At 37.3% G+C, this 576,716-nt stretch overlaps 14 protein-coding genes and 1 long non-coding RNA gene across 44 annotated transcripts; 9 read left to right on the forward strand and 6 right to left on the reverse strand.

Moving 5' to 3' along the window:
* The first annotated feature begins 13,518 nt into the window (after nt 1–13,518).
* tmem125a (transmembrane protein 125a) lies at nt 13,519–27,654 on the forward strand. 6 transcript variants are annotated; one of them, XM_081379992.1, is made up of 3 exons: nt 13,519–13,565; nt 13,684–14,008; nt 26,358–27,648. In XM_081379992.1, exon 3 carries the CDS (start codon nt 26,422–26,424, stop codon nt 27,091–27,093), a length of 672 nt encoding a protein of 223 aa, XP_081236118.1. In that variant the 5' UTR covers nt 13,519–13,565; nt 13,684–14,008; nt 26,358–26,421; the 3' UTR covers nt 27,094–27,648. The 6 variants fall into 6 exon arrangements, with proteins under 6 accessions (XP_081236118.1, XP_081236121.1, XP_081236120.1 ...); XM_081379995.1 differs by having other exon boundaries at nt 13,528–13,565; nt 13,665–14,008; nt 26,358–27,654; XM_081379994.1 differs by having other exon boundaries at nt 13,528–13,565; nt 13,652–14,008.
* Nucleotides 27,655–31,247: 3,593 nt separating this feature from the next.
* Nucleotides 31,248–48,029, reverse strand: ap1m3 (adaptor related protein complex 1 subunit mu 3). The gene is made up of 12 exons (XM_081380656.1): nt 47,749–48,029; nt 45,827–45,983; nt 45,639–45,706; nt 45,323–45,453; nt 43,234–43,381; nt 41,556–41,682; nt 36,063–36,205; nt 34,983–35,054; nt 34,548–34,706; nt 33,817–33,942; nt 33,661–33,736; nt 31,248–33,234 (listed from the first exon to the last, which is right to left on the reverse strand). Exons 1-12 carry the CDS (start codon nt 47,788–47,790, stop codon nt 33,212–33,214), a joined length of 1,272 nt encoding a protein of 423 aa, XP_081236782.1. The 5' UTR covers nt 47,791–48,029; the 3' UTR covers nt 31,248–33,211.
* Nucleotides 48,030–49,020: 991 nt separating this feature from the next.
* On the reverse strand, nt 49,021–51,167 carry cUnh1orf210 (chromosome Un C1orf210 homolog; the record flags this gene model as incomplete). The annotated part of the gene is made up of 4 exons (XM_081379736.1): nt 49,021–49,399; nt 49,483–49,603; nt 50,248–50,698; nt 51,063–51,167. 4 exons carry the CDS (start codon nt 51,165–51,167, stop codon nt 49,021–49,023), a joined length of 1,056 nt encoding a protein of 351 aa, XP_081235862.1.
* A 17,691-nt stretch (nt 51,168–68,858) lies between these two features.
* On the forward strand, nt 68,859–84,089 carry tie1 (tyrosine kinase with immunoglobulin-like and EGF-like domains 1). 2 transcript variants are annotated; one of them, XM_081379802.1, is made up of 23 exons: nt 68,868–69,110; nt 71,043–71,330; nt 71,928–72,038; nt 72,212–72,367; nt 72,463–72,594; nt 72,699–72,839; nt 73,543–73,671; nt 73,763–73,908; nt 74,647–74,791; nt 74,877–75,035; nt 75,142–75,279; nt 76,401–76,685; nt 76,856–77,146; nt 77,232–77,422; nt 78,522–78,732; nt 78,811–78,921; nt 79,229–79,419; nt 79,732–79,845; nt 80,053–80,123; nt 82,324–82,364; nt 82,463–82,559; nt 82,667–82,766; nt 83,422–84,089. In XM_081379802.1, the coding sequence occupies exons 1-23, from the start codon at nt 69,068–69,070 to the stop codon at nt 83,491–83,493; spliced, it is 3,363 nt and encodes a 1,120-aa protein (XP_081235928.1). In that variant the 5' UTR covers nt 68,868–69,067; the 3' UTR covers nt 83,494–84,089. The 2 variants fall into 2 exon arrangements, with proteins under 2 accessions (XP_081235929.1, XP_081235928.1); XM_081379803.1 differs by lacking the exon at nt 76,401–76,685 and having other exon boundaries at nt 68,859–69,110.
* Nucleotides 84,090–84,905: 816 nt separating this feature from the next.
* Nucleotides 84,906–96,073, forward strand: mpl (MPL proto-oncogene, thrombopoietin receptor). 4 transcript variants are annotated; one of them, XM_081381280.1, is made up of 13 exons: nt 85,019–85,228; nt 88,247–88,367; nt 88,620–88,789; nt 88,890–89,041; nt 89,147–89,285; nt 92,517–92,628; nt 92,717–92,880; nt 93,331–93,414; nt 93,549–93,691; nt 93,831–93,990; nt 94,070–94,151; nt 94,281–94,368; nt 94,558–96,073. In XM_081381280.1, the coding sequence occupies exons 1-13, from the start codon at nt 85,147–85,149 to the stop codon at nt 95,014–95,016; spliced, it is 1,956 nt and encodes a 651-aa protein (XP_081237406.1). In that variant the 5' UTR covers nt 85,019–85,146; the 3' UTR covers nt 95,017–96,073. The 4 variants fall into 4 exon arrangements, with proteins under 4 accessions (XP_081237408.1, XP_081237406.1, XP_081237407.1 ...); XM_081381281.1 differs by having other exon boundaries at nt 85,104–85,228; nt 93,331–93,408; XM_081381282.1 differs by lacking the exon at nt 93,331–93,414 and having other exon boundaries at nt 84,906–85,228.
* On the reverse strand, nt 95,784–107,376 carry orc1 (origin recognition complex, subunit 1). Of its 4 annotated transcripts, XM_081381276.1 has the most exons (20): nt 107,271–107,332; nt 107,108–107,178; nt 106,550–106,668; nt 106,105–106,232; nt 105,835–106,007; nt 103,972–104,350; nt 103,655–103,886; nt 103,347–103,463; nt 103,025–103,087; nt 100,209–100,310; nt 99,605–99,839; nt 99,365–99,471; nt 98,913–99,014; nt 98,659–98,830; nt 98,465–98,572; nt 97,743–97,892; nt 97,512–97,631; nt 96,801–96,961; nt 96,551–96,638; nt 95,784–96,437 (listed from the first exon to the last, which is right to left on the reverse strand). In XM_081381276.1, exons 3-20 carry the CDS (start codon nt 106,645–106,647, stop codon nt 96,243–96,245), a joined length of 2,730 nt encoding a protein of 909 aa, XP_081237402.1. In that variant the 5' UTR covers nt 106,648–106,668; nt 107,108–107,178; nt 107,271–107,332; the 3' UTR covers nt 95,784–96,242. The 4 variants fall into 4 exon arrangements, with proteins under 4 accessions (XP_081237402.1, XP_081237404.1, XP_081237401.1 ...); XM_081381278.1 differs by having other exon boundaries at nt 105,835–106,001; nt 107,108–107,376; XM_081381275.1 differs by having other exon boundaries at nt 107,149–107,332.
* Nucleotides 107,286–112,032, forward strand: prpf38a (pre-mRNA processing factor 38A). Its single transcript, XM_081381284.1, has 10 exons — nt 107,286–107,607; nt 109,006–109,165; nt 109,251–109,372; nt 109,479–109,564; nt 110,391–110,501; nt 110,584–110,690; nt 110,807–110,833; nt 111,268–111,386; nt 111,508–111,556; nt 111,643–112,032. Exons 1-10 carry the CDS (start codon nt 107,478–107,480, stop codon nt 111,686–111,688), a joined length of 957 nt encoding a protein of 318 aa, XP_081237410.1. The 5' UTR covers nt 107,286–107,477; the 3' UTR covers nt 111,689–112,032.
* A 436-nt stretch (nt 112,033–112,468) lies between these two features.
* On the forward strand, nt 112,469–115,563 carry akr1a1b (aldo-keto reductase family 1, member A1b (aldehyde reductase)). Of its 3 annotated transcripts, none has more exons than XM_081380031.1 (9): nt 112,469–112,588; nt 113,233–113,328; nt 113,541–113,660; nt 113,755–113,906; nt 114,417–114,612; nt 114,688–114,887; nt 114,974–115,046; nt 115,130–115,216; nt 115,405–115,563. In XM_081380031.1, the coding sequence occupies exons 2-9, from the start codon at nt 113,242–113,244 to the stop codon at nt 115,468–115,470; spliced, it is 981 nt and encodes a 326-aa protein (XP_081236157.1). In that variant the 5' UTR covers nt 112,469–112,588; nt 113,233–113,241; the 3' UTR covers nt 115,471–115,563. The 3 variants fall into 3 exon arrangements, with proteins under 3 accessions (XP_081236157.1, XP_081236156.1, XP_081236158.1); XM_081380030.1 differs by having other exon boundaries at nt 112,582–112,750; XM_081380032.1 differs by lacking the exon at nt 112,469–112,588 and adding an exon at nt 112,958–113,102.
* An 835-nt stretch (nt 115,564–116,398) lies between these two features.
* On the forward strand, nt 116,399–122,878 carry nasp (nuclear autoantigenic sperm protein (histone-binding)). 6 transcript variants are annotated; one of them, XM_081380939.1, is made up of 15 exons: nt 116,424–116,584; nt 117,296–117,334; nt 117,432–117,545; nt 117,666–117,746; nt 117,815–117,924; nt 118,178–118,762; nt 118,953–119,011; nt 119,118–119,194; nt 119,271–119,344; nt 119,621–119,809; nt 119,940–120,112; nt 120,369–120,437; nt 121,433–121,507; nt 121,868–122,000; nt 122,687–122,878. In XM_081380939.1, the coding sequence occupies exons 1-15, from the start codon at nt 116,547–116,549 to the stop codon at nt 122,716–122,718; spliced, it is 1,848 nt and encodes a 615-aa protein (XP_081237065.1). In that variant the 5' UTR covers nt 116,424–116,546; the 3' UTR covers nt 122,719–122,878. The 6 variants fall into 6 exon arrangements, with proteins under 6 accessions (XP_081237069.1, XP_081237065.1, XP_081237064.1 ...); XM_081380938.1 differs by having other exon boundaries at nt 121,868–121,996; nt 122,683–122,878; XM_081380940.1 differs by lacking the exon at nt 116,424–116,584 and adding an exon at nt 116,739–116,865 and having other exon boundaries at nt 121,868–121,996; nt 122,683–122,878.
* Nucleotides 122,879–124,379: 1,501 nt separating this feature from the next.
* On the reverse strand, nt 124,380–131,392 carry ccdc17 (coiled-coil domain containing 17; the record flags this gene model as incomplete). The annotated part of the gene is made up of 13 exons (XM_081379737.1): nt 124,380–124,550; nt 124,852–124,962; nt 125,091–125,313; nt 125,390–125,590; nt 125,712–125,797; nt 126,927–127,102; nt 127,296–127,418; nt 128,576–128,709; nt 128,959–129,054; nt 129,138–129,279; nt 130,163–130,292; nt 130,384–130,437; nt 131,180–131,392. 13 exons carry the CDS (start codon nt 131,390–131,392, stop codon nt 124,425–124,427), a joined length of 1,815 nt encoding a protein of 604 aa, XP_081235863.1. The 3' UTR covers nt 124,380–124,424.
* Nucleotides 131,393–131,874: 482 nt separating this feature from the next.
* Nucleotides 131,875–143,796, reverse strand: gpbp1l1 (GC-rich promoter binding protein 1-like 1). The gene is made up of 12 exons (XM_081380007.1): nt 143,552–143,796; nt 141,368–142,468; nt 139,560–139,673; nt 139,223–139,352; nt 138,817–139,130; nt 138,573–138,648; nt 138,270–138,466; nt 137,956–138,096; nt 135,455–135,610; nt 134,708–134,826; nt 133,737–133,839; nt 131,875–133,618 (listed from the first exon to the last, which is right to left on the reverse strand). The coding sequence occupies exons 3-12, from the start codon at nt 139,617–139,619 to the stop codon at nt 133,463–133,465; spliced, it is 1,452 nt and encodes a 483-aa protein (XP_081236133.1). The 5' UTR covers nt 139,620–139,673; nt 141,368–142,468; nt 143,552–143,796; the 3' UTR covers nt 131,875–133,462.
* Nucleotides 143,797–144,923: 1,127 nt separating this feature from the next.
* tmem69 (transmembrane protein 69) lies at nt 144,924–147,230 on the forward strand. Its single transcript, XM_081380008.1, has 3 exons — nt 144,924–145,056; nt 145,242–145,291; nt 145,518–147,230. The coding sequence occupies exons 2-3, from the start codon at nt 145,247–145,249 to the stop codon at nt 146,199–146,201; spliced, it is 729 nt and encodes a 242-aa protein (XP_081236134.1). The 5' UTR covers nt 144,924–145,056; nt 145,242–145,246; the 3' UTR covers nt 146,202–147,230.
* Nucleotides 147,231–148,762: 1,532 nt separating this feature from the next.
* On the forward strand, nt 148,763–320,516 carry mast2 (microtubule associated serine/threonine kinase 2). 8 transcript variants are annotated; one of them, XM_081381253.1, is made up of 30 exons: nt 148,763–149,700; nt 209,777–209,924; nt 211,074–211,219; nt 257,667–257,698; nt 285,072–285,163; nt 290,516–290,591; nt 291,231–291,251; nt 292,714–292,792; nt 293,751–293,905; nt 302,965–303,040; nt 303,653–303,862; nt 306,665–306,766; nt 308,952–309,084; nt 309,409–309,479; nt 309,570–309,679; nt 309,812–310,020; nt 310,135–310,273; nt 310,607–310,739; nt 310,839–311,004; nt 311,272–311,373; nt 311,580–311,702; nt 311,843–311,952; nt 312,471–312,625; nt 312,715–313,007; nt 313,269–313,475; nt 313,994–314,220; nt 314,309–314,431; nt 314,508–314,644; nt 314,755–314,939; nt 315,221–320,516. In XM_081381253.1, exons 1-30 carry the CDS (start codon nt 149,620–149,622, stop codon nt 317,176–317,178), a joined length of 5,799 nt encoding a protein of 1,932 aa, XP_081237379.1. In that variant the 5' UTR covers nt 148,763–149,619; the 3' UTR covers nt 317,179–320,516. The 8 variants fall into 8 exon arrangements, with proteins under 8 accessions (XP_081237379.1, XP_081237381.1, XP_081237380.1 ...); XM_081381256.1 differs by lacking the exons at nt 148,763–149,700; nt 209,777–209,924; nt 211,074–211,219 and adding exons at nt 236,070–237,765; nt 260,231–260,631; nt 266,630–266,797; XM_081381255.1 differs by lacking the exon at nt 311,272–311,373.
* A 50,954-nt stretch (nt 320,517–371,470) lies between these two features.
* On the reverse strand, nt 371,471–562,363 carry pik3r3b (phosphoinositide-3-kinase, regulatory subunit 3b (gamma)). Of its 4 annotated transcripts, XM_081380849.1 has the most exons (17): nt 562,134–562,363; nt 561,299–561,450; nt 560,914–561,163; nt 480,735–480,830; nt 479,814–479,891; nt 460,863–460,994; nt 453,695–453,896; nt 446,848–446,933; nt 379,369–379,480; nt 375,693–375,791; nt 375,421–375,601; nt 374,758–374,883; nt 374,436–374,578; nt 374,177–374,353; nt 374,009–374,083; nt 373,737–373,907; nt 371,471–373,096 (listed from the first exon to the last, which is right to left on the reverse strand). In XM_081380849.1, the coding sequence occupies exons 3-17, from the start codon at nt 561,134–561,136 to the stop codon at nt 372,895–372,897; spliced, it is 2,103 nt and encodes a 700-aa protein (XP_081236975.1). In that variant the 5' UTR covers nt 561,137–561,163; nt 561,299–561,450; nt 562,134–562,363; the 3' UTR covers nt 371,471–372,894. The 4 variants fall into 4 exon arrangements, with proteins under 4 accessions (XP_081236975.1, XP_081236974.1, XP_081236976.1 ...); XM_081380848.1 differs by having other exon boundaries at nt 560,914–561,813; XM_081380850.1 differs by lacking the exons at nt 446,848–446,933; nt 453,695–453,896; nt 460,863–460,994; ... (3 more) ...; nt 561,299–561,450; nt 562,134–562,363 and adding an exon at nt 387,085–387,516.
* On the forward strand, nt 421,504–423,638 carry LOC308699804. Its single transcript, XR_014031218.1, has 4 exons — nt 421,504–421,584; nt 422,055–422,111; nt 422,575–422,649; nt 422,740–423,638. It is a non-coding gene; the product is annotated as an uncharacterized lncRNA (long non-coding RNA).
* Nucleotides 562,364–576,716: the final 14,353 nt, after the last annotated feature.

Consider the following 576,716-nt stretch of genomic DNA (forward strand, 5'->3'; position numbering starts at 1 on the left):
GACTTTTCGATCGCGCCCACACCTCTCTCTCAACATTTTCCAGCATTGCAATCTTTACACCGCAGCCTGCTTCAGAGCTAAGGCGGAGCTACAGATTAGGTGTCCCGAATCCGCGTATCTAACAGTAGTTCCGCATTACATTAATTAAATTGCACGCAAGTTTTATTTATTTTTATACTGTGTATTCTCCGTGTAAATGTATGCACCAAACTGTGACGCCCGTAGCCTACCATGACGTACCGTCCATGACGACTTTTGGGGATTGCCTCATAGGGCCGATTCAAGTAGTGGGGGGCAGAGGGGCTGGGGGACAGTCAAAGGGGGGTGGCGGGCCTGAGTCGGCCCGCGGGCCTTAGTTTGGTGACCCCTGTGCTAGATTGTTAGCCCTTGTGTATTTAATCCCCAGTGTTTCATGTTCTTTTTTGTGGTCTTCCATGTATGGGTGTATATTGTCCTGTGTCCTCAGTTCTCTTCCTTGGATTTCTGGTTTCTTTCGAGTTGATTTTGTACCTTTACCTTGATTTATTAAACACACTGCATTTGGATCCAGCTCTCTTTCCTGTCTGAGTTTCTAATACTGAAAAAAATGTATATCAGTTTCCACAAAAATATAAGGCAGCACAACTGTTTTCAACATTGATAATAATAAGAAATATTTCTTGAGCTCCAAATCAGCATATTAGAATGATTTCTAAATGATCATGTGACACTGAAGACTGGAGTAATGCCTGCTGAAAATTCAGTTTTGCCATCACAGGAATAAATTACATAAAAAAAAACCAACATATATATATATATATATATATATATATATATATATATATATATATATATATATATATATATATAAAACTGTTACTTATTCAGTAGTATTGCTGTTCAAATAAATACAGCCTTAAATATTATTTTTGTTCAAATAAATACAGCCTTGGTGACCCCAGGCCTATGATGTCACAGTGTCTGGTTGGTGTTCCCTGGTTTTCCCCTAGAGGTCTCTCTTCCCTATTCTGTCATCCTTGCGTCATGAACTACATATCCCATAATGCCTACCTGGACTCATTTGATTATTGCATTCAGCTGTTCCCCATTACCTTGTTTGTATCTGTCTATTTATACCCTGTCTGTTTCAGTGTTTGTCATGGAGTCCTTGTTTTATGTCACAGCACTTCAGAAGTTTGCATCTGCCCTGTTCATGTTTGTTTCTTGTGTTTTGGATTGCCTTACCGGATATTTGACCCTTGCCTGGACTAGTTGTGAGTACGGATTACCCAATAAATACTGCTCTTGGAACTTGCCTATTTCCCTGTGTGTGTGTATTGTGACAGAAGGACTCCATCCAAAATGTCAAGATCCAGCAGTACGGGTTTCCGTATCCTTCCCCCTACTGGGAGGAGAGGAACCCAGCATGGTGGGGTTTCTCGAGCCGGAGAGACAGAACCGCGTTTGAACATTTTTCAGTGTTTCGCGCTTTGGGCCAGTCAGACTGAGGAGGCCATGACAGTCAATTCCCCCGAGTCCCCTTCCATCAGACACGGACAATTATTTGAGGGAACTCGTCTGGCCAGATTTTCTGGGACCCGTGGAGGTCGTGGGAGGGGAGGTGCTAGATGTGAGCCCCGGCACCACTCTCCACTTCAGTCTCTCTTCGACCCTGGGCTGATGATGCCCAACCCAGAGCTCCCTTCACCACAGGTTCTGTTCAGCCCAGAGCCTGCTATTCGCCATCAAAGAAGGCGGAGGAGAAGGAGGACTTCCTGCCTCCCCAATGTACCAGAAGCCGTTCCCGAACAGCCCGCTGTCATCCTGGAGGCCGTGCCCGATCAGCCCGCCGAGCCTGTTCACGTCACGCCTGCTGAGCCTTTGTCTTCGGACAAGATGGCCGCCGCCGAGCCTGTTCACGTCACGCCTGCCGAGCCTGTGTCCCCTGACAAGATGGCCGCCATCGAGCCAGTGTCTGTTCCTGAGCCGGAGCCAGTGCCTGAGCCTGTGGTGCCTGAGCCGGTGGTGCCAGTTCCAGTTCCAGTGCCAGTTCCGGTGGTGCCAGTTCCAGTGCCTAAGCCGGTGGTGCCAGTTCCAGTGCCTGAGCCGTTGGTGCCAGTTCCAGTGCCTGAGCCATTGGTGCCATTTCCAGTTCCTGAACCGGTGGTGTCTGTTCCAGTTCCTGAGCCCTGGCCGCCCGAGGGGTCGTCTCCGCCCTGGCCGCCCGAGGGGTCGTCTCCGCCCTGGCCGCCCGAGGGGTCGTCTCCGCCCTGGCCGCCCGAGGGGTCGTCTCCGCCCTGGCCGCCCGAGGGGTCGTCTCCGCCCTGGCCGCCCGAGGGGTCGTCTCCGCCCTGGCCGCCCGAGGGGTCGTCTCCGCCCTGGCCGCCCGAGGGGTCGTCTCCGCCCTGGCCGCCCGCGGGGTCGTCTCCGCCCTGGCCGCCCGATGGACTGACGTTTCTGCCCTGGCCGTCTGCACAGCTTGCTTCGCCCTGGCCACCTGAGGAAAAGTCTCTGCCCTGGCCACCCGATGGACTGATGTTTCTGGCCGGGCCATCTGCACAGCCTGTTTCGCTTTGGCCGCCCGACGGTTCGTCTCCGCCATGGCTGTCCGAGGGGTCGTCTGCTTCGCCCTGGCTGCCGGCTAAGCCATCACCCTCTTTTCCTGTTCCCCTCCATGGACCTGGCCCCCCGTCCCTCCCCCTGATCCTTCGTTGTTTCACCTCCCTCCTGAACTTTTTTTTTTTTTTTTTTTCGGGTCTTGGTGCGTCTGGTATCGTGACATATGATGCTTTGCTGAGTTATGGGAGTAACTTCCGTTAAACTGTAAACAATCAGTGAAAGGTTTGCTCAATATTAAGCATTTTCAAAAACTGGGTACAATGAGATGACATTATTCTACTAATCCTTCAACCATCGAACATTAAAAGGACATTTAAAAGTGTAAAAGCATTAACAAATTACTGCCACACTGAATAACCCCTGATTATTTCCGCAAGAATATTACGGACGTGTTATCACTAGTAATAGGATGCAGGCCTATGTCTGTATTATGTAACTCGTTGCCTTAATTAATAATGTTAATTAACTGGAACATTAAGAGATAATTTCAAAGTGGTTTCCATCATTTTGACAGACAATATTGTGTTTTCTGGATTTAGAAACATTTCAATAAACACTGCTAATAGGGATTAGAAGTGAAAAGGGGAGACAATTACATTTTAAAGCATCCGTGTGAAAACAAACCTGGAAAGAGACGTGAGGATTTGGGGAGAAAAACGAGCGATGCTTTGTGCATTCAAGTGAATTATTCATGGGCTATTTCATAAATTAAATCGGAAACAGACCACAAATGCGCAGTATATGTTGTCTTTTTCATACTGTTACAGCGGAATACAAAGGAAAAAAGAAAATAATCAGGAGGACAGAACGCAGCAGACTGAAAAAAGCTCTTGCCATAGATATTCTTGTTACCGTGTCACATTAAAATACCAAGCATTACTTTATTCTCTGAAGTCTGAACATGAGAACATGAAGAAAATGTTAGTTCATTCAGTCAGACTGATGGATAAGGATTATTTGTTTCAGTCTTTTTGAGTGTGGAAAACTCAGTAGGCTCGTTAGGAAAAAGGTGGATGTAAAGTAATGGAATTATAAAAATCCTTCTCAACTATCACAAGGGGTCAGGGGTTGTCTTATGTGACCCCCTGCTGGTTGTAACTACATTGACTGCACACAAAAATGATATTTCTCTGTTGCTGGCCAAATGTGAATATCATCAGGTACCAGAGTATATCGTTTTAAAGTTTGAAAACTCATGTACTATATAGTATGTGCATTCAGCATTGTTTTTCCCTGGTGTCCATTTCTGAGTCACGACCCTCCAGTTGATCCCTACTAAGCCACATTTCCCTTTTATTTGAAATGGTCTTAAATAATGAATCAGCTGTAGTTAGTCACTGAAACATTTACGTGTATGTGTTAAGAAAAATGTTCTCACAGCTTGAAGTGTGGCATAGACTCAAATTCAGTTACTACTGGTTTCAAACATTACAGCATTTTGCTTTGGGACTGTGTTGATATGAGAAATATGATGACAGAGGAAAAATGCATATGCCTATTTTTCAACATATCAAATTGGAGATTTACACACTGGGGCATTTGTTGTTTTACAATAATACAACCTTATACCACTGGGTGTTTTTTCACAGCAGGCTGTGCAGCTTTTTTCTTATAATACAAATGTCTTAAACGCTGGCATGCTTCTGTATTCTGATGTGTATCTGTGCCTCTGAGCAACGGACACAGATCACCTCAGCCCACTATAGTTATGAACACGGTCAGGTTGAGCAGCATCAGATTGTGTCTGGGATGATTAGTTCATCTTACGTGACTTTGGTCAGCAAGCACTGACAGAGTCAGGCTCTTTGGCATCATCTCTGCCTCGACAGAAATTGCAAAGTTGAGGGTTGCTGACTGTACCTGAAAGCTAATATGCTGTATCTATGGCCAGAATCACACACTAAACTGGTGCGTAAACTGAAGTCCAGCTTTCGAGGGTTAATTTGCAGATAAAAAAGGGACTATTCTAATCCTTTTGCCTTTCCCTTAGCAAACCTAACTCTTGATGGTCTTGAATCATCCTCTGGGAATGTTAGGAAAACGTTCTTAGAACATAAAAAGGGAACATTCTGCTAACATTTTGCTGACACAGTGTTCGTGTAACCAAAAAATGTTCATAAAACATTTATAAAATTAACGTTTTGAACATTCACAAAATATACGGAAGTAATATTTCCGTAACTTTGGAACCGAAAACATTCTTTTATGTCAGCTTGAAACTGAATTTGCGATAGTCTTTTATTCATTATTGTTACATATAGACCCTTTTACAGTTGGTAAACACGGTGACGTATTTGTGTGGGCGGAGCTTAGCTGGAGGCAGAAAGATCCCTCCGGCCGCTTCACTAACGTTAGTTTGCAAGTTTTGTTAGGTTGTTTTTTAACAATGACTGGAGAAAATCCGATTTTGTCTTAATGTGCAAGGTCACTCACTGTCCAGGACGCCGATTGTTATTTGCAAAAGTTAATTTTAACGGACGGAACCAGATGACCGTACACGCTCAGTCAATGGACGATCTGACAGGATTAACGTTAACGCTACCTCCGGTTGAGTGGCCTGACTTCTACACCTACCCGATAGAGAAACCGAGGGTAAGAGAAACTGAGGACATATAAATATATTTAGATGCCTATAATATAACTATGTGCTGAATGGTCATGTAAAGACTTGTGTGGTTCAATCCGCAGTTCTGCCTAGCCAGCGCCAAGACGACAATGTAAAGAGTGACACAACGGTGCAATTTTAATGATATGAATATTTTCTAGAAATAAAAATTCCAGATACAGCATACTCATTTTTCATTGATTCTTGCACCCAAGAACACAACAAGATGACTTTTAATTATAAAAATAATAATTTAAGCTCCTTATTATGTTGCCGAATCTGTGCTGGTTTGTATAGAGAGCCTAAGTCCCGCCCCTCCGCTTCCGGCTCATGGGACCTTAGTTCGGAAAAAATATGTATGGAAGTCAATGGCGAGAGATAACTTATCTTTTTATTCCGTCTGAACTGTGCCCTGAACTACACATATGATGTTTGTCAATTTAAAAGGGTAATTATGAAAGTCAAGAAAGTCGCAGTTTGTCATAAAACAGAAGAGTAACGTTTAGTTTTATGTGAAAATCGCTCAATGAACTACATCTCTCGTCTCGCACTATGTACGTCACAAGATCCGTTGCTTGTATGTGTGTATTCTGGCTCAAAACACTCAGGCATGACGGCGTTACGTTACGATTATAATGTAAGACTATAGAAAAAATGACAGCCGTTAGCTTCAGTAAAGTTAGCTTCATTCATTGAGAGAAAAGGTATGACGTCGCATGTGCGCCTTCTGGGTTTGTAGTCTCTGTAATTACGTATTTTCACAGTCTTATACCTCAACAGTTTTACATCAAACTGCGACTTTCTTGACTTTAAAATGTATCTTTTAAATTGACAAACATCATATGTGTAAATCAGGGCACAATTCAAACGAGATCAAAATATTTGTTGTCTCTCGCCATTGACTACCATACAATATTTTTCCGAAATAAGGTCCCATGGTGGTCGACCGGAAGGGGAGGGACTTAGGCTCTCTATTGGCCGCCTCCAGTTTTCCGTTTGTTTTGCCTTCAGCTAGCGCCGTGCTGTAACTTTTACGTCGGCGCAAAAGGGGTCTATAGCTGAGTAAAATGGCTTCTCGAACAAGAAAAATGTTGGTCTGGACTTGATTTTGTCCATCAGGAATTAATTGGATAGTTGGATTTTGTAGTTTGCTATTGCTGTGATGTCATATTAGTAGTGACAGGATGTTCTACAAAACATCTCATTAGAGAAGAGATGTCACTGCAAGTGAGAGGGGTAAGTTAGCTATTTTGATTAAAGATTACCAAGGCACATGAATTTAAAACAAAATAATGTGTATGGATAAATCATTTATCATAAAAACTGCAATATTATAATAAAAAACAATAATTGTCAATTTTGATTTCAGGGTGACTTTAAACACAAAATTGTAAGCTGGAAACGTTCTACTAATGTTTTTAGCATGTTTGTGTACGGTATAATCATACGGACATATGGATGTTTCACAGAAAAGTTCACAGAACTTTTGGAAAAAACATTATACCTTCCATAACTTAAAGGGATGCTTTGTATCAGGAGAAACCCGGTAGTATTTTCGAATGACCGTGCTTCCCTCCCTCATGTCCCCCTGAGACGAGAGATTTCTGTATTTTGGGTCTGGAAAAAAAACTCAGATGACGCAAAAACCGTCATTTTGCGTCATCGGAGGCTTTTTTGGCCAGAGGGTAGAGACCACAGCCAGTATTAGGAGCTAGTTCCGCATGTTTTCAACCCGCCCATAGGGGGTGGGATGTCACGATAAAACGGCGTCTTTTCAGTTTCGAGTCAACTAGTAGCCTAGTTGTATCATTTCTTCCGATACTGCCCTCTGTAACTGGTAGGCGTGGCTTGGGAGTGGCCTCGTAGGGCAGCGAAGCAAGTGCATTCTGGGAGTTGTTGTCTTTCATCCACATGAGCCAAAAATACATTTTCTGGCTTTTCTCAGTTTAGAAGGCACCAACTTCTAAAATAATTTCACATTTCTATTACATAAATTACCCAATTTAAATACACATTCATCTTTCCAGCGGTGAAATATCCCTATAGCAATGCTGAATGCATTCCTGAAACATACAAATGTTAGCTAATAATCGGCAAGTTAAATTGTGTATATCTTTTCTACTTAAGTGTTTCTGTTGGAATATATGCACTCTGTAGCATGGAGTTTGGATAAAGGCTGTCTTCTGTTGATTGGTTTTGCATGGAATGTCTTCACCAGCAAACAGAAGCTGAGAGCATGGCTAAGCTCTGTAGTAACACAGGACTTGTTGTCTCATCAGAAACGAAATGTTTCCTGTGGGGTGAAGACATCTTTCTGAAATTACAAAGACCCATTGCTGTCAGTTGAGGGACCAATTTATGTTTCTTTTTTCCTTTGTTGTTTGTGTTTGGGCAGATTGGTGTGTTGAGTTACCATGTTCCGCTGGTGCAGCTGTGCTAGTTGATGAGTCAGCACTGACGAAGGCTCATGACTGGCCTGGGAACCTATTTTATGAAGGCAGACTAAACACATTGATGGACTTTCACCAGAGATATAGCACTCAAATGGCTTCAAAGGTCACGTTAGGCCATTAGATTCTTCTACATTAGTTGACTTTACTTAGTTGGCAAGATGTTAGTTGGATAAATTGATTCTTTGGAGATTAAAAATGTTGATGTTATAGTTTCTTAAATTGCCATTTTTTATTTTTTCCTGGTGCGCTCAGTTTTTTTCAGTATTTTTTTTAATGACGTAAACAGGGCAGTGATCTTGGGAGTTATTTTTAGGGTAAAAAATATTTTTATTTTAAAGAAAGAAATTATAATTGGATCATAATATAATAATAGCATCTTAATATAAAATTGTGCAAAAGTTGGGGGTCGATACAATTTTATAAAGTTTTTGAAAAAGTTTTATGCTCGCTAGGTCTGCGTTTATTTGATTATTTGTAAAATATGATTACAATACAAATATCTGTATTCTTCAAAATGTTTTTTATGTTCAGTGGAAGAAAGAAATTCATACAGGTTTGGAGCAACTTGAGTAATTGAGTAACTTGAGTAAATGATTTTTGGGTGAACAATTCCTTTTATTTAGTATTGTGCATGACCCTTTTTTAAAGAAAAAAGTAGTTACTTTGACCTAACACCAACAAATAAAGGAGAAAAGTTCATAGGTAGGTCAAACGTGGACATGTTTTAACGTATTGAATAAATTCAGAATGTCAAATCTGGTTTAAAGTGCAAGAAATGGTCAATATATGTTTATTAGAAAGACCTATTTGACAGGCTGCTGCCATCTACCTGGCAATCTTCTGTCGTCGTTTTTATTTTTCACACCCAAGCTGTCTCACCGACAGGAAAGAGTGTTTGTGCAAGTCCGCGGGAGGCCAAGCTCATAAAACCGGCCCATGTGCGAAAGCTGGCCATTTAAAACACATGGCATTTCCCTCCCACTGTGACATTGATTGGAACAGAGCAGGCACATTAATCAAGAGAACGCTGGCATTTCGCCGAGGACATCACCACAATCGCGAAGGAAATGCGACGTCGGTTTCCATAAATCCGGAGGGGCTAGAGAGAGCGACGGGATGAAAGACAGAGTGATGAAAGCCGGGCTATAATCACTGTTATTTTACTCTCCAGCTCCTGAAAATTTTACCTTATTATCCCTTGATGCAAGTGATACCAGTCTGCATGAAGGAGGATGTCTTAGACTTCGAGATGTGGCTTAAGTGAAAAGCATGAGGATTTAAAGAGTGTCCAGTTTATGGATGAACTGTCCTCAATATGAACTCTACCCTCTGTCAGTGTTTGATTTGCCTCTGTCTATATTGGGCTTTTTTTTCACACGCTTTCCAATTTCTTTCACTTTTTTCTTCATCCTTCTAGTTTTCTGCTTGCGTAGTTGTTTATTGTTTTCTTCCTTACCTTCAATATTATCATCATTTTCTTTTCTTCATCCCCGTCCCCTACAGGCTTTGCGCAGTAATGGAGCATGCAGTCTTTCTCACAGCCCTTTACTCTCTCTCTCACACACACAAACAAACACACTGTCAGGAAGACCACGTATCCAGGTTTGAGTTGTTAAAGGGGCAGATGGAGGAGAAAGAAGAAAGACAGATTCAGGACATACATATCAACTGAGATAGATAACAGCTGATAGGATGCCATAAACATCTGGCTGCAAAAAGCATCTTTCACCATTGATGGCCATTCAAATATATCAGTGCAGACTATACAAAAATGAAGTTATGTTGTACTTGCTTAAAACATTTCAAATCTTATGATACAGTAAATCTTGTCTGAGACCAAACAAGTTAGAAGCCCTAGTGTATTTCAGATGAACTGTACTGACAGTCCAAATTCACAGTTACACCTTTAGCTGTTTCTATTCCTTCAGTATTAATGTTTACATAAATATTTATTTAATATGATATCCCATAAGTTTAATACATACCTGCAAATTCGCTGTTCGGACCTTTAAATAGGCCATTCATGTTATACAAGTATACATCTGAGGAGAACTGACTGTCTTCAGTTTCAATTACATTTCTTTTCATCTTACATCCGTATAGAGCAGTACTGCTTTGTACAGGGGTAACCACCTTCAGAGACTTCATTTGCATTTTCAGTCAGTCTGCCATTTTTGAGACCACTGAAATATAAGGTTTACCATTTCATAAAACGTTTTGTTTTTGTCAGATCATCTATTATTCAAAATGTAAAGTTGTTTAGTAGGTTTTAAGGTCATTTTAGGATGTTACCATTACATTGATGTTTCAAAAAACATTGCAACATGATGAAGATATTTCTCAGCTCAGCAATGCAGCTGATGCAAAGCGATGGAAGATGGGCAAATTATAAGAAGTGCTTCCTTAAACTACATTATAGCTAATTTCAAAGTATTTGAGTAAGGGGTTTTCTGCTACATATCTGCTGACCAAGAACACAGTTCATCTGGGACCAGAGCACACAGTGTGAATTTTAATTCTGGATGACTATAAATTCAAAAATTTGAGCTGAAGCTAGAAACGATCAATGTATGCATTGGATAAGCACTGTGCAACACACACAAAAATCCAGTTACATGGATTTTACAGCCCCATTTATCATTGTCTTACTGACACATACAATAGCTGCTTCTAAGTCCCTGGGCGGTAATATTTACTATAATTAAAATTTTAGAGATAAATGGACTGCGAACCAGCAAGAGGTCTCATCCTATTTTCTCTATTTTCTCTGTCTTTCTTTAGTTCAACAGCCCATAAAAAGGGATCAGTGATGCGAATGTGCAAACTGAACATTTGAGGTATGACCAGCAGAAACTGCAGGGATCCTCACCTTGACAGAGATATAAAAAAGATGAGCTTTAGGGCAGTATATTTAGACATATAAGCATACATGTGCATTGTATGAAATCATATAGTTTGTTTAAATCAAATATCAAGTACAGAATCCTCATGTCTCATTGGTTGGATAGGTTAGGCCACGGTAGCAGTTATAATAAGTGTGATATTTCTATATGAGGCTCAGTCAAGGTGACTCTGGGACTTGCTCTCAGCAGAGAGCTAGCAGCAAGTCCGCAAGTAATGAATAATCACACACCATCAGCATGTGGAGACACACACCTGTTTTAATAATCCCTCGCTTCACACACACACACACACACACGCTCATTTTAAGATAACAGTAACTGCTCAGTTGTCTTCGTATCTCTCTCGCAAAGCACTTGAAAGAGCACATCTATTACCTGTCTTTTATTCGTTCCTCAAAGCCTTCAACATCATCCACAGCGCTGTCCATGAATAATAACTGCCGACACAAGCTTGTTGATGTGTCGCAACTGATGTGTGACACTCCGCATGCATCTATTCTTGCGAGAGACGCGCCATATTTTATCATCAGCATTATGAGAAAGAAGAGAGCATACTCTGTGCTCAGTGTCACATAGGCAAAATTGAGAATTTACTTTGTCTTTTAAATGTCACAGACTTTATCATCTTTGGGGAGAAATTGGATTGAGTGAAGAAAGCTACAAACATAATTGGCTATGAAATTAGACCAGTTATCAAATACAGAAATCCAAAGTCATGGACTATAATTGATCATTTCTAAAACATAAATGGGGCACAACAATAAGTGTTCTGGGTGACCTAGTTTTGCCAAATAGTTCAGATTATTTCTTGACCTGTCATGATTTTTTTTTTTTTGTAAAATTATTTTTCATAATTTTCAATCCATACTAACTGATGCTTCTAAGACAAGCAATTTCACCCTTGTAATTTCAACAAAATGATTGTATGTTAACCAGCTAGACGATGTTACCTTGGTAACATATTTACATCATCTAAATTAACGAAGCAATGTTCAGAGAAAAAAAAAAAATCAATAAATGTAAGCTTATGGAGCGATTGGGCAGAGAACTGGCCTGTAGTGCTCTCAGGCCAGCCAGTCCCGAGCCATCAGAGGGTTTGTGTTGTACTCCTGATCTGTTTTGTTGGAATATGCATGTCTTGTTGGAGTTGGACCAGTTTGATGGGGACTTAAAGAAGGAAATGGTTTTTGCAGAGACTGTACCTCCAATTTCAATAACTCATGTCCTACTGAACATCATACACATATTATATACACACATATATGTGACCTCCTTAAGGCTCAAATGCCACATTTAACATCAAAGCAGCTGAAGACAGCACTACACTCATATATTGGCATGGAATTGACAGAAAACAGCCTTGTACAGAACGTAGCATGTCACTTCAAGGCCTGGCAATTAGAATACAAATGAACCAGGGATGAGGCAGAGGGGAATAGATCAGCACTAATGGCTGAAGAAAAAGATCGATTTCCTCTGGGTGGATGGAGCAAGAACTGGACTCTTTCCACAACAGAAATGCTCACCAAGAGCAAAACATCACTCAAAACTTCACGTCACCGATGATGTACAAAGTGTGTGTGTGTGTGTATCTTTTCATTCCCTTGACAGGAGCGTGATGAAGAGAGACTATAGTGCACAGGTTCATGAATGACCTTCATAAATATGTAAGCTTCATCCCAAGACCCCAAGAGACTAAGGGACAACATAAAAGATCCAAAACACCAGTACATCAGGCAGCATGAGGTGGCAAAGCCAACATCTGTCACAAGATAAAGAAGGAACATTTTAGTGTCCTATATAGAGAGCGTTGCAATATGTTTTGTATATGTGCAATAGGACACCTCTGATTGACAAACAAAAAAACAACATGCACTATATTACTCTAATAAGAGACTATGATTCAAGAAGACACCCAAAGTGGTGCACTTTTCTGACTGTACTGAGACACCAGTTGTCATTAAATGTAGGGTAACACCTTTGATGCACAGGGAGGAAGACATTCCACAATGTGTCTGTTCATTGCAAATTTTCTGGGAAATCAGACTTCTGTGGTTTGTGGTCTTGCCCTATATATTGACTGATGCTTGTATTATGTGTCACCTTACTGAACCACTGGGTGTCACCATTTTCAGATAAGCAATATTTAGTGCTACCTAGGATAAAACTGAATGGAACAAGAGAATGTACCATTTCGTTTATGTGACTCTCTCACACACACATAGATGGTAAATAATTGCAATTATCAGATAAATTGTCAAAAAAATAAATTGTCACGTAATTTAGATGTTTATCATTTACAAATTAACAATTAAAAAGTTGAAAATCTATAGGCCTATGCATAGCCTATCAAATAATTATCTGTTCAATCCAAGATCAGTTGGATTAGACCTAAATCCTAATCACACTGTAGCTAATGAGAACAGATGAATTGCAAATGAAAATTTGTATGTTAATTCAATTATAAAACAAAGGCAATTACTTCAAAGTCAACATGAACTCAGAATTGATCCCATATCTATCCTATTTTATTAATACACGCTTCCTAATCTTCTTGTGATTTGCATTTTTTTAACTGCAATCAAATTGTAATGACTTTCTCAGCATCTAAAACAACTTCACTTTTTCGCAACACTTTACCCTCGTCATTTTTTATGATCGATCAATTCTCCGTGGATTAAATTAAGCACCGCCCTGTTTTCGCATTAATATCTACTCCTATATCACATACGTTAACTGAAATCAAATGGGTTGCAAACATGTCTACATGTAGCCTAGGTAGGCTAATAAAAACTGTATAGGCCATCAAAATCAATTAAAAATAAACTTTAGTTTTGAATATTTTTAAGATTTATACAACGACTTTAAAACAATCACCATTACTTGTGAAAACAACCATCTCAATAACACAATTCTAGCAGTACCCTGAATGATCTATTCATAAGCAATGCTAGGGTTTCCGGTTAAAACAGCAAACGGAGCAGGTAACTCCGCGACGATCTCCAGGTAAGCGCGTTTTTTCGCGCAGATAATGCTTGAACAAACATACAGAAAATTGTTTGGTGTTTCCAATTGGCGTCATTTAACGTCAGACCTTTGGACTAGACGCTTCTTATCGCTGCAGGTGTCCCACTGGATGGGAGCGGCGAGGTCACACACACACTCCCCAGCTGAACTACAAGCTCCGCGATCAGAGTAGCAATGAGAGGAGAGACCACTCCTCCGAGCGGAGGGCAAAAGTCCGGGCTGAACGAGCAGTGCACCTGCAACGCCATTCGCAATGACAACCTGATATGGTCGGGATTACTGTGCGAGACTTACATTAAACTTGACGTCTCTTCTAGCTGAGCGCGTTTCCCCTCACCGACGGACCGGCTGTGTATATTTCTTGCTGTGTACATTTGTGGCTGATAGTTCGGGATGGTGTGCTGCCTGCCACCGCATCGCAGGTAAGAACGGAAGCGTTTTGATGGACGCCTTCGTACTCTTTTGGGTTTGAATAGAAATGTATTTGTTACTAGACAGATAAGAGGATCCACACCTTGATAGAACAACGCAGGACACTTTGTACTGGAGTTTTAGGACTTTCACTTCTGGAAAATCGTCTCCACATGTGCAAATGGACATTTTGTAAACAAATTCATGAAGGGTTGATATTCAAATCTGTTTATAGCATCTATAGGCTACACTGAGATGGGAAACATAAAATGTTTATTTATGAAAATTTGTTAATTGCTTATTGGGCGCCGTTTGTAAAGCGGCTCACGCTGAAAATAACAGCAACATTTTGTCACATTTAGCTTCAAACAATGTTTAAAAAACTGGTATGAATTTTTGACGGTCACTTTTTACCACATTTACAACAATATTTGTCAACTTAGAGATATTTTAAATAGATAAATAAATCTAAATATTAAATGTTACACCTAAATGTTAAATAATAAATCTAAATGCTAAATATAAATCTAAATGTTAAATCTAAATCTAAATGTTAAATCTAAATGTTAAATGTTAAATCTAAATCTAAATGTTAAATCTAAATATTAAATCTAAATGTTAAATCTAAATGTTAAATCTAAATCTAAATGTTAAATCTAAATATTAAATCTAAATCTAAATGTTAAATCTAAATGTTAAATCTAAATCTAAATGTTAAATCTAAATGTTAAATCTAAATCTAAATGTTGAATCTAAATCTAAATGTTGAATCTAAATGTTTTGGGTGAAACTAAATATTTAACTAATATGCAAATTCAAAATGCCGGAAGTGCCAAAATAAAAGCTCGAGGTGGTCAGTGTGTGTTTATAGCATGGTTTATAGTGTCAAATAACGAATAAAAACCATCTCATAATAATAACTATAATATAACGATAATAACTTCCTAAAATAATAAACACGTTTGGAGAAACTGTAGAGTCTCGTGATGACAGAGCGATGACATGACATTCAGTCAAAGTGAGCCCCCTAGTGGCCATAGCTGGCTATTATGGCTACAGGTCATAACTCCCGCACTTTTCATAAAAGTGACACTAGCCTACTCTTCAAATACAGTTTCTCCAAACGTGTTTATTATTTTAGGTAGTTATTATCACGATAATCTATGTCCAAGAGTCCATGTCCTCGGATAAGATGGTTTTTATTCGTTATTTGACACTATAAACCATGCTATAAACACACACTGACCACCTCGAGCTTTTATTTTGGCACTTCCTGTTACCGGCATTTTGAATTTGCATATTAGTTAAATATTTAATTTCACCCCAAACATTTAGATTCAACATTTAGATTTAGATTTAACATTTAGATTTAGATTCAACATTTAGATTTAGATTTAACATTTAGATTTAACATTTAGATTTAGATTCAACATTTAGATTTAGATTTAGAATTTAGATTTAACATTTAGATTTAGATTTAACATTTAGATTTAGATTCAACATTTAGATTTAACATTTAGATTTAGATTCAACATTTAGATTTAACATTTAGATTTAGATTCAACATTTAGATTTAGATTTAGAATTTAGATTTAACATTTAGATTTAGATTTAACATTTAGATTTAGATTTAATATTTAGATTTAACATTTAGATTTAGATTTAACATTTAGATTTAACATTTAGATTTAGATTTAATATTTAGATTTAACATTTAGATTTAGATTTAGCATTTAGATTTAACATTTAGGTGTAACATTTAATATTTAGATTTAACTATTTAAAATATCTCTAAGTTGACAAATATTGTTGTAAATGTGGTAAAAAGTGACCGTCAAAAATTCATACCAGTTTTTTAAACATTGTTTGAAGCTAAATGTGACAAAATGTTGCTATTATTTTCAGCGTGAGCCGCTTTACAAACGGCGCCCCATAATTGCTGCATATAAAATAGCAAAAATATATATTTTTTTATGTGACAGGGAATCATATTGCCTAATAAATTAACCAATATCGCACAAGCAAGAGTGCTGTACTCAATATGGGCATGTTGTGCTGATATTACTACAGTGAGATTGGAGTGTTTAATATAGGCAAAATTTGGCCACTTCGTTCACATGTTTTTTTTTTTCTGCCAAGGAAAATAGTTCCCAATTTCATGTCACCCAGATGCCTCAAACTCATTCAAGCTGAGTGATAAAAACAGTAAAGCGTCCTTGAGATATTATACAGAATATCAGTTAATCAGTCCTAAACATCACTTTAGGACTGTAATTAACTGTTCACCCATATACTGGATATATGGACTTAAACACACAAAATATATTATCCTGATAAATGAAATGTAAATATATGAATAATCACCGCCAGTGCTTTCAACAGTGTTACATGAGTTACATGACAGTGCTGTATATATACTGCATCATCTTTATCAGATAAACTATTATTAATTATTAAACTTATCGGCTATAGGCTAATTAATAATGCATTTTAATAAATTTTTAACATTATAATCGAATTACTTGAGAACATTTGTGAGTAATACTAATGAACAACATTCATAGATTTATTTCCTGGTGCAGGTCACACACTTTAGGCTAGTCATTTTGCAGTTATGTAAACAAACATACAGTAGGCCTATACATGCCATTTCTTTTTTTTTTTTTCTCACATCTTATAAAAGTAATTAATTGATTATTTTAGACAAATACGCAAACTACATACAACTTGTTTAGTTTCCGAAGTGTGGAGTGTCATTCTCACATGCTGCCATTTCTGATGTTATTTCTGAGCTGACCAAAATAAATCTTCACTCAATGTGTTCTGAGTTGTGTAGAAGAACACCAGAAACTGGCGGGCAACATATATAATCAAAAACAATTTTGTCCAGTATTAGACATTTGGAGTAACAGAAAGATCAGATAATGCTTATTGTGGACATAGTGTCCATTTTAAGAACATTGTGCTTTAAAGAGTAACTAATTCGAGTTAAGTGAGAGCAAAATACTAAAGAGGAGCTGCAGAACTGTAACAGTTCTACATAACAGCCTAGGAAAGAAAGGTAATGTCTCCCATCTGTATAGTTAAAATTGTTCTGTATCATAAAATAAAAGTAAAGCAAATTATTTTAATGTTGTAGGTGCCCTTTCTATGCAGAGTGTGAACAGTGCTTTACAGTGACATGGTAATAGTTTAGGGAGAAAAAGATAGTAATTAATCATGGTTATTCTCTTTCTACCATTTAACCATTGTTAATGTGATGTATCAGCTACACTGGAGGTGTTGACAAAATGTCATGTCATGGATAGAAAATAAAATGACATTTTATTGTTTTATTGTGACTTGATTGTTGAGCATGCACATACAATGGCATATTATAGCCATCCGGTAACAGACAAAATAGGACAAAGAAAGTAGCACAAACAAACATGTCAAATAATTCTAGAAAAAGTACCAAATGTTCTGTCGTATTACCTTGGCATTCTTTAAGTATCAAGGGATGTCATGTAAATACAATGACAGATGAATAGGCATATGTTCTTTCAGTTCCATCATGGTAACACCATCTGATATCATTACTAGTTTACCAGTCCATTTTTTTTTTAAATAATGGATGAACATCCATATTTGGAGTTAAAATAGAGATTTTTTTGACATGTATCTGCAGAGAAAGAAAGGAATCTCAAAGTTATGCTTCCAGATGCCAAGCAAACCAACATGCTGTAGGCTCCGTCCTCATCATCCTTTCCTCAGAGATCGTACAGATCTTTAAAAACGACAGGTGCATGACAGCACTCAGCAACATCCAAACATCCCGAGAGTGTATATTCCAGAATATTCTGTGAAACACACACAGAGACAGCCAGTGAGAATGAAACCATGCCCCTAAAGAGTGAAAGAGTAGGTCCAGGTGTCTTAACCGGGCTGGTGTCTATGTCACAGATGGAGGTCAGGTCACAGAGTGGAGCTCAGTGGCCAAGTTGAATAGTTGCCCTTTTTGTATTGCATTATGGACTATGCTCACATTTATGGATGCTGTCACTGTTTTGAGAATGAAAGGGAGAGAGGTAGGCGGGAAGAGAGGTGAACGTTTTTCCTTTTGTCAGCAGTGTGGAGCTGGGTGGACGGGCCTGTTAATTGGTGATTTAATTAGTGCTTAATATTGCAGCTGTGCCCAAAACAGGAAAATCAAGCACCAAACAGCAGTGAATACAGAATCTTACCAGACAAAATAGCACCATTAAGGCTGGAATACACACTACATGACTTTTAAAATCTGAACTGATTTGAAAACACTAGGAATTGCTGACTTTGTAAATGATTACAGTGAAAAACGTTTGAGGATCTCACTCTACCAGACTTTCACGTTGTGTTGAACACAAAAAATTATGCAGAAACATGCGCCTTGTTGCTTGGAGATGGATGACAAATGAAAACAATATGTGTTATAAAATTGGCTCAAAATATGAAACAAGTATGATATCCTCTGACTGGATGGAATCACAGTCTGAAGCTAAAGTTTGCATCTTCTGTAAAATCTGTCAACTTTTAGCTGGAATACACTAGATGATTTTTGCACAGATTATTGCTCTAATTTGCAGTCCAGAAGAGTCAATGCTTGTTGCTTAAAGTTAGAGCCGGTCTGCAGATTTTAGCCAGTCGGAGTTGACAGATTTCGCATAAAATATTGGTGTATGATGGCACAGACTTGATATCCTCCACTCGGAGTTTTGATATTTTGAGCCGGTTTGGGGGTTGAGCCGAGGCGCATGTTTCTGTTGAAAGTCTGAGTGTATGATCCTCAGTTGTTTAGTCTATGATGCACAGTTTTTCTCTGTAACCTTTTACAAAGTCGCTAGTGTACTGTATGATGCCCAGTGTTTTAAAATCTTTTCCAATTTTAAAAGTCGTGTACTGTATTCCAGACTTTCTTAAATCTGCATACTGGCTCTGACTTTTGGCAAGTAGCACTGACGTGTCCAAACTGCAAATTGGGGCAAAAATCGTGTATTGTATTCCAGTCTTTATTGAGAATTATGACTCATGTTGTTTCTACGCTATGACACACCCATAACAGGTCTATTGTTGTTGAGTTAATCATTCATAAAGAACACTGAGATTTTGTGCAGAGTAAGATTGAGTAACAAGTCTTTATAATGTCATTTTGTGTTCTGTTTCCTTCTAAGAACGTGGCGGTAAGATGCAGTGAAGGGTTGGAATGAAGGAGTGTCCTTTAGGGAAAGTGTACTGATGGAAAAAGAGGATGTAATGACCCTACTGAGTCTTGAAGTGAAATGATGGAATAAGGTACATGGCATATGTTAACTTTTATGATGAAAAGAAAGAGCACTGGGAGCCTGAGCTGTGCTTTTCAAAAAGGCTATCCCTCCCCAGCCACCAGAACAGCAGTGCAACATAAAAAAAAGACAGATAAGATACTGAAGTTGAGTCGGAAACAGAGAAATAGTGAGGATTTCTCAGTTAAAAGAAGAGATTAGGGGTGAAAAATCAAGGGTGGTTTATACAGCTTTAAAGGCAGGGTCTAGGCCAGCTGCTGTTTGCGGTTTGTTCCTGAGGTTATGCCTGACAGTAACTTGAGCCATGTGTGCAGGCTGATAAAATGTGGATTAAGCAAGAAGGAGAGAGGGGCTGCAAGAAGCATAACATTAACAACTCACTCTTGGCCCTCCAGAACCCAAATCTTATACCAAATATTTTGTGATTCATTCCCTCCTTTTCAGGTATGGAACAACATAACTTTTTAATACTAATGAGTGAAATTAAAGGCGTTGTTAGCATTGGTCAGAGAGAGTTTGTTTTCGCCTGACTGACCATGGTCAATCAGTGTTTATTGGTGTCTGTGGGGCAGTGTGAACATGACAGTTATTTTATAAAATTTGAAATCCAACTACCAACTTTGTTGGTGTTTGTTGCCGTTTGTCTGTGCGGTGTGAATTGGCCTTTAGAGTTCTTTGAACATAATTTTTTTAGCTGGAAGTATGGATATTCAGATGCAGCTAGCATTTAAAACTGGGCGTTTTAAACATTCTGAGAACATTCAGAAGTATAATTCTCAAAACTTAATGGGAATGTTAGCAAAAAGTTATTTTAACATATTTTTGTTAGCTGGGTATATAGTAGGGAAGTATGCTTATTCGGATGGAGCTAACATTTCTCTCACTTAAAGGTAGGGTAGATAGTAGGGGTGCAACGGTACAGATAGCCCACGGTACGGTCCGTACCTCGGTTTTTGGGCCACGGTCTCGGTTCGGTTTCGGTACATGTTTTGTGCAGAAAGAGACTGCTATTTCATCCCAAAAATATGTTTGATTTTTCTTATGAGCATAAACAGAATGTCACAGTAGGAAGAACATCAATGTATGGAATAAATTAACACTCTAGTCTGTACTGAACAACACTAAGTAATACAACCTCTTCAACTATCACTTATATGAAATACAAAATGTAAACAAACACACTTCAAAATATTCAAGTGGATCCTAATTCCAAACCTTGATAACTGGTATATGAAGTGATCAATGTGAAAGAAAAAGTGCACTTTTACCTTTAACAAACATAAATTAGCTTGTGCTTTGAATAAAAAAAAGCAGAGCAAAATAATATAATGAAAAAATACTGCATTCAGGATACAAAGTGCAATGTTATTTACTCATCCACTATTGAGAGATTTTTGTGCAAAAAGATGAGTCTATCAATTAGTGCCAACCGGTCTCGCCTTGCACCAGACAGTGTTGATACTATCAACACTGTCTGGTGCAAGGCGAGACCGGTTGGCACTAACGATGTCCCCAGCAGAAAATTCTCAACTTTTCAGAATGCCGCAAGCGCACCGTAGGTCACGTGACAAGAACCAACCAGAGCGCGGTTGCTTTAGCGACAGACGCCTCCGGAGCGCAACCGCCCTAGCGCTTTGGAAAAAGAAAAACACGGCGCGCCTAGCGTTTTCTACGCGTTTTTAGGCGCGATATGTGAACGGCGCCTAAAGCAAAAACTAAAAGGATCAGCGCGAACTCAATGGCAAAACCGAAGTACCGCGGGACACAAGGGTAGATTGTCCCGTGCAGGGCTGACCGAACGGTCCGGTATTTTACCGTGTACCGTTGCATCCCTAGTAGATAGGATTTTTATAAAAAACTTTTTTTCAAATTTGTTTAAACTGTCTTTATATACCAATACATAATTAAAATGTAAGTGCTCTGAAAAAGAGAGTATAAAAATCGAGTGACTGTAGACCTTTTAATCTGCAATAAACACAGCTCATTATTTCCATTCGGGACGAAACATTTGATTGGTTTGGGCGACTGTCACTCACTCTCGCAACCATGGCTACCACCCCTGTTGCTAGATCTGCCCATATGCGCGCACACCCGTTTGATTTGAGGAGTGCAAGAGGCGCGGAACCTACGAAGAGTAAAATTATGGCAGAGAAAGAGCATTCAAAATTCAAATCACCTGCATATGCAGTCAGCCAAGGCAAACAAGGCAAAAACTACTTCCTCGGACCCTGGTTGCCCGCAATCTTGAACGACCTCCTCTGCTTCGCCCTCGACCCTGGACCTGTCCTCGAACCGACGATGCGTTACTTGTCACCGGAGTGTAACGTTAGTCCTCATCAGAGTCAACGTTTTCATCATGGAAACTCTTACATGCAAAACACCTATATGTTATGAATCTTACACGAAATTCACCTTCATCACAGTGTAACTGATGGTAATGGAAAAACGTGTATCAATGCAACCTGTTTTTAGCTTTGCCTTATAAATATAGCTCGTTAACGAATCAAGCAAAGTAGGCTATATTTTAAACTTTACCAGTATCGATATGCTAGCTTGATATTGAGTACTAAAAGAAATCTTATTTGTTTATATTCATAGTGATAAAGTTAGGTATTTTATTACATGTGATTCTGACATGATGTCACTGCATGCACTGTGCTCCTTCCTCTCCACTCGTCTCAGGTAAATAAATGCGTCTTCCAGCTGAGCCTGAGCGTTTGGTGTCGCGCGTTCATGTGTTTTGGGGGCGTGGCTTTGGAAGGAGCCCAGAAGGGAGGGGGTGGAGTGAATGGAAATAATTAGCTGTGTTTATAACAGTCGTGAGAGGTCTACAGACACTCAATTTTTATACTCTCTTTTTCAGAGTACTTACATTTTAATTATGTATTGGTATATAAAGACAGTTTAAACAAATTTGGAATGTTTTTTTTTTTTTAAATCCTACCTACCCTGCCTTTAATCCACCATCTTGGATTTATTTTTTCACTGAACTTGTTGCAGTGTATTATGGGATTGACAACTCGGTGAAGGACACATGCAGTGTTGACTTGGAATGTGGTTTATTTGATGTATCTTAGAAGACAACATAATTAAATTCCCTTCTTTTTGTAACGACCAAAAAATGGTTCTGTGCACTTACTGTATGTGGCCTGAAAATAGTGCTTCCATAGGAGCTAATATATAGTGAGCTTTCAATGGATAAAGTTGGCAGACATGGCTACGGGAAAAAAATAAAATAAAATTCATGAAGGTTTTTTGGACATTTTCCATCCAGTTCCACCTTGTCTCAAAGATTGTTCTGTTATCCCCATATGGAAAAGGCAAGTTCCACCCCTGCTCAGATCTTCACAGCAGTTTCCTCCCTTAACAATCAAAAGCAATTTGCTTTTGATGAATTAGACATACTGCATATCCTTTACACATCCCCTTCCCATCAAGCTGGCATTCTTTGCTTCTTTTGTCTCCACACAGATAGTGACCTGTTTCCTCCTGGCCTGGAGAAGGACACGGAGACTTGCTCCATTGTTTTTGCCTAGCAACCAGGCAGAGAAGAGTATGCTAGACAAGGCATCAGCTGTTGTATGGTGACCGGAGACAAGACAAGAGCCTGCTTTATGAACGCTTCTTTAGCAGATACATCAGAGACTTGCAGTCAGAGATACAACAGTGTACCGCTTGACTAGAGAATGAATAGTGCGCTTGGCCTGCCACAATGCTCAGCATTCACACCTGTCGGGAAAGATGTCGTTTGCTCTAAATCTTCAAGAAAACCACCAAACTTCAATTGCCAACAGCAACATGAGCTAAGAAAGAGAAGGAGGAACACTGTCAGGAGGCTACTAAAGTTGAAAACCTCTGTCCTGGTTTGTGGATCACTCATGCACTGACAGCTAGGGACATTTTGCCTATGAAATAACCTCAGAGAGACCTTGCAGGCAAATTGACTGGACTATTTTTTTAAATTGAGGGCTAAGTTGGACGGCTGTCCAGCCCCAAGGCCACTACACTGACAGATCAGCCATTTAGAAGGTTTTTCCATCGATACCATGTCAGCCTAAAGGAATCTGACTAATAATAATTACAAATTAAAACTAACAATTGCATCTTTCACACTTTCAGTTTTCTGGTCGGCCTGGTTGTGTTCATGCGGCCAATCTTATAAATATACTCTGGACTGCACCTGTCAGTGACATCACAAAACTAAAGAAGAAAACTTTCCAAGAAGCCGCTGCAAATCAAAACCGAAAGTCAGTATATTATTAGAAATGATTTTTTAAAGTACAAGCTAAGGTGAAGGACAAAAATAATAAGCAAGTCCCAACCCTGAGGTGATTTGAGGTGAGGAAATATTCCTTGCTGTCCTTTCTCTCCCCGCACTCTCTTGGGGAAATGACTCAAAGCGAACGCGCCAGTGAATGATAAACTGCCACATTCTCATCGCAGATCCTTTATTATTCTTTAGGGTGAGTACACTTCTACTGTAACATAAGGCACTCATCCAAGATGACGTTCATATTTTGATAAAAGATTCAAAAGACTGAGTCTACTTAGGATTGAAGAGCTCTCATACCAGGTGTGCAGGTTAAACTGCCATATGTCTATAACAACTGGGAATGCAGACATAGTACAAAAATTTAACATACAAATTGCACAAATTCAGTGCTGTGTTTGATGTCATTTTTGCTTTCTGGGCAGCAGTAAAAGAAACATTAACAATTATTATTAATTATTTTAGGAATAGCACTGACATTTTGACTTTCAAAAACTTCAAAACTCCATAAAAGCATGATGAAGTGGTCCATTTGACTATATTCAAAGTCTTTCTACTTCCGATGACTACAACTTTGTGTGTAAAACAGACCACAATTTAAGTTGTTACTCACTGATAATAACTCACTGAGTTGAATTCAAGAAGTGGATGAATTTGATTAATGAACAAATCATTAAAACTGGTTTTGTGAACTGGATCAACATATTCTTTGAAAAGATCTTGACTCAAAAGAACAATTCATTCACGTTTCAAGAAGAGCCAAGACAGGATTTTCAGCTACTGAATTAATCTTTGGTCTGTTTTACACACATAAGATTTAGACACAATATAACATGCTGGTCTTATTTTTTTTTTAAGCTTGAAAGTCCCCATTATTTAATGGTTTTGAAAAAAGTTACTATTATTCTTCTTTAAAATTTCTCGTTTTTAATTCCAAACAAGGATCCATACTGATTTGGAATGACCTGTGAGTATATAATGACAGAATTTTCATTTTAGGTGATTTATCTCTGACAATCATAGTAATCTTAGAATGGACTTGGTGTTTTTGTTTTCATGGGCTTTCTTGTTTTACTTTCCCCTCTTCATGCCTCACCTCAGTCACAGGGAAGCAGTATGTCAGTGATATAAGACTCCACAGGGACTTAATTATCAAAGCTTCACAAACGTACATGTACACAACCCCTACGGCTTCACATGTGGGAGGAGACTGACTTTGAGCAAACAGAACAGAATAATGACACTGGTCCTGGATAAAGAGAAATAGAGTTTGTCTTGGTCCGTGATTATAATGTATGCAATGTAGTTTGCTGGTGCAGCAGTGCGGACTGTGAAGGCAAAGCCACTTAAGGGATTGTAAAGACAAGCTGTCTGTCCTGCAACCTTGAGGGTCACTGGGACCACAGAGACAGGCCATTTGTAAAGGAATTAAGGTTTGAGCCCCTGAGCAGGAGGGAAATTGTCTTCTCTAACTACTTTAAATCTTTATTCTCTCTCTACACATCCTCATGGTTGTCCCCAGGCACATTAACAGGCTTTAGACTAAACACAAGAGTTTAAATTAAACCTGGTTTTCATTGTTTGATTACATCTTAAATTGATTTTAAGAAAATCTTTATAAATAAAGCTGCGATTTAATCACTAAGCAGCTTGGTCTGACTCCAGAATGGTGTTTTGAAACCCCACTCTGAATAATTTACATAATTTTTGCAACATTTTGTAAAAGTTTGCATATTTTGGGGAGTGGGGATAAGGATGTGCAGATTAACATACCTCATTTCCCTTTTTCTGTCTGGTGCTTTTGATTGCATGAGACCCCTCAGATTTTCAAGTGGCAAGTGGAACTAGTTTTAGAAGGAACTTAAACATTTTTTATCTTTGATAATGATTTCAGTCCAGTTGAGTCGCAGATGATTTGTTTTGAATCGAAAAATCTGTACTAAAAAATAAATATAAAAAAAAATCATTTTGAATGGGAAAAGAATGTAATAATGCTAAAGTAAAAACCTGTTAATTGGTTAAATATAATTGAATGCAGTACAAATTATTAATTTATTCATTCAGTTAGGGACTATTTTTTTCCAGCGGAAGGAAGGCTTTTAATGATTTTAATGATGAAAGTTTCAGTGATACATATTTTTTTTTAGCTTTAATATTTGTATTAAAATATATGTATGTGTGTGTGTGTGTGTGTGTGTGTGTGTGTATATATATATACATACACACACACACACACACACATTTGTATAACAACGCCCTTCAGCCGTGACTTGTTCACGATACAGCATCCCTCTCGTACCGTATTGCTTATATATATATGCCATCAGGGAATATATATATATATATATATATATATATATATATATATATATATAAATGCCATCAGGGAAGCACACACATAATAATGATAAAAAAATATATATAATTTTTTTATTATTATTATTATTAATGATATGTGCTTCCCTGATGGCATTTTGACAACCTTTAATTTGATCATGTGCCCTTCTTCTAGTTTACTACTTGATTTTTTTTTTTAATGGTGGTTATCAGTATGTATTTTAAGGTAGAAATTCAGATTTTTATGTTCAAGTAGGTTGGTTTATTACAGCACATCAATGATAATGAAATATTCAGTTATGAACTGTGAAATATACAGGCCAAAATGAATTTACATAATGCCTGAAACATTGTCACATTGAATTTCATTATTGTGAATTGAACAGGATTTTTTTCATGTTTTGTCAACTGTACACGTGGCATCTTCTTACCTAATTTCCTACTTGTTTTCTCCAGGAACTCTAGCCAGGTGTCCTTTCACAGTTGGGACCTGTCCTGAGCACCATTAGCAGCAAACATCATGTCAGAGCTGGAGGACTATTCCCCTCCGAGGGGCCACCCCCATCCTGACCCGGCTCGCATCCAACAGAACCTCCTGGAGGAGCAGGTGGAGCTCTGGTGGTTCAATGAGCCACGCAAATCCTTATTATGCTACTGCGCCTCAGTGGCCTTGATCTTAGGCTGCGGCCTGGGTGGCGTAGGCCTCCTTTCCACCACCACCAGTCTTTCCAGCGAGTGGCGGCTGGGCGCCGGAACCACTCTTTGCCTTCTCGCTCTGGCCGTCCTCCTCAAGCAGTTGCTGAGCTCCGCTGTCCAGGACATGAACTGCGTGCGCAGCAGGCGCCGGATCAACATGCTAAAAAGCGGCGGTTTATCTGATGTCCTCATCATGTTGATCACAGGAATCTCTCTGCTCATCTGTGGAGCTGTGCTCCTAGACGTGGCCTTGGCCTACCACATGCCTAAACCCGGCAAGGCGCTGAATGACATGTTTATATCTGGGGTGGTGATGCTGGTGGGTGGGAGTTTCACAGTGTTAGTGGTCAGCGTTTATGCCGCTGTAGTTTTTCTCTTAGAGCGGACAGGGCCGGGACAGAGACGGTGGGAGAGGACAGTGGGGATCTTCAGCATTTCAGGCCAGATGCATGCAAGGAGAAGAGAGACTGCTTCGAGTCTGGCTCATCTGATATAACCATGGCTACAAAAGAAATACGCCATTCTTTTACTGAACAGGAACTAAAATGCTCTCAAAGAAACTTTGCACTTATTAAACTAAGTCACAAATCACATGTGACATTTACAATTGCATTTCACAAACAAACTGATTTACATTTTGGCTCAAGGTTTCAGACATTAAACCTTTGAGGGTTTCAGCAAAAACATTCATCTTTTATATGCTTCACTCCAATAAAGTACAGTTAAAAGTACTGAAAAAGCACAAAAAAAATCTAAAGTTTGATCTTTAATGAAATGATTTTAGGTAAAACATGCTGCTTTCTTTTCAATGCTATTGGACGACTACATTATTATGTGCGTGTATCCGTGATGGCTTCATTTATGCGGGCAAAGGTGAGCATACCAAGTGATTGTCCATCTGGAGATGTCTTCAGCTTTTCAGCGGCTCTGATATGTGTGTGTGTGTGTATGTGTGCGCGTGAATCGTCCAGCTGTCATTTTGCTTGCCTGTGATTTTACACTACAACCTGTGCAGGCGAAGATATGGATCAAATAAAAGATCAGAATGTCAATCTGGAGGATGTGAGCACAGTTTTCTTATCTTTTTTTTATTTTTCCACCAACAAAAAAGGGGCTATTTTGATTGTAGAAATACATGCACACTGAAGTTGATTTACACTTTGATGCAAATTATTGGTATTTTGTTCTGAAGGGCTTATGAAAAACATTAACATGCAGATGGAGATAAACAGATGGTAGGTTGTAGCCATTTAGTGGAAATCTATTTCAATTTGTACGCATAACAAACAAACATTCAGGCTCTGCCGTCTTGACAACTTTGGAGAAATACTTCAGAAAAGCTTGTAGCAACATTAAACTTCAGACACACCTAAGCCACATTTATACGAATGTCAGTATATTAATAACCAAAATATCAAACCAAATGGTATTTAAAAATATCTCAAGCACACTTTTCAAACAAAGCAATTAGAAAAAGGGTTTTATAATTTTTTTTAAAAGATAAAAAAGTATTGTGAAACTCACGATAGTATAAATGTAATGAGCGACAACGGTGGTTATTCTGCTAGGACACCTGGGGCCTATACCATGATGGTAGTTGAACAAACTTTGAACAGGGTTACAGGATTAGTTTCGAGTTGACAAAACCAAACCAATCCAACCAGGCTTTGTTGGTACGATGATGCTGATCATCAACTTTCTCTGTCAATTCAGGCTTTGATCCTGAGTTTATGAGTGACATCAGTAGTGAACAGCCAATCACATGCTGAGAAAGAGTGAAACTGCGATTCATTTCTCGGGAGAGAAGCAGCGTGATTCACTTCTCCCTTCTGCAGAATATTACGAGATCGAAAAATATTCAGAATTTAAACAAATTTACACAGCAAGAAGAAAATAGCTGTCTATGAAACACAACTAAAAGAAAAAGTCTTGCTATATCAGTGCAAGTAAAAGTTGTGAAGTTAGTTTATACAGTTGATAAAGCTATAGAGAGAATTGAACATTTAAGCTCACATGTAGTCATTTTATTGCTTTATTTATTGATTATAAAGCATATTTATATTACCTTTTATATATGTATTCCTTTAAACTGTGCGTAATAATTATTGATAAACTAAAATTGTACATGTGTGATCGATTAATCATACAATATTATTATTATAAATAAGCGTTACTAAAAGCCAGACGATTTTGTCTTTAAAAATCATTGCTATGTAGTGACCTTTAATTTGGAGTAGAAACAGGTGGAGTGACTTTATCGCATTAGATATGTGTCACTTTGCTCACAGCTGATTGGTCCAAGTTCGGTTTGCAACCTCTTCCCTGGAACATAACCTGCCCTAGACCAGGTTAGCCATGGAGCGTGAGTTACTATGGCGATGAACACTGCTAAAAGCCAAACCACTTTCATGGTGCCTAAAACCCAGGGTTGGCGCAACTAAACTGAAACATACCTGGCTAGCCACCTAAACCGGCTTCATGGTATAGGCCCCTGCTGCCTCACATGCTATCGGAATTATCATAAATACCAGTTTCCTATTCTGAAATTGGACATGAACGCACTCTCAAGTCGTATTTACTACTGGTAAACTCATTGAGAATTTTGATACCTGAGTTTTTTCTGAGTTGTGCATGCCATTATTTTATTAACATAAGTTTTTTTTATAAATTTAAAAACAGCTACATCACCTTGTGTACATGTTGTTGAAAGTAGTGGATATTTACATTTATGAATAACCACTTGAAGAATGTTGTACGTTTTATACACATTTATACACAACACGTTTAAGGCCTGTTCACACCGGGACGAATTTCGCGCGCGATATTCGCCGACGTTTAACGCCTCGTGACTAAAGCCGCTTGTCCACCAGCGTCTCGATTTCTGACGCGACGCCAAAGCCCATTCATTTCCTATGGAACTACGTCAGGCAGCAAAATGCCCCCGCAAAGCATGATGGGTCGCGTCGCGTCGATTTGGTCAACAGCGGCGCTCCAAAAAAGTATCTCGGTGGATACTTTATGCAAATGAGAGCGTCAAAACGCGGGGCAGCAGCCAATGGAAACTCGGCGGCGAGAATTTGTGTATGGGCGTTGCTATGGTTTCATATCTAAAGTACATTCCCCCAAGCAGCGGAAAGCACAGGTGTCGCAACGAGACCAACGAGACCAGCAGCTCTACATTCATCTTGCCTTGCATCTTCCTCGTCTTATTTCTTCCCGGCAGTGTTTAGACGCTACTTGGCGTATATCTTCTTCGCCGTTACGTATGTGTGCTCGGCAAGACCGTTCTGTGTTTGAGCGCCCCCAAGTTGTGTTTTACTGTAACCTCAGAAGCTCCAGACACGTGAGCAAAAGCGGCAATCTCATTGGTCGGATAGTTTTTGACGCGGCGCGTCAAACCAAAAAAACGAACCCGAGGCGTTTTTTAAAAAATGACGCTTTTATGCGTGGCGTTTTTCGCGTCGGTGTGCACACTCACATTGGCGCCCTTTGTTTAGTCACGAGGCATTAAACGTCGACGAATATCGCGCGCGAAATTCGGCCCGGTGTGAACAGGCCTTAAGAGCGGTTCAGAAGCCAAATATGATGCAAGAAAAATCAAGGAACGAGATGTCGCCTGGCATGGCGCAGCCGGGGCCTCACCCTGGAGCCAGGCCCGGGGCTCACATGCGAGCGCCTGGTGGCCGGGCCTCCCCCCATGGGGTCCGGCCGGGCTCAGTCCGAATGAGTGACGTGGGGCCGCCATCTGCACGGGGGACCGAAAATTTGACTGAAATTCCAGAATCGTCAGTAAGCTGATCTAGATAGTGCAGTGAATGTTTATATGGTTGTCAACTAATGTGACACAAAATTGTTATTAAACATTAAATATCGTCAATATATTTTGGCTTTAATAAGATCCCCAATACAAAAGCAAGAATAAACCTGGTGTCCTCCATGATTAGCCTACTATTCTTTCCGACAATTCACTCGACAAGCTCAGGACTTCAGAAGTGGGAAGTACTTGTCCGATAGAATGGGAAGGCAGCATGACTAAAACAAACATCTACTAAAAATGATCCTGGGACTGGATGGGTAAAAGCCATTGCAGAAATGTCTCTGAGAAAAGGCCAAGCGCATTTGATTGCAGATGCCACATGGATTGATTTTTAATTTTATATGAATTGACATTCATGCATTAACTCTGTCCACATACTGTTTGGGATTTAGTCTGAAATAGTGTTTTTTTTTCATCACAAACTGTTCTCTTCGTAAAGCAATCCTTTATTTTGCAAATCACTACTATGTATTATTTAAAAATATATTTAAATAACAGAAAGCTACTGGCTGGTTTAAATATTTTCAGTTTGGTCCATCTTGTTTGAGGAATTGTGTTTGAGAAACCATGCAGCTGAGTAATTCATTTATCCATACCCTCTCCTGTGAAGACAGAAGTAAATTCTGAAAGGGCCAGTAATGGGCTGAGGGGGACCGTAATCATGGGTGGCTGGGTCGTGTTGGGCCTGTTCTTATCCACAACAAGCTGACTATTGTACAACAGCTGCTCAGTCACTATGTAAACAATAGCTGACTTTGTGACCCATTGTCACCCATCTATCAGCTTGTAATGTGTTGAGACTGATAAGAAATAAGGCGTGCAAAAATAGCAATGCGTACAACACCCATACCACTGCATAAAACAGCAATTTATTTTAATAGCTGGAATATCCATCGGTGAATAGACAAAAAATGAGCCTTTCCACACAGCGCAGAAAATAATCACAAAAATGCTTGCCAAAACAAAAATCCATTTATTTTCTCACAATGACCTTTAGAATAGTGTAACTACTGAGCAAAAAAAGTTGTCAATAAAAAATGATCCAAAATACATATTTCAGATTCAGTGTGAAATAACTATCAGATATTGTCACGCCATTGACCTTTGGTATATAAACGAGGGAGGAAGCTGTTTTGACGTGACAAATAATATATTCTGCTGCCTCTGCAGAGGTGGAAGACAGTATTCCACACACACACACACACACACACACACACGTCGCACTGATAAAACAACTGGTGCAATGCATACCGAATGAAAGGAAATCAGGGAGGATTTTCCCAGTGTGAACACGTACAATGACATACAAAAAAAGCTTGTGTGATCAGATGTGTTGACTGCTGCGGATTAAAGAAACAAACACAATCATGATTAATCCAGCATCAACACGGAGCAGAGTTATTTGCTGCTATAGGTTCATGGTAATGCCATTAAGCATTTCAACTTTTTATTTTACCTTTAAAAGTATCTAGGCATTTGTGGTATTTTGAGTGAGCACAAACAAACCTAAACTAAAGATAAAGATATGAGCCACTGTGGTGAAAATATAGTGTTACTGTGCTGTCCTAACAGTACGCAGCCTTATTAATCATTGATTTTGAGAACAAGGTATTCATTTCATTGGGCCTGTGGTTGTGTTTACAGCTCCACAGACATAAGATCATATCACACTTAAGAGATAGTCCCTCCACCTACAGCAGAAATGAAAATAAGCAGCTTAAGTTAACATCTAACAAGTTGAAGGGATAGTTTACCCAAAAAAAATGAAAATTATGTCATCATTTACTCACCCTCATGTCGTTCCGAACCTGTACAGTGATATTTTAGTTTGTACAGTGATATTTTAGGATTTTTATGTTTTATGTTTTTTATTTTCATTTAAGTTGAAGTCATTTTGTTGTGTTTTGGTCATTTTTATTAGTTTTTTTTGTCACTCTTTACATTGTGTTCTTAACTCAACAGTGTAATTATATGTAACAGATTGTAATTACAGATATAATTACATGCAGGTAATTAATAATATAAGTACAATGTATAACATTTATGTACATAATAAGTGCATTGTATCAAATTATTTATTTAAATGTTAGTACATAGTGGTTAAAGACACCTAATATAAAGTGGGAGTGTTTTTTTTTTAAAGTATGTCTATTTGGATGCTATTAAGTTTTAGTTTTTAATTTATTTAGTTTATTTAGTTTTAATTATTCTGGTACTTCAACTTAAACTAAATGAAAATGAGAAATGTTTCCTTTGCAACTAGCTGAAATATAAATAAGTTTAAGTTTTTTTTTTAGACAAGCAATGAAAATGTTTTTTATGGTTTTAATTTTAGTTAACGATAATACCCTAAACCTGTGTGATTTTTTTCTTATTCTGTGGAAAATATTTTGAATGTTTCAACTGCTTTTGTTTATAATGAAAGCCAATGGGGTCCAAAATATGAACAACATTGGACCCTACTGAATTTTATAATATGAAAAAAAAAAAAAAAAAAAATCTGCTTTAAATAGAAGAAATACATACATGGTTTGGAACGATATGAAAAAATCTCTTTAAATACAACATATAGGTAGATTCTAGGATGCTTCTGTAATGCGACTGCTGGATTATAATCCAAAATCAATTGTTTTTCTCAGTAACTTTGCGGTCTGACTTGTTTAATTTGTAAAACCTGATCTCGGACAAAAACCATCGGGAGGGAACCGCCGTCTTACTGTTGTGTGTAAGGCAGTAGTTGTCTCGCTGATGAAACAGGATAGATAGAACACACAACATACACAGGCACTGTCCTCTCTCAGTTGGTCCTCAGCTGATAATCTGTCAAAAAATGTTCAAGCAAAGTCAGAAAAGCACAACTCATAAATTGAATATAAAAACAAGTACATGAAAGTTTATTCAAGGGCATTTGAATATGTTACTGACATTTGGGTGTTTGGATATATCTGAAGAATTCTATTGTGGCTTGATGTCTGCTCTGCATTTCTTATGAATAAGTGAAGAGGGCTGAAGGATTAGAGTGACTCTCTCTCCTCTGGTGTCGCTGATGCAAATGGAAAACTGATAGTCTACACTATTTCAAACTGTGTGTGTGTGTGAGACAGAAGACAGAGTAAGGCTCATGTTCACTGAACTCTTAATGCAGGGTGAAGGTAAACTTTATATCAGAATGATATTTGAGAAAGCGAATGACGGTGTGTGTGTGTGTGTGTGTGTGTGTGAGAGGGATTTCTGAATGTGTCTCACCTCCACTCTGAGTAATATAACGCACCCACGGTAATGCCTGGTATCCGCTCTTCTCGATAATCTTTAAGTATCGCACCTGTGTTGGTAAATAAAATTAAGTCAACCGCATAGTGACTATTATCAAAGAATATTTTGTGAGGTGAGTGTGTGTTGCACCTGAATGCCCGACACGGTGAAATATGGAATCTCAAACTTCACTGTGATTGGTCGCTTGCCCTCGAGTTCATTACTTTCCACACTTGGCAGTCCAAAATGAGCTCGCATCATGAACTCTTTCCCGCCCTTCAACGAGTAAAGACACATCATTAGTTTTTGACACATCTAACTGTCTAATTAACATTGGAAAAATCATCACTTCAGTAATAAGTCCTAATTAACAGTTCGGTTCTAAATGAGTCTTCTGAGCCAAAAAAAAAATTCTCTCTTTTCAACATTCCCACAGCACAAAACTCCAGGACTGACTTATAGCCTTGAAAGCCTCAAACACCAAAGACATGATCAGGATTTGAAAAACATTCTTGACTAAATGTCCCACATGTCTGTCCTCTTAGAGAAAAAGCTGGTTTTGCAACTATCTAATGGTAATGATACGGCACGAAATTATTAATTTAGTATGTTTTTGCTTGTACTATGTTTGATGTCTTTGGCAAGCATTTAATTTTTTATATTTTGTATACATTCTCAATATGGGCTTTTGCCTTCGATTATAGAGGACATATACATTACATTTACATTTAATCATTTAGTACACAGACTCTCTGTGAAATCAGCAAATGTGAAGTGATGGATTATCTGTTTGTTTGTGTTTTATCTAAAAAATAGATCAAATGACTTGCAGTGATTTGCAGCAACACCAACATCCTGCAAAACATATGTATGGTACTTACAGGGAAGGACTTAATGTTCCATTCTACCGCACTCTTCTCAGGAACCCATTTAGCCTGGCCTGTGGTGGTCTTAAATTTGGGGGAGTCAGCGTCACTTGGAACAGGAACTAAGATGGAGACATTGTTGGCAGTGGAGCGGCTCTTGAACTGACTGCGGGCCTGGAGAACAGATGGAGGAACTATAGCACGACTTCACATTCCAAGTAAAACTTCCAAAGTACACTTTCAGAAAGTAAAGTTTCAGTATGGCAAAGGCAATAGGACAAAGCATGTTTATGTCAGAATCTGACAAGTCTTTGGACACAGCTCAGGTAAACTCAGCCATTCCTCAGGACAGAAGCCTGAAAGCTAATTACTGAAACCAGGGAGTGTGCTAGAGGAGGCAAAGCAAGAATCAGTGGAGTGTGTAGATTGTGTATATGTGTGCAGCTCTACCTTAACCTTGATCTCTACTCGACTGTGAGAGAACTTCTCTATTACGCTCTCAATCCATATCAGAGGCTTCACCTGTCAGGAAAGAGGAGTGACAGGAGAGCAGTGAGTCCGCTGACACTTATTGAGCCACTGACTTGCCTTTTTGACATGTAATCTTCTTAAATAAATTAAATACAGTAATATTTTCCAACAGCATAACATCAACTTTGAAAACAATAAGAAATGTTTTGTGAGCGCCAAATTAGCATTTTAGGATGATTTCTAAAGATCTTGTGACACTGAAGTAATGACACTGGCGTAATGGCTGATAAAAATTCAGCTTTGCCATCACAAGAATAAATGAAAATGGAAGACACTTATTTTAAATTGTAATAATATTTCACAATAATACAGTTTTCACTGTATTTTTGATCAAATAAATGCAGCCCTGGTGAGCAAAAGAGACTTCTTTCAAAACCATAAAAAAATCTTAATGACCCCAAGATTTTAAATGTTTGTATATATCTTGTATATATGTATAAACTGTATGTTGTCAGTTATCATCTTTGAAATAAAAAAAAGTTTACATTTGAAAGCAATTTTGCATAAAAATGTCTTTAAACAATGAGCAAATTATGAGTCAAAAAAAGTAGTGTAACTTCTTGCAGTTTATTGCTCACACTGGAGGTAGAAGATACATTTGAATGCTTTACACGGCATATACTGCAGAAATAATAAGCGTAGTATGCTAGTACATGTATGCTATTCCAAACATAAGCTTTGTTTCATGTTTTTGTTTTGGTCTTTCAAGTTCAAATTCTTTTAATTTCAAATTCTTTGTATGGGTTTTGCTTTGAAGTTCCTTTCTTGGTTTCTCATCATATTCACGTTCTTTGATTCTTGTATGTTTTTATTTAAATAAAGCTCTCTGAGACCTCATCATTACAACGGCACAAAAAAACTATAATGCATTCACACATGCATTAATCACATGATAAACTTTGACATTCTAAATTATTAAACATTATTATGACAATATCTATCTTTGACAATATATATCTAAACTCATTGATCGGAGACTAGTGTAGATGCAGCACTGACCGTGGTGTTGAGTCTGTAAGACATGAGTTCGGATTCTCCATCCGGTGGGATGAAAGAGATAGTCCGGTCGTTCTCGAAGCGAGAGAGACGCACACACTGATGAAATTTCACATCTTCCATCTCCACAGACTTGCTCTTCTCTCCTGAGAAAAAGAGAAACAGGTCAGAGAAAGAGCAGGGTGAATTCTAATATAAGAAAAGTGGTTGCTGATGATTATAATTTGTGCTAAGCTAGTTAATCAAAAAAAAAGCTGCACACGCACGCACCATATTCACACACAGAGCGTTCTAATGTGTTTCTTGGATATTGCAAACAATAGCACATTTGTGCACCCAGGTAAGTGTGAAGGTACTTTATTTGTTTGACCTCAGCAAAGAGAAAGCCAGTGACTACAGAAGAGCTTCTTAATGAGTCAGGGCCTCTGAGCCCCAAAACTCACTAATACCACAGAGCTGTGGGATTTCACCAGCACTCTCACAGCAGGAATGTGTGTGCGCGTGAGCCTCTCTTTATATTTATGAATGTATTCCGCTCTATCCAGGGGTGACATTTACAGTGGAACATGAAAGAGCTCTCAGAGGTTTGAGCTGGAACTCAGAGGTCAGATCAGAAGCTTTGGGCATCTGTGTCCTCTGCCGCAGATGAAACGTGCTGGGAGCCGCTGAAGCACCTAATGATGACATCAACCGCAGGGACTAAAGGTCGGGAAGGGGTTAGGATGCTCTCTTTTAGCTCTCTGATTGGCTCCCCAGGGTCCACAGGCAGAAGCTTCAGAGAAAGTGATTGGTGTTCAGAACCAGAGGTACACTTTTAGGAACACATCTTTTGACGTGACAGTAAAACTGCTCTGAAGATAATGTTCTATATAATATTAGTGTAATTAGAACATAAAATATAACATTTATAAAATATATAAAGGCTCCAGCATGTCTGCGACCCTACAGAGAACAAGGGGTTTGGAGGATGAATGGATTGAATTATGTACAAAATGTCACATTTTTCTTGCTGGATAACATGATCATTAGGTTTTACACAAACTTGTCACATTCAAATTAGGTAAAGAGCTGCTGTCATTAAAGCAAAAGAATGTCAAACCACTTTTTTTTTACAAATTAAATCAAAATGTTACTCAAAATATAATCCTAAATATAATTTGTAATGTTTTTCCTTGAAATTAGATAAAAGCAATAAATAAATAAATAAATACTATTGGTAAATAAATAAATAAATAAATTATAATGTGAACAGAATGATTACAGAATCATTTCATATCAACATTACAAAGAAGACAATGTCCTATATTTTAACCTTCACAAATAAAAAATTGAAATTTCAAGGTTGAGCCTCTAGAGAGCAGTGTTTCACTTGTCTAATTTTCATTCTACTGCTAAGCTGAGCAGAGATATTTCTGAGCTCATATTAGTATGGCAAGCCATTTTTACTTTTATTCATTCGCAGGATGTGAATATCAACAATAACATTTTCACTAGTTAAAATGCTAATTCTTGATATCAACAATGACGTCATCACTCGCAGAAATATGGATTCTTGATATCAATAATTACATTTAAATTAGTAAAAACTATTATTATTGATATCTGTAATTATATTTTCACTAGTTAAATGTCACCACAGGCTGCCATTCAAATTCATTTGTTGATATCAAGAATTGATTTCTTACTAGTTGGAATTCCAATTTCACACATCAGAAATACATTTCTTACTAATAAAAAAAAAATTATATCAATAATTATGTGGTTTTGTATGCATTCTTGTCAAGTTAATTTTATTTATTTTTCTCTTTCCTCACGTTTATGTATTCATACGTTTACATGTCTTTATTTACGTATTACAGGTATGACTTATAACATTCAGGAATGAGGGCAATGTGAAGTCTTGTTTCAACATATCGTATTGCTGTTTATGGTTCCCTGTTTATGTAAAGCTTAATAAAGAATAAGAAAAATAATAATAATAATGTGGTTACAAGTGCAAATGTCTGTTCTTGATATCAACAATTGAATTGCTACTAGTTAAAATGTTCATTTTTGATATCACTAGTTCGATTGTCACTAGTAAGAAATACATTTTCAGATATCAGAAATAACAAATGTAACATGTTGAAATACATTTACATATATCAAGAATTAACATTTCAACTAGTAAAAATTTAGTTCTTGATATCAGGAATTTATAGTTTTTACTAGTAATAAAAATTATTGATAAAAATGATATTTCTACTAGTAATAAATGTATAGCTGAAATGTAAAAAATTGAATTTTAACTAGTAAGAAATCAATTCTTGATATCAACAATTGAATTTAAATGGCAGCCTATGGTGATATTAGCTAGTGAAAATATAATTACAGATATCAAAAATTATAGGCTTTTTTTTAACTAAGAATTCGTATTTCTGCGAGTGATGACATCATTGTTGATATCAAGAATTAACATTTTTACTAGTGGAAATGTAATTCTTGATATCAAAAATTAGCATTTTAACTAGTGAAATGGCTTGCCATATACTGTATTAGGACTTAAACTGCAAGAACAGAATGGCACATTTAAGAAAAGTATCGATTCACTTTAGGGAAAGAAGGGATTCTTTTTAAGAAAAGTAGCGATTCTTTTTAGGAAAATTATCGATTCATTTTAGGAAAAGAATCGATTCACTTTAAGAAAAGCAGCGATTCACTTTTTAGAAATGTATCGAATCACTTTACGGAAAGTAGCAATTCTTTTTTAGAAAAGCAGTGATGCTTTTTAGGAAAAGTATTGATTTATTTTAACAAAAGTATCGATTCACTTTAGGGAAAGTATAGATTAATTTTAACAAAAGAAGCGATTCAGTAGCTTTTTTTTTTTTTAAAGCAGCGATTCACTTTAGGGAAAGTATCAATTCATTTTAAGAAAAGTAAAGATTCTTTTTAAGAAAAGTATTGATTCTTTTTAGGAAAAGTAGCTATTCACTTTGATAAAGTAGCCATTCTTTTTTAAGAAAATTAGTGATTAATTTTTAGAAAGTAACGATTATTTTTAAGAAAAGTATCGATTCACTTTAGGAAAAGTATCGATTCTTTTTAAGAAAAGTAGCGATTCATTTTAAGAAAAGTATCGATTCACTTTAAGCAGCAATTCTTTTTAAGAAAAGTTGCGATTCACTTTGATAAAGTAGTGATTCTTTTTAAGAAAAGTGTCGATTCACTTTAAGAAAGTAGCAATTCTTTTTTTAAGAAAAGTATTGATTCACTTTAGGAAAAGTATCGATTCTTTTTAGGAAAAGTAGTGATTCACTTTGATAAAGTAGTGATTCTTTATAAGAAAAGGGTCGATTCACTTTAAGAAAGTAGCAATTCTTTTTAAGAAAAGTGTCGATTCACTTTAAGAAAGCAGCAATTCTTTTTTAAGAAAAGTATCGATTCATTTTGGGAAAAGTATCTATTCTTTTTAGGAAAAGTAGCTTTTTTAGAAAAGAATTGATTCTTTTTGGGGATAGTAGCGAATCATTTTAAGAAAAGTAGCAACTCTTTTTTAGAAAAGTATCAATTCATTTTTAGAAAGTAGCGATTCTTTTTAAGAAAAGTATCGATTCTTTTTAAGAAAAGTATCGATTCTTTTTAAGAAAAGTATCGATTCTTTTTAAGAAAAGTATCGATTCTTTTTAAGAAAAGTATCGATTCTTTTTAAGAAAAGTATCGATTCTTTTTAAGAAAAGTATCGATTCTTTTTTAGAAAAGAATTGAATCTTTTTGGGGATAGTAGCGATTCACTTTAAGAAAGAAGCAATTCTTTTTAAGAAAAGTATCGATTCATTTTTAGAAAGTAGCGATTCTTTTTTCTTTTCTTTTTTTAACTAGTAATTCATTTTAAGAAAGTAGAGATTCTTTTTAAGAAAATGTAATTGTTGATATCAAGAATTCATATTGTGGGAATGAATAAAAGTCAAAACGGCTTGCCATTTAGGACTTAAACTGCAAGAACAGAATGGCGCCTTTACCTTCAGCTATGTTTACAATAGTTTGTGCCACAGAGCAATTTTATAGTGGGAAGTGTACAGGAAACAAGTAGGTTGATTTCACTTCCCTGAAACCATATCTGAAAAAACAGTTTCCTGTAGAAGTAAAATTAATATGTGACTTGAAATGTCTATGAAATGTTGGTAAGCTGCAGCACAGCTTGGTTGATAAATGCATCTAAAATGCATCAGATATTAAAGGGGCACTATGTAACATTTTTGTTTTCTTTTGTTTTGTTAAAACTTAAAAAAAATGTAATCCAATAGTCAATACACCATCAATCCTTCTTCTAGAACGTGTTTTTGTCGTACCCTGATTCACGGTGAGTCCGTTATAAGTGTTTATATTTTAGACTGAGCGGGATGCTTTTCACACGAAATTGCGAATTTGTGTCACTCGTCCGTGCGTGTCTCGTCATATCCGTAAATAGAAAAAAGCTGCTCTGGCTAATTTGACGAATATGGGAGTGGCATATGTTAGTTGTCACAATGAGTGAGAAAGGCTGACAAGCAGCACACTAAATCTTGAACCTCCGTGGAATCACCTGTTTAAAAAAATAAACAAAACAAAAGTCGACAAGAGGAGTGTCTGTTGGCAAAAAAAGAATGTGACAGCTCGTAATAAAATGAGAAAATGAGAACCAACATTGGCTTGGCTTTTCGAAGATGGCAAGACCTGAGTGATTTGAAATGCTGTAAAATTTAAGTCTTTTAATGGATATCGCTACAGTAACATCTTCATCTAGTCAGCTTGAGATCCTTTCCAATCTAAACTAATTACATCTAGAAGTGAATGTTTTATAAGTAGTATGATAACCATATTCATCTGCACAGTCATGCAGAGCCAAATCACAACAAAAACAATGTTCTTCCGCAAAATGCATGCAGTTTTGTTTTTTAACCGCTAAAGGGCCAAAAGTTACATTGTGTACCTTTAATTGAACAGAATATCATTGCTCAATTTGATAGAGATTTCCTTTCTGTTGGATAGTAAATCTGGAGTGCTCATGTTCTAGAATGCATAGCTGCATTTACAGAGCACATGCAGAATGCAGAATTGAATCCTGGTCTACTGTGAAACTAACACCCGCTGGGTTAGGCCTGGGGTGGAGATTAACCAAGAGAATCAGATGAATGGAATTCACCTAACAAGTGCAAATGAGAGAGACACTTACTATAAAATAGGTTAAGACAATCAATTGACTGCTTGACTATCAGCCCTGGGAATTAGATCACTTTCTGCATTACTAAAAAAGGCTGAAATGTGTTACTTTGGTCGCCATTTGTGTCTCCAAAAGGAACTGCAAAAATAATGATTGAACATTTTTTGGTTTCACGCCCCACACTTATGCCATTGGTTGAGTCAATGTTGCTACTGCCACAGAGCGGGAATCAGCCTACAAATAGCTTATTTATCATTGCATTTTTACATCGAAAAAATATGCATTTCAGTTTACTGATAGTTGTGTGTACTCACGGCCGGTGGTCTCGAACAGAACTTTGTCATTGAGTCCAAGTCTTAACTCAGGCATGCCTGTCAGAACGACTTTGAGTTTGATGCAGCCCAAAATCTCGCTTCGTAGAACACTGCCTGTGGCACTGACCTATAACGAATAAAACAGAGAAGACAAATGCAAAGCACAATCAAGAGTGGCAAGGTGTGATATTGCATCATCACCATTACTGCCATCTACAATTTATTACGCTCTGTCGGGCAAGGCAGTAACCGTGTGATTTGTGCTATAATGCGTTTACAAAGAGAGGGTTGATGTATGCTGTGATAACTACGAATATGAGAATGTAATATATTATATTATGCTAAAATGTTAAAAGCATACAAGCTGGACCATGAAGATAGATCTAAACCTAAAAAAGTCAACATCGAGTCAATACCTCTGAGGGCTCTCAGATACAAGAGCCAGAAAAAGCCAGAGCGAGAAAGCTGCACGGATGAATAGCAATGCAGAATTAGAAAGCAATGAGACGTGATTTAGCTCTTAATCAGAAGAGAGGTGCTGCTCAGAGCTACTGTCTGCCAGAGTTAGACCCTGACTCTGAAAAGCGCTAATGAATCCATCAAAAGCCAGTCCAGTTGGGGGGGGGGGGCTGAGAGTTAAGGAGCAGAAGAGAAAGGCAACAAGAACTTTAAGACGGCAGCTGTTTCCTCCCTCTCTCAATCTAAGGAAGTCTGGAGACTTGACCCTTGACCCTGAAAACATGAAGGAGGTTGGCTGAGGTACAGTAGGAAGATGGAGCGATAGCGTGGGCTGTTTGATGTCTGTACTAAATAAGCAAAACTGATCCAGTATGTGGAAAGCTGTGCTTTTTTTGTGCTCATTTTTATATTTTCACTATAAAACAAGTTCCTTTTTCAAATAAATAATGCATGTTATGCTATAGTATTTATTGCAATTTATTAACTTAAAACTGCTCTTTTTTCATTGCATTTATTTGATAAAAAAAAACAAAAAACAACAACAGTAAAAGTAATTTTGTGAAATACTATTACAATTTAAAAATGTACCTGTTTTCTATTTGAATATTTTTTACATTTTAATTTATTAAATATCTTTAATGTCACATGATCCTTCAGAAATCATGCTGATTTGGTGCTCAAAATCATTATTATTTTTATCAGTGTTGAAATTAATTATTATCAATGTTGAAAACAGATAGGCTGTTTAATATTTTTGGATATTATTATTTTTGGATGTGGAAACTGTGATACATCTTCTCAGGATTATTTGATGAATAGAAATGTCAAAAGAACACCTTTTATTTGAAATTGAAATTTTTGACCCCAAACTTTTAAACGGAAGTGTACGAACAAATTTCACACGTTGAAATTTGATAAGGACTAATGGGACAAGAGTAATTACTTGCACCAACGCATTATCAATATAATATTTAAAAATAATATGAGCAGCATCTACGATGACTGTAATTTTATCAATTAGAATGTATTTCTGAATCTTTTGTTAGTCCTGGAACGACATAGTCTCTCTTCCCAACGCTATCCATTAAACATCCCTAAAGTCATATGGAAATCTTAGAATAAAAAGAGTAGTGTTGAAGCCTCATCCCTAAACCACACCCTAAAGACTGACTGGTTGATTGAGGAATGTTGTCCATAGAGTAAAATTAAATCAGCTCACCAATAGGTTAACAGACTCAATGACATCCATGAAGACTTCATTTTTCCTGTATTTGATGCCCTCTGACCTCCAAGACACAGCATTTGTTACTGTAGCTGGGGGCCGTGGCGCTCCCACCTCCAGCTTATGTCCCTGTTGGGTGATGTACCTGTCGTGGAAGTGAAAAAAGGCCGTTAGTTCATGGTAACATTAACAATGACCAAGAAAACGACAGTCAGCATAAAATATATTTATTTATATTATCTTATATTATGCAGATTAATAATTATATCAGCCCACCAATGTATGACAGCTATTATTATGTGATGACCATTATTATGTCATGATGTCAATCTGTCATCTGTCACAGACTTAACTTTACAGATCTAATTAGATTTCAATTAAAAGGAGTCAGTGAAGCAAGTAACTTCAGTAGGTATGTAAACAGACCTCTGGTGTTAGAATGCTGAGAGAACAAGGACTCATGAGAAGAACATGGCTGCCCCTAGGGACAGACAGACTGAAAAACACCTGACCTTGTTTGTCTTTTTTTTTTATCACTTATATAACTGTAATGTTTTCTTTACCACACATCCATCACTTCACATATGAAAAACCTGTATGCAAAAAGAATTCAGTGTGAACACTAACATTAGAGTGTTCAATCACCCCTGATCCTATTTAAAACACCAAAACAAACCACTAAATATTCAATACATAGGTTTCCTCATTCATTTCAAATCGACTCTACATCAATGTTGTTTTTAGAACAAGGTCTGAGAACTGTAGATGTTTATGTGTGTGTGCTCAAACCTCAAGTGTCTCCATCTGACAGGGTATTGTGTTGCTGTCAGTGAGACCTAGCAATAATTAGCTATCCGCTAAGTGGTTGCTTGCAAAGCCAAAAAACTGATAAGCACTTGTAAACCTAACAGATGTTTACAAAGATCTGACAAACAAATTATATGTACTATGTTTTTTGGTTTGTTCTTTAACCTTTTTATCATTTGCTGGACAAGAAAATATATATTGTGTTTTCTTGTTATATTGTTTATTTAGCATGTTCTACTTTTATGTTTATTATTTTTAAAATGCCCGAATGTCAGCTAAAAATGCTATAAAAGTAAATATACTATTATTGTTAGAATTAGTAACATGGTCACTTCTATAACATGGCTGGTCATGTGATATTAACATGTCAGCACCCATGACGGGGCCAACCTTCTCGGTGTAAAATAAAGCAGCTTGTTTTAATAATATTTTTAATAAGCTAAACAAGCTCACATTTTGCAGTTTTGAAAATTCTTTAAAGTGGCGCTATGCAGTTTTGGCAATTTCTTCGCTGTTTTCTCGCTTTTTGCTCGCGGGTTTCTCTATATAGAGCTCCACCTACAGCTTCGGAATAGATATTTGACAACACTGTCATCAAAACTCGTTGGCGACTCCCCCCCATCCCATCTTCTCTCTCTGGTCATGTGCATTTGTTTTCAAAGAAGCCGGCGAACGCATGGAAATTTGCACGGGTGGTTTTTCCGCTCAACGGCGCTAGGGGGGTGCGAGCACCATTCAACCCGAATGAAGTAATATAACCATTCCAATGACTCCGAAGCTGTTCAGTTAAGGTAAATTAAGCTAAAAAAACCTGCATAGTTCAACTTTGATCTTCTAAATAGATAAACCACCGGGAAGAAGTCATGATTAAATAGGAAGTCGCGATAGATCTTTTCTTCCGTTTTGAAACAGAGAGAAGTCTGTCGTTCCACTGGGAGCTCAAATTATGATATTTCAAAATGTAACATATTAATATGTATTTAATTGTTACATATGTAACAATTAAAAATGTTTTAATTTCATGGCAACTTTTAAAATGTCTCTTTATGCTTACATACTACATTACATTTCTCTGGTCCAATCATCTCTCTGTGTTATATAAAAACAACTATTTACTGCATTTTGTCAAACTGTGCTCTCTGCACAAAGCATATACAGTGACTTATGAATAGCACTGAGCTTGAATAATGAATGGCGATCCCTCATTGCGCTGTTTAGTGAAGGATGAATAGTGTTCTCTGAGGAGTGATGGTTGAATGGTGAGTCTGTCAAAACTTACTCTAGTAAGATCTTGCTGTCAGTGGTCTGAGGGAATCCAAAGTCCATGACTTCATCCATTAGCTCATATACTGTCACAAAATTGTCTCGAATGCTCTCTTCTTCCAGTGACTTGAAATATTCAATGAACACCTGCAAACAAATGGTCAAAACAAGATTACTATAAATGCACATACATTTGGTAAGGATATATTATAGTGAGGAATTGTTCTATGACAGTTTTTTTAGGGTATTGATGTTTACACAGTCAACAAGATTGTGCTGTGCAAGGTTTTATTGGAGGCGTTGTCATGTTGATAGATATAAAACTCACTTACCTCAACTAATTTGTACAGGAAAGAGTATACAAGAGCAGCATTGGTATTTTTCTTTGTTACTGCAACCACTGAGTAAAATCTGTTAAGTGGTTAATACGCTAAAAATTTGCACTGTACAACAGTAGGACAAATATTCACAAAAGAAGTGGAAGATTATATTTTTACATTTACAAGCATATGGAGGATACAGTACAGGTTGCTGTGCTTGATCCAGAGGAAGTGGGTGGAGCCATGAATAACCACTGGTGACAAATCTGCATCATCCTCTCTCTTCATCATTATGGGCATGAAGTGTTCAATCTCATTGGCATCTATGTTGCCCATGTAGTTCCGGCATATGAGCACCTTAGAGATGGAAACCAAGTTGAAAGCATAAGAATGTCATAAAACAGAGAATCCCAATTCTGCTCCTTGAAGACCCCCATCAATCCATGTTTAGGGGAAAACTGGATTTTGTGACATGGATTTTGTGTTTGGTTTTGTTCTGATTTTTTTTTTTTTTTTTTGATATTTCGGCACCAGTCATCACACAAAATGGATTCCTTATGTCCTCAAAAGTAGACATTTGTAACAAAGGCCAAAAGGACATTTACAGCACAAGGTTTATTTGCATAGACTCAAACCAGCCTGAGAAAATGTTAACAGCTCAATCAATAAGAGTTATCAAAGTAATCCAAGATTACTTATTATTTATTACTTATCTGATTGTTATCAGAGTTATCCAAGATGCAATCAAATGCTTAACCTTTGCACTTTACAGGTGCATTGAAAGTATAGTAGGGTGAAACATAAAGGATCAGAGAAATCTGACTTTAACGTGGCTGGAGTAAAGGTATTCCTTCAGATGAAGATATTGGATTGCTCTAGGGCACAGACAAGAGTGCTTTCATCAGCACTGACAAAATCCAGGGGTATATTGGAAGGTAATCCATTCCACTGAGACCCTGAGGATCCGTTTTCATGGAAACACTCCTATCCATCCATTACAAACTAATGTGTTCTGAGCTTCTCTCTCTATATAAATATCTTTATATTGTCTTTTATATAATATTAAATATTAAGATATTTTATTCATATGTTATGCTATGTCCTCTGTAGAGGACACCAGGACTAATTTTATTTAAATAAAAAGACATAGGCTAAATAGGCAAAAACAATGCTATATTTTTTTAAATCGGCAATTAATTTTTAGGTTTAGATGATTTTTTTTTATATACCAAACTTTGTATAAAGATGATTCTCAACTATGTTAAGAAAGATATAGGTTACGGAATTATATACAGATTATTTGCATTTTAATGTGTTCTTGGAGCAACATGTAATGAAAAAAGAAGTGTAATAATGGGAATAGTAATTGGCAAGATTTTAATAATAGGCCTAATATCTGAAATAGAATTTCTTTCCCTATTCACTTGTGTCTCCCAAAATGCCTGATAAACATGATTTAAGTCTTGGTGTCCACTACAGTGTACATGTATGAAATCGATGTCTTGTTTCGTAACAGAAAGTCATATTTTGCTTTGAAACCCCTTAACATGTTCATGAGATGTTTATTTATGACAAACAATTCAAAAATTAGTCAGATTTAAATGATAATTACAAAATATTATCATATTTCCATAAGAGTGTTAAATTTGGTCATTAAATTAATGTCAGTCATTTTTTAAGTCCAAGGAGAGGCAGTTGTCATTGTGAAACTTCCAACGGTATTGTGGTGATATGTATCAGGCATTCTGTAATTTTTTGGATTAAAAAATACTATAGCACATGTACAAAATAAAAACCAAATTGTTAGCAGTCCTGAACCTATATTTTGTTATTGCAACAGCATTTATGTATAGAAACATTCAATGTGTAAAACATGAACAGTGCAACTTCCTTTAGTGAAAGTGCTGGTCACTTTAAAAGTGATGATGTGGAGTGTCCCGGTCTTGTGGCATTTTGACACCATTAGTTGTTTTAGAAACCTTGAAGTGAGTAAGTACATAGAATTGACTCTTGCAATTGATCTTTAAACCTCGATTATCTATAGGTTTCAAATAAACTGAAACAGTCTATCCTGAGAGTATGAACTGTTCGACCTTCCTCCGACAGGTGCACGCGCTCTTACCTTGCCTTTCAAGTCCAGGATGAAGATCGCGGACGCTGCCATCGTTATCAAAGCTGTTGTATGACAAGAAGTAACTGACAGGTGCTTAAGTTTCGTCAATTCTGGTAAAGTTTAATCACTCGAAATGAAGCGAGATCTTCCCCATCCCTTATACACGCATCTTCCGGGTTTAGAGGCGTCTAACCGGTTGTGCAGCTCGAGCTGGTTGCTGTGCTGTACACTGTGAGAGACGCGACGCGTCCAAACCAGAAGCCTGCCATTATAGTTAACCAGCGCTGTTCAAGTTTTGACGCGTCGCTCGATTGCAGTGTAGATAGAAGCGGTGTGACGTAACTTCAACTACTTTCAGGTGACTAGACACACAAAAGAAGCCTGTTAACACTAGTTTAGAATAACGTGAATGCCATTTAATGTTTAATTTGTCTTATATATAGGCCTCTTATAAACTGTAATAAAATTATAATAATTTACATCTAGGCAATAGACATTGGCGGCGCCCAGTGGCCAATAAAAGAAAAACATTGGGAAAAAATCATTTAATTCAGAAACAACATGAAACATACAAGTAACAAAATGTATATTTTCCAGAACGAAGTTCATAGTAAATGCAAATTCAAGAAGGAAAAATCATTAAACGTTAATGATTATTAATATCATGATTTAAAATAAAGTTTTAAAGGCCTACATTCAAATGTAATTAAACTTTGATTTATACATTTTCAAATACTTTCATAAAGTGTCCCTAGAAACTATTTGGACACCTATATAAAAATGTATGAATTTCATAGCATTAGAAGAAGTGGCTTTTTAATGGTTCTCAGTGTCATGTCTATTAATGTGACTTAAAGGGATAGTTCACCCAAAAATGAAAATGCTGTCATCATTTACTCACCCTCATGTTGTTCCAAACCTGTATGATTTCCTTTCTTCTGCTGAACACAAAAGAAGATATTTTAAAGAAGGTTGGTAAATAAACAGTTGCTGGTCCCCATTGACTTCCATAGTATTTTTTTTTTCCTACTATGGAAGTCAATGGGGTCCATCAGTCGTTTGGTTACCGACTTTCTTCAAAATATCTTCTTTTGTGTTCAGCAGAAGAAAGAAAGTCATACAGGTTTGGAACAACATGAGGGAGAGTAAATGATGACAGAATTTTCATTTTTGGGTGAACTATCCCTTTAAGTGTTCAAATATTAATGGGGACACTGTATTCATTTTCTCAATTAATCATTCAATGAATAGTTCACGAAAATAAGATTAGACTTTATGTGGCTAACCAATACTAAATTCAATTTCCTCCTCCTCATCATCATCATCAGTCAGCGCTGCTGCTCTTTTGGCTCTCTCACTCTCACTTGCTTGAATGTAGTTATCCTCAATAAACCCATCGTCATCCTCTTCGATGTCATCAGTATGTGCAGCTGCGCGAGTCCCTGGGCCACCTTGGGTCGAGAATCCCACCTCAAAGTTGGCAGGGTCACACTGACTCGTGCCATCTACTTCGCTGAGCCTAGAGTGTCTGTAGCTTGCCAGATACTTGTGCAGGACTTTGCATTTAGCCATCACAGCGATAAGAACGGAGAGGGTGATAGCTGACACCAGAACAGCCACAAGGACCTTCCAGCTCTCTGAAGAGGTTTTAGGATCATCACTGTCCTTTGAGCCTGAAAAAAAAAAAGAGGTATTTTTAATGCTTAGCTGAGTCTCAGCTGTAGGAATTAAAAAGGAAATCACAGGTAATAATCTACATTAATAAAGAAAAAAAGATTTTGACCATTATTTGTAGCGTTTGAGGTTGTTTCCGCTGTGAGTAGTTTACGGAGGAAGGCTCCACGGTTGACATCCTTAGAATATCCTGCCATGAGAAAAATAAATAATATTGAAATGATAGTGAATGACCATTTCCATACCTCAATAAAGAAGAAATGTCTTGTGGCACTCAAATAGATATTTTTTGTCCATATAAATATAATGCAGAGAAAATGAATGAAATGTCTGCAAGATGTGACTAGGTTGCCTTCATTTTTTGATTGAATTTAGTCCAACATGCAATTATTCATAATTATTGGAATACACATTGTTTATGATGAGCTGTTTTTTCATTTATTGCTGTTTTAAAATTAATTTAAATGGTATTATTTTGTAGGGGCAAAGTTTTAAAATATCAGATTATTTTACTTTTTTATAACAAGGCAAGATTAGCTCAGATTGTTAAATGTCATTTCGCATGACTTGCCAAAAAAAGTAATCATGTTTATGAATTTAAAATTCATGATAACAACGTTTTATGAATTCAATAATTCAATATTTGAAATAATGATTAGGATGGTTATTACATTGTACTTGATGGTTATTATACCACCATTTTTAAAATGGCATAAAATCCATATGTAACCAACATGAAATCAAAGAGTATATTTATAAGGAAAAGAAACTAGACGATATACGCCACAGACCCAAGTAACGAACAAAATAAATACAAGACCATAGTTTTCATACCATCATTTTGGTGATCCTGTGTCCTGTGTTTTGAGTGTCTGATCATCATTACTCTGTTTCCCACTTCCTGTCTGTTATTCAGTTCTCCTCCGAGTTGAACAAACTGGTTCATTCTCAGTTCTTGAACTGCAGCTGATGGAATGTTCCCCAGGAAGAGCATCTGCAAACTGGAGAGGCTGGTCAGAGCGTTTGCCTCCACTGCGGCCAGTTTGCACCTACTCAGATCTAGTACTTCAAGAGAAGAAAGGCTGTAAAGATGTTCTTTTAACAGTAGGGGGAGGTAGTTGCCTGATAGGTTCAGTTTGAGCAAGTGGCTGAAGAGGTTCAAGCGCTTGAAGCTGTCACTGTGGGTTAAGTCTAAAAGATTGTCAGACAGATCCAACTCGGTCACATTCATCCAGATGTGTTGTGGTACCGACGTAAGTGTTTTCCCACTGCAGTCAAATGCAGCCTGGAGAAAGAATTAAGAGTTATATGGCTGTGAAACTTACTTCTGGAGTCAGCACCAAACAGTCTTGTGCAATGAAATAGTAGGCCTATTAGACATATGAGGATAAAAACTGCATTTACATAAAATAAAATTTGACCCTGTTTTATGAAGGTTTAAAAGATAAAAAGAGAAGATTACCCACGTGTCGTTTCAAATAAGAAACAAGGCTTTTATTTTCTCACGAGATAAACTACTTACAGACTGGGTAAACCTCTGTCACCAAAAACAGGAAACAAGTGCCTACAAACAGGATACTCCTGATGTAGCAGCACTTGCTCTGGCTCGGGGAACAAAAGAGGCCTGAGTGTGTGTTGTTTTTCCTCACCGTCTCTCGGTTGGCCGTACATGGGCCCACGGTCTGGAGTGTGTAGCATGATCCTGAGACCCAAAAACACAGGAGCACACACACTGTGTGTGCAGCAGACCCCATGTTTTCCTGCTTCCTGTAGAAATCACAATTTAATAGCAACCACAGAAGTGGCGTTTAGTACTGCTAGAGTTTGAGTTCTGCTGCAACTTTATAAATATGCAACATTATATAATTTTTAGTGCTGTCAAATTGATTAATCGCATCTAACATAAAAGTTTTGTGTTTATATAATATATGTGTGTGTATATATTATTATACTACACACACACACATATGTATTAGTGCTGTCAAATCGATTAATCGCGATTAATTGCATTTAAAAAAAGGTTTAATATATGTGTGTGTATATATGTTATATTTATATATATGTGTGTCTGTGTTTGTGTATATATATATATATATATATATATACTACATTTATATATGTATACATATGCTTTTTGCACGCATACACACACACATATATATATATAAATATAATGATATATATATATATACACATATATAAACATTTGTTTAAACTTTTATGTTACAATCGATTAATTGCGATTAATCGATTTGACAGTACTAATATATATATATATATTTAATATGTCTGTGTATATACATATACATACATACACACACATGCATCATATAAACAAAAACTTTTATGTTATGCGATAAATCAGTTTGACAGCACTAATTGTTTTGTTTTAATGGGTAGTCAAGGTTGACTGCGAAAGTGTTTTTTTATTCTTTCTACAAAAAAATAACAATGTATAAATTCTGTAAATATACATAGTTTTTAGTAAATATCAAAAAAAAATTCATTTTAATAGCATTTTCTGTAATGTTTGCTTGTAAATGTAAAGTTGTATTATTATTATAAAAAGAATGTGACTGTGTAAACTTATATGACCTTGCAGCATATTATTAATTGCAACATTTTCACTAATTTTTGAAAATATAAATTCATCTATAATCAGGAACTCTTACATGCTGACACATGTAATACCTCACCACAAGACTCAGCATACACCTCATATACAGTATGAGACACACAAAGTAAACAACAAGACAGTATACAGTGTAGCACTAAGGAATAATGCACAATCAGTTGTGCCAAATAATCCCTGGGTCGATCAGAACACAAAGCAGAGATGATTTTTTTCAGTCTGAACTGGTATATTTTATACATTATTTCGCTTTTTAGCAAATAAATAAATAAATGGACATTAAATATATATTTGTTTATTATTATTATTATTATGATTTGTGAAGAGTGATACCAGAGACATGAAACTAACACCAGCTATTTAGGAAACTGACTGCATAGGACATTGCTCAATTGTAAAGTTTAGTCATCATTATGCAAACATATTTAACCACAGAATGGTGCAACTTTCACATAATAAGGTGTAATAAGGGCAATAAAGTACAAAAAGGGCTGTACAAAACAATAAAGTCAATGTGTTCTGCTACAATGCATTTCAAGGAACTTGTTCAAATGACCAGTTAAATAACACACACACACACAAAATCTGGGTAGTTAATGATTGCAAATATGTAAGATCAAAAATCAATTTTATATCCAATAATAATTTTCACTACTGTCTCTTAAATCAATTTTCCTGGAAATGAAAGATAATCTGCCATTTTAAGTTTGTCATACAGTAGAATAAAAAAATGTTTTACTAAAGAAGAATAAACAACCCGATTATCACTTGACTGTATATAATCCAAAGAATGATGCGTGACGCAGAATGAACAATGAATACATTTTTAGTAAACATGAAGAGCAATAACACCAAGAACCACAAGCGTAATGATTAACGAGAGACCATGAACTGAGGAAGACAGAATATTTAAATACATGAGGAAGGTAATCAACAGAAGAGGGAACAGGTGAGGACTAATTAGTAACTATGACAACAAATTAATGACTAGAACTTAGGCAATGTCGAAGACAATGAAAACTAAGGGTGCATTTACATGACGATGTACTAAAAAATGGAAACGTTTTTCCTTTGCATTTTCCATGTACAGACAACAACAATGTCAAAACGATCCCCCTTCACACGGATCTGTGAAAACAACTAAAACGCTGTATTATGCATTATGTATTAATATTATGTATAATGCCAGACTACGCGCATATAGACTGAACATGTAATACGCATGTGTATAACGTCACCGTTTTCACAAATTCGCGTTTTTGTAGTTTACATGGAAACGTTTTTACATGGTACCGTTTTTAAAAACATGCATTTTGAAACCCATTTTCAAAAGTTTGTGTTTTCAGGCCCCCAATACGAATACGTAAATGAACAGCCAAAATGAATTAAAAAAAGCTGTTTTTAGTTGAAAACGATGTCTTGTTAACACCCTCCTAAGACTAAAACTAAACAAGGCAGTGAAAACTAAACATGACTGCACACCAATCGCATTAGAAAGCATGACTATTTTACGAGATGTTGATTTTGTGTGAATTCGTACAGTGTGATTCATTTTTAGAAAAAAAAAGTAAGCATGAATGGGCCACCCTTAAACCCTTAGCAGATTGTACGAAAACATACAAATGCAACGCTATCTCACGACCAATTCGTACGAATTCGTACGAGTGATAAAAAGGTGGCTAATTCGTACGACCTCACTCGTACGAATTTGTACGATTTGTCTAAACCCACGTGATGGGTAGGTTTAGGGGCGGGGTCAGGGGTAGGTCATTCGTATGAAATGATGTTTTATTAACAAAGTTCGGGAGGAGCACGTTCAAATAATCAAGCAATCAATCAATCAATCAACTCAAACAATTACCATGTCTATACCCTATCAGCATGAGAGGAAGCATATATATATATTCACTCTGTCAACTCATCTAACTTCCTTGACAGTTTTCAGCATCCCTCCACCACCCCGACTCCTCACTCTTGGCTTGTTCTTTCACAGCCAGGAATACGGGGGGAGTACTCTGGGTTCGGGCCAAATACCGAGCCCGGAGCCCTCTCCTCGGACAGCACGCCAAATATGCATTTATTCTATCTGACTTATTTGTAAGTGTGAACTCGTGAATTCATACGAATTGGGCAATTCGTAAAATATGTACGATTTAGCAAAAATCATACTAATTCGTACGAGTGAGGTCGTATGAATTCGTACGAATTAGCCACCTCGTAGAATTTGCACGAATTGCCGTGAGATCAGGCTGACAAATGAGAACATACGAATTAGCCACCAATTTACCAAAACGTTAAACTTGTGTTATGTACTGCATATGAATGAAATAAAGAGTGCTTTATAGGTTCCACCTCTCAGGCTCTCAACATTTCCTGCTTATCTCCTTGTGACTTCCACAGCGGCTGCTTTTCATAGAGGGTTCAATCATTTTTTATAGGGGCCCTTCCTCTCACTCCCTTACTCTCCCACTATTCATTTCAGCCCTGCTGGTAGTAAACACTCCACAGGAGCTGCTTTTATCTCTTCCTTTCTCAGGACGCCCCCGTAACAGCATACCTGCAGGATCTAAAAGCCAGCCAAAAGGAAGTGTCCGTATGTGTGTATCATTATAAAAGCGAGTAAGATAGGTTCAGGAAAGGTGAAGTAGGAACTGCTTGGATCTTGAGTTGTCCTTTATCTTCTTACGCTATACTTGTAAATTAACAGCTCCCAAATGCTTTCTCAGACCTCACTGTATGGGTCCAAACAAACACGCCACAAAAATGAGTCTTTCACTTGACCTCCCCAAGATCATGTATACACTACATACACACCCTCCCCATGGTCCTGCGTTGTTTGTTACTGATTACATTGGCACTAACAACTTTGCTTTGTTGTTGTCGCATATAAAAGTGACTAAAACTGCAACCTGCATGAAATTTTAGAAGCATTTTTTACATCTTCTATGCTTACGTTTCTCCTTAATATATGTCTTTTTTAATTAGCATTATTGCAATACAGAATATAACAATAGAATAGGAGTTGGATGAAGCCTACCTTTTCAAATTTTCCTGTCATACATTACACGATAAAGCAAGTAGGTGTGGTTAACTATATTGATTCCCATAATAGTCCACCTTACCTTCCCTAGCAGTTGGCATGTTGCGGTTGACAACAGAATGTAAAATAACATGAGGGTTGATAGGAATGTTAGAACATTTAACATTAAACTAGCAACCTAGAATTATGTATTAAGATATTATCCTCCTGCTCATTTGTGCCAAAGCGATTTGGCACACATGGGACTTTGCAATGCTATTGTCATGTTACAAGCTATAACAAACATATACATACATAATGATGAATGTAAGCATCAGAATTCAGTGAAAAAGTACTAAGTGAGGCAACTTACCTGAGATTTGGCTGTTCCGGTTATTAAGAATATGTCGAAACTGATGTTTTTTTCTTTTCAGAAGTCACATTTTATCATGGACAGGTTCATTTTTGTTAGCCATTTCAAAGATTAAGGAAATGGCAGGTAGGTTGTGCAAAGGTTGCGGGAGGTGTGTCTTTAGCATGCCATTCTCAGATAAAGTTAATTTGTAACTGAATGTCGAATGGATCACTGCTTCTTTTCTATCACCTTGCATGTGACATTTGAACTGATGGCACAAATAGATGATCTTAACCTGAAGTGTTCGGTGCAGTTGATGGTCAATTTAGTTCTCAGACACTGTCGTACTTCATGTCAAATTTATATTGAAAGAATGTTTTTATATGATTTGTGCAGTTTACAACATTACACGGACTGCATTGTTTGTTGACATAAACTCCATATAAATATCTAAGTGTTTATTTATCATATATAAAACAGACAGAATTCTTTACATAAAATGTTATGCATTATAAATATTCTTATTACATTCTGCAAATAATACATTTCATGCAAATTGATCTCACATTTTAACTGTATTTAACTATATATATATATATATATATATATATATATATACTAATATTTATACAATTTACATTTTAACTATTTTATATTTAACCATTTTTAACATGTCGAAATGGGTAGCTATTAATTAAAAGAGTTTTAATTATATTTTAAAAGAAGTAGGTTATTAAGTGTTAAAGCTCTCAGCTTTGTTACTGTTATGAAGATTTGGCATGTGTGCAAAAAAAAAATTCAGAGGAAAGAATAGAGAAACAAGGCACTTTACAAGTACGAGTACAGCTGCGATGGCTTCACTCTGTTTAACAGGAAAAAACAACCTGAGCGCCACAACAATGGACAGATTTTCTTATGAGACACAAATGGTCAAGGTGTCCGTGTTTGGCACTTAAATTGCTGTTATTACATGCATGAGAGCGTCTGGCAGCATCCGGCATTTTAAAACCATTATTTGACTTTCTCTCTCTCTTACAGGCTTTGTCTCCAACCTCACAACAATACATAGTCAAATCACAAAATGTGTCTATTATTAATGCATTTATTATACATTATAGATCAAACAGTAGCGGGTGGTGATTGCAAAGTCATGGGGTTGAGTCAGGGAAGGCATGAATTGATGAAATGTATACCTTGAATGCAATTTACATGGTCAGAATTATTGGCACCCTTGGTAAATGAACAAAGCCTGTGAAAATAAATCTGCATTTTTAATCCTTTTGATCTTTTATGAAGAAATAATCACAAAAATAACCTTTCATTGAAGTGTAATAATTGAGAATGGGGGGAATCACTTCACTTTTTTTAACCTCCTTTTGCCAAGATAACAGCTCTGAGATTTCTCCTATAATGCCTGATGAGTTTGGAGAACACCTGACAAGAGAGATCAGAGACCATTCCTCCATACAGAATCTCTCCAGATCCTTCAGATTCCCAGATCCTCTTCAGTTCACCCCACTCATTTTCTATAGGGTTCAGGTCAGGGGATTAGGAAGGCCATGGCAGAAGCTTCATTTTGTGCTCAGTGACACATTTTTGTGTTGATTTTGATGTTTGTTTTGGATCATTGTCCTGATTGAAGGTCCAACCATGGCCCTTCATAAGATTTCTGGCAGAGATTTTTTATCTGTTGGTATTTGCTAGAATCCATGATACCATGTATCTGAACAAGATGTCCAGGACCTCCAGCAAAAAAAAAAAAAAGCCTACAACATATAAGATCCAGTGGTATATAACTTTGGACATGGGGTACTTTTTATCCCTGTTTGCACCAAACCCATCTGGTGGGTTTGCAGCCAAAAAGCTCATTTTTTAGTTTTATCTGACCAGTGTCTGACGACTAAATATGCTGGATTTTAAAAAAATGTTTGGAAAAAAAACATGCTTTCTGACCTCAAGACTCAACTATTTTCTACAGTTCTCCTGTGATCCTTGTCTTTGACCACTCAAACTCTCCCCCTCGCCACACATTAAGACAATATAAATAGACACATGTCCTCTTCCAAGCAGATTCATAACATTTCCTGTTGATTAGAACTTCAAAATTATTTCCCTGATGGTGGAATTTTCAATGCTCAACAATCCTTTGCTGCACATCAGAACTATATTTCTGGTTTTACACATTGTGATGGATGATTCAGGGAATTTGGCCTTTGTGTTTCCACATATTTATACTCCTGTGAAGCAGGAAGTCATAGCTGGATAATTTCATGTTCTTAGTCACCCTGGTGTGCTAAAAAATGTAAGTATGAGGGGGAATATCCTACAGAGATATTTTACTCGTAAGAATTTCTATGGGTGCCATTAATTGTGGCCAACGAGTTTTGGAGAAAAACATTTATTTCTCCCCACTTTCAATTGTTTTACTTCAATGAACGAAAATATATTTTGTGATTCTTTTTAATGAAAGCTCAAAAGGGATCAACAATCCAGATTTATTTTCACAGCCATCTTTGATCATATACCAAGGGTGTCAATATTTCTGATTATGACTGTAAATCGCTTTGGATAAAAGCATCTGTCAAACGTATAATGCATTTGTTTTTCTTCTATATGTTTGATAATTTTCCCCAAATCAGCCCCAATGTTTTTGAAATTTGACCCGGACATCTCGTGTCCCAGACCTATTGTTTAGCTGGGAAAGCCCATGCATATGATCACTTAGGGGGTCTCACACTCCTCTTTGGCATCTGAAAAACACTCATTTCCTCTGGTAATGGGAGCTGAAAACTCAGTTCCCTGCAAAAGAGAAGTGAATTGTCCAAATGCTGCGTTAAAGGATTTTATCACTTCATTTTATCAAATGTTTTGCTTGGCCATAAATTTAGTTTGAACACACACTTCCACTTGTGTGAGCTGTACGTATACCTCACTTCACTTTTGACAAGAGACCTTTTTTGCCCCCAAAATTTCACTGAAATTTCACTAATGTGACCGCACTTGCTAAAATGAGCAACACTATTGATTTATCTACAATATATTTCAGTAAAAAATTGGTTGCACTTTAAAAAATTTTTTTTAGCTTTTCATTAGTTTTTTTTTGGGGTATGGCTGTGAACGGCTACAACATTATATTTTTATTGACAATATTTCTAAGAAAAAATGATGTGTACTGTACAGTCTTTTGGCTGAACAAGAACAAGCAACGCAGTTTGGATATTTGGAAAGATTTTTTTCAATGAATCAGTGGAACATTTCGGAACCATGCAAGTTATTATCAGATATATGAATCGATGGTGGATCCAGTGTAAATGACTCATTGATTCAATTGTGACAAATGACAAACTGAATCAATTACTTCCTTGGTACACATGCATTTAAACACATTTTAGATTACTTTTTCTCTTTTTTTTTCTGCAGAGTAATTTGTAGATTATTTACCCAAGTATATTACCCAACAGCACTTATTTGTTGAAATTTGCAGTGGCCATGTGTATAAAAAAGCTTATCAATTTGAAAGCATTACAAGAGGTTTGGCAAATAATATGATATGAGAGGAAACTGTTGCTCTTAGACAGAAAAATGTGCTTCAGAATCGTCCAACTTAAATAAAATCGTAAGTAATACAACAGAGATTCTATTGTCAGTGCAAGATCCTTGCAATAATCATTTCTGGGAATGAAACTACATGCTGGACAACAGGGGACATTCTTATGTATACATACCGCCTCTGTGAGTACTGCTTTGTGCAGTTTTTAAACACCTGTGTTAAATTTACACTCAAACATAAAACTGATGGCAGCGGCATACAGCTCATTCATTAAAATCACCATTAGGACTCTCGTGATTGATTCTGTAATTTTAGCAGCCTATGGGACGTCATTAAGAGGCATTGCGCAGAAGTGGTCTTTAGGACTGACCGGTGCATGCTCACCACTCTACCAGCAGGAACTCAAAAAGAAATTTGTGAGATCTGGTTCGGACCCAGTGCACGCTGGTTCAGAGGCGAGTGTCCATTACTCGAGCTGTTTTCCAGTGGGTCTCATGGGAACTGGGTGGTGGGCTGAGCAAACACTCAGCAGACAGGAGACCAGCAGTTCTTCCTGTTTCTGCATGCTCACTGTTTGATTCCTGCCAGTTTCCTGGTCACATATCAGCTCCCGCAGCACCGCTTCCTGTCACAGTCTCCACTGACTGTTGCTGCTAAACACGCTCTGTGTCACGCTCATGCACACTTCTTACTCTTCATTGTATCATCTTATGTCTGCACAGAATGACTACTTTATACGATTGATTTGTCTCTCTTTATACTTCATGCTCTTGTCTCATGTCCATACTGTGCAGTACATTTCATGTTCTTATATATTAGAATCTAAAATATTAAGACATATGATGATGAGGACATGAAGTGTTGACTATACATTAAATGTATAACAGAAAGTTGTGAAGTTTGAAGTTGCCTAATAAGTCTAATAGTCTAATGAGATAAATTAAACTCACAGCTTAAAACTTCACAACTTTCTGTTATACAATGTTTGAATATGGTTCACTTCAAATTTTTTAATAATTTACGTATTTAGTTTTGTTCTATGTCACAGATATCACTTTCCAACCTGTTAGCTAAAGTGATATCATTTCGGTGGAGAAAACAACAACACAAACATCAGTAATGAATTTTAAATGCACTATGCAGTTTTTGTATTAGTTTACTTTGACTCACTCTAAAATGTCTGATAAAATTATAGAGATATACAGTTGGTCTCAAAATATATAAAAATAGGAGTAATGTTAGCCATTCTGTTCTTTTTTCCAAGTTAATATTCAGGATGATTAAATTAAAAACAAAAGCTACACTTTGGGTGACCTGGGTTTAAGTCTGAAGTCAAGTACAGCTTGTGGAATGGAATGAATGACCTAACGAATGACAAACACCAATGCATGCATATTAATAATAATAATAATAAAAAAATACTGCATAAGGCAAGGCAAGGCAAGATTATTTATATAGCACATTTCATACACTATGGCAAGTGCTTTACAGAAAGGAATTAAAATAATCACAAAATAAAAGCAAGGAAATTTAAAACAGTTATAAAAGAAATTAAAAGAGATATATGATACAGTTATAAAATGAATTAAAAGAATAAAATAAATACATAGAAACTTCTCACTCGGCAAACCATCTGTGTATCATATTTTTCACAACTCTCAGTTTTACTCTGAGATTGGTGATTACACTGTGTCTGTGGTGGGAATCTCTCAAGTTCCCCAATTAAGTAATTTATGTTTGTCTCTTACCCAATTCTCAGTGCCATTTGAGTTCAGTTTAGAATCAAAAGGAGGAATACAGTGCAATCAGTCGGACATACAGTGGATACAGTTATAAAAATAATTAAAAGAGTAATATACATAAATAAACTTCTCATCTGGCAAAACACCGGTGTATCATATTTTGCACAGCTGCTTGTTTTACTGTGAGATTTTCCCATGTGGATTATGTGGATTGTACTGTGTCTGTGGTGTTCTTTCGACGCGCCCAAAAAATCTATTGGACGTATCCAATAGACCCGATTTTTCCCTAAAATCACTGCCCCATCAGTCCGCACCCCAAAACGCATTTGTTCGGAAGCTCTAGGAATGGAATCAATCCAGTCCGCGCCCCACAGAACCTCGAGTTTAATCACGTCAAACTCACTACTCCACCACAGACCCAGGCCATCAGCATGGTTTCATCTCTCTTAACCAATTCTCAGTGCCATTTGAGTTCAGTTTAGAATAAAAAGGAGGATGCAAAATAAAATGGTCGGACTGTATCAGTCACAGAACTCATTCAGCAAATTCATGTATTTCTAGCTGATCTATATATACATATATCTGAGTGATCTGTTAGGTTTATATTTAGTGAGCATATCTGCAATGTATTTTTGTTACATTGTTATGACCTATTATGTTATGGGTCATAACAGGAATGGCCCGCTCATCTCTGCCTCTCATTCTAACAAAATGTTTGCAGAATAATACAATTGCTACCCTTTGACAATCCCAAAAGTATAGTGGCATTATTGTGTGTGTGTGTGTGTGTGTGTGTGTGTGTGTGTGTGTGTGTGTGTGTGTGTGTGTGTGTGTGTGTGTGTGTGTGTGTGTGTGTGTGTGTGTGTGTTTAAAACTGTTGCGAGTAATAGTCTTCTAGGGGTCTCTACAAAACTACATTACTGACCATATCTTGTTTTGATTATCACTTCCTCACCTTTGATCTGAATTCAGATCTGATCTGACTCTGCATTCTGTACTGATTGAGGAAAATGGGTCAGATGTGTTCACCTATCAACCAAACATTTCCAAAATCACAACTTGTACATTCACATCATTTTCAGCTGGGGTCATATCCATTTGTTGATGTTGAACATAATGGAGTCGCATTTTGGCTGCCTCTGTGATTTTATGCCAGTGGCAGTCTAAATCATTCAATTACACATTGTCAGAAACGACAAACACAGCTGTAACAGATCTAACAGCAGCAGATCTAGGAAGCGCCGTGTCTTTGGTTCATCCTCTTCAACGTGCTCTCCAAATTCAGTCTGTGTAGTGACCCCTCACTGACCTCCGCTGCCTCTCTCCATGTCATGTTATGCATGGATCTGAATGGCACCGAAAGAGCTGGCTGAGAGCGGGACCCATGGAGAGATGCCCTGCTGTGTGCGGAACATGGATTTCCACTGTATACCACACCCTGGGTCGACATGCATGAGAGGCTAGACTGATGTTTATTGTTCTTAGATAAGGTCTTATATATTAACAATTTAAATGACAATGCTAACGTAAGCAATACTGTATGAACAGCCGGAGTCATAGAGAACTATGAGTTCAAATTCAGTGTTTATGTGCAAATAGAAAATGTGTAGGTGAAAAAAAAATGGTAACCTAAAAAAATGTGCTACATGTGGTAAAAATCTAAATGTATTGATTTTATACAAATAAAAATGCTATTTAACATTACTGAAGTATATTAGGTTACACCAACAAAACTAATACTTTAGGATAAGATCAGGTAGAAATAGCTCTGTAATGTAACAATTGCAGCTTACCACTTTTTACAGTGGATATTAAATGTTTCTTGAGCAGCAAATTAGAATGATTTCTGAAGGATCATGTGACACTGAAGACTGGAGTAATGGTTGCTGAAAATTCAGCTTTTCCTCTAATTTTTTAATAAATAAATGCAAACTTTTTTTCTAAAGCATTAAAAAAATCTTACCAACCCCAAACTTTTTACTGGTAGTTATCATTATCAGTGTTGAAAACTGTTGAGCTGCTTAATATTGAGTGAAAATCAATCAACCCCAGAATTCACTGATGAACAGAGAATTCAAAAGAACAGCATAAATTTGAAACAGAACATTTTTGTAATAATGTAAAAGTCTTATACTATCACGTTTGGTCAATGTAATCCTAGCTAAATGTAAGTATTATAAAAAATCTACTGACCCCAAACGTTTGAACGGTAGTGTGTATGTTTTATTTGCATAAATAACCTTTTCTTTTTTAATTTTATGTTAAATTTATATAAGGGATTTATAAGTGCTGTTACATCATTTATGTATTTATTTATTTATTTATTTATCAACCAATCATTCTGAATTAACAAGATTTTTTTGTTTATGTAAACAGTACTTAATTACAATTATTTCATCCAGTCTCTCAATGAATATGAGTTTAACAAACATTTTATTAATAATCTCTTAGCCAAAGTTTTTAGACAAGAAAAGCATTGAAATGTAGAGTTAGAGAATGCTTGATATGGATGCTCAATGGTTATGGAGGTTTACAAGAACGTTGTTTGTGTTAGAGTGAAAGGAAATATGAATTGAGAGAGTAACACTGGCAGGGGGAAGATGTCTCTGCACACGCAGACTCTTGAGACAAAAGCTGAGGAGCGGATGTGCCCTCTCACCTCTTTTCCCCTTCCTTTGTTTTTTACTCTTTCTCTCTCTCTCTGTTTCTGTTGTACGTACACACTCCACATCCTTCTATTCCAGTTTTCCTATCCTTGACCCTATCTGTTAAAAATTCACTTATCTCCATCACTCTACATCTGGCTGACTAGGTAAAAACAGAAAGACATCTTTCCCTCAAACCACTGTGTTTATTATTTCATGGATATGAATGGTTAACTCATCCATGCCAGATGGAGATTTTTACATGATTGTTCCATCAGGCCTGTGGTGAATTTGCATGAGTATTTAACCAGACATCACTTCAAGATGTGTGGGAATAGATGACGGACTTTCATGGAGAGGCTTAATGGTTGATTCTGTCATTTTCGCCCCCGCTATAACAAGAGGACTTCCGACACTGACCTAAGCGTATAATGGAGCACCTATAGCAGTAAGGGTCCCATGGTGAGCTTCCTTAAGAGGGCTAGATGCCCATGAGACCGGCTCCTGTATCGCCAGCTCACACTCTCACACTTCCACATTCAGTGCAGTGCGTGTGGAGTCCTGCCAGCTCTGTTCACAATGGGTGGAAATGGGGATTTAATACAAACTTTCTCACATAGCCACAATACATCTAATAACACTCACAGCTGTCCCCTCCCTACTCAATAACACTTACGTTTAGTTCTTCTTATGTGTGAGATTCCCACTACTGAACTTGCTTAAAGGGATATTCCACCCGAAAATAAAAGTTCTGCCATTATACACGCCCTCATGTTATTCCAAAATATGTATGACTTTCTTGCTTCTGTGGAAAAGATTTTGAAGAATGTCGGTTACCATTGACTTCTTTTGTATTTTTTGCCCATTTTGAAGTCAATGGTAACTGAAACAGTTTGGTTAGCAACATATCTTCATTTAAGTTCTGCAGAAGAAAGAAAGTCATACAGGTTTGGAATGCCATGAGGGTGAGTAAATGATGATAGAATGTTCAGTTTTGGGTGGACTATCTCTTTAAAATAAATTATATACTTTTATGAAGTTACTGATTATTAGAGGTTTGCTAAAGAATGTATCACTGTTTTTGCTCTTACTTGGGGGTGTTTTGACTTGGTATAGTAAGAAACCACCTAGAAACCACACAGAACACCCTAGCAGCGTCCTAGCAATCTCCAAGTACATTCTAGCAACCACTATAGTGTTGTGGTGGAGTTTTTCACAGGAAAAACTTCTGAACACTGAAGTTACATAAAGACTTTTGATTCCTTTACATGTGTACTGGCCACCGGTGTGTGCATTGTCTCTTGACCTCAGGGTGGAAAACAAGGCAGGACAAATGCTTTGAGTCTTTGTCCGCCGACAAGAGAAAATAATCAGCATTCATCATCACTTTAATAAGAACGAGAAGGTATAAAGCAATTACTACTGGACTACAAAAGGTGGCTGGGACAATAGGCGGCAGTCTAGGGGGAGTGTGAAGGTTAATCTAGTCCCTCTAAGTACCTTGTTCTCTTGAGTTTTTCTCTCCACCCTGGCTCCACACAACCACAGAAAATGTTGACACAGCGTCCACTACTTTCCCGTGCGGCTTCCTCATCCAAACACTTCCAGTGCTTTATCAGCCAGTATGTCTAAACAAACACACATACGCCCCAATACAAAAACACACACATTCTAGTCAAGACACAACATTAGGATTCAATGAAACTACAAAAGCAACCATACAAATCATATTTTTGCACTTACTGTATTGTTCTTTGTACTATTAATATGAATATTGATACTATTACATTCTACCAAAAAAAAGTTTTCTGTGCATGTAAGTGGCATACATAGATATCTATATTGAATTTATCCAATTTAAACAATGATTATAAAATTTGATGAACAATGTAGAGGTGTCTCGCTTCGGTGAGCAAATTTGCAGGATGTGAGTGTGACCTGCGAATGTGACCTGCTATTTGTGGCTGATATTGTGTACCAAAGGTGACAGTTCACAAAAGCAAGAAGACCTCCGCCTCAGACAGCACTTCTAAAAAGAGTAACACATTAGATATGTCTGTCTAAATCAGCACTAACAAATCAACAACTAAACTCTGTTTTATTATCTGTGTGCAAAAAAAAAATACATTTTTTTATCTGTCCCTTGCTCTTGGAGTGGAAAACAGGAAAGTCAGAACAATGTCAATCTGAGTCAGCTTCAATTGTGTGATGTTATCAACATACAGACAGAAAACATATGCGCTCATTTCAAAAACCATCCGTCCACAAATTAGCGAAGTGTGCAAAGACGGTGTAAATGGGCCTGTAGACGTGCGGCGGTGGGCTTTTCCTCTGCAATTAAACTCGAAATGACTGAACATTTAGACAAAACATACAGTCAGGGATTGTTTCTTGTTTCCTGGCCATGACTGATGTGAGTAGTTACAAGATGCCTACAGCAGTATGGAGCTTATTCATTCAGTAGGAAAATATGACCATGACTATGACAGTAATCTCTGTTCTTTATGATGGGTTGGTGTATTGTAGGGATATTATGTCTCGCCCCCTATCGAACACTATCACTTGGGAATAAGGTCTCTTAACCCTCTCCACACTATCACTTGGTAGTAAGGTCTCTAGTGTTTCGCTAAATAACTTGTTCCACTAACTAACTTGCTGCGCAGCAACAATAACCGACAGACTTCAGACAATGCCTTTGAATATGCTTTAATCACGGCCAGAGGATCTCAGACAAATTTCAGAGAGAATCCCACCCGCAAAAGGAATACAACAGTTTTTATATAATAGGAGCATGGCGAAAATGACATGATACATTACATAATATCCCTACAATTTGATTGGTTCTTCATAGGAAAACCCTTCTGTTATTAGGTAGAAGCAAACTCTGTTTTCTTGATCACTTCATTGAACAAGTTCATCTGTCTAGTTTCATTTCCCCTATTTGTTATTTATACACTCCACACTCAAAGTCACGAGTTTTCGACCAAAGGGTTTGGAAACATTTAAAGGAACACCCAGACTTTTTGGGACTTTAGCTTATTCACCATATCCTCCAGAGTTATATAATATACATGTCCATACATACCCTTTTCATCTCCGTGCGTGCCGTAACTCCTTAGCTTAGCTACTAGCCTAGCTTAGCACAAAGACTGGAGGTAAATGGCTCCAGCTAGCATACTGTTCCCAATAAGTGACAAAATAATGCCAACATTTTCCTATTTACATGTTGTGATTTGCATAGTCACAGCGTGTACAAATAACAAGGTCACATGAGACACAGCCATCTTCTAACCGTATTCAAACTGGGAACTATATTCTCATAAGGCGAAGCACTGCTACTTGGGCGGAGTGATTTGCTCGCAGCACCTGAGAAGCCCCGTGGTGAGGAGCAGAGAGTTTGCTCAGAGTTGGAGTAAATCACTCCACCCAAGTAGCAGTGCTTCGTCTTCTGAGAATATAGTTTCATTAAACTAAGATTCAAAAGCATATGAATGTTGTTCCTGCAAGAAAAATAAATGTTAGTTATGATTAATTAAAAAATCTATCAGTCACTTTATATATCACTGACTCCTCTAAATCAGTCCGCATTTAACCTCTGAGCATGCTGACATGTAACGGTACTTTGGGGGCTCTTTCCTTCTTAACCAGTTTGTATAAAAAGATATCTATGTGCATTTAAAACTCTTGACACTGTGCCATGGTGGGTAATTGTACCTTTCAATAACAACAACAACAATAAATGCACTTTTAGTTTAGTAATGGTACAGGGGCGTTTCTAGGTTTGACGAAAGTCAGGGGCTGGGGTTATAAGATAACATGATTCGATACAGAGAATAATATTGTAGGCCTATATGCAGGGGGCAGACTGGTTCAAAAATTCAGCCCTGGCACTGTAGCCACACCAGCCCACATTACTACACAAACACGCGCATTGAAATGTGAGGTATTAGGGGGTTCTAAAATTTGGATTTCTCGGACCTACACATGTGCATTTTAAGGTGTTTAAGGCCAAAATAATTGGATAACAATTGCTTTAAAAGCATGTCAGTGGGCAGTAGCATAAATTATTTGTCAAGCAGATAACAGATTCGTAACCATGAGAATGAGGATAAATGTTGTAATGAATGATCCACAGTACAAAATGGAAATGCAAAATGTTTCTGCTTATTGTTGACAATAAACAATCACATATTCCAAACAGGATTGGCCTTAAATGAGAAATCTTTCAAGGATTATTTTGCATAGATGCTACCTTTCAGTCAAACACCAGTGCAATCTTTTTGTGTCCAGAGGCAAATGAGCAATTTATATATTTGCATTATAGATTGGTTTCAGCAACTTTTTTCTTTTTAAAAGTTAGAAGTTAGAAAAAGTTGGTTTTCTTCTTTGATTAGTGCCAAAAACATTGATTAAAGGTATAGCGGAGGATTTTTTACTTCCGGGTGGATCACCTATACTATTGGTCCTCCTAATTGTCAATCATTCTGGTGAATCAATCAAACTTTTCAAAAAGTGGAGAGGGCGGGTCTTATCTAAAATTCGGAAAGATCCTCCGCTACACCTTTAAGAAAGAAAAAAGTTGCTGAAACCAACTTCATGGGCTGGTGTGGCTACAGTGCCAGGGCTGAATTGATCATGTTATCTTATAACCCCACCCAGGCAGCAACATAGTGTCGGCCCAGATCCTGCCCACATCCGGCCTGTGTGGAACCCATGTGTGCCAGATGTGGGCCGGATCTGGGATCTGGGCCGACACAATGTTGCTGTCTGGGCAGTCCCTTACGTTTCGGCCTCAGCCCCTGATGTTTTTAAAACCTAGAAACGCCCCTGCATATAGCCTGAAAACATCTCATCTGACAGAGGACTGTCAGTCATATTTGTCAGTCAACTTTTCAAAATACATTCGGGGCCACACTCAAAACATTCGGGGCTTCAAAATCGACTGACGCCGCGTCTCGTACTATATTAACAACAAATAGATCGATAAATATAAAAATTGATACAATGCTATAAAATAAAATAAAACAATGGTGCTTCTGTTTCATATGCATTTTCAATTTTCCTATTTGGCCTATATGTTGTCTTAACAATTTTGCATTTTGTTATTCATTGTCATTTAAAAAAATAATAATTTTACAAGACATTTTTGTTTACTTTTTCTTTGAATGGGTCTTTGGATGGCATTTTTATGCTTAATAACATAATTTAGGACCAATGTAAATGATTTGCAGGGATATAGGCTGATTGAAGAATAACCCTGGTCATGATGCACTGACTTTAGAGAGACACATCGAATATTGTGAAAGTGAAATTCTGTAAAAATACTTTTACAATCCTTTGAAAATACCTTGACAATCTCTCTCTCTCTCTCTCTCTCTCTCTCTCTCTCTCTCTCTCTCTCTCTCTCTCTCTCTCTCTCTCTCTCTCTCTCTCTCTCTCTCTCTCTCTCTCTCTCTCTCTCTCTCATCCTCTTCCTTCCTTTCCCACCCAAAGTATGACTGTGGAGTAGCCAGAAGAGTAAAGTTTTCAGCGTGTGAACAGCACAGATTTCCACGCGTAGAGTAAATCAGTGCACGTACATTCACAGTGATCGTAGAAATGCGCAATAACTCGTGGATACCCCTGTCGAGCTGGAAGATTCCATTGAAATGACAGATCCTGTATTTGGATAATTTTTAACGGATTATCTGAGAGAACACAATACACCAGTCATGCTGCATTTAATCTGCCTCTTGTGCCTCGTCGACATCTCTGGTGAGTACACTTAAAATGCGTTCACTTAAAATTAAATAGTTACAATAGTTATCCTAATGATTACCACACATGACTATAATAAAATAGTTTCCCTTTAAAATATCATGGCCTACTGTTTAATTTAATATCAGATCTTTTTCTTATTAATTTAACGATATGATGACGAAAATGGTCACTAAATCCAAGTTACCAGATAGGCCTAATTCTTGTATCTTTAGTAATTGGTCAGCATTGGAAATCTTGGTGATTAATTTGATAAAAAAAAAAAATGACAATCATAAAATGGTGGAAAATGGTCATACAACATATATTTATTGAAGTTCCTTGGTATAGGCTAGTCCTGTTTTGCATAACGATGTAGGTGTGTGTAGTTTATCTAGCTGAAGGAATATAAGCGTTAGCAGAATAGTTAAAAAATCTGTTCATGTGACACATGCTGATTTCAAAATAATTATTGATTGATTGATTAATTGATTGGTATGAGATACCCATGGCTCCTTGTCATAAATGCAATCTCACAGAAGCTGTCTAGCTGTAAGGTTTTGAGTTCAGTTATAAATTCAATTATGGTTTCAAATATCCAGATCAAAAAACCTTTATGGTCTATATTAGAATTAGGCCATAAAGTATATTATACTATATTAGGCCTATATTTTTTTTCTATTCTACTCTGACAATACTACGGAGCCCCTTAAGGGACCTTTGCCAAAAATAAGTTTCTCGTGCGCACGAGATAAGTTTATCAGGCGAAAGTCTGTATATTTTTATTTTTGCAAAGGTCCCTTTAGGGGCTCTGTAGTATTGTCAGAGTAGAATTGAAAAAAAAAAAAAAATTCTAATATAGGCCATAAAGGTTTTTTGATCTGGATATTTAAAACCATAATTGAAATTATAACTGAATTCTCCGTACAACATACTATAAAACAAAAATATTTTGGCCAATTCTAAGCTCACAATACAACACACACACACACACACACACACACACACACACACACACACACACACACACACACACACACACACACACACACACACACACACACACACACACACACACACACACACACACACAATAAAACTGACATATGGGACGGTTCAACTAGTATTAATTATTAATTATCTAATTTAAAATTTGATTTAACTGAAAGTTTTAACTATTTTAGCAACGTGGCTATTAAGAAGAAGGTATTTTTATTTATTTAGAAATGTCAGGGAAAGTTGACACTTTTTTATTGTTGTCACATTTTAAATGTAATAAATGTATATATGATAATATATTTATTATTGATATTTTTGTATGGTACTTGTGAATGCTTAATTTTGCGGTTCATATTTGGTTTACTGTTTTAATTACATAAAAACATAAATGGTTGTTCAATGTTAAGATGTAGACATTGTAGAAACAGACTAAATATCAGGCCAATAACAGTGGAAATGTTAAATATAATTATTATTATTATTTTATTTATTTATTTATTTATTTATTTTTTGTTGCCTAGAATTTTAGGCATGGCATGTGCTGATATAGAAATTGCCTTTCAAAAATAAACCTGCCCTGAGAAATATAGTACACTATACACTGAGTAAATAGTGTGATAACTAGCCCCGGGCTTCTGTACGTTTTCATTATTTCATCTATTCGTGGTGGAATGGTTGCTTCGGATCTTCTTTGTTTCCTGATATTGTTCTTGTGTTGAGAAGGGCACAGAGTGACAGAAAGCCAGAGGGAAATGCAGGAATGTGGATGCACATATAGTGGCTCCATTGTTGCTGATATTTTGTGATCCATAATGGAAAGAAACTGTACTGAATAAGTATAATTTTCATACTTAAGTGATGAGAATATTAACTTTCTAATGATGTTCATTTTATCTCATCAGCCATTGTTTTCTAATTTTATTAATCTGTATGAAATGTGTCCTCTACCAGTTATGGATCTCATCATGACCTCTAACGGATCCACATCTGCTCATCATTTCCGCCTCTCCTGCATCTCTGGAGAGCGTGACACAGACGGCATTCAACTGAGCATCAAAAAGGACAACAGCATTGTCCTACGTGCAGATACTCCTAAATTTAGTGTGGAGAGGCCACAGACTAAAGAAGTGGTGGCTACTGGATTTACAGGCTTTGACCATAGTGGGATTTTTACCTGTCAATCAAAAAGGGGCTCTGACCAACCTGCCAATGTTACACTTATCAACAACTTCAGCAAAGGTATGGTGACCAGAGTAAAACATATTTAACTTAAAGGGATAGTTCACCCAAAAACTAAAAACTCTGTCAAAAGAATACACAAAAGAATATATATTAAAGAATGTTTCAGCTGTTTTTATTTATTCACAATGAGAGTCAATGGGGTCCAAAACAACACTGGACCCACTGACTGACTGTATGACATTTTTTTTAAATACTTGTTTGTGTTCTGCAGAAGATAGTAAATCATACAGGTTTGGAACAACACAATGGTGAGTAAGTGTAATGTTGTAATGTAAATAAAGGTAAAGTAAACGTTTCTCAGGAGACATTCATCAGGAGACATTCATTCTCACACATTCATATAATAAGATTATCAGAGAAAAGGTTATGTGTATGTGGCGTGCTGTCCGAGGGGAGGGCTCTGAGCTCGGAATTTGGCCTGAACACAGAGTACTAGAGTTGGTTGATTATCTGAACGTGCTCCTCCAGAACTTTGTTAATAAAGCATCATAATGTGGGTTAATGACATTTTTGAATGAACTATCCCTTTAAAACCTAAACAGTTTGGCAAAAAAAGATTTTAAAAATATGATTACTATTATTATGTCTTATTAGGTTACTTTAAACCTGCAAGGGTCACTCTGACGGCCAGTAAAGGAGACACAGTTCATCTAATCATAAATGTCATTCATGCAGAAAGACGAGACATTACTTGGAGATTAAATGGTCAGTATAGCTTTTATCTTATTCTTTAAGATTTCATAAGACACATTTCCAAACATTTTAAGCATATTGGTACAACAATTGATGAGAATATGTTTATATATATATATATATATATATTGCATATCAGAAATGGATGAGCAATTTACATGCAAGTATATTCTGATTTATTTTAGGTAACTACTATTCCATGACTCCTGTTGCTGATGTTCAGAACCGCACAGCAGTTCTGGATCTGGAGAAAGTTGATGAAAGCAATGCAGGGATTTACAGTGCCAGCTATGTTGGGGACAGTCCTCTTCTTAGTGCCTGGATGCGCCTCATCGTTCGAGGTATCCTAATCAGTTTCATATTACCGATTTAGATGTATTCAAGACTTTGGATTTTATATCTTATTGCTTGATTTTCTTACCTATATATTTTTCAGAATGCCCAAAGAACAAATGGGGCTCCGACTGTGACAAGGACTGTCCCGAATGCTTGAATGGAGGCGTGTGCCATGACAAAGATGGAGATTGTGTTTGCCCTCCAGGGTTTAGGGGAATGCGCTGTGAGACAGGTAAATTAAAACCATTTCTATGAAACTGATCATTCATGTCTGCAGAGACTGTCTATTTAAGAAGTTAAACATGCAAATCCATTTTTGTGATTTTGGGCTTGCAGCCTGTCGTGAAGGGATGTTTGGTCGGAACTGCCAGGAATCCTGTACGTCAGTGAATGGATGCCAGGGCTTGAGTTTCTGTCTCACTGATCCTTACGGCTGTTCTTGTGCCAGCGGCTGGCATGGAGACCGCTGTCGTAAACGTGAGTTTAACATGAGATCCCTTTATATAATAACTGTTCCCTCCATGTATCATCATATTATGCTTTGCAGAAAGGATTCAGTTGTGCATTAAAGTTTAAACACGTGCTGCTGGAGTCTGCCAGTAAAAATTCAGCTTCCATCAAACTGACCAAGATAAATATTTCTTACTGGTCTGTGCATTTGTTCTAGTCTTTGTGGTGTAGTTTCCACCTCAGAGTAAAAAAGTGAGTGAGATAAAGTTTAAAATAACAAATAAAGTCACACTGTAAGATATGAAGTCACACTGTAAAATATAAAATAGCAATTACAGGAAATAAAGTCACAATAAAGCATTATATCAGATTTAATCTGATATAAAACCAGATTGTGTGATATATAATATAAGAAAATAAAGTTGCAATTGAGTAAATAAATCCGCAACTGTGAAAATAAAGGTGCAATTAAGAAAAGTGACAATAACATAATATAAAGTGAGACATAAAGTCACAATTATGACAAATAATGTTTCAGTTGTGGGTCTCAATTGCAGAAAAAACAGGCTTCCATACTGTTGGTTACACAAAACATTTCCAAACGCTTAAACTTCTTGAGGTCAGAGTTCAGGCATTAAAACATGTCTTAATGAATTCTTATAAAATGCATGTTTAATTGATGTAAACAATACTTTACTTTACAGACTTGTCAATGCTCTTATTTTCATAGCCTGTCTTGAAGGAACGTATGGTGCTGACTGTCTTTTAATTTGCAACTGCGAGAACAAAGGCAAATGCAATCGATTCAGTGGCTGCCAATGTCCCATAGGCTGGAGAGGGCAATACTGTGAGAAATCAGGTAAGTCTTCAAGACTACTTTTCCATCTGCTCCAAAATCTATAGAGTTTGTTCCTCTTGGCGCCGTTTATCCAACCTTATCCCTCTTTCAGATAGTGTTCCAGAGATTTTGGATATGGCCAGTTACCTGGAGGGAAACTTGAACTCCAGCCACAAGATCACATGCTCTGCAACAGGCCATCCGCTGCCTAGCCATATGAGTATCGAGCTACGCAAGCTGGAAAGCACCGTTCTTAAGGTGAAAGAGTCATAAGTATCGGAAGTTTGGTAACTCTTTACTTAAAGGGATAGTTCACCCAAAAAATGAACATCTTACTCTTACAACTTACTCACCCTCAAGCTGCTGCAAACCTGTATGAGTTTCTTTCTTCAGTTGAACACAAAAGAAGATATTTTAAAGAATATTGGTAACCAGACAGTTGACGGCCGACATTGACTTACATAGTAGGAAAAAAAATACCATGGATGTCAATGGGTCCATCAACTGTCTGGTTACCAACATTCTTTATAATATCTTCCTTTGTGTTCAATAGAAGAAAGAAACTCATACAGGTTTGGAACAACATGAGGGTGAGTAAAATTTTCATTTTTGGGTGAACTATTACTTTAGGAACTATTACTTTAAGAGGAATTCATAATGTGCATTATATATACAGTACATACATATAATAATAATACAAATAATATTTGTAGATTCCTTGTTACATCTGAAATTGGTTGTTTGTCATGTGTTTTAATGCACTAGATGTCCTAAAGGTGTAACATAAGTATTGTAATATTAAAAGGTATTACTAATTCATTACAGTAGTTTTATAATATATTATAAAGGCTTTAAGTAAAGTTTTCCCTGACGGGTAACAAAAAGTTGCATATGATGTTTAAAGAAAGAATGTTTGTAAAGTGAAAAATTTGAAAGTATTGTCGGGTCTATCTTTCTAATCTTTTTGATTGTCTACTGTTTTTACTAATTCCTCAGGCGTCCCACACTAACATGGACTCCATAAAAAGCACAGCTCACTTTGAGATCCCACGGCTGTCTGTAGAGCATAGTGGTTTGTGGGAATGTCGAGTCTCCACCAATGGTGGGCAGGATTCTTTCAAGTTTACCTTAACTGTGAAAGGTGAGATTCATTTTAGAAATCGGTTTGTTCTAGTGATGTTCTCTCTAGCTGAAGACCCTTAAATTTGCACTTTGTTGTGAACTAGAGCCACCCTACCCAACCACAGCTCCTAAACTGCTGTCGAGAAGTAGCAAACAACTGGTTGTAAAGCCAGTGGACATTTACATGGGTGACGGTCCCATTATTTCCACTAAACTGCTTTACAAACCAGTGGATACAGAAGACTCCTGGTCCTCCATCATCGGTGAGGAATTGTAAATTGCTTCTGTTTTTAGGAATTCCTACATTAGGTTCATTCTCATGTAGAATCATCAATATACAAGTCATGGATTTTTTTTTTTTTTACTTAGTGTATGGCAACGATCAAATCACATTACCGGACCTGAAGCCCTCAACCAGATACCATGTCCGTGTACAACTCACTCGTCCAGGAAACGGAGGAGAGGGTCCATTGGGTCCAGTGGCAATCATGGAGACTGACTGTCCAGGTGAGAATTAATCAAACTAGAACTGAAAATGACTTGGTTGTAGAGAAATATGGGGGAAATGCCCCCTTAATAACATATTTACAGATGAGTTTCAGTTTAACATGTAAAGGATGACGATGTACAGGACCGCTATTAGAGTAAGATGGCCCCCTACCTGTGGCACACAATAAAAACCTCCAGTAAACCTGTCCCAACTATACATGTAAAAAACATCTGATATATATCAAAACATGATAAATATAAATGTAATGAATGGAATAATAATTATGAAATAAAATAATAAAAACATCAGCAACAAAATGCCACTTCTTAGGGGGACATCTTACGCCAGAGGTAATGATCTCATGTAATCATATTTAAATACTATCATAGTATTTATTAATATTTTGAATCAGCTTTTATTTTTTTGTTAAATTTTTTGTAATTTTGTTATGTGCTTTGTCAATTTTATTAGTTTTTTTTTATATTTCTATATAGCTTTAATTCATTTTTATTTCAGTTTTACTGTAGTTTTTGTACTGTAGTTATTAGATGCCAAGGCAACATTTCTTATCCAATATTTATCATTTATTTTATTCTATTCAGCATTTATTTTAATTTCCAAAAACAATTTTCAATGGCTTTAGTTAACGATAATACCGAGTCTAATTTTAACAAATATTGGGCTTATTTTTTTAAGCGAAAAGTTATTGTACAAATTCATCAAATTCATTTCTCCGTCCACAAGTCCCCCCGTTAAAAAACGGCTATCTAATATCTAACATAAAATAAAGTCCTTGATCGCTATTATTTTGTCCAAACGTTAAATAAATGTGTTCAGATGAAATTAAATGACATCTATGGTCAAGAGAATAAATAAAGGTAGGAACATCTTCCCTCGTCTTACCCGATAATGAGAAGAACAGTGGGATTCTTTGGGGAGAAGATGGAGTTTTGGATGATGTTGACATGGATGTGTCAAAATCTGGAGAAACGGACTGGAAACAGGTCTTTAGATAAACAATATATTGACTGTTGATTATCAGTCTATTTTTACTGAAGCACTGACTATGAGAGCAGTATAGTTTTTACGTAGCTCAGCTGCGGCACACAGCTTCTGATTGCGTATTCTGTGTCGCTAGAGCCCACGGCCAGGCCGGAGATTGATTCCAACTCATTGGAGGGCCGTAATGCCACCATCAGGTGGTCCCTGATTGGCAGGTACCACAAGGCCACTGGCTTTTTAGTGCAGCTCTACGGACCACACGGAGAGAAGCTGTGGGAGGAAACCACCTTGCTTAATGTTCTTTCCATCAAGCTCTACAATCTGGAGTACCACAGGGACTACCAAGTGGTCGTCCGGCTGGTAAACTGCGGCAGCCTTGGGCCCCCATCAAAGCCACACCATATTCACATCTATAAGCAGGGTAACAGAAATCTTGCATGACCCCAAGTAGGCGCAAGTAGATGACTGACTATAGAATAGGACATTCATGTTAGACACTAGACAGGTTGTGGTAGAAGGGAACAAACTCATAAGTGTGTCATAGTGTGAAATTAAATTGAAAAGGCAAAATTGTATATGGTCTCTCTCCAGGCCCTTCTTCCCCACGGAACGTTCATGCAGATGCCCTGTCCATCAATGCAGTTAGGCTTCGCTGGCAGCCACCCGAGGACCCAAATGGAGGCATTGTGAAATACAGCATTGAGTACCAGCCAGTGGGCCAGGGCAGCTTGCACCCTTGGGTGGACACAGACGATGGCAACAAAACCACGAAGGATGTGACCTCCCTCAATGGGAGCACGTTGTACCAGTTTAGGGTGAGGGCTTTCTCCAAGGCGCCAGGGGAGTGGAGCAAGTTCGTACAAGCCAGGACACGTGAAGACGGTAAGAGACCAGAAAGAATTAATGGTAGAAAGCCTACTGTGAATCCTCTCCTAAAATGTTCTCTCTCATATTTCATATCATTCAGGATTCTCCAGCTTTATTCCCACCACTCAACATGTTGGGCGGCCAATGACTGAGGATCATCAGCTTCTTTGGGCTGTGGTTGGATCAGTGGGTGTAACCTGTGTGACCATTCTTTTGGCCCTCCTGGCTCTCTTCTGCATTCGGAAATCTGTCCTTAAACGAAGACGGACATTCACCTATCAGTCTGGATCGGTGAGTGGACACTTTATTATTTTATACTTTATTTATTTTTACTCTTATGCTTGTTGTGTATGTACAATGGCAGCAATATATTTTTAACAACCTATAGATGTTGAAATCTGTGTTGACATAAACTTAATGCTTCATCACAGTGGGATATAGTAGTACTTTTGCATTAAATTAGGATGCATTAAATTGATCAAAAGAGACAGTTAAGACTTTTACATTGTTAAAAAAAATCTATTTAAAAAAAATGCTGGTTTTTTTCTGTTTTTAAAAAAAAATGTAATGTATCACAGTTTCCACAAAAAAAAGAAAAATGTATCATGGTTTCCATAAAAAAATTAAGCAGTAAGAAAGCACCTCTCAGAAAGCAATCACGAACGGTCAGAGAAAAACGTGATTTCAATTGGCCACTGATATATTCAAATCATATTTTAACAGTAATGTATATGTTACCGCAAAGTGTGTAATCCGGCATTCTATAGAATGCCTAGGTAATGTATAGAATTAGGTAATGTATTTTTGCCAAAAACCATCAGGCATTCTATACATTGCCTAGGCATTCTATACAAAACCGGGATTTCACACTTTGCCGGTAACATTCATAAATTTCTTGTAAAATAGTTATTGTCTTGAACTGCTCAAAGGTTGAGGATCCAAATGCAGTATTTATTGAATCAAAGTCCAAAAACAGGCAAAGGTCATAAACACAGGTAGACAATCCAAAACACACAACAGGGTAGAAGGTAGAAGGCAGATGATCAAAACCAAGGAAACAGAAAAGCAGATAGAGTGCGCAGAATTGCAGTGTTGACACATACAAGACTTCACAATGAATGACTGCGTAGACCAGGCTTATATAGGCAGAGGTAATGAGCTAATGAGACACAGCTGAATGCAATTACACATGATTAGTTAGTTAGTATACTTTATGTATACTCCGTCTTGTGATGGAGTGCCCTGGTGGCTCTCAAGGGCACTCCAGCTGGTGAGCATGACAGTTATATTTACTGACTTTAAGTGGATTTGACTATAATAAGTATTAAATAAGTATAATAAGCACAAAAGTGAAAAACGTTTGTGAAAATGTCAACACATGCAATTTCAGGGAGAAGAGACTATCCTACAGTTCAACTCAGGGACTCTCACACTGACCCGACGACCAAAGCCTTCCCCAGAGCCCCTCACCTATCCCATATTGGAGTGGGAGGACATTAAGTTTGAGGATGTCATTGGAGAAGGGAACTTTGGTCAGGTCATCAAGGCCATGGTCAAAAAAGACGGCGTAAAAATGAGTGCTGCGATTAAAATGCTCAAGGGTAAGACAACAAGCCGACACAGCATTGTTAGCCAAGGTCTGTTTTTACATGATTGTGATCCGTTTTGTGCACCTGCAGATTTCGCCTCAGAGAATGACCATCGAGACTTTGCCGGTGAACTAGAAGTGCTGTGTAAATTGGGACAGCATCAAAACATAATCAATCTCATTGGTGCCTGTGAGAACAGAGGTGAGTACGCCACCTACTGGTATTACATAGAATTATGGTCATATAATAAAAATGTGCCTCACAGAGTTGAATTTAGAAATTCTAAGGAGTGTTTGGCACAGTAATGTTAATAAAACTTCATATCACTTTTGTCGAAGTGCATGATTTGATTTGATATGATTACTTTTTTGTTGCCTGTGTTTCAACATGCGTACACACAAAGAACCAACAATATTTACCAACAAACCAACCAACAAATTATTGGGCTCAGATGCCATATGTATACTTTCCTCTAGTGCAGACATGTGACAGCTTCTATTATCCACAGGTTACCTTTACATTGCCATTGAATATGCAGCTTATGGGAATCTTTTGGACTTCCTAAGGAAGAGTCGTGTCCTAGAGACCGATCCTGCCTTTGCCAAGGAGCACGGAACTGCCTCCACACTCACCTCCCAGCAGCTCTTGCAGTTTGCTGCTGATGTAGCAACTGGCATGCATTACCTTAGTGACAAACAGGTATAAAAAGAGGTGTATATTTAAGAACACATATGTGGATGGGCAAAATTAATTGACACACTGGCCAAGTGTCATATTTATTGCCTGCAATGTTGCAGTTTTTTTATTTTTCAATTTTTTATTTAAATAATTTTGTAAATTAATCATTTTTATTAATAGTACTTCGTTTTTTTATTTAATTAAAAAATATATGATTTTAAAATGTATCTTTCAATTTAATGTGGCTAATATCAATTTTATGCCTTTTTCTTTTCTTTTTTTATACAGTATGTCCTAATTCTATGTCTGGTTATCTTGTTTGTGTGTAAACAGTTCATCCACAGAGATTTGGCTGCCAGAAATGTACTTGTGGGAGAAAGCCTAGTTGCAAAAATCGCAGATTTTGGCCTCTCACGTGGTGAGGAGGTGTATGTCAAAAAGACCATGGTGAGGAGGACTATATCTATGAGATGATATTAGATGATAAAACTCACTGGTCCTTCCTTACTCAGCCTTGCGCTAAGAGTGCATTGTTTATCCACCCTTTATGTTATCAGTCAGGTTCACTCTTAAATAGTATTCTGGACTTACATATAAAATAATTTGACTGAAATGCAAAAATTACTCATGAAATTTGCTCCTTCTTTGTCTCAGGGAAGACTGCCTGTGCGATGGATGGCCATCGAGTCACTAAACTACAGTGTCTACACTACAAAGAGTGATGTGTAAGTGCAATGATAATTTGTGTGGTTTTACAGAGATAAATATCGTTATTTACATCTCATGCCTTATTATCTAACTTTTAAATTTCAGTGTCTGACCCTTTAATTTCTACTTAAAGAAAATTAAATATTTTAAACACCAAGTGATATGCTAATATTTCAATCCAAATTAACATGCCTTCATCCTTCTCAATTTGTAATGTAATTTTGTAATTGTAATTTGTAAATTTGGCACATGTAATGATAAATAAGCAGGAAGGAACTGATAACAAACCAGGAAGCTCAAATTTAGCATGCTCCACAAGACCACAGTGCCTCTATCAAAACAGCCTATTTTTACCCACTTGAGAACATTGCCCACTGAACATTTCGAAAACAACATGACTTGCAAACATAGTTTTCTCTAGTAGATCGGTTTGTTATTGATTTCCCACAAAGCCTGGAGTTTGATTGCATAGACCAGTGGTTCCCAAACTGGGTTACGCGAAACTGAGTTTTTCCGTTCACTTAATTCTACCTCACCTTAAAATTCCATTCCAAGGTAGGAAGTCATCAAGGCATGTCTGAATCCAATGTTAGCTTCACTTCCTGTCTCCTGAGATACCTTCATCTGATGGATTTTTGAATGCTTTCCATTATGCGTTCCATTCTGAGACAGTTGAGCTAAAAAAAAAAAAGATTGCGTCTGAAAGTTGCAGTTGATGGTCACTTTGTGTGTAAATGTATGTTTTTCACTTCTCATGTCATTTCTAGCGAGAAATTACTACTATTTTGCTGTAGATCATTAAACCATTGCGCTACCTCAGAAGTCTGTCCAAAATCCACAAAGTTTTGTGAGGTATATTCGCCCACTAACGCTGCCTACGAAGTCATTGCATGATAAGGCAGCGATGCCACAAGTCAGCTGAATACGTTTTCGGACGCAGCCATAAATACAGCCACTTGCTTCGATACTGAATGAATGACTCAATGACTCGCTCATTAATACTGTGGCTTACCTCCACCTACTGGCGGTTTTAGTTTGATATTTAAAAGAATCACTTTGTTTTTACCATTATTTCAAATTTCTCTGTTGAACTTTTTCATTTAAACCATTATCTCATAAGACTATTTATGCCATTGTAATTGCATTCATGCCTGGTAAATATTGTCCCTAAATGGAAAAGGTGTGATTTCAGTCTAAGTGGAAGAGAGGAGGTAATCAGATGTTAAATGACTCACTGTAAAAAAGTTTGGGAACCAAGCGTTAGCTTTAACATACTGTAATTGACAGTAGAGGAATGAATGGGCTTTTTTTCTCTGCTGAAAATTCAGCTTTGTCATTATCTTTATAAATATACTGTCACGTGTGGTAGCAAACAAACACGAAGAATACCATAATTCATTCTAAATCATCTTTTTAATCCAACAACAGAAATACGAGAATTTCAGGCGAAACATAAACACTTACCACATGTAATGTTAACAAAACACAGACAAAGAACAGAGCAAAACAGGAGGCACAGAGATAACAAGGGAACTAATTAGACGACAGGTGAATGTAATAATTAACTAATGAGAAACCAAGTAAACTAACAAGGGTGATGATAATGCAACACTGAAAGGATTTACAGGAAACCAAATCACATTAATAAAAACAATAAAACTAAACATTGACATTTACATTTAAATCAATTGTTTTAAAATACATATTGAAAATGGAAAACTTTAAACTTTAAATTGTAATCATATTTTACAATAGTATTGTTTTTAATGCAATTTGATCAAATAAATGCAGCTTTGATGAGCATAAGAGACATCTTTCAAAAACATTAATTCAAAATCGTACAATCCTCAAGCTTTTGAACGGTAGTGTAGACCAGGGGTGCGTTTCCCGAAAGCATCGTTGGCCAACTATGGTCGCAAGTTCATCGCAATGTCCATTGAACTCTATTGGTAACGACGGAACTTGCGACCATAGTTGGCCAACGATGCTTTCGGGAAACGCACCCCAGGTTCAGAATTTGTCCTTGTGTTTTTCCGAGCTATTTTTAAATCATTGGTATGTAAATGTGCTAAATAGATGTTAGCCATTGCATCGAGTCTCTCACCATGCGCACCATTTCTTTTAAGACGTTGTCACCAGCTATTATTTTAATAATATTGTATCTTCTTCTTTAATCTTTATTATACTTTAATTTAAATATCTGTCTTGGGCTTCCAGGTGGTCTTTTGGAGTTCTTCTGTGGGAAATTGTAAGTTTAGGTAAGTTCGCTCATTTAGTTTTAATGAATTGTCTACTGCCTCAATGCATTATAAAGATGTTTCAGCGTGATGAAGGCTATGAATCTGTTCTCCTCAAGGTGGGACTCCATACTGTGGGATGACCTGTGCTGAGCTCTATGAGAAGCTTCCTCAGGGCTACAGAATGGAGCAGCCCAGGAACTGTGATGATGAAGTGTAAGCACAGACGTTCATGTATTCTAGTAGCCACTTTCCATATTGATCAACTGTAGTTGTATTAATAATTGTAATTATAATCCCCTGTATAATAATAATCCATACAGGTATGAACTTATGAGGCAGTGCTGGCGAGATAGACCCTATGAGCGACCACCATTTTCACAAATATCTGTCCAGCTCAATCGGATGCAAGAGGCTAGGAAGGTAAGGAAAAACGGGCTGATGCTTGAATTTGTAATTTTCGTTTCGAAATGCATTCGGATGCCCGGTGTTTGGGAAAACAATCATGTGAGACACTTCTGGGAGGTCATTATGCCAAATCATTCTGATGAGAGATTTTGGCTCAGGCATTTCAAAATGATCAAAACAACAATTGAGATACTGTGCAATGAAAATTATCCGCTGGTTAATCCAATCACATCCACTGTTGAGGCAAAGTCATGTGAGTTTTTTGTTCCACATTGAGGGATTAAAAAAAAAAAAGATATCCCAAAATGCATACAAATATGTGGATGGAAGCATAGCTAGTGTCACATGAACCATCAGAAATCATTCTAATATGCTGATTTGGTTTCCTTAAGAAACACTTTATTATTATTAATGTTGAAAACGGCTTGATATTTATTTGTGGAAACCGTGACACGTTTTTTCAGGATATTTTGATGAATAGAAAGTGCAAAATAACAGCAAATCTGTTGTAACATCATACATGCATACTAACGCCATTCTAATTCTGACCACAAACTTTTAAACAGTGGTTTATATTTCAAGTCAATAGCACAAATATGAGCACTAATTCAGGTCCAGTTGTATCTGCATGTAGCCATCAACCAACCTCTAACTCTTGTCTTTCATCCAGGCCTATGTCAACATGGCTCTCTTTGAGAACTTCACTTATGCTGGAATAGATGCTACAGCCGAAGAGGCCTGACTACGAGCCCCCCCAGACCCAAGAAGGGTTCACAGCCCAAGGGAGGCTCATCACAGTAGGGCTTTGCGTTACTGTCACTCCCCTGTGGCCAGGTTCCATCAGTCAAAGAGACACTCCACCAAGACCACATGGCTATAGAGAACAGACTGTGAAAGGACACTCTTAGGAGCTGTGACTCTAGGATTCATATCTCAGGACATGTTGGCCTTGGATTACTCAAGAGGAAGTGGAACCTACAATATAAGCTACGGATGTAGCACGCTGGGTCTGTGGGGATCTGGACCATGCATTGAACTCTTTTTCCATCATTTTATTGGGAGGTTGTTGGAATGGACATACATCAAATGGACAAAAGCACCAGTATTATTCAGTGTAGCACTTGAGAAGTCAATGTAACTCATTTGTTCACCTTGAGTGAGTTCTGTACATAATGTTTATGTTGTTTATCAGACCGTAGAAAGCCACTAAAGATTTTTAAGCTCTTTTTATTATGTTTTTTACGTATGACGTATGTATAACATTCTATATCCACCCTATAACCATTTAAAGAATGTTAGAGAATGTTTACTTTGATAAATAAAGCATCATTGTGGTGATAGGACTCATCACAGAGGCATTTTGAGACAACTGTAGACACTGCACTGATAGGAACAGAAACTACTTTTTCTCTCTTCAAGTAGTGGGGTTGAGGTCAGGCCCCTTTCCCTGCTGCAGCTTGCTGATCTGTCAAGGGTATTTCCTCCTATTCTGCCACAGGCCCAAGATCTGTCAGTCAGGGTACGGCAACTCAGTTTCCTTCAACTCACACACAAAATGAGAAAAAAAACCATCCTTCCTTAAACTTAAACTTCACAGTCAAGTATTGCATTTAATAGTAATCTATCTACTTAATTAACTAATCGTTTTAGTGGTCAACCAAATTTTAATATGGCACACATGCCTATACATCTTTCAGAGTTTTTTTTACTTCTGAATCCTACCAAAACTACCCTTGGTATATAAATGAAAAATACAATATTTCATCCAAAGGCATCAGTACGTTCACAACTTTTCTTCAAACCAAACTCATGTTTATCATAACCACACTCTAGACAGAAATTTCACTTCTCATGAAAGACAGTACCAAAAAAAGGGAACTCAAGATTATATTTTTTAAAAGGCCTGATATCTCATGCTTAGGGTGTTAAAATATAAAGTGTGACCTCTTCAATTAGTCTGTATCCTTCAACACTTTTTATAATAATATATTATAATCATTTACAATAATAATATATAAATGAATATAACATTATAAAGTTACAACATTATAACATTATAATAACATTATAAAGTTATAACAAATAAAGAAGGACAAATCATTAGTAATGTATGTTAATATAATGAACTTAAACTTAATATAAAAACATTAAGATAGCATAGAGTTATTTTGAAAGTGTTGTTCCAGCGCTTGAGTATATATCTGCGTGTGAAGGAGGCACTTTGTCAGTCCGGGTGCCTGCCTCAATCCTCAGTCCAACCACTTCCTATTGCATTGGGCCCTATCAATGACCACCTACCAACCTCCCCGCCCTCTCCTTTAAACATTAAGTACTAAACACAAACATATCTAGACACTCAAAAAAAGTGTTGTGTATCGGACCCCCTGTGTACATAATGGATCTGGTGCTCACGTGGTGGATTCTCCTTTCCTGTCTGATCAAACAGGTGCATTTAGAGCCTCACCTGTCAAAGCAAGGTAAGACATCAGATTTTATTTTAGGAGATTTCTCACTTATATATTGTATATATTTTGTATATATATGTATTAACTAACATGAACTAACTATGAGCAATACATTTTTTTTTACAGTATTTATTAATCTTTGTTAAAGCTAGTGTATAAAAAGAAAGCTGTTTAGTTCACAGTGCATGATGTTAACAAATACAACATTTGATTTTAATAATGTATTAGTAAATGTTGAAATGAACTTTAACAAAGATTAATAAATGCTGTTGAAGTGCAGTTCATTATTAGTTCATGTTAACTAAAGCATGGAAAAATATTTGCATTTCCATTGCATTATTATTGCCCCCATTTAGTTTGCTATTGGCTAGAAGAATATTAAGAATTTAATGAAAATAAATTTAAGAAAAATGTCTTGAAAACATGACAAAAGTGTGTTTTCATGGCAGATGTTTAGTGATTTGTTAGTGATTGTCAAACACGACTGCATGAATTTAAGGTGCAATTTTTAATTATGCAAAAATGCAGGTTATAAGCGTTATGGGTTTCTTCTCACAATATTCTTAGCTCCGTATTACAGAGCCTGTAACACTTTCGATTGGGCACAATAAACCATTAAACTTGGCATACACTGCACACTGAGCCTATTGCGCCATCAGCCCATTTTGCTGTGTGGTTTCTTGACCGCCACTGAGTATGCATTAAAGCAGACCTAAGACTTTGAACTATGACATGCTACCTTTTTTATATACCCTTGAACTTGGCAACTAGTACAATGCACACAGCCATATTGAACCATCAGCCTATTTCATGTCATGGTTTCTCCGACCACAGTGGATGCATTAAATTGGACATTAGGACTTGATATTTTACTTGATAATTTGGTACTAACCTTAGGAAAGCCAAAATTTGAGCAAATATAATATATATCATCATATCATATAAAAATCATCTTTTGGAAATTGAACTTAATGCCTTAATTAAAAAAATTAGGAAAAATCCAACCTTTAAGGACACCAGTTTTCTTTGTGAATGAATAATGTATCGTAAATAAATAAATGTTCTTCCTTAAAATACAGGGTGCATAAGTTTGGACACCCCTATGTTAAATTCCCATTGAGGCAGGCAGATTTGTATTTTTAAGTATTTTTTTTTTTATTTTATTTTTAGGATACTATGCATCCTGATAAAGTTCCCTTGGCCTTTGGAATTAAAATAGCCCCACATCATCACATAGCCTTCACCATACCTAGAGATTGGCATGGGGTACTTTCCATAAGATCATCTCTCAATGCAAATCAAACTAGCTATTAGGCTAACTGAAATAAAACCATGCCAATCTCTAGGTATGGTGAAGGCTATGTGATGATGTATATATATATATATAAAGCTAGAATTTGTAATGCGAAAGCATGCAAAAAATTCCAACAGAAAATAATGCTGTATGAACCCTTTATGTTAAATATGGTATAAAAATCTACAGAGAGGTTTGGAAATTTGAAAGTATGGCATTTTGAAATTGAAAATGTGTAGGAACCCTGTAATGTTAACAAATAAAACCTTATTGTAAAGTGTTACCTACATATATGTCAGCAGCCATATCACTCTGTAGCCCAAGGCTGGTTGCCCACTGAAGCTAAGCAGGGCTGAGCCTGGTCAGTACCTGGATGGGAGACCTCCTGGGAAAATAAGTTGCTGCTGGAAGAGGTGTTAGTGAGGCCAGCAGGGGGCGCTCACCCTGTGGCCTGTGTGGGTCCTAACCAGGGGGGCAATGTTTCATAAAAACCTGAAGCTTCCCTGGGTGCCGCTATTGATTAGCAGACCCCCACCTGCTGTTAGCATTCCATTGACTCCCATTCATTTTGGCGTCACTTTGACAGCAAATGTTTTTACATCTGAGGCGTTTAAAGACTCCATTTGTCCATTATTTATTTCTAAAGAAACACGAAAATGTATAAGAGGCTCCATTACCTTGTATCTTACGTTATGGCCCCGTAGAAGCAGTTTTTGTAAAAAAGGCTAACGATTGCGTCATAACCACACGACTCTCTGTCGCACAGTAGAGAAATTACCGTATGGACAGGAGGAGAAGCTCGTGGGCAATCGGGGGGACGTGGAGGCAAAATGACAAAATAATTAATCAGAATACTTAGCAAAAGTTTCTCCTGCTCCTAGCTTATGGACACCTCCTACTCACGATCTCCGTCTCTGCAAGTTTCGGAAGGGAATGATTCAGATTTCTCTTGGCACAGCTACTAGAAGACAGACAGGTTGCTCACGTCACATCTACGTCGTCAAGCTCAGTTTGAGTCTGCGCAGTACGGTCAGCCATCAGGAAGTGAGTGTTTCTAATTGACTTCACTTTCCTCCGTTGAATCCAATGGGGTCGCTGTGTCCATTTCTTTTACTGTCTATGGTCTTAACATCCCAGTAAAGTGATGGGGACACTATTCTGTCAAAGAGCACCGTCCTTTGGATGAGACGTTAAACCAAGGTTCTGACTCTTAGTGGTCATTAAAAATCCCAGGATGTCCTTCGGAAAAAAGAGTAGGGGTGTAACCCCCGGCATCCTGGCCAAATTTGCTCATTGGCCCCTGTCCATCATGGCCTCCTAATCATCCCTATGCTGATTGGCTTCATCACTCTGTCTCCTCTCCACCAATAGCTGGTGTGTGGTGGGCGTTCTGGCGCAATATGGCTGCCGTCGCATCATCCAGGTGATATGCTGCACATTGGTGGTGGTTGAGGAGATTCCCCCCTTCTATGTAAAGTGCGTTGAGTACAAGCGCTATATAAATGTAACTAATTATAATTATAATTATTATTATATTTTAAGTTAAGTATACTTTAAGTTAATTTTGCAAAGGAGTTATTAGAACGGTTCTAGTTGTGTTAAAGCAGTGAAAAACAAGTGTTAATTCAAGACATGAATGTTGAGGTTGTATTTATAGAGCAAAGTGTAAAATGCTACATGAACTGAAACTATGCATTTTATCATTTCTGTAAGTGGAATGGTTTTCTTCTTTTTAGAGTTTGCTATCTTGGCCATGGATAAGGACCCAAAATGTTTCACCAGGGATCAAGAAGACTTCACTTGTTTTTGGGAAGTACCTGTTGGAAAGTCCTATTATTTTCTCTACATACTTGATGAGTAAGAGTTTTAAGTACTTTCATCTTCTTAAACTTAAACTCAAATATATAACATTGCATATAATGATATTTTACTTATATTCATAAAATATTTCATTACATATATTATTATATTATTATTTGTATTTATGAATCGGTCATTGAAAAACGTATATCAGTACGTCATTTGAAAAAAGGAATTGTGGGGGCATCCCACTTTAATTTCTATGGTGGTTGCGAACCAGCTTCAAGCTAACATGTTTGTGTCAAACAGAAAAGAAAAAAGATGTGATGTGAAACAACAAATTTATGAGGAGAAGGACCTGTATATTTGCACATTCCCACGGAGTGATGTCTTTACGTATATTGAAACACAACTCATAGTGATAGACAGAGACACCAACACAACCGTCTACAATCGCACTGTCAATGTGGAGAATCAACGTAAGTGCTACAGAAGCTCTTATGAATTTATTCTGCAGTTTTCATTCTTGTATAGTTTCTGAAATCAAATTAAATATATCTGCTTATGTCTTCCTCCAAGAGCTACTGTATCCTCCATCAGATATATCTCTTCATCTAACTGGCGAGGTGGGCCAATTGTTAGTTAAATGGAAAAAAACAAAAACTCGTCCACATATGAGCACATATGAAATTCGTTACAGCTCCAAACACACGTCAAGTACAGTTGGACCGGTGAGTTTGACACACACCCTTTTTGAAATATTACTGTATCATTAGTAGCCTATTAGAAGCAGTTCATTTAGCCTACTAAATGCAATCTACATTTACTCCTAACAGGTGTCAAAACCCCCCCATAAGTTAGTCTCTCTGGTCGCAGGAGAAAACTGCACAGTGCAAATTAGAGTGAAGCCTAAGGAAAATGCCTTTTGGAGTGATTGGTCAAGTCCTGTAACAGCAATGGTGCCACAAACAGCAGGTGAGAGCTGAAAAGAGCATGTGTGACGTGAGCGACTCCAAAATGTAGCCTATTTGGTGCCTAAAAAAAAGTCAGAGCTATAACTTCTGTTTTCTCTGCCATTTTTGCATTTATTTTCAACGAATTTGTCGCAAGGTAACTTTCCTTGTGGCAAAAAGTCGCATTTAAATGGAATGCACGATAGCTGCCGCATTTAGCTTCTGTTGCAGCGCAGAAATTACGAGAAAAAAAAAACAGTCGGGATGAAACGGAAGTTGCTATTGCCTTTTCTTCCCTATTGTGACAAATATCCAAGTGAAAAGGTTTCTCGAACAAGAAAAAATGTAGGGTGGGACAGCTGGGACTTAATTATTTTCTTCGGGAACTTCAACTGATTAGATCGTTGAATTGATGTGATTTTTATTGCAGTGATCTCATAGCCTGGTAATACCAGACTCTGCTACTTCGCTTTGCTTCGTAGAGAGAGTCTGCTGGAGTTCCGTAATAGAAAAACGTTTTCTTTACCGCCTGGGGGCGCTAGTCTGAAGCTTAAAATCATTGTTTACCCGTAAGCCAATCACATAACGTTTGGTTATGGCGTGTGTTATGCGCATGCTCAGCCGCATCTAACTTCCACTGTAAACACATGCGAAAACATGCGAAAACAAAACCATCGAGCGAAATACCGGAGTGAACATGGCTGTGAACGAATTTTGCAGATTATGTGAAGTAAATCTACGCATCCACAGTACAATAAGCGTGTACGTCATGGCTCTCAGTCCGCCCTCTGTTCGTTGATTGGCCGGCTGTTTTCAGGCCGGAAGAAAACGGAAAGCTATGACGTGGTCTCAGACTGAGTATAGAGCTGGTAAGTCCCGCCCATCCGTAAAAAACCCCAAGTGGACCTCTAGGTTGAAAAATCGTCAATGCAAGTGAATGGGAGAAAATAATTATTTTCTGGTCCCGTTTGAATTGTGCCATGAATGTGAACATATGTTGTCTGTGAATTTTTTATATAATTTTTCATGTTACGAGTTTGACAGTATATGGTATGATTCTTCGGCTAGCAGTTGTGGAAAAGACATAACGAGAAAGACTACATGTCGCTTATGTGACGTCACCCCATAAAGTTGACTTACCCGTGGTTTTCGCCAACCTCAACGATTTTGTCCTCTCCCTGAAAGAAGGCGGTGAAGTGCACCAAAGACACAGCCATGTTTAGCGGGATCCGTGAGCTAGTGTCCGTGTGCGAGTGGTGGCGACGTTTCAAACGCGTCGAAAGCAGCGAAGAGTTGTAGTCCACAAAGTGCTCTCACACAAAGTCTAACCGTATCAAACTTCTACCCGTTAAATTGTAGCATCCTTTACACGAAAAATTATATAAAAAATTCACAGACAACATATGTTCACATTCATGGCACAATTCAAACGGGACCAGAAAATAATTATTTTCTCCCATTAACTTGCATTGACGATTTTTCAATCTAGAGGTCCAGTGGGGTTAGCGGAAGGGGCGGGACTTACCAGCTCTATAGACAAAGAATATAGAAGCGAAATGAAATTGAGTGGAAGTACGAAGTCTGACGTAGTCAGGCTAGTGATCTCATTGCTCCCTGTGTTTTTGTTTTTTGTTTTTGATGACATGACATTTAGGGGCGCGGTTATGTAAATATATATCACAAACACAATTGTGTTATTATATATATATATATATATATATATATATATATATATATATATATATATATATATATATATATATATATATATAAAAAATAGAAAAATTTGCTTTTACTCTACACCAGTAAACACATAATGTTCCCTTAATGTTAGCATGTTTGGTTCCCGTTTTTTTTTTTTTTTTTTTTTTTTGAGAACGTTCTAAGGTTATTTTTTAGGTATGATTTTTTTGCAACCAGAAGGTTCCAAGGTGGTTATTTTTAAATAACCTAAAAATAACTAATACAGAAACTAATACTTTCTATTTTCGTTAAAAAAAACTTTTCTGGCTAACCAAAACCAAACCTTTAAAAAGAATGTTAGAACAACGTTATCGTTCTGCAAACCAAAAACTAACGTTCTATTTCCATTAAGAAAACTTTACTGGCTAACCAAAAACAAACCTTAAAAAGAACAACGTTCTGGGAACCAAAACTACTGTTCTGTGAATTAAAAATGGTTGGGAATGCGGACCCAGATCAGAAATCTGGGTTATTTTTGCAACTGCGTGACAAATAAAATGCGACTAACCATTCATGAGTTCTCCAGTATCAGTCTGGTATCTTCCGGTTCACACAGAACCAACACGTTTTTGCGCTCCACAACGCTACTGAACGTCTTTAGCTTAGCGTTCCGCCCCGTCGCTTCTCGTTGATTTTTCAGCGTCTCTTGCGTGAGCCCAAAAGTTAAAATTACTTCAAAAACCTTAACCCGAATCAAGAGCATACAGGGTTGATTTAAGGAACTGCAGCCTGCACCTTGTTTCCAGGTGGACTGATAAAAAATCCACCTTTTTGAAAAAGCACATTTAAAACATCCCTGATTGGCCAAAGTGCTGTAACCTACACAAAATCAGAACATTAAAAGACAAAAATAAATGAATACTAATCAGAGCTTTTCATATTGGGCTACATATTAGGATTAATAAAACAAGGTCAAAATTACCAACTAAGAGGTTATTATTAAGAGTCACTAGGTCCACGAGAACCACTTTGGTTTTACCTGAAAATTAATGTTTTGATATGTTTTATAATGCAATGACATTACCTTTTTAAGCATGACTTAAGTATACATACTTTTTGTTGACACTGTCAGCAATTCAATCATTGTAATAATAAAGATTCTCTTCAGCTTTAAACAAGCATTAATTCCTTTCCTTAATTCAAATCTTAAAGGTATGGCTCACACCAAAATGAACATTATTTCGTCATTCACACACACATCTTTTTAAAAACCTGTATGACTTTGTTTCTTTGAAGGAAGACAGCCAGAATGTTTGGGATTCAGTCACTTTCATTGCATTTTTTTTCCAATGTAAGAAAAGTGAATGGTGACTGAGGCTGTCATTCTGTTTAATAGCTCCTTTTGTGTTCCACTGAAGAAAGAAGGTCATACAGGTTTGGAACATAATTAAATTATGACAGAAAGTTAATTTTCAGGTGAACTATCCCTTTAACAATTACAAACACAGAAAGGTACAGGTAAAATAACAGTAAACGTCCAATCACCTTTCAGTATCTGGCTAATTTTCAGGTGACATAGAACTGAAGTGCCACACTCCTGATCTGAGTCAAGCATTATGCAAATGGAGAGGGGAATTATATGATGACGGCAGATACAGCTTCCACTACAGGCAAATGAACAGGTGTTGTTTTTTAATGTCCTCTCTTACAGAAATCAAAGGAAAGCAGCTAGTTTGATTCATTAACAGTAGTCCTTGTCTTGTGTTTCAGAAGTTCATGGGACATTTGGAAGTTGTGTTCCGAAGACAACAACGCTGTCTACCAGTGTGCCCTAAATGGCCAGGAATCCAGTGTCTATCAGTTTTACCTCAGTGCTGGATTGCAACCATATGGTCGAACTTTTTATGAAGAGACTTTCAGAATGAACAGTAGCAGTAAGTGTGAAAGAAATGTCTGAAAGTCATGTTAGCCACCATATATTGTCCAAATACTCTCGATCTCCAAAATTTTATATTTTTAAAACACATCCTATATACTGAGTGAAGTATTGAATATGTTAACCATTCGTTACCATGTGAATACATGCTGATAGGGGAGAGCTTTATGTATTTTTCCCTATTTTTTCATCTTGATTGCTGTTTTAAAATAAAATGTTTCCTATTTGTTTATTTTTGATTAAATGCTTAAAATGAAATGGGGATAGTGATTGATTTAAAAAAAAAAGAACTATACATGTACACAATTTAAACTGATGTTCATGTTTTCATTTACTTTCATGAATGGGGTGGGGCCTAGTGCGAGTTTGAGGAAGCAGGACCCCCCCTCCCCTCGGTCTGTCCGTTCGCGATCACCGCAAACCTCTGTGTTTTTTCTTTAACAAAAAGTGTTGCAATCATCTCTTGGTCTCCCCTATCAGAGTCACTTGGCATCTACAAGAGCAGCATTGTACCACACTACTCTTTGTATGGGTAATATTACAAAAATGCACTCGAAATGCTAATTTTAGTTACTAATTCTTCTTGAATTACTAATGACATCATTATATCATAATGCCAATGGCAGACAAAGGCCCACTGGTCAGTTTATTTGCTGTTTTTGACAGTCAAGACAAGGCCTCCAGGTGGTCTGAAAGCAAAGCCTGAGGAAGGAAGGCTTTGTTTGACATGGGATCCACCCTTTTTGAAGATCTCCCAGTATCTTAAGTACCAGATCCGTTATCAACGTAAAGGAGACAGTGAGTGGAAGGTGAGTTTAAATCATGTGGATTTCATATATTTAAAGTGGATAGAACACATATAGGCAATTATTCAATGTCTTCTTTCTGCATTGAATTAGGTGTGTTAAATGGCTGCATAACACATGTTGAAACTAAATTCTGTGATAGGATTTCACAGCACTCAGTTCAAAGAACAGCACTTGTCTGGATGTGCACCGAGGGAGCCAGTACACCATCCAGGTCCGAGCCCAACCCAACGGATCTGTGTACAGCGGACACTGGAGTGACTGGTCAAAACCTCTCACTGTCCTCTTACCTTTAGACAAAGGTAGACATATCTGACTCAGTCATGAACAAAATGCATTTCAACTCTAAAACTCATTAAACCATTTCTTTTATTATCACAGAGTGGATCTTTATTGTTTGTATACCAGTGGCTCTGCTCATCATTGCTTCTGCAATGATCTCTTTCTTCTCCAGATACTTCCGGTAATCTAATTCTTGGTTGATTATTTTAGAACACTACTTTTATGCAACCTATAAGCTATTACAAAAAATATATCTAAAGAATGCAAACATAAAGAAATATAAAATATACGGTTAATTCTCCCACTTTAGGAAGGTCAAGAACTCCTTGTGGCCATCAGTCCCAAACCTTAACAAGGTGCTGGAAAGCTTCCTGGCTGATATCAGTGGATCACATTGGGTAATTGTTTTCAGCTATGATAATAATTTTTACTTTGTGAACATTTTTAATTGACTACTTTTTAAACGTATCATTATTTATCATCAGTATTTTTTATATATTATATATTCTGTGGCTATTTGAAGAATTGCAAGCAGATTTTAAATGAATAGATTTTCTCATATGACTGTCATACTGTCTTCAATTCAGGAGCCAACCTTCAACATTAAGCAATGTGATGATGACGCTGCTACATCAGTGGTGGAGATTCTGCCCGAGAGGGAAGCTACAGCAAAACCCTGTAGGAAGTCTACCTGTCTTTCGCCGTCTGAGCGTGGCCTCCTGTCCGGTGAAAAAAATGGGGAGAATTTCAGAGAGGAATTGGAGATGGCTCAAGATTATGTGATTTTGAACAACGATAAAATCCCATGCTTTACAGGGAATGACTATGTGTACAGGGATGTTGCTTTATCTCATGTGACTAATGAAAAACTACACACCTGCCCCAGTACCTGTTCTACCACCTTCCCAGAATGCTCCACATATATCCTTAACCATTCCTATCTCCTTCTGGCAGAACAGTCTAAGCTTGAAGAGTATCACTCAGCCAGTCGCCAGTACACCAATGTGGAGATCATGGCAATACCATGTGTTGCAAGTGTAGAGTGAGGTTTAATCTTTGATGAATTAAACTCACGAAAATGTATATATTAAGAGTTTTGGATGAAGCTTAACTCACAAATTCAAAAGCACCTCAGCTTCTGTGGAATGAGAGAAGAGGCCTGTGAGACTTTCAGAAACAGACAAGGTTCACTATACAGAGCACTTGTTGATCGTACTGTAGGTCTGAAGTGGAGATTGCTTAAGGCATAAACCTTAACCATCATTAAGATGGAAATTTCATCATACCACAAAATTCAGGAACAAAAACTAGACATGACATTTGATTCTTCAGCAAAATATTTGATATTTAAGTTTTAACTTTGTAGGACTACTTTTCTAGTTGGATGCCATCATTATTCCTGTGGGTGGAGTTTGTTACATATAGAATATTTTTCTTGGAGTCTTTAAATGGACACCATACAAATTTGACCAGGTTTATATGGCAAAAGTTGCCATAAAGTCAAAGTTGCACTTTGAACACACAAAGTTGGTTAGCATATCTATCACACCAGTCTCATGCTAATGTGATGTATAAGTATTATGGCTTTAGAAAAAACATTTTTTTTTTTTCTGTTGGTAGTTTAGGACGTGACCGATATTTTATACAGAGCTTAAGCACCATTTAACCATGAATATTTTTTAAATGGAACTGTGTTATACATTTAGGCTATATTTGTTATAAACATTCTTTAGCAGTTATGCTTGCTATATTTGTAATTGTAATAATTGTAATATTGTACTGATTACAACAGAAGAAGCAATGATTGTCTTATCTGGTCCGATCAGTCAACAGCTTTATTGTATCAAGACATCAAAAAAGTAAAACCGGACAAATAACCAACATTTTGGTGCTTTGAATGAAAATTGTACATTTTAACATTTAACATTAAAATTGCTTAGAATAAAGCATTTGTCGAATGCTCTAAAGACATTAAAGAGCGAACTGAAAGACATGATTTGAAGCAAAAGGGTACAATTACAATACACACAAAATGGCACATTTAAAACTTACGTATAGAACTACACATGTATAATTTTAAGCATTAAAATTGATAATTTAATCAAAACATTTAATACAATATCTCACATTCAGTTCATAAGAATTTAGCTGTAACGCGCCAGGCAACATCTCATTCAAAATCTGCTCACTGAATGTCCAAAAAAAGTGGTCAGACATTGAGGAGATCCACACTGGTCGCCAGGTGGAGCGTGTGACACAGAAGGGCCGAGTTTTAGTCAGCCTTCAAGGCATAAAGCACATCATCCTGACTAACATTGAGTCTGATACGAAGCAGCAGGTCCAGGCGGCTTCCCTCCAGGAGAAGCAGCCGACAGGAACCCAGCCTCTGACAGACCGCCAGCCCTTCAGACACACTCACCGGCTGCAAACCCTCAACCCGACACAGTGCCTGGTGCTGAACAAACACCTGTTGCGAAAAAAATAAGTTAAATTCAGGAATTAAAACATTATCTTGAAGAAAGAATTTGCATTTAGCATATAAGGTTCATGATTAGAATAAGGGCTGTTATAAATGAGTACCTGTTGGAAAGTGGCCTCTTCCAGACCAAGTCGACGGAACTCTGCAATAACAGCCCTCAGGAAAAGCTGCTCCTGAACAGATGCACACCTACAATAACAACATTGAAAAAAGCAGAATAAATAAGCAGTCTCTTTTACTTATCGCCAAACAACTGGAGCAGCATGAATGCGTTTCTGTAACTTATTTTAACATTAAGATTAAGGAACAACGGGCTGTGGAAAGTTCATATTCTTTCACTTTTATTTTTACCTGATGGCTGCGATGTAGGAAGAGGAGAACATCTCATCCAAAGCCTCCATCACATGACTCATTCCAACCAATCCACTGCTACTTCCAGAGTGCTCACAAATCTCTGTGGCCCGTCGGCAGATATCAAGGCAACGTCGCGCATCACCTGAAAGCGCTGCCACCTAGAAGACCACAAATAAGCTCTCATTGATTCATAATGATATGCGGCAACCTGGTAGCCAAAGAACAGCACAGAAACTACTAGGGGTGGGAATCACAGGGTACCTCAAGATACGATACGATACGATACATGGCTCACGATACCGGTCCTTGCAAATAAATATAGCAACTGACTTCCTAAAACTTTCAGCTCTCAGGGATGAGAAAGGAAGTTTTGCTTTAAACATAGCATTCAAGGCTGCTGGTTGACTTTGGACTTATGAGATTATTTTCTCATCTATTATTTACTCACACTGCTGTCCTCGAGGAGCCATGAAGTAGTGACACTGGGAGCAGGGAAATCTATTTAGAGCATCTTATTTTATTCATTAATATATCGATATTTGGCACCAGCATATCGATTCTCGTATCACATGGAGAAGGACAACTATATATTGCCCTATCAATATTTTGTCCCACCCCTAGAAACTACTAGAGTGTTTAAAAGGTAACCCACAATGCCTCAGTCACCTGTGCCTAAGATAACATGGCTTCACAAGAAAGTGCTCCTACCTTTCTTGAGACTAGCTGGAGAGCATCTTCTTCAAAAGCCTTTACTCTGTTTAGCCTTGACGTGATGATCTGTTGTAGCTGTTTAAACGTATATGGCTGGAAGGACATTCTTGTCAGTCCCTGAAAGTGAATAAACAACATTCATGTTTCATTTCCATTATTTGCACTGGCTTCACATAATTTCAATCATAATTGAATGGCATCTTAATGTTGTGAAACAGTCTTTCTTACCAGTCGACTGGCAACCCGGTTAATCATGATTCTTTCAGGCAAGTCCATAGTGTTTGCGATGGTAAGAACCACCAGACGAGCATTGCGCCTTGTTGGCCAATCAAACAAGTTATACATCACATTCTGTTTACGGGTCCACAAGAGGTCAAGCTGGAAAAAAAGAAAGATATAAGAGAGATAAAAACAGATATTCTTTCAGATAGATGATTGACAGGAAACATGTGGAAATAAAGACCAAGAAAATAAATACGTCAGGGTAAAGATCAACATCTGATTGACAAAAAGATTTTCCAGCACTACTCTGAAAAAAAAAAAAAAAATGGTTCATACAAGCTTAAGGTAGTAAAGCTGGTTTTTGGGACCCTGCAGGACGATTAAAAAAATATTTAAATTATTAAATTACTGTCAAACTCTAAACTAAATAAAATTCTAAAAAGCATAAAAATCTGCTGTCAAGATGCTGTCATAATTACAGAAGAAATACTGAAAATATCATAGCCTATATGGGGGATAATATCATAGCCTATATATGGGGGATAATAAAATTATTATTATTTATAATAACAAATATATTTATTATTTAAATATAATATTGGAAAACAGGGGGCTTTTCGAGTCAAAAAGGTTGAGAGCCACTGATCTAGACCAGGTAAGACCAGCTAATCGGGCAAAACATAGGGCATGTTTGTGGTTAATAATGTCACCGGGAACAAAATTCTTACCTCATCTACTAGAAGCACAGTTGTCTCTTTTTTTGGTGCAGGAGCACTGAAGCGTTTCTCTAGTAGGGCGGCTGCATGATCAGGTGTTGCTTTTTGATCAGTCAGTTTCTACAACACAAATTGACAGAAAATACTATATAACAATAATGAGGAAAGAATTTTAAAATGAAAGGAAGGGAAGGCAGCATACAGACCTGCAGTATTTGTACATAAGCCTGGTGCGGGTCTGTCATTTTCATGCCATTGATTTCAATGAAGTGGAAGTGAGGGATCTCGTCTTGTTCAGTGGACTGCTGAAGGGACCGGATCACCTCATGTACTGTGGCAGTTTTACCAGTACCAGGAACACCTGAGATATACATACACCTGCAAAAGCAAAATGAATTGTATTACCCTTTTTTATTATTTACAGATATGAGTAAGTTGAACCTTAATGACAGAATCTTACCCTCCAGTGCCATCAATGACTTTACTCTCCACAAAGTTGTAGATGTCCTGGAACTCCTGTTCTCGGCATGGCAAAGACTCAGGGACAGAAGAAACATGCAACCTATTGCAAAAAAAAAGAAAAAAGAACACAAAACACAGTGAAAACCAGTTATATAGTGTGAAATATTATTACATAGTTAAAAATACACATAAAAATAACTGTTGTTTAATTCCTGTGATGGCAAAGCTGAATTTTTATCAGCCATTACTCCAAGTCACATGATATTTCAGAAATCATTCTAATTTGAAACATGCTCAAGAAATATTTCTTCTTTTCGGCATTGAAAACCAGTGACTTTTCCAGGATTCTTTGATGAATAGAAAGTTCAAAAGATTTAAAAATGCCTCTGACTCTCTCGCTCTCAAACTTCGATAGGCCTTGTGGTACTTTTGTCTATGGTGTTGCCTTACCGTGCCCGTGCTTCTTCCAGAACATTCCCTGGCTTCCTGGCTGGAGCGCTCCTGCTAGGTATGCTGGGAGTGGCATGACGTGGTGTACGTGGGGTGGCTGGAGCAGTCTGATAAAAAAGTTAAATAAAAGATAAATTATTTGCCATGCAATGTTATCTTCATTTGAAATGCAGCTTGGGTTCTGTGAAGGAACATTATCTGCTAGCAGGAAGACTAAGCATAGCAAAAACAACTTTTTACCTTCTTGCTGGGTGTTTTACGTGGGGTCCTAGCAGAGACACGGGTTTTCTCTGAAGGCCGGGGTGTTCGAGAGCCTCTTCGCTTTTTCACTACAAGCTCATCTTCACTGTCGATCTTTGCCTCCTCTTCCTCATCGCTGCTACTCTGCAGGTCAATCTTAGTAGGCACGAAGCAGTCGTCATCACTGCCATCCTCACCATCAGACTGCAGGTCAACCTTGTTTTGTAGCAAATTTCTTTAAAAACAGACAATCACATATCCCTTTAAAATAATCACTTCAAAAAGCACCTAAATATGTTTCATTGAAATGTATATTATTTCAATAGATTAAGTGCAAAACAATATCCAGATTACGCAATTAAAATCCGTTCAGCCACAATGCAAGTAGGCATCCTGTGTGAATGCCCCCAAGTCTGATTGAGAAACTTGATTGCAAAATTGATTGCGGTGAACTGTAAACCTGTAAATTATCTTCATTTAGCAGCTTTTCTCAGCAAGAAATGTATGATCATTAAATATTTATATTAATTTGATTAATCAGCATTATTTAAATTATTTTATTTTAATAGACTGACAGCCTAAGTCAAACAAGTAAAATACCTACAGCTGCTTTCTGATGCGTGAGGACACAAGCTGGGCAGACTTCCTCTTAGAGCGAGGAGTGGCAGCAGTCTGGATGGGTGAATCTTCATGTTCCTCTTCAGCTCTATCAGTTTGTTCACAGAAATATAAAGAAAATGGAGTAAGATTAAAAAAAGAAAACAGCATGACAAGTAGTGTGTATGCACATGTAACATGTTTAACCACAATCTCTCACTCGCTCACTAATGTAAGATCATATAAGAGCTTGGTCTGGATAATTGAATTTATTGATTAGAAAAACTTTTGAAATAGAAAAGTCAAAGGGTTCAAATGGCACTATAGGAGAGCACACACAGAACATGCCTCTGATTCAATACAGGTCACAAGGCAAAACTGATCTTTTCCCTGGTGCATGTGCATGAATTAAATTAAATAGTTTTTCATTGTATTCTTTCCATCAATTAAGGTTTTTACATTATTTATTCGCTTCTTATGACATGCTGGAACCCAGGACTGCCTTTAGCAGACCAACAGTATGGAAGTAAAATAAGGCCAAATGTTTTTGAGACAAAAAAGCTCGTTGAATTGCACGACTTGAAATAAAAAATGCATTGCATTAACAGTGCTTGCATTTTAATGCATTGTATTTTTAGGGCTTGGATTTTTATGGCCTAAAATTCAATATGGTTGTATATTTAAGCTGTGAATATTTCAATTCAAAACAATATTTACACATGATTTGACAGTTTTTATTAAATATCAACAATCTAAAAGGTGTGCATCATGCCTGAAACCTACATGAACACTTTACAGGTTTTGCAATCAAGCAGAAAATATTCAGTGTGCATTCAGAGTATTTTTAAATTTGGCTCTTGAGGAAATTTGTCTGCTTGCCTCCTGAACTGTTTCATGGTTAAGCACCATTGATTTACTGTATGATAACAATCTGTTATATTCTGCTCCCTGCTGGTTGAAAATGTAATTCAAAGGCAAATTTTTTAACAAAATATTTCAACTGATTTCATGACTGACTGAATTGATTTCAACTGAATAATATTTTCTACTGTCTTTTTAGAGCTGCTTAAAAGCAGAATTTAATCGTTTGCACCATTGAATCATTGGTCCCGTTTATCGCTGTAAAGCTGCTTTGAAACTATTTGTAGTGTATACAAATAAAGGTGACTTGACACCAAAAATGCATACCTCGGGTCTTTAGTGACCTGGGACGTCATTCACTACCCTCCTCCTAATTTATTTTTTACAGTTAGACATCTACCTTTATAGTATTCCTCAATCAATTCATTATAAACAATACAACAACAAAAAAAAGCCTGTTTTCCCATTAATTTTTTTAAAAAATTGTATAGGGTTGTTAATGACCCAAGGTGTGTAAAAGCATAAGTATAATTTTTTTCTGCACAACAATAACTGAATCTTTGGCCATGTCCACACTAATACGTTTTCTTTGAAAACGTATCTTTTTCTCTCCGTTTTGGCTTTCCGTCCACTCTGAGATGGCGTTTTTTATTAATGAAAATGAACTTTTTGAAAACGCTCTCCAAAGTGGATACATTTGAAAACACCGTTTTCAAGTTGTAGTGTGGACTGTCAAAACGGAGGTATTTGAAAACGATGACGCAAGTTTATTCATGTGACGCATATTGTACCAAAATAAATATTCATGTTTATACCGGCATTGTGCCTATTATGTGCTATTCATTTTCACACTGTTGCTAAAATATGTTACTTTGCACACTCTTCACAACACAGTCCTGCAAAGATGAAAAAACATTTACTCACATTTGCTGTCCTGCGGCAATACATGAGAGCAGTTGGGTTTTAGACCAAACATATGGTGACTGAGTGCGACCTGGACGCATCAGTGAATGGTGAGATATTTTACTAAATAAAATTATCCTGTCAGAAGAATTGCGCGATAACTTTATTATTTATCTTTTCCGTCTGCATCATCTCAGTGAGCTTTTATGCATGCGCAGTAAGGTGAATTTAGCATTTTCAGGCATTTTTCAAAAGTTTCTCATTCACACTGAAACGTCAGAAACGCCTGAAAATGCTAGTGTGGATGGGGAGTGTTTTTAAAAGAAAACGCCATTTTCAAATGTACCCGGATTAATGTAGGAGTAACCTTTGATGACTGAATAAGTGCAATTCACCTTTATTTCACAAGGTGGCAATGTTTGATACACAATGATGAAGTGACATTTCACTCATTGTTACCGCAGGCAGAAAACAAAAGAATAGGAATTATCATCAGCAAAACTTGGAATGGCTCAGCGATTTACTGCAGAGCAAGCACTGAACGCAATCAATTAGTGTCACTGTCAATTGATGTGGATCTGATGAAGAAGCTGTTAAAAGATGTAAAAAAAAAAAAAGATAGTTTTGAAAATATGTTTGAGATCGCGAATATGATGCAGATGCTGAATGTACTGGGAAATGAGCTCTGACGAGGACAGTGATGATGGTATAACACATCTGCTCAAACTGAACCCTTCCAAGCTCCAAAAGGTAACAAAATATGCTTTATTTTATTTTTCTGTAATTGTTACTCTAATATAAGGAGAGTTTTATATTAATCGCGACAGATCGAAATTCATCTGTCCGTGTTAGATATTGATCCGGGTCGCTAAAGAGCCGAAACATTCATGCATTTAAGGGTTAAAACGTTTTTTTTTTTTCTTTTTTTTCTTTGACCTGTAAAAACATCTGTACACAAAAGTAAAAGCTGAAATTCAAATAAGCTGAAATTAATTTCACAATGTAGTGAATTCAATAGTTTTTGAATTCAATATGATGACAGACAATTCCAACACTTACAAAGCAGCCAGTGCTGGTTCTCTGAGAGCAGTTGAATCTTTCCTGCTGGATGGAGTTCTTGCCCTGGTTTGAACAGAGACAAACACATAACGGTTACACTATGGATCATTTTAAACTCGTATCAAACATATCAAAACATGAAGAAAGTGAAGCAGGGGCCACCAGTGATCTGGATGAACATAGTTCATTAAGCATATGTGCTTAATCAGTACATTAAGCATGAAAATAGCCACATAATGCCTCAGTGTATAATAAAGACAGCCAAACTCCATAAAAATGAGTCTGTACCCCCTCTGTGCAGGGATAGAGGAACATGACTCACTTCAGGGCCCTTAGACTTGCTCTCCTAGGGGTTGCCTCTCTCTTCCGGGGAGTTCTGCCAGTGCTTATTAGTGACTCTGGATCATCACCCTCAAGTGGCTGCACACCAAGAAAGGCACTAGGAGGGAAGCAGGACTTTTATAAATACTTTACTTTTTCAGTTATGTAGACAATTAAAACCATCTTCAACATACAAAGAAGAAAATTAGTTTGCTTATTTCTAACTAAAATGATAATCAGAGACATGAAGTACTAAGCATACAGAACAAAAGAGAACCAAGACATAATTTCAGATATAAATAGATGTACCTAGTTGCATTGTCTTTGTCATATGCAGTCAATTTGGGTTTATCAGGGCTCTGTGATGACAGAGGAGAGACATGCTCCTCCTCATTCTGATTAAGTGGAGTCAATCTAATAGAAATGGAGATGCGGCCAGTTGGAGACGTGTTCAACTTAGACGTCAGTATTTTCTCCGTAGGTGTGCGTTCATCAAGAATCTCCCCCAGAACATCATCTCGGGACATGTTTTTATTAGGACCTACCATAATATAAAGAAAAACGTATTCATTTTAGCTCCATTAAAATAATTAATAGTATAATGTATGTGGATGCATGGCACTCACTGTACAAGTCCAGCTTCTTGCGAACATGTGGACCAGAGGAAGCTCTGCCTCTCCTCTTTGCACTAAGAGCTTTAGCTGCAGAGAGTTTGGAGGCAGAGTGAAGAGACTCCGCCTCACTGGTGCTCATTTTGCCGGTGCTCATGCTACCATGGGTGAGGGTGCCTGACATGGCCCGTTTGATTATTGATGGGTCCGGGGTTGGAAGAGCACGAGCCTGAGAGCCTCGGGAAGATGGTGGGGGAGATTTAGGGCTCTGATGGGGCTGCATCAGCTCAGGATCCAATTCTCTGAAAGACTTGGTGTCCCACAAGAGTTTGACAAATAATGTGTCTTTGCTCTTGCCCTTTGGGAAAGGATCCTCAGCTGGGACATACTCAATCTAGAATCAAAGTTTTCATTAATTATTATTGAATATAAATTTGTATTATTATTTTTCTTTATTAAATATGTAGGTATAATGATACAGTGACAGTCAAATTTTGGAATAATGAAGATTTAAGGTTTTTTGAAAAGAGTCTTCTACTCACCAAGGCTGAAATTAGTTGATAAAAAATACAGTAAAAACAATAATATTGTGAAATACCACAACAACCATTCTAAAATGCTGATTAGGTGCTCAATTATCATAAATTATTATTGGTGCTCAACTATTAATAATGGTTTTATTATCAATGTTGAAAACAGTTTTTGCTTTTGCTGATTCTCTGATGAATAGAAGTTCAAAAGAATAGCATTTATTTGAAATATACATCTTTTGTAACATTAAATGTCAGTAACACTTTACAATGAGGTCTCATTTGTTAACATTAATGCATTAACTAATATGAACAACAAAATAGGAATACAGTTGTTCATTGTTAGTTCACAGTGCATTAACAAATACAACTTTTTATTTTAAAAATGTATTAATAAATGCTGTTTTGTTCATTGTTAGTTCATGATAACTAAAGTAGTTATTTAATGTTAACAAATGAGACCTCATTGTAAAGTGTTACCTAAATGTCTTTACTGTCACTTTAATCAATTTGATAAATGAAAGTATTCATTTCTTTTTTTATAAATATCTTACCCCAAACTTTTAAAAGGTAGCGTACCACAGTTTCCACAAATATATTAAGCACCACAACGGTTTTCAACATGACAATAATGATTCTTGAGCAGCAAATCTGCATATAAGAATGATTTCTGAAGAAACATGTGCCACTGAAAACTGGAGAAATACCTGCTGAAAATTCAGCTTTGCCATTACAGGAATAAATTGCATTTTGAAATATATTAAAATAGAACACAGTAAAATTGTGAAATATTATTATAATATAAAAAATAAATGGTTTACTGTATTTTTCATAAAATAAATGCAGCCCTGGTGAGCTTAAGGGACTTCTTTCAAAAACATTTTTAAAAATTTTAATTATTCCAAACTTTTGACTGTGTATATAAACACTATAGAAATGTTATCATAAAATAAATTTAAATTAATGCTGTAAAATCGATGAATCGAAATTAATCGCATTGAATGTAAGTTTTTGTTCATATAATGTGTATATATAAATTATATTTATATAGAGTATTATATATATATATATATATATATATATATATATATATATATATATATATATATATATATATATATATATATATATATATATATATATAATACTGTATATAAATATAATACATAATACAATATATATATACACACACATACATACATAAAATATATATAAACAAAAACTAAATAAAGGACAAAAAAATAAAAAATAAAAAATAAAACAACTATACAAGCATATACAATCGTATTGATTGTACTAATGTAATGCACATTTACTGTCATAAAAATATGAGCTATACCATGTGTACCTGCACTGCTGCAAGAATGGTCTCTCCATCCACCTCATTTTCACAAGAGCGGTCCTGGTAGAAAAATACTTCCTGTGGATGGGGATCTCTGCCCAAGAGCTTGCGTTTGTTCTGAGGTACTTCACACATACGCACAAACCACTGCACTACAGCAGTCTTCGTCTTACCTGAATCTGGGTACAAATATAACATCAACCAACACAGATTACAGTCAAACTTAGAAAACCTGCAAATATACATATTTTGGATAAAGACATGACATGTTCCTACCATCAGTGTACAGTTTGAGAAGTTGCGCCACAAAGGGATTGTCATCATTATCACCCTCAATCAAAATGTACTGGCCTAAAGACACTGTTGAATCTTCAGTCCTTCCCTCCACAGAAATGGACATAGATCTGTGTGGGGATCAAAGCAAGCATTATTAATTTTAATTAATTTTCATGACTTTGCCTATGATTACTGGAAACATTTTAGAGACTGCTCTCAGAAAGACCAATTTCTACCAAATTAGACATTTTAGAACTGAACGTTAACCAATAAATTTCATATACACTATACAATTTCCATTACTTTTCAAGGCCCCACAATCAAAGAACAATCTTAAATTCCCTAATTTTTACAAGTTTTCCCTTAAAGTAAAAAAAATATATAGACTAGAGTTCAATGCACATGGCTGTCTCAGTGATGATGAAAATGTGATAAGTGCACATACTCATAGTATTGCCTTCTTAGCTTCCTGTCTTCACTGACTGGTCTCCCATTCCATTTGTATGTTCTTCTCATTCTCAGTCTTGTGATGTAGCGGCTCATGGTGCAGATCTGATACTAGGTCTGTAAAGCACAGCATCAGTTTATGATCTACTCATTATATTATGTACTCTATTGTCAAAACAGTAACAATGGCAACCCATTATACAAACATACATGCATATACATACAGTATATACACATACATACAGTATATACACATACACACATACATACATATACATACACATACATAAAAAATGGGTCTGTTATTAAAGTATCAAGATTGTTTAAATAATAATTTAAAGTGAAATATTTTCCTACGAATGCCTGAGATCGATAAAATAAAAAAATAAAAAATAATTGACTGTAGTTTCTAGCTGTAACCAGAAACTAAGCTAACTTTTAAGTATTGTTTTTTTGAAAGGCTAAATATGAAAAAGTTAAGAATACATATCAAACTGTTAAAAACATCTTTATTTTAAGGTATCAAATAGCAAAATCGTTCCGTATGTAACGTTACCTTACACAACTTTAAATCCCCAGCGCCTCTTCCTTACTCACCAGCTGATGTTTGCAACAGTATCAGACGTTCTTATGAAACGTATAAATAAAAACACTATTGCGCCTCACTTAGAAACTCGGGAATTAAAATGTAAATATGCATGAAGTTAAAAGCATCTTACAGCACAGCGGACAGAGAACACAATCAAACAGCTAACTCGACTCTTTCGCGCGCAGATGACGTAGAAGAGTTTTTGATTGGACAGTAAAATACCGCTTGACCTCAGGGATGTGACGCACGCTTTTCCCCGGAAGTCATTCGTCAGTGTTTCTCCATGGCATATTAGCGTATCGTTGATTCGTTTGTTCGTTTACAAGTTTAAGCCACCATGGCAAATAGAACGGTAAAAGATGCCAATAGTATACATGGAACAAACCCCCAGTATCTTGTCGAGAAGATTATACGGACACGTATATATGAGTCTAAGTACTGGAAAGAGGAATGCTTTGGACTTACAGGTGAGACAAGTGTGCCGGACTGCATACTGTATTTGTTAATGTGGCATCGCAAACAACAGTAACGCAGTTATGTGCCTTAACTACAAAATTACCCCGAAGTGAGCCTACTTACTGACTTCCTCTTCCTATTTATTATTATATTTCATTATATTTTGAAGCTGACGTGTTTACTGTTGGCAGCAACAGTAATGTGACTTGAGAATAAGGAATTCATACAGCCGTAGAAGTGATTAACTTATCTTATTGATTATTATCCCTATAAAGCCTGACATTTAAATTATAGTCAAATTACTAGTCAGAGATTGAACATTTCATTAAAAACAAGTTTGCATATGTCTTTATTTAAACACATTTTATTGAGAGGGCCAAACTGAGCAAAAAACATACAATTTGGTGCATATGGTGTTATTTATATGGCCAAAAATGTTGGATTAAATTCTGAAATACTGTAATGTTTATCAATTTGATGTTTATTTTAATAGTATAGCTGACTGCTTACATGAAATGCAGACAAATATCAGTTTTCACTCTATTGGCCGGTTTCACAGACATGGCTTAATCCTAGTTTCAGACTAAAATGCATGTTTGAGCTGTTTTAGCTGAAAAAAACTTTCCCCTACATATCTTAAAATATGTCAGTGCCATTGTTTTGTCTGAAGATTGACACCAGTAAGGTTTTTTTTTTTTTTTTTTTTTTTTTTTTACTAAGGTACATTTATAAAAGCTACTTAAATGTCCTAATTGAATTCAGGCTTAATCCTGGTTTAAGCCTTGTCTATGAAACCGGACCCATATCTCCCAATAATATGTCTCAGTAAGATGATTCATAATAATAAAATTCGTTTTATGATCAAAGCTCTGTAGTTTGTAGAAGGTTGTGTACAAGAAATGTTCCTCAAAAGTCTGTTGTATTATATTTGATACCTACATTTTAACATGATTTATAAAAAAAATGATGTATGGATAATCAAGTGAACCCAAGTTACTTCAGTCGAGTAAATGTTCATCTTGAAATATTACTAACAATATTAAAAAGTTATTATTAGGTTTTCTTTATAAAATCATGAAAGATTTCACAGCAAAAAAACCTGTTGGTGGACATTTTTAGAATTATACTAAAAGGTCTTTTACTTACTAAAAAGTATGAACTGTCAATTAGAGGGAAGAAGGCAATTATAAGATTGTGTACAACAATTTTTACAGCATAGTTATGATCATCATACTGATTTAGAGGCCTTAAAATTTCATGTATTAAATATGATTCAGTATCATGTATTGGCTTATGATCTGTTATATACAGCATTTACCTGATATATTTCCATATGAATGTTTTTATGGAATTAATGTTCCAAGCACCATTTTTAATTGTCCCTGTTATTGCCCCTCTGTAAAATGTAGCTGAGCTTGTCGTGGACAAAGCAATGGAGCTAAAGTTTGTTGGTGGTGTATTTGGAGGAAACATCAAGCCTACTCCATTCTTATGTCTGACACTAAAGATGCTGCAGATTCAGCCTGAAAAAGACATCATTGTGGAATTCATCAAGAATGAGGACTTCAAGTTAGTGTGCAGTTTACTACTCTTATCTGTATTAATTGCCATTTACACTTTTTGCATTACTGTACTGCTTTTTTCCCCACTTCAGGTATGTCCGTTTGCTTGGAGCGATGTATATGCGCCTGACTGGAACTTCTGTGGATTGCTACAAGTATTTAGAACCATTATACAATGACTACAGAAAAATCAAAAGCCAGAATAGAAATGGAGGTGATCAATTTACTTTATAGATGCATTTCAATATTCATTAGGTAAATGCATTGAAAGTTTCTTCCTTGCAGAAAAACAATGCAAATAATGTTTCTTCTTTACATAGAGTTTGAGTTGATGCATGTCGATGAGTTCATAGATGAGCTTCTTCATGCAGAGCGGATGTGTGACATCATCCTTCCAAGACTTCAGGTTGGTTGCACTTGTTACATGTAGTGCCAGTCGTGGTCAAATGTTTACATGCACTTTTCAGAATCTGCAAGATGTTAATTATTTTAACAAAATAAAAGGGATCATGCAAACTGCATGTTATTTTTAACATAAATAAGATATTTTACATTAAAAATCTTTGTTTGATTGTATGTCCACAAGACAAAATAAAAGTTGAATTTATAAAAAGGACCCTGTTCAAAATAGGGTTTAAACTGAAGTTTTGTTACCGACTAGTCTAAAAGTAAGAAACCCTTTAAAGACTTGTGTGTATATATGATCCATTTGAAACAATCTATGAATTAAACAGTCAAATCCCATAATAAACGCCGCACACTTGGCGAATAAAGCTCATTCTGATCCTGATTCTGAAGCTCAGCGATTTTTTTTCGGAGTTTAAGTGAATACGCGATGGGCATTGCAAAACCACCCTTGCAACTTTGGGCCGGCAGGCTTCAAGTTATTGCTGCTAAAAGTGTCTCTACAAGCTATAAAATCATGGGTGGAATCAGTTTGTCACACATGGCTTCTTCATTTTGGCTTTACTTTTGTTAAATAATGAAACGGTGTAACATGTCATGTGTTGTTGTTCATTGGAGGTTGTATTTCCCTAATTTTAAGACCTGTTAAAGACCAGAATACTTTTTTTCTTTATTATGTCCTGATACATAAAACCATAGAATTCAAAAGGGTGTACTTTCTTTTTCACATGTACACCCTATTTTATTTGTGTTGTTATTTGGAGTAATGTGAATTTAAGAGGAAGTGTACGGAGTCGTGTTCATTTGTTGTTGTTTTTTCTTCACAGAAGAGACAGGTTTTGGAGGAAGCTGAGCTACTGGATACTCGTATTAGTGCCCTGGAAGAAGACCTGGATGAGGTGGAGACCAGTGAAGAGGAGGATGATGAAGAAGAGAAGGTAAAAGGGAACTCACAATCTCTGACAATAACTGATTAAATCTTGTGAATATAATTGTTCTACAACCTCTCGTGTCCTGCAGCCAGAGAGAGTGCAGACACCAGAGCCACACAGAAGAAGTTACAGAGATATGGACCGGCCACGCAGGTCTCCATCTCCACGCTACAGACGCAGCCGCTCACCCAGAAGGTTAGTGATGGTGCTAATTGTCATTTAAATGCAGTCATTATTTCAGGTTGATAATATTCATAACTGAGACATAACTGAACAGTTGAATAATTTGTGTTCTTATTGTCTTTTTCTAGACGGAGCAGATCACCTAAAAGACGAAGGTATGTAATGGAATTACAATTCAGATGTTGGCAATGTATTTTAGATTCATTATTGGTTTGGCACATTATTATAGGTAATTATTACAATTTATACCATGGTCTGGGTGAATACTCGATTCTGATTGGCTGCAAGGTGTCCATTAAAAAGTGAAAGAGGACACCTAGTAAATAAACCGTCAGGCGTAACCAGGGAAACCAAGTTATTGTTTGTAAAAACTTTAGATTTCGATTGTAAAACTAATTAAAATATAAACTAATGTTTTAAAAATGTGTTATTTGGCAAGTTACCATGGTATAAGTGGGTTAATGCCCTTCGAGGTGTCCATTGTCAGGTATTAATGGAATTAATTTATTAACCTGACAATGGAAATCTTGTCGGGCATTAACCCTTACTTAATACATTTGTCTGATTACTGTATATATCATTTATTCAGCCCATCACCCAGACGTGATCGCGACCGGGACCGGGACCGCCACCGCAAAAGCAAAAGCAAAAGTCCCCGTAGACACCGCAGCAGATCCAGGGACAGAAGGCATCGCTCCAAATCTCCAGGTACAGTCAAGCTGTTTTGAAGTATACAAAGAAAATAAGACACCACAATATGTTATTTAAAAAATATTATTGTAAATGGCAAAACTGATCATTAGGGAAATATTGGTCTATTTTTTTTCAGGTCACCACAGAAGTCATCGGCATCGTAGTCACTCCAAGTCCCCAGAAAGGTAATGCTCAATTTAAATGGTTGTCTTCATTATTACTTTTTTGTTTTTCCTTGTTTTAATGCTGCATTTATCTCTTTTTGTTCTAGTCGGTCGAAGAAGAGTCACAAGAGAAGTCGAAGAGAAAAAGAGTGATCTCAGTTTTCTGTGTTCTTCAGTTTTTCTCTTTCTTTCTGTTTTTATAGAATTTTTTGTGCTTTGAATTATATGGAGAAACAGAGCAATTTCTGCCGTAAATACCTTGACCATATTCTGTGTAAATCACCCAAGGCCAATTTAGTTCTCTGTGGTTTTTGATGCTGTTTTATACTTTTAATTGAAATTGGCAACCATGAATGTTTTTTTTTCCATTCTGAATTAACTGTACCATGTAAAATAAACATTTGATGTATTGTAATTTCATTTTCTCCTGTTATAAAGACAACGATTGAAACTGTATACAAGAAAATTTGTTTTTATTTGTTATTAGTTTTGTATATAATTTCAGTCTCTGAATTTGGTGAATTGTCTGCAGGTACATTTGATTCTATTACTGAATTGAACACTTAGCAAAGAGAAGCCTGGACATAACCACTCATACTATTTTAGTGCTTTGGGATTGGCAAAACTGCACCTAATTTCAGGGGAGATGAAATGTGTATTTTCTTTTAAATATAAAATTGGGTAATCAGCTCAATAAAAGATAGGCAGAAGAGTACAAAGGGTAGTTGACGAAAGATTCACTTAGAATCACTCACATAGAAACACTTGAATGAGTTTTAGATTAATCATATTATTTTTATATAACTAAAATTACATGGGATTTTTTTCTCTCTATCATGTACTGTACATTTATTGACACCTAAACTAGGAAAGGCAAAATGCAAATTTAAAGACTTTCTGTTTGTTGTTATGGAGACTTTTATTTTGGCGGGTGTTTTTAGATGACAGCGAACAGGAAGTAAATACATCAACGTTATGAGAAAATATTTAAAAAAAATTGATCAACCTGGATAGCTTTATAGTGGGGACATTTTCACATCCTATTCATACACAGTAAGTATATGAACCAATAATATTTAAAAAACTATCCCTGACATTCCTTGTGATAAGCCACATGGGACTCTGGTTGACCTGATTTTGCCGAGAGAAATGCAATATTTTCAACGCGCGCTTCGTCTTGTCATTCATTCTCACAAGTTTTACTGTCGAAGAATGGTACGTTAACCAAATGTCTAATGATTTACTGCACTAACTAGAAAATCTGGATGTAACTGTTGTAGAATAATGACTGGGGTGTGCCAGTAATGAATGAAATTGACATGAATCAAACTCCCTTTATATAAAATGCAACTCAAACACATTCTTATTATTAATTGCAAAAAATTTGCAAACCCAAAGTATATGCTTTCCCCAAAATTGCAGTTCAGGGTGTTTTACAATATCCTGCTAGAACTGCTGTGGAAGTCAGCTGACAAGTCAGCAGGATACACTTCCTTTCATTCTGATCCTGAATTTTGAGCATTGCATAGCTAGCATTCATTCACCCTACGCCTTCTGCTGACTTTCTGTGAGTGTTTAGGGTTTGGATTTAATTACTATTACATTAAATCAAAAAGTTAGTATACTAAAGTCTATTCCATGCTTTCTTCTGTTTGAACACTGTTCATATTGTGTTCTTTGTTTTCTTTTCTCTGAAGGCACACAGGATGAGTATGAATGACTTTGCTGTCCTCAGCACTGGGCGAAAGATGCCTCTTGTGGGACTTGGGACATGGAAGAGTGAACCTGGACAGGTGAGTGTATTTAGTACATCAGTTCAGCTGTAATCATGACAGAATTGGAATCTTTAAGATGTTTTAAGGACGAGGGCGAGTTTACCTGGGTATACAGTTCATCATTGATGGATCATTTATTTATATATATATTGTTATTCAATAAATGATTGTGTTTGATTTGAATGTAGAACTTCAATAAGCATTTTGTATGAATATGTTGTCATCTGCAGGTAAAACAGGCAGTCATTTGGGCTTTGCAATCTGGCTATCGGCACATTGACTGTGCTCCCATTTATGCGAATGAGCCAGAGATCGGTGATGCTTTCCAGGAAATGATGGGGCCTGAAAAAGTAGGTCAACTAAGTTGAAAACATGTATGAAATATATCCACACTTACTGTATAAAGGAATCATGTGTGCTTTACAACCTCTGTCCTCTTTCAAGGGAATCAGGCGAGAGGATGTATTCGTGACCTCCAAACTGTGGAACACCAAACACCACCCAGATGATGTGGAGCCATCTCTGTTAAAGACCTTGAAAGACCTGAAGCTGGAGTACCTGGACCTCTACCTCATCCATTGGCCATATGCCTTCCAGTAAGGCCTCGGTTGTGGTGTGGATATATACATATACAATAAACACACATTAAAGATGTGTGTTAATTTAAAAATTAAAGATGATAAAAAAATTATCACAAATTAATTCTTAAAAGAGATTGAAAGGGTGCAAGACTCTGTGAAAGTCTACTGTTGTCTTATCTAGGGTGTCTTGTTTATTGGCAATGTAAACATGTGACATCTTCCTATCTCCTTTGGGGAATGAACTATAAAGTGCTCTTAAAGGGATAGGGAAAATTCCGTCATCATTTACACTCCTTCATGTTGTTCCAAACCTGTATGACTTTCTTTCTTCTGTTTAACACAAAAGAAGATATTTTGAAGAAATCAGATTTCTATTGTAATGTGCGATCTAAATATATAATGGAAGTCAATGGGAACTGAAACTGTTTGAATGCCAGCATATATAATATCTGAATTTTTGGGTGGACTATCCCTTTAATGTCTCTTCTCAGATGCCAGTGTAGTGTTCCTCTTATTTTTGTCCAGACGAGGTGATGCCTCTTTTCCTAGGAAGGAGGATGGGACTTTGCTGTATGATGATATAGACTACAAGCTTACATGGGCTGCTATGGAAAAGCTTGTGGGAAAGGGGCTTGTCAGGGCCATTGGGCTCTCGAACTTCAACAGCAGGCAGATTGATGACATCTTAGCAGTTGCAAGCATCAAACCCACCGTTTTACAGGTCAGAAGAAAATGTGATGTCCTAATTTATTTGGTCTATTATATCAGTTGGTAGAGTAACAATAGTGTTTTGCAGGTGGAGTCCCATCCATACCTTGCCCAGGTTGAGCTGTTGGCTCACTGTCGGGATCGGGGGTTGGTGATGACTGCCTACAGTCCGCTAGGATCTCCTGACCGAGCCTGGAAGCATCCAGAGGAACCTGTGCTGCTGGAGGAACCAGCCATTGCTGCGCTAGCCAAGAAATACAACAAGACTCCTGCGCAAATTATCATCAGGTAAAATCATGTGTTCGCACTAGTTGCCATATTTCATATTTCTTGTCCGAATATTGCATAGTATTTCTTCATTGTTATTTTGGCAGATGGCAAACTCAACGAGGAGTTGTGACTATCCCAAAGAGCATTACACAGTCTCGGATCAAAGAGAACATCCAGGTTTCTGCAAGTTTTTCTTGATTTCTCCACCTCTTTGTTTCTAACCTTGTATTGTAACAATGCACTGCTCTGCTAATTTACAGGTCTTTGATTTTACTCTTGAACCTGAGGAAATTAGTCAAGTGACAGCATTGCACAGAGGCTGGCGTTACATTGTGCCAACCATTACTGTAAGTTATATTACTATAAAGCCACAACATAGCACTACATTTTACAGTAATAAAAAGGTTACTTCAAAAGTAAATCTGATGCTGAATCTGCTGCATTTAAGACTACTTCAACACTATGTATGATTGTACATACTATGTATGCATCTGTTTTTGCATTAAGTGTTGTTGTGTCTTTTTACTTTTTGTAGGTTGATGATAAGCCTGTACCCCGAGATGGAGGACATCCTCACTACCCTTTTAATGACCCCTATTAATGCACTGTTCTGCAAGATTCTGTGCCTTGACACCAATGTCCATTCATTACTCTGTGTACATATAAACACAATAAAAAATTTTGTTACATACTGAAATATGTGCTTGTTTGTTTTTGCCAAGCATGGAATGGAAATTTATGAACAAAGGCTTATTTTAGATGTATTCACAGGTCAGTTTTATGAAACCTGTCAAGAAGAATATGTCTTGATTATTACCCCTAAAAAACAACAAATTGCTATTTTGCATAATGAAAATAATGGGCCACACACAAACACTCGCACACACACTCACACACACACATATATATATGCACCTTCAAGGCTAAATAGTCATTTATTTAGTTATTTATTTCATTTTGACAATATTTGCATGACAATTAAGCATTCTCATTACCACAATGAAAAAAACAAACCTATTTGTCATTACTGCTATGTGAAATCATTGCAAAAACATGGTAGTATTATATGAACCATCTTTATTTTATACTTTTATTGAGATTAAATGGAAATTAAAATAATAATTAATACATTTAGACATCCAGACACATTACAATAAAAAGACTTTGTAAAGAAAGTGTAACCATGACATAATGCTAAATAAAAATCTTATTAGATTGTAAAAAGGAAAGAGAAAAAAAAAATATCTTGGTAAGGTCAGCTGAGAAGTAAAGTTGCTATATAATATTAATATACTAATGTAGTATATATAATAATACTAATAAAATATACTATAACTTATATTTCATTCGCAATAACACTAGGAACGTGCTTTAAGAAAGTGAACAGAGTCTATTTTAATTTCCAGTTGACCTTAAATGCGAAATATAACAAAAAGACTTTTCATTCATCTTGTCCAGTGCCTGTGGCTGTAGCGGCAGCGTAATACGGTTACTTGCCCTTTAAATTTATTCTCCCGCGTTTTTGTGACAGGAGGGTCGTAGTTCAGCGGAAGTACAGCTTGTATCCGTATTTAAAGGCGCCAACAAAGACTAATTCAGGAGCAGCTTCACAAACCTGCCATCTTCACATACATCATCCAATAGTACATTGCGGCGTAGTTTATTTAACGCATTAAGATGCCCGAGGAAACAGCATCTGCTTCAACTGCCGAAAGGTAAACTATCATGTTTAAATTAAGTGCGTTCTCAAACCAGGGAAGTAAACAGATAAGTTAAAAGAAGTCAAAGTGAGAGGTTTTGGCTGGTTTCGTTTGATATAACAAAGCTGCAGCAGCTGCGTCCTTGTCAGGAAAAATGCCTCGCGCTCGTGCTTCAGTTCGCGTTTCTCCCGCACCCGGACATCGTCGCACGCGACGGGATGGCATCACCGTTGATTTCCCGTCGCCGTGTTGTGTTTGGCTGCTTTCTGATGGCGGGAGAAGGATTAATATGAACGGTTAGCTTGTTTATACTCCATAAATGAGGAAACTCCCGCTTTGTTCACGGCCCGTCAGTGAGCTTGGCGCTGCAATGAAATGGCTGCACACGCGCTGAAGTCCATTGTTAAGTTTAAAAGGTGGCGGTAACGACACAAGTAACACTTTAAATTACCCATTTTGGTTATTATACTGACATTTAAACGGTGACGTTAAATGTCATTCATGTCCGCGTGTAGATGTTTGCTCTCTGTCGATTAATACAAGTCGTAGCATCGCGCTAACTCTGGTGCTCCTGCTCCTCCACAGTCCACACGTGAACTTTTTTTTTTTTTTTTTTTTTTTTTTTTTCTCTCAACAAACTTTTGGCGTTTTACCCCCGTTAGAAATAATCTTAAGACGCAATATTTATTTATTGTATGACCCTTTTTATATTGTTTGTCTTTGCAGTATGGGGGTGAAACCTTGCTCCTCAAGCGCTGCAGACAGGTGAGTTGTTATCGGGAATTATTCATTTTATTAAATGCTAATTTCAATAAAGTAACTATTGAGGTTCGTTACACGCACACATTTGTGAACTTTGCAGCTCCGTCGATGTTACTGAGGAAGCAAAGAAGCTGATTGGCACAGGCAACCGGCACTTAGTGATGGGTGATGTTGTGTCGGCAGTCAGTGTCTTCCAGGAGGCTTGTGCCATGCTGTGAGTAGTGAATGGAGAGAAAATCTGTATTATCATGGATAGAGAATGTCATCCGTGCAGTGTATGCCAGATACTAATTATTACAATTATGGTGTGTACATTTTCATCTCCCCCATTAAGAGCTGAGAAGTATGGAGACACTGCAGATGAATGTGGGGAAGCTTTTTTCTTGTGTGGAAAGGCCCTTCTGGAGCTTGCCAGGTATCTGAATTAATTGGCATGTAATGGATTCTTTTTAAACTTTTGCTAACGTTAATAACTCTTTCTAGGATGGAGAATACTGTGCTCGGTAATGCTTTAGAGGGAGTCCCAGAAGAATCCTCTGAAGAGGGCGAGAAACACAATGACTCTAAGATTGAAAGTGCTGACAACTTGGATGGTTTGTATTTTAAGAGCTTTGTTTGTTGGTAAAAACTGATCACTTTGTTTTGTTTTTTCATACATGCTCAAGGCTAGACATCACATCTGCTAAAAAGATGTTTCCAAAGAACCTCCAAATGGACAGTTGTCAAAGTGTTCTGCTCAAGCCAGCATATATTGAAAGAATAAAGCACAATTTAATTTTATTATTCCAATCAAAGTGTATGTTCACTGTAACCTAGAAATTTCCCTCCATTTGTACTATGATTCAGAGAAAACCAGAGATGAGCTTCGAGCACAGGTTTATGATGCCATGTCAGAGGACAACAAAACTCAGTCAGAGGTAAAAACAGAGGCAGGGGAAGGTGAGCAGAAGAATCAAGATCAGAAGGAAGTTGTAGTGCTAAAGGAAGTGGATGCAGCATCACCTAAATCTGAAAAACCAGCTGAACATGTTGAAAAACCTGCTGAAAAGGAGAAACTAGCTGAAGATGGGGCAAAGACTGCTGAAGACAAGGCAAAGACTGCTGAAAAGGAGAAACCAGCTAAAGACGAGGCAAAACCTGCTGAAAAGGAGGAGAAACTAGCTGAAGACAAGGCAGAGACTGCTGAAAAGGAGAAACTAGCTGAAGACAAGGCAGAGACTGCTGAAAAGGAGAAACTAGCTGAAGATAAGGCAAAACCTGCTGAAAAGGAGGAACCTGCTGCTAATGATAAGTCAAATGGTGCAGATGAAGGTGCTTCTAAGAAGGAAGATGTCACTGTGTCAAACATGGTAACCGAGAAGGCTAAAAATGATGAAGAGGAGAAAAATGGAAATGAAGATACTGAAGAACCCATGGAAGAGGATGGTGGAGGTAGTGAAGTGTGGTAGTCTGGGGAGCACAAGATTTTAGTATTTAAGGACTTTTTCACCTGGTGAATCTACTTCTAAATGCTAGTGGATCCACAGAATATTTAGATTAAGCTGCAGCAATTCTGATGGTGTGCATGGTGATGGGCATCACATTAAATCATTGGTGATGAGTTAGCGTATTTTTGTTTCAGATGACGACGACGATGATGATGACGACGATGAGGATGGTGAGGGTGACACAAAGGATAAGGTTTGTAAATTGATTTATTTTATTTATTATTTTTTTATTATTTTTTTTTTTATCCCTCTCCACCCTTTATTGATTTAGTGGCTTATTTGTGTCCTTGTGTTTTTAGGAAAGTGAGGAGGATGAAGTTGGCAACCTGCAGTTAGCCTGGGAGATGCTTGAGGTCGCAAAGGTGATTTATAAAAGGTATGTCTGTACTTCTAGTGATTGACTGCACTTGATCAAACTCCTTTCAAAACACTGGTTTTTATTCTGTTTGTAGAAAAGACTGCAAAGAAGATCAGCTAATGGCAGCACAAATTTACCTGAAACTTGGAGAAGTTGGAGCTGAATCAGGTGTGTATGTAGAGAGAGTAGCTGACAGTATTTAAGGACCCTTTTGGATTCCACAAGCCACCATTTAAAATTGAAAAATTAAGTCAAGTGTATTTGTATAGCGCTTTTCACAATACAGATTAAAGCAGCTTCACAGTATTAAAATAATACAACAAGGTTTGTTTCTAATGGAATTTATTGATTGATAAAATTAAAATGAAATATCCCCAACTGAGCAAGCCAAAGGCAACAGTTAAACTTCATTTGACACTTAATCTCTCCACTTGATTCATGTAGGTAACTACAGCCAGGCTCTGGAGGACTTCAATGAGTGTTTAACCTTGCAGCTGAAACACCTTCCCTCTCATAGTCGTCTTTTGGCTGAGACTCATTACCAGTTGGGCACAACTTACAGTTACACAGCCCAGTACAGCCAAGCCATCGAGCACTTCTCCAAATCTATCAAAGTCATCGAGAGCCGTCTTGGTAGGAATGTTTTTACAGTGGGCTTTTGCTGGTCCTCATTCCGTTTTAACTGAAGGTCTGCTTGCTGATAACATGTTGCCATGAACAAGCACAGTGCACTTAATTGATTACCACATCCCTGTTCCTCCAGCTATGCTTCAGGAAGTGATAGACAAGGCAGAAGGTGCAGAGGCAGCAAAGGAGGAGAAGACTGAGCTTGATGAGTTGAAACAGTTACTACCAGAAATTACTGAGAAGATTGAAGATGCTAAGGAGGGCCAGAGGACTGCTCCTATGGCTTCTGAGGCCATCCATCAGACCCTTGTGAGTTGCTTCATGCACTTGCGCTATTGCCCTAATGCATATTTTTCAATGGCTGGTTCATTTCTGAATTCAATATCAGCTTGTATTCTTTGCCCAGTTCAGATAATTTAACTTTCCCTATACTCCATATGATACTGATATAGCATGCATCCCTAGTGTTGCTCTTAGTATGAAGGAAAAAAAAATTCAAGCAGAGATGCTGTAAAAATGGCTAAAGTTAAGAAGCTCCATATAGTTTGGAACTTGTTTGTTACAGGCAGGGGCATCCACTTCATCTGCTTTCCCAGCTGCAAATGGTGACCCGTCTTCGTCTACCGCTAGTCAGGTGTGTTGATGCTTTATGTACCTCCTGTGCATGGGTATTTAGACATAACCAACTGTTTATGTGAACCTTGTGTATTAGAGCAATAAGACTCAAAAGAAATTAGTCCATTAACCAGGTGCTGTTTAGCAGGCTTTTAAGTGCCTGTGCTCTTCGGGCAATTTAATTGTCCATGATCAAAATTCTTGATCTTCCACACCCTTGTGGCCGATCGAGTGTGAATTCTGTTAAAAAAAGAATTGGGTTATGCCTTTTGCTTTAATGCTGTCTTGAGTAAATTCTACTTTTTCCAGTACCTGAGCCACAGGTGTCAGAACACTGGGAGGTGGCAGTTTTGTTCTTGAGGAACGCAGTATGCTGTTCAGGTGGCAAATTAAATTGGATGTTGAAACTCTTAGCTGTGCAAATTATCAAACTCTTACACTCGTTACAAATTACTTTTTTTTTTTTTTGAAAAGCCCAGACGCAGACATTTTTCCTATTCAGTGAATGAGTATTCACTTTTTTTTTTTTTTTTTAACGCATGTCTGACAAACTATATTTTGTACAGATTTCCTTTGTTTTGGCATGCATTTAGTTTTTTGTTTTTTAAACCCAGAGAAAAACGTTGGATTATGCAACAGACATGCAACTCATTGCCTTCATATGCAGTTAAACCATCAGAATCACCTTTTTCATGCTGTTGCCGGTGGCTTTAAGTTCAACACAAATTGGCCAATAAATATCAACGGCCGACACATCGGTGCATCTCTAATTTATACCTGTATATTACTATGCTGCACCCACATTGGACCATATAGGGGGTGATTTCAGACACATTCAGGGACATATACATGCTTATGATGTAAGAAATTTGATATCAAGATTTTAAAGATATGGTTTTCTTAGTGCTGTCAAATTAAAAGCTGATTTGGACACTTATCAGCCAGTGCTTATAACTTAATTGCCAAATATAACCACCAAAATTGCGTACCCTTAAAATGCCTGATTTATTTCAGATTCCTGTGAAGCCAGCTGATGGTGCGTCTTCGTCAAAATCTGCATCTGATATTTCTCACCTTATCCGCAAAAAGGTTAGTATCCATCCACTGCAATTTGCTTCTACCTTTTGCAGTAGAGGTGGACAAACTAGCACGATTAAAGCGCATTAACTGGATTGCATGAGTAGTCTGCCCTTGAAGGAGCATCTGCTTTGCTACCTTCCCTTTGCTGATTTCAATTATGCATGTTGGATCATGAGCTGAATTTTCCAACTACATGAGATTTGGTGTTGCTCGGTGTTTGTGGTGACTGTGCTTCAATATTGTGGCTTGGCATATTGTAGTTCTGGCATGGTTTTGAAGTGACCATGTATGCTTGAGTAGCATGTAGAGAATAGGTATTTGGCGCAAAAAAATAAAGTACGTGTTCTGTCCTGCTTTGTTCCTGCACAGAGGAAACCAGACGAGGAGAGTCCAAAAAAGGACAGTGATGCTAAAAAGACAAAACAGGAGACCTCAGTTAATGGCAGTGATGACTCCGCCCACAACGGCAATGGAGTCCAGGAGAAAATGGAGCAGGAGGCGAGTTGATAGGCTTGCTGTTTCCTATAAGAGGGTCACAGGGCTTGACCATAAGGAATGTTCGATGGCCTGGGGGCCAGTGTGAAAGATGCTCTGGACAGTGGACAGAAACTGTCACTGCTGCATCAAAGTTGATCATTTCACACATTTAAGTCTTGTCAATTTTTATATAAAGTGATTTAAGCCATTCATACTTAAGACGCGAAAGAACTATTCTATACTCACAATGTAATGGTTTGTCTGTGAGCTTGTACAACAAATGCAAGTTCTCCTTTGCAACTTGTGCTCTGCTCTTGACTGCTTACTGTAGCATTAAGAGTCTGTGTACGTTTAATACAGTGAAGATTGTGCAGTGTTTGTTTGTACACTGATTACATACAATTTCTATAGTAGGCTGTTTCTTACCTGTATACTACCTACCTGGAAAAATGGAGTTGTAATCTTATTTAATAGAATACAAAATTACAAGTCAAAAACAAACTTCAGGACTAATTCATCTGGGTGCATAATTTACTCATGGACACTTACTAGTGAAGTCCTGTGTCTGAGGATGTTCAATTCTTTATCTTGCATTTAATGTGTTGGTTGGAGAATTGCCTTGGGTTTTAACTTTGAGCAACATCAATTTAGTGCCTAAACCTTTTTTCCTTCTAATGTTTTTTTTTCTTTTCTCTTTTCTCTTGTAGTCAGCCAATTCTTCCTCTGTGGAGACCTCGGCGTGATGGACTTCCTCTGACCTCTTACCTTCCAACCAGCAGAGCATGCCTGCATCATATACTCTCCATGAACAACTTGTCTCTGTTCTGTAAATAACCAGTTTTCTTTGTCCAATTTTTGTATAATTGTAGTAAACTTTCAATAAAGGATATTTGCATATGCGAACATGTGGGCTCTTAATACTTTACCCTGTTTTTTTTATTTTTATAAAGAATGTTCTGCTCTAAATACAACCAGAGTTCCAATGGAATCAGAAATTAATTGCAATGAACTCCTCAACAGTTAAATGATATTAGCTAAGATATATATATAAAAAAAAAAACTCTGAGTCGTAGGGCGATGCTGGTGTGTGTGGTCATAGAAAATTTTAACATTTTAAAGACGTGGCACTGTGCGGCGATTCTCTAGATGTGCAACCCTTTTTGTTATTTTGCTAATGTTTGAGGCTCCTTTTAGAGGAAGGGCTGATAGTGATGCCAGTGCTGCATGTAATTTACATAGAGACATTTATGAATCATAACTCGGCAAATTGTCTAGTGTGTTGAAATGCATTATCTGCCATGGGATTTTCACCTGCATTTGGTGGGTTATACAGGTGTTCATTTCAAACCCTGCACACAGGGGTTAGACAATGAAACTGGCCAATATAGTGGAGGTTTGAATTTGCACAGCTGTAAATAAAATGATGCAATCCACTCCATATAATGGGAGATAAAGAGTTCAAAAGAAGGCAAATTGTTGGTGCGCGTTTTGCTGGCTCATCTGTGACCAGGACAGCAGTCTTTGTGGTGTATCGAGACTATGGTATCCAGGGTAATGTCGGCATACCCCCACGTAGGACGAACCACATCCAACAGGAGTAACTCAACACAAGAGGAAGCTGTCTGTAAGTGGTGTCCAGGTATTAGCCTGGATTGTATCCAAAAAAACAAAACCACAGCTGCCCAACTCACTGCAGAATTAAATGCACACATTGACTCCCCAGTTTCCACCAAAACTGTTCATTAGGAGCTCAACAGAGTCGATATTCCTGGTCGGGCTAATCTTTTAGTCACATGTTGGGCTGCAGTGTAATGGCATTCGCCGCTATGCTTGATGGTCGTGTCACTGACAAGAACTTCCAAACCATTCTGGAGGACCATGTGCACCTAATGGTTCAAACATTGTACCATTGTACGTGTGTATCAGCATGATAATGCACCAATACACACAGCAAGACTTGTGACAGAAAGGTTTGATGAACATGAAAGTGAAGTTCTCCCACGGTCACCAGATCTTGATATTATTGAGCCACTTTGGGGTGTTTTCCAGGAGCGAGTCAGGAAACATTTTCTCCATCAGCATCACATAATGACCTGGCCTCAGTTCTGGAAAAAGAATGGCTCAAAGTCCCTCTGGCCACTTTGGAGGACTATCTGTCATTCTCAAGACAGATTGGTGCTGTATTGGCTGTAAAAGGAGGCCCTACACCATACTAATAAATGATTGTGTTCTAAAACCAGGTGTTTCAGTTTCATTGTCCAACCCCTGTGTATGCATAATTGTTTCTAGATCAGTGTGATGCCAAAAAGCACAAATGTACACAAGTAAATGAAACGTGATTTAAAAATGCAATAATTCGTAACACGTGTGATCTGTTTATACTCACTTGAAATACAATTTGTGTGAAGTTACAGCAGACTTTATTTGTACAGTAATCAATTCAAGTCATTCAAATATAATTGGACTCCTCTACATGATCTGTCTGTGGCAGTGATGAAGGTAATGGATTGGTTGACGGTTGTAATGTGTGAGATGGTTCTTGCGTGGCCAGGATTGCAGATGTGTTTGAGACCACCTAAACAAGACACATTTATTAAGCTGTAGGCCCAAACTCGGTCCTGGAGGGCCACTGTCCTGCAGAGTTTAGCTCCAACTTGCCTCAACACACCTGTCTGGACGTTTCTAGTATGCCTAGTAAGACCTTGATTAGCTGTCCAGGTGTGTTTAATAGGAGTTGGAGCTGAACTCTGCAGGACAGCGGCCCTCCAGAAGCAGGATTGGACACCCCTGCTGTATAGGCTCGTCAAAACATTTCTAAGCTTTGCTATTAAAAAGCATCTTTAGATAGGAAATATCTTGATAAACATTTTGCATACCATTGGCGGATATTTGTATTGGTTGGTGTTGTTGATGTCAATCTTTGCAAGAGTCTGTACATCTCCATGACAAGCGTTTGCTACCCGAAGACAGAGTTCCATGTTACCCAGCTTAGAAAGAAATAAAGAGTTTAGTCTGATTTAATAGAGTAAATTAGAGCTCTATGGGCATTTAACCTAGACTAAAGACTTCAACAGTCTAATGAGTCTCTTAAGTTCTTAATATTTGGTGAACATACTTGTGGCACAGAATTCAGCTGAACTGGACTTAGGGACGCTTGAACTGGGAGAGAGCGGAAGGGAAGCCTCCAGTGACCGCTGTGCACCTGGTTGTGCTCGTCAAAAAGTTCAAGTTTAGCCCAGCCACAAGTAACCAAGTCCTTAGTTTCATAGTTGTACAAATGAAGACCTCTAGAAGTCTGAATCTCCAAGACCAAAGTGAGATTTGGAGATGGTTGTACTCTGAAATGAAGCACAAATTCAATCATGTAAACATATATCCACTCGGTTGTCCATATTTATGTCTGAACCAAACTACCTTGGCACAGGCTGTTTAACAGCCAGTACGGCATAGTTTCCAGGACTCTTGGTGGAGAGTAATGGTTGGCACTGCACAGGTGGCATTGGGGTGGTCTGTCCCAACTTCTCCCCATTACAGTATAACCCTTCCAATAAGCGCACTGATCTCAAAGTAGCTTCTAAACCCATCACCAGGTCATAGAAGATCACAAAGCCAGCCCTACACACACATTCAGACAATCGCAAGATTTAAATCATATCGTAATGCATTTAGTGTTACGTGCATTCATCTATAGGGACTAAATAAGAAAAGAAAAAAGTAACCAGAAAATTTGTCTTACACAGGATCATAAGGAGCTGGACCAAGAGGTTCCATTGGATCAGTTACATGGGAACCCATCAATGAATGCTGTTTTGAACTCTGATCCTGCAATATGGGTAAAAACAAAATGGTAACACTTTATTTTACTGTGTCCTTTAGGTTACATGTACTTACCATAGTAATAAGAGTAAATTATGCATAATTACATGCAATTAACCCTCAACCAAATCCTAATCCTACCCTAACCCTATAAGTACATGTTGTTAATTATTATTACTCAGTACTTAAATATATAATTACACTGTAACAATGACACCTTAAAATAAAGTGTAACAAACAAAATATATACACTACCATTCAAAAGTTTGGGGTCTGTAAGATTTTTTAATTCTTTAGTGAGGATGCATTAAATTGATTTTTTTTTAAATGTGTACATTTGTATATCCTTACAAAATATTTCTATTTTAAATAAATGCTATTCTTTAGACCTTTCTATTGCTAAAAAAATATGGAAAAAATGTAAACATTGATTATAAGAACTGTTCATTTGAATGGATTCTGAAGGAACATGTGACACTGTAGATATTCAGCTTTGCTATCAGAAGAATAAACCACATATTACATACATCATACACTAATATAATAACTATATAATATACAGTACATTACACTAATGTTAAAATAGAAAACAGTAAATAATATTTCATGATATTACTGTTTTTACTGTATTTTTGATCAAATAAATGCAGCTGTGATGGGAGCGTAACAGATCTTTCAAAATCTACTGACCCCAAACTTTTGAATGGTAATTATCATTAGAAATGAACAATATATTGGTACCACATTGGTCATTGGCTGATATGAGATATGTTTATTATTGGATACTGCCATCATCTACCTCTCACCTAAACTTAATCTTTAAAAACACTCATATTTTAATAGCATTGCTAAATGGAATCTTTAGCGGATTTCAAAATGAATATCATTTTTTCATTCTATATTTACTGTTGTGATGCCTAAATTTACTTGCAGCATTTAAAACAGCTCATTTACTTATTTAGATTTATTTAATACAATATACAGTTTTAATATCAGCCATTCATCGGTTATAGACATACCATTAAAATAGAATCAGACAGAATTCCGAGGTTCTTAAATATCACATTAACTCAACATACATTACGTTATCTGTCAGTAACACAATGAATTAAGCTTTGGCTAACTGTCAGCCCACCAGTGTCAGAGCAGAGTGTGAGTGGGCCATAGGAGATCCAGGAAACATAGGCAGGGGAGGCTGAGGATGGGGTGGTCTTCTGTCTCGCCCCTTGTCTATTTCTCTTTTTAGAAAGGCGATCTCAGCTTGGAGGCTTGCCATTTGATGGATGTGGTCCTTCTGGATATCAATGAGCCCTGATCGATATAATATCAAATATTCAAATAATGTATTTAAGTATTCAGATATGTTTAAAATATTCAAACAATATAAAATATGAATATACTTTTAGTGCATAGTATAAGCATACAAATTAGAACACATACAAAATTTACATGTATTCTATGAAAAGTTTCACATCATTTTTTATCATGTGAGGAACAGAGATACCGTGTTCTCCTTTGTGCCTCTCCCTGGCCAGCTGGATTCTGAAGATTTCCTCCTCAAGCTTTTGGTTCTCCTGCTCCACAGCAAGAACATCAGGGTCCAACACTCTGTGAGGAGACTTCATCCCTGGTTGGGACAGAAACGAGAAATGACCCTGGGGCTTGAAAGCATAGTGTACTGTACAATAAAGTATGCGGACATTTAAGCCACACTTAAAAATCTATTAATGTAATAGCATTAGATTATAAAATATAATACACTGTTCAAAATTAAATGAAGTTCCAAGAGTAGGTTCAGGAGGAGCCTAAACATTCAGTCCTGTCAATCATGAGCATATTTAAGCAGCGGTCTCTGCGCTTCCTCCCCATCTCCTCCTCTATTTCTCTTATTCTTCCTCTGCACAGTAGTTATAAGCTCAGGGATCGAGCCTCCTTTGAGGACAGCAAGCCAAGTTCGTTTACCATTAACTAAACTATTTGTACTCTTAACAGTTGAAAAACCAACATTGCCGTTCAAAAGTTTGGGGTTAGTAAGATTTTTTAGTGTTCTTGAAATAAGTCTCACGCTTACCAAGACTGCATTTATCTGATCAAAAATACGGTAAAATAATAATATTGTGAAATATTATTGCAATTTAACAGAACTATTTTCTATTTTAATGTATTTTTTAATGTAATTTATTCCTGTGATGGAAAAAAAAATTGGCAGCCATTATTCCAGTCTTCGCTGTAAATCATTCTAATATGCTGATTTGGTGCTCAATAAACATTTAATATTATTATCAATGTTGAAAACAGATGTTCTGCTTAATCTTTTATGTTGGAATTGTGATAGCTTTTTTTAGGATTCTTTGATGAATAGAAAGTTCAAAAGAACAATATTTATTTAAAATATAAATCTTTTGTAACCGTGTAAATGTCTTTTACTGATCAATTTAATGCATCCCTGCTATATAAAAGTATAAATTGAAGAGTTCAGGTGCAAAAGCCTCTAAGTGTCATCTGAAATTTTCTTCTAGAATTATCATTTTTATCAAGCCAGTAGTAAGTTCAGTAATTTCACTTAAATGGCAATAAAAATGACCTATTAGTTGTCATTTAAGTGAAATTACTGAACTTAAATATATGAGATTGATAAAAATTATCATTCTAGAAGAAAATTTCAGATGGCACTTAGGATTTTACATCTGAACTCTTCAATTGCTTACAAAAACATACTTTTGAACGGTAGTGTAAGTGTCCAAATACTATTTGCAGCCACAGTTCATTGTCTTTACTACTCACTTCTTCCTTTTGTCTTGCCGTCAGCTCTAGGTCTTGCCTGCTCCAGTGTAAGAGCTTCTGCTTGAAGGTCATGCATGTGGGCCAGAACCTCTGGATCAGAACCACCAGACTGCATGTATGCCAGACGCAAAGCTCTGTTACAAAAAGAAATCCACCACAGTGCTAGTGTGTTGTTCGGAATGGTTGCTAACTTGCTAAGATGGCACTTAAATGGTTGTATTGGGTGACTGCTAGGCAGTTAAGTGATTTCTAGGTTGCTTAGGGTTTTTCAGTTCATAACTGGCCACAGTCAATATTATTGTCCCTAGATATGGTTTGTATATGCAAGTAAATGTTTTTCTCACTTCTTTTATCATGCAAAAAACGTGAGTTAAAAAAAAGACCTTATCTGAGCGGAGAGGGGCCCGTCCACAGAACAGATCAAGACATGGGTCTTCTTTTCCTCTGGTGGGTTAGATTGGACTTCATTTGGATTAAACCTACAATATCAGCACAGTATAAACATGCAAGTGATTGCTAGCTTCTTGGAACACTTGGTTTCCCCCCACCAACTCTCTCTTACCCCTTCATTGAGTTGATGTGAGAGCTGAGCTGATGCAGCACCTCCTCGTTCCTCTGTTCCTGGCTCCTCAGCTCCTGCAGCACTTCCTCTAGATGAGCCGTCCTCTCCCGCCCTCCCAGCTCGGCAAGCCTCTGTTCGATATCTGGGATAAACACATCATCAATAGTGCAGAACAAATTAACATGTTCATAACTGTGTTCTATTTTAATTTTAAAATGCACATCATCATGTGATGGCAAAGCTTCCACAGTCTTCACTGTCACACGATCCTTCAGAAATCATTCTGATATACTGATTTCGGCACAAATGGAACCCCATAGTGCAGAACAAATGACCGGTAGGTGTGTTCGACTTGAAGCTGCGCTGCTCAGACCACATTAGTTGCCACCATGGCGAGTGATAAAAATGCGTTCCAGAAATCCGTATTTAACCTCAGAACGATCTCAAAGTAAAATGAAGTGCTAAAGTCTGATTTTGTGGTGGCTGCTTTAAGATTAAATGATTAGCCTATTAGCTAATCTTAATTCAAGTGATGAAGGATTCTGTAAGTCTGACAGTAACCAATGCTGAGGTTAACCCTGCCTGGTTTAAATGTTTGGAAATGAGTAACAGTTAAAAACTTTGGTTACACTTTACTTTAAGGTGTCATTATTACATATTAATTATATATGTAAATATGTGTCAATGCTTTTGCGTTCCCTTGCAACAACGTTTGCGTTCCGCCAAGAAACTGCGTTCGCTCTCAAAGTTTCTCGGGGAAACGCAAAACGGATACGAAAGAACGCAAAAACATTTTTTTTTCATGATGTCCCTTTAGGGGCTCCGTACCTTTCAGTAAACAGTTTTGAAAAGTACCATTTTTGCCTTAGTGTGGAGAACATTTGAATAATCTAAAGAACTTTTTTCATAAAGAACCTCGTGCAATGGGATGATTCCATGGATGTTAGAGGTTCTTCATGAAAGCATAAGAATCTTTATTTTAAGAGTGTAGCTTTCTTTTAACAAATACTTCCCAACATTCCTACCCTCTCTCTCCTTCTCCAGCTGATGGTTGCGTGCCCTGATCTCAGCCAGTCTCTGCTCATGATCTTTATATAAGTCAAGAGCCCTCTGTTCATCAGCCTTCTGCTGGAGTGAGCCCTGCTCCTCAGAGACCTGAAGGACACTTACACAATGTCCAATACCGATAATACAAACACTATTCACAATCTAAACAGATTTAAAGAGCTAAGCATATGAAACTGACCTCTGTCTGTCTTCTGGGCTGGTTGTGTTCAAATGAGATCCTGAGTTTTCGAAACTAAAACAGAAGATCATCAGATGCTGCGTAAAACCTCTTTGAACTTGAGATTTAGTATCTTTGCATGTGGTCCTGTACCTCTTCAGTGAGTTTGTTTAGAGCAGTATTTCCCTGTGAACTCTCTCTCTGATCCACTTGCCAGTTTCTCTGTTCTTTCAACTGGCCAATGGAACAAGCAAACATACAGTATTACTTGTGCTACTGTTCAAAAGTTGTTTTTAATTATTATTTAAAAAATTACAATATAACTATTTAAATTAAAATGTTAAATAACTGTTAATTTTCCCCCCTAATTTTTAAAATTATAATATGAAATTTATTTCAAATGTATTCCTGTGATGGCAAAGCTGAATTTTCAGCAGTCTATAATGGTCAGTGTCACATGATTCTTCAGAAATCGTTCTATTATGCTAATTTGGTGGTCAAGAAAAATGTCTTATCAATCTTGGACAGAACAGTTGTGCTGCTTGTGAAAACTGATTTTTTTTTCAGGATTCTTTGATGAACAGAAAACTCAAAAGAACAGCATAAGTTACAATGTAACGCATCCTTTCAAATTTAAGTATTTCTTTCTTTCATAAAAATCTTGACCCAAAACTTTTGAACAGTAGTGTATAAAGGGATATAATGGTATAATGAAATGGAAAACAATATAGAATTGTTTATTCAAATTATATATATATAGTAAATAAATTAACTGCAGTTTTTTGTCGTTGGACTAATTAAGTAATATTCAACTTACAACAATCAAATCAGGTGTCCTTGCCCTTTTGGGATGCACCATCTTCAGAGCTGCGTTTTCTGTTTGTGTGAATCCCCTCTGTCCTCTCCACAGAGCTATTGGATCTTTTAAATCCGTACCAATGCAGAATTTGGCCTTGTGTTTATCCAAGAGTCCAGCAGAATGAAATTCCATGTTACAATTCTGACAAATTAACTGCCCCAAACCTTCCATTCCTCCAACAATTACTCCCTATTTAAACTTGAAACAAAATCTAGACCACAAATAAATAGGAATACACTTATGTTGGAACCTGGAACGTCTGCCTCAAGTTACATGTACTGGATTTGTTGACTGAAGTTTTGTTTGTTGGTTACAATCACCTTGGAGAAAGGGGAGTGGTGAAGAATGGAAGTTAAGAGCAAGAGGAATCAAACCCTTTAAGCGAATTATTTTTGATCTTTTCCATGCATATTTTAAATATTACCATTTGCCCTCTTAAAACATAAAAAAATGTTTCCCAAGTGTTTCAGCAGAAAACGAAAGGCTGGACATGTTTGGCAAACTGATGCAAAATATTTATTACAATTCTTTTCTCCGATCTTTTCATTGTGATGCAGTAGTTTATGCCTGCTTTGTCTCATACAGATAAACCCATACAGGACACCTTTCATCTTCTCAAATCTGTAAATAATGTTATCAAAATAATCTTAATCTTCCAAAACTCACAATTTTTTATTCTTATATTTTTTTTTACAATCCACCCTGAATATCAAGGCTGCAGAAACAATATAATGCAAACAAAAGAAGAAGAAAAAAAAACTATTTATGTGGGAATTTTTACAGCTGTACCAAAATTAAAAAAGAAACTTAAATCTGTGATAAAGCAATTTTATACCCTATCAGCAAAAACAAGGTACAAAAAAAGGAGATGCACAATTTACACCAGCAGTCCCTCATGAAATAAAGAACTTTTAAAGATGGATCTCTACTTCACTGCCAGCAGCAGGGATAGAACTCAGCTCCCAAAATGAACCTCAAATGAACTGTTTAAGGAACAACATAGCAGAACAAAATGTGCAAGCCATCTCACTGAATCAGTCATTACAAACCAGACATCAGATTAATTCCTGCATTGTAAACATTACATAAGCTCAATAATGTTTAATGCCTTCTATTCCATTGGGTAGATTTTATTTGGGATTTGTGAGGGAATAAGTTCTTGTGTTTACTGAATACCCCTTATCAATCCACATGCAATGAATGTAAAGCTTTTGAAAATGATTGCCACAGCATTATGTCTATAAGCACGAGAACTCTGAAGTGTTCAGGATTTCAATATGGTTTAAATCAAACAGCTTTTAGGTTATTCAGAAAAAAAAAAACTTTTATACCACGGATGGGCAAGAAAGAAGATTTTTTGAACTTCAATTTTTCCAAAACAGAACCCAACATTAGTGAACTGAACATCTGTATGTTCATCTGGCGTACCAGAACTCAACATAAACAGACCCTTCCATCCAAACTCTACCTTTATTCAAAAACCAGCTCCCAACATACTCTTGCGCAACTAACTTTTAAACAAGCTTTAAGGTTTTCTCTCACATGTGTACTTGGCAGACATATGAAATCAGGTATATTAGTATGATTCTGCAGAATGAGAAGCGTGAAAATGAGCAGGGTTTGCTGAAACTGGAGCCAGAAATGGACTGATGTTCTAGCTGCCAGACCGCATGTGACAGTCCATTCAGTGTTGCTTTAGTTCTTCCTTGCTGCAGGGATGACTGGCTTGAGTTCATTTCTATGAGGGACTGAGAGCAACGTCGCAGTCAGCGGCTCACAATGATTGTTTCATCTTAACACTAATGCTACGAATTGTTTTCGCGAAAAGGAAAAAAAAAAAAAAATCTTTTAGAAAGGTGTCAAAGCCATTTTATAGAACATTCAGAATGATGTCATATTTCACGTTAAATCACGGTTATAATTGGTGTTATTATTATGAATTAGTCTTTTTCCCAAGCAAAACAAAAAAGATCTGGTGGAGGGGTGCATGTGGCTTTCTTTGACATTTCTAGTTCAGGGCAAAGAACAAAAAGCAGACAAGGAGAGAAAAGAGGGGGGATCAAACAGAAAGACATCGCTTATGAGGTGACAAGTGATTTCTTTTTCTCTCCGCCTGGGATATGACCGATGTTCCTTGTCCATGAAAAGAATCTTTTCTCTCTTCTTTTAGTTTGAAATAACTGGGTGTGATGGAGACAGATTGAGAGAAAGGGAAATGTGGGAGTGGTGTTTAAAGCCACATTAGGTATCATCATCATCGGAGGTCTGGCTGCTACTGCTCGTCTCAGATTCGGAGCCCTCTTCCAGGCCAGGGTTTGGGGTGTTCCTCCAGGTTAGCAGGGCCACACTACGTGGCTTTAAGAGCACACCATTACGCCCAAAACCAATCTTCTTCATCTGACACAAAACACACACACAGTCACTCAGGAAGTTAACTATAAATGTCCATGATGCACTTAATTTTAAGCAAAGAATAAACTAAAAATAAAAGTGACACTATATGCATTTCCCATACCTGTTCAGTTTTAGCTTGAAACTCTTTGAGTTCGTCTTCAGTGAGGGGCTGGAAGTTGTCATCATTTTCTGGGTATTCTTGCCATCCCATAGCCTTCAGCAACCTGTCAGAGAGGATCCACATGTGTGAATATGTGGATTACAGATGTTGTCTTTGTGGGCAGATCAATTTGTGGCTCTTTTTAAAAACTAGCGTGCTACCTATGGAGGTAGCATGACATCTTAAGTGTGCTTCCAAATGATCAAAGATACATAGTTTCAAAAAATTATAAGGTGGCATTGAAAGTATCCTTCATGAGGAAATCAAATTAGGGCTGGGCGATATATCGCATGACATTGTTAGGCGCATCTCGTCAGTAAAGCCAGTTCGTATCGCCTGCGATAATTAATGCGATATGGCTCAGCTTGTCAGTGAACTACGGCTCTGTGTAGTAAACGCCGCTCCATTTGAAAGCAGGTGATGGCGATTTACTACTAATCAAGGAACCGGCTTTACTGACGAGATGCGCAGACAAAGTCATGCGATAAATCGCCCAGCCCTAAATCAAATCTCAAATAAACTGCAGTGAAAAAAATAAATTGTGGTTGAAACAAGGGAAATTTGCTTGCAAATAAGCTTTTTTTTGTTTTAATTAATAATGCATTAAGATAAAATAATATTTATTCTATTATCAGAAAAGTAAAAATGCATTATATTATCATAAAATTAAAACTGTATTTTTATGCTTTTAATTTTGCAGCGCTAGCTTGGCAACATGCTAAAGGCCAACTTGTGAACTCAATTGTCTTTGTCTATTTGTATGATATATGTAGTTGCCCAGTGCCCATGTAAAGCATTCCAAATCAGTCACTTGAGACATACCATTTAAGCTATTAGAAGTAATTTGCACATGTAGACGGAACACTAGGTTTTGGAACTGAGCTTATATGTGTCTGAAGTGTTGAAGTGTTTGTGTGTGAGATTGCTCTGACCTGTGTTCCGCCTCCAGAGAGCTGGACAAGTGCTCTGGGTCTGAGTCACTGAGAGAGTGGGAGATGCCGTTCTCATGACTCTCTCCAAACTCTTTTGGTTCAGGGGTGCTTCCCTCTCCCTAAACACAAAGAAAAATTACAAACAAGGGCTTTAGCAAACAAAAATATGAGGCAGAATTAAAATCAATCAACTGCTTAGTGCAGTGTTGTTATTGTTAACTAAAACTATTTCTATAACTATACATACAATTTAAATATTAGATGAAAAACTAAGCGCTATACTAATGAAATTTAGAAATGTTTTGGAAACTAACTGAAATGACATTTTTAAAACTAAAATAAAAACAAAAGTGTGTAAAAAAATAAAAAATACAATAAAAAAATGACTAGAAAAGTCACATTAAAAAAATAAAATTAAAATGAGAACTAGAAACAAAAACAAGATAATTCAAAACATTAATACATGCTATAATATATAAATAATATTAAAATGACACTGGCTTAGTGAACTCAAACTGAAACCATGAAAATAAGTAATAACTAATGCACCATATTCAAGCAGAAAAACACAATAATCATTCATATTGAATAGCTGTTGTGAAAAACCAGTGGCCGATGGCTAATATAATGGCAAAAAAAATGTAACTGATGTAAGCGCGAATATCTGCGCCAATCTTAAAATGAGCAAATGAATCTGCTTATTACTACAGCTAATAAACAGCAGATCAGAGATGAACACATCTGCACCTCTGCTGGAGCTCCTGGGCTGTGGCAGTCACTCATATCCCCGTTTCGCTCATCCTTTAGTCCACGCAGGAACTCACTCTTACGGTCTGTGCTGCGGCGCATCAGTTTTAGCCTTGAGGGGGTGATGTCTATGGGAGGGGTGGTGCTGGAGGGCGGCTATGGAGGGAGGGAGAGAGAGAGATGGAAAGATAAATATAAATGCTGGGTAAGCAGACATGTTGATTATTGATATTCTCCTATGGATAAACATGATAACATTCTGATATTTAATGAATATTGGAGAATGCAGAAATGATGTAGTAAACATTTTTCGTTCAATCACCATCTGTTTGTGTATTTGGCATATGTCCACATTGTACAATGAAACAAGGCAAGAATTTGCTGACATGAAGCCAACCACTATCATATTATTTAGGAATATCAGGTACCAGTTCCTCACTGGCAAGAGATTAAAAGGTTTTGTGTGGCAATTCCATGTCATTGTACATTTTTATATGTTGATAATATTTAACTTGATGGGTGGAACAACAAAGATAAGAAACTGATGTTAATTCTCCATGCAGTTAGCACAAAGGCTACAAGAAAACGGAGCCACCTATGTGATGGAATCTTTAAAGACCCAGACAGAAGAATCTTTTAGAATATGGAGTAAATGGACTGAATACATTAAACCTATAAAATCAGACTTCTATTGATTTGGAAAAAGGTGTTTATTGAACGTTAAATGGTTTACAGTGTAGTTCCTTTAATGCCGGGTTCAGACTACACGATATCAGCCCGAGTTTCGAGGGTATTCGTAGATGACAATCGGGCATCAGGAAGCAAGAATAAACCATTTTATCTTTTATAGCGTTTCATAGTGGACAACAACCGACACCGCATCTGTGACACTTCACGACGTCCCGAGAGAAAAACTAGCATGTTTTTTTTTTTTTTTTTTTTTTTTAGTCCTTCACGATGGGTTCTGTCACGTGACGTTGACCACAGAAACTCTTTCGTACACAGCTTTTAAACATGGCGAAACGAAAGAGAGATGGGTGCTGCCTGGTGGAACTATGCAATGGAGGACAGCTTTTTGGAACTATGGCAACAATACTCCATACTGTCCTCTTTGTCCAATCCTGGAACATGTCCAGTGTTGGGTTTCGCTTCTGTAGCCATTGATTCAGTAGCTCTTGTTTCTGGAAGTTAGTCGCTAGTTCTGCCTTCTTGATGACATCACACATGTTGTTAACCTTTTCACACGTAAATTTAAAATATTCTGGCTGACCCCCAAGCGTGAGTTTTTCAAGGCGACCGTTATTTAGAATGTGTCCCTTTATTGTTTCCATGGTGACGCATCATTGCTTGTAACGTGACACACCGCAGCCACAAGAGCGCTGAATGACTGATGATCTGCTTTTATATAATTATTCACAAATTTGTTAGGTATAGCATGAAATATCTGATATTCTGATTGTCAAAAATGTGCAACTGGATGCGTTTTGTTGTTTAAACACCTTTATTACGATCGCGTTAGTTTAGCTATATGCGCGATGGGTGCCGCCATGTTAGTCGGTGCCTCAGTTCAGAGAATCGGATCTGTTGGATTTACAACACGTGAATGCGTCCACTTCTCCCGTAATACATGAAATTAAGTGGCCAGTGAACTGGGAGAAGAAAAGAGTAAACTTTAAAGTTATTTACAAAATGTGTATCTGATATGAATAAAACGTGTTTATTATAATGGAAAGGATTATTATTGCCACTTCCAGACATCAGTGTGTATTTTACAAACTCTTTTTTGTTTTATTAATACTTATGTGAATTTAAATGTCTGAAACCTAAAATAAACATTATGTGGTTGAAAACTCTGAATAGTTGATATATGACAAGCTCTGTTTAAGTCCATCTCTGGCTCAGCGCCAGCCAACGCGCGAAAGCACATTTGAATTTAGAAGTTGATCACGTGATGCACTGACCGTTCTAATCACACCTCCAGGGACCAGCCATGACTGATCACACCGGTGTGATCGTACGTGCGAAAGGGTTAAAGACAGCAAGAGATGATTGGTCAGAAAGAACTTGTTGTCTGACATGTTTCTTGTCCATGACAACAAAAATTTAGGAGTCAAACTCATTGTGCTCACATTGTGCTCTGACACAATGACTATTGTAACAGACAAAAATATCATGTAGTCTGAACCTCGCATAATAGTTTAAGAAAGTAGCTCCCCATGTTTTACTGTATAATATAGTCGCTGATAAAAACGGGGGGAAATAAAACATTTGGAAAAATTAAGAATTGTTTTATGCAAGATTTGTGAAATACATATCAGGTAACGATTTTGTAAACATATTAACATTCTCGTTTTATTATAGAAATAATAATTATTGGATGCGTTTCTTGCATAACAAAGAAATGATTGGTTCTGACTTTTTAAAATGACTCAGCTTACTGGTTTAATCACAACCTACTAATAAAAAAAACCCAGCCTCCATGCCTGACTTTGTCATTTTACCTCTTTAGAAGTGCCATGGGCAGGTGCACTGACGGGTGTCAGAGGTTTGGTCACAGACACAGGGCTGGTGAAGGCTGAATCCCGTCCAGAAAAATGCAAACCCACTTTAGTTTCCCTTCCATTGGGTTTCCATGGGCCTGACTATAAAAAAAAGACAGAGGTTTTATTTATTAAACAGAAACTACACAATTGTCCTAATATAATAAAACCAACATTAGGAAAAAATCTCACCATAAGTGACGTGATTCAATAAGCAGGTGTAACAAATTACAAACATCATGCAAGTACTATTTTTAAATCCCCTAGCTCGGTACCTTTGTGGGGGCAGTGGCAGGTTTGGGCACCAGATTCTTGTAGACACTGGGTCCAGTGATGGGGACTTTAGAACCATTGGCGGACAGAGGGCCAGCACTGGCAAAGCCAGCTGAGAAAGCAGCACTGGGGTCCTCCTTAGACACTTTCTTAATGACCAGCATCTTAGACATAGCCTGCTTAGCACTAGGGGGGTTCTCTGTAAAAGAAGTTGCAAAAAAATGTCCAGAACAAACCAATAAATGTAACTATTTGAAATCTATGCAAGTGGAACACGGTGACTCGATAAACGAAAGCAACATTACCCCATACTCCTGCTGGAGTCCCGACAGCACGAGGCTGACTTGCTGGCTTTCCAGTTGTCTCTGGGTTCAAGGAGGGCTAAAATTCACATGAAAACAGAAGGTATGAATGCAAAGCAGTCAGTTCATTAAAAGGCATGTAAAGAATGACAGAACTAAACCGCTTTAATAACATAAGCAGTGAACTCATGCCTGGTAGGGGTGTGACCCCACTACACAAGTAAACAAAGAGGAAAAAAAAACTTACAAAATCCTCATCAACAAACTTGAGCTTGTCATCGTTGCGCTCCTCATCAGAATATCTGTCCTGATATGAGCCACCTTTGCGTGGATGAAAGTTTCCATTACGTTGTCGGTGGCCTCCTTGTCTGTCCCTTTCACCTCCACGTTTGATATGCCGAGCATGGTGGTGGTGAGGGCCTTCCTGGCCCCTCTGTACCCCATGCCAGCTGGGGGTCTCCTTCCACCCTGGTCCGCCTCCCAATCCCCCCTGACTCCCCTTCGCAACACCAGAGTCTACAGAGTCATGCCTCAATAGAGATGGCTGCTGCCATCCATCACCTGAAGAAAAAAAATGAATAGCTATTACACATGGCAGGTCAAAAAGCAGGTTAACTCTACATGAGGAGGAAGTTAGATGCGTGTTCAGCAACCTCCAGGGGCTCTTAGTGGGTCATTGTTGAAGAAGCCATCAGAGGAGTTGTGTCTGCGACGGTTAACTCCCGGCCGGCTGTCTCCGCGGGGAAAGTGCTCTCCATGCTTCTCAAGGGGGGCAGCAGGGGACTGGAAATAAATAAATAAATAAATAAATAAATAAATAAATCAATCACACAGACATATTAAACAGACAGTTTTTACTTAAAAAAGCTTATTTTAGAAAAGAATGATTAGGGTCAAGAGAACTAAGAGAGTCCTTTAAGTAAAGCTGTCCTGATTTTTTTTTTTTTTAAATGCACAGGTCAATACAAAGTCAACAATCCATTACAATACCTTGGCGGACTGAGGCGTGGAGAAGTTAAGCCAGGCAGGAACAAAGTCATGCTGCGCCATTTAGGTCCAGTGTCTCCCGTCAGTGGATGGAGGCATCAAACCTCATGGCCTGAACTGACAATGCAAGCAACAAACATCATGTCACCATAATCTACTACAACAAAAAAACTCCCATATCCCATTAATGCAAACACATTTAAAGTGATCATGAAATGGAAATTGCAATTGTGTTTTTTATTAAGTATTTGTATATCCGAGTGAAACTTTTTTAACTTAAAAATGTAGGGTGGGACTTGATTTTGACTCGTCTCGTGTGAGTGACAGGTTGGTGGAGGGAAAGTACTGGAACTCCTCTGGCCACTGGACAACCTTATTGCCCAGCATTTGCACCAGAGTAAACATCATCATTCTTGATGTTGCTGCAAGGAGGGGGGGACATTAATGTTTTTGATAAAAGATTACAAGGGCGTATGAAAAAAGAATGATGTGTATGGATGAATCATTTATAGCAAATACTGGAATATTCCATAACTCTTTAAAAGGTGAAAAATGAAATTTTAGCAGCAACAAATGCAAAATGACTGTTTTCAAACAAGTTTGGAATGTACCCCCATCAGCCAAAGGTCAGGCAAACAGATAGTCTTCACCTGAAACTCATGTCATTGGTTGAGAATGTTGCGGAGTCAGGCTGAAGAGAATAGGCTGTGTTTTGAAAACACCACAGGGTCAGTGTTTCCACATTTCGGAGAAATCAACCTTCAAATGGCTTGCTTGCAGTTATATTTGCATTTTAAAGGTGCTAAAAATTGCCCAATAACTTGACAGATATTACTGAAAAATATATCTTTAGAAATCACACCTGTAACAGCCCTAGGCTCTATACAGAGTGAAGGAGCTGGCCAACATATTCAAACCTGACTTGAGTGGATGGGTAGGGTTTAAGTGGAATAAATGATTGAAGAATTCTAGCATACATCACCAGAGAGAAGTCAGGAATTTACTATTTATAGGATATTACAGGAATATCGAGATACAACATTTTTAATTTAAACATTGAGGTGAAAAAATGGGTAACACTTTACAATCCAAGTGGATGCTGCACACTGGTGGTGATTGAGGAGAGACCCCGACATGACTGTAAAGCGCTTTGGGTGTACAGTAGTACTTATGAAACGCGCTATATAAATGCCTCATTCATTCATTCACAATAAGGTTTCATTAGTTAATGAACTAATAATGAACTGCACTTAAACAGCCTTTATTAATCTTTGCTAATGTTAAGTTCAACATTTACTAATGCTTCATTATTAATCAAATGTAGTATTTGTTAACATTAGTTAATGCAGTGAACTAACATGAACAAACAATGAACAGCTGTGTTATTAATAACTAATGTTAACAAAGATTAACAAATACAGTAACAAATGTATTGCTCATGGTTAGTTTATGTTAGTTAAATACATTAATGTTAGCAAATGAAACATTATTGTAAAGTGTCATACATTTTTTTATTTTAAAATAGATTAATTACATGCCGATTTTATATTTAATGTCTTTTTTAAAGACAAGCGAGCAGCTTCCAGGTTAAACATTAAAACAAAAAACACTAACTTCTGCTTTATTTCTCTCTTGGTCTTGACATGAAAGATTTTTGTTTAGATTTATCAAAACAAACTTTAAAACAACTAGCCTAATTCTACTGAATGGCAAATTTCACATTTCATTACTGTAAGAGGTAGGCTAACTAATTCAGAGTGCAAAATAAACAACACCAAGAAACGTTCTAGCTAAATGTTGTGGCTTCTTACCCCAGAGACAAAGGCTCTGTAGTTCGATGGCCCTGTCCTTGGCTGTGTCTGTGTAGAGGGCCCGACCAACGCACTTTCACAGGCTTTGAAGCCTCAGGACAACCGCAGCTCCTGCCACAGGCAAACTCCAGTTTCCAGGATGGTGCAAAGAAGGGGATGGAAGTGAAACTTGTGCAGCCCAAGGTGAAATTGTTAGGTGATGGAAAAGATGGTGACGTGTTGTTTTTGATCAATGGCGTGTAGTTGTGGACGAGTAGTGGATGTGTTTGATCTGTAATGCCAGAGTGACTCTCCACGACACCCTTAGTTCACCGACGATGACTGTGTGCATTCAGGGCGACCGAATACAAGTCCAGTCACTTATTCTGGGGGCTTGTGGTAGCAGCACGTTGTGCCTGCTCTGACACTCAGAAACTCCTTTACGAACTCATTTTCAGCTGAACACACACAGCGACAAAAAAAAAAACGGAGAGTGGGTTTGTACCACACAATGCTGGTTTGTGGAAAGTGGTGATCTGAATATATTCACCTCATCAAAACAGCGAAGGTGCTACGTCAGGGCGAAAAGGGGAGGGGGGCTGATTTGTCACATCACAATAGCTAGAAGTGCTTTATGTTATAAAGTCATGAGAATTGCTTTAGCCTTCAACAGCTCATACTTTGGATGCTTCAGTGAACCAAACAATGAAAACTTGACATCTTTAATTATCGGCCCACATGGCTGATAAATGGCTGGTGAACCAATATCACGTTAGGCTACCAAAAAAATTGGAAGTGAATATGATTTGCCTCCTAACAACACTTCCGATCTTCCAGTTCATCAAATTAGAAGACACTTCCACAGGTGAGTAACTTGAAGCCAATGTGCACAGATTCTGGTTAAACGCGATGTACCGTGCATTGGTGATTCAAATGAAACTCGATGACAAAACACAAGCGTCCAGGTGCAAGCAAACCTTGAACATTCACTGAGAAACAACAGGTGTACTCCAGATTGTATTATTGCATGTTGGGAGATCTTGGGTCTCTTAAAATCCTGCAGTCACAGATCCAACAGGTCGTTCTTCCTCCAGATCTTCACAAATAATCTGCAGACCAACTCTGTAAAATAACAAGCAATATTTAGATCAATTTATGTCTTTTATCTAGCCTATATATTTGAAAGACCAAAATGAATGTTCATATGTCCCAAATGCTGTCTTCGAAACAACCACCAAGGCATTAAAAAGTTTGGCAGCACAATAAGCTGCCTTGACAGGTTACAAATGTGCTACAACTACTTTAAAGGAAATAAACATTCTACTCATTATTTACTCATCCATCATCCGCATGTTGTTCAAAACACATGTTTTTTTCCCTCAGAGGAAAATGCAAGATAATAGGCAGAATGACATCTCTTGTAACGACTGACTTACACTGCATGGAAAAAGAGTCAAAGTGAATGATGATGACTATTCTACCAACATCTCTTTTCTCATCCTAAAACCATACAAGTTTGAAACAACAAGAGAGAGAGAGTAAATTATAAAAATAAACGTGATTTTTGAGTGAGCTACGTTATCCTTTTAACATGGCTAATCATCTCCTTGCCAAGGGACTTTATATGAAATATGGCCATACATTTTCTAACTAACATTACAGTAAGATAAACAATTTGTTTGTATAATTGTTGTTTCAAACTTGCAAAGTAAAGTGAGGGAAACTAAAAGCAGGGTTAAGAGTTAGCTGCAGGATTGAAGTAGAATTGACTTTGAAATATATTTGTGATAATAGCAAACTAATACTTAATATGCTCGTCCAAACGTTCTGGCGCATACAGTAGTTCACCATACCAAGACAATTTCGCAAATTACGAGTAAATAGTAATTCGTCTTTCTACTTACTGAACACTCGCTAGCACGACACAGCTAGCATAGTAGGCCATTCGATGTGTGCATAAACCTTTTAGTCCACGTTGACTGGTTAAATTTAAACTTTTCAGAGCAAAGAAACTTTTAGGCATCATTAGACGGCTGCATAGGGGTGAATTGTAACTACTCCGACTTGTGTCGTGACGAAATACGTGTTGTTTTAGCCACGGCGCGAACTAGGCTAAGCTAGCATCCCGAGCAGGAATAAAGTGTTGTAAAATGGCTCCCTCTCGACACCAAACCAAACCAAATAAACATTTCGTTAAACACCTACCTTTTGATCCCTTGTCTATCCCAATAACTTAATCGAAGACAACGATGCGCCGCTTGTCAAGTCAATTTGACAGTTTGGAGGTTGTCGTATATCTGATTCTGTATTTTGTTTGTGTTTTTAATCACACTCGTTCCGACTTTGCCAATCCATCTAGCTTGTTCCTGTCTACTTCTGCACAGACGAGCTAATCGATCGCAGAGCACAGCGCGCTCGACGCGTCATAACATTCTGCCCCAGCTCAAACCAGCTTGAAAAACACAGAGCGCGGACTTTTAAAGTTTACAACTAACTTACTCTTGAAATATATTGAGTTAAATGGTTACAAAAACGTATGTAAACAACATGGCAAAATGGGCGCAAATGCAAATTAGCTCTACAAGAAAGCATTTATTGAGTCCACGGTGTCTGGTTTCACAGGCATTTGTACACATGAAGGAACGAAAAAATAACCAGGTGTGCGTTGGTCTACAAAATGCACAAAGTTGTCACTTAAATCTGACAAGGGATAGGTTTTCGTGGCAACTTTGCCTATTATATTCAGTTATATAGCTGCTCTTCCAGAAAAATTAATAGACATTTCGAACAAAACACAAACATCTATTTGGAGAATCAACATTGTATGTGCATAACATGCCAAATAAGGTAAACAGCATTCCTTTTTTTTTTTTTTTTTTGCACAAACAGTACGTGATGTCATTCAGTTAATAGGCCTAATGATTAAACAAATATGAAAAAACTATTTTAATTTGGAAAATAATAATTGGATATAATAATACTTAAACAAGCCTTTATATATTTGTGCTTTTCTTTGTTGTTCAGACTACATAATTGTATCAGATTGCATACATTTTGAATAATAAAATCTGATATCTCTATAGTGGATTTGAATAAGATAAATACATAAACAAGCAAACATAATAAATACATTTGAAGTGTGAACATGGCTATGATAATGACCAACATCATATAGACTTATTCGCTATCCTGTTCTTTATATTACAGATATAAATCCATCTGTGCAATGATCTGTGCCAGTATTCTCTTAATCTGTCCTCCACTGTCCCTTTTTTCTTTTTCCGAATTAATTTTCAGTCAAACCTGACCACAAATAATATATATATATATATATATATATATATATATATATATATATATATATATATATATATATATATATATATATATATATATATATATTAAATGTAATACATTTATATTAATTACATTTAGTTAAGTTGACATGAAACTGCACTTAATTGTTTTACACTCCATTCCCATGAGACTCCATCACATCTATAAAAGTCTAATGCAGTTTTAAAAGTAATAATTGCATTTAATTTGAATTTATATACATGATCCGGACTCTTCCGTAGGACTTTTATAAGAACTTTCCAGGCATTTTGCGTGTTATGATGTGTCTGGCTTCACATTTCCACACGCGTTGTAATGACCTTCTGCTGACTAAATCTACGTTTTATTTTAGGACGTTATGATATGAAATCAAGGTATGTTTTAATAAGTTTAATCGAATCCTGTTTCTGACATAAGATATAAAACCACTGATTGTGCGCTGTTAGCTTTAACAATGTGCAATTCAGTTCAGCAACTTGACATCCGATGTGATTCAGACAGCACTTGAGCAACTGTCCTTAAATGAATGTTTAATGTTTTCATATTATTTAAATTGCAGGTAAAATGTTGGCCAGTATAATCGGACGTCACATCCTTGGCAACTTTGGGGTGAGTGAAACATTTTACCCGTCAAATTTTCTTTATATTATATTATTTTATCTCATTTTATTTATGTATTTTTACGCGTGTTCCGTTATGAATAACAATACAGTACTCCGTGTTATCTAATGGTAATAGACCTCCAACACGTTATGTATTTTATTTTTTCATTGTTTATGAGAATTCTCATTAAGATTGAAGCAATTGTTTTAATTCAGATGTGTTCTTTGTTCAGGTGTCCAGAAAGTTTGCCTGTTTAGGGCCGTGGACCACTCATTGTTCAACACTGTTCACTAGAGGTTTATATGGACAGTTGCCCCCAAGACATGTTGCTGGTGCTGTTCTGGGAGCGCAGTCATTTCACTGGTCTGGCCAGAGACCGAAAAAACGGCCTCAGGAAGAGAGTCCGCCAAGAGAACTTGATTTGCTTCGTTATGACATGAGAGACCTAAAGAAAGCTCCAAAGCCGGCCCTCTATCTCGGATTATCTGGTCTCATTCCTTTTGTATCCGCTCCTCTGCTTATGGCTGTCACTGAACTGTATCTTCCCGAAGTTGCATTTGCTCAAGTTGTATACGGAGCGTCCATTGTTTCCTTTCTAGGTGGAGTACGCTGGGGTTTCGCTTTGCCTTCTGGAAGTCCAGCAAAACCTGACTGGCTCAATTTAGCCAACAGCGTGGTTCCCTCACTGATTGCTTGGACAGCACTCCTTTTTTCCCACGACATTACACAGTCTGCTGCAATTGTCATAATAGGGCTTGGGATATCATTGCATTATGACCTGTCCCTCCTGCCCACATACCCCGGCTGGTTTAAAGCACTGAGGACAATCCTCACAGCTGTAGCTTTTTTCTCCTTGATAGGCACTGTTGTCATTAAGCAGTTTTATCCTGAGAAGAAGTATTTCTCTGATAAATAATTTATGCATATTTGTAATGTCAGTCCATTGATATTAAATATGTTAAAAGTGTCATCACTAATAATGTGTTTACATTACATCATATTCTACACCATGTTGAATCACTGAATCTTTCAGTTTTTTTCATTTCTGACTCCATTCTCTTACTTTTTATAAAATATCCATTTGGCTTCCTATTGGTATAGGCCAAACAGGTATTAAATTGTTGTAGTGAATTCAAATGACAATTTTTCCTGACTTTAATGTAACTTCGCATACTGCGTCAGTTAGATTATACAAATACTGAAATAAAATTAGAATTGCATACTCAAAGTATTTTTAAATTTTAAGTGATTTTGAACGAAAAATCTTGCAGTGTAAATGCAAAAATGTTTGAAATGGAACTGTATTGTATTGAACAAGTAAACTTTCTTTTGTATCTATTTTTTTTTAATGATTTTAGCAAAAACTAAATTCTGTGTAGTCATGTCATTCATACACCGTAAAACCTAACAGTTACTAAATAAAACAAGTTAATTTTACTCAAATATTACTTAAAGTTCATTGTACTTAATAGAAAAAAATGTATTTGAACTCAATAACTGATTATATTAAGTAGAATTCAAACGGAATGAGTTACAGCAGATTTCTAGTTCCCAACATGCTTTGCGTCGGACTGTTAAAGGAGAGTACATTTTAAAATTAAGTGTTATTTTATCATGTTAATATATGGGGTGATCTGTTAGTGTTCAATGTTCTGTTTGTTGGAATTTAAAAGGGTTTGGGGGCGGGTGGTGGTGCTGAAAAGTAAAGCCTGTGGTTAGGTTGAGGATTTAGGAAAAGCAATGGCAGTGATCCTTCGAAGGCTGCGAAGGTCTGACTGAACGTTGTTAAATGGGTCGGTCTTGCCTATGGAGGACTGTTCTTGTCTCCTAGCAACTGTGATAGCTTTTTTGAAAGTTAAATTAAACTGTCTGAAAACAAAACAGGGTTCACAAACTGTCTAAATGTTTCATCATGCACGGTCCATTTCTTTATACAATAAAGAGTATAAACTATCTATAATTGCATCTTAGTAAGATATGAGTCAACATTTGAACCGCTTTAAAGTGTTTTTTTTTTTAGGTCATTTTAGATGTTTTACATTTGTATCATTAGATATTTGAGTAAGTTGAAACCCAATACTTGCGTTTAAAAGAGTAATTTGTTAATTTCTCTCAAAAAAAGTCCTGTTGTCACTGGCATGCAATGAATTCTGGGGTAGACAAGGCCACGAAGGATGTATCTGTTGTATCCTTCATTTCATGAGAAACGAAGGATCCTTTGAATTGAGACAACCTTCGCCGTGCCTCGGTGATGCAATCGGCCTTTGAAGGATGCAGCCTTTGAAATGGGACACAGCTATAGTCTATTTGCTTATTTCTTGCATGCAGGCTCTTGTGTTTTTGCCAATTAGTAAATAATTAACAGTAAATGATTTGAGTTAATTTAAAGGTTTTTTATTAATTTAATTAGGCCTAAGTTTCAGCTACACAAAGTATTTAAGTGGAATCGTAGTTTAATATTATGTGGACTCAAATGGAATACTTTTACAAAACTCATAATAAATATTAGTTTTCAAACCTAAATGGGTTAAGGCAATTGGTTTCCTCAAAAGCTTTGAGTTCAGTTGCCCTAACTCGTTGGGTTTTACAGTGTATGCTGCTGAAAGTTTTTCAATGCTTTATCTATTTTTTTTTATTTTTTTTTTTATTTGTAGCATTTGTTGGCAACTGTACTACAAAAAACTAAGAGTGGACTAAGATTCACCTTTCAAGAATCCATGCACCAAAATATAGACTGTTGCTTCATGACATTCCAAATGATTGTTTCTTTCATGTTTCTTTTTGAGGTGCCCCACTCCCCTCCTACATCACATTTTTTATGATACAAGCCAAAAATCTGGCATGTGGCTCTGTTCACCAATTCAGAATTCATTGTGCTCCCTATTGTAACACATTCAATTGACATAAATCTCCATAACACACACGGCGACCTTGTCATTGCGTCTAATTTAATTATAATTTGAATTTCATTTAATAAATTTAATAATAAGAAAAATTAAGAAATTAAGTCTACTTCTCATGTTTCTTTTTTCTTCAGTATATATATATATATACTTATATATATATATAAGTCAATAAAAGACTTTCAATATTGTTTCATGCAGAATGAATGTAATAATTGTTATCAAAAAAAAACATCACTTTAGTCTCAGCAGATGGCAGCAAATACTAAGTAAAGTCGTATTTCACCAAAAAGAAATTTTTTCTTGCCCCTTCTAAACCATTGGAGGATCAGCCCTCCGGTGTGCAACGCAAGACTCCCCCACTTGACTCTGCTCATACAGACTGAACTGAGATCAGCGCTCCAGTGTAGTTGCGAGACACCCCACTTAGACTCTGCTCGTACAGACTGAACTCAGATCAGCATTTGGCGCGCACCCACCGTCGTTCACTGGATCCGAGCTTCAGGAAGCTGCTAGGTTTCCTCCCCGGAGAAAAGCAACGACATGGACCGGCTTTTATTAGCAATTATTTCTGCCACCGAGCCGTTTCGCTGCAACGGCTGGGTTTACGTTTGAGTGAAGTTGGAGGAGAAAAGCGGAGCTTCGTGCCCGCATGATAGAATGATCCGTATCAAAACAGAGCTCGCGCTCGAGACCTGACTCACGAGACATGATGAACAGTTGAGCTCGCGCTGTGTTGTGGCTCCGCGGCAAAGTATCTCGTCAGTCTGGCGGCTGACTGAATGAAAAAATATCGCGCTTTTTAAGGTTTTTGTTAAGGCCGAGGTAACTGCGGAATGCTAAAGTATTAGTTTACAGAGAAGAGAAAATACGCTGGGTTATTGGAAACTGCAACAAGCACGTTGGAAACGCGGCGTTTTTCAACGTAATGGTGACCTGTCGTTATAATCTCACATTGACAGACACGAGACCGGCGAGTTTATTTACACATTGTTTTTTAAACAGTCACTTCATTTTTGTAAACCCGAAAAGACGTTTATTTTGCGGATGTTGTTAAACTTTATCAGCAGACAGTTAGCGAGCTAACTTAGCGAGTTCCGCCGGCTGATTTGCCGCGCTAAAGTCGCATAGTTTAGTTACGTTACGTTACATAAAACTGAAGACAAAACAGTATTTGAAGGGAAAACTGACAGGCTGTCATGGCAACTCGTTTTGTTACTTAAGGTCGAGACGAGAGATCAACACAAAAGCCACGGTGTCGAACCTGCTGTCACTACTGATTCTGTCTTTGTGTTTGTGGACCAAAGTTGAGGAGAGGTTTGCCCACCATGTATCAGAACAAGACCTGTTTCACCATCTAATGCACTGACCATCGGATTCATCGATACATTACTATTGTAGCAGATTGTTTCTCAACCCCCATCCACCAGAATGAAGGGAACCGAGAGCAAAAACAAAAGGAAACTCTGCACCTCTGAGCAGCGGGAGAGCAGCACTGAAGGAAAAGACGAGGTGAGTGATCTTGCACTGAAACGAGGACCCGTTTTAACACAGATACATTGCATGTTTATTTTAAAATGCAAGGTAAACAACATATTACAAACGCAGTCCTTTTAGATAGTGGTGCATGTGACGCAGCTGCCCTGCAGAATGAGCGTAGTGCATCCATTCAATCCATCCGTGAAGAATCTGCTTACAGATCAAGTGCATTATGGCATTGAAGCTTTTCTTACAAAAATCCCTCATCAAGTGATATAGTGAAAGCAGGAGTGTACAGAGAAAAAGTGTAAGGTCGTCTGCTTGTGTATAGTACTTAACTATAGCTTGCATAGCAACTATGATGATGAATTAACTGTCGTCTTTATTTTGTTTAAATTATTATATAAGACTAGTTTGTTCAATTGCATTATATTCCAGACTGATGGAATATTATTAAAAACAATACACACCCAGGACATCATCAATGCACACTGGGTTTTGTGTGTTTTTGCATTGTTTATAATTAGCTTTGTACACTTATCCGAGTAAGTTTATGGGACTTGCTCAAGTTTATTACCCATATTATATTTGTTTTGCAAGAGTTTTATTGGCTCCTTGTTTTCTGACAATGTGAGTCTTGTGTTATCATTGATGGTGATAGGACAGAGTGACACTGGAAGGAAATAAAACAAGGGGAGTACTTATAGTTATTTTGTGAAACACTCACAAGTTTTGTTTCTTAATTTTTTTTTTACAAAAAGTGCAAAAGCATCTGATGAAATTCTTACTTAAGAAATTTCTTATGTGGTCACAGTGTCTATCAATTAAGTGGAATTCAACTAATAGATATACACATTGATTTCAAAGTGGCTGTGTGTGTCATTGCTGCAATATAATGGGCAATAATATAACAGAAGTAGCCTAATTCATCCTAGCGAGGGCATAAAATGAGAAGTGATGCAATACATTGTTCCAAGATTGTTCAGAGAAGTACCGACTAGATTAAATAAAGAAATAGTGAGATCATGAAGTTGTTTTTGTAACAACTTATGAGTTAATATATCCAAATTTCTTGAACACAGCACTGCCTGCACTCATTCCTGTCTTTAAAGAGCATCAGTCTGGTCAAGCTGTATTTTGTTTTTGAACTATCAAAATGTCTGGCTTGTGTTCACTCTGATATTTTGTCTCGTTCTTCCATATACCAGACACATAGTAGCTAAGAGGAAGTCAAATTCAGTCACAATGTGACTGTTGTGTTTCCGTGTTTAATGTTAGTCAGTGTGCCTGATGAGATCATAAAAGGAGTGGCAATGTTCAGGTGAGCCATTAGTCTTCTTTCTAACCTGACCAGGATGACAGAGTGACCTATAGTGCAGAGAATCATCTTTTTTTTTTGTTGCACTTTCTGAGATGTAAAATCCTGTGTTTCCATGCTTTTTGCCTTTTTAATGAAGTGCTGCATGGCCTTTTGTCCAAAAGTGCAAGTGCTTAGGTTGCAAGATATGGTACAATAAACCTGACAAGTATTCTGACATGTAGGCTAAGTTTCAGAATTTTGAGGGAAAATTTATGCTTTTTAATCACCCTACAGTAAACGATTAATTTCCAACATGACAGAATGTGAAAATAACACCTGAAAGAAAATCTCTTCCAACATTAGTCCATGCTTTAGGTTTATGGAAGTTTGCAATGCAGAACAGTGCATTTAAGTGCTAACAAACTATTGATATTGCTATGAACTCCACAGCACCCTTTTGATTCTTTCTTTTGAATGCTCTCCATGTGCAGTAAAAAGTTTATCCGGTCCTGTTTTACTATAATTCAGAATTGGAATGCACATCTTATAAGGTTTGGCTCCTGTTTCATGGGCTCAGTTTTTTCCTTCTTATAACCTTTCAGTGGTGAGCTAAACATCTGTGGTATTCAGCGTTGTTTTAAGAGTTCCTCTCCCCGGTAAACATTAAACTATGTTTTAAAAGTTCTTTGACCAGCAGCACAGATGGCTTGGGCTGGTGCAAAAAGCTGTTACATAAGCAAATCCCAACCCAAATCAGCTTTTCATCCTCGCATTTACTTGAATAAATATTTTTGATCATTTGAAAGATGAACTGACATAACCAGACTTGGTTAGATAATGGAAAATGGGGTTACAACATGTTGTTGATGTTGCTGAAGACTAATTCCCTTTTGGCATCTAAGCTCTTAACTCTTATACTGAAATGAGGGCTAAAATAGGCCAGTGCTGTACTGTGAGCCTGTTAAACATTGCTGTCGAGAGCTTTCTGTCTGATCGCTGTATAGCATCTGCATCAATAGAAGATGGTGCCAGATATGCTCCCCAATCATTTTGCAGTGTTGTAAAGTAGTCTGCTAATCAAGTTATGGAGAGTGGCCTCAGTAGACAGCCTTGACTAGTTTTGTCGTAGTTCATTAGAGAGCATTTGGATTATCCTTTAACCCCTAGCCTTTATGATATGGTGAATCTATAACTGGGAAATTGCTTCTGTGCACTTAATGAGTCCGTGAAGGGTTTAATCTAGAGCTGCAATAGACAGTGAAGCAAAAGGAAAAGATGCTGTCACTTGTCATTGCATTATGCAGAACTATCATTTAAAAGGCCATGGCCATCTGATCAAGTGTGTTCGTGTGGTTTCCAATTAAATTAAGTTATCCATTAAAGTCAGATCTTTCATATTCACTCATTTTCACTTACTCTCTCCCCTCTGTTTCCACACAGACATCTGCTCAGTTGATGATGGCATAATTTGATGTAAAAATGACACTGTTAGTTTTACCTTGATAAGCAAATCATGTTTGACAGTGTGAACGCGTTCAATGTGTAAATGATAATTTATTATTTGTTTGTTTCAGTAATGTGTTTGTTTCAAACACTATTTGTTTGAAACTGATAATAAATATCAGTAAATACTGGTAACTTACATAATATAATGAAGTTGAATCTATTTTTTTTTTTTAAATTTCGTTTAATATTTCCACACAAAGGCGCGTGATATAGCCTACCGCTCTGAGCTTTGAGAGGGATGTGGGACACGAGCAGGAAAGAGACCATCAATCTCTTTTCTGATATCTTAATGTTTTCTACTTGTAAAAGGTATGAAGAGCGAATTTATCTTCTACAAGGGCAAGGCATTTAGGCTGTTTGCGCGCTGCCAGAGAAAGCAAAACTAAAATTTCCCGCGCGTGTGAAACGCGCTTTACAAAATGAACTTGACGCGCCTTACCAATTACCATGTCTGATAACAAGCACAAACTGTGTTAAAAAGAATTTGACGTACAAGTAAAAATGTAGGCTATCTGACCTACAGCGTTTTTCTAGGCTACTTTACCACAGTAAAGAATACGAAAATAATCGACCTAAAAGCGAAGGAAGAAACGTTTATAATTTGGGTGAGACGCGAGTGAAGATATGGGAAAAGAAAAAAGAGATTCCATGCAGGGATGAGTCGCGATTTTTGAATATTCGATTAGTTGATTTAATTACAGAATATCTAATGGTCTGTCGTGCGATCATTCTCTAAAATAAAATCTCCATGTTCTGGTGCTGATGCAGCGGTGACGCGTTCATGTAACCGGAGGGTGACGCTGCCAATAACGCACATAAGCTGTTAGAAAGAACCGGCAAAAATAATGATTATGAACGTGTCAAATATAGCAAGGAGACATTTGAATTGTTTATTAATAAAGTGTTGTGTGTGTGTGTGTGTGTGTGTGTGTGTGTGTGTGTGTGTGTGTGTGTGTGTGTGTGTGTGTCAGTATCGGGCTGCAAAGATGAAGCTGATAATGCTCACTCTTCGCAGTGAACGCGAGAGAGAAATGCACACTTCATACGGAATAGAAGCATATGCTAGTCGGTTTATTTTCCGTTTTGAATTGTTTTGTTTGAAAGTAGACAATTCAAGCTTTCTATAAGGAATAACTAAAGGAATATTTTTAAATTCGCTGATAATCGGGTGACCAGATCGCAAACCAGAATTCAAAGCCGACAAAGCTTAAGTTTATGGGCTCACGTAGGCTACAACTCTCTCATTCGTCATGAATTAAAACTTTTCCATGGCTGCGATATAACATTTAATTGCTAACCTATTATTTCTTTTGTAAACAAAGCTTTGTGTGTCATAATATTAATGTAAAACAGCATTCATATACAAAAAATTTTTTTAGGCGAACAACCGCCGGTACTACTCAGCCACCGCGGTGGTGCGGTTGTCAAGTTTACCGGCACAGCCCTAAGGTCTATATTAGCTTTGAGACCATCAATAAGCTTGTGCATTCTTATTAGTTGACAAAACGTTTAGAAGCTATAAACATTTAAAATTCACAGACTTCCGCTTCCAGGAAAATATTGATGACTAATATTGTGCAGGTGAATTCTGTAATAATCCTAATAATTTTAATACATATATTTTTAAATATTAGCCTGAAATATTGGCCATTATATCAGTTATCAGTCATAGTGCACTGGCAAACAGAGAATAATTAAGCGCTGACTTGAGGACCAGATGATTTTTGGGTGATTAGACTTAGTTGAGTCCTTTATAAGATGTTCAGAATAGGCATGAAAACAGTGGTGCATGCCAGGTTTTATGGAGCACATAGCACTTCACTCTGCAATCATAAATGACATAAAATTACTGATCCATTCACAAGCTCTGAAATTTTATGGCACAGCCTTAGTTCCACCAACCAGTTCAAAACACATCACAAACACCTCTCTGTTATGTGCAGATGCTGAATGTGTTTAATAAACAAAAGATCTGTCTTTTTTCTCCAGAAAATCACTGAAGCTTATTTAACAAATCAGCCATAACATGTTATATGAATAGAAAATAGTCAAATGTGTGCATTGTTATTGCTCGTGGCGGTGCTGTCTGGCTGTGAGATGGTAGTGTTATTAACTGTCCGGTCTGAGGTCTTATCAAGGCTCACAACTGGGATCAACAGAGAATTGCACTGTATTATGAGGTAGATCAGACGAGGAAGAGGAATGCTACAAGCAGGAGCCTGTGTGTGTAGGAGAACATGTCATAAAAACAGCTGTTTTAATGCAGTGGAAAGCACTCTGACTGTTTTACCAGTCACTAGAGAGGGGAGTGGTTCAGTCTTTTTGTGTGTAAAGGGCAAACGGCACTTTTGTGAATAGTCAGATTTTTCCTTGTCTCAAAGAAACCCCTTTATTGTAAGAAATAAAGACAATAAAGTGAGTGTCTTGTTGATTGATACTTTTTATCTTCTTAATGGGTGTAGGACCATCAATAGTTGGAAAAAACATCCTGCCATTCTTTGCTTTCCTGTTGCACAGTTAAAATTCACAAAATAGTGTTGTCAAGTTAGTTGGGAGAGGGTTTTTATCCGTGTCAACTGAGAAATTTAGTTAAAATGTATTCATATTTTGTGTGTAGCATTTATTTCTCAATTATTTGAGAATCAAGCTAGCATTTAGTAATAGCCGGATATCAGTTAGACAATGCACTGGTGTCTACGCAAGTTAGCACTTGGTGCTATCGAAACTAAGAGCTTTCTTTATTTTAATATCAACTTAAGTGAGTCCCTGCACTTTTGACATTCTTTCAGCTAGGCTACATGTTTCTGTCATTTACAACTGTTCACTGATGAAGGATCCTACCCACTTTTCTGTTTTATTTAAATTATTAAGTCTTTAAATAAAATAGACCTGATAATAAATAACATGCCTTTCATTTACTCTTAGATGGTCAGTTTAAATATTGTTTCTGGAATCAAGTTTTCAACATTAAGTTATTGTTTTACAGAGGATTTTGTCTGCATTCCCTGTAAAGTGCTCTGTTACTTTGTTATTATAAGGATTTGTCTTTGCTTCTTTTAGACTGTAGGCAGCCGTCTTTTGTTTCCTCGGGCAACCTAACCTGCCCTCCATCTTCCCTCTTAGCACATTGAGTAATGCCATTCAGAGACTTCTTAGAACTATGGAGATATCTTCGAAAAAATACATAAATCAATATAAACCTTTAATCAATATTTTAGAGTAAAGCCTACAGTTACCTCATACACTAATCAAGAAGGCAGCGTAATGCCAAAGAAATCTTTGTACACGTTTCTTCATTTGTTTTACTTCTATTCCCCCATTTTGATTCTGCTTCTCTCTAAATTAGTCCTGCATGTGAAGCGTTTCCCTTCTTCTGTTATTTCTCAAAATTGAAAGCTCTCCAGCACCATCATTATTATGGCTGAGCACACGTTGTTTGAGCTGGTGGCATAGATGAAAACCACTCAGAGGCACAGCTAGCTACTCGACAGCTTCCCTTATCCCTGAATTTGCACACCATGTGTAATTATAAAAAATCTTCTAGATTACAGCACTTGGCATTGCTTAATCCATGTTATAATAGACTGGAGACACAGATAGACTGGAGAGACTAATTCTTTTGAGATGCAGGTCTACATCATAGACTGTAAAAAAATATGGGAGTAGTGTCCGTGACGTCACCTGTAGGTTTCTGAAGAACATTTTTGAAGCCTAAAGTGGGCGGAGACAGCCACCGCCATCTTGTCAGCACGTCACTCCCGGTCCGGATAACCGAAAATGGGCAAAGAGAAGGGGCGTGGGTGGAGCTGAGGTGCCTGGTTCCTGAAACTACGCCCACCTAGCTCGACATGATCGAGTTTGCTCAGGCTAAGGAGCTAATGCTATAATGCTACTGGCAGTACCGTCTCAAAGGCTTTGCCAAGTGTGTTGACTGCACAGGGGCTCGCACTAAAGTGACAGCTGACTTGATGTAAAGCTAATAGTTAAAGTTCATGTTTTTGCCCTCAGAAATACTATACTAGTTAAATGACATAGCTAAAAGTGAGACTTTGTGTGTCGTAATGCTAGTTAAAAATGTATTATGCAGTAACAAACAATATTGATCTGAGCACGCGTTTGTGTGTGACAGTGATTCATGCGCATACATATCAGTCAGCGCCACATCGCAGGTCAAGTTCGTAGAGCTTATTCAGTCCATTTTAAATTCTGATTTTGGCTGCCTCTCAAATGGGTCAAACCATAGATATTATCTAAGAAGTTAAGGCCTAAATGCGCTAGATATCCGCGCTCATTCAAGGATGTGCATGTATTGCATGGACGGAGAGAAAGCACCGACACCTGCAGGATTTCATCTGACGGTACATAAGCATAGACTATCTGTTCCGTGAGAGCAACGGTACCGCAGAACGAGTGCAGTTTCTATAATTAACGTTTTTAAATCTGAAAACCCCTGAAAGCTATGAAATTGTCAGACATCCATTAGTGCATGTTCACAACAACTGGAAAAACAGCGCTGGTTGTTCTCTCGATACTCGGCGACGACGGAATTGCAGAGATTACTTGAGTCTTGGGGGTCAGAAAGCCTAAAAAAATATATCAAACAACCCCTACATCACCACATGTTGTTTGGGAGGGTTTCAAGAAAAATCCAACTCACTCCTCCAAAAATAAACTCCAGCATATTCAGTTGTCAGACACTGCTGGAACTTTAAAAAAGGGACTGGATTCTATGGTCAGATGAAACAAAAAAAGAGCTTTTTGGCAGCAAACCCACCAGATGTGTTTGGCGCAAACAGGGATAAAAAGTATCCCATGCCTACGGTTAAATATACTGCTGAATCTTATATGTTGTGGGCCTATTTTTTTGCTGGAGGTCCTGGACATCTTGCTCAGATACATGGTATTATGGATTCTAGCAAATACTAACAGATAAAAAATCTAAACCTGACTGCCTCTGCTAAAAATCATACAATGGGCTGGATCTTCCATCAGAAAAACCAAAGCAAACATCAACACAAAAATGTGTCACTGAGCACAAAATGAAGCTTCTGCCATGGCCTTCCTAGTCCCCTGACCTGAACCCTATAGAAAATGAGTGGGCTAAACTGAAGAGAAGAAGCACTAACATGAACTTGTGAATCTGAAGGATCTGGAGAGATTCTGTATGAAGGAATGGTCTCTGATCTCTTGTCAGGTGTTCTCCAAACTCATCAGGCATTATAGGAGAAAACTCAGAGCTGTTCTCTTGGCAGAAGGAAGTAGCCAAAAGTATTTAATAACAGGGAGGCAATAATTATGGCCAGCGTGTTTTGGGGAAAAGCATTTATTTCATAATGTGATTTACCCCCCACTTTCAATTCTTTTACTTCAATGAAAGGTTCGATTTTTGCGCATTTTTTGAATGAAAGATCAAAAGGATAAACAATGCAGATTTATTTTTTACAGCCATTTTTGATCATATTTACCAGGGGTGCCATTTAATTCTGACCACAACTGTACATCCAGTGTTCATTATTGTGTGGACTCACCATGTTTATGTGTGCAAATCGGTATTGATTGTGATTCTCTATGTTATGTGGTTCTGGCAAGGCTGGAATTGATGCTGTCCACAGGCAGAATTTAGGCTAATGATGCAGAAACAATAAACTGACTGACTGACTCAGTACTGCGCAAAGAGTTCCTGCGCACCTCAACACAAACACACTATTGTTGTGCTATTGTCCTGTCATTGTCGTAAAGCAAATTACTAAAATATTACATTGACAGTGTATCTTTTCCCCAACCACTATTAATGTTTCATATATAAAACTTTAAAATAATAACCAGTGTTTCTTACTGTTAAAAACTCGGGCTGTCAATACAATAAAATAAGCAGATTGATAAAATGTTTAATTTTTAAGTTGTTAAACATTTTATGGTAATATCTATGTTAACTTTGACAGTACTAAAAATACATTTTATTTTATTTTGAAAAACCTTGTTCTAAGAGACCTGATTTCAGTCATATGTAACTTTTGACAATGTGTTTTCTGTATTTTGTAGGGCAGCATAGGTATCCAGCATAAGATGCTGGAATGTGTATGTCATACATCAAAAAGTTTGGGATTAAAACAATGCTGGGTGACTCCAAACTTGCATTTAGAGCTGGATTGTTGAGTACTGTATGCTTCATTGTCAATGTTGGTTTAGAAGTTAGACTAATAGCCTCCTCCTGTTTGAATTCTGTATGTAAACAAGCACACAGGCTCACACACCCATATTCTTACACACTTCGTTCGGCCACACAGATGGATTTGAATAGTTTGTGTACAAATCAGTTTAATGTTCTGTTTGAGAACTGGGTAAACCACACACATTTATATGGAAAACATTCCCCCTTACTTACTCATCAATCTTACCTGACTCTAAACTGAGGTTGTTGATGACAGGAAATAGGTTAAACTGAAAGAATCAAGGCTGAGATAAAATTTTATTGATTCTATTTGTTTGTTGAATGATAAAAATGCACTAAGGGTCGTAGAACAGGGCCCATATTTAGTGAGCTTGTGTTTTAAAACTCACTTTAATAATGTATTGTAACCAACACTGCATTTTTATACAGCATTCACACACAGACTGCATTGTTGTTTTGTTTTTTGTCTCATTGAAAATATTTTGACAGCCACAAAAATACATTGCATTGGTTTATTTAGGCCTCATATTACACATTATTTTTTATTTCAATATGAGACCTAAATAAACCAGTTTAATTTATTTGAATTGTATAACCAAGGCAATATAACACCCACCCTATACTTTAGCTATGTAGTTAATGATTGCAGTAAGAATTTCTTCTAGATTATTGGCTTTTCTATCTGCTTTGTGTGCTCACCTTACATTTAATATCTTGAGGCATGCAGGGAGAAGCTGATGGGTGTGAGATTTAGCACTGAATAATTTTAATGAAAGAGACTTTACCACATATAGAATAAAAAAAACACATGCAAACATATTCACAAGTTCATGGCTCCAATTTATGATATGAGGGTTATACAGCAGCTCATACTGATGAGATGAGAATGATGAAGTCTTATCACCAGTGGGCATAATTTATGTAGAAATAGAATGGAAAATGATCAGGTGCTGTTTGTTATTCAGTTTATGCAAAGTAAAATCCAATTTAATGGCTGGGGTTTTCAATGAGGCGCTAGATTTTGAGAGAGTCTGGAGTGTCACGCTCTATCGCCCTCTAATTACTGTGGAGGTTTTGAAGTTGCTCTTCTTTTTTAATCCGGCCGGTAGACAGAGATGGGGTGGAGGGAATTAAAAAAACATAATCTTGCCTGCTCTAATTTTGTAGGCACCATTACACCATATACACCACTGTTAAATTAATCATTTCAGGAGAACAATAACTGTTCTCTCTTAAAAAAGTAGTCATCTAGTAGAGCTGCACAATTCTGGATAGATTAAGAATCAAGCTTTTTTGTTTTGTTTCAGATCACGATTCTCCTAAACATCTAATCAAAATAGCATTTAATTTACTAGAGGTTCTGACAAAATGTTAATTGCTGCAGTCTATTTAAAATATTTAATTAATCTAAATTAATTATTATTTAAAAAAAAACAGTTTGAATGAATGATTCAATGACTCACTCATAAATCTTCACTTATTTCATTACTGGATGAATCAATATTTTTTTGAATGAATCTTTTGAATGAATGATTCAATGACAAAAATAACTTTATGATTAACACTTTATTTTCTCTTTCAGATTGATGACAAATACATTTTTTAACAGTTGTACTTGTAGCCACCAGGAGGCGTAACGATGTAATCGATACAATCGTTATTTGAAGCGGCAAGTTAATTTAAAAAGGTGATTTGCTTCCATAGTGTTTATATCCGAACTATAAACTTTTATCCCAGTACTTCTGTGATCATTTAAATATTTGTAACACAGGAATAACCGTTAAAATGGCAGGGTTCATTTTAGTGCCTTCTATATGGAAAAACAGCACGAAAGCTATTAAACTTGTTTTTAAATATTTTGAGGCATTAAAGACATTAAAGTTTAATATGCTGATATGTTTCAGTATTCATGGGGTTCAGCTGGCAGAGCAGCAAAGCCATCTCATTTCTGATTCCTATTAAGCTGATCATTTAGGCTAGAACCTCAGACACTTTGATTTTAATGAAAAAAGACATGACAGCTATTGTCGCAGATTCTGGCGGACGGGTAGTAAATCCTTCAGAGGGAGACCTTTTCTTTCCACATGTCAGTCGTCTAGTTTAGCAATTTTAAAATTCAGTCCCGTGGAAAACAACAATTACAGCATTAGAATATGAATAGAAACATGCAGTTCTCTGCTTTAATTGTTTGCTTGGCTTTATGTGAATAACAGTGGTCTAGACAACCGCACTGACACTTTTCAAATTTTAGATTGCAAATTGATGTTTTCACAAAAAAATAATAGAATGTCTGTAGATTACTTATGCAGACTCATGTTGAAGTCAAGTAACAAATCAGGGGCGAAAATGTTCTTCTCTGCAGATTCAAAGGCCGTTGCCTTAACGAACTAACTTCATTGTTGGTTCATTGTCCAGTGTTTGGAAGTGTTGTGTCCAGTTCCCACTGTAATGAATCTGTTGTAGACAGTGATGCTGTGCTTCTGGCTCAGGCAGCCTATGAACTTTCCCTTGATTAGCTCAGTGAAAGGGCATTGCAGTCAAGCACAGTGGGGAGTGGACCATCCAAAGACTTTTTTCTCTTGGTAATGACCTGCGTTGAGCTCGCAGAGACCCATCACACGTTGGGGGGGGGTGATGCTCTGGGCCAAGTGTTTTGATTGGTGTGAAACTGATGACCCTTCCAGCTAGCTGTATAAATAAATACTCATTGTTTTCCCATACTTTTAACAGTAAACTGGACTGTGGATTACATTTTTTTTGTTGAGAACGATGAGTCAATCTGTGTTTTCTGCCAATTCCAATGTTTGAATTTCCCAAAGTAGGATCATCCAATTCTGATATTATCTGAGGGAGTAGAGCTGATTGTTGGTGTTTTTTTTTTTTTTCTCACCAAAGATACAAGCTATCTATTCCAGCCAAAGAAACATGGTAAGAACTACAATTATTTTAATACTACTGACAAAAACACTGGACGTTTCTGTTACTGTTACTGTTACTTATGTTTGTGCTTTATTGTGTGTTTGTGTGTGTGTGACTGTGTGTGTGTGTTTTGTCTTTGTAACTGTATACATTTTTTTTGCATGCTCCCTACCAATATTAGTTTTAATTTAAATGTAACACTATTTGCAAATAGCCACTTGATCTGGATTTGTTATTTAACATTGGCCAAATAAAATTAATATTGGTTGATTGATAATTGCATGTTTGAAATTGAAATTAAGTAGATGATCAGTTTTCACATTCCAAGTATTGATTGTACAATTGTATTTCTAGTAATCCTATTCTGTTCCTTTATTTACTACTCTATGAACTCCATCGAAGCCCAATGAACATTGCTTTGTTCTTTTATTCAGAACTGATGGCTTGTGACATTTTGTTTCTTTAGATCAGGGTCAGAGCACGCCTCTGGCAGAAACATTAATAATTTAAACTCTTTGACCTCTGGAGGTATTTATGAAAGAAGATAATCTATTACAGGGGGCGTTTACAGTTTAGCATGAACCTCTTTTCTTCCTTTTTAAGTTTGCAAGTAACATTGACTAGCCCATCTGTCAATATTATGGATAATACAGTGGGCATGTAACAGGATTTCTTAGTGTGACCTTATCTCTATAGGTCCTGTAGGCTGTGCCTTACATCACTGTATTTGGGGCAGAATGGGCTGGGGCTTGTTGGTCTGAATATGGTGCTCCTTTTCACAGCTGCAAGAGATAGATTAGAGTCTGTGCTCTAAATATATGGCTTCACCTTTTTAAAATGTGGTGCATGGCCCTAGGGTGATGATAAATGAATTATTATTATTCAATAATAATAATAATTAGCCTATATAAAGTCCATACTACTACTACTACTACTTTTACTTATAGTAGTACTAAGCAAATATTTCTCTGTTAATGTCTTTTTGTTTGGTGTAAAAATCAATGCCAGTTGCCATCAGGCTTTCCTTTCTTCTCTGCCCCCAGAGATCATTTCTGATCCCCTGTATGTGTGGCCCAATCTTTATAATCTCCTTTAAATAACCTCTGAGCACAAAGGCCATGTTGCCCAGTTGTGTTTCACTCCTCGGAGAGTTTCAGATGTGGGTAATGCGGCTAAACTTGAGACTTGCCTTCCGGGTAATCATATACAATGTTATACAAATCATTGCAGTGTCCCAGCTTAATTCTTCTGATACTCCATTTTTCACCTGTAGAGCATCTAAGGGCGCTTTCACACTAGCACTTTTGGTGCGCACCCGGGTTCGAATGACGTCAGAGTTCGGTTCGTTTGGATGATGTGAACGCTGTCTTCCGAACTCGGGTGCGCACCCGCGAACCGTACTCGAGTCCGCTTAAAAAGGTGGTCTGGGGTACGGTTCATGTGAACTCGGGAACGGTTCGCTGCTGATATGAATGCAATCGAACCAAACCGCGGAAGTGAACCGCTATTATTGACGTAGCCTATGTGTCTTCGGCGGACAGCCCGCTGTCTTTGACACGTTTTCAGAATTTTTGCGGCAGACAGACGCAAGTGTGTTTCTGTATGTTTATGTTGAAAACAAAACTAAAGGTTAAAAAAAAGAAGAAAAAATGTCAACCGAGCAAGTCTATCCATTTGGGCGCCTTTTCATTCGCAGTTACCAAGCAACACCATTACGCCAGCTGCAGCCTGATGACGCAAGTGTACCGCGGTTCGGATAGAAATAATATAATGTGAACACAGTCCATCGGGGGCAGGGGGAGGGGGGAGCAATCGAACTCGGGTTCGGAACAGGCAATCGAACCAAGTGTGAAAGCGCCCTTAGTCCTCACAGAGCTCCTCTCTAAACACTGGAGCTACAGTTGTGCTTATGAACAGGCCCACACAGAATCTGTGCTTACAGATGGGGACGCTACTAAGTTGTCCCGTTACTTAACAGCCACTTGCTTAACCAAGACAAATAGCCTAGGTGTTGTTTTAAAGCGTTGTAGCTTGTTTTTTTACAGTTAAAGGGTTAGTTCACCCAAAAATGAAAATTATGTCATTAATGACTCACCCTCATGTCGTTCCAAGCCCGTAAGACCTCCGTTCATCTTCGGAACTAGGGCTGAAACGATTAGTCGACATTGTCGACAACGTCGACAATAAAAAATTGTCGACAAATATCTTTGTTGTCGAGTAGTCGTTTGATCCCACGTGACCTAATGTAAGGGCCTGCAATATCGCGATTTGACCGCTACGGCGCTGTAGCGCTAGAGTGTAATGCAGCCGTTACAAATGCTATTGCGGTAAAAGAAAACACAGCGCGAATTATGACGGAGTGCAAACGAATCCGAACTAGCAAGGTGTGTAAAGTTTCACAAAACTATCGTATGCAATACATGCAAGGCGTAACTTGCTTTTCACGGGAGCACAACATGCATGTTAAAGCACTTAAAGAGGAAACACACCGGCACAAGACGAGCCAGTGAGAGGTGAATGTTCTCCAGCTGAAGCTAAATAACTAGCAGTAAATCTCTTTTTAGAGAATGCAATACTACTAATAGCAATAATATTAACAATAATAATATAATTACAGTAATGTGATGATTTATTTTTGCATAGAATAAAGCTTGATCGAGCTTAGGAGTCAGGGCTGTTTTTATTATTGTAGCTCTATTAGGTAACGTTATTACAGTATTATCCCTTGCCTGTATTTTGTTACATATTCATGAAGACTTACAAAAGGAGATGTTATGAAGAATATCATGTCAGTTATTTTTTTATACTGTAAATTAAAAGGTGAATGAGAATGTCTCTGTCAGCTCAGCTCAATTGTCATATCAATAAAAAAAAAAATTCTTATAATAATTGTTTGCAGTTTAAGTGTGTCTGTAATGCAGCTGATAATTTTTTTTGTTTATTTTTTTCTATTTAAAGTGAACAGAATATTTAACCAATGTTGCTTAGAGAGCATTTGTGTGTGATTTGAGTTGGACAGAAATCTGAAAACTTAAATAGAATGACCTGTTTAGTTGCTCAAAGTTCATTAAAACAACCATTTCAAAAGCTGAAGTGATTTTTTTATATATATATTATAGTTAGAATATGTATAACTCAGTGTTTTAGCTAATTGAAAAGGCTGAATAATCGTTCCAAAAGTACTGATTAGTCGGCGAAATAATCGATGAATAGTCGATTAATCGTTCTAATAATCGTTAGATTAGTCGATTATCAAAATAATCGTTTGTTGCAGCCCTATTCGGAACACAGTTTAAGATATTTTAGATTTAGTCCGAGAGCTTTCTGTTCCTCCATTGAAAGTCAATGGACGGCATACTGTCCATGTCCAGAAAGGCAATACAGACATCATCAAAGTAGTCCATGTGACATCAGTGGCTCAATCTTAAGTTTATAAAGCGTCTGTGTTGTACGTCACACGCATCACACATGACCAGCGTCGGCCAATACGTGTGACGCACAACACAGACGCGCTGCGCAAAAACACTACCTGAAATAGCTTGAGGCCCAGAGAGAAGGAAATGAATAGTGGAATAAAGTCGTTATTTTTGTTTACTTTTTGTAAACTGTGTTCCGAAGATGAACGGAGGTCTTACGGGCTTGGAACGACATGAGGGTGAGTCATTAATGACATAATTTTCATTTTTGGGTGAACTAACCCTTTAATATAGGGAATAAGACTATCACTTAACAAGTGCTTTTAAATTTGCTGACATATTGGTCCTGTATTTTTATAGCATGAAAAAAAATAACTGCTTTGCATGAAAATGTGGACTGTAAAATCATTGTACATAACAGATATATCGCTGAAAGTGTCTTAACTAGCAGAATACAACAACCAAACTATAGGCTACCAAGGAAAAGTTGCTGCCGACACACATGTAAATGGTAGGCTACACATTATGCTTTTGCAACACGTTTTTGTTTGTAACTTTTACGAAACATTGGTAAACCCAACCCAGTCTCATTGGAAAAATGTACCTGTGGCAACATGTTTGCAAAACGCAAAATACGTTTGTGCATGTTTTGCGACAGTTTCAAAGTTAAATGTCCACTGAGTGGCGCTAAAAGCGTGTTTAGTTTTCTTCCGGAACAGATGATTGTGAATATGGGAATGTTTTATTACGTCGGAGTTTGTGCATATCAAGCAGTTCTGAATTGAAATGTCTGGTGAACGGCACTAAAAGATTGATGCTCCATCACGTTTTAAAACGTACACCTACACTATACCCTAAACCTACCCGATAGTGTCAACAAAAGCAAATGCAACATAAAAACAATCATAACCATGGTTTTTAAGCTTGTTTTGGAACTTTGAGTATTGGTACGTATTATGCGTTTTGCAAAAATGGTACCACAGGGACGTTTTTCCAATGAGCCTGTGTAAACCACAGTAGATCACATACAGTATCTTTATTTAGAGCAGTTAGAGTGAGCCCAAACACAACATATCGGACTGTGTTTTACAGCTGGAGCGTGCTTGGATTGGTTTGATCGCTCAGATTGACAGGTCTTGATTTACCATGCGCCATAGAATATGAGTGCTGAAACAGCCCTAGAAGATCATCACATGTCAACCAGGATCTTATTACTTGCTGTTTATAATATGTACTTTTATTGTGGCGTTTACTCAAGTAGTTCTTTATGTGCAGTAAAATGACTTGTTTGGAGGTTTTTTGGACCCTTGGTTTATTATGCTTGGAAATAAATGGCTAGCCTACCTAATCCATTGCATGGTTTGAAGACATTAATACATTTAGAATACGCAAACTACGGTGTGCTCGCTTTATATTTCCTTGTGTGTCTGCTGCATGCGTTTTGCACATGAGCTGCAGTGCACGCATTTCAAAACTATGATGACCTTGCTTAATCGACCATCAATATGTTTTATTGATTTAAATTATTATCAACAATTAATTGATCGTTGACTGAAGTTAGCATCACTATTTTAAATCTGTTCTGCAGAAATCAGTGCCAAGAATGCTGAAAAAGTGTGCAGATTCCATCAGGGTCTGTTCACGGTATTAACTCAGATCTCGGCCATACAGAGTTTGAATTTGTTTCTATGTAATCCTCTCCAGTAATCAGTTCTAACAGACATGCTTGTGTGCAATAAACCTTGTGCTTATTACTTGGGCATGTCAAGTCCATTTGGAAAGACTATTGTAAATCTGATTTTTGTCTCTTGATACATCCTGTTGAAGAATAATCATTCTCAATCTCTTTTCTCATCTTCCATCTCCTCATCTGTCCAGACTTCTCTCAGAAGAGTAATCCTTTTCCTCTGAAACAGAAAGAAGCTTTAACTTAACACATAATAAACATGAAGATATGAAAAAAAGATACATGAAGAGTGCACCATTCTTTATGCTCTAATTTTGGTTAGTACAGTATAAATGGTCAAATATGATTTACTGTAATGGATTATAATACCTTTTAACAGCTCTGAAACAGATTTACACCATCTGTGTACTTTTATACAGTATGGCAAGAAAACACCCATTAACAATTTTACTGTTTTTTAGCTGTTCTGTGAAGCTTTGTTTTTTAAACAAACACACATTTATGTAGCCTAATAATCAGTAACAATTCCATAAACTCCCATCATTCAAGACCTCCTCTCACAGAGAACTGGTCCAAAGAAATTTGGCATGTGTTACAAGGCAGTGGCGTGATAAGCCTGGTTCTAGTTTTGAAAACTTAATTCCAGTCTTTTGCAGTTCACATTCAGGTCTTGGCTCGATGTCTGTCTTCTCACTTCTCCATTGCACGCAGCATTATTGGTTTGTCTTGGCTTGGAAAGTTAGAGGGTGGTGGGGTTCAACTGGAGAACTGTCAGAGTCATGTTACACTGTGTAACACAAAATTACATAAGCCAGGAGAAGCACTGCTGAACCATTACTCATGTGCTTGGCAGTTTGAGCTCTGATGAGAGTTCTTTTACAGTTCAGAGGTAAAGCCCTGGGTGATGCAGTCATAGTTGACATGTTTTTATGCAGTTGGCTTTCTTTGACAACCAGTTTTTTTTTTTAGGGAAGGAAATGCACTTTGTGTGAGAAACAACTTAGAAGACAAATGTTAAAAATGCCATGTGACTGAATTCTAGAGCTGCATTGGATTTAGCTCTCTTTGGGAATTCTCTTTTATTATTTTAAAGACAAACTAGATTTTAATGTTTTTTGTGCAAACCGTGCAAAAGTTAGTAGCTACAGTTCCATTAATAATTTGATTAGGAATTTTGTTCCAACTACATGTTCAAATATTTTGTCATTAGTTACACTGCTTCTTGAGAGCATTATGTGTCTTGCTTTGACATGCTAATATGATAACGACACGTCTATCACTAGGTAGTGAAGTTACAGATGCATAAAAGCTGTGGGTGCAACCATATGCATTTTGTGAAAATGGGAGCAGACAGTAGCTTGAAAACTTATCAGTACTACTTAAGTCTTAAGATATTGGACGTTCATTTAGCATAATTGCATATTGCATCATGTTGTGACATTATGAAACTACAAGTGGAATTTTTGAAGTGTTATTGTTAGTTCTTGCACATTTCCCACAGAATATGACTCTGAGTCATATTACACTAGTACGAAGTGTTCAGGGTGACACAGTGAGCTCAATAGCAAGTGAACTACATAAAAAAGGTAAGCAAATATTCCCTTTCCAAATGAGGATTTGATTGTAATACTTTCATGTACACTTGACTTGTTCAGAAGTGTGGGTCAGTATGATTTTTTTGTGTTTTTTTTTTTTTTAAGTAAGTCTCTTATGCCCACTAACACTGTGTCCTAACAAGACGCGATGCCATAAGATTCCAGCGACAAATAATTTGTCTGTCCACAGTAGACGCGACACGACTGCGAGGTGCGTAAAAATCTATGAAAACCCACAGCCAATCAGAACAGCGCGTGGGCGGGCTCTCGCTCGCGGCAAGTGCGCAGCACCAGAGAGTAATCTTGACGGCATTAGCAAGAAAATGGATAAGTAGCCTAGGCTAGATAATCAAATTCACAAATGTTACACCATTTAAACATTATTCAAATACATAGGCTACTGAGTTACTAAAACAATCTTTGTCAAATAATACACTTTTTTTGTTCACAGTTTGAATGTTCTTGTTTCCATTTGTGTCATTTCAAGATCTGAGGTGAATTATCCATTGTTGCTTTTACAGCTACAAAGCTGGGAGCACTAAATGATATTAAAAGTCACATTACACGCTTTTAACATTAAATAAAGCACATAAACAGTACCTGAGATTATCATTGCCACACTTTGTGTTTGTGTTTCCAGTGCGACGTCACAAAAAAATAGAAACCATTTCTAAAATAGAATCGCCGCGTGTCGTCGTCGCGGCTGGTTAGGACAAAAACTCTGATTAACATAGAAAAAATACCTTTTATCGCGCGTCGCGTCGCATGTTGTTAAGACACGGTGTTAGGCTGCATTTATTTGATTAAAAATACAGTAAAAATGGTAATATTATGAATATGAAATTGTGGAGCAATCATGATCCTTCACAAATTATTCTGATATGCTGTATTCTGTTATGTTCAAGAAACATTTCTTATTAACTCTTTCCCCTCCAGCGTTTAAAAAACAAAGTTGCCAGTCACCGGCTGCATTTTTTTATCATTTTCATAAAAATGTTATGGCCCCCTGAATATTTCGTTGTATGAATATCTGAACATGCAATATATCAAAAGAAAGCTTAATGCATTCTTTTTTATCAACATTTGAATGTGGGTAAGTTTCATAAAAAAAGCAAAAAACTTAGCTAAAAGCTGAGAAAATCAAGCGTAGTGTTAGTTCTGGCAGGTCACGTTAGTCAAGCTCGCATCAGCTGACCCTCAGCTGATCCACATCTACCTAGGAAAACGACACCTATCACCGTATACATATATAAGCTCCTTCAGTATTATCAGCAGCTATCACGTTTCTCAGGAGCTAATTACCCTCCTCCATCCCCAGCTACTCCTCTCGCCCAGTCAGGATTTGGCATTCTGATTCCCCTTGAATCAGAATAAATTCTCGAATTATGTTGTACTTTAAAATCTTGAATTAAATATATTTGCAAACTTTCATGTTGGTTCTGTTCTGTTTACCCCAAGGGGGGTTATTGCTGCTTTCCCTGCTCTTGTTATCTATGCTAGGCGGCATGGATGCGCAGGGAGTTCTCGCCAATAACGGAACCATACCGCCAATCCAAACTGTATGCTAATTGTCAATCGTACTCAAAAAAATGATTCTTTGAATTGAATCAATTTTTTTATTGTAAGTGGTTGCACACAATTGATTTTAGCTACATTTAAACAAATGCATTAAGTTGAACTAAAATTGATTAAGTTCAACTTAATGCATTTGTTTAAATGTAGCTAAAATCAATTGTGTGCAACCACTTACGATATTTTTTTTTATTAAATTCAACTAACAATTTTTTTCAGCTAGGTAGTGGTCCTGACAGAAATCGCGTTTTTGTCAAAGACTACATCCAGATCAGATTCAGAAAGATGATAAAAAAAACAGATGGAGTAGAACGAGTCCGTCAACACTCCCAAAGCTTCACAGTGCTATCCCTCTTCCTGGGTCAACATTTCATTCAGTAACGTTATATAGTTTTGATTTAAATGCTGTTTAATGTTGATGATCGCAATATTTTATACATCTGCTTACATATGCTATTGCTTGTTTCTGCTTCTTCTTCACATGTCTTTTGATCAAGAGATTCTGTACTCTTTCAGAAGATGTGTCATAGCGCCCCCTACCGTATAACAATGAAAAGCCTGAAATTTCCGTCTATGGCGGAGAAGCAGAAATCTTTTGTAAAATTGTAAGCCACATTGTATGCCTACTTTTGATCAATTTAATGCATTTTTTGCTGAATAAAAGTATTATAAAAAAAAAAAAAATCTTATTGACCCCAAACCTGAACGGGTGTATGTTGTACAGTACACTTTTATAGCTGTCAAAAACAAGGCCTATTTCAAGTGCAATTTGACCTTAAATTTTCTCGCATTTCCACATTAATGCTAGTATCACACTTTTCTTGAATGACTTCTCAAGGCCATCCCAGCTGGCTAGGCGGGCCGACACCCTGGCACAGCCCCAGTGAATGAGAACATCGTCCTGTCGTTCCCATGGAGTTACTGCACAAACGTCCACCCTTTCATTCAGCAGAGCTGGAATACCTACAGCACATCTGGAAGACATCAGCATACAGACTTCATACTGACTAATGGGACATTGTGTTTCTTGCTGCGTGCACATGCACAGTAGGCATTACACACGAAGCGTGGGCACGCACATACGTTGAGAAGTCACATCTCATTTGGAAGTTGAGGCAGAGAGGATTAGATTGAGGATTTGAGGATTACTTACTCAGGTCTGCTGAAGATGATTAAGGTTCGTTCAGGCCATCAGTTACTTTTTTTTCTTCTTTTCAATTTTGTGCCTGGAAGGTGAAGAAATGGAGAGTAACAAATAGATGTCAGAAAGATGCTTTGTTTTTAGTTCCTTCCGCAAAGGTTTGATTTTCAGCAGCATGGCAGCTTGGATTGTTCCCGATCATCTTTCACTGTAAAGGACATTCTGCATTTGTAAAGTTTTAAATTTCTGCTGAGTTTAAAAATGAAATGGTTAGTATCACAAAGCGGTTTTATCACTCAGGTTTCCCTTTAGGTCCATTTATAATATTTTTGAAGGTTCTTGCACCAAAAACATTTGTAATATAGTTTTACCTGACCATTTTCCACCCTCTGGAAAATAAATGGCCCCTTTTACTTATCATTTCTCAACATAAGTAAAAAGGGCAACTTTTATTGAGAGGCTTCGGGTTTATGATGTCAGAAATCCAAATTTCCAAATAACCATGATAATTGTTTATTTCATGGTGTCTATTATTTTTTGACAACACGTTTATATATATATATAAAAGCAATGGGTCGTGTTATATAATGATGAAGGTCAGAAAAATAGATTTAACTGGATGTAAAAGTAGGAAATAAGTGAGAAGAAAGTAGTTGATTGGGGCAGAATTTTTTTTAATCTTCAAAAAAATCTCTTCTGCTTGGTGTGAATTGCTGCTGACATTGTGTGGAAAATAAATACCAGCTATCTCCTATTTGAAATGTTTAAACTGTGTCTGTGGACTCTGATCGGGTATATAGCACACCTCACCTGCTTGGGCAAACAGAAAGGCCAGTAGCTCTTACATCACAGGATGGCAGGCTGCCAGGCAGTAAGAGTGTTTATGTTGGTATTCCTGAGGGATTGACTGGTTTTACGAGCTGTTTTCTGTACCGCAGCGGATGCTGCTCTGCCTCGTGGATGTTGCTGAAGGTTGTTGGACTATGTCAGCTGTATCAGGGAAATCATTTATCTTTTTAGGGCCCAAGCCCTGAAGGGGCGAAGGCCCTATTGTTTTCGGTAGGATTATTATTATTATTATTATTATTATTATTAGGGCCCGAGCACCGATGGTGTGAGGACCCTCTTGGAATTGCTCTGTTTATTATTATTAGGGCCCAAGCCCTGAAAGGGCGAAGAGCCCTATTGTTTCCGGTAGGATTATTTATTATTAGGGCCCGAGCACCGATGGTGTGAGGACCCTCTTGGAATTGCTCTGTTTATTATTAGGGCCCGAGCACCGATGGTGTGAGGACCCTCTTGGAATTGCTCTGTTTATTATTATTATTATTATTATTATTATTCTTCTTCTCCGCATTGAATTGCATTTTTGAGGGCCTAAACATGCGCGAAAACTCACGAAACTTTGCACACGCGTCAGAACTGGCGAAAATTTACATCTGATATAGGTTTCAGAATTGGACGGGGCAAAACGGCTCGATAGCGCCACCTATAAAAGTTCAACGGAGTGCGCCTCCCGCAACGTTCCACGTACGTGCACGAAATTCGGTACATACATGTAATGACCTAATACCTACAAAAAAGTCTCTTGGAGCATAGCCCTAAACCCAACAGGAAGTCAGCCATTTTGAACTTCCTCCCAGATTTTTGTGCAGTTTTTGACATTTTCAGGCCTCATACTTTAACGAACTCCTCCTACAGTTTTAATCTGATCATCTTCAAATTTGGTGAGTGTAATCTTAAGGCCTTTGCGACGTTAAATTGCGAAGATCTTGAGTTTTCGTCGAAGGGCGGGTCCTCGGCGGCCTGACAAATTTTGATGTTTCGCCATGAAACAGGAAGTTGCTGTAACTCAGGCATGGAATGTCCAATCTGCCCCAAACTTCATACGTTTGATAAGAGTTCTGTCCTGAACACATGACCATGCTCATATTCAGTTATAGTCATAGCGCCACCTGCTGGCAACAGAAAGTGACATGTTTAACACTGTTATGGACTCCTAATAACATATAAAAAAGTGCCAGCAAGTGCTAAACATGCTAACAACATACTAGAAGCATGCTAAAACATGCTAGCAAACTCTTAGCTAAGTGCTAAAGCATGCTATTATTGCAATTAAATAGGAATTTGCTGTAACTCAGGCATGGAATGTCCAATCTGCCCCAAACTTCACACTTTTGATAAGCGTTCTGTCCTGAACATATCTACATGAGAATATTCAGTTATAGTAATAGCGCCACCTACTGGTAACAGGAAGTGTCATGTTTAACACGTTGATGCCATTCTAGCAACATGTTAAAAATGCCATTGACTTCTAAACATGCTAGAAACATGTTAAAACATACTAGCAATACTTAGCTAAGTGCTAAAGCATGCTAATTCAATGAAACAGGATGTTGTTGTTACTCAAGAAGGCAATGTCCAATCTGCGCCAAACTTCACACTTTTAATAAACGTTCTGTCCTGAACACATGACCATGCTCATATTCAGTTATAGTCATAGCGCCACCTGCTGGCAACAGGAAGTGACATGTTTAACACTGTTATGGACTCCTAATAACATATAAAAAAGTGCCAGCAAGTGCTAAACATGCTAACAACATACTAGAAGCATGCTAAAACATGCTAGCAAACTCTTAGCTAAGTGCTAAAGCATGCTATTATTGCAATTAAATAGGAATTTGCTGTAACTCAGGCATGGAATGTCCAATCTGCCCCAAACTTCACACTTTTGATAAGCGTTCTGTCCTGAACATATCTACATGAGAATATTCAGTTATAGTAATAGCGCCACCTACTGGTAACAGGAAGTGTCATGTTTAACACGTTGATGCCATTCTAGCAACATGTTAAAAATGCCATTGACTTCTAAACATGCTAGAAACATGTTAAAACATACTAGCAATACTTAGCTAAGTGCTAAAGCATGCTAATTCAATGAAACAGGATGTTGTTGTTACTCAAGAAGGCAATGTCCAATCTGCGCCAAACTTCACACTTTTAATAAACGTTCTGTCCTGAACACATGACCATGCTCATATTCAGTTATAGTCATAGCGCCACCTGCTGGCAACAGGAAGTGACATGTTTAACACTGTTATGGACTCCTAATAACATATAAAAAAGTGCCAGCAAGTGCTAAACATGCTAACAACATACTAGAAGCATGCTAAAACATGCTAGCAAACTCTTAGCTAAGTGCTAAAGCATGCTATTATTGCAATTAAATAGGAATTTGCTGTAACTCAGGCATGGAATGTCCAATCTGCCCCAAACTTCACACTTTTGATAAGCGTTCTGTCCTGAACATATCTACATGAGAATATTCAGTTATAGTAATAGCGCCACCTGCTGGCAACAGGAAGTGACGTTTAACACTGTTCTTGACTCCTAATAACATATAAAAAAATGCCAGTAGGTGCTAAACATCCTACCAACATACTATAGACATGCTAAAACATACTAGCAAACACTTAGCTAAGTGCTAAAGAATGATATTACTGCAATTAAATATGAATTTGCTGTAACTCAGGCATGGAATGTCCAATCTGCCCCAAACTTCACACTTTTGATAAGCGTTCTGTCCTGAACACATGACCATGCTTATATTCAGTTACAGTCATAGCGCCACCTGCTGGCAACAGGAAGTGACATGTTTAACACTGTTATGGACTCCTAATAACATATAAAAGAGTGCCAGCAAGTGTTAAACATGCTAACAACATACTAGAAACATGCTAAAACATGCTAGCAAACTCTTAGCCAAGTGCTAAAGCATGCTATTATTGCAATTAAATAGGAATTTGCTGTAACTCAGGCATGGAATGTCCAATCTGCCCCAAACTTCACACTTTTGATAAGAGTCATGGCCTGAACACATCTACATGAGAATGTTCAATTATAGTAATAGCGCCACCAACTGGCAACAGGAAGTGACATGTTTAACACGTTGATGCCGTTCTAGCAACATGTTAAAAATGCCATTGAGTTCTAAACATGCTAGAAACATGTTAAAACATGCTAACAATGCTTAGCTAAGTGCTAAAGCATGCTAATTCAATGAAACATGACTTTGTTGTTACTCAAGAAGGCAATGTCCAATTTGCACCAAACTTCACACGTTTGATAAGAGTTCTGTCCTGAACACACATCCAAGCTCATATTCAGTTATAGTCATAACGCCACCTACTGGCAACAGAAACTGACATGGTTAACACAGTAATGCAGTACTAACCACATAATTATTGTGTACTAAGCATGCTAGAAACACACTAAACATGCTAGCAACACTTAGCTGAGTCATGAAGCATGCTATTATCACCATTATACAAAACATTTTGTAACTGACTTTGACATACTCTTACTATATATACCTCCTTAAATGTACATTTCCCAACCATGCTCTGTCTTCCTAAAGCCACCGAGTGTTGATGGCACGGGTGCGAGGGCCCTTTCATCGCTGCTTGCAGCTTTAATTATTATTATTATTATTCTTCTTCTTCTTCTTCTCCGCATTGAATTGCATTTTTGAGGGCCTAAACATGCTCGAAAACTCACGAAACTTTGCACACGCGTCAGAACTGGCGAAAATTTACATCTGATATAGGTTTAAGAATTGGACGGGGCAAAATGGCTCGATAGCGCCACCTATAAAAGTTCAACGGAGTGCGCCTCCCGCAACGTTCCACGTACGTGCACGAAATTCGGTACATACGTGTAATGACCTAATACCTACAAAAAAGTCTCTTGAAGCATAGCCCTAAACACAACAGGAAGTCAGCCATTTTGAACTTCCTCTCAGATTTTTGTGCAGTTTTTGCCATTTTCAGGCCTCGTACTTTAACGAACTCCTCCTACAGTTTTAATCTGATCATCTTCAAATTTGGTGAGTGTAATCTTAAGGCCTTTGCGACGTTAAATTGCGAAGATCTTGAGTTTTCGTCAAAGGGCGGGTCCTCGGCGGCCTGACAAATTTCGATGTTTCGCCATGAAACAGGAAGTTGCTGTAACTCAGGCATGGAATGTCCAATCTGCCCCAAACTTCACACTTTTGATAAGCATTCTGTCCTGAACACATGACCATGCTCATATTCAGTTACAGTCATAGCGCCACCTGCTGGCAACAGGAAGTGACATGTTTAACACTGTTATGGACTCCTAATAACATATAAACTTCCTTCCTTCCTTCGGATGAGACGTTAAACCGAGGTCCTGACTCTCTGTGGTCATTAAAAATCCCAGGATGCCGTTCGAAAAAGAGTAGGGGTGTAACCCCGGCATCCTGGCCAAATTTGCCCCTTGGCCTCTATCCATCATGGCCTCCTAACCATCCCCATATACTGATTGGCTTCATCACTGTCTCCTCTCCACCAGTAAGCTGGTGTGTGGTGGGCGTTCTGGCGCAATATGGCTGCCGTCGCATCATCCAGGTGGATGCTGCACATCGGTGGTGGTTGAGGAGATTCCCCCCTTCTATGTAAAGCGCTTTGAGGTCTCAGATAAAGCGCTATATAAATGTAACGAATTATTATTATTATTATTATTATAAAAAAGTGCCAGCAAGTGCTAAACATGCTAACAACATACTAGAAGCATGCTAAAACATGCTAGCAAACTCTTAGCTAAGTGCTAAAGCATGCTATTATTGCAATTAAATAGGAATTTGCTGTAACCCAGGCATGGAATGTCCAATCTGCCCCAAACTTCACACGTTTGATAAGAATCATGGCCTGAACACATGTCTATGCTCAAATTCAGTTATAGTAATAGCGCCACCTACTGGTAACAGGAAGTGTCATGTTTAACACGTTGATGCCATTCTAGCAACATGTTAAAAATGCCATTGAGTTCTAAACATGTTAGAAACATATTAAAACATGCTAGCAATACTTAGCTAAGTGCTAAAGCATGCTAATTCAATGAAACAGGACTTTGTTGTTACTCAAGAAGGCAATGTACAATCTACCCCAAACTTCACACGTTTGATAAGAGTTATCTCTTGAACACATGTCCATGCTCATATTTAGTTATAGTCATAGCGCCACCTGCTGGCAACAGGAAGGGATGTTTAACACTGTTCTTGACTCCTAATAACATATAAAAAAATGCCAGTAGGTGCTAAACATCCTACCAACATACTAGAGACATGCTAAAACATACTAGCAAACACTTAGCTAAGTGCTAAAGAATGATATTACTGCAATTAAATATGAATTTGCTGTAACTCAGGCATGGAATGTCCAATCTGCCCCAAACTTCACACTTTTGATAAGCGTTCTGTCCTGAACACATGACCATGCTTATATTCAGTTACAGACATAGCGTCACCTGCTGGCAACAGGAAGTGACATGTTTAACACTGTTATGGACTCCTAATAACATATAAAAAAGTGCCAGCAAGTTTTAAACATGCTAACAACATATTATAAACATGCTAAAACATGCTAGCAAACTCTTAGCTAAGTGCTAAAGCATGCTATTATTGCAATTAAATAGGAATTTGCTGTAACTCAGGCATGGAATGTCCAATCTGCCCCAAACTTCACACTTTTGATAAGAGTCATGGCCTGAATACATCTACATGAGAATGTTCATTTATAGTAATAGCGCCACCTACTGGCAACAGGAAGTGACATGTTTAACACGTTGATGCCGTTCTAGCAACATGTTAAAAATGCCATTGAGTTCTAAACATGCTAGAAACATGTTAAAACATGCTAACAATGCTTAGCTAAGTGCTAAAGAATGCTAATTCAATGAAACATGACTTTTTTGTTACTCAAGAAGGCAATTTCCAATTTGCACCAAACTTCACACGTTTGATAAGAGTTCTGTCCTGAACACACATCCATGCTCATATTCAGCAATAGTCATAACGCCACCTATTGGCAACAGAAACTGACATGGTTAACACAGTAATGCAGTACTAACCACATAATTATTGTGTACTAAGCATGCTAGAAACAGACTAAACATGCTAGCAACACTTAGCTGAGTCATGAAGCATGCTATTATCACCATTATACAAAACATTTTGTTACTAACTTTGACATACTCTTACTATATATACCTCCTTAAATGTACATTTCCCAACCATGCTCTGTCTTCCTAAAGCCACCGAGTGTTGATGGCACGGGTGCGAGGGCCCTTTCATCGCTGCTTGCAGCTTTAATTATTATTATTATTATTATTTTGTCAACCTTTTGGGCACTTTTGGGGCCCTTAACATGCTCAAAAACTCTTGAAATTTTGCACACACATCAGAACCTGCGGCCATCAGGGCCGGACTGAAGCTGGTACCCGGGCGTGGCACGGGGGCTCGACAGCGCCCCCTGGAATGGTGTCCGAAAACTTGGTCTATAAATCAAACACGCTTGTATATAATAATATGAAACTCAGTACACATATAGATCTCATCGGGCCGAACAACTTTCGTGCTCTAAGTTTTACACCAGCCCAACAGGAAGTCAACTATTATGGGTTGTTTGAAAAACGCATCCTCTGGAATTTGAAATACTCCTCCTAGAATATTCGTCCAATCACAACCAAACTCGGTGTGCATGAAGTCAAGACATTGAGGATGCTAAATTGCGGACGGATTTTTGATATCTCGAACGGTTTGGCCGTGGCGAGGAAACGAATTTATGGCGATTAATGGGACACAGGAAGTGTGTTATAACTTCTGCATACATTAACTGATCTTGATGAAACTTTCGCAGTGTGTTTGTTGTAAGAGGCCGATCACAAGGATGTGACTACTTTGAGTCAAAGTTATAGCGCCACCAACTGGCAGCAGGAAGTGTGTCACTTTCAAAATGCTTTGAAGTCACCCTCTTAATTTTACACGATTTGCTTCAAACTTTATGTGTATAATGTAAACACACGGCAGATGTAGACCTGTGAAAGGATTATTGATATCTTAGATACTGTTGCCGTGGCAACGCATCAAATTTTAATATTCTTTTCGGATGCGTTTGAGACTCTTAACATGCTTGAAATTGGATGAAACTCGACAGACACATAACACTTATTAGCCAGTAGACATGTGAAAAGTTTCAGAAATGGGCGTGGCAGGGGGGCTCAACAGCGCCCTCTTGAACAGGGTCTGAAAACTTGGTCCATATATCAAACACGCTTGCATGAATTAATATGAAACTCGGTACACATATAGATTTCATGGGGCCGAACAACTTTCCCTCTGTCAAGTTTCACGCCAGCCCAACAGGAAGTCGGCTATTATGGGTTGTTTGGAAAACGCTTGCTGTAGAATGTGATGTACTCCTCCTAGAGAATTCATTCAATCACCTCCAAACTCAGTCAGCATGAAGTCAAGACATTGAGGATGCTAAATTGCGAACGGATTTTTGATATCTCGAACGGTTTGGCTGTGGCGAGGAATCGAATTTATGGCGAGAAAAGAGAAACACGAAGTGGAATAACTTCTGCATACATTAACTGATCTTGATGAAACTTCAGCAGTGTGTTCGTGGTAAGAGGCCGATCAGATGGATGTAGCTATTGTGAGTCAAAGTTATAGCGCCACCAACTGGCAGCAGGAAGTGTGTCACTTTCAACATGCTTTTGACAAAAGTGGGGGGGTTAGTTTTAACTACAGTAAAGAAAAAATAGTTTGTATATTGTTCTCATCAAGCCGGACAACTTTCTAATTTACATTCAATAGCTCTGGCCATCAGGAAGTCAGATATTTTGGTCTGAATGTGATTTTTTTTGCTAAATCAGCCTCTGAATTTTTAGCCACTCCTCTTAAACTATTTATTTTATTCGTACCAAACTTTTTCAACATGATGAAACTACATTAAATATGCTAAATTGTGAATGGATAATAAATATCTTAAACGGTTTTGCTATGGCGAGGGATTAAAGTAATGTCCAAAAAGGAAACACTAAAAATCTTCTAAAAATGTAATTATATACCATTTATTTCTATATAAAAGTATACAAATATCGAACTAAACCCATTTTATTCTGTTTTTGCAATTCAAGAAGAATGAAAAAGTTAAAACAGGCTATTTAGTGCTATTTGGTTCAACAAAAAAGCAAACATAGGGCTATACTGCCCTCTTGTGTCCAAAAGGACATCAAAATAGTATATAAAACTTTTTACCAGGTAGGCCAATATTGCATTTAAATATACATTTATTAGGTATGTGTCTGAGGATATTTTCCCACCGGTTAATCGACGTGTGACACGAGTGGGTGCTTTTAAATCGCTAATATAATAGTGAAAGAAAAATAATGATAATGTTGCACACACAAATCACACACATGTGGGAAAGAATAAACAACACTAAACCGCCATTAGGTGTCGCCAGGCATCCATCTTAATAAGCGAGTCATTGATTCATTCGTTCAAACGATTCGTTCGAATGAGTCGATCATGATTAAGACAGATGTTTATGGATTGATCATTCAATCTTTGAGTCAACCGATTCGTTAAAAATGCTGAATCGTTCAGTTATGAGAAAACACGTGATAAGTGATGGTTCTGCCGTGATCTTTGTTTAACTATTTTCGCTGCTGAAACAGAACAAAAACAGTCAACATTGCATCTAAAATGTAAGTGACTTAATTGTAACTGTTTATTTGTATGAAATCTAGGGGTGGGAGAAAAAAATTATTCTTAGATGCATCGCGATGCGGACGTGGACGATTCTGAATCGATTCACAAATGTCAAAAAATCGATTCTCTAAAAAAATATTTTTCTAATAACGTAATATTGACGGAAGGCAAAAGGCGGAACTCTAAGCGGACGTGCGTGCAGTCTGTGGCGCGCACATAACAGAGAAGTTTCTTCTGCTCACCAAGGCTGCATATATTTGATTAAAAATACAAACAAAAACAGTAATATTGTAAAATATTATTCCAATTTAAAACAGCTGCTTTCTATTTTAATATATTTTAAACTGTTATTTATTCCTGTGATCAAAGCTGAGTTTTCAGCATCATTACTCCTGTCGTCACTGTCACATGATCCTTCAGAAATTATTCTAACATGATGATTGATACTCAAGAAACATTCATTATTATTTTAAATGTCGAAAACAGTTGTGTACAGTCTTTGATGAATAGAAAGTTCAAAAGAACAGCATTTATCTGAAATCTAAAGCTTTTGTAACGTTAAACACTACCGCTCAAAAGTTTTGGGTTAGTAATAATTAAAATTTTATTTTTGGGGTAAATAAATAAAATAAATCAGTACTTTTATTTATGAAGGATGAGTTAAACTGATCAACAGTTACAGTAAAGACATTTATAATGTTAAAAATATATATATTTGAAATATATGCTGTTCTTTTGAACTAACATTCATCAAAGCATTTTGAAAAAAAAAATCTGTACACAACTGTTTTCAACATTGAAAATAATAATGAATATTTATTGAGCATCAATCATCATATTAGTATGATTTCTGAAGGATCATGTGACACTGAAGACTGGAGTAATGATGCTGAAAACTCAACTTTGATCACAGAAATGAATTACTATGTAAAATATTTAAAAATTGAAAACAGCTGTTTTAAATTGGAATAATATTTCACAATATTACTGTTTTTGTTTGTATTTTTAATCAATAAATGCAGCCTTGGTGAGCAGAAGAGACTTCTCCTAAAAACATTAAAAATCTTACTGACCCCAAACTTTTGAACAATAATATATATATATATATATATATATATATTTACATATATATGTATGTGTGTGTATGTATGTATATATATATATATATATATATATATATATATATATATATATATATATATATATATAAATATAGCTGCGAGCAGCGATGGAGGGCCCAAGCCGGCGGTACCGCCACCCCGGTGCCTTTAGGTAACTAAAGGCACCGGGGTTGCGGTGCCACCGGCTTGGGCCCGTAATCGCTGCTCGCAGCTATATTTAGGGCCCGAGCACCGATGGTGAGAGGACCCTATTGTTTTTGCTCCGTTTATTATTATTCTTCTTCTCCAAAGTGAATCGCTTTTTAGAGGGCCTAAACATGCTCGAAAACTCATGAAACTTTGCACACGCTTCAGAAGTGGTGAAAATTTACGTGTGATATGGTTTTCAGAATTGTGGGGGGCAAATTCGGTAAATTATTGCCCCCACATTTTGCCCCGGCTCCTGGTTTCACGTACAGGTATGAAATTTGGTACATACATGTAATGACCCAATACCTACAGAAAAGTCTCTTGGAGCATAGCCCTAAACACAACAGGAAGTGAGCTATTTTGAACTTCCTCCTGGATTTTGGGCATTTTTCGTAATTTCCTGATGTTGTACTTTAACGAACTCCTCCTACAGATTTGATCTGATACTCTTCAAATTTGGTGAGTGTAATCTTAAGGCCTTTGTGACGTTAAATTGCGAAGATCTAGAGTTTTCGTCGAAGGGTGTGCCCTCGGCGGCCTGACAAACATCTATCTATAAATTACAGGAACGTCTGTCTGTGTGTGTGTGTGTCTGTTCCTCGCATATCTCTCGAACCGTTAGTCCGATTGATTTCAAACTCGACAGGTGTCTTGCCACGGGCACGAGTAAGTGCAGTGCCAAGTTTGACATTGTTTGGATGAGAAATGCAAAAGATATCGTTAAATATATCATTTTTAGAAGGTTGTGGTTTAAAAATAAACATTCTGACATTAGAGAGTTGTATCGGTCAAAGAAGCCCCAAGAAGGCTGTGGTTTAAAAATAAACATTCTGACATAAACACTCAGTCAGCTACACTGTTTACTTCTGAATATTATAGTTTGGTTCCCGAACGTGATAAATCCATCTATCTATAAATTACAGAAACGTCCGTCTGTCTGTCTGTGTGTTATTCGCATATCTCTCGAATGTGAGATAACCACTAAATGTGTGAAAACCACTATTTTCTGTTTCAAACTTTCACATAGCATCTTTAGGTTATAACAACATTGAAAATCAAAATCTGGATTTGAATTTTTTAAGATTTATTATAAAAACGGATTATTTTTTCCCAAAAATGCAATAAATTCATGACTTTTTTTTTTTTTTTTTAAATGCTATTAATCCATTGAATCAATATAAAGTTATTTTTGATCATATTGCCATCGCAAGAAATATCTCCTGAACTTTTTTGACGGCGATCAGCTCACAAAAACTGATTTTGCACGGGCACTTTGCACTGCTCCCTGAATCGAGGTGCTTATTCATTTGTGGATGTAAACTGAATCTGTAAGTCAGCTATGCTGTTAGTGTTTACTTCTGAATATTATATTTCATTCTGGTGCGCTTAACGTTGTCGCTACTGTGTAATAGTAGCCTATGCTATTCACCAACTAAACATATCCTATTCAATGCGTTCACAGTCTCTTTCACGGGCATCATTTGTAGTTGCCTATTCACAAACTGTTTGCTCAAGCATAGCGTTTTCTCGGAGTTCACTGTGTGCTTTTTACCATGCACAAATAAAAATGTCACTGAACTTTTGCTGTGTAATTGTAACAATGAGCACACACCAAACCAACAATTACTAAAAACACACACAAAAACTGATTTTGCACGGGCATTTTTTGCACTAGTTCACCCAATTTCGGCCTTTTGGTGATATATGCATGATCAGATAAGTTCAATATTAATGTTGCTTGCAGTTCTGATGTTGCTAGGCAACCACAGACAGCCTGCAGTAACTCAGGCATACAATTTTCAATCTGCCACAAACTTCACATGTTTGATAAGAGTCCTGTCCTGAACACATGCCAATGCTCATTATGATTATAGCAATAGCACCACCTGCTGGTAGCAGGAAGTGTGGCAAATACAAAACGTGCTCGAAAAATCATGAAACTTTGCACACGCTTCAGAAGTGGTGACAATTTACGTGTGATGTGGTTTTAAAAATTGGGTGGGGCAAAATGGCTTACTTATTGCCCCTACATTTTGCCCCGGCTCGACGTTTCACGTACAGGTATGAAATTTGGTACACACATGTAAAGACCCAATACCTACAAAAAAGTCTCTTGGAGCATAGCCCTAAACACAACAGGAAGTGAGCTATTTTGAACTTCCTCCTGGATTTTGGGCATTTTTCGTAATTTCCTGATGTTGTACTTTAACGAACTCCTCCTACAGATTTGATCTGATACTCTTCAAATTTGGTGAGTGTAATCTTAAGGCCTTTGTGACGTTAAATTGCGAAGATCTAGAGTTTTCGTCGAAGGGTGTGCCCTCGGCGGCCTGACAAACATCTATCTATAAATTACAGGAACGTCTGTCTGTCTGTCTGTCTGTGTGTGTGTGTGTCTGTTCCTCGCATATCTCTCGAACCGTTAGTCCGATTGATTTCAAACTCGACAGGTGTCTTGCCACGGGCACGAGTAAGTGCAGTGCCAAGTTTGACATTGTTTGGATGAGAAATGCAAAAGATATCGTTAAATATATCATTTTTAGAAGGTTGTGGTTTAAAAATAAACATTCTGACATTAGAGAGTTGTATCGGTCAAAGAAGCCCCAAGAAGGCTGTGGTTTAAAAATAAACATTCTGACATAAACACTCAGTCAGCTACACTGTTTACTTCTGAATATTATAGTTTGGTTCCCGAACGTGATAAATCCATCTATCTATAAATTACAGAAACGTCCGTCTGTCTGTCTGTGTGTTATTCGCATATCTCTCGAATGTGAGATAACCACTAAATGTGTGAAAACCACTATTTTCTGTTTCAAACTTTCACATAGCATCTTTAGGTTATAACAACATTGAAAATCAAAATCTGGATTTGAATTTTTTAAGATTTATTATAAAAACGGATTATTTTTTCCCAAAAATGCAATAAATTCATGACTTTTTTTTTTTTTTTTTAAATGCTATTAATCCATTGAATCAATATAAAGTTATTTTTGATCATATTGCCATCGCAAGAAATATCTCCTGAACTTTTTTGACGGCGATCAGCTCACAAAAACTGATTTTGCACGGGCACTTTGCACTGCTCCCTGAATCGAGGTGCTTATTCATTTGTGGATGTAAACTGAATCTGTAAGTCAGCTATGCTGTTAGTGTTTACTTCTGAATATTATATTTCATTCTGGTGCGCTTAACGTTGTCGCTACTGTGTAATAGTAGCCTATGCTATTCACCAACTAAACATATCCTATTCAATGCGTTCACAGTCTCTTTCACGGGCATCATTTGTAGTTGCCTATTCACAAACTGTTTGCTCAAGCATAGCGTTTTCTCGGAGTTCACTGTGTGCTTTTTACCATGCACAAATAAAAATGTCACTGAACTTTTGCTGTGTAATTGTAACAATGAGCACACACCAAACCAACAATTACTAAAAACACACACAAAAACTGATTTTGCACGGGCATTTTTTGCACTAGTTCACCCAATTTCGGCCTTTTGGTGATATATGCATGATCAGATAAGTTCAATATTAATGTTGCTTGCAGTTCTGATGTTGCTAGGCAACCACAGACAGCCTGCAGTAACTCAGGCATACAATTTTCAATCTGCCACAAACTTCACATGTTTGATAAGAGTCCTGTCCTGAACACATGCCAATGCTCATTATGATTATAGCAATAGCACCACCTGCTGGTAGCAGGAAGTGTGGCAAATACAAAACGTGCTCGAAAAATCATGAAACTTTGCACACGCTTCAGAAGTGGTGACAATTTACGTGTGATGTGGTTTTAAAAATTGGGTGGGGCAAAATGGCTTACTTATTGCCCCTACATTTTGCCCCGGCTCGACGTTTCACGTACAGGTATGAAATTTGGTACACACATGTAAAGACCCAATACCTACAAAAAAGTCTCTTGGAGCATAGCCCTAAACACAACAGGAAGTCAGTTATTTTGAACTTCCTGTCAGATTTTGGGCAGTTTTTGCCATTTCCTGATGTTGTACTTTAACAAACTCCTACAGTTTTGATCTGATCCTCTTCAAATTTGGTGAGTGTAATCTTAAGGCCTTTCCTAAAGGTGCCGGGTGGCGGTGGCAGGGGTGCGAGGGCCCTTTTCATCGCTGCTTGCAGCTTTAATTAGGGCCCGAGCACCGATGGTGTGAGGACCCTCTTGGAATTGCTCTGTTTATTATTATTATTATTAGGGCCCGAGCACCGATGGTGTGAGGACCCTCTTGGAATTGCTCTGTTTATTAGGGCCCGAGCACCGATGGTGTGAGGACCCTCTTGGAATTGCTCTGTTTATTATTATTATTATTATTATTATTATTCTTCTTCTCCGCATTGAATTGCATTTTTGAGGGCCTAAACATGCGCGAAAACTCACGAAACTTTGCACACGCGTCAGAACTGGCGAAAATTTACATCTGATATAGGTTTCAGAATTGGACGGGGCAAAACGGCTCGATAGCGCCACCTATAAAAGTTCAACGGAGTGCGCCTCCCGCAACGTTCCACGTACGTGCACGAAATTCGGTACATACATGTAATGACCTAATACCTACAAAAAAGTCTCTTGGAGCATAGCCCTAAACCCAACAGGAAGTCAGCCATTTTGAACTTCCTCCCAGATTTTTGTGCAGTTTTTGACATTTTCAGGCCTCATACTTTAACGAACTCCTCCTACAGTTTTAATCTGATCATCTTCAAATTTGGTGAGTGTAATCTTAAGGCCTTTGCGACGTTAAATTGCGAAGATCTTGAGTTTTCGTCGAAGGGCGGGTCCTCGGCGGCCTGACAAATTTTGATGTTTCGCCATGAAACAGGAAGTTGCTGTAACTCAGGCATGGAATGTCCAATCTGCCCCAAACTTCACACGTTTGATAAGAGTTCTGTCCTGAACACATGACCATGCTCATATTCAGTTATAGTCATAGCGCCACCTGCTGGCAACAGGAAGTGACATGTTTAACACTGTTATGGACTCCTAATAACATATAAAAAAGTGCCAGCAAGTGCTAAACATGCTAACAACATACTAGAAGCATGCTAAAACATGCTAGCAAACTCTTAGCTAAGTGCTAAAGCATGCTATTATTGCAATTAAATAGGAATTTGCTGTAACTCAGGCATGGAATGTCCAATCTGCCCCAAACTTCACACTTTTGATAAGCGTTCTGTCCTGAACATATCTACATGAGAATATTCAGTTATAGTAATAGCGCCACCTACTGGTAACAGGAAGTGTCATGTTTAACACGTTGATGCCATTCTAGCAACATGTTAAAAATGCCATTGACTTCTAAACATGCTAGAAACATGTTAAAACATACTAGCAATACTTAGCTAAGTGCTAAAGCATGCTAATTCAATGAAACAGGATGTTGTTGTTACTCAAGAAGGCAATGTCCAATCTGCGCCAAACTTCACACTTTTAATAAACGTTCTGTCCTGAACACATGACCATGCTCATATTCAGTTACAGTCATAGCGCCACCTGCTGGCAACAGGAAGTGACATGTTTAACACTGTTATGGACTCCTAATAACATATAAAAAAGTGCCAGCAAGTGCTAAACATGCTAACAACATACTAGAAGCATGCTAAAACATGCTAGCAAACTCTTAGCTAAGTGCTAAAGCATGCTATTATTGCAATTAAATAGGAATTTGCTGTAACTCAGGCATGGAATGTCCAATCTGCCCCAAACTTCACACTTTTGATAAGCGTTCTGTCCTGAACACATCTACATGAGAATATTCAGTTATAGTAATAGCGCCACCTACTGGTAACAGGAAGTGTCATGTTTAACACGTTGATGCCATTCTAGCAACATGTTAAAAATGCCATTGACTTCTAAACATGCTAGAAACATGTTAAAACATACTAGCAATACTTAGCTAAGTGCTAAAGCATGTTAATTCAATGAAACAGGACTTTGTTGTTACTCAAGAAGGCAATGTACAATCTACCCCAAACGTCACACGTTTGATAAGAGTTATCTCTTGAACACATGTCCATGCTCATATTTAGTTATAGTCATAGCGCCACCTGCTGGCAACAGGAAGTGACGTTTAACACTGTTCTTGACTCCTAATAACATATAAAAAAATGCCAGTAGGTGCTAAACATCCTACCAACATACTATAGACATGCTAAAACATACTAGCAAACACTTAGCTAAGTGCTAAAGAATGATATTACTGCAATTAAATATGAATTTGCTGTAACTCAGGCATGGAATGTCCAATCTGCCCCAAACTTCACACTTTTGATAAGCGTTCTGTCCTGAACACATGACCATGCTTATATTCAGTTACAGTCATAGCGCCACCTGCTGGCAACAGGAAGTGACATGTTTAACACTGTTATGGACTCCTAATAACATATAAAAAAGTGCCAGCAAGTGTTAAACATGCTAACAACATACTAGAAACATGCTAAAACATGCTAGCAAACTCTTAGCCAAGTGCTAAAGCATGCTATTATTGCAATTAAATAGGAATTTGCTGTAACTCAGGCATGGAATGTCCAATCTGCCCCAAACTTCACACTTTTGATAAGAGTCATGGCCTGAACACATCTACATGAGAATGTTCAATTATAGTAATAGCGCCACCAACTGGCAACAGGAAGTGACATGTTTAACACGTTGATGCCGTTCTAGCAACATGTTAAAAATGCCATTGAGTTCTAAACATGCTAGAAACATGTTAAAACATGCTAACAATGCTTAGCTAAGTGCTAAAGCATGCTAATTCAATGAAACATGACTTTGTTGTTACTCAAGAAGGCAATGTCCAATTTGCACCAAACTTCACACGTTTGATAAGAGTTCTGTCCTGAACACACATCCAAGCTCATATTCATTTATAGTCATAACGCCACCTACTGGCAACAGAAACTGACATGGTTAACACAGTAATGCAGTACTAACCACATAATTATTGTGTACTAAGCATGCTAGAAACACACTAAACATGCTAGCAACACTTAGCTGAGTCATGAAGCATGCTATTATCACCATTATACAAAACATTTTGTAACTGACTTTGACATACTCTTACTATATATACCTCCTTAAATGTACATTTCCCAACCATGCTCTGTCTTCCTAAAGCCACCGAGTGTTGATGGCACGGGTGCGAGGGCCCTTTCATCGCTGCTTGCAGCTTTAATTATTATTATTATTATTATTCTTCTTCTTCTTCTTCTCCGCATTGAATTGCATTTTTGAGGGCCTAAACATGCGCGAAAACTCACGAAACTTTGCACACGCGTCAGAACTGGCGAAAATTTACATCTGATAAAGGTTTCAGAATTGGACGGGGCAAAACGGCTCGATAGCGCCACCTATAAAAGTTCAACGGAGTGCGCCTCCCGCAACGTTCCACGTACGTGCACGAAATTCGGTACATACATGTAATGACCTAATACCTACAAAAAAGTCTCTTGGAGCGTAGCCCTAAACCCAACAGGAAGTCAGCCATTTTGAACTTCCTCCCAGATTTTTGTGCAGTTTTTGACATTTTCAGGCCTCATACTTTAACGAACTCCTCCTACAGTTTTAATCTGATCATCTTCAAATTTGGTGAGTGTAATCTTAAGGCCTTTGCGACGTTAAATTGCGAAGATCTTGAGTTTTCGTCGAAGGGCGGGTCCTCGGCGGCCTGACAAATTTTGATGTTTCGCCATGAAACAGGAAGTTGCTGTAACTCAGGCATGGAATGTCCAATCTGCCCCAAACTTCATACGTTTGATAAGAGTTCTGTCCTGAACACATGACCATGCTCATATTCAGTTATAGTCATAGCGCCACCTGCTGGCAACAGGAAGTGACATGTTTAACACTGTTATGGACTCCTAATAACATATAAAAAAGTGCCAGCAAGTGCTAAACATGCTAACAACATACTAGAAGCATGCTAAAACATGCTAGCAAACTCTTAGCTAAGTGCTAAAGCATGCTATTATTGCAATTAAATAGGAATTTGCTGTAACTCAGGCATGGAATGTCCAATCTGCCCCAAACTTCACACTTTTGATAAGCGTTCTGTCCTGAACATATCTACATGAGAATATTCAGTTATAGTAATAGCGCCACCTACTGGTAACAGGAAGTGTCATGTTTAACACGTTGATGCCATTCTAGCAACATGTTAAAAATGCCATTGACTTCTAAACATGCTAGAAACATGTTAAAACATACTAGCAATACTTAGCTAAGTGCTAAAGCATGCTAATTCAATGAAACAGGATGTTGTTGTTACTCAAGAAGGCAATGTCCAATCTGCGCCAAACTTCACACTTTTAATAAACGTTCTGTCCTGAACACATGACCATGCTCATATTCAGTTATAGTCATAGCGCCACCTGCTGGCAACAGGAAGTGACATGTTTAACACTGTTATGGACTCCTAATAACATATAAAAAAGTGCCAGCAAGTGCTAAACATGCTAACAACATACTAGAAGCATGCTAAAACATGCTAGCAAACTCTTAGCTAAGTGCTAAAGCATGCTATTATTGCAATTAAATAGGAATTTGCTGTAACTCAGGCATGGAATGTCCAATCTGCCCCAAACTTCACACTTTTGATAAGCGTTCTGTCCTGAACATATCTACATGAGAATATTCAGTTATAGTAATAGCGCCACCTACTGGTAACAGGAAGTGTCATGTTTAACACGTTGATGCCATTCTAGCAACATGTTAAAAATGCCATTGACTTCTAAACATGCTAGAAACATGTTAAAACATACTAGCAATACTTAGCTAAGTGCTAAAGCATGCTAATTCAATGAAACAGGACTTTGTTGTTACTCAAGAAGGCAATGTACAATCTACCCCAAACGTCACACGTTTGATAAGAGTTATCTCTTGAACACATGTCCATGCTCATATTTAGTTATAGTCATAGCGCCACCTGCTGGCAACAGGAAGTGACGTTTAACACTGTTCTTGACTCCTAATAACATATAAAAAAATGCCAGTAGGTGCTAAACATCCTACCAACATACTATAGACATGCTAAAACATACTAGCAAACACTTAGCTAAGTGCTAAAGAATGATATTACTGCAATTAAATATGAATTTGCTGTAACTCAGGCATGGAATGTCCAATCTGCCCCAAACTTCACACTTTTGATAAGCGTTCTGTCCTGAACACATGACCATGCTTATATTCAGTTACAGTCATAGCGCCACCTGCTGGCAACAGGAAGTGACATGTTTAACACTGTTATGGACTCCTAATAACATATAAAAAAGTGCCAGCAAGTGTTAAACATGCTAACAACATACTAGAAACATGCTAAAACATGCTAGCAAACTCTTAGCCAAGTGCTAAAGCATGCTATTATTGCAATTAAATAGGAATTTGCTGTAACTCAGGCATGGAATGTCCAATCTGCCCCAAACTTCACACTTTTGATAAGAGTCATGGCCTGAACACATCTACATGAGAATGTTCAATTATAGTAATAGCGCCACCAACTGGCAACAGGAAGTGACATGTTTAACACGTTGATGCCGTTCTAGCAACATGTTAAAAATGCCATTGAGTTCTAAACATGCTAGAAACATGTTAAAACATGCTAACAATGCTTAGCTAAGTGCTAAAGCATGCTAATTCAATGAAACATGACTTTGTTGTTACTCAAGAAGGCAATGTCCAATTTGCACCAAACTTCACACGTTTGATAAGAGTTCTGTCCTGAACACACATCCAAGCTCATATTCAGTTATAGTCATAACGCCACCTACTGGCAACAGAAACTGACATGGTTAACACAGTAATGCAGTACTAACCACATAATTATTGTGTACTAAGCATGCTAGAAACACACTAAACATGCTAGCAACACTTAGCTGAGTCATGAAGCATGCTATTATCACCATTATACAAAACATTTTGTAACTGACTTTGACATACTCTTACTATATATACCTCCTTAAATGTACATTTCCCAACCATGCTCTGTCTTCCTAAAGCCACCGAGTGTTGATGGCACGGGTGCGAGGGCCCTTTCATCGCTGCTTGCAGCTTTAATTATTATTATTCTTCTCCGCATTTAATTGCATTTTTGAGGGCCTAAACATGCTCGAAAACTCACAAAACTTTGCACACGCGTCAGAACTGGCGAAAATTTACATCTGATATAGGTTTCAGAATTGGACGGGGCAAAATGGCTCGATAGCGCCACCTATAAAAGTTCAACGGAGTGCGCCTCCCGCAACGTTCCACGTACGTGCACGAAATTCGGTATATACATGTAATGACCTAATACCTACAAAAAAGTCTCTTGGAGCATAGCCCTAAACACAACAGGAAGTCAGCCATTTTGAACTTCCTCTCAGATTTTTGTGCAGTTTTTGCCATTTTCAGGCCTCGTACTTTAACGAACTCCTCCTACAGTTTTAATCTGATCATCTTCAAATTTGGTGAGTGTAATCTTAAGGCCTTTGCGACGTTAAATTGCGAAGATCTTGAGTTTTCGTCGAAGGGCGGGTCCTCGGCGGCCTGACAAATTTCGATGTTTCGCCATGAAACAGGAAGTTGCTGTAACTCAGGCATGGAATGTCCAATCTGCCCCAAACTTCACACGTTTGATAAGAGTTCTGTCCTGAACACATGACCATGCTCATATTCAGTTATAGTCATAGCGCCACCTGCTGGCAACAGGAAGTGACATGTTTAACACTGTTATGGACTCCTAATAACATATAAAAAAGTGCCAGCAAGTGCTAAACATGCTAACAACATACTAGAAGCATGCTAAAACATGCTAGCAAACTCTTAGCTAAATGCTAAAGCATGCTATTATTGCAATTAAATAGGAATTTGCTGTAACTCAGGCATGGAATGTCCAATCTGCCCCAAACTTCACACTTTTGATAAGCGTTCTGTCCTGAACACATCTACATGAGAATATTCAGTTATAGAAATAGCGCCACCTACTGGTAACAGGAAGTGTCATGTTTAACACGTTGATGCCATTCTAGCAACATGTTAAAAATGCCATTGACTTCTAAACATGCTAGAAACATGTTAAAACATGCTAGCAATACTTAGCTAAGTGCTAAAGCATGCTAATTCAATGAAACAGGATGTTGTTGTTACGCAAGAAGGCAATGTCCATTCTGCACCAAACTTCACACTTTTAATAAACGTTCTGTCCTGAACACATGACCATGCTCATATTCAGTTACAGTCATAGTGCCACCTGCTGGCAACAGGAAGTGACATGTTAAACACTGTTGTGGACATATAAAAACATATAAAAAAAGTGCCATCAAGTGTTAAACATGCTAACAACATACTAGAACCATGCTAAAACATGCTAGCAAACACTTAGCTAAGTGCTAAAGCATGCTATTGCTGCAATTAAATAGGAATTTGCTGTAACACAGGCATGGAATGTCCAATCTGCCCCAAACTTCACACGTTTGATAAGAGTCATGGCCTGAACACATCTACATGAGAATATTCAGTTATAGTAATAGCGCCACCTGCTGTCAACAGGAAGTGACATGTTTAACACTGTTGTGGTCTCCTAATAACATATAAAAAAGAGCCAGCAAGTGCTAAACAGGTTAGCAACATACTAGAAACATGCTAGCAAACACTCAGCTAAGTGCTAAAGCATGCTATTACTGCAATTAAATATGAATTTGCTGTAACTCAGGCATGGAATGTCCAATCTGCCCCAAACTTCACACGTTTGATAAGAATCATGGCCTGAACACACGTCTATGCTCAAATTCAGTTATAGTAATAGCGCCACCTACTGGCAACAGGAAGTGACATGTTTAACACGTTGATGCCGTTCTAGCAACATGTTAAAAATGCCATTGAGTTCTAAACATGCTAGAAACATATTAAAACATGCTAGCAATACTTAGCTAAGTGTTAAAGCATGCTAATTCAATGAAACAGGACTTTGTTGTTACTCAAGAAGGCAATGTACAATCTACCCCAAACTTCACACGTTTGATAAGAGTTATCTCTTGAACACATGTCCATGCTCATATTTAGTTATAGTCATAGCGCCACCTGCTGGCAACAGGAAGTGACGTTTAACACTGTTCTTGACTCCTAATAACATATAAAAAAATGCCAGTAGGTGCTAAACATCCTACCAACATACTAGAGACATGTTAAAACATACTAGCAAACACTTAGCTAAGTGCTAAAGAATGATATTACTGCAATTAAATATGAATTTGCTGTAACTCAGGCATGGAATGTCCAATCTGCGTCAAACTTCACACTTTTGATAAGCGTTCTGTCCTGAACACATGACCATGCTTATATTCAGTTACAGTCATAGCGCCACCTGCTGGCAACAGGAAGTGACATGTTAACACTGTTATGGACTCCTAATAACATATAAAAAAGTGCCAGCAAGTGTTAAACATGCTAACAACATACTAGAAACATGCTAAAACATGCTAGCAAACTCTTAGCTAAGTGCTAAAGCATGCTATTATTGCAATTAAATAGGAATTTGCTGTAACTCAGGCATGGAATGTCCAATCTGCCCCAAACTTCACACTTTTGATAAGAGTCATGGCCTGAACACATCTGCATGAGAATGTTCAGTTCTAGTAATAGCGCCACCTACTGGCAACAGGAAGTGACATGTTTAACACGTTGATGCCGTTCTAGCAACATGTTAAAAATGCCATTGAGTTCTAAACATGCTAGAAACATGTTAAAACATGCTAACAATGCTTAGCTAAGTGCTAAAGAATGCTAATTCAATGAAACATGACTTTGTTGTTACTCAAGAAGGCAATGTCCAATTTGCACCAAACTTCACACGTTTGATAAGAGTTCTGTCCTGAACACACATCCATGCTCATATTCAGTTATAGTCATAACGCCACCTACTGGCAACAGAAACTGACATGGTTAACACAGTAATGCAGTACTAACCACATAATTATTGTGTACTGAGCATGCTAGAAACAGACTAAACATGCTAGCAACACTTAGCTGAGTCATGAAGCATGCTATTATCACCATTATACAAAACATTTTGTAACTGACTTTGACATACTCTTACTATATATACCTCCTTAAATGTACATTTCCCAACCATGCTCTGTCTTCCTAAAACCACCGAGTGTTGATGGCACGGGTGCGAGGGCCCTTTCATCGCTGCTTGCAGCTTTAATTATTATTATTATTATTATTTTGTCAACCTTTCGGCCACTTTTGGGGCCCTTAACATGCTCGAAAACTCTTGAAATTTTGCACACAGGTCAGAACCCGCGGCCATCAGGGCCGGACTGAAGCTGGTACCCGGGCGTGGCAGGGGGGCTCGACAGCGCCCCCTGGAACGGGATCCGAACACTTGTCCATAAATCAGACACGCTTGCATGTAATAATATGAAACTCAATACACATATAGATCTCATCGGGCCGAACAACTTTCGTGCTCTAAGTTTTACGCCAGCCCAACAGGAAGTCGGCTATTTAGGGTTGTTTGGAAACGCATGCTGTGGAATTTAATGTACTCCTCCTAGGGAATTCATCGATTCGCCTCCAAACTCGGTGTGCATGAAGTCAAGACATTGAGGATGCTAAATTGCGGACGGATTTTTGATATCTCGAACGGTTTGGCCGTGGCGAGGAAACGAATTTATGGCGAAAAAATGAAACAGGAAGTGTGTTATAACTTCTGCATACATTAACTGATCTTGATGAAACTTCAGCAGTGTGTTCGTTGTAAGAGGCCGATCGCACAGATGTGACTATTGTGAGTCAAAGTTATAGCGCCACCAACAGGCAGCAGGAAGTACATCACTATTAAAATGCTTTGAAATCACTGTCTTATTTTTACCAGATTTGCTTCAAACTTTATGTGTACAATGTAGACACACGGCAGATGTAAACCTGTGAAAGGATTATTGATATCTTAGATACTGTTGCCGTGGCAACGCATCAAACTTTAATATTCTTTTTTTATGCTTTTGAGACTCTTAACATACTTGAAATTGCATGAAACTCAACAGACACATCACATTTATTATCCAGTAGACATGTGCAAAGTTTCAGAAACGGGCGTGGTGAGGGGCTCAGTAGCGCCACCTTTAGTCATAAGTGGGGGGGTTAGTTTTATCAACAGCAACAAAACTTGGTATGTGTATTGTTCTCATCAAGACGGACAACTTTCTAATTTACATGAACCATCTCCGACCAACAGGAAGAGAGATATTTTGGTTTGAATGTGGATTTTCTGAAGAATTTTCTCTCCCTCTCTCTGTGTCTGTGTGTGTGTGAGGGGAGGGGGGGGGGGTTGACTATTGCTTTTATATTGTTAATCAAGGTTTCAGGGGCTTTTGGGGTCCTTAACGTGCTCAAAAACTCTTGAAACTTTGCACACAGGTCAGAACCCACGGCCATCAGGGCCGGGCTGAAGCTGGTACCCGGGCGTGGCAGGGGGGCTCAACAGCGCCCCCTTGAACGGGGTTCTAAAACTTGATCCATATATCAAACACGCTCGCATGAATTAATATGAAACTCGGTACACATATAGATCTCATCGGGCCGAACAACTTTACCCCGGTCAAGTTTTACGCCAGCCCAACAGGAAGTCGGCTATTATGGGTTGTTTGGAAAACACTTGCTGTGGAATGTGAAATACTCCTCCTAGAAAATTCACTGTGTCCCCTTCAAACTCGGTGTGCATGTAGTCAAGACTTTGAGGATGCTAAATTGCGGACGGATTTTGGCTGTGGCGAGGAATCGAATTTATGGCGAGAAAAGAGAAACACGGAAGTGGAATAACTTCTGCATACATTAACTGATCTTGATGAAACTTCAGCAGTGTGTTCGTGGTAAGAGGCCGATCAGATGGATGTAGCTATTGTGAGTCAAAGTTATAGCGCCACCAACTGGCAGCAGGAAGTGTGTCACTTTCAACATGCTTTTGACAAAAGTGGGGGGGTTAGTTTTAACTACAGTAAAGAAAAAATAGTTTGTATATTGTTCTCATCAAGCCGGACAACTTTCTAATTTACATTCAATAGCTCTGGCCATCAGGAAGTCAGATATTTTGGTCTGAATGTGAATTTTTTTGCAAAATCAGCCTCTGAATTTTTAGCCACTCCTCTTAAACTATTTATTTTATTCGTACCAAACTTTTTCAACATGATGAAACTACATTAAATATGCTAAATTGTGAATGGATAATAAATATCTCAAACGGTTTTGCTATGGCGAGGGATTAAATAATGTCCAAAAAAGAAACACTAAAAATCTTCTAAAAATGTAATTATATACCATTTATTTCTATATAAAAGTATACAAATATCACAACTAAACCCATTTTATTCTGTTTTTGCAATTCAAGAAGAATGAAAAAGTTAAAACAGGCTATTTAGTGCTATTTGGTTCAACAAAAAAGCAAACATAGGGCTATACTGCCCTCTTGTGTCCAAAAGGACATCAAAATAGTATATAAAACTTTTTACCAGGTAGGCCAATATTGTATTTAAATATACATTTATTAGGTATGTGTCTGAGGATATTTTCCCACCGGTTAATCGACGTGTGACACGAATGGGTGCTTTTAAATCGCTAATATAATAGTGAAAGAAAAATAATGATAATGTTGCACACACAAATCACACACATGTGGGAAAGAATGATGCTTTTAAACAACACTAAACCGCCATTAGGTGTCGCCAGGCATCCATCTTAATAAGCGAGTCATTGATTCATTCGTTCAAACGATTCGTTCGAATGAGTCGATCATGATTAAGACAGATGTTTATGGATTGATCATTCAATCTTTGAGTCAACCGATTCGTTAAAAATGCTGAATCGTTCAGTTATGAGAAAACACGTGATGCGTGATGGTTCTGCCGTGATCTTTGTTTAACTATTTTCGCTGCTGAAACAGAACAAAAACAGTCAACATTGCATCTAAAATGTAAGTGACTTAATTGTAACTGTTTATTAACCTGTTGTATGAAATCTAGGGGTGGGAGAAAAAATTTATTCTTAGATGCATCGCGATGCAGACGTGGACGATTCTGAATCGATTCACAAATGTCAAAAAATCGATTTTCTAAAAAAATATTTTTCTAATAACGTAATATTGACGGAAGGCAAAAGGCGGAACTCTAAGCGGACGTGCGTGCAGTCTGTGGCGCGCACATAACAGAGAAGTTTCTTCTGCTCACCAAGGCTGCATTTATTTGATTAAAAATACAAACAAAAACAGTAATATTGTAAAATATTATTCCAATTTAAAACAGCTGCTTTCTATTTTAATATATTTTAAACTGTTATTTATTCCTGTGATCAAAGCTGAGTTTTCAGCATCATTACTCCAGTCGTCACTGTCACATGATCCTTCAGAAATTATTCTAATATGATGATTGATACTCAAGAAACATTCATTATTATTTTAAATGTCGAAAACAGTTGTGTACAGTCTTTGATGAATAGAAAGTTCAAAAGAACAGCATTTATCTGAAATCTAAAGCTTTTGTAACGTTAAACACTACCGCTCAAAAGTTTTGGGTTAGTAATAATTAAAATTGTATTTTTGGGGGAAATAAATGAAATAAATCAGTACTTTTATTTATGAAGGATGAGTTAAACTGATCAACAGTTACAATAAAGACATTTATAATGTTAAAAATATATATATTTGAAATATATGCTGTTCTTTTGAACTTTACATTCATCAAAGCATTTTGAAAAAAAAAATCTGTACACAACTGTTTTCAACATTGAAAATAATAATGAATATTTATTGAGCATCAATCATCATATTAGTATTATTTCTGAAGGATCATGTGACACTGAAGACTGGAGTAATGATGCTGAAAACTCAACTTTGATCACAGAAATGAATTACTATGTAAAATATTTAAAAATTGAAAACAGCTGTTTTAAATTGGAATAATATTTCACAATATTACTGTTTTTGTTTGTATTTTTAATCAATAAATGCAGCCTTGGTGAGCAGAAGAGACTTCTCCTAAAAACATTAAAAATCTTACTGACCCCAAACTTTTGATGGAGGGCCCAAGCCGGCGGTACCGCCACCCCGGTGCCTTTAGGTAACTAAAGGCACCGGGGTTGCGGTGCCACCGGCTTGGGCCCGTAATCGCTGCTCGCAGCTATATTCTTTGTTTGTTTTTTCAACATTTTTTTTTTTTTTAAACGTGTTGCCTTAAATTTGGGGGTACTAAATAAATAAATAAATAAATATATATATATATATAAAATTGTTTATAAGTGTTCATATTTCAATAATCATTTAGCCTCCATCAGTGTTATGTTGTCCATTGTTTGTCACTGTTTGTCTAGCTCAATGACATGTTGTAAGTGTCACGTGTGTGTCTTAGAGCAATGTTTTATCATTGGTATTCATGGGAACAGTGTTATCCCCACAGGGTGCATCCAGGAGTTAGATAGAGGAGTGGGTGGAAAGAGAAAACCTGGAAGAGTGAATCACGGATAGACACAAATGTTTAGGTTTGAAAATGCTCTGCCAGAGCTGATGGATTACAGATAAAGATGTGCATTTCATTGCAGTTTATGAGTCAATGGTAAACCCAAGCAAAATACACAGATGAAGAACTGGGCATCACAAGGGAGGCAAAGCTGAAAACTGGATGTATCTCATGTGTTGTTGTAATTACCTTGATTGTTATATCTATGCTGTACTGAAATCAAGGCGCATAACATTTTCTCTCAATCTGTTATTTATTTAATCTTAAATTACTTGTCTATTAATTTAGCCACCATGCCATCTTAAATACTTTTTTATTTGTTAAGGTTAATGGTTGTTATTGATAATGTTATACAATAATGTTATTTGTTTAATGTTTTCTGTGCTGAAATATTTTCTCCTATACGAGATGGTAAGCCATTTGTACCGTTGCCAAAAATGTGTGTTGGGACTGGCCAGTATGACTATACTGTGTGACAGTAGATATATTAGTTCATCAGTGAACAAAAGTGCTTTACACTATTTGCACATATGAGTACGTAGCCAGTCTCTTGTTAAGGCAGGGCTTGATTTTTTTTTTGTTAAATTGTTATTTTTTATTCCCTTGCTATGGCCTTTCATTAATCTTTAGGAGCATTAGTGTTTTCCTCCCCATTCAGTTCATAACTAAAAAAACCCGGTAGAATTACTGCAAGATTGGCATGCAGGTGCACTAGAAGCTCCACCCCTATACCCCAAAGTCAGCACCTCAGCTTGTTTTGCCAGCAGTCATGGTTACATAGCAGTTTTTAACACAATTAAAAATCCCTCAATACTATAAGAGTTTAAACTTAACTGTTGAATGGAAATCAGAGAGATCTTGTTTTAAGTAATCTCTCTGGGCTCCTACTTGATGTTGATGGAGTTACTCTTGCATTAATGTTACTTTATCTGTGAATTAGTTCAGGGTTTTCTATAAACCAACAGAAGCATGGCAACATTACACTTGGACCCTGCAGTGAAGTCATCACTGCTCTGTAATCCCAGCTAGGCAAAGGTCCTGCTGGTGGCATGGCACTAGAGTGTGAAATCGTAGGATCTAACCAATTAGTTTTGTTAGGTCTGCGGTTGGCATGTTTGCCTTTGGCATGTTTTGTTTCCTCATCAGACTCGGGAGCTAAGAAGAAATGACTCGCTTTCCTTTTCCTCGCTATCAAATCAACAGTTCAGTTAGCAGGAATTTAGCTTTTTTTATGTTAATATTTAGCATTTAATGATGCTTTGTGCAATAAACTAAATCGGTGTGCTACTTAGCCTACTGTTTAGTTTCAGATGAAACTAGCTTTTTTTCTTCTGTGGTTCTACTGTGCTTAGCACTGACCTTATGTGGTTGCATGGTTACAACTCTTATACATCGCATCCACACAGTCACATTTCACACTTCTGTCTGCATGTGTATGGCTGTATATTGTTGATGGTTTAAATATAACACATTTTAGTAAACAGTTTAATCTCAAATCAATATCTCTCATCCCATAATTATTTATGTGGCGAAATGCATGTAATAAGTTTCTTTATGACTGTACCGTATCCTTTAAATGTCTGTCTAGTTTGAACCTGCCGCATGCTAGAAATATTTCAACTCAGGTCAATATTTTGTGTGTGATTATTAACTTATGTGGCAAGTAGCCGTGTAATAAGCAGAATAATGTACATGGAACCGATTGTTATCGCAGAATAAACCCCTTCAGGCTGATGCAAGACCCCCATGCTTCGCGTCGGGTCCTGATCACCCTGTCGGGGTTTATTCTGTGATAATCGCTATTAAAATGATCTATTGACAGTCACAATACAATACAATACAATACAGGGATAGTGTACATCCAGTCAGTTGTTACTATAGAAACAAGGGGTCTTGCATCAACCTGAAGGGGTTTATTCTGTGAAAACAGCAGCTGGATGGACATTATTCCATGAATTGTATTTTATTATATCTAGTTTTAATTAGGACTGTCAATAGATAAAAAAAAATTAATAGCGGTAAATGGCACCACTCCAGACTCCGATCAAATGGCCAGTGCGACTAAATTTTGTTAGAGGTCGCACTGGTGCCACCACCACGTTGCCCAACTATTATCATATTGCATATGAGAAACATCAAACGACAAACGAAAAGAAAGTAAAACGAAACCGCATTACAGGTTTGAGCTGCGTGGACCGTTTATCAGCTCGGAGCAATACTAGATCGCACAGAGCGAACTTAGAACAGGTACTCGCGGGCTGATCTCTCAAATTCGGTGCAGAATTCTCTGTTATACTTGAATTCTCTGTTATAAATGATCTTATATATGGTCTTAAACAAAAAATATAGCCATTTGAAATTACAGGCATCACTGCATTTTAATTATGATCCAAACAAAGATGCTACACACATGAAAATGCAGATTCACTCTTCGACAGTAGGTGGCGCTTAAGGAACAGCTGTGATATTGTGTTTCTTTGGGTACCGCTGTACACAAATGAACGCAGGGCTTAACACTACTTAAAAACTACTTTATACAAAGATAAGAGGAAAAGAAAATGCCATCGAAACTTTTCTGAATACAGTCAGTTCCCTTTAGAGAGGCATTCCTATAAACCAGATCATTTAACTGTATGATGTTAATTGTTAATGCCGCAATTTCACTTTGCTCAGTAATGTAAATGCGTTATTTTAACGCATTAAGGATTTTGAATCAATCGTATGTGTTAACGTTGACAGCCCTAGTTTTTGTATACTTACTAGATAAGAGTCTACCTTGAACTGCTGAAATACAGATGATTTTCTGAGTTCTTCTAACAACTTATCCTCTTATGTCATATCCTCCTTAACATGAGTCCATTCTTAAACTTTTTGTTAATCAGACTGAACCCAATCACCAATCAGGCATCTCCAGTGATAAGCCAATTCTTTTCCTTTCTTTATCTCTGATATTGTAGATCCATACTGAGGCATGAGCAGTGAGCTGCCATCAGTCAGTCTGGTTGGGTCTAAATGGAGAGAAATGCCTAGATGTGAGAGTGGGCTGGAGAGATTGATTAGAGAAGACCTGTGGAAAAACATCTGGGGAAGTGAAATTAGCCCAGCCACAAGTGTACAACGTGAGCTGGGTATAAACATTCAGCGTCCACTAGAGAGTCATTAAGGCCTCTAGATTCTGAGGTCATGAGTTAACTGTGTGGTTTTCCCTTTCATACTCTGTCAAAGCATGTTGACCGAAACAGTTGAGCAGCAATGTATGCTGATGCAAAAAGAGCTGTTTAAAGGAACGGTTCATTAAAAAAAAATCTTTTTTTAAACCAAAAGGAGACATTTTACTGAATTTTCAATACGGTAAATGATGAATGCTGTCAAACTCCAAAAATGACAAAGTTCTTTTGGACTTTTTACCAATGAATTCTGAAAAAAAAAAAAAAAAAAAATGTATCTGTTTCCACAAAAATATTTAGCAGCACAACTGTTTTTTATAAATATTTCTTGAGCACCAAATCAGCATATCAGAATGATGTGTAAAAAATCATGTGACACAGAAGTGAAGACTGGAGTAATGGTTGCTGCAAATTCAGCTTTGCCATCACTGGAACAAATTATATTTAAAAAAATATTAAAATAGAAAGCAGTTATTTTAAATTGTGATAATATTTCACAATATTAGACTGGTATTGGAATGGAAAGAGACTTCTTTCAAAAACTTAAAACTCTCAAAACTTAAAAACTCAAAAAAATCTTTCTGATCCAAACTTTTGAACGGTAGTGTAGCACAGAAGCAAATTATACTCGAGTTATGCTGAAGGGGAATATTTTTTTAGAGAATAACAACTGAAACAGAAGAAAGTCTTTGAAGGACGAGGATGACAGAATTGTCATTTTTACATGAATGATACCTTTTAAGTGCACTTTCTGCCCTCTACACAACTGTAATTACTCAGCTATGTGCAAACATGCTTGTTCTTTTTACAGCTGTCAATCATGTCAAGTCAAGTCAAGTCAACTTTATTTATATAGCGCTTTTCACAATACAGATTGTATCAAAGCAGCTTCACAGTATTAAATAAAATAGTACATCAGTGTATGTTTCTGGTGTAAAACATCCACGTTTGGTAATGCAGATCAATAGCACTGTTGAATCGATTAATCAAATTAAGTATCCCCAACTGAGCAAGCCAAAGGCAACAGTGGCAAGGAACCGAAAAACTCCATTAGGTGACCTAATGGAGAAAAAAAAACCTTGGGAGAACCCAGGCTCAGTCGGGGGCCAGTTCTCCTCTGGCGTTTATGAAGTAGAGACCGGATTTAACTGTAAGATTAAAATATTATATGAATGCCTGGCTGAAGAGATGCGTCTTTAATCTAGTTTTAAACTGGCAGAGCGAATCTGAGCAACGAACAGTATCAGGAAGGCTATTCCAGAGTTTTGGGGCTAAATGTGAAAATGCTCTCCCTCCTTTGGTGGATCTGGATATCCTAGGTATGACCAGAAGCCTCGAATTTAGTGATCTTAAAGAGCGCGATGGATTATAGGGCGATAGAAGATCCGTTAAATAAACTGGAGCTAAGCCGTTTAGGGCTTTATAAGTCAGTAGCAATACCTTGTAATTAATACGGAACTTTATAGGTAACCAATGTAGTGATGATAAAATTGGTGTTATATGGTCAAACTTTCTTGATCTAGTAAGAACTCTAGCGGCGGCATTTTGGACTAACTGTAGCTTGTTTATTGAGGATGCAGGACAACCAGCTAATAAAGCATTACAGTAATCTAGTCTCGAGGTCATGAATGCATGAACTAGCTTTTCTGCATCAGAAACAGATAGCATGTTACGTAATTTAGCAATATTTCTAAGGTGAAAAAAGGCTGTTTTTGTAACATATGAAATATGATTTTCAAAAGACAAGTTACAATCTAATATAACACCCAGGTCTTTTACTGTAGAGGATAAAGTAACAGGACACCCTACTATGTTAAAGTTGTATTGAAGGAGGTTTGTGGGCGGTTTTTTGAACCGATAAGTATTACCTCTGTCTTATCTGGATTTAATAAAAGAAAATTGTGCGTCATCCAATCTTTTATATCTTTAACACACTCTGTCAATTTGGATAATTTAGCGTTTTCATCCGGCCGTGATGAAATATATAGTTGAGTGTCATCAGCATAACAATGGAAACTAATTCCATGTTTCCTTATAATATTTCCAAGTGGCAGCATATATATTGAGAATAATAGAGGGCCTAACACAGATCCTTGCGGCACTCCATAGTTTACTGGAGTTATGATCGATTTTTCTCCGTTTAAATAGACAAAATGGTAGCGGTCAGATAGGTATGATCTGAACCAGCTTAATGCTTGTCCTTGAACACCGGTATAGTTTTGTAGCCGATCTAAGAGTATTGTGTGATCTATAGTATCGAACGCAGCACTAAGATCAAGTAAAACTAGTATTGAGATACAGCCTTGGTCAGAAGCTAAGAGTAAATCATTTGTGATTTTAACGAGCGCAGTTTCAGTGCTATGATGCGGCCTGAACCCAGACTGAAACTTTTCATAGGTGTCATTTTCTTGCAAGAAAGAGCCCAGTTGGGCAGACACAACTTTTTCTAATATTTTGGACATAAAAGGAAGATTTGAAATGGGTCTATAATTTGCTAGGTTATTTGGGTCTAATTGTGGTTTCTTAATTAGTGGTTTTATAACTGCCAATTTAAATGTTCTTGGAACATGACCTAAAGATAAAGACGAGTTAATAATATTGAGGAGAGGCTCTTCAACTATAGGTAACACTTCTTTCAATAGTTTAGTTGGTATGGGATCTAATAAACATGTTGTTGTTTTAGAGGAAATGATAAATTTATTTAACTCTTTTTGTTCTATAGTTGTAAAGCACTGTAATTGTTCTTGCGGGGTGATAATCGAGGCTGAATTATAAGGCGCGATTGAAGATTGAACGTTTACAATTGTGGATCTGATGTTTTCTATTTTCTCAGTGAAAAAATTCATGAAATCATTACTACTAAACTGTAACGGAATATTTTGTTCAGGTGACGCTTGTTTATTTGTTAGTCTAGCCACGGTGTTAAATAAGAACCTAGGATTGTTTTGGTTATTTTCTATTAGTTTGCGGAGATGCTCAGCCCTGGCCGCTTTTAGGGCCTTTTTATAGCGTGACGTACTGTCTTTCCAAGCGATTCTAAAAACCTCTAAATTAGTTTGTTTCCATTTACGCTCTAAATTACGGGTTTCTCTCTTTAGAACACGAGTAGTATTGTTGTACCATGGTGCTTTAATTTTCTCTCTGACCTTTTTTAGTCTCATAGGTGCAACAATATCCCATTTTCCAGAGAGAACGGTGCTCATAGTGCTGGTTAGTTCGTCTAGTTCATCTGTTTGTTTAGGTTCAGGCAGCAGCTGAGACAGATCCGATAAGCAATTTGAAAAATTATCTATGGTGGATGGAAGGATTGTTCTGCCTAATCGATAACGCGGCGCAGCATGATATATTACCGGGGTACGTAATATGCAAGTTACCATGTAATGGTCAGTTACATCATCACTTTGCGGAATGATATATATATCGGTTGGATCGGTTCCATGTGATATAATTAAATCGAGTGTATGATTAAAACGATGAGTCGGTCCGGTAACGTTTTGCTTAACCCCAAAGGAGTTTAATAAGTCTATAAACGCAGCCCCTAACGTATCATTTTGATTATCTACGTGTATGTTAAAATCTCCAACAATTAATATTTTATCGACATTGACCAATAGATCTGAGAGAAAATTTGCAAATTCTTTTAGGAAATCAGCGTAAGGCCCTGGTGGTCTATATACGGTAGCCAAGGCTAAAGATAATAGGGATGTTTTTCTATCATCTAAGAGCGTAACATTTAGTACAAGTACTTCAAATGAAATAAACTTATAACCCGTTTTCTGAGTAACATTGAGAATATCTCTATAGATAGTTGCAATACCGCCGCCACGACCAATCAGACGGGGCTCGTGCTTATAGGAGTATCCTGATGGAGTAGACTCATTTAGACCGAAATAATCATTTGGTTTAAGCCAGGTTTCAGTAAGGCAAAGTACATCTATGCTATTATCTGTGACTATTTCATTTACAATAACTGCCTTAGGTGTGAGTGATCTAATGTTTAGAAGACCTAGCTTTAGAAATTGTTTTTGTTTACTAATAGCAACATTTTCTGTTTTAATAACAATTAGATTTTTCCTAGATCCTGCAGTAGATTTATTATTTGATCGCACTAAACGAGGAATAGACACAGTTTCGATGCAATGTTCTACACTAGTATTTATGTCAGTTAATTTGGTGCAGCAGAGACTATGATTTGGACTTTTGGTTACTAGTCAAAAGGTATTTAACATTTTGGAGATGTTATCTGACAGAAGATCCGATCCGAATCTGTTTGGGTGTAAGCCATCAGCACGGTATAGCCTAGGACGCTCCCAAAACAGATTCCAATTATTTACAAAGAGCAGTTTCTGCTCATTGCACCATGACGTTAACCATTCATTTAGCGCGAATAATCTACTAAACTTGTCATGTCCTAGACGGTACGTGGGAAGCGGTCCTGACACAATGATCGTTATATCAGGCGATGTGCTGCGTACCGTATCGATCAGATTCCTGAAGTCTTTCTTCAGAACTTCCGTCTGGCGCAGCCTGATGTCGTTCACTCCCGCGTGCAATACCAAAGTTCCGACGCGCTCGTTATCGTTCAGAATCTCGGGAACGCGAGCAGCGATTTCAGAAACACGAGCACCAGGAAAGCAGTGACTGTGCACCTGTGCAAACCTGTGCAATCATAATACTAGTTAGTTCACATTCTTCCACTCTTTCCAGATGTAGTATCCACTGGTGTAAGTGCTGCTTGCTTGTGCCATCAGAACAGAGTTAAGAGCTGTCTTTCCATTGTCGGGCCAAAACGTAGCGAGCGTGCTAGTGCGTGCCAGGGTCAGTCGCATACTGTCACTTTCATCGGGCCTTTCACTTGATCGGGCCTTCTTCTGGGCAAATGGCCTGGTGTTTTTGGCCCGCCGAATACCTTGGTCCAAAGCAGGTCAACTGGGTCTTGAGGGGAGTGGTCATGAACAAAGATGGAGTTAACTCTAGCAAGTTTTCAGTCAGTGAGCCCCAGGCTGTCACTCAGCACAGTAACATTGTTACAAGGGACTGTTTTTGAGTGGGTCATTAAATGGTTAATTCAACAAACACATTCAAAAACGCTGATTTATTCAAAGATGTAATGAACCAAGGTGTTGGAATTGTTTTAATTCACCACTTTACAAGGCTCAGCAGAGCAGCAATGTGCCGCATGGGCAATATTACAATATTGCGGATATCGTGACAGCTGACAGCCCTAGTTGAGGTCCGAGGCTATTGGCCCTACCCGGCACGTTTTTGGTCTTTGCTCGTACTAGCTGACAGTGGAAAAGCGGCTAATGTTTAAGCCCTACTGCAATGCTTGTACAGAGGCAGGTGAGAGTCTCACGTGTATTCACCGGTGTCCCTGATCCTCATCTGATTAGCCCTGGGACTCCAGACTGACGTCATGGTCACCCCGTCACCCCCCTCAACGCAATCTTATACTGTCATCTCAGGCAGGACTTCTCAACGGCTGCATCTTCTAGTCTATCATTTGATTAAGTGTGCACTTGCTTGACGAGGGCTAAAGCTGTGTGGAGTAAATGTATGGTTTTTGCTGTAAATTTAGCTGCACTTTAGGGACTTAAAGCATATGAAATATGTAGCAATTCTAAAGAAGCTTTGTCTGAACCTTTGTTACTATAAATTAAAAGAAAAGAAAGAACACTCAAACATGCACAAGGTAAGGGATGCAGAGGGTTGTGTTTGTGTTGTGAAGCAAAAAAATGTGTTGCTTGTGAATGTGAGTTAATGTACATTACCATTCAAAAGTTTCGGGATCGATATTCAGCATCGATTGTGTTGCATCGATTACTCCAGTCTTCAGTGCCACATGATCCTTCAGAAATCATTCTTTTGCGCTGATTTGGTGCTCAAGTAACATTTCTTGTTATAAATATTGAAAACATGTCACTTTTGATCAATTGAATGCATCCTTGCTGAATAAAAGTATTAATTTCTCTCTCTTTTTTAAATTACTGACAAACTTTTGAGTGGTGGTGAATGACTTTGAATGTGATTGTGAAACTTGTTTATAGCCCTTTGTTTTCATTCAGGGTCATTTTTGTTTGTGTGTGTGTGTGTCTCCAGTGGTCACTGGTTGGATTGTCTTTGGTTTGTTTTTTCACTCTGTGTGTGTGTGTGTGTGAGCAAGTGACAACACTGTTTGCTTTGAGGCTTTTTACTTTTGAACGGTGTGGTGTGGTTTTATGAGCACTGCGTATTTAATACAAACAGTCCTTCCAGATGTTTCTGGAATTTCGTGACACCACAGAGAGGATGTGACCAGTGCAGGGTTCTTGCCAGATTTCTATGGCAACGTCTGTTTCCCATCCCGATGAAGAACACAGCGAGTATGAATGAATCTGTAGGCGTCTTTAAATTAGTTATTTGGCTTTCATTTTAGGCCCACATTTTTTACCTCTTAAATTTGATTGTTTTCGTCATCATAATTCTTGTGTTGATGACAGCTTCACTTTGTTGTTGTAGTTTTAGTGGTTTATAATGTAATTATTCTAGGCACCTCATGATTCAATCCGATTCTGGGAGTCACAATTTAATTTCTGATACACCTATGTTTTTTTTCCCCTGATTAATTATTCTGCTTTGCAAAGGCAAAACACATTTGTTGTATATTTTTTGCATTATTCCATGTTGTCTCTAAGTTTAACAATAAAAAACACTGAATTTATTCCCTTTAATTTTCTTTTATTAGATTATTACGTTGCCCTTTTGCATTCTAGCTCACAGTTACATTTGAAAAAATGTGCAGAATATCTATAAATTGAATAAACTTAGCAACATTCACACCTGGATGTTGCTTGTTTGCATTTCGCAAGACACAAATTTGTAAATCTCGAATGGATAAGGAGTCTATGTGCTTGTATATAAATGTATTCTGAATTTCTGAATTTGGATTGATTCAGAATCGTTAAAGAATTGCAATGAATATATTGTTTTCCCCCACTCGCATCTTGGCAGCAAGCCCTTGTTTTGAGATGTATTATTTACTGTGTGACTGTGATGCAGTGCCGCAGTGTGGAAGAAGCAGCTTTTTAAATACATTTTATTGCTTTTGCGTTGACTGAACTTATTGGGTGTAACTATACAACTGTACAGCAACATCTTTTTCTATTCATCTAATTCATATATTCTGAAGTTCAATAGTCAATTTAGTGGCATGTTAAGACAGTTGCGTGTGTTTGTTTGTCATTGAAAAGTGGAAAAACCGAATGTATGTGTTTCAGATGGAGCTGCCGGCACCGCCTCCCCTGCTGTTCAGGAAGCTGAGTAACCCCGACCTGTCTCCTGCTGCAGGAAAGACCAAACTGCAGCGGCAGCTCAGTCAGGATGACGGCAGAGCCCGACGCAGCAGTATGGCCGGCGTCCTCACCGGTGAGACACCGCAAATTACTTTCCCTAGTAGTTTGTATGTCCCCCTTTTGCTTAAAAGATCATGATCATGTTCTTCAGCATGATTTGAGAATGATCCAAAGAACATTTTTTTGTTCAATAGAAGAAAGAACATCTGGCCTTTTCTGCAAATGTAAAGTGCTTTTATTATTCTGTTTTGGATATTACCTTTTATTTTGTGTGTAATATAGCTGTTTGTGAATGTAAAAGGTCTCCAAAGATCAAAGTGCACAACAAAGGGAGTCATTGTCTCACAAAAGAAAGTACAGATTCTGAACTCCCTGAAACTAGTCATCATAATTCCTCCCTCCCATTTTACTCCCTGCTCAAACCTATGTAGGTTTGTAACAAATTTGTATGATGTCCACCTATGGTCTTCATTGGCTGCCCACAAACAACGTCTACTTTCATCCATCCTCAGACACTGTAGTTGTAGCTGAGGCCTGGAAGATTTTGGTTTGTGTTGTTGACATGTTGAGAAGATGCTGTTTTTCTGTGCTGCGAAAGCAAATCCACTTTGCATGGACAAGGACTTGATCTCAAAATGATATGGTAAAACCCAAACTATCATTACTGTTCTTTACCACTGTTTATAGAAGTGCTGAGGAAACCTCCTGAGCTGAAATTCAGATACGGTAATGGTCATTTTGTTTCCGAGGCGCTGTAAGCGATATACTAAACACAACAGACTGGACCATCTGACCAATCAGAGCAGAGTAGAGGGTACACTCTTGGAAAGGCGGGGTTTAGAGAGACCGAATCCTTAATGGAACTGTTTTAGACACTGAGAAAAGAGGTGATTGCAATTATGAGAAAAATAATATTTTCCGACCTTGGATGCATGTAAACCTACTTTAGGAGACCTTCAAAACAATCAGGAATCTTTAGAAGATAACCTCTAATAGGGGTACTTTAAGTGGATCAATACCACAAATTTACTTACATTTAATAAGTGATTAGAAATACTGCAGAAATTTGTTCACATTATATAAAAGATGTAGATTTAAATAGATGAGCTATCAGAGAATCTGTAGCTTGGCTTTGATTTGGTTCTTAACCCACAGAATGCAGACATGTATTCAGACAAGTACAGACCATGTCCTGATTCTGTGTTTCTCTGGTGTGCCACAGGAAAGCAGCTTCTGCCTCTGTCGAGCAGCATGCATGGTGGAGTGAGTCAGCTGGCCTGGCAGCAGCACGCAGGAGAACCCAATAACTTGGTCCGCATGAGGAGTCAGTCCTTTGGCCAGTCTGCCCCCTCTCTCACTGCGGGACTGGTAAGTGCACATGCAGCACACCCTCTATCTGTTTCCATCCAACACAAGCAAACAAAGGTTTGAGTTTGTAAATAATTTTACAAGGCACTGTTACATAATACCTGGTTTAAATCGATTTGTAAGAATGATAGTCTGACCCTCAGTGGTAAAATGGCCATCATAAGTTTTATCTGGCATACTACTTTTCCCCCCTTCCAGAACTATGTGGTGACAAACATGATCAAATGTGATAAAATAGGTACTTTTCTTCACTTGCCATTGTCTTGTGTGGCAAAAGGGAATTTTGGATCCTGTCTACACACCTGAGCATTGACAATTCACAAGGACTAAATCAGTCAGGGCACATTGTCACGGATAATCTTTATTGATCCTTACTTTTATTGTATATATCTGTAATTTCAAAAGGCAGATAGAAAGCACTCCAAGCAGCATTTTGTGAGGCTGGTCTTTGTGTTTGTTTATGGGGGTTTAGAAGTGAAGAAACTATGTGTGTCAATTACTGCAATATAACCATTTATCTGAAGAGATCTTGTATGTGCAGAAGACGTATTTACCATGTTGTCATGCAGTCTAAAGCCTAGTGCCATAGCTACATCTGCTGTCCGTGGCTAGTACTACACTAATGAAAGTGGGCAATACTAAATGCTAAAAGGGAAGCTTATTTATTAAATTATATATATTGTTATATATATATATATTTTTTGTGTGTGTGTGTGTGTGTGTATATATATATATCACTGTTTTAGTTTTAAAGAATTTTAAAGATAAAATCTTCAGCAATGGTGTTGACTTGAATTTCGAATTTTCACATGGTATGTCTTAAAGCATATTAAAAACACCACATAGACAAACAACATTAAAAGCTTGATTTTCACCACAGGGGGGACTATAAGTTGCAGAGTTTCAGTAGATTTAGGCTACTCTACACTGCCCCTGAACGTCTATATAGCCTTTGACATAATGCCGAGAATTCTGTCATGCTCATGGTTGTTTCTAACCTTCAGGTGGCAGTATTGCCCACGTCCTGAACACAGAGAGGCGCTGACTGCCCACTGATGTAGAACTAAATGGTACAAATCTTGAATGGGTAAAGTGCTGCACATGGGCTGTGTTATTATCTCAGCCCTTATGTTTATGGATGAAAAATATACTCAGCACTGCAGTGTAGCAGGGTGTCCTAATAAAGTGTTAATTAATATGCCAGTGCTTCAGCTGGCCCTCTTTAAAGGCCTTGTCTTTTGAAAGAGAAGCCATGGACACACTAATTGCTGCTTATTAGGATTTATATGCCAGCAGCAAACAGTAGCATGCTAATATTAAGATGCAATAGTCCACGGTTATTTAAAGTTGCTAGGACAATTCTTTTGTACTTTGTTGCGGTATGAAGGATAATATAGTTTGTTTGTGCATCATCATATCTCAAACGTAATTTGAAGACCTGTTGATGTGAATCGAATTCATCACTGTTTTGTATGACAAATAACCATTGGATGATAAATTCATAAACGCATCAAGCAATCAACATCATAAATATAATATCAATCATGAGGCAGCAGTATATTGAGTTTTTAAAAGGAAATGATTCATTTTGTTATGTGTGCAATCTATTTGACAAATTATGTTCATTACTATATAAAGCAGCTTCTAGGAAATTGCTTGAGGAAATATAACCTTTTTTGCATAAATATTAAATACCTTTTGTAACTTTATAAAGATCCATCCTGATTTAATTTATACGATAATGAAATGCGATTTATATGTCTTTCTTTGTTCTATTGTATTTATATGTGCTATTTATAATTTGATTATTTGTTATTACTGTTAACTTTTCTTTAATAATGTTTTAAATTTACATTAATTAGGCTAGTAGTTTTGCTGTGTATCAAAATTGGAATAGAGAATTGTGATATTTCACTAGTATCTAAACATTTGAACCACTGACCCAATCCTTGCACTGAGCCCTGCTGGAGCAGCTCTAAATATGTGCTGCACTATTAAATGAAAGATAAAATATGATAGAGCAATAGATTGAACAGTGAAAGTAACAGAAGCTCATACAATACACTTTAGCAGGCTTAATTTAGTATGAAAATAACTGAAGGAAATGTATATTTGCTGAACAAATTAAGCCAACTAATATGATTTATATTATTTTGGTTTCTCTACATTTAAAAATGACAAATGCAGTGAAAATACAGGTATCGGTACTCTGTATCGGCAAGTACCAAAAAGAAATAATCAGTATCGGACTCGTTCTGGAAAAAGTGGTATCGGTGCATCCCTAATAAACAATCATAATTTTTAGTGACTATTGTGGACTACTGGTTTTGTGTGCAAACTGGTTATTAGGAAATTGTGTTATAAACATATATTTTGGTGTTGACCGTAGAGGTAAGTAGGGATGGGCAGTGTAGTATAACCAAAGTCTTATACCATATCAGTATTTTATATACCTGTAGCGGTATACATCAACAGTACTTATTTGTGATGTAAAAATAAATGATATAAATTATCTTTTGGATAATGCAGTAAATTGCATACTTTATATATGAAAGATACTTGATTGTATCCATTTATTTGCTCTTTTTATTTGGAACTTGATGGATCATGGATGCAAATGAAAAGATTCAATTATTCATAACAAATTAAAAAGTATTATGGTGCAAAATAAAATTTGCATTGTGTAACTCGTCTTTTACTTGTATATTTTCACTTATAAATCTCTATAGGTTCGCAGCCATGCAAGTGAGATGTTATTCTTACTATTTATTCATAGGCATGACAGTGTGGTGAAGGAAATGACCCAGGGTTGTTTTATCCTGTGGTGATGTAGTTCGTAATCCTCAGGTCCAGGCTGCTTCTGTGGGGCTTTATTGTGAGAGGTGTGGGAGAGACACTGGGATGGAATGACTTAAAGGGAACCATGCAGGACAGGCAGATGGTGTTTATCTTCTAATATGGAGAGGTGTGTGTGTTGGGCAAGCACAGATTTTTTAAATGACGGGTGGGGGTGGGTGGGAGGTGGTGGCGGGGTTCTGACATGAACCATAACTGATTATGCAAATTGATTCATCTGATCAGTTTTCAAAAGATTTTTCGTTCTGCCATTAAGTTTACCCCAAGGGGCAGACAAGGTGCAGGAATTTCCATTACTCATTGTGCTTAGGGATTTAAACAAACACCTAGTATTTAAAATACATTTACATTGAAAGAGGACCCGGGTCATTTTTAGGGACCAGAAATAGATTTGAGGATGGCTTCTTTTGACTTGGAGCAGGAAACAAACAGCCATAATACCCTGGCAATTGAAAACAACAATGTAGCAACCACATAGCAATATGTACATAAAATATAATTGTAAAAGTTGCATAATTATTGAATTTTAATAGATCTGTATTAGTCTATATGAATGCTTCTTATAGGACATCACATTTTTTTGACCAAAGCTATACTGTACAGAGAGTGTTTTGTCCATGGCAACAACATTCAACATACAGTAAGTGATTATAACTAATTATTAGTGGTCGATATTTGGCATTTTTAAAATCTCGGCATCGCCCGATAAGTTTTTCTGATTAGCCGATGTGTTGGAAGCAGGACTTTGACGGCGCTGTGGACTTTTATTTTGACGGTGTGATCACACAGCGCTCACTCACATCCTCCGTCTTCATTAGTTTACGATCTCTGTCAGTCATATCTAATACTTTGTTAGACAGAACTGGTAAACAAAGAAAGTAAATGGTATGCGAAAAAGTAAAGCGTTTGCTTTTATATTATTTGTAATAGAAAAGGCAAACAATCAGGCTAAAATACTTTCTCTTTTATCGTCAACATTCAGCAAATGCGTATCTACATAATTTAAACAAATCTCTGAATATCTAACAAATATTTAACTTCACCAACATTAATCGAATCCAGCTGTGATATCTTGTGAAGTGTGCATTTGTAGCCTGCATAAACGTGTTAATGCGAGTGACGGTGGGTCCGTGCGAAGTGAGTGAATGCAAACAGAAGATTGTTATGCACAGGTCAGTGTGGTCTGTTCAAATATTTTTATGGCACGCATTTAGGGAAGAAAATGGTTATTTTGGTTTATTCCTTTGGTGTTCAGTCTAATTTGTGATGGCTGTGAGGCTGAAGTAAGTCAACAGTGGCATTAACATACCGTGATATTTGCATAATATTTGCATATAGGCAGGGGGAAAAGGCAGGGAGGTTTGTTCTAGTGCTGCAGGCGATATTGTAATTCATTCCTGCCGTTTCTTTTTTATGTATGTTATTGTTGTTCTAGTTTTATGCTCAAATATTAAATTAAGATTTAAAGAGCTGGTCTGCCTTGGAAATCTAAAATTGTATTTAATCAGTTAAAGAAGAACAGATAAAGAAGTTGAAGTGACTTTTCAACAGAGGATACCAGACTTAAATTGTGCCGTGGTTGTGTATATTTTAAATGGTGATTTGTTTTTCTCTTCCCAGGGAATCTGGTCTTTAGTGTGGTTAATGGAGCTTTTATAAGCATTTGGAGGCCCACATAAGTAGCTGCGGCTCTCATGAATACACAGTCAATCCTTTATCACTTAAATCTTTTAATGGGATATTGAAATCTGTTTCCATCCTTTCAAAAAAATTTAGCTGTCCTCTCTACCTCTTTTTTTTTTATCGATTTATTGTTGGTGGTTTGAAAATGTTACCCAGAGGCAATAGGTTTTAAAGGAGACACAAAGAAGACAAAGAAAACCAGAATGATCGCTCATCTCCCGTCATTGAGGTCACAAACAACTGAAGTGAGTGACTATGTACAGAATTAAATATTCAAAAGGCAATTATGAATAATTACTTGAAAGGCCCTCCACTGTGCTGCCAACTTACCCAATGTGACGACACTCGTGGCAGTGGTAGAGGCTGCTGGGATCTGTCTTTTTTGTTTCTGTGCTGCTAGCTTTTTTCCTACAGTGTACTCACTCTGCTTGTTTTATTTTTCTGGGTCTGACAATTGTTTTTCTTTTTGCTATGCACCTTCTGTTTATATCTTCAGGCTTTTAATCTGATGTTCCTTGCATTTGGCCCAGATTGTGATCTATGACGCCAAACAATAAAACAAGATTTCACTGTGTACCTGGAGGGAAAAAACGCCTTTAACGCTTTTTAAATATCTGATCTAAATCACGCCAATGTCATTTGAGAATGTCTTGTGGGCAGAAAGAGCACATCAATTTTTAATACAAGAGCTAGCATTAAAAGCTCAACTGTCATTTAGATAAGCATCCAGCAAGTTTTGCTTGTAATTTTTTTTGCTTATTGTGAAATGTTGATTATGTTAGCCTCACTAAACGTAAGTCAGTCAGTCTTTAAATAACAGTTGAGCTTTACATAAAAAGTTAATGAGAAAGTACTGTGCATCTTTACATAATGCATAAGTGCAGTTTTTTCCATATTAAAAAAAGTTTTATCCTTGAATAATTGAATTGCAGTACTTTTGCAAAAAGTCATGATTTTAAAAATCATGTATATTCATAAGAAAGAAGAAAATCATGGCATTTATTTTCTTTGATTGATAAAGCAGGACTTCTGTAACTGTTTTGATAGTGCTGCCTGAGCGCTGACACAAACTATGCTGTGCTATATCCAGATTGCTTCTGTTATATTCACTGTATGTAAAATTAGCTTTGCCTGGCATTTATTGGAGAAAATATGATTCCCATAGACTAAGGAGATTATTGAGTGCACTGTTGGTTACAGTATTTACTTCTTTACTATTCATGTTTTCAACAATTTATTTTAAAAAAATGCCATAATAGGACTACAGAATCAAAACTTTGCTATCTAAAGTACAAATGTTTATTTTTACAGTTTATCTAGTTCCAATGATTGTCTTTTATTTTAAAATGATTTATTAACTATTTTAGTAAAGCAAAAAAAAAAAAGGATGATGGGATGTTTGAAGTTTATATATTTTCGCTTTTGTGTGTGTGTGTGTGTGTGTGTGTGTGTGTGTGTGTGTGTGTAACTGTGTATATATATATATCTATATATACACACACACACACATATACACACACACACACACACACACACACACACACACACACACACACACACACACACACACACACACACACACACACACACACACACAAAAAAAACAAAACAAAAGGGAAAATATAGAAACTTCAAACATCCCATCATCCTTGTCACCACAGAAAGTGTTTGTTGACTCCCTCTTTCTCTTCAAGGTTAAGTATTCAACAACCAGTGAAGAGAGAGATACAGGAAAAGAAAACTGATTTACAAAACCGTGTTCCTTTTCGTCTCACTGCCCTCGATAACTTCACCTGTTGAGCCAGCAGGACACATTCATAATTCATCTCTGAAAGTAGACTAGATGTACTTAGGTCTCGCCTTGGGTCAGAGACTGAGGATAGCTACCCTTAGCCTATATCCTGCAGAATGCATTTAGGCTAGAACAGGTTTGCAGCGTGGCCCTCAAAGAAATGATGCAATCAAATATCCTAAACTGTGCTGCCTTATATAAGAGGTTCAGTTCCAAAAAACCACCTGCCTAACCAAACATGATCCATATACTGAAAAAAGAGACAAGTGATAGTAATGTTTTCTTCTTAAAATTACGGTTCATACTTGCATGCTTGGGCCTGAAGCAGATAAACAGATGCCAATGCAGTGTAAGCACTAATAAATTAATTGTACAGTATACATTTATCAGTTTATACATTCCCTGGGTATCAAACCCATGTGTAATATACTGTAGTGCCATGCTGTACTGTTATTTTCTTCATGCCTTTTGCTTTTATAGGTGCTGTAGTTCTTGTTTTTGGTGTTCTTTATTTAAACTCTTTTAAACAGACTGTTACTTTTTATATAACAGACCGTCTGATTCATTATTTATGTTTAATTTTTGCATCTCTCAAAAAAGATTTGTCCATTTTTTTGCCATGATGTTCTTAAAATATTTTTTAAAAGATTTAAAGGCACAAGAACAGACCTCTTTTTAAGCTTATGCTTTGAAAATATAATTTTTTTTCTGAAAATATGCTTAAAGGGAATGTGTGTACTGTGTAGGAATTTCTCCCATCTAGTGGTGAAATTGTATTTTGCATTCAAACGAATAATGCTCTCCAGCGCCTCACTTTTTCAAATGCGCGTTGCATCTACGGTAGCCGTTATGTACCAAAAAGCTATGACAGGATGTCTTATAATAGCACTTCGAGTTTTTCTTCGAGTGAACAGGTTTGTTATTTAAAACAAACTGAAACTTGAAACAACGAAAAAAAGAATGTTACAGTTATCAATTACTGACTGTGAAAAACATTAACTATGGTAATTAGTAGTAATGCCTTCTTTCCTCGTTATATTTTTTGAAGTACGCGCATTGTTAGATATCATCATCATCATCAGAGCCTTCTCTAACGTTACTTTACTCAATAGCTGCTATTCATCAGCCTGTTTAACTTTTAACTATAAATGTTCTACTGTCTATATAATAAAGTACACAACCAAGCAATGAAAAAAAAGCTTGTAATTAAGACCGTAACATTGACTTACCTGTCGAGAAGGAGGCATGCAACTGCAGGGTCTCTTTTGAAAGCTTTCTCCTGCATTAGCTATCCCGACATTAACCCTTGTTTTTGTAATCTCCGGTCACGTTTCCTTTTACGGTCTATTTTGGACTTTTTCGACGACGAGGACTCATCCTGTGACTCAGCATATGTATGAATGAACGGTGTATAAATAACCGTGCAGTGCATCCTTTTAAACTTGCCGGGGCAGTGACAAGCACCTCTTACTGCTCTGCTCCTCCGCTTCTGCTGGGTTCAGTCACGTGACGCTGGTTCTGACAGAAAACGCGTTGTGGAAACGCGTTGGCCTAGTACTTTTTGTCCCTCTCTGCTATTATAGTTTTTCAAGATGGCGGAACTACATGGAAGCCTCTGTGGACCTACCCGTCCCATGTATATAAAGATTAATAAATTCTTCGTTTACGAGGATTAGTCTGATCATTGGCATAGGTATTTGTACACCATTGAGAGCATATTTATGCTAAAAATAAACTAAAAATATTGATTTTAGATAATAAAATACCTAAAAAGCTACACATAGTCCCTTTAATTTCTAACCTTTCTTCACACTCTCTCTGCTGTCATCACCTCCTCTTGCTGTTTTTTCTTCTTCTTTCTAACATGTTCTTATCCTCATTTGTCAAAGCTGTGACCTTTTAAAACTAATATCTAGGGGCAGGAATCATACTTTAATTGGCCAGAATATGACAAGTTCTTTAGCTGAAATGACCGCTTTGGACCTCCTATGGGCCAGTTCTGAATACTATGTTAGTCCTTAATATCCAAGCTTTACCAATATAGCTTATATGTCTGTTTCAGTGGCAGTTATTTTGTTGAATTAATTTTGATTGAGACTTGCATTCTTTTCAAACGAGCTGATCCAAATTTAGTTAATTACCCAGGTCTCCACAGGACTCACACAGCCCTTTTGCCTTTCTTCCTGCCCATGGTGAAATTCTGGTTGACTGAGTCCAGATAGCAATTAAGATGCATATGAAAAATTTAACGTGTCTGCTTGAGATGCTTGAGTCAATAAACACAGCACAACATTACTCTTGGCTTCCGGCAACTCATTTTCCAAAACTAATCGGCTGACAAGGTTTTCATTTTTTTTTTTTTTTTGCAAGCTCTCTTGTTCCTGTTTTGCTTATTCCCATGTCTGTTCCTCAAGGACTATGAGCTCCAGTGCTGTTGGAGGACTTAAACAAGTCACATTGCTAAAGGAAATCTTTTCCTCTTTGTGTTTGATGCTAAGCAAGAGTGCCAGAGACTTTGATGGTTTGTGCTGTGCATTTTCTCCATATTTTTAGCAGGTGCCATAATTGACAACATAGGGATTGCATTCGTGCTCTTTGATCCTGTATTACTGACAGACTCTGAGATTGACTGGTACAAATAATAAGGCATAAAACTTATTATTTTGTTTGTGTTATGTAATTTTTCCACTTCAAATTACAGAAAGGTGAAGTGTAATTTTTTTTTTTTTTTTTTTTTTTTTTTTTTTTTTAAATACCTGTGTATATATGTGTGTCACACAGACAGTACCGGTCAAAAGTTTGGGGTCAAGCCAATTTGTCTTTTTTTTTTCGTTTCTTTTTTCTTTTTTTTTTTTTTTTACAAAATTAGAACTGTTATTTAGCACGGATGCATTAACTAGATCAAGTGACAGTAAGGACTAAATACCTTGTAACAAAATATTTCTATTTCAAATAAATACTATTCTTTTTAGTCTTTGGAGAATCCTGAAATACATGTATCAGCTTTTTGACAAAAATATTAAGATTATTACTAAACTGTTTTCAAAATTAATGATAAGAAGAAATGTTTCTTGTGCAATAGCATATTAAAATGATTTCTGAAGTATCATGTGACACACTGAAGACTGGAGTAATGGCTGCTGAAAATTCAACTTTGCCATCACAGGAATAAATTACATTTTACAATATATTCAAATAGAAGATAGATATTTTAAATTATACTAATATTTCACAATATTACTGTAGATTTAATACAATAAATGCAGCTTTGGAGCGTATACATGACTTTGACATTGCATTATTAGACATTACACACTTAGCTTTTTAACTAGAATTGAAAATTTTTCTGGGAATGTTCTCCATGACAATTGACACACCTCTTTATTCCCAACTGTTTTAATGAGGCTACGATTCCACACCAGCCTAAATATCATACACTCTTCATCTCTCTGCTCCAACGAGGCGTTAGGCGTTAGTATCTTGTTTTGTCAGTTTTGAAATTAGTTTGAGATGGAAATAGCTATCATTTAAGAGGCTTAACAAGTGCTATGAGCGGGACTGTCATAGTATAGTAGTATTCCCTCTTTCCTTGTCTCTAGTATTGTTGTCTTACATTTGTCTTGCTTTTGAGACGTTTTATTTTGCCCCGTTACAACCTTGTTTCTTTGCATTCATAGATTTAATGTATGAGGCTCAATTAGTGTGTGGTTCAATTAAAATAAGTGTTGTGTAAAGTGTTTATGTATATTAATAGCATGCTTGATATGGTTTTTGTGAGAGCTTGATTTGAAATGCATTAGCTGGGTGCTCAGGGAGGGTGTTTAATTGCTGTCAGTGGTGGACTGTGTTTCTGCCTTAAGGCAAGAACCAGTGTCTGTTTCAGCTCACCTGCTGATCTCACAACCCATCTGTTCAAGGATCTGTGTATTTACTACATGTACAATGTGCCATACTATGTACACTGTTTGCTTTCTTGTGATAAAAGGCTTGACTATATGGTTTGTATGTCTGCTTTCAAAATATGCAGCTGTCTTGTAAATATGTATACATCAATTAGCATTTGTTAAACAGGCTTTCTTAGAAGTGGTTTTCTTGCACAAAGCAGTCGATGTTGGCAGATGATTAATGTCTGAGCCTCAGGCTTTGTCTTGATTGGGTTGTGTCAACCTTTGGCTAGGTGAATGAGATGTATGAACCCATTGGCGTTTCTGTTTGTCTGTATCTTTATTGCAGTTTTATAGTTATCGACACTGTATTTGATAGGTTTCACTTTTCTTTTCTTTTTTTTTAAGCAGACCCTAAGCTTTAACCATGTTAATTTAATTTCGCAGGTAACCGAGAAGTCAAATCTTAAGACAGCTGTTCTAGAAAAAACATTTTCTGTCAGTTATGCTTGTAGTCTGGCTTAATAATGTAATTAGTAGTAGTGGTAGTAGTCAGTAATGGCTGAAAAAGATATTTACTTTTAATATATATATAAAAAAAGACTGTTTTGAAACCCTATTTTAGATATGATGCAAGTATCATTGAATCAGAGTTTCAAATTGATTTGTACAAAACAGACAGGTTGAGTTAAGGTTGATTCAAATTTATAATCTAACACCATTTATGTTACTGAAGTTTATTACAGATACACTATTAAAACATCAATCTTAACATTCTCATATTATTGAGTTGTTATATTGGCAGCAAAATCTTCAGGAATTTTATGTTGTTAATATTCAATATATCTGCAGTTAATGTTGGGGTTTAGATGGATGTATTGAGGACTGACATAACTAGAATCCATTGCCAAATTAAACTGTTTACTGTTATTAAACAGTCTCTATTTTATGCTTTTTTTTGTCTTTGCTTTAATGATTTTGTTGCTTTAAAGGGATAGTTCACCCAAAAATGAAAATTATCCCATGATTTACTCACCCTCAAGCCATCCTAGGTGTATATGACTTCTTGACTTCTGGCTCTTCCAAGCTTTATAATGGCAGTGAATGGCAGTCCTGATTTCGAAGCCCAAAAAAGTGCATCCATCCATCCATCCATCCATCATAAAAGTAATCCGTACGACTCCAGGGGGTTAATAAAGGCCTTCTTAAGCTAAGTGATGCGTTTGTGCAAGAAAAGCGCAGAGGATAGAGCAAAACATAATACTGGTCACAAATTAGTTGTCTAAAATGAGAATTGTTATAGAGTAATGTCGGAGGATTTCGATATAAGAGAAGAGGAGCCTGAGTTTGTTGGCCAGCCCTATTTGTTTGAACCGCGAGAGGTGTCAAAGCTTTGGACACTCTTACATCCTAAGTCATACATCACGTCAGAAGTTACTCTTTTGGCGCAAGTCGACTTGAGTAGGCCCGTCTGCCGGAAGCTAGTTATTTTAGTTATATAGTTTATAAAGTTAGATTTATAAAGTTTATAAAGTTTTAAATATGGATATTTTTCTTAGACCAATGCATCGCTTCGTTTCAGAAGGCCTTTATGAACCCCCTGGAGTTGTATGGAATAATTTTATGATGATTTTATGATTTTTATGATGATTTTATCACTTTTTTGATCTTCAAAATCAGGACCACCATTCACTACCATTATAAAGCTTGGAGGAGCAATGATATTTTTTAATATAACTCTAATTGTGTTCGTCTGAAAGAAGAATGTCATATACATCTAGGATGGCTTGAGGGTGAGTAAATCATGGATAATTTCGGCGAACTATCCCTTTTGATTCCCACTTGTATCAGCAGCACATACACTTTCTCTTTCTCCTGCTTGTCATTTATATTTGTTATTGGCTGTCTGTGCTTTGGCATCAGGTGCTTATTGGAGGTCAGCTCTACCTGAATGCCATTTCACTCATAGATCAGATCTATTTCTTCAGCCAACACAGCCATGGATAAAAGCCATGTGAGGTTGCCGTGGAAACTGTCAGGGCTGTTGTGAATGTTGTCTTTTGTGAATTGATTCACATTTAGTTTTTTTTCCCTCTCTCTGTTGCTCTTTGTGTCACTCTCACTTACAATCAGTTGCAAGATGTGGTGGTTGAGACTTATTTATTTATTTAAACAGATTGAATCCTGCATGTCTGGTCGCATCCATCCTTGACCTTATATGCATTTACATAGTTCTAGGTGGTTGCATCAAATAGCAGAATTGGATATCAGTTTCTGGGACTAAAGCAAATTTGAAATTCAACAATTATAATATAATGATGCTGATAACATAATTTGCAATGGGAAAAATGAAAGATCTGTAGTTGTTTATATATAATATAATATATAATGTAATATTTATTATGCTTTTCTGATTCTTATTGAAGACAAAAGCAGGTTTCTAAACATACTGCTGACCCTGTGGTTTTCTTCTTTCAGCTGAGACACCCTCATTCATTATTCATTATCGCTTTTGGAGCCTAGATCCAAAGACGGTGACTGTCCAGCTCCTTTCCTATTTGATCAGATGCTCGCAAACAGGATGTGATGGGCTGGGAAAAAAACAGTTATTGAGTTTGTACAGTGATTGATTGAGTCAAGTCTGGATCAGCCAGGGAGGAACTGATGTCTCCCTTTTAATTAACCCGCTTGTAGCTTCAGACTGTCTGTCAATACAGCAGCCAGCCCTGTGCCTCATTGTCACTGTAAGACTGTGTAAATTAGCTCACCCCATTGGGACAAGTTGTTTGATTCTTGTAATCTGCACAATAAACAGTGCTGTGGCAGTTTTTGCCATGTTACTCGCTGCTGGTTTAATTTAGTTTTATGTAAGCAGAGCTGCGGTTGGTGCAATGGTAGAGTCGGCTCCTGGAAAGTCTGGTCAAATGAACTACCATCCAGCGCTGTAGAGTCTCACACTTTTAAAGTGGAGATTTCACACCATTTATGAGCCCAACGTCTAACCACGAAAAAACAGACAATGGGACAAACAAGCTCCACTTTTTCATTTACATCCCTCTGGATGCTTATACACAAACATAATTTTCCTATTAGGCTTTTCAGCTGTAGGAAAAGTGCTACATTGAAAAACAGAAATAAAATGTTGCAGTAAGGAATAAAAGCATCTATTAAAGAGTGTTGGTTGTGTTGCTCTATTTTCTATGAGGCAGGATGATGAAAGAGACTCATCGCTAAGGCTGCAGTATATTAAGGAAATAATTGTGATTATGTTTTTGTGACTCTAATAGAATATTTTTTATTAATATTTATTAATATTCTAGAATATAATTTTATGTTGCCTGACTTAATATAATATGAGCACAGACTCTGCTTCTACATAAATGTTGCACATGTAAAAAGTTTGGATTGCACTGTGATTTATCTATAGATGTAATTTATACATAGATTTAATTAAGTGAGAGCTATTAAGCATCCTATAAAATGACATCATACTTTGTCTTGGTGATTCACTATTGCTTGTCTGTCAGGATAGTTCTTGTGCTAAAAGGCATCTCATTTATCACAATGATGGTGAACGTGAACCCCCACCGACTTCCCATAAATGCACAGACCTTTTTTTTTTTTTTGCTTAGATAGAAATCTCAAATGTTTTCAGCAGATTCTGTCCCAGGGCCATTTTTCTGTAAAACTTTCATTAATATTGCCAAATAATATGATGAGTGTTGTGGCGAGCAGGACGAGGCCGAGGGCCGAGAGAGAGCGGCACGAGGCCGGTGGCGTGATTACTGATGAGCGACACCTGCACGACGCACCGGTCTCGTATCTCTCACGGAGGATCGGAAGCATATAGGAGGAGCGACGACAGTGAAGAGCGAGAGAGGACAGGCCTGAGTTTTATGTGATCTTTTGTTCCTGTTTTGTGTGGCCAGCAGCCGTCCGCGAGGGGCTGCTGGCTTATACTTTCGTTTTTGTATTGGTTTATTTATTTATTAAAATATTTGAATGTTCGCCGGTTCCCGCCTCCTTCTAACCATAACAACGAAGCTCGTTACAAGTGTTTTTAATTTATTGTCTCAGATGCCTACCTACCGGAATTTGTGCTGAAATCAGATGAATTGATTATTTGAGTTCAGTTGAGGTGGCTGGTTTGAATTTTATTCTTTATATCTTTTCCTTATTTTCAGTCTGTGTATAGAATTGGTACATAGAGAATAATCTATACTCTATTGATTCCTTTGTAGGCTCAGTATTATTTGTACATCAGATGTATTGCCTTTCTCCCTCTTTCTTCCCTTCCCTGAGATTTTGACCCATCACAGAGTTTCCAGTGTGGTTATTTGAGCTGTATTGATCCATTCTTCCTCTGAGATCTTGTTACCTCCAATGCATATATATATATGTGTGTGTGTGTGTGTGTGTGTGTGTGTGTGTGTGTGTGTGTGTGTGTGTGTGTGTGTGTGTGTGTGTGTGTGTGTGTGTGTGTGTGTGTGTGTGTGTGTGTGTGTGTGTGTGTGTGTGTGTGTGTGTGTGTGTGTGTGTGTGTGTGTGTGTGTGTGTGTGTGCATTAGACAAACTGTTCTCTGCCAATCTATCAGTGTCCTACAGGCTGCTATTGACTCATGCTCTAAGCCATTAATAATTATTACATTTTCACCTCTGCTACAGATTTAATGTGGATGCATTTTCCTGCCAGCAAGGTTTTCGGGCCTCTCTTTGGCTAGCACCCCGAGACACTGAGCTCTCCAGTTGAGAGTTGTTTTTTAAGCTCTGAGGGTACACATTCTTGTGCTTTTGCTTAACCTGAGAGCTCAGCTGTGGGATTTATTTGAGTTGAATGCTATATTTATTTGTAAAAAGAATATATAAAGATGTAAACTTACAATAATAGATGCTTGTTAAGCAGTATTCTAGAACACTTGATTCTGATCAAGTCTGATTTTCTTTGCTTTTTATAACTTTTAGCCTGAACTCAAATTCTCATACACGTTGTTTAGGATAAAGTATCCAAATGGGATTCTTGCATCTGATTATAATGACCAATTTCTTGTCAAATGAAATGGTTGATATCAGTCCTGATTTTTCCTCATGTTGTTTCAAGCCTTTTCTGTTTCAAGAAACGTACTTTCTTCTGTGGAACATAAATGAAGGGATTTCGAAAAATATTTTTTTGTTGTCCATACAATGGAAGTCAATGGTAAACAGAACTTTCCTCCATTCTTCAAACATTCTTCACCTTTAGTGTTCCACAGAAGAGAGAACGACATGAGGTTGTGTAAATGTGTAAATTTAAAAAATATTTTACATTTTTGGGTGAGGTATCCCTTTACGCTTTAATCAAGTGCTTGATGCGTCCTTAGTTAAAACTAGGGCAGATAGCAACGATTGTTCTTGAGGAATAGGATTATATTGGTTTTATTTGTAATTGCTGTCACCTCTTCTGTGGCTTGCACTGCTTAGACCTGATCTTCTCTTAACGTCTATTTGACAGCAATGCTGAGAAGGATCAGTCACTCAAGGCAGCAAACTCGATTTTTCACTTACACACGGCAACTGCTGTATCATTACACTGCCCCGTGCATTCGGTAGGTGAATAAGTTATCTTTATATTGTGAGCAATGATAGATGAGCCTTTCTTATGGTGGATGAAGTCTGGCATTGATGTTATGACTGGCTGCTTACCAAACCCAAGAACATCCTTGAAGAAAGTGCTTAGCTTGTGATACAACTCCCAGTGCGGGTTTGAGAGCAGTAAAACGATCTTTGTTCTTAATAGGTACAAGATTGGAAATATGATGCAAGTAACTGAAAACTTGCAACATGCACTCCCTGAGCATATAGACTTTGCGGATCAACTCACTATGCTTTAACCTCAGTGTGAAGCAGATGTTACAATATGTGCATGTGGTTGATTTTTAATGTAGATGAATAGGCAGCTGAAGTGTATGGTTATAGAGTGTTGCAGTGCTATTTTTGAAGGACAACATGGAAGTTAGCATCACCCTAGTTCCCTTAACAAACACAATAGGATTTTTCCATTGGCTTTTAGATTATTGTTAAAAATAAGCTCTGTGACCAACACAAGTTTATCCATGTTGTCCTTACATGGTTTATTCATCATGATAATCTTCACAAATGAACACAGATATGAATTTTGAAGTCTAAATACAACCGTCAGAATTAAAAAGCTAAACATAGGCTATAAACGAACTACACTATGACCGCATGACTTCAGCGTCACCACCATTAAGCTTCCGACAACTTTCTTTATTTAAAAATAAGTTTATATTTGAGTTAGAATAGTTTGCAAGAGTGTGATTGGAAACAGTGAGGCTGTAAAAAGAGTTTACCTGTCCTGCATGATGACGTTCAACGTCCTTGACAGCGTCTGTAGTCCCATTTAGCCACTTGTTGGCAACTGCCTTTTTCAAGACAATAAAAGCTTTCAAAAATCACAAGGGGGTATTACTGATGTATTTTATGTCATAGAATAAAACGTGAAAATATCTTGAGCTTGTGTTAATCACAGTCCTTTTTTCAGATATTTAACCAAAAACCTGTTTAAAAAACCCATTGACGAAGAAACCGTAAGTACTAAAAGGCTTGTTACTGGGTTTTGGCTTATGAAAAAATAGGCCACTCTCGGCACTCTCACTGTTTGTTTGTTTGTTTGTTTCTAAATCAACTTTTCTAGCTTAATAGTTTTTTTTAAGAAGAGAGTGTCCTGCTCCAGGCCTTCATCTCACAAACATGATAATCTCTCCCCTTATGAGAATGTTTTGTTAAAACAGAATTGTTCTTTGTAAATAGTCATGGAAAAGTAGGCTAAACGTTCATACTGTGCATATGTTGAGGAGATGCTATTGGTGCTGTTAAACCTCTTTCTTACTTTTTACTGCTTGCCTGAGGAAGCTGACTGACTGCTTTTGAGTTGAATGACAAGCTTTTCAATGGTGATGAGATAAAGTTTATCACAGGAGCTCTTATCTTGATGTTCTCTGTTTGTCAAAATGCTTACATCATTGTGAAACTAGTACCTGCTCAATAACATTCCTGAGTTGTGCACATGAAGGAAGGAAGTTATTAAAGGTCAAGTGTGGAATATTGTGTTTTTAATTTAATAACAGTTTAAAAAGTTTAATTTTAATATTTTTGTGGATTTTTTTTCCTCTGGATCCTTTCATAAAATAAAGTTGGAAAGAAAAAGCATTTATTTGAAAATAAAATTTGTCTTCAATATTTTCATCAAAACTTAATTTATCAAAAGCAGTATGTCAAGTGAGTACTATGTCCAAATATGCAATATTTATAAAACAGTAGGTGATAAATCTAATTCATAAAATTCTCAATTTTCTATATAGTATAGAAAATTGAGAATTTGCTGAATCTGATTTTTCGCCTACTGTTTTATATTCAGTATATACTGTATATATATGGGGTAATGTAACAAAGGTGATTTCACATATCGCTAACAACCTACACTTCACCTAATAGGCCTGTAGATGGCACATGGACTTCATTTAATCAACTATGATAGCTTTATCAAATGAAAATTACTAAAAATAAACCTTTATTGATTACAATTATATTGATAAGAGTAAATTGAACACTTAACCATTAATGCGACTTCTGGTAATGCAATATTTTGGTGAGTGCTTTGTAATTTGTCTTCACATTAGATATTTTATGAGAAGCAATTCAGAAGCAAATGAGACGAACCATAGATTCAGATTGCTCCACAAATGCAAATTCGTACTGACAGACCACAAAGAACGATATTCGAAATGTGCAAAAGTGAAAATTCCTATTTAAAGGTCCCATTCCATGGATTATTTTTATTATTTTATAATGTTTCCAGGGGTGCCCTTATAATGTTAGTATGTTTTTTAGATCAAAAATTGTTATAATTTAGAAATAAAAGGCATATTTCCTAGCCTGATTTCATTCCCTGGTTTGAACACTCTGTTTGAAGGGGCGTGTCTGCTGTGAGACTTCAATGTAAACGCCCTCTGCTGTGATTGGCTGACATGCTTGCATATGAAATATCTGGCATTCCATGTGGAACTATCTGGAAAACTTTTACTATTACAGCTATTATACGTTTTTACTATTACAGCTATCTGGATTAACGAATCGTGAGAAGTTTTTTAAGTATTTAGATCTATTCCCATCACATAAAAGGTTGCAGTGATGATGAGCATTGAGCAGATGACAGTCTGTTGATCGCGTGAATGGAGATCTTATCATTGCAACGCAGTTTCTGCACTCACTAATGATTTCACCAATGCAAACATGAGGTATATAAATACAGTAGAGCTTCGTTGTGCAGTGTAACAGCGTCATTGATTTCATAACGAGTTTTGGCAAGTGTCCAGATAAACTCGCGCTGTGTGATTAACAGCTTGGGCGATTGGAAAGGGATTGTTCTTTGATTGCTTTCTGTATATTAATCACAGTTTAAGTAAGATTATTTTCATCCTACTAAGAGAAACGATGTGAAGTTGATCGCTACTTCCATAGTCACAGTGAATCACTTACCGCTTGCTGGATTATAGTTGAAATTGTCCCCTTCGTCAGTATGAAACGCCGAGAGAAGCCTGCTTGATATTATCCCAGGTTAGAAAAACAGTCCGTGGTGAGATGGACAGAGCAAACTAACAACTTCGAATTAAACTTTTGCGGTATCCGATTATAGATAAACATCAACCATGTCTGTTGACATTTCGCCATCAATACGCCTGTATTCCTGTGGGCGGAGGTTAGTCAAAACACGGTTCTGGTGATGTCACTAATGAAGGAAGTGGGTGTAGGGGTGTAGTCCAATCGAGCCGTTTTTTGTAGTCAACTTCTGTTAAATAAAATATCTCGCTTGGCATTGAACTTTGAGCTTTATAATTTTACAGATATTTTTTATACTCTAACAACAACATTACACACTAACTAAAGTTTGAAACATGGGATCACGAAGAACGGGACCTTTAAGAATTAAAAATTATGTTTAATTTTTACTTGTATAGTAGCATGGAGGTTGCACACACCACATTTTATTTACCAACTAGGATCGCAAACAATGGTCTAGAATCATGTTTCGATTTATTACAGTTCGTCACAGAGTCACAGCCAGCCTCGTGAAGAAACATAGACTGGCTGTATGACACCTTAGTTTGAGCAGAATTTCACAATGAACATCGCTAAACTCCAATGTACATGTTTGTTGGTGTCGTCAGATCATCAGCACTTTAATTGCAGTGCAGAGAGAGCATGTGCACATGATTGTCAGATTGAGAAGATTAAAGTCTGCGTGAACCGGAAGTTGCAAACGACTTTTCTCCAGTGTTGTGACGTATTTCCCAGTGAAAAGGAATATTGAACAGAGGGCAGGGTTTAACTCTAGCGCTCCTCCTCTCCATCTCTCGCTCACAGCAGACTAACGGTTTGAGGGGAGTGGTTACGCGTTTCCCAACCTAAGTCCTCAAACCTACGTCATCAGGGAAGGTCCTCCAATGCAGAGGGGAGGGGCATTTTCAGATTTTGATTAAAGATTACGAAGCCAAAAAAAATGTTTGTGTGGATTGACTTGCATGGATGAATTGTTCACCACAAAACGATCAATTTAGGCAAACAAAGTAAATAGGGTCAATTTTGATTTCATGTGGACTTTAAGTAATACAAGGTAACGTAAATGTCTAAATAATAATAATAATAATAATAAAAAAAGTTTTTAGGACAAATACTTACTGAGGAAAATATCTTTGTTTTTAATGATTTTTTTAATGAATCCTGTTTTGCCTGTGTTCTTGTTAATTCATTAGTTGTCATCATGATTTCTATTTAGTTCTCACCTGTTCCATGTTCCGTTAATTATTTTCCCCTCTGTATTTAAGCCCTCTGTTCCTTTTGTTCATTGTCTGAAGTTAAAGTATGGTAGTTGTGTTATCGTCTGTGTTTATTAGAGTAATTCTTGATTATTCATTCTGCATCACACATCGTCTTTGGATTAAGCACCCACCACCCGTTGCAGTTAATCCATGAGTTTTTAAAGTAGGTTTACAGGACATGTTTTGGTTATTTCAGTAATTTTAGGACTTAATGTAGAATATGATTTCCCAGATAGTCCACCAGTCATTCATAAACAGTCATGTTCAGCAGAATCAGCACACACACTCACCCACGACTCCCAAAACTAAGACCAAGTTAAAAAGATGGCTTATGTGGTTTTTTTTATTATTTTTTTGGCCTGAAGCTTGCTCAGCACTCAATATTTAGTGCCCCTGACGATGTTGTTTCTTGGAGGCAGCCTGTGCCTGCTCTCCACAGATACTTGAGCCCTTGATAACACCCTCTACTGCAGTCTGAACCTGCCCTCAACAAGTCCCTCATCACTATGAGACCGCTTAGTGGCATCAGATGACGTCTGGTTTTGTTTGAACATCTTTGACATTCAGTGGGCTGGGAATTCAAATTGTGCAAGTCAGTGCACTGGTTGTATAGACCCATAGAAACAAGGGCGCAGCCAACTTTAGAATATTGTCTTTGAACTTCCGTTTTTGTGGTCGCTCTGTATATCTCTATTGCATTGCTTTCCAGGAGTAATTAGTTTTGAAGTGGATTTACTTAATGTAAAGTTAACAAAAGTTATCATGAGGATTGTAATGTTTAAAGCATATGTCTTAACAAACATCAATAGACCGGGAAGATTTTAAAACGAGCCGTTCATTTATAAATACGCAAGATTGCTGTGAAAATACAGACCGGAAGACAAAAGACAACGAGCGCAGCGCTGAAAAGGGGCGGGACTACATAAGGTCTGTAGAGTTAAAAAATTATGTTGTGCATTTTACTTACAGCTCAAGTTCACATTTACCTTTTTGCTTATAAATGAGGCAGATTTGCCATGTTATATGTCTTTAAATTATTATTTTATAACTGTCTTAATTTCTTAAATGCTAATGTGTGTTTGCATGATTAATTTATGGTTTAGTTCTTAATAGGCACACACATTATAACCTTGAGGGTTCCAGAATAAGATTTGCTTTTATAGAAATGTTGTCCTGTGCTAGATGTTGAATTAAACTCATTTTTGGTTTCCTCTTTCCCCCGGGTAGGTCTAAATGTTTTTGTTTGTGGTATATATCACATATTTGTAATGGCGCACTAGATTAATGGCATCCATTTCTGCTGTCAAGTTTGCTTTTAGCACTTCCCGACTCCCTCATTACGTGCCCAACGAATGGCGCAGGAACATCACTTCTCAGCTCAATAAGAACTGTAGTCCACAAACACGCTGACTTGTTCACATGTAATTTAAAGTGTGAACTGCTAAAACTAAATATAGTTTATTAATACATCTGTGTTTGTGTATGTATATATAAATACTGTTCCATATATTCAATACTATATACATCAAAATAATTTTGTATTATTGTATGTAGAATTGAACCACGGCTTAATGTTTCCATAGAAATCAGTATGTCAGTTCAGTTCAGTGTGAGATAATTATGGTTTTAAACCTTTTTAATCACAGTCTAGTTTTATCCCAATCTACTAATTTAGGGAAGCAGTTCTCACAGTGATCATGAAGAGGTTTAACTACCCGGACCCCATGCCTTCAGAAGTTATTTTTGGATTAATGTGGTAAATTTGGGCCATACACATTAATTGTGGAAAAGAGTAACTGAACTAGTAAATAATTGGTACTCTAAGAGAGTAGTGAAGTCCTCTCAAAAGAGGATAGATATTGTTGGAGTCAAAAAAAAGAAAAAGAAAAAAAGAAAAATCAATTCCCAGCTGATCAACAATAAACACATTGACAGCCTAATTCCATCTCACCTTTATATATAATAAACAAAATGCTATTATCTCTTTGTGTGCATGATAATATCGTTATCATTCTCAGCTACCACAGGCTCTTATGTTAGTATGCTTTTTTTTAACATTCCTGTAGCTTCGGATTTGAAACAGGAGCAGTGTCGTGGAGTGTGTGCTAGGTCAGGACTATCTTATTACATGAACAGTCTGAATATTTGTCATGCGTCAGCTTTTCATGCCATGAAGTGCCTCCCAGGTGCAGGTCATTGAGTGTAACTGAGCCAGACTCACATTTGTAATATAATACAGTTACTTGAAGCCTCACAGGATGTTGCAATAAAGCAGGTTCATTAGTAATGTATATTTACAGCATACAATTCATTTGAATCCTTCTTTCCCGACAATAATAAGGTAAAACGACTCTTCTGTCTCAGTGGTGACCTAAGTGAGATGTGGGTTGAGTCTTTGTTTCCAAATTGTGGGACACACTCCCAATTCCAAACTTTGCATAAAAATACCTGGATTGAAACCTATCTACTTATAAGCAGTTCTATATCTAATGTCTGGTTTTGGAGGTTTATTTTCCTGTTTACTGTTTTAGTTTTGCACCATAGTAGTAGTATATTTGTTGATTAATTCCTTGATCATCCTCAGGTTTTGCAATTGCGTAATTGTGAGATTTCGACTTGTACAGCATTTACGTCCTTGTAGAACTCATAATTACAACTTGTAAACTCAGAATTTTTGGAGAGCTCCGACTTGTACCACGTGACCACCGAAATGTTGCAGATTCATTTTGCCATTGATAGTGTTGCCATAGATATGCATAATTCCGAGTCTGAGGATGTGAACGGCTCAGAGCAGAAAGTCATATGTTGTCATCTCGTAATTACAACATGGCGTGAATACAGCAATAGCCCTTGTGTTTCATTGTTCTTTGTTAGGTTTTAGTTCTCAGTTTTGGTTGTTTAGGGTGTATCTTTGTTAACATTAGTTTATCTGCATCACTTTTCTGACTTCACCATCATCACATTTAGAACATGTTATTATAAATCTGTAATTTGTAGTTAAGTGGCTTGTTAAGGAGCTCCATAAAATGTTTACAGACCTGTATAGATTGACTTACACTATCTGGATTTAGATGCATAAATCAGCTTGTGCTATGCTAACATTGGCTAAAAATACAATGTTTCACACTGCCCTTCAGATATTCCTGAAGACGTTAATAATGTAGGCTGCCTCCAGCAGATGCCTCATTCTCACACCTTTGGCTAACTGGCAAAATTTCAGTTACTGAGTAACTAAACATGAGATAGTGCCCTCTTTTCAGAAAACAGTTCATTGATAAGACTTGTGGCAGTGGGCTATGTTACCTTTCAAGTCCATGACTTGACCTTTAACCCTTGAACTTAAATGTGATAAATCAGACTCTGTATATACAAGTGCGTGTAAAGGAGGTCACATTGACTGCTTTATCTTGCTTATTTAGCTGGACAGTTTATTTAAAGCAATTCTGCAAACAGGTTTCTGGAGTTTATAGTGAACTGGACTGGATAGTGACTGGAGATATAAAAATGGGAATAGTTCTTCTAGAGATATATAATTGTTTTTTTAACGGACAGTCAGTCATTGACTTGTTTTTTTGTGATTCACCTAATCACCATTCTTTCTTTCTCCTCTCATAGATTCAGGGCCATCACTATATGTGTTTACATCCATGTATAAACATAAGTCCTGTGAAAACATATTATAAAAAAAAAAAGTGAATCACATGACATATTGCATATGTTTTATTCAATTTTGAGTTTAAAAAAGAACAACAAAGTAATATTAGTGATCAATCATAAATGGCTGAAAATGTCAAAAAGCAGCTATGTTGCTGTGGAAATCATGGAATTAATCATGCAAAATTGACAGTCCTAGTAATTACATAATTAATCATTACAAATTACAAAGCTAGTAATAATTGCTTCTTTTTTTTGCAAATCTACTTGTGAATGAAGAGTTCAGATTATTAATTGTATTCTTATACTGCCTGCACACTTAGTTACTATGGTTTTATGTGTGATCTTACTACAAAGACATGCGCACACAGAATACCCAAACACATAATTTGCTTTTCCTCTGGCACTCACCTGATCATATAATGACTCTCTGTCCGCTCTTCACTGTGTGCGTAGGAGGACAGAGCTTCTCTTTCCAATTCTCTCTCTTTCACTCTCTCTCTTTCTCTACACATACATTTTCTGCAATGCTCACGTTGCTTATCTTGCCTGTTATGCTTCTATGACGTCAAGGAGAGAAAGGAGAGGTGGGTGATTAATATATATGTATGGTGTTGGCAATGGCAATGTTCTGCCTATGGATGATAATCTCTCTTGCTTTTGTTCCTGCAGTCCCTTGAGATGAACACAGCCGCTGCTAATGTATCACTGTACTGAAGGAAAGCCCTGCACAATCTCATTAGACTGTCATTACCGAATATACTGATATTAGCCTCACTTATTTTTCTTCATAGACACCCTATTTGAACAGGAAGGAGAGGCACAAAGAATAGATCATTTTGTGCTTGTTGGTAGAATAGTAAAAGGAGAAGAAATATCATTTTTGTGCATGTGTATTTTTGTGTTTTGGGGTAAAGCAGAGTGTTGTGAGCAGAATGGCAGAGAAGGGAGTGAAGGGGTGGAGCTTTTTGGCTCCCCCATTCATATTATGCAAATAGCTCTGAGCCTGTGTGCGTCTGATTGGCTGGCTGGATGTGTTGCTGGCTGATAGGACAGATAAAGCAGCATTCAGCAGTGAGGCGCTGGGAAGAGGAGGAGGACAGCTTACAAGGAACAGAGAAAGAGAAACGGAAGATCCAGAAGGCTTTAATGTACAGCACAAGCAAAGAAATACAGCTATTTAATTCCTTTAACCACCTGCATGTGCACTGATAGAAGACTGTACAAACGGAAGATTTAAATGACAAGATTGAATGTGACTGGATTGTGACTCTACCGTTGCAGCCCCTCCGGCAGGCAGCCCATTCACAAACAGCGGACCGCTTCAAGCGCTCTGACAGGGGAGAATATGAGGAAATTCTGACTGACACTCCTTCTGCATGGAATTTTTATCTTGTCCTCGGTCTCAGTGGTTTCAGGAGACCAATCTTGGCTCTAGTCCAGTTCATCAGGCTGAGCTGAGGAAGCTGAATAAAGCCGGGAAGATATGCGAAGAAAAAGCAGACAAGCAATCAGCGTGAGTGCAGCGTCTGTTTGCACCTGCCACTGAAAGACAGCTCTGCCAGCACGGCTTTTGTCGTCCGCCTGCCTTACTGGCGAATGAGAGACCGAGGCCTCTCGGCAGAGGGGAATGGAATTCAGCCATGCGGCTCTGACTGGAGTTGTTGTTTGCCTTGTGCTGTCAGTGGGCAGGCAGTGCCTGCGTTCCTCCTGCTGCTGCTACTGACTGTTTCCAGATTATCTCAAGAGTGTAGGCTGAAAATATTCTCTGCTTGCTCCCACCCTTCCACTTTTAGCCACTCTTGGGCAGAAGAAAGTGATAAACAACTAACTTGATGACTTGAATTAACCTACTTGTGAATGGATGCACTGGGGGTTGAACTTAACTTGGTTGATTTAATGGAGTCTGTTGCCCCTTAAACTGATTCTGCATCTCTGGAGGATTGCGCTGGCCTGAATATTTTTCTATTTTCATCCCTCGAGGTGCCATTTTTATCATTAACTGTTCACCGGTTATGCAGAGGCTGTAGTTTCCATAGAAATGAAGATATCTGGGATTCTCTGGAGACTGAGAGTGTCAGAGTAAGGTGAAGGAGAGGTACAGGAAAATAAATCTGTCGTGTTTCCTTTAGCCTGGGATGAAAAGATGTTTGGATGATAGTGAAGGTCTCTGAATGGATGAATGAAGGAAGAGTTTCAGGGAGACGCTTATTTTCCAGTCATTCCTCACTCTGAGGAAGTGAAGATACAGAGAGGTACAAAAACACACTGTTCTCAAAGCACTCCTTTCTCTGAACTGCCAGAAGCAAACAGTGAACAGAGAAAAAGACTCTTAGCCATGTGCTGAAATGCTCTCCTACTCTCAATTGACTCTTTGATTATCCTCATGTTGAATCATATTCTTCAAATTTTTCCATTTTTGGAATACCTGTTGAAAATCTATACTGTCAAATAGAGCACATTGTTATTTTCATGAATGTCAGATGCTATTCGGTGAGAAAAATTACAAACAAGACTTGTAGCAAGTGGGAAAAGTTGTTCAATTGCCATTTGCTAGTCTTAGGATGATCGCATCTGTTTTTGCTGTGGATGAGCATGACATCAACAAAGAACGAATTTTCACCACTAGTATCCAAAGCCTGGTCTCTGTCAGATCGTTTGTGCCTCATGGACTTCTGATAATTCTTGGGTAGAGGACTTTATCCTTGATTAGGAAAGTGAGACAACTTCACTAAAGTCAAGATCCAGATACAAGACAGTAAAATGGATGATTCCAGTATATTAAGGCGGAGAGGCCTTCAGGTAAGGATGAATGATACTTCTAACATTATTTAAAAACTTGTTTAAAAGTTTTTCTCCAGTTTACTCCAGTTTCATATATCCGACTAGTTGGTTTGCTTCCTTTCTTATTTTTCACTGTTGCTGTGATGTGTCAGCACATTCAAAAATTTTAAGCACTGCAGAAAGCAAGAAAACTCTGCCTTGGGATCAAATTATCCAGTTTTGTCAAGCAGTGTGTACCTTTCGAATGTGTCTCGGTGATAACAGATTACCATGCTCAGGGAGGGATTTCAAATTAATTCATGGCTAAATTCAGTTTTTTCCTTCTTGGATCTGCTTTTCTGTCCCTTATTCTTCAAATAATTTGCTTACTATCTTTCCTGTCTCTTTTCTTATTTGAATTACAGGAACTGTCAATAGTCATCATCATGACTCAGTGTTTTATATGGGTACAAACTTTTGCTGAACAACGATTGAATTAGAATGAGCTAGAATGTGAACCAATAAAACACGCTTGTGTTTGTGTGTGTCTATATATATATATAGACACACATCAACACTTAATCATCTGACGCAGATGCTAAACTGGGAGTGTAATCACACACATCAACAAATATTCCTGGCTTTTTGCACACCCACCCCTTTTACACCCTTCAGTCTTGTTTTTTTTCTGTAATATTGTAACAGTCCAAGAGTATCTTGTGTAACTGCATTCAGTAAGTCCATCTGCTACTTAACCCAAGTAGATGACGACTGCTCTGCTAAATTTGAGAACATAGCCTCTTGATGCTAAGCACATGTCAAGAGATGCATAAGTGTTTTTCTTATCTCATATACATATATTTAGTATCAACTCTAATTTAAACAAAGTGTAAGCTACACGATGCAGTGAAGGATTCGGACTGCTATTTGAGAAAATATTTGATTGTATAATATAACTCCTTGTCCGCAGGGGTTTTCAGTGGGCAAGATAAGATGTTTGTAAACAAGATGAAAAGAGAAATGACAATGTCCGGCTGTAATTTGGATAATATTTAAAAGACACTTGTGAAATGGAGGGTGCAGGATTGCACTGAAGTGTCATTCACTGGAAAAGCATTTTGCTTTTGAAGTTCAGCACAGGCACAGTTTGCTTCCATTCTGGGTAATAGCGGAGGTTTTAAGGCACTTTGCAGTTCTTGCGCTCAGTGCTGTCTTTTGTGCTAGGGTGTCTGTGTTTTTGCCCGTTGGCTGTGAGGCTGGATGTGGTTGAGCTGAACTCTGTGTTGTGTCTGTTCACTCAGCTGTGCAGTGGGGATGGTTTGTCTCGATAAATCCACCGTAGGGCTTTCTGTCTGCCAGAGCCGGACAGTGATATGAAGCAGCGGGCTTATTCCGCTATCTACTGTAACATCTCATTTAACTTCATATCCTGTTTCTACAATCACTCTGAGTGCGTCAGCAGAATCTGAACAACACCACTCGAAACACAAATAATACCATTCAGAAGTGGTTAGTAAGGTTTTTTTTTTTAAATGTTTTTATAATAAGTCTTATCCTCACCAAGGCTGCGTTTATTTGTTTAAAAATCACAGTAAAAATTGTAATATTGTGAAATATTATTATGATTTAAAATAGCCGTTTTCTATTTTAATATATTTAAAAATGTAATTTATTTCCGTGATGGCAAATCTGAGTTTTCAGCAGCCATTACTCCAGTCTTCAGTTTCACATGATTCTTCAGAAATTATTCTAATATGTTAATTTGGTGCTCAAGAAACATTTATTTTTATTATTGATGTTAAAGACAGTTGTGCCGCCTAATATTTTTTTTGTGGAAACCATGATACATTTTTGTTTCAGTATACTTTTAAATCCAAAGTTCAAAAGAACAGCATTTATTTGTAATAGATTTTTTTCGTAACAGTCTTTTGTAAAAGTCTTTACTGTCTAAACATTTTCTCACCCCAAACTTTTGAACAGTAATGTATGCACATTTTTCTCTGGGGCTCCTTGAAATCCATATTTTTTACGAACCTATTGACTGATTGCTGATGAATAGGTCATTATGGCTTTAAGCCATGCATTCCCTTAATGCTCTAAAGTGGTCTGGGCAGTTAGTCACATGAGGGCCGAGCCCAGTATGGCTGGCCAGTGCGAGACGCAATGCCTTGGAAAGCCACATTTGGCAGTGTTTATGGGATGAGATTCTCCGTAATGCTTCTAAGTGGTCTCCTGAGGCCCAGACCTGTTAATGTTTTTTTCCCCTCAATGTCAGTGGTCATCCACATGCCCCTGACAATCAAACACTCTTTAGTCACAGATTTTTAAATAGTGATAAATCGTTCATTAGGCACTTAGGCATGACGTGAAACACGATATCAAATTGTTAATGAATAAAAATAAACTTTTTCTGACAGTGTAGCTTATACTGTATGTAGGCTGTTCATATTTGGCAAACAATGTAGCAAATTGGGATATGGAGTCACATGTGTGATTATTAGCATTTTAGTGCTCAAACAATTCATCGTAGATAAATATTGTATTGCATTGGCTGATTTTTATTTCTAACTAGCTCTCTGTTCACAATGTATTTAATCGTCGTGTATTGCAATGTATTATTTGTGAGAAAATGGATATTTATTTAAATATGAATTTTTAAAAAAGTGATTTACCCAATTTATTATTGAAATAAATGGTATCGGCCTTACCATTGTGATTATATCTATCACAGTTTATTCGCTATAGTTTAGAAAATGGTAATAAAATATGACAAGAACTCTGAGTTATCAAATTGAAGTTGATATTTCACTGGTTTTGTCCATCCTTCTGTTAGACTCACAAATGAATTAGATTGAATAGCTGTCAGCTGTTAAATTTAAGTACACAATTAGCTTAATTGTGTTCAGTCTGTGGTGTAAAAAGGTTGCATTAGCAATTAAAGCAAAAAAATAAATAAAAGCAAAACATGGTCAGGTCAAAGTGTCTGAATGTCAAAGTGTCTGAATAATTTTTATAAAAAATTATAGGGTAAACGTACCTATTAAGCTCAAGTACCCATTAAGCACAATCCCATCTTGGAGCTCAGATTATAAAAAGAATGAGCAATGTATTATCCTATTTGATGTATTAACCAATTGATGTGTTTGTTACTATATACCTCCTGTAATTTTAAACCAATCATACCATTGCACACTGAGATATGTGTATCCATGTGTTCACACTGTCTGGCGGCTATTTTGAAAGCTGTCTGAAAACTTTCACCAGAAGAGGAGCCCCTCAAATGTGCATTTTTTATATGTTTAAACATTTATTTTGAAGAAGTACGTCTTCTTATTGCAAAATTAAGAGATTAATGTTTAGACTTTTGCATATTATAACCTGGAACCTGGATGTGGGAAATATTTACAGTTAGATCTAAAGGATAGTTTTAGCAACATAGCCCAGATGCTACGAACATAGCTAGCTTACTAGCTGTATAAGATTGTGTGCTACACTAATATATTACTTCACAGGAATTAATGGCTTGTACTTTTAAATCCATAATATTATAATTTTACATTTTATTGATAGTCTGTGGTTTTAAACTGCTGTAATTTTTAAAGAATTCATATTATTGTTAGGTGAGCTTAAAGGGTGCACTACTATGACAATCACACAGCTTCAGTGTGACATCTATTAGAAAAAGCATAATTTCATAGATATTGTCAATTATAGTTGTTCATATTAAAATTGGTATAAACTTAATACATTACCTAGATTATTAATTTAGCTAAATATTTTCCTTTAAATTTAATTTAATATTTATTAATTAAAAATTGTTTTTGCTCCAATTAAGCACAGTGTGTGCTCCCTTTAAGCTCATCCACATTGAACGTCCATGTAAATACTTCATAATCAGAATTTAAATATTAACTGATGGTTGTCACTATGTTAATCTTCAAAAAAATTATTAATAAATTACTTTCACAGTCGTAAGATGACAAAAGCTAGACGAAACTATAGTGTATGCCCAAAAATGAAAGAGGCATGTCATACAAAGAAGGAGCCATCAGAAACCTGTCGTATCTGTCCAAGAAGTTTGGAGTAGACAGGAAAGCTCTGACCCAGAGAGTTAAAGGGATACTCCACTTTTTTTTGGAAATAAGCTCATTTTACAACTCCCCCAGAGTTAAACAGTTGAGTTTTACCATTTTCGAATCCATTCAGCCGATCTCCGGGTCTGGCGGTACCACTTTTAGCATAGCTTAGCATAGATAGATCATTAAATCGGACAAGACCATTAGCATCTCTCTCAAAAAAAATGACCAAAGAGTTTCGATATTTTTCCTATTTAAAACTTGACTCTTCTGTAGTTACATCGTGTACTAAGACCGACGGAAAATTAAAAGTTGCGATTTTGAGAGTATAGTTCCTAGCCATATCAGCCTAGAAAATCACAACTTTACATTTTCCGTCGGTCTTAGTACACGATGTAACTACAGAAGAGTCAAGTTTTAAATAGGATAAATATCGAAACTCTCTGGTCATTTTTTTGAGAGAGATGCTAATGGTCCTGTCCGGTTTAATTAATTATGCTAAAAGTGGTACCGCCAGACCCGGAGATCGGCTGAATGGATTCGAAAACGGTAAAACTCAACTGTTTAACTCTGGGGGAGTTGTAAAATGAGCCTATTTCCAAAAAAAAAGTGGAGTATCCCTTTAAGGAGCACATTGGTTTGTTTTGTTATTTGATTTTTCAATATGTGTTACCAGAACGTGGACTAGTCTAGATGTTGCAATGAGTTTGAATGGCACGTCACTATGAATAGGATAGGCTACCTGATCAAATTGAATGCCTTGTTGCTTGATTTTAGTGTTCTGTTTTTTTGTGATTGACTCTGTGCCTTCAAATAAAACTTTTTTCAATTATTCCTTAAAAAGGTTGTTTAAAATAAACAAGAATTTTTAATAAAACTTGTTGTGAGCTTATTGGGAACAGGGGTGTGCTTAAAGGGTACAAAACGTACCCATTAAGCACAGCCAGACTTTTTATATTTAATGATGTACATCTTAATTGAAATACTTTTGTCATTTAAAATAAAATGAAATATTATAGTGTGAGAGATTAATATTTTATTTTAAAATAACTTCTTGTACTAAAACCAATATCTTGTGCACTAAAAATGTCTCAATGTAGATTTTAGTGAGCTTAATAGGTACGTTTACCTAGTCTGTATGACTGTATGAAGAATTTTTGGGTATAATATGTCACAGTTTGCTTTATTTTGCTATCCTCACTTACATAAATGACCTATAGTGTCCTGCACTCACTTGTAAAAAAATATCAAAAATTATATCTGGTGTCTTTTTGGTTTGACTGTAAATAAATGAAACCATATTATATAGCCTATTTAAACACTTCAGACTTTAAAAATATGACAGCTTAGTATTTCAGTCATTTTTAAAGGTTAAGTAGAGATTGTCCTGTTACATAATGCCAGGTTTTGTGCTCCCTTTTATTCCTTCTTTGGAAATTCACTTTTAGAATGAATATATCCATCTAGCTTAGAAGTGGCAGTTCATTTGAAGTGAAAGTGAAATAAATAACCTATCCAGAATAATAAATCTGATTATGCTTTGTTTTGCTCCTCACTCTTATCTGTGTTGATGTTGCAGGCTTGATTTTTTCTCATGATTACTCAGGTGAGTGTATCCACAGGAATTCAGTTTTGCGTGTTACATACATGCTCTTGTGTGACTTAATCTGTGTTGTGAAGATATTACCTAATTTGAACCTCGCCGTTTCAGGCAGTTAATCGGTGAACTGTACCCTTTGTCAAGGTATTAGCACTAAGAATGCAGGTCTCTGTTCACTAGCTCTTTTGTTTGTGTTGATGAGCTAGAGATAGAGGTGATGGTGTCAGGGCTTTGGGTCTTCAGGTGCAGATGAGCTCTTGAGGTGTGGAGCGTAGATGTGCCGCTGGGCTCTTTATCTTTATGTTTCTCCTATTTCCTGACAGGTTAGAGTGTTAAATTGTTCTTATGCCCTGGTGCGTTTGTAGGCGAGGATTTCAGACATCTGAAGATTGTACCTGTGGGCTGTATTGAATCGGAAAAGAAAGGGAGGAGGTGATGGAGATGGTGCAGCTTTTGGGGAATGAGCTCTTTAGGTGGTAGTTCAGGTTTTACTGGCACATTTTGACTCCTATTGCTTTTTATCAACCACAATGGCCTGACGCAATGACCCACTTTTATATGCTTATTCATTTTCAACTGCTGGCACTGATAAATAGTTGTCCCTCCTTTCTTCAAACTGGATCAACTTATTTTTATGTAAATAAAAATAAAAAATCTCTAGAGTTGTTGTTCAAAAAATGTCAGTACTAAAATCAATACCAGTGAAATATAATAAACAAAACAACAACAAAAAATCTCAGCCCCCCTAGTTCCCACTTTTACACTTTTTTCTGTTTTTAATCTGTGTACTGGCAGACTACCAATATTGAAGGAAGTGGTTCTAATTCAGTAAGGAATTATCGTATTGGGGCTGTGTAAGCAAAAACAGCGGCGTATCAAGTAATCTGCTTTTACTTTAGCAGAATTAAAGTGGTCAAAAAGGTTTCAAGGTGTCTTAATCAGGCACAATTGTTCTAAAGGAAATGGTGAAGGGCTGGTGTTTGGAGAGTAAGCTGGTCACTTATGGCTATGGCCTGCTCTAGGATGCTACCAATGGACAGTGATGAGAAGAGAAAGCCATTAGCCTGCAGGCGGTCAGTGAGCTGGTACGGAGTCAGACTTTGCATTCTCAAGGAATCGATACAGGCTGCGTCTCTAGCTAGGCAGGTAAGAAACATTTAGGGTTTGTAAGCAGTGCTTATTCATTAGAAAAAATCATGTTTTGTGAGAGGAGTTTTTTAGGGCCATCTAAAAAGTACCTTTTTGGCAGTATATTTCAATGTTACATTTTTCAATATTTTGAAATTCTCCATTTACAGCCATATTTAGTATAAAAAAAATTAATTAAGACAAATAGGTCCTTCCCTTTTGTCTGCTTGATGTGATATACAGTATTTCATTCCTATGAATGATCTTCACACTAGAGTAATGCAACAGACTCTGAGGTCATTTGTGCAATCTGTTGAAACTCACTGGATCAAATCATCCACATTATCTATTCATTGAAATGTGGCAATTGTGGGCATGTTTTTCACTTTTCTAATATGCTTGGACCCCAATGATTGCTGCTCTCTTTTATAAATGTGCTCTTCAAACCTTCAGCTTAGAAAATTCATAACAAAATTAATTTCAAAAACATCATCTGGTCATTTGTCTCTTGTCAGATCCTGGCTGGAGACATTACTGACACTTTGAGAATACTGACGCAGCACTGTATTTTCGCACAGTAAAAACAACAGTCATGGCTATTGAGCCACTAAATAACTCATGACCGCACTCTGACCAGAACAGCCGCTTACCAAGAAGCTAAAGGGATAGTTTCTGATGACTCAGCAATGTATTAGAATGGGCATTAGTCTAGTTTCCCCAGAGATTTACATTACCATTAATATTCCTCTTTTAATACTGAATTACCCCAAAGAATAGGTTGATATCACAATTAAGGATAAAATCCTGTTGGTTTCAGCACATCAGTCACTTAGTATACACTTAGAATAGCTGTTTAAAATGGATGTACAGTGTTTCCCATTGTAGACGTTGTCCTAAGCCCCTTTTCGGCCTGTATGAGATATGCTCGAATGAACACCAGCACTGTGGAAGTCATATTATTCTAGTGCACCATACTTTGATTGAAGAAAGCTCACTCTTTAAGGTCGTTCAGACTGCAGAGATGCCTGTGTCCTAGTTTTGTCTGTCCTCATAACACTACAGTGCATTCTAAACACTTTTCACTGTATTTTCCTAGTACCTGTTTCCCTGAAAATGAGTTCTTCACTAAAACTTGTTTTGCATGTTTTTGTAATATGATCAGGCTGTTTCATGATAACCTGATTATCAGCGTCCAGGGGAAAAAATGGCAAAAGTGCGTTTGTGTTTGTGCAGTTTTTTGTGGTTGATTTTTCCTAACCAAGACAAATGTGGCCTGTGTTTGAAGGAAGGCAGAAGGAAGGAAAATACAGGATATTGATGTAACAAATAAAGAAGGCAGAGAATAAATATAAAAGACTAATTGAGAAATCATCAACTTATTTATTTTTTTGCAGTCTTTTTTTGCAGTCATATTCCATTTACTATTTCTTGTGCTGTATACTTTTGGCTGCTCTGTCAGCACAGTAAAGCCTTGTCGTATTCCAAGATGGTTAAGACCGCTTAACAAATCTGGACTTTAAAGCTCTATGGCTGTGATTTCAGACAATGATGTCTAAAATATCCATTTCACCATGCTCCTAATTGGGGTATGGGCAATGCTGCCGGCCCCCCGGTCAAAGACTTGGGATACATGCATTACGGGCACAGCAATAATCTCACTTTGAGACCAACATGAGAGCATGAGCTCATCGTTTTAGACTGAATAGAGGAGGGAGGAGGAGGAGGGGGGTGAAGGGGAAAGTGCCAGAAAGAGAGTGGACTCAGCTGCCAGAGATTGAAACATGCATACACACAAACCCAGACTTGGATTGGTGGCTTCACGGCAGACAGTATTACTTAGCAGTAATGAATTCAGGCTTAATCTGTTTTGTCCCCCTTGTCTTAGAGATAAAACATTAAGATAGACACTAAAAGACACTCAATCAATGACAAATGGGTTACTATTATAATCGCAAATCACAAACAGTGTAAAATATTCAACATTAGCAAATTGTTTTTATGTAACATGACATTTTACAGTGTAACAAGATATTCAATAAGAAAATGGCTTGATTTTGTTCATCAGGAATTAATTGAATTGTGAAAAGTGGGTGGTCCATATCAAAATGGATTCTGATCAAGGTTACAGTCAATTGAGGAAGATTTGTTAAATAAATTATTTACTGTTATTGCCATAACTTTTATGTTTTGCATCACCTACAATACTAGCCTCAAAATGCGTTATCTATATGGCTATTGATTAACATAATTTTCTATATCTGCACAACCTAGATGACGTCATCTAAAAAGGAAGGTCATTTCAGAGCCTGAGCGAGTCATTGCATTTTTATGAAAGATTACATACGCAAACATTTATTTTCATTTGGAATGACATGCACTAATGAATCATTAATGACCAGGGACATGTGTTAAGAAAGTAAATAGTGTACATTTTTATTTAATTTTGACTTTAGAGTTAAATGAGAGGTTGTAAATAAAGTGTGTCCTTTACTCAAGCTTTTGCCTTTTAGACACTTCATCAAAGTCACGCTGCACACAAAAAAACTTGCCTTTATTAAAAGCCTGCCACAGATATTTAGTTAGTGAATCTAAATCAGTTTTTTATTGGTTTGTGGGTGAAGAATAGAGTAAGATTCCAGAATAGTGTCTGGACACCCCCCTCTCTATACTTGGCCGTAGGCTAAATATTGTTTCCATACTCAGTTTCACAAAAACAACATGTTTGGACAAATGAGGACACTGTAATCTTTTCCTACACATAGAACTAACAGTTCTCTCTTGATGGAAACTATAATACCTTTACTGTCACTTCCCTTTCTCTGTGTTTTTTTATTTATTCTTCCATTCGCTTCTATCTCTCTTTTTTTCCTTTTGTCTGGCACTTGAAGTTAGTGGTCTCTGCTGTAGCACCTCTCTCAGTAGGCATTAATCAAATGCACAGCAAAATAGCAGTATGTTGGTTGCTTGTCTGTCTGTTCGCGCAGTTGGGGGCGGCTTTTGATCGTCTGCCTCTCGTGTGGTGTCCTCTCTGGGGAGCCAGACCTCCGTCTACCCTCACACAGCCGTTTCTCCTTCAGCTAGTAATGAGCACCATTGCTCCTTTTGTCTCTCTGTGTATCTGGCATCTTTTCTGCCATCCATAACACATACATGGGCTCCATGCCTTGATTGCTCTTTCTCTGCATTGGCTCTTTTATTTGTCTGGGTGTGGCGTGGTTCCATCTTCTATTGTTTTCCCAGTCTATTTTCTCTTCTCATTATATTTTCATTTTCTTTACCTTCTGTGAATTCATTTTCATTTCTTGTGTTCATTTTCTACTACAAGCGCTCATTCGTTGTCTTCCTGAGAGGCGCATTTTAGTAATTGTTGTATTATTCAGGAAAATTCTGTAGCTGTTTTCTTTGACCAAGACAAATGAGGTTCCTTCGCTAGTGTGCAGACGCTTGTGCTGAGTGTGTGTGTGGATTGTGTTTATGGTTTATGGGGGGTGGCGGATATCCCAGAAGTATGAATTGAAGATGTTTGTGTGTCAGGGAGTTTGATAGCACCTGGGAGTCGAATACTGACGACCGGAAAAGTGTCTGTTCGCGTACCAGTAATGAACTCAGACTCTCAGTCATGGGGGACAGGAGGAATAGTGGGAGAATGTCAGACAAAGATGGGACAAATATGACTTCATTACTTTCCCAGAAGAGCATGGGATCTGTTTAGTAGCAAGTGCAAAACAATTGACCCAAACTTTTTGGGAAATAATTATTATATATTATTTCTAATAAATTATAAATGTAGGGCTGACTTCTAATAGTCGAGGATTCGACGATTCGATTCGGAGAGGTCTGATTCGACTATGAACCTCATAGTCGAATACATGGGCGTCAGTTTGATTTGAAATGTGCTGGGGACAGAGACGCATTCGCATTTTCAGAAGGGCTGGGTACCATTTTTATTTTATTTTTTCAGGTCATGTTTTGAAAGACGATGTCCTGTAGCTTAGGCTACTAATGTAAATAAATAAAAATGTATTCAAAAATCAGCTTCACATTTTCAGCAGGGCTGCGGAGCGGCTTTGAGTTGACTCCACACGGTTCTCATGTGCGTTAAAAAGCTTTACGTGGTTTAATGTACCTAAACAACGATTACCAAATTCCCCAAAATCGAACCCAGAGTCCAATTATTATGGACGTTATCTGATATTAAGCGTTTCTGCTTTACATTTTCAGCAGGGCTGCGGAGCGGCTGTGAGTTGACTCCACACGGTTCTCATGTGCGTTAAAAAGCTGACTCCACACGGTTCTCATGTGCGTTAAAAAGCTTTACGTTGTTTAATGTACCTAAACAACGATTACCAAATTTCCCTCTCATATTGCTCCTCATAACCACTGAAAATGGTCAAAAAATCGAACCCAGAGTCCAATTATTATGGACGTTATCTGATATTAAGCGTTTCTGCTTCACATTTTCAGCAGGGCAGCGGAGCGGCTGTTAGTTGACTCCACACGGTTCTCATGGGCGTGAAAAAGCTTTACGTGGTTTAATGTACCTAAACAACCATCACCAAATTTCTCTCTCATATTGCTCCTCATGTTTATGAAATGTTATGATATATGTGTGATATATATGTTTTTTAGCTCTTTTGTTTGAAATGGAAAAAATCTAGCTGCTATCTAAAAAAAAAAAAGAAAAAAAAAAAGGTTCGACTATCAGTCGACTACGGCAAAATCTAACGAATCAGATTCGACTATGAAAATCCTTAGTCGAAAACAGCCCTATATAAATGTTTTTTTTTTTTTAGGGCGTCATATAGCCTATTTTCAGCCGTTTTTCTTTTTCAGCCAAAAACAGAAAATGCCATTTTATGACGATAATTTTTGGTGGACGAAATTTTGGTGCATCCCTATCTATATTGTAAGTCCATGATTTCAAAACACACTTTTACTGGAATCAATGGCATATGATGCAACACATTACTGACTGGTTTGTAGTTTATCAGTGCAGCACTGACTTTTCAGTGATTCAAAAGTGGGTCAGTCTTTACAGTTAATATGTTTGAGCACCTCAAAAAACCCAATTTTTTTTTTTTTTTTACTTCTTTCCCACTCACGAATGCAATGTTCTATTCCTGCAACTGTCACTTAGAGCAAAACAATACTGAATATTAGCATGATCAAACCACATGCAGCACTGTATTGTTTAAGCCCCGTTGTGGTGAGGGCAATGCATTGTTGTGAATAATCCTGCCAACATTGTGTTTTGAAGCTCCTTCGTCTGCATTGTGGGGTGGGGGGATGACGACTGTCACCCTGTATGTAGGAGACGGATGAGCTCTCTTTGAATATTGTAGCCGGCTAGATATACCAATGAGACAGCCTGCTCCTACATGTGGAGAGATCTGACAGAACGTAGCTCCAGCATTGTCACGTTAGCTCGATGCTGATGCATAATGATCTGTAGAAAAAACAGTGCTGGCAATGGCTTAAAGCATTAAAGTCCAAATAAAGGTAAAAGCAACATAGCTGTCAAACAGAAGCGGCAAATATGCTTCCTGCTTGTCATGCTGGTACATCATTACTGAATTTTAATTCTTCAAAGAAAAAAAAGAAAGAAGAAAAACACATCTGCCAATCTCCACACCAGCATTGTGTTTTTCTTTACTCTCCATAATCTCCACTTAGGAATGTAGAATTAATTTGAATATGCAAATTCTAATTAGGATTAGTGGGTTTTTTTCATGTTCTTTTTTTAATTTCCACAGTTTGATAGTCAGTGTGAATAGCTTGACTGATCACTAGATTAGCATCTGAGTGAGGGAGCGCAGGAAAAGACAGAATGAGTGAATTAAGGGCTAGACGTCCTCCTCTGCCAAAAGCGCACCACAATAGTAGGGATAATTACTTGGTGCTTCCTTCCAACAACACAAGGAGATCCTCGTATATCACGACTGCTAATTGCACCGGTTTAGCCCTCATGTAGTATGACGGGAGGCTGGCGGCAGCCAAGTTGTCTTTGTATGTAATGATGATGATGATGTGGCATCTCTTAAAACCTGCAGCTGCGTCTAACAAGTATTTCACAGCATTTCTCTCTTCATCCTTCCGCTTGCCCTCCCTCTGTTCTTTTATTCACTCTTTTCCTATCCTGTACCCAAGCTGATGCGCATCCTGTCTTCCCCTGTGGCCCCGCCTCAGCCATCTTCCTGCCCTACATACTCCCAGCACCAGCTTCAATTAATATGAATGAGCCACAACCCGAATTAAAGACTCAGTTCTCTCACACGCAACTGGGTTCAGTCTATTCCATGCATCTTAAGTTAAATGATGACTATGGTAAACCGTGATGTTAGTAACTCTCCAGTTACCATCTACATCACTCTAGCATCATGATGGCGAGTTTTACATGGACTAACACCTCTCATATTCTGAAAAAAAAAGTATGCTCTTATGGAGCTCTTAATTATCCTGCACTTGTAAATTATAAACCTAAATGTATCAATATCGTTCTATAGATGTTTTCCCTTGTTGTTTGGCACAGTTGTCCATCATCCTCCGTTACAGCCCAACAGTTTTCAATCACTCATTATAATGATGTCTGCTCTGCCACAGGCGTCACACTCTCCTTCTTATGTATATTGTTCTATCTGTTACAATGACCCAGTTAATTAATATCCTCCTAGTACATATAACTCTTTGATTTGCCTTTCCCTCTCTTTCCCTTTCTCACCCCCATCAGTTTCATTTGCTTGTTCATTGCAAGCAATTAGTCTCGACAGGCAGTGCTACGCCCCATTTACTCCATAAAACAATCAAACAGCCTCAGGCCTGCTTCATGCAATCACTATACCCTTCTTGAACTTTTATTTTTTAAATATAGTGGCAGGAAGCAATGGAGGCCTTGTTGGTTTCTAAGATCTTGCTAGCAAAGCTTTTGGTTATAGTTGCTGAGCTTTTAGGAGCTCTGTAACTCTGTCCTTTCCCCTGAAACTCAACGAGCAAGGCCTCCCTTGGGTCCACTGTAATTAGTTCATTAGTCCTGCGTAATGAAATCGGCCAAGACTGCGTCAACGTGTCCAGGGGTGGCAGCGTGCATGTATCCTTCTCTCTCACACTGTGTCTTAACCAGGTGTGACTTGATACAGCTACACACAATAAAATATATCTCTTTCTTGCTTCTCGAGCTAAAGGCAACGGGGCATTTTGGTAATTATATAGTTTCAATTTCTGCTCATTGCTAGTCCCGCCCACAGTGAATTTTTTTGGTCTGCTCCCAACAACAGTGCATTAAACATGAAATATCTTCTGATTGCTTGAAATTGCACCAGTTTCATGCACAGCACAGATGCCATATTTCCTAAATGCTTAAGAAGCTGTGAACCATCTTTAAGAGACCACTTGTTATGCTAACTGATCTTAAAACCATGTGTCATTGGTACTCTGGATTATCCTCCTGCATCTGTAATCTTCCTTTGAGGAAATATGCCAGCCATTCACTCAAGGACAGAAAAAGCTGGCATGATTGACATGTTGAGTGCCTGTCATGGCAATCTTGCTGGTCCGCACACAGCCTGTCAATGTCAGAGGCTGTCCAGTGTCCCTGGTTTGGTCTCAAGGGAACCAGTGAACTCTGACTTTTTGACCGGAGCTGTCTGTTTCCATCCTGGAAGCTTTTGGATACTACTTGCCCGGGACAGGGCAGCACTTTGACAGCTGTCATCAATTCTTTATGCTTTTTTTCCCTTTTGCAGTGCTCGCCAAGGCAAACATACTAGGGATGCTCTAATCTGGATTTTTGTAGCCGATACCGATTACAGTTTTCTTTGTGTGTGTGTGTGTGTGTGTGTGTGTGTGTGTGTGTGTGTGTGTGTGTGTGTGTGTGTGTGTGTGTGTGTGTGTGTGTCATCATCGTGATCCGCCGATACTGATCCCGATTATTCAAGTAATATAAGTAATATTTTTTTTTTATTTTTTATTTTTTAACTACCGTTCAAAATATATTTTTTAATGAAATGAATACTTTTATTCAGCAAGGATGCATTAAATTGTTCAAAAGTGACAGTAACAACATTTTTAATGTTACAAATAACGTTAATGTTACAAAATGTTCCAAATAAATGCTGTTTTTGAACTTTCTATTCATCGAAGAATCCTGAAAAAAAAGTATTGTAACGGTTTTCACAAAAATATTAAGCAGGACAACTTTTTTCAAAATTGATAATTAGAAATGTTTCTTGAGAAACAAATGAGCATATTAGAATAATTTCTGAAGGATCATGTGACACTGAAGACTAAAGTAACAACTGCTAAACATTCAGCTTCATCGCCACAGGAATGCATTACATTTTAAAATATATTAAAATAAAAACATTTATTTTAAATTGCAATATTTCACAATAGACTTGTTTCAAAAACATATGCACAGTACAGTCACAGCAGATCTGGTTTGTTTCAGTGCTCTAGCACTGCCGTTGCATTATTATTGAGTTCTCTGCTCTTGCTGGGTCAGGTTGACATGAGTGGAGCCTGACTCTGTCTGTAACAAATCATAATGATGCTAAACGAATGTTCAGTGTGTGTTTTGTCTTAATGTATGGCTGCTTAGCCTCAAGAGCTCCGAGGCTTTTGTAATAAGCTCTGCTAGCTTGAAATCTATCCTGGAGGGCACAACACCACAAGTTAGCACTAATCAGGGAGAGATTTATAGCTGTCAGTCAAACTCAAAACTGTTGCCCAGAATAACTGGATTCCGTCAGGTTCTACTCTACCCAAGGTCACAATAAAATTGTGCAGCATCTTGATGCGAGACACTGTTTAACCCCTGAAACCTGAAATCGGCCACCTCTGGTAAGCTCTTATAACAGTGTAAACACAGATATGCTTATCTCGCTGCAGCTACTGATGGCTTTAACTGTCTCCAGGAGTCCATTTAAGCAGTGTGGTGCTGCTTTCGGCCCATCTCACTGATTACATTTCCCTGCACTACGGCTTCCTGTCATGCTGGACGGACTTAAGAAATATTAATGGGCTCCATTGGGTAGATTGCTTTTGTGGGAGAGCAGGGGGCCTTCTCCAAACTGTCACTCTGGCTAATTTCATTGCCTAGCCTTTTAGCCCATGGCAATGACAGAGCCTTGGCCAGAATGCTGTTGTGTGTATGTGTGTGGCTTTGTGTAGCAGAGCAACTGCTCCCTGGTCTCCCTCAGACCCCACCCTCCATATGCCTTAATGAAATCAGTCTGCCAGAACAGAGTTCATTCGCTTCAGATTGCATTAAAAAATGTAAAAAAAAAAATTGTCCAAAATTGTTGATGTTTTGTTTTTATAATTACAGAAACATCACAAATTGGCTTTGATATCACAGTTATTCAAACAAGTAATTCATATATAATATAATTCATAGCAATCAACATCTTATATAAAATAATTAGGGCTGACAAGCAATTACAATTTTTAATCTAATTAATTACATGATGTGCCGATTAATTAATCTAATTAATCGCAAATTAATCGCACATCAAACTTTACCTCCAAAAGATAGTCATTGTTGTGTTAAATGAGAAGGCATCAAATATATATTACAAAAAGTAGTTTAAGAAAGAAATGTTTTTATTCAGCATAGCATTTATTACACATGTTTTGGCTACAATGGCCATTTTTCTTCTTTTTTTTTCTGAAGCTGCATCTGAATTGATATTTAGATATGTTTACAGGCCAAAACAGTTTGATTACCAACATTCTTTAAAATATCTTCTTTTATGTTCTTAAAAAAAAAAAGAAAGAAAGTCATACAGGTTTTATACAACTTGATGGTGAGTAAATGTACAGAATTTTTACTTTTGGGCGAACTATCCCCAAAATATGAAATAATTTTTCTTGAATGAAGTGATACTCTAAATAAGAAACTAAAACTGCCAGTAGGTGGCGGTAAATGTCTAAAGTCATTGAGTCATTCATTCATTGATTCGATTCGTTCAAACTGGTGATTCTTTCAGGGATGAAGGAAATGGCTCTCTTCATGAATGGGCCATTGAATAATTCGTTCACCCAACTGATTCACTTAAAATGCGGATTCATTCAGAAATGAAACACCACTGTGTGTCATAAAAAATCATATAGAGACATTTTAGCCCTGATATCTTGAGTTTTAGGGGCATTCTAACTGCATTCTGTAGGTTACATCACGCAGTGAGTTGTTGCCCTCCATCATGTTCGTCACCAATTAACTGTATAAAATGTAAGATGACCTACGCAGGTCTGGGGCGGGGCGGGTGCGTTAAATGCCTTAAATAATTTTATTTGCATTATTTTTCCATATCTAATTAATTAAAATAACACGCTAAATCAACAGCCCTAAAAATAAAATAAAATACAATTATTTTATTAGAGATGGACAGGGAAAAGTGGCTGGAGTAGAAATACAGCAATAGTAATGGGGCACCCGAAAATGATCCAAGGACAACTTTGGAGATTATAAGCTGAGTGATCTATTCGTTGCATCACTGCAAACTACTCGCTTCTATTTTAGAGACAAACAAAACGTAGGCTGTACACTGTAGTTCAAAAAGTACTGCTTATGCTAGGTAGACAGCTTACAAAGTTTTGAAACCCAGCATCAGTCTGGCTTTGTCGTATTTTTTTCTGCGTTCAGTGCGGAGCTGTAGATAATAGGCATGAACGTTTCTATGGCACGCTCTCACGCCTGTCACAGTTCTCCTGAACACTATCACACATACATACCATCCAGATATCAGGCAGCACTGGTTTGCTCCACAACTAATCAGATTTTGCAACGAGTGTAGATTCTCACTTCATCTTACACCCAAGCTAACAAGGTTTAGTCCATCTACAGTGCTTGAAGGCTGATGCATCCATACCTGAGTTGGGTCAGAGCAGTGGGAATGCACTGATGAGCACTTCAGGCTTGTTATGGAGAGAGAGAGAGGAGAGGCTACAGAGTTCAAGAGAGAGGAAGAGATGCACTTTTTCTGACAGCACAGAGGGAAAGTGATTTCAAGTTGACATAAAAAGAGGGAAAAGCTGCCATATATGAAGCCTCTAGGCATATCAGGTTTGTATCGGTGGAGTTGCTAATTAAAAAAGTAGGCTCATGTTTTGCTAAGGCTGCACTTTGAGAAGTTGCTGTATTAATATTCTGCAGATGGGTCAGGAAGGCGTGAAGGTTCCCTGGCTCAGTCCTCCACCGGTGTGGGGAGACAGATGTCTCATAGACACGCTCTGAATACAGTTACAGCTCTCACACTCTCTATCCTCTCAGAATTTTACCTGCTGTTTCTACTCTGGTCAGTACAATATTGCATTTGTCTGGTCTAATATGTTCTTTCTCCACTTCTGTCAAATATCCCTGCAGTAATAAGAGCTGGTTTCAGTAGGAGGCTGAAGTTTTTTTGTTAGGTTTTTTTTTGTTTTTTTTTGTGCACTTGAAATGAGTTATGCTCTCAGCCAGAGATCGTACTGAGAAATGAATCATTCTCATTCTCTGAACAAACGTGTCTTTAGCATTCCATTGACAGCCGCAATTGAAATCATAGCTATCACATTTGAGATAATGATATATATCGCGATATATAAACTTTATAAGTGATTCAAAAACTAAAAAGAATTTTGATCTTGAAAAGACTTAATTATAATATTGTGAAATATAATTTTTTTATAAAGATTTTGCATAACATATTTGGGAAAAAAAGATAATAGATAATTATGCATAATATACATATTATAGTAAATTTATTTTATTATGGAATTTTCTGTATTGATTTTTCACTGGTGTTATACACAAGTATTCATTGCATTTTGTCATGTTTCAGGGTTGAAGGAAACTTAACTGAAAAGGTACTGGTAATTTTTTGCCAGGAAATTATCTGTTTTTCTGTTTTTTTTTCTTTGTCTTTTTTTCTTACAGCGTACTTGAAAAGTTCTACTTGTTGCCAAATTTCTGTCAGTTTATGGTTTCAACTGGTGTATCACCCACCCCTATGTTTTATTCATATATTTTTTTTCTAGATGATGATGAGCAACATGGAAATCACTTCCAAGTTGCTCCTATTATGATATTTAGTTGTATTTGCATACAGTATACTTGATGAAAGGAAACATGGTGTCAAGAGAAAGTACTCACTACCACATGCTTGTGTTGTGTAACTGGATGAGTTGAATCAGTAAGGATCAGTACGCACATGGCCTCTGCCCATACACCCACACTTTTAATGGATGTTGCGCGTTGTAAACACATCCCATAATTGAATGTAACGACTTATCTAAAAGCCATTGTTTTGGGTGGCTATTTATCTGTCAAGTGCGCTAATACACTGTTCAGATTTTGTTTTGATAGAAAGATTTAACTCTCCACACATCAAATGAGGTTTTGAAAAGGGGTCCAGGGACCACAAGAGGATTCTGGGGGGGGGGGGGGGGGGGGTCTGTTGAAAATCAGAGAGAATTCCTCTGAAGCAATGCTTATTGTGAAAAGCTCTTTACAAATAAATTGAAATCTGAATTTAATTAACAATTTCTATTCAGGTTTGTGTATATAACATCACTGTTATATAGTGTTTGATTTATATGTGCTCTGGATATTTACATGAGAGGAGATTCACTATGAACTATGACAGATGGTATGGCCTTATTCTGTGTCTGTCCTCTCTGTCCCGTGGGTCCACTGGACCTGATATCAGTTATCTATTCTCAGTCCAGCTATCAGTAGGCATGCAAGTGCTCTAAGGTAAATCTGTCTGTGTGTAATAATGGTTCACTTTTGCCATCTAGTGGTGTTTTTTTTTTTTAACCTTCAATATGGGAGAAAACAAAACTCATAATGCTGGATGCAAGCCACTAATTCCACTCAATCATTATTTGAATCATATATATATATATATAATATTCCACAGCTTAATATTTAAAGAAAAGCCTGTTGTTAAGAGTTCCCTCCAGTTAAACTGTAAATATGTCTGTTTCATTGTAACCCAAGTTGAATTGTGCCACCTGGTGGATGGTTTAGTGTCTGTATTCAATTTAGGTTTCCATGATATCTTGTGCACAAGTTCACAAGCTCTGCTCTTTGTTTTGTGACACAGACACATTAATTTGATTTACAGTTAATCTTGTGTTCTTCTCTTTCTTCATTTCAGAAGGAGCTGAGTCTTCCCAGAAGAGGCAGTTTGTGAGTACTTGAGAATTCATTTTTTTTTCTGAATGAGGATAGCGAAACCTGGTCTATTGTGAATAGTCTGACCTTGGGAAATTGTATAAAAAATTCTAAGTGAACAGAATGATATGCCTATTAAGCAAAGGTGTGTAGTTCTGGTAATCTCTTTTAATTGCACTTTAGTACGTTCTGTGGATTACATAAATCTCTTCCATACTGCTTAAAGAAAGCAGGGAAGACTCTGTGGAATTCTTCATTGTCGTACATTGTGTGTACACACGATTACTAACTCATTTAGTTATTATGTATTATTGATGTTGCAGATACTCCAGTCATTTTGTTTTGCTTCTGATAAATTCAAAGTCACAGATCTGCATCTGATTATTAAATGTGACGTATGTCCAGTACAAAATAACACTTCTGATATTGTGAGATCAGCAGTAGGTATTAGCATGATCTGTCACATGACATTAATTTACTGTAAATTAATCTTTTTCTACTTTTTTCTACTGCTCCTTCAGAAGCCTTTTTTTTTTTTTAATTGATCATTGAACCACATGCACAGGATTGTGGATTACCATACACATTAAAGGAAAGGATACATCTATTTTGCCTTCAAAAATCGACCAGATGGATGCATCTTAGTAGTCAGGATGTAATGCAGTCATATATTTTAGACTTGCATTAATGCCTTCCAACGTGTGTGGATATTGCCTGATAAGGCAGTGTGTTTAATGTTTCAGACACTGCTGTATCAGTTGGGTTAGCATTCTTACTAGATCACAATGTCAACACTGTTTATTGCACATGGACTGGGTCATGGGGGTCGTAGGTGACTGGTAGGGCAGTGACAGACAGATTACTGCAGGCCTTTTCCGACAGCTGGGCATTTCGGTTCCTGTTCTAGCACACCTATCTATATCTTCCTTTCTGTTTATTTTTAACCCACTGCCTGCAAAGAATGTGCTCTTTACAGCCAATCATACGAAGGCGCATTATCAGCATCATGAGAATAGGGGTGAGCAGACACAATTTCGGTGTTATATTTTTGATGTAATATAGTGTGCTGCAAAGGTTGTGTGTGGGCATACTGTTGTTGTGTTCTTTCTTATGCACACAGGCTAAGGGTTTTGTTTTTCTCGTCTTTGTATAGCTCAGAGTGACTGGCATGGGCAGGAAGAATGCTGGCTATTGTGAGGGTTCACCGAGTTTGTTCCACCCGCCACGGGATTACAGGACTTAATCAAATCAAGCCTTCTATTCAGACACGCTGTTTGTCCGTGAAATCTCATTTTAGCCCTCATTCATTTAGGATTTTGGTACTTTCTGACTCCCCCTCTCGTATCTCCTTCCTTTTCATCTCACCTTTTCACTTTCTGGTGTGGGAACCCTGTAAAGGGGAAATGAAAATTCAATCATTTTTTTACTCACCCTCATGCCAGTCAAAACATGTATTACTTACTTTCTTAAGTGGAACCCAAAAGGAGATGTTTAACAGAATGTTCATGCTGCTTTTGTTCATACAATTAAAGCAACTTTTTGCAAACATTTGTCAATCTCAGAGAAAGACAAAGCAGACAAGCACCATAAGATTACCTTTTCCATCACTGAATGCCCAGTAGGCTAATCTATAAAAACATTTAAAAAAATCTAAAATATATATGTATAGTAATAATAATAATAACAACAAACGTTTAACACTGTTGAATAAAATCTTTAGCAAATCTGAAAATGATTTTTTTTCTTACTTAATGTATTTACAATATAATGTTGTGATGTCTAAATTAACTTTAACATTCAAAATAGTTTTTAATTACAATTTTAATGTATTATTTTACATTTATTTAGTTAAAATGTGGTAGAATTTAATATGTAAAATGACTCATTGGTATTGGTACCAAACACTTAGTATCAGTGCATCCCTACTTTAATGGTTGTAGTATTTATTTATTTATGTCATTTTTGGAGCTTGACACTGACAGTATCTATTCCCTCTCATTTTCACAGGTTTTGTGCAAATATCTTCTTTTGTGTTCCACAGAAAATAGCAAGTCATATGGATTTGGAGACAAATTAGGGTAAATCATAAGCAAATTTTCATGTTTAAGTGATCTGTCCCTTTGAGCATACTCACACAGAGCTGTAGATCATGTGTCAGTGTAATTTGCTTTCCTGTAGTGGTGTGTGTCAGTGTTGAACCAGTCAGGCTTATCTCTCGTGCTGGTGATTCTCTGCTCTTTGATCCTGCCTATTGTCTCCTTGAGGCTACATTTAGCCAAAAGCATTCGTCTGGGGACAGTTCATTCTCAGAACTGTGTGTATGTGTGTATACAGAGATGGACCGGTGTGAGGTAGGGGCAACAGCTGCACCTCCCCCAGGGTCTTGTGATATCATAAGAATGCCCTCTCCCTCATTACTCGATGTGTTTCTGTGCCCCTGACTGTCTTGCCAACACATACACCCATTAGAAGTAGAGCTCAGAGGAGAGTGAAGCTTCTAATGTGTTTAGAATTTGGATTGTTACACTCTTAACATTTTCTCTTCAGACTGATGTTATGGTACTTCACAGTGCTCAGAATGACAGAACGCTCCTGGACACAACTTTAGAGGACTGCCGTTTAACAACAAATACCGTCATGACAGAAGTGGATACTCGCTCTGGCCGCGGACAAGATAAGACTTGAAGGCACATTGTGATTTGACAGTTGATGTTCGTGATAAGGAGTTAAAGGAAGTATGGCTGGAATTGCTGGAACTTTCACAATCAGAGTTGGTAGTTTAATAACAGACTTTTACACTACGCCATGTAGTTATTTTACCACCTGTCGCTGGACTCTTCCCAGTTGTACCTCTGAGTAAAGACTTTTTTTTTTGCTTATCCATCTATTATACTCATGAACATGAAGAAAAGAAAGGAAAGACTTGGAGCCCCTAACCTTCATTTACAGTAAGAGTTTATTTAGATCATAAGTATGAGCTAAGGCTGCACGATTTGAAGAAAAAATTGAATGTTTTTTTTTTCTGATAAAAATTGTGATTGTAATTAAAGAAAATACAATTTGGCAAAACATTGTGATTTTATATCAATATGACTGTAAGATATTAATAGTAGTGATCGACCGATATTGATTTTTTATAACCGATACCGATACCGATTATTTGCACGTTTATGTGCCCGATAACCGATATGCAGAAGCAGAACCGATATTTATTTACTGTTATACTTCTGTTTTTGACACAATTATTACAACACAAATGAACTGAACGAACCATTTTATTTATAACAATCACTCCCTCCTTGCATACAAAAAACCCCTTTATATTTAAACACAAATAAATAGAGGGGTCTGAGTCCAAAAAATGAAGTGCACTGTTACTAAGTGTCTTTGTTTAAAAATAAAAGCTTTGATGAGGTAAAAAATAAAGCACAAAAATTAAAAACATATTGGGGGGAAAAAATCAAAATTACCTGATTTTTTTTTTTTTTTTTTTTTTGCATAGCTATTTTAGTAGTGTAACTTAATACTCCCAGTTAAGCAGAACTAGGTTGTAGTGTAGAAAACATCAGCAGCAACAATGTTAACAATAGGCAAAATAAATGTTAAAAGTCTAATGTTTTCATATGGAGAAACTAATTGACAGGGGAATCATATCACCTTTGCAGAAATGTAATTCATTTTAAACAGTTTTAGAAGGTTTATGTGCCGTTTAATAGGTTTAAAGAGTGAGGAATAATTCACTGAATAATATTAGCTGGAATATAACATTGTCAGGAAAGTAACAAACAAAACAGCATATTTGCATTTTTTTGTCAGTCTAGATCATGAAATGCTTTCTGACAAAGTGCTGTTTATCTATGCATTTACACAGAACTATAACTTAGGCTACTCAACCGCGATCGCGCGTGGAGATAATAAATAATTAATTTCCACAGAGCGGTATTTATTTATATGTGTATTAGCGAAATAATGGTTATGTAGTAAATGATAATGTAATTTAGGGTATTTAAACGAGATAATCTTGTCAAAAGTTTTATTCAGTGGCCGTGCTTGAGCATTCCTGATCATCAACCCAGTTAGTGCTCAGCAATATGAACGAACTTTTTTTTCGAGACTAATGGTGAGCAAATACAACAGATAGAGAATTAAATTCAGCGCTTTTATTTTCAACATGCACTCATTCATGTCTGTTTTATTTAATTCATGTAAAGTTACGCCTTTATTGGGGCAGGACATGACGGATTACGCTACGTGACTCCATGAGTTCGTCTCAATTTTTTAGAACCAAGCTGCATAAATAAACTATATCAGGCATTTATGTCTCAAATCTCATTTCTGCATGTCTGTTATGTTAAATAAAGTTGAATAATTAAAACAAAGCAAGCAGAACATATACTTTACATGTGCACAGAGTTGTTGTTGACTGATCTCCTCAGACGCGGGCTGCAATGGCGGAATTCTCAAAACGGCCACAAGATGGCGCCGTTTATCGGCGAATCCGATATTACAAAACCGATACCCGATTATGGGAAAGTGCTTAAATATCGGGAAAAATATCGGTAAACCGATACATCGGTCGATCACTAATTAATAGTGCTTATTATGTTATGCTATAATTTTTACTAAATAATAAATATACAAAAAATAAGAATATTACTATTTTAATATATCTGTAAAATTGCAATATTAATATTTATGACTGTCTTAATTTTTTATTTTTAAACATTAAACCATCAAGCTTTTATTTCTAGGGTTGGGAATCGAAAATCAATTCCAATTCTGGAATCGAATACTTGAGGTCAGGAATTAGACACTTGTTATAAAATTAAAAATTTGATTCCTCTTATCGATTCCTTTGCGAGTATTTCAATATTACTTTACTTTAAACAATTCAAGCGTGAGGCGACTCTGTTTTCTGTTTTCATGTGTAACAGTATATTGGATCCGTGCAGCCTAATATTCCTGCTGCGTCTCTATAATAACACTAATCAAACAACAAAAGACAGAGGAAATTCACTAGTTTTTGACTGAATAACTTGTAAAATTCAAACTTGTAAATTTGTAATGTATATTTTACTGATAAAGTGCAGTGTTATTTTACATTTGATTACAGTTTCTGTACCTGAATACCTGAAAATCTTCTATACAATCATATCTTTGTTCAAACTTTTTTTGCGATTGCAAATTTTTTACTTGTTCTTTTTTAATTACTGAGTGTTTACTTGCCTTTTAATAATGCTTGAAATGTATATTAGTTAGGCTAGTTGTTTTTCTATGGTATTTTTAAACCATAGGCAAAATTCCTTGCAAAAGTGTTCTTTAGTCTGTGTTCATGATATTCAGCTACAGTTAAATGGTTTGCAATAAGACTAAATGTGAATGATATCTAAGTTTTTTTTTTTGTTTTTTGTTTTTTTTTTACCTTATTGAAATCGAAATTAGGAATCGATAAGCAGAATCGAAATTGGAATCGGAATTGTTAAAATTCAAATGATACCCAACCCTATTTATTTCAGGAGACCTTTAAGCTTTTCTTTTGTTTATAAGTGCTCCACGACAGAACACAGTGCTGTGCTTGCCTCTGAAACATGTTGGTGCAATGAGTGCATATACAGTATTTGTTTAAATAAATTGTAGCATTTGCGATTTGAAAATCGCTATTTCCCAATTTTGGTTTTATTTTGAATAATCGTGCAGCCCTAGTATGAGCCAACAAATGTTGCTTGTATTTGTTTACACAACTTTTATTATTTCCTTGTTTTTAAACTTTTACTTGAGTTCAGCTGACTGTCATTCATTTTTGCAATGAATGAACTCCATTGGTTGAGGTTTCTAAACATGACCACAGCATTAGCTTTACACAAACAGACCGCAGACTCGGACCTCCTTGGCAGTTAAGCACCGGGTTTCCTCTTTCTCTGTCTCAGTCTGTCTGGGAACCTGATACCTGCTTTCCCCTCATGCTCAGAGTGGTGGCTGAGTTTCTAGCTCTCGTCTCGATGATTGACAGCCACAGTGTGTAGCTCAGTTTACAGCCTCAAAAACACAACCCAGCAGAACACCAGAAAGACTCAATATAAGTAAAGAGAAGTCTTCACTCAGCAGAGTGTGTGTGCGTTTGTGCATGATTCAGTCATGTCAAATGCCAGCTTATGCCCAGTCAGCTTCTCTTCCTTCATTCTGAGAGAACATCTGTGTCTTGGCTGGCTGAAGCAGCTCCCTGTTGCATGAAAACCAAGTTTTAGTCTAGCATGGTGATTATAAAAATTTAGATGGTCCATACACTTACAACTCCAGAGTGACTCCCCCTTAATACTTAAAACTTCGTTTTTATCCCTTTTAGTCCAGTCATTTTATGAAAAAAGGTTGAACAAATTGCAACAGAAGCAAACTCAACTGATTTTGTATCCTCAATATGTCCTGAGTAAGGAAAAAAAAGTCCAGAAGAATCCCATTAGGGGAAAGTTTCGAAAAAGACCCAAATATAGCCTATTCATTATTTTTCTCACGTGAATAGGGTAAAATTTTTAACCTTTAGATATCATCATGAAATTTACTGAGTTGATTACTTACATCAAGACAAACAAAAAATGTATTACAAGTTTTTTGAAATGGCATTTCATATAAGACATTTTCACCTAGCTATACCCAATGTTTAGATCTGTTGTGGTATTTATGCAAATTAGCACATACGTAATTAGATTAAGCACCGTTTGTCCATGTTAACAAACAGTTTTAAAAAAAACTTGTAATACATTTTTTGTTTGTCTTGAGGATACAAAATCAGTTGAGTTTGCTTCTGTTGCAATTTGTTCAAGGTTGACCCCCATTTTGGCTTAAAATGACTGGACTATTTAGCTTTTCTAACTTTAAGCTCTGTTCACACTAAGATGTCAAAACAAAACAAAATGCATCTGTATGGATTCCAGAAAAAACCTTGTCACCCATCCATTTTCCAAACCGCTTGTCCTCTGTAGGGTCTCGGGTGTGCTGGAGCCTATTCCAGCATCTCGGGCAGGCTGGGGAAAAAGTATTTTTTTGTTTGTTCATTCATTGATTTGTTCACTTGTTTATTTAGGCTGAATATGTGCAGTTATATATATATATATATATATATATATATATATATATATATATATATATATATAAAAAAATATATATATATATATATATATATATATATAAAAAAATATATATATACACATAAAAAAAAAAAAAAAATATATATATATATATATATATATAAAATAAATAAATATATATATATATATATATATATATATGTTATATATGTTATATATATATATATAATGTTAATTAAATAAAAATTGCATACAAATTGGAATGTTTATTTTACAGCTGTATTATTGCTGTATTAATATTTTACATTTGATTTTTCCTATATCATGACATATATTCCAATATTTTATTATATATATTTATCTTTTTTTTTTACTTTCACAGTTTCATTATTGGGGACGGACAACATATTGGTTATAAGGGTAGCAATGGGTTATTATAGCTTTCTTTTAAATATGCAGCAATTCTTGTGAACAACAATTCCTATTTTTTTTTTGTTGTTGTTTTATTTGGGGGGTGGATTTACATTGTTTTGTAATGTTACTCTTGGTGTGAATAAGCCTATATAGCAAATAATAAGTCTTAAACCATAAAAATAGCTAGCTGTGGCATGGTTGCATCTGTTGTGCTCGTGAGGATTTAGGTTCAAGCCCAGCCTGGGCCTGTCCCATTCCCGTTCCCATTCTCTTTCCCTGTTAATCTCAAGTACCTGCAGTATTTTCCATTGAGTTATGCTCTAGCCATTTCAAAATGAAGAACTCGCGCGTTGTTGCTAAATTCCTTATTATTGAAATTAATGAAAAACAAGATTGTGGCGAGGGGGTGTGGTTCAGCGAGGTCTGCGACAGGAGAGAGAGGCAGGAGACGAGAGGTGTGTAAGTAGGTCAAGTGCAAATGATAAACACCTGTGTCTTGTTTCAGTAACTGACATGGAGAGACAGGATAAAAGCCACCAGGAAATGGATACAGAGGGAGAGAGAGACTGGACTGGGACTTTTTATTTGCGTTTTATTAAAGTAATTTTAAGAAATCATAAACAAAAGGTTGTGCTCTGCGCAAATAACAATAAATCAACTCTTTCACTGCAGCACTTGGGTTTCCAGTTCTTAGACATGCATGAAGTCCCAGTCCAGTGTCTCTCTCTCTCTGTATCCATTTCCTGGTGGCTTTTATCCTGTCTCTCCATGCCAATTACTGAAACAAGACACAGGTGTTTGTCATTTGCACTTGACCTACTTGCACACCTCATCTCCTGCCATTGCAGACCTCGCTGAACCACGCCCCCCTCGCCACAAAGATCCTGTACCCCAACCATGTACTATTCCTCATTTTGTAGGCTGTAAGCAAAACAAATATATTCAACATTTTGATGTAGCAAGAATAAATGTGAATGGATTCTCCCCTTTCTCTCTGTTTGACAACTTGCCCAAAGCGAAGGGAGGTAGTAGAGCCTGACAGAACTGTCATCCTATCCTAGTGCCAACCAGCTTTAACTTCAGTGTGCCCAGTGTGCGTGTGCTGAACTGCTGAAACAGCCTGTAAGCTGCATCTCTCAGGAATACCAGGGCAACTGACTGTCATGCAAACAACTTACAACAGGATCTTGTTTTGCCACGTGTTTAATTGGAGCTCGTAGACATGTCTTACTGGAACTGAGAGGCAGGGGGTGTTCAATTCACGGATGGTTAAAGTGTGGACATACACACTGAGGCAGAAACTGTGACAGTGTTTTTAAGCCTTTGCCTTGGTCATGTTTATAAACTGCCGTAGGACATCCTACCTTTCCATGCCCTTCACAGACTCACAAGGTCAAACATGCATTCACATTACTCCTTGCTTTCCTCTCTTGCTGTATTCACTTAAAAGAATCTGGCCAACTGCTCAGTACCGTTGTCATGGCAACAGCAGCCTCCTGCAGCATCTCCTCTCCCCTACCTCCTCCCCCTCTGCTCTCTTCCCTCCGTCCCCAGGCGGACCCGAGGGGCCTTCGTCTGCCCCTGTCCTTGCCCCCAGCGCCAACCCTTTCTTCTGGAGGTAAGAGTGCCCTTGCACTTGCTCCTGATCCAACCTCCTTTACAGCAGCATGCTGGATAACTAGGCATCATGTGGTTCCTATTTCATCTAATCTGTTTCTCTAATGGGGTGGTGTGATTTAGTGGCTAAATGCTTAAGGTGGGTAACTGGAAGGCTGCATGTACCGGTGCCTTCAGCACTGTGCCCTTAAGCAATGCACTTAACCCCAGGTTACTTAAGTGGGATTGTTCATGTTATAAATATACTTTGTCACTTTTGGTTAAAGCATAAAGGCAATTTGCTGAAATGACTACTTTTAGTTGACTACTATTAATAACTGTAGCCTGATTTTTCTCTTTGGGCCAGTTTCTGCTACTGCGTGTTATGGGTGGATGGATGGATGGGTTTTTGTTTGTTGATGAGATTGGTTTGTGGAGTTTTTGGATTAGGTTTTTGGACAATAATTTTATATACTGTGCAGTAGGGCTGGACGATATATTGAATGATCAAGATATATTCACAATGATTTTGTTGACAATATAGCCTATATCTACTTAAGCAACATTGAAGTGATTTCAATGTCCTATTAAATTTGCCATTTAGCTTTCTTGTGTTCATTTAGTGAAGTTGTTAGTGGAAAACATGCAGTACATTGATTTTTAACTTGATTTGTTTAGTTCATTTTTTTAAATCTATTTGGCTATACAGTAGGGGTGGTAATGTACCTCACGATTCGATACAAGATACATGGCTCACAAAAAGATAATATCATGATACAGCAATTCTGCGATCATCGATAACTATTGCTAGACAATCCTGTAATGTTACATCATACAATATCTGTGAAATATTAAAACAAAATGCCAGTGAAAAGGTTAAGGGTTTTCTCTCTTTATTATTTAAGCCCAAACCTTTAGAAAACAGCACAAAAAGTGTTTCAGTCTGTAAATTACATTTTAAGTTTATTAAACATATTTTTTTAAAAGCTTAAACTTTTCTTTGTGTGTAAAATGACTTTGCTTCAACAGTGGATGTGATTGGATAACTGGACTAACCAGCAGACCAATTTCATTGCACAGCATCTCAAATGTTGGTTTGATCATTCTGAAATGCCTGAGCTAAAGTCTGTCATCAAAATGATTTGGTTGTATTCCCTTCCAGAAGTGTCTCACATGATTGCTTTCTCAAACGCTAGGCATCCGAACGCAAGATAACATGTTTATTGCGTTTTGGCTGTGTGCTCTGAGATGCAAGTCATTTATGATGTAGTAATAAAGAGCCACAGTGGCTTCTTCGATTGCAGCATCTTTTTTAACTGATATTTTGGACCAATTTCCTAGGAAGTGACATTTTTTTGTGGGATGGGATGTAAATGCTGCTTTATGTTTTATGTGATATTCCAATTTTGCCGCTAAGTTAAATTCCCAACTTTGGATGGAAACATAGCTAGTCTCATGTGATCCTTCAGAAATTGTGCTCACAAAACATCTCTTATTATTATCAATGTTGAAAACAGTTGTGCTGCTTAATATTTTTGTGGAAACCCTAATACATTTTTACAAGATTGCAAAGATTTTTTTATCTTTGATGAATAGAAAGTTCAAAAGAACTGAAATAGAAGTTTTCTGTAATAATGTTAGGCAATAGGCATTTACTTGCAGTCCTTGTTGAATAAAAGTATTCATTTCTTAAATATAAATCTTATTTACCCCAAACTTTTGAACTGTAGTGATTTTTGTTGTGTTATCGCCCAGCCTTATTGTGCAGATTAATATGGTGCCAATAAGCTTTGATATGGTTTGTTTAAGCCCTGCTCATTAACTCAAGTGTGTGTGTGTGTGTGTGTGTGTGTGTGTGTGTGTGTGTGTGTGTGTGTGTGTGTGTGTGTGTGTGTGTGTGTGTGTGTGTGTGTGTGTGTGTGTGTGTTGAATGCCTGTAGAGCAGAATGAGAGTGATTCTGCACTAATGAGTTGCTCTGGAATGTCAGAACTTCATGTTCTCTCCCATTTGACTACAAGTGTTTGTGTGTTCACCTTGAGCCATCACTGATCTCTTGTTTGATGACAAATTGCTGAGCACAGTCTGCTATCGGGAAGTCTTCAGCCTGTGGGTTAAGAATATCTGCGTTCACAATGTTGGAATACAATGTGTGCATGTTGTTGTTGTTTTTTGAGCCGTGTGGAAACTCCATTCACATTCAGTATAGCTTGAGGAAATCACTACAGTCTGCTTTTTTTTTTAAGGCAGCCATTTTCTTTCCTTACTTTGTGCTGTCCATCCTCTATTGATCATGATCACAATAATAGAAAGTGTTCAAAATCATTTTCCTTTCCTGTGAAGCCTCATTTCCCATGTGTATTGGCTTGACCAGACATCATTTCCCATTTCTAAAAGATGCTATCGTATGAGTGGAAAGGCTATTTTTTACAGTTCCCCACAGGTTTAGACCAACAGTGAAGCTGCAGGAAATCAAGTCTTAAAACCTTTAAGAGCTCAACTCTACAGGACATTCAAGAGAAAGGCAGGGAACTGTTCCAAAGACTGTTGCTTATTCCTTTTCTCTATCATTGGGTCTTTCATCTCACTGCACATCACACTTAATTCCACTTTTTTATGAAAATGAAAGCTCCTTTTTGTTTTGTCTAGACTTTTTCTCTCTTGTGATACTCTGACTAGCTGCCCAATATCAGCAAATTAAATTAACCCCAATTCAGTTATGATCGACTGACTCTGATCAGTTAGAATAATATCCTCATTGTCATCTACTGATCAACCATAGATATACAATAGAACTATAATGAAGTTCTAAAAATGTAAATGTAACATTACAGATAAACCACATTTTGGTGCCCATATTAGTATTAGCCATTAATTATTGATTTGCTTATTTATTTTTATTTATGCATTTTTACATTACAGGCCACAGACAAGGGACACCCTGAGCTGTAAAACTAAATATAACTTGATGTATGTATGTATATACTGTATATGCTTAAAGGAACACTCCGACTTTTTGTGACTTTAGCTTATTCACAGTATCCCCCAGAGTTAGATAAGTCCATACATACCTTTTTCATTTCTGTGCGTTCTGTAAGTGTTATTTGACGCACCCACCGCTAGCCTAGCTTAGCACAAAGACTGGATGTAAATGGATAAGGTAGCATACTAATCCCAATAAGTGACAAAATAATGCAAACATTTTCCTATTTACATGTTGTGATCTGTATAGTCACAGCGTGTACAAAAAACAAGGCTATATGAGACAAAGACCATTTTTAATCGCATAAATACTGGGAACTATATTCTCACTAGGCGTAGGAGCACAGCTACTTGGGCGGAGTGATTAGCACAGCACACGAGACGCCCTGTTGATGGTTCCGTAAACAAAACAAACGTGACTAACTAGCTAGTAGCGAACGTGACTCGTGATCATGGCTGACTTTGAGGAATTGTCAGAGGAATTTTACTGGGTATCAAACCAAGATCCAGAACCATATAGTTTTGAGCCAGAATACACAGACGAGGAGTTACAAACTTTGGAAGCTGTAAGACAAGATACAGCGAACACCCATGATTGTAAACTATAAATTTACTATCTAGTAATTGCTGACTCTATTACTCCAACTCTGAGTGAACTCTCCGCTCCTCACCACTGGGCGTCTCATGTGCTGCGCTTAACACTCCGCCCAAGTAGCTGTGCTCCTACGCCTAGTGAGAATATAGTTCCCAGTATTTATGCGATTAAAAATGGTCTCTGTCTCATATAGCCTTGTTATTTGTACACGCTGTGACTATACAGATCACAACATGTAAATAGGAAAATGTTTGCATTATTTTGTCACTTATTGGGATTAGTATGCTACCTTATCCATTTACATCCAGTCTTTGTGCTAAGCTAGGCTAGCGGTGGGTGCGTCAAATAACACTTACAGAACGCACAGAAATGAAAAAGGTATGTATGGACTTATCTAACTCTGGGGGATACTGTGAATAAGCTAAAGTCCCAAAAAGTCGGAGTGTTCCTTTAAAAAAAAAGGCAAAACAATTGATTCGTTTTACAATCTCTTTTATGAACTTTTTGAAGCGTCAAAAAGGTAGTTGCTTACCTGTCAATGGAGGGACAGATTTTATTATATTTATCTTATCTTTATTATTTTATTTTTATTATATCTTCATTTGCGTTCCGAAGATAAACGAAAGTCTTATTGGTTTGGAACAACATGAGGATTCCAGAATTTTCATTTTTGGGAGTATCTAATAACTCTTTAATCATTTGGAGCCACTTTTGGACTCTATAATTTTTCGCAAAAAGTTTGTAGTTGCCTATTTGTTTTTTGTGTTTTTGTTTTGTGTTTGCACACTGTCATGTTCTCTTTCAATTTTTATTTTTTGAGGAAGCCAAAAAAATCCCTTGCTTCCACAGTGAAAATACCCTCATATATACAATGTTAGCACTGTCTACCGCCTGCCTCCACCGGTGTTGGGTGGAGATGTTTTCTCCCCCTACAGTAGCTGTTTGTTCTTTGATGTGTGTCTTGAAGCAACTGAGCCCATGGTGTCGGTCAGCTCAAGGTGACACAATGCTCCCATGCCTGTCTGCATCTAGCCTGCTGCAAAACTGCAAAACAAATATGATTTAAAACAGCCTTGTTTATCTTTTTGATTCCTCATTTTTCACTTTTTTGAGTTGAGTCCTTTGACCTGCTGGACTAATGACTGAACAGTTTGGACCGCACAGAAAATCTCACTTATGCTTGTACCATTTGACCGAATAATCCTGCATATGTGTGTGCGTGTGTGTGCACTTTAATCCCCTGTCATTTCACTTCAATCCCGTCACTTTCTCCAGGGATGCTGTATTGAATACTCTTATCGGATTCAGCCATTTCTGGTTGACAGATCATCTAGCATTAAAATGTTTCACTATTTCTCTCAAAATTTCTAGTTTTACTAGCAGTCTCTCACACTCTGACTCTTCTGGAGGTTGTATTTAGAGTTGGCTGCATCTTTATACATGTGCTGCTGTGTATTTGAGTGTGAGAGAGAGAGGAGTGGAGGGTGTTGAGGAGAGAGAATAGAGAGAGAGAGAAAAAGCACATGACAGCATCTCACGATAGCTTTAGTTGTGTCACAGGTTGCCGGCAGCAGCAGCTGTAGGAACATCATCTAGTGCTTGCTATCAGATAGAAAGCCTGTTCATTTAGCCAGCTGTTCTTCCTTCTCTACCGCTTTATGACATTTGATCTTTGGATGACAGCCATGTTAGTGCACCGATATCATGTCTGACTCCTTCTGGACCGTTCTCTCCAATTTCTCTATGCCGGAGAGAAGCATGCTCCGCCGATCCAAGAGGTACAGCTCTCCATTTTCTTTTTTCTATCTCTGTTCTTTCTGTTTGTTCTTATCATATTAGTCAACTTGTTTTTTTACTCATATGAGCTGTAATGGATGGCATGCTGCAGGCAGTCTTGTGGTTTTGCTTATGTTTGTGTGCTCTGTGATTTTTCTCACTGTTGTTGTTGTGTATTCTGGTGGTCACGCTCATTTCAGCCACTCTACATGCACATCGTACAATGTTCCTTCCTCTTGGTCAATGTGCGTAAAAGTAACGACCGCCCGTCAGCCAGGAGTGCAAATTATGATGTGGCCAGACATGCACGCAAACACGCAGGCGAGCAAAGTTAGTCTTTCATAAAATGATGCTTGAGACCGGGCAGTTCTGCTCTGACCTACCATGTTGGAGTGAACTTGCGCGCAGATGTGCTCAAATGTGTGGTTGACTTAGATAGAGATCACCTATAATTGCTTTCCATCCTTCCCTGCTTGTGTTCTTGCTGTCTTCCTGTAGCCTGGAGAGACAAATATAGGGGAGGGCACAGTGCTTGCATAGCAACAGAGCTGAGACTGTTGTAGAGTGATCTGCTTCTTTCTCTTCATCTATCTCTGTGAAGTAGGGTCATTCTCACAATACTGCTAAATGTCTGATTCATTCAGTAGCCATGAGGTTGGAGCAGTGCACTGTGTGCTGTATAGAGTCATGGTGTGAATGATGTATGAAAGGATGAATGAGACTTTGAATCATGTATCTTATAGACGAGAGGTGTCTTGTTACTTTCTAAGCAATCAGAATTTCCTATAGCAGAGAATACATTTTAAAAATCATATAGACATTTATACTGCCATACTTTACCATGCGTACCTTTATTCTACAAGGATGCATTGATCAAAAGTGACAGTAAAGATATTTATAATGTTACAAAAGATTTCTGTTTCAAATGATTGATTTGAAACAGAACTAACCATGAGCAATACATTTGTATTGAACTAACCATGAGCAATACATTTGTTACCGTATTCATTAATCTTTGTTAATGTTAGTTAATAAAAATTCAGTTGTTCATTGTTTGTTCATGTTAGTTCACAGTGCATTACCTAATGTTAATGTTAACCAATACAACCTTTGATTTTAATAACATTAGTTAATGTTGAAATTAATATTAACAAAGATTAATAAAATGCTGTGGAAGTATTGTTCATTCTTAGTTCATGTCAAGTCAAGTCACCTTTATTTATGTAGCGCTTTTTACAATACAGATTGTATCAAAGCAGCTTCACAGTGATAACATGAAAAAATACAACAAAGTTGTTTCTAGAAGAAAATTGCGTCATCGTCCACCTTAAGTAAGGCAGATTAATAATATTGTTGAATGTTAAATGTCCCCAACTTAGCAAGCCAAAAGCCAAGGCAACAGTGGCAAGGAACCAAAACTCCATCAGGTGACAGAATGGAGAAAAAAACCTTGGGAGAAACCAGGCTCAGTCTGGGCCAGTTCTCCTCTGGCCAACGAGCGAACAGTGATTATGATTCAGGCTGCATTACAGGTCAGAGGTTAGATTGGATCAGAACATTCAGAATATTTATCCAGTTCCATTGGGTTGGAAGTCGGAGTCATCACGCCGGTATGCAGACGACTTTGTTGAGGATTAGTGCTGATGGCTGTCGTGTCGATGAGGCCTTCACAGGGCTGATGAGGCTGGCACCTCAGGGATGTGTCATGGATTTGTCCAGGCGCAGGTCCACCATCTGATCTGGATACGGCCCGGATCCGGCTGACTTCAGTAAACCTCGGAATAAACAGAAAGACTAACATTAGCGTAGATGCCATTCTTCTTATGATGTAAAGAGTACATCAGGTGTTATAGGAAGTGTCCCCGGTTCCGGCTGACCTAATCTATGCAGCCTAATAATCATTTAACTGATTTGAATAATAGAAATGTATAATGTTCTATATGAATGCCAGGTAAAAGAGATGCGTTTTTAGTCTAGATTTAAACTGACAGAGCGTGTCTGCATCCCGGACAATGTTAGGAAGACTGTTCCAAAGTTTAGGTGCTAAATAGAAGGATCTACCGCCTGCAGTTGATTCTGATATTCTAGGTATTATCAACTGGCCAGAATTTTGAGATTGCAGTAGATGTGAAGGACTATAATGCGTTAAGAGCTCGCTCAAGTACTGCGGAGCTAAACCATTTAGTGCTTTGTAAGTAGTCAGCAATATTTTAAAATTTACACAATGTTTAATAGGAAGCCAATGCAGTGTTGACAGAACGGGACTAATACGGTCATAGTTTCTGGTTCTAGTAAGAACTCGAGCTGCTGCGTTTTGGACCAACTGGACTTTGCTTATGCGTGCAGGGCAACCACCCATAATAGCATTACAATAATCTAGCCTTGAGGTCATGAACGCATTAACTAACTGTTCCGCATTTTTCATTGAAAGCATATGTCGTAATTTAGATATATTTTTAAGATGGAAGAATGCGGTTTTACAGATGCCAGAAACGTGGCTTTCAAATGAAAGATTGGTATCAAGGAGCACACCCAGGTGTTAACTAATGTTTACTAATGAACCTTATTGTAAAGTGTTACCAGAATAATGAATGATTTCTGAAAAATCCTGTGACACTGATGGGAGTAATAGCTCCTGAAAATTCAGCTTTACCAAGACACGACATTTTTTATTTTCAAATATGTTAAAATAGAAACAGTTATTTAAAATGTCAATAATATTTTACAATATCACAATTTTTACTGTATTTTTATAAAATATATGCAGCCGTTGTAAGCATGAGAGACATCTCTTTTTAAAAACATTGAACAAAAATCTTTCTAAACCCTCTGTTGAACAGCTGTGTATTCACATGCTCCCAATTTGCCTGTTTACAACCACAAGAAAAAAACTCTTCCCATACATTTTTCTGCTAACACAAACATTTTGACCAAGAAGTGGATTTGACCGCTCACACAAACGTTCTTGCGTGTGCCTGTGTATGTGTGAGAAGCTATTAGAACTCACCATTAGTCTCCTCTTCCTCTGAGTCTGGGGTGATGCTGAACTAGCTGCAGTTTTGACACCTCACTTGTCAACATGCATCAGCTCACATGACTCCACTATGGAATTTCCCAGAGGTATCATGTCTTAATGTGGTCTGTGTAACATGTTACACAGTGGAAATGTAAAGAAATGTAAAGTCAAGCAGAATGTTCACGCTGCCTCTCAACAGTACGTTTTTGAGCCCATGTGATGCTGTCACAGCCACTTTGGGATGTAATAACTAAATCTTTAACTTTATCTCTCTTTACACTTTCTTATTTTCTCTTCATCATTCTATCTCTTCCTCTGGTGCCTCATATCGTTCAGGCTCCCCTCAGCATTCTCATTATAGTCACTCCACATGACAGGTCTTTGAATCTCATGAAACATTCAGCAGAACCAATTTCAGATTGTTCAGACTGTTAAATTGTCCTCTTCCTTGATGATATAGATTGCTCGATTAATTTCGCTCTTTCTCTTTTTCATAATTTTCTGCATTGAATATAGCCACTTAGCCTGTGGAAAGCCAAGGCACATCTGAGCAGGTCTCAGTCATTGATTCATTTTATTTCAGACAGTGGTTGATGGTTGTATGCATTTTAATTATCCACATAGGAAAAGCTACAGGCAATATAATAAGTACATGTGGCAGCTTTGGGGCCACCATATTCCCATCTTTCGAGAAGAAAATTGGTCTAATTTAAAATGAAAATGACTGTGCACAATATTGATAGTACCTTGATTACAGGAAAGAAACTCAAGGCAGAAAACGATCAGTGTCGTAATTGGCTTTCTGGCCAGCATTGATTCTGTCCAAACCTTTTGCATCTCTTGAAACATGCTATTCCCATTGTTTCCATTATATTACGCTTACCAAACCTCAAATCGGGTCAAGCTTGTTATAAAAGAGGCAATGCATTTGTTTATTTGATCATTTTCCCCCTCTCAACCTGTCCACAGTGTTGAGTGGGGTGGAGCGCTAGGTTAGCAGGTGTTTGCTCATAATTGCAGTGTTCAGTATTAATTGGCTCGTTGCATCTGCTCATGGCAATTATACCATTCAGCTCATGACGTTTCGCAGTTTGAGCCCTAGCCCGAAAACCACTCTGTTTTCTTCAGTCTATAAGGTGGATAATCCTTAGAAATGCTAACCAGCTGAATAAAAAAAAAAAATGCATGATAATGAAGACAAATGCAATATGTGAGGGTTTAGGGTTTCAGGTAGGACTAAATTGGGTTTATTTAACAACAGAAATTGAATAATCAAATGTAAAAATAGTCTTCGCGCGTCTGTGTTGTACGTCACACGCATCACACATGATCAGCGTTGGCCTACGTGTGACGTACAACACAGACGCGCTACGCAAAAACACTACGTGAAATAGCTCGAGGCCCAGAGAAAAGGAAATGAATAGTGGAATAAAGTCGTTATTTTTGTTTACTTTTTGCGCACAAAAAGTATTCTCGTCTCTTGATAAACTTAAGATTGAGCCACTGATGTCACATGGACTACTTTGATGATGTCTGTATTGCCTTTCTGGACATGGACAGTATGCCGTCCATTGACTTTCAATGGAGGAACAGAAAGCTCTCGGACTAAATCTAAAATATCTTAAACTGTGTTCCGAAGATGAACGGAGGTCTTACGGGCTTGGAACGACATGAGGGTGAGTCATTAATGACATAATTTTCATTTTTGGGTGAACTAACCCTTCAAGTCATAGTCCTCAATGCTTTTATGTGCAGATGTGAAATAACACTGTCACAATGTGATAAAGCGGCAAGTGATAAATGCCATCTCTTCTATGTAAAATCCAAGTTTGTCTCCTATCTATCCGACAAGACCTTTTGTAAGTCATTGATTTCTGTTCCACTCTCAGTGAAATCTCCACATAACTTTAGCAGCAAATAGATTTTGATTGACTGCGGGGTCCCCGTTGGTCCTCAAACAGTCTTAAAATGTCTTAAATTAATTTTAATGAAATTTCAGCTAAGTAAAAGTTTTTATATTTGAAACGTATAACACAAGTCTTATTAAACTTAATTATTAAACTTATAAATGCTTTGATTGAATCAAATAAATGTATGCACTACATGTTCAAGTCAAAACGCGGTGCTGTTGCACGTTCTAGGCTACATGCTTGCGGTTTCAAAACAGTTGACAAATAATGAATACCAAGCATATATGCAAAAAGGGATTGCTTAAGATTTACTGTTGATAAATTATGACAGTGTCTACATTATGGTGTTTATATTGTTACATGTTGTAGATGGTTGTAAGAGTGTGTAATTCCGGCTTATTTATAATTAAAAGTCCGTTTCTTTCTATCTATCATTCTTTCTTTCTTTCAGAACAAAGTAGGTTTGTTCTGCATGGACATACAGTATTAATCATATTTGTGCAAGTCTTAAAAAAGGTCTTAAATTTGATTTAAGCACTCTGCAGAGACGCTGTGGCTGTAATTATGTCTTTTTGCTTTTAGTAAGAACAGAAAAATTAGGCTACTTGTTGTTGCCTACATTTTAAGACATATTTAAGACTTGTTTCTGGAAAACTGTCAGGATGTGTCTGGACACAGCGTTATTCTGTTGCCTGGGGTGCAGGGCAAAGTAAAGGCAGTTTAGCTGACATTATCCTGCCCAGCAGTGTAGGGAAGTGTAATTTCCTTCTGATATCTACCGAGACTCTAATTTCTCATGAATGAAGACCCTCTATTATAGCGTCTCATCTGGCTTTTCTATAATCAAGATCGGATGAATAGAGTGGAAGAGCTCTGACATTCTCTCAGAAACATCTCACTATAGCATGTCTCATCCTCAAGATTTATACTTAAGGCTATGCGTGCATGAGTGTTTTCTTATATGTTAGCTTTTTACTGGAGTATTTGTACAATCTAATCTAGGATAAGTGAGTGTGTGAGTGGATTATTTTTTTGCTTAGTTCAGGTGACCCACTTTCAGAGAGATGCAATGTCCATTTGAACTGATGTAAAGTTAGCAAAAATTTCGAACAAGCAGTGCTTCTATTCACTAAGATGCATTAACAAATGCACAACATTTGTTATTAAACAGACGGTAAAACAAAAACTATAGACGCAAGCTTGGAGACAACCAGATTCATAAATATACTTCATGTTCATAGTCGTTAATTGTATCCAAACCTAAACAAGTTCTACCAAACATAATGTCATTCGAAACAGCCCAAAACAAATCCGGTTTCACTCAAAAAAGTCCAAAAGAAGCTTAATTAATTCAAACAAATGCAAATTAATTCAGACGGAAATGAAAACAAGCAAGTTTGGTCGCAAATAGAATTGACATTTCTTGATGTTTAGAAGCAATTCTCTCTCCAATTACTGTAATTAAGGGATAACTTTCTTTTCGCATGCGTGAACCCTGCACAGCTGCACATGTTATTAGCATGTAAATTGCACCAGGGGTTTTTTGCTGCCATGCCCCCCCCCCCCCCCCCTTTATTTTCTATTGATGGGAATGAAGTTTTAATGAGAACGTGCAGCTCTTTTCAGCAGCATGCCTCCTGGAGTTTCACATTCAAGCTCAATTTATGGCAAAATGCACTTTAATTTTGTTCATTTTTGCTAATTCATGTCGATATTCACCCACACACTCACCTATAAACAATGTGAAATTTTAACATCTTGGCCGTTGTTCAGCTGCATTAAACTTTCATGACAACACTTTTGGGTTGTGGCTGTTGTGACATTGTGTAACAGTCATTCTCGAGTAAAAGTAAAAATATCTTTATTGAAAGTAGCATATCTCTGGTAAGAATAATAAAAAAAAAAACATGCAAGAGAAGATTTAAAAGGTATAAGTATCTTAAATATTAAATGGACAAAATAAATACAACAGAACAAATATTTACAAATGAACTAAACAGTTTTTTTTTTAGGTTTTTCAACTAGATACAGAAATAGTAATCAATTGTAAAATATCACTGCATAGATATAGATTAACCCTTATTACAGTTATTCAGTCAAGTGCAGTGAGCAATTTAATTTTTTCTGTCTTTTGTTTGATTAACATAAAAAAAGACAGCAGCAGGAATAGTAGATTGCTGTCACTTTAAGAGCTGTACGGATCCGATATACACATGCATCTTATCTCACGTTTACGTTCACTTAAGACTTATTAACTGACTATGTTTACGTTTTTTGAGAATTTTGTGTAAATATGTCCGTGTAAGCTCAGGAAGACTTGAAAGAGTATTCTCGTCTGCCAAGACGAGAATACCAAACTGCCAAACAGAGACGCGGGTACTTTCACGTCTACGAGCGCTTGAATATTTAAATTGGCAAGGCTTAAAAATATGCAAATCATCAACTTCTGTGAAGATGCAGCACTGACTGGCCTGATCGGGCAAGTGACAGTTCCTTCAACTGACCCGAGTGTCTTTCACGCTGGCCCCGGGCCATCAATCAGTCCTTATTGTCAAGCCCTGAAAGGGTCATGAAACACTAAACTGTATTTTCTTGTGTTTGTGTTGTACATTTTAAAATACAATGAAAGAATTTGTTCAGCTGAATTTCAAAACTGATCAATTTTGAGCTTTTTGCAATATTTTTGTCTCTGGGTTTAAAATCTTTGTCGTCTACCAGGTTTAAAATCTGCATAATTTCTCACATTATAGTACATCTATGACTCATCAGTGTCTCATAATTATTTACGAGACTGTGCGTCCTTGTTTTATGTGAAGGCGGGTCACTAAATGATTCACGACAGCATGCATCACTTTTCTATGACAGACGCTTCAAACTGAGAGATCACATACAGTAGTTGAGAGACGTGTTTATGGATCGCAAGTCAGTGTTTTTCACTTTGCAAGAGTTTCATGGCATAAATTCTCTTCTATAGACCCTGAGTCTTCGACACACACACAGTCTATCAATGCTGTGAGTGTCGAAGACTCAGGGTCTATAGTTATATATAGTTATTATAGTCTATAATTGTTAAAATAGGGGATTTCATGACACTTTAAAGGGGTCATCAGATGCCCATTTTCCACAAGTTGGTATGATTCTTTAGGGTCTTCATTTAAAGTTTGTAACATTCTTTGGTTAAAATTCCTCAATGGTTGTGTAGAACAACACCCTTTTTACTTCCTCAAAAACAGCTCTGTTCACAGTGACCCATTTCGGTGCATGTCTCTTTAAATGATAATGAGCAACTGCTCACCCCTCTCTTCAATGGGGGGTGTCGACACAAGACACGTAAAGTGCTCCCTTGGTGGACAGTATAGAGCTGGTAAGTCCCGCCCCTTCCGCTAACCCCACTGGACCTCTAGGTTGAAAAATCGTCAATGCAAGTGAATGGGAGAAAATAATTATTTTCTGGTCCCGTTTGAATTGTGCCATGAATGTGAACATATGTTGTCTGTGAATTTTTTATATAACTTTTCGTGTAAAGAATGCTACAATTTAGCGGGTAGAAGTTTGATACGGTTAGACTTTGTGTAAGAGCACTTTGTGGACTACAACTCTTCGCTGCTTTCGACGCGCTTGAAACGTCACCACCACTCGCACACGGACACTAGCTCACGGATCCCGCTAAACATGGCTGTGTCTTTGGTGCACTTCACCGCCTTCTTTCAGGGAGAGGACAAAATCGTTGAGGTTGGCGAAAACCACGGGTAAGTCAACTTTATGGGGTGACGTCACATAGGTGACATGTAGTCTTTCTCGTTATGTCTTTTCCACAACTGCTAGCCGAAGAATCATACCATATACTGTCAAACTCGTAACATGAAAAATTATATAAAAAATTCACAGACAACATATGTTCACATTCATGGCACAATTCAAACGGGACCAGAAAATTATTATTTTCCCCCATTCACTTGCATTGACGATTTTTCAACCTAGAGGTCCACTTGGGGTTTTACGGATGGGCGGGACTTACCAGCTCTATACAAATGGCTGAGAAAGTAAATATGCTAATACAGGAAATATGCTATTACGAGAAATGTGCTAATAAGGGACAGTCCGTCAGTGGTCGTGGGCGGAGCATGAGCAATATGACATCATATTGCTCAGAAAATCCAAATGGCCTGATTATTGAGTGTTTAGATTTTTTTCATTGTATGGTGGTTGTCCACACACTGCAAAGACACATTTATATGCAAACACCATATAAAAGTGAATTTTGCATCCGATGACCCCTTTAAGAATACGATTTTATTCTTAGATATTATGTGTAGATACTTTTTAAGTAATTATAGTATAGCTCACAAGAGCATTGTTAAACATTGCACATTGATAAAATCTTTTATTTTATTTTATTGGATTTTATTTGCATAGAGAGATTTTTTTTCTCAACCTTTTTTGCATCGACACTAAGATCCTTTTGCCGACGGCCACTGTCACTCATGTCTAGGGATGCAACGATTATAGATTTTGTTGGTACGATTATAGTCTGAGGAATAATCACGGTTTCACGGTTATCACGATTATTTTGCATTCATTAATTTCACAACACTATTAGTTTATAAAATCACACGAAAACTCCTTATATTTTAAAGTGTTATTTATTGCTGCTCAGCAACCAAATAATACACCACAAAATAATAATACAAACAAACAAGTCCATTTCTCTCTTTGGAATTAAAGAAAAGTGAAAAAAAAAAAGATTTTTGACTTACTTTAACACTGAAAATAAATAACAATAAAAATAAAAATAGCCTTTTGAACTAGTTCATAGTTCTTTTTTTCCATGCTTTTTTTTTTTCATTTTTCAAAATGATTGCCACAGCCCATATTGAACCACAGACAGACAATTATTTTATCAGTTTTAACACTGAAGATATGCGTCAGATGTTTGTTTCCCATCCTCACCGACCTTGTCATAAAACTGGTTTAAATACGACGACTCCTTGCTGCTTTTTGTTTTGATTTAACGTAAGTGATGAGTCGTTCATGAACGATCCATTCATTGCGCCTGTTACGTGACAAATGAACGAAAGACTCTGAAGTTAAAGTAATTATTGATGTTTCCTGTAAACGATTTTTGACGGCATTATAATGATTTCTTAATTCAGAATATGATAAAGATTGCAGAGGTGGATATGTTCTGGGAATTTTGCAGTTAATAGTATAACATTTAAAGCCCCTTAAATGAACGAAATGACTCGAAAAAAGATTTGTTCATTTTGATGAACGAGATCGAACAAGAGAATCAGTAGTGGCTGGTGTTGCCAGATTGGGTGTTTTTTCCCGCTACATATTAAGGCCGGTTTATGGTGTGTTTTAGCTGTGTTTTCGCCTGGAAGGCTCTTTAGAAATCTGGCACTCTATTGAAGGAAGTTAAACTGAGAGCGCGGCGTTCACAGACCAGAATGGACGAGTTCACAGTAACGTTCATCAGGCAGTAATACAGTACGTTCAGTTCACGTTCGCCCAAAATATGAACTAGTTCCGTGCTCCGTGTCTCATAAGCTCTTATAATGTTTTCATTTTGCGCAAGATGCAACATTTCCGTTCCGTGAAACACAAACGCGGTGTTGTGGAGCCTTTACGATTAATTAACCGTGACGAATTAAAGCGCGGTTAATAGTGAAATCGGTTAATCGTTGCATCCCTACTCATGTCTTTGAAAATTACCAGTTTTCATTGAAAATGTATGACTTGAGTCGCTGCAGATCCCTGTCAGTGTAAGCGCTCTTTTAGATAAGACTAAGTTATTGAAGCCCTGTTTTATTAGGTCATTAAATGGGACAAGTCTTCATTGTTAATATCAACAAATCCATTGAAGAAACATTAATATTGCAGGTTGCTTGGTCTTGCTTTGACACGAACAGACCGCTCTACTCAGAGCATGCTGCCGTTAGATCTTTATTGTAGAGTAAATAGATGCAGTATAAGCCCCTCTGTGAGTAGGAGATGTGAGATTTCTTGATCGTAAACATTTTTAAGCACTTTGCGGTCAGCATGCACGTCTTGGCAGACAAAATCAAAGTGCTTTTCTGATGATCTTTTACCTAACATCATTCTCAAAAAAAAAAAATCTTTAAGCCAGCACCAAAAGAAAGCCTTTCTTATCAGGCAATTTAGAAGAAAGGCCTTTCTTTAAGTATTAATGTGCCAGCGTTAGCTTGTGAGTCATCGATTTTCTCCTGCTTTCTCGCTTTTTTTCTTCATCCCACCCCTCTCTTTCTCTTTCTCTCCATGTCTCCTGCTGTGACTCAACTCACTTCTGAACCTCCATTACACACTGAGTGATGGCTGCCACTGTGAAAGTGGCGCAGGTCTCTGCTGTGTTACTTACTCTTTCTGCAACACTGTTTGGACCAAGATGCATTCATGCAGTTATCCAGAAAATTACCAAACACTTTTAATGTCATTGTCATGGTCTGAAAAGTCACAGAACAGCAGTAACATACTGTAAAATGTGTGAAAAGCTCACAGCTATGGACAATCTCCTGCAGTGTGTGGTGCAGGTTTCTGTTTTAATAAACGCTCATACCCGGTGGGTATTTGGATTTTTTTTTTTACTTGTTTTTGATTTGACAGAATAGTGACATTTATTTTAAAGACTTTAAAGACGTTTGAATAATGAATAATTGCTTTGAACGATGGGTAACACTTTATAAGTATTCAGTAATAAAGTAGCCTACTTAAAAATAATTTGCAAACTATTAGTTTGTAGTTAATTCATAATTAATATATTGTAGTGTCTACATTGTTAATATATTAATAGGCTATACAAATAGTGAGTTATTCTTTCATTGTCACTGTAATTAACTAAATTATTATTGTTTAATTAGCTCATATGTAAAGTTAGATAAAGAAAATATAATAATAATTATGTAAGGAATAATTTATATCCAGCCGGTTGCTATCGTAGAATAAACCCCGACAGGGTGATCAGGATGTAAGTATGCTGTAATGTTTTAAAGATTTTTTATTATTAATTGAAAAAATTACAAAACATGCAATTGTGCTGCTTATGGTAATCTTTAACTACACCTTTTCATAATGAACAACCAGTTATTATACTGGTTTAAGTTTCACAACCTTAACTACACAAAACATAATTTCAAGTCAGACACTACTGAAAGTAATGACTTGCCGTTCTGTAACAATTCTGACTGATTCTGTGAGTTTATTCAGTGAAAGATTACTTTTTTGTGTGACTCTTACAGTATGAGATCATATTTGTCTTAGTGTAGTCACTTAAGAGAATATAGCCTAATAAATACCCTGTCTTGGCAATATTTCATTGAGCACATGCTTTTTATGTCATCACATTCAATTCAGACTGCAAACTCAAAACTGTGCATCATTATAATGTTGTGTAATGGATTGTAGATGCGAAAAGCTGTATCGTGATTTCACTATTATTTTTCTCATAGATTGCCTTTTTGACCGTTTGCTGTGTGTGTCAATATTTTGCTCACATCGAATTAAAGAGCACTCATCCTTTACTTTTCACCACACTGCTCTCCATCTTGCGGTTCTGAAATCTCTCCTCTCTTCAATGGAGCGTAAGACTGTATAGTCCTAGCTGGAGGTCTCAAGGGTCATTTGAGCTGTAGGTGGCTGTTTTTCCCCCTGTCAGCTTGAGCTGGAGGCTTTCAGCATTTACGCTAGACGAAAAAAGAACAGATAATTCTGTGCACTCCCAGCCTCATAAAATGAGACAGGTTTGTGTGACCTGAATAAGAGAGTAACTGTCTGACACCACTGCCATTTCAAAGGGGAAGCAATTCTGTTCTTTGCTGTCTGTAATCTTTTTAAATGGGCATACTCTCATACTCAATACTTTACAATGTCTGTTTTTACATTTATTTAATCTAAAGATCGTCCTCTTAATTAATGTTTTGGCACGATAGCGCAATGAGTCTATTTAGTCATTATTATGCATAAGTGTATGAGAATAAGTGTATTTTGGTTCTTTTTTTACAGCTGTCGGACCAGCAACAGAAAGAGTTTGATAGTGACATCCAGCACCTCTCCCACTCTGCCTCGACCCCATTCTCCACTGCACGGACACCCAGGTAAAAGATATACCTCTCTCTACCTTATATACCTATACATATATATATATATATATATATATATATATATATATATATATATATATATATATATATATATATATATATATATATATATATATATATATATATATATATATATAAGCACCCAAGATGGCGGACAGAGCAAATGTTGATTAGAAATGCATTTTATTTAGTACTGAAATGTATCAATAAAAAAAGTTCAATCTTATTAGAAATGAACTTTTTCACCCTATATTTGTGTATACTATGTGTTTGTGCTATTAGTATCATGTTGGGGTACACTGACTTTATTTTAAGGTTAAGTTATCCTTTAGCTGTAAGAGTTGATTCCCATTTAGAGCATTTCAGTCATTTTCAAGGTTTATTTTTTGTTAGCGTGTTGTCTTAAGCCTGTTTTATACTTCTGCGTCGGACCTACGCCGAAGCCTCTACGCTGTAGGCAACGCGTTGGTTTTCATTTATTCTTCTGCGTCGTTGTCCGCGTTGACGCACAATTACACTTGCAGAGGGAGCATGTGAAACCCGAGGGAGGGGTTCTAGCAGACCAATCACAGCGCTTGTGTCCGCGTAGAGTTGACGCGTTGTTACATTTTTGGAGAGGTGCACGTCAGGGTACGCCGAAGGGTAGGCGCGCTACACACAGCCTACGGCGTAGCTACGGCGTGAGTTCGACGCAGAAGTATAAAACAGGCTTTAGTAGGTAGCTGGCCACATAAGACAGTAGGCACTTTACTAGAGTCTGGACCAGAGCCATACAAATTGTACACACTTCACAAGTAAGACACACATGCTGTTCATCTTGTCACATAAAAATGGAAAGCTGTGTGGCAGCTGTTCACAAAATATTACATTATATCTCCATAGCAACCATCTCAGTTTGCCATGGAGTAATTCAAATGTGGCACGGGGATTTCTCATCTAATTCATGTGCATCATGAATAGATTGACAGTTGACATTTTGTAATGCAATTTCTCTGGGTGCCTCCTTGTGGATTGGAAGATTTTTGCCTTCAGCCTTGTCGGAATTATGTCATTCTTGTTTGAAAAATGTTTTATTAACCTGTAAAACATGAGGCATAATCAAATCCATGTGTTATACATATGCACAAACTAAAGTAGTGTTTATGTAAGGAGAAGATCGTTTTATGTTTTCATATGAGTGATTCTCAGTTGCCTTTGTGGTGTCAATGAGTGCAAGCAAACATTTTCATTATACATAATTGCAAATGAGGAGTACGCAAATGGCAAAAATTGGACATTAGATGTGTTATAAAGATCATTAAAATAGGCAGCACTCTATGTAACCCAACAGTTAAAATATCATGATTTAAATTGTAATTTCAAAGAACTCTTATGAAGTAAGCTAAAAAGCATTCTTAAGAAGAATATTTCACAAGGAAAGAATCTATGGGTGGCCAAAAGAAGCCATTAGTCAAGAAACACGTCAGGGATTTGCCAGTAATAACCATATAGTGACCCTTTTATAATGTAGGAAAGATATTTTGTGGTCAGAAGAAACCAAGATATATCTTTTAACTGAAAAACGATATGATTTACTTTGTGCAAAATCTAACACAGGCCACAAAACACCATATCTACAGTGAATTATAGTGATGGTAGTTTCCTGCTTTGGGCACCTGGCCATTTTATTAACAGAAAGAAAAATGGATGGTGCAAAATACAGGGAGTGCTGCAGTAGAACCTCTCAGTCCGCTAATAAAATTGGAACTTGATTTTTTTTTTCAACATGGCAGTGACCACAAACACCAAAAATATGATAGTTATTGCTTACAATCAATTTGCTAACATTAATTCATTAGTCTAGTTATTATGAACTAACTATGAACAATAACCTTTTTCAGCATTTATCAGTGCTTGTTTATAAATGTACCATTGTTTTATAATTATAAAACTAATTATATTAAAATCTTTCACTTTGAGTTTTAGTATTTAATAAAAACAAAAAACAAAAGGGCTCGAAATTAACTTTTTTTAATTGGTAGCTCTGGTGCTCTCAACCTTTAAAAAGTTAGAAGCACCAGCTAAAATTTAGGAGCACCACAACTAAAATGTTTATATATACTAAAATGTTAGGAGCACCACACCTAAAATGTTGGGAGTGTGGGAGGGAGTGTTTTAGTGTAGTTAACCAAGACCAAGTTAATCAAGTGCTGGGTATGAGATATGTAGCAGTGTGCTTTTTATCTTCTCTCTTCAGCTCTTTTCATTTTGCATGCTAGTTAGCTCCTTGTCACGTGACAGCGGAGCGCAGTGAAAGGGAGTGATTGACGGCTAATATTAACCAACCTAAAATCTGCTTTAAAGTTAAGAACGTGAAGATGAAGTTTAGTTGGTTATGTGATAGAACAGTGGATTGGTCACTGTGTCAGCTCACAGCAGGCACATTCTGTGCAGTAATTGGCGAACGTTTTGTAGAGAAATTAAAACAGGTCGCACCTCAACAATTGTTTCCGGGAGCATATGTGACCAAAATGGTTGCAGTTTCAAGCCTTGGTGTCACAGCAGTTGTCACAGTAATGTTTTAATAAAGCTGGAGCTGGTGAAAAAACACTTTGTAAAGGTGCTGCTGCTCCGGTAGGTGTATCCCCTGAGCATGATAGAGAAATTGAGAGATCAGCTGTCAAAGCCAGCAGGAGATCAGCTGTCAAAGTCAGCTCTCCCCTCTCTCTCTCTCTCTCTCTCTCTCTCTCTCTCTCTCTCTCTCTCTCTCTCTCTCTCTCTCTCTCTCTCTCTCTCTCTCTCTCTCTCTCTCTCTCTCTCTCTCTCTCTCTCTCTCTCTCTCTCTCTCTCTCTCTCTCTCTCTCTCTCTCTCTCTCTCTCTCTCTCTCTCTCTCTTGTGTGTGTGTAGAGAGAGATTAAGGAGATGACTGATTGTATGCTTATAACTGATCTCCAGTCATGAGCACACATAAAGTGCTCAGATCATCCTCACACTGTTCAGCCGGGCTCTTAAAATGGTAAATACTGTGCTGCAGTCCTAATCACTGACGTCGGCTTGTCAACTCCATCTTCTCACTGAATTACTGGATTAAACCATCAAGCACACACAGTACAGTTCGTAAAGAGACTTAGTTAGTCACCACACTAGCATTGTAGAATAAAGATTCAGGATTTTTATATTAATATTGTACTTTGAAGTGCTCGGTCCTGATATAAATCACATGAGGAAACATTGCTTGTTTTTGTCCATACTGCATCACTCAGTTGTGTGCTTGCAATATTTAAATCTAAAAGGGAACATAAACCCAAATGCTGCTTCATTTTAAGCACTTCAAAGCCATTAGCAGTATTTTAATGTGACTGCCAACAAAAGCGGCGGAGGCTAAATTATTTCAAACTCAACTGAGCACAATCAACAGGGGGTATGCACTGCTACACTGCACCCCATTACAGTCTGTTTCAGGAAGCTGTTTGCCAGGTTATGTCACCAGCAGCACAAGAATTAAATACTGCACTCAGTGCTTTGTGAATCATTACTTAAGACAAATATATCTGAAAGAACTGGAAAGCACTCACTACTACTATGATGCTGTTGTTTCAGTAAGCATATTAGATTGATCTGTATAGAACATAATTGATCACTATGTGAAAAAAATTAAGATCAGAAAGCATCTGATTTTTAACCTTTGTAAATTCCAGCTCTTAATTTCCTATTTAAGATTTTTTTTGTTTATTCATAAATGTTATGGTATAATTTTATGTGATTTCATTTATTATTATTATTTATTATAAATTTGAATAACATTTATTTACTATGTTTATTCATTAGCATTAGTATTTTAATATTTATCAAAGTGTAATAATATTTGATCTATATATAATATTATTTAATTTAATTTTTATTTTTTATTTTTCTGTGCAGTACTTAATATTGTGCAATATATACATTCATATTATGAATGATCCAAGGATAAATTAAGCATGCGGTTATGAAGGATGTTGAGTTAGATTGATGAAAACGTTGCATTTATTCCTGTCACGTTTTTAAAAATCTGTTAGTATGCTGTTTATTTTCACACATGAAAACAAGATTTTCACACAAGATTCTGCGATTTTCACACTATCATCCAGAAAACTGATCCGTACCACATCCAGCTGTGGTGTGAACGTAGCATGTGTAATTCAACAGGGTGCTGATTAGTTTTCTTCTCTCAGCTGTGTATCATATGAGAAAGAGTCTGCTTCTCTTCAGCTAACCCTTCATCCTCTACAGTTTTCGTGATGAAAAATAAGCAGATGTTTCGCTGTGTAGCACACCATTATGCCTTCTCCTACACTCTCCATGATGGGATTCTCCTTGAAATGAATGCATCTCCGTGACAGGTCCACACTGCTCCGTGTCCCAGTCCAGCTGTGCGCAGCTGTTCCTACAGTCACTTCCTGACAAAGAATTATGCTCTCATTAATATTTAAGATTTGGCACAGGCCGCTTGACGAATGCATTAATGCATGATTAATGCATGGGGGATTGTGACTCGAGCTGCACTAGACAGTCCAGATAGAAGCACCCCGTTGCTCGCATTGACTGGATTGATTGATGATGCCTGGATCTGTGCTTCTTAATTCACACATGACTAGGAATAGTGGTTTTTAGATCACTTTTTTTCTAGTAATATTAGTCATAGCAGTTATGCATGTCTTAATCTATAAGCTATGCTCTATGTAATCTATCCTAAATTGTGACTTAAAAATATACCATACTGTGAGCCCAGGCTATGAAATCTCCTTGCCATTTAAATATCACTGGAATAGAGATAAAGAGTATGTTTTAGCAAAAGCGCCTGAATATGAATCGGAGCTAATCAAATAATCAGTTAATCAATAAAGGATTCTTTGCGTATGGTCTGCAAATCATTTTATAACACTCATTATGAAATATCACTCTACTTGAGGCATTTTTAGTGGAAGGGGCCCTGTTCTCTAAAGCACTTAAACACCTTAAGTGCTTCACATTATACGCACTAATCTATTCTCAGAGAGCTGTGCAGGAGAAAAGAAAAGACCTGCGATCAAAGTGTGTTTTATCCATGTACCTCTGGTCTCAACACAGCCTACATTAGAAGCCCACTCTTCTAAAGGGTTTTGTTATCTTTCAAAGGCTTTGATGAATAAAAGGGGAACGATTTTAGCAGAAAAGAAGAGGTAAGGACCATAGGGCAATTATGTTTACTTATGATGGGCATGATATGCCTCCTAGTGGTTTAAAGTATGAAGTCTGTGCTTTTTTTCCAGCAGTTATTTGTACCCGTCTGGCCTGATAATGGTTGTTGAGCTTAATTGTTGTGAATAATTCCCTAAATTTTTCAGGATCCAGCCCATTGGACAGTCCACGCAATTTCTCCCCAAACACTGCGGCCCACTTCTCTTTTGTGCCAGCTCGCAGGTGAGTCACAGTTTATCAGCATCTTATAGAACAAAACATTTAATTGTAAAATATTTCACATTCTGTGAGTAAGTTCTTATAATACTTTTTACAGTCTTTATCATGTTTGAGCAAGTACTGAGCAAGAAATCTCTTTGCTCTTCTTGCAAATATTGTTGTCATAGTTTGCCTCTCATCTGCTGGTTATTAAGCACCCCACTTTCAATTCATTTGTAATCCTTCACTGTGGCTCTGAATAATGACACCAAGAATGTTAATGAGTAAATCTGAATTGGTAATTGAGCAGCAAAAGATGGTAATGCTTTAACTACTGGGAGAGAACACAGAGCTGATGACCCCAGGCTTAATTAAAAAGATTCGTTTGAATGTCAGCCATAGAGCAAAGACCATTGAGTCATCCAGTCCACATCGCTCATGGACCAACAGTGCCACCTAATGGACAAAGTACAGCACACTAATGTTACAAAATAACTTTAAAGACAAGAATCCAATTCGGGTGTATACAAATTCCACATTTAACGTAAGGGAGAGCTGAATCTGCTAGTGTGAGTGAAGGTCATGAGAAAGTAAAAGATGCACATTAGATCAGATGCCTTCACAGTGGCATCTCTTTTTAATGCTTTACTCTCTTTCATACAGCCATGGACACAGGGCTGACAGGTAATAATTACCCCGCTTCCCTTACAACATAATTTCCTGTGTCTGCTTTCAGCATGGCTGTTTACACCAAACATCATGTTTCCATTTCATTAGAGCTGATAGTCAGATGTGTTTAAAAACATCTCAGACAACTTAATTTATGTATTGGAATGATAAATTATTAATCATCCCAACTCATTCAGCTTGACTGTGTGCTTAGAACTGATATCCAATCTTCAAAAATATTCCACAAGTTTCTTGGCATAAATGAAATTATAAATATTCTCTCTCTCTCTCGCTCTCTCTCTCTCTCTATACATATAAGATGTAAACATGTGGTAAATGTTGGCTACATGTTTTCTTGTGCAATATTTTCATATCAAAATGATTTAAATTAAAGATGTACACTGCCATTCAAAAGTTTTGGGTTGGTGAGATTTTTCATGTTTTTGAAAGTCTCTGCATAAAAAAACAGTAATATTGTGAAAGATTATCACAATTTAAAATAACTGTTTTATATTTTAATATGCATTTTATTCCTGTTATAGCAAAAAGGGAATTTTCAACAGCGATTACTCCAGTCTTCAGTGTCACATGATTTTTCAGAAATCATTCTAATATGCTGATTTACTGCCCAACAAAATTCTTAGCAATCTTGAATACCATTGTTTTGCCTAATATTTTTTTGAAAACCAAACATTACATGAATTTGATATGAACTTGACATGAACAACTCTTTATATTGGATGGTTATTTGATTAATAAGCATTGCATTTCTTAAACAATGTCTTTAGTGTCACATTTGATCAATTTAATGCATCCTTGCTAAATTCATTTATTTAAAAAAAATCTTACCGACCCCAAACTTTTAAATGTTACTGTATTTTTTAATGTCTTATTTGCTACAGTTGTAATTGTGATTATTAAAATCATTAATGTCTTGTGTCTGTTTTGCACATTGTAATCAGGGGTCAAATAGATTATGCAAAATTCCTTGTGTCCAAGTAAAGGGCTTACTCTCTGCTAAATTCCTAATATCATTCATCATTGATTTATGTGCTTGAATGATATACCAACATGTTGCTGTTGTGTGCTAAAAGCCATCATGCCACGTAGGGTGAATTCACACTGTGCTATTTATTTGATATGCATGAAAAGGCTTCATATGCATATCTGAAATAAAAATAAGTTCCTGTATGGGCAGCTTAGCCATTATCACAGATGCTAAATGGCTCTCATATGCAAGCCTTATTTAGCTGCACAGTTGAATTTAATAATCATAATCATTGTTTATTGTTCAAATGTTAGTTTTTGTGGACATTTTAATCTGTGGTGCTTTTTTCTGCTCTGATTGTGTGATTTTATTGTTGTTCGTCTGAATGCTCCTTGTGCTATTTATTTCTACTGGTCCTGATACTTGCAAGAATATCAGCAGTGATTTGTCAAGACCAGATTTTCACCTTTCCCTCATCCACACTTTTAGGACGGATGGTCGTCGCTGGTCTCTCGCCTCTCTGCCGTCGTCTGGCTATGGAACCAACACCCCCAGCTCAACAGTCTCGGTGAGTATCTATGTGTGTTTGTGCTCATGTTCTTTCTGTAGTCCCTCCGTGTTGTATCAACCCCCAGATATATGCCTCACTGTTTGGTATTGCATTTGATCCCAAGCCTTAACTTGCCCGGAAGGTTTATCCTATTGACCCTACAGTGGGATAAACTCTAGGCACAAAGCAGGTCCCCTTAGCCTGAAGTAAAGCCAGTAGCTTCATATCAGTGCATTCACTTCAAAAGAGTTCTGTCCCCGAAAATTGACTGTAACTTAGTCTGGCTGCTGCTTTCATTGGGGAATCAGTTCAAACCGCACAAGCCCCATTAAAGTCTCTGCAGAAAGATGAAAATACATTTTCTAGTTCAGGCCAAATTTTTATTCTAAAGGCTGCAGAGATTTTATTCAACTCAAAACATAAGGGGAAAAAAATCTACTGATTAAGAACTAAATGTCTTAAGAAAACTCTTAAGAAATGTCCAGAAATAAAAAATATATATATTATAATGAAAATAAAGCCTATTGTTAGGGTCATTAAGATTTTTTGCTATGTCATAATATTTTAATGGCAATCATCATCATGTAATATAGTTATAATTTATAGTTTAATACATATATTTGTATTAAAGTAATAATGTAATAATGCAATTAATGGTCCTAAAATAGGTTCCAATTTCTTTATGCAAAATATAATTAGTAACTTATTTTTTATTTATTTAACTTGAAATATAACCTGGACATTTTCTCATGATTTTATTATTTATTTATTTAAAAAAATAGAAAAAAAGAAAGCTATATATTATAGTTAAATAAATGTATTTTTCCCATTTGGCCTGAATATTTTGAGGAAAATTTATTTGCAAAGACTAACAATCAACAACTTTTCGGCAAACACATGTGCAGTTGATTGAGAGTCAGGGCAGCCTATGCAATGCCTTCTGTCCTTGTAATCCCTCCCTCTCTGCTTCTCACAGTCATCATGTTCATCTCAGGAGAAGCTGCACCAGTTGCCCTTCCAGCCCACTGCAGACGAGCTGCATTTCCTCACCAAACACTTCAGCTCGGAGAGCATCACGGATGAGGACGGGAGAAGATCGCCAGCCATGCGACCGCGCTCCCGCAGTCTCAGGTACAAACACTTACAGATTCCCATTTCACAGCAATCAAAAGTTGCCTTTCAAATGAACTTGACGTTGTGAGTGTGTGTGATGTCAGCTGGGCCCTCAGGCTCTCACTCACTCACAGTTTTAAAGGCCAAATCTTCAGATCTGACAGGACTCTGCCACCTCATTCTCTAGACTCTTAACTCCCTCCTTTAAGGTAGAAGACAAATAATTCAGCCTTTGTGCCCTTCACATTGATGCCTCTTCACTCCTCTGCCTTCACATCTTCTTCATACCTCTCTCTGCCTGTCAATAAAATGCCCATGTCATATTTAACCCCAGAATAATGCAAATTGTAAATTTTAAATGAAATGTAAATTTAATTGAATGACCATTATTTCCACCAATTCTCATTACGGTTAAGCAAAAAAAAAAACAAAATCATATTACTGTAAGGGACTGTTCGTTATTTATTTAAGGGGCCACCGGAGGAGTTTTGAGATCTGTTGTCAAAAAAGACATGACCCTCCCTTCGCCAGCAATAATTTTTTCTATGACCCTCCAAAATGATTGTGAAAAAAGGCATGACCCTCCCCGATAATTTATTGATTAGCCTAATTCTGTACTAGTTTGGCTTGGCAAAGATGTTCAGATAGCCATTGTTTGTTTGTTTTTTAAACCATAAACTCTTGCTTTCTCATCTGGCTGTAACGATAGACCAAAACTATGATTCGGTTCGTATCACGATTTTTTATTTTAGATTTGAAAAAAAAAATCATGTTTTCCGTGCTGATGCGGTGAGACGCGTTCAACATGTGGGTGGCGTTGCGAATAAAGCATCTAAAAGCTGTCACAAAGAACCGGCAAAAGTAATGATTATTAATATGTCAAATATAGCTAGACATTTTAATTGTTTTTAATAAACTAGTGTTTTCTGTTTCGACTGCAAAGATGAAGTTGACGATGCGTCGCGATCGTCTCAGAACGTGCCAGAGAGAAATGCACATTTCATAAGGAGAAAGCAGTCTGTTTTCCTTCGTTTTGAATTGTTCTGCATGTTTAAAAGTAGACATTTCAAGCTTTCTATATATTTCTCAGGTCTATGAGGCAAGTAGCATACCTTACGCTGAGTTTCGGTTCATTTATGAGACAAGAGTCCAGGGGTGCGTTCTCCGAAACTACCTTAACGCTGCGTCGTTCTTAAGTTGTACCTTAAGAAGTACCTTATTGTTAATACGTGGTTTCCGAAACCTTCTTAGTTAAGTATACCTTCTGTAAGTCATACGTTCGTAAGGTTGGTCTGGAGCGCTCTTAGCTATACCTTATCGCTGCTGACAGTTCATACCGCTAGTGGCCACCACTACGCAAAAAGCTTTTTTACATCGCAGTTTAATTACACATAGACAATTTTATATGAACATTTAATATAAAATCTGATTTAGTATTAAAATTACATTTTTACTTTACTTTAAAATTTTACACATAAAATACTTAAGTTGTTATAGCCTACACCCAGTGTATGGAAGTGTTTTCATTAATAAAGTTTCCATACACTAATGGTTGTTAGCTTTTTTAATTACTATCCTAAGGCACATCAGCTGGCGAACCATTTGACAGAAAAGGCTTAGGAGTCTATATAAAGAAAGATGAGTTTACACAAACTTTATAGCTATGGCAGCGAGACAGCGAGTACTTGTTTTAAATCAAAGACGGCGCCGTCCGCGGAGCCAGTTAGTGTATGTCAACTACATGGCTGGTGGATAATCAGCATACGTTGTGGAGAACATTAACACACTTATGGCCGTGAGGGTTTGGGATTGCACACTTGCTAAATTATAAACACATACTCATATTTATTTCTGCATGTACATATTTCAATGAGCCCCGATAAATGCAGTTTGTACTATTTCTAAAACGCTTCTTTATAAATAACATTGTTTTCTCAATACTTTACCTATACCGCTGTGAAGGAAAGAGCGCACAATCGATCATCGAGGCATCGATATCAACCTATTCAGCACCTCCACCATGGACAGCGCCTGCTAAGGTCGAACTTAAGAAGGTTTACCTTAAGCAACATCCTAAGGTATAGTTCGGAGAACACACGTAGGAAAGGTATACCTGTAGTTAAGGTGTACCTTTTGAGTCTTCGTAGCGCGCTAAGAGACAACGTTATCGGAGAACGCACCCCAGTTCACTCGCCCGCGTCTCTGTGTCATGATTATCTATTTTCTACTATATTTACTTCTTATTTATTAAATCCAGATGAAACATTGATTAAAATTAAGATAAAATTAATAAAAAAACGAAATTCACTTTAAAGAAAGGCTTTGTGCTTTCTGTTTGAGGTCTCTGTGCAATTTTTAAAGTCGCTTCAGAGCAGTCATGTCCGTAATGGAGAACTGTCACGCCTGTAACGTTTTTTTTTTTTTTCTTCACATAAATGCAAACACGAAAAATAAAATAAAAATAATATAAAATTTTATTTTCTGTGGAGGCCGATCTTTATTCATCCGGTGGGTATATATATTTTGGTTTGCACAGTGTAATTTAAAGAATTACTAAAAAATATTTTGCCACCTAAAAGTTAAAGATTTTTTTGTGTCACGTCACATGTGTATTTCCCTCATATTAAATATAAAACGCATGTGTAGACTGATATTTTTCTAATGTCTTGACTCCTTTCAGACGTTTCAAATAAATGCATTTTCTGAGAATTTTTATTTTAAGTTTTGACTGCAAATGTCACGTCCATTCACTGGAATCGCCCAGTTTTAACGAATTTATCCTAAACTAGTTTTTGTGGTGTAGGTCTATGTATTTTATGTTAACTTAAATAATAGCCTACTAATAGTGATTTAAAGATGTGGTAGCGCTGCGAAGATCGCGAGTCGTCAACTTCGTCTAGCCGACACTGACATAAAAAATAACTGCTTTATTAGAAAACAATTAAAATGTCTCCTGCTATATTGAACATATTTGCCTGTTCCTTACAAAACACTGACAGTGGGGTTTTTGACCGTTTTTTTTTTTTTTTTTTTTTTTTTTTTGAGCAGCAGCGGACAAATTATTTCGACACACACACACACACACACAATATTGATAAACAGGATTTTTTTAGTTGCTTTTTTAATACAATAAAAATTTAATTTAATTTGTTGTTTAATAAAATTATAAGCCTATTATTTTTAGTTTATTAACAGCAACAACAGCTGTAAAGATGAAGTTGACGATCGTCATCTCCGTAGTAGTGAACACGCCTATAGAGAGAAATGCACATCATTACATAACCAGAGAGTAGCCTATTTCTTTTCGTTTTAAATTGTTAAAAAGACATTTCAAGCTTTCTTAAGATATATTTCATGTATGTGTATGTGAGGCATATGCTGAGTTTCGTTAAGTTAGGACGTTTACGAGCAGTGCAAGTGACCACGCGGGCGCCTCTATGATTGTGTTGTCTGCTATATTTGGTATTTGTTGATAAAAAAAATTATTAAAATTAAGATACAATTTATAAAAAACGAAATTCACTTAAAAAAATCGTTTTCTGCAAAACAAAACTTAATTAAGTGGTCAAAATCATGTCTGACCCGCTCCATGTCTCTCGATATTGCGTATACTCGTGTGTGCGGTTCACTTTTCATAATCAACATAGATGAAAAAATAACATTATTATGTTTTAACAAAAATGAAACTAAATGAGCTTATTTAATGGTAACAACACAGTAGGCCTACAGACTCTGTATTTGTGCAAATTGCTGCACATTCATTTTATTCTGAATTTTGCACACACAAGTTGAAAGGCATTTGTTTGTGCATGCATGTAAAACATATCTGCAACATTTATCAAGTTCACTGATAATTATGCGTGCATTTATTAATTATAATCTTAATGAATAATGAATCAAGGACGAAGCATGTAAACTGTTTGTTTAGAATTTGGATCGATCATCGCAAATAGATCCGAATGAAAAAACGTACAAAACCATAGGCTATAGAAAATGGGTGGGCCCGGACCTAAATGCCCACCCGGGCCCAATGGTAGCGCCGCGGCTGGTGGTAGCCCTACATCTTACACATCGTGGAAACAAAATAAGAATGGAAACTAAAATATGCAGTATCGCCCTACAGCGCACATTCTATCAGCAGTTCTGGCACCTCAGTCCCAATAGGCTACTGTTAAACTCGACGTACGTTCACATCACATGTTAATGCAGCGGTAGAGTTACACTCACAGGACACTGTGCACTTAACAAAAGTTCATTATTTGCTCGTGCTTTAAAGCTTTGCCGGGTAAACATTTCTTTGGCATTCTGTTCTGACATGATGCACTTTTTCTAAGCGCGAACTGAAGCGCACACTGTCAAACAGCGCCAAACTGGATTTTTGTTGGGTCAGACCCATCTGATATCGAAGGGGGGCTGATAACGCGAGATCAACATGGAGCTAAATGGAAAAAAATAGCACCAAACAAGCCACTTTGAAATGTTGCTGTTTTAATGAATATAAAAGTTGGGTGACCCTCCCCCTAGACTAAAAAAAGTTGGATGACCCTCCCCTCAACAAAGAATAAAAAGACATGACCCTCCCCTATTTTCCTCCGGTGGCCCCTTCCATAAATACCGAACGGTCCCTAAAAGAATAATTGTATTTTTATATGTAGTATTTGTTTTACTGCCTTTATTCAGATTGAATAAAAAAAACAATATTACTGTAATGAGTAATAGGAGTCACCACTAAGAATAATGAAAATTACAACAACAACAACAACAACAACAAAAAACTCAGAGGCTAAATGTCCAGATCAGTCATGGTTGATGAGCATGATAGAGGAGAAATGTCCATAGTTGTCATGAAAATAATATCCAAAATATATATATACTAGGGGTGGAACAGTACATGTATTCGTATTGAACCGAAACGGTACGGGCGTCACGGTTCGGTGCATGAATATACATGGAGAATGCACGGTATAAGAATAAATCAAACTCGCGTGCAAATTTATTAATGTAATGCGGAACTACTATTAGATACGTGGGTTCTTAAGGGACACCTAATCTGTAGCTCCGCCTTAGCTCTGAAGCTCCGTGGCATGAACAGGCTGTGATGTCAAGATTGTAATGCTGGAATATGGTGTGTGTTTGTGTGTGTGTGTGTGTGTGTGTGTGTGAGAGAGAGAGAGAGAGAGAGAGAGAGAGGCCGCGATCGAACAGTGGAAACATAAAACATACTCCGTCATTTTGTTCATACAGGACTTCATTCAAACTGTAATGTTTACTTATATTTGTGTACACTCGCATTGTGCTTTTGTCAAACTGTAAACTCTTGTCAAACTGTAACCTACAACTTTCACCCAACTTAAATCACACACACACACACACACACACACACACACACACACACACACACACACACACACACACACACACACACACACACACACACACACACACAGTTTAAAAGCAAAAAATATTTATCCAACCCCATTTAAAAACAGTCTGCGGGTGCCATCTTTTGGACATTCATCATATTGCATTGTTTTTCATTTCTTGTCCTCAAACAGAGCACTAATCTGTTTATTTTTAAGTTACACATTCTACATTGATTAAAAAAGAAAATCAAATGTGTTTTTAATGGTAGTATTATTTTATACAGAAATAAATTATTTATAATTCAGATGATAATAAAGTTAGTGTTAATTAAAATTTTAAGGAAAACAAATATATTGATCTGAAACATTGCAAATTAATTTTAAATTCATTCAGGTACAATTACCAAACATATCTCAAGGTCTTTTTGTCTTTTTATTAATTTAATTAATAAACTAATTATATAAAACTATTGTCAATGCACTACAAATAAACTGTAAACATAAAAACTGTTTTATGCCTTTACTTTATTAATAAAACTTTTTTTTAAATACAAGGCTTAAGACATTTATTTTCCTTTGGTGGTACAGCCTGAGACATGCACAATAATAAAAAAATTGCCTACTACATTTTTGTTTTGCTTTTCCCTCCATTGTACCGAACTCGTACCGAACCATGATGTCTGAACCGAGGTATGAACCGAACCGTGACTTCTGTGTACCGTTCCACCCCTAATACATACAGTGCTTAACAGATTTATTAGACCACCTGTCATTATAAAGATACATATATTTACGAATCTAAAAATGTCTTTATTCACACATAATAACCAAAAAACTTAATATTTTGTATGCCGTCTTTTGGCCTTGATAACTGTAACGATGAGGCAGGAACGAAGCAGAGAGAGAATCCACATGCAAGCACTACTTTAATAAATCAAACAGGTAATCCAGGGAAAACAACAGAACTCAGAACAGTAACAAGGTACAGCAACAGCTACAACGACCGACAAACAACAACTGAAGCACAGAGGTTTAAATACACACACACATTACAGAAACATAAAAATGTATTTTGGTAATCATCAATGCTGTTAGTTTAGGGCAGCTGTTGCTCAAACCTTGCATTGGGTGGTGGTCTAATAAATATGTTAAGCACTGTGTTTGTGAGTGTGTGTATATATATATATATATAATATACTCTTATCCACTCTTTCTGCAGTAGAGTTGTATGATGACTCTAGTAGTCATTCAAACTTCTGCCCAGGACCTGACAGACTAAATCATTTCCTCCTGAATGCTAAGAAAGAGATCTCCTTCATGAACTGCTTATCTGTAAACACATCTCTCTTCCTCGCTCTCCTTCCCCTTTGGCTCTTTCTCTTTTTCTGTTAAGATGACTTATTCAGGAAACACTGGCCTTGCCTCTTTTAGTATCTAGACACACTCAGCAGGGAGTTCAGCACTCCAGAATTAGATCCATAAATATTGGATGAGATAGTGAGGTTTGCTGTTGCCACATTTTACAGATTATCGCTTCCCAGGATTGACAATTTCTTCTGTTGAAAGAAGGGAGAGAAGGATGAAAAGACTGGATGAGGGAGGAGGTTGAGGGGATTTGCAGTCAAGTTTAAACTGGTTAATTTGAGATGAGGAAATGTAGCAGTATTATGCTAATTTCACGCCCTGGACAGCAGACATGCTGAGAGAATTGACAGCAACGCTTCTTCATGCAGTGTTCACTCACGGTTCTCCATCATTCTTCCTCTTTACATCTTTTAACTCACTCAAACACACAGTCGATGAGTAATGAGCTCAATGTGCAGTGGTCACCATCCATCATCCATATGTCAAATGGTTTGGTAGCAGTAGCTGGAAATTAGAATATTATTTTAATAAAGGGCTCAATGCCAAAATACAACGGACACATTCTGGATTCCTTCCGGCTAGCCAAGCCATTTTTTTTTTTTTTTTTAAATTAACATGCATAATATATCAGAATGTTTCTAAAATGACTAAAATGTGTCTATGGCTTTGTTGGTGATGTCATACGATTGTGTGTGTTAGTGCAGACCATTCTGTCACGGCCAATTAACTAGCTGATTTCCCTGGTTTCCAGCACCTCGGAGGGATTTAGAGGTCATTTCTGTGCTCAACTGTGACACATTTACACACTCTCATCCTCTCCCCTCTCTCTCTGGCTGTCCCTCCCTTTGTTTTTCTTTTGTTCCATGTGATAGCGTCTCTCTCGGTTAGTCTTCACATTCTTTTCAGATAACTTTTCATTTTTACAGTTACTGAAACCAATATTCATATTTTGTCCTTCATTGTAAAGCTGTGTCCTAATGTGTGATGCGAGTGACAAATAACAGGCAGTTTCCTGAGACAAAATATTTTTACGAAGTTCTCGGACATTAATTAATTAAAGACGTAGGCATATTCTGATGCAATAAAGTCCAAATTCTTTGGAAACGTAAGAACACATCTTTCCTCAAAGAGCTGTTAGAGAAAATGTTGGCATGTCAAAGTTTCATACTTCGGAATTTTTTCAAATTTGTTCCTCTCCTTTTATCACTCAATTTTCTTTTTATACTTTCTAACCCAAACACTGCATTATTTTCTCCCATAACAAATCGCATATCAATAGCTGTCCTTTCTTTATTTCCCCCATTACATCCATTATGTTCCTGCACAGAACATTACTTCAGTTAAATCCATGTGGCTCAAAACTATAACTATAATCTTTTTTCAAGGTCATTTCTCAAAAATATGATGATTTTTGGGGCTGCAAGGACATTTCTGCATCCATCAGAGAAAAATAATTACATTCACTAATTATCATCTGTCTGAATCCAGAATGTTATTGCGCCGCAGGAGGTTCACATTGATTCTTTGCACACAGTAAATTCTTTATTTAATAAAAGTAGAGGATCGCTCCAAGGCATGTTCATTTTCCCTCGTCTTTTCTCTCTACCTCACTCAGCTGGAGATGTGATCAGTGTGATTGTTAATGCAGCTCCCTTCAGCTGCGAATCAATCTCTGTCAGAGTTAACCTTTACCGCAGTCATGGTCAGATCATAATTTTTGATTGAAATGGCTCTCAAGTAAGTTGAAGATTTGACTAGAATATTTTTCCCCTGTCTCATATTGTTATTGACACACCTGTAGATGAGCCCATTTAGAGTGTAAGTGTGTGTGTTGGCGCATTTCTCAACAGCACCCTGGAGGTGGACCAGATGTGCTATGGTTAGTTTGTTTTTATTCAATAAGGTGGGCTAATAGGGAGCACAAGCCTTCGAATGACGACTTATAGCATTACCTCATCCTCGGGTCACATGACCAGCTTACCTTTACTAACCGGAGTGACTCATATGGTCCCAGCTGCATCTGTAATCTGTGTCCCTGAATAAAACGCACGCACACACACACATACTAGTATATCTACACAAGCCATATCTCTCAATATTCCCTGTGGAGCGTCTCTGATTGAAGATTCTTCTTTGACATGAATGAGGTTGGCTATGTCAGAAACTACAGGTGCTCCAGTGTATCATCCACATTAGATTACAGGTATAGGACACTAAACAACGTTTGCTTGAAGGCAGAGGTACATTAGGGTTGAAACTATATGATCAGCAACAAAAAGAAAGGTAAGGTAAATCCCATTTGTTGATTCTTTTCTCCACTTATTTTTCTTTCTTTCTTCTGTTCTCCAGCCCTGGACGCTCACCCATATCATTTGACCATGAGATCATCATGATGAACCATGTTTACAAGGAGCGTTTCCCTAAGGTGAGGTCTAAAACTGACGTAGAACTTGCACAACTCAAATACACTGGATAGAGTCTCATTTTCACACGTTAAACTACTTTATTGACATTGCTAAAGCACCAATACACACAGCGACAGAAAAGAGAGAAATATTTACTGTTAATAAATACTAAGGTGCCAGAATGTTAACTGAATAATAACTGTAATATAAAAAATATTAATAATACTAATAGTAATAATAATTTCAAATGAATTAATAATCCTACTGTTAATAAATGAGCAATATTTGAAATAAAAAAAATAAAAAAAAATAAAACAAAGACATTAATTAGCATAAATGTGTACAGACAATGAATAAATAAATATGTAAATCACTCACTGTTGTATTAAAATATTACGTATTTTTCCATTTGCTCTGGCCTGCTCAGCTGTCAGAAGGTGTAATATAATGACAAACGGACTTTTTTTATTTTGTTAATTAAAGGATTTGAAAAAAAAAGGGTCATAAATGTGGTCAAAAAATAAAATCAATAAATAAAAATATATCTATGTAGTCATGCATTATGGGTGGCTGGATGCCTCTGTTTCTCCATAGCTTGGCCTTTGTTGAACTAGGATCTTTCTGTCCCACAGGCTACTGCTCAGATGGAGGAACGGTTGGCTGATTTCATATCTTCATCAGCTCCTGACAAAGTCATGCCTTTAGCTGACGGCGTCCTGAGCTTCATCCACCACCAGGTCATCGAACTGTCTCGGGACTGCCTGGACAAATCCCGCGAGGGTCTCATCACCTCCCGCTACTTCTACGAGCTACAGGAGAACCTTGAGAAGCTACACCAGGATGTGAGTATGCAAAGACAGCCACGTGTGGAGAGTATGTTGGAAGCTGATGGCATATATTTCAAGAGTATTGACTCCTTGTCACGCACAGCTTCAGTGAGGTCCTTCCTGTTGTTCCTTAGCCATAAATCCATGTATGCATACCTAAGTATGATGTCATCACAGCAGGCCAGAGGTCATCTCTATACTGCTGGGTAGTCATAAAGAACTCTATCACATGTGTTTTTGGTTCCCTGATGTTCGTTCGTAATTCTGTTGAGTCTTTGGTCACCTGTCACATCTGCATTAGTCAGGACTCAGGAGATGTCGTTGATGTCTTGATTAGCTCAGTTACAGTGCCACAGGGGCAGCGTTATGACTCCCAGAGGTCCCATACTGATCCCACAAATCGTATGTGTGCAGGAAAGTATGAGAGTGTGTGTGTTTGTTGTGTATTGGAATGGGGGGTGCAGCACCTTTCTGAATTTAATTTCACACCCCAGTAACCACCACTGGTGACGGATGAGTATTCCAGGCACCCAAGAGGGGGGTGCGGGGAGTGAGAGACAAGGGAGAGAGAAAGGGAGAGAGTGAGATTGGAAGGAGGGATTAGGTCAGGTTTTCCCCTCTTTCGGTTGGTTGTCCATAACCATCCCGTTGCTGTTACCTGCCAGAATCAAAAATGCGCACATCGTGATCTCATGCAGTCGCCGCGCTATCACCGCAGACATACTTGGCATTCAGGCGAGTAGGGATGACATCATCCAGCCCGTGCTAATTGGCTGTTTTAGTTTGGGAGCCGATGGTGACAGGTGGGCCAGACAGGGACGCGGTATAAATCGCATCTTCAGCAAGTGAACTCAGAAAAGCATTCCCAGTTTCTCCATTTAACGCTTCCTCGCTCGCTCAAAGGATGTCCTGCGTTTCATGGCAGAGGCGGCTGGAGGAAGAGGAGGTTCTTCAGCACATTTTAAAGCGTTGGGAGCAGAGCACACTCAGAAACCATGTGGATCCAACAGTTGAGTTTGATTGTTTTTACTTTCCAGGGTTGCATTGAGTCAAGGTCATAGTCTCAGATGCTATTTTATGTTGTTGATTTGAAGATTTTTTGACAGTTTAGCACTCAAAACATGTACTGTAACTAGACTATTTTAATGTTTATAATTCACCTGCTAGGGTTTACTTTATTCAAATTTGAATTGTCAATCATAGTAGTTTTTTTGTTATTTGCTATAGAGTATTACACCTCGAACCTAGACTTTAGTTACCCATATAAGGAATGCACTGATTTTTAAATTCGGTTACACTTTATTTTAAGGTGTCATTGTTACAGTGCAATTATATATTTAAGTACAGAGTAATATTAATTAACTACATGTACTTTCTATAGAGTTAGTGTTGGATAAGGATTTGGTTGAGGGTTAGTTGCATGTAATTATGCATAATTTACTGTTATTACTATGGTAAGTACATGTAACATATGTAACAAGGACACTGTAAAATAAAGTGTTACCTAAAATTCTGACTGATACCAACACAACAATAATATTTTTGATATATATGGCCAGAATTCAAATTTAATGCTGTTTTTTATTTAGAAAAAGAAAATAAAAAAAAAACTTCTTGCTTGGCATCACAACATTCTACTTAAAGGGTATGAAATCATGTATATAAGAAATAAATATATAAATATAATAAATGTTAATTTTGTGATATGTTAAATTTAATAATGTCAAATAATAATTATCAGTATTATGTAAATGACAGCAGAGGTAATCCAAATGCCGAAAATAGGATGAAATAAGTGTGCACAATTAAATATTTGCTAATATCTCATATGGACCAATAGTGACTTTTCAACAAAATATTGACTCATAACTGATATGATGCATATGCATCATGCATCCCCAGTTCATATTGAAAGATGTTATAGTAACAGTTTTATTCATTCATCTTCTCTTTTTTTTTTCTTTTCTTTTTATGTGGTCTTGGACTATTGACCTGAATTTTTTCAAATGCCTTCTCTTCTTTGTCCTCAGCAATAAGATTTATTTATTTAACTGGACATTTGTCTTAAGGTCAGACTAGTTGTACATTTTTAAATGATCAGTCTATAACATTCAGCCTCCCATGGTTGCATCATTAAAAACCACAGGTGCCAATCTCAAGTTAGGGTCACTTTAGTGACCTGGCTGTCACCATGACGTCTGGCCCTAAAGGAATCCTGGGAATCTTCTATTGACCTTATGTATAGCTGAGTTACAGAGCATCTACTTTCATCTAGTTTAGTGTGTGCTAAACCAAATCCCTCTCTCATCCTACAGCTCTCACTCCTGTTACTTCTGACACTCTATAGTGTATTTACTCAGTGCAAAGACCCTTTATTATCCTGAGTGTGTGTGATTCACTGGCGGTTTCATTACCTGTATTAATAATTCAGAGGTTGATTAGACATCCCCTGAGGTGACTGTGCTGTCTGTCAGAGATTGCTCTATTACCATCAGCCGACTGTTTAACCATCGACTCTAAACAGCTCTTCTCTACACAATTGATGAACTCTCCTGCTCCTTTTATGCTCTTACTTTTTATGCACTCTCTCTGTACACTTCATTCAACTATCTTTTATTCTAGTACTGAGTGATTGATATCGCTTCTGGCTTAATTGTCTGGAAGGTCAAGTTTAACATTGCATTGTGTTCTCTAATTTGTATACTGCTCATTTTGACAGATTTACTAGGTGTTCCAGTCATGCGGTACACATGCTGCAAACTGAATAGTGTGGTAGTATGCTATTCCAAAACTATTGTCTTCTCTGTCTATTGCTAGGCTCATGAGCGTTCAGAAAGTGGGGAGGTGACGTTTGTCACCCAGCTGGTAAAGAAACTGATGATAGTCATCGCCCGGCCCGCCCGTCTGCTGGAGTGTTTGGTAAGCACTGATATTTGAAAGGATTCTAATCAGGAATCTTTGAGATAAGTTTTAGCAAGGCTTCAGAGCAAACTGATTTTCCATAACTAATGAAGCACATGCTCAGTACTGTATAATTAATTAAAATTTACTTTGGGAATAAAGCACTCGCGTAGCTACGGGTGGGCCTGGGTGGGCCTGGGCCCACCCACCTGTCAGTCAGGCCCATCTAGTCACTCAGTGGCCTCACAAGGTAGCCTAGGAAATTTTGTTGCGATTATAACAATTTTGACCTATAAAAATAAATCTTAATGTTTCTTGATTCTTGTTTGGTTGTCATGGTGAATACGAAATGCCCGCGTAGCGCGCAGACTCGGATGATTGCGAACAGCCCATCCCCCCTTCACAACGACGAGCACATTTCACAGAGGGACACTGAAGTTTAGCTAAGGAACGTTATGTTAAACTAAAATGAAACAGAGCAACAAGTTTGTGTCAAAAAGACCACGGCCACCAGCCACCACAGGAGGAAGATAATGCAGATGTTCAGGAGAATTGACTGAATCGTTGGACTATAACGAAATCATTGCAGTGTTCAACTCTTAAGGGGGTCGCACACTGGACGCGCAGCGCCGCGTCTAGGACAACTCTCACCTGAAAATCCGATAATGTCAGCAAATTTAATTCAAGCAGCTGATTTCTGTACATGAATATAAAACTAAACGTATATTGCAGCCCAGGGTGAAGTCAGATTCATTAACTACGATTTGAGACAAATAAATGTAAATTTAATATAAAACTATGTAAATAGCGCTCTGTGACGCGGCAAGATTTTGAACAAGGTCCTGAGCCGTTGCTGGGCGCAGCGGACAGACACCGCCGGTGTGTGTAGTGTACACACTACACTCAGAGAATAATGTGTTCGAATTTAAAACTGTGTGCGACCCCCAGCCCCGTCGTCTCCTGTTATAAGCTAGTCATCAAAAGTAAGCCAATCTACGTTTATGTAGTTGCCTAGTCAATGTTGTTTATATAACGTGGTTTATGTGGCCGCTGAGCCAGACTATGACCAAGCATTGTTTTTGGTTTTTACACACTGTCCACTACTGTCCTGCTGCTGATTTGATGATGTTGTTTCGCATCTGTCAGATGCGCGTGTGTGTGTGGTGTGGCCTGGCCGCGCGCAGTGGAAATGCTGTTCTTATCGTTCTGTTCTTTATTAACACTGCTTATGATGACTTGCATGCTTGTGCTCTGATTAAACTGTGGTGTATTCAAGCAGGTGTGGTGTATTGTGTTGGCCTATTTTGATAACAGATGCATTTTAGGCTGTGCCCACCTGATTTTCTCTGGGCCCACCCACATTGTGATTCCTGGCTACGCTACTGGAATAAAGACCAAACTGCAAAGCTTCAAAATGCACAATGATGTGTGTGATTCATTGTTTTGTTTTAAAGAATCATGGCAGACTGCAGTGCATTATAAAACCATGTCATAGTTTACAGTGCCCAAAACTGCACACATTCAAACCTAAAAGCTCCTCTGACTTCCACACGGAGCTGCATGGTTGTGGTCACATGTGTATTTTGAGTAATCTGGTGCATTCAGTAGTATGACAACATACAGTACAGCTCAGCAATGATGGAGGACCAGCAGCTGAGAGAGTAAATGAGCTGTTAACCTGTTCTGCTTCATGTGCGCACAAGGCATCCAAATACCTCAGTGTGACACCTGGAGACAAACCTGCCTGAATAGGCATACACACACACACACACAAAATATCTAAACTGTTCCTTAAATAAATGACATTGATTTTGGCACTTAATTTGGCTCTTATTTTCCTTACATTCTTTCATTTTAAAATGATAGTTTGTTAACATACTGTATATATAACATTGTTTCATCTTTTTGTGTGAATATCCCTGAATAAGAAGACATTTTTGTCCAAAATGTTTATGAAGGAAAAAAAGAGTTATGTATATGGTGATTTATTGATATTTGACTGTTATTAATAAATAATAAATAAAGTGTTATTACAGTAATAAGTTCATCATCATTTGAAATGTTTGTCCTGAAGTATTTGATTCTAGAGATACTCCAGATCTCTAGAATAAATATAATGATTGAGGATTGAGTGGGACTTAGTTTTTGTCAGATTTTAATGTTCATATTATGTGATCATATTTCTCCCTGTGTATGTGTTTAGGAGTTTAACCCAGAGGAGTTCTACCACCTGTTAGAGGCTGCTGAAGGTCATGCTAAAGAAGGTCAAGGCATCAAGTCTGACATCCCTCGGTACATCATCAGCCAGCTGGGCCTCACCAGGGACCCCCTTGAGGGTAAGAATGCTACATTCAGTCACCCTAAAAGCATTTGAACACTAAGCTACACTTAAAAATGTTATGAGATCCCCCCCCCCCCAAAACAAACAAAAAAAGACATTGTAACATCTTCAGAAACAAATGATAATTTGTTATCTAATGCTTTATCATTCATATATTGTCAAGTGTGGCGTAAGTGTTCAAATGCTTTTTGAGGACTGTATGAAGCAAATCTGATGTTATTGGTTTTGCAGTCTTTTATCAGGAGCTACAATAACATTTGTGTTGTTTTGCAATGACACCTTTTCCCTTTCATTCCCTCTTTTCACTCTCGCTCTCTAGAAATGGCCCAGCTGAGTAGCTATGACAGTGGTAACCCTGAAACCCCAGAGACAGAGACAGATTCCACAGATGTGAGTAATCAAATAGAAATGTCTTCAGTAACTCTATCGACTCAGTATACTGGCATTCAACTAAGACCAAATGCTTGTGTTTATATGCAGAGTCGAGGAGCCACCGTACAGCCACACCAGCTTCAGCCTCAGTCCAAAACTAAAACTCCTCGTGAGGAAGACTTTGAGACCATTAAACTCATCAGTAATGGAGCCTATGGGTAAGACAGTTGAATGTCACTGCTACAGAAATGATTATAAATGCTAAAGTGTTACACTTTTAGAATGTCATCTCTTTAATAGTCGTAGGGTAAGGAGGCAGTTAGAAGTGATGCATGCCTTTCTCCACTCAGGGCTGTGTTTTTGGTGAGGCATAAGGAGACCCGTCAGCGATTTGCCATGAAGAAGATCAACAAGCAGAACCTGATCCTGAGAAACCAGATCCAGCAGGCCTTTGTGGAAAGAGACATCCTAACATTTGCAGAGAACCCTTTTGTTGTCAGCATGTTCTGCTCCTTTGAGACAAGGAGACATCTTTGTATGGTTATGGAGTATGTGGAGGGTGAGAAATACTCGTACAACATCTTTGTGGAGGGTGACTATGTTCATGGAGGACTTCAATATGGGATACACCCCAGAGTGATGCTGTAGTTAAACTGTTTGTGTGTGTCTACAGGTGGGGACTGTGCCACTTTGCTGAAGCACATTGGAGCTCTGCCTGTGGACATGGCACGTATGTACTTTGCTGAGACCGTTCTAGCACTGGAATACCTTCACAACTATGGCATTGTGCACAGAGACCTCAAACCTGACAAGTAAGAAAATGCAACACCAAACCACCCTGTTTGTAGTTGACTTTCTATTCTTAATTTAATTGGGGAAAAAATTAAACATCTCACACACTATTGAAACTTGCAAATTTTTAGGTATCACTATGATTCGATCAAAGACCTCCTTCAGGGTTGTTTTTATTCTTTAGATTCCATCTAACTCTCAAAGAATATAAAAACATGTTTCTTTAGCATGCTTGCTTTCTTAGGCTGTAACAGATCAATTGGCTTTGGTTTAGACAGCATTAGTTTTAGATGGATGGATGGACTCTCACATTCATTGATGTCAGAATAAAAAAAAATCCTGTTTTTCTACAGTCTCCTGATTACTTCAATGGGACACGTCAAACTGACAGACTTCGGCCTGTCCAAAATTGGTTTAATGAGTTTAACAACCAATCTATATGAGGGCCACATTGAAAAAGATGCCCGTGAATTCCTTGACAAACAGGTACAAGTGTCCTCTGGGACTGTAATTTGTTGCGTTGTTTCTGTTTTTTATTTATATATATAAAAGGAACGGCAGTTCTCAAAACTCTTTCTTTCTCAGGTGTGTGGTACTCCTGAATACATTGCTCCTGAGGTCATTCTGAGGCAGGGCTATGGTAAACCAGTGGACTGGTGGGCTATGGGAGTCATCTTGTACGAGTTTCTTGTGGGCTGTGCTCCCTTCTTTGGGGATACACCTGAGGAACTGTTTGGACAAGTCATCAGTGGTTAGTGTTGTATCTAGAAGAAAGTTCAAAAAAATATTTAATCATGAGAAACATTACATTTATTATACAGTCGTGAGTTTCCAAACTTTTGACTGGTATGGCATGGGATATCAATTATCAGTTTTAATCTTACATTTTTCTAGCCAGCCCATAGTTAATTTTGAAAAATAAAACTTCATACACTCCTTAAATCAGTCTGTTTTATTTGAAATCTGACCTGTGAACCTAATTGTGTTGTTGACGATTACTGTATGTTTGGTTCAATAGATGAGATAATCTGGCCAGAAGGTGATGAAGCTTTGCCACCTGAGGCTCAAGATCTCATCTCCAAACTACTGCGGCAAAACCCTCTGGAGCGTCTGGGGACAGGTGTTCTAGCGCACAAACTCACACTTACTTACACAGACTGACTTCTCCTTGATCTATTCCCTGGTTTAGTCTTAGAGGAGTGACTTGACTGATGTGCTGAGATTAAAAGTGTATGAATGAACCTGAGCAGAAAATTTTGAGAAGAATCCCACATCTCTGTTCTCTGAGAAATATTTGAAGAGATCTTCTCTCTCTCTGTCTCACAGGGAGTGCGTTTGAGGTGAAACAGCACCGCTTTTTTACTGATCTGGACTGGAACAGTCTCCTGAGGCAGAAGGCTGAGTTCATTCCTCAGCTGGAGTCGGAGGATGACACTAGCTACTTTGACAGTACGTCTTCAGGCAGTAGGGAATGGAGTGAAATTTATAACAAGATACTTTACTCTCTTCCATACCTGCAGCACAGCACACACCACATGGGCTTATGTTCTCTAAAACACAATCTGAGATCTCTTTCTACAACCCTCTAGCACGCTCAGATCGGTATCATCATGTAGACTCGGAGGAAGAGGATGACACTAATGATGATGACCATCTGGAGATCCGTCAGTTCTCCTCCTGTTCACCACGATTTAGCAAGGTGTGAAGTAACACATGCTAACACTCTTTACAAAATGATATAAGATGTTCAATTAATAGTTAATTCATTAATAATAATCAAAATAAACAATTCTTCTGCTAAGTAAGGTACTTTAAAAGCAGGGTGGAATATAGGGCATATGAAAATAAAGAAAAATGGGACAGAATGGAAAGGATGGCACTTTAAACCATTGTAGTACTGTGATAAGGGCGCCATTTCAGTCACTTCCTGAATAATAACCTGTAGAGGACAACTTAAATTCTTTATTACCTTTATTAACTGTAGACTGTTTGTGGTTGCCAGCACAGTTTACAGTTTTTGTATCTGCTATACAACAACTTATGGCGTGTGTAATCATAATCCAGTGTTGATATCTGTTCTGCTTAATTATAAGTTCAGTCTAATGCCTTAAACAGTTTATACTGTTTTCAAAGTTCAGTGTTGCTTCTGTTTCTCTCATTTCTTCCTTTTTTAACTTCATCTGTCTTCATCTCTCCCCATCGATCTCCCTCTCTCAGGTATATAGTAGTATGGAGCGTCTTTCCTTGCATGAGGAGAAGCGCACCCCTCCTCCCACTAAGCGCAGTCTGAGTGAAGAAGGAGGAGAACGGATCGACAGTCTCAGTGGCCTAAAGTCTAGAGACCGGAGCTGGCTGGTTGGCTCACCAGAGATGTGAGGGAAACACCTCAAATCAATCTGATGAATAAATAACAGAAACTATTTGTCCATTGTGTCATAAACATGTTTGGTTTTTTATGCAGCTTAAGGAAGCGTCTCTCTGTTTCCGAGTCGTCTCACACTGAGAGTGATTCCAGCCCACCTCTGACTGTACGTCGCCGCTGCTGCTCAGCCATCATCGAAATGCCTCGATTCGCCATTTCCAGTGAAGAGGATGGCGGTGTGGGGGGCAGGAAGACCCCTGTGAGGGGCCCTCGTGTGGAAGATCTGCCTCGGGCCATTCCAGAGCTCCCTGTGGAGAGAGAGCTCAGGCTGGATGAATCGCCCACCACACCAGGCTCCACTTCCAGCCAGATCAGCCAATCCACTCTCACACGTCAGTCTTTATGAATTACTCTGGGGAGTATCTGTTCTAGCTTTAGCAAAAAAAAAAAAAAAAAAAAATGTTCAAAAGATTTTCAAGACAAGTCAAAGATTTAATGAGGCGTAAAAATGTCTCATAAAAAGGTGCAAAAAATGACTGGGGTTTATGATTTCAAGTAACACCATATTCAATCATTCTGATAGTTTGCCATTTTCTATATACATATCTCTGACATGTCTCATTTTTAATTTATGTGCATGCGTGTGATTTCAGCTGGTAGTTCTGCTGATGTGGATCGAGCTTCTCGCTACAGTGCTGAAAGTTCTGAAAACTCCACTCCTAAAGCCATCAGTGATTTGGCGGCTCGAAGAGCTCGCCACAGACTGCTATCAGGAGATACAGAGAAACACGCATCACGACCTCTTAACAAAGTCATCAAATCAGCCTCAGCAACTACCCTCTCACTAATGATTCCTGCTGGTAAGTGCATATGATGGGTCATCATGATTTTGCCATGCATGACATCTCTAGATCAACATCTTTTGTTGGTCCTTGAACAAACTAGGGCTATCAAGCTATTAATGATTTTAATCGAATGTGTGCGCGTGGCCGGGGCTCTCTCTCGTACTTATATATGCGCCCTGTCAAGCGCAGCAGTCATTCTATTATTCATCACTCACCGATCAAATAAGGCTTTGGTGGCCGCCAAAAAAAATTCAATGCAGGAAAACCCCTGGATTGGTTATATAACGCTGGATAGAGTGATGGTCCGGCCATCGCGTATCAGCGCACATAAGGTACACACTGTGAAGTAATTTGCAAACGTTTTTTAGAGAAATGAAGAGGTCGCACCACAACCATTCGCACAAACGCTCCCAAATATATTTTTAGGTCGCACAGATTAAATTTCAGGAGCATATGCAACCAAAATGGTCGCAATTTCGACCCTTGCTATCACACTTTAACTGATGTTCAAATTCTTTTTTCTTCTCTTTCAGATCACCATGGTGCCTCTCCTCTTGCCAGTCCCATGTCCCCTCATTCTCTTTCGTCCAACCCCTCGTCACGTGACTCCTCTCCTAGCCGAGACCTGTCCCCAGCTGTCTGCAGTGTTAAACCCGCCATAGTCATTCACAGAGCCGGCAAGAAATATGGTTTTACCCTGCGTGCCATCAGGGTTTACATGGGAGACACAGACATTTATACTGTGCACCACATGGTCTGGGTGAGTACGGCAGTTACAGTTATTCTCCATGATGGAGTTAGACCGCACCAATTTGTGGTTTTGAGTGCTCTAACATATTGCTTTGCAGCACGTGGAGGATGGAGGACCTGCTCATGAGGCTGGACTGAGAGAGGGAGATCTTATTACACATGTTAATGGAGAGCCTGTCCATGGACTTGTGCACACAGAAGTTGTAGAGCTCATTCTCAAGGTACATTGGCAGCCATAATCTGATGAGCCTTGTTGCTTTTGAATTTATTGGTATTAAGAATTTTTTTTTTTTGCAGAGTGGTAGTAAGGTGTCCATCTCTGCTACGCCTTTTGAGAACACATCTATTAAGGTTGGCCCTGCACGCAAAACCAGCTACAAGTCCAAAATGGCCCGCCGCAACAAAAGAACGAAAACCAGAGAAGGACAAGACAGGTGATGTATAACATTTACCATCCTCCAAATACTTGTGTCCCTCAGATTTCAATTCCTCAGGCTTTCATTTACTGTCCCATTTATGGTTTGTATATGGTTATCCATTACAGTAAGAAGAAAAACTCGCTGTTCCGTAAGATCACCAAGCAGGCTACTCTTCTCCACACCAGTCGCAGCTTGTCCTCTCTGAACCGCTCGGTCTCATCTGGCGACAGTGTCCCGGGGTCTCCCACTCACATGTCCCCTCGTTCACCCACACAGGGCTGTCGTTCCACACCTGACTCTGCCCACTCAGGTAAAGCCTTTATCTTTATTTACATACAGTAATGAAGATAGCAAACAGTATTCAAATATTACATACATCATACAGACCTTCTACGGTCATTACAAATTTGATACACATACCGCCATGCCAGATAATATTCTCATTTAATTTTACATAGCAGCATCTTAAAATATTGTGTATTAATTCGCCATGACGTCATCAATATAATTTCTAAAATAATTCCATTTATCTCCATATTTGTTTTGTTAATAGTTAATCTGTAACATTAACCCTCTCTTTCTCTAATGCAGTTGGTGGGAACTCATCCCAAAGTAGCTCACCTAGCTCCAGTGTGCCAAACTCTCCTGCCAGTTCTGGTCAGATCAGACCGAGCTCTTTGCATGGTCTAGCCCCCAAACTGCAGCGTCAGTACCGCTCCCCCCGCCGGAAGTCCGCAGGCAACATCCCCTTATCCCCTCTGGCTCGTACACCGTCGCCCACCCCTCAGAACACCTCCCCCCAGCGTTCGCCTTCACCTCTTCCAAGCCACGCACTTCTCACTTCTTCAATTGGCCAGTCTTTCCCTGTCAAACTCCACTCTTCACCTCCCTTAGTGAGACAGATATCCCGCCCTAAGAGTGCGGATCCTCCTCGCTCTCCTCTGCTCAAACGTGTCCAGTCGGCTGAGAAACTTGCTGCTTCTCTTTCTTCTTCATCCTCTTCACCTTCTCCTTCCTCTGCTGCTGATAAAAAACTGCCAGTTGGGGCCAGCCGCAAACACAGTCTTGATACTTCACATTCAGAGTTTAAAAAGGAGATGCTACAGCGAGACCCTAGTCTACAGAGCCTGCAGGAATCAGCCAGTGAGACTCTAATGGGAGGAAGAGTGTCTCCTGCAGAAAAGGGCAGCCTGCAGAAGAGTTCAGTTCGAAAACTGGGTCGGCAAGAAGGTCCTGAATCTGGAACTGGAACTCTGGGACTTGTTCCTGGGAAGAGTAAACTGAAAGACAAGCTGTCTGCCATACGCCAGGATCGTGCTGAGCGCCGTGAGTCTCTTCAAAAGCAAGATGCCATCCACGAGGTGGATTCCTCAGAGGATGAGACAGACGAAGGGTCAGAAGACAGCCAAGATGGACGCAGGACAAGCTACGTTCCTCCTAGCCATATATTGAGGCCTACTACTGTAATGGCCTCTCCCCATACCATCAGGATCGGACCAGCAGCTCCACCAACACTGGGACTGATGCCCTCAACAGTTGCACCACCAGGCTCACCTCAGCCTGGTCAAGGACTGCAGATTCAAAGCCAAAGTACAACTCAATCTCAGATACAAACTTCAACCTCACCGCCAATGCAAGCTGCACCCAAGCCCCCAGAACAGAATCCCACAACCTCTACTATGGCACAAGACTCCAATTCAACGCTAGCGGATTACTCGATAAAGAAAGAGTCAAAGGTACAGGATTGTAGTGTTAGGCCTTCTCCACTTCAACCCAGCCCTCTGTCCAGTACCTTTTCCACCCACGGCAGCGCCTTTACCTCTGTCAGCAAAGACCCCTTTGTCAAACCTACCACACCTCCATTGGATCCCCGGAGGACCTTCAAAACTTCTGAGCCCAGGTCCAAAACCAATGGTAGAATGGATTCTAGCACTGCTTCTGTAGTAGCCTTGGATACCCCTGTTGCTACCACACCAACTGGAGGCATCACTAAGGAGATGAAGGAGGCCGACAACCGCAGACAGGCTGCAGCCACTGCTGCTGCTACCGCCTCTGCATCCACTGCCTCTGAGAGTGGAATGGACAAAGTTGTGTCTCAACTGGCCACTGTTGCTAAGAGTGTACTTGGCCCTGTCAAGCTCAACATCGCAGGTACTAAAGAGGCCTCAGAGCGGACAAAGGACCAGCGTCCCCAGGTAGATGCCAACCACCCAAAGATAAAAGAATGTCGTCTGGAGCGTCCTGATTCTCCTGACCGCTCAAGTCCCTCTGCTGCTTCTGGCTCCCAGTCTTCAAGGCTGACTGAATCTCCCTCTAAACAAACATTATCTAAATCTGAGCCAGCTTCAACTTCTCAGAGGTCTTTAGAGGTCCAAGAGACTTCAAAAAGGCCAGCTCCTCCAAACTCTCAAGCTGGGGAAGAGAATCAGGAAAGACCAGGGACTTCACAAAGTGGCACCACACCAAGGCCTAGGTCTGAAGCACAATCACGGGCCCAGGCAAAGCCCAACTCCACTACTTCACGAGATAAATCTAACAAGACAACGTAGCAGCCTTGCATAAAGACCCATTTTCTCCAGCTTTAATTTAATTTGCCTATTAACAGACATTTTAACACAAAGTAGTTTAAAGTAGTCCTGTTTAATGTCAGTATGCCTGTGAAAAGATTCTGGAAAGATAAGACAGAAGAAGAGATAGAGGTGTTTACAGATGAGCCCAAAAGCTTAATTTCAGAGAGTTTTATGCTCTGCCATTCACAAAATAATTGTGAGGTTGTGTAATTGGTTTGCTTTTCTTGTTCCTCCTTTTTAAGTATTTTTCTCAGCAGCTAGAAATCTTGGAAAAATGTGTGGTTCTGCACCCTGAGAGCCAGAAACCCTATCCACTTACAGTGTATTACCTCTTCATATTATCTTTATATTACTTTAAGAATCTTCTGTTGTAGTAGGTATAGTTGTGCCTTAAAGCAACACCTCAACATTTCACTTGTATTTCTTTCTGCCTGTTCATCTTTGAAGGAAGACACATAGCAGCAATAAGAGTAGCGTATCCCGAGCAATTTTTACAAACACACCAGGTTGATTTCATCACACGTGTAGTATGTATGAAAAACCAAACTGCGTTTTCCATCTTTCTCACTCATTTCATTTTTCAGTTGTTTCAAATAGCTGTGCGATATATGTCTATTAAAATCGACCTGTGGTTTTCCCATGGCACTGCCATCATTAATGTTGTACATGGTAACCGAAATTTCGATGTACATTGTGGAAGAATGATGGTCATTAATGGCAAGAATTACATCTTTACATGTTACTCTGTTTCTTATCAGAATTAAAGATGTTATTTGTAATTATTTGGAATTACTATGTGTAATGAATCATGTGATTTTTGGCCATCATTCACATCCCAATAAAGCTACATATCGTAGCTAAAGACATTACTGCAAGAGCAAGTAACTTGCACATGATTATGTTTAGATTTAGTTTTGGTTTGGTTTAGTCCTTGTTCAAAATTCCAAGCGGACCATTTTATTTCTTACTCAACGTGCATTTTATTTTCTCTCATTTTAATATTTGGACCAATTTGCTGTCTCTGTATATTTGTTTGCCTAATTTTTTTCCCATTTTTTCCTTTCCTTTCAGACTTGTATCGTGTGTGTGTGTGTGGTGTGTGTGGTGTGTGTGTGTGTGTGTGTGTGTGTGTGTGTGTGTGTGTGTGTGTGTGTGTGTGTGTGTCTATGTATAGAGCATGTTTGAGTGTGGGTTCTTATATAATGTATATTTAAAAAAAGTCTGTTCTTTGTTAGTTTTATCCCCTAAACAATGGGAGTTTGTTTTTAATTGGTGTCCTGTCTTTGCCATGTCAGCTCTGTCTGACTCGGCTCTTTGAAATATACCAGGCAAAGATGTATTTGCACAAACCCTTTTTATTTTGTGTGTAATTAATATGAAACCAATAAATACAGTATCCAGTTAGATCCCAGACTCGATTGGGGTCTTGAGGGGTTTGACCAGTAAATGAGACTGTGGTACGCTTTCATATTATCTTGACATTACAATGTGTTAACACCATATTGTATTCAAAGCTTAACCTGTGGAACTATAATTGTTTTAATCACATTTTGCATTTCTAATCGAAACCAATCATCTGTATTGTGTTTCTGCTCAGTTTACCACTCAATATGTATGCATAACGTTTAAAGTTAAACACTTGCCACTAATATAAAAGGGGTCTCGTTGCTCAGAAAGTCAGTTCCAAAAGTTAGGCTATTTCCAACATCTACTGTGCTACTTTGTCCCTGCCCATATGGAAAATGTTTTTTTTTTTTTTTTTTTTTAGACTTTGACTGATTGTGATTTGAAGTCACGTGATGATGGTATGTACAGTACAGTTACACTATAACCTTATTCATGTTTTGTCCATATAAAATGTGAATGGATGTCTTGCACATTTATGGTTCTTTAGGGAATGGAGCTGTTGATCGCATTGCTGCCTGAAGCTTAATTCCTGATGAACCTAATTAACCTGGGCACCATGATCAGTGACAAAAATGCACTTGTAGCGAGAATGACATTTGGATCAAGTTGGAAATGCATCTGTGGGCAGTCAGGTTTAATACTGTGCGTCTTGAGAACACTGATCAAACTTACACACTAGTGGCCAAGGCATAAATACAAGGCCTTAACCATTATGTCCACAAGAGATGAATTACAACTCAACCCTACTCCAAAGTTACATTCTCATACCCAGAGAACTTGAATCTCCATTTAAACTAAATGTGTTGGGCTTAGAGAAACTGCCCTTAAATGTTTACATGTGTTAAACCTTGAGAGAACATTTGTAAATGGCACACTGGCGTATTATGTCTACATAATGTGTCGTATTATGGCACGTTTTGTTGCTTAGATGATAGCAGACCACTAGTGATTTCTTTTCTAGCTGCACTGCGTTTGAGATTTTACAGGGTGTGAAGACATTAAGTAACTGTTGCATTCACTCCTAGTATCTTATTTTTTTACATGTAGTTTCTGATGACCTGCTTTACATTATATATGTGCTTTTCACAAAAAAGGAAAGCATTGTAATTTTCTCATGTGTGAAAATGCGTTAAATTCATCTCTGCCCCCTGGGCTCGTGAGCTGCCGAGGGCTGTGAAAGAGCGCTAACTGCCTTCTCGTGTACGTGATGTGGATAATGATGATGGTTGGGCTATTTGTTGAGGTAAAGTCAGGTATCAGAATGCCTGTGGTGGTCATCCATCAATGTCCCGCAGCCACATACCACCATGCACGCGCTAGTGAAATGTAATCTCACACTCCGTCTAGAGCAAATTCACCCGCCACCTCTCACCTGTGGTATAGCTCGGCTCTATATGAACGAAAACCTTTGGAGCACACATACACACACGACTTGCGTCTAACCATATAGACTCCATGTCCAACCACTGCCCTCTCCTTATGTCTGTGTGTCTTTGTGATGACCCAAATGGCAGCACAGATGAGACGGTTCACTTTAATGTAAATATTTTTAAGTCTAGTGCTCTGAGTGTCTTTAATATGAAAAGAAGTTATTTGGTGTGCAATGGCCATTGCCTTAGACATGATGCATAGATGAATGGGACAATGACTAAATATTATTTGTATTTTAAGACTTGACACTCAATTATGGTGATAGAGTGGTATGGATTTAGGGCACTGTCTATGTGTCCGTCTTGCTTTGTCCAAGACTAAATGAGACAGTGTGCTTGTACAGACACAAGTGAAAAGAAATGGGCAAAGAAAAAAACTTCTACAGTTAAACCAGTGCAATATCTTACAATTTTCTATTGTGGTAAGACGCATGTTTGTTGTTAATCCTACCTTATGAATAATAAAGCTTTTTTAAGTAACTCACATGTGGTTTGCATTTATTCACTGACTATAAAGCATTAGGTTGATGCAAATGGATTTGCCTAACGGATGTTGCAATTAACAGCAAATGTATAGTGTTGCATGCAACATTTTGTTTACAGTATATAAACTCAGCAAAAAAAGAAACATCCCTTTTTCAGGTTTTTAAAGATACATTTGTAAAATCCACATAAGCTTTACAGATCTTTATTGGAAAGGGTTTAAACAATGTTTTCATGCTTGTTAAATGAGCCTAACTGAGCATAACTAACTGTTAGCACCAGATAGAATTTCAAAAAATAATGGGTGTTTTCAAATAAGTTTTTAAAACACTCCCTTCCTCCATTGCGTAGACAAACTGATTTAATGTCAGGCCACTCAAAACACTGCAACAGGTTACAGTATGTGTCACAGAAATGATTGAGCTAACAGTATGAGCAGCAGTACAGTACTGCAATAATGAATTTCAAGGATAGTACTCATCAGCGTAAGCGAAACTTGAAGAAATATAGAAAAATATATATTTGTCCTTGTCATTTTAATACAATATAGATTGAGTAAAGAATGTATCTAAGTAGTTGGTTTGTCTAAAGCTCTACGAAAACTTTATCTGGACATTCTTTGGCCCATTAAAATATTTAGTCTATCCATAAGAAAGGTTGCATTTTCCATTAGGCAGTTGTTTTTGAATCCGTTAAATGTGGAGCAAGAAATCTGGACATATTTTAGCTTTTAGAATCGAGGAATTCACTCCCAGCTCCATTTCCCCTTCATTTAAGCATGCTGAATGGATCCCTATGGACAGTTATTATAGGTATTTGCTCACCCACCTGTCATAAGCTTGTTTCGGGGAATTCATTGCCTTAATGAATGTAGAAGACCGTCCTCACAGGATGTATACACCATGTTAATAGACATAGCATGCCATGGGTAAGCACTGACAAGGCGGCAGTAATGAAGCCCATTACATTCTGGTGTGTGCGTTTTTTTTCAGATGGGTTATATTCGAGAGCAGTATGCCCTGAGGCCAAAAACAAGGGGGTCAAAGGTTAGCTGGCTTGCTTAAAAGGTGCCCACCATAGGGGATAATTGGATCCTGTCCTGCCTTCATTTACCAGTTTTCCATTAGCAGGCCTAAAATGTGCACACTTAAACCTGCTCCTCAGACCCCCTGGCTTACCATCTCCCTATGGCATGCAAACCGCTGGAGAATGAAGATCCTCTGCTGACCCAATGTGTCGCTTCCTCTCCCCCCTCCCCCCTCTGACAGGACGCTGGTGCCACTGATGGATTGCTGGCTGAGTCTCTCTCTGACACCCGCTCTACATGACCGGGTAAATTCATTCCATTCCTGCCTCTCTCTACACAGCCGCCCATCCCAGCATCCACTGCCTGACAGCCAGCCTAATGGGGGGACCAGGCCAAATGGATTTCAGAAGAAAGCGAAGGAGGGCAGGGCCTCAGGGGGGCAATAATTCTCCCCTATTTCAGAATTTATTTTCCCCAATTCTCTCACTTTTTTCACCTCCAAGTTTTCTCGAAGAAATTGAAAGGAAGGAGAGGTTTCACTGCCTATTGATTCAATTTAAATGTGACAAGTCTGAACGCAGATACATGAATCATTGTGTCTTATTTACGAGCATGAGCCACGTTGAACGTTAACCCTCCAAACTTACTCGGGTCCCCTAGAATAGATAATAGGATACATAATAAATGCTGTAGATGTTAGCGATTAGTTTTTACCTGTATGGCAGAAGAATGGTGGAAGCTGCATTATAGGGTAATTGCTCTCTGTGGTACCACGTGCCACGTTTAATGAGCCTTATTCTGTGTGATGAATGTACAACATAATTTGTACAGTTTGCAGACTTGATGTTGCCTGCCAGGCAAATAGTGTGAAAGTTCAGTTGCTGAGAGCAATAAATTAGCCCGTGGAGAAGAGAAATAGACTGGGGGGGTATTGGGATTTCAGCTCGGCTAATACTGCATGCCAAGGAAATGGTGAAAGGAAGGAAGGATCTGAAAGAAATTGTGAGTGAACTGTGGCTGGAGGGTCATTAGAAAGGCTTGAACCTAAAAGAAACTAAGTAAATTGCAGACTGTGAACTGGGTGTAAGGAGGTATGGAAATACATACCGTATGTTGACAGGCAGGAAGAACATACTATTATTGTATTCGATTATTATTGTTTATTCAATTTTTTCAATTCATTATTTTTTATGAACATTAACCAGGCAAAACTGCGACAATTTAAGCAACACAATTTAGTTGGTTGCTTTTTTTTTTTCTTTTCTTGTTTTTTCTTTCTGCCGTGTCACGCCAGGTAGCTCCGCCCACACTGAAATTTCATTCGATGGTACCGCAACTTATGTTTATTAATTAGGCTATCAGATATGGACAAGGAGAAATGGAGTATGGAAGTTGAGAAATATTGGGAAAATCCCTGAAGATTCACAAGAAAAACAGAATTTGTCTGGAGAAGCACACGGTATGTGTTTTACACACCGCTATATTTAGCCTACCTTGGAAGTAAATGTCAAGAAATGAAAGAATTAGAACTGCTGGAAGGATGTTTCTAATAAAACGGCTGAGGGAATGATGGCAAATTATCTTTCTCTATTCTGACCTACATAATCTCGATATTTTATCCCTTTGGAAAGTCGTGCAAGCCCTATCATGGATTATTTTTTTCTTTTGATATTCCAGGAAATCGTAATACAAAAATTATGTTTACTGTCATCTCCCGTTCAGCACTATAGAAGCTTACACATGCTATGATGACTTAAACTTCTGAGAACCCCGGAAATGTGAAAAGGGGCCTGGAACAAATGAGAATACAAAAAAATATAGGCCTATTTGTTGTCATCTCCCGTTTACCCAAGGACTTCGGCTTTAGAGAATCCTGCTTTAAATATTCATGATGAAACTTAAAAGTGCTTTTTAAAGAGAAGCAGCGAGCACATAAAGTTGTCATGGCCACCATATATGGTGTGTTAAAGTCATGTAAAAAAGATTGAGCTGAACGCACATGAACGCCACCACAAAGTCGTAAATACGAGTGGGAAGCTCGGGATTTTCTTTAATCCCCGATGTTTACAATTTGGTGGTCATGTCAGTGAGAAACATTTAGGTATTTAGCAGTGATATTGTCAGGCAACAAATTAGGCTAATTCCCTGCACAAAATATAGCCTAATGGTTTTGTAATATGTAGGCTAGCCTAATGATAAAATTTACTGCGGTTTCATAAATGAATTAAAAACACTAAAAAGCAAAACACACCTGGTGCACAATCTTTGATCTTAATTTTCTGTAAGTAGAGTTTAAAACCTTGCTGTATTTTTGTGTATACTTAATTAAGAGATAGTAGCCTAGCCTACATCACCATTGCTCCGACAAGTGACTAGAACCAGAGACTTTACTAGAACGCACCCGATGATCGTAAACACGACTTCCCAGCTCGTATATGAACTTCCCAGGAGGACTTGAACGCACCAATAGTAGGCTACGCTGATTCTCTAAAAGCTTTACTGGATAGCTAGAGATTATGCCCTCACATGCATTCGGAATGATCATAAATACGAGTTTCCTAGTTAAAAATTGGACATGAATGCCGTATTTGACATGAATGTCGTATTTACCACCACTGAGAAGTTCGAGGATAATTTTGATACCCAAGTTCCAGAGATGGGCTGGCTACAAACTTTAAACATGGCAGAGGGGAGAACGATTGCTGCTGTGACTGGTAGGCCTATTCTTTATTATTTTTTCCTACAACATCGTCCTGCCTTGTCGTTAAAGTAGCACATATTTACATATGAATAATCATTAATAATCATTTGAAGCGCACTTTATAGGCTATAGGCTGCTACACAACAGAAATATCCTGTAGGCCTATTTGACAAATTCCAGAATCGTCAGCAAACTGACAAATGAAAGCGATAGGTGAATGTTATGTTTCTATAGTTGTCAATGAATTGACTTTAATATAATTTTCTCAAATAATAGGCAAGAATAGCCTAAACCTTTCGTATTCCATGGTTCCTGTTCTTTCCGACAGCAAAGCACTTGAATGTGACGAGCTCCTAATCACGACTTCAGAAGTGGGAAAGAAAATAACGAAAGCATTTGAAGGCAGCATTAATGAGCTTATTTGTTCCACAGCCATTTGTGTTTTTTTTCCGCTTGTCAAGCAGAGACAGAAGCATCTAGATCTTTGAAATCGGCTGGCAAAATCAGATTTTGCATTACATATATGAATTAAAGTATGAAGAATGTCAGATTGGAGATGCCTTTTCTTTCTCTTGTAAGCCTTCCACACACTAATTTTTCACTGGCTTTCAAAAAGTGTTAGGCACAAAAATGGACATAAGTAAGGAAGCAAGTGTGCAAAAAATGCCAAAGTGCTGTGCCCTAAACCCACACTATCTTGAATACCAATTCAGAGTAGTATATGAGGCAAAGCATATCCCATCATGCATTGTTCAGGAATTCAAGTGCCTGCATGCCTGTTTTTCGAGAAAAACATTCCACTGTATAATCTAATTATTATTTTAATTAAAGATAACATATAACATAATTTGGTTGTAAAACATAAAGTTTTGCACATTTTATTGGTGCAAAGATGAGTACGCTATGTGTATTTTGTACAACATTTGCAACTGCTTTTTATCACTTAATTAGAAGCACCAAAATTTGGACAGTACTGAACAGACAATTAGAAGTTTATTTTAAAATGCAAAGTAATGAATATCAAAATAAAGCTCTGTAAGCAATTTCAATTTTCCAACACTATAAGTGTGTCCTATCTGATAATCAAATGTTCTAACGCACTTGCAGTCTCCACTGCCAAATGCAGGAAATACGTTGTGTAAGTAGACAAGTAGTCAAGTGCAAAGATCGCGAGTGTGGGTTTTTGGACAGGCCCTATGAGAGTGAGGGAATGCATGACGACTGTAGCCTACTCAGTGCCAGGGATCATATTTGACAGCATGAATCCCACCATTGACCAATCAGAATAGAGATGTAAAAAGATCTATAATTCTATACATTTTTCAGATTTTTGGTTACACAGTAGGCTAAGCAGTAGTAAGTCATTATTTAGATGAACATTCTGGTTCTTTTTTAAATCTTTTTGAACAACTGTGCAGATAATCTTCATGAAATGGCTTTGTTTTTCTTTCATGTTGACTGAATAAATAGTTGTGGTTAAGTCTCAAAACTCTCCCTCAGTAGGGGTTAATAATGACAGATGGGAGAGTTGGGTCTGTATGAGGGTCTGGCTACTGGGGTCTCCATCACTGTCACTCTGATTGATTGGGACATCAGCCAAGATAAAAGATCCTGTCTTCCCTGCACGAGAGCCCAGCTCCCTGGGGAAAGGTGAGAGAGGAACCCCTCCAAAACATACACACCTGCAGATACATATGCTCAAAACACCTGCAGGTGGTCTCCCTGCTCGCTTTCACTTCTTGGCCCCAGAAACACAGATGCTCCTGCTCTTGTATCTCTTGAGATTGCCTTTTCCCGTGGCCTCTAACAGTCAACTGATGCATCTTTTTTCTCTCTCTCTCTTTTATTTTCTTTTCTCTCTGGTCACACTTCTACATTACAGGGCTGATAGAGCATTAAAATTTGATAGCAGAGAATCAACAGTGTTTGGGCCAAGACTGCAGTCTTGATATTATAAATAATTAATCAAGGTTCTATGTTTTTGAAAATCCCGACTGGCTGCATATCTATAATGCAGGTCTAAGTTCAGACTTCAGTACTGAAAAAGAAAGTTTACGTTCTTGTCTTTTCTCCATCTATTCATCTATATGTGAAAACAGCATTAGTGCAGCCTTTAAGCATATAAACAGCAGGACTGAAGCCAAGACTACAGGCTATGCTGAGCTGCATTGCTGCTCATATGAATAGTTTTAGTCTTTTCAGTGCTTTGGTTTTGTAAAGCCCAGTGCCCTTTAGTGACAAACTATGTCATCAACAAAGAATAATAATCCCCTTTGCATTGAATTAATGGTTACAGAGTTAAGCCATGGGAGGGCAGTATTTGATTGAGTCATGTGACATACAAAGACAGACTCTGTATTTCTCATTCAAGATCAGTTACATTTGATTCAGTCTCCTTTTTCATCCATCCATCTATCCATTCATCCACTCAAAAAATGCTGTATAATTGAGGTAGAGAAAAATATAAATGAAATTAAGGCTAAACATTACTCAATGTATTAGACAGTATTTGTGTGGCTGTCTTGCTGGCCCCCTGTGGAAACACATGGAACTGCATATGTAAGAACAAAGCCCCTGCATTCTGAGCGGTTAGTATTCCCTGCTTTACCCCATATCCTTCATTTCTTTTATCCTCTAAAGCTCAGGTAGAGCTTGTTCAAATGATCAAGCTGTTCTGGTTTGTAATTGGAGCAGTGGTGCCCAGATCATTGCGTAATGTAATGTAAAGATGTCAGGGAGGAGTTTGCTGGATAAATCCCAACATGTTCTTATAGTTGAATGGAGTCCAAAGAACAGGCTTTTGCAGAAGAACTTAATAGGGTTAGGCAGCTGCTTTCTTAAGTGCTGGCCACTTCAGATAACAGAGCGAAAAATTCAGTGAGTCAGAGAGTAAGTCAGGAGGGACAGATTAATTGATTTGTTTAAGGGAGGCAAATATTTTTAAAGCAGAGAATTCAATTTTGCCCCAGGTGAAAATGAAAGGGGCAATCAATATTTTCCCACAAACAGAGAAAAAAGTGTATTACACAACATATGTGTGGGTGTGTGTGTGTGTGTGTGCGTGCATGTGTGTGAAGATCATTTTGAATTGGTCGAAAATATTTACTAAAAGAACATTTTACAGTTTTACTTTTTCAATGTCTCTAGTTAGAAGATGTCTCTTGATTCAAACAGATTATTTGATTTGCTTCTCAAGCTCACGAGAGCTGTACAACTCTTATAATACGTAATGGTAACACTTTAGAATACTGTTCTGTCATTAAAGAATAACTACAAAGGAAAAAATTAGTAATGCAATATTAACATTCTAGTAACTACAATTTACTAAACTGATCAAAGAATAAGTAATAGCTCTCCGTTAAATGTGGTATAGTTTACTATTAGCTAATCAGTAACTTTTTCATATCTCCCAGAGGACTACTAAGAACTACAGGCTCATAATGAATGTGTGACTAATGCATAATGTAATTAATTCTAAAGTGAAGGTCATGGTAACCCTCTAGTAATGACTCAAGTATTATCAAATCATTTAGGAATTACTCATTATTTGGAACAGTATTCTAACTGAAGTCATTGAAAGCTTTAGAGGTTTTAGATTTCTCCTGATGGATTTGGTAACTCTTGAGTCATTACTAGTGAGTAACCATGATCTTCACAATACTGATCCTGAATAATTCTGAATAATTTGTAGTTCCTTTAGATGGATGTAACTTATCAGAACCTTACAACAACAAACAAAAAAAAAAAACCCTCAAAACTTACAATGACTTCAGTCATTACTATAGAGTTATCATGCTTTTCACTTTAGAATTCTGTTCCATGACGTAACTTCTAAAGTGTTATCCGTAATTTAAAAAGAAAAAAGGGACTAAGTTTGGATCAAGGCATCTTATGGAAACGTTTTTACTGGCCTTTTTCTGGTGCATTATCATTCTCAATGCACCCTCTCACTCCTACATCTTCTCTTTTTCCCTTTTTCATTTCTCATTTCAACTTTACTCGTCCTTTACTCTCCTTTTACCATTCATTTGTCATAATCTCTCTTCTATCCCTCCAGTCTCTTTCCATTACCTCATCACTTTAATGTTGTGAAGGATCTTGTAGGACACCAGTAACACATTTAGCTGTAATATGGAAATCTACCCTTGTTTTGCTCTTCTTAAATGTATTGACTCTGAATGGATTATCACCTCATCCACTTAGCCCTAACCAGCAGATGGCAGGCGAAAGGTTTCTACAGGATTCGCTCTGCCACATAAAAAGCTGTGGTGCTAATCAGCTGTATGGCATACCCAGTGCCATGTCACAATTTAAGCACTTGAAGGGACAATGAAATGCATTTTTCATTGACTTTCATTCATTCATTATTGTGCCCTGTATCTCCAAAAGGAGAATATTTGTTGTTATAGTACATTTTTGAAACTTTCTGCAAAGTTCTGCGTGCACATTTTCATCATGGTCCTCCCGTTCACTCATTATTCCAATATTCTGTCCTTGTGAATTAACTTCCGCCCCATATCCACTTACCATACAAATAATAATAAAACAACTAACAACATAATTATGCATATAGCACAATAAATAGGGTTGCCATATTTAAATTGTATAATATGTACAAAAATATTAAAGTTAGGAGACAATGCTTCTTATGATTTTTTTTTTTTTATACAGTATTTTGGACACAAAATCTTTCTCTTGGTAGCAGCAGCCAAATTATGTAAATTTGCCAACAGGTTGTTATTTGTGAACGTTATTTCAAATTGTAATAATATTTCAAAATATTACTGTTTTTGCTGTATTTTCCTCCAAAAAAACGATCAAATAAATGCAGCCTTAGTGAACTTTTTTGTTTAGCTTTGCTCTGGGTTGCGCTTGAAATCCATTGTAAAATCTATAAATCCATTGTATGTCCAGTGTAAAACGCTTTCAAACGAATGGCCATAAATACACTCATGGACAGGCAGAAATCAGCATAAACATCTGTAGGTTATTTGCAGCGCGAGTCGTCCCCAGTAATGGTGTATAATCAGTGTATGTGCCTTAGTGTTTTCACATGAGAGGTCTGGACTAAACATCTCCTCTCTGTTATGACTGAATAATTACACTAAAAGACCTCTAATTACCTCGGCCTCTCCACGCATATCCACACACCCTCCTCTGAGCCCGTCCCGCCACTCATCAGAATTCATGTCTTCGTCTCTTTGCCTCCCTCCATCGAACAAGATAGATCACCTCATCCAATGTGTCACTGATTCTAAGAAATTAAAATGCAGAAAAGGTGTTTTGATGAATGCTGTGCTGAAAGTCATGTATTATATGCTGCCCAAATTTTCCGCTGAGCACTAGAAAGGTTAGAGATGCAAGTACCCCGACCATCTTTAGAAGGCCACAAGAAATGAGTCTGTTAATTATTCATATGTTAATTATTCATAGGTTCATATGTTATTCATATATGTAAATGTTTATTCTGGACTAATAAAGGACTGTCCATAAATCAAAATGGCCAGGACTTGTGGGATTTATTAATATTATTATTATTATTAACGGTCCCCGTAACAGCGTATTATGGTATGCTGTGCTGTAACAGTGTGTTAAATTGCAGTAGCTTTGGATCAGCAGTCAGCACACTGCAGTTACTACTGTCAAACTTCTTAAGGCAGTGTGTTACGGCATGGATTTATATTGTATGTGTGATGTGTTGTCAGTGTGTGTGTGTGTGTGTGTGTGTGTGCAGTGCATGTATGTGTCTCATCAGGTTGTGAATTGTGATTGAAGCCTCCTCTCATCCATCACACACTGAGGGTGGAAAGCCAGTCAGGGAAATTAAAAGCCATGAGCACACTAAGCCAATCCATACACTCTTCCTGTCACAGCCTACAATCATCTTTCTTCATCTTTTCATATCTTTTTCTTTCTCGCCCTGCTCTAAGGTTTATCACTGTCTTGGCAATCATAGTAGGCCTAGAAATGTTCCCCTTTTTATTACCACATTTTTTTAGAGATAAAGTGGCAATATAGACAATGGATAATGATTTAAAACATAAAATAATTCAGTAATAATACAAGTCAACAATACAATAACAAGTCAGTAATTCCATTAGTCTATAAATATACCCTGTAACCAATTAACAGTCTTACATGATTTAGTGATGCTCATATCCAACACCCTCAGTAATGAAAACAATGATATTTAGTGAAAAACTAGGTAACAATTACTGTGACAGATTCCAGTTCTCCTGAAAAAAAGGAAATATAGAGGCATTTCTCATTATCCAACTTGAGTACGATCCAACGACCTCACTCGTAGGAATTCGTACGATTTGTCTAAACCCCAGTGATGGGTAGGTTTAGGGACGGGGTCAGGGGTAGGTCATTCGTACGAATTCATACGAATTGGGCAACTCGTAAAATATGTACGATTTGCCATGATATCGGGTTGCATTATCCTTCCTTAATGTATGATGCAGATATACATGCTTTTGTTTTGTGACTTTAAGTTTGACTTTTGGTTTGGTTGTTCTCTTCTGTCTCTTGTGTTTTTGTGAGTGCAAGGCTTCAGTCATGTTTGTTTCTTTTTGTTTGTTTCTGTGTGCCATGTGCTCTTCGGTCAGTCTCTTGTCTTTACTGGTTCATTTGTCCCACCTGCTCACCCTGGTTACCCTCCTAATTTCTTTCCCTATTTAATCTACCTAGCTGTGTTCGAAATTGCCCCCCATTCAAAAACATTAGGCAGTTTAGATTTATATGATGCGTTATCTTACATATGCATATGCTTGAATTTAAGATCTCTTTTGTCTGCTTCTTCTTCACCTGTGTTTTGATCAGGAGATTCAGTAATCTTTTAGAAGATGTGTAATAGCGCCTCCTACCGTAAAACAGTGAATACACGGAAAACGTCCTGTCCTGTGCTGGTTCATTGTGGTTGTTTCTCTGTGTGTGTTACCCTGTTAAGTGGTCCAGTTTTGCCCTCTCGTGTCTCGTCTGCGTGCTTTACCCCAGCCCTGTTTTCCCAGTTTTGTCAGTGTTTTCCCCTACAGGGTGGTTTTTGTTTAATTTTTCTATTAAATAAAGCCGTTTATATACTCCGCATTTTGAATCCTCACTCTCTCCTGACACTTACACTCTCAGAATTTCTATTTTTTCCAGTTACTGTATGTTTGAATCATCAGATCCCTTTTTCATTGGTTTTGTGTAAATGTAAATATATTGGTTGATTTCCTTAAGTTATGCATAATTTCCATGACAACCAAGCCACTCACATCCATGGTCATCCTATAGCAACTCATGACCGTCACAGGTTTAATGCCTCTTTGTGAGTAACAATGGGGTGAATAATTATAAAACAATATATTATTTTATCAAATAGATCCAAATCAATTGTAGTGGCTGGCGATTATTGTCCAATAATCTTGTGTCAATACATCAACAATTAGTTGTTCGGTTTGGTTTTGTACACAATGAGCAAATATAATGACAATTCTGAACTCTGAACGGACACTCAACATTATTTAAGCACTCAACATTATTTACAGTAGCTGTAGTATGTAATTGGCCTTCTGTTCACCTATATAGTTTCATGACAATACTATTGTTTTTGTGATCTTTCTTTCTTTAGCAGCTTTATTTGTATCTTTTTGTTCAGGTTATACATTGTATGTCAGCTGGTTATAGGCCTGTTTATTGTAGATACTAGCTGTGAACAATCCTCTTACACACACACTCAAGTTATCCAAAGTGGAGAGTGATTGTTTCTCTTTCTGGCTCTTTTATTGCCTAAGGCTGACGTCTCACTAGCTGCCCAGAAACGACTCGATTTTGGTCAGGGTTGTCACACTGTCAGTACCCACTTTTTTTTTTTTGCTGAAATCTCCCCCTCTTCTGTCAGAGGTCTGTCACACTTAGCGATTTAATGGGTGAATGGGTGAATAAATGACTACTGCTGACATTTCTCTCTTTTTTTCTGTCATGTGCCACGAAATAAGAAAAGAAGTGCCGTGCAAACACAAACAATTATGATAGACTGAATTAGGATGCTATTCAGGGAGGATATCTTTGTGTATGAATGTGTCAAAATAATAAAATATTTAGGTGTTTAGATGAGCAGGACAGTTCAGTGTTTTATTATCCCAAGGTTCCTTTGAAAGGAACATATAGATGTTTAAAGCAGACTTTGATTAATATGTTCAGCAGGTTTTTCAAAAGCTTAGAGTGATTTCTTTGCCAAAACTGATAATTGTATGTTACATAATTGCCATAAATATAGAGTTCAGAGCAAAGGTTGCGTTTAACTTTCGCAATCTGATGGACAGAGTTGTAAAAATTTGATGTACGGGGTCGTAAAAATTCAGTCATAATCTATTATTACCCGTCATTTTAATTTTCAGATTTTAATAAGACATTTATGCCCTGTACACAGACAAGGCTTATAGACAGTCCCAGGCTAAAATGAAAATTTTAACTGAAAGCAACTTGCACTGACATGTCTTAAAGTATGTCAGTGCCATTGTTTTGTCTCAAGATGCACCAGTAATACTTTTTCTTAAAGGCAATTTAAAAGCTACTTAAATGTCCTAATGTAATAACTAAGGTCTACTCCTGGATTAGTCTAAGCCCTGTCTGTGAAACCAAGCCACAGCTTAATAGCTTCTATTTTCATTCACATTTTCATTTTTAATTGTGAACTTACAGGAAGAGCATATAGGCTAGATTATGCATTTATTTATTTATGAAGAGAACAGATGAACAGAGACTGTGCATCACTTTTCATGTTCAACACCACACGAAGCAGATGAATATTTATTTGTTTTTTTCCCCATGGTGACAGTGGAGGCCATTAAAACACTGCAAAACAGGACCAAAGCACGCACATCACCGGCAAAAATATGCTCAGGGTTAGGTGCTCGACAAAGAAAATAACGGAAAAACGGGGGAGAAAACGGTATGCGAAACATCAGTATATGCAATTTTTTTTATAGTGGACTCACCCATGGGTTAAACCACTAAAACACCACTTTTGTATCTGAACAGGCAATTACAGACATCCCACCCTGCAAAAACTCATTTCCGGGAGGTAATCCCACCAGTAAAAATTATATAATGTATAATGTAAATATTATATTATATTATATACACTCACCTAAAGGATTATTAGGAACACCTGTTCAATTTCTCATTAATACAATTATCTAATCAACCAATTACATGGCAGTTGCTTGAATGCATTTAGGGGTGTGGTCCTGGTCAAGACAATCTCCTGAACTCCAAACTGAATGTCAGAATGGGAAAGAAAGGTGATTTAAGCAATTTTGAGCGTGGCATGGTTGTTGGTGCCAGACGGGCCGGTCTGAGTATTTCACAATCTGCTCAGTTACTGGGATTTTCACGCACAACCATTTCTAGGGTTTACAAAGAATGGTGTGAAAAGGGAAAAACATCCAGTATGCGGCAGTCCTGTGGGCGAAAATGCCTTGTTGATGCTAGAGGTCAGAGGAGAATGGGCCGACTGATTCAAGCTGATAGAAGAGCAACTTTGACTGAAATAACCACTCGTTACAACCGAGGTATGCAGCAAAGCATTTGTGAAGCCACAACACGCACAACCTTGAGGCGGATGGGCTACAACAGCAGAAGACCCCACCGGGTACCACTCATCTCCACTACAAATAGGAAAAAGAGGCTACAATTTGCACAAGCTCACCAAAATTGGACAGTTGAAGACTGGAAAAATGTTGCCTGGTCTGATGAGTCTCGATTTCTGTTGAGACATTCAGATGGTAGAGTCAGAATTTGGCGTAAACAGAATGAGAACATGGATCCATCATGCTTTGTTACCACTGTGCAGGCTGGTGGTGGTGGTGTAATGGTGTGGGGGATGTTTTCTTGGCACACTTTAGGCCCCTTAGTGCCAATTGGGCATCGTTTAAATGCCACGGCCTACCTGAGCATTGTTTCTGACCATGTCCATCCCTTTATGACCACCATGTACCCATCCTCTGATGGCTACTTCCAGCAGGATAATGCACCATGTCACAAAGCTCGAATCATTTCAAATTGGTTTCTTGAACATGACAATGAGTTCACTGTACTAAAATGGCCCCCACAGTCACCAGATCTCAACCCAATAGAGCATCTTTGGGATGTGGTGGAACGGGAGCTTCGTGCCCTGGATGTGCATCCCACAAATCTTCATCAACTGCAAGATGCTATCTTATCAATATGGGTAAACATTTCTAAAGAATGCTTTCAGCACCTTGTTGAATCAATGCCACATAGAATTAAGGCAGTTCTGAAGGCGAAAGGGGGTCAAACACAGTATTAGTATGGTGTTCCGAATAATGCTTTAGGTGAGCGTAGCTCTCTCTCTATTTACTCCCAAAATCTGAGGCAGCCGCTGAAGACGAGGTGGAATTATTTTGTTTTCAAAGAAAATGCTCCCTCAACTCTACCGAAATTTGTTTATGTACTTACACACTTCTTATACTGTGTTTACTCAGCTCTTACAGTGCTTTTCTGGAGTAAAAATGACGCTTCATCTTTTGTGTGATGTACAATAAACTTTATTAAACTATTTATGCCTCATAAAGCTTTTACAAAGGAGATTTAAAGGCTCAGTTATCTTCTGCACTGCTGTTCTCTAATGTTTGAAAGTTACTGAGGTAGTTTTGACACTGAAATATTTTATTATATTATTATTGTTTTATAAAAAACTTTTATTCAGCAATATTTACTTTAAATAAATGTATTTTTATATCGGATTGCACAGTTATGTTTTCTGGAGGTGTGCAGGAATTTTTATTTTCAATGACATTAAAGAGGTTTATTGGTCATTTTATATCAAGTTACCAGTTGTACAGTTTCATTTTTTTTTTTTTTTTTTTTTTGCATCTTGAAATAAATATTTCTGTTCTGTATCACTCTGTGTTGTGCTTGTTTCCTTTTTCTGTTTAGAAGATAACTGAGCCTTTAAATCTCCTTTGTAAAAGCTTTACGAGGCATAAAAAGTCTCACTAGATGAGATAGTTAACTGACAACTACTAAATGTTTTATAACTACCTGAACTAATCATGAATTACAGTAGGAATACATGTTTATAAAGCATTAACACTGAGTAACTATTACTATATGTCTAAATAATAAGATGTATAAATGTACATTTAAATAGATTTGTTAATCATTTACTTGCACTTTCTAAATGATCTTATGAACCACTGACAACTCTTAAATAACTGGTTTGTAAATAATGTAATACATAAATTAGAAATGATAAATTGATCATTAATAAAGTAAGAAAATACAGTTATTAAACATATTATAGTTATGCACTTATGCTTATAAAACAAGAATAAAGCATTTATAGATGTATTTATGAACTGCTTATTAATACTTTATAAATGATGAATTGCATGCAGTTATTATAAAGTGTTACCAAATGATTTCTGAAGGATCATTGGAGACTTGATGGCTGCTAAAAATTCAGCTTTGTCATTATACAATACAAAACTATATGTATGTATATGTATGTACAGGTGTATTTATATATTTATATATATATATATATATATATATATATATATATATATATATATATATATATATATATATATATATGCCATACAGTAATTGTAATGGATTTCAACATGATACACTGTATGCAATGACATGATACCAATTACGATTTCATACTCACAAAAAGGTGCCACCACTGTTAAGACACATAACTGAAAAGAACATGGTGCCACCACAGTATTTTTTCTTTACATGGTGTATTTAAAAGTCAAGTATTCAAAGATGTCTTTACTTTCAAAAGAGGCATACTAAGCAAGAACATTAGACCTATGGGCAACACATCTGAAAAACAAACTGGTTAAAGATCTAGTCTAGTAATTGAAATCCGGTAGATTTAGACCCCAGTAGGGATATAAATAAACTGCTGGCATTATTCCCTTTAGCAGGATGCTCCAGAAGGACTCTCCCTGCCATGATGTACAGAAAGTTGTTTTGGATAAAGGCATGGGCTAAATGCCAAATCAGAGTTATATAGTAAGTGTATATGGGGCACCAGACCAGAGTCACATGCTTATAAAGTTCACCTCACATCACAGTCTCCAGTATGACGTCTCTGAGAGAAATCCTCTCTCTAATGCTAACCTTACATTGACCCTGGTGAGTCAGAGTTAACTCGTCTTTATGTCCAACCTAAAGTGTTGATCTCTGTGCATAATCCTACTTTCTGACAAGTAAATAGACTGCCTTATAGATGAGCGTTCTGTCATTAGCTGACCAGACTGTAGAAGCTTACTAATGCGCTAACGTATTGCTAAAGCCTCTCACTGCGACCCCTGCTCAAGCTAAAGACTTCCTCTTGATGACTATCTAATTTTCCCTCATAAAAGCAAAAGGAAATTACAGTGGGGAGCACCGTTTAAGAGAAGAATAAAGGGTATTGAAACTCGTCTAGCAATAGAAGTGATTGGAATGAAAGAACCATAATGGCTGTCTTAAACTCTGACCTTCAGGTGTCAGCTTTCTTAGACAGCTATAGGCTCATCCCTAGACCCTAAGCCACCCTGTTGGCATGCTGCAGCTTTAACTCCAGCCGATTAGCCTCTTAGCTTGTCAGTTCTGTTAACGTATACCGTGTCAAAGACCATAAGTAGGATTTTGATTGTTCCAATGTAGTAACACAGTGATTATAGTCATTAAAAAAAGATTTGTGTAGCTTGTACAGCTGATCTTTGCTTTTTCATATTCTACGTCATTTAGTAATTTTAGAGAGACAACTTTGTAGTTTGAATGGAAATCCTTTCCACTACCTAACACAGACATAAAGGAAACGAACCTAAAGAAACTAACAAATCCATTTTTGAACAATTAAATGGTAAATTTCTCTGCACCAGAGGTTGCATTAAGTGAACATTTTCCGTCACTGACTGAATTTTTTTTTAGCAGTGACAGAAAAATCTGTAATTTTGACAGATTACACAGAGGATGATCTATTGTAACAGTAACTGTAATTCCCACCCCTGTCCAGTTTATCGAATGAATGACAGTTACCTCTGCATCAGTCTCCCTATGCATTTGATTACGCAATACGCGCAGATGAACACAGATTAAATCCATGTTATAAAGTTAAAATGTTCTAAACTTTATAATTATATAATTTTGTTTAATTTCCAATTAGCTTTTTTTAATAAAACATTTAAATGGTGGCTGTTATAAAAACTTGACGGATTTATACATTAAATATTGACGAATAGAAAAAATGTTAATAATTATGGTTCATATGTTTAGCAAAATGCTCCTCTTCGACTATGGAATGAACAAAATTGTGTTACGCGGCTTAGGTGAATAATATAATATAATATAATATAATATAATATAATATAATATAATATAATATCACACGGGCTGGGATTACAGAGATAACAGCCATATTGCATGGCTATGCGTTTGATATTGCGTTTATTCAACAGTTTGACGGCACAAGTGAGTACATAAATAAGAAACAACAACGTGTCTTTAAACCACTCTTTTGTGCAGAATCACTTCCGCCATGGATTCATATCTCAAGTTGGCAGTTTGACAGTTGAGCCCAAGCCTCCGTACTAATTCTAAAACGTCACTTTAGAACTAGTAACAAAGGAACGTTGCGCCACTTCATTGAAGCTTGAAGTAGGCTATTATGTAAAGTAGAAGAGAGAGATTAAACGACTTTATACAAAGGTTCTTTCTGGTTCTCGATTCTGATTGGCTGAGAGCCTTTTCCAGCCGTGCGATAACCGTTTCACTGTTTGTATTAATCCGCTTGCGGCGACTGTCATGGCGGTTGAGCCATATTTTATTACCTGCATCTGATATAGCATTCATTCTTCAAGTCGATATCCATAATATCATATCCATTATAAAAAAATCAGTTTGAATGTCTGTTGAGGAAAGCGATATCTTTGTCTTTGTCCTTTTAAAAGATTTCCCATGACAGCGCTAAAACAACTTCCTTGTAAACAACCATCTAATGCTGCCATCTAATGGTGTAATACTGTAACTCTCACTGAAGTCGAAGTCACAATGAAAAACGGACACTATCTCAGTTTCAAATACAGCATATTATTTATATAAAACAATATTTGGTCCCACTTTATATTAAGTGGCTTTAAGTAGGCTACTATGTACTTACATGTACTTACATTGAAATTAATATTTTGATACAATGTACTTATTGTGTAACTACATGTTTTTACATTGTACTTACATTTTAAAAGTTCCTGCATGTAATTACAGCTGTAAGTAATTTATGTAATTACATTTGTAATTACACAGTTGACCCTTCCCTTACACCTTAAACCTACCCAATCCACCACACCTGTCCCTAACCTTACCTGTATCACACCTCAATAGCAGCAAAAGTGTTTTACAATACAACATGAACACAATAAGTGCATTGTACTTATTTTTTGATGTAAGTACATTGTACTTAACGGCACTTAATATAAAGTGGGACCCTCTGGAACAAGTAATAGATTAATAAGACCAAAGATTGCCGTTTTGATATAACCCAAATGAATTATACCTCATGTTTAAACACTATCTACATAAGAGCCAGCGACAAATGCCCAAAGGACAAAGCTGTTCTCAGTGGGGACATGAGCGCTGAACGAGGGCTGAACAGCCGCTGGCGGCCTGGAGCTCACATTTGCAAAACAGTCTAAACAAATTGTAAAATAGGTGCTATGTTTTATGTGAGTCACATATTTAAGGTCTAAATAACAACATTATCGCCTAAAAACTACACTGCGTGACAACAACAGTAGTATTTCTAAAAAATATGGTGGATTTGCTTGATCGCCATGACAGTCACCGTAAGTGGAGTAATAGTGAAACGGTTCCATTGCTGATACTGGGGGAATATCGCACAGCTGGAAAGGGCTCTCAGCCAATCAGATTCGAGAACCAGAAAGATCTACACTCACCTAAAGGATTATTAGGAACACCATACTAATTCTGTGTTTGACCCCCTTTCTCCTTCAAAACTGCCTTAATTCTACGTGGCATTGATTCAACAAGGTGCTGAAAGCATTCTTTAGAAATGTTGGCCCATATTGATAGGAAAGCATCTTGCAGTTGATGGAGATTTGTGGGATGCACATCCAGGGCACGAAGCTCCCGTTCCACCACATCCCAAAGATGCTCTATTGGGTTTAGATCTGGTGACTGTAGGGGCCATTTTAGTACAGTGAACTCATTGTCATGTTCAAGAAACCAATCTGAAATGATTCGAGCTTTGTGACATGGTGCATTATCCTGCTGGAAGTAGCCATCAGAGGATGGGTACATGGTGGTCATAAAGGGATGGACATGGTCAGAAACAATGCTCAGGTAGGCCGTGGCATTTAAACGATGCCCAGTTGGCACTAAGGGGCCTAAAGTGTGCCAAGAAAACATCCCCCACACCATTACACCACCACCACCAGCCTGCAGAGTGGTAACAAGGCATGATGGATCCATGTTCTCATTCTGTTTACACCAAATTCTGACTCTACCATCTGAATGTCTCAACAGAAATCGAGACTCATCAGACCAGGCAACATTTTTCCAGTCTTCAACTGTCCAATTTTGGCAAGCTCGTGCAAATTGTAGCCTCTTTTTCATATTTGTAGTGGAGATGAGTGGTACCCGGTGGGGTCTTCTGCTGTTGTAGCCCATCCGCCTCAAGGTTGTGCGTGTTGTGGCTTCACAAATGCTTTGCTGCATACCTCGGTTGTAACAAGTGGTTATTTCAGTCAAAGTTGCTCTTCTATCAGCTTGAATCAGTCGGCCCATTCTCCTCTGACCTCTAGCATCAACAAGGCATTTTTGCCCACAGGACTGCCGCATACTGGATGTTTTTCCCTTTTCACACCATTCTTTGTAAACCCTAGAAATGGTTGTGCGTGAAAATCTCAGGAACTGAGCAGATTGTGAAATACTCAGACCGGCCCGTCTGGCACCAACAACCATGCCACGCTCAAAATTGCTTAAATCACCTTTCTTTCCCATTCTGACATTCAGTTTGGAGTTCAGGAGATTGTCTCGACCAGGACCACACCCCTAAATGCATTGAAGCAACTGCCATGTGATTGGTTGATTAGATAATTGCATTAATGAGAAATTGAACTGGTGTTCCTAATAATCCTTTAGGTGAGTGTATGTGGATTAATACATCCAGCCACACAACACCTACAACGTTTGGAAGACATTCTCGTCAGTGCAGCAATGGCGGATGTGTACAACTCGCTGTGAACTCGATCAGGGCGGGTCGCAATTTTTTTTTTTGCAGGGCGGTAGCGGAAAACTCATTAATATTCATTAGGGAAGTCATCCCTGATTGGTCTGATGACCTACCCCTAACCCCGCCCCTAAACCTACCCGTCACTGGGGTTAAGACCAATCAGGGATGACTTCCCTAATGAATATTAATGAGTTTTCCACTACCACCCTGCAAAAAAAAAAAATTCGCGGGCGGGTCTATGTTGAAACGGCAGTGTCTGTCAACACTCGTGGGCGGGGCCTGTGGCTTTAGTGACATCACTAAAACTGGATTTTTATCACTATTGGCTGGTTGTGTACACACACTGCCAACACACATTTATGTCCAAACAGCATGCAAAAGTGAATTTTGCATAATAGGTCCCCTTTAACTATAATTGATTCATAGCATGTAGTTATTATAAAATGTTACCAGTATTAAAAGTCTTTACTATTACTTTTAATTAATTGAATGCATCTTTGCTGAATAAAAGTATAAATTTCCTTTAAAAAAAAATCCCACCTCAAACTTATGAACGGTAGTGTATGTATACCTCTGGAGACAAAAGATGGAAATAGACATTGTATCTTACCGCCTTTATCAAATATCACACTAAACACGTATAATATCTTACACAGTGAAAGTGAAAGAGCATTAAGAATTTAAAAAGTGGCCTACACTTGTCTTGCATTCATTTTCTGATGATTTCCACAGACGTGTGTCCTGTTCTCTGAAGTATCAGTGGTATGCTACAGCTCAGGGCTCTGCTGTGTGTTACTGCTGTGTGTGCACATATGCTGCCAGTAAACCATCTCCGAGAGGATGTTTATGGAGGCTGAGAATACACAGGCACACCTCTTCAATCAGCACTGGAAGAGCTGAGCGGGACATTGAGAAAGAGGAGAGAGCTGGAAGACAGCATTCGTTTCCTTTTTTTCTTTCATTAGAAACGCATGAATATTTGCAAAACTCTCTTTGAAGCTCAGTGTCCGTCTTTTAAAAATACATTCTCATTACTGAGTAAAAGAAAAATATATTCGCTTCTTCTTCTTTTATTAGTGATGAACAAAATTGTATGCATGCATATATATATATATATATATATATATATATATATATATATATATATATATTTCCAAATATACATGTCAATCTTTTTGACTTTCGGTAAATGCATTCTTTTGTTTATAAAAATATGATGACATCTAATTGCCGAGGATCTTAATTAATCATTGAAGAAGATTTATGATGACTGTCTTAACAGTATGTGTAATTAAGAAGACTCCTTGTATAGTTAAGATGGTGTCATTGCATTCATGACACATTTTTGTTGATGTTTCCTCCTTTGAGGTTCCTGCTCTTCCCAGGAGAGTGACCCAGAACCCTGAGACCTGTCACAGAGCGGGCCAGGAATGGCTTACTTTACTGCCATCAGTGCCAGTGTGTGGACCCTCACAAGCCTGCACAGCTGCAGGGTTTCTGCAGACTGGTGACGGGAGGGATAAATCTCATTTAATAATACAACCGCTCTCTCTGTCGGTGGGAGTCAGAGGAGGATGGTGAATAATGTCTAAATTGCCTGAACTGAATACATTTGGGGTGCTTGTAAGGCAAGGCAAGGCAAGTTTATTTATATAGCACATTTCATACACTATAGCAATTCAAAGTGCTTTACATCGAGAGGAATAAAAATAATCACAAAATAAAAGCAAGGAGAATTCAAACAGTCATTTGTATGCAAAATTCATCACTTCTTTACCCATTTATTGTTCGATAAAGACTAACTGCTTTAAAAAAGCATCAGTCATATGATGTATATGAAACGGAGACATATTAACAATGATGCTAATTATAATTTTCACAAACACTTACATATTCTTGCCTACTTTTACCCTTTAAGATGATTTTGAGATGCCTTTGAGACACTATGTTAGCTAAAACAGAGTTTGATTCGATTAGTGCATCACACTTTGATTTGATTAGCAATTCCATCTGTGATTTATGAACAGTCTGTGTGTAAGATTATCCTTAATGTCCCCCTGCAGCTCACTAGCATCCATCTCCATTGATTCTTTTGTCATGTTAGATACATAATGCCTGTGTTTTTGTATTGAATAGAACTAATCAAATGATTCATGCAAATGTCAACATGCCAGGACTCTGAACACAAAGGTGTATTTATAGTCACACTAAGCTAAATATTATTAGAGGACTGCATTGATTCTTTTCTCTTTGTGGTCTAATATTGAGCCAGTGATATGCAATATAATTTAGGGGCCATTTACACTACACCGTTTTCAACTAAAAATGTAAAACTTTTTATGCATTTTTATGCATGGATTTTCTTTACAAAGTTGTTTTTTGTCATTTTTCGTGAATCTGTGTGAATGGGGATCATTTTGACGGAGTTGTCGTCTGCATGCGAACAAAGAAAAGGGAAACCTTTTAGTTTTTAGTACATTGTTGTCCTGTAAATGTACTGTATACCCTTAGTCTTAATATTTTTATGTACAGTGGGATCCAAAAGTCTGGTACCACATTAAAAATCTTCAAAACCTTATTTAAGGTTAAATATCGGACAACATTAGCGTATTTGCTGCTCTTAATATTGGTGACTGATGTGTGAACATCATGGTGTAAAGTTAACTTTATAAAAGTTTATTTTCTCCTCAAGATGTCTTCACTTAAAAAAAAAAAATCCACCTCCCTCTCTTTGCCATTTCATGAAGTTGCACTGGAAGTTTCAACCCCCTTCAGTTTCAAATTATGCATTTGAGTGTGGTGACCGTAGTTTGACTCCTGAGTTGTCTGCCTGTGCATGACATTGATTTGAGATTTGGAGAGGGGAAAATGTGACAGGGCAGAGAAAAGCAGTTGGAGTTGGGCAGGGTGAGTGAGAACGCGAGAGACGGAGAACGAGGGGGTTATCTGATCCCCCTGCGGAATTGTTAATGAGCTTGCGACAAACTGCTTTAGTCTCTTAGGGGATAATTAAAATCATGAAATAAGATAGAAGCCGTTGCCATGATGAAGACTGTGCACGCCAGACTAACGGGTTTGCAGATAAAAGACAAGGATTTGTGTGAAACTTTGATAAGAAAGCAGTTTTTGGGGAGATGACCTAGAAAGGGCTGACTTGATAGACATGATGTTCACTTCCCATCTGACTTCACTAACATGTCTCATAATGGGGGCATATGTCTGCTGCTTTAATTAGAATAGACAGCCATTATAAAACACACACAGAGTTAAGTGTACAACGCTCCCCTGGCTGTCTAATGATTGCGATATAATGATCAGAGTTATTCAGCAGTCCGACCAGTCAGAATGTCATCTTCATGAGCTTGTGTGAGCTTTTAGCGTATGACAGATGAACTCTTAGCCTTGCTAGATATCATTTTAATAACCATCTTATTTCATCAAATCCCCTGAAGACAAAATCCGGGTGTGCTGCAGATGCAGAGCATTGGCTGGAAATTATAAGAGAACAGACCTCTGACTGTACAGGAGGATTTGGGGTTGTACGTAGACTTCAGAAAGGTGCAGTTGCTGCTTTCTCAGAGTGCTAACATCGACAGTTTGTGGTTTGCTCTCATGCAGATAAATCCCTCTGCCGCGAAAACACGAATATTTCAAGTTGTAATTGCAACTGGTTTTCTTAGCTCAGCATGTATGTGCTTTTATTGCCCATAAAAGAAAAGTATCATTTAAAGCTCTCCGTATCCATTTTAATTAATCCCTCGGTTGACCCTCTCTGTATTATCACTCGCTGAAATGCAGTCTTTGTGATTACAGGGTTTAGAGGTATCTCTAGTCTCTCCTAACCGCAACCTTGCTTTACAACCTAGTCTTATTGCTGTGGTATGTATTGCTTTTCTGTCAACACCCCAAACTAATTATTCAGTAGCAATTACAGTCTGTATTTAAATGGAAACACATGGGGCTCCTTAAAAGCTACGGGAAATGTAACTGAAGATATTGAGGGGAAGGATCAACAGTAAGAGAGAAAACAATATCTACAGCCAAAACTTTTCGGTTCTTTTCTTTTCCTTTCTCACTTTGACCCCACTTTTGTTTCCTCTCTTTCTCTCCTCAGATAAAGAACCAGCCCCTTCCCTCATTTCTCAAGTGTTTCCCATGTGAGTTGTGATAATGTTGGAACGGTGCCACCACTAAGCCCCATTGGCTCCAGCAGCTTGGCTACCTGTGCATCTGATGGAGAAATAATTACCTTTTACTTAATTCTCCTTTATGGATGTCTCTGGCCTCTTGCATGCTCTCCTGAAGATTCCTAATTTGTGGTTAACCCAAAGTGGAAGGTGGGGTATGAATCACTACAACAAGAGATATGGCTTCCCATGAAGTGTAGCCAACTCTGAGGCAAGTCACCTTATTTCATGGCTGAAGTAATGGGCTTTTAAATCCATTTCATTCAGCTCAGTGTACAGCTATTTCTATCTCAAACTAGTTCAAATGGGCCACAGAGTGGTATTAGTTGTGTACAGTAAGTTTAAGGAAATGTTTTACTCTAAAATTAGAGGTTGAGACAGCACCATATGGACCCTTATCACAACTTCTATCGAGGTACATGGGAAAGGGTGACCATAGCATATAACCTTGGCCTTCCCATTTGCTACAACAGCAAAAAATCCACTATTGTGTTTCCATGCATTTACAAAAGAGGGCAAAATGATTGAGAGATGGATTGAGGCAATTAGAAGAGAGAAAGAGAAAAATGTATTCAAAACATCGTCTGAGCAGTAACACAATTAATGTTAAAAATTTATTATTTTTAAGTGAAAATATATTTTAGAAATTAGATTTATAGTATTAATTATTGCAGAAAAGCGTAGTCTGTGAAAAGGGTCCAGAGCCCTTACTTTTTCAAGTTGACACTTGATTTAATAGGCTGTTAGTGACCTTACAAAATAATGCCACTCTTTCAACAATTCATAAAGCGCCAATTAAAGGTGACAATTTGTTGAAACGGCAGATTTTGAGTCTGTCCTTTGAATGGAATTTTTATGATCAGTGAGTCATGCAATGAATCGGAAACATGGTAATGAGTTTTTTTTATGTGGTATGATTTACGAGAGGCAGTTTGTGAAATGCATGGATATGATCAACCAAAGAGGCATAATTGAGAACACATTGTCTTATTATGTGACACAATGGATGCACAAACTGGCAACAATAGCATGCATGAGTGTATTGTCTGTCTGCACAGAGCTAAATTCCTGTGGAGTATTTTTGGGGGGATTTTCACCAGAGGAAACATATCAAAGCAATAACAGCTGATGTGTTTGTTCAATGAATGCTAATGCTAAATGTTCTAAGCCTAACACTTCTTCTCAATGTCAACAATCAGTCTTGTTTCTCAGTGTTTATTGCATTATTTTGGTAACATGTTACAGTAAGTTCCAATTAGTTAACCCATGTTAACTGTTCATTGTTAGTTCATGTCAACTCAGTTCCATTAAATAATACATTTTAGTAGTGTGTTTATAAACGTTGGAATTATCATTATTTAATCAGTTCATCCAATGAACAGAAAGCATAATCAATTATTAATTCTAGGAAATATATTATCTTCCTGGCCAAGAAAGAATAACCCTTTCCAACTAAAGTAAATTAAGTTCTAGCAGGGTAATAGCGCTAGATCAGGATGTTTAAGTGACTTCGATATGTGGCAAACACAGAGACAATAAAGCGTCGATATAATGGTTTAATAAATGAAACTAGGGTAGGCTACACACACATCTAAACTAAGCAAAGATTGTATACAGAATCAAGAAAGTAACGAAAAGTGAAGAAAGAGAGAGAGAAGAAAAGAAAATGGCAAGATTACAATCAGTTAACCACAACCTATGAGAAATCAGGGTCACTTTAAAGGGGTACAATAACTTACAAACACATCTAAAGGCTGCAAACAGGTACTTGCATTGACTGAACAAGTCCAGATGCAGGAGATTCTTGAGATTCTTGATGTTTTCGCCTGGAGTGCACTGAAGCATTCGTTTGGGTTCTTGGTGTGGTCCACGTTGAATCCAAAGAAATTAACTTGGTCCCACGTTGAGTCCAAAGAAGTTAACTTGAAGATGAAGTTGCCGGGAGGAAGACAGTAGAATGTTGTCTCAAAGAGATTGAGCAAAGATCTGAACTAATCAGACACTCTTAAAGGTCCTATCAGTTCACACCCGTTTGGTGAGGCGACCAATCAAGATTTGTTCCATCTTATCCCCATTTGCATGTTCATGGTGGCATGGAGAATTTGTGCAGGCTTTACACAAAAGTATGGTAAAAATATTTATGATGCTAACTAAACAATCATAACTAGGCTAATAAAACATAGGGACATGCATAAAACAGGAGAAATACTATATATATTTGGGAAAGTTTGTGGGTAAGAATGGAGTAAGTATCCTTGTGTATTGGAAGTTTATCTCTATAGTCTTTGACCAAAAGGCTCGTGCCGTCTGGTCTCTTGTGCTGTCTTTAAGGGTGGCAGACACAGTCTCTTTCTGAGATCATTTAGGAGAGCAGAGGTGATAACGGTCTTTGAAGAGAACTGGCTTGAGGGCCGATGACAACGGGGAGAGGGGAAAGGTTTCATGATGTCTAGAGCATTTTGATTAAGTCCATACGTTACATAGCTAATGATAATTTCAACAGGGGCATAGCCAACGGATGTGCCTGACGGGCATAGGCCCACCCACTATTTGAATAAGCCCTCCAGTTATTGCACAAATATTATATTTATTAAAGTATGGTTGTTTCATTGTTTTTAATATAATCGCATATACATTATTATTGTCACAAACTGGCTGTATTAACACATGACAAAGAAGATGAAGATCCAAGACAGGCTTTAATAGTATCCAGGTAAATCCAAACAAAGACAGGCACGCAAACAAAACCATAACACTGACGAGACCCGACAACACTGAACTGAATCAAGGGAACTAATACACAGGTAAATGAGGACAATTAAAGACACACACCTGAACTGAATAACAAATCTCATCAGCGTCCATGACGACAGATTAGACAAAGCCCAAAGTCCAAATTGTTACAATTATAACATCTCAAATACTAGAATAAATAAAATGTGATTTTGCTGTGTTCACCCATTCAGTTATAATTTGCAGTTGTGTGTTAGAAATAAAAAACTGCAGCTACTGTATTTTTAAACAAAATTCCATAAAAAAAATATTTGTAAAAATTCTTGTTGACTTGGGAGAGAACCCGTCCATCAGCTCGCAGGTAACGGCAAAACTTTTCAATTCCAAGCCCTGGGGTCTCCGGCTCTTTTTTGTGTTATTTTGTATGTGGACGTGTTGTAGCTATTCTAGGTGCTGTTGTTTTAACGATGATGTAGCCTATGACTTCATTCGCAATTGATAAAGGTTCACGTCTGTATTTTGTATTCGTAATTGAACAGAATATTGAGTTTGTTAGTTTGATTTTGGCTATAGGGAATATGTAGGAAAGTGAAGGACCCTACGTGAAAGTGCCCTGCCAAAAATAACATTCTGCCTACGCCACTGAGTCTAACCATTCTTTTTTAAATATCTTGCAATTAGCTGATCATTATTAGTCTCTATAGAGTAATATTTACAGCATTACCATGATTAAAACACGTACTCCACAAAGTAGACCACTAAAAACTCAATTGTCTAGGTGAGGCTCAAGTTGAGTTACGGGCTCCTCCTCTTACTCGCTCAGTTTTCCATTGGGTCTGACCACATTTGGGTCAGACTGACACTACACTACTGCCAGGTGTTGCCCATGAGGTCCTCTGCGCTTCTCTCTTCACCCTCCCCATCTCTCAGAGCAGACCCAGAGAGACATACTGGCCTCATTCATCTCTGTGTGGCAGGAAGTTGTACAATCCCTTGCCAGAACTTTTCAAAAGGCTGAACTCTGGTTGACTGTGGCCCAGACGGCTAGCCATTTGAAGCCTGGTTGGGTGCTGAAAGTTCTGAGACCAGCAGGACATGGTGCAAAAGTATAAGAGCTGCTTTCCACCTATTCCACGTATATTCAGGTAGGAAGCACTGAGGGGTTACTTACCTTCATTTATTTCAAAACACTTTCAGAGAGGGCAGATAGGTGAGCGGGGCAAAGGCAGATCGACAAGAGACAGCAGAGAAACAGTCTGGCTTGTTGCCAGTGTCAGCTATTATTCCTCATAACAGCCTCATGAATCTTTTAAATTCTCTTGGTTGAGCTGACCCAGAGTCAGTTAGCATAACTGCACTAATGAAGAGGACCCCGTGTAGAGAGGCCTTCCGCGCTCGTCCCACCAGGGGCATTACCAAACTAATTGCCCTTCTTTAAAGGAGGTCTGGATGTCCTCTACATGAACCCTGATCAAAGGCCTAATTTGGTGAGAATATTAATGAGTAAAGTTACCTCATTTCAAATTCACTGAACTGACAACCTCTTTTCTTTTTTTTTCAATAATATTGCTATGAATTATGGAAAATAGATCATTGCATATGCATTCAACAAGTACATCTTTGATTCTTCACCATTTAGTGATTTTTTTTTGGCCCTTTTTTCTTCTGTCTTAATCAATAAAAGGTCCTTCCAAGGTCACTCTCTTCTAGAAAGGTTAAAAGAGCGTGATAAAGTTAGCTGAATTTCACCAGCCAAATCTACTATTCCCTTTGACGCTATGAAGAAACATAACAACTGTTCCTTTGGTCTGATTAGTGCTCTGTTTTTTAAAGTTGACTGGAATGTGTAAGAGAGAAAGAAACAGGAATCAAAAAAAGTTGTAGTAAGTCTGCAAGTTCTGAGAACTCTTTTTCACTCCACAATGCTTCATGAACATTGGTGAACATACTTGATAAACATCTAATATTTGGACTATTGTATGTCAAATTTATAAACACAGGCTCATTGGAAAAAAGTACCTGAGGCAACATAGCCTACATATCGCTGCAGTTTCCAACAGAAATGAACACCAGAGGCTGTAAAACAGCAAGCACATTTAATTCATGCAAAATTTTGATTTGGGGCAGATTATGGATTAATAAAGACTTATTTTCATACAGCTCCTTGCAAAATATTATATTATGACCTCAAAACACTTTTTACCGTAGTGCATGATTTGTCAACGAATACTTAGGTATTTGCATCACATAACCAGCTCCATATGGTTGGCTTTTCTGACATACTTAGCTTGCTCGGTAGCTCAGCTGGTACAGAATTGTACTTGTGATGTGGAGAGCTCGGGTACGAATCCCTTGAAACATGAGTTATGACAAACTAACATTGTCCTCTGGCTTTGAACTATACTAGGTGGACTGAAATGGCATAGATCTTCCCACCATTATCCTTCACCCATCTGTGTTTGTTGTTTCTTTTTGTTGAATTTTATTAAAATATGTGAATTGTTGATTTTTGTTGTTGTTTAAGTTAATTAACATGTATTGGAAAAATTGCACATTGTTTAAATATAAAATTATTGCCCCGAATATGTTGCAAAAAGTGTAATTCAGGAAACAATTGCAAACAATAGAAATAGAAACCAAATGTTTGTAAAATGTCCTGTAAAATCTATGCAGCAAAGCTGATTTATATGTTAAAATCTTACCACAAGGATTTGCAAAAACACTGTTTTTGTGAATGTTGTCCTAGTTTGATGACTTTTTCAAACTTTTTTAAATGTATTTATTTTTTATCCTAGGCACTAGTAATATAACATAAATTAGGTCATAGTCCTCCTGTGAACAGGACATCATGGCAAAAATATGTGATTCATGGAGACTGATTAAGAAATAATTTGATTTGTTGATCGAGATGAGAAAAAAATGTAATTAACTTCTTTCTAAAGTAAACCACCTCATTTTCCATTTCCCTCTTTGTTCGTTATTGTGATGCACTTCAATTTCTCGTCTCTCTGTCTCTCTCTCTTAGGATTGAGCTCTGACGTACAGAAATTCATGGACAGGATATAGATGTGACTCTAACCTAGCAACGGCAAGCTGATTGGTTAAGACGCAGACTGTCCGAATCACCGTATTGGTTGGCTGTGCTGGAGTGAGATAGGAGGATGTGGGCAAGGGCAGAGAGAGAGAGAGAGAAACGTGAGGCCATAATGATTGTAGACTATACAGGTGGATGTAATTGGAAGTGTGTGATGGACAGCTGTGTGTATGAGCAGTATGTATATATTTGTGTGTTTGGAGAAATAAATGTGTGGTTGTGTTATTGCTGAGTGTGTGTATATATGATTCAAGTGGCTCAAAACTGTGCGCAAACCTGGGTCAAGACCTCATGTAAAAACGAATAGATGACTGTGCGCCAGCGGAACAATTTTAATGAAATGGTGTCCTGTTGTTTCTAATTTTAAATGAAAGCATCACGGATTCCACTGTCAGTGTCTGCCATCACAACAAACATAGGGCCGGTTTAAAAAACACTGTTACTAGTCTTAGTTTTGTTCTAACTTAGTCCATTACAAAATAGTCCATTAGAAGCGTTTCTCATACATTTGCTATTTATCCTAATTTTTCTTTTTCTCTCATGATATTTCCATTACTTTCAATGTTTTTTTTTTTATGCAGTCATAATTAATAGAAACTTCAAAAGCATGATCAGTGATCAGTGAGCTGTTATCCGCTTGTGACAAGGATGGAATTTCCCAAACGCATCATAGAGAACATACGTGTCAATGGTTTTTATGATCTGTTTGGTCTGATGGAATGAAGTGCACAAGTTGTATGGATCACTTTATACTTTTATTGTGTATTTTGGAACTTGACAGTGCTAGTCGTCATTCACCTTCATTATATTAAAGAAATTCTCCTTTTGTGTTCCAAGGAAGAAATAAAATCGTATATATTGTATGCTGAAGTGCCCTCTTTAATACGCTCAGCACTATCATGAGTCAGAGTATTAGACAACACAAGACTGTCCCAGCTTTAACCTCATAACCCTGGAGGACAGAAAAAACATGGGGCCCAGACTAGAGCCCTGGTGTACTCCATTAAAGAGAAAGCTAATCCATTGGCCTGGATTTAAATGGATCTTACCCGGGAACATCCCTGGTTCCGCTAACCTAATCCGTACTAAACACAGAGCTCACTAGCGCTCATAGGACACCTGCTGCTCCCCAGGCAGCCAATAGTGTGCAGGCAGAATGATAGCGTGCAAACTGATTCTCATTCTTTCTTTTTTTCTTGCTGTCTGTCTGGAATGGAGTTGGGCAAGTTGGATGGTCTGTGTTTGGCAGCAGTTTGTAAATTTTACACAAGTTAGAAACAGGAAAGCAAAAGGAGGAAAGGAAAGGAATTGATTGAGTGCCTGGCTAGATGGTCTGGATTCTTCTAACTATCCATGTCTGGTGCTTGCATAAAGAGCCTGCTGATACATGTCCAAAAGCATTTAGCGCATCTTGTTTTCAGAGAGAAGATTAGCGAGAGGCAATACCATAATTCTTTTTAATGCAATATGCAATAAGTACTGTCAAAGCCAGTTTTGCAGATATTGATAACAATAATGAAACCTCTTCTGAATGGAGCAGATTTGCAACTGTTAACATTAAATTTAAAAGCATTTTTAACATTTAACTAAACTCTATAAACTGGAAATTATCCGACTTAATTTTTTGTTCATGAGAAATGACTGGCAGGTCATTATGTCTCTTAAGCATGCAATAGACAAACTTAACTTGTCACCATTTTGTGCATGTCTATGTGTGTGGTATATGTGCTGTTAAGTGGGATTCTAAGCTCCAGTGTGACTGAACATGGCCGCCCATTGAGTTCCAGACCCAGGGTGAAAAAGAGCAGGAAATTTGGAAGCACATAGTGGGGAAAATAGTTTATGTCATTCCATGAGTCTGGAGAAAGTCTTCTCATGGCAGTGGAAAATAGAAGTGGAGGTTTTTTCATGTGATAAATGATCAGACACCTGCTCTCTCTCGCTCTCTGACTCTATCTATCTATCTATCTATCTATCTATCTATCTATCTATCTATCTATCTATCTATCTATCTATCTATCTATCTATCTATCTATCTATCTATCTATCTATCTATCTATCTATCTATCTATCTATCTATCTATCTATCTATAGTTGGTCACGCAAATAGGGGCTAATCAAATCTATGGATCACAAGTAAGAAAATCCCAATCTTAATCCAAATCCTAATTTGTTTCTTTTTGTATAGCTCTATAATACCGTATGTCAATAATTATAATTGCCACATTTGTTTCTGTTTTTATTTCTCCTAATGAATTTTCGGAGCAACAACCTTACTGTAAGAGATGTTAACCTGGCAACATGTCTTTTTTTTTTTTTTTACAGCAGTGTGCACAACATTTGGTCTTCTGGAGCTAATAGAGTCCAGAATCAATTTTTAACTGCTTTACCAATACTGGCATAAAAAAAAGAGAACAGTTGGAATTTTAATCACCGGATTACATATAGATAAAATTGGTAAACATGTAATATTAGTCAAACAATATTTACATGAAAAAGAGAAAATCACTCACTGCTCTTGGCTGGTTCATAATCATCATAATAAAATGCTTGATTGACTGATTTTAAGAGTGTACATTTAGATATTTAAAAAGCTGTGTCATTTTACAAAGATAAGCAGATTTGGTGGAATATATATATATGTATATATATATATATATATATATATATATATATATATATATATATATATATATATATATATATATATATATAAATTATATTTAATAATAGTATATCAGTCTGGCGAGTAACCAAAAAAAAAAAATGTACTAGCCAATGACGATTCTATTGCCATGATGTGCATAGGGTTGGAATGGGTTTCCAGAGATGCAAAGATTCGCATCTCGTTTGCAGCACCTCATAACAGCCGATGGTGTTCTACAAAGTATTAAAGATGCTTGCCATGAAGGGGTTGAATAATTTTGAGACTGCAGAAGTCATTATAAATGGCATTTTCAGTTGAATTTGGGGAAACCACTTGAAAATTTGTTGTGTTGAGCTATCTCAATTACTTTTGTTTGATTTGTTCATTGCAAACAGTTGAAAGTCTGTAAATTTAGCAAATTAACCTGATTTGAAATATGGGTTGAATAATTTAGATTATATATAATGTTAGGGATTCCCTGATGTCGGCTGATAAAAGCAATAATTTCCACTATCGGCCATCAGACGATTTTTTAGCTAATGTTCAGGGACAATTATATCATGCCAATTAAAAGGGGGCGGGAAAAAAAATGTCAGACTACAACTCACTGTGTTTAAAGAAAATATCTCTTTTGTTGAATTTACGGATGTTGAATTAAATGCAACAATAACGCACTAACAGTTAAGAAATAGCAACAGACTGTCACCTGTAGTTTAAGGCAGGGTTGCCAGATCCGCATTTTCCCCCCACACCTAACATTATTTGTAGCTGGCCTTCCATCCAATAATCTCAAAGAGCTTTGTGCTTTGTTACTTCTGATAAGAAACACATTTTCAGAAAATCTTTCAAATTCTGTTTATTTAAATAATAAATGGCGTTTTGATTTTCTAAAATGTGACTTGACAGATCGCTCTAGCGCCTCAGTTCAAGCGTCTTTTTTGTATCCAAAAAATGACACACTGCACCTTTAATTTCTTTCCTCTAACCATCTTGCAAGTCATGTGTTTCACACCACTGATCTACACCATCCATTATCAATTCAGCACATATCCAGTTATATATGCTATGCTATCATTCAGACACACATATGATTGGGCAAACTTGGGAAATGGCTGAGTAACCCATTTGACGCTATTGCACACACACACACACACACACACACACACACACACACACACACACACACACACACACACACACACACACACACACACACACACACACACACACACACACACACACACACACACACACACACACACACACACACACACACACACACACAAACAAATAGAGAACCCAATCTGGCAGTAACAGAGAGGCATTGTGCTGGTATCAGGTGTTGGCGTGACCTAGGCGTGTGATAAGGGCAGGAGTGCCCGGCTGACTGAATATGTGGGGTCAGCTGAGCTCTTCAATGGGCTCCGGCTCCAACCAACACAGCCACTCTCCACTGCTGTATGGAGCCTTTCAGCTCACCCTGCTCCACTTCCAGACCCCTCTGCTGGGCTTCTGGCCCAGGGGATCGGCCCGGGTTCATCCGGAGATGTGTAACCGGTGATTCAGCAGGCGGGGACAGTGAAGCCTTTTGTCTCTGTTTGCATTCCCTTTCTGCGTCTCTCTCACTCTCACAAAGACGCACAATAGTGATCCAGTCATATGGCCAAGACTGCAAACACTGTGACAAAGAAAAAAACCTCGTAAACCACTCTGTCCATTCCCTCTTGTTTGATGATGTTTGCATTATGTATTTGCACAATGTGTGTCTTTGTTGATGAAACTGATATTTAGTCTGTTTCTCCTCCATCCTGCTCCTTGTTTTCAGAAGAACTCTAAATCTAGTTGAAGAAAAATCTCCTTCTTCCATTTTCTATGCATTTCATCAGAACAGGCCTGCTAACCGGAGATGCTAAAAATACTCATGGAAGTCTGGCTTTTCCCCTCTCTCCTTCAGGGCAGAGAAGTAGTGTGGCGGGCTGTGCGTGTGTATGTGTGTATACGCAAGATATAATTAGTGTGAGTGAAGGAAAGGTAGTGTTACTTGATGGGGTGGGGTCCGCCATTAGGGAGTGATGGAGTGGGAGAGCTTGATAGAGCTGACGATTGACACGCACACACTCACTTGCATACTTATATGTGCCCCAGCTTCCATGGAGTCATGTACAAACACAGACATGATATGATATTATCATCATGTCTTATCATATGCCTACAAACATGCTTCCATGGATGCTCTTAAATACATTTACATATTGCAAAACACTCATTCAAATGTTTTAATTCAATCAGCAGTCTGAATTCTTTAAAATAATGATTGAGCCTCTGTAAATGCTCGCTGTAGGCCTACAGCAAATATTACTGGTCTATGTTATGTACTTTTTTTATTTTAAACTGTGTATATATATCATAATTGTAACTTTTATTTAATATTAATCCTTTATGCACTTACCATCAACTACTTCACCTACTGATCATTTTAATATGCACAGTTCTAAGGCCTCTAAATTAGCAACATGATGACATTTTTTGCTGAAAAACGTTGCTGTTGTTCACAATCTTCCACATGCCTTCTGTCGTCTGATTGATAGTTTATACTTTTTAGCAAGTAAAATGCCTAATAAATGTACTGTAGTAATTCCAAAGATGCCCACCTTCAGATTGTGGTACACGCATATTTTTGCATTAAAAACTTTACTGATTTTTATAAAGTAAATGTAAAGGAATTTTATATTGTTAGTAATATTTCAAGATGAACACTTACTGGACTGAAGCAACTTTGTTAAAATGTGAGTATCCAATATGATACATCAGTCTTTTGGGGAATGTTAATTTGTACTTCTCTCAATGATCATTGTATTGCATTGCATTACGTGTGTTGCCCCCACAATACAGAGCTTTGATCATAAACTAAGCATTTATACACATACATATTACATATTATATATACCATTGAGTAATATAGAGGGATTTTATGTAATCAGTCTGCTATTTAGCTATAAATATCTCATTGATTTATATTACAAGCTAAATAAATTGAGGTTCTTTTTTCCTACTTGAGTATGAGCTCCATTCTCTTATGTATATTATGTTTATTTGATTCAGTAACACATTTAGACTGCCACACCTCAGTGTCTGTCTTCTCTCTTTCTCTGATTTCCTGGTCTAACTTAATGCCTCATGTCAAGTCTAGTGTAGTGAGAAACAAAATGATATTATTTGTCTGTCTGAGCAGAGATACACATCCTTCTAAATGTAAAACTCTTTCATTTTGCATGTGAGGATATTTCAAGTAAATTTCCCCTTTCCGTTGTGTTTGTCTAACCCTGCCCCTATTTATTGTTCCATTCCTTCACACCCATTTCCCTGATTTTGTTAGCATTTTGGTCTAAGGAAAATTCCTAAAGTGACATCTTTGTGTCTTCCATTAGTGTATCACAGAGGAAAGTTTGTGTAACTGTCATTGACTCTTTAAACGGCACCTTATGTTGTGCTGCGTTAATTCTGAAGTCAGTTTTTCCTTTATAGTGAGGTGAATTTGTAGTACAAAACAGCAATATAATGTCATATATAAAATCTAACAGTTTAAAGTTTTTTTGTGCCTTTTTTGTCTTTGTTTTCAGCTGTGCAAAAGTTCACATATTCTGTTTCATGTGTCAGTGTACAGCACTCAACAGTGTGTAAATACCTGAACTTATCTCCAGTCACACTGTTCGCACATCCTTTCACATTGTCGCAGTCCGGCTAGTGACAGCCAGGTCTTAACATTAAATAATCATTCATTAAACCATTGAAATAGGAGCTGCACATCTGCCGCAGAGTTCTCATAATGTTGTGGCTTTCCTGTCCACTTCAGCCACCGCCGGGGAAACTAGAGCTTATTTCAAACATGCGGTCTGGGTCGTAGCATCAAAAAAACAAGGCCATGGCTTGAACAAATACTCCAGAGTTTCTTTAACCTGAGCACAGGGTGGGCAAACATAGCCGTTAAAGTGTAACAGTCCTTCCCCCGGTCCAGAAGAACACTAGCCCTCATTCAGAAACTGCCCACTGCACCGCAAGCCAACATCACAGACCTGAAATAGACACAGGGTTAAAAGGAGGCCATTGAAAGGGACCTGTAGGTCACTGCTATATTTATAAACATTACTTTGCAGATTTTTTAGTGGCCTGACCACATATCCTGTAATTTAACCCTCTTTCACACACCCAGCACCACCCTAATGTAAACACTGTCACAGAGGATAGTGCTCCAGTTTCCACCCAAGAGTCAGGTGACAGGTTCAGTCTTGAGAACAATGTATACTGTTTTTTACAAAGCATTCGAAACATCTCCTCTGGTTCTCATACCAATTTATGCTGCATACTTCCTGTTACATTTTGTATAAAACAGAGTGCTGCATTTTATAGTAATGCATTTACATGTTTTTATTAAAGGGGTGGTTTACTGCCTTTTTTCTTTGCTTGATTGTGTTTATGGGCTGCAATATAACATGTCTTCGTGTTTCGTTTGTTAAAAAACGCCTTATTTTTCATAAATTTCACCTTTATTGTAAGCCGCTTCCTCCTCTGTCATTTGAACGACCGGTTGACTTCCTGATTCTATGAAACCACTCCCTCAGAAAGAGGCAATGAGCTCAGATTGGTTAGTTCGGCCGGTGTGTTGTAATTGGCTAAACTGCGTCCGGAATCTTCACGCCCATTACCTTTACGGGCGACAGTTGCATGTGCTCCGGTCAAATGTAATGGTGTCAATATTGCCTCATCAGTTTGAGCCAGAATCAGACCCAGAGAGCGGTGATGAAGAGAGTCAAGCAGAACCTCCGCAAACACGGCTCTTACTAAACGTTTCTGAATGGTAATTTATTTTATTTTATTATTATTCTCTCAAAGAATTTCCACACGCTGTTACTTGAAAATGCTACTGCTGTTTGTTAGCTTTTGAGATACGCTTTCCCCCTGATTAAACATTTAATATAACTGAATACATGACTGAGTAATACCGTTTTTTTAAGATATTGTTTTATTGATAGAATGAACAACCGTTTAACTATTCACAAAGCTTAGTTTACTCAGTTTGTCGTTTTCTTTAGGTGTACATGTGATAACAGCAGCTGAAGTTTGCTGTTGCGATAATTTTTTGAAGTTTGTACACGTTTGTCTTATACACACAAAATAGCATCGAACTAACTAGCTACTATAAACAAACAGCTTTGGCATTGGTTTGCGTTCTTGATCAAATCAAAAAATTACGTCATAAAGTATACATGGAAAATACGTTTACAAAATTTGTACATATTACAAATTCGGGTCCAAAATGTTTGTACGCGTTTGTCATATACTAAAGCCAGCGCTGGCATTTTTTTACATCCTTGATAAAACTAAAACATTACGTCTTAAATTATACAGGCAAATACATTTAAAATGATTAAACCTTACTTGCAGGTTGTGGCCTCTGGTTTTAAAGCTGTAACTGCTTCATGTTGTAGTAATAGTTTCTTGTTGAATCCGACATTGAACTCGTGTAGATTCTGGAAGCTGTCTTCCGTAAAATGCGCAGCACAGAGAGCTAAACTACGATTGTAATTGTCAGGAACATAACCAAACTTAAATTTTAACCATTGTTGACGAACTACAGCGTCTGTTGGAAGCCTGAACACAGAAGACCTGACAGCTACAGCTCTCCACTATAACTCCTCCTCTTCGACAGCAGAACATGTTCCGGAGGGAGGGTTGATGTAAATGTATGGGTTAGTTACGTATAAAACCCGGGAAGTATCTCGTTGTAGTCCCATTCGAGACGTTTTTGTAGGCATTAAACTTCCTGATTTTTAAAAGACAATATCTCCGCTTACGTTGAACTTTAAGCGCAGCAACTTTGCAGATACTGTTCATGCACCAACAGCAACATTACACAGTATTTAAAATGAAAAAAGTGAAATAGCAATCAACCACCCCTTTAATCAAAAATAACAATATTGATGTATAGAGTCATACACTACCGTTCAAAATTTTGGGGTAAGTATACGATTATTTTTTATTTTTTTTATAAATAATTTTTATTCCACAAGGACGCATTAAATTGATCAAAAGTGACAGTAAAGACATTTACATTGTTACAAATTTTTGCCAAATAAATGTTATTTTAAAGAACAAAAAATCCTGAAAAAGATTCTTTCAACTGTTTTCAACAGTGATAATAATATATATAAAAAAAAATCTTGAGCAACAAATCAGCATATTAGACTATTGTATCATGTGACACAGGAATAAATAACATTTTAAAATAAATAAAGATAGAAAACAGTTATTTCAAACTGTAAATGGAGCTTTGATGAGCATAAGAGAAAAGTGCATGTACATTACACTTTTTATTTTTGCTGAACTTTAGCTTAACTTGATATAATTAATACATCAAATATGTAAAAGTAAACTTTTCTTTAACACATTTTCATTTCTTCACAAAAATGAGTTCATTTATACCATTGGCAGACCCCCGCAGTATCACCCCATAGGTCTTAACTAAACGTAAGTAGGCCTATGTGATTATTCTTCCTTTTATTGGTGATATATGCAAAGTTTGGCTCTCTTCTCTGCTCTTCCGCCATCTTCATCCACTGCTGTCAACATCTGTAGCCCCTCTACCAACACAAACATCCACCTTTCCCCTCTACTTGCTTTCTACACCCCTCTTTGCTTTCTCTGTTTTTCTTAACCAGGCTCTTTTCAGTGGATTTTTCGCTCTACAACATCCAAATTCAGAACCTGATGAAGTGTAGATGAGAGCAAACGTGTGCCTGAAGAAACATTTCTGCAAAGATGATGAAAACTAGCCATCAGAAGCTTTCCCAGCAGAATTATATGAATAGTAAAAAAAAAAAAAAAAATTCAGCATTTTCTCACAAGCTGTGACCAAGTCCCCATTGACTTTCATCACATGGAAAAGATCAACCTGGATATTCTTCATAAATTCTTTTTATTATTTTCCACAAAAGAAAGTGTTATAGGTTTGGAATTACATAAAAGTGTGTAAAAAACAAAAAACAAAAAAAAACCTTTTTGAGTGAACTACTCCTTGTAATGTCTTTAATGGAAAATTTGTGCCTTTAATGGAAAATGTGTGCCAGTAATACCCTAAGTGCTGATGACTCACAAGCACAGCTTTAGCATGCCATTTTATTAGCATTTTACTGATGCTATGTGTGTAAGCTTTGACTGCCCTCTGTCACATCCCCAGTGAGTCATTTTCGTTTTATGAACACACATTAATCAGAACTCAGGCCTTGTTTGTGATAGCTGACAGGACACGGGGGTCTGCATCCCATCAAGCAAGGTTCAGCACAGACCTTTCTCTGAAGGTTGTCTGTCTGGAGCTGGAAAGATCCTTGTCATGTTGTTGGAGAGATATGAGAGCTATAGGTGAAGAGGCTTCAGATGATTACTGCTATCTGGCAGACTGTGTCTTCTCTCTTAGCTGGGAGTAGTCGAGGCCTTGGGCTGCCAGAACAGTCTGACACATGTCACCTGTACTTCCTGGCTGCAGAGTCAGCAGCTCCCCCTCAGTGGAACTCACTTCTGGGGAAACAGACTGAATGGATCATCTGTGAGGAAGCCAAAAATACAGTCAAACGAAAACCGTCCACTATCATTACAGAAACTAGCATCCAACCTCTGAGCGGGAATAGCCGACTCACTGGTTTGACGAAAAAGTTTTCGGAGTAGTTCTGCCCATTTTATCTCTTTCTTTGCATTATTTATTATCTATTCTCTAGTCTAGTAGGCCTGGAAGCTAGTTTGAAAGCTCGCTATGCTAATCAAGCAAACCATGATTTCTTAAATACAAGCTTTTGAAAAGGTAGTTAGATACACTACATTTAATACGTTTATTTATGGATTTATGAACTTTTTGGATGAGAATATTGAACTTCCTAAAATGAGAGAGAGAGAGAAAGAGAGAGAGAGAGAGAGAGAGAGAGAGAGAAGAGAGAGAGAGAGAGAGAGAGAGAGAGAGAGAGAGAGAGAGAGAGAGAGAGAGAGAGAGAGAGAGAGAGATATTAAACATAGCAATGTAGCATTTTGTTGTGTGACAATGGCCTTTTACTGGGAAAAAAACTATTTTAACGGTATTATCTTTTAATTTTAGTATAAGTTTAAGTAATTTTGTTATGTGCTTTTGTCAATTTAAAAGAGTTGTTATTAATTGTTTTCTAAATATATGAATATATATTCTTCTTTGAAGCTTTAATTTTTTTTGTAATTCTTAGTCATTTTGTAATTTTAGACAACATTTGTCATTTTTAAGTTTCATTTTTGTAATCTAATATTCATATTTTACTTTAACTTTTCGATTATTCGGTTTTTAGTTTAAGTTTTAGTGAACGATAACCACTGTTTTGAAAACAGAAGAACTACTGTCACACTACTATAAAATAATTAATAGTGTCTGCTGCATATAGTTAGTTAGGCTAGTCTCCTACATTGATATTCTCATCCCTTTTCCATGCAATATTTTAAGCAAACGAGTCAGCACAACCAAAGGAGGGATGTGGAGAAATACAGTTTCTCTATGTCAGTCTCCTGTGCCAGATATTTGAAGCACTCGCAGGGAAATATGATAGGATTGGCAGCAAATTCCAAAACCCATAACCTGTCAGAGAAAGGAAGTCATTGAATGGTCATAGCAGCTTCACACACTGTCTTTATACAGTCCACATCTGCCTCGGCCGGGCACCAAAACAAAGTCAACATTTAATTTAAAAGGAAGGAAACTTTGTATGAATATGAAATAATGGAAGGAGCAAGAAATGGAAAACTACGAAGTTATTTTTTCATTAGGACTGAATGTTGCTTGTACAAGGAGAGAAAGAGAGAGATCTAATGTGCGCCCATGAGGTAAAAGGATGATGCAATGACTAATTAGATAATTGAGTTATTTGATTGCAATCAGCAGGAAGCTATTTGGATGGCTTAATAGATGATCACTTCGTAAAAAAAATGGATATTTCAATGTGACTAAACTGGTTATCTGCACCATTCTGATCCAATTTAATCACTGTCAAATTTTAAAGGATGTCTCCCTCCTCTTCAATTGAACATGCTGAACATGCTCACCTCCAATCAACAAACCAAGGACAAAATGTTTTTGAAGCGCTATCCCACTGGGAAATTGCACATGAACGTAAAGTCAGGATTTAAGGACCGATTATGCAACAGTTTTCAACTAAAAGCATAAATGTTTTTATGCATTTTCAACGCTATCTCACGACCAATTCGTACGAATTCGTCCGAATGATAAAAAGTTGGCTAATTCGTACTAATTCGTACGACCTCACTCGTACGAATTTGTACGATTTGTCTAAACCCACGTGATGGGTAGGTTTAGGGGCGGGGTCAGGGGTTGGTCATTCGTATGAAATCATACGAATTGGCCAATTCGTAAAATATGTACGATTTTGCTAAAATCGTACTAATTCGTACGAGTCAGGTCGTATGAATTCGTACGAATAAGCCACCTCGTAGAATTTGTACGTTTTCCCGTGAGATCGGGCTCGCATTTTGGCTGTTCATTTACACGACAATGGGGGCCTGAAAACTAAGACTTTTGAAAACGATAATGTTATCATCGCCGGATAAACTACAAAACATAAATTTGTGAAACCGGTGACGTCATGAGCATGCATATTACGTGTTCAGTCTATATGTGTGTGTTTATTTACAAAGTGACATTGCCAACTACTGGCCTGGCATCATAAAACAGCGTTTTTAATTGTTTTCGCGGATCTGTGTGAACGGGGATCGTTTTGACAGCGTTGTCATCTGTATGCAAAAAAAAAAAAACATATAAACGTACCCTTATTGTACAGCACCAGTTTCTGATTTGGAAAACCAATGTAAGTTTTAAGACTATATGGACTGTAATAAAATATTAACCTGGTATATAAAGTCTACACTTAGAACATCTTAGACTATCTTTGTAAAGTCATCCCCATAAGACTGTAATTGTTGCATTGATACTTTGCGTTTTTTTCATTCATTTTTTTTTCCCCAATAAATGTAATGGCTTTAATGTAGTTCATTGAATCAACATCAATAAAGCACCAATAAAAATAAAATGAAACATGAAAATAACATGAAATAGATTCTGTTATTTTCGGAAATAGATTCTGAATACTGGCTGAAATGCTTCCATCTCTGTTTATATGTAGTTTCATATGTAATGAGACAATGGCAAATACGACAATTTTGATGGACACATCAATAAAATCTCACCGGGGGCTCTTTCTCTTGCAGTTTATTTGGATAGTGCTGTGATTTTTGTGGGATCCTCAGCTGACTCAGCCGTTTAACCAGCCAACCGCATGTGAATAAGATGGGACTTTTTGACTTGGGAACGTCCAAAGAGGACGTGAAGGCAGGCAGGGTAAGTGCCCAAAGCGATAGACTGTTGAGAGGTGAGATGACTCGAATGTGTCTCGGCATGATTTCTGACAGAACTGAAAAAAATGCCTTGGTAGCAGTTTTGAAAGGCGATCATTTCTTTAAAGCGATCAAATTTACACAACTAAAGTAGCACCGGGGGAACAAAAAACTTCATGAGTTCAGCAAAACAATCAAATCACAGATTAATATCTGGGGTGAGGTCTGAGGGAAACTTCACCTTTTAATAACTGAAACTATCAACTCATGATATTATCGAACAGCACGACTTGGAGGCTATTGATTTTGCTATTATTGTGTTTTCTGAAGTTCTAGCAAGGTGACACAAACTCCATCCCTCCCAATGACCCCACGCTCCCACTGGACGAGTGCAGTTGATAAAGGACGTAAAGATCAGCTGCCCCTTGGCCTTTATAGATTAACGAATATGAGTTGTCAGCACATCTCATCTCCATTTCCAATGATTTACGTCAAGTTTAATGAGCCTGCCAGGGCCAGATAACAATAACTTCTGGGTCTGCTGTATGCATTGTGAACACTGTCCATTCTAGCAGCTTTGCTCATGTGCAAAATCACTTAAAGGGAGTTAAGCTGCTGTTATAATAAAAGTTATTATAAAAATATAATTATATATTGTGAAGGGCATTGCAGTTTTAGATGAGAGCGTCTGCTAAATGTACTATATTTACATTTTGAGGTTGTACAATATGCAGAGAACCTGAAAAGCCAACAAAGCCTCTTGTTTTCATAGTATTTCAAGTAGCTTCTGGACAAATCCAGAGATTGTATCAGATCACATAGTGAAGATCATCCATGCAGCTGGACGGAGACCTTGGATTTGATGTTTAGGTTTATAATTAATTACAGCTGTGTTTAATGTGATACACGTCTTAGCACAAAGTGTATCACGGTGCTGACTGATAAAGACTTGGCTCAGAGGACTTAGTCAAAGCTTAGCCCTTGATCCGGAGTCATGAGCAGGTCAGAACAGTCTGGACATGTATGAAGGCCAGATGAATAATATCCAGGAATCCAGGAATAATATCAAACTCTCTCTACTAAAACAAATTCAGGTTTCAACAGCCCACTGACATGCGACAAAACGGTTTTACCTGGCATTAGTTTTCATATTAACTATACTGCTGTTACAGTGTAATTATACAAATAATACTGAGTAATATTAATTGACAACACGCACTATTATTTACAATATTTAAATATTGTCAGGGGTTGGTTTAGGGTTAGTTGCTTTATGTATAATATAATGTTATTACTATAGTAAGTACATGTAAGATGTGCAACAGGGACAGTAAAATAAAGTGTTACAGATTATTCTTAACACAAAGATATTACGTATAATTTCCTTTCATTGTATCCATTTACTCTTCATCCTCAGAATATAATTCAATGTGTGACATAGATTCAAGTATATATTAAACTGTATGAATTGTTTGTATCTAAAAAAACAACGTGTCCAGACAAAAGGAGGAGGTTCATTTTAAAATATACCTCTTAGGTTTCACAGCTGTCTCAACACTGGCTGATATTTATGTAAGCATTTGTAAAATCAGGCGACATTTAAGTCAGTTTACAGCCTTAGGGTCCTTGACAAGGTCACACAGGCTCTGGTAATTTTAGGTATTTGAGTTTATATTTTCTATTTCTGACAACACCCAAATAGTTAATGTCCCCCTAATGTTGTTTATGTCTATGTGGTGTTTTTAATATACTTTAAGACAAATCAAGTGCAAATTCATGTAAGCACCATGGCTGAGTGTTTTCTACTTTATACTGCAGTGAACCGAAGACAGTCTCAAAAATGCGGTTTGAAATCGCTGGTGTGAGTGAGTGGGGGCGGGGCTAATTTGAACCGTGATTACTAAATGAGGCAAGGGTATTACATTCAAACTATTTTAAGGCAGGAAAAAACTTTTAAATATGTAATTTTGCTGATCAAATATGGGTTTTAAAGGATACAATTATTGACTACAGGCGACCTTTAAGAAATTGTTTTGGACATTTAGATTATTTTCCAAATTTGATAGCTGATAACACCATAAAACTAACTAAAATGGCTTGCATTAATAAATATGTTACAAGCATATTATGCTTTATAGTCAAAACCATAAACTGACCTCTAGTCTGGTGGTGGAGACAATTGAATAGATGAAGCTGAAAATCAGTTTGAAACATCATGTTGTCTCAATTCATTCATCTTGTAAATACAAGATTTGTCAATATTTAAAATATCTGACATAACTCCACTTACGTATCTGACAAGTGTTAAAGGTCCCGTTCTTCGTGATCCCATGTTTCAAACTTTAGTTAGTGTGTAATGTTGTTGTTAGAGTATAAATAATATCTGTAAAATTATAAAGCTCAAAATTCAATGCCAAGCGAGATATTTTATTTAACAGAAGTCACATATATTTTGAGATAAAGGTCTGAGGCACTCAGGAGGATGAAGATTAAAAAGCCTTTATTAATCCATGGCTAGTATAAAAATAAAAACATGCCTACGCGTTTCAGCCAACAAGGCTTTCGTCAGGGCTAACAGAAGTCGCCTACATCGAACGGCCCGTTTGGACTACATCCCTCTACTTCCTTCTTTAATGACGTCAGTAGACCAGTTTTTTGACTAACCTCCGCCCACAGGAATGCTCCCTCAACTCTACCGAAATTCGTTCATGTACTTGCGCACTTCTTATAACTTACTGTGTTTACTCAGCTCTTACGGTGATTTTCTGAAGTAAAACTGACGCTTCATCTTTTTTGTGATGTACAATAAACTTTATTAAACTCATCAGAATATGTTTGATCATCATTCGGACCTGGTCCGAAACAGCAGACTTGTAGGCTATTAATAATGGATACATACAAGCAGATGACAAATACGTTATAATAACCGTAATTAAACTACTAAACTATACCTGTTCCATCTCTATACAGCACTCTGACTCTGTAGGCATTATTGTCCGACTCGAAATGAACACGTTACTGAGAGTTTCTGACATTATCATCATTCCGTGAGATGAAATTGTCCTGAGAGACTGAGCGCGAGCTCATGAAGCTCCGCCCCCTGTGTCGTCCAGCAGCAGCTCATTTGCATTTAAAGGGCACACACTAAAACAGCGCGTTTTTCTGAGCCCCAAAAAATGACAATTTAAACATGCTGTAAAAAATGATCTGTGGGGTATTTTGAGCTGAAACTTCACATACACACTCTGGGGACATCAGAGACTTATTTTACATCTTGTGACAAGGGGCATAATACGGGACCTTTAATCCGTATATAAAGATAGCAGTATATTACACAATTGCTAAAACTCTAAACCCCATTCTCTGAACCAAATGCTTAGTGGCCTAAACGTTTTTATCAAATAATTCACTAATTTGGCAAAACCATAAACGAGTTCAGGTAGTTAGACACCATTTGAAATTCTCATGCGCTCTTTCTGCAAAACTCTAAGCACATTCTAAAACATTGTGATGCATGTGTTGGAAAATCGTAAACAAGAGCGGCAAAAGTTAAGCACTATATTAAAACACAATTATCACCAATTACACACAACGACTCTAAATTGTTCACACTTCTGTGATCAAACCAACTGTACAAAATATAAGCCAGTTCAGAGTGCGCTGGTGGCACAGGTGCACTGAATATTGACCAACAATGGATGGAAACAATCTGAGAAGTAGAGGAGGAATAAGAGGTGGTGGACGAGGAGGAAGAGGATGAGGACGAGAACGAGCAAGAGCAATGCATGGGGAGAGGTTTTCCCTTTGCCTGGCAAGAGACAACATTGCCTGTGATGTGGACAAAGTCCTCAGGCTGGACCCAACATGAAGACGCAATGCTAAGGCAGAATGAATCTCTCATTTTTTTTAGCATTGTAACAGAACGGAACCCCTAAAGCAGGGTTATCCAATTGGAATCCCAAGAGGTATGGTCGCTATATATCCTTCCCAGAATTTAGTTTGAAGATTTGACTTTGTGTTTAATGAAGGTTTCAAGAAATGCGTCTTGTGAAAAACTGTATTACTAAATTAAGAGATTGCTCCAAAATTAAATGAATATGGGTTTAATATTTAATGTCGCTAAAATAGTTGGTACATTACCAGCAAATGTGCAGCCTTCAAACTTGAAGAGAGTTTAAGGATTTACACATATTTCAAATGATTTAAAATAAGGATAAAAGACGTTTAAAATTGCGTTACTATTACTACCATGTAGGCTATAACCAATAAAAAGAACCCACTGATCCAACAGAAAAATATGCAGAGATAAGAGATTTTGAACAAAATATTTTCTTTATTCTGCAAGAGAACTGAATAATGTGGAGTTCCATTGAATATATACATGAGTTCACCTCATAACAATGGAGAGTCTACAACCAATACAAACTATTGAAACAGATACAAGAAAATGCTTTGTGATGGAAATCGTAACTGAATAATACTGATAAGTCTGAAGCAACAATGATATTCAAACACTGAGAGAGAGGATTTCTGACATCTATAATAGATAACAGTGTCTCATGTCCTTTTGTGCCATAACTTGTCTGAATAAGACATGAAACACTTGTTATAGAAGGATATTTCAAGCGGAGCTGGAGCAACATGTTTATTTTCATTGCAGTATGTTACTTGGACATCGAGGGCCCATGGCTTATTGCTCAAGCTGAGTCTATAAAAGTCCAGAGATGAAAAACACTGCTGGTGTTTTAAGGAAATATTTCGTTTTATGCAGAACTAAGTGTGTATTCGGTCAATAAGATGATCCGAGCGTGCCGTAAAGAAAACATTCGATGAGATGCATTTATTCGTTACTGAGTCGGTACAGGTTGTGCAAACGGTACTGGACACGCTGTTGTCTATTGCTTCAGCTCCTCTGTCTCAGTTTTTGTAAACATCATTTTGCTTTTAGTCACTGCAACAAAGCGCTCCAAATTATGTCAGGTAAAAAAAAAAAGCAGTCTTTTCTCATAAGCTATATTAAAATTTATATTTGACGACACCATAAACAGACAATTAACAGTTCTTGTTCCACATCTTTTTTTTTTTTTGTTTGACTTTTTTTGTTTATTTATTCATTTTTTACACAAAACAACAGTCAAGAGTACCAAAAGAAGCATGCTGGGTTTTACGTATGTCAAAGTGGGAAGGAGAGTGTTTTTTTTTTTTTTCTTTTTTTTTTTTTGAAAACCTTTATATATATATATATATATATATATATATATATATATATATATATATATATATATATATATATATATATATATATATATATATATATATATATATATATAAAGAAATGTGCTGGATATCATGGTGGGACAGCTGTGGTCAGAACACAAAAGACTCCCAATGAGAATCACAACATATTCAAACCTGACTGCAAATAAAACTTTGCAGAACTGCACATGGGGGCAAATAGCCAGTGCTAGTTAACAGTCCGGAAAAAACATAGCCAGCTCTTCTAGTCATAACACCTGCTTTGTATCGAGTCTAACTGTAAACTCAAGCAGTTATGAGTCAAATAAGGTTGTTTTGGTACAAACCCTCTGAGCTTTTGAAGCAATGCACTGTTGATTTTGTCAGCTTGTAATGTGTGAGCTTCCCTCATTCCCACTTCAATACAAAAAAGCACTCTAGTAAATGTCTCTCATACGATTTCCCAATGCAATGCTTTGTGTCCCTGAAAACTTCCGGAAGGAAAAAGAAAAACAGAATATTTCTTGCTTTCTATAGTATAGGAACAAAAAAGCCAACAAACCCCACTGCTTTATGCCCTGAAGACAACGACAATCAGTTTTTTCTCTTAAAAAACAAAAACATATCTATGGTATAGGGTTGTCTGTTTTCTTTATATGAATTTTACAAAACAGAAAGAAAAAGAAACGGTTGGAGTCTGTGAATTCGAGACTATTCTGTAAATAAAAGAGGCAAAGAAACACTTGATTTGGGTGATTTTAGAGGTGGTTTAGTGACCTAAGAGACAAGTTCATGACAAGGAAAAACTAGGATGGCACACACACAAAAAAAGTATACCTTTTACAAATAGCGAGTGCAAAAATTTGCTTTAGGCCAGTCTGTTCACTTTGAGACTAAACAAAACTACATTTAATTTCAGTAAACAAATTGTCATCAGTTTTAAAATGGCAAAAAAAAAATGCACCCCAGCCAATCCACAGTGAACCCTTAAATATGTGGACAGTAATAAAAACATTAAAGCGAGGGCTAGCGATAGCAAACCAAAACCTAAGACACAAAATTAAGTTTGCAAGGAAGCAAGGCAATTGAAATACAAGGGAAGAAGATTACGCATCTCTTCAAAACTAGTACTGCGCAAGAAAATAAAACAAACCAAACTTAAATCTTTGGTCTCAATGCCTGCGAAAACGCTAATAAAAATAGCAAAAAAAGGTGATCAAAACATTTTTTCCAAACAGCTCTTCAAACAATGTCAGGTATGACCATGGCGTGAATTGTCAAACATAAAATAAGCTTGTGACCAGCCTAGTAAATAACTCTAATACTTTCAAATATGATGTGTGCTATACTGGACTCCAGTAATACTTGAGCTCAGTGAACATAAATAAACCCCTTTACTTTCAACAAAACACACAAGATGAGTTCCAGTCTTAAAGAGTAAATGTTCACACGTTTTATACTCAATCCATTCATGCCATAAAAGGGATTTCCTGTGTTTTAATAAATGTATCTATGTATTAAAGACATTCAATGGTGAGTGATGCAAGAGTTCAAGTAATAGACAGGGGCCCCTCAAGGGCCCAGCTTCAAACAAACACAACAACAACAAAAACATGAATCTGAACCTCAAAACATTTGGAGGATAGAATAAAATGAAGAAAATAAAGCTGGACCTATGTTATAGAACACAGTAACCCAAAACTTTCCATAGAAAAGATGGCAGCACCAAAGCTGCAAAGACGTATTTGTAAACGGCCAAACCAAAATCAAGCAGCTGATCTGCCGAGGTTAGCGTGTTCAGGTCGTGCCACAGCGATGGTAGAGCAGACTAGACAAGAACACGGAGTCCTGCCAATAACACCAAATCAACCCTGGCTTGCAAAAGCAAAAGGAAGGGCAGCTGAAATGAATAGCGGATGGGAAAAACCTCCATCCGTTGCCCTGTCTGCATGTGGTTTTCATTAGGACTGTAGGTTGTAAGTTCAACTCAACAGCTGATCTGACTGAATGCTCTTTCTATTTGGGCCCGTCACCATCAAATTCACCCACTAACCATCCACCAGTAGACTTCACCTGAAGTTTTCCTTCTCAAATAACACAGTGAACACTCAACAAATAACAACCTGGTCTCATGAGAAAATATAACCATTTTTTGCTTTGGCGATTTCATGTGAAAAAAAAGTAACCATCAATTGGCCGTAAGCAGATTTTTACGAAAATGTACAAATGAGATTGTACAAATTCACTGCAATGCATCAAAACATAAAATAGTTATGAAAAGCCATGAGTGTTTTGACAAATAATGTCATTTAGTTGAATTCAGTTTTCACTATATACTGCTTTTTTATTTTATGTAGCATGCTGTGCATTGAGAGGTGAGTTGGGTAGTTGCAGTTGGTGGGTGAGGGCGATCCCACTGGCTGTCTGTGCTGGTCAATGGCCCGTAAAACTGTAACAGTCTGCTTGTAGCGCTTGCAACATATGGCCAAATTGTAAAAAGTGGGGAAACTGTGAGAGCAAAAGAAAAATGACAATGTGAATTGAAATTCTCAACTGGACATATGCATGCCAGAAGCCCGTAAAGTAACAGCAATTGACATAACTAACGTACCGACAGTGAATATTGTGCATATAGCTGTGAATATATTTTCATAAAGGTTTTATTGTGCGACATTAAAACCAACAGGCAGCCAAACAATGAAAAGTGTACTTTCTCTTTTCTGATACAGAACGAGTCAACCTGCAACAAAAGAAAAAAAAAAAAAGAAAAAAAAAAAAAAGAGAAGCACTAGGCAATAAAGGGGATTTTTTTTCCAAAGGAAATTCTTCCAAAGGTTCAAGTGATTATCGCTTTTTGATGCAACTGAGAGCAGTTTGTGTATCTCTCTGACAGACCACTTCTCTACCATCAAAAGCTGGATTGCACTTTTTTCAAGCTACGTACAAAAGCACATCTGATATAACGCTGCTCCCGCTTACTAAAGAACATTTTCTTGCACATATGTCTGACAGTTACACAAATCCAATTGTTCTAGACCAGACATTAAGCATTAAGATGCCACATTACTTAAAAACCACACATGAATAATTGTTATTTCAAATTTGGTGTACACACGTGCAGCGGTCATATTTCTATATAAGTGCTTTATGTCGACTGTGTCTGTGCATGCGATTTTGGTTCGTAAAAAACAAACAAAAAACAGAGCTTCCATTCACAGGACACAGATGCAATCTATTTTGTGTAGTTTGCAAACAATGTGTATTGCGTATCTTTCCACTTAATTAATATAAGCCAAATTTACAAAAAAAAAAGTCCTCCCCATGCCAACTTTGGTCTGTACTGAACTGTAACAATCTTAACTGCTTAGAAAGGAATTTTAATCCAGTCAAACAGAAAACGAAGAAAAAAATAAAATAAACACCTCTAAGGTTAGTTTTAAAACAAGCTTTTCTTTTTAAGACTACAACACATTTTCATTTGTGCCCTCCCAAACCATCCCACAATCCCTCATTCAGCAGCAGTCACTGTGAGGACACTCTGGAAAGTGTCAGTCGTCTGTTTGCTACATAGTTTTTGCCTTTTTTAAACGTAGAGTGAAAGAGAAATGAAGAAATTTAAACAAACTAAATATTTTTCCTGCCTTACATTTAGTTAAGTAGTATGCAAAACAATACAATACAGAAAAAAAAAACTGAAAAAAATGGAAGGATGTGAGAAAATAAAGGCAGGATGAAAAAAGAAGAAGCTTAAGCTAAAAGCTAAAATGGAGCATGTAAAAAAAGTCCCAGCTGGAGTTTAGGTAGCAGCGCAGGTCACCTGAAACTCGCCTCCTCTGCTTCCTTCTGCTTTTTTTCACATTCACAAACATTTAAAACTTCCTTGTGCAAATCAAGCAGTCTTTAGAAAGAATGCCCTCCAAATTGTTCTTGTAAAAATATATAACTCCAAGGTGGCTGACGTGTGTGTTGCAGCAAGTGTTTCTTTCTTTTTTGTTAGTATGTTTTTTTTTTGTTCAGAACACCCTCCCATGAGTCTAGAGTTGTTGTTTTTATTTTTGGGCGGGGGGCAAGTCTTCATCTCCGGGGGCCTGAGGACATCTGTGCATACACTGGGTACGCCAGCCGCACGTTGAGCGAGTCATTGTGCTGGACCAGTGAGGTCTGGTGGTAGTGCAGGACCAAGTCTTTCAGAGTGCTGTACAAGTTGTAGGGCTCTGCGAAACCGTATCCGCGGGGTGTGCTGTAGATGACGCAGTGCTTCACCTCGCCTTCCACACTACAGACAGAAACATGAGAGATCTCATTATCAAGGTGATTCTGAACCAGAATCTGACCTCAGACAAAGATAAAGCAAAGTTAATAAAGCGCTAAAGGTGACTGATTCAGTCTTGCAGAACAATCAAATGGGATCAGTACATTGATGTGTTGTGGGAAAAAGTACAGCCTTAATAAATATTAAGAAAGACTGAGAAAAATAGATCTAACTTTAATTATGCTAACTTTTTATTGTGGTGATGAGATGGGAAGTTACTGGGGACCAGAAACAGGAGACCAGATTTTAACCTGCATCTCTCACATGCTAGGTCAGTACTATAACAACAAAAAAATAGCCTAAAAGAATAAGCTGAACAGAATTGTATACCTCTATGTGACAGGTAGGTGGAGGCACCAAAAAAAACAAAAAAAAAAACAAAACCTTTATAGACTGAAACAGCCCTAATAAATGTTAAAAGTTTAACGCAAGTTTATTGTATATTATATTGAACTAAAACTTTATTTTCTTCTAAAACTATATACCATTTTAGTGAGTAAAATAAACTAATAAATAATAATGACAAAAAAAAAAAAAAATGTTTCTCCTGTTTCATTGCCATAACTCTCCCTTCACTGTGTCTACTTCATCTTAAGATACTCACACAACAGAGCAGGCGTAACAGCCCTTCTTGCTGCTCTCGCGGATGAGGAAGGCTCCGTCAGGTTTGCCGAGTAGCAAGTCCTCCGCCTGCGTTCGGTTCAGGTCACCGACAAACCAGCTCTTCTCATCGTAATGTGGCAGATTCTCATCCTCCTCACTCACAAAATAGGTGCTGTGATTATGAAAAGAAATGTGTTAGATGCTGTGATGGAGCCAGATATTTACTAAACCTGTGATCTCAAATTTAAAGTAATACATGAAGATTTAACTTACTCATCCGTGTTCTCGTTTTTGATCCCCAGCCAATCGTTTATTCTTTTCTGTCGAACCCCTTTATGATTGAGCCAACTGCATGGGAAAGAAGCAATAGTGTGTTAATACAGGGAGGAAAACTGTCCACTCAAACATAATAATAATGGTGACAAAAGGAAGGCTTCTTACACAAGGTACTGATCTCTAATCTTTCTGAGCTGAATAAGATCTGGCTTTAGGCTGTTCATTTTCTTGTCCGTCTCCCTGTTGTCCATAGCCTGCGTTTTCAGGTCCTGTTCAAGCCGAGTCTTACTGTCGTGAATCTCGCCCAAACGGGATTTGAGCTTCTCGTAGTTCATCATGATCCTGAGAAAGAAACAAGCACAGTTTGTAAACCCATAGATCAAGGCTGCCAAACGGAGAGCTCTTAACTGTGGACTTTGCGTACCTCTCAATCTCTTTGTCGTTGCCCTCTCTGCGGAATCTCTCAATGTATTCTTTACTGTAGCGTTCCTGTGTGTGACATTGTTCTTCAAAAATTTTAATGGTCTCGTTGAAGGCCTCTATTGCAGTACGTTTCATCTGGATCTCCTGCAATCAAATAAAAAATATATCATAGTATGTGATGCGCCTCTTAATAAAGTTGGTTAATTGGTCAATCAGCTTCTGAAACAAACTAAATTGTGTCCATGTCATACATGTGGCGTGTAGTGCTGGAGCAAATGATTTGGTTGTCTATCGATCATATAACGATGTTCTAAGAGGCGTACCTGTGAGGTTTTTGTGTGCTCCTCATAGAGTCTGTCATATTCTTTACTCTTCTCCTGATATTGATTGTGATATTCCTGGAGTTTCCTCCCCACTGCATCAATGTTGTCCTCTTTCACCAGCTGATCCTGAGAGAGCGAGAGTAAATGCATTGTTATTGATATGAATTGCTGAGAGGAGAAAAGTGAGGTGGGAAAAAAGGACTGCTCGCAGAAACATACTGCAGGTTTTGCTTACAAAGTGAAAGCCATTTTTCAGGAATTTTCTTCCAGGAATTTATAAAAATCTTGGAATCTGTAAATGCCTCTCAAGGGCTTACACTTGTGGAACCCCCTAAATAATGAGCACCTGTGTGTCTGAGAAAGATACCGGGAGGGCAAGGGAGAAAGGGGGAAACAAATAAATGCCTGGATGGCCTTTCGACATTGTGGATGTGTGCAATTATTTAGGAGGTGCGCTGCTGTGGCAATAAACAAAGTAATATTTCATGCCAAAAGCATCTGCTGCCTCTGCAGTTTCACTCACAACAAGCAGCACAATTCATTCAGCAAACACGCTCTTTAAGGTCGGAGTGAGGGAGGGTGAGGTGGGAGGACAAAGAGGTAAAAGGAAAGGCAGGGAGGCTGTAAATATGATACCCCCACCCACAACCTAAACCCATTTACCTGCTGGAAGCGGGAGACCGGATACATGAGCTTAACGTCCAGTTTGGTGTTGTACTGGGCCAGTGACTCGTGCCTGTAGTGACTGATGAGCTCCACCACTGAACCGAATGTGAGCGGGTCGGAGAAACCGTACTTCCCATCTCGGTGGTAGATCTTTATTAGCTTATTGTTTCCACCTTTCCTGCAGGGAAAAAGAAGATTGTGTTGGACCACGGTTCAATAAAGACAGAATGAGAGGTTTTGAAGAAGGTCTCGAAAATATTCTGAGTTACCTTAGTGTTAGCGTGTAATCTCCCTGCATCTTTGTCGAGGCGTCCCGTACCAGGAAAGTACCATCAGGCATGTCTCTCAGTTTGTCATTCACCTCTTCCCTGCACAGAAATGATGGAGAAAGAAAAGAGTGAGTGGTGCAAATACTCAAATCTTGTATTTGCGTATTACAACATCAATTCTTGCTCTTGGTAATTAGTAATTTCAGCAAAAATAAGTTCCTTGTACTTCACTCTTCGGAAAGTGATGACACACAAAAAAATTATTTATCTTTGCCCGGCTGTATTTGGTCTGGCAGAGGGCAAAGGCACGGTCTGTGACCATGTTGTCTGGGAGAGAGCGAGACATCTTTGAACAGTTTAACTGTTGACCTCGTCCTGCACGCCCACATGTACACTGATGCCTCAAGCTCTTGTCTTGAAATCAGACAGTCTGCCGCTTTAAAAATGCCTCCAGACGACCAGCGGAGGAGCTGTCAGGCTTCAAAGACTTTCCTGCTTTTTTGCCCCCTTCTCTATTTTAGTCAGTCTGGGAGGAATGTCACACCACTCGACTCTCAGTTCTCCTCCCATTCTCCTGACAGCCAACAACCTAGTCATGCTGGAGCTCAGCTGACCCTGGCTCTCGGGAGGGGGTATATTTAGCCTATTTTGGGCTGCTGAGGTAAGGAGCCTTTGACTAAGCAATGCTCCCACCTTTCTGGGGGAGGAGTCATCTCTAAACTCCTACACTAGGAGCTGTGGGAATCAGGTACATTTTTAGGCTGCACTGTATCAGCAAGTTCACTGTTAAGGGGAGGTGCCCTATTTTAGTAAAATGTTTGGATTTGAGAAGCTTCCAATAATTTTAGCAATCAGATCAACATGAAATAATATTCACAAGCAATTTCACTTGTCATGTGACAAATGAAACAAGATCTTCAGCGCAAGAAAAAGTATTGCAATATGATTTAAATATATTAAAAGTGTATGGAGATGCAGGGAGAAGAGGAAAGACTAGGTTAGCGACCGTTCACCAATGACGTTGAACGCATGATGAGCAAGCAGTAGTGATGCCAGTGTAAAGTGGAGAACCTGGGATGTGTTTTTGCATTTAAAAAACAGCTGGATGGAGGAGACACTTGGACAATGAACTAGAAGTGCTGGGCAAAGCACAGTTATATTTGACACTATAATTCAACTAAATTATGTGTTTTTTTTACCACGTTATGCAGCCTTAATTTTGATAAACACCTATGATAAAGCAATTGTTAAGAAAAACATGTTTGAAATAACATGTACAGATGAATTGTGCACAATACGATAAGGAAGTAATTAAGTAAGTACATATTATAGTCAATGTTAATGTCATATTGGCCTTAAAGGAATAGTTCACCCAAAAATGAAACTTAGCCCAAGATTTACTCACCCTCTAGTCATCCTAGGTGTATATGACATTCTTCTTTCAGACGAATACATGTCCTGGCTCTTCCAAGATTTATAATGGCAGTGAACGGCTGTTTATGTTTTGAAGTCCATAAAAGTGCATCCATCCATTATAAAAGTGTTCCACATGGCACCAGGGGGTTAATGAAGCGAAGCGATGAGTTTGTATAAGAAAAATATGAATATTTAAAGCAACACCAAAGATTCTTTAGTACCTTAAAATAATGTTTCCAAAATCGTTTCAGTGGTTCAACTCGTAACAGGGCCTCTATCGGCTATAACCGCACTATGCAAGTTTGTCAGATCAGGTAGCAGATCTGGAGTTCAAATGAGAGATAAGAAACTACAAATTTGACTTGCTTTACGGCAAGCGTTACTATAGCCGATGGGTGGAGCCTATATAAAAAAAATTGCCATTTCTGATGTTGCAAATCATACTTTCATAAAATCATGCAACATACTCTACCTTGTCTGTGGACATCGTTATTTCTAAAGCTAAACAAATAATGTGTGTGCGACGGTAGGCTGTGGTAGGCTAAATTATTAAGACAGCAGTAATGGACAATTCCGCTTCCAATCTGTAGGGGGACCAAAGAGGAAAAGTGCTTTGGTGTTGCTTTAACACGTTACAAAGTAAAATTCTAGCTTCCGGCCATACGCAGTCTACTGACCCCTAAAGTGCGACTTGTGACGTTGGAAGTACGGTAGTGCATCATAGCGTAAATATCAGCAGTACGTCGCATTACTCGCATAAGTTGCGCTTTAGACTTAAGTGGAATCCGTATGTACGGTTAAAGTTTTTTAAATATGGATATTTTTCTTACACAAACGAATCGCTTCGCTTCAGAAGGTCTTTATTAAACCCCAGGAGCCGTGTGGAGCACTTTTATGATGGATGGATGCATTTTTATGGACTTCAAAACAGAAACTGACATTCATTGCCATTATAAAGCTGGGAAGAGCCAGGAATTTTTTTAATAACTCCGACTGTATTCGTCTGAAAAAAGAATGTCATATACACCTATGATGACTTGAGGGTGAGTAAATCATGAGATAATTTTCATTTTTGAGTGAACTATCCTTTTAAACTCAAATGTAGAAGAAAACAAAACCAAGACTAACATGATTAACATGGCTGAGAACCATTACTATGTCCTCAACTGAAACAACATGTTCAGAAGTTCTAAATCTGATCTGTCAAGTCAAATCTTCCAACGCACTACCACTGCACAGAAAACAATCAGTTAGGAACATTTTAAAAGGATAAAAAAAAAAAAAACCTGCTTTAACCAAAAACTTGTATAGCTGTGCAGTATAACAGGATTTTGATGCACACATTATTCAATGTGTCATAATGGCTGTCCACATTTGAAATGTAATGGTCAGTATCACTTTGCTTTGGAATTCTACTTTATTTGATGCCTAGAGTGACTAGCCTAGTTAGTCTTTGATTCTTAAACTAGTAAAGCACTAAGGAAAGAGCTAAAAGCAGCTCAAGTTTATCTGGGAAGGGACTGTGTGAGTTAAAGGACAGCGAGGCTTCAAAGATCTGTGAATATCTCAGCAGAATTTCTACTCTCCCAACATCAAACGAGTCTAAAGCTGGTCACTAAGCAGCAGACTAATCTGCAAAAACCTGACAGTTTTATGGATTGTTTTTGGAAACTGGCCAGACATTTTGGAGATTTTGGCTCTTCTATCCCTTGCCTTAAGTAATAGCAACTAAACCACTGCACCCTGCATCTCTCCCCCATTTCATTGCCTTTTTGCTTTTGTACAGCTGCAGCAAAGCGTACATGCCACCAGGATAAGTGAGCCAAAAGAAGGAGAGATCAAAATAAGTTCACCAGCTCACATAAAAGAAAGAACAGAAAAAAAGTTTGCAGAGCAGTGCACAGTGGCCTTGTTAGAGATCCAGCAGCAGAGCGCAGACTGCTGAATGAGCAACATGACATGCCAGAGCTGCACGAGAGACTTCACCTCAGGCTACCAACACAGAAGCCATCAGGTGGAGGGAATGGAAGACAAGAATCTGACATTTCCCGAGGAGCAAGAAACATCCTGAGAGAACCCAGAGAGATTTTCATCTGATCTGCATATTGTCTCATGACTTCACAGGCCAACTATCACCTGACGTCCACACTGCCATACATGTTCAACTATGAGCTAACCGACACAGGGAAAGATTTTCAGAGCAGAACAGAGAGAAATGCAAACAAGTGAGAAATGAAGTCTAGTGTCAAGTGACTCTTACCTTGATATGTCTCCCCAGTACCATTCTGCTTCGTGCAATGAGCCGCTGGCGGCTTCTTTCACACCGTTGCCGTTTACGGGTGTCATGGGTTTTGTAGGCTTGGGAGGAAGAGCTGCAGAAGAAATGAGAGAGATTTATCTTAGAGGAAAATCTTCTGATGTCATGATCAATCCTTAAGGTAAGAATTAGATCAAAAAGTTGTGACCTAACAGATGAAAACCTAATCTCCTTAAAGATTAATGTAAGTGGACGTCTGTGTCAAAGTATGGCTGTACTTTGTTCATTTGGAGGGTTGAACACACAAGTACGATCCCCATTAATAAGTTTGTGTTGCCGAAAGAACCCAAATTTGAGCAAAAAGGTAAGAAAACAATAATCCTAGTATCACTTTTTATCTAAAATACATAAAATACAGACTTCATGCCACAGAGTACACACACACACACACACACACACACACACACACACACACACACACACACACACACAACACTTGGCTACTTCATTGAACTATTCTAAATTTTCCCATAGAATGCCTTTAATTCTCATTGACGTCATCTGTAGTAAGACAAGTTTGTTTCGGAAAAAGCAATAATTTCCACTGAAAATGCAAAAGATCAGTTTTCACGGAAAATGCAACAACAACATATTCCTTTAGGCCCATGCGAAAGTATAAACAAAAAACAAATGACCTCCTTAGCCAGTGGTGCTTTTGTACTATTCACTGAATCTATAATGAACAGGTTCCTCTCCTTTGAGTGAAATGCTTCTTTGTTGACTGCAAAAGCAAACAACAGCTGCCGCAACAACATGCTGGAAAGCTAATGCTGATATTGCTCTTGCTATCTTGTGGGTCAGGGGTCATCAGGATGTGCTGCTCAGCCACGCAGTGTATCACAATGCCCTCACTCTGAGAAATATTGCTGAGAGAGCATGTGCTGGGCTACATCTTCACAGAAAACTTTCACATGTCTAATCTCCTGACGTGAATCTTTCAACCTTAGTAAGTCTAGTTTTGGCTCTAAGGTAAATAAAGCAAGCTAAGAATGATGGTTAAATGACATGCAAATGAGTTCTTGCAAAACTAGATGAATCTAAGGGTTTTCCTTGAGAACTACAGCTGTTCTAAACAAGGTGCTTACGTGTTTTTGTGTGCAAGTACTTCAGTGAAACCTGCAAATGCTCAGCCAGGTGCAGCTGGCAAAGACATACTAGTTTGAGACAAAAAACTGAAGGCTGCAAGTCCGTCTAAAATGCACAAAGAAGCAGTGTTCAAGACCTGCACCTAGCCAAGCCAAACTAACCTCCCCCTGACCTAGTTGAAACTCGCAACAGTGGCCTTGAAACAGCAACGCACCACTCTTCTCAATTCACAGGTTTATTCAGAATGTTTTTAAGTGAAACCAAAGACATACTTTAAAAAATAGGTAGGGGACACTTTAACATACTAGTTGACTGTTTAAGGAAGACATGGCTCATGCAGAGTTAAGCAGGCTCATGAAGAACATTACCATGATAAATTCAAATATGGTCACATCATAATAACCGTCAAGTTTCTGTAAAAACAGTCACCCACCTGTCATTGGCCTGGCACAGACAAGGCTGTATGAGAGCGGGTGTATATCTATGCCAGGATAGGGGAGGTGTCTATTCCATTAAGCAAAGGGGAAAGGCACGGAGCAAGAGAGCCTACGGATGTCATAAAAGCCAGAGCAGATTCTATAATTCCCTGGGCCCTTCAAGCTGAAGAAACTTCTATCTGGCGTGTGAATAAAAAGAGGCAAGACTTAAGTCCAATACACCGGAGGTGAGTCAGATATAAAAGCCCACAGGGACATGCAACACACACTTCAGCAAATGAATGAATCACTGCTGCTGGCACATTGTGGAATGACCCACTGCTCTGCACACAATTGGCCCCTTTAAAAAGAAAAATAATGATAAAATAAATTAATAATACAATCGTTAAAGATCAGAGAGAGTGAAAGACACTCTTGTGTTGGCACATTTCGGTATGTCACCGAAATCCAAAAAGTTCTCATTTAAGATTCATTACTTCCCAACATTTGCTGAGTGAAGTTCTTTATAGTTTTTTTTTTCAAAGTTTCGGTCGACGGGGAGAGGGGTGGTTGTATGGTTTTCTTTGAGGGTGTCATTAATTAAAAGCAGTGGTGGTTTTTGGAGTGAGAGAGCGCAAGCGTAGTCAGAGTTAAAGGAGACACTGTGACAACTCCTCCCTCCATTGGCCCACAGGAAACACCTTAGTCTGGTGGGGTGAGCAGCTTTAACCAGTCAAAGCGAAGCCGGCTTAACGGACACATCCCCACCCAAACTCCGCTCCTGCAGGTGTGCACACAAACACACTATTCCTACATTTCAGTTGGTCAGAGAAGAGATCGGCCAAATGCCTTGATAAAAAAAGTGAGAAAGAAGAACTTTTGGAAGCTAAAAAAATATGCCGTCACAAAATTGGGGGGTGGGGGGTGGGGAGAGAACGCTCACCGTCTGGTAGGGGATCGTTTGTGCAGCATAGCATCTTATAAACAGTCATTTGACAATGTATAACCTTCTGTTCCCTCTACACCAACACAATAATCACCATATTAATATTACATTTGCAAATACCCACATGGCTCTCCTTCTCCACTCCCTAATGTAATTTAGAGAAACAATAAACCGAGATTCAATATCTCACTATTCAAGACTAACGTGTGAGCTGAAAACACCAGCGCGCACACATTTTTCTATGAATATGTCTGAAGCAAATATTTCTGCCTTATTTATTTAATTTCGTCACAAAGCTCCTTTCAGGGCTACAGTAACAGCCTGCGACCAGAACGGGAAATGACCCCTTCTTTTTCTCATTCACTTTCCGCAGCAGCCAAAAGGCAGGTGCACAAGCCCACCTGAAACCTCAAATTCCTGCCTACCAGTTTTCTCACTGTCAGCTCTTTCTGCAAGTGTGTGACCACTACACACACACACAAACACAGATATCTTTGTGAGCTACTGTTGGGGTGTGAGCATGGAAACAAATGGAATGAAAGAAAGCAAGAAAAAGACAGATGTGGCTAGGTGATCTCATTATGGCAGCCATCACGTGTGTTAGTGTCAGAGATATCGTAGCTGGGGGGCACACAATGGAAAGCCCACATACGCAGCTTGCAGTCGTTTTTAAAAATACCATTCACCGATCCAAAGAAGTTACGATCATGATTTATGGCAAAACTGAACAAAGGGGTCAATTTAAATGACAAAGGCAAAAGTATTTTTACTTATTAATTTATTTAAGAAAAAAATGAATTTATATAAGATCAAACTAGCCCATCATGCTTCACAATGAATGCAAAACAAACTTGGTTAAACATTTTTTTTCGTATCTTTTTTTTTTTCTAAACTTGCAATGAAAGATGAAAATGTAAATGTAAGAAAAAGAATGTGACCAGGACGTAGGATGGAAAGGATGAGAAAGAACGAGGGGGAGTGAGTGGCAATGCAACGCTGCGCAAGTCTGAACAAAGAAAACTATACATCCATAGGTGAAACCTATGGCAATCGACGACGAGCAGTCCATTGTTTAGGAAACAAACATAAATGGCAACGTGCAGCTCAAAACATCATCTCAGGTGGTCATTGTACTGCAGTTGTGTTTTTTGCACAGCAACAAAAAAACTTCTGGTTCTACAGGTGACATCTGATGGAGCAACCGTACTTTGAAAGAGAACACCACACACATATAAACAGTTTAGTTTAGAATTTGTATGTACAAATTAGGGGGTACATTAGCATGATAAAAGACATGTGGCAGAGAGTGATGACAGTGCCATTGAAGAGAGCAGCAGGCGTGGGCTGCCACGTCCCGATCCAAGGGGGAATGAATTAAAAGTGTCACCAAGCACATGGGTGGTTTAAATAGTGCGTTGGGTACGCTCTGCGCACATATTATCATGATCCGCTAATTCTGTTCATTCCTAATGAATAACTAAAAGACAATCCCTGCAGCTGAACTCTTACAACAACCTTATTAAGCCTCAAATCATTTTAACACAATAAAAAAAAAATTACAAAACAAAACAAGATGCAGTACAGCTATCAAGGATGACACGTTCTGGAAAAAGCACAATTCTTATGTTAATTCATGTTGACAAAAGCACGTTTCCATTCATACAAGATCCAGGACACTTCCCACACAATAGAACAAACACTAATTGTCATTGTGCTCCCCTGACAGTCTGTTCAGAGCATGAACAGACAGGAAAAAAAGACGAAAGCAAAGACAGTGAGTGTGAAAAAGCAGAAGAAAAGAAGAACGGTGTCTCCCTTACCGTCCTCCTCGGGATCCTTTTTGAGCTGCATGTATACAGCCTGCACTCAGCTGTCTGACACAAGTCCTCTTATTTTCTCTCTCCCTCTCCCTCTCTCCCACTCGCTCTCGCTTTCTCTCCACCCTCGCACTGCCTTTCAGACTAAAGCCAGAGGGAAAATCCCTGCTCCTAAATTCAGATGCTGCTGGCTTAACAAACCCTCTCAATGAAGAAATCGGCAGCAGCCAATGAGAAAGCAGGAGGGGAGGTGGACAGGACTGAACCATATGAGATGGAGAAAGAGAGCGGAAAGCTCTAGGGAATGATATGGAGGGGGGGGGGGGAGCACTCCTCCCAGAGAAAGACAAGGCAAAGACGCTAACACACGCTGAGGCGAACACGAAACAGGACACATACACTGTACCACTTCACAGCTGCATCGTTTGAAACATTAGATTACAAGATTTTTTTAGTCCATAGTATGCATGTATGTATGCATGTATGTATGTATGTATGTATGTATGTATGTATGTATGTATGTATATATATATATATATATATATATATTCGACTAGCTATATATTATTTTTTATTATGACTACATAAACATATCAGCCTATACGTAGATAGAGAATTGTTTTCACATTCTGCTCCTCTCTAAACATACATACACACACACACACACACACACACACACACACACATACATATATATATATATACACACAAACATTATGTGCATGAATGTAAAGAGAAAGAGAAATGCTGCTTTCTCACACTGTGCTAAAAAACCTCTGCTTTCTCGACAGATGTATTTGCTGTGCACTTTTATGAATGAACAAGCTCAAATAAATGCAGGACTGAACCAGCTGAAATGGCACAGAACAAAGAAAGAACCATGCATCAAGAGAGATACAGTGACATTTCCATCCCTTATGTCATACGAATGCCATTAAGGTATGTCAGAAGCTGACTTTCCCTTTGGTGTCGCTGCACTTTTGTTGTCCACCCAGAGCACACGGCTCCGGCAGCCTTTATTACACTCACACATCACTGGCCCTAAGAGACAGGGGCCAACTTTCCCCTGGGGGCAGCGTGGCACCTGTGCTCATTGGATACTGCAACGGAACAAAGCAGTCACTTGCTTGTTTGCAGACGCACGCACATAACTGGGCCGTACAGGTCTCTGAGCCTTCCACATCTCAATTCAGCTGTAATAAATTTTCTAATGAACATCTTTCTAATGTAATAAATATTCAAATGAACAACCTTGCCCCGTTTCTTTCCTTTCCTTCTCACTCTTAGTAATATATCCATCTTCTCCCGGGTCATGCGGATTTCAGTGTCCCGCAGTGCCTCTATAACGGCGTCTCAGAGATAAAGTGCCGTGAGTTGAGGAAGAAGCAGATGATAAGTCAATGAGGGGCTATTGACAGTACACGGGGACAAACGGACAGATAGAAATAAGGAGAGATCTGATAAACCTGTGTTCAGTGGCACAGAATGAAAGATAAGATTAATGTGTGGGTTGATCACACGGTGCTGTGCTCATTCATCCCCATGGCAGAGCAATCGAAGGGCTATTCAACCCACAATCCTGCTTGCCAGATCCGTTCAGTCCACCACAGCTCATTTTCTAGGAAATGAGGAGGTTAGGACAGAGCGTTAGGCTTTGTTCCTTTGAACAACGCAGAGAATTTTGTAAAAGTAAAAAAAAGAAAGAAGATCAATTCTGCTCACTGTTGGAATTAGGCTGCATTTGGACCAAGACATGGTTAACTGCATGTGGGTAGGTAAAGACAGCACCATCTTCACAATTGAACTACAAATGTTACACATGGACAAACTGTTAAGAAACAATCCACAAAATGTGTTTTGTGCTTTTGCATTAAACACAGTCTGCCTTAAAACCATTCACAATGGTCTCACGGAAGTACAGCCTCATGAAAAACCGTCAAACCGTCTCTTTTCCCATTCCCATTTCACGCCTCCAAAAGTGTCATCCGTCTCTTTATTGCAGGAATTAACGACATGAATTAACGACCCATTGTCAACTATGCCTGTGACTTCTGAATAGGATCCAGTTTCCAGTCTATGACATCATTGTTAATGGCAATAAAATGGTGTCAGCGCTTAACAAATGACACATGAATGGCACTGGATGTGAATAAGAAATGCAGAACACCAAAACTAACATTCAGAAAGCGAGGAAACTTAATCTCAAAAGACCCCTAAAGAGCTTCCACAAGGACCCAGTATATAATTCTGTAACTTCACTGGTCTATAAGTCCCTATCTGCTACAATGGCTGGGGAAGAGTAAAATCCTGTATAACACCAATTAAGGTGACAAACAAATTCAGATAATGCATTTCGATCTCTCCACATTTTGCATATAAATACAATTTATGGTGAGCCATGCAAAATGTACAAATCTCCTGAGGAAAAACTGACAGCCTATCAGGACCTGTAACACAATCTCTCTAAAAACATAATTTAGCCATTTACAGGGCTAAATTCCCTGCAGAACCAATATTACTGGATATATAGAGGTTTACACAAGTTCTAGGGATAGTTAAACTAAAAGGAGAATCTGGAAATAGGCAAAATGACGACCTAGTCATATCATTCACTACTTTCATTGTATGAAAAGAGATGCATAAACAAGTGAATGGGGACTGAGGCTCATTCTGCCTAACGTTAACTCCTTATTTTGCGTTCTACTTAAGAAAAGAAAAAGTAAAGGATTTGGAACAAGTGTGAGAAAATGATAGAACTTTCGTATTCAGATGAAATGTTATTTTAAAATAAAGGTATAGAGGGACGTGTGCACTGTTGCACAGGGAGAAAGATTTAATATGGCTCCCTAGTCTGAATGAGAATTCATTTATCGTGCATTAAAAACTCACACGCTAATGCTAATGCAGACAGTGCATCTCAAGTACGATTAAGGCACATTTAACTGACAAACTGACAAGAAAACAACGGTTTTAAGATGGCGAAATTGTTCTTTGTGGAAGAACTAGTGGGGATTTTAAATGTTAGCCATACACGACTCATTGTACATAAGATTAAAATAAAATACAAAAATGAAGAGATGCAAGCTCCATTTGTCTAAGCAGATAGAGTTCAATCAGATAATGAGACTGTTAAATACGTTAAACGACATTCATTTATGGACCACAAAAGGAGATATGCAGAATGACATCCCAGTCACCATTCATTTTCGCTGTATGGTAAAAAAAGATACAATGAAAGTAAATGGTGACTGAGGCTGCCAGTACCAAACATTTCCTTTTGTGGTTCATGGAGGAAAAAGTCAAGGTTTGTAAGAATACCAGAGTGAGGAAATACGATTTTACATTATTGGAGTGAACCAAGCGTGCTGTTAGTTTAATTATGCTATATCTGTACCTGGCGGTTGGTCCATTTCAATGTAAAATATTAATTCAGTGGAATAGGGCATCATCACGTCCCTCCAGTCGTCATCTTCTTTCTCCGTAGTCCACACTGTATTGTACATGTTCTGAGTCCACTGGTGATCGACTAGGTTCTCATAAAATCAAAATTTCAACACAGACGAATAAAGGAAACATAAAAAGCTCTTCTGACTGAACGGAGAGCTCAACTTTAACAGTCTGAATGCCTGCTTCAGAGTAACTGCGTGTCATGAAAGCTGTCAAAGCACCAGGCTTCACTCATCCAGTATCACTTGATATAGCATTATTATTATTATTTTTTTTTTATATAAAATATCTCTTTACAGTCCGACAGAACAGAAAGTAGATACCAGCTCTACAATCCACTCCGTCCTACCATGACGAAACGGTAGTCTTCTTTTCAAACAGCTCATACCAGGTCTACCGGCCCTTTCACTTCATGAGGAAGAGTCCATTCGGTGCACACACAGCATGGGGGGAACCGGTTTCAACGGAAAAGAGTGGAGCGAACTACTCTCCTCGTGCTTACGTTTTAATGGGTAATTAATATAACACATCATTAAAAACACGAAAAGAAGACCGATTTTATAATTAATATCTTCTCATTTCGACGTGTGTAACGGTGCCGTTTCATTCACAAGTGACATCATTTTTCGGAACCCCTTCTCCGGTACGAAATGGCCTCTCCTCAAAACGGATCACTTGCACTGTAGGTGCTGTGGAGCACGCACACTCCAGATTTGGGAGCCAATCAGAATGCGCTTCTCTTCCAACTAGTTGCCAAAGTCAGAGTTTGTACATTATTTGCAGCCGCGTGTTTCTTGTGATCCAATGAACTTGTTCGAAGAGCGGAAGTCGACATCCTATTGGTCGAACCGTTACTATGAGGTGCAAAACTGATGGAGAGAACAGTTGCTGGAGGAAGTAATGATTTTGATATTAGGCTATAATAGGCCTATGTAAAATATAGCATGTTTATTATAGATATTCATTGACATTGTAACCAATAAGTAGCCAATATTAGAAGCACCATAACAGTTGAAACAGCTGCCCATCTGTGTTTGGAAATACAAACTGGAATAAATCTGGGTGAATTTGTAATTTTTGTTAATAAAATAAAATAACTTACATTCTAATAATAAATTAAAATAACTAACCTTAACAAATATACCTTTTCAGTCAGACACAAACACACTTGCGTATATATGTGTTGGTCTATCACTCACTCTTATCAATACATTTAAAATATGCAATTTTAAGAATAAAAGAACTTCCTCCAGACATGCAAAAATGTAACCTGAATATTTTACTAATTGTTGCCTGTGGGTCAGGGTGTTTACTGTTTTTCTGTATGTAAATCTCATCAATGTTTGGTGGTCTGCTTTAGGAACAATTATTTTGTGGATGGCAATCTGCCTCTTCGTGTCCCCCCTGTTCACATACGTGTGATCTATCCATCAAGAAGAATGAGAGAATGCCTCTCTATGGCCAGAACGGAATAAAAGGCCACAATGTTTGCATCTCTTTAATGAAGGACAGGGAGGACCTTCCAGATGGCTCGTGCCTGACAAAGGCTGTCCTTGTCAACTGTGTCAAACTTGCTTAATTGTCACTGTCCATGATTCAGTTCAGTATGAGCAGATGGATCCGAAACAATGACAAGCAACCGAACAGCCACAGTAATCCATAAAAGCTGTGGGAAAATATTAATCATTTACACCTAATGCATAATGAACGAGTAATAAATGCCAGGACTATTTAAATTACATCCATACCAGCTGTAAATTTAAGACTGATGCATTTATTTGAGGTCACTCTGTTTCAGAGACTGCAATGTCTGATTTGGACTAAAGTGTATTGCTATCTGCCTCTGCAACACCGGAGAAAGACACACGTGACCATGGGGATTTGTGTGTCAGAAAAGTGTGTGCATAGAAACCTTAAAGCACAACCAACTGCGGCTTGTTATTGCCTCTCCTCTTATTGGACAGTGAGCTAAACACCCAGTGTTTCTATGGTATGTCTGCAGGGGATTCAGATTTGGCTGATCCAATATGTGTGAGTTACAAAGGAAAAGAAATAGCCAACTATGTGCACTGCAACTTTAATTAATTACCAAAGTAATAATCTATGAACTAAGACATCAAATGTTTGATAAGTCCTAAAGTATTCATTTAATTGTATTAAAGTGAAATTCACACACATAAATATGATCAAATTCTGAGTTTCCTTGATCAGGCCTATCTGGTTTCCTCTGTGGTTTAAATAATACATTTGGTAAACAGTGTAGGCCTATGGAGAGCATTTGATTGGACAAACAGGCCATCTTTGTAGGATGAGTCATCAACATTTGTCCATATAAATGTAAAATCTGCATATGTGCTAAAAGTTTATTTTGTCACTGTTTATGAGTTTGCTTCAAAGTGAACACACATGGATTGGATGCCACATGACTCAAAATTTGCTTATTTGCTTTTAAAGCTTGGCTTGGTTTCTAATGACAAGGTTCATGTATTTAGCTTTTGTATATAGATTTAGATTATGTTTCCCACTATACCAGCAGGATTTATTATGTCACACTCTTTTCTCCGATTACTTAGTATAAATTATTTTCCACATGTAGGTTTGTGCATGTGATCCCAAAAGGCAGGCACGACTAGCAGAAAGAGATTCTAATCTGCCTGACTACAAGACCCAGCTAAACGATGCCAAATCCCGTTGAAAGAATGAAGCAAAAATGAAAAGCTAGGGGAGTTGTAAAGGTATCGATGACCTGGAGATTTGAGGATGGTGAACTGAAGGACATTTTGACGACATGCTGAAATAAAAGGGGCCTGCTTGCTGAGGGACAATAATCTGACTGTGCTGTGTCTGTATTGACTATATGTAGCTTTGAGCATCTCATATTTTATCTGTGACTGTAACAACTAGAGTGGAAAGTACATTTTCAGTTCAGATGCAAATAAACGGCTTCTTTGTTCCATTTTTAACACAGACATAAGGGCGGCACTGGAGAGGCACACAAAACCCAGAGCTGTTGTGCGACCACTGGTGTGCATTATACATAATTCATAAAGGAGATGAAAGAAGCAATATCATTGTTCCCCAGCTGATATCATGGAGGGGGAAATTAATTTCAATCCACTGTAAATTACACACAGTGAGAGCGATCACCTTTTTCGTTTTTTCTGCTGAGCTCATGAGAATCAGACGGCTCTCTCTGTCACTGTCTCCCTGCCTAGAATAAGCCATAAGCTTTTTCTCTCAAAGCCAACTGAAAGAAAAGAGAAGAAGAAAACAACTAGAGATGTTTCTTTAAAGGAATAGCTCATCTAAAAATGAAGATTCTGTCATTTACTCCCTCATTTAGTTACAAACCCATATGACTTTAGTTCTTCCATTGATTGAACACAAAAAGAGAATTATAGTGGTCACTCTATTCCATGCAGTTAGTCCCCATGGAAACTGAAGCTTTCAAAAATAATGAAAAAGTACAATAAAATGATCATTAAAGTGGTCCAAATTGCTTGTGCAATTCAAAGTCTTCAAATTTCCTTCTCTCTGGGCCTCGAGTGAGTTCACGTAGTGTTTTTGCGTAGCACGTCTGTGTTGTACGTCACACGCATCACACATGACCAGCGTCGGCCAATAGTGAGCCTACGTATGATGTACAACACAGACGCGCTGCGCAAAAACACTACGTGAACTCACTCGAGGCCCAGAGAAAAGGAAATGAATAGTGGAATAAAGTCGTTATTTTTGTTTACTTTTTGCGCACAAAAAGTATTCTTGTCGCTTTATAAACTTAAGATTGAGCCACTGATGTCACATGGACTACTTTGATGATGTCTGTATTGCCTTTCTGGACATGGACAGTATGCCGTCCATTGACTTTCAATGGAGGAACAGAAAGCTCTCGGACTAAATCTAAAATATCTTAAACTGTGTTCCGAAGATGAACGGAGGTCTTACGGGCTTGGAACGACATGAGGGTGAGTCATTAATGACATCATTTTCATTTTTGGGTGAACTAACCCTTTAAGCTATACGATTAAACCCTGTGTGAGGAACAGGCCAAAACTGAAGTCCATGTTATATTAAAAAAAGTGGCCAGGATATTATAATAATTTCAGATCTTGTGTTCCACACACGAAAGAAAAAAGTCATACCAGTTTGGAGCAACATGATGGTGAGCAAAAAGCAACATTTCATTTGGTGAACTATATCCTTTTAGTGCTGCAGTCCGCAATGATAAATATAGACTACATATGAGTAATTCACAAAGCTCATTACTGACCGGACGCACATTACAGACACAGTAGTTCTTTATTATCGGATACACCTTCAAGCATGACTAGATATCAGTCTCTTTTATCCACAAGGCTGCACTAATGGGCACACTCGGCAGAAGGAGTCATGTGTCTTGGATGATGTACGCTCTGATTCGAGTTAAACAATTAGGCATACTGTCTGGTATTTGTTCTCCGCTTTTCCTCATCCTGAATTGGCAGGATTTTCAGGGGTGCATGCACATGCGCAACAGAGCGGCCTAAAAATGACAACGAAGTGTTAATGACTCTGCAAAAAAAGAGCAGCTCACACCACCCAGCCCCCTGGCTTATTAGCTAGTAAAGGCAGAGGCAGCCTCCCTCCATCTCCATTTCTGGGTGGCAGGCAGTCTGCGCTCCTGTGATGTCATCGTGCAATGTGAGCATCCCACTTGGACTGATGCAATACTCCGGTGACACTTGGTAACAAGCAGCCAGCGTCTGCCAATCCCCGCCCCCATGCCCTCTTCCTCTGTCTCATTGTCTTTCTCTGTCACTCTCCACCTCATGGGCACTTTTCCTACAGTCTTCTCAAGTTCGTTCTTTCACCTTTCTACCTTTCTCTCTCTCTCCTCGGTCTACTTTTCTTGTCATCCTTTTCTTTCCACACGCCTACTCCTCAGCTACCCTTCTCTCTGAACGACCCTCTGGTTGTCATGGCATCAGGCATTGCTCAGCATTCTGCAGTTCAGCAGATAAAGGACGGGCTGTTTAACTCTTACCCGTCTGAACCAGAGCGGTTTGCAAGACACAAATATAATATATCAGCAGGCATAATCCACATACCCTAGACTAATTAACAGCTTATGATGATGATTAAACAGGGGCGATAAGATCAAACACTCAACAAACAGAATATTAGAGAGTTCCCTTACGAAAAAGACGTTTATTCAAGTGTGCTATTAGTACTAATCTTTTAAACTAAAAATAAGAAAGTAAACTTTCAATCTACTTTTTATGTACTCAGAAATATACTTACAATTGTACTTAAGTATACTTGACTTATACTGACAGAAAAGTCTAAGTATATTTGGCCTGTACTTGTACTCAATCTTTTGATCAAGATATACTTAAAAGTATAATTAAGTATTCTAAGTATACTTGGCTTATAGTTGTGTTTACACTTTTGATTGAGTATCATATTAAGTACTTTTTTCATATCGTTTTACACTGTCTTATAAACTTGCATTGTTTGAAAATATTGATTTATAAAGAAAACATGTGTTCCTAATTCTGAGTATCTGATTTTTTTTGTTTAGGCTACTCCACTTAGGAATTTACTTGAAATCTACTTTACTTCTGAAAAAATGCATAATCTCCTGATCAAAACACAGATGAAGAAGAAGCAGAAACAAGAGATAGAATATTGCTTATGCATATGTACAATAATGCGATCATCAAACATTAAAACAGCATGTAAGTTCAAAACTGCCTAACGTTAATACAGAATGAAATGTCGAACCCATGGAGAGGAAACTACTGTGTAGCTATGGGAGTGTTAATGGACTCGATTTACCCCATCTTTGTTTTGATGATCGTTCTGAATCCCATTCAAACATAGTCTTTGACAAAAATGTTTTTTTTATCAGCTTTTTGTTTAAAATGTTGCTTTTTTTATATTTATTTAAGTGCTGAAAATAAAGGATTCAAAATCGAAAGAGTTAAAGTACAGTTAAAGGTATATTTCAAGTACAAAAAATGTATACCAAAATAGTAGTATACACTTAAAGTGTAAACTATGAGTATAATGTAAAGTTCACTTAAAGAAAACTTACAAGAATACTTGCAGTATAAAACTACTAAATTAGTAGTTTACTGAGAGTATACTTTAAAGTGTACTTTCATAAACTAAATAATGTGCTACAAGTATTTGATTGCTAAACTATTACTACTAGTAAGTTCACTTATAGTATAGTTGTAGTACAAATGAAAAACTTAGATATAAACTAGTTGTGTACTCAAAGTTTACTACTGTTACACTTAAAGTATACTTAAAAAGTATATTTGTATACACTAAAAAGTCGGCCAATTTAATCCCAAGTAGTACTGAAACAGTGTATACTTCTATTAAATTGATATTAGTATACTTGCTACATAAAGTATAGTTAAAATATATGAACTTTACTTAAGTATACTTAATAAAATAAACTTTAAGTAGCCTATATTTATTATTGTTTGGGTTGATCTGTGTTTTAAAGTTGCAATTCGCCTATTTCAATTGTTTTCTGGTATGACACAGGAGAAACCTTAAATGATAACTGTCGCCAAAATGCAACCTAGGGTCTTTTTGTTAATCTACCCGAGGCAAACTTTCGTTTAAAAGCATAATTAGAATGGAAACGACACTTTTAAGTTTGACCATATTTTTGCTTTCGGTCAAATTGCCTTTTGAATGGGAGTGCAACTATGATAGTATCAAAAATCGCCATTTTTAAAACACTAAGAAGGCTTTGAAAACAAAAATATGGTCAAACTTAAAAGTGCCGTTTCCTATTTATGCTTTTAAACGAAAGTTTGCCTCGGGTAGATTAACAAAAAGACCCTAGGTTGCATTTTGGCGACAGTTATCCTTTAACATATATCTTTGCATTCTGTCATGAGACTAAAGTGACTGAACGAGGTCTGCAACTATGAGACAGTGTCAACTTGAGAAACAAATAGATTAACCCTTTGCCACAATGGCAAGGCTGCACTTAGCAGCCAAGTAATGAATGGACTCCATCAAAAGATTAGAGGCTGAACCTGGGTGTGCCTCTTCAGGGGTGGATTGAGGTCAAGAAAGATGAAAAATCCTCTTTCTGTTGCCTTATAGTGTCTTACCTACATCATTCTACTTGCTCATACTTTTGTCATTTTACCAGCAATTCTGAAACAAGCTTTGTAAGCTACTCTGGATAAAAATGTCTGTTTTGAGAATGAAAAAAGGACAGGAAAAACATCTTCAATGATTCATTTCAAAAGAACACGCAAATGTTAAACAACTGTAGGCCGCACATTTCTTTAGAAGAAAATAAGGGGTTACCCTTTAACATTTGTTGTATTTAGTAACTTCACTGCGTTTATATTATCTATAATAAATCCAAATTTTGGATTTAGAGCCATGTCTACGAGGCATGAAAAGGTGTGTTAACACCAAATTTTAACTGCAAGAAAAAAACAAATAATGCAGTAGAAATCTGATTCATAAATGATGATTCAGTTTTGCTTGATGACAGCACTGAACTGTTTTTATTTTGGTGTAAAATACTGTGTATGTAAGTTATAATGCATCCTCCTTCTGTGGTTTCAAAAAGGGAGTCTCATTTGCATCTTTCCATTCTTTGTTTGGATGCAATTTAAATGCCTAGCAACACAACCGTGGGAGTTGAAGGCAATCAGCAGTTGATACAATGACATGCATGTGTCACTGATTTCAGTCTTCTATCAAGGGATGAAACAGACATCAGGTGCTGGTTATAATTATAACTAAAAGCCAGGGGGAGAGATAGTTTGTTCACTTCAGCAAGAAATCTCATTGGAACTCAAGTTTATCGGACGAATTAATTACGCACACAACTTGTTACAATCAAGGGACACGTTAAAACCCTGGATCAAGGCCCTGAAATGATGTAATCCCACTGGATTCACATTTAATACAATAACACACTTCTAAAGACATGGAAGTGATAACTTATAAAACAAAAGTTTAAGAGATCAAAGTTTGATTAGTACAGTGGATCACAGAATGTTCCATTCCGTATGCTTTATTACATGTATTAAAATGCACTATAAAATGAGTATGAAAATACAGAGAATAGGAGAAAAGTTGTTGTGTTGTGGTGTATATTTGATGCACACATATATATATATATATATATATATATATATATATATATATATATATATATATATATATATATATATATATATATATATATATATATATAAATATATAGGAAAAAACAGGAATGATGAATAACAAGGATAACAGAGGAATGCAGATAAAACAGATCTCTGGTATTGTAACCAAAAGTCACAAATCCTGTTTGGTGGCTCTAGTTTTAAAGTGAAAGTTATGTCACATTGAATATTTATTAATGAAAATAGGGTGGAAAAACAGAACAAGTATACTTAAGTCTAAGTATAACTATAAAAGTGAATATAGTTAACTGATCAAAACAACATGCAAAGGGCCAGAAGCATAAATATATGTGTATGGGAGACTGGGTCAAACTTTCGTTTGATCATGAATTTTAATTATGTAACATGAAGTTTGCCCAGTAGCCATACATGGTTGGGAGAAATGCAGACACTGGTAAATACAGGTGCAATCCAAGGACTGAGGCGTACAACATGCACATTTGGTAACCGAGACAATCATTTGGCAGAGGCCTCTGCTTTGTCTTAAAGCAGCTGCAGGTTCTTATTTCCTTGCATTGTGGTCCAAGCAAAATAAAACTCTTAAAATATAATGATTATTTTCCAAAAGTGGGTGGGGAAAAATACATCTCTTCAGTTTTAATGGTTACTACAGTCCTACATACAGGCCACGGTCAGCTGCTTTAGGCTGAAGTGTAAAAAAATCATATACATATATGGTTATATTATTTATCATAAAACATATCTGTTTCTATAAAAGCAAAACACCATCACACATGAGGGAGCTGAGAGGCCAAACAGCCCTCTAGCTGTAACGGCTGTGCTATTGGCAGGTTTAGAGATGGCAGTGTGTGATTGTTAGGACTGGAGGAGCCAGGTGGATAAACAAGGACTCCATGAAATTCATAAACATGCTCTTGTGTTTGTCTCTCTCTCTTGCATGTACTGTAACACACACACAAATTTAAAGAAAAACATGGTATTTGTTTGCATAGTATGCAAATCCAGACTTCAACACCACATACTGAGGAAATTAAGCACTTCTGGGTAAAAGTAGAATGGTAACATAACAAATTAGCTAACATTAGTTAATGCATTAAACCTTAAATTAACAAATGTTTCGCCAATCATTATTACACATTTGGGTCTTTAGTGACCCGGATCTATATCTAACACGGATGGATCTCTACCTGTCGTGATAATATACATTTCTCCTGATATTAGAGTAACAGTTACAGAGGAATTAAATAAAGCGTATTTTGTTACCTTTTGGAGCTTGGAAGTGTTCAGCTTGAGCAGATGTTTTATACTATCATCACTGTCCTCGTCAGAGCTCATTTCACAGTACATTCAGCATCTGGCTCATATTCGCGATCTCAAACATATTCTCAAAACTATCATTTTCAACATCTTCAAAATCAATATTTTGATGGCTGACAGCTTCTTCATCAGATCCACCATCAAGTTACATTGACACTAATATTTGATTGCGTTCAGAACTTGCTCTGCAGTAAATCGTTGAGCCATTTCAAGTTTTGCTGATTATACTTCCTATTCTTTTGTTTTCTGCCTTCGGTAACTATGAGTGAAACGTCACTTCATCATTGTGTATCAGACATTGCCACCTTGTGGAATAAAGGTGAATTGCACTTATTCAGTCATCAAAGATTCAATTATTGTTGAGCAGAAAAAATTATATTTACACTGTTACACACCTCGGGTTGTTAGTGACCCTATACAATTTTTTTTTTATTAAAAAAAATGAATGCGAAAACAGGCATTATTTAAATTTTTTTTCTTGTTATATTGTTTATAATGAATTGACTGAGGAATACTAATAAGGTCATCTAACTTTAAAAAATAAATGAGGAGGAGGGTATGAATGAGACCTGAGGTATGCGTTTAAGGGTTAACTAACATTGACTAACAATAAGCAATACACTTGTTACAGTATTTATTAATATTTGGTGTATGTTAGTTTACAAAAATACAACTGTTTATTGTTAGGTCATAATATCCACCAAAAATATTAATAAATAACTTCCCTAGTGAAAAAAACATATACCAAAATGTATTTAAAATACATTTATGTCATACTACTACTACAAACCTACATATTTACTGACATATCACTTGAGACTAACTGAGGTAAATATTATAATTAAAATTTAGTACTTCTTTATTGCACAATGCACATTTCTTAATGTTACGCCTACATTTGTTTTAATATCACTAAGGATAGTATGATCACTGTATAATATCAGTCTTTAAATGCAAGATATTTAAATTGTACCTAAAGTATACTTGCAATAGTTCCCCTTTAGCAAAATCCATCATACTTAAGTATATCTTTAGCCAAAGCAAACTATGGTACTGCTGGCTCAGCAAAATACAGTTTTACAAATCTTAAAGAAATATTCGTGAACAACATGATGTGCTAGTATAAGTTTGTTAAAATATGTTTGTAATACTTGTAAGTGCTAAAATATAACAATACTTAATTTGATTCATTATGAAAAAGCATACAATACAACACGCTGCCTTAAATATCAGCACAGCTTTACAGCAAAAGGTAAGGAAGAAAGATGTGGGCAAGATGAGTGGTGACAAGTGGACATTAGGTAAAGAGCCTGAAGTGGCAGGCTGGATAGACAGGCATAGAAACAGCCTTTGTGTTTTTAATGTTTTAAGACGACTAAAGGCTCCAAAGAGAGAAAAGGAAAAGATAATGACAGCAGCTTAAAAAAGAGGATGAAGTAAGTGACTAACTGTGCATTTGAAACATGTTCAGACAAGCAGAAGAAGATTACTAGAAAGGCCATATTTTAAATCAGCTGTGCTCTCTTTGTTCAGCAAGGATGATGTGGCAAGCAGGACAAGGCCTAGAGCCGTGAGATTGCTAATGAACGTCACCTCCGTGCCACACCGGCCTTGTGTCTCACGGAGAAGCTACGGGAGCATAAAAGGAGGAGAGATGACAGTGAAGGATGATAGAGGACCAGGCCTGGACTATTTTACGTTATGTTTTGTTTATGTGTGTGTGGCAGCTTTCCATGAGGGGCTGCCACTTTTATTTTTGTTTTGTGATTGTTTATTAATTAACGTCTTAAACGTTCGCCGGGTCCCGGCTCCTTCTTCCCTGATCCTTTAACTTTGCTACATACAGATGCATTAAATCGATCAAAAGTGACAGTAACACATTCATGCAATAAAAATGTTGGTAAAACTTTAATTTACAGTGTGTTTGTTACGTTACATGTACTTACCATAGTAATAGCAGTAAATTATGCATAATTACATGCAACTAATCCTCAACCAAATCCTAACCCTATAGTAAGTACATGTTGTTTATTAATATTACTCTGTACTTAAAGGTATAATTACACTGTAACAATGACACCTAAAAATAAAGTGTAACCAAAATTTGTAATTCAACTTTCTCTTCATCAACATATCCTTAAAAAATGCAACCCTAAACTTTTTTCAGTAAATAATCCTACCCCTTCCCCCATCCATATACAATTATTGTTGTATTCTGTGCCAGATCAGTTTGACCATATGCAACTATCTGACCATGCATATGCAATCACAGGACACAATGCTCTCATCCAATGAGATCTGTTTGTTCTCCAGGTCCAGGAAAGCAGAGGGATTTACTTGTGATCGCTAGATTGAATTAGCCTGAATGAAAAAAGGGGAACGGAGGAAGACAAATAACAGAATAAAAGGTTTGCTTTTGTGCATGGACACAGTTATTGTGGTCAAAAGACAAGCAGTCAACGCATCTTACTGAGCACAAATGACATTATGTGTCTAAAATTGTGAAAAGCATGCTACGCTTTGCAGCATTATTCACAAACAGAGAGCAGCTGTGAGACATGAGTTTTGGTAAATGTTCCCATACCAGCTGTTGGGAAGCTCTTGCAGTCCACCTCAAATGAATTAGTAATTAGCAGAAGTACATGATATCAGATTTATGTCTGCATTGAATCAAATTGTGTTTTTTTTTTAATGAGATGGGTAATGTGAAGTGTAACTTTATCCATAATGCCTGGGCATGAATCCATATGGGGAGAAAAAATAATAAAAGACCCTATTGAGACCAAAAAAAAAAAAAAAAAAAAGAGAGAAAGAGAGAGAGAGAGAGAGAGAGAGAGAGAGAGAGAGAGAGAGAGAGAGAGAGAGAGAGAGACATCTCACAACTTTTTGTTTTTAACAAGCGTAGTAGGACAAGATATGCTTCCAGCACTAGGCTTCATTTCAAAGTGTTGTTTCAAGAATCAATTTGGTTTGACCCTTCAGTCCTTTTCTCTGTTGAGAGTTACAGGGTATTGGGTCTGGTGCAATGACATCACCTCAGAGCATGACAACTGACACCGCAGCTCTCATTGACCCAGTGCACTCTCGGCTTTGTTGACTGAGCAGCCAATCATTAGAGCACATCGTCAATTATTCAAGGTTCTGCCATGTCACTTATCCTCTCTGATGAAGACGAATGGGGCCGTGGCTATATGGTACGAGATGACACTGGGGTCTGCCGAGGCCTGACATCAAGTGCTAAAGAGACGTACTCATGCGCTGAGAATTTTTAAGTGTCCTCTGTGATTTGACAATAAAGAAAATCCAAGCATGATACACTATGATATATACAGTACTTGGACCTGTGAAAATAAACAAACCAACCAACCAACAAGCCTTGTGAAGTACAGGGTCTGGCATTTACATGTGAAACCATCATATAAATAATTGTGAAAAAAATCTGCATAAATATCTGCTAGAGTATCTGGTCTATGATTATCAATGACGAGTGACGAGAATACTTTTTGTGTGCAAAAAGTAAACAAAAATAACGACTTTATTCCACTATTAATTTCCTTCTCTCTAGGCCTCGAGTGAGTTCACGTAGTGTTTTTGCGTAGCGTGTCTGTGTTGTACGTCACACGCATCACACATGACCAGCGTCGGCCAATAGTGAGCCTGGGTGTGACGTACAACATAGACGCGCTGCGCAAAAACACTACGTGAAATAGCTCGAGGCCCAGAGAGAAGGAAATGAATAGTGGAATAAAGTCGTTATTTTTGTTTACTTTTTGCGCACAAAAAGTATTTACGCCGCTTGATAAACTTAAGATTGAGCCACTGATGTCACATGGACTACTTTGATGATGTCTGTATTAGGGGTGTGCGATATGACGATTTTTGATCGTGGACGATTAAAATGTCTCCACGATCTGCTTTTGAAGTAATATTGTAGAATCGTGCATTAGCCTATCTGTTCTGGCGCCTCTGTCCCAACATACTGAACAACGCGACGTATATTCACATAAAATGTTAACACAGCGGAACGGGACACTGCAGTTCACAAAAGTTCATAATTTGCATGTGCTTTAATGCCTTGTCGGTTAAACATTTAATTGGCGTGCTGATGCGCTGTTCTAACGCATACATTTCTCAGCGCGTAGCCTACATGTGAAGCTCACACACATGCACAACGCCTGTCTACCAGCGCCTGGATACTGGACTAACGTTAGTTAAGTTATCTTTCGAGTCTTATTGTGCTTATACTGTTAAATACACACAACGGTTTACATAAAGTCGGTTATGTCTAAACTGAAAGTAAACTTGAGAAAACTGAGAGAAAATCTGCTTGTCAAATGCGTGTATATTAAACGCGTCGCGCGCAACTCTTAAAGAGACAGTAGTAATAGTAAACAGACACGCTGCCGCTTGTCTTTAAAGGGATAGTTCACCCAAAAATATCTCATCATTTACGCACTCTAATGTTGTTCCAAACCTGTATTAATTTCCTTCTAATATTTTGTAATATTTTTCTAATATTAATATTTTGAAGAATGTGGCTATCCAAACAGTAGCTGGTCCCCATTGACTTCCATAGGAGAAAAATATACTATGGAAGTCACTGGGGTACATCAACTGTTTGGTTACCCACATTCTTCAAAAATAACTTTTATTTTCAACAGAAGAAAGAAACTTATTCGAGTTTAAAACATCTTGAGATAGTAAATTATGATAATTTGAATTTTTAGGAGAACTATCCCTTTAATGTTAATAAAACAACAAAATGCAAAGAGAAAATCACTCACTGCTCTTGACTGATAACTTTAATAGTAGCTTTAATAAGTATCAATGTATAATTTATATAGTGAAGTCTGTTCTGTTTATTTTCATATTTGTTCATTTACTTTCTGCAATGCTACTGTTAAATACACCTACTGTAGCTGAAAACATAAAGCACTGTTAGCCTATTTAATTTTTATATTAAGTTGTTTATGTGTAATGTGTATCTTTAATCTTAATATTTAATAAAAAAAATAATGACAAATATTTTTATCTTTGCCCCTGTCCACCATTTTTTTATTTTTTTTATTTTGTTACCTAAGGCATTTTTTTTTTAGAATATGGACATTAGATTGGCTGTAATGCTCAATCACAAAATAGTACAACCAACATAAAAAGAATCGTGATAAAATCGTTAATCGTGATTTTCCTGAAAAAAATCGTGATATGATATTTTTGCCATATCGCCCACCCCTAGTCTGTATTGCCTTTCTGGACATGGACAGTATGCCGTCCATTGACTTTCAATGGAGGAACAGAAAGCTCTCGGACTAAATCTAAAATATCTTAAACTGTGTTCCAAAGATGAACGGAGGTCTTACAGGCTTGGAACGACATGAGGGTGAGATATCAGTAAAAAATATATCAGTCAGACAGAGCAGATCACCAACTAGATGACCTCTCACATCTCAGAATGGAAAACTAGCCACAATCAAATAATCCTGAAAAATGACCATGGTTTCCACAAAAATTATAAAAATTTATAAAAAATAAGAAGTGTTTCTTGAGCAGCAAATCAGCATATTAGATTGATTTTTGAAGGATCATGTGACAATGAAGACTGGAGTAATAGCTGCTGACAATTAAGGTTTTCCATCACAGAAATAAATTACATTTTAAATATATTAACAGTTATTTTAAGTTGCAATACTATTTCACAACATTGCTGTTTTTACAGTATTTTTGAATAAATAAATGCAGTCTTGATGGGCATAAGTGACTTAAAGACCTTAAAAATTGCACAGACCCCCAACTTTTGAATGGTACCGTATTATTGGGAACTAGAGTGTAATGAGACACAGCATTTGTTTATTATTTAAATATTTGAACACCTAAAACGTTATTAAACCTAACACTTTAAACTGTAGATGGAAGCATAATAGAATTCATTCTGTTTGGGGTCTTTGTGAACCGAGACAACTGTGAACACTAATATAAAAAAAAATACACCATAAGACAGACAGATAATCAGGAAATGTTGCAAGGGAAAAAGTGAGACAGAAGGATCCACTAAAGATCCACTGAGAGGGTATGTGCGTAAGCTTGGGTGTTCAGGCTTGTAGATGTGGTTAGCCATAATGAGATTAATGGAGGAAAATCTGTGTGAATTAATCTGGCCTAACGAAGAGGGAAGCTGAAAGATGTACTGTACTCCTTATCCAGCTGCCAGCTGACTGCAGCACTTTTCAATTCACTGAACTCTTCCGGAATACTGAATTCGGTGAGGAATAGAGAGTCAGGAACCGCCTGACCGTCAACATGTTACAGTATGTGTGGGTTAGTTTTAGTTTTATTCAACTGAACTAACTCAAATATGGAACTGATTGGCAACGACTCAAATGACTGTACATTTTCACAGTAGCCTAAATGTGGGCCCATTTATAAAATTTTAGTCTGCATTTCAGAATAATTGAAAGTATGACCCACTTTGTCAGGACAATCTGTTGTTTGTGGATAACAACTTGTAAGTATGTCTTATTTCCAGTTTCATTTTCTATTAACAGTTCCAAATATGAATTTTATGTTGTTGCTACGATGGAAACAAAGGACAAAGATTTGACTAAATGCTGTATAACTTCGTATTTAAAATGTATAATAATAATAATAATAAAAAAAAAAAAACATACCACTCTTAAACGTTAAAGTCATGCTTGCAAAGATCTGCACGATCCTCTTGTGTGTTAACATTCTTAACTAGAATTGGTTTGACATTGACGCCATCCTTAATATTTACATCTGCAAGGAACTTGCGGTTATGGTAAGGGGGCATGATATTTCCCGAACACGCGCTAAGCGGTTCCAATAACAACACAGTGGGCCAGTTAACCAATCACAGCACTTTTCGTATCACGGAAGGAGGGGCTTCATCGAAATAGGAAATAAACGGCATGTTCAGGTCAGACTGAGGAGGGAGGTGCTGTAATAATGTAAAATATGTGAATTATTTTTTTTTATTTTTTACAATCAAGCATGAAAGCACACCCCAAAACCTAAATCAAGACTTCATAAAAGTGCATAGGATCCCTTTAAAACATAGAAAACAAAATTAAGATTCAAACAGTTTGGAAATGCACAGCTTTTACAGTTGCTGTGGCATTAACTGAACTAATTTGATACATTTCCCCTCCATTTTATCATTTTGCTTAACACTAAAAATTATCTGGGTCATGCTCTTCCTTTGGCTACATACATATGTTTATGCATGTATGGCTGGACCCAAAAATACCACACCCTACCTTGGGGGCTCTCGTCTGGTGAGATGGCCTATGGTGTCATCTGCTCTCTGCCCAGTGGGTAGGAACAACCAGCATCTGCTGCATGTTAAACATTCACATGCACACTCATGCACAAAAGTACGTACACATGCACACACTCAAACACACTGCTGAGAACACACTTTTCAGCTCAAACCCCAATGTTTGGTTCCAATCCATCCTTTTAACGGTTTTCTAATCAGACCAGGTGAAATCATATTCAAAAGCAGCTCAGGAAATTCTGGGATGTGACTCAGTATAAATCCTGTCAAAGATATAGTTCTCTAATGTTGATTAATTTCACTTACTAATCTAACTTGGTTCATTAAAACCTAATATTTAAAATATATGTAACTTCACAGTAGTTTACCATTTTTTATAGCTTGAAATTGATCTAACTTTTTTTTGTAGTTGAATCATTTCAAATTATAAGTAGCTTCAAAGTAGGTTTAACCGCCACTGTTTTATATATTGAGGCTCTAAAGAACTAGCGTTACTTATTTTAGAAAGTAACTCAGATGTTTTGTTGTAAATTTAAAAGTAATGCGTTAACACCAGTTACTTGAAAAAAGTAATTTGATTGTGTTACTTGTAATGCGTTACCCCAACACTGTAAATAAGGCCTTGTTAGGGCAGTCCAGCTGGGAACCCACTTATCTTTTGTTGTGCCCCCTTTGTTCGCGTGCAAGTGAATACATGTGCGTTGTGTGTCAGAGTAACGTGCTTGACATCTGCATGTCAACAGACTCTTTTAATACTTAGCAGAGACATGTTTCCCATGTGTTGCATGTGTGGGATGCAAAATCTGAATAGATGCAATACATATATAATGGTCTCTTTGCCCTTTGCATCTCTCACCCGCATTTTAACACCAAATAATAGACTGATTGTTAGTTAATAATGCAACACATGACTGATGATCTGGATAATTAACTGTGACTGAAGTGATAAGTATGCATAAATGTTTAAATAAATGTTGATTTTATTATGTACTGTTAAAGAAAAACACAGCATTTCATTGTTGAAGTAAAAAAATAAACTACATTACATTTTCTCTGTAACTGCCACTGCATAGAGCAAAGGGTAAAAGTATTTTTTTTTTCCAATACCGTTTAGCCTCAGTATATATCTCTAAATAGCCTTTAAATATTAGTATTTATTGATTATTTAATAGTATTATATTTTAATGGTTGTGCCTCTTGTGCACCCTGATGGCAAACTTATTTTGTATTAACAGACAACTCTAGCAGATATCAATGGCCTACTCACAAAATATTGTCAAAAAAAAAAAGAATAGAAAAAAGAATCTGACAGTTTGTCTTATTTCCTTTAGAACAGTTTTAAGAGTGGTCTACTTTGAACTTAATGTATTATAGGTTCAACACCTGATTTAGATTACAGATTACATTAGATACAGATCAAGGACCAAGGGAGGTTTCCAAGTGCTTACAAAGCAAGAGGAAGAGGCTGCCATGGAGAGTATCTGGCAGGAGAAAAGGGACTTGAAGATCACTGACAAATAGGATTGACACAGTCATCTGGAGAGATGCTAACCTGAAAGTTAAACAAGGACCAGCTCACTAAAGTAACAGATACTGGTGGTAAACTCTAAATGCACTTTGTGAACACAGTTTTAGACAGATGCATTAAGACACAATTGCAGGACATACTTGAACTGTACTTCAATACAAACATAAGTGCTTATTCACTGGGAAAGGGACAAAGATTATAAAGAAGGTGCTACACAGCCTTAAAATAAATTAGTGTTATGTGTTTATATTGCATTAAAAATTCACTTGGCTAAAAAAATAAAAATCTGATAATGGGGCTTGTGTGTGGGTTAATAAGAGGTGGTAGGGTCAACATCTTTTAAATTTGTATTTTAACCAGAGTAGGTCATGGCTAACCTAATTACATAGTCTACTGAATATGTTGATGCTGATGACACTCACAGTTCTTGAATTTTCACTCAGAGAGGGAAATAATGAGACGGAACATTGTTTAGGCCCACTCCAATTTTTTTTTTGTTCAGGGCATCCATCAGAAAGATGAGCCAGCAGGGTCTCCTCTTCATCTGTCTTTGTCCCAGTGACCCTCCATCTCTATGACCCAGTCTTTAACCCATTCTCCCTATCGTCACCCCATCAAAAGAGCTTGTGCGCTCAGAGAGGCCAAATCAACCGACACACATGACAATTATACAGAAGTGACATCTTTCAGTGTGACATTAGCCAGATGTACAAGTATCTACAATGTAGGGAATCTCAAGAGTGAGTGACAGACAGTGAGGGGTAGTGGGAAGGGAGTTTGGGGGGTGGGGGGATGGCTATAAGAGAGTGACATAATATGAAGTTAAGAAGTGAAATATGTGCCAGAGATTGTTGACAGAAAAAGCAAGAAAAAGTAAATGCATGCATTTGATATTCAATATTAGCAACATTCACAAAGATCAAAGTCTGTAACTGAAGCCTGGGATAGATCTTAATACAGTAATGCACTCAGGCAGTCAAGACATCAAGACATCTGTGCATCAAAGAAAAGGTCAAACATTCCTTTCAATGGAAATTATGAGCATTACATACATGGTTTAACACGTTACGTCAGCAGATCTTCAAATATGCCAATGTGCAGAAAGGCACGTAGCATTTATTCTCAGCCAAATAAAATTGAATGATGCACAACTTCGATTAACCAGAAGAACATACAAGGAATTTTGAAAAAGGACTATTACTATATACATGGCGATTGATCAGTTTATGAGAAATTCTGTGGCCAGTGGAAGTAGTACTTCTTCAAAGCCGGCATTGGGAAGCCGTAACAACTATATTTGGCTTATCGCTCAGACACAGGACATTATTTGGTCCAACAATAGCGTCATTATTTACACCCAGATGGAGAGGCCAATTGATAGGCGCAGGTGGATTTATGCAGTGAGCGTGAGGAGGGTTGACCTACACCCCTGACCTTCTCTCATCTCCCTGAGAGGGGGATTGATATCGGGATGCACTAGGCCAACAATGGCAGACCAAGACAGGAAAAGAACCTCTGGGGGAGGGTGAAAAGAGAATGAGGTTCATCTGTGACAGCTGAGAAGGAAATGACCTCCGTGTGGTGATGTCTTTGTATTATTTCAGACTATACATCATGGCTATTGTAACCTGCAAACAGTATGATAGTAACAAAAGGTTATGAATTATTTAGAATGAAGTTTAGCAAGGAAGGACATCATCATAAAGGGATAGTAAAACTATGCCTATGCCAGTGGAGTCCAAAACATTGACTTTCATTGAATTGATTTGTTATAGGTAAGCGTTCATGTACCAGGTCTTCAAGCTCAAAAGATGAAGTACAGAAACAGGCCCTATAGATCAGACGTTGGTTGTCTAATTGACAATAAATAACCTCTTGTGGACTGAACCTGATTCACAGCTTAGGAAGAATCCCAATCATCCCGTTCTCTCCACTTTCCCTGAAACCTCAAGCCTTTCACTTACCTCACCAACCATATCTCAATTCTCATCTGTTCCACCATTCATATTCCACCATTTTATCTATAATGGAAGGAACCATTTGATGATTCCGTTCCTGTAAAAAAAAAAAAAAAGGATACTTCTTAACCTGGTAAATCTCCTGGGTCACTGCAGCTGTTGATATGCTCACGAGGCTGTCTTGATGGACAAGGCCATCTTTCTCTGTAATAGCCGTAGTAATCCACCCAATCAAACGCATACAATGGAGGCCTAGGGTCAATAATGCAAATCCGACAAGTGATTGCACCATGCATCCAAACACTGAAAACATTCAGATTATATATATTTTATTAAACTCAAACATTGAAAGCCTGCTGATAACAGGAGTGAGTGAGTTCTTTAGAAAGAAAAAAATGGCATTTTGAATAGTGAATGGTAATTTGGATTAAGGAGAGAAATTATTCAAGAGCAAGACATACTGGACACTAGAAGTAACACATTTTTATATTTCAGGACACAGCTTATTTTTAGATTCACGTGAACAGGCTGATTATATCTGCCTTGGTGTATTGCAACAGATTTCCATCAATGGGTAATTGTTGCTTTGGACAATTTGGTGCAGACTAAAACCAAATGCAAGAGCAGCAGATCTGGCAGTGTGGGATAAACCAATTCTGCCTTGTCATCCCTGCCATAATTTTCTTTGCATCGCTGCAAAAAGTAATCTATTTCTTTGCATTCAAGCCATCTGTTCCAGAAAACATAGAAACAAAGCTGGTACGCTCGAGGTACATGGATATTTCCCAAACTTAATAGTTAGCTAAAGGACCCACAAACATGATAACCCCTTTTAAACTTTTTTTTTTACATTTATAAAGGCAGCTATATATTTTAAGACATATTTATAGCTTTTAAAGAATAGTAAGCTTTCAAAAAAGTAATTGGTATTTGATGTCCTTTTAATACAGACAAAATAAATAATTTAAATATTATCTAGAATGTACTAACATTACTTCAAAATACTTATTAATAACTCCCCCAATTTTTTTTTTTTTTTTTTTTTTTTTACATTTATAGCATTTGAAAACCCCTAATCTAAATGGCAGTCATCAAACCCTAGATCCAACCTTACTCTCATCACCTTTTTACACTAACGAGGACATGATGGTAACATTTTTTTTTAAAAAATGTTTTTTTTTTTCATCTTGGGATATCATGTAAATTACATATTAATATGGTATGGATAATTCGTGTAAGTCAAAGGGCCATGTTATCATCATCTGATGTAATGGTATCATCTGATACCATTACTGTACCATTAAATTGCAACAACACTTTTTCAAGGATCTTTTCATACATTATCCTTATCTTTTCATGCTTTTTTAAAAATAAGTTGGTCCAAAATATGGACATATTGAGAGAATAATGAGTAGCACACTTTGCTAGTAGTATGTGCATGTGGAGGCTTGAAGCAAAAATAATTGTGCCCACTTTAGATATTGCATTTAATCAAATATTTCTTTCAGGTTCTGTCAACTCTCTGACAGACCAACGCTATCTCACAACCAATTCGTATGAATTCGTACAAGTGAGTAAAAGGTGGCTAATTCGTACGAATTTGTACGACCTCACTCATACAAATTTGTACAATTTGTCTAAACCCAAGTGATGTGTAGGTTTAGGGGCGGGGTCATGGGTAGGTCATTCGTACCTTCATAATCCATATTCCAGTAAAATATGTATGATTTAGCAAAAATCGTATGAATTTGGCTGAAAGGCGTCGTATGAATTTGTACGAATTAGCCACCTCGTAAAATTCTGCAGTTTCTGCAACAACATCCAACACCATTTTCATCCACGAGAAGTTCTATTATACCTCAATCTCTTCCAAACTTACTTTTCTCTAATTTTGCTCATTTTACCCATACTCAGCTCAGTCTTCATTGTCTCCCATACAAAACAACACCGCTGGTTATATGCGTGTGGAAAGCTTCCCATGTCTCTTCTTGACCTCATTTAAACCCTCCTCCTTTCATGAGAGAGGAGTAACCAAACTTAGGTGCATATCCTTCATATCTAGTAGAGTTAATTTCTTGTCTCCCCTAAAATATTTTTATATAAAAATATAATGCATCATGTGAACCTACTTAATTGTTTCTCTTTGGCATCCATTTACAACTATTTCACACACATGACAGGCCAATTCAATGAGATATTTCCATGAGGACCTATTTCAAATTACATTATACGATAGAGGGGGGAGAAAATGTTTCATTTGAGCCAGGAGGATAAAGTGACTGACATCAGAATGTAAATACTGCATTGATTTTTGAGACTCAACTATGGCCCTTACAAAGAGTACACACACACACACACACACACACACACATGTCTGGTTCACTATCTTTGTGGGGACTCTCCATAGACATAATGGTTTTTATACCGTACAAACTGTACATTCTATCCCCTTACACTAACCCTACCCCTAAACCTACCCATCACAGGAAACATTCTGCATTTTTACTTTCTCAAAACAACTCATGCTGTGTGATTTATAAGCCTTTTGAAAAGTGGGGACCGCTGGCTGGTCCCCACAATGTAGGTGATCTCAGGTTTTACTATTCTTATGGGGACATTTGGTCCCCACAATGTAATATAAACAAGGACACACACACACACACACACACACACACACACACACACACACACACACACACACACACACACACACACACACACACACACACACACACACACACACACACACACACACACACACACACACACACACACACACACACACACACACACACACACACATCACAGCCTGACATTTCATGCTATTCAATCCAGGGAACCACAGAATAAAAGCTTGAATGAGGGCTGAGATTCAAACAGAGAGAAAAGCAAGTTGAAAGCAGTAAACCTAGGGCACACTCAAACAACATCGTTTGACGGTTTATTTGATGTGCTGTAGGCCTTCCAGCAAAGTGGGTGTTGAACACACAAAAACACCTTTCTGCTCTCTAATATCCCTGGTTTCGCTACTCGCTATTCGATATTCGCTAAGTCTCGGTAACATTTTAGTTTAGGGTCCAATTCTCACTATTAACAAGTTGCTTATTAGCATGCATATTACTATGATATTGGCTGTTTATTAATGCATTATTCTGCATGACCATATTCGACCTCCCTTAACTTATCCCTAAATTTAACAACTACCATACTAACTATTAATAAGCAGTAATTAGTAGTTTATTGAGGCAAAAGTCGTAGTTAATAGTTAGTTTAGTGAGAATTTGACCCCATTTCAAAGTATGACCTCTCGGATCTCATGCATTAGTCTGCATTTATTCGAAAAACAATAAAAACAGTGTGTCTTCTTATATTTTACAATGTAATTTATTCCTGTGATGGCAAAGCTGAATTTTCAGTGGCAATTACTCCAGTTTTTACAGTCATTAATCCCTTTTTATTATTAACAATGTTGAAAAAGTTGTGCTGCATAAAATCTTTGTGGAATCTACGACAATTTTCCCCCCAGAATTCTCGGAGGAACAGAAAGTAAAAAAAAAAAATAGTAGCTATTTAAAATAGACATCTTAACATAGTCTTTACTGTCACTTTTGCTCAATTGAACGCATCATTGCTCAACATAATTATTATTTAAGCTAAATAAATAAAAAAAACAAAAAATTACTAAGTATTATTACACTACTGCTGTTAGGCCGTTAAAATAGCATAACATTAAATAAGCCATTGATACCAAACACATTTTTTTTTTTTTTTTACTATTGCCAGGTCTGGTTTGCTATTGCCAGCTTTGAAACCTTCTAGTCTACAATAAACCTGGGTAGTGCTCGTCTGAGCTGACAAGAAACTTAGAGGCTGTTTTAAAAGTAGTATCTGAATTATATGTAAACCCTTGAAAGGACTTGAAAGACATTACATTAAGCATTGTGTAAACGGAGTTTCTCTTCACTAAAAATGCCATGTATACAAACCATGTGACAAGAGGTAAGGGTTATCACCAGCTGCAGAACACATAATAACAATACACCAGCCATCACTGACATTTCACAATCAGATCAGATGAATGACCTCAAGTTGTTCTGAAGATAAAAACACTCATCCTGCCATTAAGGTTTGATGAGGGTAATTGGTGCTACAGTTCTGTAAGGTGTGAGGCAGCTGGCCCTGATGGTGTCACATCATGTGCTTCACAAACATGTGCAGAGCAGCTGACGCCTGCCTTAATTTACTGTTTTAACTTCTCAGTGTCTGAGTTTTGTGGTTCACGCCTGCTACAAAACAAGCATCACATTGGAAATCCTGATTTCAGTCAGCGCTTGCCATTTTTGTGTGCGACATGCACCAGAATGCCAGTAAACACACTGGGGGTGGTCTGAGGATGAATTGCCAAAAGGTGACACCTAATCTTTGTATAGCTTTGGTTTCAAGTTTCATTTCAAAATATCTTTTTTTTTTTTTCATTAACAACTCATCAAGTATGATAAGTATGTCAGGATGCTGTTTATTGATGTCATGAAACTCAAGATACTCCATACATGACCTTAGACCTTAGTTTATATAGTGGCAACTGATATCCTATCAGGTGGACCACAGGCATTCAAAATGGGAAATAACCTCATCAATATAGACTATAAAGACTGGCTGTTGCCTTGACCCTGGAGAGGATTCACTAATCATCTCACGTTGTCCTGCAACTAGATGATAACATTTGTAAATGACAGCTGAGTAACTGACTACATAGCAATAATAATGACACTATACACAAGACAGAAGATCTGATAAACTGGGGCTCCAAAAAAATAAAACTAAAACAATTCTAAGTACTGCTAGCATAATTGTAAGATAGAAAGGCATTTGACAGTATCACAAAAACATCACAGGTTCTGAGATTCCTTTTACTAACTAACTAACTAACTAACTAACTAACTAACTAACTAACTAACTAACTAACTAACTAACTAACTAACTAACTAACTAACTAACTAACTAACTAACTAACTAACTAACTAACTAACTAACCAATCCTTTCAAAAATTCAACAATTTGTGCAGTGGTTTTCAATTGTAATTAAACTTAGCAGTATAAGTAGACTGGTACACATTGGAAACATATGGTGCCAAAAGCTAGTCATTGTTAGTTTAATAAATTATGTCAGAGTTCACATACCTGATATTTATAACCCAAGGGATCAGAATACATGTCTGGTTTAAGTGTATTACAGCATTTACAGTAAGAGGTTTATACAGCGAGCAGGCTTATAACTATTGAGTGTTTGTCCAGCACCCAGGGGAAATGAGAAGAGCAGCTATGGATGCTATCTCTCTTTCTTTCTCTCTCTTTCTCTCTCTCACACACAGACACACACACATTGTGTTTCCATGTTTTATGGAGACTTTCCATGGACATAATGATTTTTATACAGTACAAACTGTATATTGTACCCCTACCCCTAAACCTACCAATCACAGTCAACTTTCTGCATTTTTACATTTTTAAGCTGTTTTCTTCATGGGGACCAAAAAATGTCCCCACAAGGACAAGGATTTGGGATATTGCCATCTTTGTGGGGACATTTTTCCTCAGTACAGATGAAAACGGATACAGAGTTTGCGTTCTCAAGCCACCAAAACGCATTGTCGTGTAAATGATGGCCAGAATGCATTAAAATGTTTCTGTTTTCAGTTGAAAACGGTGTCATGTAAGCAGATCCTAAGTTAATAACTAATGGCTTTTACAATGGAAATGAATCAATCAAAAACTTACTAAAGCTAGACAATGACTTTCTTCTAGAGCTGCTGTACAGCCAAAAAAATCTTTGTTGCATTAAATTCCTATTATCACAGTAAAGCTGCTTTGAAACAATCTGTATTGTAAAAAGCGCTATATAAATGAAGGTGACTTGACTAGACATTTTGTCCCCATAATGTATGGTTTACACCCTCCCCCCACACAAAGGGTAAGTGATAGCATGGGTTGTATTGCAATAGAGACTATTACAAAACAAACAGTAATGGACAATGGACTTTCTGCTTCTTCATATACGCACTCCATCTTACTCAAATGGGTCTTGATCATAGACTGTAAAAAATAGGTCTTGACGTACCTTAACTTAATTTTAAAAGCTTACATACATACGCACTAGCCATAATTCACTGTCTTTATCACACACAACCTACCAAGCTCATTATGTCTTTGGCGTCAGTACTCCACGTGGGTCACATCTCTTTGGCCCGAGAGTCTTGTGGTCTGGTAGGACGAAGCAGTGCTCATTTACCGCCTAGGGGAACAGCTGATGTTAGCCCCCCCACCCTACCCTACATTTCTGGTTCAAACCGGGACACTGGCCTGACTAACCCTTAATCAGCTTAAAGTGCGTCAGCCTTACTTTACCACTCACCCGATGTAAAGCTCACAGCCAGCGCAGACCTCAATCTCACGGCCCCTTTCTCCCCCCTCAGAGCACGAGTCTGAATCTTACATAACAGGGCAATTCTTCCCCAAAGCCCCCTCATACTGAGGAATTAGACCCCTGGAATGCATTGAAAGCCTTTGCTGAGAGCAATGAAAGACCTGCTGTATCCTCTGTACAGAGGAAAATAATTAATTAGAATGATTTTCTAGGCTTTATGCCTTTATGCCTTTAATGTTTCTGGACAGTAGAGAGCGAGATATGGGGGAATGATGCAGGATGGTATCAGTAGATGTCGGTACATTTAGGCCCAGATGCAAAAGTCTGTGATGATCATGTGCACTACTAAAAATATGGGACAAAAATTTGGCCTGTATCTTTATTAGGAATTAAACTGACCCCGTGGTTCAGAATTATAGTTTGTTGAATGGCTGGCAAGAAATATCTTTGGCTGGTAAAATTTCCCATATTCACACACCATTGGCAGTTGTGGTAAAAACCCACTGTGCCACAGCTCTGAAAAATGACTGGTCTTTTCAAACAACACATAATAGTTCTAAACTGTTCTGCCTTAAATGGATAGTTCACCCATCATTTACTCACTCTCATCTTGTTCCAAACCTTTGTTCTTCCCCCTTTTTTTTGTCTTTCTTTTTTGTCCATAAAATGAGAGTCTAATGTTGTTTTGGACCCGCTGACTTTCATGGTATGGACAAAAAAGTTCTTCAAAATATCTCCTTTTTTGTGTTTCAGAGAAGAAGAGAAATCATACTTGTTTGGAATTATATGAAGTTTAGTAAATTATGACAGTTTTCATTTAGTAGATAAGCAGTGATGAATCAGAATGAGGGACTATAGGGACTCCTGCACAACATAATACCACAGCATGTAGGAGGCAGACAGCAAAGAGAGCAAGCCAGACGTCTGGAACCAAAACATCAAGGCTATATCGACTTAATCGAGCTCTCTGCTTGCTTCCAGCTCCAAATGAAAGGGGGGAAAAAGAGGGCCTGGCTACTGGTTAGGGCGTAGTGGTAAGACCTCCCTGGGCCTCTTCGCTGGAGTTTTCAGGGTTGCGCTACATGATTGAACACCCCATTAAGGACTATGTTAATGAAACAGACTCCTTCCAATGAGAGGAATGAGAGGGGATAACAGCAAGAGAATTCAAGGATTTTGAAGTTTGCTCCAAAATTCATAACTAGCGTTTGAGGAAACACACTAGGAGATATCATGTTGCTTAAACATTTAATAGACAAAGAATGTTTTCATTGAAATTCAAAAATTCAAATTCAAATTTATGTAATGTAGAAAACATAAAACACATAGGACTAAGCATGGTCAAATTAACCTAACTGAATGAAATATATTGTTTCTGTTCTGTGAAGCCTCATTATACACAGCGCTACCCAAGCCAATTTTCTAAAACAAAACAAGTTTGTCAAGACGAATGTCACACAAGTGCCAGTTAATGTTTGCAAAACTTAACAAGTCATGGAGGAAATGACATTGATTGCAAAATGTTTCATTAATAAAGCTAAAGTCTGTCGTTTCTGCGTCATTAGCATCACAGAATAGAAATGCAAAAGTAATGAATCTTTTAAGAGAAGTTTCCCTGTCTGTCATTGATCGACAAGCAGAAATAAAATTAGCTTCAGTAAAGGTTTCTATGACACATACAAAATAAGGGAATTTACTCTAAAAACGTCTTTCTAACAGCTGTCATATTAAGATGGAATAAAATTAACAAAATTACACACTTCACCCGCAGGAACTGGAATCATGGTGTGGACAATGAGAAATTATTCATTATTATAAAAGTCACACTAAAGGATGTGGCATGAAAACATCAGACCAAAGCTATAGGAACTACACTTCAACAATGATGATTATGCAGATTAACTACTTCACACAGTGTGTCAAGGAGAGATTGTACCAGTATGAAGAGATTATATTGGTTTCAAAAGATTACACAGAGTGGACTGATGAAAGCACATGTTACACATCTGTATGTAATAGTCAGCTTTACTGATGTTCAGTGACAAGGACAATGCAAGACTCCTGCATTTTACACACACACATTCAAAGTCTATTACATGATATGTCTTGTAGCGTAGTAAAGGCACATTATACGGAGCTCACTCAAGGATCAAGGCCGGAGGAGGAAATTCAGATGCGCTATTGTGAAACAAGTCTTTAGATTCTTGTTCGCTTACACCTCAGGAAGCTCTCGATGCATTTCAAAAGAATGTTAACATGGTAGGTCGCTTTTGTTTCCCACACAAACCAAAGCCTTCGCCTAGGATGCAGGAATTAAGTCGAAAAGACGGGGTTTTCCTCTGTGCCTGGTTCAGAGGGAGGACACCGTCTTTTAGCGAGGCTTGGATTTCCCACAAGGATCCATGGGTATAATTTTGCAATGTAAATCCATTCATGGGAATACTTTATCCAGGAAAGTGACTGAGATATCCACCACAATAGCACAATGAGTGGATACTGTACTGAAGATGAACCTTAGCACAGTAATGTTACCTGATACTCTTCATTTAATTATAAGCAGACAGAATGGTATTCAAAAGCCTTTTTATGCATATACAATCCAAAGACTCTCAGACAGCATAAAGATGCAGCTTTCTGGTCACTCCTTATAATATAAAGTTTGAAAAAAGGAACTGCCTTATATTAAAAACATTATGAATCCTCAATATTGTCCATTGTTTAATTCGTAAAATGCATTCAATCTGAGACGCGGCCTGGTCGATATACGGTGATGCTTGTGTGTGTGCGCCTCGAATTAAAAGTTAAAATAAAAAAATATGTGAAAACACAACACAACACAACACAACACAACACAGAACAGTTGGGTGTAGTAAATATTATCTACTTCAGAGCCAAGACAAAAGCCAGCAATAAAACCCAGACTAACCCTGACCTTTGGCCAGGTTCTGTCAATTCAGAGTATCTCAGTTGTCTTGGAAACTTGTGGACAGGGTTGTCTTTTATCCCTAGATTGCATTTACACTATTACAAATATTTAAAGGTGTATTAAAGATGTGATTTATGTAAGACATAACCCTGCTAAAAACAGACTCGGATTATTTGTTTTTGATGCATTTGCTGTGTTTGGTATTAATGTGCCACCAGGTGAATAGATCAATACAAGCCTTCTATCAAATGAAGAGCCCTGTCAGTATCTGCTTGATGTCTCTGGAGAGAGAGCTGGAGGTCAGATGGATGGAAAGAGGGAGGAGGGGAGCCACAGCTCTCAGCCAGACGTCTAGGCTCGCGTGAGAGGTTGGGACAGAAAGCACGCGATGGAATCCCTTGCCTGAAGTGCAACCACTCACAACATCTCTTTTTCTCTGTCTCTCTTTCACACACACATGAACACATTTTTACACACTGCATGGCAAGGACAAGTTGTGCTGGTTCACAGTGCAGCCTGTCAGAAGCAGTGGCTTTGCTTGTCACTTTGACATGATGGCTGCCGCTCTGGGATCTCATGTCCAATGAATCCTTATGGTCCTGTACCCCTCCCAGCCCTGCTGTAGAGGGGTGTTGAACATGCACGCAAGCTGTGGTAAAAGACAGACGCTCCAGTGAAGCAGGAAATGCGCATGTTTTCTCTACAGTGAGGGTAGTGTCAGAAAATGTCCAGAGACAGTGTCTATCAAATGTGGTCTGACAAGACTATAGAAACAAGTAACATACTATTATAAATATAGAAAATGCTTTAACTTCCCTTATAAAATCTAAACGGCTTGCTTTGACTTGACAACTGAATGAAAATTAGACGGGGAAGCTATTAAATAGGTCCCTGTGACACATCTAAGCCAAGTGTACATTACCGTTAAGCCTTGTCTAGACAGACAATCTAGGTTGACCCATGTTAGCTGTGTACAGACTGTCAGCCTTTTTGAATAAATTGCATGAAGAAAAAAAACAACTAATTTTGCATCATGTTCATTGCATCATTTCCCTTTCAGAGGCATTACATAACATTTTGTAATAGCACAAGTGTATAAAACTAGGGACAGAGCATGAGGACATGCACAAGAATGAACATTAACACATGGAAACAATTAGGATTTTTTTTATTATATTATAATAAAATAAAATAAAATAAAATATTAAAAACGGAGTTTGTTGGATGTAATGGATATTATCTACAAAACTTCCCAATTTTTAAATGACAAAGTCACTATTATACGCCATCCACTTTATTTGCACCCTGCAAAGGTAAGAGGTTTTGCCAGCAAATATCCTTGCTTTTAAGTCATAAACCTTTATCAGGGCCATAAAGCATATCAGCTCCCCTCTTGTGTAAACACATATTAACAATAAAACCCCTGGGTAATCCAAAGGCCATAAAAAAGATAAAAAGAGTAAGTACTTCAGAATCTACAGAAATCCAGGCGCCTTAAGTTTCACAGATCTAAGGCTCTTGATCTGACTTGGTTGAAGAATTTGTGGTGTGATATACTAGAGAGGTCAGTATTGACTGGATTTCACTTTGATTGTCACAGTCAGCATCAGTAGGCAGTATTTTTTTGTGTGCCTGTTGTCCCAGAGCCACTTCAAGGAACATCAGACATGAATCAGTTAGCTATAGGGTCATTTGAGGATAATAAGATTGTGAGATTCTGGCTTTTCCTGATCCATGCATAGGTTAAAACGAGAGAAATCTTGTGAGGGCATTTCAGGATTGCAAACGCAAAGGTGTGCGCATGTTTTTGCATGCGCAGCAGGTGTGTTGTCTCACTCCCTTTCTCTAGCTCACACTCAATCCTATCACCTCTCTCCATGAACCATTTATTCACCAATCTCCAAGTCCAAACCCATAATTTAATTGACCAGTGCTAGCCCTTAGTAATTCTCTCAAGGTATTAAAGGTAAGGTATTAAAGAGGTCTCAAACTGAGCCTCTTATTGTCTTTGCATATCTGCACCAAGAAGACAGGTAGAAGTAAAGATCATTAGTAGTTAAGTTGGCTTCCACCATTAACAGTTGGATCTTGATGGATTAACATTATCGTTCATTGTGATTGAATGGAATTAAGTAATTTGCCATCTTAGCGATCCTCTGTAATAGAACTTGTCAGCCGGCTTTGGTATGGTAAGCCCATTTGACTTAAGGTTGTCTATTGGGTATTAAGAAGGGACATTGTTAATTGTATAAGGAGGCCATCTTCATCTCCTTTGTTAATAAGAAAATCGAATAATTATCCTCAACACAATGTTCTTTTGTCTCTTATAATAAAAAAACGAATTTACATTTAAATATTTAGTGACTTAAAATAAAATGCAGATATCACATGACAATTACCAGGACAGGTAGTTAACAAGGGTAGTTGCATGCTAAGTTAGACCTCAAAAGAGTTGAGGTGAACACTGTAAACAATATACAAATCTACTGGGAATGAACAAAAAGTTTTGTGAATTTACAACTTATCTAGACTGGTCATCAGCAGGCAGAGCACCTCAGATCTGCGAAAAAACAGCAATCAGGTTGTACTAGCTTAAAACGTTCAAGCTGGTTTTGAAACATAAGCAGACCAATTCAGAGGCTGCATCCTTTCGAAGGGATCATTCAAAAGCCGATTGCATCACCATGGTACGACGGAGGATGTCCCAATTCGAAGCCTCCTTCAAATGCGGCCTCAAAATGCGGCATTAATTTCCCTTGAAATTAAGGATACAACAGATGGATCCTTCATGGCCTTGCCTACTCCAGAATTCACTGCGCGCCAGTGATGGCAAGATTTTTTGAGAGAAATTGCAGGATTAAACTTTTAAACATAAGTATTGGGTTTCAGCTTTCTTAAATATCTAATGATACAAAAGTAAAATAAAAAACAAAAAAACGTTAAAGCGGTTGAAGGGCCCTATCTTACACCAGGCACAATGCAGCGCCAAGTGCGATGCAGGTGTTTTTTGCTAGTTTCTGTCCGACGCAGTTATCATTTTCACGTCCTGCGCCACGTTGTTTAAATAGCAAATGCATTTGCACCCATTTGTGCGCCAATGGGCATGCTGGTCTGAACCCGAGGTGTGTTCAGGTGCATTGTTGGCGCGTTGCTATTTTGAGGCAACAGAAATAGACTACGCCATTGACCAACTGAAACCTGGTCTAAAGTCAATGGCGCAATATTTGTTTTTGTTATTTAAAGAGCGCGTTAGTAATGTGCGCCTATAGGCGGGTCCACAATGCGCGTACACTCTGCTTATTAAACACACAAGGACACACAGCAGCACACAACCATGCCAAATAATTAAAATAAAAGGATAACAATGTAAAAGATTATTATTGTGTACATAAAGATATGGTGGAATCCAGCTTGTCCCGCAGATGGTCTGCTTGCGCACTTTTACCTTGCGCACGAGCAGTTCTGTTTGTGCTCTGGAGACGCGTTCGGTCTTTCCACTATCAAATTCCGTCATGTAAATAGTGAATCTGCCATGATGCGAGCGCAACTGGCATTTAAAGGGAATAGGAGATGAGACTCTGATTGGTTTAACGCACGTACATCCCAAAACACACCCATTACTCATTAAGAGAATAGGGACAACCCTTTTAGACCATGCGCCTGGCGTGCCGACCATTTTTCCCATCGTTAAACTAGCAAAAGTGGATTCGGACACACCCTAAGTGAACTTCCGCCCAGCGCTTTAGACCATGTGCTTAGATCGTTAAAATAGGGCCCCAAATGTTGTCATCTTGCGATTATATAGTTTATACTCTTTACTATATAAAGAAATGTACCATGGTGAACATACACTGTAAAAACTAAAGGAGCCTCAAGTATCCTGTCGGATACTCAAGGAACTTCAAAATGTAATTTTGGTGCCTCAAAGCTCTTTTTCCTATAGTAGGGTTACTGGAGGAGCATTGACATTCTTTGAGGTTCTTGCTGGAACTTATGGGATCCTTTAAGCACTTTGTATTTACTTCAGAGGTTCTGGAGTCACCTTTTCATTACCATGAGACCTCGAAGTGCTTTAGGGGAAAATAGAGGAACTTAAATGCGATAAAAGGGTTATTGGAAGATCTTTTAACATTTAAGTGGTTCCTGGAAGATCTCTAATGTTAAAGCCAGCATCTGGAGGAACCCAATGGTTCAGTGAGGCCCGAATTAGATTATTATTCTATTATTATTATTATCCTATTATTATTATTATTATAGGCTACTTAAGTTTGATTCAGTATACATACCCAGGTGAAAAAGACGTACTATTAAATGTATTAAAAATGTACTTGAGTGTGTTTTTAGTAGACCTACTACAATACAAATATAGCCTACTTTAATGCATTTTTATTATTATTATTATTATTATTATAGGCAAGTTTGATTCAGTATACATACCCAGATGAAAAAGATGTACTATTAAATGTATTAAAAATGTACTTGAGTGTGTTTTTAGTAGACCTACAAATCAAATATACTTTAATGCATTTTTAATACATTTAACAGTAACTATAGTCTTTTTCACTTGGGTAGCTTACATATATTTAGTATAGGCCTATTTTATTAAGTCATTTAAACCTTAAACAACAACACTAAATAATAATAATATTATATGAAGAAGAAGAAGCAGGAGGAGAAAAGTGTTTATTCTGTCACGAAACTGCTGCTATTCCTCTGCTGTCGTCGCTTCAGTGATCCTCGCGCTGCTCGCGCGCAACAGAGCTCAGCTGATCGTCATCAGGAAAGTAACGGCTCCTCTCATCAAAGCTTCCGCCGTTTATTCGGCTCTCCATTACAAGGTTTGTAAACTCGCCAAATAAATATAAATACAGAGTCTACTCACTATATATTTAAACACACATATATATATAAACTAAATTTATTATACATTACTACGTTTTTACAGTGTTTACCACTCGTTTATTTCACAGTATCTGGTATGAAGGTTTTAGCCGCGATGCTAACTACGTTGATCTAATGAACAAATGGATATGATTGACTTATTGTCTTAGATTGATTTAGTCATTCAATTCAACATATTTTGTACAACTGTGTCTTCAAATTGCTGATATAGCCTAACTAATTTAGAAAATTCTCTGATTCTTGGCGTTTGTTATGAATAACAAAAACAGGTTATAGTTTGCTCTGTTTTTGTTTAGCCTAACTTTACTACAGGTGCCCTCATTCTCTCAAATACCATTTTAAAGCCATTTACTGGTCAATAAATATTATGTTGTGAATAATCATCTTTGTTCTTTTGTTTCCCCAGAACAACCATTACATTTCTAAAATAATCTGAACATTTCAGTGGCAACATTGAATTACAGTAAGTTACCTGCACTACATGCTGTACTTTATTACTATGAACTTTCTCTGTGTGAAATTGTATTGTTTGACTGTGTACTTGTGTTTTTTAATCAGTTACTCTCTGAAAATCTTTTCTCATGATCTCAAATCTCATTCATGTTACTCAGAAAAATAATATCACAGGTTTGATTCACAAAAAATGCTATAGACATTTTAACTCTGAATTATAACTTCAAGTTTAGTCTTTTTCGGCAAAAAAATAAATAAATAGGAAAAAGCAATTAGGCTTCAGAAGACTTGCAACACAACCCATAACACATGAGTTGTGAACTCATTGATTATTTTTAGGATCTTTTCTGGGACATTTTTGGAGCTTAACCATTTTTACATAAATTGTTGCATTGAATTGAACTAGACAAGAGTACATAAGAATGGTTTCATGAATGATTTACACATTAGTTTTCTGCTTGTGTTTCATGCAGTGAAATTGAATGGTGACTGGGGTCGCATTATGCCTGAGATCTGCTTTTGGGTTCCACAGACAGAAAGTCAAACAGGTTTGGAACGTCACAAGGCTGAGGAAATTATTTAAATTTCACAACTATCACTTTAATAACATTACTAACAGTAAATTTTGTACTTTGCAGGGATCTCAGTAAGCTGAAATACAAGTTTGACCAAGAATAAAAATCCTCCTGTAGACCTGAAAATCATTGAAGTGCCTGGACCATCCACCAGAAAAGAGGAAAAACAAACGGAAAACGATGCTGTACTTTTTCACTTTTCCAACTCTTTAAGTACCTCACACCAACTTGGTCCCATAGTGACATTTTTGACCACAAACGAAATTGCTGATCGTGTGAATTCATATTGAAATGACTGAATTCACCAGTGAACATTCACAGAACAGATCATTTTACTGCACCTTAAATCTGTTTCGGGTCGAAGCCTCTACTTCTACTTCCTCTATCTTGTTTCATGAGAATACTCAACAACCATTTATGAACACTGTTGATTCAAGTCACACATTTAAGCTTTTCAAAAGCCATAGTGTACATTACAGTCTCCAGTCTAACGGCATCCCAGACTTAAACATTTTATGATTCAAAATAGCTGAATAACTAACCATCAGAGATTTCGGTATAGAGATAAAGGTTACAGCACAATGAGTGTATATTAGCACTGTTGTTTGTTTTTGGCATCTGATAGAGCTTTTGGACTTGGAAACAGTGATGTCAGACTAACCATCGGACTGAAACACAAATGTTTTAAAGTTAAGTATGATTGACATTTTTAATTAGTTCAAATGTAATTTTTTTACATTGATTTATTTAGTGGAACATATGTGTTTCCATGCATTTTGTTGAGATGTCTTTTCTTGTTTATCTATTGTATATACATGGTTGATTATTCATGTTGCTTATGCATTATACTATTTTTTTGTGTAGTCATTGATATTAATCTGTAGTTAGCTTTTTTCCCCATGTGCATGGAAGTGTATGTATAAAAATGAATATCAAATATGTAATAAACAATTCTTATTTTGTATTTGGTTCAATTTGTTTATTATAATAGATGTCAAAGGTAACCATAGTAACAACATGAAATTAAATATTTAAAAAAAATGAAATTTGGTTCCTGGAGGCACCCAAAGTGGTTCCACACAGTGCCTAATATAAGAGTTCCTCAGGAAACCTGTGTGGTTCCTCAGAGAACCGCCCCTTTTTAAAGGGTGCCTAGAGGATCTACAGACGGTTCCGCCGGTGTGGCGAAGTGAAGAACCCCAAAAGGTTCCTCCAGGCACCTTTTATTTTTACAGTGTACTTGGACAGTTTGTGAAACCCTGTATTGTTTTCAGACAGTTTAATATAACTTTCAAAAAAGTCTAGTACAAACATTACGGTCACTCATTAACGACAGCTGTCACAGTTGCTAGGAGACAAGAACAGTCCTCCATAGGCAAGACCGTCTCATTTAACAACGCTCAGTCCGACCTTCGCAGACTTCGAAGGCGGGGCCTTTGAAGTCCGAGTCCTTCGAAGGATGGAGCCTTTGAATTGGCACACAGCCATGGAAGCTGGTCAGCTGGTTAATAAGCTTAGACCAGATATAATCCATGTAACGTGTTCCAAAACACAGCTCAAGCTTGATTTTCCCAACAGGGGAAGCCTTCAAATACAGATAAGGGGTTTCACAGCAACCACCAATGCTGATATTCCTTTTCCTTCAGGTACATTTATGCAATGCAAACCTGGGTGACCTCAGCAATGTAATCCACAAGTAAACAAACAAGCCAGATAAATGTGGGAAGATACAGTGAAAAGCTTGGCACACCACTGGCCACGCACTGAACTGCATGTTTCTGTAAGTATACAGTACAAGCAGCACCACATTCTATTCCTGTAGCACTTGCTGTGAATACAATACGTCATTGAGGGTGCAGCCTGGGAAAGAGCTGGTGGAACAGTGGCCCCAGGACTGAATAGTCTGAGGTTGAGGGGATTTTAACTGAGGGGAAGTCTAACTCCCGACCAGGCCTCACCCTGACGAGACATCTCAAATACTAACAGTGTGGTGAAAGGAAGGCTAAAACTTGTTATAGGACATTTTGGGGTTGGGAAGCAAAGGACTTGCTCTTTCCAGTTGTTCACATGCATGCATGACTTTAGATTTGTTTTACTAAATGAGCATATTTATACGTTTTTGAGTAATATCAAATAGCAGTGCTAATAGTTATAGTTATTAGTTAAAAGTTAATACATTGGTAATTCATTGGTAGCATTGCTACACTGAACATTTTTTGTACTGTTTTCCAGTACCACTATCTAAGCATGCTTAAATCTATGCACATTTACTTAAGAAGCAAAATTACTTATTAGATTTTAAATCTCCCACTGGGCTAATAAACTTAAAGGATAGTTCGATAGTTCACCCAAAAATAAAAAGTCTGTCATCATTTACTCACCCTCAGGTTGTTCCAAACCTGTATGAGTTTCTTTCTTCTGTTGAACAGAAAAGAAGATATTATAAAGAATGTTGGTAACCAGAGAGTTGACACCCATTGGCTTACCAACATTCTTTAAAATATCTTCTATTGTGTTCAACAGAAGAAATACATTCATACAGGTTTGGAACAACTTAAGAGTGAGTAAGTAATGACAAAACTTGGTGAACTATCCCTTTAATTTAAATGAAAAAAAAAAAAATTGTAGATATTTCTTCTTGTTTTAAGAGTAACGTCACTTTATTTCGATACATTTTTCAGATTTATTATTATGTCATTTTGCTTTTCAAGTAAAGGTAGATATTAGAAGTGTAAAGTGTAGATATTTTTTTCACTGAAAATCAAGACAAACACACTAAGCAAGACATTTTTAATAGCTTTTGAACAGCAAAACTATAATCTAAGTAGTGTGTTAGCATTCTCACTTGTTATTACATTTAACCTGAACAATATATCAATACGATAAAGTACACATATACAATCATGCCATGTGCCATATTTTCTGTCGGCTGTTCAAAATCAGAACTAGCAATGTCCAATTTGTTAATGAATAACTTTAGCAAATCACAATTCAGTTAAAATCATTCCGGACTGAATCATTCAGATCTCTGCGGCTGCATAAACTACCGAGTTTAATTATAAATGGCATTTATTACATTTCATACTTATAAAAATATGAAGCAGCTTAAATGTAGCAAACTAAAGCAATTTTTTTTTAATTAAGAATTGATTATCAACTTTTTTTAATGTTCTCAAGAACTATATATGCTAAAAAAAGTTTGAGAAAACGAGAGAGAAAATAAAGAAGAACAGAGAATGAAAAAGTTTTTGGTTAGGTTGCGTGCAACGTCGAGAACTGGTGGCTTCTTGGGAGTGCATTCTTCTCAGACAGCATCATTAGGCATAACGAGTGTGGCCTGGGAGACGCGTTCTATCAATAAAGTACCAGAGACAAGAGGCAGACTGCCAAAGCTTGCCCAAAGAGAGTGGCTGAGCTGTGGGTGCAAGCAGTGGCTGGAGGCTGGCCGATATAGCAGCATCCCAGGGGGGTTCGCTTGGAAACAAATCCGGCTCTCGCAGCCTCACATTTCCTTACTCCTTCCTCTCTTTATGACTCAACCGTAGATGTACAAGCAGAATCCTCCAAGATATGTTTATAATACCACAAGGCAAACCACAGTTTGGTTTTAACCACCGTACATGTGCTGAAAACACACATAAACAGCTTAGCGAGTTGACAGGATGACAACAAAACAACATACGTAGCAATAACATCAAGTAGTGAAGTGAAGAGTGAAGGTCTGATGAGGCCTTCGTGAAAGATGTTCTCCTGGCTTCGAGGAGCTGCTGGCAGTCTGCTCATTGCTGTTCAAGCAGCGTGAGAGAGCAGCTTTGATGACAGACCACAGAGTAAATTTCCATTAATCTAAAAGCAAACTCAGCTACAGCCACTGCAAAGCCGACCACAGAATCCCTCAAAAGTTCCAAAAAGTGTCTAAAAAATCAAAGCGCAGATGGTATATGCTAAAACGGTGCAGCTGTAGTTGATCATAAAAAAAAAATTCCCTCTAAAAAAGTATCTGAAAAGGGGAAATATGCAATTCAGTGTGCACTGTTATTTTGCGATATAAGCATAAGGTGCATCACGTGTCCCTTTACTGGCACACATACTGTCGCTCAACTAGTTGAGCATGGCACTTAAAACGCAAAGGTCATGGGTTCAGTTAAAAGGGAATACACATACTGGCAAAATGCACACCTTGTATAAATATAATGTGAAAGAGGAAATGGATAGTTCAGCGAACAATGAAAATTCTGTCATCATTTACAGTATTCACCTCACGTCATTTCAAACCTGTAGGACTTCCTGTCTTCTGTGTAATACCAAAGAAAATATTGTGAAGAACACAATATTTGCCTCCCCCCCCATTCCCCATCCACCATCCCCCGTACAATTAAAGTCAATGGGGTCCAAAACAACAACATTGGACCCCATTGACTTTTCATTGTAAGAAAAGAAAAAAAAAGTTTTCAATATATTTTCTTTTGTGTTCCACAGAGAATAGAAAGCATATACAGTTTGGCACAACATGATGTTGAGAAAACATCATTAAAACTTTCTTCATAGTTCTCACTAATTTCTTTTTATTTTTTTATACATTTTGTCTGAAATGCTGTATTTCAGTGCATCATTCTCTATAAAAGTGTTCAAAGGAGACCTTTGAAAAGTAAAAAAACAAAACAAAAAATATCCTATGGACTTTTCTACTGATTGTCAGTGTTTGTTGAACTCATCCCTATTCAACTAATAAACACACACGCACAAACACTCTTGCCTAAAGGCAGAAATTTCGACACACAGACAGACTCTAGTCTGGAGACTGTGCACAGAACAACAAGAACAAATTTTATAATCAGTTATATACAGCTACTTGGCAGCACAGTAGAAAGAGAAGAGAGATCATATTTTTCCATGCTTATATAACTCTGCTGGAGAATGGTGGAGGAGGAGGAGGGGGAGGTAAATGAGACTTTGCTGAAAGTTAGCTCAGACTCTGAAACTGAGAAAAAGTGGAGCAAAGAGATGGCGTGAGAATCTGCTGAGGAAAGCAGCCCCAGTCTGAGATCTGCCTGGGGGCCCTCTAATGCCGTCTTTCCCTTTTCTCTTCCTCTATCCCTCCACCGTTCTCATCTGGTCCTGAGGGTCAGGACCATCACAATCCCCTTGACTGTTTCATGGAAGAGGTACTACTCTCATTATAAAGTCTGGGACTGTTCTTTTTTTCATGTGTTTTAACCACACTAACAAAGCCCTAAGCATAGCGCTTGCCTTTTCGTTCGTTCACTTTAACTGCATTACAGTCCTTCAGCTCAAGGGTTTCAGAACAGACAGCTACTTTAAATGATCTACTACATTCTGTAGCTGACAATGAAGAAGCCACTGGGAAGTTCTGCCCTGCATCTGTGGCAAATTTGAATAGTTATCCCTAGGGCTATCAAATTTGACACATTCATTTAGCTCTATTAAATATCACAATAAAACAATTAACACCTCAGAATGCCCCATAACCAATATGCAGTTTCAGTGAAAAGGGAACTGGAGCTATACAGGCTTAAAGTACCATTTTGACAGTCCACCGTCAGCATATCATCTGTAATAAAAAAATAAAATATTAATAAATGAAATGTATTAAAAATATATTAATAACTAATTGTCAAACACTATCGTTCAAAAGTTTGGGGTGAGTAATTTTTTTTTGCAAGGATGCATTAAATAAAGACATTAATAATGTTATAAAGATTTATGTTTCAAATAAATGCTGTTTTTAACTCTATATTTATCAAAGAGTTAAAAATATTAAGCAGTTTTCAGCATTGATAATAATAAGTAATGTTTCTTGAGCACAAAATCAGCATATTAGAATGATTTTTGAAGAATCGTGTGACACTCAAGACTCGAGTAATGGCTGCTGATAATTCAGCTTTGCCATCACAGGAAGGGATTATATTTTAAAATACATAAACAAATCAAATCATCAGTCCTAGTTTTTTAGAGATGCCCTACCAATGCATGGAAAACATATGTATGTTTAAGATCCTCTTTGGGAATTCAAATAATTTAAAACAAAATCCAATCCATCCTGCGAGAATCTTGACTGCAGATGCTCCCAAAATGCCAACACTCAAATATCAATTGCCACTATAAAAAGCTATGTCCCAAAGCTTGCAAATAAATTATATCTGCTTTCTCAGGGAAGACACAATCTTTGTCTCTGTCTTGACTCATGTGGGTTTCTAAAAGGGCATATCTTTGATAACACTCGACAAATCGGCCCTGGGGTTCTTCATTTGATAATTATCAGGTAATGTCATGGATGTAATTGGCACTCATTAGAGTACAGTAACTCTTTAACTCTCAGCCCTTCTGAACTTTCATTTTAATGACACACACACATTCATACATTTGTGGCTGGGAGGACTGGGACCTTTGCGGTGAGGGGGGTTATCATAATTACCACTATAATCAGTTTCTCCACCACCATGTTATCGTTTCAGTAATTATTCGGGTGCTAATCGGGATTTATAGTAATTAATCATATATCAACATGAGTCTCTCCATCAATTAATGTAAATAAGCAATCGTGTGATGAGAGGCAATTTTTCTCTGTTGCTTTCTAATCTTTTTTTTTCTTTTTCTTGTGGTCTTGGGGGTTAGTGAGGGGGCTTAAGGGCCCTATAGATATTGTACTCATTTACCAGATTGGATTATTTTATGAGATCTCAGAGGCTAATAATTGGTTAGCCAAACCCACAACTCATGAAGTACATTTCATTTCAGTTTAGATTAAAGATGGGTGTAGTACTGTATTAAATTTAATTATTTATTCAGTTTGTGTGTTAATATTAAAAGATTAGTCCACCCCAAATGAAAATGTATTGTTGTTCCAAACACGTATGCCTTTTTGTCTGTTTCTCACGCAAAGCCATGGCTTCAGAAGACTTAGCGAAAGAGATGTGTGGCCAGTATAATACATATGTGTGTATGTATATATATATATATATATATATATATATATATATATATATATATATGACTTACAAACAAATAGATGGAAAGCATGGACATGAGAAAAGTGAAATACTGTGGGAGATCTTATCTGAGTTCACTTTGCCTGACAATCACAAATTTTGCCCTATAGCACTGGTTATAAAAGGTCAAACATTTTACCAGCGGAAAATATTGACAATTTGTATTGATGTTTGATCACCAGGTGGCTCACATTGATAGCAACAGGAGTCAGATTGCATTTATTCATTACTTTTACAGAGTTTTGGGCGGGAGACAGGAAAACCAGTGTAATAAAATGCAATCTGCCGAGCAATGCAACACCAAATATTCCTTTAATGATATTCTTTCATTTGTGTTCGATGTTAAAATGTGAAATTACATCAGATAATCTTAAAACAAGCCGTAGTGCAAATGAGGCACAATGTTATTTTTAATCTTCTAAGTATCTTGTCAAGTAAATGCAACTTTTATATCCACCCAAACAAAGCGCCATGGCATCCAAAGGCTTTTGCTAACCTTAATGCCTATGAGCCAACCAAAATGATTATGTATCTTTTGCTTTGGATCTAGGGACATTCAAGGTTGTCCTGCCATCTTGACTTGACATCTGCTCTTGGTCTGTCAGGTCTGGATCAGAGGCTGAAGACTGAGGCATCTTTAATTGAACTGAGCAATTGTCTTCAGCCAGCAGGTCTCTGAAGCAAAGCGGTTTCAAAGGTAATTGGTACCATTTAAAGAAACATGATTTATGAAGACAGTCAAGCAAGGCTAGAGTCAATCAACAACTTGTGCAGCTGTTTTCTAACAGATTCCGTCAAAAAAAAAAAAAAAAAACACTACTCGACATATTATAAACTTTATCTGAATATTAATTGGAATGATGATATGCTCAGCAGTAGTCATAACTGATTATTGGCTACTGACTGCTGCTTGGTTTTAAATTGTTGATTTACATGACAGGGAAAATGTTTTTCCTCTACACGGTGTATAATGAAGTGTGTAGAAATAAAAAAGAAAAGAAAAGAAATAAAAAAAGAAAAGAATACAATAATATACAATTAAATTAAAAAATAAAATAAAATATATTAAAAAATAAAAAATGAAAAGAACAATGCAAGAACAATGATAAACATAAGATTCTAAGGATTGGAAGCCTGGAACACATAAATTATGATTTGTCATAATTATGACAAAATATATGATATTATTGTTAATTGCCCAAATTTGTGCAGTACAATAATTATAGGTTTCTGTCCTTTAATTTGTCATTTTTAAAAGCACCCACCCCCACCGGTACTTCTGTACCTTCTGTATCAGGTGCTGGTGCAACATCTGTACTGGAAACTGGCGCAACAGTACAGCCACTCTATGTTAGTCTGGAGCCCTGCCTAAAGACATAATAATCATTAGACTATGTCCCGGCATTTTAATTATGAACCCATAATTCATCATGATATAAGGTCCTGCACCTTCTTCTAATAACTATCAACAGTCAACATGAAAAACTGCCCTGATTGGATTCAGAAGGAGCCTCTTTCAATTTCTTAGAAATGAAATCCAAACTCATTAGCACAGGGAGAATCCCTTTAGCCAACCATGCAGAATTCCCCTATAACAGCCAGTCAGATTAAGACCCCAGAGCAGGCCTAAGACCATGCACCATGGAGCTCCAGTGCTGCCTTGCTAATTCAATAAGAGAGCCTTGAGCTCCTAGATCTGTAGCCTTTTCCAACACTAACTGCATTTGGATTTGCATTACAATGTTGCAACCGATGTCCAAAGAACAACCATTTAACGCAACCTCCAAATCTATATTCATGTGCATGTGAATGTTGAAATACTGAGATAAGCATCATTTTACTCAATACACCGTAAAAAAATATATAGCAATTTAACTGTAAAAGACTGTAAAAATGTGACAGTAAAATCCTGTTAATAGTTTAACAGTGAGTTCCCGTACTATATACACACAAACACATGTACATGCACGCACTCACACGCACACACACACACACGCACGCACGCACGCACGCACGCACGCACGCACGCACGCACGCACGCACGCACGCACGCACGCACGCACGCACGCACGCACGCACGCACGCACGCACGCACACACACACACACACACACACACACACACACACACACACACACACACACACACACACACACACACACACACACAGGTAAATTATATTATGCATTGCATTACATATTATATATTTCATATATACATAGACGCCACAGGCAACAGGGAGCCTCTTTTGAATTCATATTTGTGTTTTATCTCTATAAAGGCAAACGATCAAATGACAAGAAAAAAGAGAAACAAATAATTGTACCTTTGTTTTTTGTTACGGTTTATGAGAAAAAAAACATTTCATATTTTTGAAGGCAACAGTATATTCCATTGATTAAAAAAAAATTGGTTAAATATAAACTAATTTATATTAAGATTTAACTTTATATTACTTCGTTTACTTTTAAATTCAGAAGTGTATTTAATAGCACATTTATTGCTTTTGTAAATAAACATAAGATAATGATAAGTGTGAAATTTTGCTGGTACTGTTAATGGCTAATGAAATTTTGATATTGTGTAAATTTAAAGGGACAAGGGATGAAAATGAGCCAATCCGGCTAAATCTGGTAAAAAAATAAATAAATATGTCCTTGTATTATTAATGTGTATTGTCCCTAATTAAATAAACCAATACACAACCAATAATCAATAAACAATTTAGGCCAGTTTATTTAGGCAAATAAACTGGCCTAAATCCACCCTGTCCTCAACAGGCTTACACAATAAACAGAGCAAGACATTCTAAACTCTAGGACTAATTGATACATGGCTGGGTGTGCTATGTACTGTACAACAAAATAATGGATAGGATATTCTTCTAGGCTCCTCATGAAGTGAAGCCCGCTGGGGATAAAGTGTCTCTGTTACATCACCAATAAGCCATTCAATAAAGAGTATCGTGTTGCACATTCATGGCAGAAGCTGTTGGCGATGTCAGACCCCACAGGGAGAGGTTTTTATTTTGAGCTCAACTGCTTCTGTGATGCTAAATCAGCACACTGCCTCCCAGGCCTTTGTGCTTAGTCCACATCAGAAGAGAAGAGGCTCTGTCAAGAGTTATCTTACAGTTCTTACATAATCACATCAGCAGAAAGCATGCACTGCTTTCAATAATTTCACAGGTGAGGAAGCTTCTGTGTGAAATGTGTTTGCATATAAAAGCACTACTGTGTTGCATATTAACTGTACTACAGTGGCCCAAGTAAACCACACTTTAAATGCATGTTTTCTTTTGCATGTCTTTGAATTATTTAGCGAAATAGGAAACCAAGGTGCCACTATTAAAAAAAAAAGAAAAATATAGCTCAAACACTTTAAGAAATCTATTTCATAAAAAGTTTGTTAGGTTTAAAATGATAAAACAACATACCGCACACAATTTGCATCTTAAGCAACATTTTCAGACATTTTACTTTCAACTCAACTTTCAACTGATTTCAACCCAGCAGGATTGTCATCTGAGGTGAAAACCTCTGAGCAGAGTCATGGCCATTTGGTCATATCCATGTTATTGGTGTGTGTGTGTGTGCGTGTGTGTCTGAGGACAGCAGGTATGAGAGAGACAGCTGGTCTAAGCTAAGGGCTGTATGCCAGTCTGCCAGATATGACCTCATGCCCTCGCTCCATAACCAGGATGAGATGTGCATATAAATTTCCCTGAATGTATACCAGACTAGTTTTACTACATGCCAGGTTTGATTTATGCTCTAGTCTATACCAATATACAAATTTTTCCTTTTTTAATTTAAAATAATAATAATAATCAAAAGCGCTTTGGTGGCCATAGGTCTATGAAAGCGCTATATAAATGCAGTCCATTTACCATTTACCATATAAACGAGTGAGAGTTAACAGATGAAATAAGTACAAAATTGTAATTTATTAATACAATTGAACTATACTACACAGTGATGCATCCAAAAAACAAGATATAAGCTGCATTGGCATAGCAATACCAGTGTTTCTCACAGGAATTTTGGTAAAACTGTGGTGGCGGACCTCAGTCTTTCTAGGGGGGTTTGGGGGCATGCACCCCCCCCCCCCCTTAGACAATTTTGTGCATTTTAATGTTAAATTCATCAATCTGGTGCAGTTTGAGGGTTCAAAATTAAAAGCTCCAACCCATGTTCAGTGTGCAATATAAAAAAAAATTTCAAACCGCTTTTAGTAACAGTGTCTGTCTATATTACTACATAATAATAGTTATAATATTAATCTCATGACAGTAGCCTAATAGCCACACAGCAAAATCCCCAGAGTAAAATTAACTCTGTTCAGAGAACATTTGGTCCCTCTCTACAGAGAGTTAAAATAACTCTGAATCAGAGTTAAAGTTAATGAGATACTTAAGTGATTAATTAAGTGATGATTGGGCATTAATGATGAACATCTGCTGTTAACAAGTCAGCAGAGGAGGATTCAACAACTCCACAAACAGCATTACCAGCTTCACTTATTACTAACCAGGGGTGCGTTTCCCGAAAGCATCGTTGGCCAACTATGGTCGCAAGTTCATCGCAATGTCCATTGAACTCTATTGGTAACGACGGAACTTGCGACCATAGTTGGCCAACGATGCTTTCGGGAAACGCACCCCAGACTGACTTTATTTCTGGCAGACATCTACAGAAGGTCTTATTAAGAATTAACAGAGGTTTAGATGTTGATGATTTATTGAAAATGTATGATTACCATTATAGTGATGAGTGTTTCCTTCAGTTGGGCAGTTTGACTCTTCTTGCAAGTTTGTGGTTTTTGTAACAGCTTTTACTAAAACATGTAATTTGTTACAAAGAAAACCAAAAACAAAGATGATCAGGTGATATAGTGTTTAACAGCAGATAGTAAAGTAAAAAAAAAATGAGCTTATATCGTCACTGTCCAAAAGTGGTCATTTGATGTTAATAAATTATATTTACTAACAATACTCTCTTGCTACAGATTGGACATTTTGAATTTTTAAAATACATAATAGGGAATTTTTTTTTTAAACAAAGACATCAATAATCAGCTTATGAATCTCAACAATGGTGACATGCTTCATGCTGCAATGCATGCTGGGAGCCACAATAGTATAAAACTCATGGCTCCCAGGATGCATTGCGGCATGAAACATGTTACCATTGTTGAGATTCATAAGCTGATTCTTGATGTCTGTGTCTTAGAAAAAAAAAATCCCCTATTATGTATTTAAAAAAATTCAAAATGTCCAATTTGTGGCAAGAGAGTATTGTTAGTGAACATAATCTATTAACATCAAATGACCACTTTTGGACAGTGATGATATAAGCGCATCATTCTACTTTTTGTTGTTGAAAACTAGATCACCTGAACATCTTTGCATCTGGCATTCTTTGCAACAAATTACATGTTTTGGTAAAAGCTGTTACAAAAACCATAAACACTCAAAAATATAAGCTAGAGTCAAACTGCCCAACTAAAGGAAACATTCATCACGATAATGGTGATCATACATTTTCAATAAATCGTCAACATCTAAACCTCAATTCTCAATACGAACTTCTGTAAACGTATGACAGAAATAAAGTTAGTCTGGTTAGTAATAAGTGAAGCTGGTAATGCTGTTTATGGAGTTGTTTAATCCTCCTCTGCTGAGAACTTGTTGACAGCAGGTGTTCATCATTAATGCCCAATCATCACTTAATTAATCACTTAAGTATCTCATTAACTTTTACTCTGTTTCAGAGTTATTTTAACTCTCTGTAGAGAGGGACCAAATGTTCTCTGAACAGAGTTAATTTTACTCTGGGGATTTTGCTGTGCATATATTGTAAAACAAATGCACTGAAAAATAAAGAAAACTTTATATTTAGTTTTGTACTAATTTCTATACTTGAAAGAGATCAGCACATGATCTTTTATTTTGATGGAAACTGCATCAAGCTTTTATTTTGGCGGAAAACATGGATAAAAACGCGTCTCATTAAATTTCTGTAATCGTCAACTATGCAGATGTGGAAATAATGCGTAACTGGGTTATGGGTTCCTACACTCATGACATAGCCTAAGTGTTTTGAAAGTAGTTCTACTTACCGCGGAGTGGACTCTTTCTCATCCTCCTCATATCCTCCTCATCAGCCACTAGAGCTGATGAAGGTCCTGCTGCTGCAGAAAACATTTATATTTTGACACATTTTACAGCGTCTGCTATTTCTATTACACACTATTTCTCTGCACATTCCTTTCGTTTCTCTCAGACTATTTTTTTTGACAGATACACACTTGACACTGCACGCTCATTCAAAGCCCAAAGGGGGAGGTTTTTAAAGCTGTGATTGGGCCAGCCCAGTGTCAATCAAGAAAACAACCAATGGGCCGCTGATCTACGCGTTTCATGGGCCGGTCTGTCAGTGGAAAAAAAAATAACGCTTACTTTTTTTGACCAATGCATTACACCGGCACAAACCCAGCGCCGCCTATTAAACAAAACAAAACGAATGGGCCGCCGATGTACGCGTTTTATGGGCCGTTAAAAAAAAAACAAAAAACAAAAAAAACTATGAGATGTATCGGCCCAAAAAGCACGTCGGCCCACCGGGCATTTGCCCGGTATGCCAGATTACCAGTCCAGCCCTGAATAATAGTCATTTTTAACATTTGAGCATATGAAAGGTGAGTAGTTTTACTACTACAACCATGGAATCATGTCTAAAAAACTATGGAAGTGCAAATGGTTCCTTTTGGTGTTTCAACTTTTTTGACTGGTCGACATTTAATATTACAGGCTAACAACAACTTATTTCCCTAAGGTAAAACTAAAATATGATATCAACAATTTATAAAAAGAAAAACGTCATCAATATCAAATACTCAAACTGCATAAAACCAGTATTACTACTCCTTTGAGAGCAAATTTCATTACCCATGCTCCTTCACTAGGGGTCAGGGGAATATATACAGACCACACTTGAGGATGTATGCATGTGTGTATGTGTGTTTATGAGGTTGTGTGAGCGAGGTCTCAGGGGCTCTGTGTGTGTATGCGTGTGTGAGGCTGAGATGTCATTGTGTGCCTGTTTCCATCTTGCCACCCTGACCATTACGATCCCCCGGCAGCCTATAAACCTTTCCCCCCGTGAGAGAAAAGGTGAGGAAGCCGTTTTATTGAAATGTGAACAGAAATTAGAGCTGTTTCTACACATCTCAGCTCAGGACAATATCAGGGCTCATTTCACATCTTCATACGGGCTAACCTTGACCCCCTGCTCTAAGGGATTGCTAAAGGCCCATAATGTCACGCCATTATTCTCTGCGGGCTAGAGTGAGATGGTATCTGCGACAGTGCAGATGACCTGATAAACTGTGCTGCACACACTGCTCAACCACATAAAAGCCATAAAACCCCAGCCCGAGGCTGAGCCTCATAAATCACGCCGCATTAGGGCCTCAGTCACAGCGGACAAAGTCTCCGCTGCTCATTTATGCGACGCTGATCTGAAGTTCTCGTGCTACTCATATCTTGCTAGATTGTCTTTCATCTCTTCACTCTCTTGCCCCTCTGCCTCTCAGATAACACATGTATGTCACGGCAAACATCTTTTGACAGCTTGCTCCCATCTCACCCTTCATCTCTTCACATGCCAGTTTCTGACACGCTCACGTGATAATGTCAAACCCAAGGCTCATGGGTTTTAAGGCAACTTCCTGTCATTTATATTTTAGGCTTCATGTACTACAGGCCAGGGTTATTATTGCTAACTAAAACTAAAACTAAATTATGCTAAAATCTAACTTTTGTTTAGCTTGTTTTTAAAGCAATGCAAAGTTTTCCTAACAGTTATTAAAATATAATGTAATGTAAAGTTAACTTGATGAAACATAGAAAAGTAAGTATTTTATGTTCTTCCCCAGTGAGTACGGAAAATTCAAACCGAATCTGTACTCAAATTGAGCTTGACACGCTTGCACTTCTCTTAGTCTCTCTCTCTCTCTCTCTTTCTCCCATTTGCTCGATCATCCACACATTCCCAGTGGAAAAGAGTTATACAAGGTCTTGTACTTCAAAATGTAGTGCTAAAACTGGAAGCGAGGCAAAACAAACAGATGCAACAAATATATACATTAGAGTTGACACATGCTGATGAAACTGACTGGAAACACCCTGAAAGCCGCAGATGGTTTGGAAATTTGCAATGGAACACACAAGCCTCATCTATGACTGACCAAAAGGCTAGGAGAATGTTTTATTTTATTTATTAAATCTAATAAGCACATGCATGGATACAATTACAATAAAGTACCATGGTATTAGCTTAAATTTTGCCGATTTTATTTGCCAAGCCTTTTTTTTTTTTTTTTTTTTTACTTATCCCAATAGAAATATATTAAAATATATAATAAATTATAATAATAAATTATACATAGTTTATAAAACTATACAGACATGGAGGAATGGTGGCATTTAATGGCAAAACATTACTGATTGTTGTGTAATTATCGACCAATTCTTACTGATACTACCAGGACTTGACAAAACCTAATGTGTGTTGGTCATTCAGATCAATTTACCTAGCTGACAAGTTAAAAAAGTTAGTAAAAAATAATTTCACAACAAAATGTCACATGTTTAAGCTAGCTTGCAAGACATTAAAACCATGTAAATGATCAAAAATGGTAAGATATAGCACTATAAGATATAGTGACTTTCTCAGACTGCATTATACAAAAAGTGTTTAGTATTTCCATTATAGTACACGTGTACATAAAAACTATTTATAAAATCAAAGTCTCAACACAAAAGACATCCGATTGGGGACGACAATCACTATGTCCTTTGTATCCCCAAAATCACATTCATTGATACTTTGCTCTTTCCTGGCACATACTTAATTTCCTCCGGCACAGGGATTTCTCTTTACCAAGTTGAAACTAGGCTGTTTTTTCTCATTTCTTTTCAGCCAATTCCCTTTGTTGGCAAAGTGCCAGTGTATCTGCATATGACATTTATGCATGTGTGCGAGTAATTTGTTATATTAATTGGTCCGGATTGTCTCTCCAACTCTGCCCCTGAAGAGACAGAGCAAGAAAATAAAAAAAGAGGAGGGGGAGAGGAGGGGAGAGAAAGAGTCAAGGTCGAATAGCTGTGTGTTAGGATTTATAAGCTTTTTATGGTGGTATAAATTCTTCTGTGACATGCACTTACTCACATTCACAAATGCACAAACACACGCTTACTCTTTTCATGCACTACTGTCCACTGGACCTTTTATAAATCTGTATGCGCAGTTGTTTGCAATCAGAATGTTAGGAAATTGTTTCTTTTGTCTCTATGTAAATCTGATCAAATAAACCCATGCGTACAGCATATGATGTCATGGCTGCGCAAACACATAATTGGATGAGAGGCAATGAAGTAAGTAGTAAGCTGACGACTGCGGAAGCGATGCAATTCTTAGTTCATTAAGTGCGCACACAAAATTTATACGTAAACATACACAAATTAAGTACGTACAGTCCATGCTAAGCAGTCTGCATGGTAATGAGCTTTGCACTTCTTAAAGAGACAAACCCTGAGCTTGCCCTAACACATATACTGACCTGGGGTCAGTCACCATTTACACAATCAGACCAAAGCTTTTAGAATTCTTAGCTAAGACCTTTAAACAGCAGCCTCACTGGTTATATCCATTCCTAACAATGTGTGTACCTGAAACGCATAATGCATTGATGGTTTTTGAGTCACTTTTTTATGGAAAACCTCTCATTCAAAACAACATATCATATGAGAGCAGCTAAGCTGGCAGAGAAAAGTTCATGTGTGTGTAAGTAAGATACACAAGATACATAAGGAGAATTACTGCCTCAGAACAACAGAAAGGACTATCAGGCCACCGTAAAAAGGATTTGTTTTGCATGAAAGCAAAGTTATTGTTATTAAAATCATCTGCTCATTAAAAAAAAAAAAAAAAAAAACTTGTGGTAGAGAAAAACACATGAAACTGACCTAGGGGGAAATAAGAACTGCTAATGCACAGCTACCGATAACAAGACAAACATAAACAGTAAAGTATCTGTGCCCTTGGCAGTGTTATACCAGGAAGCACGTTCTAGGGTTCTCATAAAGTGATGGTGAATAACTGCATCCTGCAGTGCCAAAAAGTGTTCTCATCCAATAAAATTATTGTAAAATAAACATTTAAAGGAAAATTTAGGCTATTTTGAACTAGCAGTATTGTGCATTTTACCCGTTCAAATGAAGCATTCATGCAGATGCACCACTAGATATATATTTCTCTTCGAATTGTTGCAGTATAGCACTTTAAAAATGTTAACTCCACAAATCAGAGTCTCTTTTGTCAGTGTTGGATGGTTAGTTAGTGTAGAACATGACAGTGTCAGGATTTTTATCTATGTGTAGAGGTTATTCCATCATTCCTAATGGGTGTAAAATATTGGGCAGACAGTAATGAGTCTTCTGGCGTCATGCCTGTTCTTTCCACACTGGCCATTTCGCATCAAATATTTGAGTAAGATTAGGTGGCATATCGCCAGAGGAAATGATTCACAATGTGTGATTGTGCGTGTGTCTATGGGGGTTTACTTTGCTAAAATTTAGGGACCAATTTATCCTCAGATGTTAGCTACAATCTTCGTTTGGGGATATTCAGGGAAAAACGATTCATAAATAAAGCAATTTTTTTAACTTAGAAAAATTGTAAGGCTTGGTTTATTAATATTAATTATGCACCATCACATAATTAATACTCAACAGTCCCAGTAGACTTTCCTGATTTAGGTCTTAAATGTAACTTTTTTTTTTAAAGTATAAACTTATATTTTGAAAATACCTGCATGTAATTACACTTATTACATTTGTAATTACACTGTTGACCGTTCCCTTACAGCTTAACCCACCCTTAAACCTACCCATACCACCACACCTGTCCCTAACCTTACCCGTATCCCACCTCAATAGCAGCAAAAGTGTTTTACAATACAACATGAACACAATACACTTACAATGTACTTATTTTTGGATGTAAGTACATAGTACTTAAAGCTATATAAAGTGGGATCAAAAATATTGTAATATTTATGTATTTATATATTTATACATTAATAGATAAATAAATACATTCTAAATGATATTTTATGCATTATTTATAATTTTTAAAATATAATATTTTAACACCCCTGTCAAAATTCTACAAAAAAAAAAATGCTACAGAACAGGTATTTAAAAAAAAACATAAAAAAAATACAAAATTATATAAAAAAAAAATACCTGACCATGACATTCTTATCCAGTTAAAGTTCATTATTAGATCATTGAAAAGAAAACAAATAAATAAAAAGTGAATATGCTCCATGTCCACAATTAATATTAAGAACCTTTCCTGTTTTTACAATGCAAATGTGCAAAGAATATAGCACAACGTCACACATCAGCTGTGGCAAATTTTTCTCCGGATCACCTTATAAACAGTAGGAAAACTAGCTAAACAGCTTAAGATCGACCACGTCATATTAATCAGTGCTTGATTTGCCCTGTGCTAAGAGAAGGCAGGGGATCCTTAAAGGAAGATTAATGTGTTTTAGAGTGCAACTGAGGCAACCTTAATGAGATTGCTATCTCTTTAATGAAGAAATGCTGTAATCAGAGAGAGAGAGAAAGCCTGGGAATGAGAGAGAGAAAGGGGGAAAGAGAGGGCATCTGCTCCTTAAGCATCAAAGCTCAGTTGAATTAGTCCATGGCGTATGAGGACTGCTTGACGCTAATACATGAAATATACAGTAAAAAAAGTAATCCATTATATATAAAATATCATGAATAGTTCAATTATTCATCATCTGACCTCATCTATTCTTATGTTAACTGCCCACTCTTAAGGCTTCAGCTCTACGACTGCCCATAATGACCAGGCTTGAGGCCTGTATGACCAAGCAGAATGCCAAATTTGAGCTTGTGCTTGCAAATGACCCTAGATGGATGAAGACAGAGCAAGGAAAAAAAAGGGCTGTGGAACAAAGGCCACAGAGTGAGCAGCTCAAAGATTATTACATGGTACATTGAAGCATGTGATTGTGTGCAGCTGAGAGGCTGCGGAAGAAAGCACTGGTCATTTTGACAGGGTCATCTGGGACACCGGGTCAGCCAGTGGGGAATTCCATGAGGCTGCAACATGACCTCAGGAGAGAACGTGTGCATGTGCGCTTGTGTATATATGGAGGTTAAAGTCAGTGCTTGAGGGCATGACCGAGAACAGCTTTGAGTGATGGGAAACAAAAGCTATAGGAGGGACAGAGAAACATATATATAGAGAGAAAGAGAGAAAGAGTGACAGATATAGATCGGACTTTTAAACACAACATCATGAGCACTCCCTCGGCCAAAACAAATACATTTTATTTATTTATTTAAATGTGCCAACTCAGCACATTACTAAATGAGAAAAATGAAAGAACTGGCAAGAAGGTGGTTGAGTAAAAAACAAAAGAGGCGGAAAAAAACAGTATGTCGAACAGCAACTCTGTCGATCTGTTTATGGCATATTGATCAGCTAACAGTGTGATTCCCCATCACAAACATACATAGCATACACAACTCTAAGTTATAATAATCCTCAATGGGAACCCTTTACAATAAGGTTATATTTGCTAACATTAGTTAATTCATCAGTTAACATGAACTAACAATGAAAAATACTTCCAAAGCATACATATAATACATATACTAATACATATTTAAAATAAAAAGTTGTATTTGTTGACATGAAGAAACACTGAACAGTTGTATTTTATTAACTAATGTTAACAAAGATTAATAAATATTGTGAGAAATATATTACTCATGTTAGTTAATCTTAGTTAATGCATTCGTTAGCTAGTGTTACCTCAATTTTTAATCACACTGATATAAATGTCATTAATACATTGTTCAGTATTAATAGAAATGCACATTTATTTTAGGGCTGATAATTATTATGCCATGGTCTATAACCAATAAATGGCCTAAATTAAAATTATGTACAACTTTGCCTAAATAAATGACAAATAAAGCACTACAAACTTTTAAAGTGAATAACCTCATCCCTATTTTGGCTTGTCTGCCATCTTTTAAACTGCAATAACATTTCACAATATTCCTGTTATGTTCGGTCAAATAAATGCAGCTTTGGTGAGCATGAACAGTAGTGTGCATTATAAAATGCTAGGTTTTAGAACGGAGCAAGACTCACACGTTCAAAATACTCTAAAATTTGCATTTCTTCTGTTGTTTCTCCATAAAGAAAAAGAACTGAAGTCCCCGGCAATGACAGAAAAACTACATAAGTGTGGTTGTGACCTTTCCTAAACTGTATTTGTCACACTCTTCTCTCAGCTTTCTTGTATTTGCCTACTTTCCGTTTCTTTTCCTCTCTCTCACTTTCACTCCAGAGCCCATGCTAACAGCCACAGTGAATCCATCAGCATTTGACAAGTGCAGTCATCCAAGAGAGAGTGAGCCTGACGTGGCCCCCAAAAGATTGCTCTTTAAACGCAATGTTTTGCCAACAAACTTTACCAAGCTGGAACACATTAAGGCCAAACTGGAGAGCTGGAGGCACAGGAGGGGTCAGTTGTTTGCTAAAGCACTCCAAGTACATTACTGCCTGCCTCCAAAAAGCAAGTCATACATAAGTTGATGGGTTATGATGTGAATAGATGTGTTCTAACCCTTTTTTTTTTTTTTTTTTTAGCTCTGGTTGCTCTTTTGCATTTTGTATAAAATCTCACTTTGAGCTGTGAAGAGGTTCACTTCTGTGCCATCTGTGCCTTTTGACCCCTGTTAATGTAGCCTTTAGTGAAAGAGATGATGAAACCATTAGGAAGGAGAGTCTAAGCTTGCAGTCTCTGCAGATTCTGAGTTTATTTATCCACACAAATCTAAAAGGATGCTCGAGGGTTAGTAGTACTGTGCATGTAAAATATGCAAGTGAAATAAAAATGTTTAACCAGAAAGTTATTATACTACCTTTGTATAGGTGTAAGAAAAGAAAGTAATGGGCCACTTTTATTCAAAGACCCATTATATTGATCAAAAGTGTCAGTAAAGACATTTATAACAATCAATTTCAAATAAATGCTGTTCTTTTAAACTCTCCATTCAACAGAATAAAAAAATAACATGGTTTCCACAAAAATATTAAGCAGCACAACTGTTCTCAACAGTGATAATAATAAGACATGTTTTTTGACCACCTATTCAGCATATTAGAATGATTTCTGAAGGATCAATGAAGTGATCATTCAGCTTTATCATCATAGGACTAAATATTTTTTTTTTAAATATATTATAATAGAAAACAGTTATTTAAAATGATAATAATTATGTGTTCAAAGCCAAAATCCGAATTCGGAAAGGCACGTAAAATGAATAACGCATTCTACAGAGCACGTAAAGAGACATAGTTAGGCTTGCTGTGGTAGTCGGTTACATTAAAGTACATCATGATTTCACTTATTACGTGAAGATAGTAAGGAAAGATGATGATGGTGGAGGATTTGGTGTACAACAGAACCTGAGCGTCACTGACAAATATCTTATCTTGTAAAATGTGTAGTCAGTACCGCCGCCCCCTATACAAGGAGTACGAGTGATCACGAATTGGAAAGTGAAAGTAAAAAGCGATTTCAATAACCTGTATATTGATAGCAGTTCCCTGATGCCTGCAAATTATAAACAATATAATGACCAAAATAACAATGTAATAACAATATAATTGCGAGAGAAAGCAAAAGCATTGATATATATATATATATATATATATATATATATATATATATATATTTTTTTTTTTTTTTTTTTCGCCATGTCCCTCTAGGGGCTCCATAAAATGCGTAATTTCCTTTCCAACATAGTATTCGGCTTCAGGCACATCCCTAGTAATAATATTGGTAACACTTTATTTCGATAGTCCACTTCAGACATTCTTCTAACTATAAGTAACTTTGCAGTTAAATGTCAACTATCTGTCATTAGAGGATTAGTAGAATGTCTGCTTAATATCCGCTAAAACTTTATTTTGATGCTCCCCCAACAGACATTCAACTGACTTTAAGTAACTTGGCAACTACAAGTCAACTTATTATCCTATCACGAACCCTAACACCAAACCATAACCTAACAGTCTACTGACAGTCTACTACAGCCTACTAATACTCTAATGAGAGTTAGTTGACATGTAGTTGAAAAGTTACTTATAGTTAGTAGAATGTCTAAAGTGGACTATCGAAATAAAGTGTAACCATGATATTTCATTATGTTACTGTTTTTACTATGTTTGTAAATAAATAAAATATGTAAATAAATACAGCCTTTGTGAACATAAGACATGTCTTTCAAAATCATTACTGACCAGAGAGAGAGAGAAAGTCTGACCATGACTATTAGTTCTAAGTAAAACTCAGCTTTAGCTTGCCACCCATATCATTACCCTCGTCTTGCCTTAGGGCTAAAGTTATGACTCCACAACAGCAAGAGAAGGTCACACCAGACCCATAAATATATGTATGTGTCCATGGGTGGTGCATTTATTAGCTCTAAGTTATAGTCTGTTACCTCATCCCAAACTGAGCCTCTGTGTCAGAGATTTTGAGCAAAGTTACCTCTTAAATTGAATTTAGCTTCTGAGCAACTTCAATTCTTAATTGCATCAAAATGGAAATTTAAAAAACAACTAGTTTAATACATATTTATTCTATTCCTTTACTATAAAAGGCTGATGTTAACTTCCCAGGACAGTCTACTTCAGACTATCTCCAGACTTCCAATAGGCCTATATTCATTAAATCCTATTGCAGGAAGTTAAATGACTGAAACTCAATGTTTGGATTGTACTGTAAGGTTGAAATTGAACAAAGACACTTGCTGTCCTGTTCCAACCCCCCTTTCCTTACCAAAAGGGCCATATGGAATTCCTAAAGGCACAAGAAGTGCTGATAAGTGATCAGGGCCCGTACGCCAAGATGTGTACATCAGGGGTCTGTTTATCGTCACACCTTTATAGCAGGGGAAGATTCAATCTGCTGATTGTTTAGTTTGAATGTCTCACATTTGGGTTTCAGTCACATGTTCAAGGAAGGGATATAAGAAGACTGTAACTGTTGCTCTGCCTCCTCTTTTCTCTGGACTTTTTGTCTTTTCTTTGTCTCTTCTTCTTAGGGGATTTGCTCTTCCTATCTACCTGAGCTCAGCCTTCCAACTCTCTCTCTCTCTCTCTCTCTCTCTCTCTCTCTCTCTCTCTCTCGTAACATTTTACATATATGCTGGGTACAATTAATGGTATATGATTTTAGCATCTCAGACATCTATGTTGTAACTATTTAAAGTGTAACCACTAGATAATAACATTAAACCCTTTCAATTACAAATTGTTTGCTTTTGATTTGGTATTAACTTTGAAGTGCTACCTATTGCAATAAAATATAGCCACACCATAGCAACGCTCTCCCACATATTTTGCTATTCTAACTGCGCCTATTTCCGTCATTGGTACTGTATAAGTCACAGTGGTTGGTAATAGGCAAAAAATGTACAGTTTTAAACCATCATACTGACGTTTTCTTTAGTAATTTGGCGATCCTGCAGCCTACAGTTTCACTGTAGTGAAACCACACTTACAGTACATAAGGAACATAAACGGCATGTGTAGCCAGAAGATCCATAACAACAAAGTTTAGTCAGGCCTGAGTGGAGTAAAGAAGCAGTAATCTATATAGATGCAAGTATCATGAACATTTACTGAGCCCACATCAACTAATCACTTTTCTCACACACACAATTTATTGGACATTCACAGACGACACTACATCAGATCTACTTCCAGATCTGTCCATCCTCAAAGGCATAAAAGCATGACTCTTTTCGGACAAAATCTAAATTTGAATAATTCTTGAAAGTTAACAAACCAATCATTGTATAAATATAAAACCTCGCTGGATTCTCATAAAAAGGAAGCATGTGGTGATCCAATAAGCTTTCAATCACACAATTCCAAAGGTGAGTTATTAAAATTCAAGGTATACAAATAAAAGGTCATCCGAGAAGGCAAACCTACAGAAGATAAAGAAAATGAGAACCTCTGATGGCCTACCTGGAGCAGCTTGTATCTCCACTAGGCCTCCAACCATGATAAGTGCCTCAAGAATCTTCACATGGTGTTCTGGGTTTACATCCGCACTGGAGCGAGAGAGAGAGACATTTTAAGAGTAAGTATATATTAGGGCTTTTCACACTTGAAATAGTTAACCCTGGGTCATTCTAAACCCTGGGTAAACTGATTCCTGGGTTATCTTGCTTAATGTTTCACACTGCTCATAATATACCCGGGGGTTAACAATTAATCTCTGGGTATTCATAAGATGACATTTCACATTGTACATTCCTAAACCCTGGATTAACTTTCTTATTTGCATATTTGCGGGGTCAGTGTCATTGATTGGATGAACGCAGCATGCGACCTGTTTACATAAAAACTCTAACATTGCAGCATCCTAATATTGCCGATTGTACTTTCGAGTTTACTGAATGGATACTTCAGTCTACAAAGTTAAGAGTGAAATGGTCTCTTCTTCACTCAAATTATCACGTTTCCTTTCAGCATTTGACATTTTGCCTCTCAAATGCTGAATTTACTGTTTATATACAATGTGCAGTGTTTCCGTGACTGTACAAAGCACGCAAATATGAGCCAGCAATTGGTTGTCTGTTGCTAAACGTCTAGGTTTAACATTCTAACACCGCATCATTTTACACTGTACAAGTTTGGCACAGCAATGCAGGGTTAACACTGCAAAAGCGCAGAGCAGGGTTTCATAACCCTGGGTAAAAAGTGGTGCTAAACCTGCTTCTAAATTACAAGTGTGAAACATTCCTTTACCCAGGGTAAAAAGCGGTGTTTAGGACGACGATAACCCAGGGTTAAGTGCAGTGTGAAGAGCCCTACTGTCATGCTAGGGTTAAAAGTGTCATTAGACCTAAACAAATGCTCTGATATACAACTATTAGTCATGAAATATGGAAAGTTCAGATCAAAAATAAGTGAAACCTACATCCACAACCAAGTCAGTCATAATCGCTCACACACATAGGTCATGTCATGAGTTGCAGCAGCTAATCTACTTGGCGAACTGGTAACTGTTTATTTACTATTGGATTTTTAGAGGAGAATGCTCATTTACTTATGTATTCAGATGCAATCCAGGTCTTGTGATGCCTCAATGACATCAGGTAGTGAGTGAAGCTGATGACTAACCAAAAATGATTGTTTGAGGCATAATGCATTCTCTCTCCCTCCTCCACTTCCACATCCACCCTCTCCCTTTGCCTGAACTGCCCCAGAGCCATGAGACAATTGACAGGCCGCTAACAGCAAGGAAAGTCCCACTGGAGTCTCTTGGCAGAGGGACAAGAAAGCAGCTCACAATCGAATAAGAGCAAGGCGACTTAATGGACTACAATGTGCTGACTGAGTTACTCACTTGCACACTACTCTTTATTATGTGCACTAAAGTTCTTCATTCAGGAGGGCACTTTATAGAGGGTGTGATGTGACCAGCTATTTAACTGAGTTATACTGGCTAGTTATACTAGCCAAAAAGTATCATGGGATTACCATATTATTTGGACATGTACCATACTGATACCACCATTTCCATACAAGAAAATACTATAGTCGATGAATGTGGTATTTATTCGGTACCCCTGTATGCACTTCCATTCAAAAGTTTAGAAAAAAGTTTTTCATGCTCACCTAAACATAAATACATTAAAAACAACATACTAGTTACAGTACAACATTATGAAGTATTATTACATTTTTAAAATAAGTTTTCTATTTTTATAAATTTAAAATGTAATTTATTCCTGTGATGGCGAAGCTGAATTTTCAGCATCATCACTCCAGTCTTCAGTCACATGATCCTTCAGAAATCATTCTAATATGCTGACTTGGTACTCAAGAAAAATGAAAACATTTAAAAACAGTTGTGCTGCTAAATAGTTTTGTGGAAATCCTTTTCCTTAGGATTCATTTATAAATGTATAGTTCAAAGGAGCATCATTTATGTGAAATATAAATCTTTTGTAACATTAAAAAAGTCTTTACTGTCCCTTTTGATCAAATGAATGTGTCCTTGCTAAATAAAAGTTCTACCATAATTAAATACAATATAACTTTACCTAAGGATCCATGATTATGACAAAAATCACTACTGGTATAATTATTATTGTTGTTATAATAATTACAGTATTACCATTGACTTTTTGGAAGAATTATTGATTATTCAATAATCACATTTATCAAATACATTTTTGGAATGTGTAAAAAAAATGTAATTTACATTTTGAACAAACTGTACAATTGCATCAAACATAATCATAATCTGATTATTTATATAATTCATTTATCAGCATTAGTACAGTACATCCACCATCTACATTCGCTTGACCATGGTTCCACCACAGTAACTTTTAGGGGTCTCTATGGGGTGCCTCTGAAACCTCTGGCACAGTCAAGAATGACAGGGATCACAATAATGCTTCATTTAACCTGTAGCAAAAGGAAATATGCAAAAATCTGTTCCATTGTCAAAAATATCATCATGTATTATAGTCTGATACAGAGGTTTAGTACATAATAACATTCAGGCTACATAAATAATTAAAGCTGCAAGCAGCATTTATCAGGGTTCAAGCTCTTTAATGGTGCGTTCACACCGGACGCGAATAGCGCGTCAGGCGCGAGTGATTTCAATCTGGGGTGCAAAGACGCGTTACGCGCGTAAAAAATTCCTGCGGCGCGAATGAGGCGTTTAGCGCGGCGCGGTAGACGCGAATTCGCCTCATTCGCGCGTCAAGTTCGCGTTAAGCGCGTTACGCGCGAATGATTTTATTAGTGCTATTTGTGCATTCACGCGTTTGACGCGAATTCGCGTCTGCCGCCCGAGTTGAAAAATCTGAACTTCTGCGTCAATTCACGCCGCGTTAACCAATCAGGAGCTTGCTTGCATGCTGCTGTCACGTGGTGAAGTGACAGTTTATAATGTTATTTTATGTTTGGCCTCAATAAATTATTTTGTAATATGACTAAAATGCACAATAAAGCAAATAAAAACATAAAACTCGATTTCAATATATGAGATACTCATTTTGTATTGAATGCTATTTATTCCATATCTATTCTAGATTATATGAAACATTATTAATCTAATGTAAAGACAACAAACACAATTTAGTGTATAAAAACAAAAATCACAGGACAGGTTTCACTTTTGAAGGCTGGCTCCATTTATTATCAAAACAAAAAAAAATCACAGATTAGGTGCGGGCAAGGGTGAAACTCGCGCCGGGCTGTGCAGCGCGGGCTCGTCAGGCAGCGACCACTCGAGGCCGAGGCTTATACGGCCTACGCTGTCCTCGTCAGCATCCTCACCGTTAGGTCCACCAAACCTACCTCCTGGAGCAAATTGTGAAACTCCTGAAACCCTCTGTAGGGTTTGGTGGACCCGAGTACAGCCACGATGTCCCCTACGCAGCTGTTTCTGCTCTCCAGAACATAGACGAGCGGTGATTCTCTCGATTAATGCTAATGCTCGATAAACATCTAAAAAAAAATACGGCCGCCAACAGGTTTCGAAACTTTCGCCTTTGACTGTAAATTTCGCTTCAAACTTTTGATTTTACGCGCGTCAATTTCGCACTTGACGCGCGAATGCACACAAATTGGTCAAGCGTATAAATAGACGCGGCAGGCGCGAATTTGACGCGCTATTCGCGTCCGGTGTGAACGCACAGTAAGGCCTTTAAGCACATGTGTAAAAATATATTATGTTTTATTTAGCAAGCATGTAAACAAAAGTAATTTATAAAAAGATCATAAAAGAGATTCAGTCAAGAATCATTTTGTACAGACGTAAATAATGTATGTTGGATTGATGTTTATAAGGAAGTTCATCCTGATTATGCATTGTCAGCATTTGAAAGATTATTTTACCCTTTGGTGGACAAACATGCACCTATGGAAAAATGTACCGTGAAGAATGTTAGGGCACCATGGATTGTTAATGAGTTGAAAAACATTATGTTTGAGAGAGATGTGGCAAAGGGTACAGCAAACAGAACTGGGAACAAGGAAGATTGGGACGTCTATTGCAAATTAAGAAATCAAGTAACTAAAATGAATAGGAAAAATTTAAATAAGTGAACGTAAAAATGATTGTAAAAAAAATTGGTGTACACTCAATGAAATAATGGACAGGAAATCAAGTCAAATTTCTTCTTTTATTGATACAGGTGACTCATTTTTAACTATTTTTAAACCATATGAAATTGGAAATTATTTTAATCATTTTTTCATAAATAAAGTTGATAAATTAAGAGAAGAAATGTTGTTTAGCAGAACCAGTTTGCCAAATCTTTAATATCAGTATTGAAAAAGGGAACTTCTACAGTAGTACAAATAGGTTCTGTACTCATATAACGAGGCATTGGAAAGTTTGTAAGTACATCAGGAGTTTATTTAAATAACACTTGCCTGACGGCTCATGCTACTGCTAACCCGGACACCGACGTCACTTCAGTGGTTTGGGAAAAGCATGTAAAAGTCCAGACAGAAAGCGATGCATAAGGATGTAGTGTAACAACGCCCAGTTCCAGGAATGCACTTATATTTTGTTGGTAGTACCAGTTTGCAACTGTGACGTCAACCTTTTTAACCTTTAATAATAATACCAGCTGACAGGGCTCAGTATGTTTACAGCATTAGGTGAGATATTTTTTTGGAAGAAAAATTTACATAACACATTAACTGTACCTAATATATATCCAAAGGAATCGATACTGAATCAAGATCAGAATCAAATCACAAGAATTGAATTGAAATTGGGAAATTTGTGTCAAGCAATAATAAAAACAGTATACCAGTCATTGTACCATGTAAAATTGTGTTGTCACTAAACTTGATAAAATTCTGTTTAGTTACCAGATGTTTTGACAATCACAATACACTTATTGTGATGCAAGTTTTTTTTTTACACCCCCCCCCCCCAATCCCAATCCACCCATTTTATGTTATGTTACATTATGTTATGTTACTGTACATTTTCACTGTTTACAAAGGCAGGGCCAGCCATCTTGTCTTTTTGGCTTTTTGTTTCTGATTGCACTTTAACCCCAAGGGGAAAATCCAGATCAAATCCCACAAGGGATATTAAAATAAAATAAAAAAAAAGTTAAAACTTGTTTTGAACAATTTCTTTGTCATCTGCAGATTTGACTGATTTAAATCAGATTTTATATGAAAAAATCTGGGATTTTATTTTAGGCCATATCACCCAGCCCTACCAGTTATAGCGCCACCAAGTGGCCAATCGTCATGATTTTTTTCATGTGACCTCAGACTAAGCTCATGAACATGTGTCCCGAGTTTCCATTCACAAGTTATAGCCGTTTAAGTAAAAGTGGCCCTGGTCACATCGAACATTTTGGGTCCCCTTAGTGACCGTGAATTTCAATTTTACATTTTTTTTTTATGATTATTGATAGACACTCTCCAGAGAATCTTCACTGCACTGGTTTGGTTCCGGTTGGGCCAAAAACCTAGGACTAGCTCGCAAAAGTAGTTTTTTTGAAAAAACCTGAATACCCCAAAATTTCCCCAAATCCGAGGCATGCATGTCTGCCTTGCGCCAAGGATTCCAACGATACAAGACACTTGAGCCTACGCCTAACGTTTTAGGAGTTATGAGCCATTTTGTGCTTTTGATCGGTGTAGCGCCCCCGTCAGGCCGTTCGGGGCGCAACTTTGGTGACGTTGTAGGCGGTGTGAGTAATACCAGACCTCAAAGTTTCAAGTCTCTACGACTTACGGTTCAGTCTGCCCGATCAGTTTTAGATGGAGAATGCTGCATCATGGGAAAATTAACAATAACAATAGGGTTTCAGCGCTACGCGCTTGCCTTGAACCCCTAATTAGTTATCAACATTCACTCCTGGTACTCTTCAAATGGCAAGTACAAGGTATTGTAACATAGTGCAACACATTTTAATAAGCATTCCCATCTGTTGTATGTAATGTGCTGTTCCTCTCAGGAGATTGTACTGGAGCTGCAGCCATTAAGGGCTGTCTTACAGTGGGCTGAGGGACAGATCAGAAATAACAGCTCCCTCATCTCTTTCTGCTCCACTTTAATTAAACTAGGGGAATAAAGATAGGCTTTGACATATGTTCAGCTGGGCTTTCTGCTGAAACAAAGAACATGTATGGACATGCATGTGTAAATGTGAGCATGTACGCCTTTGATCATTTTTATAGGACTGCTTTTTTCCACAAGAGCAACCACAAAATTGAACATGATAATACATTCTTTTCTTATTTATCTTGTTACATAATTTGTTATAAATAAGTTACCTTACACTCATACAAATAAAGCCCCTTATTCTGGATATGTACTACCATTCAAAAGATTTTTTTATTCAACTAACAAAAATACATTTTACAAAAAAGATTTAATTTAAATGCTGTTATTTTGAGCATTCTATTCATCATGGAATCCCGAATTAAATGCATGTCGAAAAAAAGAAGCAGAATACGTTTTTTAACATTAATGATAATAATAAATGTTTCTTGAGCACCAATTCAGCATATTAGAATGATTTCTGAAGGATCGTGATTTGGAAGAATGGAGTAACGGCAACTGAAAATTCAGCTTTGCCATCATAAGAATATATAGAATTTTTAAATAAATAAAAATAGAAAACCATTTTAAATTGTAATAATATTTCAAAATATTACTGTTTACTGTATTTTGATCAAATAAATACTGTCTTGGAATTCCAGACTTCGTTCAAAAACATTTAAAACATATTTCCGACTCAAAACGTTCAAACGATGTAGCTTAAAGACTTGTAGATTTCAGTTGACTACAAGTTATGGACAGTACCTGAAGTGGTTGTTTTTGAAGATGGCCTCGCTGTAGGCCAGAGCCAGAAGCCTGGGGCTTGCCTGAGCTGCTCCCCGACTTTCGGCCACCTTGCTTAGGTGTCGGGTCAGATGAACCAGGAGCTGGTGGTTAGCCTGAGGCACACTGGGGGAGTCGAGGATTCTTTTCAGCTGCTGTCCACACTCCTCTATGCTTTGGGTCTCTGAGAGATTGATAAGATGAAAGTTATTTTCGGTACTTCAAAGTATATTATAAGCCCAAAGGGTGATTTTTGGTGCAGCAAAAATCTGTAACCATATCATACAGAATACACAAACAAAACAAACAGCACACACAGCATTCTGACATCTTACAAGTTTAAAAGCCTTACAACAGTTGGAACAAAAGAATGCCTATACTGATTGCTTTTAAGTTTAGGCATACTAAAACATATACCAAAAGGAAGCACTGGAACATGGAACAGTGAATAAGTAAAATCTGCAAGAATAGCTCTAGCTTTCTATAAGACAAACTGTTAAAAGCTATTTGTTAACCCCGTCTGCTTTATGCCAATAATCGTACTACCTTGGTTGACATGGACTCTCGATAAGTTTCGATGATTAACAATTACATTACCATACCAATAGCATATAGAAAAGCAAAGTACAGATTCAATATAAGATTTATTGCACATGGTCATAAGAGTCCTACTGATATTAAAAGTATAGAGCCTCCGAAGACAGTGTAACCGCTGCTGGCCTTTCTTGCACACTCAACATAAGTATTGAAATACAACTTTTTATCAATGAAAAGTCCAAGATACTTGTAACTCCCAGCCCATTCCACCATTTGACCTTTCACTCTTGGTTGAGGAGCCAAACTTTTTTATGTTTACTTGCAAAAAGGCACTGTCACACCTTGTCATAAATTCCTTCGCCACTCCATCAAAAGCCATTAAGAAGTATCAGTGCAATTAAATCTCAAATATTTTATGATGTCAATGTAGATAATTTATCAGTATCTTTGTAATTTGTATTTATGTTATAATAATGGCTTCTGCCATTATCATGACAAAGCTGCTTGTTTAAAAACCTTTTTATGAACAGAAACTGGGAGTATTGATATATTAATGTTTCTTTTTCTGATTCCATTTTAAGATTCCCTTTCAATAATTAATTTCTTCAATACAAGGGAGGGATTTCATGTGCTGATGTGATTAGAATTAGATTATTTTAATATACTAATAATAATTTAATCATTTAAATACTTAATACGTTTGCTGAGGCCCCCTTGCGGGCCCCGGTCCCCTGGTTAAGAACCACGGTAATAGAGGCATTCATATGGTCATGATCTGATAGCACCAAAATAACTCATAACCTCAAGCCCTTACTGAAAATCCTGATCTGTGATGGGAAAGGCAGCAGACAGAGTACAACATAAGTACAAAAAACAAATTATGGTAAATTATTTACTATAACATAAAATATTTCAGTTTGAAATGCACTGATATTTTTGAATGGCCGTCAATGCATGAGATGGTTTGAGCAGCCAGATGATGCAATACCAAAATCTACCAGCAGAGAGAAACAGGCTAAACATCCCGTGGTTCTAATAATATAGGTGGAACTCAAACAGCACCAATGGACATTAGGGCACATAAAAACACAAAACCCATGACCTGGGACTGGAAAGTCAGCTCAGCAGGAGTTAAAGTGCTAGCCTAACATTGCCCTCGAGTCCATTGTCTATAAGCGCCCACAAGGACAATGCAGTTATTTCGACAGGGTCCAACATATTGATGAGCTCCTTTGAGATGGGGTTTCCCACAGCAAAGAGGCCAGCATCTGTGATTCAGGCTAAAGTGGACCCTGGTGGCACAGCAAAGATATGAGCATTTCATCTCCAAGTCCCTTACACACAATGAATATTTGTCTTCATCAGCCAAAGGAACAGGTATACAGTCTGGATATCAATGCAACAGCGCCAGTCTGGAAAGAAATAAGGGGGAATTCACTAAGAATGAACTGCTGAAACCTCATGTATTGTATTCACAATACATGCGGGGTTATAACTCTTGTCACAATCATTTGATGAATAACTGCTACCATGACTGTTAGAAAAGGAAAACTACATCTCTTTTAAACAAGATTTTCTTTACCACCTTCTTTTCCACATGGAATGTTCAAATATTCCAAACATGAAGGAACTGAATTTACAGAGATATAATACATGTTGATTCTAAGCCACTTATTCAATTATGAATAACATGAACAATATGTGCAATACAATGAGCAATACAGCATTTGTTACCAAACAAATACAAAGTTTGACTTTAATAATGTATTAGTAAACACTGAAATTAACATTAACTTAGATTAATAAAATGCTGTAGAAGTATTCATTTTAGAAAATGAAAACTAAAAACTAAAAAATTATAATACATTATAAAACATTGTCAATTATAATTCTAAGCCAAAAATAAGTACATATTATATGATATTATATGATATATGATATTATATGATATTATATTGTATTGTATTGTATTGTATTACATTACATTACATTACATTATATTATATTAATGTTTAAATAAATACAAATGTATATGTTTAAATAAATAAAACAAATGAATTCATATTTTTAGTTTTGTGCTCGCTGACAACAAAAAAGTGTACAACAAATCACAACTAGTAAAAATTAGCACATACTTTTCCTATAAATCATATTATTGTATAGTCAGCTTTATTCATCCTTTGATAACATAAGATGTACACATTATTTTATCATTTCCCTTTCATTTTTGAAGTAATAGTAATAGTCATAATTTTGTGTCAAGGGTGTCAGCTTGCAGATAGGCCAGTCCTGCAATACATTCAGTAAATCTTACCAGTCACAACACATTCAATGATTACTGCCTAAAAGCTGCTCTCACACAGACTTAGTACCCTGTCAAATGCATTTTTCCTGCATGAATTATGAGCATGAACAAAGCCATTAAGGTGTTGGCTGGTTAAGGCACTTCTGCCATAGTGCTTATAGAAGATAAGTGCAGAGAGGTCAAAGGTTATGAGCAGTGGGTGGCAGGTGGCAGGGGGTCGAGTGATGAATGTCTGACAATCTGCCGATCAGAAAACAGGTCAGCACTTTGACCTTGGCCTGAGACTCACTGACCATTGATACAAGAGGGCTTCTATCAGCAAGTTATATGCATGCACTCAGTAATGCATGCATAGACACAGACACCCATGGCCCCAGTCTGGAGCCGGACGGTCCCACCCCGTGCTGCCTCCTGGAGATTACCAATAGAGACTGACCCCTGTTCAATAAAGGCCAGCGTCATGGGCTGTAGGCCACGGTTGGGAACTTGGCCGAGTCCATCTGGACTCAGCACGACACAACCGAGGGAAGGGGAGCCCTGCAGACAGCCAATCACATTCCTGGAAGAAGGAACACTGGCTACTGGCCAGCCAGATTGGCACCGGTGCTCAGGGCATGAGAGATACCACTGAGTAATGTTCTTAAAATGAGACTTAGACACTCAACGGTACTCAAAAAACACTAAATGGAGTCACATCTAGCAGAAAAAGAACTTTTTGCACTTTTCTTCTACTAAGTAAAATTGTCATGCTTTAGGAAGCAATATTTTGCTGTTTCGTGTTTTTAAAGCTTGAAATTAATTCGATTTTTCTATCCTTAAGTCATGCATCATAAAACTCCTGGAGTTTTGGATAACATGGTATTTAAAAAAAATGGATGTAATAGCTTGAATTGGTTTGTTGATTAAATTAAGGATATCAAACAAAAGCATGCCTGATTTCACAATCAAATGGATTTTATCCAGGAAAGAGGGAGGTAGGATTTGGCATTGTTAAGAGCACCCCATGACAAAGGGACTTTCCAGAAAAGCTTATTTGCCATAATAGCCCATTGATTTTTTTAGAACGGTTATTGCAAAAATGCTGAATATGCCATATGGCACATCCTAGAGAGACTTAGCATTATAAGATTTGAAGACACATTGACCCAATACAAAATGTATTATAGCCCCAAGTACATTATAGTGAGTAATTGTCTTGATTTTTGTTCACTGCATCACAAAACTAATATTAAAAATTAGTAGTAGTTATTATAATGCAATATTTCACTTCAGTAATTCCACTATATTATTAGAGGAAAATATAATATGTTTACTTTGCAGTACATCCTTAAATATTATTCAATCAATACATTTAAGGATATAAATGGTCTGTAAGAATTCTCAGGCATCAGAAACATGATGCAGCATTACTCAGTGAGGGTGCTTACATAATTTGGTTTGTCCTTACAAAGTCAAGCAACACCTTTGAGCAACCAGGCATAACTAAAAGATGGGGCAGACTCTGTGTACGCTTGTTTCATTTTCAGTGGGAGTAATGCAGAGCGAAGTCAGAGAGAGATGGTGTGAACCTACCCTCCGGCATAGTAGCGCCCCCACTAACACACAAACACACACACACACACACACACACACACACACACACACACACACACACACACACACACACACACACACACACACACACACACACACACACACACACACACACACACACACACACACACACACACACACACACACACACACACACACACACACTGCCTCTCTCTTTCTATCAAACTACTTTTGTTCTCGGCCTCTCTCAAGCCTCTTTCTGCCCACTGAACATTTAGCATTTATATAGTAAAGACAAACACACCCACCCAATTTAGTTGTGCATTTTAAACATTTCAATTCTTACATAATTTACTCACCAGCATGCAGTTCAAACTTTGAAATTTGAAGAAATGTACTGGATGGCAATTATAAAGAATGGACACTGAGGCTTTCAAGCTTCAACAATGAAAAAAGCTTTAAAAGTATCATAAAAGTGATACCATTCATTATTCACTGAAAATGTACATAAATCCTAGATATTACTGGCAAGTTTAGAGTTGATGAGAGATGCCGTTCAGCGTTCTTTAGAATTGTAACTTTTCAATGACTTTCCATTTCTCGAGTTCAATTCACTCAATGAGACTAAATGAGCTATTGCATGATTTTTGAAGACTTAGAATCAGGGCTGGCCAGTGGCATAGGCGGTTGCTAAGCACCGTCAAATGAAAACAAAAGTATAAAGCAAACAAAAATATAATATCGGCGAAACTTATTTGACAAACGTTCCAGTGCGTATTTGTGTTTGAGCTCTGGAGAACGTCAAATGTTTCTATTTGTTTTTGCTGCGTTGAACAATGAAGCCAATCACAGACATGTCTATTGATCTCTTGAACGAATGGCCAATCAGAGGTGTTTAAGTCAGAATCCACTCACCGCTCAAAAAGCCAGCAAGTTCTGCACGTTGGCAAATCCTCTCGATATAACAAACAAGTGTAGACACAATGTAAACAAGACATTCATTGTGCAGTGTATAGACAGCTTCATTGATTATAAAGGAACTTTGTGAGATCGCGATGAACTGAGAAGAGTGACAGCTTTTTAGTGATTTTAAATGGAGCATTCTTTGTGTCTGTTTATGCCAATTAACATCATTTTAGTACAGATTACTAGCCTGGGAAAACCCAGACAACTTCCGGCAAATTTAGATTTGCTCTGCAAGTAGTCTGGCAAAGAGCTCATTCAAGCCCATTTCCATGACCAATCAGAAACGTTGAGGCGGGCTTTACAAGATGACGATCGCTCTGATTGGTTTTAGGTCTAGCCTATCCAATTGCACCCAGAGGCATTTGAGCAACGTCCACTCCGTTGGTGAAGCGCACCAACTTTTAAATGCATTATTATATTCAAATTGCAAACACATGAGGACAGTCTCCATGAAAGACCCACTGGCAGATGAACGTGCTACTACATTTCTCTCCGAAACGGTAGGAAATTAAATTAGATTTAATAGAGGATTTTAACTTTAACTATTTTAACTGACAAGATGATTGACAGGGCAGTTTACGTGACAGGATGCACGCGACAGATCCGTCCGATAAAGATGACGAAGTAGTACAGTATGTCCTAAAGCTTGCCTACTTTTTTGCTACACATTCAAAAGTAAATACATTTTCTTCACAAAAAGAGTACATACTTTTATGGCGTAGTGTAACTTTGGGACACCGCATATGGCTTTACACGATGCCGATCGCTCTGATTGGTTTTAGGAGTTTTAGGTCTATCCAATTGCGCCCAGAGGCATTTGAGCGACGTCCGTTGGTAACGCCCCTTTGGAAATGAGTTATTAAAGGAGCTTTGCCAGACCATAACTCAGTTACTACTGAGAATGGTCTGGTTTTAACCAGGCTAACAGATTACAATATGTTTACTATAACAAAGTTGACATCAACGAAAAAGAAAGACCATAATAGTAATGTAAAAACGTAAAAATGAACGAAATCTCTCATGGCAGTTAACAACTCTTCATGGCAGACATTGATGTTTGTGTATGTGGCAACAGGGTGAGGGCGAGAGCCGTGAGAGAACAGCGCGAAGTAATGAGCGTCCAGAGCGTCCAGCCTCGTATCTCATGGATGAGCTACGGAAGCATAAAAGGAGGAGTGACGAAAGTGAAGGATGAGAGAGGACCAGGCCTGGACATTATGTTATGTTTTGTTTATGTGTGTGCGGCAGTCGTCCATGAGGGACTGCCCCTTTTACTTTCGTTTTATGTTTATATTATAATTAAAGTGTTTGAATGTTCTCCGGTTCCCGCCTCCTTCTTCCCTGAACAACATACATTGCTACAGTGTACTATTCTGAATAGATTTTTTAGAACCTCTTTACTGGCAACCCTAACACTGTGGGCCGTATTTGCTTCTTGTAAACGGCAAGTAAAGTACAGTGTGTTTTTATAATTATATCACTATTTGCTGTTTTTTAACTATTTTGCTATTTTTTTTGGGCCGGCCCTGCTTAGAATTAAGAATACAAGTCATACATACCACACACCACTTCTATGATACTTCTGTGCTTTCTTCATTTTAAAACTTGAAGCCAAATTACCCATTGTAATTGCCAAAAAAAGAGAGAGCAAACAGAGAAACCAGTACAATTCATTAAAATGTTTACCATTGTGTTCCATGAAATGTATATATTAATTTTCCAAATATATATATATATATACATATATATATAAAATTGTGGTGTTTACATGTTTTGTGTTCAGCTTACCCTGAGCAGTGTAGACCAGCTCACTGTACACTACAGCTGGGATGGGTGGGCAGGGCAATTCCTGAATGTAACCTCTAAGAGTATCAGCCAAAATGGACAGTTCATATTGCTCAAAGTCCACCCCTGCTGGGTCTGAGAGAGAGAGAGAGAGAGAGAGAGAGAGAGAGAGAGAGAGAGAGAGAGAGAGAGAGAGAGAGAGAGAGAGAGAGAGAGAGAGAGAGAGAGAATGGTTAATTATAGGCTCCCAGGGTGCTTTCTCCATTATTTACCCTTCCAAACCATGTGCCCTTGGCAAAACCCTATAACGATTCACTTACAGTGGTGGTCAGATCCCCTGACCATTTCTGCCCCCACTGGGGACAACGAACCCAGTCACAAGCTTAACAAAGAGAGTAAATTTGAGTGGAAGTCTCCCGGTCAATAACTCAAAGCCTAGGATAATGGCAGCTTGAAAGACTGCAATTATACAGTAGTAATTTTAAAGGTCCCTTCATTGTGCTGAAATTATAATGGCATATTGATGTATTGGAAAGGTATAAAAGGCACTGACAGAACTCTCACACATTTTAGATCAGAGCTTTTTCATTTATAGTTTGGGTATAACTCCAGATTCATAAATACTTTCCTACTGTACAATCCACAATGCCTGCAGAATGTTGGGCACTGAAACCCCATTTTTAGGAAGTGAACAATGTAGGAAAATATGTAGAGCTCAGAAGCATTTGAGTAATTTTGACACATTCATTGCACATGTTGGACATCTGGATAAAACTATGAATACAATATTGAGCTACCCATCTTTAACATTATTGCTGAGACTTCTGATTCTCACAAATCATTCTGATTCATCTCTTTCTCCTTTCTGTACTTAAAGGAAGTAAATGAGTAGTTAGGTAGTAAGGTAAGGTAAAAGGTAACCCCCATCACATTTGTCAATGGTGTTTTAATTAAACTTGTTTTATTACGGCTATGATATTTTCGCCTCATCGTTGGATGGATGAATGAATAAATTAACCTCTTCAATCCTGCTCTCCAACATCCCATGCTATTTTAATACAAGAAAAGTGTCTGACCCCTACAGATAAATTGTAACTGCATTGATCGTCCCTCTGACTAATTGTAAAATAAATTTTCGCTGCGATCAGGTCCAGTGAAATCAAAAACCCATTAAGCTTTGCTGATGACCTTTTCTCTCTAAATGTGATTAGTTTGTTGACTTGCCATTATGCCTGCTTCCAATGCAAAGCTTGGTATTCCAGATGAACCAGGTAAGTAATACAAACTGCTTGGGAGGGACCTACAATGGCAGATGAAACCATAAAAAGACCTTAAAAAAACCTAAAGAGCCCATATCACAGTAACAGAAAATAAAGAAAGAAAATGTTGAACATTAAAAAAATATATACAGATCATTATATGTGTTGAGAGTCTTTTTATTGAATGCAATTTAGTGTAATATACAATGAGGATAGTGAAAATACATTTTGTTTTTTCAAAAACATTTTGAACAATTAAAAATGAGAACATAAAAATTAATAATAATTATGTAAGAATCTGCACTATTTATAGGTCACTAATAAAATGCAGTGGATTTGGGGAAATAAAACGCAATATCATGAAGCTTTTTCTAAAAGTTGAACTTTTAACGCAACAACTTTGTAACTAAAGTAGGCAAAACCTCAGTCTTATTTCCATCAGATTTAAAAAAAAAAATCGCTTAAAGGATGGCTGAACAATTTGTCTCGCCATCATGTTGATTGGACTTCTTAAAAATATGCAATTTATCAAGCCACTAAAGAAAAAAAGTGTTCTTTTACATTAAACTCGCATGGCTAACAAACGGTGCTGGGCTAATATCAGGCAAGATTAGTGCAGGGATTTTCCATAACCCAAGTCCCCCTCTATCACAGAGGAACAGTCATGCGAGAAACTACCACCTATTGATCACAGTTTCTCAATGAATCCCATTTACTGGTCGCAATGTTCATTCTGAGCTTCCACATGTATTTCTTATTTTTCTTATCACCTTGACAGTGGATGCCCATCTGCTGATCTTTAATTTCTTGCCTGCCAGTGACCCAAATTGATTGTTTCCCCCTGCTTGGCTTGATCCATACATTGTTGAAGTGTGCTTTTAAATGCCCAGTTTGTAAAGTGTCTAATCCACTATAAATAGATTTGTCTAGGTCATCAAGAAGCTTTTGCCCCATCCCTATCTCTCCATTCATTCATTTGCATGCCTATCAATTAAACTCATTGTGAAATTCAGTTCTCGAAGCCGTCTAGCCTAAAACTATTGATCTGCCAGGCCTTTGTTTATTGTGCCTAGCACCACATGTTGGTCTCTGGGACACATAATCATTCATGATCATTTTGGCTTTACCCCACTCTCCACATTGACCCTATAGTACCTGATTAAAATGTGTAAAGAGATGTCACATGGTACAGGACCCAAAGGTTGTGATATAGCCTGAAAACCTTCAGACTGGTTTTAGAGGTTAGTGCTGTAAGTTAAAAGCCTTGAAACGAGTCATCAACATGATCCTTTGGGTAAAGGTCACCACTGGCTCTGGATAAAGCTGCCTCAGCTGGTCATTATCTGCTGTTAAAATTTTACAGATGGCTTAGTCCCTGTGGAAGCGCTGACCTACAAATCTCGCATGAGCTATGGAGGAAAATAAAGGTGTAAATTATAGTGGTCCAAAAAGCAGGAATATATATATATATATATATATATATATATATATATATATATATATATATATATATATATATATATATATATATATATATATATATATATATATATATATATTTTCCTGCTTTTTATCATTAGGTAAATGCAACCTCAGATGAACATCATCACATGACATATTACACCGTGCCATTCTTTTTTTAAACAAAAATTAAGCCAGAATGGAGAAGTGACAAACTAATATTATTCAGTTGCTTGTAGAGAACCTTTTAGCAGCAATAACTTGAAGTAATTGTTTTCTATATGACTTTATCAATCTCTCCCATCGTTGTGGAGGAATTTTGGCCCACTCTTCTTTACAACATTGAACTTAATCAGTTCAATGAGGTTTGTGGGCATTTGTTTATGCACAGCACTCTTAAGTTCCTGCCACAGCATTTCGAGTTGAGGTTTGGACTCTGACTGGGTCAATGCAACACCTTGATTCTTTTCTTTTTCAGCCATTCTGTTGTAGATTTGCTGGTGTGCTTGGGATCATTGTCCTGCTGCATGACCCATTTTCGCCCAAGCTTTAGCTGTCGGACAGATGGCCTCAAATTTGACTCTAGAATACTTTGGTACACAGAGGAGTTTATAGTCGACTCAATGACTGCAAGATGCCCAGGTCATGTGGCTGCAAAACAAGCCCAAATCATCACCCCTCCACCAACGTGCTTGACAGATGGTATGATTGTGCTGATATGCTGTGTTTGGTTTTCACCAAACGTGGCGCTGTGCATTATGGCCAAACATCTCCATTTTGGTTTCATCTGTCCAAAGGATATTGTTCCAGAAGTCTTGTGGTTTGTTCAGATGCAACTTTGCAAACCTAAGCAGTGCTGCCATGTTCTTTTTAGAGAGAAAAGGCTTTCTCCTAGCAACCCTTCCAAACAAGCCATACTTGTCTAGCTGCAACGTGATCTCATGAGAATACGTGTGTATTTTTACATAAAGTGTAGTTCTACCATATGTACATTTATTTACGTTTTATACACACAGAAACGTATAATACTGACGTATTTACAGCACTAAAACGTATAATATTTACGTATTGACAGCAAAAAAACTTAATTTATTTACTTATAAACAACTTTACCGATATACAAATTTGTACGTATTCCTACTGTATTTAACTTATGCATATTAAAATCGTGGCATTAATGTTTTGACTCTATTGCATTCAATTGTCTTATCAATTAAATTTTCAGTAGCATTTATTAATACAGTTTAACGTTACTCGTATAATAACGTCACTCATAAAAAATAACATTTCGCTCTGTTCGTGCCTTCTGCGGCAAACTCGTTTCGGAGGATTAGCCTATATGGTGTTAAACAAGAATACACTTTAAAACCTTAAAATACCTTCTTTAATCGTTTAACCATTTTGTAATATTTGGTTTATCTAACGTTACCGTGAGACACAAAAGGCGTTTTCTCCTATAGACCCAAAATACACTAAAACACAACATAAATTCACAAAAGACATCAATTTTATTAGCTTGATGTAATCCAAATCTTTAGAATCCATGCGTTTGCAAGAAACAGATCCAAATTCAGCCCTTTATCCAGTGATCTTCATCTCCATTTCTCAGCAGAGACCGTAAATGTCAAATCCTGCGCTCGTGGTTAATTCAAATTCAAAAATTGCGCCCGAAGCGTTACGACATGTTTTACAGCAGTGATATCAAACGCTCATTGGCTCTCGCATGCTTGGTCACAGATTGTGACATGCCGTGTTTAAGTTGGTGGTGTACTACATTTGAAATGGAGAAGCGCACGCGCGCGCCTTCACAGAGCGAACAGCAAACCGAAACCGGATTAACATTTTCATGGATTAATATTAATTAATTCTGCTCTGTAACGTTACCTCATACAAAACTATTATATACTGCCAGAGAGGACTGCGACACATTGTCATGTGAACGACTTTTGGCACCGGTTTTGACATTTTCTCAATAAATACATTATTGAGAATGAGGACATGCGTCACTGTCGCTTGCTGTCACGTGACGAATTGAGCCCGTCCACCATTTTGGGAGGATACGCTATCGGTTGCTAGGGGCAACAGTGTAAGAGCGATACAGAGACGGATACAAATTGTAACGGATATACGGATAAAAATTACGAGAAAATGAAGAAGAAATGGATAAGAATGTGGCAAAAGAAAAGGGTACTTACAGGGAGAAACTTACTACCAATGTCAAAGAGAGGTATTTAGAGAAGCTGGCTGATATTAAAAACGTCGACTCATACGAGCTGCCTGCAGCTGAATGGAACAGAGACCTAGACTCTTTACCACCTTGCACTTATATGGAAATAGCTAATTACTTGTTTTTTGGCATCAGCTATAACGAAAAAACTGTAACAAATGATTCCTACGGTTTCCATGACAATCGTGTGAGACACTGGAGCAGTTTTTTTACACAGCAGTGTTTTTCCAGGCATTGTAAAATAGTGCGACAACTCTACTACCAATACAAACAATGCACGGTGCTGCCGCGGGTATCCTCCCAAAATGGCGGAAAGGGGAGGAGACGCGGTCTCTGGGGGCGGGGCGCTGTGTCATGACGACATCTCCTCATTCTCAATTGTGATTATACAGGTACGTGTCTGTCTGTTGTCTGTCTTTATAATTTAATTGTAGCCAACGTAGTTTTAAGAAATTGTTAGGTTTAGGGGTAGGGGTAGGATTAGTGGCTCAAACTATCTTTTAATGCTATATTGTTAATAAAACTGCCATTTCCCTACACATATCTGTCCATTAACAGTTACGTTTTATCCTTTTAATATTGTCTATAAAATGGGTAGGCCTATGTTTAGGTGTGGGAGTAACGTTAGGGTTAAGGGATCTTACATTTATAATCTATAAAATGGTAAAAGGAAAATTATACAGATATCTTTACGATATGAAATATTCGTAAATAGTTTACGTTTTTTAGCTGAAAAAACGTAACAATGTTACGTTTAAACGTTGCAGAGACGTCCATATTATACGTTTCAGCATGTATCCAAACGTACAAAAAAGTAAGTTTTCTGTCTGAAAATTACGTATTAATACCTACGTATTAAAGGGTCATTTCACCCGTGGAGACATGAATGTGTATTGAAAGTGGGTCATTTATGTAGAAGAAATGTGAAATTATTTTTGAATTTGGAGCTTTCTAGACTGAGAAAAGCCAGAAAATGTATTTTTGGCTTATGTGGATGAAAGACAACAACTCCCAGAATGCACTTGCTTCGCTGCCCTACAAGGCCACTCCCAAGCCACGCCTACCGGTAAGACAGCGCAGTTGAAAACAAAAACATCAAGGCAAGGCTAGGCTACGAGTGAGTCTCCGTGACGAGTTTGCCCAAAATGTCCGGGATTCGGCTTTTGCGTTCTACAGTCGCCACTCATCATGTTTACTGTGGCGAGCAGGATGAGGCTGAGGGGCGCGGGAGAACGGCGCGAGGCCGGTGGCGTGATTACTGACGACCGACACCTGTGAGGCACTGTTCTCGTATCTCGCACGGAGGAGCAGGTATTTTCTTAGCAATGGTAAAACACACATCAACCGATCACGCCGCCGGCCTCGCGTCTTTCAACCGATCACGCCACCGGCCTCGCGTCTTTCTCCCGCGGCGCTAGCCTCGTCCTGCTCCCTGTATTGCTGTGATTACTGATGAGCGCGCCTGTGAGATGCACCGTCTCATGGGCTATCTCTCACGGAGGAGCGGGTATTTTCTTAGCAATGTTAAAACGCAAATCAACCGATCACTTGTTTAGCATTCATGTAAACATTACATTCAGATTCACCAATCGGGGTGAATTCAGTTAGATTGAAACAAAAGGTGAGCATGTAAACAATGGATGGCGACCGCAGAAAGCAAAAGCTGAATCCCGGACATTTTTGTCGATCTCGACGGCCGGACATGTCCGGGAAATAGAGTATGGTAACCCCTACTACTCAGCTTTCTACGTCCCTGTTTTCTGCAGGTTTCTGCCCATGAAATCAAACGCACTCGCACTGATCTGTGATAGGTCTGTTAGCGCATTAGGTCCAACCCCCTATGGGCGGGTTTGAAAGGGTGGATCTAGTGCTTGTAGTCTTAACAGAAATCCCCCCCTCTTACACTTCCTCCTACAATGACGCAAAATGACGATTTTTGCGTCATTGTAGGAGGAAGTGTAAAGAGGTAAATACAGATTTCTCTCGTCTCGGGGGAAAATGAAACAATGTTGCATGACCATTCAATAGTATGACTGGGTTTCTAACAATGCAAAGCTTAATGCAAATGGGGGAAGTGTCCCTTTAACAATGAGACCAGGCTGGTCTGGTCTTTTTCTAATTGTACTGTCAGACACTTTAACATTTAACATGCTAACTGAGGCCTGCAGAGTCTGAGATGATTGACAACTGTACTGATTGTTTTCCACTTGTAAATAATCTTCCTCACTGTAGAATAATAGAGCAACAATTGCTTCTCTAAGATCATTGCTGATGTCTTTCCTCCTTAGCATTGTGTTAACACACACCTGAATGCTCCAGACCAGCAAACTGACAAAACTTCTGCTTTTATAGAGGTGGTCATGTTTGCCTGTGATCAACTAATCAAAGGAATTTGACTAGCAGTGCCTGACTGCTGCTTTCCCTCTTAGTTCCTATGGAAGCAGTAAGAGTGTACTTAGTTTGTCACTGATGGCTTCTCCATTTTGGCTTTATTTTTGTTAAATAAACAATGACACTGTGTAATATGTCATGTGTTGTTGTTCAACTGAGGTTGTATTTACTTAATTTTAAGACCTGCCAGGACCAGATTTTTTTTTTGTCCTAATATTTTATACCATAAAATGAAAAGGAGCCATATATATATATATATATATATATATATATATATATATATATATATATATATATATATATATATATATATATATATATATATATATATATATATATTAAAAGTAAAGTAAACTAAATAAAAATACATCACATGTAAATCCTCTCAAACAGTTACCATTATTGTATTCAGCAACTAGAAACTGTGGTCCAATTTGTAGTCCATTCAAGCTGGTTTATTGAAGGAGAAAATGTCAAAGACCAAATTATTTTCAGTGAAGTTTTCACATCAAATCTAATAATGAAGATTAAAGCTAATGGAATGATCCTGATAAAATGCCCAGAAAATGTGGATAGGTGAAACAGTGGTGCTTTTTCTGCCTAAGGGAATTAGATTCACATGATCTCATCTTTCACTCAGTGGTGCCATGCCGGCAACCCAACTCAATCACAATGGTAAAAGCTGTGACTGTGTTGCATAAAAAAAGAACAGTTGTCAAAAAATCATTGGCCTCTAAATCAAAAAGCACCATGGAGAATAGTGATGGAATTAGTATGTGTTTGCTCTGTGGTTCTTTACAATTCCTTCTTGTCAATATTTTTTTGCCTCATATTAGCCTGTTGTTTGGCCTGTTGTAAATAACACTAAGATGTCTGCTGACATCCATTTGAGAGAGTCATACAGAACTGCGAGATGGACTGCATTTTACACATCTGACTGAGTAGCTTTGCAAGGACACATAACTAATTCAAGGTTCTGAAACTATTTAAAATATCATATTTTAAAGAGATAGTCCATGTCTCTAAATATACCTAAGGCAATATCAGATTTATTTCAGAGCACTATTAGATAATTAACACAAGGTTCAAGTAAGTTTTAAGTTAAGTTGCTAAGATTTGCTTGGGTTTGGAAAGGAGAAACAATCATCCAACAGTTTTATAATAATGAAAATGGATCATTACAGGTATTTGCATTGGCACACAAAATAAAATAAATAAGGAAAAAAATACATAATTTTAATAACACAGAATGAGTGGCTTCACTGCCTTACAACTAAGGTTTTCAAAGAAGTAATCAGATTTCTCACAGTGGGAATCACGGTTGGTGTGTGTATGCATACAGAATGTTTGACTCAGTGCCACATTGTGATTTTATGTTTGAAGCTCCCACACCGTGACAGAAATGGATCTGGATTTTTCCATTTTTCCTTTTCTCTCCACTTGACTCACTTGCATTTTCACCCACACATCAAAGTGTTTCCTGCATGGCTTAGGCGCCATACTGTGATCTCCTCATATGAACCAACATTTTTAAAACTGCGATCATGATTATACCAAAAAGGCAGTTCAATATGCTCTACTATCCATGCCCATTTTAGTGATCCAGATATTATCTAGTTCAAAAAACAAACTAATAATTAGTCTCACATGGAATCGGCATGCACAAGAAACTGCTACCAATGAGATTATAGTACTCCATTTAAAGGGATAGTTCACCCAAAAATGAACATTTTATGATCAATTACTCATGCACCATCTTGTCCTTACAAACCTGGATGCAAACCTTACAAAAGAAGATATTTTGAAATATCTATTTATTGTCCATACATTGAAACGTTGAAAGTCAACAGGGTCCATATTGTTTGGACCCCAACATTCCTCAAAATATCTCTGTTCCTTTAACACCTTTCAACACATTTAAATCATATTCCACAAAATGCAAAAATAGTCCACAGATTTCGCCTAAGTCTACTAATAATACACCCCCAGAAGTGGTAACTCCCATTCCCCTATGATATTCATAACACTTTCCCAGAATTACACACGCTTGGTGCCAGTCTGGACTGGAACAGTATAATGGAACAGAGTACCTGACCCTGTCCAGGACACTTTCTGCCTTCGCATGTGCACATAAAGCCACGCAATACTCACACCATGTCAAAGCATTCTGTGGGTCAATCCACAAATTCATGCTCTACTAAGCTTTAACCCTTAGTGTTGCTATCTGGTCCATGATCTGTGTTCACCCGGCACAACCCTTGATCCCTCACTTCAATTTCTCTGTCGCCTCCTCTATCTTCCTGTCACCAGCCACTCTCTGAGCACCACAAGAGTCCCAGAGGCTTTTGTTTATGGTATTTACGGGTGCAAACAGAGAAAGGCATTCAGACAACAAGGCTCGCAGAGGACATGAATCGGGGCATTTAAAGGGTTAGTTCACCCAAAAATTAAAATTCTGTCAGTAATTACTCACCCTCATGTTGTTCCAACCCCGTAAGACTTTCGTTCAACTTCGGAACACAAATTAAGATATTTTTGATGAAATCTGAGTGCTGGATCACTCCTCCTGCAGGCTTATGGACACCTTAACTTGCTGGCCCAGAAAATGTATTAAAGACATTGTTAATATAGTCCAAGTGACTCCAGTGGCTCAATCTTAAGTTTATAAAGCAACGAGAATACTTTTTGGACACAAAAACAAACAAAAATAACGACTTTATTCCACTTTTCATTTCCTTCTCTCTGGACCTCGAGTCTTTTCACGTAGTGTTTAAGCGTAGCGCGTCTGTGTTGCACGTCACCACGTAGGCTCACTATTGGGCGACTCTGGTCATGTGTGATGCGTGGTGACGTGCAACACAGACGCGCTACGCTATTACACTACGTAAAAAAAACTCGAGGCCCAGAGAGAAGGAAATGAAAAGTGGAATAAAGTCGTTATTTTTGTTTGTTTTTGTGCACAAAAAGTATTCTCGTCGCTTTATAAACTTAAGATTGAGCCACTGGAGTCACTTGGACTATATTAACAATGTATTTAATACATTTTCTGGGCCAGCAAGTTAAAGGAGAACTTGGTAACTTTTTTAACTTAATAAAACTGTCTAGAAATCATTTGGATGGTTAAACAACCTGTTCTGGTGATATTGGTGACTTTCCCCGCTCCCCCCAGCATTCCCAGGCGGAAAACCAACCTTGCAACTTGGGGACTACCGTCCCGGCAAGATAGAAATTGGAAGTCTCGTGAGAAGACGAGCGCGAAACACGAATTGCTTTACGGCAATTCGACATAAACACACACGCATGTATGATGTATTACCAGATTACCCACCTCAGTAGACATAGCTCCACACGATACAATTGGCTTGCTCCGATCAAAACAAACGCACATGAGCAGCGGTAGAGAGGGGGAGGAGGCCGGCGCAAGTGAGTTTTTTACGACCGTGTTGTGAATATACGCCCCCCCACAGCTGTAGGGGGAGCTCGTGGGGAAAACATGCGACAACAAAAGGGAAAATCAGCGAAGAAGTGACTAGAGTTCGCTAGAGTTGCCGAGTTCTCCTTTAAGGTGTCCATAAGCCTGTGGAGGAGTGAGACAGCACTCAGATTTCATCAAAAATATCTTAATTTGTGTTCCGAAGATGAACGAAAGTCTTACGCGGTTGGAACAACATGAGGGTGAGTAATTACTGACAGAATTTTCATTTTTGGGTGAACTAACCCTTTAATGCCTTTGTGCATGGAGAATAACCAAACCCCAAATGGTCAGTTACTCTCACAGTTTATTTCAGGTGATGGATCAATTTTATATATAGGCTACAACAGGGCTAAAGGTGCACTGGGGTAAAAGGCGCATTTGACTTTATTCTTTTTTAAACCACTAGATGGCACAAAAATTATGTAAAAGTGTGGTATTTAGGGTAAAAGGCGCCCCTACTGTTGGGGCTAAAGGCACAATAATTAACTGATAATAAACAGCTGGTTGACTTTTCCATTTGATGACATTACATGGATAGATTCAGATGGTAATATCATATATCAAATTAAGTGTCCACCTTAGACGTAATCACTATATTTATAATGAAAAAATCATGTTTAAAACTATTTTATTAATCCATATCATATAATAAAATATCACATTTATTTGGTTCCAATAAAGGCAAATGAAGGATCTAAGTGCAGTCAGTCTTTATTAGACAAAAAAACAAAAACAAAACAAACTGCTACTGTAGGCACAGAAGAAAATCGCAGGACAACTAACACAACCAACCATAAACAATGAAGACACCAGAACAAGAACTGAAATTAACAGTTTTACACTGCCTTAATGTGCTATCTGAAATTTCTTACTTCCCACTTCTGAAGTTGTGATTACAAGCTTGTCCCATTCAAGTGCTTTGTTGTCAGAAAAAAACATGAATCATGGAGGACACCAGGTTTATTCTTGCCTATTTACTGGGAAAGTCCTATTGAAGCCAATGTGATATTTATCGTCATATTCACTGACAACCAACACGCTTCAAATGGTTATTCATACTGTATATGTAAATATGCACTACTTTAATGTCAAGACAAGGCGATGTAGCTGTTGTGAGAAAATAATAATAAAGAATACCAGTCCATGTTTAAAGTTCATGGCACTTGGGTATCAAAATTATCCCCGAGCTTCCCAGTGGTAAATACAACTTGAGAGGGCGTTCATGTTCCAGTTTTTAACTAGGGAACTCATATTTAGCACCTGAAGGCAGCATAAATAGACCAAACGATGGAGCTAAACAAGACACAGGTAAACACAATGGGTTGTTATGGAAACAAATGAGTACACACAAGGGCAACCAAGGCACACAGGAACTAGCATAGGGAAAACTTGTAACAGAAAACACAGATTACCCCTGATGGCTATACAACTCTAGAACAAATGCCTGACAAAATCTCTTTTGACAAAGCAAGCTCTATGGTTCAGCAATTCAGTGTTTTGTGAACTGCTATATGTTTTTGTGTGCTGGCTGCTTTTAGCTACGACTATAGCATGCTATGTTATAAGCTTTGATGCTGTGTGTTCGTTGATATGTTGGGGTGATGAAGAGAGCTGTTCCAGTAAGGCACAACCTTTAGGGACAGGGAGAGTAAAATAGCTTCAGAGATGACAGCCCTCATTCCTGTGTGACCACAAGACCCACTGTGGACCCGGCCATGTTCCTCTTAAAACTGAACTCATTCACCTCCTTCATTGTTCTGTGATCTGACTCACAGACACCAAAACATCTTGCTGTCGTGGGTGTAAAACTGCTGAAATGACAAATACCTTAGGAATTTACATTTCTTCCGCAGAACACAAAAGGAGATCTTTAACAGAATATAAAAAAAGAACAACCCCCCCCCCCCCAAAGTATTAAAATGTGGTAATTTTCCATTATATTTCAGCCATGCAATTGTTTTCTGTGAAGAACAGAGAAATTTAAGTTGTTATTTATTCAAAATATAGTGATGACATTTTTGCTTAACAACTGTGGTCAACATTCACTTTCATTGTATGGAAAAGAGCAGCTTTGGCATTCGTCACTAAAAGGGATAGTTCACCCAAAAATGAGGATGAATAAATGTTGATAGCATTTTCTTGTCATTCCAAACTTGTATGACTATACTTTCTTCTGCTGAAGATGATATTTTGAAGAATGTTGGTAACCAAACAGTTTTAGTGATCATTGACTTCCATTGTATGGACAAAAAAAGACATTTCTCAAAATATTTTCTTTTAAGTTCCACAGAAGAAAGAAAGTCATACAGCTTTTAAAGGAAATAAAGTAAATTACAGAATTTTCATTATTGGGTGAACTACCTCTTATTACTAATATTGTGTCCCAACATACTGCCTTACTATTGCTGGAACATCTACACTACATTGCCAAAATGTTTTGGGACGTCTGCCTTTACATGCACATGAACTTTAATGACATACCATTCTTAATCCGTAGGTTTAATATGGGGTTGGCCCACCCTTTGCAGCTATAACAGCTTCAACTCTTCTGAAGGCTTTCCACAAGGTTTAGGAGTGTGTTAATGGAAATTTTTGACCATTCTTCTAGAAGCGCGTTTGTGAGGTCAGGCACTGACGTTGGACGAGCAGGCCTGGCTCGCTGTCTCCACTCTAATTCATCCCAAAGGTGTTCTATCGGTTTGAGGTCAGGACTCTGTGCAGGCCAGTCAAGTTCCTCCACACCAAACTCACTCATCCATGTCTTTATGGACCTTGCTTTGTGCACGGGTGCACAGTCATGTTGGAACAGGAAGAGGCCATCCCCAAACCTTTCCCCCACAGTTGGGAGCGTGAAATTGTCCAAAATGTTCCTTTCATTGGAACTAAGGGGCCAAGCCCAACCCCTGAAAAACAACCCCACAACAAAAGTACCCTTCTCCTGGCCAAACCCAGACTCGTCCATCGGATTTCCAGACAGAGAAGCGTGATTCATCACTCCAGAGAACACGTCTCCACTGCTCTAAAGTCCACAAATGTTTGTAGAAGCAGTCTGCATGCCTAGGTGCTCGATTTTACACAACTGTGGCCATGGAAGTGATTGGAACCTGAATTAAATTATTTTGAGGTGTGTCCCAATACTTTTGGCAATATAGTGTATATCATAAAACAGACACCGTAGACTGAAACTAAACCCTTAGAACTTAGAAGATGTATAATTTTTTAACATTCTTAATATTTTTAGACAGTATAGTCTACATAGTAAATGTTTACCATGGTAAACGAAGTGACGTCAAGCCTGAGGTCAGGTCAGTGCGTCTCAGAGGTTAAGAAATTCATAGCGGTTTTTGAAAGACATTAGGGTAAGCATATGACAGTTTTAATTTTTGAGTGAATATTTTTTTTTTAAACTAAAACGATGGCATTGTTTATTCTGCTCAGAGCTGCAAGGTTTTTTGCAGATCAAAAAATACATTTAGACACCACAAAAACAGTCTTGCTCCTTTTGTCAATATATCTGCCATTTTCCTTGTGTATACACTCACAAACACAAATACCAGCAATGTGCAACAGTACAGTTCATGACGCCTGTGGAGCGCCACTGTTTACCCTCTGGGTTGGGACAGGAGTGCGGTGAGCGTGCATTTGAGTATGTGCGAGCATGCATGTGCAAGAGTGGAGAGAAGGTGATGAGTGTAAAAAATGAAGGGGAGATTTTCACGTAAACATCTCAGGCGATGAAAGCAAGGACAAGAAAAGCCAGTGCACAGAGAAGAGGGACACACACAGACTCAAAGCAATCAACAGACAATGAACTACAGAATACTGCACCAAATACAGTAGGCCTCATTATAAAACCCAACAGACTAAACCTCCCACTGATTAAAGCTGCAGGTCATTAAACAACTCTAATCTAATAAAGTGAAAAGATGGCAACTTTGCAAAAAAATCAATCTTAATTATATCAAATTACTCTTCCTGGGCTGCTGATGAGAAAATGTGTTTTGACCACAGATAATAGATGACAAAAGTCTAAAATGATTAAAATTACCCAAATAAAGAGAGACAAATAACTAAATAGAGGAAAAAGAAAGAAAGCAAGAAAGAAAAACAAGGAATGTGCATAAGAGACGGAGACACTGATATGTTGTTATTCAGTTTAAGCTGCTGTAAACTCAACATTTAATTTGCTCTGGTTTGGCACTGTGCATTATGTGTCCCCATCCAATCAAGTCTTCGAGGAGGACATGAAAAGGGAGCGGAAATGAGCGAATGAAAAGGAGTAGTTCAGAAGAGGGGAGAAATGAGAGAGAGTGGAAAAATAGAGATGATACAACTGTGGCATTACACTGCAGAATAAATCTTTGCCAGTTATATAACATGCTTGTCATTGAGGACATTTGGTTTTAAAAAGGTCATTTCATTGATCATTTCCTTGATTTTTTTTTTAAAAATACACCCATCAATCTATTCTTCCATCCATATATCTATCTAACCATCTATCCATCCTTTCATTCATCCATCCATCCATCCATCCAACTATCTATCCACCTATCCAACCATTTATCCATCCAACTATCTATCCATCTATCTACAGTGTGCACACAGGACGAGATCAAGCATTTAAAAACAGAATGAAACAGAATGCAGGTGTCCCTATATACTATTTAAAATGTTGACCTCTGTTAACTTGACATGGCATCTTAAAAGTTCAGCACTCACGGGAGGAAAAAAAAAAGATACATCACAACATTCAGTTAACCTCTTTTAACTTGACGTGGCATCTTAAAAATCAAGCACTCATGGGAGGAGACACACACACACACACACACAAAAAAAGATGCATCACAACGTTCAAAAACACTCACCTAGTGCATGTACGGTATAAAAACTATTTACAAACCGTGCAGATTGATGCAACCGTGCATCTTTTCTAACTCAACTCAGCGATTTGATCGATCAGAACATCTCTGTCAGGAAACTTTAAGAGCCAAAAAGGCTGAACAAGGGAGGAGTCTGGCCACAAGTATGTGTGTGTGTGTGTGTGTGTGTGTGTGTGTGTGAGAGAGAGAGAGGAAAAAAGAGCAATTAAGGGATGACATCATTGTTAGTGATCACTTCCAAGGCTGTATCTGCAGAAAAGAGGAGAAAGAGCTGGACAGAACAAATGACATGGATGGATTATGCAGGTAGAGTGAGCGTAAACAAAACTAGAGAGGCAATCTTGCAGAAAGGTGAGAAAATTTCCAATAAGACTGCTGAAATGTCACATCTTAAGTCTTCAAGAGTGAATGATAATGGTTTTGTTAATGGTTAATGTAAAGGTGAATGTGCATGCGATGCATTATACATGCCAAACATACCATATAAAATTAATATGCACAAATAATTACATATCTGTGGTCTTTAAACGGCATGCATTTACAAACACAGAAAAAAACCCCACATCATTTACAATGAAAAACTATTATAACACCACCCGCAGTACAAAGTGTTCCCTGGGGGCACTGAACCGTCTCCCCTCAGAAATCTTTACAACTTTAGGACGTATTAATCAAGACAATCGCTAAAAGACTCCAATAAAACAAAGGGTGTGGAAGAGCTCAAGCGGCAGAAGCCCCTTCTGCCCAAGCTGACTATAAAACGCTGGACTCTAATAGGTTATTGACTATTGCATATGAGACAGGATGACATCACTGGCAGCCAATGAGAGAGCAGGAAGTGAGGAAGATGAGAGCAGTGTTTTTAATTTGTGCTTTGCTGAGCGCAGCTTCTCTCACGCAAGAAAAAGACTAGAAATGCGACCATGATGAATGTCGATATTAATAAACGGAAGGGAATATGGGCTTTTGGCATGTTGTCGAGTGGGCACGGGTCAGCCGCCTCTCCGTGTGCCTGTCACTGTATCCAGGGAGACTGGAGCTGGAACCAGTTTTCCTTGCCTGATGACTGTGTGTGTATGTATGTGTGTGCTTTTGCTGTACGCCAAATGCATATTCACGCACACAGGCAAACGTTCGTCAATCCTCCTTGACCATTAGTTTGAATTTACTGCATATGCACTTGTCGATCTTCGACGCACCTGAATCATGAGTCATTCCTCCCTCTGCTCCTCTCCACTTCCTACATGAAACCTTTACTCTCTCGTTCTTTCTCGTTTCTCTAAAATATGTATCCTCGTGGCTAAAACGGCTTGCCATCTCCATGACAACACACTGTTGATCCACAAATCACAGGTTGGTTAGCACAAGCTCTGGCTGGGTGACGTAATGTTGTCTCTGGTCTTCTGTGGCCACTGGACTTCACCACTTCTTGGCTGGGCTTTTAAATGGCAACCATGGTGCGTATCTGCCAAAACACTTATAAGAGTGTATGCAATGGTGTGAGTATTTCCACACTGAGTAACTAACCCGTTATATAATGACAGGAAATGGGTGATGGATACATTTTGTAACGTTTCACGGTTGGCTTAATTGTGTTCATTCCAGTGAAAGGTTAAACTTATGGTTAGATGTGAATGGAAATATTTACAAAACAAAGGTTAGGTAAATATAATAAACATATCCCATACACCTCAATCAAATACATGAAACATACAGTATACTGTCAGATCCAAAAGTCTGAGATCCTCAAGTGAAAAAGCTTATATTTTGCATTTTTCATTATGGATTATACCATCAGCAAAACAATATGAGTTTAAAGTAAAAAAATAAATAAAAATTATATATATATATATATATATATATATATATATATATATATATATATATATATATATATAGACACACTGTAAATTAATTTATATTTATGATGTCTTCCTTCTAAGGTAATGACAGCGGTACTCAAGCACAGACTTTCAAAGCCCACTGTATAGAACTTAATGGATGAGTGTTTTGCAAAGGTTGAATTAACCAAGGGTTGTAAATGGGCCATGTAACATGACAATGACCCATACAAATGGAAAAGCTCTCAAGAGGAAATAGAGAGTCGTGTAACGATCAAATCCAATCTAAACCTGTAAGTTGATAAGTGACTGTACTTGAAGTACACACAAGAACATTCTCAAATATACTGAAGGAGTTTTAAAGGAAAAACTCAAATGCTGAAGGTCGATATAAAAAAGGCTAACCTTTCCTACACCACTGTAAAGAGGCCTTACCACATTGTCAGAGCACATTCATGTCAAACAGTCACAAACTGACAACATCCACCCTACCCTCCCTTTACATATAGTTCCTCAGTTCGTGAGAGTGCTTATGTGTCAGAAGGCATATTTTAGAATCTGTGCAGAAACTTGTGAAAGACCCTTTGACCCTTTGTGGAAGTGTGCAGATGTACTCCAAACAAACTGACATGAACATACCCTGGTCATGATAGTGCACATGTGACATTGTCAAACTGGAAATTACTTAAAAGGCTTTAACAATACCTGTGCACACATGTGCTATATATGGATGTGGGGTTTTGCTAGACCATGTATATCTGCACTTCAGTGGCATATAACAGATGCTGCAAGCACAATCTCTAACAAAGTCTCTCCTTAAAATGGAATAAAATTCTTAGTCAGAAACAACAATAGTATGTGATAAAAGGAGTTTTCTCCTATGGGAAATCCATGCTCTGCCTAATCATTTTAGTTGAGAGGAAGAGGGGTGTGTGTGTGAATATGCATGAATTTGCTTCATCTAATCCAATAGTAGTGCTGAGGTTTTTTTTGGAAGCAGCATCTCCCAAAAAAGTACGGAGCCAGAGCACTCCCTTGTGGTCCTTAATAAGAACTTCAGCTAAACTTTTCAAACTTTAACAACAGTTGCCTTGATCTACACTGCTGAAGGCACTCCAGTGCTCAAAAAACAGTTTATATTGCGATTTTCTTTTCATGTTTTCATGCATCTTACACTTCAGATTGTCTTTCTTTAATTTCCTTTTTCAACACACACACAGAAAATTCATGATTACAGTATCAATTCATTTTAATTAAGCCTATCAAGATTTGCCAAATAATCAATTCAGGGAAACTGTTCAACTGCAAACTATAATTTTTGATTAATAACTAGATGCTTATTACATCAAATGGGGCTGAACATACTAGTGTAGATATTCTGAAATTAGCATGTACAGAATAAACCACTTATGAACCTGACCTGTTTCCAAAGCCTGAAGTAACTCCGGTGGTCCAATTGAGGTCTGGCCAGACCGGTAAAGTGGCTCATTCTCCCAGTCTTGAGAAAAGGACAGAGGTCAAGGGTCAGTCTTATAATCTGATGTGTTATGTTAAAGGAGAACTCCGGTCAATTTTAACATTCAGCTAATTTTTTTGTAAATTTGGAGTGCTGTCAATACAGAGAACAACGACAAAAAGTCCATAGTAATCGATTGTCGAGTTCACGCGCGTGATCATAGGTAACTAAACCTATGCGTGTGAACTCGACAATCGATTACTATGGACTTCGACCGAAAACAGGAAGAAAATACAGGTATGTGCGCTGGCTGAAATAACATCATTTTTATTAATATCTTTCACATCTACTGCAGTCAGATTCACCCGTGATCACTCCGAAGGAATCGCTCACATTAGTTGTGCACTTGTATTGACACATCAAGGATGTTAAGAGGCTAAAAGCAGGTTTAAAACTTGCCCCATTGAAGTCAACAGGGTGCAAATTTTAAAAAGAGGATAACACGGTGTAGGCAACACCGATTTTTGTCGTTGTTCTCTGTATTGACAGCACTCCAAATTTACAAAAAAATTAGCTCAATGTTAAAATTGACCGGAGTTCTCCTTTAACAAAAACCTAAATTGAACAGTAAATTCTTATTTGCATATGCCCAAAACAACATGGTATTATCACAGTACCCTACTACCATAGCATATTTTGTATGTAATGAACTAATTCAAGAAGTGTCATTTTTATGCAAAATAATATTTCATTCATGAAGAAGGAAATATATAATTACTCAATCAAATTACCCATCCCCCCCATCCCCATCTTAAGGTGCTACACTGGCATTTAACTCTAGTATTTGAATAGTTTTAGATAGGTGAGGCAGAGGAGCAAACTCACCCAGTCTCTCTAGAGCCTCCGTCAGCCTGAGCACCACAGCTGGGGTCTGGTCAGGCAGAGCGCACTGCTCTACAACATCTCCCTTTCCACAGGGGCCTGTCAGAGGAGGAAGGAGAGGGAGAGAGACCATGATGAGAAATCCCACTGGTGAGACCAAATTCCCTGATTAGGTGGCTGTCTTTAAACCCACATCTCATCTCTCCTTAGGGAACAGTCAGGTTGTCATTCTCACAAGCATAGTAGATATGCAACATAACACTCAAACCTCAAGCTTTTACCATTTAAAGTTACATTATAGTATACATGAACATCAGTTATTACATTATGAGCTCAAATGAACTAAAAATGAACAGTACACATTTAAAAATGAACATTAAAGAGATAGTTCATTTACCCAGCTTCATGTTGTTCCAAATCTGTATGCACCGATTAAACACAAAATAAGATATTTTGAAGAATAATGATAACGAAACATTTATGGTTCCCACTGACTTTCATTGTTTCTTTTTTTTTTTTTTTTTCATATAATGGAAGTCGATGGGAACTGAAACTGAATAGTTTCTTCAAAACATCTTCTGTTGTCTCCAACAGAAAAAAGTCATACAGGTTTGGAATGGTATGAGGGTGAGTAAATGCTTTTTGGGTAGACTATCCCTTTAAATCCAGTAAAATATAAACATTTTGTCCCAAAGGATTTTTTAAATTCAGTATATGACATGTCCTCCAGCTGAATGAAATAGAGTGCATAATGTATCATAAGCACTATTGTCTCTTCCTGTCTCCACTGTCCTTCCACTGAGCATTGACCTTCTGCTAAGGTTACAGTTGTGGAGAGCATATCTCTATATGTGGCCACTTATATGTGTTCAGAATACCACAGATAAAATCCTTGATGGGGTCAGATTTTTAGTTTTGCTGCCAACTTGCAGAGCACAGTGTAAATGACACTTTGCTCATGTGTAAGAAACATGCCAACTTTTACATGACACCCTGTCTATGTTGTCCTGGGACACTAAACCTGCCGCACATCGCCAGAGTATGAGAATGGTGTGAAGTGGAAGCAGAGCATGTTGTTGTTGTTATTGTATTACACTAGACTAGCCTTTAAGACAAATTAGCCATTACAATAAATGAAATATGGAATTTGTAAAATTTTATTTAAAAAATTATATTCAAATGTAATACTTTAAAATAATTTTCCACAGTAAATGCATTAGGTATAATAAACTAACAACTGGCTTTTTTTTACAGCATATGATAATCTAGGTCAATGCCACTTTATTTATATACTGTTGTTCATGATTAAAATGTTAAAAATGCATTAGTATATAGATTTAACCAAGATTAATAAATGCAGTAGAAGTATTGTTCGTTGTTAGACACTGCATTAACTACTTTAACCTTATTTAAAAGTGTTACCTATTCAAAAAGGTTAAGGTCAGGATGACAAAAAAAAAAAAGTTAAAAAATGCTAAAAGAACAAACAAATGATGCTGCGTTCCATACACATATGCAAAAAAGTCTAAAGGTCATATTATATTAATGCATCACCCTTGCAACTATATGGAAATTACATAATCATGACTTTGTCTTGTGCCCAGACATTCATGATTATAAAAGACGAAAAATAATAATAATAAAAAAAAAAAATTAACTTTATTATTGTCATGTTCTGTGATTGTTTTAGTTTAATTTACATTAACTTTTAGTTTATATAGTATTATTTCTGGTTTCCTTATGTTGTCATAGTTGCGAAGCATGTTTTCATTTGTTGTCATGGGTTTTCATTGTTTTGATTGATTTCTCACACCTGTTCCTTATTTAGTTTATAAGTTCACTCCGTATATATTAGAGATGCGCGGATGGGCTATAATTTCATCCGCAACCACATCACAAAACTCATCATCCGTCCGCCATCCATCCGCACCAACGTTTTTGACCAATTTTCAAAACCGCACCGCCCGCCATCCGCTGATTATATGTATACATATATTTTTCATTTGATTAGTTCAACCGCCCGCCACCCGCCCGAATTTAATTAAAATATTATTTTTCGTCACGTCATCCGCCCGATCCGCGGTTTATCCGCGGAGTCCGCTATAACCGCCAACCGCGCATCTCTAGTATATATTAACCTTAGGGTACATTTACACTACAACAATGTATTAAAAACAGAGAAGTTTTTCCTTTCCATTTTTCACGTGAAGATGACAACTTTGTCAAAAAGATCGCCGTTAACACGGATCCACAAAAACAACTAAAAACTATGTTTTATGCATGCCATGCCAGTAGTTGGCATTGTAACTTTGTAAAGAAACGCTATGTGCCTATAGACTGAACACGTAATACGCATGATGCCACTGTTTTCACAAATTTGTGTTTTTGTAGTTTACACTGTTACAATAACATTAGCGTTTTCAAAAACTTGCACTTTGAAACCTATTTTCAAAAGTTTGCGTTTTCAGACCTCCAAAACTCTGTTGTCGTGTAAATGAACAACCAAAATGCATTAAAGGCTTTCCATTTTTAGTTGACAATGATGTCCCTTAGTTTTGTTCAGCTAATTTTCTGGTGTTGACTGTGTGCAGGAAACTGAATTGACAAATACCAACATAGTTAAACTCGTTTACATCAGTGTGCGTTTTATAAAGCCATCGTAATCTATCCATTTACACTGAATTTCCATTTGCGTAATAATGAGCGCTCTGATGAGAAATTCTGACAAAAGATGATTTCCTCCATTATGTGAATGATGAGGTCCATGAAACTGTAGTGCTCTTGTAGTGCTGTTTGCAGACTCTTGTGAATTATCGCCAGTGACAACACTAATTAGCACTGATGTACCACCTGCCAATGTCTACACAGATACCCATACTATTTTTCTTTTTTTCTTTCTGTAATTAGGAAATGGCTGTTTATTTAACAGAATCTCACACACAGGCATCTGTTGACAGCAGGAAAAGTTTGTGTTCCCATGCATGGGTGTAATTTGTGCAATAATCTGCACAGCAGTGGCCCCTTGTTGTACCCCGCTGCAATTTTTGCACAGGAGAACCACGCTACGAGGTGGCAATAAGTTTCTGTGCTGCGCTGATTTAAGTTTTGTTTGTTAAAGCACCATGATTAAGGTTTAGTTTAAATGTCAATCAGATCGGACACTTTAAATCTAACAAGAAGTATCAAGCATCCTCAGTAAAGGAACTGATAAGGCTCATCACTACTCTTGACCTACCATATGCAAATATATGTAAATTGCTGTGATCCAATAGTAATAATAGTTGAGGCTACAGGAACAGGAAAGAGGGAGATGATAGTGATTAAAAAAAATAATAATAATTAATTAATTAATGAGAAGTTCCTCTGAGGTTTTGATGCAGGTGGCACAAAGACTTTGGAGGCTCGAGACTGCACATGTTAACGGCGGAGCGCATTGGTATTCCAACAACACACGGTGCATTTATTTGCTCCACATCCTGCTGGTTTCTCTATGGACCTCGACAAGTGACGCCTTATGAATGAGCAAACAGGTCACAGCACGATGGGAGGAATCATAATTCTCTCTCTCTCTCTCTCGCGCTCTCTTGCTCTCTCTCTCTCTCTCTCTCTCTCTCTCTCTCTCTCTCTCTCTCTCTCTCTCCCTTGTTCCTTTTGTTTTAGAAGACTCACATTCCTTAGTGGTTGGTGAGCTAAGATTTATAAGAAAGGAGATTAATGTGGAGCTGTGTGTAAACTATATAGTGCAAAATAGCGTAACTGAAGATGTAGGACTGATATGTTAGGTTAGATGGCTTATAATTGCAGGAAAAAGTATGTGAACCCTTTACCATGGATTTCTGTGGAAATTGGCCATACAATTTAATCTGATCTTCAACAGTCTGCTTTAATAAGACACAATGATACATTTTTGTGTCTTTATTGAACACAATGTGTAAACATTCGCAGTGGAGGGTGGAAAACATACTGTATGTGTGAAAAATGTTGATATTTGTTTTGATTTAAGGATTTGTCTATTGAAGCAAGTAAGATCAAATTTTATGACTAAATCATGCAGAAATGCATGTAACTGTATTATGTAAATGATTTCCGCAGCACACTCTAAATCACTATGAAAACACGGATGGTAGTGTACTGTACCGTATCATTTGTTTTAAATCTGTATCTGAAGTGTCCCGCTCTGTGCAGCATGCAGTCTTACGTATCAAAACAAACTCCACGAAGCATCAGTGATAGTTTTTATTTCGCCTCTAGAGGTTGCTCTCATACTGTATAATGACAGCAGACCCTTCAGCAATGGACACAACACGGAAAAAACTATTGGAATGGATTTTTGCCGTTTTGTTCCAACAATCCAGCCCGTTCTCATCCCAAGGCGTCATATACTGACGCTTTTGACATTTCGTCTACATTGAACGCACATGGCACCCTTTAGCGTCAATATGAGACGCAGATAGATATGGGCCAGAAGGCGCCTCCTAGCGGTCTAACCCTAACCCTACACCAGACCTAAACCTACCCATAACCGAACAAAGCTATCTGCATCTCATATTGACGCTAAAGGGTGCCATGTGTGTTCGATGTAGACGAAATGTCAAAAGCGTCAGTATATGACGCCCAAGGATGAGAATGCGTTGAACAATCGGTTATCAGTGCCGATTAATCGGCAAAACCGATCAATCGGTTGACCTCTAATGTGAAAAGAATACAATACAAAATAATGTATTCATATTTGTTTTGATTTTAACATTTGTCTATTGATGCAAGTAAGGTCAAATTTTATGACCAAATCATGCAGAAATGCATGTAGTGGTGCTTTTCCACTGCATGGTACGGCCCGGCTCGGCTCGGCTCGTTTTTCCACTGCAGTTTAGTACCGCTTCAAAGTGGGTGGGATTATAGACTGATCATTGTTGCGCCACCTCTACTGGCGCGACATCATTGTAAATGCGACAAATGCACAACACAGGAGCAATGGAGCATATCGATGGAATGGTGCTCTTGATTCTCGGAATGTGAATTTTTTCACTGCAAGATGGAAAAGTTTGTTTGTTCGGGTTTGGCATCTCGTGTCGCAAATCCAAAGACGCAGTTAGTAACGATTCTCTTTGACCAATCAGTGATCTGCAGTGTTTACACGTCACATTTTAGTATCGGTACAGCTTGCTTGGAACCTCAACCGAGGTGGTACTATTTAAGTGAACCGTACCATGCCATACCATGCAGTGGAAAAGCACCAAAAAGTGAGCCATACCGAGCCGTACCCTGCAGTGGAAAAGCGCCATAACTGTATTATATCTAAATAATGTTTGCCGCAGCACACTCTAAATCACTGCACTGTAAAAAATGAATCATGAGTCTTGTAATTTTCATTAAAAAAATTGAGGTGATCATTAAAAATATTATGTATATTTTATTAAGAAAATTGTGGTTAGGGTTTTATTGAATATATTGAGAAAATTTCACTAATAACACCAAGAGATGCATTTACCATTTTTTTTTTAAGGAAACATACACAATTTTAAGGCTTGAATTGTGGAACTGATAAACCTCATGAAATTAAGAAAAAGGGGCTACCTATTTATTTTAAGAGAATTAGCTCATTTATGCGGTTTTATTTAGAGACACCATTGTTTGTTCCCAGCATGCTTTGCACATGGCTGGAAATGGAGAGTAAATCTTGAAATTAAGTGTTATTTCATGTGTTTTTGAGTAAAGGGAAACATCTGTTAATGTTTAATGTTCAGGTATGTTTGACATTTCATTATGTTAAAGTTTTGATCGTTACCATTGTGCAGAAGAGTAGGGCTTATGGTTAGGTTGTGAATAACTGCATTTATTTAATATTATGAAGCATATTATTATATACATGTAGCAATAACTCTGCTAATGATAATGCAGTAACACTGTTCTAGCAGTATATGGTCTTTTTATAAAACAACATATCTCAAAGTTAAATGTAAACAGATCATATCCATTCACTTAACTTCACACAATTTTGAGAATAAAAAATACTTCAAATAAAAAAGCACATTTTCACTAAAAAATTGTGTGTCATAGACTAAATAAATTAGGATGTTTTACATGATTTATTCAGGTAGATTCCATGAATGAAATCAAGCTTTACTCAAAAATATTATGTGTAATATTGTTACCATAATATTTTTAAGTAAATAGCAGTTACATTTTTTACAGTGTGTGGAAAACAACTGTAGGCATCGGGAAATCATTTAAGACATCTGACTTGGTGTTTTCCTATAGTTTTTTCCCATGCATTTCAAATATCAAAACATTGCCCTTTGATCTGTACATTTATGGCACTGCACGTGTGCGCAAAGACCTTCACGTTTATATCTGTGCGTTAGTGAAACAGGTTGTTTGGCTTTGTGTAGAAAGCGGTGTGCAAATTTCCTTTCAAATGGAGGGCTACTATGAGTTTGGTGCTTCATTTAACGTCACTGTCAGAAAACATCACTGAGGCAATTTCTCAAAACGTGAGGCGCAAGCTGATTGGTGAGGGACAGCAAAGAACAGAGGAACAAGAGGGAAAGGACAGAACATGGGCAAAGCAATCTAATAAAATGATGCTGTTATTTCAATACAAATGCTACATTCGAGAAATTGTTATTATATATGCAGTCCATGTACAGCGATGGCAAAGTATAAGTTTAGCTACAAAAACATAAAAATGAAACTCTGTCTTAACCAGGCAACACAATAAAGCAACAAGTGCTTTATGCTGAGTAGCGCCTCCTACAGTTAAATCCCATTGGCCACATAGCTAGAATGCACAATATATCACATCGGTTATTGGCTAATTTTTTTAAATATTTTTTTATGTATATTACATTTGCTGTAATCTAATACTCATACTTAAATCTCATTTTAAAATGACTAAAATAAATAAATAAATCATAATTTGATAATGACATGTTTATTTTTTTTAGCAATTATACACTGCCGTTCAAAAGTTTCATTTTTTAATACTTTTTTTTTATCAAGGACACATTAATTTGAAAAGCAACAGTAAAGAGATTTATAATATTATAAAATATTTGTATTTCAAATAAATGCTGTTCTTTTGAATTTTCTTTTAATCAGAAAATATATCAAGGTTTGAGCAAATATATTAAGAAGCGCAACTTTTTTCAACATTGATAATAATAAGAAATATTTCTTGAGCACCAAATGAGCATATTGAAATGATTTCTGAAGGATCATGTGACTGAAGACTGGAGTAATGAAATATAGGTTTGCCATCACAGGGATAAATTACATTTTAAAATAAATTAAAATAGAAAACAGTTATTTTAAATTAATATTAATAAATAAATACATACATTTGAAATAAATACATTTCACAATATTATTGTTTAGATTAAAAGTGATAGGGATAGTTTTTCATATTAAAACACTTTTTTGCTTGTTTTAAAGATTTTTCAATTACTTCGACAAACATTTTCAATATCTGTTATTTATTAGTTATTAGCCATAAAATTTAAATAATTATCAGCTTAAATTGTGATACATCCATACACAAGGATGCGTCGATATACACACACAGTAAATTAAACTTCCAATATCTTCTGTTTGGCTGTGTTTGTGTCAAGTCATGCAGCAGATTCGCATTCAAAGCAGAACGCCAAACTGCTCGTCACTGAAGGCCTGTCACATAGCGCCTGCTGTTACACATTTGCGAGCATTTTTCCAAGTTTCCTTTTCAGTTCAAACACATGCTAATTAGCTTGCAGGTAACTTTAGACAATCTAAAGATCTGCAAAAACGAAGGTCAAAGCAAACAAAACATGTAAAGGACCTCTAAGGGAAATACATCACCACTTATCTATCGTTGATCCCATTAGAGGCGTTTATGAGTGTAAAGTACGAGACTATGTTAAACTGTGGGGGTGTCGCTGTCACCGTACAAAACTTGTGTGTACCCATCCCAGCTGCTCCTTGAGAACACATGAGCCTATCAGATCTTATCTGTTTTCTATTAAGAGGACAGAAAGCAATTTCTCGGGTTTTCATTGCCCTGTGAGCGTGTGTGTGTGTGTGTGTTTTAACAAGCTGTGGTCAGGATGACAGGGAATTACCGAATGGATCAGCACTTCTGCACAAAGCCATTAAGTGTCCAAAGTCAGGGGTCAGCTAGCTGAAAATGTGGGAAACACAACATGTAAGTCCCCACAAACACGAGAACAAAAATATCCTTTCACGCCCAGTTTTCCATAAATTAAGTCTACCTATTCATTTTCTGACTTACCAAAGCATATTCAGGACCTTATCAGAGCTATTTACTCATATTCTGCACGCTTTACAACAATTGCCCTTTATTAGCTCATTCCCATTGAATGTGCGATACAGCGACCTGCTCTTTCGTTATATCATCCGCACGCCCTGACTTCACCAAGTTAGATGTGTTCCTAGGTCAGCATATTTTGTTGATCTAGGAACAACATTCTTGTCTGAAAATGTATTCATAATCATATCCTTACCCTTAAACCCTATAAAGTTATCCCTAAAATATTCTACACCAGTGAATAACACTGATGTAGAAGAACCAAACCCTTATTGTAAGCCTAAACTTGACACAAACTGTAAACTTGTCCCTCGAATCTGATTGGTTAATTGGAATGTTGTTGTGAATGTACAGAATGTACTTGGTGAAATCAGGTTCTGCATATTGTCCACCTCACACAGAGAAATATATCGCAGTTACCACTAGGGGGTGCCACACTATCCACAGTGTCTCAGTGATCCAGATATATGAGCCTTTGTGTGCAGCAGTCTGCAGAAGTGTGTGGGACAGAATTGTATGCTTTGAAAGGACAAAAGAATGGTGCAACTGGTCCACTAGTGGGATCTTACATAAGATTCTGGAAATATTTATATTTTAAACAATACACAAACAAACCAGACAGTGGCTCAATCTGAATGTTAGATCAGATTTCAAGTTTTGTTTCATCATTTGGGACGTGATGTGTATGTCAGAATGCATAATATTGATCATGGTGCATAATATTTTTCAGGGTTTTCATACTTTTTGATTCCAAGTACTCCCAAATAAGATGATTAGTCCCTTGTGAGGGACCCCCTGTGTTGTTATTGTCCTAATATATATATATATATATATATATATATATATATATATATATATATATATATATATATATATATATATATATATATATATATATATATATATATATATATATATATATATATATATTGGCAACTAACTGAAATAAATAAGTTTAAATGGAAGTACTGAGATTACTAAAACTAAAGCTGACATAAAATGAATTAAAGCTGAATAATACTAAAATAACACTGTCCCCTAAAAAAAAGAAAGCTATCATTTTCATGTATAAAGACCCACTTGTACTCTGTGACATAATGAAAGGCATTTGTTCTGCAAAATTAATACTAGCTTCTTTGTTGTTACTCTACTAAAGCTAAATCAGACTATTAAAAAAATAAGAAAACTGTTAGATATACAATTTGTTCATTCAAAAAAATTCTCTCAACTTTCTTGCAGCACACTGGGGGTCCTAAGACCCCAGTGTGAACCCTCTGATCAAGATCTATGTGCGAATATACTCATTGTCGCAGTCTTATTTTACTTATTCACTGTAGCAAACAGTGTGTCACTCACATCTTAATTCATTTCTATAGCAACCAATGTAGAAGCAACAGATATTGACTACACTGTCTGAACAAATGGATGAGATACCATCACTTGCAGAATGACAGCGGACAGCAAGATTGAATTTTGAAATCAAATAAGGTTTGTGTGCACATTTCACACATTACAATCCAGATATAAGACAGCATGAAATAAATATCCAGCTTAGTGCTTCTACATAACACTCCCTTCATCTCCTATGAAGTGATGTCACTGTAAATCGAGCTTTGTACATAAAACCCGGCGCACAATACCAACGATTCAGACAAAGAGAGCTGATGGCACTCAAATGGAATTGGAGTATGAGGAGGAGGAGGAGCAGCGGTCAGACAGATGAAGACTTGCAGCTACAACGCTCTTGCCAAAGTGATAAGGGATTAGTCTCTTCCAGTAAATCTTCAGAATGTTTTTGAAGGATTTATCCTCCTTTCTCCCTCTTTCTGTCTCTCTCTCACACATCTATAGCCTCCTCCTCTATGGGATCAAATTCCCGCCAAATATATAGCGGTCGCGTATAAAAAAATAATAAGCGTGAATCAAAAATTTAAAAACACATGTAAAAATATATTGCACAAACTGAAAAAAAGAATGCAAAATGATCAGAATAGCAAACAATGTGGTCATGGATCAAAATATAATAAGCGTGAATAAAGAAATAACAAGCATGAATAAAAACTTTAAACACATTAAAAGTTATTTTGCACAAAACTTAAACTTATGGTCATGCTTTGTTAAAAAGTATGGTTTTATTACTGTGTACTTTGTGCTTTCTTGCATTTTCTGCTCATATTTTACTCTTTTGTACGCTTGTGCTGTTTTTCTCTTCGCTCTTCTTTCTATGTTCTGCGCTTGCTCTTCCAAATGTTGCAGTTCGAGTTTCATGTAAATTAGGGCGGGCTTAAGCGTCACCATTGGTCCACTAGTTCTAGATTGACAGATACTCCTCTAGCCAATCAATCGAAGAGGGGAGTTGACGTCACACTAATGCGACTCGTGGCTACTGATGCTTACTTGTTATACAGGGGAAGACGACCATCAACAGGACACCTTTAAACTGCATGTGTGCCTGCAACTCAAACTGTTGCCGGTATACAGTAGCCTACGTATACCTGGCAATATGGTATAGTTAAATTCGTCATCCTAACAACGACCTGTTACATTAATGCCTGTCTGATGATCCATCATTCACCTCTAATGCACTTGACCTGGCACCGGGAGCGTCGATTTTCTCCGAGCAGCCACCACCTACTGGCTGTTTTACTTTCATATTTAATCAATAACAAGGATGTGTAATGTCGGTCCTGGGTGCAGAGTTTAGCTCCTTCAACCCTAATCAAACACACCTGAACCAGCTAATCATCGTCTTTAGGATATTTAAGACAGGTGAGGTTTTTAATCGGAGTTGACGCTAAACTCTGCAGGACAGCGGCACTCTAGAAACAACGTTACCTATCGCTGATGGAGATGTTGCTGTATTCAAATTTTAAGCTATATTTAAAACATTAATTCTAAAGTAATATGCAATTATGTAGCTATGTAAGTAAACACAGTAAGTTTGTAATAAATCACTGTATTAAATTCAACTGGTTTCTGTATATCTTCTCTGTAACACAATCATTTTCAATAATCTTGTCAAATTTGGCGAGGTTAATAAAAAAGGTAGGCAATGCGTAGCGGCGACAGGTCAAAGTCCTAAAGTCTTCAGACAATGGCCGTTTTTAACTTAGTTTTTGCAACGAATTGTAGTGTTTCATAATGATGTTTCGCTTACAGCAGCCTTAAAACCCTTTATCGGGCGAGGAACCATATTTGGTAACTTAATCGCGCATTCAAACTGAGTCTCCCCTGCCTGTTTGCGTTGTCATATGAGCGCATAGATTTCTCCTAGCCAATCAGCGAAGATCAGGCTACGTCACTGATAGTCACATGATGGCATCTGACCAATCAGAAGTTGCGCAGAGCATTTCAAACTTCAGTGTCATTCCGGATATTGGAAAGTGAGGTTATGCACTACTACCTACTCCCACATCAGCGCTAATAACTTCAAAACAAAAAATTGTGAGTTGATGAAACTCACACATTCTATGGTTGAATAGTTGTGCAACATGTTGAGATAGGTGTTGTTTGCATAGATTTCTTGAAAGTATTGACATTTGTGGCATGAAAAATGGTGAGACCATATTTGATCATACGCCCTGTTCAGGTAAGATTAGAGAATGTCCATATTTAGACATACGCCCTATAAGTATAGAAAAGCCGTACTAGGGTATTTTTTCTACAAATAATGCATTATAACCACAGTCTATGATTATAACGTAGGACAATAGTATTTACTAGTGCATTGGATGTTATCACAGGTTTGAATAACATTATAAAGTGATCCAGTGGGAAACGTAACACATTTATAGACATTTTATATTGCCATAGATATTGAAATATGTGTGGTTTTGGTCAGTTTTATGACCTTTATAACAGTTTTTAATACTTATAATGATATTTTGCACTTCTTATTATATATTTACCCTTTATGTGTAAGTTTTATGCCCTTGAAACAGTTTTTATCATAGTTAAATGCCATGTATTGGTGTTTTTTTTTTACTGTGAGACTTATTACTGCTAAAATAAGTGGTACCACCAGTACTTGACCATACCAAAGATCAGTAGTACAGATCTTTTATAAATGTATACATTTATTTATAACATTTATAAATGCACAAATGTGCATTTATAAAATATGAATCATATTAGATGTTCTTAGGAGCACAAACCATAAATGAATACCCTATTCATTAATTTAATGAATGTTCCTAATAATAATTTAATTTAAAATGTTCCTAATAATAATTTAAAATGTTACTAAATAAATATTTTTATGTTTGTAACAAGTTTATGTGTTTTTATTATATTTTTATATATACACTTTTTAAGGGAAAAACATTACCCTAGACTGGCGAGGAACCATATATGGTAACTTCATTGCCCTTGATTTCCAACCTAAAAAAATATATTTTTTTAAAAACTCACAAATGTTTAGAAGTCTTATAATATCCTCCAATAACACTCTATGGTTGAAATTTAGAATTTCCAAGTATTTCAATGAGTGCCCTATAAAGGGTTAACATATTGACATCATGAGCCAAGTAATATTGTTTACGCAAAATCACGCTGGTATGCCAAGCGAAAATAATTAATTTAATAAATGCACATATCAAAGCACAAATAAGAAATTGAACAGTATTTAAAAGTATTAGAAAAATAACATTTTAGTATATTATAATGGAATTGAAGAAATTGTACAAACATAAACAGCTTGTACCACGAGTCGCATTAGTGTGACGTCAACTCTCCTCTTCGATTGATTGGCTAGAGGAGTATCTGTCAATCTAGAACTAGTGGACCAATGGTGACGCTTAAGCCCGCCCTAATTTACATGAAACTCGAACTGCAACATTTAGAAGAGCAAGCGCAGAACATAGAAAGAAGAGCGAAGAGAAAAACAGCACAAGCGTACAAAAGAGTAAAATATGAGCAGAAAATGCAAGAAAGCACAAAGTACACAGTAATAAAACCATACTTTTTAACAAATCATGACCATAAGTTTAAGTTTTGTGCAAAATAACTTTTAATGTGTTTAAAGTTTTTATTCATGCTTGTTATTTCTTTATTCACGCTTATTATATTTTGATCCGTGACCACGTTGTTTGCTATTCTGATCATTTTGCATTCTTTTTTTCAGTTTGTGCAATATATTTTTACATGTGTTTTTAAATTTTTGATTCACGCTTATTATTATTTTATACGCGACCGCTATATATTTGGCGGGAATTTGATCCCATACTCCTCCATTACAGTGTAAAATTGAAACTCTCCTCTGTTTCTTTACCTGCTCGGTTCCACTGTGTCAATAAGGGCTGTTTAGCCTTTGACCCTGCCATCGGCTAGAGTGATGAAAGACGCGGAACTATCAGCTCCCACACAAAGGTATATGCTCACAAATAACCCCATGAATGAATGAATGAGGCATTTATATAGCGCTTTCATATACTACTGCATACCCAAAGCGCTTTACATTCATATCAGGGAATCTCTCCTCAACCACCTCAACCATGAACAAGTATGAACTCTTATTCAAATGCAGTAAAATGGGGCTTTCTGATATTTCGCCTTATGGTGAGACACACACAAACACGCACACACACACACTCTACAGTTTCTTAATTCATACAATCCACATCCTTATCAATCACATGTGATAGCGGGTCCCACCCCCTTCAAAACAGGAAAGATTACCACAGTCCTTCCAAACTGCCTCACAAAATAGCATTTTACTCACACACACACCACACACACTGGCGTCAATGCATTTGATTTTTTTTTTTTTTTAAGATAATGGGCAAAATATGTCATTGAAAATAATTGAATTTAGATGCACTATCCAAACCAAATGTCCATATAGATAGAACCACCCAGCTCTTCCCTCAGTATTGATCATGTGCTCATTGTCTATTCCTAAAGGGATAAGAAAATACATCACACAAATCAATAGTTTGCACAAATTTTATCAGGTTCATGCAGGCCAAGATTAAAATGATTATGAAGTGTGGGAAAGTGATGCCAAGAGTGAGACTGTCAATCTATCAAATTTTTGAACCATCTCAGTAAATTTAAAGACCATGAAGAGCCCTCTGGGATAAAAGGGTTGGCTCTCATATTAAATGTCTGATAGTTCTTATCTGGACTGATGTCTTTATTTTATCAACCAACCTATAGGCTCATTGGAAAAACATGTCTCGGTTACACTTTATTTTAAGGTGACGTAGTTACATTGTACTTACTCAAATAAGTAATATTAATTAACTACATGTACTTACTATAGAGTTACGGTTAGGGTTTGGTTTAGAGTTAGTTACTTGTACTTACTTTATTAAAAACATGTAGTAATGCGTACTTAACCTTAAAATAAAGTGTTACCCATGTCTCTACCTACATTTTTGCAATATTCCAAAATATATACACAAATCAGTGCAGTTTCAAGCTGAAATTAACTTTAGATGCAATAAAACACCAACTATACTATTATTTAATTTTCACACAAATTATGATTACAGGGGCAGATTATTGATTAATAAATACTTTTTTTTCTCCACATATTTCCTTGCCCAATACTACGTTTAGACCTCAAAAGATTTTTACTATAGAGCATTATTTGTAAACTAATACATTTTTATCTTTCCATCACATAATCTCACTGAATGTATGGCTTTCCTCAAATAGTTAACTTGCTCAGTAGCTCAACTGATACAACATTGCACTTACATTGCAGAGCGAATCACGTTAATAGTGTTCAAAGACTTGTAGAAGCAAGCTAAAATGGCATGGTTGCTTCAGTAAATGTTGCTTTTGTTAACACTATCAGATTATGGTTATGGTAGGGTTGAGCATAGGTGTTATGTTATTTTCAAACGCAATAGAACATTAACCTTTTAGGGGCATTCACCAGACATGTCATTTTGCCCACTAAGTTTTGAAACTGAATGCACCACTCAATGAACAATTCATTTTCACCACAGGCGAAAATGAGCCTTTTTTTTTTTGCAATGAGCCTGGGTTGTTATTATTTTATTTGCAAAGAAAGCATGAGAAAAGAACACAGTGAGATATTTAAAGTGGAAAAAAGTGAAACTACAAAATCTCCACAGAGTAAAACATTTCACAGAAAGAACAAGGAAGGAGCAGAAGGGAAGAAAGAGGAATGTAAACACCACAAGAGTAAAACAGGTGATGATTCCAGGAAAAAAAGAGTGGGAAGTCACAGTGTGGCCTTCCCAAAAAGATGCCACCTGGCAGGGGCCTGGCCTCGGATGTTTTGCCAGCAGCCAATGACAGAGTCCCACAAGAGGGGCGTAGAGCACATGCCTCTTCAATTAGAGCACTCCATGAGGGAGGAGAATGAGAGGGAGAGGATTCATATAGCTAAGGAAAGATTTGTGTGTTGTCAGATGAGTGGTATAAGAAAAGTGTTGATGAAAAGGGAGGAATCAGAAATGAAAAACCTGGAAGAGTCAGGCGAGCGCTGTAGGTTTATATGATGAGGGTTAACCTGTCATTACACAAAAGTCTGGAGCAAACGGTATTACAGCTTCACTGGTTATGGTATATAGGGGTTGGAATTGAGAACCGGTTCTTATTCACAACCAGTTATGCATTTACATAAAAATTATGTTAAAAATTTGATGAGCATCGATAAATGCACACCTGTGACCGCACTTTTATTAAATGCAACATATTGTTTGGCAACCGCAAACCGCCAGTAGCTAATGAATTATATTACTTGGCAGAATAATTATTTAAATTACTAATGTTAATACATTTCATGATTTCTTTTTTTTTTTATGTCTTTTGTTTCATTTTATAAAAAGCAATAGGCCACACAATGCTAAGTTAAAAACACAGGAAATAAGTTTCTGACTTTGCTCAATTTTACACTTCCATGGAATAAATTAATACTTTTATTTAGCAATGAGGCATTAAATTTAGATTTTTACGATGTTACAAAAGATTTCCATTTCAAACAAATGCTGCTCATTTGAACTTTCTATTCATCAAAGAATCCTGAAAAAAAAATGGTTTACACAAAAATATTAAACATCACAACCATTTTTAACATTGATAATAAGAAGAAATGTTTCTTGAGCATCAAATCAGCATAGGATTTCTGAAGGATCATGTCTGAAGACTGGAGTAATGGCTGCTGAAAAGTCAGATTTGCCGTCAGAAATAGATTATATTTTAAAATATTTTAAAACAGAGTACATTTTTTATTATTATAATATTTCAGAACTGTTATTACTGTATTTTTTGGTCAAATAAATGTAGCCTTGGTGAGCAAAAGAAACTTTTTCAAAACATTAAAAAAATATATTTTATTAGCGTATAGTGTATATCATCACAATATCTTTCATTTAAATATTGTTCACATACAAATAAACATTTTCATTATTTACTCACCCTCATCTCATGTCAAACCAAATCTGTATGACTTATTAAATCTCCATTGTTTCATCGTCTCTGGAAATGCCCTTTGGCTGATGATTTTTGGAATGGTGTTTGTGATAAACTATCTATGTAAACAGAAGGTTAAAGGCTCCCCACTCATGCGCTTGCTGGGTGTATTCCCCTTCTCCTTTTTCAGAAAACTCCTAACTGATGTTAGGGAGGAAATTAATTATGAATAAATAGGTTGGTACTGAACCACCCCTTATTTAAACTGGATAATCCTGATTAAAGAAACTATACTTCTGGAAAAGATTGGATATATGTTAAAAGGTCAATCTAAATCATATCAGAAGTTGTGGACAATTCCTTTGAACTGTCTTGACATTGATTAGAAGTCTTCTATGTATCCTTAAACGCTCACATGATGATTCTGAATTTGACCACACTGCTGTTTTATATTTTCTTTTAAAGCTATTAAAGACCTCTTCGCTACCGTGAGAGAAACTGTGTGAAAGCGTGTGTGTGTGCCGCAAATGTATTCATTCATGAGCGTCTGACCGCGGCCCATTGAGGCATGCATAATTAATAAGAAAAGGGAGATAAAAGCAGACTGAAGTTATTTTTTCCTTCTTGATGTAAGTGTGTGCGCTGCTTATCAGCATGTATGTCTGTTGCCTGTGTATGTGCATGTGTGTTAATAAGAGTATGGGAGATAAGTCAGTTGCGTTCTTCGCAGTTATAGCCTCTCTAAAGTAAGACAGGACGAATAGATGGTAAATGTAGGCCAACTCTCTCCTGCTGGCCACTAAATATTTATCACATATTACACATCCAAGCCCCGCAGCTTCATAATGCACATGAAATACAGACAAACACTGCTCTAGACTGCGCTTGAGAGAGAGCGAGAGAGAGCGAGAGAGAGAGAGAGAGAGAGAGAGAGAGAGAGAGAGAGAGAGAGAGAGAGAGAGAGAGAGAGAGAGAGAGAGAGAGAGAGAGAGAGAGAGAGAGAGAGAGAGAGAGAGAGTAAATGTAATTTAAAGAGTGGACTTGTAACTGAAAGATTGGAAAATGAGAAGAAAGGAGAGATATGATATGTGTGTGTCCAGAGGGACACTAAACTCATCCGCTTCTTCCGCCCATCCCCATGGGTGATCAGCTATGCAATGACCAAATCTAATGCATAACGTACTGTCTCCAACGTCACACAATGCAAGAGAGTGAAAGACGATGGGTTTTTATCAAACTGAATGTAAATTAAATGAGAATACACAAAGGCAACCTTGAAAACTGAGAGCCATCTCATGTGAGCTTTCAAATCCTTCTCTTTACTTGAGAAAAGAAAAAAACAGCTGAGAGGGAAAATATAAATTCATTTCATTTTTTCCCTTTTCATATATATTTTTTAAAATTCCTACACAAATCTCAGTTTGAAAAACTTGTGGCTTTGTGGTTGAGCAACAATGGATCGTTTCATCCATTTGTCGCATTAATCGTTAAAGTGTAGTCTTTACCTTTTTCAAAAAAGCTATTATTTATTAAATTAGTTCAAACCAATAGTAAAGATGCCTATTAATCTTTACATTTTCAGAAGGAATATCAGATGAGGAACATCAGACAACATTTTTCCTAGCACGAGAAACCTTAACTTCAAAAGGCACCATTAGGGAAAAGAGACCAAAGGGATACAGCTTATTTAAGAGGATGAGTAGAGAAAATATTGGACATCTGATCTGCCACTTTAAACACTAAAGTGACATCACTGTCATACATTAATTAAAGTGACGTGATTGACAGGATGTATCAGCTACAGTGCTCAACAAAGAGCTCAAAGAGAAAGGAAAGATGTACAGATATTAGAAAGATGTGTGTGGTTCAAGGTTTGCCTACACTGTGGGAACCAAAGTCCCTACAAGGACAGTACAAGCTGAAATCATCTTCACTGTGGAGACCAGAAAATGAGGACAACCACTTAAATAAAAATGAATAATGCAACTCAGGCTCATTGGGAAAACATGCCTATGGCAACATTTCTGCAAAATAATATTGCTTCTTGCACATTTCGCAACACTTTCAAAGTGAAATATCTGCTTCGCAGCATTAAAAGTGTGTTCAATTTTTTCTAAAACCAATAAATATTAATCTGGCACCGTTTTATTATGTTGGTTGTTTTATGCATCGTGGCAGTGAGGAAATGAAATGTCTGTTACTGCTAAAAGGTTTATTAAGTTAACACACCTACAGTACACTAAACCTTATCCTAAACCTAACCGAACGTGTTAACAAAAGCAAACGCGAGATAAAAAACGCATCCATGCCATTTTAGCTTGCTTCGACAAGTCTTTATGTTGACTTCATGGGACTCGTACTTGAGTACTCCGCATTGAAAATGCAATGCTGTACCAAGTGAGCTACTGAGTAATTTCACTACAGTTAAGCCTTTGTGGTTTGAATGGGCCTTTACATTAGCCAAAAATAGAACTTTTATTTATACAAACAAGCAAGCCCAGCCCAGGTGAGAAAAAGTAACTTAAAAGTAACGCACTTTCCAAAAAAGTAACTAATGCAATTAGTTACATTTTTAGGGAGTAACGTAATATTGTAACACATTATTTTTAAAAGTAACACCAAAGTCATTATATGATGATGCACACGAGAGAAAATGGGTTAGTTTACACATCATGCATTACAGTAAAGTATTTTAAGGTCACAACATTTGTGTAGGAACAATGCAAAAATAACTCTATCAATCTGCCCCTGTAATTACAATTTGTAAAAAGAATACAATTTGTGTTAATTTCAGAATAAAATAGTACAAATATGTTCTATATATTATTTAATTAAAATTAAATTATAGATATGGGTTGTAGGCTCAAAGTCTTTACATAAAAATAGGGCTGTCCATTTAAAATGAATATAAAAACATTAAAAAAATTATTTAGGACATTCAAAAGATGAATGTGTTTTTAAACAATGTGTAATGATTAATGTGTAATTAAACAAACAATATATTGGTGTCTAAAGCAACGTTTTGCCTACTCATCTGCCAAAATAATGTTATATCTTTTCAATATTAATTATCATTAATAATTGTTTTTTTTCTTAGCAAATATTGATGCATATGATTCTTTATATATTGATCATAGATCAAATTATTCATAATGAATGTAATTAAAGAGATAAAAGTTAATTAATTGACAGCCCTAATAAAGACAACAGAAGTGTGGTATTTCCTCATTTAGAGAGCCAAGTGTGTGTGAAAGTGAGTGTAGTTATGCTACAGTCCCAGTCCCTCCCTATGAAAGCCACAGACAGAGACATGTCACTAGTGACCTCCATTGCAGCTACTGACCCAATCACACTGAGCAGAGGAAAAGAACGAGAGCGAGAGGGAGATTGGATAAGGGGAGGGGAAATCTAGCATGTCTGATTGTCTTTTCTTGACCCCCTACCTCATCTCCAGCTGTACATCACAGATTGCATCTGCTTAGGAGGCTTTCTGCACACGCTCAGAGCGGTGACTTCCCACATGATTTACCGTTCCATATCATACACACCTGTGCTAGGTAACTCATTAGTTATGCCCTATCTTTTGTGTAGATTCATTGTTTGAGTTATCACTGGCCAACAAACTAAATGGATAACACGGCACAGCTGGCCTTGATGAGAAGGCCTGTGAATTAGAATAATCGAAAAGAAGAGAAATGAATGAGTAAAGGGAAAAGGATGGGCCACAGAATGAACTGGTGCAGATGTGCAGTTCAAGTCCATGTGTGCGGACGACACTTTAGAGGCCAAGGTCCGCTGGGAAAGCAGTGTGTGTGTTTTTGTCCTGATTAGTGCACAGCAGATGTGCAATAGTAGGGAGCACAAAGCAAGCTGAGAAAAAAGGTCCCAGCCAGCCTGCCATTATATTCCAGTACATCTCTCTCTCTCTCTCTCTTTCTCTCTCCATAGAGAAATGATTATGCTAACAGTTGTGGCCAATAAACTGAGGCCTCTTTAACCTCAACAACACATTGTCCCAGTGTCTATTTGAATCAACAACAACTATTTTATTGGAAACTCTGTTAGAGTATCTTACATTTTCTTTAATAAATAACTAATGAATATGAAATATGAAAACATAAATTTACTTTTTTAAATGTAATACACACTGTGGTCAAAAGGGGTCAGATAACACTATATAGTATAACTACACTCACACACACACACGCACACACACACACACAAACTTTAGATACATTTTTTTTTTCCTAAAAATTAGGAAAAGCTAAAATAGTTTTAAAAAGAGTATGCATAATAATATGATATAATCTGATGATATTGTAACATTGTGATTTAAACACATTTAAAGGGTTAGTTCACCTAAAAATTAAAATTCTGTCATCATTTACTCACCCTCATGTCGTTCCTAACCAGTAAGACTTTCATCTTCAAAACACAACTGAAGATATTTTTAAATCTGAGAGATTTCTGTCCTTCCATTGACAGTCCACGCAACTACCACTTTGATGCTTCAAAAAGTTCATAAAGCTAATCCATGTGATTTGAGCGGTTTAGGCAAAATTTTCAGAAGAGACACGATCGTTTTATATGAACATTCATAAAAACATTATTTTTATTTAGGCGTTTATTCACATAAAAGCATTCATCAACGCACACATCAGATTTGGTAAATGGAAGATCAAGCATGTTCGCTTGATGTGCAAGCACCAACAAGGTTCATTCTCGTGCATTAAGCAAGGACAGGTGAGCTTCTGTTTATGTTCGCTGATCAATGTTTATATGTGAATAAAAATTCGATCTGTTTAAATAATCATATAAAGCGATCCATTCTCTTCAAAAAATTTAGACTAAACCGCTCAACTCATATGGATTAGTTTTACGTCAAAGTGGTAGTTGCGTAAACTGTCAATGAAGGGACAGAAATCCCTCAGATTTCATTAAAAACATCTTCATTTGTGTTCCGAACATTAACAAAAGTCTTAATGCCTGTTCACACCGGGTTGAATTTCGCGCGCGATATTCGCCGACGTTTAACGCCTCGTGACTAAACAAAGGGCGCCAATGTGAGTGTGCACACCGACGCGAAAAACGCCACGCGTAAAAGCGTAATTTTTTAAAAAACGCCTCGGGTTTGTTTTTTTGGTTTGACGCGCCGCTTCAAAAACTATCCGACCAATGAGATTGGCGCTTTTGCTCACATGTCTGGAGCTTCTGAAGTTACAGTAAAACACAACTTGGGGGCGCTCAAACACAAACGGTCTTGCCGAGCACACATACGTAACGGCGAAGAAGATATATGCCGAGTAGCGTCTAAACACTGCCGGGAAGAAATAAGACGAGGAAGATGCAAGGCAAGATGAATGTAGAGATGCTGGTCTCGTTGGTGTCGGAACATAAAGAACTATATGACAAACGCGACAGCGACTACAAAAATCTTGATAAAAGAGAACTGTTATGGAGTGGTATTAAGCGCCATCTAATGTCAAGGAATGAATTTGCATGTTCACTCGGCTCATCGTCAGCGAAAATCGCTTGGGTGTGAACACAAAAAACGCGTTGAAAAACGCTGGCGAATAACGCGCGCCGATATTCGTCCCGGTGTGTACGGGCCTTTATAGGTTTGAAACGAAATGAGGATGAGTAATTAATGACATAATGTTAATTTTTGGGTGAACTAACACTTTAACAAATAATATTAGGTTACACTTCATTTTAAGGTGTCATTGTTACAGTGTAATTATATATTTAAGTACTGAGTAATTATAATTAACTACATGTACTTACAATAGGGTTAGGGTAGGATTTGGTTTTGCATGTAATTATGCATAATTTACTGTTAATACTACGATAAGTACATGTAAGATATGTTACAAGGACACTGTAAAATAAAGTGTTACCTAATATTATTTTATTAGTGACCAAGAAATAATAAAGAATCTTAAATGTTTCTTATTCATCCATGTCAAAATGTTTCTTTATGCGTTACATTTGTCAAAATCCTAAAGCTTTCTGTTTATAACCAGACTTAAATTAGATGTTTAATCCCAGATGTGGTCTCAGACTTTTGGACCCCAGTGTAAATAAATTTTAATCAAAAGTCAAAAATAGTTCTAATCATACTTATAAACTTCAGCAGTATTGTAACATTTAGTGCAGGGATGAAACACTGAAATTAATTGCCCCTTTGGTCTAATTTGCTAAACTTTCCTGCAGCATTCATGAAAAATGTGTTTCAATCAGATACAACATAGATCCTCAGAGTTTCTTTTGGTCTGAGATAAGAGATGGATAAACAAACCATGCAAGCAAAAGGCCACATCATAATCACAGCTGGATTCTGCTGTAATGTAACGGTTTCTCAGCCACAGCCTTAAGGGCAGCACAAGCTGTAATAGAAATTGGAGAAAATAACAACAGCAACAACAAAAAAGCAAACAGTCTGACTCAAACTGAAAACTGAAAATCAATTTTAATTAAATAAATAGGTTGACATAGCAGTTCTTTCTTTCTTCTTAAAGCAGGACCTGGGCCTCCCCGCAGTGCCATACATACTATGTTGTAATTGATCATACTTAAAGGGCACAGCAGGCATTCTTCTGTGTCCAAGTCACACTGGACAAACAAAACATGTGTTTTTCTTTCTGTTGTGCGTGTATGTGCACAACTGATGACATGGTGAAAGCATGGTAGCTGCAAATGAAACGAATACAGCATACCGTTAAACTCATTGCATCACACTCCTCTAATAATGCATCACAATGCATCATCACTTAATGACCAATAATGAGCCACAGTCATTAAGCTATTCAGCCTAATAATCAAACATTAGAGTTAAGGTGCAGTCACACTAGACTGTCTTACACAGACTATTATGTTGAACTAAAGTGTTGGTCAAATGTCTTTTCAATGATAAACATCTTAAAAAGAGCAGATTTTCATACATTATAAATCTTATAAGTCACAGCTACATCTGTAGAATGTCATTACACAAGGAACACGTTAACAATGTATATATCAATGTGATAAACAAATGCGCTAAAATGACTATATGAGGTGGTGCATCTTTGCAGGTTAAATTGAAACAATATGGGTAGGATTTTATCCAGTGACAAAGAAAACAGAAAGCAATAGCCTATGCATTAACGTAATGTGTTCTGCTGGAGAAATTAAAATATGTCCACACTGTCAGAGGCAGCAATTACTTAATAAGCCCTATCTAGATATGAGGGCTTTACCAAATGAGGTCTTAATATAATTGAAAAATTCACATGATGTAAATTAACATGTACATTAACCTCGTACTACTGGTCAAAGGTTTGGAATAATAAAGATGTTTTAATGTTTTTGAAAAAGAGCCTCTTATGCTGCAAAATGCATACAAACAGTAAAAAATGTCAAATAATATTACAATTTAAAATAACTTTTTTCTATTTTAATATATTTTAAAATAAGCTGATAAATTGAATTTTCAGCATAATTTCCTTAGTGTCAAATGACCCTTTAGAAAACATTCTAATATGTTGATTTTGTTCTTAAGAAACATTTATTACTATTATTAATGTTGAAAACAGTTGTTTGGGGTAAGAAAAAAAAATAAATTAATAATTTATCAGCAATGATCCATTCATTTGGTCAAAAGTGACAGTAAAGACATTTATACAAATACAAATAAATCAAATGCTGTTCTATTTTTAACTATCTAGTCATCAATGAATCCTGAAAAACTGTATCATGGTTTCCACAAAATAATAAGCTACAAAAACTGTTTTTAACATTAATAATAATAATAATAATAATAAGAAATAAGAAACCATTATTAAAAATTAAACACCAATAATAATTGATAATAACTGAGCACCGAATTAGCATATTATAATGATTTCTGAAGGATCATATGACACTGAAGACTAAAGTAATGGCTGCTGAAAATGCAGCTTTGCCATCACAGAAAAAAAAGAAGAATTTTTACAAATATTTTAAAATAGAAATCATTAATTTTAAATTCTAATAATATTCCAAACGTTTGACTAGACACAAACAAACACACGCACACACAATATACTACTACTACTACATTATAAATATAAATAGACATGAAAGCAAATTACAGTATATTGCAGTATAATATGCAGTATATACTGTACCACAATATCACCACAGTACTTCTTTTGAGGGTAAAATAGCGCTAAATCCTTTCAGACTTCCTATTCATTGACTGTCAGATTTAAAGGAGTTAAAATAGTTAAAGATTTAAAAGCAGTTCTCATTAAGAACCCTTGGTGTAAATCATATTTCCCACTGGTAAGAGAAGGATTAATCAGATTTAGAAGCCTGGAAATGGACCATAAAATCATGCTAAATTAGACATCACTTTGTATGTGCCAAGATAGAACCTCTGTGGGGCAGGTGCCATTAATAGCCACCTTTGTTCTGGAGCTCAGATCGAATAGAGAAGTCTATGTATGTTGCAGTTGAGTGCGTTTGTGCATTAAAGCAAACTGTGAGAGACATGGATCAGCGTCCTGCTCCACATGCCTCTCTGCAGTGCTTCAGTTTCACTTATTTTCCTGCTCTATTGCCACAGTACCCTCACTGCAGTTCTGCTTCCTTTGTCACCAAGTGAGCCGTTGCACCTCTTTCTCCTCACTTCCCTTTCTAATCACCTCTAAGAAGGACACTTCCACCAGCTCGCCACACTCAATCTCCACATCCACTGCAATACAGAAACCAGCTTTTAAGGGTGTCTTGGGTTTAAATGGAGGAGAAAGTATGCATTGAAGTGTATATATGTATGTTTTGTATATTTTATATACATTACCATTCAAATGTTTGGGATCAGTAAGTTTTTTGTTGATGTTTTGTTCTTTTTTTGTGTGAAATAAATTCAGCAAAGACACATTAAACTGAAAGTGACAATAAACATTAATATAATAAAACAAAGCTTTTACATTCTTCAATCCTGAAAAAAAGACCTATTTCCAATAAATAGTAATAACAATAACTTATAATAATAAGAAATATTTTTTAAACACCAAATTAGCATATTAGTATAGGGAATTGCGACTTTTTACCTCACAATTAATATTTTTTCTCTCACGATTGTGAGTTTACAGAATTGCGGGATATAAATTAGTGTGATATATATATATAGTCGCAATTGTGTGTTATAAAGTCAGAATTGCGAGATATAAACTCGCAAATGCGAGAAAAAAAGTCAGAATTGCGATTGTAAGTTTATATCTCGCAATTCTGACTTTATAACACGCAATTGTGACGTTATATCACGCGATTCTGACATTATATTTCGCAATTCTAAGCAATAAAGTCAGAATTGCTAGATGTAAACTCACAATTGTGAGATAAAAAGTCACAATTATCTTTTAAAATGTTTTATTCTGTGGCAAAAACAAGCTTCCATGTATTAGACTGGAGTTCAATGGCTGCTGACAATTCAGAAATTACATTTCAAAATAGAAATAAGTTATTTTAAAATGCTAAAATATTTCACAATATTACTGTTTCGACTGTATTTTTGTTCAAATAAATGCATCCTTGGTAAGCCTTTTTTCAAAAACATAAAAAATATTAGATATTACAAGCTCCAAACATTTGAACGGAATAGTGTATAAAACTAATTATTCTTATTGATCAACAGAACTAGCCAAAAAAAAAAAAACATATAAATATATGCTGTTTAAAACATGTGATTAACTGCTAAAATTAACATTATTTAAAAAAAAAAGAAAAGAAAAAAGAAACGGGAACAAATGGTGGTCATTTGGCCAGTGCCAAAACTCTCAAAATGCTCTATAATGTGTCTGTCCGTGTGTGTGTGTGTGTTTGAAGCCTGATGAATGAGGACAGGATTGGCAGAGTGGAGATTGCTTTGTTACACACTGTCCCTCTCATTCCTTTGATTAATACAGAGGGCAGGCAGCCACCGAACAAGGAGCGAAGGAAGTATAAAGAAAAAGAGGGATAGTGTACACTGCCACCAGCACTCTTGTTAAGAAACACAGTAGGTTTGCAAGCAGTGCATAAAAAGCCTCCTGTGTAAACTGAACACACACTAAGATGTACTGTAACAATACATGGCATTTCCATCCACACAGACTCATGCAGGTGCACATACACCACACACACAAAGACACGCGGCCACACATATAAAGATGAACTCCCTCAGAGCGCAAAGACAGATTCATCAGGAGAGTAACAGAGAAAGGAGGCATGAGCGAAAAGCAATTAAAAAGAAAACTCCTCCACGGCCCCACCTGTTTCACATCAGACAGCCCACTCGCTCACTCCCTCTACCCTGGGACACTTGTTTTCCCTGAGGAGAGGAGCCCGATTAGAGAAATGCCACCACAGTTTATTAGTACTGACTTCAGCATTCACTCTTAACTACACAGATCATCTTCCTTATAATTAAGATAAGATCCAACAGATGTTTTTGAAAAAAAGTCTCTTATGCTCACTAAGGCTGCTTTTATTTGATCAAGAAATATAATAAATGAGTAATTTTGTTAAATATTTTGACAATTTAATATATATTAAAATGTAATTTATTTCTGTGATGGTAAAGTTGAATTTTACTCCAGTCTTCAGTGTCACATGATCCTTCAGCAATCATTTTAATATGCTAATTTTGGTTCTCAGGAAGTATTTCTTATTGTTATCAATGCTGGAAACAGCTGTGCTGCTAAATCATTATTAAATGCCTAATTCAGATTTTAAAACAAGTTTAACCCTTAAATGTATGTTTCGCCAATCATTATTACATATTCGGGTCTTTAGTGACCCGGATCTATATCTAACACGGATGGATCTCTACCTGTTGTGATAATATAAATTTCTCCTGATATTAGAGTAACAATTACAGAGGAATTAAATAAAGCATATTTTGTTACCTTTTGGAGCTTGGAAGTGTTCAGCTTGAGCAGATGTGTTATACCATCATCACTGTCCTCGTCAGAGCTCTCATTTCCCAATACATTCAGCATCTGCCTCATTTTCGCCATCTCAAACATATTCTCAAAACTATCATTTTCAACATCTTCAAAATCAATATTTTGATGGCTGACAGCTTCTTCACCAGATTCACCATCAAGTTACATTGACACTAATATTTGATTGCGCTCAGTTACTTGCTCTACAGTAAATTGCTGAGCCATTTCAGGTTTTGCTGATGACACTTCCTATTCTTTTGTTTTCTGCCTGCTGTAATTATGAGTAAAATGTCACTTCATCATTGTGTATAAGACATTGCCACCTTGTGGAATAAAGGTGAATTGCACTTATTTAGTCATCAAAGATTAAATTATTGTCGTTATACACACCTTGGGTCGTTAGCGACCCTATACATTTTTTTACAAAAAAGAATGGGAAAACAGGAATTCTTTCATTTTTTTTTTCATAATATTGTTTATATAATATTAAGAAGGTTGATATCTATGAGGATGAGGGTAGTGAATGAATGAAGATGAGGGTAGTGAATGACATCCCGAGTGACTAAAGACCTGAGGTATGCGTTTAAGGATTAAAAAAGAAGAGGTGCCTTTGTATGTATGAATTGCATATTTTTTTTTTGGGGGGGGGGGGTCGTTTAAAATCGCTTCTGATTGGCATTAGTGTCAAATATTGGCAAAGCAATAAGCATTCAATTCATCCGTGATTGCTTTCATTTCTTTCACTTCCTCTGTCTAAACTACCATCATATTAGATTGATGTACATGACACAAAACTATGAAATGCAGCCAGTTCAATTAACAGCCTCATTTTATGACATTCGCTCCCCCTCTTTCTCTGAAGCAACTCCATCTGATGACCTGATCATAAAAGCGAAATGAATTCAAAAGAACCCTCCTCCACAGATACAGCCATAATGCTTTTAACATGCACATTTAAAATGACACAATGCTTGTGCAGCACTTGTTTTCCATCTCTCAACCATCAAAGCAAGCCTCTATTGTTACCTGCCCACCACAATGCAGCGACAAGGACTTCCACTGCTGAAGCGGAAACAAAGAAATCCCATTTATAGCTCGGAAATGTGCGGGATTGCAGTCCAAATAAACATCTTATCACAACAATGATGTAAAGCCAAACATATTACTCTGGAAATGGATTTAGAAAATTCACAGTTTGGATGGTCAGATAGGCGGCTGCTTCTGAACACAGAAAAATAAATGGTGAAATATGTGGGAGATGGGGCGGATAACATTTTATGGCTTGATAAAGGCAAGCTAATCCTTTTTTTTTATTTGTATTTATTTACCGTAGGATTCACTCCATTCCAACAGCTAACGGATGAACACTGGAAGATATGCTTATCTTTACCGGGAATTTGGGAATAGGAAATGTTCCTGACATTTATTCTTCATAGGCCTAGATTCGATTCAATAATATGGTTAAAGCAGTCAACAACCTGTATTTTGAGCATACATTAATTATAATTAAATCATCAAGTTAACTTAATCATACTACAAACTATTCTGCCACATTAAAAGAGAGAAGGATTACTAATTGATCACAGTTGTGTGGTTGAACTGGAAAGACTATGTAATTAATGACAGTTTCTCAGAGTAAACCTACATTAAAAATCGACCCCCAACTCAAATATTGTTATGTATTTCATTTTGTCAGTTTGATTGGAGCCCTTCTTTTTTTCAGGTGGCGTTTACCGCTTAGGGACATAAATCATTGGTTGGACAGCAAACAAAGAGGGCTCTCTCTGTCTCTTTCTCTCACTTCTCTCTCTCTTTCTCTCTCTCTTTCCACACACTTCTTTCAACCAAATGATTAATGGAACATAAAACACATTCATCATCACTAATGTCGTTTTCCTTAAGACGCAATTTGTGCTGACCCAGTAAGTTAAAAAAAAGAATAAAAAATAGAGATGGTGAGACCACATAATCAGCCCTTCAAATACAGAAACACAAAAAGCCATTCATGCATGTGCATGATATGTAGGGGGGCATCCGTTTCATCCAGCCATTAAAGAGTTATTAGTCCTGGTAGACTGTTGGTTGATCATCTCAACAATTTTCAGCATCCGTTGCAGAACTCATTACAACTGCACAGTGGGACGTGCAGGTGTGCGCTTGACATCTGGACATGCTTTGTTGCTTTGACAGAGTGGAGGGATGATCATTGCAGCCCAGAGTGTTTGTAAAATGTAAAACAGGCAGGATTTGCAGCTCCACTCTGTCTTTGTGTGTGCATGTGCATATTGTGGCATAGTTTCTGCCTTTTCGCTCTTGCTATGCTTCTCACAGGGCAGTTATAACTAGGCTGTCAGGGGAAGGACTGCACTATCCATTAACCTCTGGCCTCATGCCTCCTGCTGCTGATGGAAGACATAACCTGAATTACAGGGGTCACTTCCAGCTGCTGACACTCACTCCTTCGCATACGATGTGTCCAGTCTAGCTCTCGGTTCTCTGGTCGGAACTCTCTAACAAAGAACAGTGAGCCCACCTACAGAGACAAAGATAGCTCCAGCTCTCTTATTATATTACTATGATATTGCCTGTTTATTAGTACTTACATGTATAATGCACATATTAATGCCTTATTCTACATTATCATATTTTACATCTCTTAATCCTACCCAATTCATACCAAACATCTAAAGTTAACAACTACCTTACTAACTATTAATAAGCAGTAATTAGGAGTTTATTGAGGCAAAAGTCGCAGTTAATAGTTAGTTAATAGTGTGAATTTGACCCTAATCCAAATAGTGGAGCGGCTAAGTGCTTATGTTTGGCAGAATCGTTCAGTTTATGATACAAGCGTGAAAATTGCCATGAGCAGTCTCCATGGGTCACTTGACAAGAAAATTGTCCGAGCCACTTGAAATTTCAAGATTTCTAAGACACCTTAGTGGAGCAGTTAAGTGATATAGTGGTTTATTTGGTGATACAAGCATGAAAATTGGCATGAGCAGTCTCTGTGGGTCACTTGACAATAAGCCACCTACAGCTACTTGAAATTTCAAGATGGCGGCCATTTTTCAAGATGGCCACCACCTTAGTGGAGCAATTAGGCTTAAGAAATCATTTAGTTGGTGATACAAGCATGAAAATTGCCATGAGCCTAATTACTCCACTAAGGTGTCGGCCATCTTGAAAAATGGCCGCCATCTTGAAATTTCAAGTAGCTGTTGGTGGCTTATTGTCTAGTGACCATCAGAGACTGCTCATGCCAATTTTCATGCTTGTATCACCAAATAAAACACCATATCACTTAACTGCTCCACTAAGGTGTCGGCCATCTTGAAAAATGAAAAATCTTGAAATTTCAAGTGGCTCGGACAATTTTCTTGTCAAGTGACCCATGGAGACTGCTCATGCCAATTTTCACGCTTGTATCATAAACTGAACGATTATATCACTTAGCCGCTCCACTAAAAGTGTGACCGCAAAAACAAATAATCTACCGTTCAAAAGTTTGGAGTCAGTAAGATTTTATTCAGCAAGAACCCTTTCAGTTGATCAAAAGTGACAATGAAGATATTTATAATGTTACAAAGATTTATTTTGTTACAAAGATAAACTTTCTATTCTTCAAAGAAACCTGAAAAAAGTATTGTGATCTCCAAAAAAATATTAAGTAGCACATTCATAATAAAAATAAATGTTTCTTGAGCACCAAATCAGCATATTAGAATGATTTCTGAAGGATCATGTGACTGAAGACTGGAGTAATGGCTGCTAAAAATTCAGCTTTGCCATTTCAGGAATAACTTATATTTTAACATATAGTAAAATCAAAAACAAATCTGTTAAATTATAATGATATTTCACAATATTACAGTTTTTTTTAAGACATAAAAATCAGCAACACTTTACAACTACTTTAGTTAACATGAAATAAGAATGAACTACATCATTTATTATGTTAATTTGAACATTTACTAATACATTATTAAAACCAAAAGTTGTATTTGTTAACATTAGTTAATGCACTGCGAACATGAACAAACAACGAACAACTGGATTTTAACTAACATTAACAAAGATTTATAAATATTGTAACAAATGTATTGCTCATTGTTAGTTCATACATCAACTAATGTTAACAAATGAGACCTAATTGTAAAGTGCTACCACGGCAGTGTAGTTAATACAAGTTATCTACAAAAAAAAGTAAAAAATTAAAGAGACCTCCTGAGACCCAGTTATAGCAAAAGAAAAAGTTTTAGCAGGGTCCTCATCTACTATTCAGTTGGTTTTTCCTCACTTTGAAGGCAGAGTTTGAGTCGTCACATTAAGAATTCAGCCCATGAAAAACTAATGCAGCATGGGTGGAAAGGGGGCAGCATGCTTTTTTCAGTCTGAGATAAAAGCGCTCTGAGATGGCAGCATTGCGTTGGGGGGTTCAACCTGTACATAAAACACAGCTGGACCTGATGTTCTCAGATCACATAGCAGATGTGGGTTGAAATTAGAGGTACGGTGGGATGTTTCTGCAAACTAGGGGTTGTGCAAAGAGCGAGAAGAGGCAGACTCAACCTCCAGCCTCAGCAGGTGGATGCCGCAGTGGCCCCTGAGAGATCTCTCCGTTTGAGTAAGAGGCGTCAACTCGCTTTTTTTGTTGGAAAATAATGAGCGGGAGATAAAAATATGGGATGGAGAAAACAGATGAAAAGATTCTAAAGTGAGTGAGATGACAAAGTGCAAAACAGTGTGGTGAGAATAACTGACCCTCCTACCATATGAAACTTTCTGAGGCTCAGGGTGGAAAAAAAGGGGGAAAAAAATCAAACTTGACTGTAATTCAAAGTAAGACCTATGGTATGTCCCATGATACTCCATTAATATTTCCTTATATTTCAATGATAAATCAAAGTAAAAAACAAAAAAAAAAAACAAACAGGCATTTGACGTAAGCAATAACTGTCTGTGGAGAAAGTCGATGCATGATATGGCCTGAATAGTTCAACATACTCTGACTTCAGTGTCATTAAACATTTAGGAACCAAATTACTTTTTTAGTTGCCAAATTACAAAACCACCTGATAGAGATGGTTGTTCAGACGTGCTTGAGTTTATTAAGAGCTAAGACTTACATTTGTTCACTGACAGTAAACAGTTAATTTTGAATCAAATATTACCAAAAAACTACTTGTGGTTCACTGAGGGAATTAGTTATGAACTGTTTGGAACGATTCACTGAGTGAACTGATAACTCGAGAGGCTGCATCATGAATCTTTTTGACTGACTCATTAAAAAAGAACTGGTTCATAAGAGTAATTTGTTTACTAACTGGACGTCACAGCTCTCATGTTCTTGCAGGAAACCTGATTGGTAATATATGAGGAAACCACATTTGGGCTCACAAAATGTTCTCTGGATTTTCAATTGTTGAAAATGTTTCATTTATTAGAAATCATATATTTTGAAAAGTCCTTCAGAAGTGCAGATAATGGCAGATGTTGTTTTTTGACATGTTCTACTAAGACCAATCTTTAAAGATTGGGAGTACAATGTGTATCCTTCCAGTGCGGACTGACTTTCCGACAGACAAAGAAATAAAGACCATGTGTGACTAAGTGATCATCTGTGGTAAAAACAGAGAAAGAGAGAGAATAAAGGTTGTTGGCTATGTGAGGGGGACAGACTGTTTATGTAAGCCTGCATGTGTGTGTGTGTTTGTGTGTGTGTTTGTTCGTCAGTTCCACTGAACTGGGGTTGTGATTCAGGCCTGGAGGGAGGCGCTGGATGACAAGACTTACAGGCCACTGCATCACTTCATACATAAAACACTTAAGGCAGGGAGAATAAATATGGAAGTTTATCAGATATCATAAAACGTCTCTGAATCCATATTTTACTTTTATCTTGCACATCAAAAGGGCTGAATGGGAAGGAAGAGAAGAGGCAGAGCAAAGATTGATGGGATTGGCATTTATTCAGAATGAGAATTTAATAAGGGCGTTAAAGTGTGGGAGGGAAATGGAGAGGAAGTGAAAGAGAGCAAAAAAATAATAATAATTATGGTGAGAGAGAAATATCACAGGAGAGATGCAGAATTGTGAGTAGGGGAAAAAAAGAAGGATGACCGTGAAACATTAAAGGGGTGGTGAAACACGATTTCAATTTTCTAACTTTAGTTAGTGTGTAATGTTGCTGTTTGAGCATAAACAACATCTGCAAAGTTACAACGTTCAAAGTTTAAAGCAAAGGGAGATATTTGCTTTTAAAGAAATCAATTTCTAAGAACTACAGAAACGGCTGATAGGGACTACACGACATTCCTGTGGGCTTGCTGACATCACTAAGCCCAATATTTACATAAACCCCTCCTCTGGGAACACAATACATAAAGGGGGCGAGGCCATTTTATGTTGCTTTGGAGAAGAGTTGCTGTGGTAGTAGCGAATCAAACACAATGGGCCAGCTAACCAATCTGAGCCCATTGCGTATTTTTGAGGGCGGGGCTTCATAGAACCAGGAAATCATCCGACCGTTTTTACAAGGAGGGACAGAGCAGTGTAGAATAATTGTTAAATATGTGAAAAATAATGAGAATTTTTAAAAACAAAGCATGAACACATATTACAGTGAACCCCACAAACACAATCAAGCCTTCAAAAAAAGGTGTTTTACCACCCCTTTAACAAAGAGTGACTGGTTCAGCTTTTCTTGTTCTGAGCCAACCAACTTCAACGAGAGCTGGTATCCTGAAGCGGAAAAAAAGAAAGAAAAAAGAAAGAAAGGAGGAGATCCATCTCCTATTCCATTTCATACTGAAATGTTCACTAGTCCAAAGTTACAAAACCAGCTTATAAATCTTAAAATAACTGCTTTCTATTTTAATATATTTTAAAATGTTCCATTTATACTGTACCTGTGATGGCAAAGCTGCATTTGCAGCATCATTGCTCCAGTCTTTAGTGTCACATGACCCTTCAGAAATCATTTTAATATGCTGATTTGGTTTTGCTACTTTTTACTTTTTCATTTTTTTTCAGGATTCAAAAATCTTTTATAACATTATAATAAATGTCTTTACTGTCACTTTTGATCAGTTTAACGCATCCTAGCAAAATAAAAGTATTCATTTTTTTTTTTTTTTTTTAAACGTACTGACCCAAAACTTTTGCATGGTAGTGTAGTATATCACTAATGATGTGCCATTAAGATAAAATTATTAATTTTGAAGAAAAGCCTATCCAAAAATGAAAAACCATCACACTTTATCATTTAAAATCGGTAAGACCTCTTTAGAGAACAAAATTAGATATTCATAATACTCTTACATAAAACACAATAAAATAACTCTTTATATACCAAGTTCAAGCAAGTATATTGCAAGTCTAGTTAACTGCTTAGATTTATGTCTTTAACATCAGAACACTTAAAATATGCTTGCATGTACATGCTTTTCTGGTATCTTTTTATCATTTTGGAGCTTGACAGCTCCAATTATGTTTTTGCTGTACGGAAAAGAGAAGCATGAAAATTCAACAAAATATCTAATTTTGTATTCCACGCCAAGAACAGTCATTTGAATTTGAAATGACATGTGGGTGAATAAAAGATGATTTTACTGCAGTATCCCTTTAACAGGAACTCCCACAGAAACAGTAGAAAGAGAAGGTTTTAATATAGTTAAAAGCATTGAGTCTCCTGCTATGAACAGGCTGAAAGGTAAAATTCAAAGCGAAAAGAATGAAAGCGACAGATGCTATCCAGAAATCTTGAAAGACTAGTGCAAAGCAAAGAACCTTTGAGACTCGTGTGAAGCTAGGTAAAAGAAAGTGTGCATGTGTGCAGAGAAGGAGCAAACAACTGAAGACAGAAGGAAATAACTCGCGGTTTGAGAAAGAACAGGACAGCTGAAGATCAGAGGGTGCAGGTGTCCTTGCCTGAGGGTGTAACTGCGCACTCCGCTGTGAGGGTATGTTAAGAGGAGAGCTGAACAGGTGCACAGTCCCATGTATCACTGGCACTCACTGGCACAGGCCAAAGTCACAACATACTGCCCCAGTGAGGCATGACCAACAGGGAATACTGAGAGAGAAAGAGACACAACAAAGCAAGGCAAGGTATAGTAGGGCAATGAGGCAAACAGATAACAGAGATACCTCGGAGCAGAAGAATCTCTCTCTTTATACTTTGGGACAAGGATAAACTTCCATTTCTTTGTCCTTTTCTCCTTCCCAATGATCTCGAACGCACACTCGTGGATCATGCTTGGCTCTGGTAGACCTCTAATCCCTCTTCCTCCATCCCTCCCTCCCAAAGTCAGGGCAGAGGTCCAGGGCGACGGTGTTTGTGAATGTAATTAACCTTATCGGCACTGTGCAGCACTGACAAAGGCCGTATGTAAGGATAAAGGATCGCCAGCATTGTTCTCCAACGTTACTTGAGGGTTCAGCATGAATGGCACCTCTGTGGACAAGTGTGAATTCAGACACATGTATGGGTGTTTCTTCAACTTGAAGAGATACATGATAATTAATCATGTCATCGTTTACTCACCCTCATGTTATTCCAAAACTGAATGACTTTCAGTCTTCTGTAGAACATAAAAGAATTTTGTCCATGCAATGTAAGTTTCCAATGTCATTTGATTCTTAACATTCATCAAAATTCCTTCTTTTGTGTTATGCAGAACACAAAATATATATATATATTTTTTTTACATATATGATAATCAAATCAAAGAGTGAAATAAGCATAAACCATAAGATACTTTACTTATTTAGATTAGTTATTTAAATATATTTATTACTTCTTACACAAATTACAACTGTCTGTCAGTTGTGGCATCATTTCAACCGCAACTAACAATTTTGAAATTTTAATTTTAAAGTTAATGTCCTTTCATTTTTAAATATATATTTTTTTATTATAATTAAATGGTAACACTTCACAATAAGGTCTCATTTGTTAAAGGAATAGTTCACTTTAAAATGAAAATGCTGTCATCATATACTCACCCTCATGTTGTTTCAAACCTGTATGAATTTCTTTCTTCTGCTGAACAGAAAGGAAGATATTTAGAAGAATGTCAGTAACCAGGCAGTTTCTGGGTCCCATTGACTTCCATAGTAGGAAAAAAAATATACTATGGAAGTCAATGGGACCCAGAAACTGTCTGGTTACTGACATTCTTCTAAATATCTTCCTTTGTGTTCAGCAGAAGAAAGAAATTCATACAGGTTTGAAACAACATGAGGGTGAGTATATGATGACAGAATTTTCATTTTAAAGTGAACTATTCCTTTAGCATTAGTTAATGTATTAACTAACATGAACTAACCATGAGCAATACATTTGTTACAGACAGTATTTAATAATCTTTGTTAATGTTAGTTAAAAATAATAGTTGTTTATTGTTTGTTAACTTTTGATTTTAATAAATGTAAATAATGTTAAGATTGACATGAGTATTAATAAATCTTGTAGAAGTTCATTCTTAGTTCATGTTTACTGATGTTAACTAATGAAACCTAAAGTGCTACCAATTTAATTGTTAGTATTTAATTTACATAAAATGCTAACTATGAAACTAGCATTAGTAAAGCCCTTCTTGGGTGAGATATGACATTCATGAAAAAAAAAAAAAAAGGCATAGGGCCCATAGCTGAAGAAACATCCATACACTACGTGTGTATGCTATGCAAAGTGCACCTTGCAAATTGGATTGAAATGGAGGCCACAACCTCTTCCCATGGGAAACATCTGTCTATCTGAATATTTTGCATGTGATCATCTGTTTGTTTGCAATCGTGTCTGTTAATGCCATTTCATTAGAGCGCGTGTCCGTGCGTGATTATGCGTGTGCCATTTTGAAGTTCCTCCGGTGTATTGAGATAATGGAAAACTGTGCTCTTTGGCTCATTGAAGGTCTTGCCTGGATTATTTCCTAGTGTGCTTTACTCTTTTTCCTTAAACAAATACCTCTCATCGCTTGACACTCACTCAATGCAATACTGACAAACAGCTTGTAGCAGAGACAAACTCTTTTCACTCACTGTGGGGTCCAAATATCTGAAAATGTTTCTATTTCTGTACATGTATCCTATATACTTTCATTAAAAGAATCTTAAATATTTCTTCTTCATTTTGCACCATAACCTCCCTTTGTTCACTTTTTGCACAAGCCTAAAACTTTTGGTTTATTTCCAAGTTTAAATGAAAAACAAATTCTAAATTTTCACTGATGGTCCTTTAAGTTGCTACCAAGCAACTCAAAAAACTATTTTAGTTTTATTCTATTTTAACCAAATGTATTACAGGCCTATTTAGGTTATTGATTTCAAAGAGAATCCTTAGCGTACAACGGGGCTAAAGACGCACCGGGGTAAAACCAATAGATGGCACAAAATTTCAGCTCAGCACTTCTCTTAACAATCGCTTTTGATGATGCATATGGAAATTCGGCTGATCCTTGTCGCGATGGCCCACCTTGCCACCTCACACATTTATACGATTTTTAAACAAACAAACCACTTTTATAATTTATTTTTGCTTTTATTGTTGCTCCAACAATGTTCAATAAAAACATATTGTTTCTGCAATCATACACTATGGGTGTAGTGAAAAGCAAATTTTTCTTAGGGTTTGCCTTTAGCCCCATTGTACCCGACTCATACGATTGGATAAATCCATCAATAGGATGATGTCATGAGATGAGTGCAAGTCTCTGATTAGAGTCAACTTGAGCTCAAGGACCGAAAGGAAGTATCTCATGATCATTTATAAAAGAATAAGTGGGATTTATACATGCAGAAACGTGGAATGATCAAAGTGTGTCCAAATACCCTAGGAAATATGTTTCTGCAAATATACTGGTGAAATGTAAAATAAATAAACCTATATTTATAAGGGTAAATGGTAACAAGCAAATTCATTCTATATGCTGCCTCACACAAAAAATTATCTGTTTTATATGAAAACGTGATGCAGAAACAAGTTACACACGCAAACACACATATACACACAGCATTTCACATAATCAAATGCCTGAGGGGAAGTTGTCTCTAACCGTGCCAATGCCTTGATGGTTAATATATGCGTCTGCATTCGAGGGATCGTCTTATTTACATACATATTAAATACGTATACAGTACTGTTTGCATACATTGCACTTTCATATGTGCATTTAACAGGACTAGACATCTGTCTTGGTTCAGCTTGCCTATTTTAAAAACATTTACTAGCGGGCAGTGGTGACCTATGCAAATCCAGTAGTAATACACCCTATCTTTCCGATTAAAAAAACCCCGCCAATGTCTGTCTATTTGTACCTATAGTGTGGCAAATGTGACAGACCTTATTTAATGATTCTAGACTCTCCATACTAACACTGGGCCAAGCAAAACCATTACACCAAACATATCCAGTAATAGCATTGTAGATGGATATTGGAAACATGCAAAGCATAGGCCTACATGTATTCAGTTTAACATAACGACGCATTTGCATGTTCACGGTTTTCCAATGTTGGTTAATGGTCACATGGCATCCAGCGAGATGAGATCCAAAGAGTAAAGAGATACAATTTCTAATCTTTGTTTTAATAAAAGCCTAAATTCAATCTGGTCATCATCATATAAAGCAATCGAGTCTCTTCAGAAAATTTTGGACTAAACAGCTCAGTTCATATGGATTTATTTTATGACCTCTTTATGAACTTTTTGAAGCGTCAAAGTGGTAGTTGTCTATGGAGGGATAGAAAAATCTCAGATTTAATCAAAAAGATCCTTATTTGTGTTCCGAAGATGAACGAAAGTCTTACGGGTTTGGAACAACATGAGGGCGATTAATTAATTAATCTAATCATAGCAATGTGGATGTTTGCACAAGCTCTGAAATTCGCCATTTCAGTCAATAAAGTCACGTTTATGAATGAATGAATTAGGCATTTATATAGCGCTTTAATATGTACAACTGTACACCCAAAACGCTTTACAATCATATCAGGGAAACTCTCCTCAACCACCACCAGTGTGCAGCATTCCACTTGATGATGCGACAGCAGCCAGTGCGCTCACCACACACCAGCTATAGGTGGAGAGGAGAGAGAGTGATAGAGCCAATTCAGTGGATTGGGATTATTAGGAGGCCATGATTGCCAAGGGCCAATGGGTGGAATGTGGCCAGGGCAGCGGGGTTACACCCCTACTCTTTTACGAGAAGTGCCATGGGATTTTTAATGACCACAGAGAGTGTTAAACAAAGTTTGTTTATATAGCACTTTACACAATAAATTGCTTTCAACCAAACAGCTTAAAACATGATAAAACAGTGTCAATGTTGTTTTCCATTAGAATTATACTTCAATTACTACTATAAAGCAGCTCTCCCGTTTTTGTTTTCACTCTCAGACGTCTGACCTCTACGGACTCAACAGAGAAACTAAACCGGAGAAGAATTCCACGTCAAAGAGGGCGGAGCCCCAGAGCGCACCTAATTATTTTCGCCAAGGACCAACGGCAGTTCGAAGGCATTTACCAGCTGGAGCAAACTTTTCCACAAAGTTATTTTTAGCAAGCTGTTTCGAAGTCCCAAAACGAACTCCAAACAAACTTTGTTTTGGTGTGATTTTGTTTGAAGTATATCGGTGCCAGGGCTTGACATTAACTTTTTTGCTGGCTAGTGGTTTTCCAAAGTTACTAGCCACACAGCATTTTTACTAGCCACATTTTTGTTGTTGTGAAATTACCTGATAAAAGTTGACTATGGCGTGCTAAAATTTACTTGAGCTAGATTTACAACCCTTTTAAATGTAAAACCACTGTACACACCCAAATCAAGACTACATAAATATATAACAATACAGGTCATTATCATTAGCTCTGATAAGGTTGTGTGTAAAGCTCCTTTTTTAAAATAAAACCATGTATTATGTATTATATGTCGCCACATTGCTCCACCGGCATACGACATAACTCCAGCAGGGCAGCTAGCCTGTCTCTTCGATTCTTTGTTGTCGGTCACTAGCGTTAATACTCATTAGGGCTGTCAAAATTGCTCAAAAATGACCTTCGAATATTCCCTCTATTCCCTTATATTCAAACTATTCGAACATCTGGTTGCGCATTTTGTCAATGACGCGCATTACGTCAATAACAGGACAAATGAATACAAAGAGACATAACTACTTGTAATGGTAGTTTATTTAAGTTTAAACATATTTGACAACGTATTACCTACACGAAAACAAGTAAATCAACTAATGGCCAAGACCGCAGACCTCACTCACTCTCGCTCGCTCTTTCTCTCTCTTGCCCTCACCCTCATGCTGCGTTCACACCAAACGTGTATAGAGTGTCTGGCGCGAGTGTAAAGACGCGTTTACGCGCGTCTGGAGGACTTGTGGCGCGAATGAGTCGTCACACGCTCTGTGCATAACAGTTTAAACGAACAACAACAATAAGCAAATGTTGAGTGCTGATCAAGAGTTTTGTGCAAGCAATTTAAGGTCGCGACTCTTATATAGCAGGCTTCATTCAGTGATTGGTCTGTGGTACACATGGAACTTTTCCTTGACATGAAACGGTAAATAATCAAACCAGTGGAAGCCTGCAGTGCATGAAACTGCTGTATCTAACCTACCTTATTCATGCAATATATATTCAGCCAGTACAGTAGCCTACACTTTAGTAATGTTTCTGTTTAACGTTAAATAAAGTGACCTGTCCCTGACCCCTCAGGCAGCGCGCCCACTCGCAAAGCAGACAGCCGCGCCTCTGCTACCGCGGGCGTTTTTCCACATTCGAATATTAATTTTCACCTTCGAAATTCTGTTTTTTAAAACTATTCGAATATATATTCAAATTTAGAATGTTCGTTGACAGCCCTATGGGAGTTGTAGTGTCGTAGTGTCACACTTATTTCAGATGCCTTTTGAAAAGACTACAATTATTCAACCCGCCAAAGTGGCTAGTTGGAGTGACTGTGTTACCCACCACGAGCAAAATCCACCCGCATTTGGCGGGTGTTAATGTCAAGCCCTGATCGGTGCCTTTATAGAGTGGAGTGGCTTGCCCTCTGCTTTCCTACCACAGCATGGCTGTCAATCAAATGCTCTGGACTCAGACCTCATAATTTATCAGAGGCACTGCTAGACAAGTGCTAAGTGATGTCAAAACCCACACTTGTACACATACTCACACAGAACACGAGGAACTACCAAAATGCTTCCATTTTTCTGTCACTTTGTTTTTATATGAGAACTTTATTCGATTGTATTTACATTGGGCTTCCCACAGTCAACCAGTTGGCTCTCTCAAAAGTGATGATGGATACCCCATTCATGTTTATTGGAAGAAAAACACACTACCAAGCCAAGAACAAAGAATGCAGAAATGCGTATGCAAGCAACATGCATTAATGTATAACCTCATCAAAGCTGCAATAGTCTTGCAAAAAGCGCTAATTAAATCGGCAAATGGCTAATGCTACATCTTTATGACTATCTTAATATGCTAATTAAAAAAAAATGCAGAGACAAAGTTCCTTTTGAGCTCTAGACTTTAGCTTTACACTACACCTCCGGCTTCTTGGAAGAAGAAATACAAGCCAATTAAAACAGCCCCCGAATACTGGACAGCAGCAATTAAACAACTGTCCCAGAATGCCTCATTTTCTTTTTGCAACCCCCTCTTTCTCTCTCCTCATCACTCTCTTGATTTCTTCAACTCTCCATCTGTCATTTGACTCATTTATCTTCACCTTCCTCTTAATTGGGTTTGTGTGAGTGCATGTTTTATCTCCGAGCAGCTTCAAGGGCGATTTAAGGGGAATTTGTCTCAGAAATAACAAACTGAAGTAGTACATGTATGGATACAAACAATGCTGTTCGTGCACATCCCAGAATCTCATTTAGCACACAGAGCCAAATACCAGCACAAACACACTCAAATTATACGATAACAGATCAGAACTGATAGCACAACAGACCAGTGACCTTTACAATGCAATCAGACACAATCAGACTAAAATCAAAGCTATTAAACATGACATTAACTTTTCCATTAGGAAGAAAACAGCATAGTAAAAATAATGGGCTTGATTTAGGAAACGTGAAGAACAAATTTCAGTGTAAATCATTCGTAAACATCATTAATACGTAATTGTCACATTGAATTTAATTTCATGAATGAGCTCAATGAGTCCAATGTTTGAAAACAGGTTTCCAGACCCTCCCTCATCAACATTGATCAATGGAACGGCAGATAGATCGACAAATAGAAAGACAGATAGATAGACAGATAAATAGAATGACAGACAGAACAAACGATAGATAGATGGAACGAACAATAGAACAAACATTAGGTACAACAGACAACAACAGAACGATAGATGTATGATAGACAGAATGACAGATAGATATAATAATAGATATAATGATAGACAAACGACAGATAGATAGAAAGACAGAAAGATATACAGATATAAAGACCAATAGATAGATAGACAGATAGAAAGACCAATAGATAGACAGAACGAACAAACATAAAACAACAGATACAATGAAAGATATAATGATAGACAAAATGACAGATAGATATAATGATAGATGGACAAGGGACATATAGATAGAATGATAGATATATAGAAAGACAGATTGATAGATAGATGGGTTGATCTAACAGAGAGACAGACAAACAGACAGAACGACCAACTGATATAACGATAGATAGAACGATTGAAAGAACGACAGAGCGATCGATAGATAGAACAAAAGAACAAATGTTAGAAAGATAGATAGAATGGACAATGATAAACAGAACAACAGAATGAACAACAATTAGATATAAATATAGCTGCAAGTAGCAACTAACGGGTTTAAAGCATTTTAAGACCTTCATGCCATCTATGCTGTTAGGGTCTAGGCGACCCCTTTGTATAACACCATTTTCATGGGGCCTATGAGGAGTTCGAAAAAGTAGATTTTTCAAATAATCTCAAATATTTAAAGAATGATTTGATTGACGATAGATATACGATTAGTTCATCTTGAGTAGAGGACTCCAATGGTATAACGCATATGAGTCTATGACATACTGTCTATAAAAAAGATACACCATATCGTCCTGAAGAACCCTTTATATGCCGAAATGGTTCTTTGTGTTGGAGTTTAGGATTCTTTATTCCCGCCTTTTTGTTTTTCAAATCTGTAACTGTCAAAGCCACCTTTTTACTGATTTTTCTGGATATCAGCTATACAAATACACACTACACAGACTGTCAACACACTATCAACACTAAAGTGTTCATTCTTAAAGTGTCTATAAATTATAACTTTAAAAATTGTAACCGGTTTCCTACCAATCATGTCTCTTCCTCTTTTTAGTTTAACAGAAAATTTAAGTGTAAGCAGCTCTGTTCAGTTAAGGATACTCATCTTCTCTTCTCCACAAAGTAAGTATACAGAGATATTTAATTTATGATCCATATGTTAATGTTTTTTTTTTTATTATTACTTAATGCCTAATCATACCCAACACAAAACAGCTATCCTATGACATTATATCACTTTTTCCTTTTAACACAGTACAGGGCGCACATACTGTTTTTACAAATTTTGACCTTCATAAACATAATTGTTTTAACATAAAGAAATGGAGGAGGCACACTGTAACTCTATGTATTTCAGATGCTCATGTACCATAACCTCATCATCATTGGCAGAGAGAAACTGCTCAGAATACACACATAATGAAGGACGTAATGACATCATAGAGGATTGTGAAGATATTTCACTGAAACTTGGCCTTCATTACATCTATATCACGTTCAATATCAATTGTTAATTTTTAATGTATTCAGCTAACAACTGTTGTTAGAGCACTGTCATTTTTTTATACAATTTCCCATGTCAATAAAGAATAAAAGTACCTAATTAACACATGCTGTTTTTTTTTTTTTTTTTTTTTTTTTTTTTATGTAAAACCCAAATAGAGGCAACTAGATATTATAAGGCTAGGCAGATAGAAGACAAAAAAACCTATAATAATAAATAATATATAAAAATAATATTAATAACACTAATATTAATAATATGGAGATACTAATATTAACGAAAATAAACTTTTGTTGAAAATGTCATTTATAACACAATTAAGGTCCTATAACACTTCCAAAGCATGGTTCTTTTTCATGGTTCTGCTTATGAAAATTTTTTGGCCAAATAAATGTTTTTGGTCGCTCGGAAGATTTGGCCGAGTCCTTGTATCCGAGTTGCGAGCAAGACTACTACCACCTGACCAGATTTCAAATTGCGGTTTTGCCGGCAAGATCTGTTTTATGGCAGAATAATAATAATAAAAATCCTTACAATTACAACAAGGTCTCAGCGTTTCGCGGTTGTACCCCTTGATACAGATGAACTAACAAAAAAACTTTAGAACAACAGAACAAACAATAAAAAGACATAATTATAAAATGACATACAGATAGAGAGAGATAGCGTAAACAGACAGAAAGCTATAGTGTGAACATTGTGTGCTTTGAAAGGGAAACATGAACTATTCCTTAGCAAGAATTGGTGGAGTACCAGACATCCCTGCCAGGGGGCTTTACCGTTTTTAAAGGGACCTAATGCCTAAAGCAACAGAATACACCTGGGGAACAGACTGGGTTAATGGCTAAGAAACTTATCATCTCATGACAAAGAGGCAGATAAGCTCCTGCTCTCACGCTATTAACGTGCAAAATAAATTAAAGCCATTCCTAATAGCCTGCCTGCTTAGAGCAGATGACACTACTTCAGTAATCAGAGAACAGCAACCCACAGTAATATAGCCCACACATTATTTTTTTTTTTTTTGTCTTTACCAGCCAGCTCCAGTTGTCACCATAAAGAGACAAAAGAAAGGGAAGCTTGTTTGCTTTGTAAAAAAATAAAACGGCAGATCCAACAGGCATGTACACTACAGCGGTGTGAAACAAAGCAAGCTGCACTTCTCCAGCAGAGCATCATTGAACCTAAACACACTCTAAAAGGGTCCTGATTGGTTACACTACTTAATCATGCTGCTCCGTAAATGATGCATAACTAATTCAGAAATGGCATCAGAACCCTCATCACTCTGCACAGGAGAAATGGGCAGCCAGAAAAGCCATTTTCCACTCCAGATCTCTCAATATAATATCATGCAGTCTGCTGACAGTAACTTTGACCCTAACTATTATAGTAAGGGCATTTAGGTCTATTGTCAGGCTTTTTTTTTTTTTTTGGTAACACTTTAGTTTAGGTTCCAATTCTCACTTAACTTGTTTATAAGCATGCATATTACTAGGATATTGGCCGCTTAGCCACTTATTAAGCACAAATAAATGCTTTAATCTGCATGATCATATTCTATCTTAATCCTACCCAATACCTAAATTGAACAACTACCTTACTAACTATTGATAAGCAGCAGGAATTAGGAATTTATTGAGGTAAGAGTCACTGTTTAAAGTTAGTTAGCAGTGAGAATTGTACCCTAATCTAAAGTGTGACCTTTTTTTGAGGAGTCAAGATGACATTCAAATCAAAGTATAAATCTTAATAATACATACCAAATAGTAAACTACATGTAGTTTAGATTGAAATGAGGCCAGTTGAAGGTTTCATTGACCAGATACACAAAGCATTCAAATGTAGTGTACAATTGTTATAAAGTTTTAAAACAATATATTATTCTTATTGTTGTTATTATTATACATATTTTTCTGGGCACTAGTACTAGAACAAACACTAATAGTACATATTCTATATCAAAACTGTTAAAATAAATACATAATCTTTTTTATATCTGGTCATACAGTATAATGAGGATGTGTTCATACCGTTAATGCACATGGCATCTACTAGATGGCAAAGTGGCATGCTTTGAGATTTTTGAGTATGATTATCAATCATAAATACCAGATACTTAATATTGGGCCATAAAGTATAAAACCTGTTGAAAATGTGTCATTTAATTTTACTAATTTTTAGTTTAAAAGTATTTCCAGTGTGGCCTCAGACGCCTAACGACCCCTTTTTCAATTAATTAACCTCTTATTTATTTATTTATTTTTACCCCCAAGTTGACAGTTTTACCTTCATTCACTGCAATAATGGATGCTTGAAGAAAACCTTGTTGAAGTTTAGATTCAGTGTGACTAATAATTGTCTGATGTCAGTAAGTTAGTTAAGTAAACTACTTTTTCTACTCGTCATGTCTATGTGTGAGTAGTGTGTGTCTGATTGAGCGCATGCAGAATCAGCAATATTCAAAAATACCCTCTTAATGAAATATATTGATGTGCACAGTCTTCTGGAGCGATCAATGCTAATAATTGATCCAATTACTATGACAGGCGTGATTCAGTGACACAAAGTTAATATCTGTGTTACACAGTGTCCTGTGAGAGTACAGCAATACAAACTGATTTTATCGACATTTGGCTCAGTCAATTCTAAATCTGCCTCTCTTCTTACCAACAAAACAAATAATGGCACACTGTTTTGTTATGCAAGTAAAGTAAACTGTTAAGCAATTTATTACAAGCAATTCATCATTTTAAATAGTGAGAACTTATAATGTGAAGCTTGTAAGTGAAGGTAAAAGGCTAGTGTGCATGCTCAGTTTGCTCTGTAAAAACATTTGAGGCCGAACAATTCCACTTTGCAGCTAGTTTTGACTTGATTTGATGATTATATTTTATTTAATATGGAAAGTATTTATGAAATATATTACTGTAAATACTGAGTAAAACTTTTTCTAAAGCAATACATTACTTAATTTTCTTATATTGTTACATCTGTTGCTGAGCATGCCAACAAGAGAAGCATTGTGGCTGGGGGAATACCCATAATCCCTTGCACTTGAATCATTTCATTTTGTATGTTTGTTCAAAATATAGGGAATTATGGGGATGTCCTTTAACTGTCCTTTAGCATTAAAGTATAAAACATCTATTTAGTGATTCCTTTTGATTAGGACTGTTCAATTAAACATGCTCAACTATTCACTGCTGAGAAGTTTAAAGTGAATTTAGTGGACTTCAGAGACGTCGAGTTTTCTTGGTTATTCAACCCCTTGTTTAGCTTACGACAAAACTACTTAGGCCTGGTTTCACAGACAGGGCTTAGATTAAGCCAGGATTATACCTTAGCTCAACTAGGACATTTAAAGGGATAGTTCACCAAAAAATGAAAGTTCTGTTATCATTTACACAAGTTGTTTCAAACCTGTATGAATTTCTTTCCTTTGTTGAACACAAAATAATATATTTTGAATAATATGGGTAACTAAACAGTTTCTGGTCCCCATTGACTTCCATAGTAAGAAAAAATATATACTATGGAAGTCAATTGGGTCCATCAATTGTTTGGTTTCCGGACATTCTTTAGAATGTCTTCTTTTGTGTTCAACAGAATAAAGAAATTCATACAGGTTTGGAAATTATAACAGAATTTTCATTTTTGGGTGAACTATCCCTTTAAGTAGCTTTCATAAATGTATAACACATTACTGATGAGCATCTTGAGACAAAAAAATGGCAGTGACATTTTAAAGGAGAACTCCGGTCAATTTTAACATTGAGCTCTTTTTTTTTTTGTAAATTTGGGAGTGCTGTCAGTACAGAGAACAACGGCAAAAATCAGTGTTGCCTACACCGTGTTATCCTCTTTTTAAAATTTGCACCCTGTTGACTTCAATGGGGCAAGTACTAAACCTGCTTTTAGCCTCTTAACATCCTTGATGTGTCATAAGTGCACAGAAAATGTGAGTGATTCCTTCTGAGTGAATACGAGTGAATCTGACTGCAGTAGATGTGAAAGATATGTATAAAAATTATGTTATTTAAGCCAGCGCAAATACCCGTGTTTACATCCTGTTTTTCGGTTGAAGTCCAAAGTAATCGATTGCCGAGTTCACGCGCGTGATCATAGGTACCTAAACCTATGCGCGTGAACTCGGCAATCGACTACTTTGGACTTCAACCGAAAAACAGGATGTAAACAGGTATTTGCGCTGGCTTAAATAACATCATTTTTATACATATCTTTCACATCTACTGCAGTCAGATTCACTCGTGTTCACTCTGAAGGAATCACTCACATTTTCTGTGCACTTATAATGACACATCAAGGATGTTAAGAGGCTAAAAGCAGGTTTAGTACTTGCCCCATTGAAGTCAACAGGGTGCAAATTTTAAAAATAGAATAACTCGGTGTAGGCAACACCGATTTTTGTCGTTGTTCTCTGTATTGACAGCACTCCAAATGTACAAAAAAATGAGCTCAATGTTAAAATTGACCGGAGTTCTCCTTTAAGATATGTCAGTGCAAACTGCTTCAGTAAAACAGCTCAAACCTGCATTTTAGTCTGGGACTAGGCTTAAGCCTTGTCTGTGAAACCGAGGGGTTTACTTGCAGAGAAAGGTTGATTTAACTTAAAATTGTAATTTGGGTGAACAGTATAAGTTTCAAAAACTAGTTGGCACAACTACAAATACTTAAGCGGATAAATCTCAAAAATGCGTTGTACAGTAGCTGGTTGCTTTACTTTTTTTTTTTTTTTAAGTTAACTCAACCTTACAGAAAATATTGGAAATGAAAAAGTAGAGGGAATATTACATGCACTTCCAGGATAATACATCAAACACGTTCCTATTCATTCTTATTTTTTTTTTAACAATTAAGTAAAAGGCATGTTGTTTAAAACTTGATGCCGACAGCTTATCAAATGCAACTGAATTTATGGCTGCATATCACAATTGAACCAGCCATTGTTCTGCTCTATTCACCGTGTACTATAAGTAATGTGTTGTCCTCACTGTCTGCGAGCCATTTAGCTCTGCAACATGCGTCCCGCGGGACAGAGCAAGTCAGAGGCTGTAATAAGTTCCATTGTCTTCCATAGTTCAGCTTTAATAATTAATGGCCTGCTCAGGAAGATGGACATCACCACCTCCTCGTGCGTGTCTGGAGGGAGGGAGAATAGGACGAGTGTGATGCGTATAAGAGGATTACCTCTACTGAGATGAATATCACTAAAGAGATAGAGCTTAATTAATATTGGGCCAGAATGGGAAGTGTTTTTGAGATCATTGAAAGACAAATAAGACAAAAACAATATATGCAAACGCACATCCACAAATCTCTTAACCCCCATTTCTGATTGGCATGTATATAAGGTATTAAGCTAAAACAACAAAATTGAGCCTCACAAATGCCACGGCTTTACTATAACTCAGTGGAGACCGTATTGAAATGAAATGGACATATTAAAGCCGATAGGATTTTTCGTCTTGATAGGCCACTGCCAGTTTATGGCACAGTCCAGCTGTCTGTAAAGGTTAATAGAGACTCTCCATGCATTCACTGCACAATTATGCATGTATGTGGCAGAGTTACCTGGGGGCAAGCTGTAGGCTGGTGAACTGTAGAGTTTATCAAAGCATGGAAGAAAGGGTGGAGGGATGAAGAGGTTGTTGGAGGCCAGAGGGGACGTGGAGTGAGGATGGAGAGATGTGTGGCAGGTGAGCTGCACAAGAGAGGTTTTAAAGGACTCACGCTACACATCTAAACACTGATGTCAGCATAAACTGGGCTCAGAGCTCTGTTGGTGGTCGGTAAGTATACAAATCCTCTAAAGACTTACCAGCACATTAATAAAAAGCTATCCTTTTACGGTCTCATTTCTTAAGATGACATGAGCAGCTGTTTCAACAAATGTTTAGAACTTAGTCCCCACAAAATCTTACACTTTTTCTGTGCTACACAACTGTTCCAAAGTTTGGAATGAGTTTGAAAGTGTATTATGGTTACCAAGGTTGCATTCATTTGATCAAAAATACAGTACAAATAGTAATCCTGTGAAATATTCTTACAATAACTTCTCTATTTTAAAATATTTTAAAATGTAATTTATTCCTTTGATGGCAAAGCTGAATTTTCAGTAGCCATTACTACAGTTTTCAGTGTCACATGATCCTTCAGAAATTATTTGATATGCTCAATATGCTGATTTGGTGCTCAGGAGAAATTCTGTATTATCAATGTTGAAAACAAGTGCTTAATATTTCTTTAAAAAAAAAATCAGGATTCTTTGATGAATAGAAAGTTTGAGAGAAAAGCATTTATTTGACATATAAATCCTTTGTAACATTATAAATGTCTGTACTGTAACTTTTGAACAATCAAATGTATCTTTGAAGAATAAAAAAAAAAGATAATTTCTTTCAAAAGAAAAAATATTACTGACCTCAAATTTGTGAATGATAGTGCATGTAATGACCAAGTCTATGTATGCTAATCTTTTATATATACATATATATATACATATATATATTCACATTATTAATTTAAATCTAACAGGATGATACATGGAAAGGCTCACCAGAGACAGAATGAAAAGAATACCGTTTCTGCTCAACAAGAAATGAGAAGCATTTTGATTCAAAATTAAACTTTAAATGAATTTAATATAACAAAATCATAATAAATTCAATATCTGAGAATTGTTCATGCTCCAAGCCGAATAACATTGAATAAATGACGGCCATTCAGAATCCACAAAGCTTTCTTCAGGATTCCAAGGGCACATACTCTATGCAACTAAAGATGGTAGACAGATGCAGTTTAATCACACTACTAAGAGAACAGCTGTTCTGGTAATACAACAAAACGAATTGTGCTTGTAATCAATAGTGTCCTTGGATGTGATAATATGAATGCGTTACACTGAATCCAGAATGGTGAAAGAGGAGTATAAATAATGTTAGCAGAAATAAGAGGATTGATTGAACAGCCCCTGTGAGATTAAATGAAGGTTGAGATTAAACGTGCGTGCCAAAGGTATATTGAGTATATGAGGGATTGTGTATGCTTGCGTGATACATGAGTGCATGTATCATTAGGTGAGGCGTAATCCACAGGCAAGAGCTTCATTTGAAACTAAACCTACAGCAAATGTGTGGCTGAATTCAAGATATAAACCTCAAAGTCTTGAAAAAGGAAATAAAATCAATAATTTTGTTTGAAAAAGACAGCAAGAAGCTAATATGTGTTCAACAGTTCCCTCTGTGTATCTTCAGAAGTATCCAACCTGATACGGAGAAGCCAGGTTTCTTCATTTCTATTAATAGAACTCTTTCCTATATCCATTAACAAAGAAACCGTACAAAGTTGACATCTTGGAAGATGCAGGAGCTTCAAAGCACAAAAAGGCATGACTTCCTGCTGGGAGTGTGATGGAAGCGAAAGAGAGAGCTAAAGCATGACAGGAGCATAACATATTCTGCAGAAAACTTACCTAACAGGCCCGAGGATTGCCTTCGTCTAATAGGCGAGTTTTCCTGACACTTTGAGAACAACAATCACCTGTCATCTATGAAGATGTGAGAGACTTTTTTCTTTCTGTGGCACACATGTCCTCATTCAGAGTGAGTACAGATGGATTGAATGGATGACAGTGACAGGAAATGTAACAGTTTAGTTAAGTGTTGCACTTTTTTTCCTCCGAAGAGCGTTGGGAGGGCTGGGAACGTGGGGGTGAAAAATAGGGTAACTGCCAGACAACAGGGAAATGATACAGAGTTTCTTTAGCACTGTTCTTTTCTTCAGCAGGTAGACTATAATTGCCAATTAAAATAACAAACCGCAGTGCAAGTCTTGCTGTGAAAATGTGCTCACTGAACTAAGTAGGAGCCACGTAAGGAACAACTCACTTATGGCAGCTATCTCCTGCAGCAGTGTATAACACAATTTCCCACAGGTCATTGCATAGACTATAGTGTACTGACGTAAATATATTAGGGATTCATTTCTTTGCAGCACCAATTATTTTGCAGGCAAGAATGGAATATAGAGGTACTGTGTTGAAATCAGAAATGGGAAAATGGGAGCAAATTGCCTTTGATAGAGTGAAAACATTCTTTTTCAGTGCTGACAACCAGTTAATAATGTAATATTCTCTTTCTGATACTTATTTCTTCATTTAAAATTATTTTAGAATTAACTTGACATCACCTCCTGTTGCCCGAATTATTTCATTGCCAGCAGGCTCTTTTGAGAGGAAGAGTTCACCTCTCCTGTGCTGAGCCATGGGATTCAGTTTTCACCTATATAATGATCATCAATGGGGTCCAAAACAATGAACCTGTGATGTGTAATATATGAAAAAAAGGACATATTTATATAATAACTTATTTTGTGTTCCACTTAGGTGTGAGACAAAATTAGGGTTTGTTTGCAGTACATGCCTGCTTCTGTGGCTATTTTCATGATGAGAAAAATTAATTGTTAAATATTTCTTCAAAAATGTCAACGGAGTCAAAAATAAGAGAATAACTCAGAATTCAGAGAATTTCTGAAGTTGTAAACAACTAAATGTTCCACTAAACCCCAAAATATCTATTTTCAGGTAGAGAATTGAGGGGACTTTGTGAAACTCAAAAAAAGAAGAAAAAAAATATTCCCTCTTCATTGTGTTATTTCTCCATGCCCCCATTGACTTTTAGTGTGAATACAGTCTAAACTTTAATTAAGCTTAAATTTAGATTTAGTTCTTTTTTTATACACGACAGCAAAATCTGCTGCTATTTTAACAATAAAGGAGAAAACCATTCCTCCTGTGAGTCTGCTCTCTTTTTAACTAAAACCCTAATCATTCCCCATGCCAGCGGCTAAACACGCTGTCTCCCACACTTCCCCCATCCCAGATCTTTACCATTTAACCCCGCCTCATCATGCCCCATTTCTACCAAAGAGAGAAAGAGAAACCTTCACACCATCCCACAGAGGACTGAGGAAAGGCTTGGTACTGCATGCCGTTTGATCTTTATTCCGTGTTGCTGCAGATCTATTTTGGGATGCGCCTACTGTAAGCTAAAGTGAGGATTTCCTGTACTTCAAATGCTTCAGCAAAGAGAGAAGGAGTGGGGAAATATGGAGAAAATGGAGGAAAGAAAGAAAGAAAGAAAGAAAGAAAGAAAGAAAGAAAGAAAGAAAGAAAGAAAGAAAGAAAGAAAGAAAGAAAGAAAGAAAGAAAGAAAGAAAGAAAGAAAGAAAGAAAGAAAGAAAGAAAGAAAGAAAGAAAGAAAGAAAGAAAGAAAGAAAGAATGAATGAATGAATGAATTCACACCCCAAACAGCCCACTACTTAAAACACACACTTTGTACCAGCACCCGTTTATGTTAAATGGTTAGTTGACCCAAAAAAGAAAATGATCCCATAATTTACTCACCCTCAAGCCATCCTGGGCGTAAGTTTAAAAAAAAAAAAAAAGTGTACAATTCACTCCAATTATAAAGCTTGGAAGAGTCAGGATATTTTTAAATATAACTCAGGTTGTGTTTGGCTGAAAGAAGAAAGTCAAATACATCTACAGTAGGTAAATATGGGATGATTTTCATTTTTGGGTGAATTAACCCTTTAAATGTTGTTATTAAATAGTAAATGTTGTGGTTACAACATATTTAGCTAATAAAGCACTACATTTAATTGTAATTTCATTCAGTTTAGTTATTAAGTCAACAACACTTGTGCTATCGCCTCCACCGCCACATTTTCAGTGTGAGAAATTAAAGCAAAACAGGGTCAATTAACTATATCCTACAGTGGTTTCACTGTGTTGGCGATATAATAAATCTAATACAATATAAATTCAATTCTATCAAGTAGTTTATGTATTCAAGATAGTAATGGAGTGGTACTATGGTAGCTGGATACAATAGAAAAGAAAAAAAAAGAGCAGCAGTTTGTACCTAAATCAATATAACTTTTAAATGTAGCATATCAGTGATTAAAAGTCTAAATATAGCGTATCATTATATATTTACAAAAACATTTATACATACTTATATACCATGGTCTGGGTGAATACTCGATTCTGATTGGCTGCAGGGTGTCCGTTAAAAAGTGATAATGTACACCTAGGAAAGGCGTCCCGTCAATTTGCCTGATGACAGTTCTAAATGATTGCGCTGGCTCAAACTCACTTATCAACTGCTGCGGTCGGGTCGCTGTGGCTACGTTGCTTGGCAACGCCTGTATACGGGAGATATTAAATAGTGCGCTCGAATTAATAAATAAAAACCCTCACGATTTTTACTCTAAAACACATAAAAGTATTATTAATTGATTAAATATTTCTTTCTTTCGTAAGTAACCATGGTATAAGCGGGTTAATGCCCTTCGAGGTGTCCATTATCAGGTTTTAATGGCGGAGGCAACCCGTCGTCCATTAAAACCTGATAATGGACACCTCGTCGGGCATTAACCCTTACGTAAATGATTCTTGAACTTCGTTGGAAGTAATTCTGAATAGGTCATGATCCATGGGCAGTGTCGCAGGTAGCGGAGAATTCAGGTGGCGATTGCAAGTGACGTCACTTGCAGAGAAACACCTGCGCTTACACAGAGAGTGCAAGTCTTAGGACCCTATCTTGCACCCAGCGCAATTGACTTTGTACACCGATGCATGTATCATTCCTATTTTGCACCCGCGCAAAGCGCGCTTTTCCCTCCACAGAAGCACGTCGCTAAACAAGGGAATGAACTTGCGCTCCCTGGGCGGTTCAGCGCAAAAAAGGAGGCGTGTTCCGGCGCAAACGTTCCTTCATGCTATTTTGCAGGTTTAGAAAACAATTGCGCCACTAACCAGGAAAAAATAGTTTAAAGTCAGTGGCGCGTTGCGCATGTTATTCATATGCTATTTTAAGGGCGCATGCTTGGCCATAATCAATGTAGCGTGTGCACAACGCGCATACACTTTGATTCTCTCATCTACACAGAAGCAGCAGTTTTCATTTTTGCAAATCATACATTATTACGATAGATAGATAGATAGATAGATAGATAGATAGATAGATAGATAGATAGATAGATAGATAGATAGATAGATAGATAGATAGATAGATAGATAGATAGATAGATAGATAGATAGATAGATAGATAGATAGATAGATAGATAGATAGATAGATAGATAGATAGATAGATAGATAGATAGATAGACAATTTATTATAAAAGCATACATCTAGCTTACACATTTACCCAAATTATCATACGCCTTTTTAACCGAAGTTAATTTGGGTGTGTTTCTCAATCCCCAACGTCCCTGATGAGAGCGTTGCTCTCCTCGGCTGCACGCCTGGCAAATCCGCCGTTACAATAGGAATCCGCTTTAGAAAAAGCGCGTCTGCTCTTAAAGGGAATGTGAGATGACGCTCTGATTGGTTTATTTCACGTTACGCCCAAACCACACCTATGAATAATGAAGCTACTTCAGACCAACCCATTTTAGATTTGCGCCTGGCGCAAGAGTCATTTATCCCGCCGGGAAAATAGCAACAGAGCCAAGACCCGCCCACAAAGTTACTTGCGCTTTGCGCTTTGACACTTGTGTTTTAGATCGTTAAAATAGGGCCCATAGAGTGCAAGTGCAGGTATGCAGCCAGACCCTATTGGATTTTTCTGCTCTGTCGGATTGTCCAGTCCAGTAAGGCCTCTTTCACACTGCACATGTGCATATGTGCATTTATTTATTCACAGTGCCCGTGTAAGCAGCATGGTACTGCGAAGCTGTGAGTTTGGTACTGAGCCTACTTTCATTGCAAACATTCACACTAAATGTATTCATCTATCAATCTTTTGCAACATAGTATTTTAGGAAACAACAGAACAAGGCAAGATTTTTTAAAACATCCATATATAAAAATATTTACTTTTTATTAAATTGACATTCACAATTCAAAAAAATATTTGAATATTTACTAAATACAATGTTGTTTTCTTACTGTTATCAGTGCTGTGAATAGAAAATAAATTGCAATTTTATAGAAAGCACAAATAAAAAGTAATATCAAATTCAGTGAATCACTATACATATTTTATTAATATTAATTAATCAATTCACATTTACTTTGACAGCACTACATTTTTCTCTTAAATTTTCCACAGACCCCAGTTTGAAAACCCCAATGGACAATGGACTGAATTACTGAATTGTTCGGGGAAAAAAAATGTCTGTCAGCAGTATCAGGTGCACAAAGTGCACTTTTCATTTTATAAATTGCCTGAATTTAGTCAGATTTATGAATTTAAGCAGTTACATTTAAAGTTAGAAGTATGGCTTCTGTTATTTGTAAATTAATTATCATCTGGATATAAATGTGTTCCTTCCTCATGCAAATTTAATTTCACACAACAGTAAAGTTTGTAAAGGCCAAAAAGCAGATATTGTCAATGTCATTGAGCCTCTTTACGGCAAATTCATGCACTCAGTAAGTCTCAGAATGAAAAGACCTCAATGTCTTTATCAAATCGACGAGTAAAAAAAATGAACACGACGACTTTTTGGGACTTTAGCTTATTCACCGTATCCGTATCCCCCAGAGTTAGATAGTCCATACATACCCTTTTCATCTCAGTGCGTGTCGTTACTCTGTCTGACACACCCACCACTAGCCTAGCATAGCACAAAGACTGGAGGTAAATGGCTCCAGCTAGCATACTGCTCCCAATAATTGACAAAATAACGCCAACATTTTCCTATTTACATGTTGTGATTTGTAGTCACCGCGTGTACAAATAACAAGGTCACATGAGACACAGCCATCTTCTAAGCGTATACACACTGGGAACTATATTCTCAAAAGGCGAAGCACTGCTACTTGGGAGGAGTGATTATGGAGAAAAAAACAACAATTGAAAGCAAGAGTGAAATGGTCACTGAGGTAAAAAAAGAACAGAAACAATAAATTATTACAGGAGGAAAATGTCCCTGGGCTGTTAAATCAAAGAGAGAGCGAAGGGGAGAGGAAAATAGAAAGAGGCCTGAGGAAGGAGACACATGGGTTGTGTAATGTGTTGTGACAGTAATCAGCAGCTCCTGATCCAAGAGCTCTGCTTGAAAAGGAGAAAGCAGGTAAAACAAAAAGCGAGTATGCAATCGTTCCCATGTGCTACATTTTTGCTACTGCTGTCCTTCTCTTTTATGGCATACTCAGAGATAGATCAGTATGTCCTCTCAGACGGGGATGGGAAAATAAAGATAAATAGTGGTTGTGGGCCTATATACCCCATCTATAAATCACTATAAGAAACAAACATTAAGACTAGTCTACCCAGCATGCACTAATGGAGAAGCAACAAATGATATTTCTATTAAATTCTCCTTTTTAGATTGTCCTTGATACCTCAATATCCATACCCACAATGCTCACTGCAGATTGATGTCTAAATAAATGCAGTCCTTGAAATTCTATGGCAACAGTAAGTACTGATTGATCCAAACAAATGAGTCTGCCAGGCCATGCTTTGGGCTGGCGTGTCTTACAAAGGCCACACTGCCTTGAGCTGGGAGTTTCCCCGCAACAAGAGGAATGACCAATGCAGCGTTCCCTTAAAGACCAATAAGAGGTCAAAGGAAGGCCATGGTGGGGCCAGGACTAAGCATAGCCCACAATGATGTGGTCCATAGACTCCATGCTGGCCACAAGTGTGTTTAAGAGCACGGAGAGCATTCCTGAATCACCATGGCAGCCACCATTTACAATCATCAACAATCATCAAATCTAGGCGTATCATCTTTGTGTAGCCAATCTCAATTCCATTTTAGCAACTTTATTCCAAAATAATACAAATTGTGTCGGATGTCTTTTTGCACAGTGTCTACTCAAAAAGGGGGAGAGACATTACTGTCCAAAAGTTTGGTTTGGTTTAATAATGAATTAGACTGATCAATATTGACAGTAAAGACTTTTACATTTTTTTTCAAATAAATATTGTTCTTTGCTGCCAAAAATTCAGCTTTGCCATCACAGGATGCAGTCTTGGTAAGCATAAGAGACTTTTAACTAAACCCAAACTTTTGAAAAACAGTCTATTAAAAGGTAGATAAGATACAAATGTGTATCTTTAAGAGAACTGCTCCAGTGACAAGCTTAAGGTACATTTTTGCAAAATGTTTGTAACAGTGTTCCTGTGAATCTCAAAATTTCACAATCCATCTTGTCTGACAAGGGGAAGAAATGCAAATTACAAAGGGCACTTAATGAGAATAACTCACAAATACCATCTTCCTTTCCATAAGCTTTTTGATTAAACTTTTGACTTTTAAGCTTTTATCTTGGGCCAAAAACTTGACACAACTGTGGTCAAAGATACCAATAAATTGTTTTTGTCAAACTAAGAAGGAAAAGAGCAAATAAAAGGTATTTCAGCCCTGGTCCTTGTCAACAGGGAACAATAATCAGGAAGATGACTGCTGTGAACTTTTGTTCCTTTCTGAGCTTGATGGTGCAAATTGACCTACAGGGTCCAGAGAGAAAACTTGAGCTCAGGCTAATGCTGCCTTGGCTGCGCAACAGCGGGCGGACCTTAGACGACTATTAGTAGTTTCCAGGGAGCAAATAAATTGATGATTTAGTGTTACTCTTTCAGCATATTAATTTAGAGGAGGACCACAACAAGATGATATAGTCATCATATCCAGATTTTACTCTCATTTATTTAGGCCATGGATTTTAGGATTCAAGCAAAGGACCAGGAAGGGGAATGGAGTCATACTGCAGCCAAGGGATTGGTCGCAAACCCATTAGAGGGTCTAAAACATTTACAAGATAACAAGATAAAACTGAAAAGCAAGAGAAGTGAAACAAGATAGTATAAAACATAAAATACATGATTACATAAATACATTGTAAAATACACTAGTTCAAAAGTTTTTAAATTGTTTTTAAGAAGTCTCTTATGCTTAACAAGGCTGCATTTATTTTGGATCAATTAATATTGTGAAATATTATATCAATTTAAATCTTACTGACCCTAAACATTTGAAAGCTAATGTATATGAAAGCTTGAATCATTCACAATAAAGCCAGTAACATGTACTAAGAAATAAATAGGGCCCATTTTGATTAAATGGCAACTTTTAGAATAGTTGGCAAGAGATTTGAACATCTTCGAGTCCAATGAAATTTGCTTCAAGAACAGAGAGGCTTATGGGTTTTTATTATAAAGTTCTTAAGTTCAGTGTCATAAACTTATGAGGAATAGACATCAATAAATAAACAGAGGAAACAAGATGAAAGGTAATTTAATTAAAATAACAAATTAAATGTCGGCGCCAATAGCCTCGTGGGCAGCGCGCCGACATATAGCGCAGTTGTGCTTCGGGCGTCCCGAGTTCGAGTCCCGGCTCGTGGACCTTTCCTGATCCTGTCCCCCTCTCTCTCTCCAACTTCGCTTCCTGTCAACTAACTGTCCTATCATAATAAAAGGCAAAAAAACGCCAAAAATTAATCTTAAAAAAATAAATAAATAAATAAATAAATCAAATGACATGGACATATTAAGTGTGTCATTTCTGCACTGCTAGCTGTATCAGAAAAAAAGTGCAGTCCATCTTCTGACATCCACTAAATACAATAATCCACACAACAAACACTTGACATTCACCTGACAAGAAAATACTCCTGAGAATAGAACAAATTAGCCTGAAAAGCTGCAAAAAAAAAATATATATATATATCTAAAGACAAGGATATATATACAAGGATATATATACTATCTCTTGTATAGACAAGAGATAGTTCCCATACCATGTGAAGGGAGGCCGAGGGCACCGTCACTAATGCCTGACCTTTTAACTACCCTCTGTCATGATGGAACATGTATAAATTTGACTGCAGTCTGTAATCATACTGATTCTTTGATTTTTCTTAAGCAAAAAGCTTCTGGCATTTGTAGATTTTCAAGCAAGGCAGCATATATATATGTATAAAAATATATCAAACAGCGTTCTGCCTCCTCAATCTAATCTGCCGAGCATATGAGACAACCATGACAGGTAAGAGCTAGGCTAGGTTGCCCTCAGGCAACCATCACTGTAGCACAGACAGCCCCAACTAACTTTCAATGACAGTGTCCGAGGTCAGGGGTGTGTTCTCCAGAATTTGACGTTGAAAAGATACCACCAAAAGAGAATGATTCTTCAGATATTAAATTTTCTGTTGACCGTGAAAAATAGGGTTTGCTTAACCTAAGCTGCCTTAGAAAATAATTTTGTGTAAAGTCTAATGTAGTTTGCCCCGAATTAGTGTGGGTGTTGTTTAAGCATACTTTCTCTGTTTTCTTAAGCTTGGAGAAGAAAACACTTGCCTTCACATAAGTCAGGCTTTTTTTCTGTGCTCCAGTCTAAACATTTTGAAGGTTGTGGAGCTCAGGGCAGATGGGAAGACTTTAAACAAACTTGCTACTAGTAAAAGAAGAGCAAATTGAAGATGAGGCCAAGGTAAAAGAGCACCACCTGTGTCAACAAGGCTCTGTAGGTCATATTTACTGAAGCATCATTAATTTCCTAGGAGTGCTGTCTCTTTCAGAGACGGTGCAAATTTCCAGGGAAGATGAAAGAGGACAGAAGGTTAAGGATGAAGTGTAACTATTTAACTTGAGGGCAGCCTGGCAAACTATGAGCTTGTTTAAAGTACATTTGATGTATCTGCAAGGACAGGCTGCAAGCTTCCCTCAATTCCTGTGATGTTCTTTTTTAGTCCTCAGAAAAAAGTGGAACAGGGCTAGCAGCTCCTGCTGTCACAAAAAAAAAAAAAAAACGTTCACACCACTCCACTAAAAAAAGATAGATATACATATACATATACACTGTTTCATCACATGACTTTAATAACCAATCAGTTATAGGTGGGGTAAGTAGTTTTTGAAATATGCTGTTTGGAAGTTAGTCAGACCAACACAACAACAAACGTGTAGCCAATCGGCAGTAGGGGCATATGACGGTGGAGGAGAGAAAGATCAAGAGAGAGATTTGAAGAAAGACAGCGGAAATAGAGATCCGACACAATACAAAAGAGAAAAGTTCAGAAGAAATCACTGGAAAATAAAGGGTTATGGCAAGAGTTTTAGGACCCGCATTAATATTAGAAACGCTGTCCAGCGCTGGAGAGAGCTAAGCGGGAAGGGCACGGATGCTGCTTTTATTCGGGCCCACACGTGGCACGTGTCATTGTTTGTCTGGAACTGCTTTGCTGTTGGGAACTAACAAACAACTCTGGTTTGCAATTACTATTGTGTACTGCGTTCATTTTTTGTGCTTCATTGTCATTCGTTCATCATCTGTGCTTTATTTACGTAAAGCATTATTTTGTTGCACTTCTGCTATGATAAACAAACATGCTCTCTTGGATTGCGTGCGTAATGAAGGCCAGTTAGTCAGAGTCGCCTTGGCGTCTGGTAGTGAATGCATTGTTTAGCGTCATTGTTAGTGCACTCGACTCGCTTGCAGGGGGATCGGGTTTGAGACCGACTCACAGCAACGCTGTTAGGATTGGAGTGTGAGTTTTGGAGGAGGAGCAATGAAGAAATTATGTGTTTGTTTGGGTTGATTTCAAATAACAACATTAGCCAACAGCATATTTCAAAAACGGCTTACCCCACCTTTAACATAAAGGACAGAAAGGAGAGGCAGGTAGGTAGGGTCACAGTGACCCTACCTACCTGTCTCTCCTTTATGTTAAAGGTGGGGTAAGCCGTTTTTGAATATGCTGTTGGCTAATGTAATTATTTGGCTAATGTAATTACCCAGGGTTCTCAAGTCTCACGCATTGGCCGTGAGACACACGCAATTCAACCAGTTCACACGCTCACACGCCACACCGTGTATTTCTCACGCCGAAAAGGCAATGCCAACCAAGTTGTCCTACAAGCTTTATATATAACGTTGTATATGAGGCGCGGACACACAAAGTGAAGTTTCCTGCCGCCAGCACGTATCTCGGCCAGATTGCGTTCGTTAATAGGCAACATAGATGCGCGAACACACGGAAGTTGACGGAACATTCTCGGCCACCGTACGTTCGTTACTAGGTAACCAACAACATCGCGCGAACACACGTCGTGATGATGGAGAAGGTAAGTTGGAAGAAAGCTTGTCTAACATTTTAAGGATAGAACATTTAATATATAGCTTATCGTTTACATTATTATTGATCATTATCAAAAACTCTACAACTACTTTGCTACCAGGCCAGAAGCTTTGGCTCAGTTTGGTTAGCTTACGTTATCTGAAACTAAGGGAAATGTTAGTGGGTATGGGAAGGAATGAAGATGTATTTCTTCATTTTATTTTAAATAAATTTAAATATATTTATTTTATTTTAAATTATATTATATATTATACTGTATTAATAGTATTTCTAGTTACATTAAGGCTACATACATATTAAAGCAGAGTGCTCTGGGTAATATTTTATATCCTGTCAAAACATAACGTTACATTAATCATTGATTGCCATTGCATTTGTATTTTTCAAACACTTGCAACATAAAACACATTTCATAAGCTGGAGTGTGCTCTTGTGTACACACACACACACACACACACAAACACACACACATACCTTAATAATACTCTAATATGTCATTTGTTCTCAATGTCCCATTTCGACTAGACACATTCAAAATGCAAATATATTTGTTTTTCCAAACTGTTTGGAGCAATTTGTTATATTTTTGTAATTTTTGTAACTTAATTGTAATTTTGAAATATAACATTAAAGATTATATTTGATGTGATTAATTGCTCTGTCATTTATCAGATTTACCAATTGTTATAATTTCAATTTGTGCTGGTTAATTATGAACAATGGGTAAAATTGGGGGGCGGGGACAGGTGGGGGCGGGGCTCCATTCGGGCTCCTCCCCCAACCGCATGCGATCTCACTCCAAGATTTTGATAAAACTTGAGAACCTTGTTACCACTGATTCATAGACAAACCTTTCTATGAATGAACATGTATATCCCCAGGACTTTTTGTGTATTATTACTGTTTTGTATATTTTATTTTGTATGGTATACTGTTTTAAGCATGCTTTACGATATAACTAATAGATAAGGTAAACTTATTGGTATCATGCTTCATATCATAATAATTTTTTTTAACTCTCTACCCATTAGTGTATACCACCTCCTCGTAACATACATTGTGTACTTGTTAGATTAATTAGAGTATAAAAGGACACAAAACGCATGATGTATGCATGATTGTGTGTGTTTGTTTATACTAGTTATGTGTTTGTGATTTAGTTAAATAAAACTATTGTGCACAGTCACTTGAGGGTTGATTCTGTGGTCACTGGTTGCAAAACAATGTCCCTTTAATGATACGGTTACAGCTACATGCTTTAAGTAGTATTGTAACCAGTAAAGTTATTTTTTTCTGTGGCCACGGAAACAACCTTTCCAAGTTGATAGACGAATAATACTTAGGGCCCTATTTTAACAATTTAGTGCAGGGCGCAAGTGCAGTAAGGGCGCGTCCGAATCCACTTTTGCAAGATGATGTTTTATTAACAAAGTTCGGGAGGTTCGTGCAGAATCTGACTTGGTGCCAAAACATAAATCATCTTCCATAATTTGGAAGTATTTTGGATTCAGAAAAGACGATGTAAACCAGAGTGACGTGTTGTGCAGGTCGTGCTTAGCAAAAATTGCGACTAAGCAAGGTAGCACAACAAACATGTTTCACCACCTGAAACAACACCATCGCGTGCTGCATGAAGAGTGCATGACAATGAGAGAAACACCGGGAACTTCTCAGTCATCCCAAAATAAACCAAAGCTAAGTTTGATTGCTGATGCATTCAGTAGCATTACGCCCATAGACTGTAAAAAATATGGACAAAGCGTCTGTGACGTCACCCATAGACTTTCTGAAGAACGGGTTTGAAGCCGTTTATGGGGGGTATGGGCGGCGCCATCTTGGAAAATCTTGGGAAATCCTAACCCCGCCCACCTTCTAATGCAGCGCGCGTCACTCAGCTCGCTCTGCTACTCCGGTTATCTCTGTGTATATTTTAGGCAACGAAATATGTTATAAAACACCATACTAACTCTTTTCGTTTTCATTTAAAGAAATCTTAAACATTATAGCCACACAAATGTGGTTCAGGCAACGCATATTGATTATATTCAACTGCACATAACGTTTGCCTATTTATGAAAAAACTAAATATAAAACACAAACCTGCCTCTTTTCATTTTAAATATAATATAAAAATATTAAACATTTTATGGTCCAGGCAATATGTGCATTTGTACTAAACAACAGATTTTGCAGTAAACAACATTACAGATCATCTTCGTTGTATTAAAATGACAAAACTCAACCCAGTCTCTTATTGTTAAATTACAGTTTTATCAATATTAGCCATTATAAAAGTATAAGTAAAAGGTATAAGAAGCTATACAAATAAAGCAAACAATTCAGTCAAACATACAAAGTCAGCGCTCTAGTCTAACCATACATCGGTAAAGTTAAATAGCTTATAAAGTTATGAAACTTCCCCTCAGCCAAAACGATTGCCCAGTGAAAAAATTATAGATTCACGAGACCAAAAATCGCCCATTAGATATACACAAGACGAATTATATCTCATGTTTAACCACTACAGAGACGCCAGAGTCCGCGGCATTGGCAGCGAACCTCAGAACGACTAGCCGAGGAAAGGCTGCTCCAGGCGGGGTACATGAACGCCGAGCGCCCGGTCATCGCTGGATCAACTGGATAAAATTTTCATAAATCTTTAAATAAACCACAGATTTGAGCTTTAAACAACTACATTCTCGCCTGAAAAACTCTTAAAACTACATTTCATGATACAGAAACAGTAGTATTATATGTCAACTGTATTAAAAAATGGTGCTTCTTATGTTGTCATTCTCCGTGGCGCTGCCTTGTCAGCTGTCAATCAAGCTGTCAATCAAAGTTAACCACGCCCTTATTGTCATACATTTTATATCTAAATACGATCTAAACTAACGAGTTAGAAAAAAATTCACCCCCCTCACAGTTGTCAGGCACTCGGAAGCTATCGAAAAATACAATAAAAGTCCATGGGACCAACCTGTAAAAACATGAATTTATGCTGTGAAAACGGACATTTTAACATGGGGGCTATGGACATTTGCTCCCTTTTGGGACCTCCCTCTAGCGGATTTTCGATGTATTGCAGTTTTTCGCACTTCCGGGTAGGCTTCATTTTTCAGATCAGAATGTTGCCGCTTGGTTACGCCGTACGAGTCGACGTCCACCAGACATAAAGAAATTACAGGCGCTATAACATACCACATTGCAAAAGACATGGTACCTGTGTACACTGTCTCAAAAGAAGGTTTTAAAAAAATGGTTCTGTAACCATTTGCTGTTGTAAAATAATCATGAATTATTTTTGTACATCTATTTTTCCAAGAAAACGCAGTGAAAGGTGACAGCCGGATCAGCCGTGCAACAGGTGTCTGCAAAAAGTTGGTGTGCCACTTCTCACACAGCTGGAAAAAGAGAGTGGCACTTGAGCAAGCCCAGAAGCGCCTCAACCTTCCAGTCCATGGACTCATCACTGAGTGTCAAACTAGATGGGGGTCTAGGGTGCTCATGATTAACAGGATTCTGGAGCAGCAGAAAGCCCTCCATGAGGTCCTCTCAGAGGACAGAAACACCCGGCACCTAATTCTTGGATATCAAAATCTTGGTTTGCTGGAGTCAGTCAGCAAGGCACTGGGACCACTGCTTGAATTCACGGATGCTCTGTCAGGGGAGGATTACGTTAGTGTTTCACACATCAAACCAGTACTCAGCCTGTTTAACACAACCATCTTGGCACCAGAGGAGGGTGATACGGACATGACCAAGTCCTTAAAAAAGAAAATTTTGGAGTACTTGAACAGCAAGTATGAAGAGAGAGTTACACAAGAGCTCCTGGATGTGGCATCCTTCTTAGATCCAAGATACAAGACACAATACATCAGTGTCAACGACGTCCCCATCATCAAAGCCAGACTGGTGTCAGAGATGAAGATGATGGAACACAAGGTAAAAATAATGGTTAGAATGGAGTAAATGAGAAGAGTTCCTTCCATTTAAATGCATTATCTTACATTTTAGTAAATATTTAAGTTTAAATGTAGCTGAATTGTGTTGTTCATACAGTAATGATCATTCATATATAAAACTGATTAAATTCTTTTTTCTTGGTTTTTTGTTTTGTTTAACTATTTTCTAGCATTCTGTTGAGTGCAGAAAGACCAGAGTGGAAGAAGTTTCACCCCCACCCACCAAAAAGGCTAAGAAGTCGTTGGGAAGTTTCTTCAAAAGATCCACCGCAAGTGCAACAGTGCCAATCGATCCCACTGCTGCCATAGAAGCTGAGCTAAGTGCCTACATGCAGTCCCCCACAATTGACAACGACGAGGACCCCCTTCTGTGGTGGAGATTAACTCACAAAGTCAACTTTCCCCGGCTCAGCAACATGGCAAGAAAATACTTGTGCATGCAGGCCACCAGCTCTCCCTCAGAGAGAATTTTTAGTGCATCAGGCAACATAGTGAGTTGTCAGAGGTCCTGTCTGAAGCCAGACATGGTTAACAAGCTAGTGTTCCTGGCAAAGAATCTGTAGAAGTTGTGCTGCCTGTAACTACCTCTGTTCTGTTAGTAGCAAATGCATTTTCTGCATACAGTTATGTGATCTTTTGAAGAATATAAATGTTGTTGCACTTCAATGCACTTTCAATGTTCCACCAGCTGCTGCATTTGTTATTTATTGTTAAAGCAGAGCTGCAGTAAAAGGTTTGATTTGTAATTATTTTTTTGGTAATTTATGTTAATGTTGATGACTTGTTCTTAAAAATAAAACTATACTTTCCACATTTTTTTTGTATTATGATCTTTTTATTTGTCTGAGAAATGCTTGGTTTTCACTGAACCCGTAGTCATATCATATTGTATCGATATCGAGATATCTGGCATGAAAATCGAGATATGAAATTTTGTCAATATCGTTCAGCCCTAATACACACAGTCGACTATGTTCCTCAACAGTTTTCAGCATCCCTCCACCACCGGCGTCTCCTCACACTCGCCTAGTTACTTTTCTAAACAGAAATACGGAGGGAAATACTCTGGGTTCGGGCCAATTTACGAGCTCGGAGCCATCCCCTTGAACAGCACGCCAAATACGCATACTACATATTACTCGGATCTGATTATTTGTAAATGTGAACTCGTGAATTTAATAACGGGAAAAATGGTCGTCGCGCCAGGCGCATGGTCTACAAGGGTTGTCCCTATTCTCTTAATGAGTAATGGGTGTGTTTTGGGCTTTACGTGCAATAAACCAATCAGAGTCTCATCTCCCATTCCCTTTAAATGCCAGTTGCGCTTGCACTAGGCTTGTTGCGATAGTCGGTGTTACCGGTGATACACGGTGTTTAACCCACCTACCGGTCATAGCACTTGACCACCGGCACCGTCCCCATCGTGTTGAAGTTTTAGCCTATAGTAATAAAGCACTTAATTCAGTTAGTGACTACGTGCCTTCGTAATTTAGCGTAAGCGGAACGAGCGCCGCAGTAAAGCAACAGGTGTCCGATTTCATTTATCATTTGAGGAGAGTGAGGCGAGCTAACTGGCAAAGAATGGCGGAAGATCTGGTTTCAAAGAGAAATGCAAACGTGAGTTTAATATTTTTATATTAGTTTTTTTTGCACTTAAGTGTCCAGTGATTATTCGGGTAGGCTACCTTATTTAACAAAGTTTTTGATGTTCGTTCGTTTCATATTCGATCGTTGTGCGGTGTTTTTTTTTTTTTCTGAAAAAGGCAGGCACTTTATTTAACGAATAGTGATTTTTTTTAATATAATTTCTTGTTTGATACTTGCACGATGTGTGCAGTGGTTCGTTTTGTTAATAAAAACACGTTAAAGGTGTTTCATAAGTGCTTTTGTTTAGTTTTTACATGGTGTTAAGTTATTATTCATTTTGCAATAAAGATGTGTGTAATACAAGCGAGTGTCTTATTGTTTTGTGTATTTTTATTAAGAATAAAATAAATTAACCCATGATTAATTCAAACAAATGCTACTGAATTGCCGCTAATTAAAGTGAAAGTAAATTGAGACGTGTGCACGTCCGCATTTTCGGCCACCCGAAATCCCCGACACGCAACCACGGTGACACCGGGATTACCGGTTCTTTTACACGTCGATTAACCGGTGGAAAAAATCCGTCACCGCAACATCCCTAGCTTGCACCATGGCGGATTCGCTATTTACATGATGGAATTTGATAGTGGAAAGACCGGACACGTTGTGAACCGGCCTACAAGCGCACATTACTAACGCACGCTTTAATTAACAGAACAAATATTGCGCCTTTGACTTTAGACCAGGTTTCAGTTGGCCAATGGCACAGTCTATTTCAGTTGCCTCAAAATAGCAACGCACTAACAATGGGCCAGAACACACCACATTTAGAGACCAGCATGCCCATGTACGCACAAAAGGGCGCAAATGCATTTGCTATTTAAACAACGTGGCGCAGGACGTGAAAATGATAACTGCATCGGGCTGAAACTATAAAAAACATTTGCGTCGCGCCTGGCACTGCATTGCGCCGGATGTATGATAGGGCCCTAAGTGTTTATAGGACGAACAAGTTAATTGATTGTAATATTTATTGTGCTACAACAAGTTAATTAAATTAATGGATCTAAATATTTATAATTAATTATAACAAGTTATAATTAATTATTCATATTTCCCTTTTGAGCTAATTTGCTATAAATGTTTCTTGAGCAGCAAAAAAGCATATTAGAATTATTTCTGAAGGATCATGTGACACTGAAGACTGGAGTAATTGCTGCTTTACCATCACAGGAATAAATTATATTTTAAAATATATTAAAATGGAAAACATTTATTTTAAACTGTAATAATACACACAATTATTGTTTAAATGTATTTTTGATCAAATAAATCAGACACCATCACTGTAACAACACACAAGGTTGAATACATGCAAATACAGTTTTCTGTCAAGATGTGTTTCATGCTGTGCAGCAGAAACACCATATTTTTAAATGCCACAAACATTTTATTTACCATTTATTTCTCATGCTGTGTGGTAAGCCGCTCTATACTTATAGCACACACTTTCGCACAACAGAGAAGACCACATGAATTATAAGGGAGAGAAAAAGAAAGCTACTTTGTTATACATTTCACCATGAATTTGACTGTATGATGGAACAGTTTTATAAAAAAGTTAAAAAGCAGAGCTAACCTCTTGACCTTCAGTGAAATTATTTGTTCTTCCTGGCTGGATGAAGATCGCTTCTGCTCAGAATTGTCAAAATATATCCAACCAATTTCTCCGAATCAAATTGATTTCTCCACAGCTAACCCTATTATATGCACTGGCATCTAAATGTGTAGTCCTGCTGAATTATATATTGAAAACTGCCTTGATTTGATTCATGTATAAAAAAAACAACAGTATTGACATACTTCTAATTATATGTATGACAGTGACACTCGGAACACATGCAAAAGCATATCACATCCACCACTATTATATAACACTAGCCCCTTGCTTTAAAACAGGGGCTCTATTCTCCAAATCCCGAGGGTATTCACCCTCTCTTGCACATACACAAACATGCAATAGCACTTCACCCGCTATACCACGACTTTGAGTCTTAAAATGTCAACACAATAAGAGCATTCAACATAAGGAATGTTGAAGCAGTAAAAGCTGGAAAGGCCAGGAACACTTTAGAATTTCAACCAAGATAAATCTTAAATTCTGACTGCAGCTGAAGCGTATGAACTCCCACTGTAAATATCTTTCACTCTCACCAGAAACATCTGTGGCATTTTCGAGAATGGCCAAGATTAACCATCAGCCTCCGGCTCATTGCAACACTCTTACGGGGATACGATAAAAAGAACAGTTCTTAAAAGAACCTAGAGTGTCATTTGAATTGGTCCTGCATTCTAGATTTCTTGCAGCAAACTTTGCCATCCAATTATGCATCAGAATTTAAACCCAGGCCAATCTTCAGCACATCTAATGCTATAATGGAAAAGTGGTTTGAAGTTGTGTGCTGATGCTAACCCTAACCCGGTGTGATTGTAAACCTCTATATTTAAGTGTTTACCAGCCTTTTCAGCTGATCACCTGAGGCATTAATTCCATTAAACTAATCACTGCCTGGAATGACAGGAAATTTGATTTTTATACATTAAAAAATGGAATTCATCAAAGAATAATGGAATTTTGTTTTATCAGTTTCCACAAAAATATTAAGCAGTATTCAGAAACTGTTTTCAGCATTGATAATAAGAAATGTTTCTTGAATACCAAATCTGCATATTAGAATTTTCACAAACAGGTTTTAACAATACGTCTAAAGAGTTTCATTTTAGCTGAGGTCATACCATGCTCATATAGAAACAAAGGCCCACCCTTGCTTATAAAAGGCAGTACACCATCCATTTTACCCTGGTGCATTTTATATCCTTGCGTTATTATGTTGGTTAAATTACACTGCAACAAATTTATCGTGAGCCTTTCGGTCACATTTAAAATGCACAGAAGAAGGGGACATAAAATAATGACATAAAAGGCATGAGTCTTTATGGGTGCTCATAAATAGCTGGAGAAAGTGTAAAATGGAGAAGCAGTTTTAGCCGTTTTGTGCTTTTCTCTAAATTTCAGAAAACCACAGTCAAATCCTGAGCCACAGCACAGAAATAAGGATAAAAACAGATTTATGGTGCAACGTTCTCCCAAGTGAAGGCAGTGTTTATCATCATCCCCGGGCTTCATGAAAAACAAGCAATACAGAGAATACACAACAGCAGGATAAAATGGCACACAAAGACTGGGCATTCGTCCTTTTGGCATGGCATTGAGTGGGATGGTGGAGATGGATTTTCAGAGAGATATGACTGAGAGGGTCTGCACCAGCCCTCGTTGTCATGCTTAAAGCGAAATCAGTAAAAATTCTGTTCAGAAATGCACATGGGACAAAGCACTCTAATGCCGAACAGCTGCAAGAACAGAGATGCCTACCTGCATTGCAAATGATGTGTAAAATTAAACATGTCCTGTAAATGTAAAATGATTATATGCCTGTTTCAGGGTTTGGCAAAGCCAAAATGAAAGCTAGCGGAGTTTATGTATGTTGCTCTGAAATTTGATTAATTTAAACCTTATTAACGTGGAACAAAAGTAATGATGACTTCACTACATACTTTACAGATACCAGATCTATTTCTTATCATGGACGGGAGGTGCAAAGGCCCTGTAGACAAAGCAGCACTCTGAAAGTGTGGTCACCACAAATTTTGTGGTCAAAAAAGGTCCATTGTCTAATTTCTAATTGCCAATGGTGTAGCGATGTGTGAGCTGTGCTGTTCATGCAGAAAAATCACTTTAAAACAAAGCAGCTTTCTGTTGGTAAGCATGGCTAATTTGTAGTCCCATAGCAGAATTTGATTGGGAATATATTCATTGGTTGGGAAAAATTCCAACGTGTGGATTACTTTTAAATGACTGTATTGAGACATAAAATAGCAAAAATGTTCCGTTACCTGTCATCCTCACGGCTACGACTACAAGACATCAATTCACAGTTCATCTAATTTCTAGAAAATAACATTCAAAACACTGGCTCTTTCCAGCTGAGACAATGAAATTCTACTATACATGAGTGAATAAGCATAAAATCCCTGTTAATATCCTACTTTCTAACATTACCATTGCTGTCATTGTTTTGGCGTTAACAGCCTTAGGCTATGTAGGAATATAAAACCTTCTGCAGTGAGAAATATCATACAAAACAGGAGCCTGAGATATCATTTTCAGTAAAAAAATAAACAAATAAAACATCCTGCTTTTCATTTTTATGTGCTTTGGCCAAGTTCACCTGGATTTTGCAGGGCCACTTGGTTCAGAAATGATGCTATAAAATTACAGTCTTAATCGGAATTTAAAAAGGTTACGTTTTTGAAATCGCTCCACCACATTTGCAGCTAATCTGAAATTGAGTGCAGCAAAGAAGTATGGGAGCCAACAAGTGTTCTGCCAGAGCCTTGGCCGAGTCTGAACCTCCCTGTCACATGGGAGCCTGAAGCACTACACAAGGGTAAATCAAGCAGAGTAGCATAAATGAAGCTTGTAACACTGAGTCTTAAAGGGGTCATGACATGAGAAATCAGATTTAACCCATTATTATCACTGACGCCATCTACACGATACAGTATACAGATGCCGTTCAATTTCTGACGTGTTCTGACAACATGAAAAATGGAAAAGTAAATAAACATTCACTTTGACGCAAACAGTCTAAACAACTTGTTTATGTCTCTACAGACCTTAGGAGGACACCCACGTCAGGGACAATTGGATGGTTTATTTTTAATGGCGTCCTGGATCACATCGAATGATTATATGTTTGTTCGGAGCATTTGACTGCAGATTAATCTGTAAATAAGGCACAGTGTAATGGAGAGTTAACAAAGAAAATTCACACTTTAAATTAGGGTACAATTCTCACTATTAACTAACTATTAACTATGACTATTGTCTCAATAAACTCCTAATTACTGCTTATTAATAGTTTGTGAGGTAGTTGTTAAGTTTAGGTACTGGTAGGATTAAGGGATGTGGAGTCATGCAGAATAAAACATTAATATATTCTTTATATGTATTAATAAACAGTCAATACCCTAATATGCATGCTAATAAGCAACTAGTTAACCTTTTCACACGTAAGTTTAAAATATTCTGGCTGACCCCCCAGCATGAGTTTTTCAAGACCACCGTGGTTTCCATGGTGTCCCGTCTTTGCTTGTCACTTGACACACTGCAACCACAACAGGACTGAATGAATGATTATCTGCTTTTCTTTTTTATTCAAAATATTCACAAATTTGTTAGGTATAGCATATAGCATGATTGTCAGATATATGCAAGTGGATGCGTTTTGTTGTTTAAACACTTTTATAACGATGAGCATGCACGATGGGCGCCGCCATGTTAGTTTGTGCCACAGTTCAAAGAATCAGATTTGTTGGATTTACAAAACATAATTGCATCCACTTCTCCCGAAATACATGAAAGTAAGTGGCCGGTGAACTGGGAGAAGAATAGAGTAAACTTTAAAGTTACTTACACAATGTGTATCTGATATGAATAAAACGTGTCTAATCATAATGGAAAGGATTATTATTGCCGCTTCCATAGAGATCAGTGTGTATTTTACAAACTGTATTGGTTTTTTAGTACTTATTTGAATTTATATGTCTGAAACCTAAAATAAACATTATGTGGTTGAAAACACTGAAAAGTTGTGATATATGAGGGATATATGTCTACCTCTGGCTCAGCGCCAGCCAACGCTCGAAAGCACATTTGACTTTAGCAGTTGATCATGTGATGCACTGACCGTTCTAATCACACCGGTGTGATCGTACACTCCAGGGACCAGCCTAGACTGACCACACCGGTGTGATCGTACACTCCAGGGACCAGCCTAGACTGATCACATCGGTGTGATCGTACATGCGAAATGGTTAATAGTGTGATTTGGAACCTAAAATAAAGTGTTACTGAAACTTTTATTGAAAGATAAAGACAACTGTATTGGATATGACAAGAGTTACATAGTACCATTTAGTAAAAATTGTCCTCTTCGTAAATTACAGTTTTATATTAATAATTTTTACAAAACACTTGATCACAAGCAATAGCGGGGGGTTGTGATCAGCTAATGCGTTTTCCTATGCAATGACGTTTGCCAATCACAATAGTGGCCATTTACTGACAAGCCTTAAAGGAGCCGCCCATTAAAAAAACGGATCATTTCAGACAGAGGGTCAGAATGTGGGTTGAAAAATAATAATTCCTTATATGTTTGTTTGTTGTGCAAAAACCTTTATTAACATTACAAATGAGCTTCAAGGAACATTAAAATAATACAAAAAATCCATGTCACGACCCCTTTAATCATAGTTTTTTTTTTAGCAGTGCGATTAATGCCAGCATTTTCACCTTGCCATCTCCCATACCCAAGGATTGCAAGGCTCTGCTTGATATTGCACAATAGAGCCCTATTCAGACAGAACTAGTTTTCCAGGGGGTCGTTAGAGAAATTTGTGTTTCACAGGCTTACTTTGAGATTTTAATCCCGTCCGAATCTGCCAAGTCTGTGTTTTTCTCACACAACCTCAATACCAGAGCAAATTACCAACTGTTTTTCGGCGAACTCAGCGGTCCTCTGAGAAATCTAATCCCGTCTGAATGCGAATGTCTGTGATTGCTGATGTCTGTTATGACCTTCTGTAACACACACATCTAGAAAACACACACTCCCACCTCTGTAAAAAAACACAGAGTTGTTAGTCCCGTTTAAATCGGTACATGAAATCACAGACGTTGAGTGATAAGAATTGTAACTCAAACGTCTTTTTAATAGTGCTTAGGGCTGTCAATTGTTTAAACTGTTGAAAAACCAGGCATGCAGAGAGTGTTGCTTGGGTGTAAAAGTAATTCTTAACTTAGCCCAAGGCCCTTAGAGTCAAATGTAAATTAAAAAGCCTTTATTGTGTCATGATTATTAAGTTAAAAAAACATTACACAGAATGGGTGAAAGCCATCATCAACCTTCACCCTGACTGAAGACTTTCAAAGGCATCGGTTTATGGAAAGTTTATTAACTTAATAGCCATGAAGACTTTTAATTCGTATTTGAATATGAAGGCCTTGGACTATGAGCTTATTATTAAATTAAATGCAATCAATATTCTAAATGTTTGTAGTTTAGGCGTTTACACATTTTTATTTTTATAGAGATACAAAAAACAATGGTTTTCTCTGGTCACTCTTCACTTTGGAAAAGTGTTTAATGCAAAAACAAACACATTATAAACAAAGGCATCAGTAAACTATTATAGAAAGTTTATTAATACACATTTGAGTGATTCTAAGAACGTAAAGTTGATGATAAATGAAAAAAAAATTCTAATTGGCTCTAAACATTTGTGTTCAAAATTAAATAATTAAACACTGCCTTGTAAGGGCTTCGAAGCTTGTCTCTACAGCAATCTTGGCCCATTCCTCGATTGAAAAAGCTTCCAGATCACTGATAATCTTTGGTTTTCACGTTACCACTGCTTTCTTCGAATTCCACCAAATATTTTCAATGAGATTTACCTCTGAAGACTTTACTACCCACCCAAGAAACTTCTATGACTGATCCCTTAAACAATCTTAAGAAGATTTGGATGTATACTTTGAGATGGCTGTCCTGCAGGAAAGTCCATTGATCATCAAGCTTCAGTCTCTGCATCCAAGGCATCACCATCTTTGCGATAATGGATTCTTAATACTTTAAATAATTCATGATGTCCTTCATACAGTCAAGATTTCCACTTCCTGCAACAGCAAAGCACCCTCATAACAAGACTGGACCACCTCCATGTTTGACCATGGAGATGATGTTCTTTTGCCCATAAACGTTGCCTTTTTTGCACCAGACATAGCGCTGATCCGTGCGTTTAAAAAGTGGACCCACGGTCATATCACTCCATAAAACATTCTTCCAGAACTCCACAGGTCTGTCCAAATTCATTTTAGCATATTCAAGTTGGGCTTTTATGTTCTTCTTGGTCAAGAGTGGCATTCGGCAAGATGTCCCAACATGAAGGCCATGCTTGTCTAGTGTTCTTCTTATTACTCTGCATTGAAATGTTTTTTCCTCCTTTCATCAGCAAGTCTTTGGCAGTAAATTGAGGGAAATTGAGTTGCTCTGTTCAAACATTTCAGTCCGCTTAATGATATTGTGCTTTTTCTTCAAAACCCTCAACGGTTTTCTGGTACAACACATTTTAAACTCATGAATAAGGTGCCAGCTTGTGTTTCAAGAAACTTTTAGTGTTTTGTAAAGCTTCTTATAGCCATAGACTTTCTAATGTAATAAAACAACTTGTTATCTATAGCCTTTGTGAGAGCTCTTTTGACTTGGCCATATTTGCTATTCAATTTAAGCACATGGGATAAATGTATGTATGTGTAAGAGCTAAAGATAATGCAGTTTTGCTACAGAGTTTCCAAATGCTTAATTGTGTTTTAAAACAATTTTGTACCATACCATACATATAAGTGACTTAAAAACAGCAGCGTTGTATAATTATGACATAGTTGTATTACAAAAAAAAATCCAATAACTCATGAGCATTATATTATACATTGACATTATCACTTTTAATTTGCCACTTTCTTTAGAAAAGTGTACATTTGTAAATTACTACAGTCTCCGGGGAGTTGAACATGTTTGATTGCAACTGTACACTACAGCTTAAAACCTTTGGAATTTGTTTTCTTTTGAAAGAAACTCTTAATTTTTTCCACAATAAGAAATCATACTTTAGCATCAAATCAGCATATACAATGAAGGATCATGTAACAGGTAACCACAAGACAAGTAGTAGCTGCTGAAAATTCTAAATTTTAAATTGTAATAATATTTCACAATGTTATTGTTTTTCAAATAAATGCTGCTTTGGTGAGCATAAGGAGACTTCCTTCCTACTTAAAATCAATCAATAAATACAAATCTTACCAGCCCTAACATTTTGAATAGTACAGCAAATGTAAATTGACTTTAAAAATAACAAATACTGTCTCTATATTTTTTAAACAGCATATAAATTCATGAAAAATTATGCCACATTGGCTCACACTAACATTAAAATGTTAATTTTGACAGCCATAGTGCGATGCTGAGGTTATTTTGAATGTAGAAAAACAATTTTTTTGTCCTCAGTATACTCAATGGAGGACTGAGCTCTCTTTTCACATTGCTCAGTTCCTCATTAAGCCTAGCCACAAAAACAGCCATGATGCCTGACCTGCACGTCTGGAAAATTGATCGCAGAAAGAGTTGCTCATGCTTCTTCCGGGGTCGTTTCGAAAACCATCATCCCACTTAGCAGCTCTCCGACTCATCTATTAGCACATCACCATGTGCTTGATCAGACCGTAACACCAAAAGTGGCTTTTCCTCATCAAACATACGACTGCACAAAGCCTTTGAGAAATGAGAGTCAAGTAATCAGGCATCGGTGATCAAAGGAGATGGATCTAAAGTCAATAACAAGGATAATGGTAAATGAGAAGATCGCAGGCTTGGACTGACACTTTCACAGTGCTGGTGAGCACCTAATAAGTTCATCTTTGACATACATTTTTTCATGGAACATGTCAATTTATTCATAGTGGGATAAAGACAAAGAGAGAAACCAGCTGTGGAATGCACCATCTCCGCACAGAAAGTTTGCCAGCCAATTGTAGCCAATCCAGGAGACATGACATAGTGCAGTTATTAAGTAAAATGGGCCATGTTTTGTAACACTTGAGCAAATTAGTTTGAACACAAAATGCTAATGATGCCTCCGCAGAGGATGACAGAGAAGAAGGGATTGAGAGAAGAGACAAAAAAATAAAAGAGCTGGCTGCTGAGTCTGACCTTATAAAACCATGCTATTCCACAAGGAAACATATGGCGAATCTTGTAAAATCTCCATTTCAGCAAATATCTACAGAAGATATTAGGTCAGAAAAGGCAACACCATGCAACATTGAGGATTAAATGGATCAGCATTAAATGTCCTTGAAACATGGGAACAATTGTTATTAGCTTTCCAACAATCGGTTTAGCTTTTTGTTGTTTTCAGTGCAAAAACACATGAAATTGAATATTTACAATCTATACAGCAACATTTGGAAAAGCAAGCGCAGAACGTGGAAACAAGGGAAAGGGAAAAACAGCTTAAACGTTCAAAAAATTATGAGCAGAAAACATGATTTTGGATAACTTTGAACTTTAAGTTTAGTGCAATATAATTTAAATGTGTATTTTTTTTTTTAAATGCATTTTAAAATTTTTGATTCACTCTTGTTATTTTTTTGAATACTTTTGACAAGAAATTGAAATTCAAACAGAGGCCCTGGGGCTTGAAATTATATCCTGTTGTCCATATTCAATGCAGAGTCCTAAATAATTTTGCATGCTTAAAATTTAATGTGAGTAGACTCTACATTTACTAGGTCAACCGCACTTCTAGGCTCTAATGGTATGAAAATGTATCATTAATAATATGAAAATAATACATCAATGTTAAAAGTTCAAACTGTGTCAAAGTTCTGAACCGGTGTTTCACAGCTCCAAAAGCTTACACTCTTTAATGCATGATTTAAAAAAAATTAATTCAATAAATAAGTAAAATTAAAACTGACCCATCTGATCGATTCGGTAAACTTGACAATTTGCTACGCTCATAAAACTCTCTTCAATCAGGGTGAGTGTTTCGTCAGTGTTCCACAAGGATCCCTTGGCACAGGGTGAGTCTAATGATTGGCTGACTGTCAGCCATCCAATGCACCAGTGATCAATTATTCAACAGAACTGCATGTTTTTGCCTCTCCCGACACTAAGGAATAGCTTTGCTATGCTGTTTATCACAATCTCTGCACCTTGGCTGAAACAAAGGAACTCAATAGGTCACTAAAAGAGGATCTACAGTGAATAAAACACATAAAAAGTATAAATACAAACCTAAACCTTCACCATAAAAGAGACATGCACCCTAGACAGTTAGAGAGAAGAGCACTCTTGGAAAAACCAGAGTTGACTGTCTGACCTAGTTAGCATATGAACACCCCCACAAGCGGACTGTACCAAAATCAGAAACACAGGGGCAACTCAGGCCCCATAAAGAGCTTAACACAACATTTGAAATATAATTTTGTCTTATTTAAAGTCACCATTTGTGCAGGTACTTATGCCTTATCTTTTTGTCAGAGATATTCACAAACCATAGACAGATCCCTAAATTCAGAATTGGAAGTAACGTTTCTAGTGGGAGCTGAAGTCTGTGATTTGCACACAATGTCCTCAAATTTCAAGTGAAGGGTTTTATTATAGGGTTGTGCTGCCTAATCTGAATGTAGGGAGGAGATAATTAGCCATCTTGCTCTGAAGACTGAGGGTATAAGATTATGGATGCCATAGAGATGTGGTAACATTTTTCACTCCATGATGATAGATACATTATATATGCAAATATATATTTATGTGTGTGTAAATGTATACATTTAAAGTCTAAAACACACACACACACACACACACACACACATATACATATATATATATGTGTGTGTGTGTGTGTGTGTGTGTGTGTGTGTGTGTGTGTGTGTGTGTGTGTGTGTGTGTTATAGACTTTTTAAGACCTTAAAAAATACAAAAAATATTATATATATATATATATATATATATATATATTACACATTTATATTTTAGACACACACATTTACATTTTTCACATATATCAAACATTTTTTTTATTATATATTTCTTTACATATATTACATTTAGGCCTATGATATATATGTGAAAAATGTAAATGCGTGTGTAATATATATATATATATATATATATATATATATATATATATATATATATATATATATATATATTATATATATATATATATATTATATATATATATATATATATATATATATATATATATATATATAGTGTTAAAATTAGTGTTTATTCTACCAAATTTAGGGATAACACCCAAGTTAGGTAAAATATACACGCAATGGTACACTCACCCTCTGAAGCAGAGGCCCCTGGGGGCTGGGGCCCTACAGGTGTTGGCGGTACAGGTCTCAGCCAGGGCTTCCCTGAAGTAAGGCTCGTCCTCACGACCCCAACATACTCCACAAAGGTGCCAGGGAAGTTGCCTTTTTCCTTAGTGCGCTCATTGGTGCCATGCAGCCAGCCCTTTGGGCACTTCTCGTCACCCTCCTGGAAATCGGACGTCAGCAGTGCCATCTTACTGACCGTGAGGAGATCGCCAGGCTGCAGAGAGATATCGTCACCCCTCTCCTGTTTGTACTCGAACAGTGCACGGTACTGGAAGCTGTCTGAGCTCATGATTAGTTATTTACATGAGCACAGATGGTTTTCGGTGTTTGATGCTTGTTTAAAACTGACCTGGATGTAAGTTCTTGGTTTAAATCCTGAGTGCAAACTCACTTGGAAAGTCCTTGGGTTAAATCCTGAGAGCTCAGTGACATTTAGTTTCTTGCAAGGGTTAAAACTCCCAATAGCACCATATGTTGGGCAGAGGCCGTTATTGCGCAGTTCTAGATTTGATCCATAAATAAAAAGCACAAATTTATTTGAAACGAATTCTAGCAGTCTGTGGCAAGATATAAAACAGGGTCAGAGAAAGCAAAAACAGCCCCATGAAGTGAGGGATGAACAAGCGGGTGATGGTGCAGGACAGTGATAGCACAAATTTGGGGGCACAGTGACCTGGAATCGGGACGTCGGGCTTTTCTGCAGCATTGGCACTAGTCCACATATAAAAATGAAACATGTATTGAAGTAACCTCTCAATCCATTAGCAGGTGTGGTCAGAAAGATACTAACATGGACATTGCCAGTCTATTTATCAAATGACTGAGCAAGAGCCTTGGTCATCTTCTTGTTAAAGACCTTTAAACCTGAAAGCATTCAATTTACAGTTAGTTTCACAAATTCTAACTCATATCAACTTGATATTATAATCCTTGCATTAAAAGAGCAACTTTTGCTTTTTAATTATAATAATAAAATGAACATGCATTGTTGGATTGTAGCTCAAATGCAAAAGCACTGTATTGCATGCACAGCATCACAACCTCTGTGTTAAACAGTCGCAGAGCAATACAATGTGAAATGACATGTAGGCTACATGCCTGACTTACAGCGCGTGACTGGGACAGTGCCAACTTGTGTACAGCGTGCAGAAACTCGACTCGCGTGATATTGCTTACTAACTTACCTACTGCCGCACTTCCCCAAACTGGCCAAAATACAAGATGCACGTAGTCCAACACGAGAGGAACGAGCGAGAATTTATAGTCTGTTTAGTTAAAACATGCGTTTAAAATATATTCCCAAACAACCTGCGTAGCTGAGTCAGACATCCAGCCAGACTAGTGCTGTAGTACTGTTCAGCCCGAGTGACGTCAGAGACCACGCCTCCGCTGTCTGCTTATCACACCGTGGGACAAAGTTGGGAATTCGGATGTCCTTATGTAGCGGTCAGGATGTGAAGAACGCACTGCAGCGTGAAAATGTTGCGTCGTACTTTTCATTCGCCTAGACACATTGTCACAAGTTACATAATACTCGTCTGACGTATGCAGATCAGGTTATAACGGCATTCATTAACATAATATGTTCTTTAGACCAGTGTTTCTTACAGACCCAAGAACACCAGCCACTCAGACCCCCAGTCTAAAAGCATTTCTACAAAATATAATATTAATAATAATTGTTATTATTATTATTATTATTATTAATTGACTTTTTTTATTTTAAATTTAGCAAAATATTTTCAAAGTAATACTTTATAAAACAGTACATTCAATACATTCATGCATTCAAGAATGCTTCTGTTTTATTTTAGTTTTATTATAGATGTTGGTATAAGACATCTGCCATAATATTTTCCTTTAAACAAAGAAAAATAAGTAATTTTGTTGCAATTTGAAAAGAGAACAATGAAACCGTAAAAGTATTTCTCAGAAAGGACCTAGACCTCTTATGTTCAGGTCAAATGTAGTAGCACATATTCATGATTTATTTTTATTTTCCTTGAAAAATGTTGTAAACGTTTGTAAAAAAAAAAATATGTGTATACTCAAATGTGTTTAAAGTGCTATTTTAAAGGTTCCTAATTTTGTTTTGGTGGTCTCCTACAACAGGTTTACATGCATCAGAGGTCAAAAAACACTTTCATTTTCTCATCATATACATTGCAAATCACCACATTTTTCAATGATTCTCAAACGACTTGTCGGATGAATCAGTCTCTCTAAATCCCTCCTTTCCACGAACCTACTCTGCTCTGATTGGGTCAGGAAGCTTCCTCAGTCCTAAGTGATTGTACACACTGTAAAGACAGTAACGATGACGTCACTTTTTGCCATATCAATCCAAGCGTGAGATGCAACTGTAATTCCTCACCATCAGCATTAACAAGTGTATATCCATCAACAAACCAATGTGTATATTTCTAATTTATTGAGATATCAAAAAACAGCTTTTATTGTAACCATGACTCGTTGAGGTGAAAGACTGCCTCTGCAGAAGAAAATCAACGCCTACTTCATCATTGCAACTTTGGCCCCGCCAAAAGGATCCTAATGCTATGGATGTGGTTATTTATTTCCAACAATGTGAATGTCTCAGTTGAGCATTATTTATTTGTATTCAGTACATTTCACAGTGGATTCTTTGGTAAATCAGTCCCAATTTTGGAGCAGGCTTTGCAAACAAACTTTTATGATATGGACTTGACAGTACTGTGCAAAAACATGTAAGTAACTGTGTTAATTCTAATGCCTGATGATCTGTGATCTGTGGCCAAAGATTTCTGATATGTAATGATTCATGTACAGCCAGATATTCTTTGTCTATGTGTCAGTAGATCAAACCAGAGACTAAACGGTCAACTTCACATTGTTTCTCTTAGTACAATGAAATAAACTGTGATTAAATTATATATAGAAAGTGATCAAAAAACTTTCCTTTTTGCAATTGCTGAAGCTATCAATCAAACAGCGCAAGTTTATTGGTGACTGAGGTCTGGACTCTAAAACTCCCATTATAACAAAGTCCCTTTTATCTATAGGTTATAATCAACGAATCTCTTATTTACATTGTGTTTGCACTGTTAGTTATGAGGGAATTTGATGAAAGCGGCAACTGGCAACCAGTGCAATTTTGTGAGGAGAGGAGTGACGTGTGCCCTTTTCGGCTCGTTAAAGACCACTCATGATCGTTCTGGATCAGTTGCAGAGGTTTGACTGTGCAAGCTGGAAGACCGGCCAGGAGAGCGTTACAATTTTTTTTTTTTATTTATCCTTTATTTTACCAGGTGATGTCCCATTGAGATAGTCAAATCTCTTTTACAAGGGAGCCCTGGGGCAACAATTACACAGGTTACACAGAATCACAAAACAGAATAAATAAACATAAAAGAAAATAACATAAAAGGCTCATTGAAAACATGTGCATTGTTCAAATTTGGATTGTTTAAGTAATTGTTTAAAATGTTCAAGTGGGATAAGAACAGAAAGCTTCAAAACCTTTTGGAGTAAATTCCAACACCAAGGAGCAGCATAACTAAAAGCTGTCTTACCAAATTCAGTTGTTACACGTGGGATATTTAGAGACAGAATGTTAACGGAGCGGAGATTGTAAAGGTAATGATTCCTGGTCAACAAACTAGTAAGATAGCTGGGTAAATTACCATTAATAGCTTTAAAAATAAAAATGTGCCAGTGGAACCATCTACGCAGACCTAAAGAGCTAAAACCAGTTGCCTCATAAAGACGACAGTGATGAGTACGTGATTTGGCATTAGTAATGAACCGTAATGCACCATGGTAGACTGTGTCAAGTGTGTGCAGTGTGGTAGAGGCAGCATGCATATAAATAACATCCCCATAGTCCAAGACTGGTAAGAAAGTGGCACTAATCAATTTCCTCCTAGCTTTGATAGTAAAACAGGATTTATTTCTAAAATAAAACCCGAGCTTTACTCTCAGTTTTCTTACTAATTTTTCAATATGTACTTTGAAGGTTAGCTTTTCATCAATCCACAGACCAAGATATTTATAAGATGAAACATTTTCAACACACTTCCCATCTAGTGTGGAAATGGCTAGGGCGGTAGATGCGGGTACAGTGCGAGACTTTGTGAACTGCATCACTTTAGTTTTACCAGCGTTTAATACCAGTCTAAGTTCAATGAAGGTGGCCTGTAATAAATTAAAAGACTGCTGTAGTGATTGATAAGCTTGAGCTAGAGTGGGGGCGGAACAATATAGTACTGTATCGTCTGCATAGAGATGTATTTTGCCATTATCTGCTACAGAGGCAATGGTGTTAATGTAAATGGTAAATAGGACCGGACCAAGGATAGACCCTTGAGGGACACCTCGCCGGACCCCCAGTGGTGCAGAACTATGCCCATCGACAACTACAGTCTGTGTTCTGTTGGCAAGATAATTTCTGAACCAATCAACTGCCTTAGTGCCCAAGCCAATGTCCCGGAGCCTCTCAAGCAGGATACAGTGATCAACTGTGTCAAAGGCCTTTGACAAGTCGATGAACAGGGCAGCACAGCTCATTTTATGGTCAAGATCACAGATGATGTCATTAAGCACCTTGGTAGCTGCAGTAATGGTGCTATGCTTGGCCCTAAAGCCTGACTGTTCTGGAGAAAGTATCTGATAATTTTGCAGGAAGCCCTTAAGTTGGGTATTTACTAAAGACCTTTGCAAGTACAGACAATTTGGAGATTGGGCGATAATTATCGAGAATGGAAGGGTCCCCCCCTTTCAGCAGGGGCAGCACATGGGCTGATTTCCAAACATCTGGTAAGTCATTTGAAGACAGGGACAAGTTAAAAATGTATGTAATAGGTTCCACTATGATATGCGCAGATAGTTTAAGTAAAGCAGGATCTAAGCCATCAGGTCCAGCTGATTTCCTAGTGTCAATTTCCTTAAGAGCCTTAAGAACTGCAGATGAGGGAATGAATTCAAAATCGAATCCCTCACTGACCAGAGAAGCAGGTGAATCGTGTTGGAGGGGTGAGGAGACATGGCTGTGTAAGACCTCTTCAGGATATGATTGTTCAAATATGTCACCTGCCTTAATGAAATGGTCATTAAAAGCATTAACAATATCATTCTTGTTTGAGATCCGTTGGGTGTCTTTAACTATATGCTTGGGGAGAGCAGAGTCACTGGTAGGTGATTCCAGAGATTTTATCGTCTTCCAAAATTTGGATGAGTTATTTAGGTTTGAGGACATAGATTTGAGGTAGTAGTCAGATTTGCACTTTCTTACAAGATAAGTGCACTTGTTCCTAAGATATCTAAAGTTAGTCCAGTCAGATTGGAGGTTTGTGGTCTTTGCTAAGGCCCAGGCTGCATTTCTCTCATGGATCACCCTTACGAAAAAGAAGTTTATTCAAGTGTTCTATTAGTATACTTCTTTTAAACTAAAAATAAGAAAGTATACTTTCAGTCTACTTTTTATATACTTCTCAGAAATATACTTTATGTTCTTCTCAGAAATATACTTCAAATTGCACTTAAGTATACTTGACTTATACTGACAGAAAAGTCTAAGTATATTTAGCCTATACTTGTTGATCAAGATATACTTAAAAGTATAAAGTATTCTAAGTATTTTTGGCTTGTACTTGTGTTTACTATTTTTCATGAGGAGCTTATTAAATACTTTTTTAAAAACATAATATTACACACCGTCTTATAAACTAACATGTTCAGCTTTATATAGTAACAAAGTTTCGGGTGGAATAGCTTATAGAGTAAATAAAATGAGCATGGAAAATAAGTTTATTCAAGTATACTTCTTTTAAACTAAAAAGAAGAAAGCATACTTTTAGTCTACATTTTACATACTTCTCAAAAATATACTTAAATACACTTAAGTGTACTTGACTTATACTGAGAGAAAAGTCCAAGTATATTTAGCCTATACTTGTGCTCAATCTTTTGATCAAGATATACTTAAAATTTTAATTATTCAAAGTATACTTGGCTTGTAGTTGTGTTAACTCTTTTGATCGAGTAGCCTATTAAATATACTTTTTTTACATCGTTTTTCATATACAGTCTTATGAAACTTTGTTTGAAAATATTGATTAAAGTGTTGCTATAAAACAGATATGTAAAACATAAAACAGAATCTCTGGATCAAAACACAGGAGAAGAAGCTGAAACATGTGATAGAAGATTGCTCACTCAAATGTAAAATAATGTGACATCAAACATTAAACAGCTTGTAAATCAAAACTGCTTAATGTTTCCAAATGAAATGAAGTGTAGGCCTAACCCATGAAGAGAAAACGACTGTGAAGCTTTGGGGGTGTTGGACTCGATCTACTCCACCTGTGTTTTGATCATCGTTCTGGATCTGATCAAGGCGTAGTCTTTGACAAAAATGTGATTTTTCTCAACTATTTTCTCAACATTTTAACAAAATGTTCCCTTTCTTTATGAAACTTACTGACATTTAAGTGTTGATAAAAAAGGATGAAGCTAATAAAATGTTTTTAAAATTAAAGTAGAATTAAAGGTATTTTCAAGTATAAAAAATAACATTTGAACATAGTAGTATACTGCAGGCCTACTGCAACTGCAAAAATTGTATATAAATAGTAAACTGTAAGTATAATGTTAAGTTCACTTAAAGAAAACTTATAGAATAAAACTACTTAACTAGTAGTTTACTGAGAGTACATTAAAAGTAAACTTGTAGAATAAAACTACTAAACTAGTAGTTTACTGAGAGTACACTAAAAGAGTAAAAATAATATATAAATGGTAGCCTGGTTAACACCAGACCCTTCTCAGTTGAAACTGAGTGTAGGGTCTGGAGAAGCTACCGTAGCTCAAATTCCTCTGGGCGCAATTGGATAGTCTTAAAAACAATCAGAACGATGAAGCACTGTAAACCCAGATTTTGTTTCTAATTAAACTTACGAGTAATCATTACTTATTCTTTTATGTTTAGTAAAAACCTGCTATCATTACTAAACAACATTAGTTGTTTGTACTATTTAGCTGAAAGATTCATTGCACTAATCATGTTAAGCTGAGATAATGTTAAGCTTCTGTAAGGGCGTGGCCTATTTAAAAGATGACTAAACATCAGCAGCATTTTAGCCTCAAATCAAAATAAAGTCAACTGACATGGTCTTGAAAAACATTTAACTAAATACAGAGTTTTGGACTTATTATCTTCAGATTTTAAACATAAAATGTTTAGACATGTGGCTTTAGCTGTAGTGCATTTCTAGATTGCTACAGGGCCAACTTCAATTTTATTTTCATGAGGATGTTTCATTAAAATTAATTTCTAATAACTTTACAAAACTTTGAAGCTATTTATAACAATTTTTATCATTATGACAATAATTAATTCTACATTTACAATAAACTGCCAGGTGTCAGCTTTCAAATGAGATCATACTTGTGCTTTTAGTACAAAGGGTTCATGAACTGTATCTGTTTCAGTTTGGGTATGTCATTTCTGGGGATTTTTCAAAAGTGGGGTTGCAGCTTAACAGGTTAAAATAGTACACTTACAAGTTTACTACTAGTACATATTGACATTAGTATACTTACTACATAAAGTATACTTAAAAATATACTTAAACATTACTCAAGTATACTTCATAAAATGAACTTGAAGTATACTTTTTTTTCGTAAGGGCAGAGAAGACAGTTCATTGGAGAACCAGGGGTTATCACGCCCTTTAATTCTATAGCATCTTAGAGGGGCATGTTTATCAGTAATCGAGAGAAAAAGTGATTGAAAGTAGTTCCATGCCACATTGATATCTGGTATAAGATTAATTCTAGAGAAATCACATATGTTTAATTCATGTAAAAAGGCTTGTTCTACAAATCTTTTAAAATTTCTTTTAATAAGGATGCGAGGCTTGGATTTAGGGAGCTTGGTGTCCCTAACACATGCTATGGTGCAATGATCACTAATGTCGTTAGAGAATACCCCTATTCCTTTATATTTCTGAGGAGTGTTGGTGAGTATTAGATCTATTAGGGTTGACTTATCTGGAAATTTTATATTAGGACGTGTAGGAAAGGAAACAAGCTGAGTAAGATTTAGCTCATTACAGATATTTTTCAGACAGTCAGAATTAGCAGAGAGCCAGTCGAAGTTCAGATCTTCCATAAGCACAATTTCCCGATCCCGTAATTCGACTAATACATCAGCTAGATAATTTAAGGCCTCCTTAACAGCAGATGGAGGCTTATAGCAGGCAATGACAGTAAGGAGTGATGTGGAAGAAAAATAAATGTCAATAGACAAAAACTCAAATATTTTAGGACGGGAGATAGATTTAGTTACTCTGCAATTAAACCTGTTTTTAATGTAAATGGCAACACCACCACCCTTACTTTGACGATCACTACGAAATAAATTATAACCAGTAATATGAATAGAAGAGTTAGAAACCGATTTCTTCAACCAAGTCTCAGATAAAACCAAAACATCAGGGTCTGAGGAAGACACCCAAACCCGGACTAGGTCAATTTTTGGCACAAGACTTCTAACATTCATGTGGAGGAAGCCAAGACCATTTCGTTCTTTAAAATCGGATGGGGTAGGTAATGCATGGGGGTGTAGGCCCAGGATTTGGCTTAATGTTACCTGACATTAAAAGAAGTAAAATTATTAAAAGACGATATTTTAATTTAACAGCTTTGGAACTGTGAAAATCATGATTATGTGATTGGCCAGTTGATATTAAAACATCAAATATTTCCATGACAGTTTTACTAGAAACACAGAAATATATATTAACAGGAAATAAATTAGATTTATTGACTGGTTGATAGAATGCAGTGCACGAAAAATGCATAAGTGCAATATAGGAGAGTTCAGGATGGAAGCCATTTATGTCGTCAGGAACTTTGTCAATTGGAACAGTATAAAATGTGGTAATATTAAAAGTCATTAATAGGAGAACAATGCGAAGCAGGAGGTACATGGAATGCATTGTAGGTCTTCAGCGATGCGCCCAGAGTAGCCTAATCCACAGAAACAGGAAACAGCTGATTGAGTTTGTACTGCGGAAGACCAAAAAGCGGAGTAAACAAACAAACCAACGTGGTCGTTGTGGATTTTACAATGTCATGATGCAAACATTGATGGTAGAAATTTGCCCAAACAACTTTCCTTTTCAAGCAAGTTTGAGTGTGAAGCTAAACCACTCCGGGCAGACGAGTAGCCTTAACTTTGCGTTGAGTGCGAGGTGGAAAATGCTCACGCGTCAGCTGAGCTGAAAGCGGGAGATAAAGCTGTATCAGAACTCGCACTGTTTCTTATCGTTTTCACAACAAAAAATGGTTAAGGTAAGAAGTATAACTTTCCTTAGTAAGAAAAGTTTGAGTGCGTTGATAATTCATCCATTGATAATTCATCCATGAAAACGCGTGAAATTACGTTCAGTCCAGGACAATAGTCAAGTCTGTCTGTTAACAATAGCAAAGCCTGCCTGACAGACATTTCTGGCTGGATGAAGGACCACCACCTTCAACTAAACCTTGCGAAGACAGAGCTACTCGTGATCCCGGCCAACCCAACACTTCACCACAACTTCACCATTCAGCTAGACTTGTCATCCATAACTCTATCTAGGTCAGCCAGGAACCTTGGTATGGTAATTGATGATCAATTTAACATCACAGACCACATTGCTAGAACTGCCCGGTCATTTGCCTTGTACAACATTAGGAGGATCAGACCCTTCCTATCAGAACATGCTACTCAACTCCTTGTCCAAGCGCTTGTTTTATCCAGACTTTACTATTGTAACGCTCTCCTGGCCGGTCTTCCAGCTTGCAGTCAAACCTCTGCAACTGATCCAGAACGCCGCAGCTAGAGTGGTCTTTAACGAGCCGAAAAGGGCACACGTCACTCCTCTCCTCACAAAATTGCACTGGTTGCCAGTTGCTGCTCGCATCAAATTCAAGTCACTGACGTTTGCATTCAAGTTCTGCGTTAGATTAAACTGAGAAGGGTCATAGCACTTGCATTTTGTTGTCCTACTGTTAGTTTAACTGCTTTTATTGTTCTCATTTGTAAGTCGCTTTGGATAAAAGCGTCTGCTAAATGAATAAATGTAAATGTAAAATGGAAGCATTCCTTAGTGTGCACAAATCAAATTGTAAGGATGAGATCACTGCATTCATGCGCTCAACATGTCTGTGATTGGCCACGATGCTCATCACTGCAACCTTTCATACATGATCTAAATAGAATGCTAATCAACACTTTCCACGATTAGTTAACAATTAGAGCTGCAATAGTAAAATGTGTTAAAGTTTTTGAGAGAGTTCCACATGTAATACTAGCTATTTCATATGCAAAGATGTTAGCCAATCACAGCAGTTGCCATTTACACTGAAGTCTCACAGCAGACACGCCCCTTAAAACTGAGCGATCAAATCAGAGGGCTAAAATCAGGGTAGCAAAAATGCCTTTTATTTCTAAATTATTAAAAGTTTTGATGTGAAAATCATACTAACATTATAAGTGCACCCCAGGACACATTACAAAACAATAAAACAATGCAGTTCATGGCCCCTTTAATAGACACAGTTTTAGGTAATAGTGGCCCACAGCTGATTTCCAGAACTATTTCAGTAAGACAGTAATAACGTGAGTAAGCCAGTTAGCTGGAAACTTACACAATATAAAACACAAAATTCCATATTTTGAACACCCAGTAGAAAATATATTTAATATTGAGCTTATATATTAATATTAGAAATCATTGCTTCTGGAATGCTACAGTCAGTTAAACAGATCAGTCCAGGAAACAATACTCTTTTAAATTAGTCAGAAGTGATAATTGATGGTATTTTTATTTATTTTATTCAACGCTAAACCAAAGCAAGACTATTGTGATTGAGAACCTAATCAGAAATGGTAATATAATATACATTTAAAGTGGGTCTAAGAGCCACATTAAATATATAGGACCTAATGGTTATTCATTAGCACATGTCTATCTTTTAAACAGTTGTTTGCCTATTCATTGCAGAGTCATTACAGTAACCTGGCTTCAAATTGTCATTGTCTACCCTTGGTGTTTGGTGCAATACTTTTTAATTATCTGCCTTTGAATAATGATAGGTAATGTTTAAGGCCATAAGGTTGAAAGTATAATTCTGATCAAAAAGACACCTAAACTCAGTGCAAGAAAATGCAATACTGAACACCAAGACCTTACCCAAGTGCAACATGACAGAAATACATTTTTTGGTGCAGAAACAGGTAGAGAGTAATCATGAGAGCACTCAATTTGACAGAAAAAAACATGCACACAATCTCTTGCATATAAATAATAATAATGATGATAATAATAACAATAATAATAAGTGTATTTTTATTTTTATTTAGTTATTAGTTAGTTAGTTAGTTAGTTAGTTAGTTAGTTAGTTAGTTAGTAAATCAGCAAACCAGAACAACAAGAAAAAAATTACCTATGAAAATAGCAGCTCAACCCCTGACCGTCCAGTTGTCTCTCAAATTACCTTAAGGATGTGCAGCTGCGGGCTCTCTTCTATAGCATAATGACATAGCTTGTGTAAAGACAGATACAAATTGTTTAGTTCTGTTATTAGCTTTTCTGAATAAACCTTCACGGCATCTAGAGACTGAGATGCCCTCTTCAACACCCAGTGACATGAAACTCCATTTCCTTTTCAATTGGTGACAGTTGAGCTGAAGGTAATAGCAATCTTCAGTCAGCATTTTTGCTTTTCACAAGGAATAAACTTAAATTTTATACTGAAGGGGAAGTGAAAGAATCAAACCACTTCACATTCAGCAATCTCAAATAACCTACATTTTAGCAATGTGGCTGTTTATTTAGTTTATTTTAGTTCATACTCTGGTTTGAGTTTGAAGTGGGGAAAAAAAGACCCTCTAAAGCAGAAAATTACAAGCTTTAAACATAATGAAAAGTTGTCAATAAAGATGTGTTATATTGTCTTTCTACATTCCAGTAAGATTTGAATTTCTTAAGCATGCCAAAGTTATGGACCTGCATTTCATTTAGGGATAATAGAACAACAGCACTGAAGCCAAGATCAACACCTTCTTTTGAAGTGAATCAGTTTAGCCCTGTTCCTCTTGTGGGATTCAAAGCTTTATCTATACTGCACAAACCAAAGCAAAGACTAATCCACACCACACCATAAGGAACACATCTGTTTTCATTTGTTAAACGCACCAACATTGAACTTACTCTTCCAGCCACGTTTAATAAACCAAAGACTGATAAAGACAATAGAAAAGGTTTAAATTTTAGCAAACCTCCACCTACATCTGCTGGGTGTAAAGCTGTGGTCTATTTATTGGCAATGTACATCTCACATTCAATTGTATTTTTATGTCTGTACTGTCAATATAAATGCATATAGCTCCAAGGCAAATGTTGGTATGACAACCAGTGCAGACCCTGAAGTCCGTTGCCTGAACGACCCTAGCCCCATCCAGTAGACATAGGAGATTTATTGCACCAATCAGAGGTCAGGGGCATTGGTGGCCAGTGGTTATATAGAGAGATAGGCACAGTCATATGTTTAGCAGAAGGTAATACAGATATTATGTTGGGAATGTAATTTCGATAAAATAACTGTAGGGAATGTTTGTTTCGCTTATCATACGAAAACATGTGTCTTCAAGAGTAGGTGATGGAAGAAAAGCTGCTGAAGTGTGTAATAGAAGCTCAGGAAGACTTTAGGTATCATTTTCAGGAGGTGACAATCAAGAAAAGAGGCTTAACCTATGTTCTGTATCTACAGAAGATCTCGTAAGAGCAGACTATAGGTAGACATTTGACATTTTTAAGCATGAGTGAACAGAATGCGAAATACCTAAACATTCAGTTTAACTGAAATAGTTGGGATTCAGGGCAAGGTTTCCAGACAGCTTGATAGTGTTTGTAGGCTACTGATACTGACACTGTTACTCTATAAAGGTTAGTTAATGTGTTGCAAATCAGTGAGATGATACAGAAACATATCCTATATTGCAATACTTTGTATCAGCTGCTTCATTTGAAAAAACTAACCCTATACATAAAGGTTACATATACTTATTGTTAAGACTTTACAGTAAGGTTCCATTTGTTAACATTAACTAACAATGGGGGAAAAAGCTTATTTACAATTAATTTCAACATTTAAAATCAAAAGTCGTATCTGTTAATATTATTTAATGGACTAGCATTACCTAAGAAACAATGTAATTTATTAACTAACTAATTAATAAATACTGTAAGAAATGTTTTGCTCATTGATAATGCAATAAAAACTGTTAACATGGGACCTTGTTGTGTCAAAGTTAGAAGAGGAGACAGCAGATTCAAAGATATAGGTTCTTTATTTAAAGCAACACCAAAGCACTTTTCCTCTTCGGTCCGCCTACAGGTTTGAAGCGGAATTGTCCATTACCACTGTCGTAAATAATTTAGCCTAACATCGCATGCACGCTATTTGTCTGTCCAGCACTGGCTTTGGAAGTAACGATGTCCACATACAAGGTAGAGTATGTTGCATGATTTTATGAAAGTATGATGTATTGCGACATCAGAAACGGCAATTTTTTTATACAGGCTCCACCCATCGGCTATAGTAACGCTTGCCGTAAAGCAAGTCAAATTTGTAGTTTCTTATGTCTCATTCGAACTACAGAACTACCCGATCTGGCAAACTTGCATTGTGCGGTTATAGCCGATAGAGGGTCGCAAAGCGAGTACAGAAGTGCTGTTCACCCTGTTACGAGTTGATGAACCACTGAAATGATTTTGGAAACATTGTTTTAAGGACAAAATAATCTTTGTTGTTGCTTCAAGGAATTAATCACGTAAGCCAACAGTATCAGAGAAAGTCACCACTCAGCTGGTAATTAAAAGTCTCCTTTCCTTTTGCAGGTATGGATGAATGAAGATTGTCTATGCAGGGATGATGATGAAGGTGGTGATGATGATGATGGTGGTGGTAAAGGGTAAGTATCCACAAGTCAAGCCATAAACATGGTAGATTGACGAGACCAGACAATGAGCCCCTTCGAGGGGCAGAGCCCTTGAAGTGGGGACTTTGGAGTGAGCAGGGCACTTGCATGCCATTATGTAGCCATTTGTAATGCACTTGGGGAAGGGAACAATGAAAGACAATGTAATTTGCTCATTATTTTCTTACATATCTGTTTTATTTATAAATCAATATTTTCACAAAATGTAAGTTTATAAGACAGTATGTAAAACTATGTGAAAAAAAGTATTTAATAGGCTACTCAATCAAAAGAGTAAAAACAACTAAGTTACAAGCTAGAATACTTAATGACTTTTAAGTATAGCTTGATCAAAAGATACAAGTATAGGCCAAATATACTTAGACCTTTCTGTCAGTATAAGTCAAGTATACTTAAGTGCAATTTAAGTATATTTCTGAGAAGTACATAAAGTATATTTCCAATAAGAACATAAAAAGTAGACAAAGTAGTAGTAGTACTTTTAGTTAAAAAAGAAGTATACTAAAAACACACTTGATTAAACTTCTATTTCGTTAGGGGATGGCGCAATCTGTAGTTATAGCATAACAATCTTTGGGTAATATATTCCTTTAAATAGGCATGTAGGTATGTTTGTTCATGTATGAAAGAGGTTTTAGAAGCCTCTTACATCTTTAGCTGGAAATGTTTAAGGGAGTGGGTCGAGGGACAAAAACATTAGACTAGAGGACAGAGTGACTGTAAAAAAAAAAAAGGACAAAAAAGCACTGAAGAGGGGTTACCTACCGCCCGCAGCATCACTTGTAAAGAGCTGTTATCCAACCAAAATAAACTTTATAAGGTGCAATGAATTGAAAGGAAAGTCGTAGAAAGAGAGGGAAGACTGCTGCCAAGATTGGCAGCCGCAGGGGTGAGTGGATAAGAGAGGACAGCCAGAGCAAGGCAATGATGTCATCATAAGCCAGAAAAGAAAAACAGATCATGAAGGACATGAATGGGGTATGGTAGAGTTGTGTGGAGAAAGCAATAACAGAACGGGTCTCTTAAAGGGATACTTCAGGATTTAGCATTAAGCTTTGTATTAGTAGAAAACCTGTAGTATTTTCTAATTACCGTGCTTTCCACCCTCATATCCCCCTGAGATGAGAGATTTATGTATTTTTTGTCTGGAAAAAATCCTCCGATGACGCAAAAGGCTAAAGAGGCTAAAGACTACAGCCAGTAGGAGGAGCTGTCCCGCATGTGTTCAGCCCGCCCATAGAGGGTGGGATCTCACTCACAGAATGTACACACAGTCAGTCGTCTTTCTTTGGAAGCTAAGCTAACAGGCTCTTGTTCTGTGGAGAAAGCTGAGAAGTAGGAGAAAGCCGAGTAGTAGGGGTTACCATCCTCCTTTTCCCGGACTTTTCCGGCGGGCGAGATCGTTCAAAATGTCGATCCCAAAATCCCAGGCAGACTTGTCACGGAGACTCACTGTTAGCCTAACCTTGTTGTTTTCAACTGCGCTCTCTTACCGGTAGGCGTGGCCTCCTAGGGCAGCGAAACAAGTGCATTCTGGGAGTTGTTGTCTTTCATCCACATAAGCCAAAAATACATTTTCTGGCTTTTCTCAGTCTAGAAAGCTCCAAATTAAAAAAATTCTTCACATTTCTTCTACATAAATGACCTATTTTAAATACACATTCATCTTTCCAGAGGTGAAGTATCCCTTTAACCTGTAAGGTTCAAAGTTAGGCCCTGTAAGCCCCTGCTGGTAAATGTT

The sequence above is a fragment of the Scardinius erythrophthalmus genome (genome assembly GCF_964197995.2).
Source record: "Scardinius erythrophthalmus genome assembly, chromosome: 12".
NCBI classification, from domain to species: domain Eukaryota; kingdom Metazoa; phylum Chordata; class Actinopteri; order Cypriniformes; family Leuciscidae; genus Scardinius; species Scardinius erythrophthalmus.

Coding starts and splice junctions, on each gene's coding strand:
- pik3r3b (XM_081380848.1), bottom strand. CDS start 561,238: ATGAGCTCAGACAGCTTCCAGTACCGTGCACTGTTCGAGTACAAACAG. Junction 374,579..374,757: donor AGCACACAAAAACCTCACAG/GTACGCCTCTTA, acceptor ATTTGATTGCAG/GAGATCCAGATGAAACGTAC. Junction 374,354..374,435: donor AACGACAAAGAGATTGAGAG/GTACGCAAAGTC, acceptor TTTCTTTCTCAG/GATCATGATGAACTACGAGA.
- tmem69 (XM_081380008.1), top strand. CDS start 145,247: ATGTTGGCCAGTATAATCGGACGTCACATCCTTGGCAACTTTGGG. Junction 145,292..145,517: donor ACATCCTTGGCAACTTTGGG/GTGAGTGAAACA, acceptor TTCTTTGTTCAG/GTGTCCAGAAAGTTTGCCTG.
- ap1m3 (XM_081380656.1), bottom strand. CDS start 47,790: ATGGCAGCGTCCGCGATCTTCATCCTGGACTTGAAAGGCAAG. Junction 34,707..34,982: donor GAGTAGAGATCAAGGTTAAG/GTAGAGCTGCAC, acceptor TCTGTTCTCCAG/GCCCGCAGTCAGTTCAAGAG. Junction 33,737..33,816: donor TCACCGTGTCGGGCATTCAG/GTGCAACACACA, acceptor TTACCAACACAG/GTGCGATACTTAAAGATTAT.
- akr1a1b (XM_081380030.1), top strand. CDS start 112,685: ATGCAATATTTTCAACGCGCGCTTCGTCTTGTCATTCATTCTCACAAG. Junction 112,751..113,232: donor AGTTTTACTGTCGAAGAATG/GTACGTTAACCA, acceptor TTTTCTCTGAAG/GCACACAGGATGAGTATGAA. Junction 115,217..115,404: donor ACATTGTGCCAACCATTACT/GTAAGTTATATT, acceptor TACTTTTTGTAG/GTTGATGATAAGCCTGTACC.
- nasp (XM_081380939.1), top strand. CDS start 116,547: ATGCCCGAGGAAACAGCATCTGCTTCAACTGCCGAAAG. Junction 117,747..117,814: donor GCCCTTCTGGAGCTTGCCAG/GTATCTGAATTA, acceptor AACTCTTTCTAG/GATGGAGAATACTGTGCTCG. Junction 122,001..122,686: donor GAAAATGGAGCAGGAGGCGA/GTTGATAGGCTT, acceptor TCTTGTAGTCAG/CCAATTCTTCCTCTGTGGAG.
- prpf38a (XM_081381284.1), top strand. CDS start 107,478: ATGGCAAATAGAACGGTAAAAGATGCCAATAGTATACATGGAACAAAC. Junction 107,608..109,005: donor GGAATGCTTTGGACTTACAG/GTGAGACAAGTG, acceptor TGTAAAATGTAG/CTGAGCTTGTCGTGGACAAA. Junction 109,373..109,478: donor AAGCCAGAATAGAAATGGAG/GTGATCAATTTA, acceptor TTCTTTACATAG/AGTTTGAGTTGATGCATGTC.
- mpl (XM_081381280.1), top strand. CDS start 85,147: ATGGATCTGGTGCTCACGTGGTGGATTCTCCTTTCCTGTCTGATCAAA. Junction 88,368..88,619: donor TTTCTCTACATACTTGATGA/GTAAGAGTTTTA, acceptor TGTGTCAAACAG/AAAAGAAAAAAGATGTGATG. Junction 89,042..89,146: donor CGTCAAGTACAGTTGGACCG/GTGAGTTTGACA, acceptor TACTCCTAACAG/GTGTCAAAACCCCCCCATAA.
- tmem125a (XM_081379992.1), top strand. CDS start 26,422: ATGTCAGAGCTGGAGGACTATTCCCCTCCGAGGGGCCACCCCCATCCT.
- mast2 (XM_081381253.1), top strand. CDS start 149,620: ATGAAGGGAACCGAGAGCAAAAACAAAAGGAAACTCTGCACCTCTGAG. Junction 306,767..308,951: donor CCCGTCTGCTGGAGTGTTTG/GTAAGCACTGAT, acceptor GTATGTGTTTAG/GAGTTTAACCCAGAGGAGTT. Junction 313,008..313,268: donor CAGCCAATCCACTCTCACAC/GTCAGTCTTTAT, acceptor GTGTGATTTCAG/CTGGTAGTTCTGCTGATGTG.
- orc1 (XM_081381276.1), bottom strand. CDS start 106,647: ATGAGCCGCTACATCACAAGACTGAGAATGAGAAGAACATACAAATGG. Junction 104,351..105,834: donor CCATTCTTGCAGCAGTGCAG/GTACACATGGTA, acceptor CTTTGATTCTAG/ATTGAGTATGTCCCAGCTGA. Junction 99,472..99,604: donor GTAAAACACCCAGCAAGAAG/GTAAAAAGTTGT, acceptor CTTTTTTATCAG/ACTGCTCCAGCCACCCCACG.
- tie1 (XM_081379802.1), top strand. CDS start 69,068: ATGCTGCATTTAATCTGCCTCTTGTGCCTCGTCGACATCTCTG. Junction 72,595..72,698: donor GGGAATGCGCTGTGAGACAG/GTAAATTAAAAC, acceptor TTGGGCTTGCAG/CCTGTCGTGAAGGGATGTTT. Junction 82,560..82,666: donor AGGAACTGTGATGATGAAGT/GTAAGCACAGAC, acceptor TAATCCATACAG/GTATGAACTTATGAGGCAGT.
- gpbp1l1 (XM_081380007.1), bottom strand. CDS start 139,619: ATGGCGCAGCATGACTTTGTTCCTGCCTGGCTTAACTTCTCCACGCCT. Junction 138,649..138,816: donor AGTTTGTTGATGAGGATTTT/GTAAGTTTTTTT, acceptor TGTGAATTTTAG/CCCTCCTTGAACCCAGAGAC. Junction 138,467..138,572: donor GACTCCAGCAGGAGTATGGG/GTAATGTTGCTT, acceptor CTTCTTTTACAG/AGAACCCCCCTAGTGCTAAG.